Genomic DNA, 533,591 nt, shown 5'->3' on the forward strand with positions numbered 1-533,591 from the left:
TTTGCGCAAAAAAGGAACCAAAGTCAACAACTCACTGCTTTTGGAAGGGCCAAAATTTGCGTAAAGGGATTATTTTAGCACTCTTAAAGACCAGAATCCTTAAGCAAATTTTCGCGAAATGCTCTCAGCGTCGATCACCAGGGTGCTGTTAAGATTTACTTCAAATATCAGCGAGATGTTAGTGCGCCCCGTTTTTCTGACCGCAGAGTGACGCTTTAAGGGAACTCCTGCGCCTGGAATATTTATTCAGGGGTCGCAATCCGGTTCAGCAGCCCAGCGCTCTAATCCAAGAGCAACCCTGGGGGGTGAAAAAGAATGAAATGCAGAAGCATTAGCTGTCACTGATTATAGTCGAAAAGAAAATAAGGTTTCCAACTCGCCGCACGAGGCGTTCGAAGGTGTCAATACGGGCATGCCCTGCCTGTGTGCGCGCGTGCTTGTGCGTGTTAGTGGGCTTGGGTGCGTGTGTGCCGCTGTTCGTGCGTGCGTTAGCGCGGGCGCATATGGTTGCTTGAGTGGACAGCAGATCCAGAACCTTTGTCGGATGGAGCTGAACGGGAATATTTCCGGGAACCGTCCAGAGGTTGTTCTGGTTCCCCGACAAATTCTACAGAGCAAGGTTTCACCCAGTCCCGGTTAGGGCTTCGTGTAACCACGCTCACCGAAGAACTAGCAAACAGCCCGTGTACTGTGCGATGTCAGGGGGCGTTAAAGAACCACAGGTGCTCGAAATTTTCGGAGCCCTTCACTACGGCATAACTCATAGCATGAGTCGCTTTGGGATGTTAAACCCCGCTAAACCATCTCCTCAGAGGAGATGACGCCGGCACCGCTCTTGTTCCCCCAAATTAAGGCCACGCTGCCATCGTGCCATAATTTCCACCACCAGCGAAAGCTGACTTGTAGGTTCTTCAAGCAGTTCATTGGATGTGCCGCGATACAGACTGCACAGCACACTTTCCTGTCCACTGGTACGCAGAGCCATAGATTTTCACTGCTTTTCAATACCACCGGAATCAGATTGCCACTGCTTGGTGAAAAAGGTCCGGCTTCATTTTCCCTATAGAATGTCATACTGAGCGGGAAAGTGCGACAAAAATTCAAATCCCTTGCATTAGCTGACTTTGGAAGATAAGCAAATGCGAAAACGGAAAAGCTAATCGAGGACACCTATATGCCTCTTGTGTTCTCGATGCGATTGTATTAGAAGAGATTAATGCCTTTACCCGAAATGGAATCACTTCCGGTTAGGTGACGTAACATCCCTCCAGCCAATGGGAATTACGCGCCCTGGTGAAGTCACCTTCCACGAGCCAATTAGAACTTTCCGGTGCTCCGGTGGCGTCACTTCGGTCTAGCCGAAGGGTAAATTTTATGACTGACGACGCTCTTTTTTACGAGATCAGAATTTTAATTTTGTGAAATTAAATCCAGGGGCCAGTGAAGCACATCTGTTCGTGCCACCGACGTTTCGAAGCCCAGTCGAGACGATAATAATTTTATTTGTGCAGGTATCTGAGCGGTATCAAGGGACAAAACGTCAAGGCTTCAGGCACACATCGGCTTTTTGAGGATTGCAAGTGATGTAGTGCTTTGACACTTAGTGCGCAAACTCTGTATCCCGCGATGGAGGTGAAAGATATTGGATGTAGAGAGCGCAAAGACTGAAAGGGTAGGCAACCAACTTAAGCATTGACTAGCAGCTTTTTATTTCCGAAATGATGCAGATATGTAATCACGGACAAACTAAAGGCGCTGTTCTAGGAAAGGAGAAAGCGTCTCATCACATACCACAGCTGTAAAACAGAATGGTTGCTTGCTGGGCTAGTTGGCTCATCCTAGATAATACGGCAGCAGGAATAACATTACGGAACGGATGACGACAAACGAAGTCATCGTTTCTTGCACTCTCTGTTGTCGTCCCTTCCTTAATGTTTTTCGAGCTGCCGCATAATCTACTGTGAAACAGAATCAGCAATACCAGGCGATGGAGTGCGCATATAAAATTTGAAAAACAAACGCACACTCTACCAAGTCGGCTGGAGAGCTGTTGTCATGACAATTAATAAGAAGTATCGCACAAGAGTGCACATCTGTAGATAATAGGTGCTTAATTCCAGTCCCGGGCATCCATGCTGGAAGAAAACAAAAAAACAACGTAACCAATCGTCCCTTCAATGTGACCTCATCAAGTCGTCGGCCAGTTCTGTGAGATGGAAGAAGACGACAAGCGTTACCAAGACAGCAAACGGGGTGCGCGTGATGAGCAGCGCAATCGCGAAAAATTTCAGCGCTTTGCCGATGGTCCGAAGGAGGTTGAGGAATAGTTCGTTGACGGGATCAGCTACCTCAAACAACGGGTCCATCATGGGCAACGGTGCCATGGCGATGAAGAGCTGAATGGTTTCACATCCTTCGAGGTTGTCAACACTCACGCTGGTCCAGGGAAACTTGTAGCCTTGATGACATTGGGGTGGTGGCTGCAGGTACTTTCTCACGAGCGCATGGTAGGCGGCCTTCTACCGTGTCTGCCAATATGCCCAAAGCAAGCAGAAGGATAACAAGAGGACATAGGTGAGCCTCCCTTCAGACTGTCGGCAGCAGAGGAACCACGCTATGACTGAACCCAAAAGAAAGTTGAGGAACGGTCCGAGGTCGACGTGGACTTCGACTTCTACGTCTGCCGGGTACACGTAGGCGATCGAAGAAGGTGGCTCCGTGTCTTCAGAGTGCTGGGTCAGCCATTCGATGAGATTCATGGTGCCGGTTTGCTTCGGAATGGTGGGGATGCCACCTCCAACACCGTATTCGAGCGCTACTGGCTGTCGCCTGGTAGTCTGTTGCCAAAAAAATGCTGCGAAGTGATGTGCAGGTAAATCGGGCTTCATCGTTTTGAAGGAGATAAGCTTGTGGAGCCCGCTTTTCAGTCAATTTTGATTACAGCGGACTACCACTCGATATTTCGAATCGAGCATGTGTCAGCTCAAATACGGACCCCAAGTCAACGACTCACTGCTTTAGAATGGGACGAAATTTGCCCAAATGGAATATTTTAACACTTTTAATTACTGTATTCGTTAAGAAAAAGAGAGAGAAATACGAACTGAAACGCAGGGAGGTTAACTAGGTCACGCCCGGTATGCTACCCTACATGTGGAAGGGGCACGGTGGGAGAGATAGAAAGCGGAGAGAGCTATTATTCACATGTCCGTTGGCCATTACTTGCAGGGTACACATGGCACACACTGATAGTTCCCAAGCTTGCACTCAGTCCCGAGTCTTTTAAGAACTTGTAAAGTGCCTTCAAAGCTTTCCTCTGCAAAGAAGGCTTACTCCAAGGACCCAGACTCTTGGCTTCAGTAAGGGGCCGGGGATCTAAATGGCGCAGTATTGCAGACAGGAGGGCACGCTCACGCTGAAACCGAGGCCAGTTATGAAGTATGTGTTCTAGTGTTTCGTCGAACCCACAGATATCACAGGAGGGATAGTCTGCCAATTGTGATAAACTGGAAGTAGGCTTTTGTGAACTCCACTCCCAGCCACAGGTGACACAACAGCGTAGCATCGCAGCGGGAGAGGCTGGACGGAGGACTGAGTTGAAGTAAGGGATCTGGGCGGTGCAGGCGGAATGCGGAGTTTCCAGAAGACCATGACGCTAAAATCTCTTCCGGCCCAGCATTAGCAGATGTCTTGCTGCGTCTGCTCTTGTCAACGGCATCTGGACAATGTTAGCACTGCCGTGAGCCGATCGAGCTGCAGCGTCTGCTGCGTCGTTTCCGACAATGCCACAGTGTCCCGGTATCTACTGGAGGACGATTCCATGACCCTCTTCCTGCGCCTGGTGTTGAAGATGTCCTAATTCACCTACGAGTTGATCGTGATGGTCATGCCGTAAAGCAGAATTAAGACATTGCAGGGCTGCTTTTGAGGTGAAGAACACAGCCCATTTGTGGGGTGTTTCTGCACCGATGTACTGCATAGCCGCACGAAGAGCGGCCAATTTTGACCCGGTGGAGGTTGTCCGATGAGAACTTTCCTCGTTAACACTGGTGTGTCTCGCAGGATTGATCCAGGCGTAGGTAGAACATGTACCTGAGACCAAACTATCTGTATACACATGAGTGCGGTCACTATATGGGGCGTGGAGTAGGTAGAGTGTCAACTGTTTAACGGCTGGTGTCGATAAGTTCGATTTTTTTTCGTTATGTCCGGAATTGTAAGGCGCACACATGGCTCCCGCAATCGTTATACAAAGCTTCCGAAATGCTCTCAGCATTGACCATCACGTTGTTGGTAATATTCCCCGGACATATCAGAGAGGTGTTAGTAGGCCCTATTTTTCTAACCGCAGAGTTAGGCTAAGGGCAAACATGCGCCTGGAATATTTAATAAGGGTTCGTTCTCCGGCTCAGTAGCAGAACGCTCTAACCAGTGACGCACTGTGGCTCGTTAAAAAAAAAGACGGAGGTGAAGAAGCAGTAGCAGTTACTTGCCACAGTCAAAAATAAAAAGGGTTTCGAAACCCTCCGCACCAGGCGTTCGAAGTACTAGTGGTGCCATTATATGCACTACGAACATATTGTTACAAGAGTAATCATACAGTACTACATGAAGAGGACAGCGTGATTCTGCATGATTTGTGACATTGAAGAGAGGTTATACAGGCATGGAGGTACGACATTGCTAATATTCTACCGGTGTTGTTACATGTACAATCATGAGTAGGAGACAATGGTTTTTTTCCTTACGATGCCACATTCATGTGCGCTGGTTCTAGACTGCACTGAAATATGTCAGTACATCATTTTTTACACAGCGCAAAGGGCAAGGACATAGAGAGAGGGGACAACACACAGCGCTAGCTTCCAACTATGTTTATTCATGAAATTTGCATGTATGTATGGAGATTGTTTGACGCGCGACAGGTGGAAAACACATACAGTAAGCGAAAAAGAAAGAAGAAGGAAAAAATGAATGCTAAAAAATGATGTATACATAGTAATCGCTTGATACGAGACAGGTGGAAAGCAAATACCGCAAAAAAAGAAAGAAAAGATGACTCCTAGTCTCGTTTCGCGCGCTTTTCCAAGTACGCCCGATCTTTTTTTTTTTTGATAGCGCAAGAGGCAGTGTGCTGACGTAACCCAGAGATAAAAATCCTTGGAACTTCAATTATTTCCCTCGTGGTTCGCTCCTTTCTTCATTTCAAGGTTCGCCACTTATCAAACATGTATTTGGAGACTTTCCGATATATTCTCTTGTGCGATCTGAGCATTGAAGTGGCAGGTTACTGTCTTTGGAGTTAGTCCAATCATTTTTGGGTCCTCTTCAGGCAGCGCCTTGTTTCTTTCACGTTCATTTCTCGCCGAAAGGTAAATTTAATGACCAAAGTCGCTTTTTTTTAACCGATCAGGATTTTTCAGGATTTTAATGTTGTGAAATAAATGCAGGGGCCAGCGAAACACATCTGTTCGCGCAGCCGCCGGTTGGAAACCGAGTCGAGACATTATTTATTTTATTTATGCAGGTATCCAAGGTCAAATGTCGGGGCTTCAGAGACGCCTCGGCTTTTTCAGCATTGCTAGTGAAGCAGTGCTTTGAGACTATAAAGTGCGCAAACAATGTATTCGGCGATAGAGCTGAAAGATATTGGACGCAGAGAGCGCAACGACTGAACGGGTAGGCAACTGTGACATGAGCATTGCAAAAAGACTTTTATTCATGAAATGATGCAGATATGTTGTCGCGGGTAAAATAAAGGTGCTATGCTAGGAGAGGTGAAAGCGATTCATCACATACCGCAGCTGTAAAACTGAATAGTAGCTTGCTAGGCAGTTGATTCATCGTAGATTAGAAAGCAGCAGGAATAACAGTACGGAAGTGACGACAACACACGAATTCATTCTTCTAGCATTCCCCCTCGTCATCCCTTCCTTAATGTTATTCGCTCTGCCGTGTAATCTATTGTAAAATAGAATCAGCAATACCACGCGATGGAGTACTCATATAAAATTGAAAAACAAGCGCACTGAGGGCCAAGTCGGCTTGACAACAGTTGTCATGACAATGAATAAAAAATATCGCACAATAGTGCACGTCAGTAGATAGTGGGTGCGTAAGGAGATTTCAAGGCATCCGGACTGAAAGCAAACATAAAAAAGAGCATAACCAATCGTCCCTGCAATGCGGCCGCTTCAAGTCGTCGGCCACGAGTTCTGGCAGCTGTAACACGACGATAAGCGTTACCAGGACCGCAAGCGGAGTGCGGGTGGTGAGCAGCGCGACTGCGAACCAGTGGATCGCTTTGCCGATGGTCCGAAGTAGCTCGAGGAAGACTTCGTGGACGTGCTCAGCCACCTCCAAACAACGGGTCCACCAAAGGCAGCGGTGCCGTGGCGATGAGGCGCAGACAGGGTTCGCATTCTTCGAGGTCGTCATCACTCACGCTGATCTCGGGAAACTGGTAGCCTCGATAACAATGCGGCGGTGGCTGCCCATACGTTTTCACATACGCAATGTAGGCGGCCTTCTGCCGTGTCTGCCAATATGCCCAATGCAAGCAGAAGGATAACAAGAGGCCATACGTGAGCCTCCGCTCAGGGTGTCGGTGCCAGAGGAACAACGCGATGACTGATCCCAAGAGGCACCGTCCGAGTTTCACGTAGTCTTCGACTTCCACGTCTGCCTGGTCCACGTACACGATCGAAGAACGCGGCTCCGGGTCTGCCAATGTCCTGTCTTCAGAGTGCTCGGCTAGTCAGCCGACCTGATTCATCGTGCCGGTAGGGTTCGGAATGCGGGGGATGGCACCACGAACAGCGTATTTGTGCTCTCCTGGCTATCGCATCGAAGACTGTTGCCAAAAAAGAAAGTAAAAGAATAAAAAAATGTGGCGAAGTGATGTAGAGCTTAATCGGGCTTCATCATTTTGAAGCAGATTACTCGTTGAACCGGCCTTTCGGTCAATCACGATTACAGGCGAATACAACTCGTGATTACAAATCGAGCGTGTGTTAGCACAAAAACGGACCCAAAGCCAACGACTCACTGCTTTAGGAAGTGCCAAACATTGCCTAAGCAAAGTTTCCGAAATTCTCTCAGCATCGGCGACCTGGTGCTTATAAGATTCGCCTAGCATATCACGGAAGTGTTAGTACGCCCTGTTTCTCTGAGCGCCGAATTAGGCTGAGGGAAAACTTGCGCCTGGGAAACTTACTAAGGTGTTGTACTCCGGCTCAGCAGCAGAGCGCTCTAACCACTGATGCACCGTGGCTGGTTAAAAAAATAGAAGACGGAAATTAAGAAGCAGTAGCAGCTTCTGACCATAGTAAAAAATAAGGGGTTTGGAAACTCTCCGCATCAGGCGTTCGAAGTAGCAATGGTTTCAATACTTGCACTACAGGCACATTATTACAAGAGTAACCCTGCATGAAGCTGACAGCGTGACTCTGCATGAGTTGCGGCGCCGAAGAGAGGGTATGCAGGCATGCAGGTTCGACAATGCTAACTTATATTCTGTCTGTGACAAGCAAAATTTAAGGATATGAATAAAATTGTAAACGGAGTTGCGACCTAGAGATTGCAGCACAAAAAATCAACGGTGCGGATGATTTCTCTCGGTCGTACTAAGCGTTCGTGGAATGGCCAGGTAGAATTGTACATAGCAGTAATGTTCAAAATACTCTTATCAGCAAGCCCCCTCTCCAATCCCACTAAGCGATTGAACAATCATCGGAAAAACGTGGACGAGTGAAATTCGAGCTGAAACCGAAAAAACAGGAAAAAAGGTTCCCATTTTGTGCAGTTTCGCAAATTATGCGTCGTGATTTATGTGCGGTGATGTTTTCCCAAGATCACCGAAAATAAATGTAGGCATATTTACAATGACTAAGCATGTTTTTTTTTTACCAGGTTGCATTTGTGTCGATCCCGAGTTGCTTTCGGACATAAACCCCAATAAATCAAATCACATCCCCATTCTGTAGATCGAAAAGGTCCGTGTTACAGAAATTGCCTTGAACAGTATTTATTTTCTGTGCAGTTCGAACTTCTGGCTGCACAAAACAGCATTAGAGCGGCGTACAATGTCTTCGCAAAACATAAATTGCAGATCATGAAAAAAACCGCCATGCTTGAAAAACGTTTTCTTTAGCTATGCGTGCTGTATCGCAATCAGCGCTGCAGAAGCTGTGGTAGGCAGGAGGGAATTTCGTTAGCAATGGGTTTAATTTATGTAAGTGAGAAAATAGCGACAATAATAAAGAGCGAAAAAAGAATTTTCAGAATTTACACTCAAAACACGACTAAGACTCTGTGGCAGTCAAAAAGTGTGAAACCTGCCCTCTTGTACACTCCAATGCAGGCGAGGGGTATTCAGCCGGATCCTCGGGGCAGATTTACATCACTAAATATACGTAATTTATACGTATGCCACGTAAACAGATTCCCTCTAGAAAACATGCGAATTTCTAGCAGTTAGTAAGAATTGTAACCGAGGTTTCGATCCCATCGTGTTCCTAATCTCAAGACCTCCGGCCCCGCGTTTAAAAGTCGCCTTCCATTGATAAATACGTTACTATGATTTTAGGTGGGAACCTGTTCCCGTTGCCAACAGAAAGCAGTTGTTTACTTGTTTACATAGCTAGAGGCCCTCAGCGCTCATTACAGGAGGCGGGGGGGGGGGGGGGGGGGCAGGAGCTTATCAGTTTGACCACACAATCTCTACCGGCATACTTCACCGCAGTCAACAACCAGTTTACCTGAAAGTGGTGTAAAAAAAAAAACTGTTCCCTACTCAGCATTCTACATATAAACATTACACTACAGAATAAACATTTTTCACAGCGAATGAACAACTGTCAATGTGGCAGCGTTTTAATGGCGTTAAAGAAGACATGACAGCCCATTTTAGCTCACACCTTGCTACTTGCACTCAATTACTAACACCTTAAATTACGATTCCCCGCTGTTTCTGTTTATTCTTTGCGGTAGATATTTTTAAAACAAACATTTTTCTTTTCTTTCGCGAACTGTTTGCTGATGTGGCGACTTCTGATCGCTGACGTCTCAAAGGCATACCAGCCCCGTGCCGTGTGCTGCGCGCTGTTGGCTACGATGAGACTCCAGCATGCGCACCCTGGGCGGCGGTCGTAAGAAAGGGTTTTTAAGCTTTAGCTCTGGTCGCTTTTCGAGCTTTCCAGTTAAGCTGCTTGCACGGATAGAATCCAATATGGCGGCCTCCACAGCAACGGCATTGTAATAAAGCGTTAAGCTCTACGCCTAGCGTTTCAGGTCTCAGCGCTATGCTTCTTTAACGCTTATCGTAACCTAGTGGTTGCCATGGTAACCGACCTCGCTACATAATGGGATAAAATGACAACGGCCGGCAGCCTGATGCACGAGCACCACAACCCGAAACTAATCTACGTCAATCAGGTATACAGGACATCGCAGCTAAATTTAGCCAGGGTTTAAAAATATGCCGCGGCGCTCTGAGATGGCGCCACCAAATGCATGTTACTGGCTATTGTTTGGAGCAACGCACACTATTTTTGTATTGGTCTGAGCTGCATAATTAGTCGATATTAATTGTCCAACTTCGTAAGCAAAGAATTACGCAAAAAATTTCAATGAGAAAGTTGTAGAACGGTACGTAAACCGTCCAACTGAACAGTCTCTAATTTTCCATCTATTACCTGTTAGCGTTTCTTCGCACGCTCGAAATGCTCGAGAAATACAAACAATACCACGTGACATGCCCGCCTGGGCGCCGCGATGGCATAGCTCGCAAACGTTCCGCCCAACACACAAACAACTCATTTATCCCGGTGTGTTTCCCCTTAAAAGGTGAGAGGGCCGCGACGAACGCCCTGGCACTGCGATTATGGGAGCGCAAAAGATTAAGGCTGTGTCTGCTTGTCGCTATCATCAAGCGCTTCGAGGCAAGCATACCGCTAGCGTAAATCGAGCAGCCAACTGCTGCATTGCTAACCTGTCGCCTTTTAAGGGGCAACACACCGGGCTAAATGATCTGTTCGTTCCTATACGCAAAGCTTGAGAGAAGGTTTGCATGCGCAGGCGGAAATGCCACGTGACATTTTTTTGTATTTGGTAGGCATTTGCAGTGAACGAAAGAAAGCTGATACGTAATGAATGAAGAGTTAAAAACAGTTCAAACGGAAGTATTGCGGACCGTTCTAGAACATTTTCATTGACCTTTCTCACCCATCTTCGTTACTTGCGAAGTTGAATTAATATCGACTAATTACGAAATTAAGCAAACATAAAAAGAGAGTGACTTGCTCCTTAAAATAGCCAGAATCTTGCATTTGGTCGCGTAGTCTTACAGGGCCTCGGTGTATTTTTAAACTTGCCTCAAGTTTGCTGGGACACCCTGTATATCCCTATACGTAAGGTGCCAAACTCGGACAATTCAGTCCCGACATTCCTGCGAAATTTGTGGGCCAACCGTTAACCGCAGAATGTTGCGTATCGTGTCATGATTCAGCGTTTCTAGCAGCACCAACTCAGTAAGTTAAAGCTTAGCTCGCGGCAGTGATTTGAAACGGTTGATTATGTGCCACAATTCCACGTCTTTAGGAATCTGCAAAACATTGCGACTCAACCGTTTATCGCAGACTATTCGGGGCGGTGCAATCGCGGCAGGGATTCGAACTGGAAACCTATGTTAGGTGTGTTAACGCTCCATATTCGATCACTGTCGCTGCGTAGGAACGGGTAGGCGATGGTGACATAAGCATTGATTGGCATCTTTAATTCACAATTGATGCAGATATGTATTCACGGGCACATAAAGGGCCTCTACTCGTAGCTCAGCAAGTGTTGCAGCACATACTGCAGCTGTGAAACGGAATGAGCAAAATCGGGGGATAGAATAGGCGGTAAAATACGAAAACCAGACTGTACCAGGTAGGCTTGTGGACCGTTGTCATGACAGAGTAAAAGGAAAAGTATCGCACAACAGCGCACGTCAGTAGATAGTAGGTACGCAAGGTGAGTTCAGGGCACCCGTAGTGGAAGGAAAAAAAATAACATCACCAGGCAATCCTTCACCGCGGCCTCATCAATTGGCCGGCCAGGAGTTCGACCGGATGTAACAGCATGGTCAGCATTAGAAATGCAAGCGAGGTGTAGGTCAGCACCGAATTTTTAAACCAGTGTAGCGCGCTGCCGATCTTCCGAAGCAGGTCGCAGAAGGCTTCGTTGACGTGCTCAGCGACCTCAAACAACGCGTCCACCACGGGAAAGGGTACCTCGCGGATGAGGCGCCGGTAAGCTTCGCACTCTTCGAGGTTGTCATCACTCACGCTGGTCCAGGGAAACTCGTAGCCTCGATGACAAAGGGGCGGTGGCTTCCCATACGTTGTCACATACGCATTGTATGCGAGCATCTGCCGTGTCTGCCATATGCACAAAGCAAGCAGAAGGCTAACAAAAGACCACAGAGGAGCCTCCGTACAGGGTGTCGGTGCCAGAGGAGCAACGCGATGACTGACCCCAAGTGAAGGTAGAGGCAGAGTTCGAGGTAGTCTTCGACTCCCATGTCCGCCTGGTCCAGGTGCACAATCGAAGAATGCGACTCCGGGTCTGCCATTTTCCTGTCTTCAGAGTGCTGGGCTAGCCAGACGACGTGATTCTTGCGCCGGTAGTGTTCGGAATGGGTGGGGGGGGGGGATGCCACCACGAACAGCGTATTTGTGCTGTACCGGCTGTCACCTCGCAGACTTTTTCCAGGAAATAAAAAATTTAAAAAATATGTGGCGTGATGTAGAGCTTAATCGGGCGGAATCTAGAGTTAAGCGTAAAACAAAAACTTGATCATTTTTTACTTCATCATTTTGACCTCGATAGGCAAGTGTCCAGTCCGCGTCTCAGTCATTCTCGATTAGAGCGGAATACAACTTGAGATTACCAATCGAGCATGTGTTTGCACAAAAACGGACCCAAAGTCAACGACTCAGTGCTTTGGGAAGGATCAAAATTTGGGTAAAGGGAATATTTTAGCACTCTTAAGGACTATAACCATTAAGCAAAGTTTCCGAAATGCTGTCAGCATCGATCATCAGGGTTCTGGTAAGATTCACCTGAAATATCAGCGAAATATTAGTAAGCCCCGTGTTTCTGACCAACAGATTAAGGCTAAGGAGACTCTTGCGCCTGGAATACTTATTCTGGGGGCGTACTCCGGTTCAGCAGCCCAGGGCTCTAACCCTGAGGCACCACGGCGGGAGACAAAAATTGAAATGAAGAAGCAGTCACTGGCTGCAGTCGAAAGGAAAATTTGGTTTGGAACCCCACCGCATGAGGCGTTAATGCGCGCATGATTCTGCATGCGCGCATGCCTGCATGTACATACGTGTGCATGCGCCCATGTTTATGCGTGTGAGAAGGCGTGCGTGCGTTCACGCTCGCGCGTGTGGATGGGTGAACAGTGCATCCAGAACCTCTGGGGATCCACGTGACGGCAATTTCCGGGCACCGCCTGGAGGATCCTCCGGGTCCCCGACAAATTATACAGAGCGCGCACGGCTTCACTAAGTTCCGATTTGGGCTCCGTATAGCGGACCCCGCCGTAGAACTAGCAAACTGTTTTTGACATGAATAACAGTCTGACCTGTAACTGTAAATTTAATGATGAATTAAAGCCGCCTGAAATCCAAGCACTGAGTGCATAAAAACTCGCAAATCTTTACGCGTAGGAGTGGTGTGTTCGCGAATAGAGTGATGTATTCACCACACAGAATGTGTGAAACACGAAGGCCCGAGTGTCCAGCGCAGCATACCACCTCCGCCTCGGCTTTCCTTTTGTGCGAACTTTTCTTTAAAATGTCGTCCTATAGAACTAATCAGATATGCATGCTGTCCACGTACGCGCTTGCCTTGCGAGATGAGATTAAGGTGCGGCCCGATTCTCCAGTGCCTCGGGCCGGATATTGAACGGATTGAGCACTTTTCGGCATGCATATCCATAGGCGGAGCGTCAGCATCTATCTCGTCAAGGGAGACGACGCCGGCACCGCTCCTGTTCCCGAAATTAAGGCCACGCAGCCAACGTGCCATAATTTCCACCACCAGCGAAAGCTGACTTGTAGGTCCTTCAACCCGTTCATTGGATGTGCCGCGATACAGACTGCACAACACACTTCCCTGTCTACTGGTAAGTAGAGCCATAGATTTTCGCTGCTTTTCGTTACCCCCGGAATAGGATTGCTAGTGCGTGGTCAGATATCTACGGCCTCATTTTACTCATTGAAAGTCAGACTGAACGGAAAAGATTAGCAGGGACACCAATTTACCTCATGTCCCTGTAATCTTTTCCGTTGCGCATGTGCTTATCTTCCAAAGTCAGCTAATGCAATTGACTGGAATTTTTGTCACACTTTCCCGCTCAGTGCACCTTAAAAAAAACCCAGGCGGTCGAAATTTCCGGAGCCCTTCACTACGGCGTCCCTCATAGTCTGAGTCGCTTTAGGACGTTAAACCCCTATAAAGCAAACCAAACCATTTACCTCATGTGTTGGGGTGCGATAGTATTAGACGATATTGATGCCTATGACAGAACTGGCATCACTTTCCTCCAGCCAATGGGAATTATCTGCTCTAGTGACGTCAATTTCTGCGAGCCAATCAGAACTTGCCGCTCGGGTGGTGTCGCTTCCGTCGAGCCGAGGGGTAAATTTTACGACCGACAATGCTTTTTTTTTTACCGGTCAGGGTTTTAATGCTGTGAAATTAAATTCAGGGGCCAGCGAAGCACATCTGTTAGCTAGCGCCGTTGGTTGGAAAACGAGTAGAGACATTCTTAATCTTACTTCTGCACGTATGCGAGAGGTATCAAGGATCTGAAGGTCGAGGCTTCGGAGACGCATCGGATTTTTCAGCATTGCTAGTGAAGCAGTGCTTTGACAGTAAAAAGTGCGCAAACTCAGTATTCGGCGCTAGAGCTGAAACATAAGAACGCCGAGAGCGCAAAGACTGAACCGGCAGGCCAATTTGATATGAGCATTGACAAGCAGCTTTTTATTTCAGAAATGATGCAGATATGTAATCACGAGTAAAATCAAGAGGATGTGCTAGGAGAGGTGAAAGCGGTTCATCACATACCGCAGCTGTGAAACAGAATGGTTGCTTGCTGGGCTAGTTGGTTCATCCTAGAGTAGAGGGCAGCAGGAATAACATTACGGAAGGGACGACGACACAGGAAGACGGCGTTTCTTGCACTCTCTGTTGTCGCCTATTCCTTAATGTAATTCGCGCTGCCGTATAATCTACTGTAAAATAGAATCAGCAATATCAGACGATGGACTGCGCAAATAAAATTTGAAAAACAAACGCACTGCGTGCGAAGTCGGCTTCACAACCATTGTCATGACAATAAAAAATATCGCACAATAGTGCACCTCAGTAGATAGAGGGTGCATAAGCAGAGTTCATGGCATCCCAGTCTAAGCAAACAATCATAAAAAAGAACAGAAGAAAGCGTCCCATCACTGCGGCCTCATCAAATCGTCGGCCACAAGTTCTGGCAGCTGTAACACGAAGATAATAGTTACCAGGACCGCAAGCGGTATGTGGCTGATAAGCAGCGTATTACCAAGCCAGGATAGCGTGGTACCGATGGTCCGAGGGAGCTTGAGGAAGAGTTCGTTGACGAGCTCGGCGACCTCATACAACTGGTCCACCACGGGCAACGGTGCCGCGGCGATGAGGCGCCGATAGGCTTCGCATTCTTCGAGGTCGTCATCACTCACGCTGGTCCAGGGAAGCTCGTAGCCTTCATGGCAGTCTGGCGGTAGCTGGCAATACGCTTTCAAATACGCAATGTAGGCGGCCTTCTGCCGTGTCTGCCGATATGCCCAAAGCAAGCGGAAGGATAACAAGAGGCCATAGGTGAGCCTCCATTCAGGGTGTCGGCGCCAGAGGTGCAGCGCGATGACTGATCCCAAGAGAAAGCAGAGGAGCGGTTCGAGCTCGACGTTGTCTTCGACTTCCATGTTCTGCCTGGTCCACGTACACGATCGAAGAACGCGGCTCCGGGTCTGCCATTGTCCCGTCTTCAGAGTGCTGGGCTACCCAGTCGACGTGATTCATCGCGCTGTTTGGTTCGAAATGTGTGGGATGCCACCATTTCATTACCGAAGACGCTGTTTTTACCGATCACGGTCGTGATGCTGTAAAATAAATGCATAGGCTAGCGAAGCACATCTTTTCGCGCCGCCGACGGTTGGAAACCGAGTCGAGACATTATTAATTTTGTTACTGCACGCATCTGAGAGCTATCAAGGGTCAAAAGGTAGGGGTTTCAGAGACGCCTCGGCTCTTTCGGCATTGCTGGTGAAGCAGTGCTTTGACACCAATAAATGCCCAAACTCAGTATTCGGCGGTAGAGCTGAAAGATATTGGACGCAGAGAGCGCAAGGACTGAACGGGTATTCAACTGACATGAGCATTGAGTAGCAGCTTTTTATTTCAGAACTAATGCACATATGTAATGACGGGCAAACTAAAGGGGCTGTTCTAGGAAAGGTGAAACCGTTTCATCACATACCGTGGCTGTAAAACAGAATGGTTGCTTGCTGGGCTAGTTGGGTCATAGTAGATTACACGGCTGCAGGAATAATAATACGGAAGGGACGACGACACACAAAGTCATCGTTTCTTGCACTCTCTGTTGTTGTCCCTTCCTAAATGTTATTCGCGCCGCCGTGTAATCTACTGTGAACCAGAATGAGACACATAAGGCGATAAACTGCGCATATAAAGTTTGAAAAACAAACGCACTATGCACCAAGTCGGCCTGACATGAGTCGTCGTGACAAATAATAAAAAAGTATTGCACAATAGAGCACGTCAGTAGACAGTAGGTGTGCAAGGGGAGTTCCGGACACCCGTAGTCGAAACAAATCAACAAAAAACCCATCGCCAAGCGTCCCTTCACTGCGGCCTCATGAAGTCGTCGGCCAGTTCTGGCAGCTGTAACACGAAGGTCAACAATAACAGGATCGCAAACGATGTGCGGGCGAGCAGCACAAATGCGAACCAGTATAGCGCGGTGCCGATGGTCCGAAGAAGATCGAGGAAGACTTCGTGGACGAGCTCAGCAACCTGAAACAACGGGTCCATCATGGGCAACGGTGCCGAGGCGATAAGGCGCCAATAGGCTTCACATTCTTCGAGGTTGTCATCACTCATGCTGGCCCAGGGAAACTGGTAGCCTTGATGGCAATGGGGCGGTGGCTGCCCATACGTTTTCACGTACGCATTGTAGGCGACCTTCTGCCGTGTCTGCCAATATGCCCAAAGCAAGCAGAAGGATAAAAAGAGCCCATAGGTGAGCCTCCGTACAGGGCGTCGGTGCCAGTGGAAAAATGCGATGACTGATCCCAAGAGAAGGTAGAGGAGCGGTTCGAGCTCGACGTAGTTTTTTTCCATGGCTTCCTAGTCGACAAGTACGATGGATGAATGCGGCTCCGGGTCGGCCATTGTTCCATGTTCAGAGTGCTGGGCTAGCCAGTCGACGTGATTCGTCGTGCTGGTTGGGTTCGGAATGCAAAGGATGTCACCACGAACACCGTATTTGTGCTGTATTGCTATCGCATCGCAGTCTGTTGTAACAAAAAAAAAAATAGTGCTGCGAATTGATGCGCAGGTTAATCGGAAAAAATCCAGAGTTGAGCGCGTGGTGAAAATGTGATTTTTTGTTGCTTCATCAATTTGACGTCGATTAGCTTTTCGAGTCCGCTTGTCAGTCAGTTCTCGATTACAGCCGAATTCCAGTCGAGATAACAAATCGTACGTGCGTTTGCGCAGAATGGGACCCAAAATGAACGACTGACTGTTTTAGCAAGTGCCAAAATCTACATGAAAGGAATATTTTACTGCTTTTAAGCTCTATGATAGTTAAGAAAAGTTTCCGAAATACTCTCTACATCGGCGATCAAGACGCTGGTAAGATCCACATGACATGAGCATTACACTAGTACGCTCTCTGTTTTTGACCGCGGAGTGATACTAAGGGCTCCTTTGTGCCCGCGGAATACTTATTCAGGCGTCAGGAGAAATTTACTATATAAGGTGGCGCTAAGCAGCACCCGAATTCAGTGACTGCAATTGAAATCTAACAATTCAGCGGTATGATTAGACTTAGTGAGGCAGCGATCAGCCAAGTGCCAACAACCGCCGGCTCATTATTTAGTCTGCCGTGCAGGACACAGCTCTGCCTTCTGCGCTAGAGATGCGTACAGGTGCAAGCAAAAAAAAAAATCTGCATTAAGGCAAAGAAGTGCTAAAGCAGGCGATCGCGCCTCTGCGGTTCTGGAAAACAGATCAGCGTTTCACTCATGATAGTGCCAAAAAATTAGAGCGCTGCGGACTGTACCGCTTAGGAAGAGGCACCGAGATTCGAACCCTGTCCCTCCCTCACGTGCGCTTTTTGTATAATTTACTCCTTCCAAGAACGCAACGCGTGTGCCTCGGTTCATGATCATCGCGGAGGTCATTGATTGCAATCGAAATTTCGTGACTGACGCTATGCAACACTTTCGATAGTTGATGAAGCATAGGCGTGCGATTTCATGTTTGGAATCTGTAAACTAGGCGGTAGAAGCAGCGATTGATGGGGTGCAATCGCACCCACAGTTGGTGCGCCTGCGTTTGAAGAGCAACGGAATGACCTCGATCGGCGAGACAAACCGCGAGCGCTGACTGAAGAGGCGACGCCGATGTCACTGCATTTCTAATGCAGGCTGAACGAGCACTTCGTCGGAAGCTCTTTCAACCGTGACCAAAAAAAATACCCCGCAGATGCTGCCGACAATTAGGCGAAAAGCTAACGCTAACACAGCGGCTTCAGGCGCCAGTTGCAGCCACGACCGACGAGGTGGTCGCCTAACTCTGTGGCACTGTCGAAAACAGGCCCACCCTATCTGACGAGGATTTTCGCAACCCGGGGAAGATGACCTGCCGGATTTCCTACCGATTCCTCTCATCGATTCTGCACTTTGAATACGTTATTGCCATTTGGTGTTTTATCACTTGTCAGTAGATATGAAAAATATTTGCGAAAATTACACAGCTCGGCACTTCACCGTCATCAGCCACGTGGAGGTTGTCAAGAATCCCATCGAAGAGTTCGAAAACGGAAAGTCCCGCTCGCAGATAGTAGTACAATTTCACTGAGTTCACGCGTTCTGTCGAATTTAATACAAAGATCGCAGAAAATACCTCCGAAAGTTACCATTTTCGTCCACTTTGGATCCATTTTTCAAAGAAATATGCACTAGACCGTTGGGTCGGATGGCCATGTACCTGAATTCCGATTAGTGCGTGTCTATTACATCACCATTTTCATTGCATTCATCAGCCACTCTTCTCTCTCTTATTCCATTTTTCCTGTGGTTCAGGCATAACGCGCGTTATTGAACGAAGTGATTTTACGAAGTCAGCAAAAACAAAATCCTGGGGGTTAAACGACGTTTATATCTAATTCCGGCTCCGAGTTCCTCTCTCGCAGTCGCTGTTTTGATATCACTTATTCTACTCACTTAAATGGGCGCCAACAACTCTGATTTTCGTCTGTCACCGCTAGACAAACATGACGCCTGCTCTCGTGTGCTTCGTGGGTTGTTCTCACATAAAGTGCGAGCTCCAGTTCGGCCCAAATAAAAAAACTCACAGGACCGTTACGACTGTGTAAAGCGATGTTCAGCGATAGCTGTTTAGGCATTCAGTTTTGGGTGCATAGTCATGGCGCACTGCTGTAGTGGTCACGTGATGCACCCCTGCACTGACAGGCGGCTGTTCCTAACAGAGCCAGCCGTAGGCTTATACGACCCAGGTTGAGAGAGATATAAGGTCACGTGACATTAACGCACCCACCGGTTACGCCGACGGCGACAACGGCGACAACAAAGCCAGGGACGGACGCCTAACAGCTAGCGCGTTAAAACGGGACGAGAGTTTCTGGGAACACGGGTTGCGATGTCTGGAAAAGCGTGGGGCGCGTATTGGCCTTTGTACGTCGTTTGCTGGCCTTTACACATTCCGAGGATGATGCATCTACCGTCTATTAAAGTATACAGGCTTCGTATCACTACGTGGTGCGGCGAAAAAAAATGATCAGATGCATAAATACGTTGAAACGCACGTGAAACCGGCTGCAACGCATGTCCACAACAGCCAGGCTACACCGGTGTATTTACCACGAAAACAGACGGTTATGTTCTTAATTTCTTCTTTCAGTCCCTCCTTTATCTCTTCCCTTAAGGCGCGGTTCAGGTGTCCAGTGGTATATGGGATACTGCGTCATTTCCTTTTCCCAAAAACTAATTTTCATTTTCGTTACTTACGAAGGACTACATGCCTCTGAGTAAATAAGGAGACTAAGAGGAATAATTACAAAGTTTAACTACTATGTATTAGTTAACCATCCTACCAGTTAGCACATCTCTGGGCGTCTCTCATAGCCTGAGTCGCTTTGGGACGTTAAACCCCCATAAACCATAGTTAGCACATCTCAGCTGTACTCTGATGCGCTGTACTGCTCACATTGCTATACCGAATAAAGCGGTTTTCTAACTCAAAAAGCCTTTTTTTTTTATTTCGAACTTCTTAAGTGAAACGCGCCGTATTTTTTGCAAAGACCGTACATCTTCGCAAACGGTTTCCATTATTGCGAAATAATCCGCGAAAAACTGCGATATTTTGCCAGCCTTGTAATCACTTCAGGAGTGCATACGAGAGGCGAGGCGAAAAGATAACACTAAGGCCACGCGTCGGTGACACACAAGAATGCTGAGGGTAAAGATAAACGCAACGAAGCGCCTATAGATAGCGGAATGAATCTCGATAACGTTGGGTATTGGCAGCGTATCGCGTCAACGATAGCTTGCACAAATATTGTTCTGCTTCCTGATGATGGCCGATCAAAAGGCATCGAAAATAAAAACAAGGCAAAAATGTTTTCTAACGCGAACAGTTAATGCCAACTTGTGCGACCCGCGATACGGTCGTGTATGCCAGCGCTGAACAGTTGGTAATTACACACCAAAGACTTGTGACGTCACAAAGGCTCTTGGCATCTGCGTATTAACTGTGACTTCTTAAAGCGGTGCGTGCTCAGTGGTGCAAAGGCAGAATGACATATCAAGCTGAAGCAGGAAGCCGTCAGTTAAATAGCTTCAACACAGAGCTCATGGTAGTGCTAGTGCGACTTGCGTAGGCTGAAGTCTCGACGATACTTAGGGCCTCCTCAACGTATTCGGGACCGTGCAACCTATATGAGAGACACACCATTCGAGCACATGCTGATGAGAACCAATCACGTGCCCGTACTGCTGACCCCAAATCTGAAGGCCTCTCCGATGCTGTGAAGGAAAGGGGCTTTTCAATTTTTAGAAAACAACGCTTTACCATTCCTCCTAGACCTTCACATCACCTTGTCCATTTCCTCCAATGCAGGGCAGCAAACCGGTATCCTCTCGCGGCTAACCTCCACACCTTCCCTATTCTTTCTCTTACCCAACCATGGATGCTTGAACCCATTGGTACGAATGTTCCCTGAGGAACAGCAGGAACAGTGCTTCTAGTTTATGGAGGCTTTAGCGTCCCAGAGCGCTCAGGCTAAGAGGGACGCTGTAGTGAAGGGCGCCGGAAATTCTGACCACCTAGGGTTCTTTAACCTGCCCTCACATCGCACAGTACACGGGCTTCTAGCATTTCGCCTCCGTCGAAATGCGACCGCCGCAGCCGAGATCAAACCCTCCTATTTCGGTTAGCAGCCAAGCACCATAACCACCGAGCCACCGCGGCGGCTAACAGTGCTTACAATTCTTAAACAGAACGCACTCGCTAAACGACAACTTCAGTGATTAATTCGGTCACTGCTTTCTAGAAAACACGACAGCGTCGGGGCGTGCCTTTCACTTCTAGATCTGCAACAGGTACGCTGTCACCCCTCAGCTAGACACGAATGCGTGCTACCTATCATTGCTTGCACCTTTGCCTCCAAGATTAGCGCAAGAAATCTTCTGGGGTAACTACAGGTCTTTGCAGCATCTTCGCATTTGCGTTTAACGCATTTTCCACGCAAACAAAATCTCCATTGTTTAAAAACTCGCGAATTCAGCAGTGCGAGTTACAGAACTGACCGATTATTGCAATCACACTCACCGACGTTCTTGCTGCCGCGGATAAAGCTTTGGGAAGGCTTCGTCCATGCAACACCTTTGAAGAGGTAACACCGACAACACCGCACTTCGAAGACGAGCTGGCAGCAATGGCACTTTGGCACAGGAGTTGTTTCTTCCGCGATTAAAAGCGGTGACCTGCCGTGTTAAGCCTCGGGCAAGCGAACCGCTGGCACGAACACGACGTTGTCCGGAGCAGGTAGTGGCCAGCCCGTTGAATTAGTTAATTTAGATAAGGTCAATTTCAAAAAGAAACCACGAATTACTGAGAAAATGACACCCGAGCACCATTGAAAGGGCGAAGCTACGCTGCCACCGCCTCGCTACTGCCCGGTAGGCTTAGGCCAAGGCCCAGTCTCGCCACTTCCCGCCCGCCGGGGTGAGAAGCTGCCGGTGGCCTTATCTTCAATCTTAGTTCGCGCGCATTCCAACTGAAGCCATAGCGAAACCTTTCTTTTTTTTTTCGGGCGGCGGTTCATGCAAGTGCCACGTCACCTGTTGATCACGATAGCAGAGACGGCTGCAAGTCTTGTTGGCTATCGCCGAAACTGCGTTCACTTGCCCGGATGTCATGGAACGTTACCATAATATTTCGAGAGCGCAAAACAGGGAAATAAAGCACGTTGCAACTATCTGTTTCGTCCCACGAAGTGGCCCTTGCCAGCCTCTGCCTATCGTACAACTCTTTTTCTTGCTTCACGACCGCTTTCAATAAAACATAGGCTGAAGGCTGGGAGACAGCGCGCCAACTATGCCCATTTATGTTTTCAGGCTTGCCGATGAGAATTACCCTCTCAGGTGGCGCCGGTTGCCTTCTGCTGAAGGACTAATGCTGCAAGTCGTAAGATAGCGGTGGCAGTGTGCGCGATAATACGCTTTATGTGAGAAACGTCTTGGTATTCTTTTAGTTGTTTTTAGCGTTTCAAAATTCCTTCCGCGTCTTGCTGATTCAAAAGGAGTGAAAATACTGCGAAAGTAGAGGGTGTTCATGTGTAGTTATGCGTTTGCTGGTTATCAGTGTCTATGAGATGACTGACGCCATTCTTTTTTATATATGCTACAATATTTTCAATTGGCTAGCTCACACTGCCGCATCTCGAATTCATGGCGTACTCGCGTACTTCGGTGTCCAGTTGCGGGAAGGAAACCGCGGCAAAAATGAGGAAACCCCTATTATAAGCGGCGCAGCGCCCCACATTTATGTCTTATTCTGCATTCGCACATACTGCATATTACCCCCTGCCTCTATCCTTTCTTACTATCGCTCACACCTTTCATTCCTTCTCCCTGTCCTTTTATTCCCGTGGCTAGCAACATATTTTCTTGTATTGTAATTAGCAAATAGCCACTAACAACAACTTACGTGCCAGCACAGGCGAGGAAAACAGAGGAGGTTCCAAAACTGCTGTTGTAGACTGCTGCGTTACAGTGCAGTCGAAAAATAAAACTGAAGTTTCTGTTGCCAGAAAAAGGTTTCTGCAAATTTTATGACCAAATTCTAGGAATTTTAGTTGCAAGAGCAAAATTTTCGGTAGATACAACAAAAAACTACTACAGAACGAAACTACGAAGCACAAAACTTGTTACGACAAGATATCTCGGCTTTTTTTTTCGAATGGATGAGGCGGGGTAACCGTCGGCCATGTGTTTTTCCTCGCTTCCTCCCGCCTTCCCCTTGCCACAGCTTCATTGCGATAATCCTCGTCCACACCAGAAATTACTTTCTGCATATAACAAAGAAAATACACAAACTCCCTCTATTCAGCTAAAGAGCTTACAGATACTGAACTTAAGCAGCGCAAAATCGGACGAGAACACGACGGTGACACGAGCACTGACTATAGCAGCTTTTTATTTCAGAAAGGATGCAAATAATAGAGTCACTGTCAAAAAGAAAGGGGGGGGGGGGGCTGCAAACTGCAAATGTAAAATCCACTGGCCTATCGCTGTTTCATAACATTCCAGCTGTAAAACGCAATCGGCGATATCAAGCGGTGACCTAGGTCAATAAAATACGAAAAGAAACGTACTGTCAACCACGTCGGCTTTGCAACCGTTGTCATGAAAATAAAAAATGAAAGCATCACACAATAGAGCACGTCAGTAGCTAGTAGGTGCTGAAGGTTAGTTCCGAGCACCCATAGTCGAAACAAAGAAAAAAACTATCCCCAAACGGCCCTTCACTGAAGCCTCATGAATTCGTCGGCCAGGCGCTCTGCAACCAGTAACACGACGGTCATCATCATACCAGAACGGCGGAAGCGGTGCTGATTTTGGGCAGCATATTTTCAATCCAGGATAGCGCGATGCCGATGGTCCGCAGCAGGTTGAGTAAGGCTTCCATGATGACCTCAGCGACCACAAACAACAGTTCCACCAAGGGTAACGGTGCCGAGGCGATGAAGCGCCGATAGACTTCGCATTCTTCGAGAATGCCATAAATCACGCTGGTCCCGCGAAACTGGTAGCTTTGCTGACAATGCAGCGGTGGCTGCCCGTGCGTTCTCACGTAAGCATTGTGGGCGGTCTTCTGCCGTATCTCCAGATATGCCCAATCCAAGCAGAAGGATAACAAGAGCCCATAGGTGAGCGTCCGTATAGAGTGTCGGTGCCAGAGGAACAACGCGATGAGTAATCCCAAGAGAAAGTAGAGGCAGAGTCCGAGGCCGAGGTATTCTTCGACTTCCATGTCTGCCTGGTTCACGTACACGATCGAAGAACGTGGCTCCGGGTCTGCCGTTTTTCTCCCGTCAGAGTGCTGGGCTAGCCAGTCGAAGTGATTCGTTGTGCTCGTACGGTTCGGAATGCGGGGGATGACACCACGAACACCGTATTTATGCAGAACTCGCTATCGCCTCGCAGTCTCTTGTCACAAAAATCAGAAATGCTGCCAAGTGATGTGCAGGTTAACCGGGCGAAATTCAGAGTTACGTGCACAGTTAAAATTTGATTATTTCTTGCTTCATCATTTTGACGTCGATTACCTTTCCGAGTCCGCTTGTCAGACAGTGCTCGATTATAGCCGTACACACGCGGTAGGGTTACCACTATACGTGCGTTTGCGCGAAAAACGACCCAATATCAATGACTCGCTGTTTTAGCAAGCGTCAAAATCTGTCTGAACGGATTATTTTAGTAATTTAAGATCTACGTTGGTTAAGCAGCGGTTCCGGAATGCAGTAGGCATCGGCCGTGGCGGTGCTCGAAAGATCCACCTGTCATGTCATCGAGGTGTTAGTATGCCCTGTTTCTCTGACCGCAGATTAAGGCTAAGGGCGCACTGTGCTCGGAATAATTACTCAGGGGCCGTGCTCAGGCTGAGTAGCTTAGCACTGTAACCACTGAGACACCGCGGCTAGTAAAGAAGACGGAAATGAAGAGATAGCTGAGCATAGTCGAAAAGAAAAAGGGTTTCGAATCCCGCTGACCAGACATTTGAATATGCCGATGGTGCCAATAAAGGAACGAATTGCGTGCATGCGCGAGTGTTTATGTGCGTGCGTGTGCGTGCGTGCGTGCGTGCGTGCCAGCGGTCCAACTGGCAAAGCTGGCTGCGGGTGGGTGCACAGCCCACCCATAGCCTTTAGGGGATCGCAGGTGATCGGGACAGTTTTCGGGCCCCCTCAGGAGCATCCTACGAGCCCCTGCCAAATTCTACATAGCAAGGCTTCACCCAGTCCCGGGCTGTGCTCCGTATAACGGCTCTCGGCGTAGAACAAGCAAACAGTCTTTGGCATGGATGACTGTGTGACCTGACATCGAAAATTTAAAAACCAGATATATCGGCTAGAAATGCACTGTCTGCATAAAAACTTGCAAATCGTTACACGTACGAGTGGAGTGTTTGTGAATACAGTGATGTATTCACCACTCACAACATCAAACACGAAGGGCCGAGTGGCAAGCGCAGCATGTGATCTCCGCCTCGGATTTTGTTCGCTGCGAACTTTTCTGACAAAACGGCGTCCTTTAAGCCTAATCAGATGTGGGCGTGGTCAACGCACGCACTTGCCTTGAGAGATGAGAAGATGCGGTTTGGTTCTCAAGTGCCTCTAGTCGGCAAATGAACGGATAGAGTTCTGTGTGGCATTGATATCCATAGACATTTATCTCGTCAGAGCAGATGACGCCGGCACCGATCCTGTACCCCCCAATTAAGGCCACGCGGGCTCGAGCCATAATTTCCACCACCTGCGAAAGCTGACTTGCAGGTTCTTCAATACGTTCATTGTATGTGCCTCGATACAGATTGCACAACACACTTCCCTGTCGACTGGGACGTAAACACATAGATTTGCACTGCTTTTCCTTACAACTAGAATCTGATTGCCAGTGCTTCGCGGTAAAGCTCCGGCTTCATCTTACCTGCATAAAGTCATACTGAGTGCGAAAGTGTGACAGAAATTCAAATCCCTTGCATTAGCTGACTATGGAAGATAAGCACATGCGAAACGGAAAAGATTAAGAGGGATACCTGTTTACCTCATCTGTTGGTGACGCGATTGTATTAGGAGAGATTAATGCCTTTGACAGAAGTGGAATCACTTCCGGTCAGGTGACGTAACTTCTTTCCAGCCAATGGGAATTACCAGCCCTGGTGACGTCATTTTCCACGCGCTAGTTAGAACTTTCCGCTAAAGTGGTGTCGCTCTGGTCTAGCCGAAGGGTAAATTTTATCACCGGCGGCAATTTGTTTTTTACAAATCGGGATTTTAATGCTGTGAAATTAAATGCAGCGGCCAGCGAAGAAGGTCTGTTAGCTAGCGCAGCCGGTTGGAAACCGCGCGGAGACATTATTAATTTTATTTCTGCAGGTATCCGAGAGGTATCAAGGGTCAAAAGGACGGGGCTTCAGAGACGCACTGGCTTTTTCAGGAGAGCTAGTGAAGCAGTGCTTTGACAGTAAAAGGGCGCAAAAGCAGTATTCGTCGGTAGAACTGGATGATATGCGACGTGGAGGCGACAGTGACGTGAGCATTGACTAGCCGCTTTTTATTTCAATAATTATGCGTATATGTAATCACGAGCAAAATAAAGGCTGTGCTCGTACATGAGGAAGCGTTGAGTGACATACAGCAGCTGTAAAACAGAATAAATGCTTGCTGGGCTAGTTGGTTCAGAGTAGATTAGATGGCTGCGCGAAAAAAATTAGGAAACGGGTGACGACACAGGAAGTCAACGTTTCTTGCACTCTCCGTCGTCGTCCCGTCCTTAATGTCATTCGCGCTGCAAAATAATCTACTGTAAAACAGAATCAACAAAATATCAAGTGACGTAATACGCATATAAAATTTGAAAAACAAACGCACTGTGTACAAAGTCGGTTTGAAAACCTTTGTCATGACAAAGAGTAAAAAGCAAAGTGTCGCACAATAGAGCACGTCAGTAGCTAGTAGGTGCGCAAGGGGAGTTACGGGCACCCGTAGTCGAAACAAACAAAGAAAAAAACATTCACCAAACGTCCCTTCACTGCGGCCTCATGAAGTCGTCGGCCAGGATTGCTGCCAGCACAAACACGGCGATTACCATTCCCAGGACGACGAACGCGGCGCAGATTTTGCGCAGTGTATTTACGAACCAGTATAGCGCAGTGCCGATGGTCCGCAGCAGTTCAAGGAAGACATCGTTGACGAGCTCAGCGACCTCAAACAACGGGTCCACCACGGGCAACGGTGCCGCGGCGATGAGGCGCCGATACGCTTCGCATTCCTCGATGTTGTCACCACTCACGCTGGTCCGGGGTAACTTGTATCCCTGCCGACAATGGGGTGGCAGTTGCCCGTACATTCTCACGTGCGTGGCGTAGGCGGCCTTCTGTTGTGCCTCCCAATAAGCCCAATGCAAACAGAAGGATAACAAGAGGCCATAGGTGAGCCTCCGCTCAGGGTGTAGGCGCCACAGGAACAACACGAGGGCTGATCCCAAGAGAAGGTACAGGCGTGGTCCGAAGTCGACGTAGTCTTGGACTTCCATGTCTGCCTGGTCCACGTACACGATCGAAGAACGTGGCTCCGGGTCTGCCGTTTCCCTCTCTTAAGAGTGCTGGGCTAGCCTGTCGGCGTGACTCATTGTGCCGGTAGGGTTTCGAATTTGGGGGGATGCCACCACGAACAGCGTATTTGTGCGGTACTGGTTATCGCGTCGTCGGCAGTTGCCAAAAAATATAGGAATAAAAAATTGTTGCGAAGTGCTGTAGAGTTTCATCTGGCTGAATTTAGAGTCATGCGTACTGGGAAAATTTGATTGTTTGTTGGTTCGTCATTTCGATGTTGATTAGCTGAGACACCGTACTCAGTCTCAGTAGCCCAGCGCTCTAACATTACACTGAGACACCATACTCCGGGTCAGTTGCCGAGCGCTGTGACCACTGGGACACCATACTCCAGCTCAGTAGCCAAGCGCTCTGACCACTGGGACACCGTATTCCTCCAGCTCAGTAGCCAAGCACTGTAACAACTAACACACTGTACTCCGGCTCAGTAGCCAAGTGCTCTAACCACTCAGACACCATACTCTGTCTCAGTAGCCAAGCGATCTAACCACTTAGACGCCATACTCCGGCTCAGTGGCCAAGCACTCTAACGACTCAGATATCGCGGCTGGTAAAAAATGAAATGAAGATGGAGTATGCACAAAGCAGCACTGTCCAAATTTGAGAAGAAAACACCTTAAAAATAAACCAAGCCTCTGAAACTATTTCCTGCTCATAGCAAAAAAATGTCTGGCGGTTTATTATTGCGAAGCACGATAAAATGTGTGAAAGCTATAGAAGCCCAGTTCTTTGGACCCACCGCAGTGGGTCATAGGTTTAAGCGCTCGGCTGCTAATCCAGAGAACCTAGGCTCGTACCCGGCCGCGGCGGCCGCGTGACGACGGAGGCGAAACGCATAAGGCGGCCGTATGCTGCTTGATGTCAGTGCACGTTAAAGATCCAGGTGATCGAAATTATTCAGCAGCCCTCCAATACGGCACCTCTTCGTTCCTTCCTTTCTTCTCTCAATCCCCACCTTTATCCTTTTCCTTACGGTGCGGTTCAGGTGTCCGCCGGGATGCGAGCCTGCGTCATTTCCTTTGAATATTCAAAATTGGTTTTGGGGGAAAGGAAATGGCGCAGTATCTGTCTCACATATCGGCGGTCACCTGACCCGCGCTGTAAGGGAAGGATAGAGGGACTAAGAGAAGAAAGAAAGAGGTGGAGTTATGGAGGGCTCCGGAATAATTTCGACCACATGGTGTTCTTTAACTTGCGCAGATATCGCACAGTACACGGGCCTCTAGAACTCCGCCTCCATCCAAATTCCGCCGCCAAGGCTTGGTTCGAACCCGCGTCTTTAAGGTTAGCAAGCGAGCGCCGTAACCACTGAATCTCCTCGGCGGCTCAAACGTTTTTGAGCAAAATATTGTAGCATGAGGAATTATTGTAGTTGTAGTAAGAACATATTTTTGTGTATCTACTGCCAAAAAAAATACAAAACTGAAAACTGTTGCCAAGGGAACACTACAACACATTTGGTATTGTTTTTGAGCAGTTGAATCGTTTTTGTAGCGATAGCTACATTACGGTAGCATTTCAAGTCTTCAGCGTGGCGGTGGCACGTGGCCGGCGTGCCGTGGCGTGCGGAGCAGCTGCTGCTGCCGGCGTCGCGGCGCGCCAGCGAAACCGAGCTGCAACAGCTGTGCGCATGCGCCGAGTCCAGTGGGACTAAGGTGGAGGAACGCCCAGCGGAACGGAGCGGTGAAAGACCGACTTTGGAATTCGACTGAGCAAGTTCCACTCGTTCAGCTGTAGTTTTCGCATCACTCCAGGTTTAACCTCAGCTAAACCACCGCCAATTTCTTTTTCCAACTTGAAGAGCGCGGCAAATATCGGTCTTTTTTTTTCATGCTCTCTCCCGCTTTCCTCCTGTCACGACATCTTTGTGATAATCCTCGTCCACTGTTCTGAATTCTAGTAGTTCTACAGGAATTACTTCCTCTATGTAACAAAATAAATACGCATACTCCTCGTATTCACCCATGGAGCTTACGCATATTGAACGTGAGGAGCGCAAAAACGGACGGGAAGGCGATGGTCACACCAGCGCTGACTATAGCAGCTTTTTTATTTTAGAAATGAATATCTGCAGCCACGGGCGAAAAAGGAGGCTGCGTTCGTATATACAAACGTAAAATCCACTGGCCAGTCGCCGTTTCATCACACTCCAGCTGTAACACGCACTCCGCGCCATGTCATGTCACGCCCCATGTCTGTTTTGCAACCATTGTCAATAACATAAATAAAAATAAAAGCATCGCACAGCAGCGAACGTCAGTAGCTATTAGGCCATTAAGGTGTTTTGCGGGAACCTAAGATGCAGACAGAATAAATGACTTCACGCAGCGTGCCTCCAGCGCGGCCTCATGAAATCTTTGACCAGCAGCAACACGACGACTATCATTACCAGGACCGTGCACGCGATGCTGATTTTTAGCAGCGCATATGCATACCAGTACAGCGCATTGCTGATGTCCCGAAGTAAAGCCAGGAACACTTCGTTGATGAGATTAGCGACCAGAAACAACGGGTCTGCCAATGAGGTGACGCGCCCGTAGGCTTCGCAATCTTCGAGGTTGTCCCCACTGACCCTGGTCCAGGGAAACTTGTATCCCTGATGACAATGGTGCGGTGGATGTCCGTGCATTCGCACGTGCGCACTGTAGGCGGCCTGCTGCCGTGTCTGCCAATATGCCCAATGCAAGCAGAAGGATACCAAGAGCCCATAGGTCCGCATCCGCTCAGGGTGTCGGCGCCATAGAAACAACACGATGACTGCTCCCAAGAGAAGGTAGTGGCCCGGACCGAGGCCGAGGTAGTCCCGGAATTGCATGTCTGTCGGGTCTACGTAGACGATCGAAGAATGCGGCTCTGGGTCTGCCGTTTTCCTCCCTTCAGAGTGCTGGGCTAGCCAGTCGACGTGATTGGTTGTGCCGGTAGTGTTCGGAATGCGGGGGATGCCACCACGAACACCGCATTTGTGCAGTACTGGCAATCGCCTCGCACACAGATTTCATAAAATAAAAGAATAAAAAAAGTTGCCAAGTGCTGTAGATCTTAATCATGCTTCATCATTTTGAGGCAGATAACCTTCTCGAGTGCGCTTTTCAGTCAATCTCTATTACGGCTGAATACTACTCCAGATTACAAATCAAGCATGTGTTTGCGCAAAAAAGGAACCAAAGTCAACAACTCACTGCTTTTGGAAGGGCCAAAATTTGCGTGAAGGGATTATTTTAGCACTCTTAAAGACCAGAATCCTTAAGCAAATTTTCGCGAAATGCTCTCAGCGTCGATCACCAGGGCGCTGTTAAGATTTACTTCAAATATCAGCGAGATGTTAGTGCGCCCCGTTTTTCTGACCGCAGAGTGACGCTTTAAGGGAACTCCTGCGCCTGGAATATTTATTCAGGGGTCGCACTCCGGTTCAGCAGCCCAGCGCTCTAATCCAAGAGCAACCCTGGGGGGTGAAAAAGAATGAAATGCAGAAGCATTAGCTGTCACTGATTATAGTCGAAAAGAAAATAAGGTTTCCAACTCGCCGCACGAGGCGTTCGAAGGTGTCAATACGGGCATGCCCTGCCTGTGTGCGCGCGTGCTTGTGCGTGTTAGTGGGCTTGGGTGCGTGTGTGCCGCTGTTCGTGCGTGCGTTAGCGCGGGCGCATATGGTTGCTTGAGTGGACAGCAGATCCAGAACCTTTGTCGGATGGAGCTGAACGGGAATATTTCCGGGAACCGTCCAGAGGTTGCTCTGGTTCCCCGACAAATTCTACAGAGCAAGGCTTCACCCAGTCCCGGTTAGGGCTTCGTGTAACCACGCTCACCGAAGAACTAGCAAACAGCCCGTGTACTGTGCGATGTCAGGGGGCGTTAAAGAACCACAGGTGCTCGAAATTTTCGGAGCCCTTCACTATGGCATAACTCATAGCATGAGTCGCTTTGGGATGTTAAACCCCACTAAACCATCTCCTCAGAGGAGATGACGCCGGCACCGCTCTTGTTCCCCCAAATTAAGGCCACGCTGCCATCGTGCCATAATTTTCACCACCAGCGAAAGCTGACTTGTAGGTTCTTCAAGCAGTTCATTGGATGTGCCGCGATACAGACTGCACAGCACACTTTCCTGTCCACTGGTACGCAGAGCCATAGATTTTCACTGCTTTTCAATACCACCGGAATCAGATTGCCACTGCTTGGTGAAAAAGGTCCGGCTTAGTTTTTCCTGCAGAATGTCATATTGAACGGGAAAGTGCGACAAAAATTCAAATCCCTTGCATTAGCTGACTTTGGAAGATAAGCAAATGCGAAAACGGAAAAGCTAATCGGGGACACCTATATGCCTCATGTGTTCTCGATGCGATTGTATTAGAAGAGATTAATGCCTTTACCCGAAATGGAATCACTTCCGGTTAGGTGACGTAACCTCCCTCCAGCCAATGGGAATTACGCGCCCTGGTGAAGTCACCTTCCACGAGCCAATTAGAACTTTCCGGTGCTCCGGTGGCGTCACTTCGGTCTAGCCGAAGGGTAAATTTTATGACTGACGTCGCTCTTTTTTACGAGATCAGAATTTTAATTTTGTGAAATTAAATCCAGGGGCCAGTGAAGCACATCTGTTCGTGCCACCGACGTTTCGAAGCCCAGTCGAGAAGATAATAATTTTATTTGTGCAGGTACCTGAGCGGTATCAAGGGACAAAACGTCAAGGCTTCAGGCACACATCGGCTTTTTGAGGATTGCAAGTGATGTAGTGCTTTGACACTTAGTGCGCAAACTCTGTATCCCGCGATGGAGGTGAAAGATATTGGATGTAGAGAGCGCAAAGACTGAAAGGGTAGGCAACCAACTTAAGCATTGACTAGCAGCTTTTTATTTCCGAAATGATGCAGATATGTAATCACGGACAAACTAAATGTGCTGTTCTAGGAAAGGAGAAAGCGTCTCATCACATACCACAGCTGTAAAACAGAATGGTTGCTTGCTGGGCTAGTTGGCTCATCCTAGATAATACGGCAGCAGGAATAACATTACGGAACGGATGACGACACACGAAGTCATCGTTTCTTGCTCTCTCTGTTGTCGTCCCTTCCTTAATGTTTTTCGAGCTGCCGCATAATCTACTGTGAAACAGAATCAGCAATACCAGGCGATGGAGTGCGCATATAAAATTTGAAAAACAAACGCACACTCTACCAAGTCGGCTGGAGAGCTGTTGTCATGACAATGAATAAGAAGTATCGCACAAGAGTGCACGTCTGTAGATAATAGGTGCTTAATTCCAGTCCCGGGCATCCATCCTGGAAGAAAACAAACAAAAAACAAAGTAACCAATCGTCCCTTCAATGTGACCTCATCAAGTCGTCGGCCAGTTCTGTGAGATGGAAGAAGACGACAAGCGTTACCAAGACAGCAAACGGGGTGCGCGTGATGAGCAGCGCAATCGCGAAAAATTTCAGCGCTTTGCCGATGGTCCGAAGGAGGTTGAGGAATAGTTCGTTGACGGGATCAGCTACCTCAAACAACGGGTCCATCATGGGCAACGGTGCAATGGCGATGAAGAGCTGAATGGTTTCACATCCTTCGAGGTTGTCATCACTCACGCTGGTCCAGGGAAACTTGTAGCCTTGATGACATTGGGGTGGTGGCTGCAGGTACTTTCTCACGAGCGCATGGTAGGCGGCCTTCTGCCGTGCCTGCCAATATGCCCAAAGCAAGCAGAAGGATAACAAGAGGACATAGGTGAGCCTCCCTTCAGACTGTCGGCAGCAGAGGAACCACGCTATGACTGAACCCAAAAGAAAGTTGAGGAACGGTCCGAGGTCGACGTGGACTTCGACTTCTACGTCTGCCGGGTACACGTAGTCGATCGAAGAAGGTGGCTCCGTGTCTTCAGAGTGCTGGGTCAGCCATTCGATGAGATTCATGGTGCCGGTTTGCTTCGGAATGGTGGGGATGCCACCTCCAACACCGTATTCGAGCGCTACTGGCTGTCGCCTGGCAGTCTGTTGCCAAAAAAATGCTGCGAAGTGATGTGCAGGTAAATCGGGCTTCATCGTTTTGAAGGAGATAAGCTTGTGGAGCCCGCTTTTCAGTCAATTTTGATTACAGCGGACTACCACTCGATATTTCGAATCGAGCATGTGTCAGCTCAAATACGGACCCCAAGTCAACGACTCACTGCTTGAGAATGGGACGAAATTTGCCCAAATGGAATATTTTAACACTTTTAATTACTATAAACGTTAAGAAAAAGAGAGAGAAATACGAACGGAAACGCAGGGAGGTTAACTAGGTCACGCCCGGTATGCTACCCTACAAGTGGAAGGGGCACGGTGTGAGAGATAGAAAGCGGAGAGAGCTATTATTCACATGTCCGTTGGCCATTACTTGCAGGGTACACATGGCACACACTGATAGTTCCCAAGCTTGCACTCAGTCCCGAGTCTTTTAAGAACTTGTAAAGTGCCTTCAAAGCTTTCCTCTGCAAAGAAGGCTTACTCCAAGGACCCAGACTCTTGGCTTCAGTAAGGGGCCGGGGATCTAAATGGCGCAGTATTGCAGTCAGGAGGGCACGCTCACGCTGAAACCGAGGCCAGTTATGAAGTATGTGTTCTAGTGTTTCGTCAAACCCACAGATCTCACAGGAGGGATAGTCTCCCATTGCGATAAACTGGAAGTAGGCTTTTGTGAACTCCACTCCCAGCCACAGGTGACACAACAGCGTAGCATCGCAGCGGGAGAGGCTGGACGGAGGACTGAGTTGAAGTAAGGGATCTGGGCGGTGCAGGCGGCATGCGGAGTTTCCAGAAGACCATGACGCTAAAATCTCTTCCGGCCCAGCATTAGCAGATGTCTTGCTGCGTCTGCTCTTGTCAACGGCATCTGGACAATGTTAGCACTGCCGTGAGCCGATCGAGCTGCAGCGTCTGCTGCGTCGTTTCCGACAATGCCACAGTGTCCCGGTATCTACTGGAGGACGATTCCATGACCCTCTTCCTGCGCCTGGTGTTGAAGATGTCCTAATTCACCTACGAGTTGATCGTGATGGTCATGCCGTAAAGCAGAATTAAGACATTGCAGGGCTGCTTTTGAGGTGAAGAACACAGCCCATTTGTGGGGTGTTTCTGCACCGATGTACTGCATAGCCGCACGAAGAGCGGCCAATTTTGACCCGGTGGAGGTTGTCCGATGAGAACTTTCCTCGTTAATACTGGTGTGTCTCGCAGGATTGATCCAGGCGTAGGTAGAACATGTACCTGAGACCAAACTATCTGTATACACATGACTGCGGTCACTATATGGGGCGTGGAGTAGGTAGAGTGTCAACTGTTTAACGGCTGGTGTCGATAAGTTCGATTTTTTTTCGTTATGTCCGGAATTGTAAGGCGCACACATGGCTCCCGCAATCGTTATACAAAGATTCCGAAATGCTCTCAGCATTGACCATCACGTTGTTGGTAATATTCCCCGGACATATCAGAGAGGTGTTAGTAGGCCCTATTTTTCTAACCGCAGAGTTAGGCTAAGGGCAAACATGCGCCTGGAATATTTAATAAGGGTTCGTTCTCCGGCTCAGTAGCAGAACGCTCTAACCAGTGACGCACTGTGGCTCGTTAAAAAAAAGACGGAGGTGAAGAAGCAGTAGCAGTTACTTGCCACAGTCAAAAATAAAAAGGGTTTCGAAACCCTCCGCACCAGGCGTTCGAAGTACTAGTGGTGCCATTATATGCACTACGAACATATTGTTGCAAGAGTAATCATACAGTACTACATGAAGAGGACAGCGTGATTCTGCATGATTTGTGACATTGAAGAGAGGTTATGCAGGCATGGAGGTACGACATTGCTAATATTCTACCGGTGTTGTTACATGTACAATCATGAGTAGGAGACAATGGTTTTTTTCCTTACGATGCCACATTCATGTGCGCTGGTTCTAGACTGCACTGAAATATGTCAGTACATCATTTTTTACACAGCGCAAAGGACAAGGACATAGAGAGAGGGGACAACACACAGCGCTAGCTTCCAACTATGTTTATTCATGAAATTTGCATGTATGTATGGAGATTGTTTGACACGCGACAGGTGGAAAACACATACAGTAAGCGAAAAAGAAAGAAGAAGAAAAAAATGAATGCTAAAAAATGATGTATACATAGTAATCGCTTCATACGAGACAGGTGGAAAGCAAATACAGCAAAAAAAGAAAGAAAAGATGACTCCTAGTCTTGTTTCGCGCGCTTTTCCAAGTACGCCCGATCGTTTTTTTTTTGATAGCGCAAGAGGCAGTGTGCTGACGTAACCCAGAGATAAAAATCCTTGGAACTTCAATTATTTCCCTCGTGGTTCGCTCCTTTCTTCATTTCAAGGTTCGCCACTTATCAAATATGTATTTGGAGACTTTCCGATATATTCTCTTGTGCGATCTGAGCATTGAAGTGGCAGGTTACTGTCTTTGGAGTTAGTCCAATCATTTTTGTGTCCTCTTCAGACAGCGCCTTGTTTCTTTCACGTTCATTTCTCGCCGAAAGGTAAATTTAATGACCAAAGTCGCTTTTTTTTAACCGATCAGGATTTTTCAGGATTTTAATGTTGTGAAATAAATGCAGGGGCCAGCGAAACACATCTGTTCGCGCAGCCGCCGGTTGGAAACCGAGTCGAGACATTATTTATTTTATTTATGCAGGTATCCAAGGTCAAATCTCGGGGCTTCAGAGACGCCTCGGCTTTTTCAGCATTGCTAGTGAAGCAGTGCTTTGAGACTATAAAGTGCGCAAACAATGTATTCGGCGATAGAGCTGAAAGATATTGGACGCAGAGAGCGCAACGACTGAACGGGTAGGCAATTGTGACATGAGCATTGCAAAAAGACTTTTATTTATGAAATGATGCGGATATGTGGTCGCGGGTAAAATAAAGGGGCTGTGCTAGGAGAGGTGAAAGCGTTTCATCACACACCGCAGCTGTAAAACAGAATAGTAGCTTGCTAGGCATTTTATTCATCGTAGATTAGAAGGCAGCAGGAATAACAGTACAGAAGGGACGACGAGACACGAATTCATTCTTCTTGCATTCCGCCTCGTCATCCCTTCCTTCATGTCATTCGCTCTGCCGTGTAATCTATTGTAAAACAGAATCAGCAATACCACACGATGGACTACTCATATAAAATTTGAAAAACAAGCGCACTGAGGACCAAGTCGGCTTGACATCCGTTGTCATGACAATCAATAAAAAATATCGCACAATAGTGCACGTCAGTGGATAGTGGGTGCGTAAGGAGAGTTCAAGGCATCCGGACTGAAAGCAAACATAAAAAAGAGCATAACCAATCGTCCCTGTAATGCGGCCGCTTCAAGTCGTCGGCCACGAGTTCTGGCAGCTGTAACACGACGATAAGCGTTACCAGGACCGCAAGCGTAGTGCGGGTAATGAGCAGCGCGACTGCGAACCAGTGTATTGCTTTGCCGATGGTCCGAAGCAGCTCGAGGAAGACTTCGTGGACGTGCTCAGCCACATCCAAACAACGGGTCCACCAAAGGCAGCGTTGCCGTGGCGATGAGGCGCCGATAGGGTTCGCATTCTTCGAGGTCGTCATCACTCACGCTGGTCTCGGGAAACATGGTAGCCTCGATGACAATGCGGCGGTGGCTGCCCATACGTTTTCACATACGCATTGTAGGCGGCTTTCTGCCGTGTCTGCCAGTATGCCCAATGCAAGCAGAAGGATAACAGGAGGCCGTAGATGAGTCTCCGTACAGGGCGTCGGTGCCAGAGGAACAACGCGATGACTGATCCCAAGAGGCTCCGTCCGAGTTTCACGTAGTCTTCGACTTCCACGTCTGCCTGGTCCACGTACACGATCGAAGAACGCGGCGGCGGGTCTGCCAATGTCCTGCCTTCAGAGTGCTCGGCTAGTCAGCCGACGTGATTCATCGTGCCGGTTGGGTTTGGAATGCGGCGGATGGCACCACGAGCAGCGCATTTGTGCTGTCCTGGCTATCGAGTCGAAGACTGTTGCCAAAAAGAAAGTAAACGAATAAAAAAATGTGGCGAAGTGATGTAGAGCTTAATCGGGCTTCATCATATTGAAGCAGATTACTCGTCGAACCGGCCTTACGGTCAGTCACGATTACAGGCGAATACAACTCGTGATTACAAATCGAGGATGTGTTAGCACAAAAACGGACCCAAAGCCAACGACTCACTGCTTTATGAAGGGCCAAACATTGCCTAAATATAATATTTAACACTTAATTACTATGATCGTTAAGCAAAGTTTCCGAAATTCTCTCAGCATCGGCGACCATCGTGCTGGTAAGATTCGCCTAGCATATCAGGGAAGTGTTAGTACGCCCTGTTTCTCTGAGCGCAGAATTAGGCTAAGGGCAAACTTGCGCCTGGGAAACTTACTAAGGTGTTGTACTCTGGCTCAGCAGCAGAGCGCTCTATCCACTGATGCACCGTGGCTGGTTAAAAAAAAAAGACGGAAATTAAGAAGCCGTAGCAGCTTCTGACCATAGTAAAAAATAAAGGGTTTGGTAACTCTCCGCATCAGGCGTTCGAAGTAGCAATGGTTCCAGCACTTGCACTACCGACACATTGTTACAAGAGTAACCCTGCAGTACTACATGAAGCGGACAGCGTGACTCTGCATGAGTTGCGGCGCCGAAGAGAGGTTATGCAGGCATGCAGGTTCGACAATGCTAACTTATATTCTATTTATGAGAAGCAAAGTTTAAGGATATGAATAAAATTCTAAACGGAGTTGCGAGCTAGAGATTACAGCACAAGAAATCAACGGTGCGGACGATTTCTCTCGGTCGTGCTAAGCGTTCGTGCAATGGCCAGGTAGAATTGTACGTAGCAGTAATGTTCAAAATACTCTTATCAGCAAGCCCCCACTCCAATCCCACTAAGCGATTGAACAATCATCGGAAAAACGTGCACGAGTGAAATTCGAGGCCTCGTTACCAACGTTTGGAGCTGAAACCGAAAAAAAACAGGAAAAAAGGTGTCCATTTTGTGCAGTTTCGCAAATTATGCGTCGTGATTTATGTGCGGTGATGTTTTTCGTGCCCGCATTTGGCGAACATTCGTAGCGCACGCCCCTTGTCCAAATTTTCCACGACTTCCCAGCCTGCTCTGCGGCTGCCGGCAGAACTGGTACCCGAAGGAAATGGTTTAGCCTTTAAGTCGCCGCACCACGAACCAATGTTTCAAAGGCAAGATTTCCTATTGATAATTCACATATGCTTCCCAAGATCACCGAAAATAAATGTAGCCATATTTACAATGACTAAGCATGCTTTTTTTACCAGGTTGCATTTGTGTCGATCCCGAGTTGCTTTCGGACATAAACCCCAATAAATGAGGTAACATCCCCATTCTGTAGATCGAAAAGGTCGGTGCTACAAAAATTGCCTTGAACAGTTTTTATTTTCTGTGCAGTTCGAACTTCTGGCTGCACAAAACAGCCTTAGAGCGGCGTACAATCTCTTCGCAAAACTTAAATTGCAGATCATGGAGAAAAAAAATTGCCATGCTTGAATAACGTTTTCTTTTGCTATGCGTACTGTATCGCAATCAGCGCTTCCGAAGCTGCGGTAGGCAGGAGGGAATTTTGTTACCAATGGGTTTAATTTATTTAAGTATGAAAAAAGCGACAATAATAAAGAGCGAAAAAAGAATTTTCAGAATTTACACTCAAAACACGTCTAAGACTCTGTGGCAGTCAAAAAGTGTGCAATCTGCCCTCTAGTACTCTCCAATGCAGGCGAGGTGTATTCAGCCGAATTCTCGGGGCAGATTTACATCACTAAATATACGGAATTTCTACGCATGCCACGTAAAAAGATTCACTCTAGAAAACATGCGAATTTCTAGCAGTTACTAAGAATTCTAACCGAGGTTTCGATCCCATCGTGTTCCTAATCTCAAGACCTCCGGCCCAACGTTTAAAAGTCGCCTTCCATTGGTAAATAAACACATTATTATGCTTTGAGATGGGAACCTGTTCCCGTTGCCAACAGAAAGCAGACGTTTACTTGTTTACATAACTAGAGGCCCTCAGCGCTCATTACAGGAGACGGTGGGGGGGGGGGGGGGGGGGCAGGAGCTTATTAGTTTGAACACAATCGGTACAGGCATGCTTCACCACAGTCAGCAACCAGTTTACATCAACGTGGTATCAAAAAAACATTGTTGCCTACTGAGCACTCTACGTGTAATAAAACTCAGAATAAACATTCTTCACAACGAATAAACAATTGTCAATATGGCAGCGTTTTGATGGCGTTAAAGACGATATGAGCGCCCATTTAAGCGCATACCCTGCTAATTGCACTTAATTCCCAACACGTAAAATTACGATTCCCCGAAGTTTCTGTTGACTCCTTGCGGTAGCTTTTTTAAAACGAATATTTTTTAGTTTATTTTGCGAACTGCTTGCTGACCTGGCAACCTCTGATCGCTGACGTCACAAGGGCACACCCGCCCCGCGTCATCTGCTGCTCGCTGTTGACTGAGTTTAGACTCCAGCATGCGCACTGTGGGCGACGGTTGCAAGGAAGGTTTTTAGAGCTTAAGTTCTGGTCGCTTTTCGAGCCACCCAGATATGCTGATTCTACGGATAGAATCCAAGCTGGCGGCCTCCGAAGCAACGGCATTGTATTAAAGCTTTTGCTCTACTCCTAGCGTTTCAGGCCTCGGCGCTATGCTTTATAACGCTTATCGTAACCTAGTGGTTGCCATGGCAACCGAGCTCGCTACATAATGGAATAAAATTACAACTGCCGGCAGCCTGATGCACGAGCACAACTCGAAACTAATCTACGTCGATCAGGTATATACAGGGCGTCGCAGCTAAATTTAGCCAGGGTTGAACAAAATATGCCGCGGCGCACTAACATGACGCGACCAAATGCGTGTTACTGGCTATTGTTTGGAGCAACGCACACTATTTTTGTATTGGTCTGAACTGCATAATTAGTCGAGATTAATTAACCAACTTCGTAAACAAGGAATTACGCGAAAAAGTCTAACGAGAAAGTTGTAGCACGGTACGCAAACTGTCCAACTGAACAGTTTCTAATATTTGATCTATTACCTATTAGCTTTTCTTCGCACACTGCCGATGCTCGCTAAATACAAAGACTACCACGTTACATGCCCGCTTGCGCGCCGCGATTGCAGTGCTGTCAAACGTTGCGTCCTACACACAAACAGCTCATTTATTCTGTTGTGTTGCCCCTTAAAAGGTGACAGGGCTGTGACGCACGCCCTGGCTGTGCGATTACGGGAGCCCACGCGATAAGGGCTGTGTCTGCTTGTCGCTATCATCAAGCGCCGCGAGGGAAGCATACCGCTGGCGTAAATCGCGAAGTCGGCTCCTGCGTCGCTGCCCTGTCGCCTTTTAAGGGGCAACATACAAGGCTAAATGATCTGTTCGTTCCTATACGCAAAGCTTGAGAGAAGGTTTGCATGCGCAGGCGGGCATGCCACGTGACATTTTTTTTTGTATTTGGTAGGCATTTGCAGTGAACGAAAGAAAGCTGATACGTAATGAATGAAGAGTTAAAAACAGTTCAAACGGAAGTATTGCGGACCGTTCTAGAACATTTTCATTCACCTTTTTCACCGATCTTCGTTGCTTGCGAAGTTGAATTAATATCGACTAATTACGAAATTAAGCAAACATATAAAGAGAGTGACTTGCTCCTTAAAATAGCCAGAATCTTGCATTTGGACGTGTAGTCTTACAGGGCCTCGGCGTATTTTTAAACTTGGCTCAAGTTTGCTGGGACACCCTGTATATCCCTATACGTAAGGTGCCAAACTCGGACAATTCAGTCCCGACATTCCTGCGAAATTTGTGGTCCAACCGTTAACCGCAGAATGTTGTGTATCGTGTCATGATTCATCGTTTCTAGCAGCACCAACTCAGTAAGTTAAAGCTTAGCGCGCGGCAGTGATTTGAAACGGCTGATTATGTGCCACAATTCCACGTCTTTAGGAATCTCCAAAACATTGCGGCTCAACCGTTTATCGCAGACTATTCGGGGCGGTGCAATCGCGGCAGGGATTCGAACTGGAAACCTATGTTAGGTGTGTTAACGCTCGATATTCGATCACTCTCGCTGCGTAGGAACGGGTAGGCGATGGTGACATAAGCATTGATTAGCATCTTTATTTCACAATTGATGCAGATATGTATTCACGGGCACATAAAGGGGCTCTACTCGTAGCTCAGCAAGTGTTGCAGCACATACCGCAGCTGTGAAACGGAATCAGCAAAATCGGGGGATAGAATAGGCGACAAAATACAAAAACCAGACTGTACCAGGTAGGCTTGTGAACCGTTGTCATGACAGAGTAAAAGTACCGCACAACAGCGCACGTCAGTAGATAGTAGGTACGCAAGGTGAGTTCAGAGCACCCGTAGTGGAAGGGAAAAAAAAATAACATCACCAGGCAATCCTTCACCGCGGCCTCATCAATTGGCGGGCCCGGAGTTCGACCGGATGTAACAGTACGGTCAGCATTAGAAATGCAAGCGAGGTGTAGGTCAGCACCGAATTTTTAAACCAGTGTAGCGCACTGCCGATCTTCCGAAGCAGGTCGCAGAAGGCTTCGTTGACGTGCTCAGCGACCTCAAACAACGCGTCCACCACGGGAAAGGGTACCTCGCGGATGAGGCGCCGGTAAGCTTCGCACTCTTCGAGGTTGTCATCACTCACGCAGGTCCAGGGAAACTCGTAGCCTCGATGACAAAGGGGCGGTGGCTTCCCATACGTTGTCACATACGCATTGTATGCGAGCATCTGCCGAGTCTGCCATATGCCCAAAGCAAGCAGAAGGCTAACAAAAGACGAAAGAGGAGCCTCCGTACAGGGTGTCGGTGCCAGAGGAGCAACGCGAAGACTGACCCCAAGTGAAGGTAGAGGCAGAGTTCGAGGTAGTGTTCAATTCCCATGTCCGCCTGGTCCAGGTACACAATCGAAGAATGCGACTCCGGGTCTGCCATTTTCCTGTCTTCAGAGTGCTGGGCTAGCCAGACGACGTGATTCTTGCGCCGGTAGTGTTCGGAATGTGGGGGGATGCCACCACGAACAGCGTATTTGTGCTGTACTGGCTGTCACCTCGCAGACTTTTTCCAAGAAATAAAAAATTTAAAAAAATATGTGGCGTGATGTAGAGCTTAATCGGGCGGAATCTAGAGTTTAGCGGAAAGCAAAAACTTGATCATTTCTTGATTCATCATTTTGACCTAGATAGGCAGTGTCCAGTCCGCTTCTCAGTCATTCTCGATTAGAGCCGAATACAACTTGAGATTACCAATCGAGCATGTGTTTGCACAAGAACGGACCCAAAGTCAACGACTCACAGATTGATGTAGTCGAGGGTTTGACGGCATACCGTCTGGTCAGGAATCATGTTGATGCAGATTGCTGGTCACTGGTCAAAGTCAAAAGATGAAAAGACGTTTCGGGAGCACTACGGCTCCCTTGTTCACTATGAAGCAATCGGCGCACGGATTCGTCCTTTTGTAGCACCCAGTAGCGTTTTTAATGATTTAGCATAGATAGGATGTACAGTTCCGTCGTTCCTGTTTAATGTGTTAGACGATGTCTGTATGATAAGGGATTCAAGATTCTGCCGTGCTGATGTGTTCTTTTCTGTTGTCAATATCTTTACTTGATCCCAGTTAATCTCGTGGCCGGATTCTTGCACATGCTCGGCGATGGCGTTAGATGCTGCTTTCCGGTTTCGGACGTCGTTCTGGTGCTCTCTCAGGCGTCTCCTGAAGTCCTTTGTTTCACCGATATATATTGATGAGCAATCGGCGCAGTCTATCTCATATACAACACCTGGAAATCTTTCACGAGGGAGCTTGTCCTTCACATTCACCAGTTCTGTTCGCACCTTGCCAGCGGGGACGTGCGCGATGTTGACGCCATGCTTGCGGAAAATACGTGCAAGCGCTTCGCTAATTCCCGCCACGTATGGGACAGCAGCTCGTTTTTCTTTTGTTTTTCCGTGCTCTCGCGTTCTTCGGAGGTAGGCTGATTCGCTGTCATTCTTCTTTCGGTGTTCCTGATGAAGGAAAGAGGGTAGCCGTTTCTTCGAAGATCCGACTCTATTCTTTTCTTTTCGCTCTTTAGATCGGCATCTTGACTGCAGACCTGTCTGGCACGGTTGATCAGGGAGACAGCCACAGACCGTTTGTGAGCGACTGGGTGCACAGAACTGAAATTTAAATATCTTCCAGTGTGCGTAGGTTTGCGGTAAACATTAAATACGAGGCCAGTCGAAGTACGGGTTACCGTGGTGTCCAGGAATGGGAGGCAGCCGTCGGTTTCTTCCTCAAAAGTGAACTTGATTGAGGGTTCAATGGAGTTCAGGTGGTCTAGAAAAAGGGCCATGTGCTTGCGCTCTAGGACACAGAAACTGTCGTCCACATACCTTAGAAATATTTTTGTCGCGGCTGGAAAGTGGTTAGGGCTTTGTTTTCGATGACTTCCATCGTGATGTTCACCGCTTGCAGGCAACGTCTCGAAGATGAGGACTCATGGCAAGATTGGACCCCTTTCGACGCAGCAGAGCTTTGCGAGCTATTGCGCTTCTGTCTCGCTAACACCTATTTTACTTACAATGGCACCTTTTACCAACAGACCTTCGGAACAGCAATGGGCGCAGCAAACTCGGTGACAGCGGCCTTGCACCTTGCGCGCCTTGCGCCTTGCACTCGCGCGCCTTGCACCAGATCTCAACGGTCACTCCCTCCGCACTCGGCCAGACCGAGCGCCTGCCAGCTAGAAGTAGATAGAGAAAAAAGCACACGGGCGCGGCTCAATTCGCGGGTACACCCCGAGGATGTACGCGCCCCTATCCTATTCGTCAAAACTGATGAGCCGCAGTTGGCAGTTTATTTTTACGTGTGGAAAAGGGCGCGGGCATCTTCGGGGTGTACCCACGAAGGGAGCCGCGCCCGTGTGCTTTTTTCTCTATCTACTTCTAGCTGGCTGGCGCTCGGTCTGGCCGAGTGCGGAGGGAGTGACCGTTGAGAGCTGGTGCAAGGCGCGCCAGTTTGACTGTTGGGACGCGGTGTCCCTCGCCTCTGTGCAGGCGGTCGGCTAGGCCGGCCGCGGATAGTTGTGGCCGTCTACTGACGTTTGTTTGTACCCATCTGTAAATAGCCTCTATAAAAGTTCGTTTCTCACTAAATCGCTTCGCCTGCAAGTCATATCATCGAGAAGGTTTCAAGCAGTGCATCCAGTTTCTGCAAATCACCGGACCAACACCACCGGCAAACCTTTACTGCACCTTTCTTCCTTTCTTCTTTCACTCCCTCCTTTATCCCTTCCCTTACGGCGTGGTTCAGGTGTCCAACGATATACGAGACAGATGCTGCGCCATTTCCTTTCCCAAAAAAAAAAAACAATTATTATTATTAATACTATCCAAATTCGACCGCCACGGCCGGGTTCGAACCCGCGTCTTTCAGGTTAGCAGCCAAGCGCCGTAACCAGTGAGACACCGCGGCGGCTCAAACGTTTTTGACCAAAATATTGTAGCATGAGGGATTTTTGTACTAAGAACAAACTTTTGTGTAATTACTGCAGAAAAAATATGAAAAATGTTGCCACGGGAATACTACAAGACATTCGGTGCTGTTTTTGAGCAGTTATCGTTTTTGTAGCGAGAGCTACATTACAGTAGAATTTCAAGTCTTCAGCGTGGCGGCGCCACGTGGCCGGCGTGGTGTGGCGTGCGGAGCAGCTCCTGCCGCCGACGGCGCCACGCGCCGGCGAAACCGAGCTACAACAGCTGTGCGCATGCGCCGTGTCAAGTGGGACGAAGATGGAGGAACGCCCAGCGGAACGGAGCGGTGAAAGACCGACTTTGCAGTTCGACTGAACAAGTTCCACTCGGCCACCTGTAGTTTTCGCATCCCTCCAGGTTTAACCTCAGCTAAACCACCGCCAATTTTTTTTTTCCAACTGGAAGAGCGCGGTAGCCATCGGTCATTTTTATTTCTGGCTCTCTCCCGCTTTCCTCTTGTCACGGCATCTTCGTGATAATCCAGGTACCCTGTTCTGCATTCTTGAACTTGGTCTCCAGGAATTACTTCCTCTGTGTAATGAAAGAAATACGCAAACTCCACGTATTCAGCCATGAATCCTACGCATATTGAACGTAAGGAGCGCAAAAAGGGACGGCAATGTCACGGTGACACCATGACTGAGTATAAGCAGCTTTTTTTTTAGAAATTATTAGTATGTGCAGCCACGGGCTAAAAAAGGGGTAGCGTTCGTATATGCAAACGTAAAATCCACTGGCCAGTCGCCGTTTCATCACACTCCAGCTGTAACACGCAATCCGCGCCATGTCAACTCCCGCCCCATGTCGGTTTTGCAACCATTGTCATTAATATAAATAAAAACAAAAGCATCGCACAGTAGCGAACGTCAGCAGCTAATAGGTCATTAAGGTGTGTTCCGGAAGCTAAGAAACAGACAGAATAAATGATGTCACGAAGCGTCCCTTCAGCGCGGCCTCATGAATCCTTTGACCAGCAACACTGCCAGCAGTAACACGACGACTATCATTAGCAGGACCGTGCACGCGATGCTGATTTCGAACAGCGCATTTGCATACCAGTACAGCGCATAGCCGATGTCCCGAAGCAGAGCGAGCAAAACTTCGTTGACGAGCTTAGCCGCCACACACAACGGGTCTGTCGAGACGGTGACGCGCCGATAGGCTTCGCATTCTTCGAGTTTGTCCCCACTGAATCTGGTCCAGGGAAACTGGTAGCCTTGCTGACAATGGTGCGGTGGCTGACCTTGCATTCGCACGTGCGCGGTGTAGGCTGCCTTCTTCCGTGTCTGCCAATATGCCCAATGCAAGCAGAAGGATATGAAGAGCCCAAAAGTGCGCATCCGCTCAGGGTGTCGGCGCCATAGAAACAACACGATGACTGCTCCCAAGAGAAGGTAGAGGCTCGGTCCGAAGACGACGTAGTCTTCGACTTGCATGTCTGACTGATCCACGTACACGATCGAAGAACGTGGCTCCGGGTCGGCTGTTTTACGCTCTTCTGAGTGCTGGGCTAGTCAGTCGACGTGATTCGTTGTGCCAGTTGGGTTTGGAATGGGGGGGGGGAGGATGCGACTACAAACAGCATTTGTGTGGTCGCAGACAGTTTACATAAAATAAAAGATTTAAGAAATGTTGTGAAGTGATGTAGAGCTTAACAGGGCGAAATTTAAAGTTAGTAGGGCAGCAAAAATTTGATTGTTTGTTGCTGCACAAATACGTCGAGCCGCGTATTTGTGCAGTACTGGCTATCGCCACGCAGACAATTCTCAGAAAATAAAAGAATTAAAAAATGTTGCGAAGTGATGAAGAGCTTCTTGGGGCGATATTTAGAGTCGAGCGTACAGCGAAAATTTGATCATTTGCTGCTTCATCATTTTGCAGCAGATAAGCTTCTCGAGTCCGCTGTTCAGTAATTCTAGATTACAGCCGAATACAACTCTAGATTGCAAATCGAGCATGTGTTTGCACTAACACGAACCCCATGTCAAAGACTCAGTGCTTTTGGAAGGGCGAAAATTTTCGTAAAGTGAATATGTTAACACTCCGCTTAGGGACTATAGTCCCCATGAAATGTTTTCGAATTGCTGTCAGCATCGATCATCAGGGTGCTAGTGAGATTCACCTGAAATATCAGGGAGATGTTAGTGGCCTTGTTTTTCTGACCGCAGAGGAACGCTTCAATGGCACTCTTGCGCATGCAATACTTATTCAGGTGTCGCACTCCGGTTCAGCAGCCCAGCGCTCTAATCCCTGAGCAACCGAGGCTGGTGAAACACAAAGACATGAAGAAGCAGTAGGAGTCACTGACTGCAGTCGAAAAGAAAAAAGGGTTCCGCAGCTCTCCGCACGAGGCCTTCGGAGGTGTCAATACGGGCATGCACTGCTTGTATGCGCGCGTGCTTGTGCATGTGTGGGTGCCTATACGTGTGTGCGTGCTTATGCGTGTGAGTGGGCTTGGGTGCGTGCGTGCCGGTGTCCGTGCGTGCGTTTGCGCGCGTATGGTTGCTTGAGTGGACAGCACATCCATAACCTCTGGCAAATGGAGCTGATTGGGGATATTTCCGGGCACAGTCCAGACATTGCTCCGGTTCCCTGAAAAATTCTACAGAGCAAAGCTTCACCCAGTCCCGGTTTGGGCTCCGTATAACGGCCCTCGCCGAAGAACTAGCAAACAGCTTTTGACGTCGATGACAGACTGACCTGGCACTGAAACTTTGCAGATCAATTAAAGGGGCCAAAAATTCAAACACTGAGTGCATGAAAACCTGCAAATCATTACGCGTAAGAGTGGCGTGTTTAGGAACAGCGTGGTGCAATCAGCACTCATAAGATCTGAAAAGCGAAGGGCCGAGTGACAAACCGAGCATACCGTCTTCGCCTCGGCTTTTCTTGGCTGCGGAATTTTCTTTAAAATGGCGTCTGTAGGCTAATCAACTCTGCGAGTGGTCTACGCACGCACTTGCCTTGCCAGACGGGAATAAGATGCATTGTGGTTCGCCAGTGCTTCTTGCCGGAAACTGAACGGGTAGATTACTGCGCGGCACACATTTCCATAGGCGGAGCGTCAGCACATAACTCCTCAGAGGCCCGAAAGACGCGGGATCGATCCCGGCCGCGGCGGCAAAATTTCAATGAAGGCGAAATTCTAGAGGCCCGTGTACTGTGCGAATTCAGTGCACGTTAAAGAACCACAGGTGCTCGAAATTTCCGGAGCCCTTCACTACGGCGTCCCTCATAACCTGAGTCGCTTTGGGACGTTAAACCCCACTAAACCATCTCCTCAGCGGAGACGACGCCAGCATCGTTCCTGTTCCCCCAAATTAAGGCCACGCTGCCACCGTGCCAGAATTTCCGCCAGCAGCCAGAGGAGACTCGTAGGTTTTTGAACCCTTTCATTGCTCGTGTCGCCATACACACTGCGCAACACACTTACCTGTCCAAAGATACGTAGAGCCATAGATACCACCGGAATCAGATATCGAGTGCTTCGTGATAAGGTTCCGGCTTCATTTTGCCTGTAGAATGTCATACTGAGCGGGAAAGTGCGACAAAAATTCATAGCCCTTGCATTAGCTGACATTGGAAGATAAGTAAATGCCAAACGGAAACGCTTACAATGCGGAAAGCTGGGCTGTGCCTCATGTGTCCTCGATGCGATTGTAAAGAAGAGATTAATACATGTACCCGAAGTGGAATCACTTCCGGTTAGGTGACGTAACTTCCCTCCCTCCAATGGGAATTACCTGCCCTGGTGAAGTCACCTTCCACGAGCCAATTAGAACTTTCCGGTGCTCCGGAGGTGTCATTTCGGTCTAGCCGAAGGGTAAATTTTATGACTGACGACGCTTTCTTTTACTGATCAGGATTTTAATGCTGTGAAATTAAATGAAGGGCCCAGTGAAGCAGATGTGCTCGCGCCGCCGCCGGTTGGACACCGAGTCGAGACATTTTTAATCTTATTTCTGCAGGTATCAAGTGTCAAAATGTCGAGGCTTCAGAGACGCATCGGATTTTTCAGCATTGTAAGTGAAGCAGTACTTTGACAGGAAAAAGTGCGCAAACTCAGTATTCCGCGGTAGAGCTGAAAGATATCGGACGCAGAGAGCGCAAAGACTGAACGGTTAGAAAAATAACATGAGCATAGACTAGGAGCTTTTTATTACCGAAATGATGCAAACATGTAATCACGGACAAAATAAATGCGCTGTTCTGGGAAAAGTGAAACCGTTTCATCACATACCACCGCTGTAAAACAGAATGGTTGCTTGCTGGGCCAGTTGGTTCATCCTAGATTAGACGGCAGCAGGAATAACATTACGGAAGGGAAGACGACACACGAAGCCATCGTTTCTTGTACTCTCGGTTGTCGTCCCTTCATTGATGTTTTTTGGCGCTGCCGTATAATCTACTGTGAAACAAAATCAGCAATATCAGGCGATGGACTGCGCATATAAAATTTGAAAAGCAAACGCACTGTGTACCAAGTCGGCTGGAGAACCGTTGTCATGACAATGAATAAAAAAAGTTGCACAATAGCGCACGTCAGTAAATAGTAGGTGCGTAAGCAGTGTTGCTGGCGTCCGCAGGGGAACCAAACAAACATATCAAAGAACATAACAAATCGTCCCTTCAATGCGGCCTCATCGAGTCGTCGGCCACGAGTTCTGGCAGCTGTAACAAGACGATAAGCGTTACCAGGACCGCAAGCGGGATTCGGGTGATGAGCAGTGCAATTGCAAAAAACTGCAGCGCGGTGCCGATGGTCCGAAAGAGGTTGAGGAATAGTTTGTTGACGAGCTCAGCGCCCTGAAACAACGGGTCTATTATGGGCAACGGTGCCGCGGTGATATACAGCTGATAGGCTTCGCATTCTTCGAGGTTGTCATCACTCAAGCTGGTCCAGGGAAACTGGTAGTCTTGCTGACACTGGGGCGGTGGCTGCCCATATGTTTTCACATACGCATTGTAGGCGGCTTTCTGCCGTGTATGCCAATATGCCCATTTCAAGCAGAAGGATAACAAGAGGCCATAGGTAAGCCTCCGCTCAGGGTGTTGGTGCCAGAGGAACAACGCGATGACTGATCCCAAGAGGCTCCGTCCGAGTTTCACGTAGTCTTCGACTTCCATGTCTGCCTGGTCCACGTACACGATCGAAGAACGCGGCTCCGGGTCTGCCAATGTCCTTTCTTCAGAGTGCTCGGCTAGTCAGCCAACCTGATTCATCGTGCCGGTAGGGTTCGGAATGCGGGGGATGGCACCACGAACAGCGTATTTGTGCGGTACTGCTATCGCTTCGAGGCGTGTTGCCAAAAAAGAAAAGATTAAAAATGTGGCAAAGGGATGCAGAGCATAATCGGGCTGCATCATTTAGAAGCAGATAAGCTCGTCGAACCGGCTTTTCAGAAAATCCTGATTGCAGCCGAATACAACTCGAGATTACAAATCGAGCGTGTGTTAGAACGAAAACAGACCCAAAGCCAACGACTCACTGCTTTAGGAAGGGCCAAATGTTGCCTAAATGAAATATTTAACACTCATTTACTATGATCGTTAAGCAAAGTTTTCGAAATGCTCTCAGCATCGGCCATCACAGTGCTGGTAAGCTTCCCCTGACATATCATGGAGGTGTTAGTACGCCCTCTTTTTTGACCGCAGATTAAGGCTAAGGGCAAACTTGCGCCTGGAATACTTACTAAAGTGTTGTACTCCGGCTCAGTAGCAAAGCGCTCTAGCTACTGATGCACCGTGGCTGGTAAAAAAAAAGACGGAAATGAAGAAGCAGTATCAATTACTGACCACACACAAAAATAAAAAAAGGGTTTCGAAACTCTGCTTACCAGGCGATCGAAGTACCAATGGCACAATACTTGCCCTACAGGCACATTTTACAATAGTAACCATACAATACTACATGAAGCGGACTGCGAGATTCTGCATGAGTTGTGGCGCCGAAGAGTGGTTATGCTGGCATGCAGGTTCGACACTGCTAACTTATATTCTATCTATGACAAGCAAAGTTTAAGGATATGAATAAAATTGTAAACGGAGTTGCGAGCTAGAGATTACAGCACAAAAAATCAATGGTCCGGATGATTTCTATCGGTAGTACTAAGAGTTCGTGGAATAACCAGGTAGAATATTACGTAGCAGTAATGGTCAGAATACTCTAATCAGCAAGCCCCCACTCCGACCCCACAAAGCGATTGAACAGTCATCGAAGAAACATGCACGAGAGAAATTCGAGGCCTGGTTACCAACGTTGGGAGCTGAAACTGAAAAAACACCGGAAAAAAGTTGTCATTTTCAGCAGTTTCGCAAATTATGCGTCGTGATTCATGTGTGGTGATGTTTTTAGGGCCCGCATTCCGCGAAGGTTTGTAGCGCACACCGTTCTACAAATTTTCCATGTTTTCCCAGCATGCTCTGCGGCTGCCGGCAGTACCGGTACCCAGAGGAAATGATTTACCCTTTAAGACGCCGCCCCACGAACCAATGTTTCAAACGCAAGATTTCCTATTGATAATTCACATATGCTTCCCAAGGTCACCGAAAATAAATGTAGCCATATTTACAATGACTAAGCATGTTTTTTTACCAGGTTGCATTTGTGTCGATCCCGAGTTGCTTTCGGAATTAAACCCCAATAAATTAAGTAACATCCCCATTCTGTAGATCGAAAAGGTCCGTGTTAGAGAAATTGCCTTGAACAGTTTTTATTTTCTGTACAGTTCGAACTTCTGGCTGCACAAAACAGCCTTAGAGCGGCGTCCAATGTCTTCGCAAAAATTAAATTGCAGATGATGGAAAAAAACGCCATGCTTTAAAAACATTTTCTTTTGCTGTGCGTGCTGTATCGCAATCAGCGCTTCAGAAGCTGCGGTAGGCAGGAGGGAATTTCGTTAGCAATGGGTTTAATTTATTTAAGTGAGAAAATAGCGACAATAATAAAGAGCGGAAAAAGAATTTTCAGAATTTACACTCAAAACACGACTAAGACTCTGTGGCAGTCAAAAAGTGTGAAATCGGCCCTCTATAGTACACTCCAATGTAGGCGAGGGGTATTCAGCCGAATTCTGGGGGCAGATTTACATCACTAAATATGCGTAATTTCTACGCATGCGACGTAAAAAGATTCACTCTAGAAAACATGCGAATTTCTAGCAGTTACTAAGAATTCTAACCGAGGTATCGATCCCATCGTGTTCCTAATCTCAAGACCTCCGGCCACACGTTTAAATGTCGCCTTCCGTTGATAAATACGTTACTATGCTTTCAGGTGGGAACCTGTTCCCGTTGCCAACAGAAAACAGTCGTTTACTTGTTTACATAGCTAAAGGCCCTCAGGGCTCATTACAGGAGGCGGGGGGGGGGGGGTGGAAGGAGCTTATCAGTTTGACCACACAATCGGTATAGGCATGCTTCACCACAGTCAACAACCAGTTTACATCAACGTGGTATCAAAAAAAAACATTGTTGCCTACTGAGCATTCAACATGTAATAAAACTCAGAATAAACATTCTTCACTAAGAATAAACAATTGCCAATATGGCAGCGTTTTAATGGCGCTAAAGACGATATGAGCGCCCATTTAAGCGCATACCCTGCTGATTGCACTTAATTCCCAACACGTTAAATTACGATTCCCCGAAGTTTCTGTTGACTCCTTGCGGTAGCTTTTTTTTTTAAACGAATATTTTTTAGTTTATTTTGCGAACTGCTTGCTTATCTGGCAACCTCTGATTGCTGACGTCACAAGGGCACACCCGCCCCGCGTCGTCTGCTGCTCGCTGTTGGCTGAGTTGAGACTCCAGCATGCGCACCGTGGGCAGCGGTCGCAAGGAAGGTTTTTAGAACTTAGGTTCTGGTCGCTTTTCGAGCCTCCCAGTTATGCTGATTCTACGGATAGAATCCAAGTTTGCGGCCTCCGAAGCAACGGAATTGTATTAAAGCCTTTGCTCTACTCCCAGCGTTTCAGGTCTCAGCGCTATGCTTTTGTAACTCTTATCGTAACGTAGTGGTTGCCATGGTAACAGAGCTCGCTACATAATGGAATAAAATGACCACTGCCGGCAGCCTGATGCACGAGCACCACAACCCGAAACTAATCTACGTCAATCAGGTATACAGGGCATCGCAGCTAACTTTAGCCAGGGTTTAAAAATATGCCGCGGCACTCTGAGATGGCGCGACCAAATGCATGTTACTGGCTATTGTTTGGAGCAACGCACACTATTTTTGTATTGGTCTGAGCTGCATAATTAGCAGATAATATTTATCCAACTTCGTAAGCAAAAAAGTACACGAAAAATACCAATGAGAAAGTTGTAGAACGGTACGTAAACCGTCCAACTGAACAGATTCCAATTTTTCATCTATTACCTATTAGCTTTCCTTCGCACACTGCCGATGCTCTCGAAATAGAAACAATACCACGTGACATGCCCGCTTGCGCGCCGCGATGGCATAGCTCGCAAACGTTCCGCCCAACAAACGAACAGCTCATTTATCCCGTTGTGTTGCCCCTTAAAAGGTGACAGGTGTGCGACGAACGCCCTGGCTCTGCGATTACGGGAGCGCAAGCGATAAGGGCTGTGCCTGCTTGTCGCTATCATCAAGCGCCGCAAGGGAAGCATACCGCTGGCGTAAATCGAGCAGCCAGCTGCTGCATCGCTGCCCTGTCGCCTTTTTAAGGGGCAACACACCAGGCTAAATGGTCTGTTTGTTAATATACGGAAAGTTTGAGAGAACGTTTGCATTCGCAGGCGGGCATGCCACGTGACATTTTTTTTGTATTTGGTAGGCATTTGCAGTGAACGAAAGAAAGCTGATGCGTAATGAATGGAGAGTTAAAAACAGCTCAAACGGAAGTATTGCGGACCGTTCTAGAACATCTTCATTCACCTTTTTCACCGATGTTCGTTACTTGCGAAGTTGAATTAATATCGACTAATTACGAAATTAAGCAAACATAAAAAGAGTGACTTGCTCCTTAAAATAGCCAGAATCTTGCATTTGGTCGTATAGTCTTACAGGGCCTCGGCGTATTTTTAAACTTGGCTCAAGTTTGCTGGGACACCCTGTATATCCCTATACGTAAGGTGCCAAACTCGGACAATTCAGTCCCGACATTCCTGCGAAATTTGTGGGCCAACCGTTAACCGCAGAATGTTGCGTATCGTGTCATGATTCAGCGTTTCTAGCAGCACCAACTCAGTAAGTTAAAGCTTAGCTCGCGGCAGTGATTTGAAACGGCTGATTATGTGCCACAATTCCACGTGTTTAGGAATCTCCAAAACATTGCGGCTCAACCGTTTATCGCAGACTATTCGGGGCGGTGCAATCGCGGCAGGGATTCGAACTGGAAACCTATGTTAGGTGTGTTAACGCTCGATATTCGATCACTGTCGCTGCGTAGGAACGGGTAGGCGATGGTGACATAAGCATTGATTAGCATCTTTATTTCACAATTGATGCAGATATGTATTCACGGGCACATAAAGGGGCTCTACTCGTCGCTCAGCAAGTGTTGCAGGACATACCGCAGCTGTGAAACGGAATCACTAAAATCGGGGGATAGAATAGGCGATAAAATACAAAACCCAGACTGTACCAGGTAGGCTTGTGAACCGTTGTCATGACAGAGTAAAAGTAAATGTATCGCACAACAGCGCACGTCAGTAGATAGTAGGTACGCAAGGTGAGTTCAGGGCACCCGTAGTGGAAGGAAAAAAAAATATCACCAGGCAATCCTTCACCGCGGCCTCATCAATTGGCGGGCCAGGAGTTCGACCGGATGTAACACCACGGTCAGCATTAGAAATGCAAGCGAGGTGTAGGTCAGCACCGAATTTTTAAACCAGTGTAGCGCGCTGCCGATGGTCCGAAGCAGGTCGCGGAAGACTTCGTTGACGTGCTCAGCGACCTCAAACAACGCGTCCACCACGGGAAAGGGTACCTCGGGGATGAGGCGCCGGTACGCTTCGCACTCTTCGAGATTGTCATCACTCACGCTGGTCCAGGGAAACTCGTAGCCTCGATCACAATGGGGCGGTAGCTTCCCATACGTTGTCACATACGCATTGTATGCGAGCATCTGCCGTGTCCGCCAATATGCCCAAAGCAAGCAGAAGGCTAACAAAAGACCACAGAGGAGCCTCCGTACAGGGTGTCGGTGCCAGAGGAGCAACGCGATGACTGACCCCAAGTGAAGGTAGAGGCAGATTTCGAGGTAGTCTTCGACTCCCATGTCCGCCTGGTCCAGGTACACAATCGAAGAATGCGACTCCGGGTCTGCCATTTTCCTGTCTTCAGAGTGCTGGGCTAGCCAGTCGACGTGATTCTTGCACCGGTAGTGTTCGGAATGTGGGGGGATGCCACCACGAACAGCGTATGTGTGCAGTACTGGCTATTCACCTCGCAGACTTTTTCCAGAAAATAAAAGATTTAAAAAAATGTGTTGCGTGATGTAGAGCTTAATCGGGCAAAATCTAGAGTTAAGCATACAGCAAAAAAAAAATTATCATATCTTGCTTCATCATTTTGACCTAGATTAGCAACTGTCGAGTCCGCTTTTCAGTCATTCTCGATTGAAGCCGAATACAACTCGAGGTTACAAATCGAGCACGCGTTTGCACAAAAAACGGACCCAAAGTCAACGACTCAGTGCTTTGGGAAGGATCAAAATTTGAGTAAAGGGAATATTTTAGCACTCTTAAGGACTATAACCATTAAGCAAAGTTTCCGAAATGCTGTCAGCATCGGTCATCAGGGCTCTGGTACGATTCACCTGAAATATCAGCGAAATGTTAGTACGTCCTGGTTTCTGATCGCAGAGTAAGGCTAAAGACACTGTTGCGCCTGGAATACTTATTCAGGGGTCGCACTACGGTTCAGTAGCCCAGCTCTCTAGCCCTGAGGCACCACGGCGGGAGACAAACATTGAAATAAAGAAGCAGTCACTGACTCCAGTCGAAAAGAAAAATTGTTTCGAAACCCACCGCACGAAGCGTTAATGCGCGCGTGATTGTGCGTGTGTGCGCGCGTGCATGTGCATGTAGTACATGCGCGCGTGTTTATGCGTGTAAGTAGGCGTGCGTCCGTTCTCGCCCGCGCGTGTAGATGGGTAAACAGTGCATCCAGAACCTCTGGGATCCATGTGACTGGGGCAATTTCCAGGCACCGCCTGGAGGATCCTCCGGGTCCCCGACAAATTCTACAGAGCGTGCACGGCTTCACCCATTGCCGGTTTGGTTTCCCTATGTTGGCCCTCGCTGTAGACCTAGCAAGCAGATTTTGACATGAATGACAGTCTGACCTGGCACTGAACATTTACAGATCAATTAAACCAGCCAAAAATCCAAACACTGAGTGCATAATCATTTGCAAGTGGTTACGCGTAGGAGTGGTGTGTTTGTGAAGAGAGTGACGCAATCACCACTCATTACATCTGAAACAGGAAGGGCCGAGTGACAAGCGGAGCATACTATCTTCGCCTCGGCTTTACTTGATGCGGAATTTTCTTTAAAATGGCGTCTGTATGCCTAATCTGATATGCGCGTGGTCCACGCACGCACTTGCCCTGCGAGGCGAGAATAAGATGCATTCTGGTTCGCCAGTGCTTCTTGCCGGAAACTTAACGGGTAGAGTACAGCGTGGCACACATGGCCATATGCGGAGCGTCACCATCTGTTTCCTCAGATGAGATGACGCCGGCACCGCTCCTGTTCCCCCAAACTAAGGCCACGCTGCCATAGTGCCAGAATTTCCACCACCAGCGGAAGCTGACTTGCAGGTTCTTCAAGGAGTTAATTTTATGTTCCGTCATACACACTGAACAACTCACTTCCCTGTCCGCTGGTACGTAGAGCCATAGATTTTCACTAACACCGGAATCGGATATCGAGTGCTTCGTGATAAGGTTCCGGCTTCATTTTACCTGTAGAAAGTCATACTGAGCGCGAGAATGCGACAAAAATTCGAATCCCTTGCATCAGCTGACTTTCGAAGATAACCAAATGCCAAACAGAAAAGCTTAACGGCGACACCTCTTTACCTCATGTGTTCTCGACGCGATTGTTTTAGAAGAGATTAATTAGAAGAGATTGTATTAGAAGAGATTAGAAGAGAGGGACGTCTAATTACTTTATGTGTCCGAGATGAGATGGCATTGGAACAGATTAATGCCTTTACCCGAAGTGGAATCACTTCCGGTCTGGTGACGTAACTTCCCTCCAGCGAATGGGAATTATCTGCCCTGGTGACGTCAATTTCTTCTAGCCAGTTACAACTTTCCGCCTCGCGCGTGTTCTTCCGTCTAGCCGAAAGGTAAATTTTATGACCGAAGACGCTTCTTTTACCGATCAGGATTTTAACGCTTTTAAATTAAAGGCGGTGGCCAGCGAAGCAGATCTGTTCGCTCCGCCGCGGGATCGCAGCAGAGTCGCGACAATATTAATTTTATTTCTGAAGGTATCTGAGAGGTATCAAGGGTAAAAACGTCGAGGGTTCAGAGAGGCACCTGATTATTTAGGATTGCAAGTGAAGTTTATTCATCATAGACAACACTAGTTAATTCAATATAGATAACACGGCAGCAGGAATAGCATTACGGAAGGGATGACGGCCGAGGAAGTCAGCGTTTCTTGCACTCTGTCGTCGTCCCGTCCTTAATGTTATTCGCGCTGCAGTATGATCTACCGTAAAACAGAATCAGCACTATCAGGCGCTGAACTGTGCATATAAAATATGAAGAATAAACGCACTCTGTGCCCAGTCAGCTTCACAGCTGTTGACAAGTCAATGAATAAAAAGTATCGCGCAATAGCGTTCGTCAGTAGACAGTAGGTGCGCAAGGAGAGTTTAAGGCATCCGTGCTGGAATAAAACAAACATAAAAAAGAACATAACTAATCGTCCCTTCACTGCGGCCTCATCGAGTCGTCGGCCACGAGTTCTGGCAGCTGCAACGCGAGGATAAGCGTTAACGGCGCCGCAAGCGGAATGCGGGACATGAGCAGCGCAATTGCGATCAAGTGTAGCGTGGTGCTGATGGTCCGAAGCGGCTCGAGGATGACTTCGTGGACGAGCTCAGCGACCTCAAGCAACGGGTGCCCCACGGGCGACGGTGCCGCGGCGATGAGGCGCCGGTAGGCTTCGCATTCTTCGAGGTCATGATCACTCACACTGGTCCAGGGAAAATTGTAGTCTTGATGACATCGGGGCGGTGGCTGCCCATACGTTTTCACGTACGCATTGTAGACGACCTTCTGCCGTGTCTGCCAATATGCCCAATGCAAGCAGAAGGATAACAAGAGGCCGTAGGTGAGATTCCGTTCACGGTGTCGGCGCCAGAGGAACAACGTGATCACTGATCCCCAGAGAAAGTAGAGGCGCCGTCCGAACTCGACGTAGTCTTCGACTTTCATCTCTGCCTGGTCCACGTACACCAAGGAAGAACCCGGCTGCGGATCTGCCATTTTGTTGTCTGCAGAGTGCTGGGCTTGCCAGTCGCCGTTGTTCATTGTGCCGGTTGGGTTCGGAATGCCGGGGATGTCACCACGAACACCTTATTTGTGCAGTACTGGCTACCGCCTCGCAGTCTGCGCCAAAAAAAAAATAGAAAAAAATGCTGCGAAGTGATCGGCAGGTTTATCGGGCGAAATTTAGGGTTATCGTGCGGTGAAGTTTTGATTATTTTTTGCTTCGTCATTTTGATGTTGATTAGCTTGTCGAGGTGACTTGTCAGTCAATTCCCGCTTACAGCTGATTACAACTCGAGGTAACAACTGAAACTTGCTTTTGCCCAAAAAAATTGGACGACGCCGAGGGAGTGATCGAATATCGAGTGTTAGCACACCTAACATAGGTCTCTGGTTCTAATCCCTGCCGTGAGCTAGAATGACTTAACAGATAGTGTTATTCTTCACGAAACGCGAAATCGTATGCAACCACCATGAACACTCTGCGACAAACGGTTGAGCCGCAATGTTCATATGAAGATTCGTAAAGACGTGGAATTGACAAGTGCATAGGTAGCCGCTTCGAATCCCTGTTGGGAGCGGGGCTATAACTTAACTAGCATGTTTACACTGAATCGTATGACACTACTCGGAACATTCTGTGGCAAACGGTTGCCTTTTAAATTTTGCACGAATATCGTGACCAAGTGGCCCGAATTTGACGCCTGCCAGACTGGGAAATATATATAGCGGATCGACATATACAAGTTCCAGATTGTGGTGCTCGAGGATCACACTGCCTCTTGTTAATATTTTATTCCATTATGTAACTAAATTGCCATTTCAAGCTTTGCCATTGGAAGAACAGTTATGTTTGATCGGCGATATCAACTTTGATACCCACCGTACTTCTACACGTTTAAAATGCGACTACGTAGATGTGCTATCGAAGCGGAGTACTGAGAATACTATTCACGAAGTCACGCCTGAAAAAATATTATCGAACCGTCTCGTTGTTTCGTGTATTGATCACATCAATGTTCATGCTCACAATCTTACAGCGCGTTCAGCGGTTGTTAGTCAAAAACTTGATCACTACTTCATCTGCTGCGAATTCGACCAGCCGTCTAACCTGCCGTCCAATATGAATTGCAGAAAAGAAATTACTGTCACAGACCCTAAAATATTGGGCGAGTTATTAGCACAAGACGACCGGTATAATTTCTTAAAAACTCTGCCTCCTGGTGAGATGTATGAAGAATTCGTTAAACTGTCCAAGAATTTTAAGCAGGCCGCCACGCGGTGTCTCCTTACTAGGCAGCGTAGTGTTTATAGCAGATGGATGTCAGCGGAAATATTTGCAGCAATTAAATTAAAAGAGTTGCCGTGGAGCAAGTAAGGCGTGCACCTTCTTGCGACTAGTTACGACTCAGGTTTAGGTAAGATATGCAGAAACAAAGCTAATGCGGTAGCTAGTCGTGCCAAGGGGATACACTGTCGGAAAAAAATTTTCGATGCACGCTCTGGCAGCAGACGTACGTACGTGGACGCCTGTTAACGATTTACGAGGTGAGAACTCTGCCATGTGCAAGGACAGATCTATTCTGGGATATTTTTCGAGCGATGGTGAAGTGGTTGTGCAGGAATTTAACCGTCATTTTTCCCGTGTAGCAGGTGCAGCCAGGTCACACCCGAACACGTGTTCTCTAAAGCACTCTTTGGCAGACTCTGCCTGCTTGCCCCTTATTTCCGAACATGAACTTCAAGGTCTGCTTGCAAGCCTTGTAGGCTTGCAAGCTGACGTTGAAGGTCAGTAAATCTCCTGGCATCGAAGGAATATTAATTACTGATTTACGCAGAAATTTTTATGACCTTAAATGTGTATTAGTGACAGTGCTGAATCATTATTTCAACAGCTGGAACACCATTCCTCATGAAAACCGCCGTTATTTTCGTGTTTCATAAATGGAGCACGCAATAAGGTAGAAAATTATCGAACCTTCTCAATATTGCCAGCGATTTCCGAAATACTTGAAAAACACTTGCTTCAGACTATGCAATGTTTCTTGGATAAATATGGTGTCATTGCATGCTGCCCGATACGGATTCGTGCTAGGCAGAGGCACCAAGATTCTCATTGAAAATTTCGCTGATACTTTGAATTCTGGTATATTTGCGAATAGCGTGATGTAATCACCACTCACAACGTCTGAAACGCGGTGGGCCGAGTGACAAGCGCAACATGCCATCTCCGCCTATGCTTTACTTGGCTCCGATATTTCGCATAAAACGGCGTCCCTAATCAGATGTGAGCGTGGCCCACTCAGGCAGTTGCCTTGCGAGACGAGATGCAGATCTGGTTCTCCAGTGCTTCTTGCCGGAAACTGAACGGATATAGCACTGCGTGGCACACACGTCCATAGCCGGAGCGTCAGCATCTATCTCCTCAGAGGAGACGACGCCGGCACCGCCCCTTTCTCGCCAAATAAAGGTCACGCTGCCATCGTGCCATAATTTCCTTCACCAGCGAAAGCTGACTTGTAGGTTCGTCAAGCCGTTCATTGGATGTGCCGCGATACCGACTGCACAACACACTTTCCTGTCCACTGGTACGTAAGCCATAGATTTTCACTGCGTTTCACTACCACCGGAATGGGATTTCGAGTGCTTCGTGGTAATTAAGGTTCCGGATTCATTTTACCTGTAGAAAGTCATACTGAGCACGAAAGTGCGACAAAAATTCGAATTCCTTTCATTAGCTGACTTTGGAATATAAGCACATGCGAAACGGAAATGATTAACAGGAGCACCTATTTACCTCAGGTGTTCGCGATGCGATTGCATTAGAAGAGATTAATGCCTTTACCAGAAGGAGCATCACTTCGGCCACGGTGACGTCATTGAACTTTCCGCTCCGGTAGTGTCGCTTCCGTCTAGCAGAGGGGCGAATTTTATCACCGCCGATGCTTCATTTTCTAACGATCACGATTTTAATGCTGAGAAATTAAAAGCAGCGGCCAGCCAAGCACATCTGTCCGCGCCGCCACCGGTTGCCAACCGAGGAGAGACATTATTAATTTTATTTCTGCCGGCATCTGAGAGGTATCAAGGGTCAAATGGTCGAGGCTTCAGAGGCGCACCGCATTTTTCAGGATTGCTAGTGAAAAAGTGCTTTCGCATCAAAAAAGTGCGTAAACTCTGCATTCGGCGATAAAGCTGGAAGATATTGGACATGAAGAGCGCAAAGACAGAACGGTTAGGCAACTGTGACATGAGCATTGAGTAGCAGCTTTTTATTTCAGAAATGATGCAGATATGTAATCACGGGCAAACTAAAGGGGCTGCGCACGTAGAGGTGAAATCGTTTCATCACATATCACAGCTGTAAAGCAGAATGGCTGCTCGCTAGGCTAGTTGGTTAACGGTAGATTAGACGGCATCAGGAATAACATTACGGAAGGGACGACGACACAGGAAGTCATCGTTTCTTTCACTCTCTGGCGTCGTCCCTTCCTCAGTGTTATTCGCGCTGCCGTGTAATGTACTGTGAACCACAATCAGACACATAAGGCAATAAACTGCGCATATAAAATTTGAAATACAAACGCACAGCGTACCAAGTCGGCTTCACAACCGTTGTCATGACAATGAATAAAAAGTATAACACAATAGTGCACGTCAGTCGATACTAGGTGCGTAATTAGAGTTCTGGGCATCCGTGTGAAAGCAAATAAACATAAAAAAGAACATAACCAATCGTTCCTTAACTGCGGCCTCATGAAGTCGTCGGCCACTAGTTCTGGCAGAGGCAACACGACGATAAGAGTTACCAGGACCGCAAGCGGGGTGCGGGTGATGGACAGCGCTAGTGCGAAAATGTGCAGCCCAGCACCGATGGCCCGAAGAAGCTCGAGGAAGACTTCACTGACGAGCTCGAGGACCTCCAAACAACGGGTCCACCAAAGGCAGTGTTGCCGCGGGGATAAGGCAACGATAGGCTTCGCATTCTTCGAGGTTGTCATCACTCATGCTGGCCCAGGGAAACTTGTAGTCTTGATGACATGGGGCGGTGGCTGCCCATACGTTTTCACGTACGCATTTTAGGCGACTTTCTGCCGTGTCTGCCAATATGCCCAATCCAAACAGAAGGATAACAAGAGGCAATAGACGAACCTCCGCTCAGGGTGTCGATGGCAGAGGAACATCACAATGACTGATCCCAAGAGAAAGTAGACGAACAGTTTGAGCTCGACGTAGTCTTCGACTTCCATGTCTGCCTGGTCCACGTACACGATCGAAGAACGCGGCTCCGGGTCTGCCAATGTCCTGTATTCAGAGTGCTCGGCTAGTCAGCCGACGTGATTCATCGTGCCGGTGGGGTTCGGAATGCGGTGGATGGCACCACGAACAGCGTATTTGTGCTGTACTGGCTATCGCCTCGAAGACTGTTGCCAAATGAGAAAATAAGCGATAAAAAATGTGGCCAAGTGATGTAGAGCATAATCGGGCTTCGTCATTTTGAAGCAGATTAGCTCGTCGAGCCGGCTTTTCAGTCAATCTCGATTACAGGCGAATACAACTCGAGATTACAAATCGAGCATGTGGTAGCACAAAAACGGACCCAAAGCCAACGACTCACAGGTTTAGGAAGGGCCAAACTGCCTAAATATAATATTTTAACACTTTTATTTACTAGGATCGTTAAGCAAAGTTTCCGAAATGCTCTCAGCATCGGCCATCACGGTGCTGTTAAGATTCCCCTGATATATCAGGGAGGTGTTAGTACGCGCTGTTTTTTGACCGCAGAATTAGGCTAAAGGCAAACTTTCGCCTTGGAAACTTGCTAAGGTGTTGCACTCCGGCTCAGTAGCAGAGCGCTCTATAACCACTGGCGCACTGTGGCTGTAAAAAAAAGCCGGAAATGAAGAAGCAGTAGCAAAGACTGACCATAGTCGAAAAGAAAAATGGTTTCGAAACTCTCCGCACCAGGCGTTCGAAGTACCAATTGTACCAATACTTGCACTACGGGCACATTGTTACAACAGTAGCCATACAGTACTATAAGAAACAGACAGTGTGATTCTGCATGAGTTGTGACGTTGAAGAGAGCTTATGCACGCATGCAGGTTCGACATTGCTTCAAGGGGCTCTGAAACACCTTCCGAGGAAAGCACATCAAGTCGCTCAATCGCTACATCGTTTTGTCCTGAAAACCTGAGCCAAATAATAATCTTCTATACGCAGCGGAGGACCCAAAATCACGCGCGGAAGTTGACGAGCCCTTCCCGGCGACTTTTTGATGCTCGCACCTTCCTCCGTCGCTAGCATCTGCGTATCATGTTGTAAGGCGGCTACTGGCCAAATTCTTTCTGACATCAGGCAGCTACCGTAGTCGCGGCCAATAAGCCGCGTAGCTCCGCCGGGTCAGGAAGCTCTCCCCCGAAGGTGGGGCCGGCGGAGGAGCGCCGACCTCCCAACGTCTAAAAAGGAACGAGAGAAGCGGGAAAAGCGCGAAGGCGCTGAAATTCAAATCTTCACTGCAGATAACTCAGCTTCTACATAGCGCATTAGAAAATTCCTTGCTGGACAATTTCGTGAAGAGGCGTGGTTTGACATTCCAGCCATACTGCAACTCTATTAGATCCCCTTTTGGAGCCCCTTTAAATTCTAAATAGGGCAAGCAAAGTTTTGGGATATGAATAAATTTGTGAACCGAGTTGCGAGCTAGAGATTGTGGCACAAAAAATCAACGGTGCGTGCGATTTCTCTGGTTAGTACTAAGCGTTCGTGCAATGACCAGGTATAATAGTGCGTTGCAATAATGGCCAAAGTACTGTTATTAGCAATCTTCCACTCCGATCGCACGATGCGATTGAACAATCATCAGCAAAAACGTACATGTGTGAATTTCGAGGCCTCGTTAACAGTTTTTTGAGGTGGAACGAAAACAATACAAGATAAAATTTGTCATTTACTAGACTGGCAAATTCTGCGTGGTGATTCATGTCTGGTGATGCTTTTAGGACCCGCATTCCGCGACCATTCGTGGCGCACGCCCCTTCTCCAACTTATCCACGACTTCCCAACCTGCCCTGCAGCTGCCGGCTGAACCGGTCCCCGCAGGAAATGATTTAGCCTTAAAAACGGTGCATTAGGAACCACTATTCCAAACGCAAAATTTCCTATTGTCAATTCAGCTATGCTTCTCAAAATAACCGTGAAATATATGTAGCGAAATTCATAATGACTAAGGATGTGTTTTTACCAGGTTGCATTTCTGTCCTGAGATGCTTTCGGACGTTAATCCCACATAAAGCAAGCAAAATCCGCATTCTGTAGATAGATAGGTCAGTGCTACAGAAATCGGTTTGAACAGTTTTTATCGTCTGTGCAGTGCGAACTTCTGGCGATAGAAGACAGCATTACAGATGCGTACAATGTTTCCTCAAAATTTGAACAGCAGATCATGGAAAAAAAACCGTCCTGCTTGAATAACGATTTATTTTGCTGTGAGTGCTGTATCGCAATCAGCGCTTCAGAAGCTGGGGTAGGTAGGGAGGATTTTTTGAGCGATGGCTTTCAATTTAGTTTAAGTGAGCAAATAACGGCAACAATAACAAGAGAAATACAATGGCTATGGATAGCTTGGCTATGCCAGGGCATACGTAGCGAAAGGCACGTTTCCCTGGCAGAGCTTGTCTTTCGGAAACTCGAATGGTGTGATGAGGCACACGACTGCCCTTCACATTCTTTTCTGTTGGTTGCCGTTGACTGAAGCCTTCCATAGGCTCCATATCGGCGGCTATTACGCTCGGCAGTCAGGCATCTCCGTTTGTCCAGACGTTCCCCTCTCTGTTCGGGTGTCCCCGCTGCTCTAATCGCCTTCTTACGCTCATTCTCTCTTTGTTGAGTAGACAAGTGCCAGGCGGCAACCTCAGGGTCAGAAGAGTTAATCTTCCCTCTTCCATATCGTCGTTTAGCAGCGTCTGGACAATCCTTCTCTGCGTGCATGCCAAACGTGATACAGACGCCCATTACATCTCCGCCTTTTATACGCAAAGCTGCGAATGCGACGCGCGGTTCGGGTGATAGAGCGGCGTGCAGCGAGGCGGCGACGAAGAACGGAGCGCAGCTTTGGGGTCTGTCTGGTTACTACGGCATCGGCGCACGCGCACAACTCCTCATCCGCGTGACGTGACGCTCGGCTTCGACGGTGGATGGGGCGCGCGGCCGCGGTGACGGCGAAGCGCACGCCGAACCTTGCTCCTCTCTGGTTCCCATGGTAACGGCGCATGCGCACGATTGGACTCTCCCATGTACCACGAAATGCTCGACTGGTAGCCCAGTGCAGCTCTCGATATAAAAAAAAAGATGTGTCAGAACCCACACTTTAAGCACGACTAAGACTTTGTGGAAGACCAAAAATAGAGTAAGCGCCCTCTAGCGCACTTCCTTTCAGATGAGTTGTATTCAACCGAATCCCGGTGCAGATTTACATCACTAAATATACAGACTTACTACGTCTGCAACGTAAACATATTCCCTCTAGAAAACATGGGAAGTTCTAGCAGTTACAAAGATTTTAACTGAGGCTTGGATCCTAAATTTTGATAATCTCAAGACCTCCGGTTCCGCGTTTAAATGTCTCCTTCCACTGACAAAAAAATTAATATGCTTTGAGGTGGGGATCTGTCCCCGTTCCCAACAGAAAGCAGTCCATTTATTTATTTACCTACCTAAAGGTCCTCAGCGTCCATGACTGGAGGCGCGGTGTGTTTGTGTGTGTGTTTGGGGAATGGGGGGGGGGGGGGGTCAGAAGCTTATTAGTGTACCACACAATCTGTACAGGCATACATCACGGCAGTCAAAAACTAGTTTACATGAATGTGGTATCATAAAAAAAACATTGTTGCCTATTCAGCATTCTACATGCAATTATACTCAGGATAAACATTTTTCACCGTGAATAAACAACTGCCACTGTGGCAGCGTTTTAATTGCGTTAAAAAGGCCATGGCAGCCTATTTTCGCGCTTTCACCGCTATTCGCATTTAACTCCCAACACGTTAAATTCGAATCCCCGAACATTCTGTTGATTCTTTTCGGAAGACATTTTTAAAACGAATATTTTTCCTTTCGCGAACTGCTTGCTGATCTGGCAACCTTTCATGGCTGACGTCACAAGGGCATACCCGCCCCGTGTCGTCTGCTGCGCGCTGTTGGCTAAGTTTACACTCCAGCATGCGCACCGTGGGCGGCGGTCGCAAGAAAGATTTTTGAGCTTTAGCTCTGGTCGCTTTTCGAGCCTCCGAGTTAGGCTGATTGCACAGATATAATCCAAGATGGCGACGCCCATAACAACGGCATTGTATTAAAGCGTTAAGTTTTACTTCTAGCGTTTCAGGTTTCAGCATTATGTGCTTTTATGCTTATCGTAACGTAGTGCTTGCCATGGTAACCGAGCTGGTTACATAATGGAATAAAATGACAACAGACGGCAGGCTCATGCAAGAGCAGTAGAACTCGAAACGTAACTACGTAAATCCAGTATATATAACCAGTACCAACAGGCATCAGATTCGAGCCACTTAGCCCCGACATTCGTGTAAAATTTGTGGGCCAACCGTTTGGCGCAGAATGTTCCGGATGGTGTCATACTATTCAGCGTTTCGTACTGCATACAGTAAGCCGTTAAGTTAATGCCCATCTCGCGGCAAGGATTTGAACCGGCTCCCTATGCACCACAAATCCACATCTTTATGAATCCTCATAAATACATTGCGGCTCAACCGTTTGTCCCAGAGTGTTCTGGGCGGTGGCATAGCGGCAGGGATTTGAACTGGCGACCTAGGTTAGGTGCGTTGCCGCTCGGTACTCGATCGCTGCCGCAGCGTCGGTACGGGTAGGCAATGGTGTCATGAGCATTTACTAGCACTTTTATTTCACAATTGATGCAGATATGTAGTCACGGGCAAATAAAGAGGCTGTGTTCGAAGATCAGGAAATGTTGCATCACGTACCGCAGCTGTAAAACGGAATCAGCAAAATCAGGGGATGGAATGGGCAATAAGATATGAAAAACAAACGCAGTGTGTACCAAGTCAGCTTGTCAACCGTCGTCAAGACAACGAGTAAAAAGAAAAGTATCGCACAACAGCACACGTCAGTAGATAGTTGGCACTCAAGGTGAGTTCAGGGAACCCGTAGTGGAAGCAAACAAACATAAAAAAGAACATCTCTAGGCATCCCTTCACCGCTGCCTCATAGCTGGGAGAACTAATGGCCGCCCAGTTGATAACACCAGGGTCAGTATTAATAACGCAAGCGAGGTGTAGGTGAGCAGCGTATTTTCAATGCAGTGTAGCGCCCTGCCCATGTTGCGATGCGACCTCAGCGTGCTCAGCGACCTCAAGAAACGGGTTCACCACGGGCATGGGTGCCTCGGCGATGAGGCACCGGTAAGCTTCGCATTCTTCGAGGTTCTCATCACTCACGCTGGCCCAGGGAAACTCGTAGCCTAGATGACACTGGTGTGGTGGCTGCTTGTACATTGACGTGCGCGGTGTGGGCGGCCTTCTGCCATGTCTGCCAATATGCGGAACAACACGATGACGGACCCCAATAGAAGGTAGAAGCACAGTCCGAGCTCGACGTTGTCTTCGACTTTCATGTCTGCCTGGCCCACGTACACGAAAGAAGAACAGGGCTCCGGGTCTGCCATTATCCTCTCTTCAGAGTTCTGGGCCAGCCAGTCGACGTGATCGTTCTGCCGGAAGTGCTCGCACGGATGCCACCACAAACACCTTATTTGTGCAGTACTGGCTATCGCCTCGCAGTATGTTGCAAAAAAAAATGAAACAATTAAAAAAAAGCTGGGAATTGATGTGCAGGTTAATCGGACACCGTGGCTGGCAAAATAAAAATGGGAATCAAGATGGAGTGCGTACCGAGCAACACTTACCATATTGCCAAAAAAAAATACTTTCGAAACACGCCGCACCAGGCGTCCGAATGTACCAAAGGTGACAATACGGGCATGTCATACGTGCATGCGCGTGTTTGTGCGTGAGTGCGTGAGCGCATGTCCGTGTGCGTGCGTATGTGCGCGTGCGTGCGCGTGCGTTGTGGGTGCGTGCGGACAGCGCATCCAGTACCTCTAGCCAGGGATCACAGGTGATCGGGGCAATTTCCGGGCACATTCCGGAGCACGCACCGGCCTCGTAAAATACATACTAGTTTTTGGGGAAATTAAATGGCGCAGTATCGGTCTCACATCTTTGCGTACAGCTGAACCCCGCCGTAAAAGATGGGTGAAAGGAGGGACTGAGAGAATAAAAGAAGAAAGCTATTGTAGTGGAGGGCTCCGGAATAATTCCGACCACCTGGGGATCTCCAACGTGCACTGAAATCGCACAGCACACGGGTGCCTTTGCGTTTCGCCTCCATCGAAACGCGGCCATCGCGGTCGGGTTCGAACCAGGGAACTCCGGATCAGTATAGTCGAGCGCCCTAACCACTGAGCCACAGAGTCGGGGCCAGGCCCGGGCCAAATTTCACACACGACGGGTTCACCCAGTCCCGGGTTGGGATCCGTATAACCATTCTCACGTAATTCAAATCCCTAGCATTAGCTGACTTTTGAAGATAATCGCATGCGAAACGGAAAAGATTATCAGGGACATCTAATTACTTTATGTGTCCGAGATGAGATGGTATTAGAAGAGATTAATGCCTTTGCCAGAAGTGGCATTACTTCCGGTATGGTAACATCGCTTCCCTCCAGCCAATGGGAATTGTCCGCTCTGGTGACGTCACTTTCCTCGCGCCAATTAGAACTTTCCGCTACCGGTGGTGTCACTTCCGTCTAGCCGAAAGGTAAATTTTATTACCGACGATGCTGACTTTACCGATAAGGTTTGTGATGCTGTGATATTAATTGCAGGGGCCAGCGAAGCACATCTGTTAGCGCCGCCGCCAGTTGGAAACCGAGTCGAGACATTTTTAATTTTATTTCTGCAGGCATCCGAGACGTACCAAGGGTCAAAAGGTCGGGATTTCATAGACACCTCGGCTTTTTCAGCGTTGCTAGTGAAGAAGTGCTTTGACACTAAAAAGTGCGCAAACTCAGTATTCGGTGATAGACCTGAAAGCTATTGGACTCAGAGAGCGCAAAGACTCAACGGGTAGGCCAATTTGACATGAGCATTGACTAGCAGCTTTTTATTTCAGAAATGATGCAAATATGTAGTCACGGGAAAAACCAAGGGGCCGTGCTAGGAGAGGTCAAAAGCGTTTCACCACACACCGCAGCTGCAAACAGAATGGTTCGTTGCTAGGCTAGTGCGTTCATCCTAGATTAGACGGCAGCAGGAATTGTATCAAGGAAGGGACGACGGCACAAGTAGTCAGCGTTTCTTGAACTCTGTTATCGTCCCTTCCTTAATGTTATTCGCGCTGCCATGTAATCTCCTGTAGAACAGAATCAGCAATATGAGACGATGGACTACGCATATAAAATTTGAAAAACAAACGCACTGTGTACCAAGTCGGCTGGACAACCGTTGTCATGAGAATGAATAAAAAATATCGCACAACAGCGCACGTTAGTAGATAGTGGGTGCGCAAGGGGAGTTGCGGGCACCCGTAGTAGAAACAAACCCATCGCCAAGCGTCCGTTCATTGCGGCCTCATGAAGTAGTCGGCCAGGAGTTGTGCCAGCTGTAACATGATGGTCAACAATAACACGACCGCAAACGAGGCGCGGGCGAGCAGCGCAATTGCGATCCAGTGCAGCGCGGTGCCGATGGTCCTAAGCAGTTCGAGGATGACTTCGTGAACGAGCTCAGCGACCTCGAACAACGGGTCCTTCATGAGCAACGGTACCGTGGCGATGAGGCGCCAATAAGCTTCGCATTCTTCGAGGTTGTCATCACTCATGCTGGCCCAGGGAAACTGGTAGCCTTGATGACAATGGGGCGGTGGCTGCCCGTACGTTCTCACGTAAGCTTTGTAGGCGACCTTCTGCCGTGTCTGCCAGTATGCCCAATGCAAGCAGAAGGATAACAAGAGCCCATAGGTGAGCCTCCGTACAGGGCGTCGGTGCCAGTGGAAAAATGCGATGACTGATCCCAAGACAAGGTAGAGGAGTGGCTCGAGCTCGACGTAGTTTTCTTCCAAGCCTTCCTGGTCGACGTGTACGATGGATGAATGCGGCTCCGTGTCTGCCGTTTTCCTGTCGTCAGAGTGCTGGGCTAGCCAGTCGACGTGATTCATCGTGCTGGTTGGGTTCGGAATGCCAAGGATGTCACCACGAACACCGTATTTATGCTGTACTGCTATCGCATCGCAGTCTGTTGTAACAAAAAATAAAGAGTGCTGCGAAGTGATGCGCAGGTTAATCGGACAAAATTCAGAGTTTAGCGCATGGTGAAAATGTGATTTTTTGTTGCTTCATCACTTTGACGTCGATTAGCTTTTCGAGTCCGCTTGTCAGTCAGTTGTCGACAGCCGAATTCAAGTCGAGATAACGAATCGAACGTGCGTTTGCGCAAAAAGAGACCCAAAATGAACGACTCACGATTTAATCAAGTGCCAGAATCTACATGAAACGAATGTTTTACTACTTTTAAGCTCTATGATAGTTACGAAAAGTTTCCGAAATACTCTCTACATCGGCGATCAAGATGCCGGTAAGATCCACCTGACATCAGCGTTATACTAGTACGCCCTGTGTCTCTGACCTCGGAGTGATGCTAAGGGCGCATGTGTGCCCGCAGTATACATATTCAGGCGTCAGAAGAAATTTAATAATAATAATCGTTTTTTGGGGGGAAAGGAAATGGCGCAGTATCTGTCTCATATATCGTTGGACACCTGAACCGCGCCATAAGGGAAGGGAGAAAAGAAGGAGTGAAAGAAGAAAGGAAGAAAAGGTGCCGTAGTGGAGGGCTCCGGAATAATTTCGACCACCTGGGGATCTTTAACGTGCACTGACATCGCACAGCACACGGGCGCCTTGGCGTTTTTCCTCGATAAAAACGCAGCCGTCACGGTCGGGTTCGAACCCGGGAAATTTACAATATAAGGTGGCGCTAACCACCACCCGAATTCAGTGATGGCAATTGAAATCAACTAATTCAGCGGTATGATTAGGCTTAGGGAGGCAGCGATCAGCCAATTGCCAACAACCGACGGCTCATTAGTGAGTCTGCCGCTCAGGACACAGGTCTGCCTTCTGCGCTAGAGATGCGTCCAGGTGCAAGCAGTAAATTATGTGTATATATATTGAGTCAAAAATTTCTAAAGTGGGCGATCGTATTTCTGCGGTTCTGAAAAACAGATCAGCGTTACACTGATGATTGTGCCGAAAATTTAGAGCGCTGCGGACTGTACTGCTTAGGAAGAGGCACCGAGATTCGAACCCCGTTCCTCCCTCACGTGCGCCTTTTGTATAATTTACTCCTCCCAAGAACACAACGCGCGTGCTTCGGTTCATGATGATCGCTGTGGTCACTGATTGCAATCGAAATTTCGAGAATGACGCTATGCCACATATTCGATAGTTGATGAACCACAGGCGTGTGATCGGCACGTAATGACGTTCGATTTCATGTTGTTTGCAATCTGTAAATTAGGCGATAGAAGCAGCAAGATAGAAGCAGCACCCACAGTTGGTGCGCCTTCGTTTGAAGAGCAACGGAATGACCTCGGTCGGCGAGACAAACCGCGAGCGCTGACTGAAGTGGCGACGCCGATGTCACTGCACTTCTAAGGCTGGCTGAACGAGCACTTCGTCGGAAGCTGTTTCGACCCTGACGAAAACAAAACCTCGCAGACGCTGCCGACAATCAGGCGAAAAGCTAACGCTAACACAACGGCTTCAGGCGCCATTTGCAGCCACGACAGACGAGGTGGTCGCCTGACTAACACTGGGGCAATGTCGAAAACAGGCCCCCCCTTCTGACGAGAATTTTCGCAACCCGGGGAAGATGACCTGCCGGATTTCCTACGGATTCTGCACTTTGAATACGCCAATGCCATTTGGTGTTTTCTCACTTGTCTGTGGATATGAAGAATATTTGCGTAAATTACACATCTCGGCACTTCACCGTCATCACCGACATGAAGGTTGTCAAGAATCGCATCGAAGAGTTCGAAAACGAACTGTCCTGCTCGCAGATAGGAGTACAATTCTACTGAGTTCACGTGTTCCGTCGAATTTGGTACTAAGATCGCAGAAATTACCCCCGAAATTCACCACGGCCGGCCTGGCCAGTTTGGTTCCATTTTTCAAGGACATATGCACTAGAACGTTGGGTCGGATGGCCGTGTACCTGACTTCTGATTCATTTTTGTTTATTACATCATCGTTTCCATTGCATTCATCACCCACTCTTCTTTCCCTTATTCCATTTTTGCTGTGGTTCAGGCCTAACGCGCGTTAATGAATGAAGTACTATTTTTGTACGTGACCGGCAGTTTGGATTAGCCCATGTGAAGGCAATTTTTGAAAACGGTATTACACTTCTGGAATGTTATAAATTTAAAATGCTGACTTTAATACATGGCGTGCACCTATTTCGGTGCTTGGACAGAATCGTATGCCGGCCTTCAGCCTGTTGCTATGGGAGCGCTTATGTTCAGAAGAACATGAACAGTCTTCTTTATCAAGATACCGATTGCGAACCGCTGTTCGATATCTGGGCGGCGGAAAATTGCGGGAACGTCAGAAAGCTGCTGATCAACATAGCTGATCCATATGCTCCGAATCCTAAGACAGTGTTGGTAAACTGCGCACGTTAAAAGGGGCGTGATATTATATGTAATTTGAAAAACGTACACGTGCGCTTTTTTTAGCTGTTGGCGTTTCAACATGTCTGCAACTTCCTTCTTAGAAAATCTACAAAACCAAGGAGAGTCCGTTTGAGGACACTAGCATATCCATTTAGCAGAACGAAAGAATGAACTAAGATGGCACCAAATTCCTGGAAATATCGAGGGGTGTTCTTGTGTATACCTATCCTTTTCGCGGTAAAAACTGTCCCGGTAAAGATAGCCCCTGTTTTCGTATGTAGTGCGCATACAACTTTTTATATTTGCCACCGTGGGGGCCACCAGTTCACCTGCTACTGTGCTTTGTCCAGAAGCGTCCCGGCCGGAGAATTTCACAAACAGAGCATACAGTGTAAGTGTGGTAGAGTTAAAATAGCATGTGCGCGCTCAGTCAAGTTTGTAAACTTAGAAGGGCTCTATACCTCGTGTTTAGACTCAAACGCGGAAGTAGTCTTGTCAGAGCAGGCCTAGACACCCCCCCCCCCCTCCCCTTTTCATTTATTTTCTCCACGTGGTTTAACCGGCTCACCCAGTTTGAGTGAAGGTTGACGTTGATGGTGACCTTGTAAAAACCTAGCATGTCAACCACTCCTCCAGAAATTAAAATAAATATTGCCGAGACTGGGTTTCTAAACCGCAAAGGCGCGAACAGATCAGCTTCGATGGCCACTGCGTGAAGGCAATATACGATATCGCCGCAGCAGATCACGCCTCATGGTTAACTGCAACACCCTCTCGCGCTGTGCATTGCGCATCTTCATTAACTTCCATCTCCTCAGCGAACAGATCAGTAACTTTCATAAGAGCTTAACTTGGGTAACATCGTCGTCAGACGAGCGAACAACCCAGGAAAGCAAAAGTATGACCCAGCCACACTAAACATAAGCTTTCGCATGTCTGCTAGGTTTAATTACGTTAAAATACTAAACCTTTCTTTCTAGACTCCTGTCGTCGCTTGCAATTGTGTACAACGAATTATATTTACGATTTCGCTCCTCCACGGTTCCGTATTCCTGAATCAAGTCCAGAACTCGCCTCGCAATAAAACGTTTGCACAACAATTATGAATTCAGCGATAGTGATCAAACATACGGGAAGTAAGCGCAGAGACGGAACGGTTACATGGTGACCGCACAACAGCTAATAGCAGCTTTTTTATTCAACAAGTTCTTAAAAAGGATCACTGTGCAAAAAGAGGCCGTGTACATTGATGACGGAGAATCAAGATGAAGCTGCAGACATAATTAGAGAGAAATGGCGATGAATTGGGCGGTGAAATGCGAAAAACGTAAATGTAATGTGCACCAAGGAGCCTGAGAACTCTTGTCACGATGTGAAATTAAAACAAAAAGTACCGCACAATAGAGCCCGTCAGTTGCACAGGACGTACGCCGGCCCGTTTTGGGGCACCAGCAAGTGAAACAAAAAAAAAAGAACAATGTCATCGAGCGTCTGTCTACCGCGGCTTCATCAAGCTATCGCACAGGTGCTCCGACAGGGAGACGACGGGGCCCAGAGTTACCTGCCTCGCAAGGAACACGGGAATAGCCAGCGGGTTAACAGACCCGTACAGCGCGATGCCGATGTTCCGAAGGAAGACGAGGAAGGCTTGTCTGACGACGTCGGCGACCACGAACAATGGTTGAACCACGGGCAACGGTGATGCCGTGATGACTCACGAACAGGCCTCGCATTCTTCGAACCTGCCGTCGCTCATGCTGGTCCGGAGAAACTTGTGGCCTTGCTGCCGATCTGGCGGAGGCTGCCCCGGTATACATTCTCACGGAAGCATGGCAGGCGGCCACCTCCCGTTGGTGCTGACATGACCATACACGACGCAGAGCATCACCAGCTTATAAACGAGCCTGAACAGAGGGGGTCGCATCAGCGCTAACACCACGACGGCCACTGCCAAGAGACGGTAGAAGCACGAGGCTAGTTCGATGTGCCTTTCCTCTATGGCCTCTGCGTGGCTCACGGAAGCGATCGAAAAATTTGCTTCAGGGACGAAAAAGATTGGCCGCTCGAAGTTCTGCCGTAACACCATCGCGTCGGTTACGTTCAGAATGCGGGGAAGGCTGCTACGAACACCAAATTTGTACAGGATACACTGGCTATCGCCTCGTAGCTTGTCACGGTGATCGCGCGAAACGCGTGTGGCAAGATTGCGATTATTTACGCGATAGCATTAAAGTCCCTCTTACGTCAGCGTTGCGAGCGATAACTGGGGGGGGGGGGGGGGGTCGTATAGGACCATCCCCGGAGAAGAAAGCTAGGTCACGTGACCTTGTGGGGGTCGTCATAACCACCCACCGGACCTGCGAGCAACCTAACCATCCTGGAATGTGGCAGCTCAATAAATGGTTGGTCGCGGGAGGTTGCTCGGGAAGAGAAAATTCGGTCGCACGAGACCCGCCGGTTTCAGCACCTGCCATCGCAGAGCAGTGGCGCATCCCTTAACCGCTGCACCAATGCGCAAGGAGTGGTAATATATCAGGTTTCCCAGGAACATGCATATATGAATGTAACGTTGAGAATTACCAATGGGCATTAACTCATTAGCGCTGTCGCGTCATATCCTTAAGTCCTAAGTGTCCCCTCCAGCATGTTTTTATTTTTTGCCTCATCATTTCGGCGTCGATCAGCCTAGACGAGTTTGCTAGTTAATCAGTTCTCGACTGGAGTCGAATACAACTAAGGAACCAAGCCGCAAATACCACTCAAAGAAGGCCTTCGAGCTAATAGAGTCGACCGGCTATCATGGCGTTATGGTCAATATTCTTGCCTTTGCCTGCGCGGTATCACAGGTGACAGGTGCGAGACGGCTGACGCCAACGCCGTGACTTCGCTCTGTTCTAGTTGCGAGATAAAGGGTTTTATGCGTTGCATATTGCAATCACTCAGTTCAGCCCTTGGGCGCGGCCGGGCAGCCACCAAACCACGTGACATGAAGTAGCGACAGCCGGAGGAAAAGCTGGACCCCAACTCGCGCGGTCGCGCGCGGCCGCAGCCACCACCTGACTCCCGCTCCTCCCGCTAGGGGCGCTGCGCCGGCGCGTGACGTCACGGAGGAAAAGCTGGGCCCCAACTCGCGCGGTCGCGCGCGGCCGCAGCCACCACCTGACTCCCGCTCCTCCCGCTAGGGGCGCTGCGCCGGCGCGTGACGTCACGGAGGAAAAGCTCGGCCCCAACTGGCGCGGTCGCGCGCGGCCGCAGCCACCACCTGACTCCCGCTAGGGGCGCTGCGCTATGATTGACGTCACGGCATATGTATAAAAGAGCTGCGCTCCTTCGCCGGGACAGTCTTATACCCCTGTCACACGGGCATTTCGAGGGCCCTCGAACCGATAGTCTATCGACTCAAAGGCGATCGAGCGCTGCTACACGGGCAGTTTCAATGGCGATCAAGTCAATAGCCTATCGAGTCAACGGAGCAGCACGGAACTCCATCGAGATATGCAACGCATTCTTGGCTTAACCAAGCTAAGCCTGGCCATTTTTTTGTTCAGCGGAAACGCTTCACAGCCGCCGGAGAACATCCGGTAGATGACGTCACAAAGTAGTCAAAGATTGTGGTCGTAATCAGAGAGCCAGGCATAACGTTTCCAGCTTCCCGGCCACAGTATTTCGTTTGGAAGCAATATCGACAGATGGCGCGCGGTCGCAATCGCGCCTGCGAGGATGGTGGTTAACGGGACAAAATAAAGAGAGAGAGAACTTTATTTCCAACAAAAGCCCAAATATACACTAGAGGCACGCCGGAGACAGAAAGTGGAGCGGAGGGTGACAGCGCATGGAAGGCGGAAGCCATGACGACCGCTTAGCGTTATCGGCATGTAGAGAATGAGGGGGCTGAGGGAGGGGGGAGGAGAAGTCGAGAAGAGGAAGTTGCCCTAGCCGTCTTTCTTTGGAGCCATCGTGGTACTGCCGAAATTACTTGCACGAAAAAGTATCAAATCCATGGCTCACTGACTAGTGAACAAAGCATCGGTATGTATAGCCGAAGCATATTAGCCTTTGTAACAAGAACCTTTGGTCGCAGTTCCTTTTTTCTTTGTGACACGATTTTACTACCCGACCAGACGGCATGCCGTCAATCGTTAGGTTCCGTCAAGTTACATCGGCGGAAAGGCCAGCATTTCATCATCATGAAAAAACAGGTTGCGTGCGAAGGCCGATGCGTTTTAACCGTTTTAACAGCAACCTTTGGTCGCCATTCCCATTTCCTTTTTTGCCACTACTTCAAGAGGCCCTGAAATGATTTCTATTGGCATTATCTAGTGCAACAGATGTCTAGGAGTGGTCTTTACGGGTATTCGTGTCAAATTTGAAAGCTCTGCGTAGACAGTATAATATGGAAATCACTTTAAAAAATCGCTGCTCACAGTACCTCGCAACCGATTAGGGCAGCACACCTCATCGCGTGTCCCCTATCCTGATGACGTCAGTGGGCAAACTGGGCGAGCAATCCAAACCATTGCCTTGTTTGGTATGCGTACACGCTTTTCAATTTACCGCCGCGGTCGATTCGAACCCGACCGCGGCGGCCGCGTTTCGATGGAGGCGAAATGCTAAGGCGCCTGTGTGCTGTGGGATGTCAGTGCACGTTAAAGATACCCAGGTGGTCGAAATTGTTCCGGAGCCCTCCACTACTTCACCTTTCTTCCTTTTTCCTTTCACTCCCTCCTTTATCCTTTCCCTTACGACGCGATTCAGGTGTCCAACGATATAAGACAGATACTGCGCCATTTCCTTTCCACAAAAACCAATTATTATTATTATTATTATTATTATTATTATTATTATTATTATTATTATTATTATTATTATTATTATTATTATTTTCCTTCCTGGGCGCAGCTACCTTGCGTGCCACCGGGGCTGCGCCCAGAGCCGTTCAGACTGGTGGATTTCACGATGGCGACTTATTGCTAATGCGTGCCTCAAAGTGTATGCGCTCAGTCAAGTTTGTAAGCATTGAAAGAGTTACACCTCGGGTTGAGGCTCATGGACGCAAGCACTTTTGCTGACGCGGGCCCTCAACTCAGTAAGTGAAGCGTACGCAGCACGTGCGGTCGAAAATAAAAATGAAAATTGGTTTTTAGGGAACGGAAATGGCGCAGTATCTGTCTGACATATCGTTGGACACCTGAACCGCGCCATAAGGGAAGGGATAAAGGAGGGAGTGAAAGAAGAAAGGAAGAGAGAGGTGCCGTAGTGGAGGGCTCCGGGATAATTTCGACCACCTGGGGATCTTTAACGTGCACTGACATCGCACAGCACACGGGCGCCTATGCGTTTTGCCTGCATAAAAACGCAGCCACCGTGGTCGAGTTCGAACCCGAGAACTCCGGATCAGTAGCCGAGCGCCCTAACCACTGAGCCACCGCGGTGGGGGGTCAAAAAAAGCTATCTGCGTAGACGGCACCACGTGTAAGAAATAATCTGGCGCTACGTAAAAAAAAAATCGCACCATGGGAATTTTTGGTTCTAGTGATTGATGCTTGATTGGTGTGTGATAGGCGATGACGAGTTAAGGAAATCATTGTAATTGACTAATCAAAGAAATTAAACTGCAAAGAAAGGTTCAAAGGTGTCAGATTGCTTAGAATGAAAAAGCCAATGATTTTGATGATAGTAACTAGGAAAATTTAGGGAAGTTGATCGATTAATTTTAAGAATTGAAAAAAAAATGAATGCGTTCAAAGGTGTTTCCAATGGGCAAGGCTTCGCGCCGAACGGGCGATGGCATTCCGTTGACTCCATGGCAGCTCTGGTGGGAATGGTGTTAGCGCTGGAACACGCTGTTACGTTCCACTCTTAAAGGCGAAGCTCAAGAGTACTCTAATTTTTTTGTTCTGGCTGTCTGCTGTCACTTTCATTTCCGACGCGACTACTTCATGATGATCCTCGTCCAGTGTACTGCATTCTTGAACCAAGTCTCCAAAAAATACTCCTTGTATATATGTAACAAAACAAAACTGCAGAACCTTTTATGTTCATCGATATACATAGCTAAATATATTGAAAGCAGACAGTGCTGAGAGATAACTGACACACGACGCTAACAGGAGCTCTGACCAGCTGTTTTTATTTCAGAAATGATGAAAATGTGTAATGACAAGGAAAAGAAAGCGGGGTCATGAAAGCAGATGAAAGTGTAAAGTGTACAAGCCAGTTACTGTGCCCTCACGTACCAGCTGCAAACGAAATCAGCAGTACGAGACAATAGACTGAGTGCTAAAACGGGAAAAACAAACGCATTGCGGATCAAGTCGGTTTGACTGCCTTTGTCAGTACGTGGAATAAAAGAAAGTTATTGCACAACAGCGCACGTCAATTGCCGGTATAGTGCGCAAGGTAGGTTCGGAGCACCCGTAGTACAAACAAACAAAGCCCTTCACCAAGCGTTCGCTCCCGGAGGCCTCATCAAGTCGTCGCCCGGAGCCTTGGCCAGCTCTGCCACGATGGCCAACGTTAAAAAGATCTCTAGAAAGACGACCTTGGCGAAGAGGTAAACGACCACTACGGGCAACAGTGCAGCGGCAGTGACGAGAAGATAGGCTTCGCATTCTGCAGAAGTGCCGTCACTCACGCTGGTCCAAGAAGACTTGTAGCGTAAGTGACAATGCGGCGGTGGCTTCCCGAAAGATCCCACGTAAGCTGAGTGGGCGGGCACCTCCCTTGACTGCCGTAATACCCAACACGACCAGCAGCTGGGATACCAGGGGCGGGTGATCCTCTGCTCAAGGTGTCGGTGCCAGAGCATCCCGATGACTTACGACCAGCAAATGAAGATGTACCGCCTGGATCTGGTTCAGTCCTACAGACTTTTGACAATAAAGTCTATATAACGTGCATTGACATCGCACAGCACAGATTAGGTAGGTAGGTAAACTTTAATGATTAAAGTCAGAGGAAAGTTTCTCGAGGCTTGTGGGTGGGGTACTCATTTTAGGGCTCCACTGGCTTGAGCTGTCGGACGGACCTGTTTTATGAGGGCTCTTTGGTCCTCGATCAGCATCGCCTCCCACCGCTCAAATGACGTGTACTGCGTCTGTAAGTGCTTCGGTTTCGCCCCGCATCCCCACGAAATGTGGAAGAGTGTTGGGCGGGCATGGCACCATGGGCATGTGTAACTTCAAGTTGGTGGAGCTTAAGTGTCCACTCCAATTTGTTGAATCGAATGGTTTTTCGCTTGCTCCGAAAATTCACCTTTGCTGTACCGAATGATTTTATTACGTGCTCGGAAAAATCACATTCGTTTTATCGCCCTCCCATTACCAAGAATTCAGAACAGCGCCCAGCCAGTTCCGCTAAGCTTAGCGTCCTATAGCGCTTGATGCCAGCCACTCGGTCAGCCTCTTTCTTACGTCACGGATTATGTGAACGCGCTATTTTGAACAAGTAGTAAATTGGTAAATTGGTTGTTGAGGAAAGGAAATGGCGCAGTATCTATCTCACTTCTCGGCGGACACCTGAACCACGCCGTATAGAAAGGGATAAAGGAGGGACTGAGAGAAGAAAGTAAGAAAGAGCTGCCGTAGTGGAAGGCTAAAGAATAATTTCGACCAATTAATTCGACAAATAGTGCTAGTGCCACCAAGCATGTTTTTGGTGTCCCTAAAGAAGGCAACCACAGAGATGTCAGAACTCACGTCGCGCAAGATTTCTTTGTAGCCTAAGAAGCGCATTTTGTTCGGCGAGCAAGAACGGTTACTTGTGCTGGCGGTCAGGATCATCGCTGAGCAGAATAGCCTCCCACTGCTCCTTTGAGGGGGTTTGGAATGGGGTAAACTATGGGATTAAACTGGCATGCCTACACCATGTGGTAAAGGTTAACTACCTCTCCACAGTGTGGGCACTGCGGGGAGTATAGTGTAGGCTACCACTGTTGTAGCTTAGCTGGCGTTGGGTATGTATTGGTTTTTAGTCTCCTAAGAGTGTTCTTTTCTAGCTTAGTGAGGGATTTATGTGGTGTTGGATAATCCTTCCTGGCTGTTCTGTATGGCGCTGAGATTGTCAGCATACACTGCTAAAGTTATTACGGCGCAGCACCCTTCATGGCCATCAGGGGGAGACGCCCGGTATAGAAGAGCTCAGGCATGCCTGTGAGCGGCTTCGTTTCCTCCTGGTAGTTCCTGGTGACCGGGAAACCAGATGATTGAGGCTTGGCTGGGTGGATGCTTAATCAGCAATGACAATCTTGACCTGTAAATTAATCCTTTACTGAAGTTGCGATAGGCTTTCTGGGAATCAGTGAGCACAACGGCGTTGGGATTAGATGCTACAGATAATGCAACAGCTGCTTCCTCTGCGTGAGTGGGGTTGAATGTTTTCATCGAGGCGAAGTTCACCATCGATCCTGATGGCTTAGAGACTACAATAATCATCACTCAATTCTTTGGTCCTTGCGGCGTCCACGTAAAGGGTGTTAGGTTGCTCGTCCCATTTCTTCTGCAGGGCTTCCCCTCTTGCTTTTCTACTTTCGATGTTATATGCGGGATGCATATTCCGCGGAATAGGGTACACGCTGATGCGTCTCCTCACATCGCGTGGTACCTATTCCCTTTGGTCTATCGTGCAGGGCAGATTAATATGCATCTTTTCGAGCAGATCTCTGCCTGGTTTTGTGAGTGCGAGCCTATCGTAGTTATGAGAGCCATTGTGCTTCCCACGTCTCTTTGAGGGTGTGTTATGTAATCCTAGAGCCAGTAGCTTTGCCGTTGGCGTAGAGTTTGGCAGCCCCATTGCCGTATTGTAGGCTTTCCTGATCAGTGTCTCCAACTTCTCAATTTCCGACCTGGAGAGGTTAAGGAATGCCGTCCCGTACATTATCCGAGAGATCACGAAAGCTTGGACTAAGCGAATGGTGTCCCTTTCCTTCATGCCATGGTCCTTATTTATGATACGATTTATTATCCGGAGGATTTTCTCGGTGGATGCTGTAAGCTTCTTCATAGTGGTGGTGTTCTGTCGCCCCTGCGGGATATCCTGCCCTAGGATCTTGATCTCCGTGGGTTAACCCGCTCCTTTGCCAACTGCGGCCATCGTGTCCCCGCAAACTTACCCATCCGCCCGCCTAACTTTCTGCCGCCCCCTGTTACGCTTGCCTTCTCTTGGAATCCATTCAATTACCCTTAAGGGCCATCGGTTATCTTTCCTTCGCATTACATTCCCTGCCCCAATCGCATTTATTTCTCTTCTTGACTTCGACTAGGATGTCATCAAACCGCATTTGTTCCCTGTCCCACTCTGCCCGCTTCCGGTCTCATGTAGATTGTATAGGCTGTCCTATACAATCACGTCCAAAATCTCGTGTTTACGTACAGCGAATCGAACCAAATCGCTTGTCCATTTTAAGAGGACGAAGCGAAGGCACTACAGCCGTGACCCTAGAACAGAAGAAAAAGTTGTAATCTCTAATGTTGAAATCAACAACTCCAGCTATTTATGGTGTGAAAATATTTGGCAACACATAATCTATTAGTGTGCTAGCACCTATGTTATACCGTAAGAGCAAATCGCGTGTCGGAGGCGATGAGCATGAGGGTGGGGGGGGTGTGGAGAGGAGGTGTTCGGCTGCCCCTGGTATCTTTTGTGCATGCCGTCGTCGGACTCGCCGCTTCATTGGCTGGACTCCGGAGTTTCCGGGTTCGAACCCGACCGCGGCGGCTGCGTTTTTATGGAGGCAAAACGCTAAGGCGCCCGTGTGCTGTGCGATGTTAGTGCACGTTAAAGATCCCCAGGTGGTCGAAATTATTCCGGAGCCCTCCACTCCGGCACCTCTTCTTCCTTTCTTCTTTCACTCCCTCCTTTATCCCTTCCCTTAGGGCGTGGTTCAGGTGTCCAACGATATATGAGACAGATACGGCACCATTTCCTTTCCCAATAAGCAATTATTATTATTATTATTATTATTATTATTATTATTATTATTATTATTATTATTATTATTATTATTATTATTATTATTATTATTATTATTATTATTGGCTGGACGACGGTTGTTGTGGCGTCATCTTTTTGGTACCATCTCTCGGCCTGAGCAACGACGGTCTCCGGCGATATTTCGTGTAATGCTGCTAGTAAGGTTTTCGCCCTTAATAAAAAAAATCTATCATCATTCCGAAACTATGTCTCGATTCAGCAGTACTCCCATTTATAATTTCAGGTCCTTTGCCCCAAGGGTTACCTCTTGGGCTTAGCAGACCCTCAGATCGAGTTTTGCATCTGCGGCTCGAAATTTCACCACAGTCTTGAAAAATACGACTTACGTAGCGCTGTTAGCCTTCAGATGATGTTGCTGTAGGTGTTCTCCTTGCATTTCTGATCGCACTATCTGATGAGCTACAACCCTAAGGACATACTTATCCTCATGTCACCACTACCTAGGAATAACCCCCCCCCCCCCCCCGTTAAACCCGTGAGTATGGAAATAAGTAAAATAAAATGAAAAACATAGTTCTTTCGGAGTATAACAACCTACTGACAATTTCTCAGCTATTCTTGTACCATGTGCATCGTGTTCTTTGTGCTTCTTGTTTAGTGTGTATCGTCTTTAGTGTTTATATAGTGCTCAGTGCGCATCGTGTTTAGTCTAGGCCGGACACGGTAATGCGAGAGTAGCCAGGTTCCAGAACTCAGCACGAAAGAATGAACCAGCATGTACAATGCACCTGAAAGATCTCTCTCTTCCTGACCTGTGAGGAGCTGGCAACATTGCGGCGTCAACAAAAGCAATAACCCCGACCTGCCGTTCAGTCAAAGCGGCGTCGTGACAGCTGCTTTCATGGCGCGGGAACGCGTCCTTCTCGCTGTCGCACTGAGCAGCCATCAGCTTCGCGCAGGCGTTCCCCGGGCTTTCGCTGGCGGGGACCCTATTTGCGGACAGCTGACAGCGGGAAGCCGACCCTGCCACCACCGCGCCGTCTAATTTGGGCTCGGGGGGCTTTTTCCTCTCAACGAAGGGGTGAGTGCACATAGGCTTGTTCATTCGTTAAGCAGGTTACATATAGGCTATGATTCACTGAAAAAACAAGAAATAACAAACGCTGCATTGTTTCGCAGGCCCCAATTCTATTACAGTGCAGTGCTTGCGCTGACGGTGCCGCCTCAAAAGTAGCGATTCCTGTTTGTGCGACAGCTAATGTCGCTCGCTTGCGTTGTGGTGGTTGGAATGCCTGATTTTATTAAATTATACTATGATTAGTTATGAGCACGGTGAGTTACTGAAACAGAGATCCGCAAGTTGCCGCGTCAGGCCCGAACACGAATGCGCATTCCCAAACCGTCACAGAAACTATTTAGCAGGATTATAGCATGCCGGTGCAGTAGAAATTGATGCCCTCCTAGAAACAGTATCTGGGTAACCCTTTAACCGCCAAACTATTCCCCAGAAACCGTACCAAAATCGGCAAAATTTTCTTGGCAGTTATTGGCGAAAATGACTTGTCAGGCTTAAAACATGACTTAAAGATCGAAACGAGTTTTTCATGCCTAACTTCCGGTCTGTGATAATGATAATTGGTTTTTGGGGAAAGGAAAGGGCGCAGTATCTGTCTCGTATATCGTGGACACCTCAACCGCGCCGTAAGGGAATGGATAAAGGAGGGAGTGAAAGAAGAAAGGAAGAGGTGCCGTAGTGGAGGGCTCCGGAATAATTTCGACCACCTGAGGATCTTTAACGCGCACTGACATCGCACAGCACACGGGCGCCTTAGCGTTTCGCCTCCATCCAAACGCAGCCGCCACGGTCGGGTTCGAACCCGGGAACTCCGGATCAGTAGTCGAGCGCCCTAACCACTGAGCCACCGCGGCGGGTGATTTAATTTTAAGCGATATTGGTACAATATTCCATGACAAGTACAGCTCGGGGTTGGTGATTAACCCGCTCCAGCCAGAGATGCTGCGCTTCCATACCTTTAAGGCAAAATCATTACTGGCCTAGCAGGAGGGAGCAAATTCTGCTCCGAGGAATGTGACGTCATGGCCACGTGACGCCGCGAGACGTGCAGCCGCTGTCATAGCAGCCCATCACGTGACTTCGCCCCACCGCCGAGCCGAGCCTTCGCCGGGGCGCTACAGCTGCGGAGCTGCTGCTGCCTGACCACGTGAGCTAGCCGAGCTTCAGCTGGATAAAAAAAAATTAGCTGCGGTTTAACTTCTGCTGAACCTGGTTAGACAGCGAAAGCTGTGGTGGATGGGACAACTAGAAGCCGCTTGGCGTCTATAACGTTCAGTGCGTTCCGCACACAGAATTTTCGGTGGGCCCAGGCTGCCACCCTGGCAGGTGGCAGTTAAATTAATGGTCGATCGCGAGAGGTTGGTCGCTCAATGAACGCTGCATGAGGCCTACTGCTGCCGTGCCGCGTGCCTGCCACAACGTTGTCAGCGCTAATGCATGCAGCCCACATTTCTCTCTCACCACCGCTATGTACCTCAAAGCGCGATTGAGGCGTCCACGGAACCAAGGAGCCAGCTATGCGACCTTCCTTTCCTGAAAATCATCGGAGTCTAGAACGTCGTCAACCGGGTTCGAACCTGACCGCGGCGGCCTCGTTTTGATGCAGGTGAAACGCAAAGGCGCCCGCGTGCTGTGCGATGTCAATGCACTTTAAAGATCCCCTGGTGGTGGAAATTAATCCGGGGCCCTCCACTACGGCACCTCTTTCTTCCTTTCTTCTCTCAGTCTCTCCTTTATTGCTTCCCTTCCGGCTCGGTTCAGTTGTCCGCCGAGATGTGAGACAGACACTGCGCCATTTTCTTCCCCCAACAACCAATTACATAGCGTCGTCAACGTAAACGGCAACGAAAACAATGGACGCCTACAGCCTACAGCATCAGTGCCGCGTTTCTGCTATGACGTTGTGAATGCCAACGCGTGCAGTTCACAGCTGTCACTACCGCCACGTAAGTTAAAGCGCAACTGAGGCGTCCACTGTCCCAGGGGACCAGTTATGCGCCTTTCCTTTGCTTCCGAAGAAAATTGGATTGATTTTGAAAACTGATTTTGGGGAAAGGAAATGGGGCAGTAACTGTCTCTCATATATATCGGTGGACACCCGAACCGCGCCGTAAGGAAGGGATAAACGGGGTTGGGCTGAAGGTCGTTCAAGGTCATTCTCCGGTCTACACGACGACTGTTTTACCTAATGCAGAGAAGCTTCTCGCTTCAAAAAATTATATACGGTTTAACATCTGCTGAATCTGGTTAGAGAGCGAAAGCTATGGTGTATCGGACAAGTAGACGCGGCTTGGCGTCTGTAACGTTGAGTGCGTTCCGCACACTGGATAGGCAGCGCACCCACCCTGCCACCATGGCAGGTGGCAGTTAATGGTTGATCGCGACAGGTTGGTCACCCAATGAACGCTGCGGCCTATTGCTGCAGTGCCGCGTGTCTGCTACAACGTTGTCAGCGCTAATGCATGTGCCCCATGTATCTCTCTCTCTCACCACCACCACGTACCTCAAAGCGTGGCAGAGGCGTCCACTGACCCAAGGAGCCAGTAATGCGCCCTTCCTTACCTCAAAATCATCGGAGTCTAGAGAGTTGTCAATGTCAACGCAAATGAACACAATGAACGCAGACAGCTTTCCCTTTGTATATATCCTGGATTAGCTCAGCAAATCCGCAGGCTATTTTTTTTCACCAGCGGCATGAATAATATAATAATAATAATTGGTTTTTGTGGAAAGGAAATGGCGCAGTATCTGTCTCATATATCGTTGGACACCTGAACCGAGCCGTAAGGGAATGGATAAAGGAAGGAGTGAAAGAAGAAAGGAGGAAGAGGTACCGTAGTGGAGGGCTCCGGAATAATTTCGATCACCTGGAGATCTTTAACGTGCACTGACATCGCACAGCACAGGGGCGCCTTACCGTTTCTCCTCCATAAAAACGCAGCCGCCGCGGTCGGGTTCGAACCCGGGAACTCCGGATCAGTAGCCGAGCGCCCTAACCACTGAGCCACCCTGGCGGGGGCATCAAGATTACGTTTAACGTTTTCTGCTTTAGTATGCTATTTATGCATCCGAGGAGCGAATATAGAAATGCATTAACAAGGTGTGCTGTTTAGCACTAATGCTATTGACATCAACGCCAACGCACACAAATCGTCTGTAGACGCTGAAACAAGTACGCTTCGTCTCTATAGCTGTTCAGAGAGCATACAGCCGGCACTTCTAGGGAAAAGCAGAGCACAAAAGACACATAGAACTTAAGCAGCGGAGCAATAACGCAACTAGTGTCGTTCCAAGGCGGCTGTGGTTGGTTATTTTCTGCGCTGGTAAGAGAAATACAACGCGAGAGTTTCTTCACATGTTAGGAATTAATCTTATGACTTGCGCTATGGTACTACACCTTATGGACCAATAACGCAGAGGTACTCATACAGGGTGTTTCACCTAAGACTTTACACGATTTTAAAAAGTAGGCTTTTTGAGTTAGAAAGGCGCTTTTTTCGGCATAGCATCGTCAGCTCTGTAGTACATCAAGATACAGCTAAGAGGTTGCAATTAGCAGGCTGGCTAACTAATATTGAATAGTTATTAAGGCAAAGCAACCTATCCGGTGCATGTAACACGTCGAAATAGCCAAAATTTGTTTGGCCACAGCACCGAAGAGTAAACGTGTTTTCGCAATTAAAAAAACTGATATAGATATTATGCACGGCGGGCTACACGCCTTTTAATAAGAACACTAACAGTAATAGATAAATAGTTAGCTACTCAATATTCGTTAACCAGCCTGTTAGTTAGCACGTCTTAGTTTTATTCTGATGTTCTACACCGCTCACAATGCTAGGCGAAAAAAGCGCTCATCTGACTCAAAAATCCTATATTTTAAACTTGGGCGAAGTCTTAGGTGAAACACCCGGTATACTTTTTAATGTTTAATGTTTCTTATTTTTATTTACATGAACAGTAAAGGAGAGGTTGGTGCTACACAGCGGCTCCGGCTACTCCTTTTCACCAATTCATAGCAACCACATGGTACGACGATGTACAGTCCAACATAACATAAAACACGAACGGTACACACCTTATAAAACGAAGTACAAGTACAAAGTATAGGTAATGTTTCTTTGCTTAAACATACAAGTTGGATTTCAAGCACTTGTGCTCGCAAATTGTTGCCCATTGAGCCATTGATCTTGTCATGTTTGTATCGATTATGTGAAGTTGTCAAGGCACGCGGCCAGAGATCTCGTCAGTCTGTATGAGCTGAAGCCTCTATCAACAGGACAAGAAAATCGAATCTATAAGCTTCTCTAAAAAGCTCTTCAATGTTGCCACAGTACCGACTGTGTCAGCTTTCAGGGAGCTCTTTGCGTTCATTATGTACACACTTTGAGGGCTTTGTGGTTACCGATGGTGGTTCCCCTGGACAAAAGCAACTGACCGACGACATCCAGTGTTTCCCCTTACACTTTGCCAGGAGACCTCCAAGACACTGCTCCGCTTCTTGAGAACTCCTGGCCTGCACAGTAAGCTGTGACTTTACTGAACGCTTGCTGACTTTGCTTAGTGACTTCAATCTCCTGCTACTCTCTTTTCTCCTTCATATTTTTATCCCCTTCCCCGCCCCCCCCCCCCCCCGTATTGTAGCGATAGCTACAATACGGTAGCATTTCGAGCTTTCGGCGTGGCGGAGCCATAGCAGTGGTGGCGCCGCCATGCTGTCACGTGGTGCGGAGCACCTGCCGGTACCGTGGCTTATCACGTGGTTCGTCACGTGGTTGGTCACGTGACCAAGTTCCACTCGGCCAGCTGTAGCTATCGCGTCGCTCCAGGTATAACCAAAGCTAAACCACCGCCAATTTTTTTTTTTTCTGGTTAACCTCCCTGCCTTTAATTCTATTCCTCCTCCTTCCCAGGAGACAAATTTACGGGACACTTGCGCTATCGCGTATGTTAGCGAAAAGTGTGGGCACTGTCAGACACAACACGCAGTCACAGGCAGCGAAAAAGGAGTCCCCTGTTTATTTAGTTATTGGAACGCTGTACAATATAAACAGAAGCGATCATTTGACTTGTGTCATGTGCTGCATGGCGGAGTGAAAACAGCATGCTTGTTTCTGTCTGCAAGCTGACGTCACAGGTACCATCGCTCAATGGTCGCTGTAAAGTGATAGTCGTCGGTGAGAGGGTCAAAGATATGACGCGAGCATCGCGCAAGTACACACAAGCAAAGCAGCTCGAAAACACAGCCGACGCTCGGTCGAGTCGACAGCGTGTTATACCTGCTCGTCGTGGCCACTGCAAAGGTAAATGTAGCGACTTCGATGCGCGTGTGCGTATATGTGTACGAACAATTCTTTGTACGTAACCTATTCGCTATTGCCTCCACTGAAATGCAGTTTCAGTTGCAGTAAATCCCTTTTTCCCCCTGGCATTTCAACAGCTACTCGGACTCAGCCACTGGGCCCGCCGCGGTGGTTGAGAGGAAAATGCAGACAGGTAGTGCATTGACTCGGTGGCCTGACTATATGAGCGCCATATCTTTAAAAAATGAATAGAAAATTATCTGTCCTTTGTTTCAGGCATGTGCGGCGCACAGCGCTATACAGCTACGTTCCAGCTGACTCATGAGTCAACGAACTCAATGCTTACCGGAAACGTCCTGCGGCCGTGCTGTCTTTGAGAGACTGCATACACTAGCGCGAGTTGCCGATCGGAGGGACCGCCCATCACACTACCACTGTGCAATAAAGAGAGCGGTCGGGCAATAGAGAGAAAGAGAGAGAGAGAGAGAGAAGCTTTTTAAACAAATGCAGAGAACTTAGCCTGTGTAGAAACATCACTGACGTCTACTTTGGTTGGTTTTGGAGGGAAAGGAAATGGCGCAGTATCTGTCTCATATATCGTTGGACACCTGAACCGCGCCGTGAGGGAAGGGTAAAGGAGGGAGTGAAAGAAGAAATGAAGAGAGAGGTGCCATAGTGGAAGGCTCCGGAATAATTTCGACCACCTGGGGATCCTTAACGTGCACTGACATCGCACAGCACACGGGTGCCTTAGCGTTTTGCCTCCATAGAAACGCAGCCGCCGCGGTCGGGTTCGAACCCGGGAACTCCGGATCAGTAGTCGAGCGCCCTAACCACTGAGCCACCGCGGCGGGGTCTACTTTGCGTCAGGGAGGAGATTTGGGAGAGAAAGGCGGAGATAGAAGGGTGCAGAAAAGAGCACAGTGAAATAATTAGATGAAAAATAAAAAGGTGCGGTTATTCAAGTCAATATACATCAAAAGGAAATGCAGGGAAGTTTAATGACTTTGTGACATGTAGACTACGCTGCGTCCAGCCAAGCTAATTAGTATGCAGTAATGCAGATTCCTTGCAAAAGGGCGTTTTGCTTCATGATTGTTCACCTCGCGCAACGTTATCATCTGGAGCACCTGCTAAATACCCGCCGCGGTGGCTCAGTGGTTAGGGCGCTCGACTACTGATCCGGAGTTTCCGGGTTCGAACCCGGCCGCGGCGGCTGCGTTATGGAGGAAAAACGCTAAGGCGCCCGTGTGCTGTGCGATGTCAGTGCACGTTAAAGATCCTCAGGTGGTTGAAATTATCCCAGAGCCCTCCACTACGGCACCACTTTCTTCCTTTCTTCTTTCACTCCCTCCTTTCCCTCTTCCCATACGGCGCGGTTCAGGTGTCCAACGATATATGACACAGATACTGCGCCATTTCCTTTCCCCCAAAACCAATTATTATATTATTAGCAGCTGCTTCCCAAGCAGCACACGTAAGACGCCCAATATCGAAAAGTAATGGTTTCACACTGTCCCTTTTGTACGGCCAGCTTTGCCAATCTATTCCAATATTGGGCCGATTACCTGTGCTGCTTGGGCTATAGCTATAACATTGCTAAGCCTCGCGGCATATGCTGATTGAATAGAAGTCTCGTACTATTAACGGATTGGGTTTAAAGGCAGGATTTATGTTCTAGGTGATCTCTAGGGGATTTATGTTCTAGGCGACCGTTGTAGTAAGCGGCGTCTCGGTGCCTCGTCTATAATTTGTTCCAAAACCATTCAAAGTTTAAACAACGGTCGTCCAAGGAAACGACGGAACTTTACAGCCATTTTTCGGTGACAAAAACACGATTTTCGAATAATCTACAGCTCCAGTAGCTTTATAGGCCAGCGGCTTCAAATATAACAGGGACCGGGCTTTTCATTGCTCAATGCTGTATTCGTCGAACTAAGGTCTAAAAATGTACAAAACTGACACTTTCAAATTGGGCTTACTCCATCTCGCTATAGGGGTGTAGGCAAAAGCGTCCACATCCACGAATACGTCTCGACATAGTCAAGATTTTCCCCTTGTTGCGGCATAAGGAAGCCCTGATACATAAGGCCACATTGCTCGTGAAGACATGGCTTCAAAAAAAGGGCACTTTTGCGTTGTCGGTAAATTGCCGTCTCTGCGACGTTCGAGAAACACCTGAAAACTGCTGCATCAATTGTGAAGACGCACATCTGTTCTGGTATGTCTTCCAGGGGACACTGAAGTAGCGAATTCATTTGACTTCTCATACTATAGATGCCTCACTACTGAGTGATATGTTGATGCACACCTTGATACATTTCTGATTGGACTGCACAGGTTGAGAAAGCTAAATGATGGAGCGCCACTGTGAATCTCATTTCTGCCAGATGAATGTTCATCTTAAGCAAGTGTATCACCCTGTATACTTTAAATCGGAGCGGGTCTCAATCTTGGCTACGTGCTAAACTTAGCCCGTCTTATAGGGCCCTGTTTCCTTGGCGTTTTCTGAAGTGTCCGTGGCGCCGCTTCCTAACAGATTTTAAAGTTTTGTGTAGTTCGTGTACTAAATGTAGCACATTATTTTGCTGTAACAAATACCTTATTCTAAATTTTTAAAAAAATGTCGCGCCTTAGTTCAGTGGTCTGACGCGACAGTGCACAGAAGAGGAGGTTTTCGCATTGAACCTGCGCTATCATCTTGTATCTTTCTTTTTTTGTTAGAGAAAAAAATGCAGCCCTTAGTTTCAAGTGCTCTACGTGGGAGCACAAGCGAACTAGAGCGCCGCTCCGAAGTCCTGTGTAATGGCCACACACACGAAAAAAACTGCTGGCAGTTTGAATTGCTAACTACGAAATACTGTGCGAAAGCAGGTTTTTGCAAGTGGACACCAACGCCACGTCCCGAAAACGCGATTGAAAGCTCATTTGCTTTCATTTTGTGACTTGCGCAGCGATGGAAGTTGATGAAGACGACGACGTGCTATGCACAGCGATAGTGTGTTGCAGTTTAACACGGGGCGTGATCGGCTGCGGCTATAGCATATATAGTGCCGTCGTGCAGTGGCCAGCGAAGCTGACCTGTTCGCGCTGTCAAGAAGTTTCTAGAAGAGAAGGTTTTTTTTTTTGCACCTTGGGGAAATCATTGTTTTATATGCCGAAAGCCGGAAACGATTGAACACGTCTTCTTAGATTGTTGGGAAGTCTTTTTCTTTTGAGACAGTCTACAACCCACGATTAAAAAAGACTTACAGGTGGATGCTTTCGGAATCAGATTTTTGTATGTTTACAATGAAGACGGGGTTCCTTTCGACATGATCATGATATTGGTCCTACACAGTATTTGGCAATCCAGGATGGTAGTCAGACATGCGGACATTGACGCGAGGCCGATAAGAGATGATTTTCGTGAATCTGTTGGAAGAGTTATTGAAGGCCACAAGATACAAGACCCAGTTCCTGAGTGGCTTCCGAGAATAGAGGCGTTGTTATACATGCGCGAATTTTAATGCGTTCACGTAACCCCAAGTGCGGGTGACGTAGTTTTAGCATCTATGTTCTGTTGTTCGCGTGTATTGGTTTGTAAATGACCTGCTGAAGTCGGCAATAAAGAAAAAAAAAGCGCCGCCATCGGTTCGCAACCCAGAAACGCGCCAACATTAATTTTATTTCCCCAGATTTGCCAAGCTCACCCTTATTCAAAGTCTAGTTTATTTCTCGCCACTTCCCGCATCACGTGATTGACTTCTGAGGCTTCACCACGCACTGCAGTTTTCCACGCTACGAGACCAATAGTGCTTTCGCTCCAAAACTTCGAGAAGCAGGATGAACAACAGCAACAGTGGGCGATGTGACATGCCTGCAGGCGCCCTGTTTCTGTGTTTCTTTATTTTTTATTATTTTCACTTTGTTTGCAAGTGTTCCTGAGAGCGCACAAATCAGCGCACGAAACAGGCGGCAGCGTGACGACCGCGAGTGAGGGCACGACCCGATGATGTTTCGCTCAACGACGAACAATCCATGGCAAAACAGGAAAGATATTTTTGACTCGTCGCTCATCGGTGCGTGCAGCCCTGCCGGAGCCCGACAAATGCGGCTGCGGCGAGCAGACGGCGGATAACGGGCTGCAGCTTTTGCTACGGAGGGTGAGAGATGTCTCTTCCACGCTACAAGGTATGCGATTCACTTTTAATGTTCTTTTCTAACGCTTTATCCGAGGTGCAATGATTTCTAACGTATTTCTTTTAAACGAAACATGTGTTCTCGTTTGATCAAGCCTAAGAAAGGCACAGCACGGGGTTAAAGCAGTGGGCGAAGGCATGGGACAGGTGTAGAGTGTTGGTGGTGGCGAGGTGCTGGATGACCGGAGCTGAAGCCATCCTCGGATTCGTAGTCGACCCTCCCAGGATGGTTACGAGTGTGTAACGCGAACGTCCGATCGTTAGCTGTGGTGAGAGAACTATCTATTCTCATAAAGTTTTGGTTTAGACTGCTCGGCTCTTCTCAGATACAGCCGCCGCGGTGGCTCAGTGGTTATGGTGTTCGGCTGCTGACTGAAAGATGCGGGTTCGATCAAGGTCACGGCGGGCGAACTTCGATGGAGGGGAAATTCCAGAGGCCCGTGTACTGTGCGATGTCAGGGCACGTTAAAGAACCCCAGGTGGTCAAAATTTCCGGAGCCCTCCACTATACGGCGTCTCTCATAGCCTGAGTCGCTTTGGGACGTTACACCCTATAAACCAAACCAATTTCTTGTGATATTCGAGTGCACATACTCCAACACGCATCGACTTTTACATCATGTCCCTTCCGCAGTGTCTTGACGTGCATCCATGTTCGCCGAGCGAGCCACCGCCGCCGGTGCTCCCGTCAAAACATAAGCACGCAGTGCGGTTACAGGCGCGTGCGCAGCCATGGAGTGCGCTGCGGACGGCGCCGACGACAACGGCGTGAATCTGAAGAACCAGCAGAGAAGAGCTAACGTTCAAAAAACAATATTTTCCTTTGAAGACAGGATTAATTAATGCTGTTGCACTTAGGTTGTCATCTTGCAAAGACCACCCGGTTTTTCCATAATGAAATTACCTGGTTCGTCAATAGGGCTGTGACGTCATCAGCACCGCAAAGTTTGAAAATCTGAGGGATAAAATACTCGAGTGCCTTTCATTGGGTTATCATATGAGATTATATTAACCCAATCTACTATTCCACTGTAATCAACCCACTAATCGTCAATATCTACCTTAGTCTATATTTTGTTCTGAGCCTACTTGGAATAGGCCCTTTTGGAATATTTGGGGTGGCCAACCTCCAGATGTTATCGCATTTTATTCTTTGAAACTGTGGTAAGAAGGCCCCAAGTTTTTTGACGGGGAAGAGCCGACAAGCAGACAGAGCAGCAAATGCAGATCGGGCACGAAAGATCAGTGGGTGTCGACAGTCCAAGCATGAAACATGTGCGCAGGCGATCAGTGATGAAGAAGCGCAGCTGGCGCTTGGTCTTTATCGGTCTTCTTTACAATGTGTGCTGCGGACGGTGCCGACGCCGCCGACTCGCTAAGAGCGAACGCTGTACAAAAACACATTTCTCTTCTCTCCTAAGTTGTCAGGGCAAGATACAGATCAACTCTTTTCTGCCCGTTCCGGAGTAGGCTTAGCTCCAACCACATGTCCCCAGCTACACCATTAGAAGTGAAGGAGCTGCAGTAATTCATTTTGGGGAGTAGGCGCTTACCTCGTGTCTCACTTATTTTTCAGCAATTGCCTGTACTAGGATACAACTAAGTGAACCGGGTGGAATACCGCACTCTATGCATGAATAGCAGCCGCCCCCTCTAAAATAAAAAAAAAGAATAAGTACAGGCGCGAAGGGAGTCGAATGACGTGACCTTTTGTTCGAAGCCAGACTCTCTACCTCTTCGATACCGCTGGAGCTTTCTCCCATAATGCATAGAAAAAACAGCTGGCGCACTGAAGCGACTCATGCCTTACATAAGCAGGCATACCCCGTTATACGACTGAAGTTATGGGGCCGCCGTCCTGTGATCGGCATGGCCATGACTCCGCCCGCACGTCATAATTCGGAATGGTAAAAGCATACATCAAGAAATGGCAACCCCAGTCAAGAGGCTGGTATTGTGCAGCATACAGTCCGGCCCCGTTAAAACTATTTTTCTGGGGACCAAACTTTTCAATTGTATTTTCGCTTACTTGACATGGAAACTCGCTGTTTGGACAATGAACAGGGTGAAAATGCACAGTGCTCATTGGGGTCCACGCATTCTTGTCGCGTTGATATGAACAACCATCACAACGGAAGCCAGTCTACCCCACCTAGATGTTTTCTTTCCTGTGTATTGAGCGCATGACACCTGTGAAAGGCAACGCGAACGTGCAAATGCTTCAGCGGCGCCCTTATTTGTTTAGCGGTTTCATGCATTACAGTTTTGGGGTGCCTCGTCGATGCTCCGTTACATTTGCCGTGTTGCACGAGTGTCTGTGAAGGACGCAATATCAGCAGATTCTGCGACGTTTAAACGGGGTCAGCAGCCGTTAACCCAAAGTACATTTAAAGCCGTTGCGTCAAATGACTTGGTACAGATATGTACTGCAGATTCTCGGGTAGAGAAGAGTCGTAGTAGGAGACTCGCCAGCAGGCATGAGACGGTATCATGCACCTCGTCGGCCATTAGACGGTTCTAACTGCACTGCATTTTTAAGATAAAGGAGACGAGGGTAACGCAGTTGAAACTCCGGAGGTTTGCAGTGCACACCGCTGTGCATTGAAGCAGACCTTATGCACGTAGTATTTGTTCTGAATAGTTTTTATTAACGTGACAGAATTGGGAGGGCCATGAAAGAGAAGTGTCCTGGGGGGCGCCGGTGTCTGTGCGAAGTCTTCAACCGGAACCTGCCCACTTATTATTCATCACAAATCGATTTATTAGGTGTTATTGACTCATTTATTTTTATGAACGGGGCAGAGACATAAGCAGCTATCGCCGGCATTTATTTTGAATAGCAGGTAATGCCTCTCATGTAATACCCCCAAGGGGCATTTGAGGTATAATAGGTTTGGTTTATGGGGGTTTAACGTCCCAAAGCATCTCAGGCTATGAGGGACGCCGTATTGGAGGGCTCCGGAAATTTCGGCCACCTGAGGCCTTTTAACGTGCACTGACATCGCACAGTACACGGGCCTCTAGAATTTCGCCTCCATCAAAATTCGACCGCCGCGGCCGGGACCGAACCCTCGTGTATAACTAATAATAATAATAATAGAGAGCCATGAATGCCTTACACCCTTTCAGGTATACGTGCCAGGATTTAAGGATTTTGTACATGAAACTATGACCCAGGCGAAAAAAACGACATAACTGTGTCCAAAATACTACGATGTTTCTTTTTAAGTTTCATCGTAGCGAAAGATTTTCCTGTTTTGTAGTATTTTTATGTAGTACTCTTGTTCTTTTTCTGTAGTAACGTTCTGTAGTCTGCAGTACTTTTCTAGTAACTACCCATAATTCTGTTGCTGTTACCACAATTTCAGTTACTGCAAGTTTCTGGTCAAAAAGACGACATAAAATCTGTTATGACGACAGAAACATCTCTGTTGTGTCTTTCCACTGGAAACTTTGTTGCACAAACGCTCGCTGGCGAAAACGGGAAAACAAAGCCAGAATAGCAAGTTTGGTACAGCACAGTCGCAGTTTTGGAAACTCGCACAGTGGATATAAGTATTCCAAACACGAGCATATCAACGATACCCTCAGTTCTGCAGATATCAGCAATCTAGTGACTGAATTCGTGGTTGAGGAGGGCACTCGGAAGCGATTGCGTGAACGGTTGCTTTGAGACCGTAATTGAGAAAAGCCGTCTCAGTGTAACCCAGGTTCTCTTCACAGATGTTTTCCGTGAAGTTGACGTCGGCATGGTCCGCACAAAAGGTCTTTTTGTATCTATTTCTTGCTCTGTGTCAGTTCAAGCGCTGCAAACATGTTTCCATTCGTTCGATCGCAATTATAGGTCTGCTCCCCTTGTTTCAGCCTGTAAGTAACGCCGGGGTGCCCGGGTGGTAAATAAACATAGTACTGAATTTAAAGAGAGACGACAATAATGTCGTGCGACCTGATCAGAGCTTTTACGAGACAGACAGGTAATAACGTTAACAGGTGATGGCACAAAGATTAGATCCTCAGTGGCACCAAGAAGAGAGTTTCGACCGTTACGTGTACAGGAACCGCACACGGCGATTTAAAAAACCCATAAAATTAGCATGGACTTAATGTGTTTGCTTGTAGGTATTTTTGCCGTGGAAGATCCCCCCTAACGTAGTAATCATCACAATAAATTAGCCATAATGAAGTACAACGAATTATTCACAAGCCATTTTTCTTATCAGTTTCGATAACGGTCAGCGCCAGCGTGCGGCTTCAGCGTGACGTCGCATTCAACCAGCTGCAGCACCGATGCCCACGTAGGCTCGAAAATCTATGAAGCGTGGCGAGGCAGGTTTGCACGCCTTGTACACGCCTCCACTACGGCGCGGCAAGCAGACTGTCAAGTGTCGCGTTACCATATTTCGCAAGACAGAAAAAAATGACACGATTTTTGTACAGTCCCGATTAAACGTCATTAGACGCCTATTTGAGTGAGGGCAATGTGAAAATTCCATAAAATAATAATGTTCGACTCAATTCGCGCGATGGAAACTGGGTCGTTGACATCCCCACACGCTGAGCGAACAAACTATCGTTATATCGAAAAGGTTTATAATGAAATAATGGATGTACTACGAAGGAGTGACGATTTTCTTTGAAAGCTCTCAAAACTGGCTATAACGAAACTACGGATATAACGAAGCAATCGCCGGACCCATTCAACTTCGTTATTACCAGGTTCAACTGTATATACTTTGTTGGTCTCCGGCAGTTTTTCTTTTACACTCTAAACGCTCTTTATTCACCGATGGATCTCAAGAAGGAAGTGACATATGGCCCTCAATGGAGGCACACCAATTAATGGCGTCACTGTCAATCGTTTCTCACCTGCTAGGCACGTACAAAGCACCTCTACCATTTGTACCATGCTTGCACTATATGCGCACAGCACACCAACGATTAGTATCACGACGCCGAGGCAGCTCTTTCACTGCGCTAGCAGTAGAACTGTACCATTTCTCAAAACGGCATGGTCCGTGGTCTGAAGCTTCACCCATCACCCATCCATCCACCAACAAGCCCTCCACGTACCGGCCTTATTTGTTCCACCCACATTCTCCTTCCAGGCAGACGCACACGTGGTCGCAGAACGAGAAAGAACAACGGTGAAAACAAATTCAAGCCCGTGGTTTGTCTGATGATAACATCGTATGATTGCCAATCATTATTTCTAATGGTTTATACGAGTATAGTGTGCCAGTAGTTTGCAGGAATAAGGTGGCAGCAGCTGGCACAGAACAAGGACAAGAGAGAGGCCTTAGTCCTGCAGGGGACAGTTTTACGCTGATGATGATGATAATGAAACTAGCATAGAGATCCTGCAGCAGAAGCACGTGGCTTACTTTTTCTTCTGCATAATTTTTTTCCCCGCTTTAGTGGTTTCTTCTGTGTATATATTTGTGTTCTCTTCAACAAAATTCTTAGTTGCGAGCACCGCGCCTGGCTTGTGCTGTTTGTTGCCTCATGTTCCTGTTCGTTTCGCGCTCTATTCGTATAAAATCCGACTGGCCCGCCCAACTTTTCCCATTAGCTCCTTGTTCGGTGCATTTATTGGTCCGCATTTGTCATCGGGATGCCGCATCATTATTTCCTATAGACAATGTTTCTTTTTGTTTTTCGTGCTTTCAGATCCAGCTGCACAGCCATCTGGACACGTACATGCGTCACGAGACCATCTGGGAGCTGACCCAGTTGAGTGTCATGCAGGACGGGGGGGGGGGGGGGGGGAAGCACGATGGTTTAACGTGCGCTAACGCATACTTTTTAATTTTCCTCTAGGGCAGCGGGACAGGAAAATTAAATGTTAACTGGCGCAGGCGCGTCCATTGCGCAGCTGATGAGATGAATGCTCTCTGCGTCTGGGGGTCTCGCAAAACACAGCACGTTGTGAAACTTGTCACAAACGGGAACTCAGTGCAAACGGTTCCAGATTGCGTGACTGCCACCCAACAAACAAAAAAGGAGCAGTTTTGCTGCAGGAAATAAAATTTCATTCTCTGGAAGACAAGCTATAGAGTATGTGCTAAGCTTGCAGAGGAGCATGACCAACATTCGTGTACAAAAAGTTTGAATATGGAAAATTGCGAGTATTGTTCTGGAAATATTAGAGGTAGTTCTTCATTCTTTCGACATGTAGCAATATTTTCTTTTGATGCTTTTCCATCGCTCGCACGGGGCAGTTAAGACTGCCAAAGAAAACCAACGAGGAACGCTTTTGACGATAGCCAAAACGTTAATAGCAAAAAAATGCAACCCCGTCTACGGGAGATCTGCGGATGTATTGATTGTTATCGTGAAAGCTGACAATATATCAAAAATTATGTTTATAAAATCTTTCCCGTTCAAAGACGCTCTTGTCCAGAATTTTTCTTTAACTTGTTTCTAAAAGCATAACCGCGCACATCACCACCTTAATTTACAGCATTTCTCCACCCAACTGCCCACCCTTGCAAGTACTTTCCTTAAACATCCGTTCAATTCCCCATATGTAAAAAATTTTCGCAACTGAAATGCATGGCCAAGTTAAAGCAGAGTTCTGTTACCATGAGGAAGTATACAGGGCGTCGCAGCTAACTTATCCAGGGCTTAAAAATACACCGACCAAATGCATGCTGCTGGCTATTGTATGTAACAAGTCATACTATTTTTGTATTGTGCTTAATTGCATAATTAGTGGAGATTAATCAACCAACTTCACAAGCAAGGAAGATAGGCGAAAAAGTCCAATAAGAAAGTTGTAGAGCGGTCCGCGAAACGTCCAAATGAACATTTTCTAACTTTCTATCCATTATCTATTAGTCTTTCTTCGCACACTGCCGATGCCCGCGAAATAAAAAAATACCACGTGACACGCCCGCTCGCGCGCGGCGATTGCATGTGTTCTCAAACGTTCCGTGCAGGAACGAACAGATCATTTAGCCCGGTGTGCTGCCGCTTAAAATGTGACAGGGCAGCGACGCAGCAGCTGACTGTGCGATATAGGCCAGCGGTATGCTTCCCTTGGGGCCCTTGATAGCGACAAGCACAGTCCTTATCGCTTGCGCTCGCGTAAATCGCGCAGCCAGCGCCCGCGCCGCAGCCCTGTCACCCTTTAGGCGGCAGCACTCCGGGCTAAATGAGCTGTTCGTTCCTACACGGAACGTTTGAGAGCACTGGAAGCTCAGCGCGCAAGCGAGCATGTCATGTGGTATTTTTTTTTTTGTATTTCGGGGGCATCTGCAGGGAGCCAAAAAAAAAAAAAGCCGATACGTAATAGATGGAAAGTTAGAAACTGTTCAATCGGACGTTTCGCGGACCTTTCTACAAGTTTATCATTGTACTTTTTCGCCTATCTTCATTGCTTCCGAAGCTGGTTAATTAATCTCGACTAATTATTCAATTAGTCGCGATACAAAAACAGTGCGAGTTGCTAAATATAATAGCCAGCAACATGCAGTTGGTCGCGTCGTCTTAGACTGCCGCGGAATATTTTTAAAGCTTGGCTAAAGTTAGCTGGGACACCCTGTATATTACTCAATTATGACTACGTCGGGCTAGGTACTTTTTTTTAGGGTCGAACCTCAAACACTCTTTACGAACTCGATGTGCAGTGAAGCCATTCACATAAGCTGATCGAATTAAAATAGGATTGCAATCGTCAAAGTTCGACAGAAAACATTTAAGCTATACCTATTATCAGAAACTGTTTGGCCCGATTTTTCTAAAAATTGTTCGCTGGGTTTAAAAGTCAGGATGTTGCGTTTCAACAGAGTTAAGAGCTCGGAGTAAGCGAACTGCAATACTAAAACGCTTTGTACTTCGACTGACAACCTATATTGACTGACATATATTTATGTATTGATTTATTGTTGTATTTGTTTATTGATTGATTGATTGATTGATTGATTGATTGATTGCAGTCAGTCAGAAATCCAACGCGTTCACGCAGGGCAAAAGGCCTGGACCTTGGCTATACAAGCGTCAAGGATGTCCGGGATAAAACGAAGCCTAAGCAATGCAGCAGCCTGGACAGTTATCTCAAGGAAGTTCCCAACTTCATCAGGACCATCCTGTGAGTAGCACATACTGCACCGCTACCTTACACGCCTCTGTAGACTGGGAGGCTCGACCTCATCGCCAAACGTCATCTTGTAACGTAACGCTTTTCCCTGTTATCACCAACTTAGGTATACTTGGTTACGCTTTCCCCATTTCATGTAAAAACGCTCGAAACCACGCATAAGCGTCACGAAAAAAGTATGTTCTGGCTACCGCGACGGTTAAGCGGCCGTTCCATCGCTGTCGTCAGCACGCATATCACGTGATGCCCCGCACTGTATTGCACCAGCCCAGCGCAACAATGCAGAGATAAAATGAGAAACCAGCATTCAGAAATCCACTTTCACACGATTTTTTTTTCTAACGGTTTCATAAATCAATATCTAACACTTTTTTTTTTTGCTGGCGATACCATTTCCTTCTGCAAGCACAGCTATAAGTGTTTTACTAGGAATTAACGATCATTTTAATGTTAATTGCTGTTCAATCGAATCTTTAGATTGACAAAAAGGCCAATTTAAACACGAAGTGACCTTTGACAGCTCTGTAAAGCCTCATTACACCATCGAAGAAAGCGTTAATTCATTCTTAAAAAAACAACGAGAAGTACATTCTAAAGTAACTACTGAAAAAGCCCGACTAATCCTCAAAAAGTCAAAGCCAAAAGTGCGACCAAATTGTGTCTAACAGTGCGTCTCAACCACAGTCTCCTTTTTATCGGGCGCACCTGCTATTGCGCACCGCCTCAGTAAGACAGCAACCAGCAAGAACTTAATGGCCACCACGGGCATCCGTGGAGTGCCGTCCCGCACTACACTAACACACTGCGAAGCTATAGAACACCACAATCTAGCTGCAGTCAGCGCCCTAGCATGACTAGTAAGGGCAGGGTGTTTTCCAGGTCAATTAAGCAGCGGCAAGGGTCGCGAGCTGTACTACCATCAGCAACAAATGAAACACGAACATGACAAACCACGAATCCCAAAATTTCAAGCTCTCAGCTGTGTAACCTTAATACTAGCAGAGGGTAATTTCCCTTCGAAGGGCCAATGACTGTCCTTTATTAGCATTAATTAACCGCAGTTGTGCCTCCTCTTCAGGAAGTGATATGGTGACTCTCTTGTTCGCGTTTCATTCGTATCTGGTAAGTACTACATGCTGCCACTGAAACGGTCAGCAGGCGCCGGTTGCGCTGACCTCGGGGCCTCGGTAATAAGTGATGCTAAGCCTATCCGATTTTTTTCTTCCTGAATTGTGCCAATTGCTCACGAGACGCCAAATCACGACCCCGCCCCCCTTGTCTTCGGTACCCTGCCGGTCGGCACGGCGGACGATAAGAATGAGCTCGAGTGAAACAAGAAAATACTATCTTAAACGCTCTTGACGTGACACGTGGAGTGATACTACTGATAGCAGTGGCTGTTTAGTTTTCCTTCCTCGCCACCTGAGAGTACGCAGAGCTTGACTTACTGCTGTCAGTCGAGGTGCAGTCCCGAGATCCTACAGCGCGGAATGGCAGTCCAGGCGTCGTCTGGCTCCTCGCAGCAGTTCGGCCACGTCCACTGCTGGGTGCTCCGTATCGGTTACACCCCCACTGTAGACGGTCGGCAACTGCGCTCCCGACTCGCGCGAGTGCAGCACGTATGTAGTACTAAAGTGGCATATTGGTGACGGCAGTCCCGCAGTCGAGAAGACAGCGAAAGGGGCTTACGAAAGAAGCCCGCGCCCACGATGAACTGCATGACTCGGCGGCGACGAAAGCGATAAGAGTGCTAGGGGGCCGTCCAACAAAGTGCGCGCCGCTCTCGGCCGTGCTCAGTTTAAAGCTGACAACGAACTTTCGAGACGCGGCGTGCGAAGAAACCACAGCAGTCTGGAACAACGCAGAATCGGTTCCGTGTGGGTGCGATCATCCGAGATAAATCTGGTCGCGCCTTGCCCCCCCCCCCCCCCGCCCCCCCCGCCCCCCCCCCCGTTCTCTCTTTAAAGCACCATCCACCCGATGCCCCACAATGATGAGTGGGCGAAAACCAACACTGAGAGTGCAAAAACTCTATCCCAAATGCAAACACAGTGTCCATTAGCGCGCATAATAAGGCTTTAGGCGCACAACATGTACAACTTTTGGGCGTGCGCGGCGCCGCCGTGATTCTATCGCTCCGTCGGGGCCTTTGCGTAGTCAAGCTCTTCAAGCCAACGAATAAACATGTACGAGAGATGTAGTGGCGCAGAAGCTTTACACTCAGTCTGCGGCGGCGCATGGGCGTCCACACTCATGCACCATCATCCAGCTTGTATTCCACGTGGTGTCTGCGTAGGTTGTGGCGTCGGGCGTCGGTGCGCTGTTGGTCTTTAATGCGGTGATAGTGCAGGCGCCGCGTTTCTACAGCGCGCTGTAGACAGGCGGCAACGTCGAGGTTACCTTGTTCAGTAACATGGGTAGCATGAGGTCGATGGTGGTCGTGTGGCCTTCCTGCCATGGACAAGACTAAAAGGCGTCATCTGTGTGGTCTGTTGCACAACACAACAAGAAGCAGCTAGTTGGCGGAGGCTGCAAACGGGAACATTCTTTAACCTACATATGCTTCGCAAGATGTATCCTACACAGTATAGGAACACATGCCCGTGGTGCGGGGCAACCCCCACTATTTATTATACAACCTGGGAGCGTAAGCGAAACTACACGTTCCACTAACACAAAACCCCGAGTGCGGAGCAGTGGGAGAGCCGGCTCACCAGCTGCGAGCTCGCCGCCCAAAGGGCAATGGTTCAGCACGCAAGCGAAGCAGCGCGACTCAGTGGAGCCCTGAACTAGGGGCCCAACCCTGCTTTGAAGGTCAAGAGTCGGCAGCGATGCAGACGAAGACCGAACGCTAAACACTTAATGGAGAAAATAAAGTTTTTCTCTCTCCCTCTCTCTCTCTGTTGCACTGCAGTGGGGAAGACGACGTAATGCAGAATGACGAACGACAATAAAGTACTTTTCCAATTTTTCGATATGTGACACTAACTGAGCGGGTTGACCATTTCGCAATTTTTGCTCTCTTGTGTGCCGTTGCCCACATAGCATTTTCTGGCCCCCAGTAAAGCCGTTTTCCCAGAAATCGAGATTTTTGCAATTAAAGCACAACGCAACGGCAATGTTCAACTTCAGCGCAAACAGCGCTATAAGCAAGGTTTCAGACGACAGTGCAAAAAAAGTTCTGTCGCAGAATAAGTTTACTTCGAAAATTTCGGCAATCCTTAAATATTTCGCCAGTCAAGCGCTTCTATTTTTGAACCAAAAAGGCGTCATCCATGGTTTATTTTCCGCGCCGCGACAGGGCATCTTAACACCAGATATGTGGAAACAAACTTTTTTGGCATGGAGCGGTTCCTGAACAGTAACTTTGTACCAATGCCCAGATTAAGGCGATTTCGTACACTTTGGAGCATGATATTTGGAGAGAAAAAAATTGTTTAGCTTCAAAAGAAGGCTTCCCTACTTCTATTGGAACTTGTCTTAGCTTATATGAATTTTCTAAGCCAAATCTAAAATGTCAACAATCTGGTGCGTCGTCTTTCGCGTGGAATGGCCCATCTTCTTTCGCTATAGGAAGAAACAAGCTCCTACGCACAGCGAAATATCTGGAGCAATTCACATGATTTAGTAACCTAGCGAGCTTTGCTTGTGCGACGAGAAAACAGCAGGCTCAGTGCCTGGACACTAAGGACAGCTGCAGGCGATATTTGTTCTCAGTAAAAATTGGTCCCTTTACTTTTTGTGACGATATTGATGCTTGTTATGCTGCAAACGAGGCATTTCATGCGGAAAAGACTGGGTTTAATCGTACAATATTTCCTTCTCTGCCTCTAGATTCCAACTCATGACATCAAGGCCGGAAAAGGGCTCCGTGAACACCATTTGAAAGTGAATAGTGGTGTGGTTTAGCCTCAGAAATCCGGAATGGTTTCGAATTAAAACTGCGCTCGTCGCACACACTTATGCAGTAATCAATAAATGAATGCCCGAACTTTGTTCCCACTAATACTGCACCCGACTGCACTGACCACTAACTCGTGCCCGTTGCTCTCGTCCCGGCAACCGCAGGGGCGATCGGGATGCCCTGGAGCGCGTGGGCTACGAAGCCGGCCTGGACCAGGCCTCGGAAGGCGTGATCTACAGCGAGATGCGGATTCCGCCACAGCTGCTGGCCGCGTCCAGCACTGTGCTGCCATTGCAGGGTTCGCCGGCCACGGCGACCACTGCCAGGGACGTGGTGGACGCCGCGCTTCGGGGTCTGCGCCGGGCTGAGGACGAGACCGGCATAAAGCTCAGGCTTATCCTCACCTGCCTACGAGGAACACCTGGTCGGCACCACTTCCAACTTTCCCAGAAATTAATGCGTTTTTTTTTCTGCCTAACAAGAACATATACCCAAAAAGAACCATATGTCATTTTTTTATTGAGAACAAAAATTATGTGGATTGGTCATCAGTGCTCCTTGAAGACTTCGGTTTGTCGGTGCTAACGTGCACATAAAAAACCATGACATGAATCTTCGTGCTGATGCTTAATGGAAGGGCCGTTTTGTAGACGCGCGCGAAAATCATAGCGCGTCGGCGATTTTTTTATTCTTTTTGCAGCGCTAGCTGTTATAGCCAGGTTCCCACAGTTTCACATCGCCGGTGTCGTCCTCCATCCGCATGCTCCATTCCGCAGAAAAAAAATGACGGACAACTTTATACAACGTACAAAGCTGCCGGTGCAGGCACGGGCATCCATGACCATTCTGTTCTAGACTCCACCCTCCAGCGAAGGCAAACATGACGAGCCATGACATGTCATTTACATATCATGGGCTGTCATTCGTGAAGCCATCAGCTGGCTTTGATCACTCATTGTACCCTGAAGTTGAGCTGCTGCACTTATTTTTGCACCTGTCAACGTGGCAGCGCCATTAGATCGAAGAGTTGTAGGAATGAAATAGTTATAGCATTAAACCGAGAGGCCTGAAGTTGAGCTAAGGAATCAACAGGAAAACAAATACCAGAAGATCTTTCATCTTTTGAACATCTCCGTAATACTGTAGTTATTGTAACACCACTTGTTTAAAAACTTATTCGGACGCTTTTTACATCGTTCTGGTGCGCGTGTCTGTGTTAGTTTTCATTTCACATTAAGTCATGTGTGCAGTTGCCGACTGAACACCTAGCTGACACCAAAACAAGGAAATTGACTAGAACAGCACATGTAATAAGCGGAACAAATGATTAGACTGGCAGAGTGGTGGATGCCAACGGAAACACACAGTCTAGGACGGTTGAAGCTCAGATACAATGGTAAACTCAGGAGGTTTTACCGAATAGCATCGCCGTGGTTGCCATGTGACTTGACGTAGCTAGACCACCGGTATAGGCATTCGTCGAACAGTACAGACTTAATCCTGGCCAGTTTGCCATCGTGGTACTGGCGAGTTGAAGACGTGCTGTCTTACAGAGTGGTCGCCGGAGGTCCTTGATCTGTGCCGTGAGTACTGCGGCCGAGGCGTGGTCGGCATCGACGTCTGCGGCGCTGTTGCGCTGAGGCGCGACGGCTCGGACGCACCTTCGTCAACAGGAGAGTACGGCGAGGAGGTCACCGACCCCATCATCGTCCAAACGTTTCAGGTGCGCATGCGCATGGCTTTTGTGTTGCCGTCCTCGTGTCACGATGGTTTGGCTCAAAGAGTGAGGCCGAGAACCAATTACATTTCTCTGCGACACTCTGCATTATGCCGCAAGTTGAGTACCGTTGAATCTCTTCCAGTGTTGACCGAGATTCGAAGCTTAATCGTCAATCCTTCGTTATATCCATTATTTCGTTATAAAGTGTTTCGTTATAACGAGGTTCGGCTGTAGTATTGCATGCTTGGTGTCCATGGTGGTACGGCGCTGTATACGGTCATCAGACCGAAGCGTTCCCATTGGCTGGAGGGTTATTACGGTGCTGCATACGGTCATCACACCGTAGCATTCCCATTGGCTGGAGAGTTATTGTATTTATTTGCCCTGTAACGCCCACTCTTTCATGTACTCTCAACATGAAACCCTTGAGGAATCTAGTTAACAAAATTAACAAGTTACATGAGCAGACCGGAGCATTCCCATTGGCTACAGGGAAGTCGTCGACAGCTGCTAACACACAATGGAATTGGTCTCCCTGTTATCTATTTTCTTCCTTTTTCTTCTCACTTTCTGGCTTCGATCTCTCGCCTGACGCAGCGTGCTGCTGATTGCGGCGTTCACCGGACGGCGCACGCGGGAGAGGCTGGTCCGCCGGCCACCGTTCTGCGTGCCGTGCGCGAGCTGCGAGCCGAGCGCATCGGCCACGGCTACCGGGTCGTCGTGCACGGAGGCCAGGCCTACGAGCGGGCACTGGCCGCCAGGGTGCACTTCGAGTGCTGCCTCTCCAGCAGCATACTCACCGGCGCAGTCGACCGGAACGCCGCCGAGCACCCGGTACTCAGGTACGTTGACATAAAGCCCATTTACGGGCAACGCATAAAAAAAAGGGGGGGGGGGGGGGGGGGGGGGGGGCTTGAAAGCGGTAAAGATGCGCACAACGCCTTTTACAGCGATAGCTGTTATAAATCACGTTTCTCGTTTATGTGGCGTCTGTGTAACACACACGCCGATTGATGAGAATGTAGTGACGTCCAGCACGCCGTCATGACAACGCACCGTACTGATTGGTTTAGTGCTAATAACTTATTGGTCCGAACACAATGTTGTACGAGACGAGCTGCAATTGTCCCTTCTTACACGCCTTCCTCTCTCCCTGTCTAAGTATGTCACGCCGTATGCCAGCCTTGTACCGTGCATAGCCGTCCACGACGCACGGTTGCACCCGCGACTCACGCCTGCCCTACTCCCCTACCAGCCCACTTCGTACACCCACCCCAACGTCCACTCTTCATTCATTTCGTTTTATTTTACCAGAAGTTTGGAAGGATATCTGGGTTAAAAGGTGTGAATTACAGCTTCACATGGCCCAGACAACCTCTACAAGGCAGTGCCGACATAGTTATTAACAACAGTTAATAACTATAGTTAATAAGTTAATAATAGTTAATAATAGTTTTCGGCATTGATTACAACACCCGGCTACTCCAATATTTTCGGCAGAGGCACCCCTGGCTAGGGTTACCCCACGCTCCGAATGGTATCTGCACTTCACACCCTTCCAGATGGGTAAACGACCCGTCAATTTTTTGCGCTTTGTTCGGAGAACGAATGGAGGGAGAGCGGTGAATGCAGTTTCGCAATATATAATTATTGGCCCGGTCCCGGTCCCCCTCCACTGCCCCTATTGACGTCCGCGTGCGCTTACGTGCCCTGAAATGCTGGCGACATCTGTTGAGTGGAGAGGTAAGTCTCTTTCTCTCATGGCGGCCACCGAGATCGGGAGTGCTTAGGTGCCGTACGCCGCGCGCTCCATTAGGCCTCCGTGCTCTTCCACCCTCCATGTGCGTCGGTGAGTTTGTACAAAGTGCCACCAGGTGCCGCCCTTGCGTGTGATAGCAACTAAAGGCACCTGCTTTTAATGCGGTGGTATCCGAACGCTTGCTGAGTCATCGGTGTATTTTGGGAAATGGCGCTTTCCACGTTGGACATGCGTGCGCGTGAGCATGCGCTCCACGTAATAGTTTTTGAAAACGCAAAATAGAGCCTACTAAATTTATTCGGCATAGAAAGCTGCTATCGGGTAAATACGTTCCTGCAGCGCTAATAATATATTTGGCAGGAATAGCAGGACCTGTAGGCCAGCAATTTGTCCGTATACTTTATCTGTCCTCCACTTCGCTCGACCTGAAAGTTCGGCCTGAAATAATAATAACCGGCTTACACATTTCGTTAAGACGTCAAAGGCCAATGGATATGAACAGAGTAGCCGGAATGAAACGCGAAAACGCATATGACGAAAAAAAGATTGAAAATTGCTTTTAGGAGAAAGGAAATGGGGGAGTATCTTTCTCACATCTCGGCAGACACCTGAACCGCGCCGTAAGGGTAGGAATAAAGGAGGGGCTGAGAGAATAAAGGAGGAAAGCGGTGCCGTATAATGGAGGGCTCCGGAATAATTTCGACCACCTCAGGATCTTTAACGTACACGGACATCGCAGAGCACCCGGGCGCCTTTGCGTTTCGCCTCCATCGCCACGCGGCCGCTGCGGTCGGGTTCGAACCCGGGTACTCTTGAATATGCCTTCTTTTTTTTCATTTCGCAGCGATACATTAATTTACACCCAACTTATGAATATATACTTCGATAGACTTTTTAACCCGAAACAAGAATCAGGCTAGTCGTTTACCGCAGCTGAAAGAACGAAGGTAAAATGTTTGCTGTTCACAGGCGATGTTCGCGTTTCATTCCAGCCTAACTGCACAGGGTGAACAAAAGTGAATGAATAGAGGAGAGCAATCGAAGATGCTTGATCCATCGGCGTGCACCTGCTAACTGGTCTCTAAGGTGCAAGGCGGTTGACCACGACTTGGTCAGCCATCATCATCAACCGTCACTGACCTATTGGCCCTCGGCACCATTGTTGGAGGGTCTTCATTCAGAACAATTTGCCGCTTCTGTTCTTAAGCGGTACATCGGAGTATTGCACTCACCTTCCGAACGGATAGAGTGCCCAGCGTGACGTCAGACCATTGTCTACCGCAGGCTACAGCGTGACGGGGCGAGCTTCTCGCTCAGCATCGACGACCCCGTGATGACTCACACCACCCTCAAGGACGAGTACCAGCTGGGGCTCAGCTTCGGCCTAACTCCGGACGACCTGTTGCGATGCGTGAGTGAGCTGCTATTGTCGTACTTGCGTCTTGAGAAGGAAGCACGGAGTTGTTCTTGCCGCCTTCCTCAAAAATGTGGCTTCAGCGGTGCCGTCCGCAAACCCCACAGCCAAACACCCACCAGTAAAAACGCACCTCCGGGCATCCACCGCTAAAATGCACCTCCCACCTACGAACCCAGCACCTTCCACCCGAAACCACCCACATAGAAGGCAGGTACTCTTATCTCTAATCCCCCCGCTGTGGTGGTCTGGTAGTCCCATCGTTGTCCCGCGGTTGTGACATATTTGCTAGCCAAGGCGTCCCTGCCTCAATCAAATGTGCAGTGCCATATTAGCTGAAATATTTCTGGCTTATAATTAAGGTAGTAGCAAGGGTATTTGAATAATCTGCGGTCATGTGTAATTAGCGATGACCACAGTGGGCGATGAGGCGCGAGCCATTCGTGAAGAATGTGGGATGTGTAAGCAACAATAGCACAAAGCTTGTTCATGAAAACTTGATTCACCCGAGACAAGCTAGGAGGTGTCAGCGAGTAAACCCTGAGGGGTGGTATCATGAAGACGGCGATGACTTGCGCTCTTGGGGTGACTGAATAAAAATATAAGATGGCGATGTTCTTCCGATCGCGTAACAGCAGGCACAAGCGAACCTGAAAAAACTCCAGCTAGGAAGCGGAGCCGGGCTCTACTGGGTTCGTTTCACCCACTGTAGTCAAGAACTTCGACAGTCTAATTCACTGTTACGTCCTTTTTTTATGCTACTTTTGAGTTGTAAGAGCGTTTGAGGTCGATAATGAACAGTCTCGCCTCGTTTTGATGGCGTGCCGCGCAACCCATCATTGCCATTACACGTAGCGCTGCCGAATAAAAACACTGCCCACAAGCACCATCGCCATCATCATCATCTGCTCAGTTCAGCCTCATCAGCAGCACGAACCTACTGCTGGACAAATAGCTTTCCCAATGACCACCAATTAATTACTTCCGCTTTATGCCAGCCATGGCGTCCAATATATTCAAGGACGTGCGCTTGAAGTATCACGTTGCATCCGTTGACCGCTGGGACTCATGCTCCAAATAGGTCTAACTATATTTTTCAGCCAATATTATGAAAACTGCCTTCAAAAACGTAATTGAACTACGCAAGTACAGCGCAAATTGTGTTTACAGCTATTGCCTGTTCTTTCTCGCTATTGCTCCAAGCTGTACTTTCGCTACCTATCATCTCTCTGTCCCTTTTCCGCTGGCTATAGCTCCGTTGCTTAAGGCAGTGTGCTACTGGTTGAATAAAAAGCGCATGTGGAAGACGCAGGCGCCATCTGGTTCCACGAGGAGCCAGCTGCTTCTAATAATAATTGGTTTCGGCCAAGTGGCGTTTGTGTGTGTGCTTGACAGCTCCTGCCATCTGTCGCATGCACCCTTCACAAAAATGAACTGCGCATGCGCAGTAGGAGCTAGTGGTTTGTTTTCAACCAGTGGAGCTGCAGGAGCAGAGGCACATGCGCAAAGCGGCCGTGTAGAAAAAGCGAATTGCCGCTGCCAGCTCCTTCTAATTCTTAAATTTATTATATAATAAACAACTATAATACCACTACTACACAGATTAAAATTTAACAGGTGACTAGTGGTTTCCTCAGGGATCATCACTCAAGTGCTAGCTAACGCCTTACGATGACGCGACGATTATTTCGATTCTCTACGGTACCACGAAAAGATGAAAAAAGAATAAAGCGAAATATGATCTAAATGGGAAACAATTGCTCGCGGCATACGACTACTAGCGCTTATGAACTGTTTTGTTGAATGGATTTTTTTTATTTCATACCCATGTGCAAAGAAGGCCTGAGAGCTTCACTTTTTCTTCCCTTCAAATTTTGTATATTCGGTTCTTTTCTTGTGCCAACAGAACCAGTCGGCCATATCCGCCTGTTTCTTACCTGCGGATGAAAAATGGGAACTCCAGCAGAAGTATGACCGGCTCACCAATGCAGAGACGACAGCCGCGTGAAATTTTTCTCTGCTTCAAAAAAAAAAACGAAATTTATAACATAGGAAGTGTTCAGATTATTGGTCACTAGTGTCATCGCTGTGTGTGCGGCACCAAGCGGCTGCATAAATTAATTGTCTAGTCTACTCCATGCCACGGTCAGCTTCGACTCAGCATCAGAACAACTCTTTATAAGGATTTAGTGAAATTGTTTGACATTACTGTGCAATAACTTTAGGTGCAATTAAGCGGCGTGACAATAGTGCCAGATAAAACAGTTATCAGGTTTTTGCACTAATATCGACGTCTGAAAACGGATTCAGTGCTTTCATGCTTGTCCCCAGTATTAATATGACTGTTTCCTGACATTAACGATTATCGGTGCTTAGAGTCGTTGACCGAAAACTTCGGAAAATCTAATCCAAAGCGGCTTTTCAGGAAAAGCCGAAGTGACGGATTTCCTAAAGTATGACAAACGGGCACGCGGTGTGTCTCCAATATTTCACGAGAGTAAAAAAAAGACAAGGCATATAAGTCATAAAGTTTGTCACTTTCTGCACAGTGCCACTGTATATGAGTCATCCAGTTTGTCCCTTTCTTCACAGTGCCACTGTCTTACCACATGTCGATTAAAGCTGTAATTGCAGCCGACCAACCTTTCATCACTTTCCTTTCTTTTTCATGAATACCTGGAATAAGAAATATAAACAGCTTGCTACATATGCTGTTTCATGCAACGTACGAACTGCAATGTAAAATTTCGTAAGTTCTTGCCCGCATAACTGGTTAGGTTACGAGGCGAGAAAAGGAGCAGTAATTATCTCATTCTTAGTGGAAATATTTGAGCTACTTGTTGAAGGAAGCGATGAACAGAGTGAAAAGGACAAAAAACAATCTCAGGTACAGTCCCTATCAGAAGTATTGAGGTTATAGGATCTGTATTAGAGGAGCGTTGTGGGACTCTTAAGGTACTGCTGACACTACACAGCTCCTGAAGAATGAGTACAACAGTCGTCACCTCCATATGACTGGAGCTTCACATGTGGCCCAAGTTTCCAACTATTCTTGACTAACACTACATATGGAAGGTCTGCAGCATGCGTGAATGGCTCAAACTCCCTTCACTGAGATCAACATACTGTAGTGTCACGACTCGTCATACCCTCGCACAACCAAGATGTCCCTTCAGGGGTACTTGGGTGCTTCCTTTCCACTTGAAACAAACTCACACTTTTTGTAGCGATAGCTACACTACGCCACCTCTTCGAACCTTCAGCGTGGCACCACTTGAGATCCCTGGCAGCGCCATTGGTCACGTGGGTTGATCACGTGGTGCGGCTGTTGGTCACGTGATGTGGAGCAGCTGCTGCTACCGGCGATGCGGCGCGCAACAGCTGCAATAAACAGCTGTGCGCCTGCGCCGTGTCAAGTGGGATGAAGATGAAGAAGGAACGGCCATCGAAACGGAGCGGCGAAAGACTGGCTTTGCAGTTTGACTGAGCTAGTTCCACTCGGCCAGATGTAGCTATCGCGTAACTCCAGGTTTAATTAGAGTTAAACTACAGCCATTTTTTCCAGACAGAGAAGTGAGTAATTATAAAGGAGGGTCTCGCTTGACGCCATTCGCAAGGGAAGCTAGCAGCAAGCGCGACGTCTGCCATGTTTGTGGTCGCCGCAGGTATGTGCAGATCCTGCAACAGTATGCGATTCTGTGGGTATGCCTGTGACATGAGTGCAGCAGGAAAGAGTGCACACCTAGAAAAGGTTAGGCTTGGTGAAAGCATCTGTCAGTGCCACAAGGGAGACGCTCACGTAGTGAGTGATCTGGGACTGCTGCTGTGGGCTGCATTCACGGATATCAAAAAGTTTATTGTGTACTGCAGAAGTGTTATGGCAGGCAACGAAATTAAAGCTTACAAATTTATAATAGCACAGAATCTTAACCGGCAGGTGAGTCCAAGCTTCCCATCAGTGAAATAGATGAACCCCACTGGGTTTTGCACAGTGTGAAAACAGATATGGCTGAGGTCTCCCGCAAGTAACCGCAGCACTAGAAATGACTTTCGAAATAATGCCTTCTATTGTTAACATGCCAGGTGAAAGAATACAAAACACAAATCAAGATAGGTATCATGTAGTCCTTTATTATGTTTACAAAATACATGTCTCACTAAAACTGGTGGCACGCGGTTAGTAAACGCCCCTACAAAGCAGAAGTTAAAAACAAGAACAGTCTCCTTAGTAAACACTCTTTTTGACAAGCGACAAATGCAGCATGGTACATAAGATATCGAACAAATCCAGCCACACAAAGCACTATGCGAAGACCGACGGCTGCGCAACTCACAAAAATAACAAAATACTGCAACATGAGCTGTGCAGGTGGACAAGAACTGCTAGATATAAGCTGAAATCCCGTGACACAAGCTCAACCACATTGGAGATTACAGATGAGCAGCGTAGATCGCTGATGTCAAACTCACAAATAAACTAGCAAACATACAAAAATTAAACAGAAGTATTCTGGAGGCACCTTGCAATTTCTTAGTCCTTCCTAGAAAAGCCTTCACACTACAAGCACTAGCCCATCAATGCATCTGCAATGTGGCACTGCGAGTAATCTTAAGAGGCTGCCCACAACCTGGCTGAAATCTACAACCAAGTTCACCTTCAGCATAGCAGAAAAAAAAAGGCCAGGTTGTTTCACTGTCATAGCACGGGGTGCTTGGCACACGGTAGACTTGACTTACGAAAACTCAAGTGCAAATCAGGACAGGACGACGAGATGTGCTTAAGCAGAGTCCTACATGGCAGCTGCCTACCAGTTCTGTTGACAAGAACATGTGCTAACACTGCTAATTATGTCCTGCTTAATTCAGCATGAAGTTAGCTTCGCTAAAAGTCAAAATGGGGCTAGCGAGTGTGGCTGTGCCCGCTAAGCTAAACTCTGCAGAAGGCACTGAAAAAGGCCAATGGCAATGCGTCCATGCTTGCCTTTGGTGCAGGATGTGTCTATGTTGGCATGAGTGAGACAGGGTCACTGGGATATCAAGCTCTGGTTATAGTACATGACAAAGTCTGCCTGCACTTTGCCCAAATGTTTTCACACTCGAAGGATCAAGGACAACCAAGAAAATTAAGCACAAACTGTGACAACATCCTAATACTTGCTTCATGCCATGCTGTTGCACTTTGTCGCAATCGGTGCAGACAAGGTTGTTCACATATGAAAACACAGCAATGCAATCTACAGAGTTCAAACTTCCTCAGACTGGCTTAGCCTTCCAAGTTACTGTGAACTTCAGAGCATGGATAAAAAAAGGTAGCACATGAGTGTTCACTGGCTTGCTTGTGGCAAAATGGTTTGCTTGTGCTAACAGCTTGAAGAAACAACCTTCAAGTTGATCTAGAAGCATACCCTTCAGACACATTCACATTTTGTGCACTGAATGATCTTCCAGCTTTCCTTTTGTCACCATGCAGTAGCTTGTGCACTGCTGCTGTGAGTGCTTTGCCTCAACAGCGAATACAGGTCTCAGCTGCCTCAGATACTAGGTGCAAGAAGATGGGGCGACAGAATCCCATCTTGTTTGTCAGTGTGTCTAGAGCACCTCCATCTGACACCAGCAAGCAAATGTTGAGAGGCCACCAGCCATGTCTCATCCATGTGCTAGTTAGTCCTTTCGTCATCTGCCCTGCTGCACCACGATTATTTTCAAAAGAAGCAACATGCGAGATGATTTGTAGAAGTCTTCACAGCCTGCCTTCTCAACAGGCAAGCATTGTTCTGAACCTGCTCTGCTAGGTCTGAGAAACAAAGCAGGCAAGTCATGATCTTTTTTTAGTGACAAGGTCATCCCAGCATGTTCAAAAACTGGGTTCAGGTCAGAGCACACAGGTAAAAATACCCTTGTTCATTCTGTTCTTGAATGATTTCTTATTGAGGAAGCATGAAGCAAACAAGAAAGCAGAGGAGCATATCTAGATTGCATTGATAAATGAAAGTCGTGCCAAGATGTCAGCAAAAGCAGACATGAGTGCACAATATTCTTAATACAACCATTCAAAAGCTTGTGGCAAAGGCACTGAAAGAACCACAGAAGGGCACTCCAGTATTCAGGCCCTGTTTATGATAATGGGTGAAAAAAGCTGCCATTACACTAAAAGCCATTTCATTAAAAGCTGCCAGAAAACAGAGAAAATGCAAATGAGTTCAGTGCCAAAGGGCCAGATTATATTAGGACAGATTGTACACCAATTTCAATGGATGCTTTCTTTTCGCAACATAGAAAGCACCACCAATGTTCGTCTATCCCTGTACATCCTAAAATAATTGCTGCAATATAAATATGCTATAGATAAGGCACTAGTCATTTCATCTATTATATTTGTCACATCTACACAGAAAGAGTTTTCTGCTCACCACAAATAAAAGTGGTTTTCATCTTCTTCACGTGGCACTGAGGAAAGCTGCACTTGTTTTTTTTTTCAGTTTTCCATTAACGTGCTTCAGAATATGAATTAAGGCGACTGGAATTGTGCTTCAAGGCAACAGGATACTAAAGATCATGAGTCACTTCCCTGCTTACTATGCAAAATGCTTAGATACTGAAAGTGAAGAGAGGATATTTTCTGATTTAAAGGCCTTGACAGTAGTATTGCGTCAGTGAGATGGCTGCATGCTCCTGCTCACTATTGTAAATGACACACACAAATGACAGTGAAAACATTATGAAGATATTAGAATGATTGAGCACAGTAAGGTTTGTGCCTCAGATCAAATGTTAGTGCCATGTCTTGTATGGTTCACAGAAACCAAAGTTTCAAGTAATTCTGTTCCAGATGCAAACACCAAATATTATCGAGTTTCGACATGGTAACATGCACAAATGTGGAGCTGCTAAGAAACAGGACAAGTTATTTTTGGTCCTGTTTAGAGCATGTAAGGCTTTTTTGTACCATACAGCATCTGGATTCATCGATTTCGACATACCTCCGCTGCGTCTAGTACAAACCCACAATGCACAATGTGAAAAAGTTCTCATGAAGTTGTATATACCCAGTGCTAGCAAACCATGTGCACTGATAGAGCAATAACAGTGCTAAGGCATGGCAAATAAAAACACAGCTGAACAATAAAGGAAACGATAGAAAAATCACAATGGCGTTTCACATCATTCACTGCTGCTGCTCCACCACTCCTTGAGTAAGCCGCACTTCAAAGTCAGACTGCTCTCCTAAAATCAGTCTATACCTACAAAAGTCACTCAAAACACATACACAACATCATCTTGAAGACATCCCAGCGCTGAAATTTCACTCGGGGTACTGCAACATCAACTAAAGTATACCTTGCGCCACATGGGGTGCACACAAAAAAGATATAGGTATTTATACATATATATGCATACCAGAATAAATCACGCGCTCTGTTTCCTTTTTTTTTCTTTTACGACTTGGCGACATCAGTGCTCTGGATCCTTTGTTCCCATTGGGCGATGAGGGCGCTGCGGCGCCGGGGCACGTTGGACGCCTGCGGCAAAGCGCAACAGAAAATTTATCAGTTTACACGCATCGGCACTGCCCTCCACATTGCAAATAACAGCCAAATTTCCATTGTCAGTAGCACATCGCATCCTGGCCCGCGAGTCCAACTAACTACCCAAGGAGCACAGATAATCGGCCCAATATTGGAAATTAATGGCTTTAATATGGTCCTTTACAGGAGTATACCAGTGCCTCCTACCTCCACAGCACAGCTAATCAGCCCAATACCAGAAATTGGTGGTTTTAATTTGGTCCTTTATTGATGGTTACAATTTGGTCCTTTATAGGACCGGCCTTTGCCAACATAATTTCAATATTGGGCCGGTTAGCTGTGTTGTTGGGGTAGGAGGCGCTGTCATTAGTTCACAGGTCATTCCTCGGAGCACCGCGCATTGGTGGAACCTTACCTACAGTCTTTGCAGGTGGTAATGCAACATTTCTTGGCGGGCTCTAAACACAGTCACCTAAAGCGGAAATACGATCGCCGCTACTGCTAACGCCATCTAAAACGAGCAATGTAGAGGCTATATGACGTCTTCTCCTATAGATGCCCACAAACTATCAACTAAAAAAGCCTCCTGAACTGCCTGTCTTACAGATCCATCTTCTAGTCTTTTGGTCTCGCCTGGTCGCGCACGGTGTTTCAAGATGAACTGCCTGTACAGCTGTAAGATTGGTTTATGGTTTATGGGCGTTTAGCGCCCCAAAGCGACTCAGGCTATGAGAGACGCCGTAGTGAAGGGCTCCGGAAATTTCTACCACCTGGGGTTCTTAAACGCGCACTGACATCGCACAGTACACGGGCCTCTAGAATTTCGTCTCCATCGAAATTCAACCGCCGCGGCCGGGATCGAACCCGCGTCTTTCGGGCCAGAATAACTGCACAAAACAAGCTCATATCCATGGGACAGCTAGACGCCTACTTCTTCCACAGGAAGTTTTTGGCGCCATTAACCTTCCAAAGTCACGCCCTGGGGTTTTCCCGAGGCTCAATAAAACCGGCCAGGTTGCGCGAAAGCAACACGTGTAAGCATATCGTGTAGGACAGACAACGGTTGCCGCCGGGCTCGTGTCACTTCGGAGCGGGGAGCCTCAGGCTTTGCAAAAGACGCGAGGGTACGATCAGCCTCTGCTATTCGTGCAGGGAATAATGCACTCGCGCGCGTGCGCTTTGCGATTAGAGATCGATCCGCGGCGCATTGCCCGTCGCACGGGCGTCACCGTCAAGGCACAGCCCTCAAGGACAGCCGGGCTTAGAAGCGCAAGGACGCCACAGATCTTCTGCACCGATTGTGCGCCAAGGACGCGAACAAAGCAATGGGACGGGCGAACGCAGAGCGCGGACAAAGCGACAGTGTATGTTGAACAGCGCTGAACACTTCGCCTTATTTTGCAAAACGCCAGAGCATAAATACACTGCATTCCAGAAAACACGTTAGGAATGACAGAGGAAGAATGTAGCTGGAGGCAATATTATTACTACCAGAAGTTTTCGGCTTTCTGCAAGTGCTTAAATTCTGTTGACATTTAAGTTTACAAAGCCATGATAACTTGCGATGGAATCGTCTGCACAAGCTGCTACTACTACGCGCCGATTCTACAAAAGGCTTAGCGGGTTGTGGAAGAGTATGTCACTGTTCGAAATGTTTCCTGCTTTTACCTCGCTATCGGTAGTGCCGCGAATGCCACGCATTGATAGATAGCCAGTGCTCTTTTGTGCCCTCTGGCAGTGCTTGAATCTCGCCAGTCGAAAAACACAACAGGAATGTTTCTGTTGTCAGAACAATTTTCTGTACTGTTCTTAACTAAAAACTTGTAGTAACAACAAAATGTTGTTCATTTACTACAGGAAAGTGAACTACAGATAACAAAATGTACTTCAGAAGTAACTATACTACTACAAAAAAATCCTACAAAACAATAGAAAAATCTGTCGTTATGAAAGAACTCAAAACAATCTGTTGTATTTCTACACAGTTCTGCCGTCTTTTTTTGTAGCGATAGCTACATTACGATAGAATTTCGAGCCTTCCACGTGGCGACGCCGTGGTGGTGGCGGCGCTGCCACCCTGTGGCTGCGCCGCCACGCTGTCACATTGTTGGTCACGTGGTGCGGAGCAGCTGCCGGCGGCGCGGCGCCGTGGCTGATCACGTGGTTCGTCACGTGGTCAAGTTCCATGGGGCCAGCTGTAGCTATCGCGTCACTCCGGAATTAACCAGAGCTAAACCACCGCCATCTTTTTTGACAGTTAGCACTGTGGTATGGAAGTATGAACAAGAAATTGCACAATTTGCAAAGGCTATTTATTTTTGACAGTTACGTATACGTACGTTGGCAGCGTCGGGCGACCCGTTGGGGGCGACGGCCTGTTCCGGCAGGCTCGCATTACTGCCCACGCGCTGCAGTGCGGGCCCATCTGTGACGTGCTCCGACTCCAGGGCCGTGCTTCCGTCGAAGAGGCTCAGGTTCGGCTGGGACTGGCCCATTAGTCGAAGACGCTGGCGCCTGGAACAACAACGAAACATTGCAGAGACACGCGCGAAATGATGGGTTCATACGCTCCAGAAATGCATTCCCATCGACTGCCCATATAGTCCTGTATCTATAGACGCCATCTTGTCCGTCTGCGACTTCCTCTTCTTCTTCAAAGCTCACCCAGATAACATGAATAACCTCTCAGCCTGCCTACGCGGCCGTGCAAGCAGTGCACGTTATATTGCGTCATGTATAAAATCGGTGCTTATAAAGACTGTACCCGATCAAAAAAAAACGACAGAATGGTGCTCACAATACGACAAAATGTTTTGTCGTTTTGTAGTAATGACAGACTTTCTTGCTATACTGTACCAGTTTTATGTAGTACTGGAGTATTCTTTAGTGTTTTTTCTGCAGCTGTGACGCCCCCACAAAGGAAAGCACAATACACAGAAAATTGCTGTTACAAGTTCATGGTTAAAACCAAGAAAAAACCTCTTGTCCCGAGAGAAAACTTTCTGTTGTGTTTTGCGATAGGAATGCGTTTTTGCTGCGAGATTTGCTGTTTTCCATCTGACCTCGGACCTGCTGTTATTAGGTGAGCTCTCTAGCGGATACGCAAAATTGTGTCCGCTGAAATCAGCTAGGCGTGGGCAAGCCCTAGAGCGCATTTTTGCATTAGAAAGAAGAGCTAAGAATACGATACTAGCAACGGCAATGCTTGCGGAAGCTTTCCACCCACGGAATACCCCCGTTTGCGGCAAAAGACTGAAGACGTGTGCAACGTCTTTTTCGGCTCTATGGTGCCACAGTAGGACGAAACGCAATCCAGTGAAAAAGGGTGGAAGAACGTGCGAGAATGACAGGGCAGGCTTAGCAACATGCCCTGTCATTACTTTGGTACCAAGTGCCAGACGTACTTACCACGAGCCGCTGCATCTCCGCAGTGTAACAACTGAACCGAGGAATTGATACTATCAATGTTAGAACCGCAGTAAGCACATGCAAGGCAGAGCTCAAACGCTTGGTTGCTGAGCTTTATTTTCTGTTTTGTTTTCGGCTAATCTCATCCGAAGCACATTGCATGGCAAAGCGGCACGGTATGCGAAAATAAAAGAAATACAGCCACTGAGCTTACTGCGGTCTTCAGCAAGACGACGTGCAAGTACGAACGAAAAGTTCTGAGACAGCGAGTCAAATCTGATAACGATTACCTGCGTTGCCTAGTGCATCTTTTTTCGCGCCAAGCAAAGTCGCCATATAGTGGCTCTTCCCCCGGCAGCACGGCTAATCGGCTCAATATTGGGCATATATTGGCAAATGCCGGTCATACATAGGACCAGAGTGAAACCATCTATATCCGATATTGGTACGATTACCTGTTCTGCTTGAGGAAGGGCATTTCTGCTCAAAGTGTCAGTTCTGTTTAGCTTTATTTTGACCATCTTCAATGTTGACGGACTTTGATGGTGAAGAAAGATGGGTCGGTGAGAGACCACAGTGACAGCAACAATACTAACCTGAGCTCTTCTTCACGTTCCTTCATGGCGCGCATCTCCTCCTGGATCTTGGTCTCAGCCGTGACCAGGCCCTTGCGGACTGCGTCACTGGCGCCCTTCTGCAGCTGAGGAGGCTTCAACTCCCTATACTCGAAGACAACCTTGTCCACGCCCCCGGAGCCATTCTGCGGCGGACTGGTGAAGGCGAGCTCTTTTCCTCGGCTAGCCAGGAACTTCTGCATGCTCACCCCGCGGCCGTTGGGTACGGGAGCGTTCACGGGCGACGCCTTCATTCCCGCGTGGCCATTGGCCACGTGACCGTTGGTTGCCTTGGCAACCGCCGTGGCTACCCCGGAAGTATTCGCCGCCGTCGTCGGAGAGGACACCCGAGCGGGACTAACGGCGGCCGGCGTCTTCTCGAATATCTCGACGTTGGGAAGCGACGACTCGTACGGGGACACTCTCCTGGGGCCAGGCGTGTGCGGCGACGGAGCCACGACGGCCTGGACAGACGCCGCCTCGTTCCCTATCCTGGTCACCTTGGAGTCGGTCCTCTCCTGGGAGATGGTCTGGATGTGGCCAGACTCTCTGAGAGCCATCTCGCGCTGAGTCTGCTCTTCGATCTCCTGCTGGATGCGGGAGGTGGCCAGAATCTTCTGCGTGCTTCCGCGCACTCCGTTGCCAACGACAGCGGTGGTGGTGGTGGTGGTGGCCACAACCTTGGCGCCCTTGCAGGTTGCCGAAGCAGGCGACGCCGCCAGCTCACCCTTTTTGACGAACCCTTCTGCCTGGAGCTGTCCCAGCAGTCCCTTCTCCTTCCTGAGCGCCTCTTCCCGATCTCGCGCAAGCCTGATCTCGCGCTCGATGGGGGACTCGCCACCGTGCGAGACGAAGGTCGGTGACGGCGAGCAGTCTTCGGTGCCGTCGGAGAGGGGCCGCACCGTTATCTTGTCCTTTCTGCGCGGTCCGAAGGGCGTGTGCATAGTCGAGCTGTTCGGGGGAAGCGACTCTACGCTCACGGTCCTCGACAGGCCGCTGCCGGAGGATAATGAGGCGATGGGACTAGTGACGCCGTTGGCGATGGCGCCATCGTCGGTGGTCGTGGTGCTGCTGCTGCTGGCGCTGGCAGCTCTGTGCCCACCGTCAGTGCCCTGCACGTGAAGCGTAGAAATGCTCTAATATCGTTCATGTCAAGCATAAACACAGGGTAAAAGTACGCTAGTGAATTGGTGTAGTGGCAGAGTATGCGTTAGCATCAGTGTTCCCTCCAGACGGAGCAACCGCTGCCGCTGCCGGGTTTATAAAATGCGCGCGGGTGGCGAGACCTACAGTCCGGCAATTCCCCTGTGAAATGTCGTACGCCCGCTCTACTCCCCCGATCCAATCTAGCAATCACAGTGGGACACGCCGTACTCCCTCCCCGATCCACCCTCTCTTGTTCTCGCATCTCCCACTTTCACTCTCAATCCAGCTTCCCAGAAAGTGGAGGTTTTCTCTCTCCACTCTGCCGCCTCCAAACCGAGGCTTCAGAGAGATGGACGAACAGATTTTCTGAACACGAGGGTTCTAATGCTAACGCATCAATATTTGTCCCGCCTCAAGCGGTGATCAGTAGACCGGCTTCTAGTTCAGCATCCATCCTGTCATCTATGACCTTGTTCGCGATGGCTCAGAGGGAGCTGCAAAAGGTGGAATTCTGTACCTGAATGTGGAGGCGTTCCCGGAGTTCCCGCAGTTCCTCCTCACGTTCCTGGAGCTCCCGAATCTCGTCGGCGATCTTCGAGTCAGACGGGCACGTGAAGCGCTTCTCAATGGGAGCCGGGAACGGCGCCGGGCTGGGAACCGAGCTGTGAGGCGACGGCGCCGACGGGATGGACAGCTGCGGAGTGGTCAGTCGCGCAGGCTTGGGCGGCTCGGCCGACGGCGCCTTCTCGCACGGCGGCTTCTCGGGTCCCGAGCTCAGTCTGGCGGCCTCCTGGGCGACCTTCCTTTCGCGCGCGATCATCTCCTCGCGTTCCTTCTGGGCTCGGATCTCACGGGCGACAATGCTGTCTTCGGCACTCTGCTTCAGGTGACGTGTCTCGTGCCTTGGAGACGCGGAGGAGTCGGCAGGCGGCTGCGTGGCGGCCAGAGTTTGCTCCCGGAAAGGACTGGCCTGCGCAGAAATCGGCATGCAAAAATTTCCTTTCACGTTCAGCCTCCAAGCGAAGAAGCTGCGAAAAATCTCATAGGCACACCTAAATCCATTATGCGTTAGTCATGCGATTGCATTAGTAGGTTTTCTTGCCTTTACCGGAAGTGGGAGGCATGTAGTTGCCAGAGACTACAGAACATAGGCAATGTCTTAAAACAGCTTGTCTTACGTTCGGTGAGGCCAGTGCTTACGAAGTTAACTTACACAATGTCTAGCCGTTTTTTGGTGGCAGATCATGTAAGAGCAAATGGTCAGCGCTTCACTATATAACAGACATGACAAACTCGACATCGGTGAGACCGTTGCTCCCTTGATAAGCATAAAGGTAGCAATATATGACATGCGAAAGGGAAAAACTTACAGGCGCCGACTCTTCGGCAAGCTCATGACGTGAATGGTCCTCGGCGGACAAGGACTCCTGTTCCGCTTCTTGTTCACCAGCAAAAGCTTCATCTTGCGAGGACGTCGTTGCCGTGAGGATGGATGATGCAGTGTCGTCCGCATCGCCCTGGCAATCCTCGAAGACCTCTTGTTCCGGCACCGACTCGGTCGCCACGACGGAGCAGCGCGCCGTGTCCTCGGACTCCACAAACTGGACATCATCCACTCTTGTGAACTCAGACTCCACTTGCACGAGTCGAGCAGACTCTAGGCCCGTGGCTAGCACCGTCGGCTCGACGGTGCATCGAGGTACCTCGGACGGCGTGTCACCCGGAGTCGCCGAGACGTCATTCTTCTTGACGGGCAAGACGACAGGCTCGACCAGGGGTTCGACTATGGCTTCGGCTTTGGAAATGACTTTGGTCGCCGCCTCAATCGTGGCTGTGGGCTCGTCTTTGCACGTCTCTTCGGCGGCCGGCTCCGGAGAACCTTCCGAGGCTTGTTCGTCGTTGGACTGGTCCGAATCGACGGGAGTGGACTCCTGGACGACCACGAACGGTATGTCGGCGTGGGACTCCGGCGACGAAGCCTCGGCCATGGCGGCGTCGCATTCAGGGTCGGACAGAGTTGTGCCGTTAGAGCCGCAATCGCCGATGTTGGACGGGGGAGGAGACAGTTCGGCGGATACTTCGCTGGACAGCGAAGAGTCGTCGTAAAGAACTGTCGCGCCGCCGTTCTCAGTCGTGGCAGTCTGCGAGATGACATAGTTAAAACAGGTCAGAAGTGAAAGGCTTTCTTTTTCAGTGCACATGGGTCATACCTCCTTCATATATGTGTCACAGCGAGCCCCTCATTTCCCTCCCCTTGTTCGATTATCCCTCTCAAGAGATTTTTTTTCCAACGTACACCAGCTACCAACACGAACGCAACAACGAAAGTTCATCATCTTTACGAGTAACAGCAAAGAGAGTGAATTTTGCACGAACAACCAAAAAAGCGGAATTTCCCGTCTGAATATCACCCGAACAAGTCCAAGACCGCACAATTACGGGGTAAAGCGCGCTTGCTGCTAATAAAATCGCGCCTCATGAGTTAACTAAAGTACTCTCATCACGATTGATCACCCGTTCAGATCTACAGCATAGGTAAGTTAAAACAGTTAATAAGCAAACTGCGAATGGAGCTGAGCTGCGCACTGTAAGGGTTTTAGTTTAGTTTAGTTCATGGCGGTTTAACGTCTAAAAGCTACTCAGGCTATGAGGGACGCTGTAGTGAAGCCCTCCGGAAATATCGCCCACCTGGGGTTCTTTAACGTGCACTGACATCGCACAGCACGCGGGCCTCTAGAATTTCGCCTCCATCGAAATTCGACCGTCGCGGCCGGGATCGAACCCGCGTCTTTCGGGCCAGCAGCCGAGCGCCATAACCACTGAGCCACCGTGGCGGCCCGCGCATTATAAGAATCATAGAAAAGCAGCGATAGAGGGCGCACAACTTTCAGCGTTCCCGACACTGACCTGGGCGGGAGGCGATACGACGACGTCCGGCTTCTGGTCTTGCACGGGTATCACCTCCTCGTAGATGTTGTCCTCGGGCACCTCGGTGTAGACCGGCTCGCCGGCTTCGGTGTGGTGCTCGGCGGTCTTTGGCGCGTGGCCGTTGACCGCGGCCTTGCCCGTCGCCGGCTCGTCTTCGCGGTGGTGTCCGTTGGTGGTCTCCTCGGCCTTGTGGCCGTTGGCCGCCATCTGGCTCTTCTCGGTGTTCAGGGAGTTGAGGATGCGCTCGGACTGGCTCGCGGCTACGGCGGCTGCAGCGCCCTTCTTCGGTTCCGGCAGCACCACGGGACTGTCGTCGAAGCCGACCAGCTGCTGGTCATCCTGGTCGGCCATGTTGGCGCCGCGCTTCTGCCGAAGGTCCAGCCTCACAGCGCTGGGCCCCGAATCTGCGCAAAGAATTGTGAAGAGAAAAGAAAGAGGTTACTCTTACAAGCAGGGGAGAGATGGATAACCCTCATAAAATGGTCTATAGAGAGTCTATAGACTTCTTACCTACTCATATCATCTGTATAGCATATAGACTGTTCTCTAGGATTTGTCTATAGACAGCCTATAAACTTTATAGACAGAGGTCTATGGACAGTCTATAGACTGTCTAAAAAGTTTTTGTGACGGAAAGAAGACTTCAATGACAGGAAAGGTGGAGAGGTTGGTCGGAGGCATGCGCCTCTGGCCTGCTACTCCACGCCATGTCAAAGGTGAAGGACATCATCGACACCATTCCCATCGTAACGTCACTGTGACAACATCACCTCCCGAATAGTTACCACAGCGCGTAACATGTGCAGTCCGACAGACGAGAGTGCATGGTCCAAAAAATTCTAAGATTATAGCCGTTGTTTCCCGGCGGTCTTCGGAAGAAAGGACAAAAGCCTGGCCTTCGCCACTTGAGTATAATACAAGTGGTTGCCAATCATGATGCAGCAAAATAAAAATGAATTCCCAATCATATACGCCCGGGGAACCATGGGCAAATATGGACACGAAGCATTACGAATGACGACATCCAGAAGATTGGGATACGGCTGCAAAAGTGCCGAGATCGACATAACAGCACGGCCAGAGATGGACAAGGACAGTAAGTGTTCCAGTATTTGGCACTTGGTATCGCAGCGGTGACCTTAATGGTTCGAGCATCCGTCTAGCATGCGGGAGGTATGAGGTTCGATCTTCAGTGCCACCGGGTACCCACAAGTGATACGAAGGGCAGAAACGTTTCCCTCCGTCATGAAATGCTAGTGAATTGGTCTTTCAGTAGACGAAAATACCTTCCTTGTGCCATGACGTGCTTTGGCCAAAGCTGCCCTTGCCATTTAAAATCTATCATGATTGTCGTGATCATCATGACCATCATTCTTTAGCACTGTGGGACAGTCTGTACTTTGCACTCAGTATACTTCATACTATCACACAGACCCAACTATATGTCGAAAGGTTCTGAATGGTCATGCGAACGTCACCATACTACATAAAAGTAAACCGGTTTCTGCATAAAAGGGCACGAAACGAGATAGCATATAACACGATTTGACAAGATACAGCAAGACTAACGTAGCTGCGGGTTACGTAGCACAAGTATAGCGTGATGGCAATGATTATTTAAACAGAATGGAACGACGCGTGGGCGCGTTAACAACGCTGGACGAAACTCCACGCTAAGCCCGCATAGCGCGCAAAACGCGACGCGCGGCCCTGCATACGACTCGGTGAAAGAAAAAAAAGTGGGAAAACTAAGAAGGCACGATCACGTCACTCACGACGCAGCTCGATGTGTTATAGCTTCGCGCTCACATCACCGCTTGTATAATACTCGAAAGCGCGACGAGCTTCGGGCGTAACAACGGCGCAACCACGATGTGCCTCTGTGTGAGCGAACAACAATCACACTCGTACGAAGCGCGCCTCCGAGGCGTTCTTACACGCGCCCCGAGCGTTCCGCGGCGAGAGGCGGAAGCCATCAGCCAAGTGGGGCGAAGCACAGGAGTTGCACAGGGTGCACGCGTGCGTCTCGCCGACGGTGGACACGAAGCGCGATTCACGCCGGCCCACTTTACTACTGCGTAGGAACAAAGAGACGCCTCAGTAGTGCGAGCACCGAAGCGGGGCAGGACGCAGCGCAGCACGTAGAACTCCACGCACGCTCGGTCCCTGCCTTTAGTGTAGTGTAGTGTAGTGCAATGTAGTGTAGTGTAGTCCAATGTAGTGCAGTCAGTCTAGTGTAGTCCAGAGTAGCGTAGTGCAGTTATTACGTACATTGTAGCGTAGTCAGTGTAATGTAGTATAGTCAGTGTAGTCGTAGTGTAGTGTAGTGTAGTGTAGTGCGGCGTTGTGTAGTCAGTGTAGTGCAGTGTACTGTAGTCAAATCTAATGCAGTCAGTGTAGTGTAGTCCAGTGTAGTGTAGTGCAGTTATTACGTACAATGTAGTGTAGTCGGTGTAATTTAGTATAGTCAGTGCAGACAGTGTAGTCATTGTAGTGTAGCGTAGTGTAGCGCAGCGTAGTGTAGTGCAGTGCAGCTTAGTGTAGCCAGTGTAGTGCAGTGTACTGTAGTCCAATCTAATGCAGTCAGTGTAGTGTAGTACAGTGTAGTGTAGTGCAGTTATTACGTACAATGTAGTGTAGTCTGTGTAATGTAGTATAGTCAGTGTAGAACGTGTAGTCATTGTAGTGCAGTGTACTGTAGCGCAGCGTAGTGTAGTGTATTGCAACGTAGTGTAGTCCGTGTAGTGCAGTGTAGTGTCGTCCAATCTAATGCAGTCAGTGTAGTGTAGTCCAGTGTAGCGTAGCGCAGTTTAGTACGTACAATGTAGTGTAGTCAGTGTAATATAGTATGGTCAGTGTAGTCAGTGCAGTGTAGTGCAGTGTAGTTTAGTGTATTAATGCGAGAGCAATAAAAGCCTCATCGGAGGACATAAAAAAATGTGTCGGTCATAAAATTCGTCCATTGGCTCGAGGGAATTGACGCGTCACCAGACTGAGTAGTTCCTATTGGCTGGCCGAAAGTGACGCCACTTTCTGTAAATGCATCAACTGCTTCGAATGCTACCGTATTGCCAACACATAGGGTAATTACGTGACCCCGTGAATTTTTGCTCGTTAGGTTAGTATGTCGGAAGTGCCCGGAAGTTGAGACGTCCGAAGCAACGCGGAAGAGGGATTCGTAATAACTGTTAATTTTTATGGCGCAAAGGAGGCTTTGGCCGAAGAGCGCCATGACACAAGGTGCTTCGCTAGACTCAAGGTGGGGACAGAGAACCACTTCACAAGCATTTCACCTCAGGTAAACCGAGCACCAAATAAGGGGAAAGCTTGTACGCGGTGTATCACCGGTGGGTACCCGGCGGCATTGGGAATCGAATCCCGCACCTCCCGCATAGGAGGCGGATGCCACCCACTGGGCCAGCGCTTAGGGGAATGCGCATTTCTATGCGGCCGACTGCTGCATCATCTTTGTTATCGTCAGCATCATGACCATCCCTACTGGAACCATCATTATCGGCCAGGGTACGCTCATTGCATGACAAAGGCTTCTCCTACCGATCAATTAGCTCTGTCCTGCGCGAGATGCGATCTCTTAGATCCCAGAAAACTTCCCAACGCAGGATGGCACGAGACCAAAATGTCGAATACATGTGACAGTTACTCCCCCCTAATCTATACGGAATTGTGATCTTCTTTATTGGTGAGCTTTTCCAGTTCGGACGCACGAACTACGACAGTGCATAGTGACGTCCGATTCGCTGATATTCCGTAGTGAACGCAGCGAATTTCCTGTTAGTGCGTCCAGCTCCAGTGACGTCATATTCTAAGTAAAAAGGACAAGTGAAACAAGAGGTTCAGGTCGTGTCACTCTCCTCGGCTCACTGCCTCAACTGACGACAGCGAACTTGGAGAGAGGGCAGTTAAGACCACAGATGGCGACGCCATGTAAACAGTGAGGCTGGCATGCTCGAGAACGAGAGTCATCTGAGGTAACCTTGTCGGCGCCGCCCAGCCAGTGCTGAAGGCTCAGGAAATTAACCTGCACAGCATACGCAAATTTCCTATCATCTCATTGTTTGCTTTGGAATTGCCGAAATCTGCTGAAACGTTCTGTGGAGCTTTCCCAGACAGCCACAAGACGGTATACAGTAGCAGATGTCATGAAGTAAGAAAGAAACAAAGAAAAAAAGAAGGAGGAAGGAAGGAAGGAAGGAAGGAAAGAAAGAAAGAAAGAAAGAAAGAAAGAAAGAAAGAAAGAAAGAAAGAAAGAAAGAAAGAAAGAAAGAAAGAAAGAAAGAAAGAAAGAAAGAAAGAAAGAAAGAAAGAAAGGAATATGAGGGTCAAACGCTCAAAAGCTGTTGAAATATACATAGCGTGAACTTTGAACACTGACGTGCCTGTCTCAACGAGAAGGAGTAAATACCCAGAGGTAACATTAGCACTCCCCCCTCAGCGCGTCTCATAGTTAGCCGTGCCAGGCGTGCACTCTCTCCCAGGCGTTCCGTGGTCACGTCCTCGCTTCAGCTTGCCCTGCGCCGTACCCAGCCGGCCTCGGCCATCCCAACTTCCATACACACGGGCGGCCGGAAAAACGGCGGCGGCAGCAGCAGCTCCGTCTGGGGCTTGCGTGGCCAAATGGTGGCACGACACGCACTGGCCGACGCCCAGGGAAAGGATTGTACCGCTTTCCCCTTCACCGCACACTTCACCTTCGTAGACGGCCCCCCAACTGCACAGAGCGCCAGTAAATCACGCACCGTAGCCGGTAGAAGCCACCCTTCCCACAAGGCGTCGCTGGCTGTTCTCCGGTCCGGACGCCAGCAGGGGGCGAGTGTAATCAGTTCGGATGCAGCGGTAGACCGCGTGCACGTTCTAACCACTTCTCGCGGCTACCAGCTGCGTAGCGGAAGATCTCCACTACGTGTCGTTGCCAATCATTCCTGCGGCAGCGGGCCAGACGCAAGAAAAACGACGTAAACAATGAACTCCCAGACTTTCCGGACTCCATCGAGACGTAGAAGCGAAAGAGGCGGTTGTATGTTTTGTACTGTTCGTACCTTCATAGAAACCGCCCTTTTCTCAACGCCTCTCGCTCAGTACCAGACATGAATGGAGGCAAGGCCTCTCAACAGCACAATTCCCCCACGTGGGTTTTGCTAGCTTAGGTCCAATTCCCATTTGGCGGTAGGGAAGAGGTTACAGTATACTGCGGCAACTGCCGCCATTATTTCGTGCAAGTCTCTCATTACCGTCTTCGCGACAAAAATAAAACCGGGAGCCGCCATTGCTTGAGTACACGACCACATGAAACATGTTGCAGCCTGCTCTACTGCAGCACAGCAGAACAGCTACCTCGATGAGAGCATGAGTAAGGTCTCAGGAGAAACTTATCCGCTCTAAAAGGAGCTGTCGGTACGTCTCCGGCCTCGATCTGAAGCTAAAGTCTACGAACTGCAGCGGGAAAAGAAACTCAGCAATTAGTTTGTACACCTGCATCACTACCACTTCGAAGCGTGGTAGTTCAAGTACCCAGTGCACGTATGCCAGACGCCACCCACGCTCTGATGAATGTTCTTGGACCCTGGCGTGACGCAGCATCAGCCCTACACATGCTACGAACGCCTTCTTAACATTTCTTAAGGACCTGGGTCTTGCAGGTACCCTGTGTAAATCATGTGTGCGTATGTGTGCGAGAGGCTGGCGTGAGTGCGTTTCGCTTCATCGTCATCACCCTCATCTGGAGTAGCCTTCCGGGTAGACGATTAACCTCGTCATTCCTCATGCCTACACCTTCTCACCCGTGGGGCAAAGTTCTTAAAATTTCGTTGTTCCTCGTGGAGTAAAGCGAACACTATGCCGCGGTACAGCTGAAGGATTGGTTTATGTTTGGTTTGGTTTATGGGGTTTAACGTCCCAAAGCGGCTCAGGCTATGAGAGACGCCGCAGTGAAGGGCTCCGGAAATTTCGATCCCCTGGGGTTCTTTAACGCGCACTGACATCGCACAGTACAAGGGCCTCTTGAACTTTGCCTTCATCGAAATTCGACTGCCGCGGCCGGGTTCGAACACGCGTCTCTCGGGTCAGCAGCCGAGCGCCAAAATTACTCAGCCACCGCGGCGGCGCCGTACAGCAGAAGCGTCCGCAGCTGAGAGCCCAGTCCTGACCCTACACAACGCTGCCTTTTCTTCACCAAGCGTACCCAGGTTCACACTAGGCTGAAGACTTCCCATGAGCCTCATGCTTCAAAATCTGGAGAGATGACATATCGCACATGAGGAGGCCATCTCACTGTCAAGATACTTGTTGCTCTGAAATGAACCGCTGAAAGCCGCTCGAAAGTCGGTGACACCAGGGGTTAAAGACAGCACCTTATTCATCCGTAAACCCCAGAAAGTGGCTGCGCAAATAGACAGTACTTTGCTCTGATTGATAATGAACTGCTGTGGGCTGAACAGGACGCATGCGCAGGAGCGATAATCATACATTGCTGTCTTAAGTAACCATCTGGAGCCCCCCTCCTTATTGTAGAAGGCACGCGCAACAGACCGCACCACTGGAGGTATGTACCACACGCAGGCTCTATCAAAATCGGAACCGGGCGCTGAGAACGGCCGTCAACGAATTCGTGACTGGTCGCCCCTGCAACGCCACTTCCAATCTCCAGCTCGGGGCGCCGTACGGGACGACGGCTGGCAGAGGCCCATGGTCGGTGCGGGGACCACAGCGACTGCAACTGCCGCGGTGCGGAATGCAAGTCCGCCGTCGAGACTGCAGCGGCAGAGAGACGGGATCCCGCTGCGGCGAGGCTTTCAACACGGTGCGCGCACGCGGCCGGGAAGACGAGGCGGCAGGGGGGGGGGGGGGGGGGGGGGGGGGGGGGGGGGTCGAAGGAACCGGTTCCCTTCCGACGGCAGCGGCGACGATGACCTCTGGCTGGCGAAAGGCAGGGGCGCCCCGCCGGGGAGAGGCCTGCATCGGCGGCCGCCGCGCCCGCCAACGACCGACGTCGTCGCGGCCAGACCCGATGCGTCGGCGGAGATGGCGTGAGGTGAAAGCACGACTCTTTCGCCATCTGCGGTCCGAGGAGAGGGTCGTTCGCTTCTGCAGTGCCCACAGGTTCATTACTGGACTGCCTCGAATTGGCTGTGCATTTACTGTTTCTCGCGGAGAAGCCGTACGACAGACAATGGCCGTCTCGCATGCGGGAGGTCCGGAGTTCGATCCCCAGTGCCACCGGGTACCCAGCGGGTGATACAATTGGTACAAGCTTTCCCCTGGCCTGGTGATCTGCTTCTTTAGGGTGAAATGCTTGGGAAATGGGCCTTTGACCCCACCATGAGTTAAAGGGAAACCCTACGCCATGGCGCTCTTTGACCACAGAAGCCCAAGCGCCATAAAAATTCATCATCACAGGCAATGGTAAGCTGCATGGAAGGAAGGTTCAGAGCCAGGTTATGCGCTGCTACACTCTAAACAAGAAAACGCCTGTAAGGGGGTAAAAAGAAAATAAGCTGTAATCTGGCACCTTTTAAAAGAGTGTGCTAGAGGACATCTTACTCCATTTTTACTCCTTTCTGCTCAGAGTGTATACCACGTCGCATTCCTCAACGTCCCATAACAGATGTCAACAGGCTATGCTTTAGTTCCCAAGGGCGAACCGCAGACTAAGGGAGAATATGGAGAGATGAAGGTTAGCAGCTAGTCTAGGGTGTTGTAATACGTCGAATTCCTCGAGCCTCTTGTATGGCCTTGGCGCACGGAGTTGCTTCGCAGACATCGAACACGCGACTTCAGAGGTCCCGAGTGGTGCTTGTGGAACGACAAAGCCTGCGTTCTCCGGGGATATCTGAGACGTTGCTAATGCCATAGAAAGATTGCACGTCCTGGAAGGACGTACAATCTTAGAGAAGGAAGGTAGAAGGAATGCCTGCTAAGCGCACGTGCCTTATGCCGACTAATCGACCGGGAATCGGCGGAAATGGTAACTATAGGGGTAGGAAATCTCTACAGAAGCTCGGCTCCTATATAGGGTTCTTAGATACCGAAAAAACATATAGATGGCTCAAACGCGCTAATTATCGTTCTACAAGGCATCTCTATACTCGAACTCAAATGCGAGAAGAGAAGCGGATGGCTGCCCGAAAGGAAACAGCAATGATGTCCTAAATGTAACAACTTCTAGCTAATACCTCGCATCCATTCTGGATTTCAAAAATGTCTGTATGAGTGCTCTCGAAGGCAGTTCTCTCAAGTTGTTCAGTCTTATTTCTTCTTTCAATATTTAAATCTTACAGGGTTTTTTTTTTCGCAATTTAACCTAAAGCTAGACAGCGCGGAAGCCCTTATCCGCAGCACAAAAAAATAATCGGGGCGAAGGCTACTGCCTACGGCAAGCAAAGTAGCGCTCCGCCAGCATAGGAATTATACTTTCAATAGGATTGTTCTCGGCAGCGTACTATTCCCTCCGAATTTTCCTGCAGACAGCGGCGGGTATCTCGGCCAACTGTGGAGGTCGGCAGGGCTCACTTTAAGCACATATAAGGTGGAGGAAGTACCGGCAAAGGTCGTTGCAAGGCCAAGAGCGGACAGGTCCATTATACCGTTATCAGACACTATAAAGGCATAAACTTCCTCGAACCCAGTTTAAGCACCGCAGCAGTGCTTCGGGGGTGCACATAACGCCTTCAGATAAGAAACACCGAGTTTCAAGGTACCTACACCAAAATATGAATTTTTTTATGAGGAAGGCAGTGCGAAGCACCTACACGACATAAGGTATACATCACGCTGCAGGTTTCGCTTCCATTGCTTCACGCACGTCCATGCGCATGTCGCTGCAGGTTTCGCTTCCACTGCTTCACGCACGTCCATGCGCATGTCGCTGCAGGTTTCGCTTCCACTGCTTCACGCACGTCCATGCGCATGTCGCTGCAGGTTTCGCTTCCACTGCTTCACGCATGTCCATGCGCATGTCGCTGCAGGTTTCGCTTCCACTGCTTCACGCACGTCCATGCGCATGTCGCTGCAGGTTTCGCTTCCACTGCTTCACGCATGTCCATGCGCATGTCGCTGCAGGTTTCGCTTCCACTGCTTCACGCACGTCCATGCGCATGTCGCTGCAGGTTTCGCTTCCACTGCTTCACGCACGTCCATGCGCATGTCGCTGCAGGTTTCGCTTCCACTGCTTCACGCACGTCCATGCGCATGTCGCTGCAGGTTTCGCTTCCACTGCTTCACGCACGTCCATGCGCATGTCGCTGCAGGTTTCGCTTCCACTGCTTCACGCACGTCCATGCGCATGTCGCTGCAGGTTTCGCTTCCACTGCTTCACGCACGTCCATGCGCATGTCGCTGCAGGTTTCGCTTCCACTGCTTCACGCACGTCCATGCGCATGTCGCTGCAGGTTTCGCTTCCACTGCTTCACGCACGTCCATGCGCATGTCGCTGCAGGTTTCGCTTCCACTGCTTCACGCACGTCCATGCGCATGTCGCTGCAGGTTTCGCTTCCACTGCTTCACGCACGTCCATGCGCATGTCGCTGCAGGTTTCGCTTCCACTGCTTCACGCACGTCCATGCGCATGTCGCTGCAGGTTTCGCTTCCACTGCTTCACGCACGTCCATGCGCATGTCGCTGCAGGTTTCGCTTCCACTGCTTCACGCACGTCCATGCGCATGTCGCTGCAGGTTTCGCTTCCACTGCTTCACGCACGTCCATGCGCATGTCGCTGCAGGTTTCGCTTCCACTGCTTCACGCACGTCCATGCGCATGTCGCTGCAGGTTTCGCTTCCACTGCTTCACGCACGTCCATGCGCATGTCGCTGCAGGTTTCGCTTCCACTGCTTCACGCACGTCCATGCGCATGTCGCTGCAGGTTTCGCTTCCACTGCTTCACGCATGTCCATGCGCATGTCGCTGCAGGTTTCGCTTCCACTGCTTCACGCACGTCCATGCGCATGTCGCTGCAGGTTTCGCTTCCACTGCTTCACGCATGTCCATGCGCATGTCGCTGCAGGTTTCGCTTCCACTGCTTCACGCACGTCCATGCGCATGTCGCTATCTCTTCTCACACACTTGTTATCTGATGTCCATTCACCTCGTTTTGCTTCCGCCAGCTTATTTTTTGATCATATAGTTCAGCATTTATCTGAACTAACAAACAACAAAGCGCTTCCAGAGGGCTAGCGTCAGCTCCTTAATTCTTTGGAGTTTAAAAATGGTACTGTCCGATCGTTAAGAGATCGGAAGCGGGCAGAGTGGGTGAGGGAACAAACACGGGTTAATGACATCCTAGTCGAAATCAAGAGAAAGAAATGGGCTTGGGCAGGGCATGTAATGCGAAGGCAAGATAACCGTTGGTCTTTAAGGGTAACGGAGTGGGTTCCAAGAGAAAGTAAGCGTAGCAGGGGGCGGCAGAAGGTTGGATGGGCGGATGAGATTAAGAAGTTTGCAGGCAAAGGGTGGATGCAGCTGGCAAAGGATAGGGTTAATTGGAGAGACATGGGAGAGGCCTTTGCCCTGCAGTGGGTGTAGTAGGGCTGATGATGATGATGATGATGATGACTGTCTTTACGCTTATTTTAACGAAACAAAAAACTCGGAGGCAACTAACGCCACCGTATAGAGTGAGAAAAGGTTTGCCAAAGCTCGCCGTACATCCGATAGCAAACAGGGAAGCGCCACCAATTGTTCGGCCAGCGATATCGGCGACCAGCATCTCTGTAAAGTTCCTCTTCCTTTCCTCCCGTTTTAACGAGCCACGAGCAAGCGACGTTCCCCGCCAGCCAGACGCTTAGCGAGACTTTCAACAACAGGAGCGGCACACGAGTTTGTCTTCTTCCGAGGAAAGAGAAGACGCTGCCACCGAAAAAGCCACCGCGGGTGTACCGCTTATCGGCGTCATCGGGTCGTGCGGCCAACACACAGGGGGCCGCAGCCAGCTACACACACACCATAGACCGAAGCAGCGACCACCACCGTCCACCGCCTCCCCTACCAGAAGCCCGCCGAATAGGAGCTCCCTTTTTGGGCCACGCAAGCACGGACTCACGACGGCGGCCGCTTCCGAGGCGTGGAGCTGGACGCACGCCCCGTGGATGAAGAAGCGCGCGCGTGCGTGAGCGCAGTGTTAAGCGTGTCCCCTTCTTCACAAAGAGCAGCCGTGAGTGGAGAAACGGGGCCGAGCAGAGCCCCCGCGTATTTTTAGCAGGACGAGGAGCCGCATTACGTTTCATTTATTCCGACCGAAACGAGGGGCTGTGTGCACGTATAGAGCGGCTGTGTGCACGTATGCGTGCTTCGAGGAGCGTAGTCTTCGACGAAGGCGGCGGTGGCGACGACCGAGGGAAATCCATCTGGAGTGGAAGTGACCGTATAGAACGTGGCCGTTGCGTGCCAACCGTCGTTCGGAGAAAGTCGAGCTTCTTCTTCAACCGAGAGAGGGCTTCTTCCTCGAGTTCCACGACTGAAACGCCAGCCCACTTCGTAACCCCGCGGCTGACCTGAACCTAATTGTTTGGAGTGGTGACCCGAAACAAACGGCAGATGGAAGCTTCTTCGGAGGCGGTGTGTGTGTATAAATATAAGGGCGGCATTGAGGGCAGTGCCAGATCCATACGGGACGATGGCAGCTAGCCAGCCGCCGTTCCATCTGCCTCTCTTCCAGCCCCGCCCCTGACTGAAGCCTCTGTTTCCTGGCTGTTGTTTGTGAGACAAGTGATGTGCGTCGCCAGACGCGTCGACCTTATAAGAGCGGCCCTCTTCGGTGGCTTCGGAGAATCGCGGAATGATTCGTACAGGCAGCAAGCGGCCGTTGCTGCCAACATCACGGCGACTGGATGTGATCCGATTCCCGAGCTATAGTCCGTCCGAGAACGCATGCGGGCTTGCCTCGCGTTCAGTCTTAGTATGTTATCAATGTTTCGACTCGCGTGTTCGTGTCGTAGTTCAGGGGTCACCAAACACGAAGAAAAAAAAAAGAAAAAGCGCACAGTGCTGCTGTGAGCGCTAACACCGAGGGATCGGGGTAATCGTTCACAGTGCCAGCAGTTCACGCGACGAAACTAGAGATTCGATAAAAAATATTCCGCTCACTGTGCTTATACACTAAACACGAATCTGCTGCTGCTGCTGCTGCTATTGCTGTCAGGAAGAATGAAAGAGAAAGTGCACGGGCCTGCCCACTGGCTCAAGGTGAGCCACAACCGCTGCCACGTGCTGAAAGTAGGAGAGTCGAAAGATAGGAGAGGAAAAATAAGGAAAAACGTGCACGCGCTAATATGACCCGGGCAGATCCCGGAGGCAGTGCAATAGCGGGCTAACCACCCGCCGCGGTGGCTCAGTGGTTAGAGCGCTCGGCTACTGACCCGGAGTTCCCGCATTCAAACCCGACCGCGGCGGCTGCGTTTCGATGGAGGCGAAACGCTAAGGCGCCCGTGTGCTGTGCAACGTCAGTGCACGTTAAAGATCCCCAGGTGGTCGAAATTATTCCGGTGCCCGCCACTACGACACCTCTTCCTTCCTCTCTTCTTTCACTCCCTCCTTTATCCCTTCCCTTACGGCGCGGTTGAGGTGTCCGCCGATATGTTAGGCAGATTCTGCGCCATTTCCTTTCCCCCAAAAACCCCCCAAAAAAAGCACTCCGCCATATCTCCAAAAATAAATTTAATATCTTGTGTCCAAATGGGACCCGTAGCAGATAATAAATCAGAACCACCACCACCTGCTGCCGTCACGAATCAACCTAGATTGGGAGTATACAGGCTTGCCCCCTAGCGCCATCCTAATGGAGGTTCGACATATACTCCGCTAATCGTGGGGTAGATTTTAACCGCCCAAAATGCGGAGTACTTATGGTTGGCAACGGGAGCAGATATAGGGTAGGCTTTCTCCCCGAAAAATGCTGAGTTGTTAGAGTTGGCATCGTGAGCACGTTTGGGCGTTTATTTTCAGTCCCCCCAAAATACATAGTACTTACGTAAGCACTACGCGCTGTTTGGGGTGCAAAACTACCCCAGACCTGAACCCGTTGTCAACCGTAACTGCTCATGGGGGGCTGTGCATCCCAGAACTACTGGACTATACAGAACCTTGACTAGGAGGACGCTATAGGACAAGCCTACTCCCATCTCGGTTGGTTCGTGTTTAGAGTGTGCGACCTATTACTGGGTATAAGCCTCTTCATAAAGAACTGAGCTGAACAGCTGCCCATGTGACAGGAGTGACACGACTATTAGCAACCGCGCGCAGTTTGTGTACGCCATATTGACAATAAAAGTGACAGTGAACCAGATTTCAAATAAGCTCAACGTCACAAAGCCAGCCGGTTGTGCACGCCACAGGGAAAGGGCGAATCATTCGAATTTCTGCGTGCCTTTATTCGAACGGGCCGTGCTACACCGGTCAGAGCAAGAGTTCCGGAGGCACGTAGTTTCGAAGCTGCTGACTACCGCCAAACGTGTACAGTCTTTGTCAAAAGTATACAGCCCAAGGGGTCTGCTTCTGAGCCCTTCAGCGCGGATCCCCCTGCATACTCAGGGACCCTAATCTCACGAAGGCGGGAGGAACTTAAGTCCTCAACCATCCCAAGCTTAGGACTGTCAGGTGTACTTAAGAGCCCCGCTACACTGCTTGGAATCAAGCCCCTTGGGTTGCATATTTTTGACAAAGACTCGCAGTTACTATGTTCGAACCTCGCAGTTACTACGTTAATAATTAATAATAATTGGTTTTTTGGGGAAAGGAAATGGCGCAGTATCTGTCTCATATATCATTGGACACCTGAACCGCGCCATAAGGGAAGGGGAAAGGAGGGAGTGAAAGAAGAAAGGAAGAAAGAGGTGCCGTAGTGGAGGGCTCCGGGATAATTTCGACCACCTGGGGATCTTTAACGTGCACTGACATCGCACAGCACACGGGCGCCTTAGCGTTTTGCCTGCATAACAGCGCAGCCGCTGCGGTCGGGTTCGAACCCGGGAACTCCGGATCAGTAGTCGAGCGCCCTAACCACTGAGACACCGCGGCGGGTTAACAGTTACTATACGTTCGAACATACATTCCGGCGCTGTACTTCGTTTCGCGGCTTCAGTGCCAAAAAGCAGCGGCACAACAAAGACAGCCGTGTCCCGGGCATGGCTGCAGAGGTGAGCGGAAGCTGCAGAACGAGGCTACGCGGCTGCAAGGGCCGGCCCGCGATTTCGGCGCTAATTTCCCGAGTCACGGTCCACCGGAGATGAAGGAAGGTCACAGGTAAGCGCATTTGGCCGAGAGGTCGGTGAAGGAGGGGTAAGCTTTTGCACAGACTTCCGCGCACGATCGATACCCTTCTCTTTAACTCGGTGGCCTTATTTCCTCTTGGCCTAGCTAAAAGGCGGCCTAAAGAAGTGTTCTCTCGGGACCGATGCCTGGAGGCCAGCTATGCGCACGGCATAAGCGGGGTGCTCACAAACCGAGACCGCGTCCGTTACCCAAGGCGTGACGTGGATGCGAAACGTTTGTTCTTAGACTGGAACTCTGTTGAGTACGTCACTGGTTTTGTAATTTTATGCGGAAACATCACGTACTCGCGTGTTTTCCTCGTAATGCCAGGTACGCGCACAAGGCCTGGCTAGCCTGTAGTCGAGAAGCGGCGGGTGAATCTACGACCGGCTTGGATGCGGACAACAGTGAGCTGACGTCGGGAGGCGGCTCTAGGTATGCGCATATTCGTTGGTTTTCGTTCAGGAGTCACAGCGCATGCGCCGCAACTTGCGAGCTTCAATTACCCCAGCGCGCTTGCCCGGGAGAAAAGCTACTACCGTCGGATATCGAGCACTGTCCGCTTTGAAAGACGCCACCATCCTTCAATTCCACTATTTGCTGGTTTGGTTTGGTTTTGGTTTATGGGGGTTTAACGTCCCAAAGCGACCCAGGCTATCAGGGACGCCTTAGTGAAGGGCTCCGGAAATTTCGACCACCTGGGGTTCTTTAACGTTCACTGGCATCGCACAGCACACGGGCCTCTAGAATTTCTCCTCCATCGAAATTCGACCGCCGCGGCCGGGATCGAACCCGCGTCTTTTGGGCCAGCAGGCGAGCGCCATAACCACTCAGCCACCGCGGCGGCTGTTACCGCTAAGAGTCGGCGACCTTGTTCAGTGATGACTGCAAGCTAAAGTGCACTGAACTGCCATAATCATACGTGTTAGAGTATTGCAAAGGCAAAAAGTAAATGGTCAGATTACGTGCAAACACGACAGCCATGAAATCAATGCTTGTGATGTGTTTTACTGGACCAAGATCGAGTTACGAGTGATGCTCCACCTCTGCACTATACTGCGCTTGAATTTTTCATTTCTTCGCGGTCCATAAGCATGCTAAAGAATACTAAACCAATAAAACACACAAGACGCCATACACTGTGGCAAGTGATAAAAAGCATCCAATAATAAACGAATGCGCGCACTAAAAGATGTCCCGTTCGAGTGCACTTGTGTTGTCGCCACAGCGAGCAAACACACCAACCTTCTTTCACTGACCACAGTTAAGAAACGGGCAAACAGAGAAGACAAAAGCAAGGTTCCTGCTCATCTTGACCCCCGGAAAAGTCGACCTATTGAACCACGCGAGCGTTATTATGAAACACATTAGGGAAACGTCCTACGCGTCCCTATAAAAAGAGACATATAGAGGAAGAGGGAAGGTAGGAATGTTAACCAGAAGGGTGTACCGGTTGGCTACCCTGCACTGGGAAGAGGAATGAAGGGATTGAAAAGGTAAAGAGAGAGGGGGGGGGGGGGGGGAGAGGGGCACAGTATCATCTTCAGGAAACTAACAAGCCAACGCTTTCCTATTCTGTATTTGTACATAGTGTATATTAACCCCTACCCTTATCCTTTCTTACTATTGCTCACCCCTTTCTTTCTCTCTCTCTGTCCTTTTATTCCCGCTAGTCGCAGCTCAGGTGCTTCAGGTTTTGTTGGCAGATGCCGTGGCTATAGCAACATCTTTTCCTTCCACTGTAATTTTATTAATAAACAGCCACCAACAACAAGAACAACGCTTTGATGTAAGATTCCGCAAGCTCATTTGCATCGGCGAAGAACAACAAGATATACTTCGATTCTAGTGTATGCAGAAAATCCGAGTCTATAGTGTATAGAGAAAATGCACTACAGCTTACAAAAACTGGCCGGGTACGGCACCAAAGTACCGCACCAGGTTTAAGTAATGTACACAAAAACAAAGTGTGCCAGCTGCTTGGTCTATATCTAACGGCTAAGGTGCGTTCAAGGACGTCGCCCACCCAAAACTGTACAGTGCTCTTCAGACGGGCGCACCTTTCGCGAGTCCTGAATTCGACACCCTGCACGCGTCGAACACATACGGACCTGCCCTCTCTCTCCCTAGGGGAGCTCGCCCGCTGTCTTTTGTTAATTCGGTTTATAAATAACCGTTCCGCGTCACCTCCAGAATACACGCACGCGGCAATCTGGAACACCGCGCTCCGCAAAACACCTGCGCCAAGTGCTCCCAGATGGCGCTCCCTCCCGCGCGCATGCGCATACAAAACTTCGCACTCAAAGCGCAGTCGGCGCGCACAAAAAAAAAAAAATAACAGGGCCCGCATAACGCGTCTCCGCACAAATAAGAGCGATGGAAATGAAGGCGGCGCAGCCCAAAAGACCGCTCCAGCCAAAGTCGAAACGGTGCGACGGATTAGCACAGGGAGCGGCCCCGGCAAGAAACAGCGCGACCGGCTTCGAAGATCACCCCCCCCCCCCCCCTCCCATCCTTGCACATTAGCGTATAAATGTATGCTCGCGGAGCGCGCACTTCTGCTCAGTGGTATACAACACGAGACACGCATTCGTGGACTGCAAAGACATGCATGCATGCATGCAGTAAACGCCGCGGGACAGCCGTGTACGTATAGATATGCAGGGAGGGGTGGCGCTTCGTCGTACGCTGAATTATGACGTTTCGGCTACGAGCGAGCGAACGCGAGCACGAGGAACGGTGGCCCAGTTGCGGGCGGGTGAGATGATTCCCATTCTTCGGGACGCGAGCATTCGAGATGCGCCCGCGTCACGACTGCGTTCATCTGACGGTCGCGGTTGTGGCAACGCGTTGCATCACAATTTGAACGCGAAGGCTTCACTGGAGCCGGGCGGTGTGTCGAGGCTGAGTCGCGAACTACTAGTCCACCCCCCCCCCCCCCCCCCCCGTTTTACTCCGCATTTTCCTGAATGCTCCTCAGAAGGCGTATGATTATTCCATATCATTATTCCACACGGTTATTCTATACGATTATCCCTTATTCCACAGGAGCCCACTGATTGGATGCAGAACTGTAGTCAGTTTTTCTACATAAATGCATGACACCGTGACAATATTTTAGCGCGAGCACCGACGAGCATTCTCAACGCACACGGAGACAATTGTTTGTCACACGAGGCGGTTGACACCCGAACCTACAGGTGTTGCGTTAAAGGAGCTCAATTTTTCTTATGCGGGCCCCGCAAAAAAGCGCATTAATCGCACGAAGAATAGCCTCAACTTGTTTGCATGCAATGAGCCGATAACTTGCGGGAATCCACTAGTTGAAGAGTCAGTCACACCAAGCCCATCTAGAAAATTACGTTGCAGCTTTACTTCGTCTGTTTCACATGCCGCGGAATCCAACGTCGGTAATCGATAAGAAACGTATTTTGACCAGCTGCAGCTAAGCAGTCAATATGTGAGGCGAACCGAAGGCAGGGATCTCGGTGAATTCCGACCATTGCTAGAGTTCCTTGAAACGCGCCGAACTGTCAGTACGCGTGGACTTACCTGCACCTGCAGCACCTGCTCAAAGTTGCTGACAGTGTGCAGTATTCACTGAAGCACCTCCGCAATATTGCTGGAGGTATAGCGCCATTAAGTACAGAACTTTGGCTACATTGTTGCGGTGGGTGTCCACTATTCAGTGCATTCCTCCGCACAGTTCAGGATATGCACTATTTATACATCACCTGTGCGGAGTTGCTGACGGGTCTTCACTACTTGTGCAACACCTCCGCAATGTTTTTGAGGACATGCACCATTGAGTACAGCAACTCAACAATGTTGCGGTGCGTAACCACTATTCAGTGCACTCCTCCGCACAGCTCAGGATATGCACTATTTATGCAGCACCTGTGCGGAGTTGCTGACGGGTCTTCGCTACTTGTGCAACACCTCCGCAATGTTTTTGAGGGCATGCACCATTCAGTGCAGCAGCTCAACAATGTTGCGGTGCGTAACCACTATTCAGTGCATTCCTCCGCACAGTTCAGGATACGCACTATTTATACAGCACCTGTGCGGAGTTGCTGACGGGTCTTCACTACTTGTGCAACACCTCCGCAATGCTGTTGAGGGTATGCACCATTCAGGACAGCAACTCAACAATGTTGCGGTGCGTAACCACTATTCAGTGCATTCCTCCGCACAGCTCAGGATATGCACTATTTATACAGCACCTGTGCGGAGTTGCTGACGGGTCTTAACTACTTCGAGCAACACCTCCCCAATATTGCTGAGGATGTCACTATTAAGTACGGTAGTCCTGGGACTTTGCTAATGTCATTCACTGTTTCACTAAGTCAGGCATCAATTTGCCTTCGTGTCTGCCTCCTAGGCATCTATTACTGCTGCATGAATAAAATGACTTCGACTAGTGTAGCGCTTCAAGAACGGGGAAAGAGCACACACAGCGATACACCTCTACAGCACCTCGCCGAGACCCGGAGCCTGCCGCTGCATTCCCTGCTGAGCAGCGCACTGCTTTCTCACGCTCTAGACAAGTCAGCGCGCTACAAGGCCATCTGGGCTGCCTGTCATCCACCTGGCTGCCACGCACGCGCTGCATGCTGGCGGCGCTCAGGTGCTGTAGACGCGAGCGTTCAGGGGCATCGCTGACGCTGTCACTGCCGTCAGTCGAGGCCGCCCTCGCGCGAGCGTTGCACATGCCACCGGCGCGGCAACGGCTATAAGCACCAAAGACTGCCGCGCCACGCTGCGGTGAGATGGCGCGGCGGATGGACGCCAGCGCCCTCACCATCCACCCACGCCTCATATACGTACTCATTAAAAAGTGCACCGAGAGAGAGAGAGGAAACAACGGACAGTTGACAGGAGGGGAGAGGAGGAAAAGCGCTGAATTGTTTCGCCGCGGCCCGAGTCGTTAAAGAATAAAACAAAGCGCAAACCGCAAAGGAAGTCGTGCAGCCTGTAAAAAAAAAAAAAGCAAAGGTAAAACGGCCGGGACCGACCGACGCGCGTTACGGCACACACGTACTGGCGACGAGATTCCAACCTCCGGATGTCCGGATGCCTTCCAAGCAAACAGAGTGCGAGGCGAAAGCACGCAGCCACTCGACCTCCCCCAACCTTTCTTTGCCCCCCTCACCCACCCCCCATTTCCATCTTTGCAAAAACATGAAGTAAACAAATAGAAAGATCTGCTCGGGATGGCGGGTTCCCACAGAGGGGTGCCGCAGCCACAGGTGGAAGAGTCGGCCGGGAGAAGCCAGACGAGCACAGACAAACGAACACAGACGGCCAGCTGCCAGTTCCGGTGAGGCGGCGTCGAGCGCTTTTGTTGCCGGCGCGTTGCCGCCGTTTTAACCGCTTGGAAGCAGAGGGGGGAGTATGCGCACCACCTTAACAGAAGGCCCGTGTGCGCTGCAGCCAAGCTAACGGCGCCGTTCGCCAGACACCTTACATTTTTACGACAAGACTGCACACGCGAGGCCCCTCAACGCAAGACGTAGGACTTATGCTGCCATGTTATATCCCGTTGTTGAGATGCGAATATAGTAGTATTGAAATCGAGCATCTTTGGATTGTTCTGAAACACACCTGCTAAAAAGTGGTCCTAGCAGGCCTGAAAAAAAAAAGTCAAACGATCAGCTAACGAACGGCACTGGCCCATGCCTACTGCATGTCCTGGATCATAGTCTGGCTGTGCCTGGGTGTAATAGCTATATAGACAACGCCACATAAGCGCCTGCATCATATTTATGATATAGCTGAAAACCGCTACTTAAGAAAAAGGAATGCCTGAAGAGAATATGAAGAGACACCATTCGCACGCACTGGGATGTGGTTTTTGTCAAAGCCCTTCAGGCAGTCGCCGCCAGGAACTCAATTTATTCTTTATGTCCCCCCCCCCCCCCCTCCCAACCAAGACAAAAAAGAAACATCGGTACGTTTGCATTAGAATAGGATACTAGCTGCACTAGTGACACTATAGGTCAACAGACCACAGTAGGTCAGCTTTCACTGGCTGTGTCAACGTGATCTTTGCTAACGTTAAAAAAAGAAGAAAAGAAAGCGCACTCCTCTTCAAGTGTTCGCTCACAACCCGTGCACAGTTCCTGGACACACATAATGGGAGCTCCAGCCTCGAAGCATGCTTGAAAAGTCGCAGAAAATTGCAACGGTGTGTGTGAGACGAGCACCGTTTGAATGACTCAACGTGGCCAGATTCGTATCAGCGGAATAAATTTTCTCTGAGGGCAAACTGTTTTCAACGAGCCACAGTTGCGCTCTTAGCCATTTACGTGACCCTAATGGCGAGCAGGCGAGATTGGAGGACTGCAAATTTCTTGACAGAAGAGGACTGTCTAGCTCAAACACGAAGTGCACACACCTTAAACCTCCGCGGATATTTTACAAGCTGCAATTCATCACCTACCAGATAAAGTTAATTTTGAACGAAGTGCACGGAAATAGTTGACAAAAAGCGGCAGTCCATTATAAAATGAAAGCTACATCTCGGCACAGGCTGCGGCAGTACAATTTTTTTTTTTGTATTCATGAAAGTCAGAAAAGCAGAAATCCCATAATAGGACCCACAGGAAAAGCACTAACACTCCTCTTAAACAGGTTCTTCTACGTCCCTCGCCTTTTCCTTTGACGCAGTCATTTTTTTTTTAGCGAAGAAAAAACAACCTTCCCTGCAAATACCCTCCCAGCAATCGCACACATTAGGCTTTCTGTCGGCCTCATTACGGAGGCAGACCGCAGTCAGCAAACGGGCACTTTGTAGCGGCCCGTGGGAAATCCGCAAACACGGAGGCATTTATGGGACATGCAAGGACGGCAGATACGCCACAAGCCTCCGAGAAGGCGTGCCCTTGGGCCCCGGAGAGCCCATAGCATCCGGAAACAGCTCTCAAGCAGGCAGGGAACTTTCCTCACATCTTCTCACAAACAGCGCTCCCAAGTCGCGGCTTCGTATTCGCCACCGAGCAGCCGCAGTTAGCTCCATAGACAAAAAAGTGCCGTTACTTCAAATCCTCGTTACAGTAATGCACGCAGCCACTTCTACTGTCGTTACCTATTCAAGAACTATTAACGGTCACAATGGAAACGACCGGCGCTTCGCCATTTAGTCGCTTCTTATCCTGTTTTTATTTGAACAGATGAATAGAGAAAGCTACTTAGGACACGCTAATGGGAGTTCATTTCATTATGACATCACTGCCCATTTTCGCTCTTCCCCTTTCAACCGTTCCCCTTCCTCAGTTTGGAGTAGCACGCCAGAGACATGTTCCTCTGATTAACCTTCCCCCCCTCCCCCCCCCCCCCCCTTAATGCTTTTATAGTCGCCCCAACCCAGGCAATCGAGATAACTTACGCAATCCTCCTTTAGCCCATCGCTCATAGACTGTCTGCGGAATTTTAAGGACACAAAAATACTTTTTTTTACCACTCTAACTCAGAGATATGGATAATAATGCTCAAAGGCAAGGATGGAAGCTCTAAAGATAAAGAAAATAACAGACCATTTTTCTCTCTTCTTCCTCCCCCCCCCCCCCCCCCCACCTTTGCTTTCTCCTTTTCGTTCCGCGAACACTCATGTTCGAGGAAGTATAACAACTTCAGACACCGAAGAAATGAAATCCGCGAACCAAAAGTGGCACAAGCGGGCAGGGGAGTTATAAAACAACTTCCGCACTTTGAAAACACAACACAGTCACCTTCACCCCCCCCCCCCCCCCCCTCCCCTGGCGGCACTTTCTCGCGCGAGACAATCAGCTTATCGCCGTCACGAAGAACTAACATCCCGAAGTGGGGCGAGTTTGTCGCCGTAACCAGCGCTTCGAATTAGATCGAAGGCCCGTGTACATCGACGTTGGGCTTTCGACAAACCAAGCAAGAAAACTGTTTTAAAGGAACAAAATCTCCGATCTAGACTGAAAGAAAGAAGAAAACAATCAAAATTCGGTGATACCGGCTTCTGTTCGCGGTTTAGTTGAAAGGGTGGCAGAGATAAAAAGAGGGGGGGCGAGTGTTGTGTACCTCGGTGCATCTTGTCCGAAGCGGCGGCTGGCCTTTTGCACAGTACACTTCCTGTTCCTGCTGCCTGCCGCGCCGCGTAAGCTAAAATTAGCCGCACATTTTTTGCTCTAATCAACGGGAGACTTCACGAGTAAAAACAAAACGGAGAAAGCAAGCGCTGCGCACAGGCAACCCAGAGCTCTTTGCGCGGGAAAAAAAAAAAAAAGCGCGCGTCCCAAGGAAAGCGGCGACGTCGCGACGCGTTCCCGCTCGTGACGCCTTACAGCAGCACGCATGTAGACAACTTTTTCCCTTCGTAGAACGCGGGAGAAAAGCCCAGCAGGGTTAGAAGAGAGAAGCCGCGTTTCACGAAGACGACGTCATGACGTCCCAAGTTGCGACCCGCAGACCACGACGCGGTACACGTGTCCCCGCTGTCAGCTGTTTTACCTCGTCGCGGCCGAGGTTCTTCCCGCTCCTAACAGGCGCAGTCGCTAGCCTGTCTGGGCTTCCCCGAAACTAACCAGCTTCAGAAACGTCTGGAAACGCCGTTACGGCGTTGCTACCGCTGCTGTGCGATAACAAGATTTATTTCGAAAGAAACAGCCACTGCCATGCAGTGTCTTCAAACTTTCAAAACCTATACAGGAAGCGTTTTTATGGAGGAAAAACGCTAAGGCGCCCGTGTGCTGTGCGATGTCAGTGCACGTTAAAGATCCCCAGGTGATCGAAATTATTCCGGAGCCCTCCACTACGGCACCTCTCTCTTCCTTTCTTCTTTGACTCCATCCTTTATCCCTTCCCTTACGGCGCGGTTCAGGTGTCCAACGATATATGAGACAGATACTGCGCCATTTCCTTTCCCAAAAAAACCAATTATTAAGCAACTCTCACAAAACTAGTTCATAGACAGTCTATAGACTTCTTATAGACTCTGTTGCCTCCCTATAGATTTCTTTTTGTCTATTCATAGTCTATAGACAAACGTCTACTAAAAGTTCATGGCAATAAATCTATAGATTGTCTATAGACAGTCTATAGTATTTGTAATGCCTATAGACTGCTCTCTAGGGTTTGTATATAGAGAGTCTATAGACTTTATGGACAGAAGTCTATGGACAGTTTGTAGACTGTCTACAGGATTTTTTTGTAACGGAACGTAACAAACGGACCGTCGAGCTCCGCATGCATGTAGGCGCTTGCATTTCACCTTCAGTGGAATTCGGGCGCCGGTGCAGGGATTCGAACCCGCCACCTCGTCCCTAGCCGAATGTTCGCTGTCGAGGAGCTGAAACACCGTCTTCGCGAAGCAGGGCACATACGCGGAATGTTGTGACAGAAACGGCTCTCTGCCGCACCTAAGCTACCCCAACCGCTCACTAGAGTGTGCGAACACTCAAAGCACGTGATCGCCTGGCTCGATTGAGATTCACGTGACCACAAATGACGTCATTTTTAAAGCACCCATTGCACATTCGAATTACGGCTCCATCGGCAAAGCATTCTCATTTATTTTTATTAATACAGATTACTCCCACTGGAGAGCACTTTACGACAGTGTTTTCGTTTACGACATAGTACGCCGGAGGCGACACAGGCTGCCTCCTCCTATTCCAAGCCCTTCCTTCATACGTCTACACGACTGTAAAACGACCGTGCTTTTAAGTCATTAGGCATTCAACCTAAGAGAATGTCCCGCTATACAACCCCGCTCGTTTCTTTGTAAGCGGCTTTTCTCCTACATTTCGGCCATTAAAGGTATAAATTTTTCGTACACTACACAACTTCTTATTTGACTTCCACGAAGTCTTTATACAAAGTCGTGCAATACCGGAGGCCTTGATGAGATTTAGATACCTCCGTAGAGAGCATTCGAAAAACGCCGAAAAATCCCCTAGAGACGCATATCAGTTCGGTCTTCGGTGAGAGACAAGGTCGCGAGTATCGCGGCTGAGTAGGCGGCACAATTGGCAGCTTCACAGAACGCTCACATAGCAGGAATATATACGTATCGCTCGAATTTCTTAAAAGGTGAAAAGTGCGCGGCTGTAGTCGCCGACTAGCCCCCCCCCCCCTCTTTTTTTTTTCCTATATAAAGCGATCTTGTCTTCTCCAGGGCCGTGGAATAAATTAACTCGGGACAAAGATCTCCTTCAGACACGAACACCACTGCGCGAAAAGATCGCGCCGATCGAATTTTACTCGGCGAAACATCTCATTTCCCATAATAGTCTGAAAGCCTGATCGAAATCGCGAGGTCGCGGATATTAAATAAGAAAGAAGGCACCGTAAAAAAAAAATCGCTCCTATTTTTGCGGATATGCATCGAGTAGACTCCGTCCGGCGTGCAGTCGACCGCGACTGATGCATCGTGAGATTAAACGTCGAATAGACATCCCCGAATGGCGCCCCGATTGCTACGAAGGCAGAGGTAAAGGAGAGAGAGACATACATTCAAGTAAGCAGCCACTATAAGGGAAACAGAAAACAAAAAGATTGGAGGGGGGGGGGGGGGCAGCCACCTGCTACTGCACAGGTGTGCCCGGCTTCGCTGTGCGCGAGACCCCCAGCTGTGGCGCGTTAAAAACACCGTGACGGCCGACCGAATGGTGCAAGCACTCGCCTCGAATGCCGATTAGGTGCTGGGTTCGATCCCCGGCACCACCGAGTACCCGCTGGTCTTCAAGTGGGTAAACGTCTTCTCTCGACCTGGTACTCTGTTTTCTGGGGCGATGAAGCCTGCAGCCAACAGCTACCTTCGACAGATCTAAGGTCCTGGTAAGACCGAAACCCTCCCTCTGCGAGGAAGCCCGGTTATGGCACTTTTAAAAACCGAAAGCGCCCCATGCGGTGGGTCATCGGCTGCTGAAAGTGAGAGGGTTCGATTCCCGCGGCGAGGCTGCATTGCGGCGCAAGAAAAATTCAAAAGACGGAATGTGCTGTGCGATGTCAGTGGACGTCAGAGAACCCCGTGTGATGCAAACTAATCTGAAACACTACACTATACGGAATGTCTAATAGCATTAACTGTACGCCCGGCACGTAAAAAAGTCATTTAATCAAATCGGTCAAGGCTGACGGGGCTTCGTATACAAGTTCTCGTCACTGCTTTGTTGGGTACAGGCGTCCACATAGTGTCTACAGAAAAGATGAATTGGTGGAACAATGATGACCGAACTGGCCCTTAAGACACCCCCTTGCCATCCCTTTCATGCCCACAGAAGTTCATTCCTTCCACCAGGTCAACTCCAGCGAGCGCCACCAAGGCTACCAAGGCGGGTCGGTTGCAGTGGCTAGCGCAGAAACATATCGACGCACATTTCTGTGCCTGCTCCTTTCAAGGAAATCCCCGCAACGGAGTTTTTCGCGCAGACGGCGCTCATCGTACGGGGGGGATGCGAAGCAGTTGTTTGTACGCTATTATTTCCTACTCATTCCCGCACGCGATGGCATGCGTACACAAAAACGCGCATGCAAGCTCGAACACTCGTTTACATGCTTTTCATCGCAGTTCAACGATCACTCGCGAGTCACGCCATGAACTGTCATAGCATCAAATCGACATGGTCATCAGATTCCGTCCACCAGTTCCCCGTGGCATACGAGCTCCTCCGCCGCTTTGTACAGGGCACTGGACTAGAGCAAAGGGACGCCAAATGCCGCGCGCCTTTCAACTCGAGCGACGCCAAACGCGCGAGCGCCAATTCCCCAACGCGAGTAGTTGAAGCAGTAGTCGGGGTGTAGATCGTAGCTCACCTCCTGCCTCGGCTCAGGCTGATCTCAAGAGCAAATCCGGAATCCGCCGGGCTCTCAGGCAAACCACCGATGCATCCTCTCTGAGGTGACAAGTCAAAAGAGGAAACGGCAGCGAGGCGAATGTCACCGAGAATGTCACCGCTGACGCGTATATTCCAGCACTGGGTATACCAGGGAGCAGAGCGGCAAGACGGCGGATGCCAAAATCCACTCCTCGACTCCGCACAAGAACAACGTCGGTGTCCACCCGGCTGCGTCCGCTGCTAGGGGCACCCAAGTAGAGCGATCCGGAGACGTCCGCGAGACGTGGCCAGCGGCTGCTGCACCACTGAGGAGGGGAGAGGTGAACGCCGCTCGCAACCGTCGCTGCTCGCTGCAGGGCGCAAACAGGTTCGCCACGGAGACCTGTTGCCCGCTCGCCCGGCAGCCGAGAGTTCGCCATTGGCTGTGCCCGAGGCCGGTGAGAAAGAGTGTGTGGAGGTAAAGAGAGAGTGCAGCCAAGGCACGACGGGGGCTGCGAACGCACTGTTTGGTGCTAGACTCGACTGCCGGCAGGTACGTTTTCGGCCGCTCACTTTTTTTTGTTAAAGGGCCTCCGAAACACCCTGTATAAATTACTCCCTCCCTCCCCCCCCCCCCTTCATCCCCCAACCCCTTTCATCCTCCAACCCCTCCGCAGCCAGCCACGGTGGCTCAGTGGCTGCTGGCGTTCAGATGCGGAGCAGGACCACAGGACCGTCCACGTGGCGGGGTTTTCGGAAACGTTCAAGGAACCCACATTGGTCGAAATTAGTCCGAAGTCCTGCGCCACTAGCGCAGTGTACAATTTCTTCCAATATGAAAGGGAACAAAGACGAAAATAATTTTCGGTTATTTGCCGAATGAAGTTTAAAATGAATATTGATATTATACGACAAGAGAAAATTTTCTTACAGAACAGGAGAGAGTGTGCTTGTCACGCGTAATTATGGAGTACTCAATTATTGAATGCTCAATCTTTGTTCCCTTTCAAATTGGAGAGACCTGTACCTAAGGCCCGTATAAAACCAAAAAAACCTGATATGCGCCTTGTCTATCATGTGGGCACACAAGGGGCTTACTGGACTTGGGTCTTCGCATTCGAAGGCCCATGATGCACAGCCACACGGCATGTACGCATATGCCAAATCAGGGGAAAGGGGGGGGGGGGAGGCTCTGGATTTGTTTCACTGGCCCCTTTCAAGTGAAAACTGGATTAATTTGTGTGCTGCAACGCGGTTAAGGGAACTGATACCTCAAGGAAGTCCTAAAATTAAATGTTGACGGAAAGGGCGCGTTTTTTTTTTTTACACAGCGCACATGGCGCGACGTCATATTGATCAAAATGTCTGAAAGAACGACAGATTCTTATCTTGGCATGCGTCCTATCTGGACTGCGGAAACCATGGTAAATGAAAACGGGCGACAACTCACGACGTACACCAATTTACAGGCCTCTCGACCCAAATAAATAAAGCTTATTATGCAAACTAGTTAGCCCCTATTGCGGTATGTGACGAATTGCGTAGTTTCATATAATACTCTCATAGTTTGTATTTGTTGCGGCGTTTTTCCATTCTGCTGAATTCTTCGACTTGTGAGACATATATACATGGATTATATTGCGAGCTACTGTAAACTGTTTCGCGACACATTTGCGAATCATGTTGTTCTACATTTAATCCTTTCGACAGTACGCTTTTTGTTTCGACTTGTGTTTTTTTTTTCTCACCGATTTGTTTTATTTCTCGATTTCTATTCACCTAAAACACACACCGCTATAGCTCAATTATTTTGTGCTAGCCAACCCCCGCAAGCAAATAAATCTCCGGGGTCACCAACCAGCCCCAGCAATGCGATGCACAGAAAACTCCGCCAGGATCTGCGATAGACGCGCATTCCCGAGGTTGACCTCCCCACCTCTTCCCGGTTCTCGCAACAGCGCACACACCAGCACCCATTCGCCCACCGAAACACATTGGCACGCGCACACGCGGCCCGAAATATATCAGGCAAGTATCGACCTGTGACCTTGCCGGTCAGTGGATGGACACAAAAGGCAGAAAAGGACGGACCGCCGAGCGCGGTTTTTCTCTCCATTTCTGGCTCTCCGCACCGCCTGTCCTCTTTTCAGGGCAAGGCATGCAGCCCGCCATTGCCGCGGATGATACCTCTAAACGCAACCGTTCCTCCATTCACCGTACCAAAGGCCACGCAAGGAAAGAACGAAGAAATAAAAGCGCGCAGGCTCCGTCGTGCCAAATGCGTGCAGCGCCTCGGAAGCTACAGAGAATGTGCACAGGCGGCCGTAACAGTGCGCAGCACCCGCAGTGGTGATTCGGTGGCAATGGCGTCCAGCTGCCGAGCAAGAGGTAGCGGGATCGAATCCCAGCCACTGTGATTGCATTTCGACGGAAACTGAGCTGTAAAAGCGAGCCTGTGCGCCAGGTGGTCTCAGTACCCCCATATAATATACCGCACCTTACCGTGCTGTACTGTATCATATCGTGCCGTACCGGATCATACCGTAGAATATGCACCAGGTGGCCTTAGTACCCCATATAATATAACGTACCGTACAGACCGTAGCATGCCCAACCAGACCGGACCATACTGTATCATACCGTACCACATCATAAGCGAGCCTGCGCGCCAGATGATCTTAGTAGCCCGTATAATATACCGCACCTTACCGTACTGTACTGTATCATACCGTGCCGTACCGGATCATACCATACCATAGTCTATGCACCAGGTGGTCTTAGTACCCCATAAATTACGTACCGTACAGACCATAGCATGCCATACCGGACCGGACCATACTGTATCGTACCGTACCACATCATAAGCGAGCCTGTGCGCCAGATGGTTTTGGTAGCCCATATAATATACCGTACTGCACCGTACCGAACCATACCGTATCATATCATACCGTGCCGTACAATACCGTATCACATCGTACCGTGCGATACCGTATCACATCGTGCCGTACGATACCGTATCACATCGTACCGTACCGTACCATACCAGCTGTGGCCTACTGGTTTGAGCATCCGCATCGCATGCGGGAAATGCTAGGCTGGGATCGATAATCAATGCCTCCGGGTACCCAGTGGTCTTCCAATAGGTACAAGTTTTCCCCAGGCCTGGTTCTATAGGACCAAACCGTAGCATCGACGGGTCGGTGATTTGCTCTGCTATACGATACCATACAAAACGTACGGAGCAAGATAAAGTTTTCGGCTCCTATGGCGTTTACCTGAGAGATATTAAGAGAAGCAACGCGGCGATATAGGTGGAGTCGCCCAATCTTTTTCTAGCAGCTCCTCGTATCGTAAACAACCGCTGGCCACGAATACCAGCTGCACGGAAAAAAGCACCACGTTTCTATTTTTTTCCTTCTCTCTACAGACCACGGAACACACAAGAGACACGCGAGTGGCCGGCAAAGGCAAAGCCATGTGCGCGCTCCGCCGACGACATCCGGGTGCGGGCGTCACGTAAGTTTTCCTTTTCATGTTCAGCGAAGTCCGCAGAGTCCAGAAGCGCGCCGCGGACCGAGCACGAGATGGCACGCAAAGCGATACGCAGCCCGACTCTATGGAGAGCTTCAAAATAAAAACCTACCCCAAGGTCACCGACGCCGCGGGCAGAGGCAGCGGATCATGGCGGCAGCCCTACGGTGCTGTGCACATCTGCACCGGTCGCTTGGAGAAGTCAAGCGACTTTATCGCGGTCTTCGTTTGGTAGATCTCCGCTTCTGGTCTGATAAGACTGCGCACAGGGTTTTCGCCGATCGAGGCTCAAAAATTTCCGCTCCTTTCGTTCGTAGCTCGCCTGCAGGCGAGCCGACGGAATACTGATTCCTGCTGCCGCGCGCTGCCGGTCTAGCTGTTATTGCGCCTGCGTGGCTCCTGCTATTGTTGTTGTTGCTGCTGCTGCTGGCATACATCTTTCCACTGTCTGCGACTTATCTGAGCCAACGTGCTTCCTGGACTGTGCCGCTCATGCGCAGTAAGCTGCCTCTGTGAAACCCCACAATGGGAACGGTGCTGCCACTGCCCAGGGGCAATATGACTGCACCCAGAGAGAAATTTCAAAAGCTACATAGCTATTGCTGGTGTTGCGGTTGCAGTTGCAGGTATTGCAGTCGCAGGTGCTGCAGTCACTGATGCTGCAGTCAAAGGTGCCGCTGTCACAGGTGCTGCAGTCAAAGCTGTTGCAGTCGCAGGTATTGCAGTCCCAGGTATCGCAGTCGTAGGTGCCACAGTCGTAGGTGCCACAGTCGTAGGTGCCGCAGTCACAAGTGCTGCAGTCGCAGGTGCCGCAGTCGCAGGTGCTGCAGTGACGCAGGTGTTGCAGTCGCAGATGCTGAAGTGACGCAGGTGTTGCAGTCGCGCAGCTGCTGCAGTCGTGCAGGTGCTGCAGTTGCAGGCCACTCTCGTAAGCGCTGCAGTCAGTATGGACACAGGCGCACAAGGACAAGAGCGCGTCCTTTTCTCTCTCTCTCCGTGTCCGTGTTGATTGCAGAGCTTCCGAAAGTGACGTATACACACCAACTAGCCCAATTCGTCGCCCTACATTTGTAGGTGTTGCGGCTGCAGTTGTTGCGATTGCAGGCGTTGCGGATGTTGGCGCTGCCGATGTTGGCGTTGCCGATGTTGGCGTTGCCGATGTTGGCGTTGCGGATGCTGCCCTTGTAGCTGTTGTTGTTGCTCGTGCTCTTGTTGGCAGCGGAAGGGGAATGCTTCACATCCACTACGGCATATATAGCACGAGTAGGGCCGTGACAGCGCAATAGTAGCAATAACATGAGAACTTTAATGTCCCGAAGCTGCACTCTGGTTACGAGAGACGCCGTAGTAGAAGGCTGCCTACTAATTTCGAGTACCTGGGACTCGCTAATATTCACTGATATTGCTCAGCGTTTGGACGTGTTTACGTTTCGCCTCCACCGAAATTTGACCGCCACGACGCGGAATTATCCTTAGGCTCAGCAGTCGAACATCACAGGCACTAAGCCGCTATGGCGGGTGGTGACTGCGAAATGTTCGAAGACGAAATAGATGGGCGATTTTGTGCCACTTCCTTTCTCATGAAAATAAGGGGAGTGAAGCTCATTTTGGGAGATGACGTCCAAAATCGTAAATGGAATGACTCGCCAATGTAATGCACGCTCATTGTAGCAACATGAAGTGGCTTGATAGAAACAACAGAAACCAGACATAAGTCTCTGACTACCGAATGACACGTGTAAAAAAGTAAGGCACAAGTTTCGTGATATGCAGCAGGACATTTCTTGTAGGAAACCTGCTCTCGGGTCAAGATCAATCATGAAATCCTTTAACTCAGCCTCAAATTATAAATATTAAGTATAAGAAACTGCTGATTCCTTTTGTGACACATACTGCAGATGTACTTAGACTGGAAAGCAAAATTACTATTGATACAGCAAGTTTAAAATATATTGCGGTTGCTTCTAACTCGTCGCTTGTTGCATTACTCGTTGAGGTTATCTATATACGGTCACTTTCTTTCCCGAGATCCAACCTCGTTCATTTCACAAGACGTTGTAATATCACTACGCTGGCGCACGGGATGCACCGACACAGAACAGGAAGCACTTTGTTATTGCAAACCCTCAGAGAGAGAGAGAGAAAGGGGGGGGGGGGGGGAGCTACACGCGCACCTTTAAGACCAAGGACAACATCGCGGCACTCCCGGAAAAGTGCCAGTGGAGAGCACTAGACGGCACATGTAGCTGGCGAATGAGGTAATTCATTTTATTACTCGAGGAAAACTTAAAGCGAATTGCGCGAAAACATATAGTTGCGAAAACATAACGCACTTGACTGCTTAAAATAATATAGAGCGAAGTATACGCTTCGTTTAAGGAAACATTTTATTTGGTCACAAGGGTGACCACTTTTGAAAAAGATCGGTCCTCCAATCGAAACGTCGAGTGAAATAAAAATGTTTCCTTAAACGAAGCGTGCGCGCGTTTGCGTGTGTGCGCACACACACACACACACACACACACACACACACACACACACACACACACACACACACACACACACACACACACACACACACACACACACACACACACACACACACACACACACACACACACACACACACACACACACACACACACCAGAGTGGCAAAAAGTCAAGAAATAACGAAAAAACTTACCACAGGTCTGTCTACAACTAACAAGTTACACCACCTTCATACCCACGTATTAGCAACATTACTATCTCGTGAGCCAGGCAGTCGGTGCTAATTCGGAGCCTTCCCCTATCATCATCAGCCTGACTACGCCACTGTAGAAAAAAAAATGCTTCTCCCGTATCTTTCCAATTAATCCTGCCCTGTGCCCCGCAGACTTAATTTTATCCGCCCACCTTACTTTCTGCCGACCCCTGTACGCCTGCCTTCTCTTCAAATCCACTCATTTGCCCTTAACGACGAGCGGTTATCTTGCCTTCGCATTAGATACACTGCCTTCCCACTACACAGCACGCCTAATAACTTCAGGCACTGCTGAGAGACGTTAAACCACTGACACCCACGTACCACAACCCCACACTCCATATTAAACCCTGCCACAACAAATTACTTCATATACACCACAACATATTATACCACACCGACCAGAGAAAACGGTCGCACACGCCGTAGTATCAATACGATCGTGTATTCCCCCTTTTCTTTTCGCTCTATCTCGTACACGCGCACAACACCACACATGCAGCAAAGCTCAAACACAACCAAAACTACACAAAGCAGCACCAGCGCAGAAGTCTGAACGGGTTCAACGCCTCCGCCGCTCGGCGTTTCGTTCGAGGTCAGGTCCGCCTCGCTTTGCATTCCCGCTCGCTCGCCTGCAGCCCCGCGCTCAACTCGGTGCTTGACCAGCGTTACAACGAGCCCGAAACACACCGGGACTGCAGAACATCGCCACAGCGACTGCGGCCTAAGGGGCTCCAGGTGCACAGAAGAAGGAGCAGGGGCAGCGGAGCTGTGGCGCCGCATCCATCTCAGCGTGGTAGCCGATTGCGCTGCCTTATTCGTTACTGGAGCAGGACGCCCTTCCTCCCTTCCCCTCTCTACGGCCGCTGCCAGAGTTTTCCCTTCCCTCTCTCCCTTTTACTTTTTGTTTTTAACCTTCTCCCAAGACTGCAGAGACGCTGCAACGACGGTCAGCCCGTCGGTCGGTCGGTCGGTCTGTCTACGAACCCGTGGGAGAGGAGAGTGGGGACAAAATGTCTGAGGCTTGTTTCGCCCTTGGGACCGTTTTTGTTTAGCCGACGACGACACCCCCCCTTCCCTCCCCCCTCCCCCCGTCCGTTCTCAACGTTGTTCTCCGTTTCCTTCTCTCATTTGCTTTCCTTACTTGTTTTGGATGAGCAAGCTCGCGTGTACTTAACCGTACGCCCGCGTTCTATTTTCAGGATTTGAAAGAAAAAGAAAACGCGCTAAACACAACTCGCGCAAAGGGCGGCACCGCTTCTTTTCCTCGTAGGAATTCATCTCCGCGTCGTATCCATTTTGTGTTTCTTTTTTCTTTTATTCTTCTCTCCTCCGCTTCCCAGGAGCTTGCGTTCTCCCGAAGCCGACGGTGCCCCGGCTCGAAAAGGATAAGGTAACAAAAAAAGAAAACAGAAAAAAAGAGAAGCTAGGGAGCGCCGTTCTTTTCGATGCGCTGGCGCGTTTTGAATGACAGACCAAGCGTGCAGAGACGCTTGTTACATGCGAGCTCATTACGTAAGCGGCGCACTTCTTCGGTCCCTTCTTTTCCCTGGATAATCTCCGAGCGCATGCACCGACCCCTCCCTCCGCCGAGCAGGAAATAACTCGGCCGTTTCTTGCCTTGCGTAATACCGAGCACGCAACCGGCTTTTATAACAAGCATCGTGAAACCGAGCTCGTAGAAGCGAAAGAAAAGATCATAAATGCGGTTTTTCTTCTTAAAGAGCGACAGACAACACAAGAAGACACCCCGAATGCATTCCAGCTATAGTTTTCTCTTCGTGTTCTTTTTTTTCGCATTCTTGCTGAGCTTTTTTTTCAATTTAGGAAAGAAATATTTAGCGCTCAAACAGCTTGTCAACAGCCTGCCAGAGAAGGCGATATATTTCTTCGGCGTGTGCTGCCATACCGGGAGGTAATCACCTCCGCTCTTACTGCTAAAGCAGCTTTGCTTGAGGACACCGTTCCGATCAAGAGAACAGCTTACTTGTAACGCAATGAATGAATGAATGAATGAATGAATGAATGAATGGTTTGGCTTATGGGCGTTTAACATACCAAAGCGACTCTGGCAATGAGTGACGCCGTAGTGGAGGGCCCCGGAAATTTCGACCCCCTGTGGTTGTTCAATGTGCACTGACATCGCACAGTACACGGGCCTCTAGAATTTCGTCTCCATCGAAATTCGACCGCCGCGGCAGGGATCGAACCCGCGTCTTTCGGGTCTGCAGCTGAGCATCATAACCACTGAGCCACCGCGGTGGCCGAATGAATGAATGAATGAACATGAACACTTCAAATGCTAGAAACACTCCGCTCCTTGGAATCACGGTGGATGTTCCTAAGCTTTAACCTATAAAAAACCATAAAAAGTGCGAGCAGAAACTCTCAGCGCATCTCAGTCTCCACAGCTACGAGAGCATATTTCGAAATTACAGCGTTTCTCAAAAGTTCCGCGGCCAGCGAGTTTCCTGCTGGACCGCGCAGAGGATCCCAAGCAGCACACGCAATCGCCCCAATATTGGAAGTGAATGGTTTCACTCTGGACCAATATAGGACCGGCATTTGCCAATATATGTCCAATATTGGGTCGGTAACGTGTGCTGCTCGGGGAGCTCTAGCAGCCCCACCAAAAGCTCCGAAACCCTTGTGCGGTGTAAAGAAAAAGTTCGGCTATCCCTTCAGACATGTGGAGCGCCGTGCCGCTCAAACAAGCCTTCCCGCGAGGCCCCACGAGTTAGTGTGGCGACCTTTAACCTTTCGAGAAAAGGCTATACATTACGGCGAACACCGGGCACTTTTCGTGAACTGCCGCAGGGGGAATGCGGGCATGCAGCGATGGAACAGCGGCCACGAAACGTGCGGAAATGCGTCGGCCCCGTGCACGCTGTCTCGCCGTCACGTATACCTCCGCACGCCTGGTAAACGAAAGGCGAAATAAACAAGCAGGAAGGAAATGTAAGAAGCGGTCCCGCAGCGGCGGGTGGCTTTGATTCCCCGTTTCGATCGCGAAGTTTTAGCAAAGGCAAACCGGCTGTAGCTGTAGGAACAGCGGATAAAGCGAGCGGCCGATCGGACATAAAAACTGGACTCTCGGTGGTCGCTTTTGTTGGTGCTTTCGTCGATCGTCCTTCTCTCCTTCCTTCGAAGAATTTATCTGCCCTGGAGCATAAGCGAGGGCCGAGCCAGTCGAGTGGTCGAATCGTACGCGGTACCGCTTTCTTTGGAGGGAAAAATAAAATTAAGGAATAGGAAAGGGAGAGACCGAACCACCGCGGATGCGGGGCGAAAGAACGCAGAAAACGGACGCGTTTTTTTTTTTTTTTACTGCAGTCGTAACGCGGACCAGGGAGATAGACAGCCGAAGAGAGACAGAAAAAAAAAGAAAGGAAATTGAGCGGAATACGGCGGGAAAACGGTCGATTCCGGCGGTCAGCAATATCAAAGGGAGAAGCGCGGGAATGTCCTCGTCCTGCTCTCTGACGCTCCGAATGCGATTCATGGTCAACAACACCAGGACTGACCAATGTGCAGTCTTTGTCAATACTAAGGAGTCGCTGTTTACGCGTGGCCGAAACGATGGCACCGGGCAGTGTACTAGGCTACTTCAGCTTAGCCACATATCTAATCGGGCACACCTGTTTGGACAAACCTTTTTAGGCACAGCTACTTGGGCACAGCTACTTGGGCGGAATAGTCTGGGCACAGCTGCTTGAGCGCACTAGTCTGGGCACAGCTGCTTGAGCACAACAGTCTGGGCACAGCTACTTGAGCACAGCAGTCTGGGCACAGCACAGCTGCTTGACCACACTAGTCTGGGCACAGCTGCTTGGGCACATTAGTCTGGGCACAGCTGCTTGTCTACACTAGTCGTTCACAGCTGCTTGACTACACTAGTCTGTTCACAGCTGCTTGACTACACTAGTGTGGGCACAGCTGCTTGAGCCCACTAGTCTGGGCACAGCCGCTTGAGCACACTAGTCTGTTCGTGCACAGCACCTTGAGCAGACTAGTTTGGGCACAGCTACTTGAACACACCTGTCTAGAGACAGCCACTCCGGCAGAACTTGGCCACGTCTACTTGACCACACCCAACTGGCCACATGCACTTGTCCACGTCTCTTTGGCTACATATACATGACCAAATGTACATGGCCACATCTACTTGATTACCGATATGGCCGGCGCCCAGTCTTTAGATCCCGGTCTTGCTTGCCCGGGGTAATTTCATTTCCACGTAAACTTGATTTCACGGCTGCGCAGTGCATTAGCACCGCTTTTCTGACATTATGGAGACCACTCCCGATACTCTGCGGGCTTCTCCATTTGTTTTCTCGGTTTGTAACTTGCCTTACAACTTATTATTTGGCTTTTAAAACTCAGTTTCAGCAACACCGTACTTATTAGTCCTCTCTTGAGTAAGTGGCAATGTTTAGATCAGCCCACGAGACACTGCGAAACATCCCCAGTCAACACGCTCCTCCTCAACGCAACCACCTCCAACGGAGCTCCTTGTATTGACCGCAGCTGCTGAACACACAACCAAAGTACGGCGGCGCTCGCCGCACCGGAGTTTGCCTGCGCGCAGGACTGACCATACGCGGCAAACAAAACAAAGGGTACGGACCGAAGACGAATCATGGTCCGCGCTGACCGGACCGGACCCTAGCGGAGAAAGAACAAGAAGGATGACCGCGAGCTTTTCTTTGCGCGTGAGCACGCATGTGCTGCTCCTGCGACCGGCCGTCTGGTCAGCCCCTGAACACACTCGAAGGCAGAATAGGAGGGGGGGTAGAACAAAACAAAGCGGGCCGACCGACCCAGTTCTGAACGCGAAAGTGGCGCCAAGGGCAGCTACGCGGGAAACCCAGTCGCGCTAACGACCCACGACGACACAACGGCCTATAGACACATACACGCAGAAACAGACACACGGTATACGAGTCTCGGCGCGATGCTCGACTTGGAGTGCGAAGCATGTCCCGAGTCCCGCGTATAAAGTGAGTGGTGGGTGCCTTCTTCGGGGGTGGCCACGTCATGAGAGAATGTGCCACCCTTGTGTACTTAAGACTCGGCGGCAGAAGTCGCTGCTCCTCTCTATACCCTAATCGTCGGCTGGCCGACTGGTTTCCAACCTGCGTGCAGGATCGCGTTCGCCGACGGCCGAACCAGCAGCGGTGCTTAAGCGGTCCTTTCGCGCGCGACTCTCCATTCTTCTTCTAGGCGAAGCAGAGCGGTCCGCCATCACTCTGGCCCCCTTTTTTCCGCGGCAGGCCCGGGCGCGATGCGGCAAACGGCCCACTGGGCATTTTTAGTGTCTGCGCGCCGCGATAATGCGCTCAACGATGTTTGCGCACGAGCCACGTCCCCCCCCCCCCCCCTCATCCCCCCCCCCCCCCCATCCGCCCCTTCGAAGAACAATGCGAGAGAATTCACCTGCGAGAAACGGCGCCCGCGTTCGAGAAGGGCGGCGCGCGCGAGCCGCCGCTTCGAGATGCTAGCGCGCAGTGTGGCGCCCCTGTGTGTGTACGTATATTTACACACACGGCGCGGGTGTGGGTCCGGCCGTGTTTCGGCGCGTCAAACGGGCGCGTGGGAAACTGTGTAGAAGCGGGTTTCGAGACGCCCTGTACCCAGCTGCGTCGCTGAGAAGGGTTGGTATTTACAGCGCGGCCAAATTCGAGCGTCTCTTTCTTGCGTCGTATACCTTGGTCGACATACCGAGCGCGCAAGCCGCCGTCGTGAAACGGTGGCGCTTGCAAACATCGATTAAAGCTCTATTTTGGCTCATGTGTCACGGATGTGAACATGATAACAGAACATAACAGAACTTAATCATAATCATCATCATCATCATCAGCTTGACTACACCCACTGCAGGGCAAAGGTCTCTCCCGTGTCTCTCCAATTAACCCTATCCTTTGCCAGCTGCGCCCATCCTATGCCTGAAAACTTCTTAATCTCATCCGCCCACCTAACATTTTACCGCCCCTGCTACGCTTGCCTTCTCTTGGAATCCACTCCGTTAGCCTTAAGGACCAGCGGTTATCTTGTCTTCGCAGTACATGTTCTGCCCAAGCCCATTTCTTCCTCTTGATTTCGACTAGGATGTCATTAACCCGCGTTTGTTCCCTCACCCACTCTGCCCGCTTCCGGTGTCTTAACGTTACACCTATCATTTTTCTTTCCATGGCTCGCTGCGTTGTTCTTACCTTAAGCTGAACCCTTTTCGTTAGCCTCCACGTTTCTGCCCCGCAGGTGAGTACCGGTAAGATACGGCTGTTGTACATCAAGAACACATCTGTTGGACCTAGTTGGTGCATGGTGATACAGATGAACGATGTGCGCAAACTATTCGACGAACCACACACACGGGAGAAACACAAGGAGTTGCGCCAGTCCTTGTGTTTCTCCCGTGTGTGTGGTTCGTCGAATAGTTTGCGCACATCGTTCATCTGTATCAGCTGTTGTACACTTTTCTCTTGAGGGATATTGGTAAACAGCCATTCATTATCTGAGAGAACCTGCCATATGCGCTCCACCTCATTCTTATTCTTCTAGTTATTTCCCTCTCATGATCCGGATCGGCTGTCACTACCTACCCTAGGTTTCCTTTACCACTTCCAGCACCTCGCTGCTAACAGAACTTGGCGCAACTAAACTTTGCGCAACATAACATAACAGGGCTCCTCGATTCGCAAAAGATAACCAGACCGTACGGACTGACGTATGACTGGCGAAAACGCATTGGCGCTGCCACTGCCCGTTACATCCCCTTCATCGCACTGGGCCGTCGTTAGTGAAGGAGACCCCATTTTAACGGAGAAGGTGCCCACATAAGCGAGACAACTTTGTCGAATATACGGGCCTCTATTACGTCACGGCAACTTTATGTCAAAGCTGAACCGACGCCACCCAAAGCGAAAGGGGCAACCGGGAAACATTAAACGGGCCACAGCTACAGCTTCCATACGCATATCCCAAAACACTACTTAGTAAAAGCAGGTCCAAGAAATCGTCCTATAAAGCAAGGGCGTGAAAATTTACAGCCCGATGCCAGCCAGCGTTGATACGCCTCAGTCACAAAAGTGGGGACGACCGCAGCGCAGCCTTTACCACAGCTGCTGGCTGGCAGCGCTCGCATTTGCATAGGAGGAAGTTTCCTAGATTACGTAAGCGCGCGCGGAGAAAGAATAAGTGCTCTCGTTAAATAACCGCCGTCCCGATTTCCAAACGGTTTGTACCACACTGAAACAAAAGTGAAAACTCAAGTCCCTCGCTTCGAAAGCGACTGCATTACCACTCCATTTCTTTCTTTCTTCCTCTTTTTTTGCGGAAACTTGAGCAAGAACCACCAACGTACGGCGCAGTTGCACTTCGCGCTATCAGTGACCGGTTTGAACGGTCGTACTTCCCCGTAGAAAGCAGTAATAGCAAGCACTTTTGCTGCAGTGAACAACGGCTGCTTCGCTAACACGAGTTGAATCGAGGCGTCTATACATCGCGTCAAGCTGAAAACAACGAACGAGCGTATCAGCGAAAGAACTGTGCAATGCTTTGCGAAAACCACCAGCCCCAGTTTCCTCTCGTTTACAATCGCCGATTGGTTCTACTCCTGTGTTCTGTTAGGTTTTGGTTGAGGCAAGTAGATTGTAGCGCTGGACTGGGCGCTTACTCTAGCAGCATGTCCTCAGACTTGTCGCCCGTGTTTCAATCTACAGCGAGACGATAAGACCGGCCCGTGGTGGTTCCCAGAGCGCATGCATGCAGCAGCGTTTCAAGACTTCCGGGTTGGCATGTGGTTGCCCCTTGTTTCTCCTCTCTGCAAAACTCGCTGCAATCGCTTTTCGCTTATTCTATCTTCATTAGGAGGTGCGCCGATTACGTAACGCGCCTTCATCGACAGTATCTAACACCATTTAGATTATCTGTCGCCTTCGCTCGTTAAATGAACGCTAGGCGTTTTGGCCTCTTTAGTGCATCTAGTACCAACCGCTACGTTCTCGAGTACAAGTTCTCGATTCTCCGGAAGTGCATTTTGTCTTCGTTAGGATACAATTGACGAAACATTGCGCTGTTCACGACACGAGCAACGGTCCGATCGAAGTGAACTGAATGTCTGTCTACCTGGTGAACTTAACATGAACCGCATGGAGCCAAAATGCGTAATCGGTCATAAAATTCATTCATCGGTTGGCGGGATAAGTGACGTCACCAGACGAGAACGTTCCCATCGGTTGGAGGGAAATGATGTTTTCAGACCGGAGCATTCCCTCGGATTGCAGTGAAAGTATATGTCACCAGAGCGGAAGTGACCTTACTTCCGGTCATCAACAGCTGCTAATGCAGTCGCGTTGCCAACACACAATGAAATCAGGCGCCTCTGTGAACCAACCACGTTATCTAACGATGCCGTTATTAACTCCTAACTTTGCAGCACGTTCGTCAATAAAGCGGAACAGGCTGTGCACACAGTTACACGATTTGCTGAGTAAAACGATAAGTAGAAAAGTGCGGGCTGGGGGGGTGGGGGGGGGGGGGGGGTGAATATGCAAGGGTCCCGAACGTGATATGCAGACTTCTATATGTCGGCACAATCGTGTGGATGCTCAAGCCACTAGGCTAGGCGTGATATGCAGACTTGTATATGTCGGCACAATGAGGCGGATGCTCAAGCCACTAGGCCATGGCAAAGGTGAGGCATGCGGTTCCAATAACCCTACAGCGATTTAGAGCTCAAGGTCGGCCATAAGTGCTGCCGCTACACGATTGAAAAGTAAACCATTCGGCCCGATGACTGACTAAAGCCCAACATACGAACACTTTAGCCTACGACCTCTAAACACGCATTTTTCGAACACGCCAGACTAATGTCCTACTGCATTTTAAGAGCTGCGTCATGGATTCCCTTGCCACACGTACCCGTGAGACATGCATCATGCTCAACACGCCACTAATTTCACTCCGCGCCGCTCACATTTTGCGCATGCTCAGCCTGTCCTTGCTTCCTTCCTATTTCTCCTTGTTTACTTGCCTTAGCGGGGTGCGTTTATTTTTCTTTATAAAATCGCCCTCCCTCCAGCGCCTGTGGCGCCCCAATTCTTCATGTCCTTGTCCATGTGCGCTCGAAAAACGCATAAGGAGAACGCAGAGATATCAGAAGTATATAGTAAGTGCCGCCAGAGAAGCAGAAAAAAATTGTTCTTCCTGCGACCAATACTACGAGGATAAACACAACACGCTCGATTATGTGCGTGATTTGCGATATACCCCGAGGTGCCGCTGGCAAAGTTTCTTTTTTCTTGCTTGCCACTATAAAGACCGTCTCCCGCCTGCTTGTTGAAAGAAACGGATTGCGATTCTTAATTGTTAAACCGAGAGCAGCCTAGTTCTGTCAGCCAGGCAGCCCCGAACAAAAAAAAAAAACCTGATGGACGAGAAGCCCTTACCACGGACGGCTCCTCGTCAAATAGAACGAGCCCCTAATCTCTATTCAATACAAGAGCACGAGCTTTCCGGCTCGCAGCACGATTTTCTTCGGGCTACGGACTTAACCGAGCAGTAGTCTATCACACACAGACAGCACGCACATACAAGGCGAGAAAGATAAGATCCCGAACGTCAGCGGCAGCGGCAACATTGGTGCGAGCTGCGGAACACTTCTCAAGACACGCGCTTCAACACCAGCGCGCGTCGGACTCACCCTCTCCCCTCTGCTCCACAGCAAAGAGGCGCGTATCGACAGGCGTGGTCAGCGCGTTCATATCTCGAGCCCTTCGGTGGTAGTGCGCATGCGCGCGCGGGAGAGCCGGCCGGTTCCTACAGCTCCCCGCGCACGACTCACTGACTGCCTTAATACGCCTGCAGCTTTGCACGAGCTTTTCAATCGCGGTGCATATAAGGGATAAACTCAATGCCCGCAAAGGAGATCCACTGACTAGTGCGTATGCATGCGTGAAGCGCCCCGATACAAAGCTTGCCTCTTCCTTCCTCCCGGTACAACAAACTTCGCTCTAGGCGAATGGGGGAAGGGGGGGGGGGAGCGGCCATCCAGAATAAAAACAACGGGAATCGGAAAAAAGCGATTTCCGCGATATGCACGGGGCTGACCCACATCCGTAGAACTGGGGGAGTGTATAGTCTTGTACACACGCGGGCAACGACGCGAGCACGGCCAGCAAAGCGTGTGCTTCCGACACTGCGTGCGCAGACTTCGAAATAACAAAATCGAGTTCGGCAGGCACCCCGCTATTGCGAAGAACGATGACTTTGTTTTGCTTTGCGTCGCAGCGAAGAAGAATAAGTAAAAAAGAACGGACAGGGTCATAAACGGCACGCACTCACGCGGCGCCCAGAACCAGCTTTGCGAGTGGCGCGCTTGATGCGGCGATAAATTTCTGACGAGTTCGACACGGATGAGCAGGCGCGCATTAATTAGCATAGCAGAATGGAGCGCGATGTGGTAGATGGCGCGCCGATATCGGCGCACGAACGCACGCGGCATGCATATAACGGCTAAAGCCAGTAGCTAGTCCGAGCACGCTGTGTCTTGCTGCCCGGCTTCAACTGACTATACGCCATGCTCCCTGAATATCGTGATTAATTTCTGAGATGGCAGTTAACCACTTGGTGTGGACGACCGCTAGGAACGAGATCACGCTGCAGCCAGCCTAGACCGATAAGACTAAAGATAAGACTGAGCTAAAGATAAGACTGAGCTAAAGACAAGACTGAGTTAAAGATAAGACTGAGCTATACACTGCGGACAATAGATGTTTTTTTAACATACCGGAGACGTACTACCGGAGACGTATACCGGCTTACCGGACCCCGTCTGCGCACGCGGAGTGGCTCCTCCTCACCCCAACAATGCCATCGCGCATGCGCAGGCGGTGTCCGGTAAGCCGGTATACGTACGTCTCCGGTATGCTAAAAACTTCTAATGTCTTTGTTAAGGGCTGGAAACCTTTCTGCAGGTGGGTATCACCGTAAGATCATCGCTTGGTGTCTCCCTACGTTGGGGACGCCGCAAGACTGCTAGGGACGACACCATGCCGTTACGGTGTCCCCACGATGCCGTTACGGTGTACCTACCATGTCATTATGGGGTCCCTATCACACCGTGCCCCCGCTGGTGTCCCAGCCGTCACCCTGTGGAGATTCCAGCCGTTCGTGTGCGCAGCCAACAGCGAGCACGGTCACTTCTGTGCCCAGTCACTCGTGTTCCCAGTCACTGGTTATACCTAGACACTCGTGTACCCAGACACTCGTGTACCCAGACACTCGTGTAGCCAGTCACTCGTGTTCCCAGTCACTCGTGTTCCCAGTCACTCGTGTTCCCAGTCACTCGTGTTCCCAGACACTCGTGTACCCAGACACTCGTGTTCCCAGTCACTCGTGTACCCAGTCACTCGTGTTCCCAGTCACTCGTGTTCCCAGTCACTCGTGTTCCCAGTCACTCTTGTTCCCAGTCACTCGTGTTCCCAGTCACTCGTGTTCCCAGTCACTGGTGTACCGTCCCTCGTGTTCCTTGTCAATCGTGTCCCAAGTCACTGGTGTACCAAATCACTCGTGTTACCAGTCACTCGTGTTCCCAGTCACTCGTGTTGCCAGTCACTGGTATACCGTCATTCCTGTTGCCCGTCAGTCATGTTCCCAGTCACTGGTGTACCCAGTCACTCGTGTTCCCAGTCACCGGTGTACCCAGTCACCCGCGTACCTAAGCCCCACTGTTCGGGAAAGGCAAACAAGAAGTAAACAAGACATTCCTGCCAGTGTCCCTTACCTGGCCTTGTCTAAGATTGATCTCGGGCATACCTAATTTCACGTGCCCATTTTGCAATACAACTTAAGTCACAGGCTGATCCGTCGTCACCCTCTCGCCTGTTGCTCTCCATTCCTTTACATATAAAAATGATAACGGACAGGCTGTAGAAGGTGCGGCGGGGGTGTGTACTTATTGTACATGCATCTGGGTGAAACATCTCCCGCAGACATAACTCCCGGCGCTATATGGTGCACTGCATGAGACATGCATAGGTTGGGTAACTATAATGAAAGAAACGATTATAAGGCCGTTGCGATGTGTTGCGTTAGGTTGCACTGTATCGCGTTCCTGGCCATCGAGCTCGCTCCACAACCGTCACTCAGAGATTTCATTTGGGCCTCAAGCACTACCACTACCCTCCAGCGCGCTGACAGCGGTAGGCCACTGCTACACTGTGCCGTGACCGATACCTCCGGAGGAGGCATACCGCAGACCTGCCATCTATTTCGCTCGCGCCAATTTGCCCGCGACTATCACTGATGTGGGCTGTACGGTTAAGCTCAGGCGTCGAAGTTTTGCAGCATTGTGTAATAATAATAATAATAATTGGTTTTTGGGGAAAGGAAATGGCGCAGTACCTCTCTCATATATCGTTGGACGCCTGAACCGCACCGTAAGGGAAGGGATAAAGGAGGGAGTGAAAGACGAAAGGAAGAAAGAGGTGCCGTAGTGGAGGGCTCCGGAACAATTTCGACCACCTGTAGGTGTAGTCAGCTTTCCACTACTGCTTTTCAAATACGTTCAATTTGCCGCTTTCTGTGTTATTCAGTTATAACGCGATAGCGTTAAAGGCCCCGTTACCCAGAAAATCTGGCGTCGGCGTTGTCGGCGTTGGGAGCGAAAGATAGGGCGGCGTAGGGTGGCCCGGGTGGCCACCCGCCAGAGATGAACCTATGTCAAACACTGTTTCACTGTCGGTGGAAGTGGAATAAACGGCAGTAAAAAGAAGACCAATATAAAGGTGGCAAAACTACACGGTAATGGAAACAGTGGTCTCGAAAAGAAGATGAATTATATGTGTCAGCAAAAAAATGTCTGCAAATAAAAAGAGATGAAACTGACTCATAAAAACTACCGTAGCAAAAAAAATACACAAAACAGTAGCCGCCAGCACTACAATTAAAAAAAAAAAACTAAGACAGACGCGGCAAAACTACCCATCATGAGTTGCGAGAAAATCCGAGAAAAAAAAGTTTGGTATGGTAAGCGGGGTTCGACGTCCTGAAGCTGCAAGCGGGATATGCAACCTTGCCGGCTGGGATTCGATCCTACGACCTTGGGGATCAGCAACAACATTATAGGCACTGAGCCACCACGGCAAGCGGAAAAAAATATGTAATACGCTTCAAAAAATTTTAAAAAACGATTTAGCTGGCATTGCATATTCAAGCACAGTACTAGATTTTTCTAGACCTATAAGAACTTTTCTAGAATAGGAACACCGAAAAAAAAAATAGCCGTGCTTATTAAGAGCTGGGTGCTTTAAAGGTAAGCACTTAGAAAAGCTTCAAGATTCTTTATCGGTAAAAATCGCTTCCATGACGGTTTCTGACAACGTTTGTGTTTGTTCGGCACCAAACGACGAATTTGTTGCTGATTAAATCAGCTGTAAAAATTGATATTTTCTTCCCGGCATTCGATCCGATCTAATGACGTCCATTCCAAAAACGCACTCCGTGACCTCAGTTTCGAAGCGAACGGTGATGAAGGCAAGCCTCAGGGATCCGCACACGAGACACTGTCCTGACGTCATTGAAGCTTACTCACGAAATCGGCAGTTTTTTTTTTTTTTTACGCTAGAGCGCATACAGCTCGTTCGGTCGAAATCCGTCGGCGTAGTCGGCACCGGGTGTCGGAAATAATCGGGGGCTGCGTGAAAAAAATCGTATCCTGGTAATTTGTGGTTCCAGTGATTGGTTGGTATGAGATAGGCGATGACGACTTAATGAAATCATTGTAATTAATTGGTTAAGTGAATAATTAGAGTAATGAAAAAACAAATGGAAAAGGGGGGGGGGGGGTTCAAAGGTGTGAAAATGCTCAGAATGGGAATCCAATGCTAATGAAGAAAATGTAGAGTGTAATTGATCACTTAGATATTTGAAAGAATTGAAAAAAATGAAAAATTCGTTCAACGGTGTCTCAAAATGGAAAGCCTTACTACGCTATCGCGTCATAACCTAAAGGCTGAGCTTAAGTGTCCTCTGCAATTTTCTGTTTTTTTTAAAGACTTACAAAGAGCTCAGTTTATGGTGAAAGCATAATCTTTGTCATTAAAATCGGAAACCGCTGACGTAGGCCAACTTCATTTTTTTTTGAAGCGATGTTTATTGCCTCAGGACATAAAAAAATAATGAAGTGAAAGATGAGTAAGATGCTTAAATAAATGAAAAAAGGTGGGCTGATTTGCCAACTTCATTTCGTCTGCAGTTTCTTTATAACATCGGGAAGCGCAGCAGCAAAGACTCCCGACACCAGCACACGTCTTCTGGAGCAACACGCCTCGCGCCTTTTGTCTCGGCACGTCCCCCCGCACTGGCCACGTGGCGCGGCCCCATCACCCCCTCCCCCATTGGCCACGTGGCGGAGGCCCATCAATAGAATAGGCGCCGATGACCGCCCCAGATTCGCGCAGGGAGCGCCATAAAAGAAGAGACCCCCCCCCACTTCACCACCGCGTCTGCACCGTTCTCAGCCACCGAGTTCCCCGCGCCAACGCCGCTGCTCGTTTCGAGGCGGCCACGGAGCGCCAAGACCAAAAAACAAGCAACAACTCCGCCGCCACACGTGAGCAGCACAAAACGTCCTGAGATTCTCAACGCTGCACACCTCCTCCTCATCCTCTACCCTTCTGTCTTTCCTCATTTTGAGTGAAAGAAGAGAATCCAGAATGCGGGAAAAGACGCGTTATGGGACCACTGTTTTTATCGCGCCCAGTGCGTGATGATAGCATTTTGCTTGTACTCTTACCTTAGTTTCGTCTCCGCTAGGTCGACCCCAAAGCGGGCATCTTTTTTTTTTCTTTTTGCGTTCGAGTTTCTGCGCACTGCAAAACGACGCTTTCACGCGAGTTCGCTGCCAGAGAGAGAAGGATGTTTGGCGCACACCGCATGAAGGCGCTCTCGGATGCAAAATTTCTGGTGGGGACGCCTCATTTTTTTTTCTGCTCTTTATCAAGGGCCAACCTGGTGGCGTCAGCCTCAACCCCGAACTTTAGACGTGTTTTTTTGTTTGCTCCTTTCTCTCTAGGCGATTGTTCCTGATCAGGTCAACTCGCGAAAACTGTACACATTTCGGGACCGTCCTAGTTACCCGAAATCAAGCCAGACGCATCGGCGGCGGGCCATCAGATCTGGCCACCTGTCTTACACACCCCCTGCTATGTTGTCTGGCGGTGATGAAAAAAAAAGGATACGAGTTTTTTTTTTAATCTTTTCCTTCTACGACTGAAGGGTAAAAAAAAAAAAGTCAACGGAAACGTCGAGACAAGGCAGAGTAGTCTCACAAAAAAAAAAAACAGTGCGCGCGGTTCGCGGTCTTTTTTTTTTTTTCCTACGGGTCGCCACCGACTTTTGCGATCTCCGTGCCTCTAAATGCACGCTTTCGAGATTTCTGTCGGTCGCAAGGATGTCAGCGAGCCAGCAGCAGCACGCCAGTACACGGCGCGACGAATGCCGTAGCGGATCGGCGGAGTCGTGACTACACCGCCGCTCCCCGCAAGCACACAGTGCTGCCAAGGCGCTTGATGGAAAGGAAATGGTAAGAGAGGCTCACAACTGTGGCGGAAAGATAGAAAGTGGAGGAGGAAAGAGAAGGAGGAAAGGAAAAGACGCGAGGAATAAATGAGGAGGGAGAGAGAGATAGAAAAAGAAAGCGTACTTGCGTAAAAAAAGCGACCTGGAAAGCACGGTCACTTGCTGAGTAAGTGTTTACCTGGCGTACCTGCATGTTATCAACCCTATTACGAGGGTGTCGCCTTTCTCTTGCTAATTCCGTTCCTTCCACTGCTTTATAGTTGCCTTTGTTCTGTTCGTGACGAGTAATGAAGCCGTACACCTCCCCCCCCCCCCCCCCCCCCTTTTCATGTATCGTTTAAACGTTGGCATCTTATGTCACCGTCCCTGAATGCGCGAGCACCATTTCAGTGACCATTTTCAACGTTAGGACCGACAGAGAAAGTCTACATTAAAGTTCCAGGCTGAGCTTAACGTAGAGTTATGGGCCACAACAAAAATTTCCTTGCATACACCAAGAACTAATCCTCGCTGTAAAGTCAGTACTCCAGTCTACATGCAGTTCATCGTAGAGCCTGCAAGCAATAAATATATATATATATATATATATATATATATATATATATATATATATATATATATATATATATATACACGGAAAGGCTGACTCAACGGATATAGTGGATGAATTTTGAACAAGATGCATCTATGTCGCGGGGTTTTTAAATGCTTGTTTGACTTTTCGGAGAATGGAGCTACCATGGTCTACGACCCGCCGCGGTGGCTCAGTGGTTAGGTCGCTCGGCTACTGATCCGGAGTTCCCGGGTTCGAACCCGACCGCGGCGGCTGCGTTTTTATGGAGGAAAAACGCTAAGGCGCCCGTGTGCTGTGCGATGTCGGTGCCCGTTAAAGAGCCCCAGGTGGTCGAAATTATTCCGGAGCAATCCACTACGGCACCTCTTTCTTCCTTTCTTCTTTCACTCCCTCCTTTATCCCTTCCATCACGGCGCGGTTCAGGTGTCCAACGATATATGAGACAGATACTGTGCCATTCCCTCCCCCCCCCAAAAAAAACAAAACAATTATGGTCTACGACGCTAGTCGAATGACTCCATCCTCGTTAGCAAGACGCCACGCTCGGACGTCTTTCGGAGTGAGCGCTCCGACGCTACAGCGCCTTAAAAGAATACATCAGCTAAAGCACTTTTCTGGAGTCCACCTTATCCTAAGTTAACCCTGCTTTTCTCCGCGCCCCGTATTTACTCTGCACCTACGTAATTTCCATCTCTAACGAGCGCAACCCAACTCAGCTATCAAGAGTTCTTTAATGAGCTCACTCCGTCTGGCGCGTTGAACGCCTCGAGGCGTGCGCATACAGGCTGTGCCTCATCATCCGAACGTTTCTCTCACGCGATTCAGACATCTGGGTCAGCCTCCGAGACCGACTCCCGTTTTTTGCATCTCGGCCGTCGCCGCTCCGCATGCAGAACAGAGGCCCATTTGTTTCTGCGCCGATAAGAATTCAAACCAATTTGCCAGTTTCGAAGCGGAAAGGTCGGTTCGCTGCCAGCTCGCAGGGGAGGAAAAAAGAAATGGGCCACCACCAGCGAGGCGAAAGGTGGTTCGGAAAGCGAGGCGGGAAAACACGCGAGTTGCAGCGCTTATAGCGCGGCTTTGCAAAGCGGTTTTTCTTCGAGAGCGAGGACGCATGTATGCTATCTGTGGCCGCGTGATATCGTGTCTCTATGCGAGCGAAATGAGAAGTCGGCCGCGCGCAGATAATTCGGTGAATTCGGAGCAACCATGGATGCAGCGAACGCTGAATGCGGGGAACACGCCTGAAGTTTTTTTTCGAACGCGGCTGTGTTTCGATGGAGGCGAAACGCAAAAAGGCGCTCCTGTGCTGTGCGATGTCAGTGCACGTTAAAGAGCCCCAGGTGGTCGAAAGTATTCCGGAGACATCCACTACGGCACCTGTTTGTTCCTTTTCTTCTCTTAGTCCCTCCTTTATCCCTTCCCTTACGGCGCGGTTCAGGTGTCCGCCGATATGAGAGACAGATACTGCGCCATTTCCTTTCCCCAACAGCCAATTGAACACCGGCCCCTCTGCGCAACAACGTCAGTAGCAGTGAACGTTGAAAGTGGTGCACGTGTCTGACGTTCATTCTGCGAACGCCACTCCGCGTGTGGAACAATCCCGAGAGTCCAGTGAACTCTGGAAGCGAGGGATGCATCCGGTGTTTATGCCCCGCCGCGGTGGCTCAGTGGTTAGGGCGCTCGACTACTGATCCGGAGTTCCCGGGTTCGAACCCGACCGCGGCGGCCGCGTTTTTATGGGGGAAAAACGCTAAGGCGCCCGTGTGCTGTGCGATGTCAGTGCACGTTAAAGATCCCCAGGTGGTCGAAATTATTCCGGAGCCCTCCACTACGGCACCTCTTTCTTCCTTTCTTCTTTCACTCCCTCCTTTATCCCTTCCCTTACGGCGCGGTTCAGGTGTCCAACGATATATGAGACAGATACTGCGCCATTTCCATTCCACCAAAAACCAATTATTATTATTATCATCCGGTGTTTATATTATCAAAGTGTATTTGAAAGAGTCAGGCTGCAGGAGCGCACGCTGACGTAGCCAGCTTAACTGCGGCTCAAGAGAAACAGCGTTCGGTTTTGGAACCAAAAGTCGGAGCTCGTTACGACAAACCGGGTATGAACCTCCTTCCTTTCATCCCTCGAGGTGTCATGAAATGCCGATGCACCACAATATTATTGCCACGCAACTGGGTTGGTGTATTTTCTTCCACACCAAACTATCCCGGCATTCAAGCAAAAGCGTTCTTCTCAGTGAAAAATGAATGAATGAATGAATGAATGAATGCTCGTTGCCGTGTTGTTAAATATTCCTTCGACCCCTTTCTTCCCACTCGCGCCGCAAGCCACAGTGTCAATGTCACAAGAGTGCTTGAGAATGAGGCGACGCTTTGCCGTTGGCAATGCAGGCGAGCATCTTTGGCTCCCAGCATATAAGCGGGGTTTATTACGCGGCGTGGGAACTCTAAGTGATCTGGACGAAAAGGCTCGTGTAACTGTGTGTAGAATGGACAGCGTGAAAAGCCTGGGGCAAGTATGGGTGTACTTTGGCACAAGACACTTTAGCCACACACACACACATATATATATATATATATATATATATATATATATATATATATATATATATATATATATATATATATATATATATATATATATATATATATATATATATATATATATAAAGCCCGTGTGGCCGCTTCATTCAGAACAGCTGGTAGTCACTGTAGTGTCCGCGTGTTTTGATGCTTGTCTTGTTTTCGTGTGTGCACACCGCACTGAACAGATGGTGTCGGCGCAGTTTCTAATAATAACAATAATTGGTTTTTGGGGAAAGGAAATGGCACACTATCTGTCTCATATATTGTTGGACACTTGAACCGCGCCGTAAGGGAAGGGATAAGGAAGGGAGTGAAAGAAGAAAGGAGGAAAGAGGTGCCGTAGTGGAGGGCTCCGGAATAGTTTCGACCACCTGGGGATCTTTAACGTGCACTGACATCGCACAGCACACGGGCGCCTTAGCGTTTTTGCGTTTTTCCTCCATAAAAACGCAGCCGCCGCGGTCGGGTTCGAACCCGGGAACTCCGGATCAGTAGTCGAGCGCCCTAACCACTGAGCCACCGCGGCGGGTTGTACACAGGCCGTATTTACTAAGCACACGCAAAACCTCAGCTACATCGCCAATACATGCCATGAATCCAGCACGTTTCGACGCATATCTTAGAGCACTTAGCGCATGCAGAACACGCTGTATACCTGTTTTTTTGTCAAATAGTATACTATCTAGTTGACAAAAAATAGGTATACAGCGTGACAAAAAAATAGGTAATACGCCTTGAGCGAGGCGGATGAGTGTGACGAAATTATGAGGAAAGCAAAGGCAACTGTCTACCCTGGGTGAACACCTCAACCAAACCGTGAGGAAAAAAAGATGCAGCGAGAGAGAGGGCAGAGGAAAAAAAAAGTTGTATACGCGCCACGCGTGGTATCATGGGTTAGCCTAGCCTAGTTGTACGGAACGCTTTGTGAAAGTAAATTGGTTAACGGCAGAGAGACCCTCTGCAAGCTTGTCGCATAGTGAAGTGGCCGCCGCCACTGTGACCGTGCACAAACGTGGCCGCGTTACGCAGACTGTGTTGCCTGTTAGTACGGCTGTCAGGGGAAGATTTCTGCCCCGCGTAACGAGACACTATAGCCGCCATCATCAGCCGGAGCGTGGCAATTCGCTTGACAGGACGTGAAGCTCTTCATTTTTTTTTTTTGCATCCATTTCGCATTGACACTCCCTTTCCATGCGTTGCTGAATAATAATAATAATTGGTTTCTGGGGAAAGGAAATGGCGCAGTATATGTCTCATATATCGTTGGACACCTGAACCGCGCCGTATGGGAAGGGATAAGGGAGGGAGTGAAAGAAGAAAGAGGTGCCGTAGTGGAGGGCTCCGGAATAATTTCGACCACCCGGGGATCTTTAACGTGCACTGACATCGCACAACACACGGGCGGGCGCCTTAGCGTTTTTCCTCCATGGTGAAGCGAAAAGTAAATTAAGACGATCCTTTTGGATTTTCACCCGCTGCACACGAAAACAATGAGGGCGTTGATAGCACTCGAAACAGCACTTAAAGAAAATGTATTAGAAGCATGTAAAAACGAGAGCCGAGTAAACATTTTGCGAATATATGAAACAAAAATTTTTTCCTTCCAAAAGAATACAGTCGAACCTCGTTATAACGAAACGATACATAACGAAATGATGCATATAACGAAGAAATGACGGTTTGCCTTTGGAAGCTCGGTCAACACTGGCTATAACGAAGCTACGGATTTAACGAAGTAATCGCCGGGCCCCTTCCAACTTCGTTATAACTAGGTTCAACTGTAATGCTTCCGTCAGCTAAATCACAGTTTGGCGAAGGAAAAAGAGGAGATCTAGAACGCCTGTTTTGTAACACATCCGCTTTTTTTTTACGTACTCTCTATATTTATTTACTTCGCATGAAAATTATGTTTCCCAAACAGAGCCACGTGCAAACAAAACAATGGAAGGCCGGTCCCTAATTTCTCACTGTGCGGCTTACGCGAGAACAAAAGAGCGATGAGAACTTCGCACGCTAAGGTATACCTGTGAAGTTTTCCATTTGCGAAACAAGTCTTTAAGACGCATTTTTTTTTTCGAGAACAAAAGAAATCCCCTGAGCTATAGACCGCGGTACGAGGTCCCAACCGGGAACTATAGCGATGTCTCGCTCCCACAAATGTTGGAGAAAGATTGGTTTGGTTTGGTTTATGAGGGTTTAACGTCCCAAAGCGACTCAGGCTATGAGGGACGCCGTAGTGAAGGGCTCCGGAAATTTCGACCACCTGGGGTTTTTTAACGTGCACTGACATCGCACAGTACACGGGCCTCTAGAATTTCGCCTCCATCGAAATTCGACCGCCGCGGCCGGGATCGAACCCGCTTCTTTCGGGCCAGCAGCCGAGCGCCATAACCACTCAGCCACCGCGGCGACCACGTTGGAGAAAGAAAAACATGAGAAATACAAAACCAATTCACGCAGTTATTCACGAAAACGGCTTCTGCGCCGATGGGAGAGCTCTGGTGTGGGTGCCTACGTAACACGAATATACCGCGTTTACACCTGCATAAGTAGACGAGCATGTTCTTCACTAGGGGCCCATCTCCCGCAAGGAAAATCTGTGCTACATTCCCTACTCAAGGCTCAATGAGTACTCTTGGTCCTGAACAACAAAGACACATTTTTTTTTTAGAAAACGACGGCGTATGACATTCTGAGGTTTATCGGACACATTCAGAATTATAACAATGCAAGGATGATTTCACCAACACTAGAGCCAGATAAGATGTCCTACAGGCAGCTTCGCGGAAGCAATTCAAATGACGACCTTGGTTAGGATGTATCTTCCTCATTCAAATTGCTACCCACGTCAATAATAAGCATTCGTTTCTTCCTTCTGTCTTTCTTCATTTCCTTTATTTCTTTTTTCCTTCCTTCCTTCCTTCCTTCCTTCCTTCCTTCCTTCCTTCCTTCCTTCCTTCTTTCTTTCTTTCCAAGCAAGAATGCAATGCATGCTGAAAGCACAAATGGAGATTTAAAAGCTTCCCCGCCGCGGTGGCTCAGTGGTTAGGGCGCTCGACTACTGATCCGGAGTTCCCGGGTTCGAACCCGATCGCGGCGGCTGCGTTTTTATGGAGGAAAAACGCTAAGGCGCCCGTGTGCTGTGCGCTGCCAGTGCACGTTAAAGATCCCCAGGTGGTCGAAATTATTCCGGAGCCCTCCACTACGGACCTATTTGTTCCTTTCTTCTTTCACTCCCTCCTTTATCCCTTCCCTTACGGCGCGGTTCAGGTGTCCAACGATATATGAGACAGATACTGCGCCATTTCCTTTCCACCAAAAACCAATTATTATTATTATTATTATTAAAAGCTTCATTATGCGGTTCCTGCACTCCCACCATTTTAAACACGAAGCATGAGGATCCAATACTTTGTGCGACAGTCGTCCCCGAAGAAAGTAGGCAAAGGGCAATGAAGCAGAAATAAACTGCGCTCATGATTTTGTCTCCCAGTATCGCTGTCATCATCGTCATCTTCGTCACGATATAGCTTCATTGGAGACGCATGTTCAGCCCCGGTTCAAATACCGAAATGCAAGCCATGGAAGAACAGCGGCGGATTTGTGGGTCACTCGTAGTGGGAGCAGTCCTATTTGAGCCATGTATTTCTTCGATTTTTTTTTCAAAAAATGGTGTTCAGCGTGTTTTTCCGATGTAAAATTTTTCGCTTCGATGCACGAAGGGCGAGGGAGGGGGCGACCACCGCCCGCCCCCGTAAATCCGCCCTTGAGCCAGCAGTTGCACGTGACCAACTTTCGAACAGCGCTGTTCCTCTCGTTGCGTTCAGCCTTGTTCTCGGTGCTTTTCAACAACGCACTAACAACGCCGAGTTGCATCGCGGCCCCAGTTCAGTGTCGGTACCGAACAAGAGAGGTCGTGTGAAACGTCTGCAGTCAGAGAGCGGCAGCGCCACCCGCGAAAGTTTGACGCAACCGATCTGAAAACAACAATGCGTGCGCTTGTCCGCATTGGCGGTTGCCACAAGAACCCAGGCAGCGGGCCAGCTTCAATGGGACGACGCCGGTACCGTATTCACGCGGACGCAAGCACACACTTATGTGCCCGGAGTAATTCTTACACACGGGGTTTCTTGTGTCACCACAAGCCAGCACGCAAACAGCTAGGCCTGGTTTATTTGCATTTGGGCAAGCAATACTATTCTGCGCCAAACACAGGGTTAGACCATATTTGTTTTATTACAAAAGTTACCTAATGTTCCAGATATACACATTTCATCCACTATTTATTGCCAAAAAAGGAACTTGCTGCACCAGAAATTTCTTTCGAGTGCGGTCAAGTACTCAAGATTATCACCTTCAGCTAGATTACGCCCACAGTAGAACAAATAAAAGACATTTCTGATTGTTTTCGAACCAGCCCTGAGCAGCACCAGTTGTGGTCGCCTATCAGAAAATTCCTCCACTCCCACCGGAGAACCTCGTCTCCCCACCAGAGAACCTCGTCTCCCCACCCAAGAACCTCGTCTCTCCACCAGAGAACCTCGTCTCTCCACTAGAGAACCTCGTCTCTCCACTAGAGAACCTCGTCTCTCCACCAGAGAACCTCGTCTCTCCACCAGAGAGCCTCGTCCCTCCACCAGAGAACATGGACTCCTCACCCGAGAACGTTTGCCCCGTCGCGGTGGCTCAGTGGTTAGGGCGCTCGACTACTGATCCGGAGTTCCCGGGTTCGAACCCGACCGCGGCGGCTGCGTTTTTATGGAGGAAAAACGCTAAGGCGCCCGTGTGCTGTGCGATGTCAGTGCACGTTAAAGATCCCCAGGTGGTCGAAATTATTCCGGAGCCCTGCACTACGGCACCTATTCTTCCTTTCTTCTTTCACTCCCTCCTTTATCCCTTCCCTTACGGCGTGGTTCAGGTGTCCAACGATATATGAGACAGATACTGCGCCATTTCCTTTCCCCCCAAAAACCAATTATTATTATTATTCACCCGAGAACGTCATCTCGCACCCGAGAACCTCGCCACGAAACTGATTTTTCCACCACGGCGGGCAACATTTCTTCTTCCCTCAGAAACCAGTGTTACTATAACAGAACACTGTTCTACGCAGTATGTGTCGCACCCGCATCCATTTCTTCCTTTTGATTACCGCTAGGAAATAGTGATGATGATCATAACTGATGGTGTTTATTCGAGGACACCTAAGGCGACAGAAACTGATATGAGATTAGCTCAAGACGACGTAGAAATATTTGGAAAGTCATCGGAATTACATGATTATCAGTGACCATGACTGTAAAAAATATCAAACGCAGGTCTACAATACTCCCTAAAAGAATGACGTGAAAAAACTGTCCTTTGTGCCATCTGTTCACTTAATGAGACGGACTGTAAAAGATTTCTTTTATAAGTTGAATGTGAAGCAGATGTAAGATTTCACAGTGAAGAGTGAATGCGATGCTTGTGAAGTTCACGAAAACGCACTCCGCTCGCTGCCATGTCTATCACACTCGATCCGCCGTGATATATATTACGCTTTATTTTCTAATCCAAGCTCCCCTGTTTGTGTTTCCCTATGGTGACAGCTTTTAAGACCACGTTTCCCATTTATGCGGGCGTCGGTGTCATTGCCGTGACACACCAGAAAGAAGTAACGTCACGCATGACGTCGTAACAGCGATTCATACGAATTGGTCACAATGGAGTGACGTCTAGGATGACGTTATGACAACGCGCAGCGCTGACTGGCCAGCAATGTTCCCAACTCAGTGACGTCACAAGGGATTCGCTGGACCTTACTCGTGCCGCCAATGCGAGTGTAGTGGCATAAACGCAACAGATACCTTGCACTCTGTACCCAGAGTTACTCGCACCACCCCAGCTTATAGTCGCTGGAATGATTCTGCCCCAGCTTTCGCCCGACATTTGCACTACGACAATGGTAGACGTCCGGTCAATTTTCACTCTCCTGGATTCAGTTATAATCGAGTATACACGGTAGTTCGGCGGCGGCGACGTTTCGAGAGTGAAACGGGGCCAGCGCGCTTGGACTCACGCCCGCCGATGTGCTGTTGCTGCTGCCTGGGTGGCGGCCGCCAGCGCGCGAGCCCCCCCCCCCCCCCCCCCCCCCCCTCCCCCCCATTGTTTTCGCCCAAGGCATTGCTTCCACTGCGTCGGTGGGCGGCACTGTCGGCGGTCAGTCGGCTCACGAACTGAGTCGATGGCCTGCGCGGGCCAGGTGGCCAAGAAGCCGTTATTTTGAAACTGCTGCCTCGCCTTCGGCTCCTGTTCGCCTCCCTAGAGTTCGGCGACGGTGTTTTCTCGTGGTTTTCAGGCCGATTCATTGTAGTCTGGTGGGCACTATCGCACCTTGACACACAGCGCGAGGCACACTTCCAAGGCGATGCCAAAAAGCAGGACTAGAGTTATCAACACGTTGACGTTGTCCTCAAAAGGGAAATGACGCGCAAACACGGAACAGCATTGGCTAAGACTCGGGCGATGACGTCCTGACGCTAAGAGAGATATAATAGCAAAGTAATTGAACGCAGAACATGGACTTGATAAGCAATTCAATACTTTTTTACAACATGAACACGAATCCCCACCCCCACCATCCTCTTTTGTTCTATCCTTGTATACCGCTCCAGCAATCATTTTCTAAAGCAAAGCAGGGCTATTTCATAGGTCGTCAAACTAATCGAGCGATGGCTAACACCTTTACCGCATCTATCACTATATTGGAACGCCTCCGCAATCATTCGCTTGCATCTGTCTGTCGCGCTGTCTGGACGACAGTTCTGCGTTCTGATAAACAAAGGACACGCGCAAGCTTCACAATACAAGGACAGAGGTAAACTATGCTTATGCTTGACGGCGCTATCGCGTCCTTCGAATGTGCTGTTCAATGTGATAGTAGCTGCGCATACTAATCAACATAATGCATGTGCAGAGTAATCAAATCATTTTGTACACCGTATTTCGTAAGGTATCCATTCCTTCTTCCGAAAATCTGCAAGCAGCAAGCTATGCCGAAGCGATCGAGCTATACGCCGACCCGCCGTGTCCCCGACTCACACGCAGATATATATAGATGGCGTATGATTTTTGTTTTTAGTGGTTTCGCTCGCAGTTTATTCAGCATTCAAGGGCATCCTGAGAAAACTCCGGCGTGAACGCATCTACGAGCCGACCCTCAACCCAATGAACTTGACACGGCAAGCTGCCGTCCTTCTTCCTGCTGGACACATGATAGCACACTATATCCAGCCCGTGCTTCGCCGTTCGCAGCGTGCACGCATTCCCAGGAGGACGTCGCACCCCCACCCCCCTCCTCCCGCTAATCGGAGTGTAATTAGAGCTGCCTAGAAGACGTTCGATAGCGGGCACCTGTCCCACGCAGTATAAGTAAGGAAGGGAAGGTTGGAGCGGAGGGGGTGGCAGTGCACGAAACTACTTGAATATAACGCGCACCGCCACACCAAAGACGAGGTGCTTGGCGGGCTGGATGAGGGGTCAAGGGAAACGGGGCCACGCGGGCCAAGTGCACCAATTACGCGCTCGCGTGGCACGCTACTCAAGCCGAATGAACCCCGAGCTGCTCCGAAACCTGCCCGACAGGGGGAGCGCGCGCGGACACGTATGGAGCGGCGTAGTCGCGACGATACGGACGGCACGCGATGCGCATGCGCTACTCGAACGCACTGTACGTGACTAGCGCTGCATCCCGCAGTTCTGAGACACTCATAGCTCTATGAGCGGGCTTGGCTATTTTCCACTGCCTCGTCCCGATGCCGGCTCCGCCACCTGGCGACTCAATCTGGCCCTCACTGTCGTGACTTGCGTCAGGGACGCCCGAGAGCTGGTTTTAGTCAGAGGAAGAGTGCCTAACGGGTAATTGGGCTGTGCTGACTCGCTGGACCAGGCTGTACGCATTTAGAATCCTCGCGGGAGGTGATTGTCAGGGAGTGCGTGAAGAAGTGCGTGAATTGCGACTCGAACAAGAGAATGTAGGTTACGCCTTGCTGTCGCGTTAAGAAAGCAATTTCGGTTGCCTGCCCACAGCATCCCACGCATCTTAAGGGAAGTTTAGAGGCTTAACGACAAAAAGACAAGATTATCGGTACTATGCATGCCCAGTAGGATAACCATTGCTCTCGGCTAATATAGAATGAATAATTAACTGTGTCAAGGCTTTCCCAGCCACTTTAGATTAACTGCCCGCTTATTATCCAAAGGCAAGAGAGATGCCAAGTTTTTTTCTTTTGTCTTCTGTCGCGTTACCTCGACCTAAAGGGACGCGACATTCAACGAGCCCAAGCGTTCTTATATATCAGCATGCACAGAAAAACACAAGTTACGAGAGATTATAGTGCTGTGCACAAAATTCATACAGAGTGTGACACATGGAGCCCGTCCACATAAAAACGAAATGCTCATGCACCACCCGAGAATCAGCCGCCGCGGAGGCTCGGTGGTTATGTCGCTTGGCTGCTGACCTGAAAGACGCGGGTTCGATCCCGGCCGCGGCGGTCGCATTTCGATGAAGGCGAAATGCTAGAGGCTCGTGTACTGTGCGATGTGAGAGCACCTTAAAGAACCCCAGGTGGCAGCAATTATCAAGAGCCATCCACTACGGCGTCCCTCACAGCCTGAGTCGCTTTGGGACGTTAAACCCCATAAACCAGAAACCAAAAACCACCCGAGAATCTCCTTGACGGGTACTTTATGTAATATACTGAGTTATTACACCATTTATTATTTTCTTGCGACTGTTTGATATGTAAACGTGTGTGTCTCCCCTTACAAAAACTTATTTAGACAGCCTATAGACTGTCCACAGACTTATATCTATGAAGTCCATAGACTCTGTATAGACTAAACCTAGAGAACAGTCTATAGGGAGTACAAATCCTATAGACAGTCTATAGACAATGTACAGATTTATCGCCATACACTTTTAGTAGACTTCTGTCTATAGACACACTATAGACTGTCTATAGACTATAAGTAGACAAAAAGAAATATCTATAGGAAGGCAATAGAGTCTATAAGAAGTCTATAGACTGTCTGCAGATCATTTTTAAAAGGGTCTGGATACATTGCACATTCGTTCCTGCTCAGGTAACACAGGCCACTATCCGCTGTACTTCGTAAACACTATAAGAAATACAATAACGCCCCGAAGCGTCGTATAATCCCGCAGCTCCACCCTACAACAACGCGGACGCCCTTGCGTTCCGCTATGCGATGCCACGCCTCGTTCTGTAACGGATCCAGCGCCGTTCCCTTTATTATACTCGCGTATACATACATGTAATAGGGCGGCCGTGTTACACTTTACTCACACACACAAGCGCGCGCGCAGCACACTGGCATCGCGAGTTATGTCAAGAGCGCCGGCAATTAGCGAGCCGACCGTGATCGACAATGCGAGGCGACGCGGTCACGCCTCTAACCTTCCCGGAGTAGCCCACACGCTTGGGGCAGGGACAGCAGAACGGTTGTCATTGTCAATTGTCACGGTCACCACTACCAAGGGCGCGCATGCACATACGGGACAAAGGCTAACGCAAAAAAAAAATTAGGATACAATTAAAGAAACGCGGTCGCAAAAGCGAATGTTGTCTCCCCACTGACACATCACGGTTTGGTCTATTACACGAACGAAATGCAGGGCCGAATAAAGGATAAAAAATTCCATTAATGGTTTGCTGTCACACACTACCAAGGCAGTTCTTTTTTATTTATTTTCGTTGTTGTCCTGGTTATGTATGGCGTTCCGGTGGTCGCTTCGACCGCTCTAGCGTGGTCAAGCTGCACGCGGATAATTGGGGGTGGTCGATTTGCGCCTTGCGAGAGCGCGATTAATTTTGTTTCAATAAAGAGGCGATATGAAGGGAGGAAGAAGGGAGTGAAAGACAAGAAAAACGCTTTGCCCGAACGCTGGAAAGAGAAAACGAAAAGAAAAACGCATCACTGATATTTCTATGCTCTCGTATTTATTTCTTCTATCGCTCCTGTTACCGGCAGGCGTACTGTGTGGAAAGGACCACGTAACCCCTTACACTGCAAGTACCGCGACAGCGAGCTGTGGAATCCGTCGCCCAGCAGCCAAGAAGGATCATTCTAAACACGAATACGCCTATAAGCGAGTAAAAAAAAAAGAGTAAGATCTCCTCTCTTAAAAAAGGGTGAGCGTTAATAACAACTTATAATAAACTGCACATCTCCAACCAAAATTTTAACTTTAACCCAACGTTTCGAAGCCGACTCGGCTCCTTCATCAGAGGTGACTGAGGGCTAGTAGCTAGCGTCTTTTAAGTATGGAGGGGAGGGGGGTGTGTGAAAAGAACGACAGCTGTCTAGCGAAAGGCGCGGGGGAGGGGGAGGGGGTTTAGGCTGTTAGTCAGTTTGGTTGGAGATGTGCAGTTTATTATAAGTCTTCAAACCCAACCAGACAGGCAAATCTGTCAAAATGTTTAGTTAGTAACAACTTACTCCATTTTTTTACTCCTTTCGGTTTAGAGAACATTTTGCCGATTTTTCAGGCCAATCGGCATCTTTTTTTATAATTACTATTTCGACGGCTCGCCATGTTGCACAAAATGGACCTGTCAACATGCTACAGACAGTCGCGGAGGCTATTTTCATCCAGAAACCATGAGCGGGCTCCGGCATTAGTATCGGTATCTGCTCGCTCCGAGCACCTTGTTGCGGGGTCACACAACCACACTTGGTGGAAAACGCCCGCAGTGTTCGCGGGGATATCGGTACATTTGGAACGATAACACGCTGTCGATCACACCCCAGTCGAGTCCAGCGCAGAGAAAATTCTCCGCTTATGCTGCACCGGGTTTGAAAAGGAAAAAAAAAAACACGTCCGTAAATATTGCCCTCGTTGTAATTATAACTCTAGCGCGCATTCAAGTTCCGTGTCCTATGCCGCGAGCTGTCTATTATATACCCTACTGCTCCCTCTGCAATAAAGGCGCGAGCACACTGTCGCAATAAAAGAAACAAACAAACGAAGCAGCCTCTTTTTGTTTTTCTTTTTCCCGCCATTCTTTCTTTCCAGGATTCGAGGTTCGAGGAAAAAATCCGGCCTTTCGCGAAGGAAAACACATCGGTTCATTGTTGTTCTCCCAGTCGCCTCACCGGCCGCTCTCGGGTGCAGCTCGGAGTGCGTAATAGCAGACGGGAGTCAAAAGGCGCTATCGCCCCCCCCCCCCCCCCCATACTGGGAAGAACGCGTCCAGCGTACGTTATTGTTATTATTGGGTGTGATAACATGGAAGACGGTGGATACGAGAGAAAATGGAAAAAGGCCAGCAATTTACACCAGAACCGCCACAGCGCCCGCATGCTCCAGAAAGCAGAAGATAAAAAAAGGATGAAACAGACAGAGTGAGGGCACAAGATGGTAGGCAGCGGACTTGAGAACCGGCTCTCTTATTAATTAATTATTAATTGGTTTTGAGGGACGGAAATGGCGCAGTATCTGTCTCATATATCGTTGGACACCTGAACCGCGCCGTAAGGGAAGGGTAAAGGAGGGAGTGAAAGAAGAAAGGAAGAAAGAGGTGTAGTAGGGGAAGGTTCCGGAATAATTTCGACCACCTGGGGATCTTTAACGTGCACTGGCATCACACAGCACACGGGCGCCTTAGCGTTTTTTCTTCATAAAAACGCAGCCGCTGCGGTCGGGTTCGAACCCACGGGTACTCCGGGTCAGTAGCCGAGCGCCCTAACCACTGAGCCACCGCGCCGGGTACCGGCTCTCTCCTGGTCATACAATCTCCGAGAATAGCTGTGTTCGTTTCGATCTTGCTGAATGAATTGTACAATACAAGATTAACAGCAACTTAAAAGAAGGAAAAGTGAGGCGGACAAGGACGACAGAACAAACACCAAAAGGGTCGAAAACGGAAGAAAAAAAAAGGTATGCAGTATGAAACCCCGGTAAGCGCGCTACATAAAATAATAATAATAATAATAATAATAATAATAATAATAATAATAATAATAATAATAATAATAATAATAATAATAATAATAATAATAATAATAATAATAATAATAATAATAATAATAATTGGTTTTGGGGGAAAGGAAATGACGCAGTGTCTGTCTCATATATCTTTGGACACCTGAACCGCGCCGTAAGGGAAGGGTTAATGGAGGGAGTGAAAGAAGAAAAGAAGAATAGGTGCCGTAGTGGGGGGCTCCGGAATAATTTCGACCACCTGGGGATCGATCTTTCACGTGCACTGACATCGCACAGCAGACGGGCGCCTCAGCGTCTTTCCTCCATAAAAACGCAGCCGCCGCGGTCGGGTTCGAACCCGGGAACTCCATCGGCCATACCATGCATAGCAAAATGCCTGCTTTCGCACTCATTCGAATGTAATAAACAATCTCTGTATTTTTTTATTTATTTCTCGATCGACAGCTCCGCATACAAACCGAACTTAAGTCCAACTCTGTCTACAACAAAGCTCCTGACGTCATTGCAAACAGCTAGGTTTTAAAGATTTTCCCTCATACACCAAATGAAGCAGAATGAGGCGTGATTAGTCGCGATATTTCGTGAACAAACAAATCTCGTCGCTCTAATTTGAAATATATAAACTCGCCTTCCGGGTGAAAAGCTCAAAAACGTAAGATCGCGTACTTCCGTTTATTAAGCAGCAAGGGTATAGAGGAAAATTTTGAGCCGTTATGTTTAGTGTAGCATGGGTCTCTGAAGGGCCCGGTTCGGAACGTCCGAGTGAATACGCATATAAATCAGCATTTGGCTGAAAACGTTTAACACAGCTAGACGGCCCGACGGCAATCCGTAGTCACTGCCGCCCCGCTGCCCCGATGGGGCAGGTGCGGGTTCGCATCTGCCACTTCATGTAAACGCCCAGACTGGTAAGTCACTGCGCTAGGGCTAAAACTCGATTAACATTCGTGAGGCACATCGGTTCCGTTATGACGCGTCCCATTTTTCTCCACATTTCGATTAAAACTTTCACTACACATTTATTGCGGTCAGGGTTGTCTGCATTGCATGGAGATAGTCTTACTTTCCCTCTGGTCGACGTAAATAGCAACACTACTTGCAACAAACAACTTTACAGTAATGGTTTATATATAACGAAATAATGGATATAACAAAGGACTGACGATTCCTCTTTCAAGCTCGGTCAACACAGGTTATAACGAAGTTACGGCTTTAACGAAGTAATCGCCGGGCCCCTAGCTTCTACTTCGTTATAACACCCCTTTGAAGCTCGGTCAACACAGGTTATAACCAAGTTATGGCTATAACGAAGTAATCGCTATAACGAAGTAATCGCCATGCCTCTAGCTTCTACTTCGTTATAACAATGTCCTACTGTATATACATATATAATACGAATCAATTAGTTTTAACGCGATTAAAATACGGGCAAACTTCGCGTGATTAGATTTCAGACGGCGCATAAAAATTACAAAGCGATACGGCAGCATCGTGACGAGTAGGGACAGTGCGCGTCTTAAGTGTAAACGCCCGCTTAGGTCGACTTTCTTTTCTCTATTTTTTTTTCGCGCCTCCTCACATATATATGCCACAGCTATCCTCCACATTTCAATGTTTCGCACCTCAACACTCCCACATGAGTGGCGCATAAGCGGCAGGCATTTTATAAAGCGAGACAAACTTTGTTTTTTTTTCACGGACGCTATAAGCCACCAGCCGGGACCTGCCGGGAATCTTCTTTTTTTCCTCGGCACAGATACGCGGGCGAGATCTAGAGCAAAGTACAATTCGCACCCTCCCAAGACTCTCTGGAACGATGTGAGCGCGCGAACGCCAGCGAAGAAGAAGCCATTACTGGAACAGCCCGCGGAACCCCTCCTTGCTTTCGTTATTTTTTTTTCATTATTTTCACGTAATACCCTCCAGACAGCACCCGAACGTGCATAAATATATACGCGCAACAAATATGCGCATGCGCACACACACACGCGCACACTGAAGACTATGACCGGAGGGCGTGTGTTGAGCCAGCAGTGCAGTCGCAGTCATCGGGAGCGGTTTATCTTTCGGTCGGTGCAGTGGTGGCTTCGGCGCCGGTGGACACAGGCCGCGACATTATGTGCGGGCACCGCTTCTCCAAGCGGCATCATCGCCGTGGAACAGTGCCAGACCGCGCAGCCGCCGTCGCAGCAGCAGCGCTAGAGAAGAAAGGGCGGCAGGTTGCAAGCGCGTTGGATAATAGCCCGGCCGCGATCGTCTGGCGCGCGCTTTAATGACCGCCATCCCCCCCCCCCCCCCCTCCTCTTTCACCCGAGTATGTGTGTGTGAGCTCGAGTGACCGCTCCGTTCATTACACAAAAGCGCGCGCCGTGCCATCTTCTTCCCTCGAAGAAGAAGATGCGGCGGAGGAAGAGGAGAAGAGGAGGAGGAGGAACGATGAAACGGAGCGAGTAGATAAGAAAAAGAATGTGGCCCAGTGATTATGAACGACCTCGTTTCTTTGAAGCTGCAAAGATGCCAGTTCCGACTGGGCACCGCTCGCGTGCGCTAGTTCGGTTTGTTTTCCGTTGCCATTCCGCACCTTCCTTAGATTATTTTTTGTTGAAACGTGACCGGCGCAGGATTGCGCCACTATTATGTTCGTGATTCTATTGTACACACGTTCTTTTTCTCACTCTAAGCTACGATCAGAAGCGTCTTGTTATTTTGGCCCAGAACGTGTCTATGCTCTTTCTCTTGTCCCATCATGATTAGATATTGTACTAAAACTGTGCTGCAAACTGCTGGATTTAAAAAAAAAAACACTCGTCTCCTGTCCAGTCTCCTGTCCAGTCTCCTGTCCCGTCTCCTGTCCCGTCTCCTGTCCCGTCTCCTGTCCCGTCTCCCGTCCAGTCTCCCGTCCAGTCTCCCGTCCAGTCTCCCGTCCAGTCTCCCGTCCAGTCTCCTGCCCTGTCTCCTGCCCTGTCTCCTGCCCAGTCTCCTGTCCAGTCTACCGTCCTGCCTACCGTCCTGTCTCCCGTCCTGTCTCCCGTCCTGTCTCCCGTCCTGTCTCCTGTCCAGTCTCCTGTCCAGTCTCCTGTCCAGTCTCCTGTCCAGTCTACCGTCCAGTCTACCGTCCAGTCTACCGTCCAGTCTACCGTCCAGTCTACCGTCCTGTCTACCGTCCTGTCTCCCGTTCTGTCTCCTGCCCTGTCTCCTGCCCTGTCTCCTGCACTGTCTCCTGCACTGTCTCCTGTCCAGTCTCCTGTCCTGTCTCCTGCCCTATCTCCTGCCCTGTCTCCTGTCTCCTCCCGCCGCTGCCCGCGCGCTATTACCCCTGGTCCCCCAACAATCGCAGGAATACAATTGTTTTGAACCCCTATCCAGCCACAGGGGTTTACTCCAGCATTTGAGATTAACGAGGAAAGTATACGCCGAACCACACAAAAATCTAAACAGAGAGAAAGGCGTCATTTTAAGGAAATTGCAATCGTATACTTATATAAATCCTGCCAAATTCAGCTATATGTTTCCAAATTAGAACGATCCGCACTGGGCCTTCTGCGGTGAGGTGGCTGACTTATACCATATGGTATGGGCATGCCAGAAAAACCCGGCTACACCAAGATACAATAAGCCAACAACTGAGGACTGGGAGGCGGCGCTTTCCAGCTCACATTCGGAGGACCAGCTGTCGCTGGTGAACCGGGCAAGAGCGGCGGCAAAGCACAATGTGCTCCTGGAATGAGGGCCCATCCAAACATTCTATGCATTAAACGTTTCTCTTTCTCTCTGCTTTATACTATATTGCAACGAGTCCTTTATAATCGCTCCTACCTTCGATATAGCTCGCAGTCTGTAACGTCGGTCGCAGCGTTCCTGCAGTGTACGGTCAGCAAGCGAGCTACGGTTGTTTCCAGCATCGCGAATCGCGCCGAGCAAAAGCTGACTCAGGTGTTAATGTTCGCTGACACAACCTGCGGTGTCGACGACGTCGTTGCTGAAGCAGCGGGTGGCGTGCGACGTCTCATGAACCCCGCGTACGTGACCGTCCAAGCTGCCACGTCAACTGAAAGCGATACTCGGTTCAGTGAACACGATACTGCATGCGTGAATCAGCTCCACCGTTTCGTCACGATTTTTTTGTTCGTTAAGAAATGCAGTGTCATATATATATATATATATATATATATATATATATATATATATATATATATATATATATATATATATATATACACACACACACACACACACACACACACACACACACACACACACACACACACACACACACACACACACACACACACACACACACACACACACACACACACACACACACACACACACACACACACACACACACACACACACTATAGAAGCCATCGAGCAGCGCTTTGAACTTGGGTTATGTAGTGAGACGGGTACACCCTTCTGGGACATTTGTGAAATATTCTTCAACGATTACCCAACTTGTTCTCGATAACTTTCCCGTTATTCTTAAATATTTAGTTTGTGCTGAATATAGTGAAACACCTTGTAAATACTACATGGTTCTTTAGCGCCTGTCTTTCTTGACGATGAATGTTAATGGCGCAAGGGCATCTGTAGCCACAGAAGCGCCATGGCACAAGGATTTTTCTTCCACGCTGAATATAGTGAAACACCTTGTAAATAGTACAGGGTTTTTTAGCGCCTGTTTTTCTTGACGATGAACGTTTATGGCGCAAGGGCATATGTAGCCACAGAGCGCCATGGCACAAGGATTTTTCTTTTATACTCAAAGTGGGGCAAAAGACCAATTCCCCAAGCATTTAACCCTAAACAAGCCGAGCACCAGACCAGGGGAAAGCTTGCACCCATTGTATCACCGGTGGGTACCCGGCAGCACTGGGGATCGAACCCCGCACCGCAAGTGTCTTTGTTGCGTTTAGAAATGCAAGCTTCTATCGTGCAGTTTTTTTCTTTGGCACTGTTCTCGTTTCCCCTGTGCGAGCGCATGGACTCTGGCGTTTCCATGGAAACATAGGGGCGGGATGCGTGATGCAATAAATTCCCTTATAAAAATAGTTTATAGAATGTCTATAGACCTCTTGTAGACTATCGCCTTCCTATAGATATTCCCTTTTGTCGACACATAGTCTATTGACTGTCTATGAACAAAAGTCCACAAAAAGTGTATGGCTATAAATCTATAAATTGTCTATAGGCTGTCTGCGTATTGCCTATAGACTAGGCTACAGGATTTGTCTATACAAAGTCTATAGACTTCACAGGTGCGATGAAATAAACCCTTAAAAACTGTTCAAAGACTCTCTATAGACTTCTTGTAGACTATCGCCTTCCTGTAGATATTCCCTTTTGTCTAATCATAGTCTATAGACTGTCTATGGACAAAAGTCTACTAAAAGTGTATGACCATAAATCTACGTTGTGTATAGACTGTCTATAGAATGCGCATTGTCTATAGACTAGGCTGTCAGTCCAGCGTTGCCTTGTATATTTCACTCCCCTTTCCCGCGTTTCCTTGCTGGTCGCTCTCGTTCTGATGCGAGGGTAGTACATGGCGACGCCGGCTACATAACAACCGCGCTCAGAGCACGCAAGGCGACGAAGACTCAGCGCCACCACGTTGGGCGCCAGGAAGTGGACGGACGAAGCACAGCATCGTCATTCTCACGGCGGAAGAAGAGAGACGGCTATACACCCCGAGAGACTGCGCCCCACCGCGACGTTCGCTTCCCGTGTCTCTCTCGCCGTCTCTGCAGGGGTGGCGACCTTTCATCCTGCGCCACTTGGCGCGCCGTTGTTTGACCGGAGCGCGCACCGGACTCTCTCACGGAGGCCTCACGCGAGAGGGGGGCGGCACGGCAGAGAGCGCCGCCATCAAATTGCCGCCGAGCGAGGCGGCACTGCTGGATAAGGAAAAGAAGGAAGAGGCTGAGGAGGACAATGAGGAGGGGGAGAGAGACTGTAAAGCATCCGCTGCTGCTTGTTTTTCCTCCACGTCAACGATGGGGCGGCCAGGAAAAAGAATGAGACACGACACACACGGAGGAAGAACTGGTCGTCGGGTGCCCCATTATGTGTCCAGGACTTGATGATCCATCGCTGAAGCGACACTTCCGCACTCTCGGGCGATGCAGCGACCATCGCACGGCGGTGGCGTGTTTACATGCGAGCCCGAAGATGGTGTTAGGGCACACCTGAGCACCCCCCCCCCCCCCCGTTTTCCCCTTTTTTCGGAGTGATTTGCTTTCACTTACCGTCGGTCGTTCACACCATCGGCGGAAGGTTCTTTCAGAGTCCGAAAGTGATGCCCGTAAAAAGGGCTGCATTTGTCTAGAGTAGCGAGCACTGCTCTGGTCAGCTGTTGCTTGTGCTCGGCTATGCAGCGCCAGCGCGCACGGAAAACGTCGCGAACAGTGAGCAGAAGGCAGGTATGGTACAATAGTCGACTGAGAACCTCACTGAGAAAACATAGGGCGCATCGCAGACAAACGCAGTGAAATCAGCAACGCCTTTGTATGTTTTTGTTTCTTTGTTTCGCTTTTCTTCTGCGTCCTTAGTGCATTATACTTCAAGTACCTTCGTGGTAGGATTCACTGGCTTCGCTTAAGCGGCACTGAACTGCGCGCCGCTGAATGATGATGCAATATGATGCAACCACGCATGAGTGCATGACGCGCCTGCAATGATGACGCAACCAAGACTGAATGTATTGGTAGTCTAAACCAAACAAGCACACGCTTCCGATTCAATGAGCCGCACTATCGACGCCTACACGCCTCTGTCTCACGAGCACTCTTAGGGATGATTTAAAGCCAAAGTTGGCTAACACACGGAGGATCATCGATGTGCAGCAAGACTTTCATTTGAGCTAGTTGGTTGTAGCTTGGCATGTTTTACGCAAAAAGCGTACAGGCGCTAAAAGACGAAGACAACGCCTGGCGCCTGTCCTGTCTTGAGTGTGCTTGTCTTCGTCTTTTAGCGCCTGTACGCTTTTTGCGTAAACCATATCGATGTGCCTTCGGGAAAGTCAACCGTGCGATAGAACGAGATACGACAGTCGTCTAGTGGGAAGCCTACTGGGACCTTAATCAGAGCATAAGAAAAGAGCCAGCCCATACCTCCCCCCCCCCCCCCCCCCCCCCTCTACTTATCTTGTTCGCCACCGCTTCGGCAGAGCGCTTCAATTCGGGTGCTGGGTTGCGTCAGCTAGTCCGCTATACGTGACTTACTGGAAAAGGCATACACAACTTTCGTCGGCAGAGGCGTTTCTTGCTGTTTCAATGCGGCTAAAAGAGAGAAAAAATAGGGAGTTGCAGGAATAAAAAAAAGTGAAGTCCTTCACTGGGGGAACACGCGCATGCATGCACGGAGCTGCCGCTGAATGTGCGGCGGCGAAGATAAGCAGCGAGTCCTGGTTTTCGCGCTTTTTTCCGCGAAGCATCGACAACGACGGCGGTGCGTCGGCTTCGCGGTTCATCGGCCACGGCGAAAACCGCCGGCCGGAGAAAACGGCGCCCGCACGAGCGTGTTGGGCCGCGACGGCCGCTCCAGAACGCGACGCCCGCGGGCTCGCCCGGAGGCTCGGGCGAAGGAGTCGTGACGACACGCACAGCGCCAGAGGCTGCAAGTGCCGCGTTTCTCGCCCTTTTAGCCGCGCCCTTTTCCTTGCCACTACAGAACTACAGACTTGCCGCTACAGACTTGCCACTGCAGACCTGCCATTACAGGCCTGCTACTACAGGCCTGCTACTACAGACCTGCTACTACAGACCTGCTACTACAGACCTGCCACTTCTGGCCTGCCACTACTGACCAGCCACTACTGACCAGCCACTACTGACCAGCCACTACTGACCAGCCACTACTGACCAGCCACTACTGACCTGACACTACTGACCTGACACTACTGACCTGACACTACTGATCTGACACTACTGATCTGACACTACTGACCAGTCACTACTGACCAGTCACTACTGACCAGTCACTACTGACCAGCCACTACTGACCAGCCACTACTGACCTGCCAGTACTGACCTGCCAGTACTACCAGCCACTACTGACCTGCCACTACTGACCTGCCACTACTGATCAGCCACTACTGATCAGCCACTACTGATCAGCCACTACTGATCAGCCACTACTGATCTGACACTACTGATCTGACACTACTGATCTGACACTGCTGACCAGCCACTACTGTTCTGACACTACTGACCAACCACTACTGACCAGCCACTACTGATCTGACACTAGTGATCTGACACTAGTGATCTGACACTAGTGATCTGACACTAGTGATCTGACACTACTGATCTGACACTACTGACCAGCCACTACTGACCAGCCACTACTGATCTGACACTACTGATCTGACACTACTGACTCGACACAACTGATATACTGTTGATTTGACACTATTGACGCATGAACAAGTCCGTCCTGGCTTATTCCCCTAATTTACTGCTTCAAGGGCGTTCCGACCAAGGCTCTGCCGACACTGTCGAGCTTCTGTCGGTTTCGCGTTCCATGCTTTTAATAATACCGACATTATAATGGAAGTGACCGCACGGGCATAATGGTCGATAAGGGGAGGTGTATACAACTGACTATAGCCAGAACATGTGCTGCAAGAGATATTGGTTTAGAGATTCTAGCCAGTAGAAATGAATTTATTCATGCGGAGAACTGCAAAAACAAAGAAGAACAAAGAAGGCGTCATTTAGCTACACCTCAGGAACAGTATCGCCATTATTACACAAGCGAAGCTTCTTTCAAATAAGTCAGTTATCCTCAACCTGGTCAAACAGTGCTGGTGAGCTAACACTAAGATTAACCACTGGATGTAATTTAATAGTCCTCGTTAAGTGGGCATCACTACTTCTAAGTGCCGTTTCAGGTGGTCTTCCTCCAGTAACCCAATCAAATTCCACTGCATAAAAAGTAGACATTAAAGCCCATCAGAACAGCCTGCACGTCTTGTACGTGAGGTGCTCGGTTCGGGCACCAGTGCCACCACACACTCACCTATTTTACTCTGTCAGAATCATACAGGCAGCCGCGCTGCCCAGGTAAGAGAAGGTACAACAAAAGCATCATTACTGACTGCTCGACCGACTTAACGACTTTATAATGGGCACAAGCATTTGCGCCCAGCTGCTCGACTTTCTAAAGGCGAGACGCTCGGAAAACCTGCCACCCCCTTCCCTACAGAATCCGCGCTAAAGTGCGACAGTAGAGAGCGCGAAAACGCGGTACTTCGCGTGCGCCGCCTGTGCTGCCGTTGCGGTCGCCAGTAACACGCACGGTCGGGGACGGCGGGGAGATTATCGGAGCGCGCGCGGACGGATTAGACACACACGCACACGCCGCGCAATGCCCAGGCGGAAAGCAGGCCGCCAAGAGTGCCGCTGCTGCACACGGACGAACCAAGGCGATCGGGAGAAAGCGATCGGGAGCACGTATCGAAGAGCTACACTCCACAGCCAAGTTGCGTGCAACGCTTCGAAAGTTATACAGCTCGCCTCAGCCAACGTTCGAATAGAAGCGCACTCTCTAGAGATGTCCGCGGGTGAAACGACGCTTCCTGACTGGTCAGCGCCTACAGGCCGTCGCGATCGTCGACTTAAACAATGATTGGCTCGAACTGTGACACCGGCCCAACAAAAGAACTATTCGGATGGTCCCGCGAATCACCACTCGCTCCGCATCAGCTGAACGACACAGCTGGAGCTGCATGCGTTCCGAGCACTGCACTATTAAGACAACAGTAGAGCCAACCTCAGAACAGTGGCGAGATAACGAACGTATTTGAGCTGTTCCCTTTTTTCTTTCAGTCCGCGAAGCGCGTGTGCTGGGCCTAAGCGTTTTTATATAATCGCACGCAGGTACAACCAGGTTGTGATACTCCCGAACGGTGGCAAGGACGCACTGCGGCGCCCACTCGTACAACACCGTGCGTCTGTCTGTCCGGTAAGCTACACAGCATCAACCTGTCTGATCGGCCTGGCGCTTCTATAGTGGTCAAGATACTGATTTATGGGAGCGTTCGCACTGTTGCGATTGGGCCTTTGTCCCGGCGTTCTCGCCGCCACCCGTGCGCGGTGGCGCGAGCCGAAGAATCGGTCTCCGATCAAACGTGTCTGGACCTCGGAAGCTAATACGTGTGGGGAAACTTTCAACGTAGATAAGCTTATGCGCGCAGGTCTGGTGTTTCTTTTGTTCATAAAACCCAAGGCACCGCTGCGAGCACTCACGCAGACGTACACCTCTGAACAAGAAAGAATAAGCGGGACCATTTGCGGGACTACTGCGGCACCACTGCATGTCCCGGAACAGGACCCGCAAGACGATTTGCAAGAAGGAGTGCATTTAAGGGGAGCTGACTACCCCCCCCCCCCCGCCCCATCAAATATGGCCCATAAATCTGCCCATGCCCGCAGGAAGGCCAACCAGGGGACCTGCTCAAGGTGCCTGCTAGAGGGTCCTGCTAAAGAGCCTGCTAGAGGGGCCTGCTAGAGGGGGCTGCTAGAGGGGGCTGCCAGACGGGCCTGCTAGAGGACATGCAAGAGAAAAAAGCCTACGAGAGGACTAGAGGGTCCTGCTAAAGAGCCTGCTAGAGGGGCCTGCTAGAGGGGCCTCCTTGAAGGGCCTGCTAGAAGGGCCTGCTAGAAGGGCCTGCTAGAAGGGCCTGCTAGAGGACATGCAAGAGAAAAAAGCCTACGAGAGGACTAGAGGGTCCTGCTAAAGAGCCTGCTAGAGGGGCCTGCTAGAGGGGCCTCCTTGAAGGGCCTGCTAGAAGGGCCTGCTAGAGGACATGCAAGAGAAAAAAGCCTACAAGAGGACTAGAGGGTCCTGCTAAAGAGCCTGCTAGAGGGGCCTGCTAGAGGGGCCTCCTTGAAGGGCCTGCTAGAAGGGCCTGCTAGAGGACATGCAAGAGAAAAAAGCCTACGAGAGGACTAGAGGGTCCTGCTAAAGAGCCTGCTAGAGGGGCCTGCTAGAGGGGCCTCCTTGAAGGGCCTGCTAGAAGGGCCTGCTAGAAGGGACTGCTAGAGGGGCCTGCTAGATGACATACAAGAGAAGAAAGCCTACAAGAGGACTAGCAAGAGGACCAGCAAGGGGACCTCCAAAAGGACTAAAAAAGAAGACCAACAAGAGAACTGACCAGGGGACCCACAAGGCTGTCCCACAGTATTGTACCACAAGATAGCCGCATAAGATTTTCCCAAAAAACGGTGCCGTGAGGAGGTCGCATGAAGCCAGATGAGCTCATCAAGGAACCGTCATAAATCAAAGAAGAACCAATTACAGTCCCACACTTTAAGACCTTTTAGTTTAATGCATTCTTCATGCATGCGCCAGCGGCTCTGAGTCCGGTTTCGACTCCTTTTGATTCCAGTGGCCCAAAATGAGCTTCGATTCGCAGGGGATAAAGTTGCCCGCGAAGCACACACCTCGGCCTAATACATCCAGAGGCTCCTAATACCCGCGCGCGGTAGCCGCACTGAATGTGCTGTTTTGTATAACTTCCCGAGGTCACGTGGACGATGACCCGACACGATCTCTGCGGCTGTTTGTTAAACCAGTGAGCATCGTTTACCGAACGCAGCTTCTTAGCCCATCAGTCACGAACGCAAGCAGCGAAGAGCTACCACGCTACCGCGGCTATAGATTAAGAACAGCAGACAATAATTGAACTGGGGAAGTAAGTACAGCAACCGGCTGGACTTAAAGGAGGCACCAATGAGAAAGATAAAGGGACGGGAATAACAGGCGGCCCGTTGCACCCGTGTATAGCCGACACGGCGCAAGTGCTCAAATGGGCTTGCTCTGCCCTCTTTTGTGCCGGCGCTTAAAAAAAAAAGTAATTGGACGCCGTCGTCGGGCTGAGGGGAGACTAACCGCTGGCCGTATCGTCTGAACGATCGGCTGTTTAGGCACCAAGGCCACGAGCGACTGCTACACACACACACACCCAAGTTCTGCTCGCGCGACGGGCAACGCTCTTATGCGCCGAACGTTTTGTTGTTCGCTGCGCGCGCAAGAGAAACGCCCATCGCGCTCGGTCCGCGTGTACGAATACGGCACGCGTATATACTACTCGCCGTGGTCCTACTTTCACGTGGCCGACGTGAGCGAGAACAGAAGGCGCCGCTCCCGCTAAAGAAGCAGCGTCTAAATAATAAAAAAAGCTCTATTCGTTAAGCGTGAAGTGAGTGGAGACTGACCGTCGTTGCACGCAGTGTGCGCGCGACTGGACTACTGAGAAGGAAGCAACGACTACTGCGTTAAATACGCTGCCGTAAATTTAGCCACGGTGCGCAGTGGACGGGGCTGCCCACAATACGTTATGCTCGGAGCAAGCCACAATAGTACAGGGTGTGTTCTGTTTCGCCCGGCCAAGGCGCAGTGTGCAAAGACTATGCAGCCGGGGGCAATCTTGTACAACCCTTTCCCGCTTTTTCTTTCAAACACTTACAACGTCTCGTGGCTGGTTCGGTCTGCGCCGTCTGCACAGTAGGGCTTTGGAGACAGCGCGCTGGCAGTGTTCCTTGCCCAAAATAAAGCGAAGACAAAGCACGGTGACGTACAGTGCAAGCCGAGCAGCCGACAGTGTTGCCCGTACTGCACCGGGCCCTCTCCTGTGCCCCGAGCATGCTAGCGACGCCGCGTAGAACAAGGCATAAAACCGAGGGTCAAAAGGAACAGCGCTGTCGGCGAAGGGCGCTTAACGACGTCTATGCGGAGCTGCTATGCGAGCAACTGATACACTGAATCTTTCAGACTTAAGACTTGCTAGGCATCGAAAACGGGATAGCGGCAGCTGTTACTATCCAGTGACGTTACCCGAGGCCCGACTTAGATCCTCTCGTGGCCCTTATATGATACTGCATACCCAGGATTCCCCCTGTGACCACCCTGAGGCCCTTCTGTGATACTACTGAACCGCTACTCTGTCCTACTGTGTCGCTACTCTGTCGCTACTCTGTCCTTGCTCTGTGGCTACTCTGTCCTTGCTCTGTCGCTACTCTGTCTTTGCTCTGTCGCTACTCTGTCCTTGCTCTGTCGCTACTCTGTCCTTGATCTGTCGCTACTCTGTCGTTACTCCGTTGCCACTTTGTCCTTACTGTGTCGCTACTATGTCGCTATTCTGTCCTTGCTCTGTGGCTACTCTGTCCTTGCTCTGTCGCTACTCTGTCCTTGCTCTGTCGCTACTCTGTCGTTACTCCGTTGTCACTTTGTCCTTACTGTGTCGCTACTATGTCGCTATTCTGTCCTTGCTCTGTGGCTACTCTGTCCTTGCTCTGTGGCTACTCTGTCCTTGCTCTGTGGCTACTCTGTCCTTGCTCTGTCGCTACTGTGTCCTTGATCTGTCGCTACTCTGTCCTTGATCTGTCGCTACTCTGTGCTTGCTCTGTCGCCACTTTGTCCTTACTGTGTCGTTACTATGTCCTTACTGAGTCATTACTATGTCTTTACTGTGTCGCAACTGGGATATCGTCCCAACATGAACACCAACTGCGCATTCTCTAGACCATCCACTCCAGATATAACAAGTCCCTTAGAGCAGAGAGCAGTCCTGCATGACACTAAGTGGCCAGGGAGTGAACGTCAGTTTTCGGATACTACGAAAGCAAACCCGTTTACCTCGAAAACGTGCCGACAGATTAACACCGTGCTTATGAATATATAGGGCGCTCGCAAACGACAGAGGCGGCTGACGGTACCGTTTATGTCGTCGTCTACTACAGGGCGTGGTTCACTCTCATTTTTATGCCGTTAGAGAGCTGCTTTTCATGTAGAGCTGTCACACTGCCCGGTTTCGGCTGCTGTATTATTCAGCGGACGTAGCGCACTCGGAACCATGTCGGTCTACACCAGGATCTTGTGCGCTTGGGAGAAACACCCAGTTGATAGAGGGCCTGATGGGCGTATGTCCGGTATCACAACACACATTCAGTGTGAGGTTTTAAACATATACCAGCTTTTAAATGACGCTTCATACTTCTTCATGCTATTCTTAAATGCATTTCCCATCGGTAACGAACGGCCGATTTCGTATTTACAGTGTAAAATTAGAAATAATTTTGGAATGATTTGCTTACATCTGTTTCTATGAGACGTGGTTTTGCCCACTGGCAGTACTCCCACCCGGGGTAGCTACGGCACGCACATATTATGGTCTTTTAATAATAATAGTAATTGGTTTTTTTGGAAGGAAATGGCGCAGAATGTCTCACATATCGTTGGACACCTGAACCGCGCCGTAAGGGAGGGGATAAAGGAGGGAGTGAAAGAAGAAAGGAAGTGAGAGGTGCCGCAGTGGAGGGCTCCGGAATAATTTCGACCACCAGGGAATCTTTAACGTGCACTGACATCGCACAGAACACGGGCGCCTTAGCGTTTTGCCTCCATAAAAACGCAGCCGCCGCGGTCGGGTTCGAGCCCGGGAACTACGGATCAGTAGCCGAGCGCTCTAACCACTGAGCCCTAACCACTGATCCCGGGTTCCCGGGTTCGAACCCGACCGCGGCGGCTGCGTTTTTATGGAGGCAAAACGCTAAGGCGCCCGTGTGCTGTGCGATGTCAGTGCACTTTAAAGATCCCCAGGTGGTCGAAATTATTCCGGAGCCCTCCACTACGGCACCTCACTTCCTTTCTTCTTTCACTCCCTCCTTTATCCCTTCCCTTTTTATCCCTTCCCTGATCTTTTAAAAATGCAATGACTATGAAAAGACGTTCATACTACCACGTTCTGTTCTGGGATGCACCCGGCTTTTGTTAAACATACGACGACCTCGTAGGTGCAGTGAGAAAAAAAATACTTTGAAAACTTCAGTTTACATGCATTCTAATGAGACGCAAACTCAGCTGTTATCCCCAACCGGTGACAGCACAGCCACAGCATCTATCTTACGCCACAGATCCGTGTCACACTATAACTCAGGCGCCTTTGAAAAAGCACGAATAGGAGTTCAATAAAGGAAACTTAAGTGTTTAAGCGAACTGTTTAACGGAGAAAAAGATGGTTTGTTTGGTTTATGGGGGTTTAACGTCCCAAAGCGACTCAGGCTATGAGATACGCCGTAGTGAAGGGTTCCGGAAATTTCGACCACCTGGGGTTCTTTAACGTGCACTGACATCGCACAGTACACGGGCCTCTAGAATTTCGCCTGCATCGAAATTCGACCGCCGCGGCCGGGATCGAACCCGCGTCTTTCGGGCCAGCAGCCGAGCGCCGTAACAACTCAGCCACCGCGGCGGGTAACGGAGAAAAAGACGCACAAATCCGATACACATACCTTGTGTCGCCGAACGCCGCGTGAAATAGCGCCTCATCGGGTAGATGAAAATTATTTCCTTGCTCTCACACTCTAGAGTTCCAGGACCACAGCGAATGAATGGCGATACCTCTTTTCACAGTGTCTCGCTCCGGACTATTGAGCTAGCATGTTGCAAACAGCGAAAGATATGGAACAGGATAGAGGAAGCACACGATATGAAAGCCGGCACGGAAGTATTTCGTTATTCAGAAAGCACGAAATTAAACATCGGAAATGAGCAAGGAAGGGCAAAGTGACACGCGCAAATTGCCATCGGGCCGTGGGAAAACGCTAACACAGGAGGCACGACTGATTAACACTCAGCGGAAAGTACGGGTGACTCGGATCAGGTGTGAGATAACGAAGTTGCGAATCTATAGAATGGCTATCGGTGGCGGACTCGCACGTGTGTTCGAACATTTGTGAACGTGATACGGCTTCCGTTATACCTCGGACGCGTTAGTTTTTGAACTTAAGAATGACCTTGGTGCACCCGAACTTCGTCACGCTTCAGTGAAGTTGTTGCTAAGTGAACAATGGAAACAAGCCACCCATTTTAACCCTTCGGCAGCCGCTCGTTATTTCGATTCGAAACGAAATTTTTCCATCGATATAGCATATCCGGGGTTCCAGAAACCCAATCTGTTGATTTTGCAACGCAGATCATCAGCGGTTATTTTTTCTGATAATAGTAATAATTGTTTTTTTTTTTTGGGGGGGGGGGGGGAAGGAAATGGCGCAGTAACTGTCTCATATATCTTTGGACACCTGAACCGCGCCGTAAGGAAAGGGATAAATAAGGGAGTGAAAGAACAAAGGAAGAGAGAGGTGCCGTAGTGGAGGGCTCCGGAATAATTTCGACCACCTGGGGATCGTTAACGTTTACTGACATCGCACAGCACATGGGCGCCTTAGCGTTTTTCTCTCCATAAAAACGCAGCCACCGCGGTTGGGTTCGAACCCGGGAACTCCGGATCACTAGTCGAGCACTCTAACCACTGACTCACCGCGGCGGGTAATTAATTTTTTTTTCTGGCATGTACTAATTTCCGTACAAACTTCCACAAGCGTTGCAACAACGTCGAAAAGCCTGAATTTTGCAGATAAACATCCCTCGAATAGTGAAATCACTTTCATTTTAAAATATGCGCATTACGCTATAAATTCAGGGGCAGAAATTTAAATTATTACTCGTGACAAATTCTGTCAGCATGGAAAATTGCGGGGGATGTGCCACCAAGCTCACCCTTTCATGACTATTTAATGCGTTCGCTATGTAACAAACGAAACCATCTAATTTGTCACACGAAGGATGCTAAATTAACCTTAAAGAAAGAATTCAGTGCTAGGTGTAGCACTCACAAAAAGGCCGCGATGTCGCGTTGTGCAAAACTGCGCACAAAGCGCCTTAAATGGTTAATGAATTCTGCTCCGCCCTTCAAATGTTTGCGTTGACTCCTTCCCACCATTTTGTACACAAGAAAACTCCTCACATCCTCCCTGTAATGTTCCAGTGTGCTCAATCAAGGTCTAAGAATAAAACTGTCTCAGGCCCGATGCATCTGACCGGGCCGAGAACTTGCGCCTCTCCCGTCGGCCTTCTTGACCGAACAACAGCGCAAGCATTTACGCACTCTATTTGCAGGCTAAACAGGCCAGTCCCAAGCAGTCGCCACTCCAGATAAGGATGAGTCTATATACCTCGTTAAAGGGCTACACACGGTACCCTTTCACAGATGTTATCGTGCATTCCCTTATCACTGCGAGAGTTCCATTGTAAGCGGGAAACAACGGTTTAACCTTCTTCCACGGATGCTGTGTTGTTTGGCATCATCCTGCATTGCGCCATAGATGCGAAGGAGACACCCCCCCAATAATAATAATAATAATAATAATAATAATAATAATAATAATAATAATAATAATAATAATAATAATAATAATAATAATAATAATAATAATAATAATAATATTAATAATAATAATAATAATAATAATATTAATAATAATAATAATAATAATAATAATAATAATAATAATAATAATAATAATAATAATAATAATAATAATAATAATAATTGTTTTTTTTGGAAAGGAAATGGCGCAGTATCTGTCTCATATATCGTTGGACACCTGAACCGCGCCGTAAGGGAAGAGTAAAGGAGGGAGTGAAAGAAGAAAGGAAGAGAGAGGTGCCGTAGTGGAGGGCTCCGGAATAATTTCGACCACCTGGGGATCTTTAACGTGCACCGACATCGCACAGCACACGGGCGCCTTAGCGTTTTTCCTCCATAGAATCGCAGCCGCTGCGGTCGGGTTCGAACCCGGGAACTCCCCCATAACAGTTTGCTTTTTTCGATCACCACGGGGCACCGCCCTTCGAGACACCGGACAAAAGGCTCACGGATGCTGCGTGCACATAAGCGGAGATGCACACGTGATGCGACTTGGTGGGGTGGGTAACTGAGCGAGTTAATAATGCTTGCAGAGTTTGATCTCTATCATCTTGCTGTCTTGCGCTCGTTCCTCGTTTACTGATATTTTCGCTTATTGAACAAGCTCTTGTGTAATCCCGTGGATTGCGCTTATTTGCTAGGGTTTTACTTATTCACATCCTTCCTTAATTTGTTTGCATACAACTTTCTCAAAAATGCTAGTTTAACCTCACCCACTTAATCCTTCTTGAGCACTTACATCTCACTTGTACTGTTTTATTAACTTTTTTAATTTTGTGGCGCTTAATTTTATCCTCTGCTCTTGCCTTAGTCTGGTTTTATCTGATCGTAAGTCCCATCTCAGTACGTTATACTTACAGAACTGTAGCTGGAATACACTATTATCATTTTACGCTTGTATTCCACTGCCAATATACAAAATGGAGTGAAAGGCCCGACGACAGCATAAGACGAAGAGCGGACAAGTGCTGACATTCAGCTGGAACTGGTGCTATGTAATTCCTATCCCTGTTATTGTCTGAATTAAGCGCAGCTTCCTACGTGTTTCCAATTTTCGCCGTGCTTTCGCTGCTGCATGCTACACACGATTACCCATATATATGAGAGTAATAAGGGAGTAAGCTCTCCTACAGAGCACCCCCTTTTATTGAAAGGGAGTGCGCACGATTACCCATATATATGGGTGTAATAAGGGAGTAAGGTCTCCTACAGAGCACCCCCTTTTATTGAAAGGGAGTGCGCACGATTACCCATATATATGGGTGTAATAAGGGAGTAAGCTCTCCTACAGAGAACCCCCTTTTATTGAAAAGAAGCGCACTAGATGACAACTTACACCCTTTCTACTCCTTTCTGCTTAGAGTGTCAACTTACACCCTTCTACTCCTTTCTGCTTAGAGTGTAGTTTTGCCACAGATGCGACATGTTTCTTACCGACCGCGCAAAAAAGTAAGCGATCCACTAACCCCGACAGAAAACATCCAGTGACACTGCAACACAGCTAGCCAAATATGAGGAGCTATCGTGAACGTACTAAAACACATTCACGATCATTAATGACTAGCAATATCCAGATCTGCATCAGCCGCAGAAGCGGCAAGCGAAAAAACTGCAGCTCATTTTTAAACGATGATGATGAAAACTTGCCGCCGTGACCTCTCCGTAACAGCCAAGCTGTTGTTTTATTTACGCCAAAAAAAAAAAAAGGTGCGAACGTGAAGGGTAGCGAACCAGCGACCTCTGCTTTTCCTTCTATTACAAGACGCGCCACAAAGTATAGATAACTATAATTTAACCCGGCCAGCACTCAGACACCAACGCTTTGGATAGCAGCGGTCAGGCAAGCGGGAAATCACGACGATGCGGCCGCGCGCAAAGTGTCAGCTTTTCCAGGGGGAAGGTACACGCAGAGGGTGAGGGATAGGTGCGTCGTGCGCATGCGCGACCCACTTGAAGTCCAGCCGGGAGCTAATTACAGAGAGCGCAGCTGGTTGCCGCGTAACTCGGCAGCGCGGTACAGCAGTGATAAGCGCGCCGAGTGGGCGAGTGGACGGAGGCCGCGGAGGAGACAGCGGTCCCTGGCTCGTCGGCGCCGTCTCACGCCGGGCTACGGCGCTCAGCTGATGAGAGTGGACGGCCCCTGAGGACCCGCACGATGCCACACACTGTTTATCGCGAAGGCTTGGGGGGGGCGGGGGTGGGGGGAGTGCTGAATTGGGAGCTCGGAACAATAGCTAAACCACGCATCTCCGTTTGACTGGTTGCCCATAGCATTTTTGACCGCCGCGACCATGCGTTTAAAGTTAAGCGCTTGTCATGCCGTACGCCTAACTATGCACATTCATTCATTTCACGCACCATAACCAACTGGAACGCTCTCCCTTCAGATGTTGCTACCACCACTGATCCGGAGAAATTTTATAAACTAATATCTGCCACTACTTCTGCGCAACATCATTTAGTACATTGTTAACTAACCAGTGCATTAGGTTTTTGTCTTCTATTTCTGTTAGTGATGATTCTCGTTGTTTTATTTTCATGCCGTTGTGGATAGACATTGTATGACTTGTATCAACTTTACTGTCTACAGCTCTGTTAATGTTTCTGTTTCTTGCCATTTATGCTTCAATGTTTAATTATGTCGGTTTTGTATTTTTATTCCAAGGATCCACATGTTTTTATCTGTTTTTTGTTTGTACTTTCTTGAATTTTTTACTTATTTATTTCTTTCTTTTGATTACTTGCCTGTACCGCCCCCCCCCCCCCCATGCAATACCTTCAAATTGAGGGCCTTTAGGGGCATTTTGTATAAATAAAATAAATAAATAAATACCTGATTCAATCCTAGGAAAAGCTGGAGAAAATCTTGTAATTAAGAGCGTTAGCAAGCTCCTTCACCTACACTCTGTAAATAGTTTGTACATATTACTTCTCCCCCTATCCTCTCTTCCTGTCCACTCACCTCTTTCATTTCATTTCTCCATTCTGCCTGCTATCCTTTATTTCCGCTGCCCCAGCTCAGGTGCTTCAGTATCGATGGCAGATGCCGGGGCTAGCAAAAATCTTTTCCTTCCTTTTTACTATTATGTTAATAAAAAAAGAAACCACTACCACCTACACTCTTTCACAAACTGCTCTCGCAGGAAGCTTACGTACATCAAAAATGAAAAACCGGTTCCTTCAGCACATCCCGAAGCTTCTTCATCAGGTCAACCGGATCTCAAGTAACATCAAAACTAATTCATCAGAAGAGACCTAGAGACTCAACACGTCGCTTCTTGAAGTTGTCTACGAATGCTGTATAGTTGCAAGGCAGACGAAGTGTCATGGACACCGTCTGCGCATGGAGAACTCAGACAGGCGCCACATAGATACCACCTCGGCGATACAGTAGCCACAGCCCGGGATTGACAGCAGAGCGCACGGGGCGACCGTTACACAGCCCTGATACCGGTTTTCGCCGAAGTCGTCGACTGGAATCAGGTGAAGCCACCTCCAATGCTGTACCTTGTGTTTCATGAGAGTTCATTTGGATTTCCTCTTGCTATAAGCGTCATATTTTTCGGACATTGTCCTCAGGAATTTTGCGCAGACAGTCCTTACAAGCCTGTTGTTTGTTTGTTCCGCATTGTGTGTTTTCTCCTGTTACTATTAACTCTATTACTATTACTTGCTCCCCTTTTCGCCAAAACTAAAACTTTTAAGTAGTTTTTTCCCTAGAACAGTGCAAGATTGGAATTCGTTACCGGCATCTGTTTTTTCCTCACAAAATTTTTCTGATGCGTTACATCGTCTACTTACGTGCTAATATTGTTTATATGTATGTTTTGTATCCGTATGCTGCTAATATTGTATAATTTTATTTTTTTGGTACGCGTGCGCTGCTAATATTTTATAATTTTATTCTTTTGGTTATGTAACAATGTTAAATCATTCCTGTTAGGGCCAAGCAGCGGCCTACAGTATTCTGAAATAAACAAATAAATAAATAAACACACACCCCGACCCCTCTACTACCCTCAACGCAACGAAGCGGTCATTTAGAAATTTCTCGAACGACTAAGCAGGCTCGCAAAGGCTCTCGCCCCAGTAAACCCCACAGTGCGCACCCTGCCCTACACGTGCACGAATGCACCACCATAACGCCAGTCCCGCACGTGCACCAGAGTAGGAGAGGGTGAGGTCCCGTGGTGGCGCTCCCCTTTCGCGCTGACCCCCTCAGAGGTCCCCCCGATCCCACCCCACATCTGTTCTGCTTTTCGTTGTCCACTTGAAACGAACGTCGCCTTCGCACGCGCAGCCGGTGGTCAAAACGTCTGGCCCGCGCGCGCCGCCCTCCCATCTCGTAGTCCCTCCACGATGGTCCTGTGAGAAAGAGTCCTCGCTTGACCTCGGCTCCCCGCCGCCGCCAGCGCTAGTAGCGGTGGTTACTGGACGCAAGGGTGGACAACGACGTCATGGGTCACGTGGGGGGAGAAGATGAGGCCTCGAAGGAGAACTATTACGCACGGCTAGACGACGATTCGGAACAAACGCGACACGGTAGACTGCTCGGGGCCCTGCTAGTTATCTGCTCCGTTGCGGAGCCAGTGTGTGCTCGACCTCGGGGCTACTTGCAGTGCAGCACTGAAAGCGATGAGCGCCGGGCCGTGGCTTCCAGGAGTGCGTGGTTGACTAGCCATCGCGTGCGGACGGCAAGCACGCGAAAGCTGCCGCACCATTTACTATCTCGGCGAAAAAAAAAACAAGATTTACGGAGCCCTGTAGCTTGCAGACCACGTACAGAACGATTCGAGGAAGTTTGTAAAGCTGTTCGCAATATTAGAACAGGCGCTGACTGGCGTACTGTGACTAACCAGTGCACGCTCAATCACGCCGTTCTTTTATGTGCAAACACAGCTTCCGCAACGCTGAATGGCAATAGCGAGACGATGTACCGTAACTTCCGGTACAAAGTCCGAAAGGTTCAATTACGGCTAGAGAGAGAGAAGAGATAAATAACATTTATTAGCACCCGTCAAAAGGATGATGGGTATCCGAGGCGCCGCTCGGTCCCAGCCATGTCCTCCCCCTCAGCCGTCGACCGGGATCTCTTGGATCTCAGCAGCGGCAAGGGCGAGACGGATGACTTCACGTTGTTTAGTTTCGTCCTCGTTGTGAAGAAGTGCCTCCCAGGACTCATCTGTTCGGTCAAGTTGTCCAAAGCTCGGACATGTCCATACCATATGGATCATGTCCGCTATGGCGTCGCAACGTCTGCACCTGGGGCTGAAGATCTCCGGGTGCCACTTGCTATAAAGCTGAGGTTTAGGGAATACTCCGGTTTGGAGCTTGCGCCACACAACCTCTTCGTTTTTGGTTAGCTGCTTACTTGCTTTTGGAAGTACCGCTCGGCCTAATTTGTAATGGTTTAGGATTTCCTGATACGTGTTAAGTGGCGTCCCCCTCGCGCGATGGGAGCTCCTACAGTTCGATGATGACCTTAACACGTATCAATTACGGCTAGAATTTTTTTTTTCCTAGATTGTCCACAACCAGCAGACAGAATCGCGTTGGCTACTTCACGCTACACTGAACGATATTGAAATAATTTTTTCTATGGTTTATGGGGATTTTAACGTCCCAAAGCGACGCGCGCTATGAGAGACGCCGTAGTGAAGGGCACCGGAAATTTCGACCACGTGGGGTTCTTTAACGTGCACTGACATCGCACAGTACATGGGCCTATAGAATTTCGCCTCCACGGAAATTCGACCTCCGAGGCCGGGATCGAACCCGCGTATTCCGAGTCAGCAGCCGAGCGCCATAACCACTGAGCCACCGCGGCGGCTGATACTGAAAGAGGATATTGTATGGTTCACGTATTTATACAGCCACCAGGGCCCCAAATTTTAACTTATAAACATGTATCACCCGCGGCGGTGGTTCAGTGGTTAGGACGCTGGACTAGTGATCCGGAGTTCCCGGGCTCCGAACCCGACCGCGGCGGCCGCGTTTCGATGGAGGCGAAACGCAAAGGCGCCCATGTGCTGTGCAGTGTCAGTGCACGTTAAAGATCCCCAGGTGGTCGAAATTATTCCGGAGCCCTCCACTACGGCACCCCTTCCTTTCATCTTTCCCTCCCTCTTTTATCCCTTACCTTAGGGCGCGGTTCAGGTGTCCGCCGATATGACAGACAGATACTGCGCCATTTCCTTTCCCCGAAAACCAATTTCAACTTCACAAACATGCATGCCTGCGGGCTTTAGATCGGAATCTACGGTACATACCTACCCGCGCCTCCATTAGCGCCTTATTGTATGCACTGTTACGTACAGTGCGCATCGCTGCTGCCCAAGCAAAGTGCAGCGAAGCACGCTGCGGAGACCTTTTCAGTGGCAGTAATGGTTGGCGCACTAAATCATCGCAAACTGACTACGGTGTTAGCACAACATCGCTAAAACACTGCATCCTCTTGGGGGCGAGAACAGCGCAGCGTATACATAGTCGCAGTCACGGGCGCTCAACAAGAACCGCTCAGGACTCCCAAGGACAAATGTTTTTTCAACGAGGCGTACCATGTTTTGTTTTTTGTGTTTTTTTTTCATTCTAACGCAGTCAACGCGTAATCGCTTCGTATTTTCCCCTCCAAGCATGTCAGAACTCTTTACAGCCTAATGTACACCAGTATCCTTAACTGACGGTCAATTATCTCCTGAGCTTGCGCGCCAAGCAGCGATATGACGGCACGCTTGTGACACGCCCGAAAGAGGTCACTTTTATTTTATTTCATTTTTTTTTACATGTGTGAGAGGCTGCGGGCCCGTGAGTGCAAGCTAGGTCATCAATGTGAGATCAAATTCAGCGCATCAAACTAACAGGTTTATAGAGGCCGCTACTCTTTCTTCTTTAATTCAGGCGCCTCATTTACTAAACGAATTAAAACTTCAGCGTTAGCTACGGGGAAAGCAAAAGAAAGCGCAGTCAATCAGGCTAATTACAAAACCAACCGCAGTTGTTCCATACGCACCCAAAATTTCAATACACAAGAGGATCGAGCCCACGGGGCAGGTGAACCCACAGCGACTCAGCCACCAGGGTAGCAAGTGGTAGCTAGCTATAGCGGCTTTTTAATCACTCAAGCAAGCAACAACTCAATCAACCAATCAACCAACCAATCAATCAATCAATCAATCAACGAATCCATAGTCTGAAAAATGTTTGCATGGCGCAATGAAAGGAATAAAAATGAATTATTTGAAAAATGGCGGTATTAGAAACTTTGTGCACATCTTTGCCTCATAGTTTTGGCTTTGGTGTAGTTGCAATACCTGGTCTTATATGAGTGACTAAAATTAACTGGCCCCCTAAAGCTTTCGCCAGTCAGCTGCACATATTCGAGGGCATAAATGCATGAAACCGACAGGTGTTAAGAGCCATTCAGGTTCGAAAGGTCAAAGACAAGAAACTTGTACCTTTAAACTGGGGTGTTGACGTCGGCAACTATAGCTCTATATGGAAAGCATGCCGCCCACACATTGAACTCCCAACGGGTAATTGTTTTTTACTTAATTTTGCTTTTCACGTGTTTGCTGACGCCCACATCGCATCCCCACAGTGCACGTTTAGTTGGCTTCCGCTTCACTGTGATGTCGAGACATTGTGGCCTTCCTTCAATGTCCCCCGAAACTCTCGTTGCATACAGGCGCTTTCGCACTTCGCCTCCACGGAAACGAGGCCGCTGCAGACGGGTCAGAACCCGCGATTTCGTTCTCAGAAGCAGGACGCACTACAGCGTAGCCAACTTCTACGCGAGATATATCCCGGGATTGAGGAACGCCCTTTTTTTACAATTGCTCGACCGATTCGCGAGCTCACTTTCATTTCACTTTCGTCCCAGTTCCAGTGTTTCTTTCTCACTCTTTTTCTGACTTTCTGCTCAAGGCCGCAGTACGGCACAGCGGCCAGGTTCCTGAATTTCCATCAGCCCTTTCACTCGCCACCACGTGTGTCCTTCCGGAGCGGGCGGGGAAAGTAAAAAGAAAAAAAGAAAATTGGAATAGCGGGAGGGCGTTCTGAATAGCTGATGCCGACGGTCACTCCTGTCAACGGTGGCGACTTTGGGCGCTTCGTTTGTGCTGCAGCGAGCGAAAGCGAGTCGCGCAAAAAAAGCCAAGGACGTTGGAAAGCGCGTGCGTGGGAGGCCAGACCCCCCCCCCCCCCCCCCCCACCCTCCCATCTCCCTAAAAAAAAAGAGAGAAGGGCAAGCCCGCACGCGGCGTCACTATACGCCGCGGCTCAAAGCAACCCAGTCGTGACAGATCGAAACCAGTAACATATTGGGTCGCAATTATCACCGTTAACAACGCTACATACTATTCAATATGCTCAGCGACTCTTGTATCTATAGGAAGGAAATAGCCCATAAGGAATCTATAGACTGTCTATTGACCATTTTTGTAAGGGCTGTTCGCATCTGACGTGAACAAAAAAGCCGTATAGGAGTGGTCCCGGAAACTCATTTCATCTACTGACCCGGTCAGTGACTGCAATTTTCAGTTCCTGCTTTATTTCACTACTCCACTTAATTTTCCATCCCTCCCGCCTCCGCACCGAAAAAAAAGAGTACAAAGTGTCTCGGAATGCGGAGCCGACAGGTATATACAATGGAAACACACCTCGCACACAACTTACGAAACCCACTGGCTTTATTCAGCGCTGGGTCGGCGCCACAACGCACCTAACACCATAGCGATTGCTCGGGGGGGGGGGGGGGGGGGGGGAGCACGTAACTCCAAATCGCGCGCGACTGCATCAGCCGGCACAGGGCGCCACGAGGAACGCATGCGGGCAGCAGCAGCGCACCGATTGTTGTTGCGCACGGATCCGTCAACGGCGGAGACAGGAGCGCGCTCAACAGGAAGCGTGCCCCCACACACAGAGAGAAAAGCGCACATGTGAGACTCGGCGCGTATTACGCATGCGCCAGGGAAGGGAAAAAGAAAAAAAGAATAGATACCCGGCGGTAAAGGTATAGAGACCTGGAGAAGCCGGTCGGCACCGTCACAATACGGGTTCACCGAGAGCGTCGAACAAGGCAGAGCCACCTAAGTCGGCGGCGCCGTGGAAAGAAGACCCATTGCTCAGGCGCTTTCCAAACGCAACGGCAGCAACGGCTCCGACCTAGTTTCCTCACCGTATTTCTCCGACGCTTTTTTTTTCTTTCTTACAAGAAGCGTTTCCCTGTTCCTTCAGCGCACGGCTTCGAACCGCGGCGCGCAAGAAATACACCTGCCGCCGTTCCTTTCCTTGCCTTTCCGTTATTTAAAAAAAAAAGAAAAGAAAAAAACAAGCTGCCTCCGCCGCGTTCGCGTAGGGTCTTATAGAGAGTTACACACCGGACCCATAACACACACACGCACACACACACACACGCACACAGGCGCAGACTTCGAACCCAACTGTGCGTCGCCGGCGGACGGAACAATGCCTTTTCTCCGCGCGCAATGCCTCGAGAACGCCGGGCCTGCTTCGGTTGTTGCCGCTGCCCGCGTTTGTTTTGCCGGCGGAAGCCTGCCGGGTCAGCGGCAGCTATACTACGGGGCTGCTCGAGTATACGGCGCCGGAGAGAAACGACCTCTCGCGCGCCCGATAGGGCGCGCTTTCTTCGGAGCTATACCGCCGATCCCGGAAAGGGCTGTCGTTGCGAATGTTTGCAGGCGTTACATATAGCGCTGCTGCTGTGTGTGTACCGGCTCCGACATCCGCAACCGCTGAGCGGCCGCCTTTCGGTCTCGGTAGCGTTGCGGAAGAAGTGCGTAGAGCTGTTGTAACGGGCTATATAGTGTAGCTCGCTCAAAAGCTGGAGCAGGTCCGCATTTTTCTGTCGCGAAAAGGTAGGTCGCGAGTGTTTGCCGAGCCCGGGACAAAATGAGCTCTGGATTGATTACATGCGGAAGGTGCTTTACGGGTGATGACGTAGAGAAAGCTAGAAAAAAAAACCCAAAACATGGGACGAATGGCTCTTCAAAAGGCGAAGTGAAAATCTATAGGCACGACTGCGCCAACATCAGGCTAAAGAGCACAGCAGGGGTGTACAGGGTTGGTCAAAAGTTCTCAGACCGTCACGGGGCCTGCTTTTCGGCGTCATATCCTGCCACTCATGACAACAATAAAGCTATCAAGGGTCTCAAAGGTAGAACGATAGTTCTCCTATCCTCTATAGAGATTTTGGGCTTCGGGGGTGTACCCGCCGCGGTGGCTCAGTGGTTAGGGCGCTCTACTACTGATCCGGAGTTCCCGGGTTCGAACCCGACCGCGGCGGCTGCGTTTTTATGGAGGAAAAACGCCTAAGCGCCCGTGTGCTGTGCGATGTCAGTGCACGTTAAAGATCCACAGGTGGTAGAAATTATTCCGGTGCCCTCCACTACGGCGCCTATTTCTTCATTTCTTCTTTCACTCCCTCCTTTATCCCTTCCCTTACGGCGCGGTTCAGGTGTTCAACGATATATGAGACAGATACTGCGCCATTTCCCTTCCCCTAAAACCAATTATTATTATTATTATTATTATTATTATTATTATTATTATTATTATTATTATTATTATTATTATTATTATTATTATTATTATTATTATTAAATCTCAAATGGTCCTTTAATTGCAGAAATATAAAAAATAAAACTCGAAGATTTATGCACAAAAAAGAAGAGATCGCAGAACAACTAAACTGAGCAAATTTTGATGATTTCTGAATTTCTAACAACGCGGCGGCTGCGTTTTTATGGAGGAAAAACGCTAAGGCGCCCGTGTGCTGTGCGATGTCAGTGCACGTTAAAAATCCCCAGGTGGTCGAAATTATTCCGGAGCCCTCCACTACGGCATCTAATTCCTCCTTTCTTCTTTCACTCCCTCTCTTATCCCTTCCCTTACGGCGTGGTTCAGGTGTCCAACGATATATGAGACAGATACTGCGCCATTTCCTTTCCCCAAAAAACCAATTATTATTATTAACAACGATAAAATTGGGCGGAACTGCGCAGACGCGCGCAGTAAATATCGAGAAAAATTCACAACCCCTCCATCACCTGCGACAGCAACACTGGGGACACAAATTTTAGGCTGTTTCGCCGTTGGGGCTACCTATCGCGCGAATGTCTTTCAGCAGGCCTCCTGCCTCTCTTGGAGTTGACATTTCGGTCTTGCTTTGACAAATACATTGCAAACGGAAATTTCTTTAAATTAACAATTCATGTCGTTCTACGAGCAGAAATGAAAAGTAATGAAATTTTACTCTCCGTATCGCAGGCGATGCGCCTAGCGTTACGGGGCTATTCTGTCATGACGACGACGTTGAAAATCTCTTCATACGGGAACTCCCATTCCATAGCTGTCAGTCATGACGTCGTAAGTCTCAACTCCTAATTGAAGGACAAAAAGAAAGTCCGGAAAAAAGTCGCTACAAAACAAGGCCTCCGAAATGCAGTGGATGATGCCCCGGAACTCTTCTATACGTTCCCCACAACCGTGCTTTGAGCAGCGTTGTGCGGTTCGTCTGGATGACTCAGATGGCGTGACAGTCTGCTAAGCTTCGAGCGGTAGGGACCACTAGAATGCCAGATGTCGGTACATGAGCCTCGAGAGAAGCTTCGTGAACTGGTACGATCAAAAAACTTTTCTTTGCTCGGAACGCCCGTGCCAGGGAGTCCGTGCCAAGCCGCATGAAAGAACGCGATCACAACAGTTGCGGAGCGCGCGAGCTCTGCAGCCTCTGAACACGCGCAGACATTGGCAGAGCGAGTGGCGGCTGCACTGGGCATTGTCTTCGCCTTTGATCACGGCGGGCGTCTACCCTCCACCTCAATTGTTCCGTGCAGCGCAGTCAAAACTACTTAAAGGCGTCCATAACCAACACGCAGCGCGAACGATCTCCTATAACAGAACAAGAGTTCTTTAACTCCTCTTAGCCTCAAACCTCTCCAACGGACCGCAGACCTCTGAAAACAGAGCACGAACGTTGGCTCTAAAATGTCAAGATTCTACAGATTGCCGCGTCACCTGTCGGAAGAAAATACAAACTAAGCAAGATGTATTTCAAAGTTTCAGACGATTCTACTAACTGATACAAGAGCTCATAAGCGGCGCGTCCATACGCTAGCCTTTTAACACTGGCTGCAGGAAGCGCGCTCATTTGTGAACTTGTTGCACAACTCGCACGTGATAAAAATGCGCGCACGCACGCACGCACACGCACAGACTTGGTGCCAAAAATTGGACAGCCGCCGAAGTAGCTCAGTTGTTAGAGCACCTTACGCGAAATTCGGAAGTCGTGGGTTCGGATCCTATCTTCGGCATGTGGTTGTTTTATCTTCTGCTATCGAATCAACAATATATCAGCCATAAAATCATTACACTACTAATTTGCCCCTGATCAACACCACAAATTAAAAGGCATAAATTCCCCAGTGCTTTCCTTGGTTTCGGCGGCTATGGCCCCATTCATATAAATATATAAATCGCTGCGTAATAATGTAATTTAAGCTGCAGCAGTGCACTGCCGACGGACAAAGCTGACGCAAAGCCGGCCACGCCTCGCATAATTTCCAGCGCTGCGCCTAACTAGCGAAGATGGAGCACGCAGGCGCACAGTGTACGGCGCCAGGCTATTTAAAGGCGCGGCGGTACGTATATTATAATGCCAGACAAGGGGGGGGACCGGTCGACGCGATCAGCCCGGAGGCAGGCCTTGAGACATCGGAGGACAAACGCAGCCGCCGCTACTTCGGCCTCAATCCAACACCCCCTGTCTGAGTAGGCGGCGGCGAATGAGAGCGAAGAGCATCGACAAAACAACAACAACAACAGAACAAACCGCTTGCCTCCGCCCGCGAAAGAAGTGTAGCTGACGCGACGAACCGCGCCAGGCTGACTTATGGCTTCCGCGTCCAGAAAGATAAACGTGGCGGATCGTCCCGGCATGCATCGCTCTATTTACGGTAAACGCGTTCTGTCATTTTTTTCTTTCTGGCCGAAATGCGGTGCGTTTGAAAAATCTTGAAACAACAACAGCCGGGATATTTCTCGGCTGTCCCGCGTTAACCCGCCAGCGAAGTTTTTACTCCGTCACCGAATACAGCTATGAAAAGGTTTAAATATTAATGCACCTAAGTCCGGCAACGCATACACACAGCGGGATACGAGCGACGTCGTAATAGGGCCGCGGCTTCGCTTAATTTTGACGTCCGAGCTAGTTAACGCGGCATACCGTACCGGCACGAGTCGCTCCTTCTAAACTACATCTATTCTCCATCTTGTTTCCTCTGTCGAGAAAAAATATATACATTTCAAAACCTTCAAACAACAGCCAAAATATTCTTCGGAAGTGCAGCATGCAGTTGTCCGGCGTAAACCTCATATCAATGTCGTTATGCAAAACCTGTCAGCGAGTTCAGCAGTGATAGGCTTAAATATCGATACATTTAACGTCTCAAGGGCAGTACACGCTACAAACGATCTATGAGCGACGACGTATCAGTGGCAGGGCCTTGGTTTACTATACGACGTCTGAGCATCTTTATCGTGCATATCGATATCTCGCCAGCTCGGAGGCGCTTTCGGGTGTGATCCCCATCGGAATGGGGTCACCGTTGGCTATAGGTATCGATCCCACGATCTCCCCCGCGCAGCGGCATATATATCACCTCAACCGCCGGGCCGCAACACTGCTTTCCTGTACAAAGGACCCGGGATAGAGGAACCACACCTTAGACAACACACCTACATACGCAGTTACGCCTCTAACGTTGGCAGAACGCATGAGGCGGAACTATTATGCAAATTACGAATCTACTGACGCGTTTAAATAGTTAGCTCCTGCTGTTGCAAAGCAAGAACTGCAAAAAAAGATAATAAACCTCTTAATTCTCAAGGTGCTCTCTCGCTGTTTCAAAACTAAAGATTCCGCATAGTGATAAGCTTGACTGCAGGCATTAAATCGACGATGGCAACAAGGTTATTGCTTCTGCCGTGCAGTTAACCAACAAATGGAACGCTCTATACCGTCCTACTAGCACTTTGGTGGTAAATTAGGGCTCCTTACTAATGAGAGTGAATTAAGCACAGAAGTCAATTACTTGTTTCCTACTCCACGCCATCGAGAAAACACATCTTGTGCAGGAAAGTATGATGAAAGACGAGTAGCAATAGTACAGCGATGAAAACAATCATTCCGCGAAACATCGATATTTACAAAATGACGTCACAAATAACCACGAATGATTCTGATTTCATTTTGCCAAGTTTCGAGGGAGGGGGAACCTGAGGAGCAGGTGTATCCAGCCGCGGCCCAAGGTATGGCGCGTTTTTTTTTTTTTTTTTCCCCGGCAGAGATGCAATAAGCATCGGTATCAGCAACATTTCACTCATGGGGAGAGGGGGCGGAAGGAGGAATGCAAGGATTCCAGAGGGATTTCTACAACGCATCTCGCTCAACACTACAGTGCTGGAAACTCATAACCAGATAAAACGCCAACGATTTCCGCGTCCAAGGGAATTCGGAACAGTGACAGATTGACTTCCAATGCCCGATTTCAACCGTTAACCAATGCGTATAGAGAACAACATCATTATGCACAATCTTTAACACCGTATCAAACTAAAAATAATGCCTTTAAGTATTATTTTTATCCACGCACTATCGAGGAATGGAACAAGCTGCCCTCTGATGTCATCATGTAAATTGATTCCATTGACAAATTGTTGTCGTCTACCTCATAGTCGTGTTTCGTATTTATGCATGTTTTATTGTAAGCGTTGAACATTTCTCGGTGTATTTTGCTTATGTTTCGCGCGATGAATTGATTTTCACAATGCTGTATTTTTTTTGCCCCTCCTGCTAGGACCCACTTAGGGCCTGCAGTATTTGATATATATATATATATATATATATATATATATATATATATATATATATATATATATATATATATATATATATACATATATTAAGAAAGCCAACAGTCACCGAAATCAAGGTGCATAGGGGAATGTTTTCTTTTTTAAATTATATGGGGCCAATCAATTAGTTGTTTTTAAAGAAAATTACTTATAAGGAAACATACAAGCACGTGCAGAGTAGGGCCAATTAAGCGCCTGCGGCTGTTCTACAATTAGAGGCACATATCGAGCCGCGATTTTCAGTTGTGTGTGATATAGTAAAGCCAGATATCGGTACGCACTGAGGTGGTCTTTCAGCACGTAGTGCAGTTTTTGAAACGGGTGGCACTGTTCTTGGAATTCTTACTCTTCATAAAACTGGGAGTAACATGTCCACCGCGACGAAGAGGCGGCGTACTTGTGATATCCAGAACAGCCACATGTGCGCAGCCAGTCCCCATCGACATTTGCTGCTCGCGTGTTCCCTTTTATAGTGCTCGCACCTGTACACACATGCACTGCTTGACTGCCCCACGGTAGTCAGCGCACCGTTAAAGGCAGGACGGCCAAAGTTCCTTCCCCAAATGTCACAGGCAAGTTCGTAGGCACAGCGAGGTAATGTGTAGCGCTTAAAGCACAGCACTTACCGCCCTCCCTTCAAGAGTTTAGTTTGGTTTGGTTTATGGGGGGTTTAACGTCCCAAAGCGACTCAGGCTATGAGGGACGCCGTAGTGAAGGGCTCCGGAAATTTCGACCACCTGGAGTTCTTTAACGTGCACTGACATCGCACTGTACACGGGCCTCTAGAATTTTGCCTCCATCGAAATTCGACCGCCGCGGCCGAGATCGAACCGGCGTCTTTCGGGTCAGCAGCCGAGCGCCATAACCACCAAACCACCACGGCGTCTCGTTCAAGGGTTTGCTCACAGCCTCAGCTGGATGCGTTCTATAGCAAATTCCCCATGACGGAATAGACTGTTTTTCCGCACCGTGGCCGTTGCCCATCGTAAGACCGCTAACGATGGATGTGAGCGCATATTTCATACGCTTCCGGGCCGTTCTTGAACACACTGTGCGATCTTCCTTGAAGTATAGTAAACTACGGTTTAATTATGCCTTCATTTTGTCGATTTTCCGCGTGGCGGCAATTTTTGAACAACTTGCGAAAACAGCGGAGCGTACAAGTTCATAATGGCTGCCACCGTGAGCGTGGCACACGCCCTGACACGCAGTAGGTTTATGGTTTATGGGGGTTTAACGACCTAAAGCGACTCAGGCTATGAGGGACGCCGTAGTGAAGGGCTCCGGAAATTTCTACCACCTGTGGTTCTTTAACGTGCACTGACATCGCACAGTACGCGGGCCTCTAGAATTTCGCCTCCATCGAAATTCGACCGCCGCGGCCGGGATCGAACTGACACGCGGTAAATCTGATGATTCAGCAGCGTACACGGTAGGTTTAACCCGCCGCGGTGGCTCAGTGGTTAGGGCGCTCGACTACTGATCCGGAGTTCCCGGGTTCGAACCCGACCGCGGCGGCTGCGTTTTTATGGAGGAAAAACGCTAAGGCGCCCGTGTGCTGTGCGATGTCAGTGCACGTCAAAGATCCCCAGGTGGTCGAAATTATTCCGGAGCCCTCCACTACGGCACCTAATTCTTCCTTTCTTCTTTCACTCCCTCTCTTATCCCTTCCCTTACGGCGCGGTTCAGGTGTCCAACGATATATGAGACAGATACTGCGCCATTTCCTTCCCCAAAAACCAATTATTAATTATTATTACACGGTAGGTTTAGTTCATAGGGAGAATAATACCCAAGGAACCAGCCCAGAGCATCGGTAGCAGCGCTTCGGTTAGTTTCTTATTTGGGCCCCTTTTGCTCGACTCGGCGACCGCTTTGAAAAATATAATGACGTTATCAATGTTATTTGTCCTATGTTTAATGTTTCAACATCACCTGCACAGCGAAAGGTTCGACCGTCTATATCGTCGTCTGGCGTGCCCATTATAGGGCCTAAAGTGATGGTTCCTAGCCAGAAAACTAAGAGCTACAACTTCCTTTTTTTTTTCAGAGGTATTCGCTATTGGAAAGGCAGGCAATCTGAACATTCCAAAGTTTCTTGGAATGTTTTTTTTTTAATACAAGCCTATTCTTGCAAGTTCTGATCAAATTTTATTTTGCAAATAAAATTTCATGTGCACTTCTACGATAGTAGTGACTTTCTACTGTAGTCGTGCAGTGCAACTCTGCAACAGCCGTACACCAACCGAAACAGCCGTAATAATAATACTATTTGGTTTTTTTGGGGGAAAGGAAATGGTGCAGTATCTGTCTCATATATCGTTGGACACCTGAACCGCGCCGTAAGGGAAGGGATAAAAGGAATGAAAGAAGAAAGGAAGGAAGGGGTGCCGTAGTGGAGGGCTCCGGAATAATTTCGACCACCTGGGGATCTTTAACGTGCACTGACATCGCACAGCACACGGGCGCCTTAGCGTTTTTCCTCCATAAAAACGCAGCCGCCGCGGTCGGGTTCGAGCCCGGGAACTCCGGATCAGTAGTCGAGCGCCCTAACCACTGAGCCACCGCGGCGGGTCTGCGTACGCCATCTCAAAAAGCCGTACGCCACCTCAAACAGCCGTACACCATCTCAAACAGCCGTATGCGATCTCAAACAGCCGTACGCGATCTCAAACAGGCGTACACTAACCGAAACAGCTGTACGCCGTCTCAAACAGCCGTACACCGACCGAAACAGCCGTACACCAACCGAAACAGTCGTACGCCACCTCAAACAGCCGTACGCCACCCCGACAGCCGTACAACAGTCGTGCACTTCCGCAACTGTCGTACGCCTCTTCCTTCGCCGAACGAAATCACGAACAAGGCGAGGCCGCCTCCCAGCGACGACTGCGGTTTCGCAGAAAGCGCGGTCCACAGCCAGCCTGTATAAACGACCTCGACGCCGTCTACCGCGCAGATCACGACGGAGCACTGATAGATTTCCCGGGCAGCGGCCCAGGGTGGCTCGCCGGCTTAGCACGCGCTAAGCAACAACCCCCGCCATCCCGCACCGGCCGATTAATCACCGTCCGAACCGGACGGTGGTTCTCCTGCCTCCCTTCCCCGACACTGCTGCTGCTCGTAGGGCTATGCTTCAGTTTTGCCGGAGCAGTGCTAGAGATAAGCCGCCGTACGCAAAAGCTGCGCGCAGCTGGCCAGCGTTGGCAAGGGCTTATTTCCGTGTGCGATTACGGGAGTCACGCGGCGGGCTCATATCACGCGCTTCCAATATGAAGCATCTAAGAGACCATCGCTCTGGGTGCCGAAATAAATGAGGTATTCCATTCCGTGCTACAAAATGCTCAACCCTGCAGCGACTGTGGGCAGATTCTAAACTTCCGGAGTCTGTCTAACGCTACAGAAAAGTAAAAAAATAAAATAACGGTAGTTTTGTAAAAGTATTATTAGTGTGTAATTAAATGTAGTAGAGGCCGTTTTCACGACGCCTAAAAACTAAAATTTAAGGTCATTCTGCCACCTGGTGGTGTGGCGGTACACCCGTTGTAATTTTAGGCTCTTTGCCCAAGAAATCTACAGCTTTTGCAGTTCGTGCTCTTAGAGCACGCCACTGCCATCTGGAAGTTGACACATTAACTTCGCGTTGCGAAAGGAGCTGGAAATTGACTTACGTTTGTGTAACGCTGTAAGACATCGTCCTTTCTGCAGAAAAAACTATAATTTTTAATATTTGCACACTATCATACGCAATACAGAGGGAATTACATGGTTTATTTGCTCTTTCAACCAGCCTTTTCTGCTTTTCAAGCCAAGGAATTACGGGAAAATGCTGCATTCCTTCCAGTTCGCGTCCGTGGCAAAACCATGTTTGCACAATACTCAGGTCGAAAACACAAAGCTTGTGGCAACGATTTCGAATGCGTGCGGGATAATCCGTTTGCGACGAGAGTAGGCAAAACAAAAAAAAAACATGGCATTCCACTCACGTGTCTTAATCGACTTTGTTGCCGATAATTACGTACGTTCCAGGTTAACTGCGGGCTATAGTGGAGATAAGGACGTGGCGACAATCAACTTACGTACATATATATGCCCGCCAGCGAGTGAGCTTGTTTTGCGCAATATGTTCGCGGGTTTCTTGTCCGCTACATATCGGAGATCTCCGTCCAAGCGTCACACGTGTAGTTCCCGGGCGCTAAGCACGTTGTATCAGCTGCGAATCGACATTCCAACAATGTTCGGCAAAGGCCCGACACCTTCGGCATCGACGACAGTAAGGAAATTGGAAAACGGACTCACTAAGACTAGATTAATTACGGCCCTTGATTAAAAGAAACGTTTAGTGATAGCAGTACCAATTTTCCGCAACAAGTTGCAGCACGCACACACATCCTATGACTTCCAAGAATTGTGACGATGTCTAACATACTTTGCGTTATAACTTAGTGCTCATCCCAATTCCCTTTTGTTGCTAAACTAAATAAGAACTTTTGAGACGTAAAGCTTCGCACAAAGGAAACGTTGCCGCGTTCAGCCACGCTGAATATAACGACTTCATTTCGAGACATAAGCTGTAACGTGAATGAAGGCCACACCTGAATGTCGAGTGAGTACACACCTGTGCCGTAATATATCATTTTCAGGCAGGAACCCGTAGCAAAAGAAGAGCCCGTGGGTGAGAACACTCCCGAATAACAAAACGGTCACTCGCAAACCGCAGCAAGCTTAGCGGCAGCGGTTCATTCGGCCGGCTTGCATTAGGTTCGTGACCCATAACCTCTCATCTTCGGTGCTAAACCCTTTGTTCACCGCAATCGTTCGCGCGTTTTCTTCAACAGACATGCAATAAAAGTACCTTTGTGACTAACGAAATGAGCCAGGTTTCCTGCGTGCAGTTCGCGACCGTTATAATACGGAGCATATTTAGACGGTCGAACTCCTCGATAGCCTTACATATATTTTTGGTTACAGGCGCGAAAACAGACAACACAAGGTAGAAAGACGGGACGGAGCGCCGCTCACAACTGATTTATTTGAAGGCAACACGGACAAATATGTACCATCGTACACGCAAGGAATGCTATCATCTTCAAGGCTGATAAGATAGCGAACGAGTGCAAAAAATTGTTCTCTGCCTTATACAAAGATATGGACGTGTCGCTGACGCAGATGCTTCATTTCTTTGCAATAAAAGAAGCTTCGATTAATTCTCTGGCTTTTGTGTCTGGTTTTTTATAGAATTCGCGCACCAGAAAAACATGGCTCACAAGAGCGTGACGGGCAGGACCTTGTATGCTCAGGCATATTTGGGCCTTCTTTATCTTGCTCTGCGTTTCTTTCGTGTTCCCTGATTGGCTCGTTTACGCAGCGTCCTGTTTGCCCTATACAGGAGGGGCCGCAGGAGAGGGGAATTTCGTAGACGACGAGAATTTCGTGTTGTGTCTGTTTTCGCGCCTGTAACCAAAAAGATGTGCAGTTAACCAACTTGCCCAGCGAGACGTTCTTTTAAGCCTTGCATAGCCAGAATTATCAGGTACACCCCACATGAAAAATACTCAGGCCACTGCGTTCCCTTGCAGTGGAATTAATGTTCATTGAATGCTTAGTGTAGAGGAACATTCAAAGCACGAGTCAAACAGTAAGCTTATCTGACGCGAGACGAATTTTTCTCCCAGCATTTCAAGAGCCTTCGGTCTTCAATATGCCGGATTGACCCCAATAGGCGGCTTGAACGAAAGGCCTTTTGGCCTGAAGACTTTTTGCCAAGACTCTACCTAACATATATACTAGCAACCGCCATTAATGTGCTCGCATACAATTTCAATAAACCTCCACATTTTCTGAATATTGGTTAGAAAACTTCAAACGCATAGGTATTCTTCCTATTGTTCTGACCGAGCCTGTATGGATCACTATAAGGATGACACTTAAAAAATAATAATAAATTGAACTTGCAGCTTTGAAAGAGCCCCGCCGCGGTGGCTCAGTGGTTAGGGCGCTCGACTACTGATCCGGAGTTCCCGGGTTCGAACCCGACCGCGGCGGCTGCGTTTTTATGGAGGAAAAACGCCAAGGCGCCCGTGTGCTGTGCGATGTCAGTGCACGTTTAAGATGCCCAGGTGGTCGAAATTATTCCGGAGCCCTCCACTACCGCACCTCTTCTTCCTTTCTTCTTTCACTCCCTCCCTTATCCCTCCCCTTACGGCGCGGTTCAGGTGTCCAACGACATATGAGACAGATACTGCGCCATTTCCTTTCCCCAAAAAACCAATTATTATCATTTGAAAGAGCAGAAGGCCAACTAATTCACTTTTCCACCCTCCAGTGACATATAAAAAGGTGTTTGTGGGCGAACCCGTGACATTAAACACACGCGGCTGAACACAAGGCGTTCATACAACGGATGCCAACAACGGAAAATAGAACGGGCGAACTTTCGACAGCATGCAGGGAGCAAGGGAGCACCACCGCCAGGTACTGAAGCACACGCCCGAGTTGTTCCGGCAAATACGAATCACTTCTCGCATACGCGAAATGTTTATAACCATCTCCATAAACATCGTGACTGCTGTTTATGACAGCTCGGTTGCCGGATGACGAGCTTTTATTTGTTCCCAACCCGTGTTTGTCTAGCTCGACGACACCGGAGCCCGCCTTTCTTCCACCCGCACCAAATGCGGAAGCGAGCCGGTTGCCACGCACCTATGACATGGCATCACGTGACGCACCGTCCGCAAGCGTAATCTGTGCTTCGGTACCCGGTGCGGACCCACATCAGAAAAGTAAATCATCGCGGTTCGGGTGTCCACAGATATATGTGAGACAGTTACTGCGTCATTTCCTTTCCTAAAAAAAATAATTTTTTTTCGACAAGAACATACAATGACCGGCCACGCCACCGGCCTCATTACCGTCAGAAGCACCTAACACCACAGGAATAGTTAAGTCCAGTGTTTTTAAATATCAGAAAGGCGCACAACACTAAAAGCCTTCAGGTCAAACAACATCCCGGCAAGTGGCTTCTACGAGTCATCATTCTTGTTCGTGCGGTAACCAGGGGGACGTGTGGACCACAGTATACCAAGGACCACCAATATAGAACATACCAAGGACCACCAATATACAATATATCAACGACCACCAATATCAACTTACCGAGGACCACAAATATACGACATACCAAGGACCACTAATGTACAATATACCAAGGAGCCCCAATATACAATATACCAAGAACAACGAATATACGACATACCAAGGACCACAAATATAAGACATACCAAGGACCACCAATATACAATATACCAAGGACCACAAATATACGACATACCAAGGACCACAAATATAAGACATACCAAGGACCACCAATATACAATATACCAAGGACCACAAATATACGACATACCAAGGACCACTAATGTACAATATACCAAGGAGCCCCAATATACAATATACCAAGAACAACGAATATACGACATACCAAGGACCACAAATATAAGACATACCAAGGACCACCAATATACAATATACCAAGGACCACAAATATACGACATACCAAGGACCACAAATATAAGACATACCAAGGACCACCAATATACAATATACCAAGGACCACAACATACCAAGGACCACCAATACACAATATACAAAGGACAAATAAATGTCTTCCGTTCCGGCCTGCCCAGGTGCAATGCCTTTCTGTGCTTCGATTTAAAGCTTACTACCCAATTTCTCTTATGCATGGACTTATCTTGGCTAGATTGTAATGTCTCCAACCTTCCAATCGCCAGCTGCAAAGAGCTCGCTTGAAGCATTGCCCACCGGCACTCGGCCAAAAACGTACGGGTCTTCAAAGGTATATTGTTCCAGCGGTGCAACATCGGGCAGTTGCACTACAATAGCGCGCACACCTTCTCCACTCGGATAGATTCTGGCAGGCCACGGACGCGCCCGAAAAACGTAGGCACAATAACAACCACTATCGGTACACACAATGTATTTCGGGCCGCGTACAGCGCTGCCTGCAAGACGAACAACCCTGGATCAGAACTGCTCGACTGCGCCGGGGTATTGTTGCGTCTCGTGCTATGCTGGCCGCGTCGCCCGGGAAGCGTTTTATTATACGCGGTGCGTATCTCAAGCCTCATTTCTCGGACGTGTTTGTGCGCGAAGAGAACTGCCTATCTTTTAGCTATACCACAGAGGGCAAACTTTCCTGCAGTATAGTGGCATGTTTTTACAGCAATGCACTGAGCGCTCCATCACAGGAGGGGGGCGTCAGGTTCGTCGGAGAGAACCGCGCGCGTGGAACTATACGGATGTTTGCGCAACTATGAGTTGCAGGTACCACACACAGTCGCCGAAACCTCCTTTTCATAACCCTTGTGAATGCGAAGAGTTAACATAATCTCGCATGAGCAGGGTGTTTCAGTGTTAGATATCTGGACACCAGCTCCTTAAGCCTCTATTCGTTTGATACAGACTTAAGACAGATCAAGCATGTCTTTGGCAACAGACTAGACAACGGGGAGACTCTTACAGCGCTCAGAAAACGCGACGCTGTCAGAAAAAAAAAAAGTGTTTCCGTGATAAACTCAAGCTTTGAGCCAGTGAGTTCGGCCGCCACAACACGCATCAAAAGGTTGCTGTCCAATAAACGCCAGTATCTCTGGCAATTCGAACGCAGTTATCTGTGTTATCTCATAGATAACTCATTTTATTTCTTCATATATCTTGTATCTACGTGTTCACTAAATTAACAACCGCTCAGTCGCATTGTGTTCATTGACTCCTGATACCAATGTTTTTTTTCTTTTCTCACTTGACACATAGTCCCATTTCAGTTTTATTTCGTAGGTAAAAATGCTTTGATGTTTTGTCTTTATTACGCATTAAGTTACGTCATTTATGCAGTTTCAGCCAATGTTTTATTATTTACTAGTACAATATGCTGCATGTTGCTAGGCAAAGCGTTCCGTGTCCAGACAAGCTGTACTTTACAAGTAGTTTTCGCCCAGGGGCCTTTTTCTCTCTTAGAGAAATAAGAAATGTTTGAATTTCAATCTGAATTCGATCACCGCACCGAAAAACAGACTATCTGAACTCCCGCACGAGACAGAGCAAGCCAAACAACGCCGGTCCCATTAACGTTCAGACATTCCGGCACAAAGACAGTACAAGAAAGTTCAGCCATACAGGGGCGGCTAACACCACCCCCGACTTGCTCGCGACGCTACAGAGAGAGAGAGACAGAGAGAGAGAGGAAAAAATGACACTTTCGTGCACACAGCTGTCGCCCGGGAGTTTTCTCTGTTCCGGTTCGTCACGGCCCGATCTCGCCTCCATCTAACCCAAGCGTGACGTCCTTTCGCCCCCCCCCCCCCCCCCCTCCCCACCTTCTAGTCTCTCACAGGTACATCCATTATACACGTAGGCTACCTGCGAAATCTCGAATCGACGGAAGTGCCGGGCGGCCATTCCCGCAGAGACCCCGGCAGTCGCCACACAGGCAGTAACCCTCTAATACGCAGCGTATGTGTGTGAATACACACACGCACTTCAATGTAGAAGAAAGGCGACTGACGGCTCTCGCCCATGGGTGTCCTTTTTCCTCACTAAAACGTTGCACCGCCGGAGAAGCTATGTACAGAGATTCTACAACGCTGTTATTCAGCTCCGAGGCTACGGGTCACCAGCCAATAGAAGACCGAATTTGCGGGGTTATTTTTCGCGCGTAAAGAACGCTCCGCTTGACTGCAGAGCCCACGTGATCAGATCGCGGAGCGCCTTGACCTATCACGTCTGACCAAACGTCAGCGCTCAAACGTTACGAAACGAGTTCGTTTAGCTCAGCCTAACAGTCTGACTCCAGGTGCACAGCCTCAACAACGGTGCATGTCTTTTTTCACCGAGAGGCGACAGTATCAAGCAGTTACCTTTTTTTTCTACTGTTTTCTCTTCTCTTCCATCTATCTCGGCCGACCTACAACATCCTTCTTTTGTTAACTCCTTCGCGCACGCGGAAGAAGCTCCGAATGCTTCGGGAAATTCGAGCCGAATCGTTCGCGTCGCCGGCGCGCCATTTTTTATTTATTTATTTCGCTCCCCGCTTCTTCTCATTGTTGTCTCTCCGTTCCACTTAATCTTTCTTTCTTTTCGCTTCGTTTATTCTTTCAGGCATTTCTTTCTCGGAGCCGCGCGCGGTGAATGTTACGCGCGACGGGTCGTCCCTTGCCGCCGCTTGACCGGACGCGGCGATCCAGAAAAAGGGGAAAGGGAACGGAACGAAACGGTGCCCAGGGGCGGAGGAGGAAGCGCCGCCGGACTGAAGAAAGAGAGATAGAGAGAGAGAAGAAATGAAGAAGAATGAAGAAGGACGGAGGAAAACTCGCGAAACACGAATTTTCGATCCAAGCTCGCGCCGCTGGCCACTCACTGCTTGTGGGGGAAAGACAGAAGAGAGCAGGCAGGGGATGAAGGAGGGAGGGCGGAAGAGGTCGCGAAACGGACGAAGTAAATAAAAACAAAAGCAGGCGTAGATAAAGGGAAGACGGGAGTCTCGAAGACGCACACGCAGACCACCGGATTGTTGAACCGGGAACACACACTGCGAGAGAGAGACACAAGGAGAGAGGTAAAATGTATTCGATATGAGTGTGCGTTGGATACGCATGAACTGGTTTCTAGATGCCTCGTGCAGCGCGGCTTTGTAGCTTCGGTATGCTCAAAGCTTCCGACGTGGCCATGCCTTGGTGTTTTTCTCTGTTCGTTTTTGTTCTCCCGCGGTTTTTAATGGTCCACCAGTTCGATGCGAGTCGGTCGCGAGTCAAATAAACGGTCCGCTGAAATTAATTAAACGAGAGCGCCAATGTCGATTTCCTCAACCTTGCCATGGCAGCAGTTCCATATCCCCTGCGAGACAGTTCTCAGGGAAACGAAGTAATGCTTTTTTTGTTCTATTAGAAAAATCTCCATTTCGTCGCTACTGCTTCGGACGCTGTGTTTGTAACAGAAGAGCTCTTGCCCTGAAGAAGAAGAGCCCTGCTGCCAATGGATTAATTTTACACGCACTATCAGAATGAAAGCAAACTCTCAGGTCTACGGCGTGCCCCGCCGCGGTGGCTCAGTGGTTAGAGCGCTCGACTACTGATCCGGAGTTCCCGGGTTCGAACCCGACCGCGGCGGCTGCGTTTTTATGGAGGAAAAACGCTAAGGCGCCCGTGTGCTGTGCGATGTCAGTGCACGTTAAAGATCCCCAGGTGGTCGAAATTATTCCGGAGCCCTCCACTACGGCACCTATTCTTCCTTTCTTCTTTCACTCCCTCCTTTATCCCTTCCCTTACGGCGCGGTTCAGGTGTCCAAAGATATATGAGACAGATACTGCGCCATTTCCTTTCCACAAAAAACCAATTATTATTAATTATTATTATTATTATTACGGCGTGATTGCGACGAGCCCGTCATGGTTGGCAGAGTATACATGCGAGGAGAGCGGAAAATGCGAAAACATGACCGCTGACTCCAGTCAGGTGCGCTGTGCGACATCGCGGAAGGCCTTTGAACCGACTTCACTCGAAAAGGTCACATTCGCATCCCAGGATCCAAACAAAGCTGCATCCGGGGCTCATTCTAGTTCTTTTTCTTGTTCAGTGATCGATATCCGGAAACACACCGAGCCGGATCTTTCCCGCAGCTGAATACAAACACTGTGACAACGCTTGAGGAAAATGTTTAACAGTGTTACAGAACCGTACACTGACTTGCATCGCTGGTTCTATTTGTGAATCTCTGGATACTGGAAGGTCCAGTTATTGAAAGTTTCTCGCAGTAGCACATACTTCGTATGAGATAGTTTAGCAAGAGACACAGCGAATTCGCTGAAGAATCGGCAGAAGAGTGCCTTTACACACCTAGAAGAAGCAACCAGTTCAAAGGTAAACACTATGTTTCGTTTTCATAGCGAATAGGAGACTGGAATACACACTCACATACGACCTTTAGTGAGCATATCATCTTACTGCTGTGACAAACGCTACGCCGATTTCGTCAACGCTTCTTCCCCAATGCGTAAAGCTGTCTTCACTACCTTGGAACAGTTGAAGAAAGTCAATATAACCTCATTTCCTCATCTGGGAGTTCCTCTTTGAGAGGTAAAATCTAGAATAATAAAAAGTGAGGGAATGCCTGCTTCAGCACAGTTACCGCAGGATAAAACCAATCAAAATAAACGAACAAGGGCTAAAAGAACACAAAAAAAACTAAAATGTAACTTTAAGTCAAACGTCAACTGTAAAATAACCTGAAAACTGTTCTAATCGACTCAATATCAATGAAGTCAAAATCAATCAATCAGTCCGCCCACTGCAAGTAGCCCGAATCAAAAATACATTCTTATACAGTTATCTCGTAAAAGCAGTCGCTTTTCCTGGTGCATCCTTGAAAGAGAAATGAGCTGAATTTTCCTTCAACCAGTATAGAAAATTCTATTCATAGACAGGCCCTGTTACAAGCGTAGTGTACTTCACAGTGACGAAAATGCGTCGGCTATTTGTAAAAAAAAATTTAAAAAATGCCGCTAAATGTTGAGCACGGACAAGCTCAGAATGATTTATGCAAGTGTACTGTGCTACGGGAAATATGAACCGCCACACTGTAGCTAAATGACAGCGCCGTTCTTAAATGGGCGCCAGCCGTTAGTCAGTCCTCCAGGGAGAGCCATATCGTGCCTATTATGCTTGCATAAAAATCCAACTGTCTTCAACCCCTTGTCCTGAGAAGCAGCGCTTACTAGATCTTACAGGAGTGCTCACACAAAATTTTCAAGCTATTCTGATGCGATCTACACACAGACCTCCCCCAAAGGCAGTAGTGGACGTATTGTTGAACGTATGCAGCATAATTAATGCGCCGCAGCTTGTGTTACGATTCCAGAAAGCAAGGTGATGGGATATGAAGTCAGACGTATTCACGGCACTTGCTACGGAGGTGACGTCGACCAACAAATCGGACCCCCAGTGGCTCACTGAACTCCTGTACACACGGAACACAAACATGCCACGAGAGACGTCACGTCTAAAAATTACGTCACTAGGAACGAGATTCGGAGAGGTCCGGCAGCTTGTGACAGCTCCCGGTCGAGAACTGAGGGAAATGCATATTTCATCAACGTCCCGTCAGTCACAAAGGCCACGAGGTCAGCATATACACTCTATATATATTGCAAGCACGAAAGAAGCGTGCGCTTTTTGTCTCTTCACAGACAGGATATTTTTGCGTGGCACGTCAGTCGTTTGCGTACAGCCTACATCGTTGGAAAGTCATCGAACGCCGACTGCTTGTTCACAACTAAATGTTTCCCACTAACTATCGGGAACTTGCGCTGAAGTATGCGGTGCCGACTGCAGCGCCATAACACACTGCCTAGCGAGAAGAGTAAGCAGTTTTGGGTAGTACTCTTCGTTCTTTTCCGCGCCACCTTCAGGCGCTTATTGGCGTGAGCCTCCGCGCTCTGTCGAAGGCGCACGTGCCGTGCGTCAGCTATCTGGGCTACGCCGAATGAAGCTAGGCAAGAATGCTGTCAGCCAAACGCGGGTAATCGCGCAGAATGTGTTCTCGCGTTATTTCTCTCTTTCTTCTTTCACTCCCTCCTTTATCCCTTCCCTTACGGCGCGGTTCAGGTGTCCAACGATATATGAGACAGATACTGCGCCATTTCCTTTCCACCAAAAACCAATTATTATTATTATTATTATTTGCAGCGGCCCAAGCGGCTGACAAAAGCAGATTTGAGTCACCTAATGGAACAATTGCAATGCCACCTTGGCAGCGCAGCTTCCCCATAGACCACTACAGAAGCCTTGTTCACAAACACTGACAACATGGCGCCCGACTTCAAAACAATTTCATTCGACGGACCCCTGTCTATCCACAGATTTCAACGCGCCCACACTAGAAGCCCCGTGGAGCCAAAATACGGCGTGCTTCATAAAATTCGCCCATTGGCTGAAGGGATGTGACGTTACCAGGCCGGACATGACGTCACTTTCGTTAAAACAGACAGCAACAAGCCATCAGCCTGGCGGCTAGCTGAGGCCGTGAAGCGACAATGTATCTACACAAGACGTTAGTTTGCGAGGCTCCTGAGTACGGCTCCCTTAGGCCTCCCTGCCGGGGCGTCCAAAAAGGAGTTTCATTTCGGTGGCAATAAAAGTTTTGATGATGATGATCAACAGCTGTCAATACTGACGAATTGACAACACAACGTAATTAGGTGTTACTGTATCTTTTATTTACTTCATTACCTCAAATACATGCATTTGCATGGGCTTTGTAAATCAGCTCATACAGAGACCATGTCCGCAGCTTAATTAATATTCAATTAGTAAACAATTGTCGGCGCTTGATGACTTTGCATCGTGACTATTTTTGCGAACAAAAGGGTTTCCGCAAAACCCTCAATTTCATTAGTCCTGATTTTTTCCCCCGCCGACCCGCGATGATAACGAAAGGTAGAAAAAAAAAAACGAAACACTACAACACAGGCAGGAATAACACGCGTTCACGTCCTGTGACCGAGATTTGACATCTGCCACGTGACCCTGAGAGCCGTGACAACTCGCCGCCGGCCCGGCTCGGAGGTGACGTGTGACGCAGCGCGTGTCACACCGCTTCCCGCAGCTGGGCGCTTTCCACTGCGAGCACGCCAAACACGGTTCGCGCACGTGAAGAATACCAGGAAGCGAATTTGAAAGCTTGCAAATGCCAGTTAGACCACATAACGAATACGTTGTTCGTTGTTTTTTTCGCCTCTTCGACCTTTAGGACAGTGCTATTGTAGAGAACGTTACACTAGCGCAATTAGACTATCACAGTTTGCATCCTATAGTAAGAACACACATTCGAGTTTTTTTTTTTTATCGCCAGGTTTTATACGACAGAGCAGAACCTTCATACCTGGGTCTGCTCCACACGAATGTTTGGCGCGGAAATGTTCCCTCAAGAATTGATACAAACCGCGTGGGCCCCATAGCTGGATGACAGCGAACGCGATTTACTGAGTGAACAACGCGAACAGCCAAAAGCGGCCGCGCTGAAGTCCCAGTGATTACGAAGCATGATAAGCACATTTCTCGTAATCGACGGCCGAGTTTCAAGCGCTGTTGTAGGATGCGTCTGCAGCAGCTTATCGACACATTCTGCCTGGTCACAGGTGCACACCCGATTGTAGAATCAAAGCTGCCAGACGGCACTCACTGAAAGCATTGGGCTAAATCTTAGCACTGCTGACTTCGGAACATTCGCCTGCGGCACACTTTGGTTTTATACCCATGAGTCAGGTGCATGCGCAGTGAGAACAGGAACTGGTGATCAGCGGCACGTTCCCGTTAAGAGACAAGAACAAAACGAGCACCGCTGGTCACGCGCTGTGTGCTTCAGAATGCTTTGTAACAGTACGGCACAGAGGCACTCAATGCCTCGAGACCCCAGCGCACAGCTTGACGTCACATCTCAGCTAGACGTTTAATAAGACGTCTTTCCCGACTCCGGCAAACTCCTTCAGAATGGTGACGTCGAAGTGTTTTCACATTGCAGCACCTAATTGATTTCGTAGATAGACATGCTATACATCCAGCCAACATTTTCATTTTACCCATTTTGTGGGGGCGAAAACCTCGTTTGAAAAACGAAATAGTCCCCACAGAAGAGCTGCGGACGTCGATCAAGCATACAACTTCACGCGAAGACCGAAACAACGTGACAGCAGTCCTCCAGGATTGTCACACCGAAAGATCACTACCGGCTTTTAACGCAAACATAAGCTTTCTTTTACACCTCGAATCCCTCATTGATCTTTTGTGAAGATGTCTCGCAAGAAGCTCAGGAGGAAACACCGCAACTAATTAAGCAAGTGCGTTTAACCACTTACCGGAGAGACGTCAGGAAGTTGAACTCGCAACACCCCGTTCACAAAGGAGTCTCCAGTGAGTTATAGGGGACCCGAACAACGATGACGCCGAACACAGCGGGTTCTCAGCACAGCCAACAACGGCAACGCGCAGCACGGCTTGCCTTCCAGTGCTCCCCAGGACAGACGCTTGCGGAGATGATGGCAGCCACAGAGCGAAGACGCGCGACGGCTGAGCGACGAAGGAAGAGGGGAGGGGGGGGGGGGGGGGCGTAGATCGTAACGCAGTCAAGAGCGAGGACCAGTCGAGCAGCGTGAAGCTGGCCGTGCGAGCCAAACCTGCTGGCGCGGTTTATCGTCTGTTGCAGCGGCGCCGGGCGTCGAACTGCGCGCGGACACCTGTTGCTTTGCGTAGTTCGGCAGCTGGCCGCCAGATGCCCGAGGCGGCGCCACCATCGCGCGCGTCGGATGGAAGCGGCCATCGTGAAAAGGTGGCGCCGCACTAGAGTCTGCGCGCGCCGCCGACAGATGGCCCTCGCGGCGTGAGTCGCTTGTTCACGCGCTGGTTTCATGTCCGCCCAGCTGACTCCTCACAAGTAACAGGTCCTGTTGGACCAATTCATTCATTTTGATGGAAACGACGCTGCTGACAACCTTTTTTGAAGCGCGAAAAACATTTTTTTGGTCTTATTGGCTTCATTAAAGCGCTAATTGATACGAATGCACTGAACTTAATTTCTTACATACACGTTTGTCGTCTGCACAGAAAAACGCATTCAACAAGAACACAGGGTCGAACCTTTCCTGTCCTAAACGTCACTCAGTTGCTGTAGTATTGTCCCCTTAGCAATTACGCATTCTACAGATTATGACACATCGGCGTGATCCCGTGTTCGACACTTCAGATGATCAGGCACGACTGTCGAATGGCGGCGAACATTACGAATATTTTATTCAAATGTCTACCATACTGATACACTGCAAAAAAAAAAATCAATGGGGTGTGCTTATGAAAATATAAAACAGACAGCTACAAGCGTCTCGACGGGGGACCTGCAGATTTATTGATTCTTATGGTACAATCTTATTACACTCCAAAGAAACTTTGTTCATAAACAACTTCCCGTTGAAAAAAAGTGCGCCTGTCCAGACACAGGACACATGGAGGTGACGACAAAGGGTGGTGTCATGTGTCTGCTGTCTATAGCCTCCTGATGTGTCACCAGCTGGCCTATACATCTGCCCTCCTTAAGTTCGTCCTTGTCCATTCGCGTTGTCGCAAATTACGCCTCTGACTCCCCTGTCATCAAGCGTAGCAGCTGTAAGCGGACAGAGTTGTCGAGCACGGTCAGGTGATTCTTAGGAGTGACTTCCTTGATCGCAGATACATCCTCCACCCATCGCCGAGTTCTGTTGTTTTCCCGTTGAGTCATGCAGTGGTTGCGCCGCGCAGCTCAACACTGCTCTCGTACCAAAAGGAAAACGGTCGCTCGTCTATCAAATGCGCATAGCGCATCCGTGCTTGGCAGCCAACGACAAAATGCCTCGATGGAGTATGTCGCGTTAGTTATATAGCGACAGTGAGAACTGAATGCCGAATAGCAATCCTCTTCAGTCTGTATGCAGGGTGACGCTAATTGCAAATCGGTGCATTAGTCACAGACAGTGACGTCAAGACAGCCCAAGCTTCGTTATGTGACCAGACACACGATGGTTCTGGCTCTGTTTTTAGCCTAATTTTACTTGCCAATAACGAGGCTTCGAAATTATTTTATATATTAACCCCTTTGTATAATGGTCGTCAAAACTTACGACACATTGTATCCCTTCTGCTGCCTAATTTATTAGGCTTTGTTACCAGTCATGGGAGGTCATCCCTCAGTTTCTCACCTTGGGACCTTTTTCTGAAAGTACTGTAAATACGTACATACCTAGTTCTTTTTCTGTAAAACTTTGATTTATTTAATTGATCAATCGATTGATTGGTTGAATGATTTAAACGCAAGTCGAGACTAGTGAAGCTTGTTTATTTCTTGTCCCGCACTGGCCACAATTTTAGGTGCCACGAAACATTTACCACTCAGCGTGGCGCGTTGCCACGGCGTATTGCAGTGACGTCATGTGACGTCACTGTATGCTGGCCAGTCAGCGGGGCGCAGTGTTATGCCAATGCCGACGCCGCAAAAACCGGGAAACATGTTCTTAACAGCTAGTTGTCTGTAAAAGTATTCCCAGACGTCTTGCCGACCTTCTGATCCAAAGAAATGACAGCCACAGTTTACACCATGTCCTCCAAAGGGGCAGGCTCACATGTGTCACGTGATCTTACAGAGCAAAGTTTTCGAAAGCTGCAGCTACTTACCACCCCACCCAAAACAAACCCTCCTATTAGCGAGCAGGCCAAGGCGGGAATTTTCTGTAACGACATACATATTAGCACGGCGAAATGCAATAACGTGGAGATGTGGGCTAGATATGGCACATCGCAGAATAGTGTGGAGATGGCTAGTTGGTACATGACAGAACAACGCGGATATCGGTGCGTGACAGAGTTTGTGCATGACAGAGGCTATAGCTGGTGAATGGAGGTACAGGCGGTGGTGACGCCGTTTTCCAGACTGAAAGTCCCATGTCACACAATTGCTGTTAAAACAAAAAGAAAACATTTTCAGGTCTATGACTGATGACTGCTAGCCTTCTCCTGGACAATCTTTAATTTGCCTGAGGTCAGGGCCATATTAATGCTTGCCAGAATGGACAAACTAAAGCACCGTGCACCGAGCGAGAGCTCCGTGCTTCCAGACCGGTATCCGCTGCTTCCTTCAGGCTGCTCATCATCACTGTCACCTTCATGGAGCCACCGCTAGTCTTCCCGAAGGTTTCGACATATCAATTAACGCGTGAAAAGAACGCCGACCGCAGAAGCATTGCTCAGAGCACATGCCCGACCTTGACGACATAATGGAGCAACGCACCGGCTCCTCCCGAACGCAATCCGTACGCAAATTCCCAGGCCGTCTCTCTATAGTCCATCGGACGGGGACCACCACCACCACGACGAGCTTTCGTCAGGCGGGTTCGCTGGCGCGCGTTCCCAGCGAAGGGCTGCTCCATTGAGGCAGCGGTCAAGCCAATGTCTTAAAGCTGCGGCCCTTTTGTCCCCATTACCGGCCAGCCACACAGGCACAACGGCTACTGTCTGGGGGACACACAATGACGGCTCGAATCGCGCGACAATAGAGGTCGCCCCCCCCCCCCCCCCCTTCACGTCCAGACGGACAACCGATTGCGCTGTGTGGTGCGCTGTGCAGACAGACTGGCACGGATCGCGACCGCATAACTCAACCCGCCGAGCAAAGCGATTGGACGAACAGCTAGCCCAAGGAGGCACGCCAATCAGCATGACAACGAAAGACGGGGGGCGGTCGGAAGTTTTTGTCGAAAGCGCCCGGAGAGCCGATACGGGGGGGGGGGGGGGGGGGATATTGTGACGACAACGTCGGTTCATAATTCTTGCACAACGTGGACACACGGTAGAAGCCGAAACGTCGGGTAGAGCGTAGGAAGGCATATAGGGAGTCGGGTATAGAGCGTTTGAGTACTCACTAATCGATTCCTTCCCTGATACGCTGACTTGATCGAGGAAGTTCACGCGTGTTATATCCTCCGATATGGGAACACAGCAAAAGTGCCAACGCCGCTTTTTGAAAATAAAAGTGTGAAAAGTACGCAAAAAGGGATACCTAAACAAAACGCTAAGGCGCCCGTGTGCTGTGCGATGTCAGTGCAGGTTAAAGATCACAAATGGGTCGAAATTATTCCGGAGCTCTCCACTACGGAACATCTCTCTTCTTTCACTCCCTCCTTTATTATCCCTTCCCTTACGGCGCGTTTGCGCCATTTCCTTTCCCCCAAAACCAATTATATATATATATATATATATATATATATATATATATATATATATATATATATATATATATATATATATATATATATATATATATATATATATATAGAGAGAGAGAGAGAGAGAGAGAGAGAGAGCTATTTCCGCTTTCTCCAGAGATTGAGCGGTCTTCACACATCACGAGTCCGGTTTCAGTAACGGAATAACTGGCCCCTTCAAAACAACAATAAAAAATTCTTCACCCTCCTCCGTTCTATGAAGTGTGCGAGGTGCTCGGCGAAACTTGGTTTGCTTGTGTATACGAGTAGCGGGCTTGAAGGTGTGATTAATGCTTGCCTCATCTCAGTCACCCCGACTGGGTGTGCATGTTTCACTGCGGTACTCTTCTGCTGACGGCGAAGACGACTTACCAGGACGAGAGCAGGTGCTTTCAGCTTATGTTCGCGTTGTTTCTATTTAATAAGCTCAGACTTGCGGATCAATCGATATGTGAGTGTGCAGTATTACGTGAGCAGCGCGCATGTTGCAAATTCTTGACATTTATTCAGGCCTCGGTGATACACAAAAAGAAGTAAGGATCGGGCAGTATTGGCACCGCACGAAAGTCTCGCTACTCTCGACGCGGAGTTACAACTCCTCAAGTATCAACTAGCCATTACCAAAAGTAGCTCAGAGACAAGCCGGCGGTGGGTTTGGAGGGAGGAGGATTAGGATGTCTAGCATTGCCTAAAGACGGAACAAACAATGAGCTCCAAATCTCCATATGTGCACCTTATCTCAAAGCAGAAATTGACTTCGATCTCACACCATCCTATTCGTGTTGTGCATTTAGTTCGCAGTTTTGTAGCCGGTCGCATGAATGTGTTCCTGAGATAAGCAATATTTATTTAGTCTCTCCAGAGAGAGTGCCCAGCTTTCCTTTTACTACCACCGTGAAACGAAGCCCCCAGATATGGAAAGCAGTCATCACGCTGCATTGTGCTGCGGGATTTAACAAAATAACCAGCATTCCCGATGCAAGCACCTCAGATGCGTGAAGGACATTCTAATGACAGTAATAATAGTGACGCCTATGACAAAACGAAAAAGTGCAATTCGGAACCCCACTCATAACTATGTCGTCGATTGGCATGGTGGTCCAAGTTGCGGTAAACTTAATGCGATCTCATATTTCCTTATTTCTTGTCTGCACGCGATGCCACTCCCTTCGAAAAATTTCTTCACACAGTCTATAGCGTGTCCACAGACGTTTGTCTATAAAATCTTTAGACATTCTATTGACAAATCCCATAGACTAGTCTACAGGCAATACAAATACAATAGACAGTCTATAGATTTATGGCCAGAAACGTTTAGTAGACTTTCGTCTACAGACTATGAACAGACAAAAGAAAATTTCTATAGGAAGGCAATCGAGTCTATAAGAAGTCTGTAAACAGTCTACCGACCATTTTTTAAGGGGTCTGGTAAACAAAAAATAAGAGGGGGGGGGGGAGGACACCGAACTTTAAAATACTTTACAGTGAGCCCGCGGCGAAGACCTTCGAAATCGTACAGGCGTTCGCATTAAAAACCGCACGCTCACTCCACCACGTAGCGGGCACGCGGAGCACCCGTTTACCCATGCAAATTAGCCGCATGCGTGTTTTTATCGCGGCAAGGCCGCGTGCGCCAACAGCTGCCGGCAGCGAGATGACCGAAACGCCCCACAAAGACAGCTCTTTAATCATGCCGGTTTAGACACTCCTATAAACACCAGCATTAAATACAGACACAATGAATAATAGAATAGGCAATTTACAGATTGTCGTGCCACCTGCTGGTAGAAAACAGAACTGCTCAATACGCTCTTATTGTATGCAGGACGCCGCCGATAGGTGACGCCACCACCCGCAGGCATCGCACCGACCTGATAGTCTCCTAAGAGGAGGCGCTGCAGGCGCAGGAGTTCTAAAATTCGGCACCATGTTTGATAGGCGACGCCGACAGCAGCTCCCTCTTTCGGAGACGGAGTGCGATTACATGAGAGGACTATGCGAATATTTCGGGTCTTCCGAACATCGACTGGAATAACGCTGTATTAAAATGACAGATATAACTCCACTTGAAGAAGCGAGAAAATATATGAATAAATATGCTTTCTACATCGCACACACACATACTACAACTGAAAGTTATATCTGTGCTGATCGTGTTATGTAGCACATTCAATGACATTTACGGACATCACTTCCTGTACTTTTTGTATTTTGTACGCTGTATTGTAAGTAATTTCACATTACATTACCGCCTGTATCGTAATCTGAAAGTGCTTTGTTTTCTTCAGCGTAACGCCAGAAAGACATTCAGGGTAAACAAAATAAAAATTAGAACATTTGGTAAGTATCCCAAGATTTGCCTTCACGTACTCAGAAAATCATTCCTTACCGAAGGGGCACGCATGAAAAATTGTGATGCGCACGTAACACTAAACGCATGTAAGGAAACGCTGCATGTCGTTTTTGTCTCTAAACGAACATTAACATTCTCAGTTTTTCTCTTTGGTTCGTCCTGCAAGACTTGTCTCTGAAGTTGGTGAATGCAGCGAAAGCGTGAATATTGGATGCTTGATGATTCTTCCTGGTGCCAAAACCCCGCATCACGTTAAAACAAATGCTGAGGATTAGATGACTACAGATTAATTCCGAGGTCACGGCTTCCAGAGAAGCATAGCCGGCTGCCAAGCTGCTAAGGACAGCTCCACATAATTTCAAACAGCGCGCAAAAGAGGGACAGAGAAGAAGGCGACAAAGCAGCACTGAACTTACAACTATCAACGAAGCCTGTAGCAACTCGCCTATAGCCTGACTCTTTTCTAGATAACAACACCCCTCTGGAAGTCATCGCTTTACGTCAGTTCAGCTTACCTTCAACTATACCGACAAACTGTTTTAGACAGCGCATATACAGAAACGGGGGCGAAATGCATAAGCCGTCTATTTGCTGTGCGATATCAGTGCACAACAAAAAAAATCCAGGTGGCGAGAAATTAATCCGGAACCTTCCACTAGAACTATTACCGGATACAACTCAAGAGCGAAGCGGTATGTGCCCCTCAAAGGAGGCCCTCCAGCTAAAGGCGTCGTCCGATTTTCATGACGCCGCGATTAATCCGATTAATCCGTGGTCAATGTCATTTTATCTGCCACTCCCTGTGGTGTCAAGCTAGCAGGTACACGGAGATTAACCCACGGCGTCATGGGAATCGGTCGATGCCATTGCCTGGAGGGCCTTCTTTGAGGGGCCTTTGCCACTTGGTGTTTGAGTTGTATCTGACTATAGCATAACAGGCCACAGCTCTGATCTAGCAAGTAAATAGTCTGATCAACCAATCAGTCAACGGAAGAAAATCACCCTCACGTCCGTGTATTCCCCACTATATCAATCCACGATAAAAAAAGTTCATACCAATCACGTCCAGTTTTTTTTTTTTCAATTCAACTGGAGCAAGGAGCTGTCGCTACGAGCTCTCGATGACTACAATGTCGTTTTCGGTCTTGACGTCACGACTTCGAATCGACAGGCGAGAAAATTTTATACAAAATGTTCTCGGCAATCAACGCGTCTTCTGCTGCCGAAGACACATCGGCATAGCCACGAAGACCTATGTAGTATTTTCTAGGAGCACAGGTTAAATGAAATCGTCCTCAGCGTCCCTTCAACGATTCGACGCCCTTCGAATCGGAAATGCGAAAAACGATGCCGCCGCCATCTGGAAGACGTTGAAGTAACGAGCGTAAGCTGTTTGGTTTAGTAGAATTGATATGAAGGAGATTAAAGCTAGGTACAACAATGGAAATACGAATGTGACATCTTGAATTTATAAGTGACGTCACCAATCAATCATCAATTCGATATATCAGTGACGTCACCAATCAATCACCAATTCGATATACTAATTGCGTCACCTGTCAATCACCGATTGGGTCGCTATATCGATTTACTATGGGGGCCCGCCATATTGAATTCCTCGGGCTTAGGTTGGTTGGTTGGTTTTTGGGGAAAGGAAATGGCGCAGTATCTGTCTCGTATATCGTTGGACACCTGAACCGCGCCGTAAGGGAAGGGATAAAGGAGGGAGTGAAAGAAGAAAGGAAGAAAGAGGTGCCGTAGAGGCGAGCTCCGGAATAATTTCGACCACCCGGGGATCTTTAACGTGCACCGACATCGCACAGCACACGGGCGCCTTAGCGTTTTTATGGAGGCAAAACGCCAAGGCGCCCGTGTGCTGTGCGATGTCAGTGCTCGTTAAAGATCCCCAGGGGGTCGAAATTATACCGGAGCCCTACACTACGGCACTTCTTTCTTCCTTTCTTCTTTCACTCAACTCGGGCTTAGGAAATTTCACGCCGAAGGGAGGTGCTAGCAGACCCCAAGAAATCGAGAAACGTGATGAGTAAGAGCTAACGCTCTTAAAACAAGAAAACAGGACCCAAAACGTAGGTCACAAGTAAGCCGTATATAGGAGAGCACGCAGAAGGGAGCCAGCCGCTGGGCAGCGCTCGGAGCGACGCGGTCCGTTCCCACGATCGGGAAGGCAGGCAGGCTGGACGGCTGGCAGGCCATCGTAAGCCAAGGCACGCTGTGTAAGGAAGTAGGTTGTCCAAACGCGGCACGACCCAGCCGCCGTGTAGCCTCAAGGGGACGCCTCAGACGCGTGTCCGCGGTGACCCTCGGAAGAAGCGTCGAGTCAGCCGCGCAAAGCAGGCTTCGACGTGCAGCAGCCAACACCTGCCCCGTAGTATACACTACTACTACGCAAGCGAAGAGGAGAGGCGTCTGACAGGCCGCGAGTCCTTGGACTACATTCGGGCTGACGACAAGCGGCTGGGATGGGCCATCGACACGCGGCTACACACTCGAACTAGATTCGCCCATGCTACTCGAACGGCTCGACGGGAACTTGTAGGTACATCGCAGTACAGTCGCCGCCGAATGTATGTGGCAACACTTCGAGAGGTGCATCCACCTTACGAGCAAAGCGCCAACCCGTCGCAGCTGCCAGGTTTCAGAAAGTTCTAAATTTATCGTGCGCCGAAATGTAGCCGGCAAAATCGAAGAAGAAGCTGAGGCAAACATGTGTGAAAAAAAAAATTCAAGTACGTATTTGCGCTCTGCCACCGAACGCGCTATAGTTGCCAAAGCTATACGCCCTGCTGCTGGCTGTTTTTTTTTTAAACGCCCAAGACCTGCAGTAAAGTATTAGACCTACAGACTTTTTGGGCAAACCGGGCTGCCACAACGATCGCGACGGGCGCGCGGTCATGCGCCTCCTGGCGCTGGTCACGTGACGCGTATACCGTCGACATCCGCCGGGGAGGTCTCCGTATAACAGCTCTCGCTGTAAAAAAAAAAAAAAAGCTGGAACCCCCCGGAAGACGATCACAACGCTGAATAACGAATGCAACAAATGATACCGCTGGAAAGAGGAGGGCGTATACGCCAGAAACAAGAAGAGAGGCCCCGTAAAGTGGCAGGTCGATGAAATAATTGGCACGCAGACGACGACGGCGACACGACTCCCACGTTTTGGCACAACTTCGCTCAAGACATTAAGGCGCGAAGTAAGGCGAGTTAGTGAACGCACATGTGTAAATATTTTCATTCTGTGCACATCGCCGCCAAGTTACGCCGCAGCGATATCGACTGCCAAAGGAGGCGGGACGAACGTCGACTCGCGACCGCTGCTCTGATGGGACAGTACCGTTTGCTTGTTCAATAAGCACAGTAAAGAACAATGAAATGTATTAATATGAACTCTTTGTAGCATCTCGGTGCTGTCAAGATACATGTCAGACCACTCGTCGAGGTTGAGGTTGAGGAATTTGATGATGTTGCACGGTTACAGGCTCGAGCGGTTTTGAATTGCCCACAATTCCCACGCTTTAGATATAACTGTCAGAGGGACATCGTCAATATCTGCGGTACAGTCCCGTGTCCTAAAGCTGCTTTCGTGTACACCTACCGAAACGCTCATACGGTATGACTCAAAAGTAACTACTGAGTGGGAACTGGCACAATTTGCGGTATGCAATTTGGCACCGTGAATGTACTATGGAGAACCGGGAGATTCGGTTGAAAGTTAAGGCCGCTCAATGACTGTCGGTAGCCAAGATATCCAAAGGACTTGTTAATGAAGAAAAGAATAGTTTGACCTGCACCCTGTGCACCAGCGCTTTCAGAAGTGTAGCCTGTTCGCCCCACTCCGAAATTTCCATCTCTTCTGAGATGAAACTCCGCACGCCAACGCGACAACCGGTGCAGTCGAGGTATGTGCAATACACCTCGCTTGCTACTGCCAGCCCAGAAGAGGGACGACCTCTTCGCCATAGGAAAGAAGACCACAGTGTCTGTTTTACACTGCTTCCGTATGTCTGCAGCACTTACAAAAATTTATTTCCACAGTCTATCGACTGTCCATAGCCTTTTGTTCATAAAGTCTATAGACGGTCAATACACGAACCCTATATAACAGTCTATAGGCAATAGAAATACTATAGAAAGTATTAGAGTCTATATACAATACATAGATTTATGGCCATACAATTTTAGCAGACTTCTGTCAATAGACAGTCTATAGATTATAAGTAGGCAAAAAGAAATATCTGTAGGAAGGCAATATAGTCTATAAGAAGTTTACAGATTGACTATAGACGATATTCATAAGAGTGAAGCAGCCGCTTAATACCCATACAGAGACAGAGACGTTCGTTCAACGAAAAGCAGCTGTTTTAGCTGCACCGTGTGTACTACTCTGACGTGCTATGCGCTGTGTATACATTCCAAACACGAATATGCCTATTTGGGAGTAAAAATGAAGTAAGTTATCCTCTAGCCCACTCCCTTTTATGGAAGGGAATGCACTATAGGATAGTTTACTCCTCTTATAATCCTTTCTGTTTAAAGCGTAGGAGAAGCGGCCCAGGGACAGAGACATCTCGAAAAGGGGACGAGGAAGTAAAGCACAAATAAAATGAAACAAAACAGTATAAAAATTATTAAAACTGAGACGGTTATGGGATAAAGGAAACAAAGAACTTAGAAATAAAAAAATTCAAACACGGCGGCACCGAAAGAGCTTAAAGCTCTCAAATGAGGTAAGCGTCCTGGAATTAGAAAAACAAGAATATCGAAGCGAGCTACCGCGAAAGAGAGGGAGGACAGCCCAACCTGCTTGTCAGTGTTAATGACGCTTCAGCGTGCGCCTTCTGTTTTAAAGCCAGTAAAAAGGGGTTCATTCATTCATGTAGACTGGACATTCAAATTAATTACAACGCACTGTTCCAAACAGACCACAGTTGACATCATACGTATATTAAAAACCTATTATCCAGATCTGATGTTTGTGATATATTTTGTTAGACGGTGGGCAGCCAAGAAAATAAAAATAAAAACTGCCCAGTCCGAAACGGCTAATGCACAACGGGCTTCTTTGTATTAGCTGTCATCTATTGAGCAGCAGTGCTTCAAGACGTGCTTTCAATCTCTTCGTGATTTACGCACAGTCTTATCAACTCGTGAATAACTGAGCTCGGGGTTCTCCATTCCAGTACAAGTTAACTCGAAAACCAAAGCCCCGCTCGAGATACGGCCCATTTCTTGGAGCTTAGCAGAGGTGGCGCCGTCTCTCGGCTAAGCACTGAACTATCGCTGGCGCTCTGCAACTCTTCCTTCCTCAGTCATAACCGGGCTCTTAGCAACACTAAGCAGTTTGTGTGATTGCCGCAGATGGTGCGACCATCTGCTAATCTCCCAACGTCCAGTCTGCTGGAGTGACGGGTTTCGGTACACTGGGCGTTTCACAACCGCTGTTTTCATAACAGCGCTCCACCATAAGGCCCAACTATAGCCTGGCAACAGGTCTTCTTGCTTCATGCGGCCTACTAAATTGATCCGATGGCCCAGATGCGGGCAACCCCCCCCCCCCCCCCCTTCCGCTTGTTTCTCTCAGGGTGCAAAGACGGCGTGTGTTACACTACAGCCCCGGTGGTGGTAATTACGGAGGAACGCCATGCCGCCCCGGACAGACCGACGGGAGCATGGTCCACGGAGCATTCCACAGCGGGGCGCCCCTTTACAAGTGGCGCGGCGGTCGCATGACCGCCTCGAAAACAATCGGTGGCCCCCTTGCGGTGGAGAGGGCACTTAAAGAGCCGGTGCAGGAAGACGGCCCCGCGATTCGCCTTGACCGGGTGAGTGTGTTTACAAACCATAGTATACGCGCAGCAGGCGCTATAACGACCGCTGCGCCGCCTGCCGCCGCCGGGAGGCCACTTGAGCGTCGTTTGTGTATATTAAAAAAAGCTCGTCGGAATGTACTTCGGCGCCGGTCGGCGCTGCGGAGCAGACGAAGGCGCAACGGTTCGATATGAATGGCCGCCGGTAGGAACTTCGAGCCGTTTTGTCGTTTTAATGCAACAGCTTTAAGGTCTAACAAGTGAAAAAAAATTAGTTGTCGTTCATAAAATTCGCCCATTGGCTGGGACAAGTGACGTCACAAAAGAGGATAATTCGCATTGGCTGGCGGAAAGTGACGTCGGCGCTGTGGAGCTGACGAAGGCGCAACGGTTCGATATGAATGGCCGCCGGTAGGAACTTCGAGCCGTTTTGTCGTTTTAATGCAACAGCTTTAAGGTCTAACAAGTTAAAAAAAATTAGTTCATAAAATTCGCCCATTGGCTGGGACAAGTGACGTCACAAGAGAGGATAATTCGCATTGGCTGGCGGAAAGTGACGTCACCAGAGCTGATAATTCCCATTGGCTGGAGGTAGGCGACGTCACCACACCGGAAGTGACGTCAATTACGGTAAAGGCACCAACAGCTTGTAATGCTCCCGCATTGCCAACAACTAATGTAATTAGGGTCCTTGTGAATTTGTTTTCTTCCCAACTATGGCCGAAGATGACTTTCGAAGAGGTAAACGCCATCGGAGTACGTAGTATGACTTTACAGAAAGCTGCCTAGTTAATACGCAGGCTGACCACTAATAATTTCACCCAGGTGGGGGCAGTAAAGAAAATGCTAAGTGCGGTCGAATCATATCCCTGTGGTCTCTGGAGAGAGAAGGGGGAGGGGGAGCTCTCATCGGTGAGCGGGGAGGTACTCTGGCGGAGAGCGAGAACTCTGTGGAAAGAAAGAAGAAATAGATTCACTAGTAAAGTCAACGATGACGGAAATGACGTTTCGGAGCACACTTTGAACAAGGTAACTTGCGTGGGCTCCGAAGCGTCCATTCATTATTTGGCTTCGTCAGTGAATCAGTTCCTCATTTCCATTATAACACAAGAACGGAAGAAATTTATTCGAACTCCAAACGCTGACAGGGTCGTTTCTTTTTTTTCTAAGTACAACGTAGAATATTTATTATTTACGGCGAGAGCCGTTATTGGGAGCCTCTCTTAACCGCCGATGAAGCCGTATCCACTACTCGGACAGGGGCCTCCCTTACAAAAATCGTCTATAGACAGTCTATACACTTCCTATAGACTCTATCGATATCTAATTTTATCTATTCGTAGTCTATAGGATGTCTATAGAAAAAGTCTACTAAAAGTGTACGGCCATAAATATATAGTCTATAAACTGTCTACACGATTTGTGTTGTCTATATACTGTTCTCTAAGGTGTGTCTTTAGAAAACCTAAAGACTTTATAGACAGAAGGATATGCACAGTCTATAGACTGTCAAAAGAGATTTTTATAAGGGCTAACCCACCCATCACCATTCTCCAGAAGCTGGTTTCGCTACGTTTCGTAATCCAGCAACAGGATTGCAGTTATCGAGGATGTCACAGCTGTGAGAACTTTAGGGAAAAAAACACCACTACCGCTCTCATCAACACCGCCATCAGTGATGAACTCCTTCAAGGCAAATGACCCCCCTGATGCCGTTCTATGATTGCTCTTGTCATCCGCCAAACACGGCAAATCTGAATTACAAACGAATTTCTTGGCCTCACGCCCTGCTTTATTCACTCACTCTTACTAGTATTACCGAAGATATAATAATGTTCGATTCCTGTTTTCCTGTTCGCGTCAACGCACTTTCGGCATTCGTGTTAGGTGAAGGTTTTACACAAACCTCCCAGCTCTTCTTTTTTTATCAATGGTCGCCTACGTCGCAAACTGATCTGCGTTACTCTTGAAAATAACCACAACAGTCAGCGCGGTCGACGCCTGTATGTTACTAGCACTAGTTTTCAGCACTGGTAGCCCGGAACTAGCGCCGGTTAAATGCCACAAACCCTCCTAGACGACCTCCATTCCGGGCGTTTTCGTGGCCCAGACCCCGCGGAAGATCCTAAGCACCTCTTTGTTTACCAGGCATCCCGCGGATGATCCTAAGCACCTCTTTGTTTACCAGGCATCCTGCGGAAGATCCTAAACACCTCTTTGTTTACCAGGCATCCTGCGGAAGATCCTAAACACCTCTTTGTTTACCAGGCATCCTGCGGAAGATCCTAAGCACCTCTTTGTTTACCAGGCATCCCGCGGAAGATCCTAAGCACCTCTTTGTTTACCAGGCATTCCGCGGAAGATCCTAAGCACCTCTTCGTTTACCAGGCATCCCGCGGAAGATCCTAAGCACCTCTTTGTTTACCAGGCGTCCCGCGGAAGATCCTAAGCACCTCTTTGTTTACCAGGCATCCCGCGGAAGATCCTAAGCACGTCTTTGTTTACCAGGCATCCTGCGGAAGATCCTAAGCACCTCTTTGTTTACCAGGCATCCCGCGGAAGATCCTAAACACCTCTTTGTTTACCAGGCATCCCGCGGAAGATCCTAAGCACATCTTTGTTTACCAGGCATCCCGCGGAAGATCCTAACCACCTCTTTGTTTACCAGGCATTCCGCGGAAGATCCTAAGCACCTCTTTGTTTACCAGGCATCCCGCGGAAGATCCTAAGCACATCTTTGTTTACCAGGCATCCCGCGGAAGATCCTAAACACCTCTTTGTTTACCGGGAATCCCGCGGAAGATCCTAAGCACATCTTTGTTTACCAGGCATCCTGCGGAAGATCCTAAGCACCTCTTTGTTTACCAGGCATCCTGCGGAAGATCCTAAGCACCTCTTTGTTTACCAGGCATCCCGCGGAAGATCCTAAACACCTCTTTGTTTACCGGGCATCCCGCGGAAGATCCTAAGCACATCTTTGTTTACCAGGCATCCCGCGGAAGATCCTAAACACCTCTTTGTTTACCATCCATCCCGCGGAAGATCCTAAGCACATCTTTGTTTACCAGGCATCCCGCGGAAGATCCTAAGCACATCTTTGTTTACCAGGCATCCCGCGGAAGATCCTAAGCACCTCTTTGTTTACCAGGCATCCCGCGGAAGATCCTAAGCACCTCTTTGTTTACCAGGCATCCCGCGGAAGATCCTAAACACCTCTTTGTTTACCGGGCATCCCGCGGAAGATCCTAAACACATCTTTGTTTACCAGGCATCCCGCGGAAGATCCTAAACACCTCTTTGTTTACCATCCATCCCGCGGAAGATCCTAAGCACATCATTGTTTACCAGGCATCCCGCGGAAGATCCTAAGCACATCTTTGTTTACCAGGCATCCCGCGGAAGATCCTAAACACCTCTTTGTTTACCAGGCATCCCGCGGAAGATCCTAAGCACCTCTTTGTTTACCAGGCATCCCGCGGAAGATCCTAAGCACCTCTTTGTTTACCAGGCATCCCGCGGAAGATCCTAAACACCTCTTTGTTTACCGGGCATCCCGCGGAAGATCCTAAGCACATCTTTGTTTACCAGGCATCCCGCGGAAGATCCTAAACACCTCTTTGTTTACCGGGCATCCTGCGGAAGATCCTAAGCACATCTTTGTTTACCAGGCATCCTGCGGAAGATCCTAAGCACCTCTTTGTTTACCAGGCATCCCGCGGAAGATCCTAAGCACATCTTTGTTTACCAGGCATCCCGCGGAAGATCCTAAACACCTCTTTGTTTACCAGGCATCCCGCGGAAGATCCTAAGCACCTCTTTGTTTACCAGGCATCCCGCGGAAGATCCTAAGCACATCTTTGTTTACCAGGCATCCCGCGGAAGATCCTAAACACCTCTTTGTTTACCAGGCATCCCGCGGAAGATCCTAAGCACCTCTTTGTTTACCAGGCATCCCGCGGAAGATCCTAAGCACATCTTTGTTTACCAGGCATCCCGCGGAAGATCCTAAGCACCTCTTTGTTTACCAGGCATCCCGCGGAAGATCCTAAACATCTCTTTGTTTACCAGGCATCCCGCGGAAGATCCTAAGCACCTCTTTGTTTACCAGACATCCCGTGGAAGATCCTAAACACATCTTTGTTTACCAGGCATCCCGCGGAAGATCCTAAGCACCTCTTTGTTTACCAGGCATCCCGCGGAAGATCCTAAACACCTCTTTGTTTACCAGGCATCCCGCGGAAGATCCTAAGCACCTCTTTGTTTACCAGACATCCCGTGGAAGATCCTAAACACATCTTTGTTTACCAGGCATCCCGCGGAAGATCCTAAGCACCTCTTTGTTTACCAGGCATCCCGCGGAAGATCCTAAACACCTCTTTGTTCACCAGACATCCCGTGGAAGATCCTAAACACATCTTTGTTTACCAGGCATCCCGCGGAAGATCCTAAGCACCTCTTTGTTTACCAGGCATCCCGCGGAAGATCCTAAACACCTCTTTGTTTACCAGGCATCCCGCGGAAGATCCTAAGCACCTCTTTGTTTACCAGACATCCGTGGAAGATCCTAAACACATCTTTGTTTACCAGGCATCCCGCGGAAGATCCTAAGCACCTCTTTGTTTACCAGGCATCCCGCGGAAGATCCTAAACACCTCTTTGTTTACCAGGCATATACCGCGCACACAACATCCTCGCTCGCAGTGCGTCGACATGTGAGTGCGCCAACACAGCTACTTACAACGTAGCGCACTCTTTACTCACCGCAAGATGTTTACTCGGTACCTCTAAGCGAAAACAGTCGTGCCAACTGCCACCGCGAAAGAGGACAAGCGGTGGTGGGTCCAATCTCTCCGCTGCACCCCCCCCCCCGCCTTCCACCCCCACTTCGGTTTTTTTTTTCATTCTTATTCGACAGGTGCGGGTGCGGAAGGCAGCGTTCGGCGAGAAGAAGGTGCGGCCTGTCACCTATCAACGAGGCTATGTGGCCCACATGAAGAGTGACGATGTGTGGGTGGACGGGCGCTATTTACTTGAGGTATCCAGCATTTACTCGCCGACAGGCCTGCGAACGTTTCGCCTTAGCGCACCCCTCGCTGCTAGGCGGCGCACAGTGTGTGTATATTTGCTGTCCGCGGCTACATGTGCTTTGAAAATCGTGGCCGTTGGGCACCTGAACCCTGGCGCGATTAGAGTTTCCACGCCGTGAATGAGTCTGTTACTGCGCCTTTCCCTTCTTCGTAACCGTTACAGCGGTGTTAACTTGAACTCGCATAATTCGAACTACCGGTTTATTCGAATTTAGGCTCTGGTTCCTTCAACATCTAGTGCATGAGAAAGCACGAAAGGCGTTCACAAGCAATGGAACAAGCTTTAGCATCAGCTGTACCTGTTGTGCGTACGTGCGTGTGTGCATGTGTGTGCGTGCGTGTGTGTGTTAGAGAGAGAGAGAGGTGGGGATCAGGTGGAAAGAATGTAAGCAGTGAATGGATCGAGGCGTTCAGTCACTTAGCCCGCTAATCTGATCAATGTCTCATGTGATTTTCATACCTGATGACGTCATTTTCTAGAAACATCCCCCCAAGCTATTTCGGCTATGAGGAGCGCGGAAATCTGGCTTTAGCAGTTGGCATTCGGAAACGCTTTCTTTGTCTCGAATTATGCACAATTCGAACAAACTTTCGAACTTCTTCAGGTTGGAACCATAAACAGTCGACTGCATTGCTGTTAACAAAGAGGGCCGGAATCGTATCTGAGAAATACGTTGCTTCTTCAAAACAATTTAGCCCACTACATAAGGACGATCAAAGACAGTGCGAGGGAATAAAAACCAAACAAAAAAAACAACTGCAAGCCAGCCAGCGTTAGAAAATAACGAACGTATATATACGCACTCTCTGTCTCCCACCGTGCTATAACGATGAAAAGCCAACGCGTGCCGAATATAATGCTCTCGCTTCCTCCACGCAACTACGATGAGCAGCCTACGTCGTCACAAGCTGTCCTCCCGATTTCCTACTCGTTTCAATTCTTTTTTTTTTCTCCAGCGTAATCGGCATAGAGGCAACAACATGTGCGTGAGCAACGAGCGAGCACCACGCGCGAGCGTCCTTCACCAGCCGACAAAAAAAAAAGTGCAAAGAAAGCACCGATTTCCGCGAGAAAGAGGGTGAGGACGAGAGCACGCGGTAGTGCCGCGCTTCCGAAAGGCGGCGGAGGCTGAAAAAGCCTTGGGGGCCGCTAAGTTGTCCCTGCGGCCATCCGCGGTGGTCACGGACGAATGCGCCCTCTACCGCCTCTTTACTTTCCTCCGAAGCGGCGGTGACCAACCGGGCCGCGCAGTGACCAACAACCATTCGGCGGCGCGCGTTCTCGTGTTATTTCCTTCCCCGCCGGACTCTGTACACAGCACCGGCGGAATCAGTGAAGCGAGCCCCTGCATTACGCAGTCGCTTCCCGCTTCTTTAAAAGAACGCTCGCTTCGGACACCGCAGACGGAGGAGGGAGAAAGAAAAAGGTGAGAGGGAGAAATAAAAGGACCCTCTCTCAGCCTCTGCCAATCCTCCTCCTCCTCCTCCGCGTTGATGAACCCAGCCAAGCGGCGGCGGAGACCCAACAAGGACGGTGACGTTCGGATGAACGTCATTAGCGCCCTCTGGTCACCGCCACCACTGACTCTCCCCCCCCCCCCCCCCTTCAACCTCATCGCACGCTCGACCTACACGTGGATGGCACACCCGGCGTTCCTCTCGAGGAGGTCGCGAAGGTTGGTGACGCTCTACGGAAGAGGTTGTTGAGCCAGCGTGAGTTCGCCGGGAAGGAAGCGCTTTCGGACGAGCCTCGTCAGGGGAGAAGAGTGGTTGCACGGGGGGAATCGCGGAACCTTAAAAGAGAGAGGCGTAAAAACTGCGCTTTCATGTTTCAGTAGATGTCCTGCGGAAGTACTTGAAGGATATTGAGGGGGGAGGGGGGCAGGAGGAGTAATAGGCATAGCGTATACTTGCGAGCGACGCTACGCATCACCCTCTGTCGAAGGACTATCCAGGGACGGAAGGAAAGTAATGGGAAACAAAACGAAAAAACAAAAAAAAATGCAGTTCACATTGCGGACCTTGTAGGTCAGTGAAGGGACATAGAGCTAAAGTCAGGTCGCAACCTCGGGAGTCGGAAACTCATGCATATATCCATATATCCGGGAGCCCCAGGTTTGGTTGCACGTGAACGATTCTGACCGTACAGAAGTTTGGTTTATTGGGGTTTAACGTCCCAAAGCGACTCAGGCTATGAGGGACGCCGTAGTGAAGGGCTCCGGAAATTTCGACCACCTGGGGTTCTCTAACGTGCACTGACATCGCACAGCACACGGGCCTCTAGAGCTTCGCCTCCATCGAAATTCGACCGCCGCGGTCGAGATCGAACCCGCGTCTCTCGAGACAGCAGCCGAGCGCCATAACCACTGAGCCACCACGGCGGGTGCACAGAAGAAGTAGTTACAGCATGTGTCATATTTAGAGGGAACACGAGGAATGGTTAAACCGGCTCTTGAAGGGGGGAAGAGTAGGTTTCCCCACAACGCAGGACCACGACTTCCGGTTCCTCTTTTCGAGCTCTGTGCGCCCCTCTTTCGCTTCGCGGAGGCACCTACTTGTCTTAAGATCCGGTGTAACCATTCTTCGTGTTCCCTCTAAGTATGGCACGTACTGTACATGTGGAAATAATGGTCATGACAACATGTTTATGAGATTCAAATACATTTATCACGACCTCTCTAGCCGGGTCCAAGAGCGATGAGCTCGGCGCTACGTCAGCACATCAGCGCAGAACACGTGTATGTGCAACTTCTTGCAGGCTAACATCGCATCGTGGACCTATGTTCCATGTCTTTTTCACTTCTAAACATGCAGCATTAACACGACTGCAAAACACGGGAGCTCTTATCCGGACGAAACCCAAATATCTAACAGAAAGTCGCGTACTGGGCAGTCATCCACAACCGGTCACGGCGGCCGATGTTTCCGCTTCTGGACTCCGCTGTACTGATGAGAAAATGGTCGAAACTGAAAGGTGAAGGGCGTCTGGTGCACTCAGAGCCCATTCACAAGAATACATACACAAAACTGAGCACAAGTGAATTGAAAAGCCTATTTATATGTCCTTATTTCGCTCCATTTCCTGCAATTCCATTTAGTTCTCTTGATTTCCGCTGCTACATCAGTAACTCTACTTCCTACCCCATATCGAGGATTAGAGATTGGACAGGGATTATGTGTTTCGACGAAGGTAACTCTCTGCGCCAAATGTTGCCCATGCAGTATCCGTAAATTACCACAGTTACAATGATTATCATTAACAGTTAATTATCATTACTAACATGAGCGCGAGACGCAAGAACCCGGTTTTGGCTCCTGGGCTCTTTGGCCGCTAGAAAGGCGGTGGACATCTATGAGCGGCTAAAAACCGCTTCTCAGAAAAAAAAAAAGAAACGCGTGCCGACAATTAAAAAAAGCAACGAAAACACCTTGAAAAGCAACGTCACAGTCCAGTCGAAACAGCCGTCACAGAAGTGGGACATGGTTCTCGAAAAACGGCGGAAACGAATCGGCGCCCACTAATGGCTCATTATGGACTGCCTCGTGATCACGGCGGTTCTCCTAATTACGGCACGCGCCAGCGGTCTTGGAAAGCGAGCACAGCTGTGCCTTCGTCTACCCCTAAACGACCGCTCTATCGTCCATGGTCATCTGCGGAGTGTGCCATTTCAAGTGGCGCTCCCCAATAGCCAGGGCGGGCATCCGGCGGCAGAATTTTCGGGCAAATTTCTGACGCCGAGTAGCAGTTAAGATCGTTTCTAACGACGGCCTCCCTGAAATCGGGAGCAGGTCGTTCTTTACGTACGCCGTGGAATCGTGGATCCCGCTAATTCTTCGTTCAACTGTATACGTTGCTGCAATAGACCTCAGAGTCCAAATGCACGGATGATGGAGTGCAGCCCTGGACCGATGCTTGCTCTAATCTTTAAAGCAGGTCAGTTCGATTTGTTCCTCACCTAATCCCCGGCTTTTAACTTTGTCCTGCTCTCTGGAAGGCCAGCCTTATATACAGGGTGTGTTTCATTTTATTCGATGAAATAAAAAAAAAATTCTACAATAAGCAGCGAAGAGCCATTTTTGAGGTTGGGCTGCCCGGCCAAATCCGCATTCCCGTTCAAGTACATTTGTTAATATTAATTGATTATTGACCTACACTCTAAGCCGGAAACGGACTAAAACTGCCACAGAGGTTGTTTCATGGGAAGTAACTGCGCTGCCACAGCAATTAGTCCCTGAAAATATCAACCGTTACTCCCTCAGGGACTAGTACAAAGGGACGTAAACCGGAGTTAGTCTACTCGAAGAGTAACCGTTCGTCGCAGGGACTAAACGGTGCAGTTACTCCCATTTTAGCAGGTTTCGCTGAGAGAGTAACATGTTCAAATCACATTCCCTAACAATCTGTTTCGACAATTCTGTACTTAAAAAAAATAAAACGCCCTGTATATTGTCTGTCGTCAAATATTGACCTTTTCACAATCCTCTGGAAAACCGGTTTTTAGGATTGTGGAGAGAAGGATGGGGAGCCTTATCCTCAACTCTTTCCTGTACTAGGAGCACAGCCCAATGCCCAATATGGGGGCGCTCATGGGGCTTTTTTTGAAAAGGTCTATAAGACGGCTGGGTTTCTTCACAAATGCAGAAGCATGGCACCTGCCGGCATCGCAGACGTATTTTGGTTTACAGATACATCCTCAGATTACGAAGTAGCGCCCCGTCGCGGCCACACTCATCTTCCGAGAAATCTAGGCACGCAGCCCGACGCGTCAAAAAATACCGGTTTTCGTATACCCGAGCGCCGCCGCGGTGGCTCAGTGGTTAGGGCGCTCGACTACTGATCCGGAGTTCCCGGGTTCGAACCCGACCGCGGCGGCTGCGTTTTTATGGAGGCTGAACGCTAAGGCGCCCGTGTGCTGTGCGATGTCAGTGCACGTTAAAGATCCCCAGGTGGTCGAAATTATTCCGGAGCCCTCCACTACGGCACCTCTTGCTTCCTTTCTTCTTTCACTCCCTCATTTATCCCTTCCCTTACGGCGCGGTTCAGGTGTCCAACGATATATGAGACAGATACTGTGCCATTTCCTTTCCCCCAAAAACCAATTATTATTATTATTATTATTATTATTATTATTATTATTATTATTATTATTATTATTATTATTATTATTATTATTATTATTATTATTATTATACCCGATACAAGCCTTGCTCTCATTTAACTGTCCAACGAACTGCCAGCAACAGTCTCCACCCAAGCAACTAGCCGTGGCACTTCTAACCCCCCCCCCCCCCTTTCGACACCACGTCTCGCACTCGCGTGACGTCACCAGCGTTCCCGCCGCCATTGTTCCCCTAAACCGGCATCCACTCCGATCGCCAGCGGAACATACTCGCTTCTCGTCACCCGCATTCCCTACAGCGCCATCATAGCAACGCACTTCCGCAAGCCTTTACCGAGCCACACACTCCCCGCGAACAAAACGACAAAAGCGAGATAAAAAAATAACAAACGAGTATACCAACAACAGTACGGGCCGCCGGGGCCTCATCGGGCATGCATCGGGAGTAGCGATCACTTTCTTCCACAGCCGCAGCGCTCCGATTGTTCCGCCAGCCGCACGGCGCGCGCGCGCTCAGCCGCTGCCGCCGTTCGCTGATCGACGATAAGGAGAGACGATAAGGGCTCGCCGGCGCGTTAGCCTCGTCCCGCAGCCAACAGAGCAGACGGAAACCGTGCAACAAACGAAACCGCGAAGACGGCGGCGGGCTTAACACTACTTAGTTCCGCCGTCGACGAGGGGACGTTCGCCTGTACCCGGCGTCTTCGTTGCGATACGCAACGACAACAACACGCGTTCAGCAGGCCGGTAGGCTTGCTTGCTTCTTTCCTTTCTAGCGGCTCTACGAGTAAAACCAATGCGTATACAGCTCGGTTCGCTGACGGCGACAATGCGAGCGCGAGCGCGGTTTAGCAGGGAAGGAGCCGGAGGCTGCTCAGCCAAGGCGAGCTGGTTTGCTAGCGCCTTTCCTCCTCGACTGTACCGCCGCCTCTACTCAAAACTGTCGGCCGTGGAAATCCATTTTCTGCCGTTGTTTCCGGTGCCGTTTCGATCATGCGTTGTTTCGCGAACGCCGAGAGATTGAATCGAAGGCGGATTACTGCTTCTGCTTGGTTGAGGGCGTTACCCTGTACACCTCCTTCGATCTGGAGGTGGGAGGGTTGGAGGACGCATTATTATACGTTTTATCCCCGACAGCACGCCGCGGCGGGTGCGTGATGCTGGAAACTGGAAGAACAACACGACGACTCGAGGGGGAGATAAGTGAACTGTCGGGGCGTTCGGGAAAATGAAGGCGGGGGAGATGCAATTAAATGTGAGACGTATTGCCTTTTTCTTTCGCCATGTACTTCGCATAGAGGATACAGAAATCCTGGCGCACGTGATGGAGGCTGATAAATGGGGTACCTTGTCAACGGTCCGCTTCGGTTTGGAGCTGTTTTGTGTTTTTTTTTCTCGCCCGAGCCGATATTATAATGCGAACAATGTGGAAACTGGGCCTCCCGATTGCTTGGCTCCGCATATTTAGGGCTATATATACGTATATAAACGCACAATGGACGGCGGACATTGTAGATTAGATAAACAAAATGTGAAAATAAATCGAACCTCAAGTGCTTTCCACTTGTCGCGCCCCAATATGGGCCACAGTGGCACAGGGTGAAACTGGATCGAACCGTTCATACTATAAAGTTTCGAATTATAGAACTGCAGCGATATGAGCTATATAAACGAGGTCATTACGCAAGTCGACAGGACGATGTGAGAACATCGTGTCCGGCGCCGCTGTCTCTAATCTAATCTATTCTAATCTACGGACCGAGAAGAAAAGGCGGTCGCATTTACTGCGGACTGCTTTGGGGGCGTAACTGGAATCTGTGGAGACCTTACATTAATGTGTTTCAGCGCTCCAAAGCAATACACGCGCTCTCGATATTGAAGGACACGCCGTGAAGGACGGGCGTTCGAATTATTTTCAACCACCCAGCGTTACCATATCGAACGCCGAAATGAAAATCACTGTTTTTTTTTCTTCGTACTTCGCTCACATCGATATGTGCGCACTGCGCCCCTGATGGAGATCGAACCCGCGATCCGAATAGGAATGAAGAGGAGCACGATTTAGCGGAGCATCCATCGCCGTGGGCTACAGCCAGTGCACGACTCAACCAATGTGTTCAGCGCAGCTGATGATGTGATGTGAAAGGCCAGTCGGGGTTTGCTTGGTTCTTTCTTTGCTGCTTTCCTTCTTTGTTGCTGTACTTGCCTCTTATTTCCTTCCTTCCTTCATTACTTTCCTTCATTCATACAGCTGTACTTTATGCATTGTCTCTTTCTTCCTTTCTTTCTTTCTTCATTTCTTCATTCCTTCCTTTCTTTCTTTCATTGTTCCTTCCTTCCTTCCTTCCTTCCTTCCTTCCTTCCTTCCTTCCTTCCTTCCTTCCTTCCTTCCTTCCTTTCTTTCTTTCTTTCTTTATGTCTTCCTTCCTTCCTTTCTTTCTTCATGTCTTCCTTCCTTTCTTTCTTTCTTCATTTCTTCATTCCTTCCTTTCCTTCTTTCATTGTTCCCTCCTTCCTTCCTTTCTTCATTTCTTCCTTCGTTCCTTCCTTCCTTCCTTCCTTCCTTTCTTTCTTCCTTCCTTCCTTTCTTCATTTCTTTCTTCCTTCCTTCCTTCCTTCCTTTCTTTATTTCTTTCCTTCTTTCATTCTTTCTTCCTTTCTCACTTTCTTCCTCTCTCTTTCTTTCTCCCTTCCTTTCTATCGTTCTCTCTCTCTTTCTTTACACAGCATAGGTCCTAGACTCGCGATTGTGATGTGGTCGTGTATTCGCATTGATCTCACCTGTCAACATTATCACGCACCGTTACCGTCTTCCATAACATGCTCCCTTTTCCTCAGTGCAGCATAAGCACACATGCGACCCCGAATGAATGAATGAATGAATGAATGAATGAATGAATGAATGAATGAATGAATGAATCTTAGCTGGTTGAAAGAGAACAAACTTTGTCCGGATGGATTAAAAAGGCTGCTGCTATAGGGCATATCCCCGACGCAGTTGGTCACGGTGCCAGTTCGGTGTCCCGACCATATACGACTCGGGTTGACCCACCATGCTTAGCAATGTCAGTAAATCCTACCACTCACCCTCTCTCTGAGGGGCACAATTCATGCTTGGCTGTTCACTAAACAACGCTTGAGGACAGGTCCTGCCAAAGACTCCATCCTGTCTTCTCGCACAATAACACTGTTCCCACCCCCCACCCCTTATCCTTTTTCTCTCATCACGTGGTCCGCTTTCTGCAGACACACGACCGGCTCCGCGAAAGGCACACACACACACTAGTGGAGAGAGAGAGAGAGAGAAGGAAGAGGGAAGAAAAGAAGAACGCGGCCCGGGCCTAGAAGACACTGAGCAAACAGCGCGTGCTGTAATAAAGGAGGGGGGGGGCATAAAAGTCGCGGCGGCGTTAAGGGCCGGGACTCACGCATCGCTTCACGGCCAAATTGGAGCGGCGGCGGCGGCCGAAAGTTTTTCCCGCGGCCAAAGCGAAGTTTGGAAGCCCGCCCGCCCGCCCAGCGGCAACACCGCGAGCGTGAGATGTCGGTCGAGGGAGAAAAAAAAAGTGCAGAGAAAAAAAAACGCGGGCGAGCGATTGCCGAAAAATCGGGCATTTCAAGGCGCCGCCTGCTGAGTAAGAAAGAAAGGAATAGAAAAATAGATTCTCTCCCCCCCCCCCCCCCCCCTTATTTTTCTACGAAAGAGGACGATGATTCGAGCAACCTCAATGGTTCGCCGAGAAGTCGCTTTAGGAAAAAGCATCCTGAGGGTAAGAAGTGCCCGATGATGAAACTAGAGACCTCGTTCGGACAGCGAAACCAACTGTTTTTTTGTGTGTGTTTGTGTGTCTGTCTGTCTGCCTGTTTGTTTGTTTGTTTGTTTGTTTAGAGTGGCTGTTCGGGCGAGTTGGTTTGCCATGACGGAACATATAACGCTAAGACACCAGGACGAACAAAAGCGCTCGTGGTGTCTCTTTTTTTGTTCGTCATGGTGTCATAGAGCTATATGTTCCGTTTTGTTTGCTTGTTTGATTGTTTGTTTGTTTGTCCATTTATTGCTGTGCTTTTTCGTACGCGACACACTTTACTTGCACGCCTGCCAATATGGATCAGCTGTATAGCAGCCATACTCTCAGCATACGAAAGGAAGGCCCTCTCTAACAAGGAACTCTGCATTCTCAAACATAGAGCCTAGCCTGATTCAGTTCAAACGGCCTGCTACTATATTACGCTACCGCAGAAACGTTTCCTCTTGACTTGGCGCCAACATTGTTTGGCGCCACCTTCTCCCTACAGCAGATACTCCCCTTCATCTGTTTTTCCCTTTCTCATTCCGTATATTTTTTTTTCTTACGACTTCTGACCCGTACATCAAGTCCTGTACGTCATGCATTTAGTATACGTCACGCTTCGTGTCGTGTGCATGATGCGCGCTTTTGTGCGGCGCCTTCGATTGGCTGCTTCAGTAGACCCACTTAAGAGCAGCAAACAGAGTCTCCATTTGGTGCCTTCATATATGCAAGCCTGGTAATGTACCTGGCAGGCTGCTCCAGTATAAGGGCGATGAAATATATATCCAAGCTTGGTTTTATTCAACACACATTAGTTAGGATGGATCAACGATAAGCCATTTAGAGAATATTGGTAATTCGTCAAATAAAATTCCCATATGTCCTCGAAGGAAGTATTCGCCTGTCCAGATAATCCTGCCTTAAAAGTGGATATCTCTCGCTATTATTACGTTATCAGACGAAAAGTCTACTGAACACTGCTCGAAAGGTAAAAACGAGCCAGACGCATCTCTAATTAGCTTGCGTTTTAACACGCGCTAAGCCTTTTCGCAAGCCGCCTAAGTCATTTAATGAGACCCGTCGCAGTCGCATAGGGAGGTATACGGTAGTCGATAGGTGACAAGAAAAAAAAAACCAAGAAGAACTTTGCCCTATACTGGGAGCCACCGTATGCACAAGAAAGATGTGGCGAGTCAAAAAGGTGCCAAATTATACGCCTAGAGGCGCGCGTGGAATCGAGGCGAAGCTTTTGCCAATTAAAGGAGCAGTAATGCTCAAATAAGTAATTACTCCCTTATTACAAATTTACTCCACCTTGGGGGATTCCCCTAAAACATTTGAGCAACACTGTTCCCACTTCTAGTTATTGATCACTTCGCTCTCGCCCTACCATAAGCATGCCGTCCAAGTTAGCTCAGCTGGCAGAGCGACTGCTCTGGTGAAGCGGTGGTCCCGGGTTCGAACCCCGGATCAGGACGACTTTTTCTTTAACTGCGAAGTTTCTGAGAAAGCTGTATAGCATTCCTTTGTAGCCATTTGGCGGCGCTTAGGTGGATGGCAATGAGTAATTACTCCCTTATCGGAGCAGTAACTGGTGATTCCCGGGAATTCGGTAAAGTAAGAGAAAAGAAATAACAAGGAAGGCGTGGCCGTTGGAAGCGAAGGCTGCCTGCCCGCGGAGCCCGCTAAACGTGTGGCACACCTCCCAGTATCTGCCCTAAGCCCACTGGCACACACCCTCGCTTCGTGTTTCGTATGGGAGGGCTTACATAGTGGCGTAGACTGGTCTTACAGTAACCTGCTCGAGTCATGTCTTCGACATACTTCTCTTTCATATCGTTCTCTGTTTCTTCTGAGTTCGCCTCTGCTTCGTTTCGTTGTCTTCTCTGCCGTTATCCGTTCTGTGCCCTGCTGCACGGCGTTCGTAAGTGCATCCCTCGTGCAGTCCATTACTTATCGGCGAGCATTTACTGCGGCTGTCCCAGAAACACGTTTCAGGGCCTCTTTTCACTCTCTATTTTCACCCTCTCCGCGGCAACACTGACGTCATCGTATGTACACAGTGTTTTGGGAACGGATAATCCCAGGCTTGTATTTAGTTTTTATTTTTAGATTTTCCAGATGCTAGGCGCACATGTGTCGTGCGTCAATACTTACAAATTACAAGAAAAGCTTAATAAATTGCAAAGGTAATTGTAATATATAGCGACTGACTACTGTGATACGAGCATAAGCGCCGAGTTATAAAAATTGGAGGGCACACTTAAGCTCCGCCTTAAGGGTATGACGCGACAGCTTTAATGAGTTAACGCCCATATATGCGGAACTGGTCATTATAAACTTTACATTCATATGTCCCTGGGAGTCCTCACACCACTCCTGCCGCAGTGGTGCAGCGGTTAAGTGATGCGCCACTTCCCTGCTATGACAAGTGCTGTGGGCAGGTGCTATGAGCAGGTGCTATCGCAGGTCTTGTGAGACCCAAGTTGCTCTTCACGAAAAACCTCTCGCGAACAACGATTAACTGAACTTCCACCTGCCAGTCGGGTCAGTTTTCTCGCAACCCGGTGGGGTAGGTTTGGATGACACCACACGGTCACGTGACCTAGGTTGCCCTCCTTGGTCCCTTCTCAGGGCGGTGGTGGTTGTCTGGGACACCCTACGCCACCCTTTTATGTCGCTAACAACGCCGACAACGCCGACGCCGGACTTTGCGCTTAACGGAGCCTTTAACGCTGTCGCGTTAAAACACTGGTACAGTTACATTTCGTTAATTGATTCCTGTACTGTCTGGACTCCGTTCGACATGCTCCTGCGCCCATCTGTTCGCCTTCTATGCGTTAACTGCTCGCTTGTTTACAACTCGACCGACATCTTCGACGGGGAAAGACCCCCCACCCCCTTACAAAAGTGGTCTATAGACAGTTTTTAGACTTCTTATAGACCATTGGTTCCCTACAGATATTTCTCTTTGTCTACTCATAGTCTACAGACTCTCTATAGACAGAAGTCTACTAAAAGTGTATGGCCCCAAATCTATAGATTGTCTATACAATTCGTGTTGCCTTTAGACTGTTGTTTCGGATTTGTCTATAGTCTATAGTCTTTGTAGACAGATATCTATGGACAGTCTAAAGAAATTTTTGTTAGGGCCGGCGCAGATTCACGAAGCCGGCGCCTGCATACAGAGCCCTGATCGTCACAGCCACGCTCTTTGCACAAGGAAACGCAAAGCCTAACTTTCCTTCGGCGTCTCCATACCCGTACACGCGCCAAGGCATCAGCAAACGGCTTCCGTGTGCAGACGAGCGAACTGCTTGAGCAGATTCCCGGCGGACCCCCGGAACGCCATGCCACACGTTTTGTTTCCAGCGGGCAGTGTTCTCAAGACGAGACGTCGTCTGCAGACGAATGACAGACGCAACAACAACGCCGAGCCGCGGAACGCGATGATCTTATTAGGCTGCTGAGGTTGGCGCACCCTTTAATCTCGTTTGGTTCTCCACCCCAAAACAGGCAGCGCACGTGGTATCGGCGCGAAGCCAAACAGAGCTCGAAGCGGAGGGAAACACTCGGGGGAAAAAAAATTAGATGCGTGTCGAACGCGCATTGCTTTGCGAACAAGACGGCAACTGAGTTTGGTTACGGAAGCAAGAGATAAAAAAATCACGGAAGCGTAGTTCCTATTCGGCTAAGAGCCGCTGCGCAAGCACGCAAGCAGGCAATGCCGACGCGGCCTGTTGGTTTCCCTTCAAGACCGCTTCCGCTTTCACTTCCGGTCTATTTTCTTGCCGTACATCCGGTAAAAAAGGATCCACTATCTGTACAGCTGTTGTGACGGAATTAGCTAAAGTAAGAAAAGAAGAAATATACCGAGGAACGGTCTCAAGAGAGTGGTGTACATTTGTTTGTAGGCAAAGCAACCATGCGTGTTTGTTGACAATGTCGATTAGAATTCTATGCGACAATCCAAATTATATTGGCGACCAATTCTAGGGAGCAGAGTGATAGTGCGTCGATATGTTTCCTTGCACGTTCCACTCGATCTAAGCCGGAAACTTCCCTACGCGTCTGCACATATACGAACCAAATGTCGATGCACCTCTAAGTTTCAGGACATCGCATCGTCATCGTTACCAACGCCCTCCACCACTTGAATCCCAGCGTGACGCGCAGACAGCGAGAAAGTTTAGTTTTTGACCCCCCCCCCCCCCTCGTCACCAGTAGACATTGCAGAAGAAAGCGAAATTAGCAAGCTAAGCTGATTAATTACTGAATTTGAACACTACTGCGCCTGGCAAGGAAAAAAAAAGCCATCGATTCGAAAACTCGAAAAGTGGCACAAATTTCGTCGATTCGTAACGCTGAAAGGAGCGTGTCGTTAGGTCGTAGAGGAGAAGCTCCTGGTTAGTTTGGACCACCCGGGAGCTTCTCAGTATACACCAAAATGCAGTCGCCGTAGCTGAGATTTTATCCCCGGTCCTTGGGTTGAGCAGCCCAAAGCCAGACCACTGAATAATCACGGCTGGCAAATAGTCGACACAGGGGCGCAACAAAAACACACGGACATAGAAGTAGACAGGGACGAGCGCTCGTCCCTGTCTACTTCTATGTCCGTGTGTTTTTGTTGCGCCCCTGTGTCCACCTGAAAAGATATGAACCAACACGCCCAAATACAAGTACTTCTGGCAAATAGTCCGCGCAAAATATTAGGCTTATAAGTTCCTCGTCACGACTGGCATGAGCTCACTCCTAGACACCTCAGTAACTAAAACTGCAGCGCTCTACTGCAATTCATCCCATGCGGTGGTCTCAAAGAAACTGTGGGCAATAAAACGCAAACCGGAAAAGAAAAACAACGATTCGAAAACTATAGAAACGTGGCCCAAATTTTGTCATTCGCGGCGCTGAAACGAACGCGTCTCCATTACTATTACTAATACCGTCGCTTCTTTACAGCTATAGCACTTTAGGTTTTTTTTTCTTTTTTCGCCACCCCCTTCTCTCGATAATCGCATGAAGGGCAACTTTGCATCCCCGGTCGTAGAACTTAGAAGCCCAATTCCTGCGCGGCATGTAAAAAAAAATACTATACGTGACCCTAATCTCTTTCAACCTGCAGTTCCCCTTTCAGCAGAAAAGAAAAAAGGTCACAGACTGGGTAAGGAAGGTTAAGGAAGTTGAAGGATCAAAAGCAAAAGCGAAACTACGTAAAGCCCTGGATCTTCGAGGATGAAATGGATTCGTGAAACATACATTAACGGCTTCAATCTTGCGCAAGCCTCTGAACACTGACTGCGTGCTTCAATATTGAAATTCCAAGCTCGGATCCTACTGATTTGCTCTCTTATAAACGCGACAGCCTTCAACCACCCAGACTGGCAGCTGGCGGTGACAGAACAAAGCATACATATACGCTCGCATCCGTTAATTCTGGCGATTTAAGTTAGCAACGGTGGCAGCGACGTTTGTAAGTTTTAATAAACAGTATGACTTGTGATGTACAATCAGGGAAGCGCGTACCGACTACACGCATTCGTAAAAATGTATAACACAGAATAGGCAAACGGACACACAGACATGTGACCAGGAAGGTGGAGAGTCAGTTGACAGACGGGCTGGCATGAATAGGCAATCGGGTCACTGGGTTAAACTACCTGGAGCGCGGGCCTTGAATAAATATTATCCAGTTTGAAACAGTCCCGATCCGGTTTAGCTCCGTATAAGGGTGGACGGAGCGGGCAGGAAGATGAAATAGATTTAGAAACGTCGGGCAACGAAATGAGAGCCAATGGTTTCGCGGGCGCATATCTCGCCCCAATCCTCGCGAACCGCGACTCACACAATGAGTGCTGAAAATTGAACGCGTAGAAATGCCACACAATAGATATTAATCCGACGGAAAGAAAGAGTGAGAGTGATAGCAGCCCTCAGGTACCCGCCGCGGTGGCTCAGTGGTTAGCGCATTCGGCTACTGATCCGGAGTACCCGGGATCGAACCCGCCCGCGGCGGCCGCGTTTCGATGGAGGCGATCCGCAAACGGCGCCCGTGTGCTTTGCGATGTCAGCGCCCGTTTAAGACCCACAGGTGGTCGAAATTATTCCGGAGCTCTCCACTACGGCACCTCTTTATCACTTCTCTTACGGCGCGGTTCAGGTGTCCGCCGAGATGTGAGACAGATACTGCGTCAGTTCCTTGCCCCAAAAACCAATTTTCAATTTTTTCAGTCAGGTTACAGCATCACACAAACGTGGAAAGTTTTTCCAACACTTGCGCATCCATGTTTTGCTGAAGTACAGAGCCGAAGTACGCATGCAGCTATTATTCTAGAACATAATTATGCTAGATGATGATGCTCCTTTTCTGATGAACTAATAGCACCTGCTTGTGTCAGTGAAACAGCGGCCTCAATTAAGCCGGAAGCAGGGAATTCCTCGGTCTTGCATGTTTGCACTTACCGCGTTTTTTTTTTTTTTAAAAAAATATGGAAGATTCCCTGTATTCCTGTTCAGACATAAGTTATTTTTCTTTCATTCTGGATAAAGTATTAGCGAAAAAAAAAACGTTTAGTCTGGATAAGGTTAAAAGCAAAGTTGTGTTTGTTTTTTTTTTTTACAGCAGAAGCAGTACTAGCAGAGAAACGTTGGTCCAGTTGGTGTAGCGACATATTCAGGTAAACTTTGCGCAGACTACTGCAAGTGTCACAATGCGAAAATTCTGGCGCCTGTCTCTATAGCCGTACCTAATTATAGCACCACCCACTGCCACCGCACCACCCAAGCTATGAGGCACGGCCCACCTACAAACCGCCACCTTCGATCCGCCTTCCCACCCCCACCCGTCTTCACACTCGAAAAGCGCCACCCATCACCCAACTCTACACCCCAGAAGCACCACCCACCACCAACGCACCTACCTACCTAAACCTGCCTTTACCTTTCAGAAAAATTCTGTCGCGTGTGCGAAGCCTTGACTTAGTGTAAAACTATTCATTAGAGTAAAAGGATCAAACTAAACATCGAACGTAAATTTAACTGCTTTCGAAGAATTGTCGCATCAGACGTGTGATCGTACCGCAATATATATATATATATATATATATATATATATATATATATATATATATATATATATATATATATATATATATATATATATATATATATTCTATGCACCTCGGCTTCGGTGACTGTTCGCTCCCTTCATAAGTATATATATATATATATATATATATATATATATATATTACACAGTAAGCAAGATCCTAGCTTAGCTTTACGTTTCGATAATTTATTTTCACCGCCTCAAATGTTCCCAGGAACAAACTTTTACTTCATAGTTTGCGCATCAGTATCCTGCATTGTTTTGCCTTCCAGCCTTGTCCATATTACCTGAATAGAGCAAAGATGCAAGACCATGCAAAAAAAAAGCCCCCTATCCAAGCTTGAAGTGCTACTAGTGAAAATTTTAGCGCCATATGTGTAGTACGCGGAACCATACTGCAGCCAAAGTAGCATTGACAACCTCAAGTAGAGAGCGCACGCATGCGCAGATGAAGAAGCTCGGCTGAAAACGACAGCATCAGCGAACGGCCGAAGACGTCACCTTGCCATCAGCAGCAGCAACAACAGCAAGAAGGAAACCACGATGCAAAAATAAGCCGCCGTATATGACCACGCTCGTTAAGCAGCAACAAACAACTATAAGTCGGGGACAATTCGCAACAGTTCTAAGAAAAATAATAAGCTTCGTAGTTTTCACCATATCTGAAGCGAATAACTGACAAAGTGCAATGCATTGCCCCTCACACACACCGCCTACCAACCTAACCCCCCCACCCCCATTATTGTATGCTTGGTTCAATCTGGATACCACTACTGCCCTGGTCACCCTTGATAGCTTCCTGCTTTTGACTGCAAGTGAATGGGAAGTTTTAATAATAATAATAATAATAATAATAATAATAATAATAATAATAATAATAATAATAATAATAATAATAATAATAATAATAATAATAATAATAATAATAATAATAATAATAATTGATTTTTGGGGAAAGGAAATGGCGCAGTATCTGTCTCACATCTCGGCGGACACCAGAACCGCGCCGTAAGGGAAGGGATAAAGGAGGGAGTGAAAGAAGAAAGGAAGAAAGAGGTGCCGTAGTGGAGGGTTCCGGAATAATTTCGACCACTTGGGGATCTTTCACGCGCACTGACAAGGCACAGCACACAGGCGCCTTAGCGTTTTGCCTCCGTAAAAACGTAGCCGCCGCGGTCGGGTTCGAACCCGGGAACTCCGGCAACAACATATTAAGACGCCGACGGCGCTTAGCCCGAAAACAACTTATCTAGCGCAGCGATCGATGTCCGAAGGGGATGATGAACTTCATAAGGCCTTAACTTGAAGGGACACTCGTTCAACTCCATCCAACTTTTGTTCTCAGTAAAAAAATGATTCCGTGAATCTGGTGTATGTTGACGCTCATCAGGAAGCAAGGCAGATTTTTACTGAGAAATTCGAATTTTAAAATTTAAGAATTATTTTCTCCGCCAGTCAATTCAAGCTCAGACGACCATGCCGAAAAGGACTCCGTGACCACCATGAGAAATTAAGGGTAAAGAGCTGCAGCCTGGTTTCAGGAATCCGCGCCCGAAAATAAAAAGAAAATGAAAAGAAAATGCATTGACGCACCGCATGCTTTACTCGGAAAACGACTGATGTTTGCGATACCTACATACAGTTTTTTTTTGTCCGTGTATGTCGGGGGAGGAGGAGCGTTTTAGCTTATAAAATCTGCTCCGTTGTAAGTGACAGCAGCGTCTTTGTCGTTACAACATATAATAATAATTGGTTTTGGGGGAAAGGAAATGGCACAGTATTTGTCTCATATATCGTTGGATACCTGAACCACGCCGTAAGGGAAGGGAGAAAGGAGTGAGTGAAAGAAAAAAAGAAGGAAGAGGTGCCGTAGTGGAGGGCTCCGGAATAATTTCGACCACCTGGGCATCTTTAACGTGCACTGACATCGCACAGCACACGGGCGCATTAGCGTTTCGCCTCCATCGAAACGCAGCTGCCGCGGTCGGGTTCGAGCCCGAGAACTCCGGATCAGTAGCCGAGCGCGCTAACCACTGAGCCACCGCGGCGGGTCGTTAGAGCACGGTAATATACCGTAAACCTGTCCTTAGCGTTCCATCAAAACTCTTGCTAAGGCAAATCAACTGAACGCAAGTAAACGTTCTTCCACTCAGTCCGAACGAAGTGAAGCCGCAAAAAAGGCGCACGCCGAAGAATCAGCGGACGAAACATCCCATGGACGTCCCCAGGACGTCCCGAACGCGGCTAAGTACACCACACACAGCACGCGTCCGCGTGCCGCGCTAGTTTGCACAGCCCAGGTGCCCCATCGATCGGGTGGGGGGGGGAGAGAAGAATCGCACGCAGCGGCATTCCTGACAAGGTCGGCCCGCGCAGTCCTTCGCGTGGACGGCGCCGGCGCCGTTTTCCTGGTCTGCTGCAGAGCCGGCCATCCGACCTCCTCCTCTCCCCCCTCCGCAATACGAGGCCAGTTTGCTCAGCGGTCAGCGCGCCGTCCCGCGCGCGTCCCGCCGGTTCTTTCCGCGACGCGTGCGCCGAAGACAGCGGCTGCGGCGTTCCACGAACGCGACCGACTATTGCGCTGACAGCGCACTTGACTCCTTTGTCAGCGCACGCTCAGAGGGCGAAACTGGCGCGGGAGGAAAACCGACGCGTCCGACGGGCTGCGCTGACGTGGGAGAAGGGTGGGACGAGAATATATAGAGAGCTTTAGTTTCACGTACGTAGAGGGTTCACGTACGCAAACGTGAGAAGTCTACGTAGCCTGCACGTAGGTCGTTTGAAACTCTTAAGCCTGGACTCCATGTACGCGAAAACTCACGCGAACGCGAAGGCGACGGCGGCGGCGACGGCTGGCGTTCGCTCCGTCGCTTATGGGCAACCTCCATGCAAGCGAAGGCGGCAGGCGACGCGAACCCGCGACGTGCGCAGCGGACTCCGTGCTTTGCGCACTCAAGCTTAGAAACACGCCCGTAACCTGTTCTCTCTCTTAAAATTTTGTGAGTGTGCCTCATAGTCAGGGCCAAAGGAATATTTCCTCTACGGCAGCGGTGTAGCGGCAGTGGAGATAGCCAAAGGCGTGCTTGCGGAGACGAAGTCACATCACGGGGGAGGTGTGCTTTCGTTCGGTGCCTGTGCACTCCTGCTTAGTAAAAACACTCCCATAAACTGTCACCGCAACCTGATTGTAAGTGAGCAAACTATAATATACCACTGAGAATGCGCGCCGCGAGTGTTTCTGCACAGTTGGAGCGCAGCGGCACGGTGGATCGAGCGCCGGTACCCGCGACTCGACACGCATCTCTCCCTGCAGTACGCCCGCTCGCGTAGCCCGCTCCAAATGCTGCTAGCCCTCCGCACCCAACAAGTAGATTGTTTTAATTATTTAAATCGTGCGGGTCTGCCTCTCAGCTACAAAACCAAATATTTTCTCGGCGGTGGCGATGACCAAGACGACGGGCTGGTAGGGTTTCGTGAGATGTGCCCGTGAGAAACCGTGGGCAAACCGGAAACGGCTTTGGGGGGCTCTGATTGGCCAGTCGCGTGGGGGACTTCCGGGCGACGAGCGAAATTTTCTGTGGGTGCAGATCCGAGCGACACGGCAAGCGACACATGCATTTTGCTTCGCGCGACGGCGTCGCTCGTCGCTTGCCGCCGTCGCCTTCGCGTTCGCGTGAGTTTTCGCGTACATGGAGTCCAGGCTTTATAGTTACACGTACGCGAAGCACGCTGCGCGTTACGCCTAGCGCCATCTACTAAGAAACACAGACACTGGTTGTAGCCTAAATCATCCAAGACAAGTCTTTAAGTCAAGCCATTCATAGCGAGACCGTTGCTATGACGACGACCAACGCTACTTCGTCAGGCTTAACAGCTGAAAAATCGCTCTTCTGTCTGAAAAACAAAAGCTATTTGTCGCTTGAAACCTTATGCGAAGGTAACAATGGGCAAATCGAAGGCGAATACAACAGTTTAGAACACGATATCGCCTCGAGGGATTAGCGACGAAGCTGTTATCGCTGTGAAGCGGCGGGCAGGGCGCCGCCATGTTTGTCTACGCTACGTGCGCAAGCAACGCAAAGACCGCAACGTAAAAAACCGAATCTCACGTACGTACGTGAGACTCGCGCATAACCTTTGGGTTCTGCGCATGCGCACTGGTCACCCGTAAGAGCTCTGCGTACGTGAAGCCTCTACGTACGTGAAACTAAAACTCTCTTGTATGTGTCCCCGTAATGGACCTGTTAGGTGCGATACACACACTGCTAAAGTGAATTGAATCCTCGTTTGTTCGAACCCGCTTAATTCGAACTTTCGGTTAATACGAAGCGAGAGGCTTCGGTTCCACCAACACCACGCATATTAATTTCGAATTGACCTTGAGCTCCGCATATTCACCAATACCACGCGTATTAATTTCGAATTGACTTTGAGCTCAGCATATTCCGGTTGCCTCCGAGTGTTAATTATCAAGAGTAGACTACGGCGTCATTACCTGTGGTTTTTACGCGCGGGGGCGATACTAAATCCTCCCAGTATGCGCAAGCCACGTTTAATAATAATAATAATAATTGGTTTTTGTGGAAAGGAAATGGCGCAGTATCTGTCTCATATATCGTTGGACACCTGAACCGCGCCGTAAGGGAAGGGATAAAGGAGGGAGTGAAAGAAGAAAGGGGTGTCTTAGTGGAGGGTTCCGGAATAATTTCGACCACCTGGGGATCTTTAACGTGCACTGACATCGCACAGCACACGGGCGCCTTGGCGTTTTTCCTCCATAAAAACGCAACCACGTTTCCAACGGTTTTTTCCCGAAGCAAAGCGTCATCCGACACAGAAGCAAGAATTTCGCCGTAACATTCCTCACAGAGAAAATCCAGGCCTTCAGGGTAAAAACCTCGAATTCCAACGGCTTTACAACTAGTTCAGAACGGTGTGAAGTGATTCTGACTATTCTTATTGACGTAATGTGTGCGCCAGGGTAAATGTGCGCTCTTTTACCGCTTGAGAGGGTTGAGAGAGTACACTAATTTGCTATTTTTTGATCATAAAGAAAGTTCTTTATACTAGTTCATTTTTTCTCGCATCGGACTAATGTATATCCCACATTTTTATAGCCTGGCCGTTGGAAGCATTTATGCGACGAGGAAGCTGCGACAGTGCTCTTCATATTACAGGTACTATCGCGGAGAAATCAAATAAAAACAGGAGAATTCGAACGCGCAGAAGCTGAACTAGTTTTTTAGTTGAGAGGCATTAAATACTCGCATGTGGTTACTTAAGGCTTCGCAACTCTAATGGTCACTTCATGAAAATGGCAACCGACCCCGTTTGCATATTTTCTACTTCAACCCATTTTCTGATGCTCTTTGGTTTCACATTCAACCCCCCCCCCCTCCAATTCGTAGCATGGCATTTGACAACGATCAGTCGAAAGTTGCAAGAAGGCGCATATTCCACAAGCCTATTTTTCGTATTTTTAGTTCCTTTTCCTCCGGAAGGTTTCAACGCGTATTCGACGGGTCGTTTGAGTGCAACGTTACCGCCTGTTTTTTTTTTTTTTTTATGACGGATCAGAAGCAAGTCGCTTCGGACTCCGTGAACAGTCCCAAAGATGCTTTCTCGCCTCACGAGCAGGATGAGGCCGGCGATCAAGACTGGCCAGTGAAGTTTGCCATTACCGCATGGAATACACACAGTTAGGCATACTGCGCCGCGCACGCATATGCCCGCGCATATATATGCCCATGTTGTTCCATGCCCATGTTGTTCCGCTACAAATGAGTAACCAACATGCCGTTCAGGTGTCCAACGATATATGAGACAGATACTGCGCCATTTTCCTTTACCCAAAAACCAATTATTAACATGCCGAAGCTGCTGTCCTGACTGATTTCATTTCCAGTACCTGGGGCTATTTTCAGTGTTTCGCTTGTGACTTCCAAACTCTCATTTCTGTCATCGTCAGCGCTGTGTGCCGAGCACGGACCATGTCGTTCTGCATCCGGAAAAAAGTTTTTACCGCCAGAAGTGTTGGCTCTCTTTGGAGGGCATGCTCCTTCTGCGAGCCATGCCCGAAGATGCTTGAAGATTCTTAAATCAGAGTGGAAGCATCAAACTCAACTGTACAGGGTCTGCCTCACCGAATGGTGCCAGTTGCAGGATTGGTCCCGCGTTATAGACAGGGCGAGCAAGTCCATGTGGCCCTCCACTTTGTCAAGGCTGCGCGCTGGCTTGAATAAAAGGAACAGAAGCATGACCACACAGAGCCCTGAAAACAAAATCCACACGCTTGGCGTCGATGTTCTGCCACAACAGGTCCATAAGGTGCTAAGCACTGGGCCGGAGTTTTCCATCAAACCTAAGAAGACAACACCGGAGCTTCTAGCTATGGTGCGACGCGTTGCTAAGGCAAGTCCTGAATCGGAAAGTTCGAGATCAGCGCTTGTCTCTTGTCCCATTGTTCTGCGCTGTTCCGTGACAAACCGTTGCCAAAGATGACCAAAGTCTAGTTTCAAAAACAAATGCATCGTGAAAAGAACTATAGTGTAGTCGATGTGGGTTTAACGTCCCAGAACGACTCAGGCTATGAGAGACGCCGTAGTGAAGGGCTCCGGAAATTTCGACCGCCTGAGGTCCTTTAACGTGCACTGACATCGCACAGTACACGGGCCTCTGGAATTTCGTCTCCATCGAAATTCGACCGCCACGGCAGGGATCGAACCCGCGTCTTTCGTGCCAGCAGCCGAGCGCCATACCCCCTCAGCCGCCGGGGCGGCTTATGAAAAAAACTGTTTCAATATATGGGCTTAACCTTTCCCGGGGTGCATGTTTAGAGATGCTAAGCTCACTAAAGACGGCAAGAATGTCCCTTACAGAAATGGTCTATAGACAGTCTATAGACTTCTCATAGACTATATTGCCTTCATATAGATATTTGTTTTTGTCTAATAAAAAGTCTACTAAACGTGTATCGCCATAAATCTACAGATTGCCTATAGACTGTCTATAGTATTTGTGTTGCCTAAAGGCTGTTCTCTAAGGTTTGTCTACAGAGTCTATACACTTTATAGACAGAAGCCTATGGACAGTCTATAGACTGTCTAAAAAATTTTTGTAAGGGGTCACTCCTCTTTTATGCGCATGGCCGTTTTGCCCACTTTGACTGCGCTATGCATTCCGATTTCGTTTGCTCTGTTGCACTTTAAACAGAAAGCAGTAAAAAGAAAGTAAGCTGTTCTCTAACGCACTTACTTTCTTTAAGAGGGAGGCGCTCTTTCTATATTTCTGTCTCTCTGTGTCCGTTCCCTAGCGGCATTCAAATTTCTCATCCCGTGAGTTCGTTTATCTTTACACAACTCCTCGTAAAAATTTTAGTCGGACATCCTGCGACCACGACAGCCGTTCTAGTCCAAGTAAGGAGACCGGGATTATTATACGCGAAGCCCGGATAAAACTGCGCTAGCCAAGCGGCAAGCCTTAAAATTAGTTACACACCTCGACTCGAAACAGGCTGGCGCTGAGCTCAACGACGACGTCACAGAGTGTAGAGAACTGAACAGATGAGACAAATAGGGGAATTTTCGCGACGCTGAATGCGCTTCGTTTAGCGAGTTTTTCATTCACAAACGGCAGCGACGACGGTAACAACAGCAAGAACAAGAGAGAGAGAGAGAAAGATGTGGTTCATCACTTTCACGCACAAAGCTGTGGACCCAACCAGATACGCCAGCCTGCCTGGCTTCTTCCAACCACGGAGACGCGTCGAAAAGAAACCGAAAGCAAGTCACGAGAGAAAGGCGTGCGCAGTCTGCCTGGCCGACTGGCACGGAGCCATGCTCTTGTTGGGCGTCATCTGTACCACGCGGACCCCATTTACGATTACTTTTTTTTTCAGTTATACAGCACGGCGAAGTGCTCGAGCGCACTGCCACGACAGTGCCGCACCTAGTCCCGCTGCCAGCTCATGCTGCCGCAGACATAAATGCTTGCACAGGCCGCCGTCAGAGGTCCGGCCTGTGCCAAGAGAACGAGCTCCTACATTAACTAGTTCTCTCTGCTTTCATTAATTTACTTTTTTTCTTCTTCCACTAATTATAACTGTCCCTGTGCCAAGGGGAGTGGGGTTTCTATAAACTGGTTTCTTTTCGTGTCCTTTCTTTTTTCCTGTCATCGATATTCAGTGGTTCGACAGCAGACACTCAAGCCCGACGTCGGCTTAACGTCGGCTCAATGTCGGCTCGAGAGTCGGCTTAACACGAGTCAGTCGACACACCCACTTTGGTCTCAGAGAAATATAGGGGGAGGCAACGGCAGCGCTATGTGTGTGCAAACGCCTTCTTTATCTGCCCTTATCTCCGGACAGTCGGGAAAGTGAACTGTTGCACGCAGTCCGAAGTTAATAATAGTAATAATTTGTTTTGGGGGGGAAAGGAAATGGCGCAGTATCTGTCTGATATATCGTTGGACACCTGAACCGCGCCGTAATGGAAGGGATAAAGGAGGGAGTGAAAGAAGAAAGGGAGAGAGGTGCCGTAGTGGAGGGCTCCGGAATAATTTCAACCACCTGGGGATATTTAACGTGTACTGACATCGCACAGCACACGGGCGCCTTTGCGTTTCGCCTCCATAAAAACGCAGCCGCCGAGGTCGGGTTCGAACCCTGGAGCTCCGGATCAGTAGTCGAGCGCCCTAACCACTGAGCCACCGCGGCGGGCAGTCCGAAGTTGCAGAGCACGAATACAAATACTTGAAAAAAGCGCATGACCTTTAATTTCCTACATCCGTTCACGTGGTTTCGCCCGCGGTCGAATTCGATTCTAACAGCTCTCAGTCGTTACAAGCGCACGCCGCGCGCCTAGCTTCGTCTGAGCGCATTAAATAAAACGCCAACCCCGAGCACACACGGTAACCTCCGTCTCACGCAAGGGCGAAACTGCGTCAGCGCCACTTTCCAAAACCAGTCCCGAGATTCGCGGCGCGACGGCCTTTGCGAAGCCGTTCCCATTCCGCGTCCAGAAAAGGAAAAAAAATCCGCAGAAATAAACGCAAGCGCACGCAACGTGCCGCAACGTGACGCAACGCTCAGCGACGCTGTTTGCGACTCGGCGGCCACTCGTCCCGCGGCGCTGTCGATATATACTTCCTTGACTCGGCGAGTCGAGCCAGGACCAACACGATACCCCCCCAAGACGGCATCCAAGTTTTTAGGTCACGGGTTCGACACCCACGCGGCGGCTTTCGGGTCTTATACACAGTGTTTCACCTCAGACTTTACGCAATCTTTAAAAACAGGACTTTCGAGTTACAACGCATTTTTCGGCATAACATTGCCACAGGTGTAGTAAGTACCTGAGAATGCGGCTAAGACGTGCTAACTAGAAGGCTGGTTAGCTAATATTGAATAGTTAACTTTTTAACTATTACCGTTATGCTCCTTACCCAAGCAGCACAGGTAATTGGGCCAATATTGGGAATGGCTGGTGTCACCCTGGTCCTTTGTAGGACCGGAGTTTGCCAATACCTTCCCAATATTTGGCCGACTAGATGTGCTGTGGGGGTAATTACTGAGCGGTGTGTAGTGCACCGTAAGCAATATCCATACCAGTTTTTAGAATTTCGAAAACGCGATTACCCTCGGCGGTATGGCCCAACAAATTCTGGCCATTTCGACAAGCTACATGCACTGGAGAAGTTGCTTTGCCAGCAAGCTTCTCGAAAGCGCGTGTATTTTGGCGCGATGAAAACAAGATTTGTTGGGCCACGGCGCCGAGAGTAACCGCGTTTTCGACATTCTAAAAACTTATATGGACATTACCTACGGTGGGCTACACGCCTTACAATAATTAAGAAGCCTCACTAATAGTTTTAAACGTTGACAATTCAATATTAGTTAAGCAGCGAGCTAGTTAGCACATATTAGCCGTATTCTGATGTGGTACACCGTTGACGTTGCTATGCAGAAAAAAAAGCGCTCTTCTAACTCAAAAAGCCTATATTTAAATACTGTGGAAAGTGTTAGGTGAAATACCCTGTATACAAATAAATAAACAAAATTAAATAAATTCGCAGCCGGACTCGTTTAAAGCAGAGTCCAAGCTTCGTACCCAAAAATCTGCGCGCAACAGAGACAACGAGAGAGGCACCAAGACAACTGGAAGTGCATACGCCGTCTACGAAACCAGACTTTTGGCTTCTCGTTGTTAGTTTATCTTTTTTCTTAACCAGTAGCCCCGAAGGCAGCTCAAGATTGTCGCTACTTCCATCTCAGGGCTACGGACGACAGCGGGATGACCTCGTCTCCTTGTGGAAACGTCCCTCCCGGCAATGTTAATCGCCACTTTCTTTTCACTACTGATCGATCTTCGACGCGTTTGTGCTAAATAAACGAGAGCACATCGTCTCTTCCATTTACCGAGTTTTCTTCTTTTTAGTTAGCATTCTTTCTCTAATTCAACATAGGCTTCGGAACTTAAGGAACTCGCTTATCTAACCTTGGCATCTTTCAAAACTCTCTGCCCTCGTTTTTTTTTTTTTTCAAAGAGTCGGAAAGCGTACTAGCCGAGCTGTTTGCTCCCAAAAGCTGTTACTTTCCCATCTGCACCTCATCGATCTTCGATTTTTCTCCAAGTGAACGAAAGCACACCAGTCCTTTTCATTCAGCTGTTTCTTTCACCAAGAATTCCTTTCTAATCTACACAAGACGCAGAATTTACGCGCAATTCTTCCACCCGTGACATGTCAGAAAGCGCTTTGTCCATGTTTTTCAAAGAGGTGAAAAGCGTGCTATAGGCTATAGCTGCTGCAAAACCGCCACTTTGCAATGTTTGTTCTTCCCTTTTATTATGCAATAGTCCATCCTATACATGAATTGCACTGGCGATGTTGCGCCTTATTTTTTTTTTCTAATCCTTATTACGACTTCTCCCCATGCTCTTCACAAACTACCTTCGCGTGAAGAGCTTTCGGTATGTGGCTGTTCAATCATTTGTTCTACTATTCTTTATCTTTCAACTCTAACCTTGCCTTGAGCTGTCCTGCGTTGTTTCATATGTTGTCAATTGTTTTCTATCGCTCCGTTTGTCCCTGCATTCCAGCACTAAGCCCAGGTTGTTGTTGCCGAACACGTTGAATAAATAACTTGACATGGACATCTAACCACATTATACGCTTGCTAAGCGAACATCAAAAGCTGTTGATGCCTTTACAGGAAGTGAAGTTACTTCCGGTCTGGTGACGTCATTATTTCCCTCCAGCCAATGCGAATGGCCCTGTCTGGCGACGTCACTACCATCCAAACAACTGGAGTTATCTGGACTCCCCTCTAGCTAATAGGTGGATCTTTTGATCAAAGACACAATATTTCCTGATAAGTCTTAATTCTATCGCATTAAAATGAAGTGATTATTAATTAATTAATTAATTCCCACTGTTCATGATCATTATCCCCACCCACCGCGCGTTCTTGTTTCTGTAGCTGCTGAACTACAGCATCTCGACCAACGCAGGCGGTTCCTTTCTTTGTCACGTACGAAATGACTCAATTTTTCAAATGTTTCAACCCACTTCCTGCTGATACTGAGGAATGCCGGATTGTCAAGTCGTCTTACACGTGTCTTAGTCTAACCATTCTTTAACAGTTTCCACGCGTGCGACTTCAGATGTCAGTTTTCTTCACTTTTACATCGCATTCTTTTTTTTGCATTTTTGGTCCTCTCACCTGCATCTGCTGAAGGCACAGTGTGGCCAAGTACAAATCCTTTAGCACGCCTCATTGCTTCAGACTAGCTGCCTGAGCAGGTCGACGGCATCTGTTTTGCTGCTTTAGCACTGCCTCGTTAAGCTCTTTCCTTTTTATGCCGTGCTTTACCGTGCGCACCCCACTCCACCCTTAGGGCTTCTGCCAAGGCCTGGCAAGTACACCTCCAAAATAAAGATAAATTATAAACCCGCGCGAGCCGGCACCTTAAACGCCCACGGCTCTTAACGCAAGAAGGTACAGCCGTGGGCAATACGAAAGGGAACAAACCTGTTGCCCAAAATTGAGAATTTCTTGGGCTATTTCTCCACTAAATTGGAGAACGAGTTTTGTACATTATACGCCAAGTAGAAAACTAGTTGAAAACAAAAAACAAGAAGCCTCCTGTCACACATATTTACGGGGAAATCAATAAATTATTGCTCAAACTTCGTTCCCTTTCATACTGCGAACGACTGTACATCACGACAGCACACTACAAACACGAATACGCCTAAATGGGAGTAAAAAGCGAATAAGCTGTCCTCTAGCGCGCAACATTTTACAAAATGGTGTGCGCTAGACGATACAGCCAGACGGGCTACAGGAGCCTACACCTCTTCCCTAGACGACAGCAGAGCCGTACAGTTGTACGGCGGAAAACACGGCACACCGTGAGGCTGCTGTCAGGAAAGCCAGCGCCGTCCGGTTCACGTCGGACGGCACAAGGCCACGACCCGGCTGCTCGCCGGATCCCACGGTGGCGGCCGCGAGCGCACCTTCCCCCCCTGCATACGCGCGTTTAATACGCGCCGCCTGCAGCGAGCAGCGTGTGAGCGGCAGGAGAGGGCTAACCCCCCCCCCCCCCCCCCCCCCTTGGCATGGGAGAGTAGCCGGGCTACCTATACCCTTCGCTGCACCCACCGTACCACCTGACAGAGAAAGCGTGATCGATCACTATTAACCGCGCGAATTCGCACTGTCGGTGCTGGCGCAGCAAAGGTTTCTCGGGTGCACCGATTCGGGAAAGGACAGATGAGGGTAAGTATAAGGTCTTGGGTGTGACGGCCGGTACGCGTTGTCCTTAGCTGCCGACAGCGAACGGTAACCCTGTCCAACCCATTGGTTACTGCGGTCCTCCAGTATCGATGTATCGCCAGTCGCGTGGCGTTCAGGTTCGTTAGGAATGTGTTTTCGTTTCTAAGACCGCAGTTCTGCGTACCGTCGTATTCGGTCTGAAAGACGCGCGTTTGCCGGGCGCATTTCTAAAAACATCTGGTCCGAATTAAATGTGTTGCAGGAAAGACTGGAGCACCAAGGGACACTGGTTAGTTTCCGCGCCTTATCGCGTAATCTTGTACGAACACAACCGCAATGTACACGCAAGTTTCATAATGGGTAATTTGTTGCAATATTTTCATGCAGAAATATAACGCAGTCACTCAGTGTTTTCCTCCTCCTCTCGGTATGGAATAAACACGTCAATTCTCAATGGGGCAAGTCAAATGAAGTGCACAATAAATATTATTGCGTAATATAATGTTCATCGAAATTGATCACTGCCAAATTCGGCGTTGGGTGTGCCGTGTGAACACTGTGACGGCGCCATGCGCCTTCAATACCTACAAGAGCAATAACTAAATATCAAAAATAGAGCAAATAAAAACGAAACTTTGCTGTTCGTATGCGACTGTAAGACACTTGTACTCAGAATAAAAAACAGGAAAGAAACGTTTCGTTGCAAGGAATCGTAGGGACTGCACAGGTAAAAAAAGAGGGCTAGCAATTTATAATGTTAGGAGTGAATTGGGGGGTGGGAATCTAAGTTGCCCTTTTATAAATAGAGACACCCGGAAAGGTTCGTCCGTACAAGTTCCCCGGTGGCGCAAGATCGCTCGGGGCGTCCGGTGAGCGTGTACTCGCATAGCGAGAGCCGGGATGCGGTCACCACGAGGTCGTGACCCGGCCATCCCACGGCGCTGGGAACGGGCGCACAACACCGCCAGGCGGTGTATAATAAACAAGCCGGGCTATAAGAACACGTGTTGTGTGCGCCCGTGTGGGTTACGCTGTGCACACGTGTGTGTCATTGTGCTTGTGCGCGCTTGCGTGTATGTGCTTGTGTTTATGTGTGTGCTTATGTGCGTCTGTTTGTGTGCGTGTGTTTGTGTGCTTCTGTTTATGTGCGTGTTTATGTTCTCGTGTTTGTGTGCGTGTGTTTATGTACGTGTGCTTGTGTGCGCGTGTTTGTATGCTGGTTTATGCTTTATGGGTGTTTAACGTCCCAAAGCGACTCAGGCTATGAGAGACGCCGTAGTGAAGGGCTCCGGAAATTTCGAACACCTCGGGTTCTTTAACGTGCACTGACATCGCACAGTATACGGGCCTCTAGAATTTCCCCTCCATTAGAATTCGATCGCCGCGGCCGGCATCGAACCCGCGTCTTTCGGGTCAGCAGCCGAGCGCCATAACCACTCAGCCACCGCGGCGGCGTGTTTGTATGCGTGTGCGTGTGTTTGTTTGCGTGTGTGTGTGTGTGTGCGCTTGTGTTTATTTACATGTTTATGCTCTTATATTTATGTGCATGTGTTTGTGTGCGTGTGATTATTTGCGTATGTTAATTTGCGTGTGTTTGTGAGATTGTATACGTATGTGCAGCCTTTGTCAAATAAGCAAAGAAGCCAAGGAATCTGCTTATAAGCGGTGTGGCAGGGCTCTTGTAGCCTCCGTGGAAGTCCTATAACTCTCGGAGGGGTGAGAACGGGACTTATACTCTCGCATTCGAAAAATTCGGAACGCTGGCGATGTACAACGAGCCACACAGCACGAAAAAGAAGAGAGCTCTCCTGGGCTCCTTACTTTTGACGAGTGCTGCATGTAAATATATGTCTATAAAAGGGAACACAATTAAACCAAGAAGTAAATGATTACTCACGAAGCATTAGTGATACCAACCCTTTTTTTTGTCGTTTAGTCCAGACGCACAGTCCCTTTCCTGCCTTGCAATGCGGAGCTAAAAATAAATGTCATTCTGAACTCTTTCATCCTATTCTAATCTGTGTGTACGTATCTGGAAGAACGGTGGAAAAAGCCGCGGGAACCTGCAACTAACGTCCAATGCGTTCTATTACCTTAACGGGGTTCGAAGAAAATATATCGACATCTCAACAATGAACTTGTACGTCACTCTATATTTTCCCCATTGCAAGTCGAGGAAATTTAGCATTAACCCAGTGTCCGCATAACCAATTAATCGCGATATAGTATCGCTATGGGCTAACTTAGTAAAGCTCAGTAGTGATGACTACCACCAATGTCATGCTGACTACTCTACTTATTACCTATGGCGCAAAAGCAATAAAGTGGTTCACAAACCGTCTAGCTAAGACGGCGGCAACAGCATTATTGCGCCTATAACCAGACCTGCTCTGTTCAGCCCGTTTTGCGTTTCCTTTTTTTATGCTGTATTTTGAGTAGTTTCAGTTCAAATATTTCCCTCAATCTGCTTCTTAAATTTCGTACTCACTTGCCAGGTCGGTCCTACTTGAAATGTGGCAACACATGCCTCTTCCAGACAACTGCTTGAAGTTTTTCCGCAAACACAGTCAATACAAGCTACAACGCGAAATGTTGCAACGGCCGCCGCGGTGGCTCAGTGGGTATGGCACTCGATTCCAGCCGTGGGGGTCGCATTTCGATGGAGACGAAATGCTAGAGGCCCGTGTAATGTGCGACGTCAGTGTACGTTAAAGAACCCCAGGTGGTCGAAATTATCCGGAGCCCTTCAATACGGCGTCCCTCATAGCCTGAGTCGCTTTGGGACGTTAAACCCCATATACGAAACTAAACGACGAAACGTTTCGCGCTGTAAGCGCTTACCAACTGTCATAGCTTCATCTCACTCGTATGCTATCTTCAATTCCGAAGCAACGCCCTCGCGCCAAAGAAAGTCCGACGACAAGAGCCGACTTATCCGAAATTTCCTTCCAAAGTGAATCGGTCAATCATCGCCGCTCACGCTTGGCTAGCGTTACTCCTCCTGTCAGTCATGCTTAGGAAGCGTGATTTCTCAACCGACACTCACGCTTCCTAAGCGTGAAAACATATCACGCTTACAATAAGCGTGCAAAAATCATCGTCACTCACACTTACTAAGCGTGAAAACATATCACGCTTAGAACAAGCGCGCAAAAAATCATCGTCACTCACGCTTACTAAGCGTGAAAACATACCACGCTTAGAACAAGCGTGCAAAAAATCATCGTCACTCACGCTTGTTAAGCGTGATAACATACAACGCTTACACAAGCGTGAAAAAAAATCGTCGTCACTCACGCTTACTAAGCGTGAAAACATACCACGCTTAGAACAAGCGTGCAAAAAATCATCGTCACTCACGCTTGCTAAGCGTGAAAAAGTTTAGTGTGTATACGCGTATACACAACGGCACCAGAACCACATCGCCCGCACGCGCGCCTCGTTCATGCCAGCCCCATTCCGACGGACCAAACACACCGGCGTCCCAGTTCACGTACATGTACGACCACAGCGCGTAGCCCGTGCAACCAGCCACGGCCTCTCACGGAGCACTAGCCGCAGCTGCGAAGAAGACCGTCCGTTATGTTCGCGAGACGCCGCGGGCAGCTCTCAATCAACGCACCGCGCCGGCAAGATGATGACGACAACAACAGCAGCAGCAGCAACAACAGCACTCGGGGCAGTACTATCTCGCCGGGGCCGAACAACTGAGCCCGGCAGCCCTCGTCCGAAGTCAGCCAGCCGTGCCGGCGTTGTTCGCAAACCCGGCCCACAAAAAGGCGTGCAGTGCAGTCGGAAGCAGAGTAGCGTGCTGGGTTGCTCGCTATGCACGCAGTGTAGGCGTCAAAACAAATTCCTCGGACTTTCCGGCTTCTATAGCTTAAGCCCAAAAACATTTCAGAGTTCAACTGATTAACAGAAGTAGTATTTGCACACACGCCTGTTTCGCAACCTTCAATGTAAACAATCCTGAAAGTCTGATGAGCTGAAAGGGTTCTTGCAGAAACACCTTTTCACAGTCAGTGAAGAAAATGTTCGTGCAAAAACATCTTCGTTTTTTTTCCAGGCTTTTAGACTCTTAAGAATTTCGTATTGGCCATCTGTTAGAGACCTGTTCATGTTATATTCTGTTTGTCTGCAATTTTATTTACACTACTGTACTGCTGCCTGTCAAGTAGATGGGCAGAGGACGCTGACAAGCCCCGTTTCGAGGAATTATGTCCACTGGTCGCAACACCACGGTTCGTGGATGATGATAAACTAATCTGGACTAGGCCGAATTCGATTGGGCACTGTCTGAGGAACAAGTAAACAGAAGAAAAGAGACAAAGCTTTGTCAGAATAGAGAGTTGTCCTGGTTGGCAGTAAAGAAGATCATGGTGGAAACAGCGTGAAAACGACTACACAAAAAGACAGTGTAACAGTACGTGTGTAGTGTCACCTTGGCTTCTGTTAGCCGCCGTTTTTTCGCCGTTTCCATGAGAACGTCCAGACGGTGCTTCCGTCTTTAGAAGAACGACTTCTTCAGCCACACATTTACGAAACCCGAACTCTGAACCTCGATCAACTTGTTCCCACTAAATAATAAAGTGGAACGTTAAGGTGATCGGAGAAACAATTCTCCTGACTCATAAAACGAGCAGTAATCCTTAAGTTAGCGAGACTCACTCAGCTGCACTGTACAAAATATAAAACAGCTTGAACTCAAAGCAACTGACGTATGTTCCAATTAGTTTAATCTGAAATTCAAGATTCAACGAGGTGTTCCCTTTTATGCTGCTTATAACCGTACATTCTGGAAAGGCATAGCGCATACAGACACACTACTCACAGTATGCATAAAACGCCGTAACAGAGTACAAAAATACAACCACACGGAGCTGAAAATTGTCAGTCTCTAAAATAATTTGAATGTAAGATTTAAAACTCAACAAGCCCGTCCCCCTGCATACCACATGTATACATGTATACGAAGCAGACTGCGTACACACTTCAGTGCACACAGCGGTAGTATATGATAGTATAGTATACAGTATAGCGTTGTACGAGAATACAAGTGCAAGGAACGCATAAAATTCTTAAGAGTCCCAGCTAGCCAACTTATCTAACGATTTACCTCTAAACAAGGTAGTGCTGTTCACACTGCTTGTAGCTCTAAGCAGTATGAGACACACTGAGAGACACATTGACACGCAATAATAATAATAATAATAATAATAATAATAATTGGTTTTGGGGGTAAGGAAATGGCGCAGTACCTGTCTCGTATATGGTTGGACACCTGAACCGCGCCGTAAGGGAAGGGATAACGTAGGGAGCGAAAGAAGAAAGGAAGAAACAGGAGCCGTAGTGGAGGGCTCCGGAATAATTTCGACCACCTGGGGATCTTTAACGTGCACTGACATCGCACACCACACGGGCGCCTTGGCGTTTTACCTCCATAAAAACGCAGCCGCCGCGGTCGGGTTCGAGCCCGGGAACTCCGGATCAGTAGTCGAGCGCCCTAACCACTGAGCCACCGCGGCGGGGCCGGTTAAAAAAAATTGAAAATTGGTTTTGGGGGAAATGAAATGGCGCAGTACCTGTCTCACTTATAAGCGGACACCTTAACCGCGCCGTAAGGGAAGGGATAAAGGAGGCAGTTAAAGAAGAAAGGAATAAAGAGGTGCCGTAGTGAAGGGCTCCGGAATAATTTCGACCACCTGGGGATCTTTAACGTGCACTGACATCGCATAGCACACGGGCGACGCAGCCACCGCGGTCGGGTTCGAACCCGGGAACTCCGGATCAGTATCGAGACGCACTCAACATCGGTATACATGTTCGCTTTGCCGAGCCTACAGGCGGAGCTTCGCGCAGCTCCCACGAAACTGCACGGTTTTGCTGAAACACACGGAGGCCTCTTTCGCGGCTGGCCATATAGCGAATGCTCCGCGGGGGGCCCCCTCCGAGGACCAAGCCCTGCGGAAGACCAGCGCGCTGCCCGCGTGCTGACCTACTCCGCGCGAGAAATTCGCCGCTGCTCGCCATGTTCTACGTGATCGGGCGAAAATTTTCTGCAGGAAAGCGAGGCAAAGGAGCGCCTTCTCTTTTTTTCCGAGGTGTTCGGTCGGCCGATGGGCGTGATTGGTGCGGCGAATGTCGGCGCACGAGCGGCCTATTATTTCCGTCGCTCGAGGTGGCTTGTGCGTAAACACCTGCGCAAGCCGTCCACCACGTTCACTTCATGTGCCCAATCACCTGGCGCACGTGTACCTACATGTATTGATTCTTTGCTGGCGCGGAAATGTCTCAGCTTCAACTGCGGCACGCCCGTGTAATAACCTGCGCAAGTTATAACCGCCGACAGCGGCGGCTGCGTTTTTATGGAGGCAAAACGCTAAGGCGCCCGTGTGCTGTGCGATGTCAGTGCACGTTAAAGATCCTCAGGTGGTCGAAATTATTCCGGAGCCCTCCACTACGGCACCTATTTCTCTCTTTCTTCTTTCGCTCCCTCCTTCATACCTTCCCTTACGGCGCGGTTCAGGTGTCCGCCGATATATGAGACAGATACTGCGCCATTTCCTTTCCCCCAAAACCAATTATTATTATTATTATTATTATTAGGTTATAACCATTACATTAAATAAGTTACAAAAACTGCAACGCTTAGGAGCTCGTACGGGACCCTTTTGCGCTTTGAGCAAAGAAGGGTTGACCGTACCGATACAGGGGAAATTGTGCATCGAGCGATCGTAAATTTCCGGAAAGTTTTAAAGTTTTAAAGCGCGAGTCTTAGTTTGCAACTGCACTGGTTCTACGAGAAGGCGGGATGAGATTTTTTTTCTTTTTTTCCTGCGGCGATGGTAGTGGCTTCCGCTCAGTCAACAGCATCTCCTGTTGATCCGCTATGCCCAGGCCAAGCACTGAATGCAGATAACAACCTTTCCGCAGTGTTCAGCCCAAGTTAAACGGTGTTTCATGAGACTCTTGACTATACTACCCCCATTACACGTGTCACATTTAAATAACGAGGGCGAAAATTTCTGAATTAGCCGTATAAGTCCTCAAGAACGGGGCAGAGTGACACAACCGACGAAGCACGCAAGAATTCGAAAGGACTGCTAGGGTCTGAACTACGTTCATATCGAACATTTACTGCTGAACGCGTTTGGTTAATTGAGGTTTAACGTCCCAAAGCAACTCGGGCTATGAGGGACGCCGTAGTGAAGGGCTCCGGAAATTTCGACCACCTGGGGTTATTTAGCGTGCACTGACATCGCACAGTACACGAGCCTCTAGAATTTCGCCTCCATCGAAATTCGACCACCGCGGCCGGGATCGAACCGCGGTGGTCGAATTTAGATGGAGGCGAAATTTCAGAGGCCCGAGTACTGTGCAATGTCAGTGCACGCTAAAGAACCTAAGTGGTCGAAATTTCCGGAGCCCTTCACTACGGCGTCCCTCATAGCCCGAGTTGCTTTGGGACGTTAAACCTCAATAACCCAAACGTGATCCGCAGTAAATGATCGGATCACGTGAACACTCGTTTTCGCACAGTGTCGCAACTGTTGTCTTCCTATTCTAAACCCCCCCCCCCCCACCCCCACCGGTACCCTCTCTCCGCGCTCTTTTAGCGGCTAAACACTCCGTTATAAACACGAAAGGAGTAGAAACGGAGTAAACTCTCCTCTAGCTCTCTATCCCTTTTATAAAAGGTAGTGAGCTAGAGAATAGCTTACTCCTTTTTTTTAATCCCTTATAGGCGTATTTGTGTTTAGCGTATACTCAAGCCCCACCAAGGAATGGGTTTTCCTTTATCGCGTTCTACATTCACTTAAGTGAGAAAAAAAAATGCATAAATCGACTGGAATGCGACGAATGATGAAATGGACACCTATAAGCCCGCAAGCAAACGGGCAAGAACGAGAAAACACGGTAACAAAAAAGACAGTAAATAACGCCACAGAGACGTAATAAACATCTCAGATCCACATCCGGCACAAAAGGAATATGTACGGGCGTCCAGGAAAAAAATTAATTTATAGACACTCTTCAGAGACATATATTAGGTTGGGGCAACCTAGAAAGAATGAAGAATAATAGGCCCCTGCCTTCACCACATACGTACAACAGGCTACTCTTCAGAGACAGTGGGGCGTGTTTCCAGAGAAGATTTACGATGAAGTTAAGCCAATAAATCTGAACTAAATACGGATAGGAAAATTGGAAGAGCAAGCCGAACACGTTCTACATAGAGTGAGCAGAGGTCTCGTGTTTGCGAGCGGTGACAAAAATAAAAACGAAATACGTCATCGCAAAAGAACTAGATAATAGATTCCCTGAGGCATATCCTTTACAAATAAGGACTTATATACCTAGAGTTAAGCAACTGTTATTACCAACAACAAAAAAATAAGAAGATAGATCATAGGCACACCACTAATTACTGCAGCACCGAGATAGTGAGAGAAAGGGAATCGGCGTTGATTGAATGACAGTATAGGGAGCCTAAACAAACTGTTCCCAGGACATCTGTGAGTATATTACGGATGTTTTTGGAAAGAATGTGGTAGATTTCTTTTTTTTTTTCATGTGCAGTTCCGAAAGCCTCTGTACCTATCAACAGTATAGTCAGGGTACAATGTACTCACCCAACAGTCCGCGCGCAATTTTAGACAAGAGCCTAAAAGGACTGTTCCCCGGGATTGCATGAGTACATTAAAGAGGTTTTGGGAACAGTCTCCCGGGTTCCATCTCTTTTTCTAAGGTTCCCAAAAACTCTGTGAGCCCAATACTCCGGTTACAATGCACTCCGTATAATGTACCCCAACACTCCGCGTAATATATAACCCCGACGTGCTCCCTCCCTCCCCCCACACACACGAGCACGCACGCAGATCAATTTTCAGGCCTATCTGGCGCTTAATGCACCGCCGAGGTTTCAGAGGCTCGTCTTTCTTCCATTCAATTCCTAAGCACGTACACAACCTTCCTTTCAGCCGCTCTCGTTCTATCCTCGAAAGGAAATAAGTGAGATAATGTAAAAAAGATGAGAGAGGAAAGAAAAACAAAAAGAAACAGCGTGCAGAGTCTTCCCCTTCGGCTTCCTCAATACGAGGCCGGAAAGATTAGGCGAGAGATTAGGAATAAAAATAAAAACCTTCTCCGCTATTTCAGGCTCGGCTCAGAGTCAGGCTAGATTAAAGTTGGCAAAGGAATTAACCATCTGTACATTCATCGGATTGCGCGGACGCTTTATCACGTTGTAACCAAGCTAGATTTCTAGACAAGGTCGGATTATATATAGAGAAAGAGCTGTGCACTTATAAAGTGGTCTATAGACTGTTTGTAGACTTCTCATAGACTCTATTGCATTCCTATAGGTAACTCCTTCTTTATATTACCAGTCTCTAGGCATCCAACAAAGAAAGCCTAGTAAAAGCATATGGCCAAAAATTTATACATTGCCCATAGACAGTCTATAAGATTTGTAGTGCCTTTAGACTAGCCTATAGGATTTGTCTATAGAAAGTCTATAGACTTTATAGAAAAAAGCGTAAGGGAAGTGCATAGAATGTCAAAAGAAATTTTTGTAAAGGTGTCAGGTAGCTTCAGTTCTCCATCGGTCAAAAAGTTCCGATTGCCGTACAGTCGTGAGAAATATTAGCGGGAACAGAGCTTGAGCATTAATTTATCTATTACTCCTCAATTACGCGATAAAAAGCACCTTTTTTCAGTTTTCTAACTAGTTTTCCTCTTCGCGTATGACATCCAAAAGTCATCCTCAAATTTAGTAGAGAAATAACCAGAAATTTTTCCAATTTGCGCACTCGTTCCCTTTCATATTTCGCACGACTGTATACAATCTGAGACTGTTTGCGGTGCGGTTTATGTCCTCAATATTTTGCCCGCATATGAAAAGGAAAATTAGCCACCAGACAGCCTCATAAGCGCTAGGGAAACAAAGCGACATATGCATTAAAAAAATTGGCAGAATGCCTGTCTAGGGCCATCAGCTTGCTCTCCTTCCAGCGCAGCAAACTTTCGAGATGAGAAAGTGGGGGTGGCCGATAAGTTATTGCGCATTAAAGTAGCCTTCCGCAGCTGCTTCCACACGTGTTCAAACCGCCTGCTCTGCTTCACGCCGCGGAACTACGCATTCTAGACCACTGCCTGCATGCCCTGCTGCTTTAATCTTGTACGGGACTACATTGTTAAGCCACCTGTTTTTTAAGCCTGCCCTTTGATTCCAGCCCTTTAACGGGCCCAGCCATTGTCTTTTCAAATCGCCAGCTACGATTCAGTGGTGCTGGCTAAACCGCCGCTCATTTACGACTCTCCTTATGAACTGTCTTTACAAACTTGTTGAATGTTTTTTTATCGCAGTCTTCGGACGTGCTCTGGCGGTGGCGATCAATTTAGGCAATTAATCGGCGATATTAACGTAGTAGAATGCATCTTTAAACCGCGCAAAAAAGACAAGGGACGAGGAAGAGACCAACAGGACAGAGCGCGGAACTTCAACTGGTTTATCACAACGGTGCGTCACATTTATGCAATCATCGCAATCACACTGTAAGCTGTAACCTTAACTGTAACCTTAAAGTCACAGCTACGCGTCTACTGCACCGTGTACTGGGTTATTTTACACACCAGACAAGAGGATGATGAAACCCAATATCCTCCGTGACCTACAGGTTATTGCTGACCATTAAAACATTCTTCACTTGAATGCACTAACCGTAAAACCTATCCTTCCTGTCATCGCCAGCAGCACCGACTGCCGGTGCTTAGTTAACCCCACTATACATGACAAAGATCTTCCTAACTTAATTTCACCACACCACGACGTGCCCCTGTCGCAGTAGAGAATGTTTTCTTTCCCCCAGAAGCTGGCCTATCACTGGTATACCACTGCAACACGTGAAGACCAGTAACCGGTCTAACGTCTTCTTAATTCCATGTCCTCCACCTGAGTCATTCACTTCCTCCAGCAACTCATGCGTGTCATCAAATCCAAGATACCCTTATTCTGTAGCCTAGCCTTCTTTACCCTCATCTTCAATCCCCCCCCCCCCCCCCCCCCGTCATTTAACTAACGTAACGTTTAGTTGTCCAGGCGGAAACGAAGTGCTTTCCGTATACCGACTCCACGACACAGCACGACACTTCATGCACGAACAACCTCCCCGGTCACCGGAGCCATTCGATTCACTCACCCAGGTCGACTCTTGTGCCGTCCTGGTGCTCGACCCCGACCACCTCGGGGGCGAACTCGTGTTCGGGCGTCAGCTCCGGTGTGGCGTAGTAGGCACCCATGGCTCAAGACCGGTTCACACGAAAATGGGAAGGGGAAGATCGGAGGACCACACTTCGAACGTCGACACTGTCTCAATCTTCTTGAAGAACAGCGTAGGTGTAACGAGAATATTCAGCACGTCACGCTGAAGTACGTCAATTGCAGTGCCACGCCAAGCAAGAAGAATTGCAGAGAAGTAGCACTCTACGATTCACTGTCACTTCGATAGCGGCGGGGGCCAAAAAAACAGTCTCTTCAAAAGTAGGCACAGGTGACTGCGAAACTGATTCACAGAATATTCATGCGAAGTAGCACCGCGGGAATCTAAATCCAGCCTCGTATTCTTCGGCCAGACTTCGGAGACACAACGCTTTCGAATCGCTGGTAGCGAATCCGAAACCTAAAACGAAACTACGCAGGTTTCGCGCGCGAAACTGTTGAAGCGATGCCGGCACGGTGCAAAAGTCGAGGCTCCTTTTTTTTTCCGGTTTACGCCTGTCAGTGGCGTATCATCGAGCACCCGAAACAATCACGTGCACCAAGCGCGGGTTTCTGTTTGGGGTACAAGTACAGCGAATTTCTGCTGAACACTGGAGTTCTGCTGCTGAACACTGGAGATGACGGTGTCCACACCGTGTGTAGAACAACGCACTGAGGATGTGAACCGGTCGTTCCTCAACTATGTCACCAGCACCACATCCGAAAGCCCGCGAAAACACTTGCGTTGTCCGAGGTAGCGTCGTCGTGATTCCGGCAGCAAAAGTGGACGCCGCGGAATTCCGGCTATCGCCGCAAAAAAAACGCCGCGCGCTGTGATCCACGACGGGAAACCGGAACGGTCAACCTTCCAGCTTGTTATTGACGCATCGCCAACAGCGACGCTGGAGTTTTACAGGACACTTCTCTCCCGAGTCGACGAAGGACGCAGTATACTGGGGCACGCGCACTCAAAAAACAAGCACGCACAGCCGAACACAGAGCCACCACGGAAAGATGCTTTTTCCACGTGTAGTCCACGACTCGAGAGGTGGCGATGCGGTGGTACGCGACGCCGGTGCAGGCGTCGTTGGGCTGAGAGCGGCTGGTTCTAAGCCAGCAAACGGCGGCGGCCGCTTCACCGGCCTACTTCTCTTCGCGTCCGCTAGGGGCGCGCGCGTCGGATGGCGGGGCGAGCCGCGGTGCTGTGACGCGTTCCCCGGCGGCTCCGGAGAGGAGAGCGGTGGTTTGTGTGTGCGTGCGAGCGTACGCCGGTATAATAGACACGCACCTTCCTAGAGCCGGCCGGCCAAGCAAGGGCAGAGTGCGAGGGCAGGCAGGATCGGCGAGTAGCTCGTTCCCGATTCAGGCTGCGTAAACCCTCGTCTACCAGCGGCGAAAGTTGCCGCTCCGGGTGTGTGCGTCTGCGTATCAGCTGACTGCGCCCCGACCGCCGCGCTGAGATCGGGAACGGCGGCGAGACGAACAGCGACGCGACGCGAGAGATAGAAATCGCGGGACGAAGAGTAAAAAAGAAAGAGTGCCGAAACGTCTACCTCCGAGCAGTTCCGATAAAAGAGAAAAATCCTTATCGAACTTTGGAAATGAGGATGTTCCGAGAGAGGAGCGTCTTGCCCCCGCCGCTTCCGCGCCGTTTCCGGGACGACTTTTTTTTTTTCTTTTTCCGCCGCGTCAAAACAAGTCGCGCGCGCGTCTTCGGAGTTGTTTGTCTTGTGTCGATAGAGCACCGAGAATCGATTGAGAGGACGGCAGTGATCGGAACACCATTACACACGTGCAAGAGGTGCACAAGAGGAAAAAGTAGCAGCGAATGCAGCAGTTCACGCTCGGGCAGGCGCTATAGCTCCTAGGTTGGGCGAGAATGGGAAAAGAAACAGTAACGAGAAAACCAACGCTGGGGGAAAAAAAAAAGTAGAGGAGCTGCCGCCCGCAGGAAAGCGTAGCAGCCGCGTCGAGGAAGACGAAAGGGAAAACACATGTGCGCACCGAGGACGAAATTGGCTTGAAGATTGGACTTTCGCGGGAGGATGTGCAGATGGGAATCGTCTGCTTGTTCCCGCCACCGGTATATGGCTACTGACGTGTGCGGGGATAACAAGATTGAACTGTTGGGCCAGCTGCTACTCCCAGCACAATTTTCCAAGATTCAACGCAACTAGCAACAAAATAACAAAGGGTAAGAAGGAGATTAGACTACTCATCTCCATGAAGCTACTTGTTTTTGTGTCTTTTCATCTTAACAATTCATATAAAACGAATTTCCCACGCAATAAAATCAGTCGATAGTTTGCGCCCTGTCTGTATGTGTTGTTCTTGTCTGTGTAAAACTTGAGTAGCGCAATAACAATGCCGAAGCCAAGAACTTAGCGGGACAGGTGCTGCCGTTCTTCGAACCCTGCCTCTACAGTCGCGGTCAACTTCCTGTGGCATCGTAGCAGCGGCTAGGCAGCAGAGAGAAGGAGATGGGCCTTTGTCCCCGTGCCGGAGGAAGTGGACGACCTCACCCCACCGCAACCCTGTCCAGAACAACGAAAAATCCACTCACCACGTCACGGGGGTAAAGGACCTTTCCCGCCTAGCCTCAGCTGCATTGCCACAGAAAGTTGACCCCGATCTATATAGTTGGGCAGAATCTCCCCAGAAATGAACACGCGGAAATCTTCGACCGCGCAGTTTTGCGCGCGCGAGTGAGAGACGCAGCCATATTTTCACTCCTGGCAGTCTATACACAAACGGCACCACGACCTAAACCCTGGCAGCCACAACTTTCTGTCATCCTGGTCGGATACCAGAATCGCTTCGAAGATCTGAGGCTATCAGAGGATCCCTCTCTGCTGCGAGGAGAGCACGTGATGTGGTGGGGCGTAGCCAGCATCTTCTGGTGGTGGTGGTGATTAGGCTTTTGAATGGCACAACGGCAGCTTGGCCTAAAGCTCCATGGCTAACCAGTTTTGTCTGCACGAGTTGGCGCTAAAAACCCATTTTTTACAAGCGTTTCCCCCTAATTAGGCCGAGCACCAGGCCAAGGGAAAGACGGCCCCCGTTGGAAAACATCTAGGTACTCGGTGGTACTAGGGGTAGATTCCTGCACCTCCCCCGCACAAGAAGCGGATCCTCACAGCTCTCTCCTACAAAAATTACCTTGGACAGTCTATAGACTGTCCATAGCATTTTTTTCTATAAAGACTATAGACTTTGTATGAGCAAATCATATAGACTAGTCTATAGGCAACACAAATGCTATAGACAGCCTATAGGCAATCTATAGATGTATGGTCATAGACATTTAGCAAACTTTTGACTATAGACAGTCTATTGACTATGAATGTACAAAAGGAAATATCTATAGGAAGGCAATATAGTCTACAAGAAGCCTATATATAATCTATAGACCATTTTCATACGGGCTAGGCCACCGCTTAAGTACAGACCTGAGAGTATTGAAGTATTCTTTTAAGACAGCTCTCTTTGAAAGTTATGCGCCTATTGGTGTTCGATTCCCTGAATCGCGGGTTTATAGTGGGAATAAAACTTAGTAGAGAAAACATTACTAATCTGCAATTAACTAATTGCCTTGCTAGCAGCCCAGGGGACGAATGCAAACCGCGAGTGAGGATCTCTACAGGCAAAGCATAACTCTGGATACGAAAATTAAAGCGACAAAAGCTGAAGTAATGTGCAGCAGGCTGGAAAGGGTAGAAGAGTTTACGACAGGTAGCGAAGCATTGAAAGTAGTAAGGAAGCGCATCTACCTTGGGCAGGTAGTGACTGCAAATCCGGATCGCGAGAGTGAAATAGCTGCAAGAATAAGAATGCGGTAGAGTTCATCTGGCGGATACTATCGGGTCGTGAACATCAGCTTACCAGTATCCCTGAACTGAAGAAAGTGCACAACAGTCTTGCCGGCATTCAGATATGCGGTGAAAACTTGGAGGCTAACGAAAATGGTTCAACTTCAAAATGAGAGCGACGAAGGGAGCTATGGACTCGAAAACGACATAGGCGTAACGATAAGAGACAAAAAGAGAAAATATGGCGGCGGTTTAGCTCTAGTTAAACCTGGAGTGACGCGATAGCTACAGATGGCCGAGTGGAACTTGGTCACGTGACCAACCACGTGATCAGCCACGGCGCCGCGCCGCCGGCAGCTGCTCCGCACCACGTGACCAACCACGTGACAGCGTGGCGGCGCCGCCACGCTGAAGGCTCGAAATGCTACCGTAATGTAGCTATCGCTACAATAGCAAGACGGGTCAGGGAACAAACGCGAGTTGATGATATCCCAGTCGACACCAAGAACAAGAAATGGGCCTGAGCAGGGCACGTAGTGCGAATGGAATATAACCAATGGCCTCTTACGTTAACGGAGTGCATTCTGAGAAAAGGCTAACGTAGCAGCATGAGTACCAGAGCCAGGTGGGTGTTTGAGAGCAGGAAGTTAAGGGGGGAGATGTGAATCACTGTTTATTCCTTTAACGAGAATCGATATCTGCAAAATAAAAACATGGACAAATTTTCGTTACGGGTGGCTCCGCGGAGCGCTCGCCAGCCATGCCTGTGTCCACAGAACAGCTGGCGGAAGGTCGCCAATTTGACGACTCCGCGAACGGTCGTCTGATGTAGAAGGAAATGACTTGCGATCAGCTGAGCAAACAAAAATGGGAGGTAGAAGTGGTGGGAGAGGAAGTTTGGAAGGACATACTGCGAGCCCAATCCAAGCTATAGGGAAATCTTAGCTAGACGTAACTGTCTCGGAAAGAAAAAAAAAACAGAAGAAATGCGAACCCTGCTTTTACGCAGGGTTTCCTCCCAGGCGCCTTTCGAATACAGCATAGGTGCATTTCAGCGGTAGGAAGGAGTGAAAGCTACTTGCTCGAACGCTTCAGCGCGTGGCAATGAACGGACGCCGCACATTATTTGAAGAAACGACTGTGAACAAGCCGCACACTCGACGGTTACCGTGACAGCCCCGAACGTTCAACGAGTTGCGTGAAAGCAGGAAAAGCGGGCGTGATTTAATTATGCCGTATATGAACCAGAGTTCTGATCGGCGCCACAATTATTGAAAGCCGGCATTTCGTGCCTTCACTGCACTTTCAGCTTCATAGAGAAATTGGCTTTTTACATTTAACGATGGAAGCTTGAATCATTGCCGATTACTATTACCACCACCACCACTACTACTACAACTGCTGCTGCTACTACTACTACTACTACTACAACTGCTACAACAACAACAACAACTACTACTACTACTACTACTACTACTACTACTACTACTACTACTACTACTAATAATAATAATAATAATAATAATAATAATAATAATAATAATAATAATAATATACTACCGCTGCCACTACTGCTACGTCTACTAAAGTTCCGGTTCCGAAGTGACCCGAACTGGTTTGTTCTTATTTTTCATTGCGCCAACTAATTCAAGCAGCTAAGCAAAGAGAATTCGCAGCAGAAAGCACAAGAGCAGGCAAGGCGAAGGTAATGCATCAGGGCATTCACTGACTAGTATACGACTTGGTTTATTACAATGCCCTCTCGTGACCGACCGTGTTTAAAGCACGCTTCCAGTGCCCCCAGCCTCCGGTACTTCACCACTACTCCGACCCGCAGCAAACTATTCAGGTCCTCTCTCCAGTGCGAAACAGCCAACCTGCTTTTTTTTTACCTATTCTTTAACTTCGTCATTTCAATTCCGGCCCGTCGCATAGTCACATCTTGTTCTCTTTCCTTTACCTAGTCCCTGTTATGGTCAATATCAAAGCACGTTTTTTTTTTTCAGTCGTGCACAGACCAGACTTGTGCCGTTATAACCATAGTGGCAATGCAACAGAGCAGGGCCGTCCATAATGGAGGCCAGCGACGCAGCGAGCAAGACGTGAGAGCGGTCAAGACAAGGGCATTCCCTTCAGTTCGCGCGGTCATTACACTACAATGCACGACGCTCTGCACTTCGACAAAAGGCTTTCCCCTGGCTCGGTCTCGCTATCTACGGCTATCTGTGTAATGACGCCACATTCGAGCGAAGACAGATTGTCGCTTGGTCGGCCATCTTTGTGCCGCCGAGGCGAGGCGAAGCACTGAAAACCGCTACACAACGCCGCGCTGTAAGTTCACAGTTTTATAGACTATCAGAGCTGCGATGCAGACAATGAAAGAAGAAAAAACAAAAAGGTCACTGAACGCGTTACCTGACATGGCGCAGTCTAACGTTATGGGGCTCGTATCCAATTCCTAACGCTCTTAATGCCTTAGTGAGTGAAAACTCTCTCAGCGTTGAAAGCTTGGAAATGCAAGGACTGATTTGTAGAGGGCGCTCACGACCAGAATCCAGCTTCGGACAGAGGCTTAGGTCAGTTGCTAGCCAGCCCTTGTGTTGTTGTTGTTGTTGTTGTTGTTGTTGTTGTTGTTGTTGTTGTTGTCGCTGTTGTTGTCGTCGCTGTTGTTGTTGTTATTGTTGTTGTTGTTGTTGTTGTTGTCGCTGTTGTTGTTGTCGCTGTTGTTGTTGTTGTTGTTGTCGTCGCCGTTGTTGTTGTCGTTGTCGTTGTTGTTGTTGTTGTTGTTGTTGTTGTTGTTGTTGTTGTTGTCGTCGTCGTCATTGTTGTTGTTGTTGTTGTTGTTGTTGTTGTTGTTGTTTTTAGTCCCTTGCTTCGCCTTCATCTTTTGTCGCGCTGCTGAAAATGCTTACCGTAAGGAACTCTTCACATTAAACACGGATCTAAGCCGCACGTGACGTCACCGTGTGGATGAAGGCCGCAGTACGACTCGTCACCAACTTGGTAGCGCGAAGTGAACGGTTGAGCAATACCACTGGCGTGACAGCACAGTAGGTGACGCTTTGGGTCTAGCGGTGAAGAACGTCTCACGAGACGGAAGCGCTTTTAGCAGGCACATTCACGAGCCACCAAACGCTACTGAAAACGAGAACTGCATGTCAGAAGCGAATTTGTTTTGATAATAAATAGACAGGAATGTGGGTATACGCTTAATTCATTGTTACAGCTCAGCCTTTTCTGTGGCCAGCTCAGCATTTAACTCGTCAAAACTATCGAGCCTTGGAGTCCGGTCGAAGATGTCATAGTGTAAAGTCAAAAAGTGCTCAAACGTTCAATATCAAGCAATGCGACTGGCTTTGTGATTAAATCGTCGCCTGAAATAGCCGTTAATGAACTTCATGAACTATCAACTCCGGAAAGAGTACCAGTGTCCTCTGATACATTTCTACCGAGATATCAACAGGTCTTGAGAGCACTAAGTCCGACATACTTCTACCCCCATGTGAAAACATCATGTTACTGACTTGTTAAAGTTGCAAGCTGGTTTGCCGAATAACAGCTGACCTCAAATGTTGCAATACGTAGCCGCTTGATTATGGGAGAGTTCTGATGATCCGGAAATGTAACCGGCGCCCCGGTGGCTCAGTGGTTAGGGCGCTCGGCTACGGATCCGGAGTTCCCGGGTTCGAACCCGACCGCGGCGGACGCTAAGGCGCCCTTGTGCTGTGCGATGTCGGTGCACGTTAAAGATCCCCAGGTGGTCGAAATTATTCCGGAGCCCTCCACTACGGCGCCTCTTTCTTCCTTTCTTCTATCAGTCCCTCCTTTATCCCTTCCCATACAGCGCGGTTCAGGCGTCCGCGGATATGTGAGACAGATACTGCGCCATTTCCTTTCAACAAAAACCAATTTTCATTTTCCGAAGAAATGAAGCAGCTTCTTCAGTGCGAATGAACATGCGTTTTTTTTTTTTTTCAGGACTTTAACCTGCCCTTCCTCCCCGCTCTGGCGCAGCTCTTTCGGACTAATCTCAGTTATCCTTGAATAAAGAAATAAAGACGGGAGAAATGATCCCCCATAATTAAAATTAAAACATAAACTCAGAAAACAGTGGTAGGGTTTTAACGTGGTTCAACCGAGAAGGCGTGCGAAAGCATGTGTCGATTCTTAGCCTCTTCTTTCTAGCATCTGCACGCGCACGCAACAGCGTTTCTCTCTCCTCATCTTCACACCTTTCACACCTTCATCTCTACAGCCTCCCATTGGCTGCAGGTGGCGCGACGCTCCTCCGAACTAAGCCGAGCTTACCCGAGTTACTGCGAGAGCTCACATAAGATTCTTGGTTGGGATTGCGTTAACTAGCGCTCTCGCACTAAAAAAGAAAAATCCGAATAAAGAGAGAAAGCAAAGGAGAAATGAGCAGAAATAACAGCAGAAAGCAAGAAAAAAAGTGAGAGAGAGAGGGAAAGCACAGCCGCGCTCAACAGGAGTCATGATTGGTCATCGCCGTTGGACCGCGCGCAAGGACACTGATGGTTTCTCCGACAGAGGCGAACACAATACGCGGAGGCTCACAAGTGACTGTAGGGGACTTAGAAGAAGAACACACTCCAATCGAGCGAGCAACTCGCGCTGAACAGCGTCCCACAGCGCGAGCGCCATCTGGCCAGCGCGACACCGGCGCGGACTTCCGCCACAGCCCGGTCACTTTCACCGGCGTGTGGTGGCGAGCCACGCGAGCGAGTCGCCCCCGAGACAATGCCCCTCCAAGCGAACGAGTGAGCCAGCGGCAGGAAAAAGCGTGGCAAAAGTCCTCGACGGAGAAAAAAAAAAGAAAAGGGTGTCAAGCGTCCGCGTCAGGGCATGCACACACACACAAACGCGCCGCACGCACATACACACGGCTTCGCTCCTTGGAACAATGCGGCCGCCGACAGGTAACGGGGGGAGGGAAGACACCTTTTCTGTCACTGGTGTCCTTTGTTTCTGCCTTTTTCTTTTCCTCTCCCGGTTCTTTCGGCGCGTGCCAACGCAGCCTGCGCGACTGAGCGAACAACCGCTTTCACTGCTTTCGCCACACGTCTAGCGTGGCAGGGCCTTGTTATCTAACGGTTACAACGTCACCGTCGTCTACAGTAAAGATGGCCTCACAAAAATTTATCGGAAAGTACGAAATCCTGCATAACAGGCCACACGCCTCTCAACCACACTCAGTTCATTTCCCTCGCCTAGAACACTCCGTCTTTGTTTCTTTAAAAAAATGTCATATTTAGATTGGTTGGTTTTGGGGGGAAAGGAAATGGCGCAGTATCTGTCTCATATATCGTTGGACACCTGAACCGCGCCGTAAGGGAAGGGTAAAGGAGGGAGGCAAAGAAGAAAGGAAGAGAGAGGTGCCGTAGTGGAGGGCTCCGGAATAATTTCGACCACCTGGGGATCTTTAACGTGCACTGACATCGCACAGCACACGGGCGCCTTAGCGTTTTTCCTCCATAAAAACGCAGCCGCCGCGGTCGGGTTCGAACCCGGGAACTCCGGATCAGTAGTCGAGCGCCCTAACCACTGAGCCACCGCGGCGGGTATATTTAGATGGGACACCCCGTATATACAGTAATCAGTGCCCTCAATTACTCAGAAACCCACAACACATTAATACCTATACACAAAGGGAATCCCCTTGAGAATGATATCTACTTCCCTGTTTCACCCCTACTCCAGCGAAGGGAATCCCCTTCAGAAAATTGGTCAACTTAACACACCACATCGATCTGTTAACTCATTTGGCACGGCTCCGCTAAGTACTTTCCAAATGATAAACCCGATTGATCCAACCGCTGTTTCTGCAAGGCGATGGTCTCGGGCTCGTATCACGAACTAGAAATAATTCTTGACCCGCCGCGGTGGCTCAGTGGTTAGGGCGCTCGGCCACTGATCCGGAGTTCCCGGGTTCGAACCCGACCGCGACGGCTGCGTTTTTATGGAGGAAAAACGCTAAGGCGCCCGTGCGCTGTGCGATGTCAGAGCACGTTAAAGATCCCCAGGTGGTCGAAATTTTTCCGGAGCCCTCCACTACGGCACCTCTCTCTTCGTTTCTTCTTTCCCTCCCCCTTTTATCCCTTCCCTTACGGCGCGGTTCAGGTGTTCAACGATATATGAGACAGATACTGCGCCATTTCCTTTCCCCCAAAACCAATTATTATTATTATTATTGTCTAATTCTTATATATTCCACTAGGAAACAGTGGGGCGGTCGTGCAGCTCGGCTAATTAGAATCACCGCTTGTAAGATAACGAACTGTTCTCAACCTGAGTTTGGTGAATCGCGTATAGAGTGGCCCTATAACACCCTGGGGCTATAGCAACAACACCACCTTCTTTTTTTCCGCATTCTGTATGAGCGACCAGCTCGCCGAACGCATTACTGCCCTGCCACACAACCCCCCCCCCCCCCCCCCCCCCCCTCTCCTTCCATCTACGAGCAGTGCTCGGCGATCGTCCAAGTTCACGCGAAAGAGCGTGGGAACCCTCTCTGTATGCAAGTCGCCGCGGTGCCGGGGCCGTATACCGCTGCGGAAAAGGCCTAAGAAAGTTGCGCGCTAGACATATTTGTGAACTTTTTTTATCTTCTTTCACTCATTTCCTCTCGCCTGACGATAACGCACAGAGATCACTTGTGAGCAGCCTCGCGCTCTTCCTATATACCTCCACTGAAACAGCGCCTCTGCATGCGGTCTCTGTAGCTCTTCTGGGCGCGACTGATTCTTCACGCCTTGCTCACCGGGCGACGAGACCTTGGACGCGATGCGCACGTTTTTCGCATTACGACCGCGCCGCGTCCATTCACTACCGTATATTTTTTTATTTATTTAGGTTTTTCATTTCTTTATTCACGAGAAAAACCGGAAAGGAAGATGAAAGAGAAATCACCGAATTCACTACGCTGCAGTCGCGAATGTAAACACCTAGGATAGAGAGAGATAGTGGAGGGAGGGGGGGGGGGGGGCGTTTGCGCAGAGAAGAAGCGCTCAGAAGTTTCGCATTGCGTGGTTCGATGTGTGCTGCCATCTGGAAACAGCGATCCGCAAGAGCAGAATCAGATAGACGCGTCTTTCACGGTCTGGTCAGCGAAATTAGATGATCGATTGATTATACTCTTGACGATTTAGGTCTGACGATCAGCCACTGAATAGCCTCTGCTGACCCGTGAAGCTGATCACGGATCACATTGATGATAATGACGATGGTAATAAATAAATAAATAAATAAATAAATAAATAAATAAATAAATAAATAAATAAATAAATAGAGACACCACTCTTAACGGCAGCTGTCAGGACCATATACCCAGCAGCTCTGGACGAAAGCATTTTTCAACGGAAAAGAGTTTATGAACGCAATTTTTTCATATATAATTGCAAGATTTCATTATAATAATCAAAATATCCGCAGAACTCCCGTCGGCAGCCTTGCATTTGTTTTTGCCATTAACGTTTTTGGTACCGTCAAAAACGTTCCCCATTGGTTTTTATGGCAGTCATAACTGCTGGATGGGAGAGATGGAAAAACTAAAAAGATTTTAATAATAATAATTGGTTTTGGGGGAAAGAAAATGGCGCAGTATCTGTCTCATATATCTTTGGACACCTGAACCGCGCCGTAAGGGAATGGATAAAGGAGGGAGTGAAAGAAGAAACGAAGAGAGAGGTGCCGTAGTGGAGGGCTCCGGAATGATTTCGACCACCTGGGGATCTTTAACGTGCACTGACATCGCACAGCACACGGGCGCCTTAGCGTTTTTCCTCCATAAAAACGCAGCCGCCGCGGTCGGGTTCGAACCCGGGAACTCCGGATCAGTAGTCGAGCGCCCTAACCACTGAGCCATCGCTGCGGGTAAAAAGATTTCGCTACGCATCATAAGAATGCACCATTATCTTTAATATATTTCCATAAGAGTACCTTACAATATCAAAATTGTTGGCCCAAGAAGGCTGAACATCAATACGAGAGGTCTGCTTCGTTCTGTCCACTACTTCGTCGCACGCCGTTTCTTACTAAGGGGTTTGCCTGCATCGTAAGGGAAGTGCTCTGTAGGCTTAACGGCCGACTCTGACATCACTTTGCACGATGCAGATCGGGATGCAGATCTCAGCGTTGTGCCGTCGGAAGTGCTATTTATCGCGACCGTATAAATCACGTCCGAATGGTCTCCTCAATCCGAGTCCGCTCAGCGCGAAGTCTCACCGCAACGACAGTTCCACTTACTCTGCCTTGCTAACCCCCCCCCCCCCCCCACACACACACACGCACACACTTTACGTCATTTGTACAGCGCAGTTAGCCGCTTAGGCCCAGTTCGGGCCCTGATCAATATCATTTCGTCTTACACTAAATGTGTCACGAAAAAAAAACAAGGGTATGAAAGGGAGAAATATAATTACTGGCGGAAGTACGAATCAGCACGTGTCCTCTTTTCCCTGTGTATTACAACTCACTTTTTTTTTCTGCTTGTTTGTTACGTTTCCAGCGTTATGGTGAAAGACAATGGCACATAGGTGGGGGCTATTTATAGGTAGTCCTAGATGTTATAAGATAAGCTCGTCGACTGTTCGGCGCGGAGAGCAACAAAGTAGGATGCGCAGATATAACAAGGAGCGATTTGCTTTTGGAGAATGTTTGGCTTGTACTAAGAGGCGTTAACGGCGAGGTGGCGACGCAGTGAATCCTATCGTTCCTGCCTCCCACTCTTGACTTTTGCCGACGCATGCGAATTGTTTCCCGAGTATGCATACTAGGAAGCAAGAATGAACAATACAGCTGAGTCCTGTTCTCGTGCCGGTCTAATTTAATGAATTTATTATTAATAAGAAAGGTGTTCATAAAGATTAGCGTATTGGTTCCTGAGTATACATACTAGGCGGTAGAAATGAACAGTACAGCTCGAACCTGTCCCCGTGCAAGTTTAATTAATTAATATGGATGTTCAGAAACGTTGTCCTCTTAGACTGTGACTTTTTTCTAAAGAGGAGTGGAATCGGATTACGTTACATTCATGTGAAAGTTTCGAATGTTTGCTTGCTTGCTTGTTTGTTTGTTTGCTTGTTTGTTTGTTTGTTTCAGAAGCCCATCGCTTTCCGAAATAGTCGTCACCAGCGACGATGTACATAAGCCACCATGAAAAAGGATCTCACGTAACTGACGTATATTTCTTAAACATGTACAAGTACATTCCTTCATGACAACCACTATATACAGCGTGCTTTTCGCATCATTCGCTTCAAGTTTGTTTTTTCTAAAACTGCAATAACATCGACCAGCCAACGCATTTTGAAATTCGGTTACCTAACGAGTTGATAAGCTGTTCCAGCATATTTATTGGTTTATTTGTGCAATAATTGCTCAATCTTTTCTAATTAACCTTTTTTATGTCCTGCTTTTAGGCCACATCCGTACTGGGCAAAATCACAAATACTGTTACAATCTCCACAGGCTTTGATTATGCTACTAATGAAACTGACTCTTTGACCGATGTCATCTCAATACTGGGCTTCCTCTCCTAGGATCCTGCCCCAGCTCTGTTACGTAATACCTTCACGAGAGGGCACAGTCGTGCACACTTAAATATCTTACGCACGTGAGACGACTTTAAAGTTGAAATGTTCAGAGATTTCCAGTGGACTATCCTTTCAAAGAGCACGTGTGCATTTGAACATTCCAACCTCGTTATAAAGAAACGGCTTACAACGAAATAACGGATATAACGAAGGAATGACGATTCCCCTCGGATGCTCGGTCAACATGGGCTATAACGAAGTAATCGCCGGGCCTCTTAAACTTCTGATAACGAAGATGTTTATAACGAAATAATGGATGTACCGGAGGAATGACGAATCTCTTCGGAACCTCGGTCAATACGAGCTATAACGAAGTTACGGCTATAACGAAGTAATCGCCGGGCCCCTTAAACTTCTGATAACGAAAATGTTTATAACGAAATAATGGATATACCGGAGGAATGCCAATTCTCTTCAGAAGCTCGGTCAACGCGGGTTATAACGAAGTTACAGCTATAACGAAGTAATCGCCGGGCCCCTTAAACTTCTGATAAGGATAATGTTTATCACGAAATAATGGATATACCGGAGGAATGACGATTCTCTTCGGAAGCTCGGTCAACACGGGCTATAACGAAGCTACAGCTATAACGAAGTAATCGCCGGGCCCCTTAAACTTCTGATAACGAAGATGTTTATAACGAAATAATAGAAATACCGGAGGAATGACAATTCTCTTCGGAAGCTCGGTCAATACGGGCTATAACGAAGCTACGGCTATAACGAAGTAATCGCCGTGTTCCTTCAGATTCGTTATCATCATCATCATCATCATCATCATCAGCCTTACTACACCCACTGCAGGGCAAAGGCCTCTCCCATGTCTCTCCAATTAACCCTATCCTTTGCCAGCTGCATCCACCCTTTGCCTGCAAACTTCTTAATCTCATCCGCCCACCTAACCTTCTGCCGCCCCCTGCTACGCTTACTTTCTCTTGGAACCCACTCCGTTACCCTTAAAGACTAGCGGTTATCTTGCCTTCGCTTCACATGCCCTGCCCAAGCCCATTTCTTTCTCTTGATTTCGACTAGGATGTCATTAACCCGTGTTTGTTCTCTCACCCACTCTGCCCGCTTCCGATCTCTTAACGTTACACCTATCATTTTTCTTTCCATGGCTCGCTGCGTTGTCCTTAACTTAAGCTGAACTCTTTTCGTTAGCCTCCACGTTTCTGCCCCGTAGGTGAGTACCGGTAAGATTATGCTGTTGTACACTTTCCTCTTGAGGGAAATTGGTAAACTGCCACTCATGATCTGCGAGAATTTGCCATATGCGCTCCACCCCATTCTTATCCTTCTAGTTATCTCCCTCTCATGATCCGGATCAGCTGTCACTACCTGCCCTAAGTAGACGTATTCCGGCACAATTTCTAGGCTCTCGCTGCCAATTGTGAACTGTTGTTCCCTTGCTAGACTGTTGAACATTACCTTGGTTTTCTGCATGTTAATTTTTAGACCCATCGATCTGCTCTGCCTGTCTAACTCGTTGATCATGATTTGCAGTTCACCTCCTGAGTGACTCAGCAAGGCAATGTCATCAGCAAATCTCAGATTATTTAGGTATTCTCCATTTATTCTTATTCCCAACTGTTCCCAATTCAGGCCTCGAAATACCTCCTGCAAACATGCGGTGAACAGCATTGGCGATATCGTGTCTCCTTGCCTGACGCCCTTCCTTATTGGAATTTTATTGCTGACTTTATGGAGGACTATAGTAGCTGTGCAGTTGCTATATATATCTTCCAGTATTTTGACATAAGGCTCTTCTACCCCCTGATTACGCAATGCCTGTATGACTGCTGAGGTTTCCACTGAGTCGAATGCTTTCTCGTAATCAATGAAAGCTATATATAGAGGTTGGTTATATTCTGCACATTTCTCTATCACCTGATTGATAGTGTGAATATGATCTATTGTGGAATATCCTTTACGAAAGCCTGCCTGATCATTTGGTTGATTAAAGTCTAACGTTTCCCTGACTCTATTAGCGATTACCTTAGTAAATACTTTGTAGGCAACGGATAGTAAGCTGATCGGCCTGTAATTTTTCAAGTCCTTGGCGTCTCCCTTCTTATGAATTAAGATAATGTTTGCATTCTTCCAAGCTTCTGGTACAGTCGAGGTCATAAGGCATTGCGTATACAGGGTGGCTAGTTTTTCTAGCACGATGTCCCCTCCATCCTTCAACAGATCTGCTGTTACCTGATCCTCCCCAGCTGCTTTTCCCCTTTTCATTGCTTCTAAGGCTTTCTTTACTTCATCTTTCGTTACTGGCGGGATGACGCATTGCTGTGCACTGCTGTCTTTCTCATTGGCGCTCTGATTACATTGGCTACTGTACAGCTCTGTGTAGAACTCTTCGGCTACGTTAACTATCTTATCCATATTGCTAATGACATTGCCCTGCTTGTCTCTTAATGCATACATCTGGTTTTTACCTATGCCTAGTTTCCTCTTCACTGTTTTTAGGCTACCTCCGTTCTTTATAGCATGCTCGATTCTCTCCATATTAAACTTCCTTATGTCGGCTACCTTGCGCTTATTTATTAACTTTGATAGCTCCGTTAGTTCTATTCTATCGGTAGTGTTAGATGCCTTCATGTTTTGGCGCTTCTTAATCAGATCTTTCGTCACCTGAGATAGCTTCCCGGTATCTTTTCGAACTGTCCTACCGCCTACTTCTACTGCGCACTCCGTAATTATTGATGTCAGGTTATCGTGCATTGAATGAACATCAAGATCATCTTCCTCAGTTAAAGCCGAGTATCTGTTTTGCAGCGCTATCGTAAACTCCTGTGCTTTCCCTCTTACGGCTAACTCGTTAATGGTCTTCTTCTTCGCTAGCTTCTTCCGTTCCCTCTTCAAGTCTAAGCTATAAGCAAGATTCAAGTATAAGCAGATTCGTTATAATGAGGTTCTACCGATGAACGAGCGACCGACGACGAAAGTAACGCTTCCCGAAGAAAATAGAACCGCGCGCCTTCGGTGCTCCGATGTATGGTCACGTGGGAACGCGGGATACTGCAGTCCGCGGTGAGCCCCATCGGCGCAGCCGAGCCGCGCGTTATATTTTCCGCGTTCGTGAGAAGTGGAGCGAGATTGGGGGTTGGCAGCGGCGTCCACTTTATGCGCCGCACTTCTTCGCCATCCGTCGACGAGCGGCGCGGATGCGAAAAAAAAGGGGAGCCTCGCAATTCCGCCGCACGGGGGCGCGAGCGCCGACGAACGCGATGATAACAACGAGGTTAGTGCTTCGTCTGGCATCGTTTCACGATTCTCTGTTTTTCACGATTCTCTGTTTTCCAACCGCTTGCAACCCCGCCGCGGTGGCTCAGTGGTTAGGGCGCTCGACTACTGATCCGGAGTTCCCGGGTTCGAACCCGACCGCGGCGGCTGCGTTTTTATTGAGGAAAAACGCTAAGGCGCCCGTGTGCTGTGCGATGTCAGTGCACGTTAAAGATCCCCAGGTGGTCGAAATTATTCCGGAGCCCTCCACTACGGCGCCCCTTTCTTCCTTTCTTCTTTCACTCCCTCCTTTATCCCTTACCTTACGGCGCGGTTCAGGTGTCCAACGATATATGAGACCGATACTGCGCCATTTCCTTTCCACAAAAAACAATTATTTTTATTAACCGCTTGCAAGAAAGCGGGAGACAAAAAACGCACATTGGCCCTGTGACTCATCTAACTTGGCCCAGTGCCTCCTCCCACCTAAGGGGCACAAATAGTTATACGCCTAAATATGATGCAAAGAGACCGATGTAATTGCAATGTTCCATGCACATTGCATCACCCTCTTCGGTAGTAGTTACGAGTCGCGCGCTTCTCTTCTTTCCTGTACCACCATTGTGACTCAGTCTCGGTGGCTGCAGCGTTCGGTTGTAGACCTTCAGGTCGCGGGTTCGAATCCGGCTCCGGCGGCTGCATTACGAAGGAGGCGAACCACTGGGTGAGGTGATCAGGAGGAAAGGTGGCGATCACAACATTTAGTGCGCGGTAATGACACGCTATCGCGGCCAATTTGCAAACAATAATTGCCCTTTTCAACCTACGCTTCCCTTTCCCTTGGAACGCAGTTATTTACGCTGAAAGACCATCGGTCTTCTGTTGACGGCACCGCATGTCCGGAATCGGTGAAATAAATACGCAGATCCGTGAGCCCAAACCACACTTCAGCGAACTGACTGAAGCCAACGAGTCCGAGTATTGTGTATGCTACTATATCGCCCAGCCACCCGCGAACTCTGTCGTTCCAAGCTGACGTTTACTTAAAAGGCATGAGGTCACGTGTCAAGTCGTCGCCAAACGCTAAGTCCAAGAAGTGTCGAAAATGAGACAACGTTTTGAGAATTTACCCTAAACAGTTCCGATGTACAGTTCCTTCGAACAACGCGGCCTGTCTGATGCCTAAACACGGGGCGCACATTCAAGAAGTGATATTAGAGCTGAGCCGCAAAAGAAACCGCGTCAGAGTAAAACAAGGCGTACTTTGTAAATTATTTTAACTATTCTCCTGAAAAACAACGTATAGTTCCCGTCTGTGATGCTCAAGCAAAGCTAATCAAAGGGCATAGCTCGCTAGCCTTAACCACTTCAGCGCAGAAAAACAACTCAGAAATCGTTGGCTCAGAAAATTGCCAAAGCTTACACTGGGGAAATTACGGGCGCGCGGGCGATCTTTGCGAAGCTTCTGGATAAAAAAAAAGCAAAAAAAAAATCAGGCACCACAATTCTTACACCTTATTAACACGGCAGCGTCTAGCTCGCGTTTCTGTACATTTCTCACCCGCTCGCTTTCCCGTACACACTTCTTAAAATAGGCCTTTGGGAAAGCGGCCACAAATAGTACCCGAAGCGAAGGTGCGTCCCTGCTTTATTGAGACGCCTTCGTGTACCTGACGAAAATAAACAACCAGGTCTCGCCTCGCGCGTCGGTTTTCCATGTGCGTACAGACACGGTGGAATAACTACAAGTTTCCTCCTAGAGGGGGCTATAAACACCGTGTTTCAAGAACCAAAGAGAATTTTAAAAAGGCAAAAAACAAGGGGGGGGGGGCGTCACAAAAGGAAGAACAGCGGGAAAAAATGGCGCGAAAAGTGCAGCACGACTCGAAACCTTGCGAAACCGCGGCAACTTGACAGGCGCATAAATTTGTTCCCTTCCTCGAAGAGTATATAATTCTCTTTCACTTAAGACTCGCGAAGCGAGACGCTGGGAGCCAATTGTGACGTGCACGCGGTGACGCATGAAAAGAGGAACAATAAGGTTAACAGCCTCCAGTGACGTCACGAAGATGTTGGGAGTACACACCTCGCGAGCACTGTTCTACAGTGATCCCTGAGGTAAGCGAAACGAGGATAAAAATTACTCTGAACTCGCCAGGGAAAATCACAATTAACAACGTCCAGAACGCGGCCGGGACAATGCGAAGGAAACTGACGCATGTTTCGCCAACCTTCCCATTTGAAGAGAAACCGATTTGTTCAGGGAGTCGAACGCAGGACCAAGGTCACACCGGTTTGCGCGGTCGTTACACGAGGTGAAAATTGTGGCTGCAAGCTAGTGGTGTAGGGCGAGGAAAAATATTCAGCAACTTTAAACGAGACACGTCATCCCAACGTGCTCTCAACTTACCACCCCCCCTGGGAGTAATAGATTCCTAACCAGACAATTATTACAACATAAATACCCAACAACTTAGCTCAGGCAACGATTTTTCAGTGCCCTTGCTGGCTACGTCCTGTCCTGAAATAAATTTTTTACTGCGCTTGGATGGCACTTCCATTTCGATTGTGTACCTATCTGGTGTGTTATATTTATGTATTTCTGCGTTTGAGTCTAGTTCGTTGAGAGCATCAGAGTTATCATAACTGCGCTACAGTGGACTTGGTGTTCCATCATAAACATTTGATGGCTTGAGGAATGTTTTCGTCCTGTCGCAGGTGGTCAGCCTCGTCATTCATAAACCTGAGTAGGCGACTGCGTAACTGGTGTCGTAAGTAAACTTTCAGAATAAGAATCAATCAATCATTCAATTAATCAGTAAACAAAAAAAAATAAATGATGCTTCTTGCTACAAAGCTGCCATGACGCCTAAAGCGGTCGCTACCACTAGCAGAAAGACAAAAACAAAATGAATCAGGAAAAGAATCTTGGTAAATGAAGGCCCCACATTGACTTCGTGTCCGAACCCTTCGCAAGTCGTGGTATTCTTTTAATTTATTAAAATACGCATAATTTCATGATACAAGCATCGGGCACTATGCTTGGCAGGAAAAAGAAAATAAATATGTAAAATACGTAGGATTTCCAAGACGGCTAGCCCAAGTCGATTTGATTCGATTTCCGGATTTGATTTCCACCCCGCAACGCTCTTTAGCGTGCACCAACATCGCACAGCACGCGGAAGGTTTTGCGTTCCACCTCCATCGAAACGCGGCTGTCGCACGTCTGGGTAAATCCACTCTGGCCGGTAGCGCGACCTAGTCACACAGGTATGGTTACGGTCGCTCAACTATGGCTGCAAAGTCCCCCACACGCGCTGTGAATACTGGCCACTGTCGCAGAGATGGCGGCCGTTGCAGCAACAACCATTGTCGGCTGCCACGTGCGCGACAGAAGACGGCAGAAGAAAGGAGGAAGGAAAGAAGGAAGAAAAAGACAGGGCCAGGCTGCCTCGCTCTCAGAACGACGCGCGAGAGAGAGAGAGAGACAGACAGAGAGAGAGAGAGAGAGAGTGTGTGTGTGTGTGTGTGTGTGTGTGTGTGTGTGTGTGTGTGTGTGTGTGTGTGTGTGTGTGTGTGTGTGTGTGTGTGTGTGTGTGTGTGTGTGTGTGTGTGTGTGTGTGTGTGTGTGTGTGTGTGTGTGTGTGTGTGTGTGTGTGTGTGTGTGTGTGTGTGTGTGTGTGTGTGTGTGTGTGTGTGTGTGTGTGTGCAGGAAGGAGAGAAAGGCGATCAGCCAGCCGTGTGTGCGTGGATATATATATATATATATATAGACACACCCGGCTGGCTGATCGCCCTTCCCTCCCTCTGGTGTGGTCGTGATGGTCAGCCCAGGCGCTTTTTCCCTCGGCGGAGCGTTTCGGTCTGAGCAAGAGGGAAGATAGTGCCGCGCGAAGTGTCCCGTAATGGCAGTTTAATTGCCGCTGCGTTGGAGAAGGACGGTGCAAAGGGAGCGCTCCGCGTCGACGAAATAGGCTGCGGTCAGCTGAGTCGGTGCATGTGTACGAGCACGTACGTACGCGCACACAAACACACACATATGCAGGAAGGTTTAAAAACGCTCCTTGGGGCAACATTACTCGACGCTCCGGCCAGAACCTGTCCTTCCGTTGTGCGTGCGCGCGTGTGCGTATGAACAAAGGATGGTAGCCTCGGCTTCAGCAGAGATATGGCAATCAAGCAGTTCAAGAGGCAAGCATTCTTTAACTAGCCATCTTCTTTACTTCTCAACAGGGATAGAAAGAAGAAAAGAACTAAACGCGGGAAATTTGAGACAGCAATCCTGACACACTCTCGACGTCACTGTCAACGTCACGAGCTTGATTAGATGCGATGGGAAAAAAATGTCCCAGCTTTTTCTCTCGTAATTTCTCAGTGATGAAGGCGTCTTACGTTGCCGGACAAACGTCGACAGGGTCACGAGAGGCCGTGACTAACGTATTTTTACAAAGGGTAAGTACGTGATGAAGTTGTCTCTACAGTGTCCCTTTGACCTTATAAACTTGCTAGCTTCAGACTATTATTATAATTTCGACTATAATGATTTGACAAAAACCTCGTAATCTTACCCTCTAGCCGTCTGGCTGTAATAAGGAAAGATAATATATTTGCGTACTTGTTCATTTATTTAGCCCCGAGCCCAGGGTTTACAAAATGGTCAAAATCAACAAAAGATAAAGAACAAGTTTTTCCAGAAAGTATAATGTGAACCAAAGTTTTGGAAAAGATTGGTTACCTTTATTAAACATAATTTTAGATGTGAGCAATCCTTTCTTTACCTGAAAACTTGTAGCACCACAATTCGCCGACGACAAGACATGAGACGCCATCTCGTAGCGCAGGGAAAACAGCACTGGGGCGGGCACACAAACAAGCATGACACTCCATCAGGTCCCTTGGTCGCTGCAATATCAAGATTCTCACCGTATATTTATTACAAGGGAAGTTTCTCGCTGTAAGGGACAACAAGCGCGGCAACAGAAGTGAATATGTCCTCGATTCGCAGTTTACCAACTAACAACGTTGAAAAAGAAACAGCTTCCAAACAGTCTCCGGGCCTTCGAGAATCGAGACGCGCATGCTAATCGCGCAATCGCGAATGCCAATCCGGCTCTGCGCATAGAACTGCAAAGTACGCGTGTCATTCCAGTCACGAAGTGCATACCATTTCTTTTGCCAGCCATGCTGCTTCGACACAGCGCCCCTATATAACCGACGACGTCCTCGCTCGAATCAGTTCTGCTACAGTTCCGCTCGAGTTCGAATCAACGCCGAAGACAACATACATTCCTCTCTTTTCAAGGCTAATCACCTCGGTCCCGCCAGTTAAAATTCTGCCTCGCGTACGCAACCGGTAGCGCCCTCTGCTGAAGCCCACGAGCATCGAGTATCCATCTCACGGCTCGCCAGGAAGGATCGGCATCATCGGTCACACCGATGATGTATATAGCGCACCGCCGTTAATAAATTCCAATCCCGCGCCTCCAACCAACGCACAGCAGCCAAGATGACGTTACCGAGAACTCGCCTCTACGCGTCAAATGTAGGTCAGTCTAGGCCCCTCTCTGTCGGTCGGTCGTGGAAAGAAATGGGGGGGGGGGGGGGGGGGGTGCAGCGCCCGCTCATTATGTAACGGGAATCTGCCGAGCGCGAGCCGGTATGCGAACAAAACGAAGTACAAACAAAAGCGAACAAAGCCAAACCAAGCCAAGGCAAGGCAAGGCAAGGCAAGCCCGTCCGTGTTGTGCGAGTTGTAAACACGCCTCCGTCTGACCGTTCCCCAGTTGCGCGCGCCGAAGAATGACGATGATTACCGAAGCCGGCACCTGCACGCGCCCGTCGCCAACAAAAGGATGGGGCGGGTTTTTAAAAGAAAGAGCCAACAGCGAGCCCGCCGCCGATGCTGCGTAGCCATTCATCAGCGATGATCGCGGCGGCCGCGCATCCAACACCGCCGCCGGAGGCCAGACGGCGCTGCGATTAATAGTTACGCGAGCGCCCTCTGTCTGCTGGCCCAGATATTATGGAGGTGGTTTGGGTGCGGCGGCGTGTTGTAGTACGCGGGAAGCGTGTCTAACGCCGGGAACTGCTTGCTTGTATAGCTGCTGCCGTTCGGTCATACCTCGTTGCTGCGCTGTTGCTCTTGTTGTGACGTTCGCGCGCTCTTGGTATTCCTTGTTTTTTTTTTTTCTTGCTAGCCGAGAAGCATCCATGGGGCACGCGTAACGGCTTAGCGCAGTGAGTGGCTATATGGCATGAAGGAGATGCGTTTGCTGCCGACTCCTGGCGCGCGCGGCCACCGATGTTACAGCCACCGTACAAACGAGCCGCCGATTTGTCACGCTCCCCCCCCCCCCCCCCCCCCCCCCCCACCCCCTCTACCCTGCTGGGCTGCACGCGTAGAAGGAAAACTGAATGGACGAGCGCCCGTTAATCCGCGTCCGCGCTCAATACGAGATTAATAGGAGCGCTCCAGTTGGACCTGCGCGCCATACTGTGGCGTTTTGGGGGCAAACCTTCAAGGCCTTTACACGAACGTGACCATGTTTACAGAAAATGTGTTTTTAGGGCTCCTCCCCCCCCCCCCCCCCCCCCCGCACCTGTCTTCCCCTCGTTCTAGGTCTTTTAGAGCCGATCCTTCTTGAATTAACCAATAATAAAAAGCCCGTCTCTTCACCTCGCTTGAAGTGCGCTTATAGGAACGCCTTGGACCCATCGTGAAATGTTCCAAGGAACATTACTTCGTTACTTTATTTTTCTTTCCTGCAGCACCCGAAGGCATTCAACCAGGCTGAGTGCGACTGAGGCATATCGTGCACTAGTACCCTCCGCGGTGGCTAAAGGGCTTTGGCAGTCGCCTACTGATCCCAAGGTCACGGTGTCGAATCCCGGCCGCGGTGGTCGAATTTCGATGCAGGATAAATGAAAAAAAAACACCCGAGTGCAGTGCGAAGAACCCCAGGTGGTCTAAATTTACCAGGAGCCCTTCAACACGGCGTCCTTCGAAGCCCGTGTGTCACTTCGAGACCTTAAATCCCACAGTTTACAAATTTACAATGATAAAAATAAAGAAGACACACAAACCAGGGCAACTGCTCGCCCCGCCGTACATCAGACAGGAAGGCGCGGATCCTGTCTTCAGTGGAGCATTCAACAAGGCCTGAGGGTTATCTGTCCCAATCACTGATTGTAAATAGAGAAAAGTGCATGAATGTATTTTTCAGGCATTTTCTTCTAATGAATTTCCCACTTTTGGTCCGATTGTCCATGTGGGCAATGAGCCGGCAACTTATGCCGGCTTCGGTTAACGTTCACATTTCGAAATAATATGATACTACATTCCTAATTTAAAGTGGTATATGTGCTCAGATAAGGGATCCCTGCAGAAAATGTCCTTAAATATCCACTACAAATGAGCACATGGTGTTTAAGAGACCTCAAGTAACACTTGTTGCTGGGCTAGTCGGTGAATAGTTCTACGTACAAACGTTAGCGCAAAATAACACACAATCACAAGAACGGTGGACGGGAAGCGCATTGTCCTGTCCACCGCTCTTGTGATTGTGTCTTATTTTGCGCTAAATTTAAGAGACCGTTGTAGATAAGTGCAAACACAGCTTGACTATTCGACGATCTTGTAAACCACTTAAAGGGAGCCCGTCCGCGCCAGCGGTTGTTATGTATGGGATGACAAAAGATGTGTTTTCCTTATCACCATCTACACTAAATTCATTTAGACATCTGCAACTTATCATCAAATTGCATTCTTGGCATTTTGGCGGCTTAATTGGATGTATGGGCTTGCAATTCATCGCACTGCGAGGGACTACAGCTTTGCAAAACACAAACTGTTAAAAATGCTCGTATGCTTTTAACGCATTCTTCCTTTCAAGAGAGGAAAAAAAGGGACCACATAGAGGTGCTAAGACAGATGCCAGTAATTTCACAAGTGAAGTTAGCGTTTCCCAAACCCACTCGAACATCATTGGCAGTTGCAGAATGTTTCGGGCTGAGAATTACACGCTTGCAGTACACCTTATCGAAAACGCAGATTAAAATGCCTACCCATTGACATCTGAACGTGCTGCTGAGGATGGTCGTGAGGATATCTCAAAATTTCTCAGATTTGAGTTTGATATTGAGGTCACTTGTGGACGTTGTGCGGACATCTGTGATTTTTTGGAATAACTTTCGTATATGACCGTGAATATTGACATACAATATATATATATATATATATATATATATATATATATATATATATATATATATATATATATATATATATATATATATATATATGACCGTAAATATTGTAATACATAAGTTTATATGACCAAGTATAAGTTACATATTTGACACATGTCAGTCATTTCCTTAAGGGACCCTACAGGGTAATGCGAGGCTTGTTCATCCCACCACCAAAAGCCACCTGAAAGAAGTCTTTTTTTATCGCCGTTGTTGACGCAAGACGATCAAACGCATCCGCCTGGCTAGCTTTAACCGTTTTTATAAAGCGAGCGAAGCCCGTATAACAAGCGTATATCGCCACGAGAATCACCGCTAGAAGCTGGAGAGTTAGGAATTGGTGATGATGCTGATGATGTCGTGGCCATACCCATTACAACGGTTCTACATCCGATGAGACAGAGTCCGACCAAGATATAAATATAAATATGCACCTCGGCGCAAGGAACGAGCGACATCTCTCGGGTGAGAGAAAAACCATACGACCATCTGATCAGATGAGAGCCAAGAGAGACAAAGAAAGACAACAAAGAGAAAGAGAGAGAAACGTGTACAGTGGCGCCATCCAGTCGCTCGTGGGAGAAGCGCGTTCCGAAATAAGGTCAGCAGCACCGCGGCAGCTTCGAACTCAGCGGGCTGGAAGGACATTAGAAAGCAGCGCCACCTGATAACAGCAAGGATTACTTAGCGTGCTGGCGGGAATTTCAGACAACCATCAACCTCACAAAGGCACAGAGCGGAGGTCATCTTTATCGAAGACAGACGCGAATGAGAAGCATCTTAGCAAGAACCTGCTGTCCCGTTAGTTAGTTCATAACTAGTTAAAAAGTGGCCAACGAAAACCGGATACGATCAGATCTGTTTCATCATTTCTTCAGTACGCATGCGTCTAACCTAAGCCAGTCGCATCTCAACTAGTTAAGAAAATAATGCTTGTTCTCCCTGTGCGTGTCCCGCCGTCGCTTTAGTTAGCAAATTGCTGAGGTTTGCATGTAGTTATGAAACCGCTGATGTGTTGTATACTTCGGCGCAGGGTTTGAAAATGCCGAGCATGAGGCTTGCGAGAGCTAAGTGGTAGAATCTGTGAACGCTACGAAAACGGTGAGAAAATTTTACTACTCCCAGTAGTCAAACCACAAGTCCATATATGCTGCCTTGTTCAAACCTTGTAGATTGTGTACTCTTGCGATGCACAGACTTTTTTTACCCTATCATTTCTGCTTTATTCCGCAATTCAAGAACACGATTAAGTGAGAACGGACATTAAGGCTTCTTGGGTACACCTCCTAACATCAAATGATGCTAAAATAAAGGCATTTTTGTGTTCGTATTTGTAAAGCTCTGTAGATGTAGCTTGGGGTGTGTCACACGACAAGAGAATTTAAAGATAAGCCTTAATGCGCAATCACGCGAAGACACAGAATGCATAACAAACCAGCTCAATGATGCGTTTGAACGGCAACATCTAGACTCTATCTATATGAAAACTTCGCCCGTTACTTAACCAGTGGTCTGAACTCCGTCAATATTCGAGTCTTTGGGCAAACGTTAAATACATAACCGTGCTGTGCTACTTCGCCCCTGGCAATTTTGTCTAGGTTTGTTCCGCCAGTGCACTACATCAAACGTAGCCATTAAGAACTGCAAACGCAGAAAAGCGCTGCTACTAAACCAGATATTTCTCTAAAAATAATTGAAGTTTGTGAATTGTCTTTCTGTTTAATTTTTCTTATTCTCACATCTGGTGTACGACCACCGACAACGCTTTGGAACGGGGCGGCCTTCCCCGCACAAAGGGTACTACAATGGCGAAGCATGCTTCCAGGGTGCTGCATGTACCGTTTTTAACGCATCGTCTCTGAACTGACTCGTTACTTTTTTAGCAGAGCGGCAATGGCAGTTCCGTGGAAATAGTGCATTCATCTGTATGTACAAATAATTTATAAGCAGTGTTAGGATAACAGTTTTACGTAATAATTCTTCTCCTCTTGAAAACATTTCTGACAGGAACGCAGTCAAGGTAAGCGATAAGATGTGCACCGCAGTTGTGTTAAAAAAAATGGCACGTCGGTCCTCAAAACTGGGAACATACGGAAGATCGCGCCACCTGTGTGCAGACAAATGAACTGTTCAAAAGCTGCTGGGCTAATACGTGCAGCGACACCACAGGTGTGTCTCGTAGTACACACGGTGCACAGTGTCTGGAAACGCCCACAAACCGGTTACCCTTGAGAGCCGGGCGCTAATCTGGAGTTCTTGCACATGACTTGATTAAAGAACTATGATTACTAACGTGGCGTCATATGGCGGGGAGACAAGAGAATGCCATTCCAATTCTGCTGTATTCTCTCTGCTAATAAAAAAATACACAAATACTCCCGTCTATCATTGCGAAACAATAAAGGCGACGTCAGAAGAAAAAGAAAAACCAAAAAGCACCTCGCAGTGAAAAGCCATTTGATGCGATTGAATTCAAGCAGAATGCTCAGTCCAAACAATCGTGAATTCTGTCTTGCCGCAGTATACGTACGAATTGTGGAAACATGGACTTTTTGGAGACACAGTACACGTTGGGCTACTCGCGTACGATATAGTAATCATATTATGCACAGACGTCTCCTTTTTCCCTAGAAAAAAATTTGCTGTGCCCAAACGTGAAAGACGTTTCTTCTTTTCGCCGATTCCGTAATTCCTCTCGTAAAAACGACAAAACCGCGCCAAAATATCTTGTATTTTCGCCGTAATGACAGATTTTTCTGTCGTTTAGTGCTACTTTTCTGCAGTAATGTAGTTTTTTTTCTGTAGCACTTTTCTGTAGACTGCAGTTGTGTAGTAACTTTCTGCCGTAGCTACATAAAATTTCGTTGTTGCTACAAAAATTTCTGTCGTTACTACAAGTTCCTGGTCAAAAAAATTACAGAAAATCAGTTTTGATGACAGAAAATTTTCTGCTGTGTTTTCTGCTGTGGAGAGAGAACGGCGTGATCACGAAGAACGTATCCCGGATGCGGCGGAACAGGACTCGTCGATGTAGATCAACAAGACTCGTCAGCAGAGGCACGCGTAAGGAGACTCGGCCGTAGCGTGCTCAAAGGAAAACTCACCAGTGGGCACAGGCGATGTAGGCAGCGGCGGCGGTGGCGACGACGGTGGCGAGTCGTCGTCTTGCTGCACCTCCCGCGCGTGGCGTTCCAGGGGCCAGCTGATCCTCTGCCAGCCCGGGTTGCGAGGCGGCAGCGGCGGGGCCGGCACCTCGGTGTCGTCGTACGCCACCTCTTCGTCTCCCAAAGGCTTGGGAAACACGCTCAGCCCGGAGGAGACCCAGCTGTCGATGGTCTTGCGCCGGACCGCCTGGCGAAAAGGAAGAGCGCACATCAAGAGCCGCTCTAAGTAGAGTCTACTCGAATATTCGAAAGTATGCTCACGCTGGTCACACAGGTTGGATGATTACCGATTCAGATATTTGACTTTGACAATTCAAGCTTTCGCAGTGGGCTCATCCGAGCGCCTAAGTGCAGTACTTTTTTACGCCAAAGCGTTAAGGCCCCGTGTCGGAGAAAAGCCGGCGTTGGCGTTACCGTCGGCGTGACAGAAAATTAGGACCAGTCGATTAGAAAAGACTCCCATAGATGGCGCCAGCCACACCAGCGGCGCATTGGAATCCCCGGACCCTCGGGCCCTCGTGTTGGGAGTCAGACACGTTCGTACGGCTTGGTTAAAGCGGGGTTTTGTATGTATATCGCGTGGTCTCCCACATAATGACGGTGACACAACCAAGCAACTTCCATACCACGTGAACTTATAGTACCCAAGGCAACTTTCATATTACGTGACCAAGCAGCTTTCATACCTTGTGAACATACAGTATCTATTGGGATTGTCACATCACGTAACAATTCAAGTAGCAACACAGTATCTAGACTTTCTTACCACTGTTACGTCTCGCCTACCTACGACGCGCGGTATAGCCGGCGCGGATGCAACGGACGCCGCGGCTTCGTTCATCGCGGCCGCAACGCCTCCCGCCAAGCGCGTCCAGGCATGTTTCAGTGCCACGTGTCGTCGTGCGTGCGTGTGTGTGTGTGTGCATGTTTTGCCCACGCTTGTCAAAGCGCGGCAGCCGGGGAGAGGAGCTCCTCAACTGGGAGGCGAGGAGGTCTGACCGGCGCCGGCCTGGCGGACGCGCCCGTCACGCCTGAACATGTTCAAGCGTCGCCGTATCGGATGACTCTTCCCAGGCCGTTCCCTCTTGCCCTCGACTCCGTGGGTATAAAGCGAGCTGCCCCGGACGCCAACGAGAGACTTCGATTCCTTCCTTCGAGTAACGTGGTCGCCCTGACCGGCTGCTCTTTTGAGATGCCAGAATAAACAAGTTGTTCTGTTGCCAGTCGACTCATCCTTTGCCGGGACCTTCGGATGTTTCCTGCTTTGCCCCAGGCCGCCAGGCCAACGCTACCCTTGGGGCTTGCAACCCAAATGCAACAACTGGTTGCCAGCGGTGAGATCCCGACAACGGAGGCCAGCAGCGAAGATATGCGTTCAACTGTATGCTGAGCAGCACAACGACCATCCGGGAGCAGTGCAACGAGCCCTGTGTGATGACTGGTTGCCTGCAGCGGAACGACTGCGCTGAATTCTTGGCTGCGAGGTTTGGTGAGTGCGGGACTTTCTTCTTCTGAGTTTTGCCAGGCTTTTGTTAGTGTCAGAAACAGAGCTGGTAATTGTGGTTGTCGTTGCTGCCGGGTTAGTTTGCGGCAAGACAATAGTAGGCAGTAGAGAAAGCAGCATTCGGAGCAGCCATGGATTTGAAGTCGTTGCGCAAACCGAAATTGCTGGAGCTTGCAAGAGAGTTGGGTCTGGATGTCTCAGACAAACTCAGAAAACCAGAACTGCTAAGGGCTATTCTTGAGTTGGAGGCTGATGATGACGAGCTGTCGGAATGCCTTGAGACCATTGAGGAGAGGGAGCAAAAAGAAAAAGAGGAGCGCGAACGTAAAGAACAAAAAGAGAAAGACGAGCGCGAACGTAAAGAACAAAAAGAAAAAGAGAAAGACGAGCGCGACCGTCAACACGCTTTGGAAATGAAGCGTCTCGAGGTAGAGATGGAACGCGCTCGTAATGGAAGTCAGGCACACGGTGCAGGAGAACGGGTATCGTTCAAAATGACTGACCTGATGCGGCCGTTTAAGCTTGGAGAGGACATTGGTTTGTTCCTGGTTAACTTTGAGCGAACGTGCGAGAAGCAGGGGTTCTCTCGGGAAACGTGGCCACAGCGCTTGCTCACTTTGTTACCCGGCGAGGCGGCCGACGTAGTCGCTCGCTTGAAGAGAGAGGAGGCAGAGGATTTCGACCAAGTGAAATCGAGTCTGCTAAAAAAGTACAGGCTGTCAGCGGAGGCGTTCCGTCGGAAGTTTCGGGAAAATGAAAAAGGCAGAAATGAGTCATATACAGAGTTTGCCTACAGGCTTATGTCAAACATGCAGGAGTGGCTCAAAGAAGAGAAAGCGTTTGGTGACCACGAGAAAATTCTGCAGTGTTTCGGGCTGGAACAGTTTTATAGTCGGTTACCTGAGAACGTGCGGTACTGGGTCTTGGATAGGCCAGACGTTAGTACAGTGGCTAAAGCCGCCGAGCTAGCCGAGGAGTTTGTGACGCGTCGGGCTCGCGGAGCTAAGGACGGTCAAAAGGGTGAATTTGGCTCCAAGTCTGAGAGGCCGAAGTTCACACCCATGAGAGCAAGGGGGGACACGCGTAGTGCGGATGCGAGTGAAAGCAGTCCGACCGAACGTAAGGAGACGGCGGCAGCCGAAGCCGAACGCAGAAAGCGGTTCGAGGCGAGGCAAGCGCGCGTGTGTTATACGTGCCAGAAGCCGGGTCACTTTTCGGCGCAGTGTCCAGAAACAAAAAGAGAAGTCGTGTGTTTGTCATTATGTAGCACTGACGAGAACATGAAGCTTCTCGAGCCTTACATGCGAGACTTCCTCGTGAACGGGAAAGAGTGCCGAGTGCTTCGTGATTCCGCAGCTACAATGGATGTAGTTCACCCCTCTTACGTAGAACCCGATATGTTCACGGGCGAGTGCGCATGGATCAAGCAAGCCGTGGAAGCTCACAGCGTGTGTCTGCCCATAGCAAAAGTGGTTATTGAAGGACCTTTCGGAGCAATTGAGACGGAGGCCGTAGTGTCATCTAGGCTGCCCCCCCAGTACCCGTACCTTTTTTCGAACAGGTCCGATCACCTCCTGCGCGAGAAGGGGCTTTTGTTTGGTGAGGCTAGCGTTCAGGCCTTAACCAGACCGAGAGTTCGGGAGCTCGCTGCAAAGGCGGTGGTTGCGGGGCCGACGTTGTCGAACAATGAGAAAGGGTCGGAGGCGCAGCAAGCTGATACTCAGAGCACGTCCGAACTGAATAAAATTGAGCCTGTAGCGCTGAAGGCACCAAGTACTGAAGAGGAAACGCCCGACACGGGAAAGTTAGAAGAGCTATCTGCAGATTTGCTCATCGCGCCTACGTCCGATGGACTTAATAGGTTGCTAAAAGTCAGCCGGTCGGCTTTGATAGCCGAGCAAAAAAAGGATGGCAGCCTAGAAAACATGCGCTGCAATGTCAAGGAAGGTATCGCCAAGAAAAATGTTCGTTTTGTGGAAAGAGGTGGGGTCTTGTACCGGAAGTATCTAGACCGCAGGGGAGTCGAATTCGATCAGCTGATCGTGCCTCAGTGCTACCGTCAGGATCTGTTGCGCTTGTCGCATGGCGGTTCGTGGTCCGGACACCTAGGAGTTAAGAAGACTTAGGACCGTCTCTTGCAAGAGTACTATTGGCCAGGGTGTTTTCGTGACGTAGAACACTTTGTGAGGACATGTGACACCTGTCAGCGGGTTGGCAAACCAGGGGACAAATCGAGGGCGCCGTTGAAGTTGGTACCCATCATTACGGAGCCTTTTAGACGGCTCGTTATTGATACAGTGGGACCTCTGCCGGTAACAGCCACGGGGTACAGACACATTTTGACTGTGATCTGCCCAGCGACAAAGTTCCCTGAAGCAGTGCCTCTTAAAGAACTCAGCTCAGTTGAGATAGTCAATGCACTACTGTCCATATTTGCGCGAGTTGGTTTTCCTGCGGAAATCCAGTCAGATCAGGGCACAGTGTTTACCAGCGCTTTGACGACAGCCTTTCTCGAAAGGTGTGGGGTAAAGCTGTTACACAGCTCAGTGTACCACCCACAGTCGAATTCCGTTGAGAAGCTCCACTCCGTCATGAAGCGCGTGTTGAGAGCATTGTGTTTTGAGCAACAAAGTGATTGGGAGCTGTGTCTGCCTGGGGTGATGTTTGCATTAAGGACCGCGCCGCATGCGGCTACGGGGTTTTCGCCAGCTGAGCTGGTGTACGGTCGCTCGCTGCGGTCTCCGCTTCGCATGCTTCGAGACTCGTGGGAAGGCAGGGGCGACGACCCAGTCGTGGTCGAGTACGTGCTTAGTCTCCTTGAACGCTTAAGAAGGGCACAGGAGTTGTCAGGTGAAGCAATGGCAAAGGCCCAGCAGAGGGCCAAGGTTTATTATGATCGGACAGCCAGGGCCCGTCGTTTTGAGGTGGGCGATGAGGTAATGGTATTGCGCACATCGCTAAAAAACAAACTCGACGTGCAGTGGGAGGGCCCAGCACGGATTGTTCAAAAACTGTCGGATGTTAACTACGTGGTGAGTCTGCCAGGAAAGCGGAAAGCACAGCAAGTTTACCACTGTAATCTGCTCAAACCCTATAGACAACGGGAAGCAGTGGTGTGTATGATGGTAAACGTTCCCGAAGAGCTTCCGGTCGAGCTTCCGGGACTAGGCTCAGTGACGAACAGGGAAGACACTGATCAGGTCATTAGTGACTTAATCATTAAAGCACCGCTGTCAGCTGAGCAGAGAACCGAACTACACCAACTCTTACAAGAGTTTCAAGGTCAGTTCTCTGAGAGGCCTGGTAGGACTTCTGTCCTTACTCATGATATAGAACTTACCTCCCCAGAGCCAGTACGATCCAAGGCGTACCGGGTGTCACCCCGCCAGCGCGATATTATGGAGGCTGAGGTAAAGAAAATGCTACAGCTCGGTGTTATTGAGGCGGGTGAGAGTGATTATACCTCCCCTTTGATTTTAGTTGAGGTACCGGGCACGGAACCTCGTCCTTGCGTCGACTACCGCAGGCTTAATTCCATTACTAAGGATCAAATTTATCCGATCCCTAACATCGAGGAGCGCCTTGAGAAAGTTAGTAGCGCTCAGTTTATTTCCACCCTAGATCTTGTCAGGGGTTATTGGCAGGTTCCACTTACAGAGGAGGCTAGTAGGTATGCGGCGTTCATTTCACCAATGGGAACATTCCGTCCTAAAGTTTTGAGTTTTGGTTTGAAGAACGCGCCATACTGCTTTTCAAGCCTCATGGACAAAGTGTTGCGGGGACAGGAAGAATTCGCTTTACCGTATTTAGACGACGTAGCGATATTCTCTGCATCCTGGTCTGAGCATATGGCACACTTGCGGGCAGTGCTAACCCGCCTGCGCGAAGCGGGCTTGACAATCAAGGCTCCCAAGTGCCAATTAGCACAGGCCGAGGTTGTCTACCTCGGTCACGTGATTGGACAGGGTCGTCGCCGCCCCTCTGAAATAAAGGTGGCCGCTGTGCGAGACTTCCCGCAACCGCGCACGAAGACCGATATTCGGTCGTTCTTGGGTGTCGCCGGCTACTATCAGAGGTACATCCCCAGGTACTCCGATATCGCGGCTCCCCTGACGGATGCTCTAAGAAAAACAGAGCCCCAAACAGTCGTCTGGAGCGAGACAAAGGAGAGAGCTTTTAGCGCCCTAAAGAGCGTCCTAACAAGCCAGCCTGTGCTACGATCGCCAGACTATACCAAAGGGTTCGTTGTTCAGTGCGATGCTAGTGAGCGAGGCATGGGCGTTGTACTGTGCCAAAGGGACAATGGAGAAGTGGAACACCCCGTCCTGTATGCTAGTCGTAAGCTGACCTGTCGTGAGCAGGCGTACAGCGCCACCGAGAAAGAGTGTGCGTGTCTCGTGTGGGCCGTTCAGAAATTGTCATGCTACCTAGCCGGCTCGAGGTTTATCATTGAGACGGATCACTGCCCTCTCCAATGGCTGCAGAACATCTCTCCCAAAAATGGCCGCCTCCTGCGCTGGAGCCTCGCTTTGCAACAATATTCCTTTGAGGTGCGTTACAAAAAGGGGAGTCTCAACGGTAACGCCGATGGCTTAAGTCGAAGCCCCTAACGTAGGAATCCGCCTCAAAGTTGTTGGTTACTGATGTTTTCTTCCTGAGGCAGGATTTTTAACATATTGCTTTTGTTTAGTGTTTCAAAGTGATTATGTGCTTTCTAGTGCAATTTTCCAATTTGTGGACGCGTTCTGAGTGCTGCTTGACTACTGTAAGGAACTAGGCAGTAGTATAAAAGGGGAAAGAGCCTGGCAGAGCTTAGTGAGGGTTGTCTCGTGCTTGCTGACTGAGCGGTTGCGTTTCGGCGTAGTTCTAACGCTTGCTGGGAACGAGCACAAAAAAAGGGCAACTCTCCCGAAGTGACTTTACAGTGTCCTATGTGATCCTGAACCCGAGAACGAGGCCTTCTCTGTGCGCTGCGCTCAAGCAACGTCGAGGGACGATCGGTTTCGATTACGAGCATCATCGAGCGACATCCCTCTGGACAGCGGATGCAGTCCCCTGACCATCGGGATCTCCTTCTCCCGGCGGGGCGGTCTGTTACGTCTCGCCTACCTACGACGCGCGGTATAGCCGGCGCGGATGCAACGGACGCCGCGGCTTCGTTCATCGCGGCCGCAACGCCTCCCGCCAAGCGCGTCCAGGCATGTTTCAGTGCCACGTGTCGTCGTGCGTGCGTGTGTGTGTGTGTGCATGTTTTGCCCACGCTTGTCAAAGCGCGGCAGCCGGGGAGAGGAGCTCCTCAACTGGGAGGCGAGGAGGTCTGACCGGCGCCGGCCTGGCGGACGCGCCCGTCACGCCTGAACATGTTCAAGCGTCGCCGTATCGGATGACTCTTCCCAGGCCGTTCCCTCTTGCCCTCGACTCCGTGGGTATAAAGCGAGCTGCCCCGGACGCCAACGAGAGACTTCGATTCCTTCCTTCGAGTAACGTGGTCGCCCTGACCGGCTGCTCTTTTGAGATGCCAGAATAAACAAGTTGTTCTGTTGCCAGTCGACTCATCCTTTGCCGGGACCTTCGGATGTTTCCTGCTTTGCCCCAGGCCGCCAGGCCAACGCTACCCTTGGGGCTTGCAACCCAAATGCAACACCACGTGACCGTTTCAGCATCCACACAGTATACAATGAAAATTTCATGCCGCGTGGCCATCACATTAGCATCACCGTACACAAGGCGATTTCTTTAAGCTTTCATACCACATGACGTCGCAGTATCCATGCAGTCTTCAGTTTTATTTAAACTTTTCATACAACGTGACCATGCATAGCTGCCACATCTCCAAGACAATTTCTTCTAAACGTTCGTACCACGTGACCTTCCCGTAGCCACACTGCATCCAAGTTACTTCATCTCAAAGATCAAAGTTCAAGGTCCAAAGGTCGAGGCTTCAGAGACCCATCGGTTTTTTTTCAGGATTGCTAGTGAAAATTAGAATCGCCAGCCTTTGCTGCCATACATCTAAGCTTCGTTGCATATCACATGTGCAGTGCAGTGAAGCAGAACCCAAGAGGCACCTGCTCTACTATGCAAGTGGCGCCATCGAGCGGTTGCTCTTTACCCGTTAATTACCCCAAAGTGCCGGGCTCAGCGGCAGGTCTCGTTTTACTGTGTAGCTGGTGCGGCATTATTTTAAACACCTCTCCGTTTGTTATAGGGGTAGCCTCGACATATAGAAGGATGTGTAGAATCGAATTATCCTAAAATTCAGTACTTTTCGTTCGTGTGATGTTAGTAAAGAGATTCGGCATGCCAGAGTTCACAATTAGGTTCTTGGTGCGCACGAATAAATAGCAAATTCAGCGATCAAACAAATTTGGGCACGCGCAGACATGGACAGGACAACGCCAGTCTAACAACTGTCCTCAAGGCAAAAAGCCCAGATTGCGAAAAACTGCTCCTTTGAATCCTCCGACTCCCGTGCAAAGGCCTTGTCGACACGTGCAGCGAAAATAAGAATAACAAACAAAACTGCCCGAAGGGTTGAGCCATTTCATTTTTAGTGATGTTGGGCGATGCTGCAGGTTAAGAAAGGTACGTAAGCGTGGCGGTCACTGAGCATCGCGAAAGTGCAAATAGCTTATTTTCTTGACCAGTAACCTTCCTGGATCTTTTTTATAGTCTTTTTTTACAATGCATTTTTTTATTCCTGTTGAAGGCACGCTGCGGCTAATAAATATCTCTGGTTAGTACAGCATCGCCAAGTCTATTTCGCCAATGTTCGCCAATGTTCCCTCCTGTGCCTTTTTTTAATTAGTGCGCTAGCACTAATAGCTCCAATCTCGAAAAAGCTCATTATCTGTTTGTTTGAAGCCGGCTGGACCTGCAGAAATAAAATAAATAAATGTGGCAGCGACTGCGCCGCGAATGGGATTCGAACGCGCGACTGCGCGAACAGTTTAGCTTCGCTGGCCACTGCACGACAGCACTGTGCTATCGCAGATTTTTTTTTTTTGCAACATGGTATTTATTACTGTGATGCAATGTTCTATGTACATTAACTATGTACACACCATGAGGAAAATACTGACAAATCGACACAATGTGTAACAAAACACCCGTAAGCAACCCAGCACTAGAAAAAAGGGCAATGAAGAACAGAGCACTAAGAGTCAGTGCCACTCCGGTTTGAACTCAGTCTGGGCACAAACTTCGTTTAGATGAACAATCATTCTACTAAAATGGTCTTTTGCAAAAACAATACATTTACAACGTGGGTCCATCATGCGTGTTTTCCAGGGGCTGCGTATTCCAATCAGACAGAACATGTCTAAAGGTTCATCAACAGATGGCAGTGCAGTGAGATGTGCAGAATGTGGTGCCAAACTGTCTTTTTTTTTTTCAAAGTCCGTTCCAAGATACCCAGAAGGGTATTGAACCTTTGCAATTGATGAAATAATGATCAACCTTTTCTGCAGTATCACAAAGGCGGCAATTTAGTGTTGATAGAAAAGCGCCCTTTCTCTCGAACCTTGTTTTAACTGTCAATGTCTCACTACGTAGCTTATAGAAAATAAAAAAAATGCAGAAAAAAATCTCTTTGCACACGATGAGATGGAAATTTTACGTACTCTTTTGAGTACGTCATGTCCCGGTAAACCAAAATACACAGAGCGGTGCATGGGCCGAGGGAAGAGCGTACAAATTAAATCCTTTTACAGCCGTTTCCTCGAAACTGAAAACAAAAACTCCGGGTAGAAACGAACAAGCAGGAAACGAACTGCCATATACAACTCATGCATTACTCCCCACAAACGCGGACGATCGGGAACATTAGAGGACACACTGAGGTTCGGTAAAATTTTAACTTCCAAGAACGCACTCACTATTGGGTGGGTAGTGTCACGGAAAAACATAAAACGCGAAACTATCTGTTGGATACGCAGATGGACTACACCAAGGCCGTCAGCGCTTCCGGGCTGGAAAAGGTTAACTCGCCTCAGAGATTCGAAAGACGAATCCCACACAAAAGTAGCAAAAACTCTGTGAAAACGCTGGATACGAAGTCTTCCGCAATGAATAATTTGGAGTACATAATAAATTTTAGTGGCGAGAAACGGATTACATGCGGTCGCCCTGCCAAAAATCTAGATGCCATGGGGAACAAAAGCCTGAGCATAGGGCTGAGGACCAGACAGGCGATCTTTACCGAAATGTGCACTATGCTCATAGGCACTCAAAGGGACGCCAGGGTACTTGGGTGGCCTACGTGGCCATTGCATACCAGCATATTCAACAGGTGTCGATCTCCGCATTCCAAACTAGAGATTACAACTGTTAGAACGAGCTCCTGACACTGAACCAAAGTCTTCCGTTAAACGAATAACCTCAATGATGATTGGCTTATCAGCGCAGAAGAATGCGAGGCCATCTGCATAAGCTGATGGCTTCCGTTCGTGGCCCATATTATAAGAAAACTACTGACGGCCTTACTGTTTATAACGTATGCAAAGTGGCTCCAAGTATAGTGTGAACAGGAGCGGGAGCAGTGGTCAACCATGTTTCACAGAGTACTGAATGCGGACTGGCTGTGAGAGGCAGCCGTTTGCAATCCAGCGCGATCAATCAATGCTATCGCCGCCACCGATCAGACCTCGCGTTTAACTGGTACTCTCTCGCGCAGTGCATTGCATGTCGTCGTCTTCATCAACTTCCATATGTGCGTAATGGATCCAGAACACACTGCTATCGCGGTGGCCTCTTAAGGTGCGCTAAGCGGTCCCAATATTTTATGGCGCGCTACCACTAAGGTCCCCAATCAGCGATTTCGCCGGCCTTTGCTTGAAGCCTGACCTTGAAAGCCTGAAGCCTCGAACCGAAAAAAAGAAATTAACCGCGAGGTTTTAGCGCACATACTTGGCATTGGGAAAGTAAGCTAAATAGGCTGAAATTAATTTTTCATTGATTTTCCAATATACTCTCGCAATTTATTCTCGGAGCCCACTTCACGTAAAAACAGCGCGAGCAAGATAGCTTTCAACAGCCAAAGAGCAAATTAACAGGTTTTAAAATTCGACGAACTTAAAGGACTCGCATGCGCGGAACACATAGGCAAAGCGCGGCTATTTTTTTCTTTACCATCACTTGAAATGATGACGTAATCACCAACTAAACCCCCAATAGCGATCAGGCGTTTTGGTACTGCAAACCACCGTGTACAGAACCGCATAATGACGCCACCTACGGTTTAGATACATATCGGACGCAGAAACGCAAGATCAAGTGAAGAAAACAAGTCACCGAAGGTAAAGCCTGCGAAACGCCGTTTCGAACAGGGCGCAAACAGAGGAAATAGGTGTCATAACTAGGCTTCTCCTCACAGCGTTAAGGTGTGAGGAGAAGCTAACTTATCCTCGACCAGCATTGTGTTGGCTTCTCCGCACAACACAAAGCTATGAAGAGAAGCCTGAACATTCATATGGCTTCAGTCAGCGATTACGTCCGCATTTTGGGAGATAGACTGAAAGGAAACGTCGAATGCTTAAACTATAAGCTTCACGCATACCAGCCCTTGAAGACTGCCGAATTAAAATATAGACTGTTGAGTTTCCAACAAGCAATTAGCTATGAATCGAAAGAGTGGGGATCCGCGCAGTTGACAAGAGCAGACAACTGGCTAGTTTCTTTTCATTAACTGCATCATGAAGGAGACGAAACTCGTCGCAAAGAGTACAACACAAGAGCTGCGCTGGTAACCGACGACATAGCGATTGTGTCCTCGCCTCTGAACTCAGTTCCGGGTCCCTCGCAATTTACTACTTATCTCCACGCATTGTATAGCTTGCGCGTTTCGTCCTTATGAAGGTTATGCTAAGCACAATTACAGACTCCTCCTCAGGCATGAGGACGATTCGGCTCCTATATTCGGCGACAGCTTTACTCGGCATTCATGGGAGGCTACAGGCCGTAGCGTCCAGAACTGTATCACTTCGCCAACTAGTTGGGCCACACGACAGTGCGCCTGGACGCCTGGCGTGTTGGTCCCTCCGAGATCCCTTCACATCGATGGATGGATGGAAGATAGGAGCGTCCCCTTTGAAACGGGGCAGTGGTTGTTGCCACTATGCTCAGTTTTTTTCCTTTATTTTTGTCTAACTCTGCTGTAAGTTGTTAATAAAATTCGCCATTTTCTTTAAAATACGTCTTCCTACACTTTAAAACTTATGTCACCTCTCTGCTTTTGTGCCACCAATCCTGCAATCGCTTTTTGCGAATTTCCACCATCACCACCAACATCATCACCGGTGAGCTGGCGCCATCTATGGAAGCCTCTTGCAACCAGTCGTGCCCAGGAAATTCGTTGGAATCAAGAAAACTGTTCCGTTAAGAAAACTACCTTCATTCTCTAACGCGGCGGATGTGTTTAGAAGGAGGCGAAACGCTAAGGCGCCCGTGTGCTGAGCGATGTCAGTGCATGTTAAAGATCCTCAGGTGGTCGAAATTATTCCGGAGCCCTCCACTACGGCACCTCTTTCTTCCTTTGTTCTTTCACTCCCTCCTTTATCCCTTCCCTTACAGCGCGGTTCGGGTGTCCGCCGAGATGTGAGACAGATACTGCGCCATTTCCTTTCCCCAACAGCCAATTCAATTCATTTTCTAACGTTGAAAATTGGCAGTTGTGATATGCCGTAAGTAATAAATATTGGCTTTACACTGTGATTTAAGGCCAAAACTAATACCTGCAAGCGAGGTTTATATTCCCTTCAACAGGGAAGAGAGGGCGTGTTTCGGCTCTGCCGCTTCCGCTCCATTGCCAGAAAAAGTCGTCGCGGAGTGTATAGCCTGCACGTTTCGTGTTGGGCGGCGCAGCCAATTTCTTCGTGCAGCCGCCGCGGTGGCTGAGTGGTTATGGCACTCGGCTGCTGGCCCGAAAGACGCGGGTTCGATCCCGGCCGCGGCGGTCGAATTTCGATGGAGGCGAAATTCTAGAGGCCCGTGTACTGTGCGATGTCAGTGCACGTTAAGGAACCCCAGGTGATCGAAATTTCCGGAACCCTTCACTGCGGCGTCTCTCATAGCCTGAGTCGCTTTGGCACGTTAAACCCCCTTAAAACTAAAACTAGACAATTTCTTCGTACGCAGTTCCATGCAATACGGTCAGCGCCGACGTGTTGCAGGTTATACCGATCGCGACTGTACGCTAATCCCTAGACCGGAGGCTTTAGGAAAGCAAACACCCGCACCTGGTTGAGTATGATGCGGCGCCTCTCGAGCTCGAGCTGTTGCTGCTCGAACTCGTCCAGGGAGAAATCGTCGTCCATGGTGGCGCGGCTGCTGCGGTGCTGAGTGGTGGCCAATAGCGCTGCGCGCCAGACGCGACGCAGCAGGCCCTCTCCCCCGCTGCTACGCTCCCGGTAGGCTGCTCCTCCTCCTCCGTTGGAGTGGAAGAGGGGTGACGAGGCCGGGCGCCGCCGATGGTGGTGCGGCGGCTGCCTCCGCTGGAAGCGCAGGTGCTCGCGGCTCTCCAGGCTCCTGCTGCAGCTGAGCAAGCCTCACAGCAGCGACTGCGGTGAGCCGCAGGCCGGGGCCATCCGCTTCGCACGTTCCCCTGCACGAGAAAGGCGCTCAGCGTGGGTCGGGCGACCTGCAGCTCGCATCATGGACTTCGAATCAATCGCTTGGCACAGCTGCACGAAACTTTACTCCTAAGGCGATATAAAGACAGTGTTCATAAAAAATAACTGCCCTATGGTAAAGCTGTCAGGATTACAATACAAACAGCCGAAGCATTCTGATGATGATGATGATGATGATGATGATAGTGGATTTTTATGGCGCAAGAGCATCTGCGACCAAAGAGCGCGATGGTACAAGGTGTTTTTTGTTTTGCTCAAGGTGGGGTCAAACCCATTTCCCAAGCATTTCACCCTAATAATAATAATAATTGTTTTTTTTTGGGGGGGGGGGATGGCGCAGTATCTGTTTCATATATCGTTGGACACCTGAACCGCGCCGTAAGGGAAGGGATAAAGGAGGGAGTGAAAGAACAAAGGAAGGAATAGGTGCCGTAGTGGAGGGCTCCGGAATAATTTCTATCACCCTAAATAAACCGAGAACCAGGCCAGGGGAAAGCTTGTACCCATTGTATCACCGGTGGGTACCCGGCGGCACTGGGGATCGAACCCCGCACCTCCCGCACGCAAGGCTGAGCCAAAGTATTCTACACGAACGACATTCAAATGGTCTGTACCTAGGATCCAAACAAGTTACGGTAATCAAGTGTGGTACTTTCTCTCGCATCAATTAAATAAGGAGTCCGAATTGATGTAGAGCTAATTCCAAATCTGTTATGTTTTGTTGTTTTTCTCTGAAAGTGATATCATTCTGTGAACCACTGCGGTGCCTCTGTGGGGCGCGTTGGCCTCGTCAAGCCTCTTCACTGGCTTTTTGTCGGCGCACCCAACATCGTCACGTTGTTAAAGACATGATTTTGACTCTGATCATTGTCATCACTGACGTCACGTCTTCTGCAGGACAAAGGCATTGTCCAATGATCGCCAGTCACGGGACTGTGCTACAAACACTTCTCTTTAATGATTCGCTATTTAATCAGCGTTATAGTGGAGCAACTGCCAGGAGAATAACGCAAGGCTAAGCGAGCCTGCAATTCATATTCTCCGCACGAGTCACACGAACATCTTTTCCACCCTAGCTCACCTGAACCTCTTTCAGGCGCGGTCTGGCCCCTCCTACCCAAACTGCCCGTCACCCTAAGTCAACCTGGAGCACTAACTCTATTGATGACCAGTAGCCCTCCAACCTTGCTTCTTCCCCTCTCCCCACCCTCCTACCTGGAGTACCTGGCTGGCGTCGTACCAACTGGATGACCAGCGCGATCTCGTGCTCCATGCCCGGAACCTTTTGGGCGATTAATCTATCGTTAATTAATAATGTGATTTTCTGCCTCTCTCTCTCTCTTCAGCTTACAAGAACATCGAGCTCCAATTGGTCCTAGCCTGGACCAGCCGCGGATACTTTATCCCTACACAAATTTGCTGACGTCATCCCCCCACCTGACTCGGCGTGTTTCCGGCTACGTTTGTGCCTTCCTTTGGTGCACATTCCTTTACCCTAACGGACCACCAGTTATCTCTTCTACGTACTGACATGTCACAATCAAGTCTACTGGCCACCTCTCGTTCTTCTCTAAAATAAAGCCAGCTCGAATTTGTAGTATAATGCAAGCTGCTTCATTTAAAGATACCTCTTCAAGTTGACCTCAAACATTTTCTTTCCGTAGCTGAATGCACTGTGTTTAGCGGAGTTTCAAGCTTTTCTTACGAATATAGCGCGCTCCAATCATAATTACAGCGTTTGAGCACACCTTGGGCATTGCAACTGAAGCTCCTTTGTGGTGCATATCCAGAGTTCTGTTTGGTGGTACGTGCACAAGGTGGTTCAGTTAACAAAAGCAATGACGTTAGTCAGTGAAAGGCACAAGAAAGGCAGACGGATACCAGAGGCTATGCTACAACACCATTCACTTCAATACGGCCATCACGGAGTCATCTTCTGTGTAGACGTCACGAGTTTAAAGCGACTGGAGGGAGAATGTTTAAATTCAATTTTCTCAGCCACAAATATGCGCCTTTTGCAACCGGAAAAACGTCAACATAGCCAGAAAGATCCGAAGGAGCAATTCTTACTGTGAACAATAATTCCATGGCGTTGTCCTCAGCGATCTTTTAAACTAGGCTAACAAAGTAACAATAACAAAGAGGGTAGAAAAGAAAGGGTTTAAAGGTAACAGTATTTCCACTTAGCTGAGCTTAAGCACAAAACCAGCAAGATGGGGCACTGGGAAAAGCCATCAGTTACGGCATTTCTCTAAAACAATACCCATAACTTAACGTGAACAGGGTAGCCGACAAACAATAGTCATCACTTCCCGTAACCAGCAGAGCGCCCATGTGGCCACAAGCAATCGAAACCGCGATCTCCGATAACGCCTTAAGTGCTCCGCTACTATATGTATACAGTTACCGGGTGTAAAATCGATAGTGTGAAAACCACTTTGTTGAAAGCGCAACGTTGCGTCTACAATAGTTTGTGCACGCTGTTATATCTACAGGACCTCGCCAGAACAGCGGCGGGATGACGCAATATGTGCCAGTATATGACTGCTTTTACGTTCACTGTCCACATTAGCCGAAACTGGAAGTACGTGTACAGCGTGCTTTGAACGCAAAAAAACAATACGACCACGCACGGACACGTACCCAACGCGCACATTAGCGAAAAAAAAATAAAACGCCAATTGCTTGTCAGGTCACGGAGCTTTGCGCACTCATCTCAGTCAAGAACAAAGGCTGCAGCGAGTCAGTTCCACCGTAAAAAAAATCATTGTTTCAATACAAAGCACGGACAGAACGCACAGCTATACGCCGCCACGAGTCCTTCACGGGTCCACACCAGCGCTTGCGAACAACCTGTGTACGCAAGGTTCACGCGTTTCGCCTATCCAGCGGACAAAGGGAAACGCCCTGTTATAGCCGACAGCTGTCCCGCCCCCCTCTCACCGACATCTATGTACGACCAATGCATTACTGCTTGTTCTCGTCAGCGCGCTGCTTTTTTTTCTTTTTGTTTTCGTTTTACTGTCCAGCGCGACGCGAATTAGCGTCAAGCGGCGCTGGTTAAGAGTTGCGCGCGCGATAAAAACGCGACGCCGCTGTGTCGTGCTCGACTGATTTTTCCTGGCGTGATCGATCGGCGTTAAGAGTCGCGCTGTAAGAAACTAGAGCACGCCCGGTACGTAACACACGTCGAACACATCGGCGCAAAAACAACAAAGCTTTATAGCGCAAACCATTGCCGGCAATTAGGGCTCCAGAATTAGCTGGCAACGCGGATAACGCCAGGAGCAGCGTAGCGTGTACAGAATCGCTTTGTTTTCGAGGAGACAGGAGATTTAAAAAAAAAAAGAAAACAGTGCTTAGGCGGCGTGCGTGGCTATACGCCGCCATCCAAGGTGCTTTTAACCGCCGCAAGCGACGTTTCGGCTCTCAGGCCAAGTTACAATAGCAGGGCAACTTAGCTATGCATATACACTAGACACGAATGCGGAAATGTTGAAGACAGCTGCGCGGCCTTCCCCACCTCTGTGCCCACAATGCAGCCTTGAGCTCTTGCTAGGTCGCTCAGATCTGCGGCTATACTGCTGCGGTTCCTTCCAGCTAATTCGTGCGTTCCGATTGTTTGTCAGGCCATTTTCCGCGGTAGCGATTGCATTCCGGGCTGGCGCCGGCGGTCTTAATTGTTCGCCTAGGGTGAGCAACGTTTAGAGGGCGTTGGGTCGTTGTTGCGAGTACGTGCAGAGGTCACGGGTTCGATTCACGGTCGAGGCGGTTGCGTGGTTTTCATGGGTGGAGACCCCATTTGACGGTATCGATCTACGGTCTCGTTTGCTTGTTTTCCTCTTCCAAGGCAAACAAAAATGAAAAACAGTGCCTCGGACTACGGCTGTTCGTTTCTCTAATTGTATGTCTGATTCACGTCATACCCGCAATATTAAAGGAGTTTAAAACGTTTATAATTACGAACTATTTGTAACTGAATTAATTAATCAACCGGCTTCCGTCCAGTTCCCCAACAATTGACTGGAATTTCTCTCCTTACAGATCTGATGACTCATCCGAGTGTTTTCTGTTCATTAACCTCTAACTTTAAGCAGCTCGTCCTTCGGCTTAGGCGATCTACACCCCAATCCGCTAATATATGAGACCTCATCTTGACAACCACACTTCAGCTATTTTGCCAGTTTAAATATATGTCTGGCTTAAGCGATCACTGCCACATTAAGTTCGGTGTGCATGTTTCCGTTATCGCTACAAAAGCATCAAAAGTTAATCCGCGAATATAAAAATGCAAACTTTGAGTCCATAAACCACGAGCTGATGAATTTCATCACTGACTATACATTACCAGTGGCAAAACTCGATCTGTTGAAATAACATTGGACCTTGTCCAAGAAAAAAAGTGACTTTTTCTGATAATAAATTAATTGCTCAGAAAAGTACCACATGTTGTTCCCATGATCCGCGGTTTGCCGCACGCATGCGACGCTGATTACCAAAAAAGGAAAAGAAAATACCTCTCACGTTCAAAGATAATCCCCCAAAATTTCGGAATTTGGTCAGTGGGAATGATCCCAACTGAGCAGAACTATCCGACGAAGTCAAATACCCCGATGCACCAGAGTGGCTGCTGTAAAGCACTGAACAAGCTTTTCGCCTCGTGTTTATAGTCAGTGAAACATATTGACTAGCGCAAACACAGACAGGGACCAAAGTAAGAGTAAGAGACAGGACTCTTACCATTACTTTGGTCCCTGTCTATGTTTGCGCTAGTCAATATCCCAAGCAGCACAAGTAATTGGCCCAACATTGGAACTGTATTGGCAAAACTGGCCCTACAATCGACCAGGATGGGACCATCCTGTTGCAATATTGGGCCGTTGACCTGTGCTGCTTGGGATGTTTCACTGCCACAACCAACTAGCCCAAATGAAATCCTTAGTGTTTATAGTCGCCAACCTTTTATTCTTATCTTTGTACGTTTGATTTTTTTCCCCATGCGTCCGATAATCATTAATTGCGTTAGTGTATCTTGTCTGATTGAGCAGCAGATATCTGCATGCTCGAGAACTGATGGCATAACAACCAAGTTCTGGAAGAAGTACAGCTGCTCGCTCCTCGCTGATTCTTTGTGAAGTCTTTGTGCAGTGTTTGCAGTGTTGTTCCATTCCTCGTGACTGGGAGGTAGGAAAGGTGGTTCCTTTGCACAAATCAGGTACTAGTGTTTCACCACTTAACTAGCGGCCCCGGTTCATTGACGAGTGTACCCCGCAAACTACATGAACACATCATTTACCCTCACCGTGTTGCTTTACTCGAATCTAAATTATTCAATTCTTGCCAACACAGCTTCAGAAACACAACTGCTATCTTTCACTGATGATTTGTTTCGAGCTATCAATGCTAACCTCATTTTAGATTGTATTTCTTTCGATTAGTCTAAGACGTTTAACACTTTTTCACAGCATTTGTTGCTATTAAAACCCAGCGCTTTTAATACTGATGAACATGTCGTAGGCTCGATTAAATGCTTTCTCTCTAACCGCAGGAAATACGTCTTAGTCAATGACTGAGACTCGCCTCCTGCCTCATTAGATTGCGGTGTACCTCAACGTTTTGTGTTGGGTCCTCTTTTGTTCCTAATTTAATTACCTTCCGAACAATATCATCTCTCATATAATATTTTTTTTACGGTCGCTTGTGAAGTAAATCGTATCATTACTAATACCTACAACGAAGCACCCTTACAAGCTAATCACAACACAATTCATGGTGCATCGACTGGCTGATGAAGCACTACACTACTAAGTTCAAATACGTGCGTTTTTAAAGCCGTCTTCGCAATCACACCGCTCGCTATTTGCTTTACAACACTCCGTTATCAATTGTTTCGTTTTACAAGTATCCAGTTGTCCACAGAACATACAATCTGTCATGCAGAATGCACGCTGACTACATATCTAACCAGGCTAACCGCAAGTTCGGTTTCTTACACCACCACTTCACAGCTGAAACTAGTCCCGTTAAGCTTCATTAGTAATAAAAACATTAATATGGCCGAAATTAAAAATACATTCTCAATTTGGGATCCTAATGAAAATTACTTTAGCAAATACTTAGAGTTCCCTCAAAACCGTGCTATCCATCTCATTTTTTGGAATTACTCTGGAAAAGAAAGCGAATTTGCAATGAAGTCAACCCTTGATCTCCCGCTCTTTTCTCAAGAGTAGAAAATATTTTCGCTTATGCTTTCGTAACGGAGTTTATTACGTTAACCCTACTCTCAAAGATCAGTTATTCCTTCCTTCCGTGTTACGTATCATCACGCATTGATCATAAATCCAAGGTAAGGATCCGATATTGCCGACCGAACTAGCCTTTGTATTCATTCCTACATCCCTTATGCTGAGTGACCGCCCCCCCCCCCCCCCTGCTCCCTCACTACCATCGTCGATGTCGACAATTCCAAGAAAGGCGCCGCCCATTTGAATATGTTCCTCCTCTTTGTAATGCCGCCGGGCCCCGAAAAAACAGGAAATAAATAAATCAATAGCTGCGCGCAAAAATGACTCCCTTATAGAGACCTACAATAAAGTCAGCTTGGCGGGTTATTGTTATTGCTCAGCAAAATAAAGAAACAAATAAATAAAGCTTTCCGGTCTACGTAGACAAAGCAAGTGTTCTGAGCTCGAAGTCCTTATAGCTTTCTGCACTACACTGAAAATAATTACTGTTAAACATTATTCACACTCCTGCATTAAATGCACAATCAATCAAACAACGTTTATTAAAAAAGCTTCAAGAATAGGAGGCAGAAATATATGGACAAATAGCTTTTGAAATATGAAGAACACAGAAGGGAATATCCAGCCAGCACTTGCCTTGGCCCTTACAGCTCATTAAAACAACTTAACGAACTCGTATCAACGCAGTTTTCCTTCACGCTCGTTCATAGTCGAAGGGAGCTGTCGTCATAGTTTCGTTATTACGTGCGATAGCAAGCACGTTTTTCCCGCTCTGACGTACACAGCACAAAAACAGAGCCGATGATTCAGAGTTCCCCCGACGCCGTCGTGCAGTCAGCAAGTTTCGCCCCTCGGTCGCTTTCTGTCGCCATACTTTGTTTCCATTGCTGGGAAAGTACCCAAATCGACGTAGCCAATTCCCGAGTACTGACTCGTAAGCCGCACACGGTGGTACGGGGTCGGGGTGGTTATAAGGAAAACGAACGGCGGAGTAATTGTCGCACTCGGGGTGGACACCTCAACCGCGCCGTGAGGGCAGATGTGAAGGAAAGAGTGAAAAAGGGAAGAGAGAAAGAGGCACCGTAGTGGACACGGCTCCTAATTAATTTCTACCACCTCAGCTTCTTTGACGTGCGCTGACAACGCGCAGAACGCGGGCGATATTGCATCTCGCCTCGATCCAAAAGCGGCCGCAGCGGCCCGGGTTCGAACCTGCGACCTCGTGCTTAAGAGCCTGGCGCCGCGACCACCGAGGCAGCGTGGCGGGTGTTTTCTCCACCCGAAAGTACATAACTTGGGGGACGTGGTGTGTTCACACGTGACACGACTCTTACGGGTGATTCCTGTAACCCGCCCGTCCGACTGACTTATTCCAGCGACAGCGACTGTATTAGGCAATCAAAGCCCTAAAATAAACCATAATGAGGAAAAATACGAATGACATTATTACATCACTTCCTCCCGTGGATCAGAAAGTTCTATGTCACCCTACCCGTACACTGAAATAAGAACTGCAGTGCAGAGACAGTCACGCACAAATCTCTCCGGCGCTTGAAATGCGTTGTTTAGTCATGTGTGCTGGACAGTGTTGCGTTTCTTTTTTAACATATACCGCCTCGTATATAACGAATCTCGTTATATCGAAATAATGGATATAACGAAGGAATGACGATTCACCTTGAAAGCTCGGTAAACACGGGCTATAACGAAACTACGGCTATAACGAAGTTATCACCGGACCCCTTAAACTTCGTTATAACGGGGTTCACCTGTTAATTCATTTCAAACACTGTCCTGTACAGAGTGTCGACGCTGCCGCAGTCTAACCAGAGGGCTTAATATGCCAGTCTGTCTGAATGCGCAAAGTGTAGACACGAGCGTTGAACAGCACAGTACGTGCTCGCCTTGTTTCTTGCTTTTCTAGTCACTTTCGTTTTTGTTGTTGCTATCGTTGTTTCTTGACGTCACTGCAACTGTTCTTCCGGTTGCCCTTGTTAGTGTCGCTGTTGTTCTTGTTGTTGTTGCTGCTGCTGTTATCCCAGTCTTCGTTATCGCTATGTGCTTCTGAGCTCACGGAAGTCTTGTACCGACCACGTTACATAGGAGGAAAAGTCTCCACGAAGCGTGATCGGCAACAGAATTCAGTACCTCTGATATTAGCATCTGGCTCGAGACCGCACTCGAAGCAACACAAGTCCGACTCACGTGCTGTCATGCGCGGAGGTTAAGTTAGGTTATCGCTGGCAGCCGTAGCACTTTAACGTCTACGTCGCTTCCCGCGCATTGTGGAGACCCGATAGTAAACGTGCCATAAACTTCCCGCGAGTGCCAACGTACACTCTTAGCGGAAAGAGGCGGCGGCTACGTGCTAGCGAGGCATACACGTGAACTGCGCCAGCACCTCAACCTTGCTGCAGCTCCATAGATGCAAGAACAGAGCCAGCTTCGTGCATGCAGCCTTTATCATCGAGAGGCATCGCCATGTCGGTATACCGTTCGTGGTCGAGCCGGCTGTTCGGCCGCGGTCATTACAAACACGGTCAATACCATACGCGTGCCAGAGCACCATCATGTGTTTACATGACCTTCTTACGGGACTGCGCTGCATGCACATAAGTTGCACCACGTAAGGGTCTCAAACGTGACTGCGGGTGGGGTGTACGGTCGCTTATAGACGCTCGAGCCCGTGAAGGCTGTAAGGAGAATGGACTGAGGCTGCGCGGCAGTTTGGCGGAATAGCGTGTTCGATTTCATGGGGTACTGAGATGAGTGTGCAAGAGAAAGATAGACAGACAGCTCTTTACTGAAAGTGCAGATATTTCCGCCAGAACTTTTATACCGTCTCATTCTACTCTCCGCAGCCCCAGTAAAAAAAAAATGGCGGTGGTTTATCTCTGGTTAAACCAGGAGTGACGCGATAGCTACAGCTGGCCGAGTGAAACTCGCTCGGTTGAATCGCAAAGTCAGTGTTTCGCCGCTTCGTTTCGCTGGGCGTTCCTTCTTCATCTTCGTCCCACTTTACAGGGCGCATGCGCACAGCTGTTGCGCAACCGTGATCAACCCATGTGACCAACCACGTGACCAACGGCGACACCACGGTACTCAAGTGGTGCCACACTGAAGGGTCGAAGAGGTGGCTTAGTGTAGCTCTCGCTACAAAACCGACAGAACCGCGCCAAGAGTGCGACAAAATGTTTAGTAGTTTTGTCCTAACAACAGATTTCAACGCGATAGCGTTAAAGACCCTGTTACGTAGAAAACCCGACGTCGACGTTGGCGTTGTGAGCAATAAATAGGGTGGCGTAGGGTGGCTCAGGCAGCCACCTCCGGAGAAGCAACTAGGAGGGCAGGCAACCTAGGTCATGTGACCTCGCGCGGTCATCACAGCCTACCCATTGGATTGTTATAAAACTAACCACACTTGCAGGTGTCAGCTAAATTAATGGTTGATCGCGAAAGGCTGCTCGGGAAGAGTAACTTGGTTCGCACAAGACCCACCGGTGGCAGCACCTGCCATCGCAGGGCAGTGGCGCATCCATTAACCGCTGCACCATTGTGCGAAGAGTGGTATGAGGCCTCCCAAGGACATATGAACGTAAAGTTGATCATAACCGTTTCCGCATATATGGGCATTCACTAATTAACGCTGTCGCGTCACAGTCTTAAGGCGGAGCTTAAGTATCCGCTCCAATTTTTTCTGTGGTACTGTAGTTTTTTTTTTCGTTGTACGTTTTTCTAGTCTGCAATTCTGTAGCATTTTTCTGTAGAAACTACACAAAATTCTGTTCTTACTACAAAAAATTTCTGTTGTTACTTCAAGTTTCTGGTCAAAACATTAAAGAGGTGTTGTGACGACAGAAACTTATGTGTCAAGTTTTCCAACTGGGAGGGAACAAGGGTTAAAATAAAAAAGGCAGCGAAGAGTACAATAGAATGCAAAGGAAGAACACTCATCTGTGGAAGATAGGCGTTCCGAAAGAATGCTCTCCACGACTTCAACTGAACTACAGCTGTCACAGTGAAGAGTGCTGGCTTGATAACGACAACGTTTTGTGTAAATGCAGCGTCAGGACGAAGCCGATGGCAGAGGGTTAATTTAGCGATGACGAGATACGCCGGTGCCGGAGTTTTGATTTCAGGTCATTGAAATCTATAGGAATCTTCTATGAACTACAGTACGAACAAGCCGAGTCTAAAGTAAAAAGAAACAAAGCTTCGTGCTCTAACTGAGCTGACGCCTGCGTACACGGTATGCCTTAGCACACAAATGAGGCGCAGAAGCCCGCCGACACACATGCAGACCCACGCGCTGGAAAGTAAAGGGCAGCCGAGGGACGAAGTCAGTCATCAACGCCATATATGCCTTTCACGAAACGCGCTTCTGACACCTTGGTGCCATAACTGTGGCCGCTGCTATCATTAAAATGAATCTGGCGCGAAAGTATTTCAAGCTGTAACATTTGTAACATCTGCGCGCCCAGACGAAATACAAAAATATTCTTTTCAAGAACATATTTCAACGCTTGTCGTCGTCGTGAGTCTTTAACCATCCCATGCATACGGGCCTCGTATGAAGGCACGTGCAGTCTTGATCAAAAGAGCGTACAGATGCAGAGAAATGAATGTTCCTTGAAAGCTCCGTGTTGCGGATCATTCAAAGCACAAGTCAAGCAGGAAGCTTCTCCACCGCAAGAAGACACCTTCTGGTTGCATTGCAAGGTCATTCGGTCTTTAATAATGCCGTAATGACTCTGGGATGCGGATAAGGCGAAAAGCCTTTGGCCTTAAGACTTTCGTCCAAGGCTGTACATTTGTTCTACTACAAAATTTTTCCGGTCGTTTGCAGCCGGTCAGTAGCCGCATGGTGTCCTCATTCATTCATTCATTCATTCATTCATTCATTCATTCATTCATTCGTTCATTCATTCATTCATTCACTCATTCATTCATTCAGCCGCCGCGGTGGCTCGGTGGTTACGGCACTCGGCTGCTGACCCGAAAGACGCGGGTTCGATCCCGGCCGCGGCGGTCGAATATCGATGGAGGCAAAATTCTAGAGGCCCGTGTACTGTGCGATGTCAGTGCACGTTAAAGAACCCCAGGTGGTCGAAATTTCCGGAGCCCTCCACTACGGCGTCCCTCATAGCCTGAGTCGCTTTGGGACGTTAAACCCTATAAACCAAACCATCATTCATTCATTCGTAAAATCCTTGTCGACAAGGATGGTCTGAAGCCTAAGTGGCGGAAACAGGAGGGTAAACAATAGGATAAATACGAGTTCTCACAAGAGGCTCGTATGCTTGTGAGGGCTAATTCTGTGCAAGCATACTTGGCGCCGCAGAAAAAAACATCACAACCTCTTCTTCACACTTACGCAGCCCTGACTCTCACTGCAGGCCGACTTGCCGGGACAGTGAATGGCGTCCACATTTTATTGTCCCTGTTCGGGTGAAGGTCCTCGCATGCCCGCGATACGCGACTTCAAAGCCCGCGGGCGCGCGCCAGATCTCTGCCAAACATCGCCGCCGCTTCAAAGCTCCTATGAGCTCCCTGCAGGTCCTCTCCTATTTCTCTATCCAAGGCGCAAGTGCGGGCCGCGAACATGCAAGCCCACGCGCGCAGACGCCTCGGGGCGACCGCCAGGCAAGGACGTACGAGTCGCCTTGCGACAACGACTACAAGGCGTAGGGGGAGGAGCACCGTTATATTCGAACGCGACTAGCGTGCGATATGCGATATGAGCGCGCGAGAAAGGCAGAACCTTTTATTTTTTCTGCGAAAGAACGGACGCCCCCACATCGCGGAGTGGGTTTTTCGTGCCAACCGCAAATCGCTGCGTGCTAACGGCGGATGTGTCTGCCTCGCAAGCTGCGCGCGCATCTACGGAGCTGCGTACAATTACCTCCGACATCTCCAGAGCTTTTGACTTGATTATCTAAGTAGTCGTTCTCGCGTGTGTTCACATCTCTAAATCGAACATCTTTTTTAAGCGGTAGCTATGAATTGGACTTTATTCGGAGTAAGCAGGATTATTTTGCAGTGCCTACACTCTAAACGCGAATGCACCTATATGGGACTAAAAAGGAGAGTAAGCCGTCCTCTAGCGCGTACTCCTTTTCAATGAAAGGGAGTGTGCTGGAGTTCAGCTTACTCCCCTTTTTTACTCCTTTCTGTTTAGAGTGTAGTCATTTAAAATTTCCCAGCTCTCCAGGTGGCAAATCCGAGTACCTTCAAGATGCCCCCGGCAGTGGCCACTGTTGAGAATGCACCCCAGGTCCTCACGTCACCTTGTTACTCGAGCCTTGGGACGGGTGCCCCAGTGAAATACATGGACTCATTCTCACGCTCATGCCGGGACTCGGACCAGGGAATGTACAGACGTAGCCAAAAAAAAAATGCACAACACAAAGCATCTACGTCTGAGCCGCGTAGTCTGGCTTTGCAGCGCCAGTGAGAGTCATAAGCCGCGAAAGGTAGAAGGCGAGAGTTTCTGCGACCTTCGAGAGATCCTGAGCGCTGGCAATGCAAAATGCGCCGCGCGACACACGGAGGACGGCGCATTTTTGATACAAGCTGTACTACATGTGTACTAGTACACCAAAGCTGTACCATATAAAGGCCACGCCAGAGTCCATTACAGAAGTGGTCTTCACTTCTCCCTGAGCACCCCTCTGGCATGTTATACAAAGGTTCAAGGAATACAGCGCGCATGTGTATATGCGTGGCGTGTCTCTTTGAACATACCAAACCAACTCGCCCAAACGCCTACCCTTGTAAGCTACACGCAGTAGGCCGCTGTCGAATGCTTTCGTCGTCCTAGCGGCATCCTGCATCACGCAAAATGATATAAAGTCCTATTGTATTGTACTGTGTTGTATTGTATCATATTATATTATATTGTACTGCATTGCGTTGTATTGTATTGCATTGCATTGTATTGTATTATATTGTATTGCATTGCATTGCGTTGTATTGTATTGCATTGCATTGTATTGTATTGTATTGTATCGTATTCTATCGCATTACATTGTATTGTATTGCATTGCGTTGTATTGTATTGCATTGTATTGTATCGTATTGCATTGCGTTGTATTGTATCGCATTGTATTGTATTGCATTGTATTCTATTCTATTCTATTCTATTGTATTGTATTGTATTGTATTATATTGTATTGCATTGCGTTGTATTGTATTGCATTGTATTGTATTGTATTGTATAGCATTGCATTGTATTCTATTGTATTGTATTGTATTATGTTGTATTGTATTGCATTGCGTTGTATTGTATTGTATCGTATTGTATCGCATTGCATTGTATTGTATTGTATCGCATTGTATTGTATTGTATTGTATTGTATTGCAATAAATAATTCCTTCCAAACGTTACTGCTCGACGCAACAGAAAAAAGTCACGACTTATACCCATCGCTCGGGGGCTTATCCACAGCAAGCAAGAAAAATCAAGATACACCTCAGGAGCGAATATTCTCGTATGGTCATGCTAGCAGGTTGTTTCTATGGGTCGCAAGAAATTCATTATGATGGGCGGTTTGTTCGGATGGTTCTGAATCAGCGCCGAGTTGTAACATGTCTCGTCGGTGCATGCATACGTGAGATGACGACAACAAAATGATGCGATATTTTCAATTTTCTCGTATAAATTAAAAATACATATTTGCATTCTCTGAGCATATTGCGATGCAATAAAACCACCTCCTTGAGCCAGGAGTTGTTGGGATTGTAAATGTTTGCCTTCAACCCGTTTTTCAGCTTCGCTCTTTAATGGGCGCTTTCCATTGCTTTCATTTCCTGTCTGTGCTAACTTACTATTAACTTTCCGTTGTTTCCAAGTGTCCTATTATGCGGTTACATCCAATAAGGCACGCTTTTAAGCAACGGGCGGAGTTCCAGGCGCAAGTAGCAACAGCAAGATTCATCAAATAAAAATAATCTGAGGCCACTATTTTGGGATGAACTACCACCAGATTTTCATGCAGTTCAGAGCAGCGCAGCCCGCGGCTGCGTAAGTTTTGAAGAGATATAATGCAGAGGAAGTTTGTTTGGTTGCTCGATCTACGGCGGAGCACCCCAGATCGATGAAGAACAAATCGCCGACAAGGACATCTGTCGCGCGAGCCGGAAAAAACTCTCGAATGTCCGTTATCGACATTCCAAAGATTTCGTCCTAGTATCAGGATCAGCAATGGCTGTAAGGACTACCTGTAAGGAGTCTAGCTCAAAGCTCGCATAACAGGGAAAAGGATTGGGCTGCCAGGATTAGGTATTAAAAGGAGCACTTGGTGTGGACAGGTGACCAATGGAAAACAATGATTTCGGTAGATGAATCGTAGTTCTAGCCACGTGGGAGTGAGGTATTCGTTGTATACGTCGCCCCAGATGCATTTGATATGGACCTCGCTATCAAATTCCCGCTTTAAACCATAGAGACGGGAACGTAACGGCCCGGGGCTGATTCTCCGTTAGTGGGGTTGGCCGACTTCACAGAATTCAAGGTACCCTGGCCAAAGAGGTTTATCACGGAATTCTTGAAAAGGTTATGCTTCCATAGGCACGCAAGAAATTGGGCTTTGCAGATGTGTTTCGAGAGAAAGACGATCCAAAACACTCTTCTACGCCTGTCAAAATTTGGTTGGAGAAGGGGCGGGGGGGGGGGGGGGGAGACCTCATGGAGAAGTCAAGCGGGTCTCGCGTCATCTGTAGAACAAAGAACCCAGCAGCACCAAGGAGAAATTCGGAAAGATGTCGAAGAGTATGTCGAAGTGTACTATTTGGTTGTCGGCAGTTTCTTGTACGTGTTCTGTTTAATTTGCATTACTCCTGTTCTTTAGTTTTGTTCAATGAATGTGCCATGTTTGCCAGTCGGTAGTTTGATGTGGATAGTCACTTTTTTTTTATTCTGTGTTGAAGTATTCATCCGTTGTCTAGCTGTGGTTGCATCGTGACGCTGTTACTGATTCCGACCATGTTTAAGATTTCCGTTCAACAAACAATGGTAGTGTTCTCTGCCATGCAGTGCGCGTGAACGTCATGAGGCCTTGTCAGGCGCCAATATGGGCGCCTTTTGCCTCAGACACCTCGGCAGATATAACCGTAGAGTGAAACTTTTCCCGTATACGTATTCCCATTATACTGAAATAAATTATATTCTTCTCCATTCTAACAGTGAGGAAACATAGACTACATGTGCGCGTTCATTGATAGCTTCTTTTATTTTTATTGGATACCTGCATCGCCCGTAGGACATTACAGCAGGGAGGCTACAAACGCTAACTGTCACTTTACATATTATTTCAACGCACGGTAAAAAGCATTGTTCATCGGAATATACACAGTGCTTGATGGCAAACTGTTCCATTCTCGCACAGTTCTAACAAAAAAAGAGTAACGTAAGACGTTATCCCCACAAGAAAATTCCCTGACCTTCAAACTGTGGTCCAGTCGTTTCGATATATAATTTGGTGCCTGGATATACTTTTCGCGGTTGCTGCCTGTTTGAGAGTAATACATGTTATGAAAAAAATATTAATCTATCATTTCTTCTACGATATTCCAGCTCTTGCCATTTAAGTTCATGTTTGCTTTCTGTTTGCTTTCTGACTACATTCCTCGACGGTGCCAATCAGTGATCAAAGCAAAAGGCTTGCGTGCGAAGTACTGACGGTTTAGGTTATCCTGAAAGGGTATTCTTGAAATCGGTGCTTAATTTTACGATAAAAATTCACAGGACGGTTACGACTACGTAACGCAAGATTCAGCGATAGCTGTGTGGGCCTTTAGTTTTGGGTATATTTTGTGGTGGAAAAGATACAGTGACCTCATATCGCACTGGTGTAGTGGTAAAGCGATGCACCACTCCACTAGTGGCAGGCGGCTGTTCCAAACTGAGCCACCCGTACGCTTGTGGGACCCAGGTTGACCGTGATATAAGGTGAGTGGTTGCGTTAATGACATCCACAGGGTGAGTGTCATTAACGCACCCACCGTTTACGCCAGCGTGTTGGGCGATGTGGGCTCCGACTCTCCGACCTGAGACGGTGACATGGACCAGGGTCGGGAAATGTTTTCTCACTCTGCCTTCCACGAAGCACAGAAAACAGTTCTTCAATAAATTTGCTGTGGGAACAAATCGCGGCCCAATATGGTGATCAATATCGGTTGTTATTGAGTAAAATGTATAATGTTATCACGCCTCAAGGTTCGTGCGCAAGTTTTAGAGAAGAGATAAAAAAAGAAGAAAAAAACTCAAATCAGGAAAACTAATATCGTATAGTTTTCTTCACTGCTCTGTGCACCGTACACCTACTTTTACATGGAACGGGCGACCTCATCTTCAAACCCTGTAACGCTGTAAACCAAGCTTAACGGATGGAGCACGAAACATCAAGATAACTAGAAACCAGTAGCGGCTATACGTACCCGCTCGAATTAATATCTGTCACACGCCTGTAATGTACTAGTTCCACGACTCGCGACACTTTTTTTCTCACCTCCCCCCCACCAGCCCCCAATCCCTCTTCTTCGAGTTAACGCAAGGACAACGTAAGTAAACCACCTCCCGATCAAAAGATTACTATACCGGTCAAGGTTCGCACACCAGTCGCTTCTGCGTTAACTATACAACCAGATCCGGGACAGCCGCGAGTCAGCGTAGGAAAAGGGGGGGTCACGGAAGACGATCGGCACACTCCTTCCAGCCGCAAACAGCGCGTGCCCCCCCCCCCCTTCCCTCCTTCGAGAAAGTACTACACGGTTCCGTAAGCAACTGGAAAGATCGTGTTCCCGATTATGGCATGATGAAGAGCCGACACGCGATCCGCTAGCGTGCTGCCGCTGTTGTTTCTCCTGTACTTCTGTCGCCGGCGAATTCAGGCAGAGCCTCGGCGTCGCTAGCGACACCCAGGGGGTGAGGGTGTGAACCCTAATGGAGGGTGGACTGTTGCAAGCAGCAACGTATACGTAGCGTGAGGAGGGGTGTTCAAGAGGGGGAAGGCGGCCCGAGGCTTAGAGGGAGGAGGGTAAGGTGCGCCACAGGGCACCAGCGGCTGGCGCCGATAACCCCCACGCGATCGGGTACATGCCGCGCGCGGGAGAGCGAATTCGCTTGACCGCGATATGCGGCCACTACGCGGCGTCCGGGAAAATTGGCGCAGCGCGTTTCGCGTCAACGCGTGGCAGCGGAAAGCGGCCAGCGTCTCTTCGTCCGAGACGGAGACAATTACATATGCGCGAAGGGGTGCGCGTGGCGTTGTTCGTGCGAGACTGCTGGCAATCGTGCGTGGAAAAGTGCATTTTTCGGTAGAAGATTAATTAATGCAAATTACAAACTGCGAATCGAGATGCCTAGATCGCGGACGAGGGGTCACGAATCTAGGGTCACGAAGCCAGGTAATTTGGCTCGTCACTGCCGTAGTCACAAGTGCATGCCTAACATCGAGGAGTGTTCAGTATTAGGAAAAAATAGCGAATAGAAAACAAGGAAAATAATTGAAGCTGTAGCAATCGAAAAAGAGGCATTGGAAAATTGTATCAGTGATCCTTCGGTGTTACTATCAAGGAAAGACATAGCTTTCTTAGATTCAAGGAGTGGGCGATAGTGTGAAACTTGCTCACTGATTGGTGGTTTTTATTGTTCTTTTTTGATCTCTTCCCTTGACACATCATGACTTTGACAAGATAATCATTGTTAGTAGGCGATACCTGTATCTTATGTGATCTTTATAAGGCTTTCAGCGCCAAATAAAATTCATTCAGTGGAAGTTTGGTGTTCGTGTTGTGTCCCCTCAATTGTGTGCGCTATGGATCCTCATGTTGACTATCCACTAGCCCGAACCCTCACCCTTCTAAGTCATGAATCTAGGAGGAATACAACAGATGGCGCTCGTTGTTCCCTCCGATCGGGCGTCTCCGGTTTGGCGAAATTTAGCTTGCGAACTTCGAATGTCAGTAAGCACCGCCTTGGCTCAGTGGCTGTTGAGTATGAGCTCGCGGTTGAGGCCTGATCTGGCTGTGGAGACAGCATTGCGGAGGAGGCGGAAAGGAAAAACATGCGTATATTTAGACGTCGGCACTCGTTCAAAAATCTGTAATAGTCAAAGTTAACCATAGTGACATTTTATACGACATACCTACCAGCGGCGGTGTTGCATTTGCACCTAAAAAAATTTCAGCCAGACAGCTTTTTTTTTCTACTCATCCTGCATGTTATGCTCGCACACGCCGTATAAGCTATCTGAACACCGGCGGCGTATACGTGATGAAAAACCATTGTCACTGTCCCGCAAAAAAGACAAACTATGATGACGATGACGACGATGAAGATGGTTATTGTGGCGGTGATGATGCAAACGTTTATCGGGTTCAGTTACAAATCCACCCCGTCGGGGGGGGGGGGGGGCGCTCAGTTTACAGCTCCCAGTGCTGGTCATCCAGGTCCGAGGTGGACAGCACCGCTTCCCATTGGACGACAGGATTGAAGTTGGCACGCCCACGTGATACGGCATAGGTACCGGTATTCATTAAAGTGTGGGCATTAGTTAGGGTAGAGTGCGGGATCTAGTTTGTGCAGGAAGCTCAGATGAATATATGTTTCGGTCTGTGTCTGTCGCCTGACGACGGCCTCGTCTCCCGTGAGTCGTTTGTGGGTGTTGGATATCTGTGCCTGCCCAGACGTTAATGCTGGAGATGGTTTGCGTGCTGGTTGGGTATCGGCTCCAGCGAGGGACTGCGGTAGACATCGGTTTCTGGTGCCCGGATGACGCTTGCGCCGGCGGCACCGTGCGCATGCTGGTAGCCAGGAGGTGACTCACGGCCACGGGGCCACTACGACTTTGGATCAGGTGGTGGCGTAGGATCTGAGGATTCTGGTCGCGTACAGGGATGCGAGACCGCTGCGGTAGTTTCGACACGCTGCTCGTCAGTTTGTGATGACGTATGTGGGGTTAGAGGGCTGAAGTCAATGGCTAGCGCTATGGCTGCTTCCTCCGCTTCCAAGGTGGTGATGGTTGGGATGGACGCTGTCGCGATCGTACCTAGCTCTTGCTGCTGACGCTGATGAAGGTGACTTTGCGGTCGGGGTAGTGAGCTGCGTTCCGTGCAGCGGACTCGTGGTAATGTGCTGTAGTATATAGATTCTACCTAGGACCTTGGCAAGCGGCATCTTTCGTCCAGTTTGGTAGACTGTGTGCACATTACCGAGAATGGGCGCAATTTCCAGGTGGTCCTTGGTGACTGCTGAGAGTGTCGTCGGAGGGTTGTGGTGGCCTGTGGATATGGGATAGCCGAGGCGCTGCGGCAGCCTACGTCCGGTGGTGCTGAAGGTCAGGCGCGCAATTTCACTTGCAAAAAGATGGGCCTGTATTAGTTCTTTGGCCGTGTTGTTGAGTTCTATAGGACGAGGAGCTTCTCGGTAGATGCGGATGTCATTAGGCCAAGTGCTTGCTTATAGGCTGTACTAATCAGAATGTCAACCCTGTGGTCTAGCTCTCTAGGTTTTAAGAGTTTATATGGGATCGAGTAAGTGATATCGCTGACGGCTAGAGCCTGAACCAGCCGGATGATGTGAACCTCCTTGAGCCCCAGATGTCTGTTGGATGTCTCGTAGTCATATGAATATGTGCTGTGATCTGATTAAGAGGGTGCAACCTGCGCATAGCGCTATCATCTTGCTTGATGCGGAGGCCGAATAGGGACTTTAACGCGGTGCCGGAGGTATGGGTGTGTTATCCGCGGTTAATTGGTCATCCGGTCGAAGGAGAAGGTGACTTCGTCTCTTGCGGCACAATAGAAGGCGCTCTCACTTGGCTGCAGATAAAACGAGTCAGCTGAGTTCTCCTATGCGCGCGTACTCTTGGACAGTATTGGTTGCAGTTTGTGGGGCACATTGCGTGGCGCCCTTAGAGACCTGAAGTGGCCCAGATGGCGATGTCAAAAAATGGCGGTGGTTTGGCTCTGGTTAAACCTGGAGTGACGCGAGAGCTACAGCTGGCCGAGTGGAACTCGCTCATTCGAATTGCAAAGTCAGTCTTTCGCCGCTCCGTTTCGCTGGGCGTTCTTTATCTTCGTCCCGGTTGACACGGCGCATGCGCACAGCTCTGGCAGCTCGGTATCGCCGGCGCGCCGCGCCGCCGGCAGCAGCAACTGCTCCGCACCACGTGGCTGGTCACGTGACCAACCACGTGACCATCCACGGCGCCGGCAGCTGCTCCGCACCACGTGACCAACCACGTGACAGCGCGGCGGCGCCGCCACGCTAAGGCTCGAAATGCTACCGTAATGTAGCTATCGCTACAAAACACTGAGAACTCCGAGAGTTCCTTTGGTGCTTCAGAGGAGGTTTTGCTACCATGTGCGATTACCGGAGAATATTATATCACTGTACAGAACAGCCCCACCTTCATAACCGCAGCCCCCGTTGGGTTGGAGTGAAGAGGCGTTGGATGCGAGCGGGCGCCTCTGGTACACGAGCAAAGAACGGCGCCAGCTGTAGCACGAAATGAAGATAGAATAACACTGATAACCTATAAAGTGATAACCGCCACTAGGACACCCTTCCCTGTCGAAGGTATTTCGCGATCGCGTCCGAAATTCAGGTAGAATTCTTATTCTCAGTGTCATGAATACAACTTAAAATGCTGGGACAGCTCAACTCTTCACTGCACCACTGGTGCACGCAACCATCCGTCCAATCAGAGGCAGTAAACGCTTCTTCGCAGAAAATCGAAAGAGCAATTGTTTCCCTTACGGCGCGGTTCAGGTGTCCGCCGATATATAAGACAGATACTGCGCCGTTTCCTTCCCCAAAAACCAATTATTATTATTATTATTATTATTATTATTATTATTATTATTATTATTATTATTATTATTATTATTATTATTATTATTATTATTCAGCTCGAGCTAGAGCATTAGGCACCCGGTTTGTATTCAGTTCACATGTCGGACTATATGTCGGCTTAAGCATAGCGTCTCAAATACTGGAGCGAAGGATAAGTTGGACACGAAATCAATTAACCGATACGTACCGTCGAGCACGGCTGCGGCCCAAGAAGCGGATGACGGCGCGTGACCAACGCGCGGCGTGCGTTGATTGGTCGACGGCACGAGGCGCATATATAGAAACACCCGTATCGTCAGTCCGTATCTTGCGCACGAGCGCAGGCGTGAGAAGACGCACGAGAACAATGAAGAAAGAATATTGAAATGAAGGAAGGACAGGAGTTAAATGAAGAAAAAAGCTGCGAAACAATGGAAGAATTAGGAACATCCCCCTCTTCTCCCATCCCTACAGCTGTGCTCTATTTTAGGGTAGATGAAAGTAGCGTCTGATCTCCCCTCTCCCTCACCCCTCATATAGGCACACACACATACACAAGAAAGACAGAAATGAGTACAGAGGGAGAGGAAAGAAAGAAGAACTGAAGAAAGAAGGATAGAAAGAAAAAGCGAAGAAAGATCGTCGTTAATTAGAACGTGGGTACGCGTTGTTAGCGTGGCACGATGCAGTATCAGTTTGCCTAAATCACTTCAGCATTGCTTCGAAGAATACGATGGATCACCCCCAACTGGCCCAATCCTCAGTTCTTCTACAGAAAGAAAGAAAGATAGCAGGAAAGAAAGAAGGAAGGAAAGAACGAAGGTAGCAGAAGAAAGAAAGATAGCAGGAAAGAAAGAAGGAAGGAAAGAAAGAACGAAGGAAAGAAAGAAGGAAGGAAAGAACGAAGGAAAGAAAGATAGCAGGAAAGAACGAAGGTAGCAGAAGAAAGAAAGATAGCAGGAAAGAAAGATAGCAGGAAAGAAGGAAAGAACGAAAGAAAGAAAGAAGGAAAGAAAGAAAGAAAGAAAGAAAGAAAGAAAGAAAGAAAGAAAGAAAGAAAGAAAGGAAGAAAGAAAGAAAGGAAATGTTTTGAGGCGTGGTCGGATGGGACGCGCTCTGTTGTGAAGTCCTCGTACGCTTCTCAACACACGGGAGTGTGCCGCATACTTGGCCAGGCCTAGAACCATACCAAGAGGCACAACAAAATGCCTCGGACTGCCCCGCCATGCTGATGCATCTATTTACCCCATCTGGCCTTTCCATTTGGGCCCTCGCAGCGTGGCCGAATTCGTGTACTCAAGCTCAAAACTCATTTCAGATCCGTCACGCGTTATATGGATCATCCACGTTAATTAGCAGGCGTATACCTCTCCCGGCGTGCAGTTCGGCCCGCATTATCGCGCCTGCACGCCGACTTCGTAATGCGTTTACGATGGCGTACAGCCACCTGAGACCTTCAAGAACGATCGCGTGTCTGTGCGGTAAGTGTACAAGGCTGCCCCGGCACTGAGCCAGAGGCGCCCGCTGCAGGTCGCGTCGGCAACACGTCCCCTCAATTTGAGCCCTGAAGCCGGGCGCCACGGAATGAACTCGGACAGCGAGGCGACATTCGCATTCGACGACGGAGTCCCCTAATTGCTCGTGAGATTCCACTGTCGCTTGGAGCGCCGTTTTTACAGCGTGATTCCGGTCGCACCTGAGAGCTTTGGCTGCAGCGCCAAACTGCGGTCGAATTCAGCGGAGAGGCCCTCACGCCACTTTTAGAATTCTTACGACAGCGGACGCGAGAACAGGCAGCGCCTGACCGATACCAGTCGTTCGCCTGTTCTACTAATTCTAATTCTAATTGGTTTTGGGGGGAAAGGAAATGGCGCAGTATCTGTCTCATATATCGTTGGACACCTGAACCGCGCCGTAAGGGAAGGGATAAAGGAGGGAGTGAAAGAAGGAAGGATGAAAGGGGTGCCGTAGTGGAGGGCTCCGGAATAATTTCGACCACCTGGGGATCTTTAACGTGCACAGACATCGCACAGCACACGGGCGCCTTAGCGTTTGTCCTCCATAAAAACGCAGCCGCCGCGGTCGGGTTCGAACCCGGGAACTCCGGATCAGTAGTCGAGCGCCCTAACCACTGAGCCACCGCGGCGGGTGCCCGTTCTACGCAGAACTCCTTCTCTGTAGACCTTCCCAACGAGGGCGCACGGGGCGCTGCCATATTAAAGGGAAGGGAAATGGTTTTCAAGCGAAAGCTTCATTACGCTAGGTAATAATAATAATAATAATAATAATAATAATAATAATAATAATAATAATAATAATAATAATTGGTCTTTGGGGAAAGTAAACTGCGCAGTATCTGTCTCATATATCGGCGGACCCGTTAACCGCGCCTTAAGGGAAGGGATAAAGGAGGGAGTGAAAGAAAAAAGGAAGAAAGAGGTGCCGTAGTGCAGGGGTCCGGAATAATTTCGACCACCTGGGGATCTTTAACGTGCACTGACATCGAACAGCACACGGGCGCCTTAGCGTTCTGCCTCAATAAAAACGCAGCCGCCGCGGTCGGGTTCGAACCCGGGAACGCTAGGTAAGGCCGATTTCGCTTTGCGTTGCCGGTTCACCTTCAAGTGAGCCAGAGGTCAAGCGTGGCTATAGGCCTTACCGTATGTGGTCCAGCATCGTGTCGCACCATGTGACCTTCGACCTTTCGATTAGCCGGTAGAGGGCGGTAGAATAGACACGTGACAATCGCGTGATGTCGCGCGATGGAAACTCCCGTTGTGACGTCAGTCAGGGGGAAATATATAAGCCGAAGCGTTCATTGGGTGACCAACCTCTCACGATCAACCATTAATTTAACCGCCACCTGCCAGGGTGACCGGGTGAGTGCGCTGCCTGTTAAGTGTGTGGAACGCACTCAACGTTAGAGACGCCAAGCCGCATCTACTTGCCCGATACACTACAGCTTCTGCTCTCTAACAAGGTTCAGCAGTAGTTAAACCACGGCTAATTTTTTTCGTGATGACATTCGACGAGATTCAAGGATTTGAAAGTACGAAGCTTCTAGGTAAATCACGCCATGTAGTTCTGTGCTAGCATTTAAAATGGTGACGTAATCGCCGGTTAAGTCTCGGACTTTCCCTCACAGCGTCGGAGAAGTGCTGAGATGCTCGGTGAAGACGTCATTGCTGCCGAAATTTCAGATTTCGGCTGCTTTCGCCCACATGACGCTGCGCGTCGTCCGAGGCCGCCAAACAACGCTTCGTGGGCTTCACCTTAGGCGGCGTTGGCTTTCTTCGTTCAAGCAACCTTTCGTTTGCTGGAAACGTGGCGCCACCGTACATGACGTCATCGCTGCTACCTCTGCCACTCGCTGCGCACTGCGGAGAAGCCTGAAAGAGGACGCGACCCAATTCGGCGATTGCGTCACCATTTCAAATCCTAACATAAAAAAGACTGTGCATGCTTTGCCTGCAAGTTTCACACATTCTACCCATTAAAGAACGTCGAATTCTAAACGCTCTTCAGTTCCGCTTCAATGCAATATCGCTGGAAACCAGATGGGGCGAAAATGCGTTGTCAGTCACTAAATCTGCCCATTACCTAGGACGATAAGTCACTTTTCAGCGACCCTTCACACCCTGTGCACAGTGGGTTGGCCACCCACGGGACACAGGTGTCAGCAGAACCTGCCATAGTTTTATGAAAACATTCATTGCTGCCTCGACATCCCCGGCCTACGTACAAAACAATCGCTACCTATGGCTGTAGTAAGATACTTTCGTTCTTGAACACCTGAACAGCGTCTACAAAGACTGCCTACAAGTTTACACTGATGGCTCTGCGAGCAGGCATGAACAGTCCTGCTCAGCCGCATTTGTAGTGCCTGGCCTTGAAATATCTTGGGCTGGGCACCTGAAAAGAGTAGTGTCGATCACTTCGGCTAAATCATTGATCGTGGCAAAGTCGCTCGACTACTGATCCGGAGTTCCCGGGTTCGAACCCGACCGCGGCGGCTGCGTTTTTATGGAGGAAAAACGCTAAGGCGCCCGTGTGCTGTGCGATGTCAGTGCACGTTAAAGATCCCCAGGTGGTCGAAATTATTCCGGAGCCCTCCACTACGGACCTATTTGTTCCTTTCTTCTTTCGCTCCCTCCTTTATCCCTTCCCTTACGGCGCGGTTCAGGTGTCCACCGATATATGAGACAGATACTGCGCCATTTCCTTTCCACCAAAAACCAATTATTATTAAAACCAAAGTCGCTTAAACGCCTGTCTTTCTGCAAATCGCAGAGAGTCGTCATTCTCTTTGACTCCCAAGTCTGAACAATATATAGCGCCAGCAACGAGGGACACCCGATGATAATTTTTGCCTCACTACGGCACCTCTTTCTTCCTTTCTCCTTTCACTCCCTCCTTTATCCTTTCCCTTACGACGCGGTTCAGGTGTCCGCCGATATATGGGACAAATACTGCGCCATTTCCTTTCCCCAAAACCCAATTATTATATTTATTATTATTATTATTATTATTATTATTATTATTATTATTATTATTATTATTATTATTATTATTATTATTATTATTATTATTATTATTATATCTCACCTGGGTGAGAAAGCCAGAGTTGAAACGATTTACAGTTTGCTTCCAGTGGATGCCATCTCACGTTGGAGTCGCTGGTAGCACGGCGGTAGACATTCTTGCTCAAGAAGCCAGGTGTTTTCAATTTTCAGTGCTTGTCACAAAGGACGAGACCTTCGCTAGGCAGCTAGCGGTGCAACACTTTCATGCACCTCCCTTGCGTCACGCGAGGCTTGTCGCGCGACAGAGCCCCTCACGAGATTCACCGCGCCATCAGACCTAAGTGCGTACACTCTGTTGTGTTGTGAGTAATGTCAACCATTTCGTTTTAGCGTGTCTGCGGTTTTGTTCCGAGCGTGAGACACTCCTGGAAAACCTCAGGAGGCTGAACGTTCCCTTAGACGACGTCTCACGCATCGTGTGACCGTGAGGGCTCCCGAAATGAGAAGCGATCAGTGTCACAATCACTCATGAAGTCTTTAGAGGACACTAACCTTATGTACGAGTAGTAGAGACACAATCACTTCAATCAATGACTCCGGCGGAGCAATCGTACACAGGTCACTCTAAGGCTAATCCCGTCTGTACGTTTACACAACCGCCACCTCGCCCATTACCTGGAAAAGAGTGACGTCACCGGAGCGGACCATTCCCACTGAATGAAGGGAGGTGACATCACGTGACCCGCTGCTTTTTTTTTTCGTGTCTGCCTCTCCGGACTATGTCCAATTCTAGTCCAGCCCTGCTCCAGTAGAACATGACAGTTCAGCGCCATAGCATCATTCTGCCCCAGTTAGCCCTCGTCTCTTGAGCGCTATATCCACAAAGAATCCTATTTAAGTAAATGCACCAACTATACAACCTGCCTGTCAGCGTAAACGAGGACAGCTTACTCTGTTTTGCTCCCATACCTGGTCACCTGAGTCTTGTGTCTGTGCTGTGTTGCCTTTGCTCTGTCTAAATTCCAAGTTCAATGGCGCATTTGGGATACATATCTTTGGATGAGCTAACCAAAGAATGTGGAAATAGAGACACTCTCCTGCGTTGTTTCCATTTAAACGTTCAGTCTCTACAAAACAAAACTGCTGAACTTGAGTGCTTATATAATAGAATACAGAATTGCTTCAATGTACTTATGTTTACCGAGACCTGGCAAGCTCATGAAACGGATGCGTTTTACCTTCCTACCATGAAAACATTTTACGTTCATAGAACCAAGTGCCGTGGTGGGGGCGTATCTTTTCTTGTAGAAAACTCCTTACAAGCCCGTTCTTTGGCAGACTTCTCTGCTCTTACAGATAGTTATGAAATTGTGTGTGTGTGTGCAGGCAAAAGATATCGTTATTGCAGCATGCTACCGTCCTCCAGATGGCAATGTGTGTGATTTTTTTGAGTTCCTAGACAATATGTTAACGTTTGTAAATGAAAATCATTATAATGTCATTATTGGCGGTGACTTTAATATTGACATGTCATGTAATACCTCCAGAAAAGTTGAATTTGAAAATCTGCTTAGTAGCAATGCCTGCTCTAACCTTATAAATATGGCTACTCGGTTGACACCTACTTCAGAAACTACTATAGATTTGTTCCTAGCTAATTATGATATAGGGTCCATCACTACAGCTATTCTTCCCTGTTCCATTAGTGACCATATGGCAATATGTTGTAAGGTTGACACTAATCCGTTTAATACAACAGAGAGCCCTGCGATGTTTTCTCAGTTGATTTCACAGAAAACACTAGACTCTTTCCGTACAGAGTTAGAAACTACAAGCTGGGACTACATCCGGAACATTGCTGATGCAAATGCTGCATATGAAGCGTTTATGGGTCGTTTCTTATGTATCTATAAAAAGCATTTCATTCGTAAGGAACGTGTAAAAAACAAAAATTATAAAAACCTTGGATGACCCGTGAACTTCATAAGAAAATCCATAAAAAAGATCGACTTTTCAAAAAATTTATGAATTCCCGTAACGAGGCGGACCTTCTAGCTTTTAAACGTTTCCGTAATGTTTTAAATAAAGAACTGAAAAAGTGCAGGGACGCCTACTACTTTCGTTACTTTTCTATGTGCTCAGGTCGAATGAGTGAATTATGGAGTAAAATGAATGCTCTTATGGGACGTGGGCAGGAAAAATATTCCGTAGTAGAGATTATACATGACGGAAAAACGCTGAGAGGGGACGCAATGGTTAATGCTATTAACGAGTTCTTTGTTAACAGGAATGTGACTGCACGCCCTTCAGGAAACAACACAATGCAAAGTACAGCTAACACCAATACTTTTTTCTTAGAACCAACCGACATTCAAGAAGTTTGCTCTGTGTTTGCAAATTTGAAAAATTCGCGTAGCTGCGACGCTGACGATGTGCAAATTAGTCCAGTGAAATATGTCCTTGACGTTATAAGTCCCATACTAACCTACATATATAATCTTTGCCTTTCAACTGCAGTTTATCCAACAAAAATGCAAGTGGCTCGAGTGATTCCGCTATACAAAAAAAAGGGTGATAACCGAGATGTTTCGAACTACCGCCCCATATCAATATTGCCTGTGTTTTCTAAAGGTCTGGAAAAAATCCTATTCAAACAACTTTCACGTTTGTGCCACAAATATGATATAATCACAAAATCGCAGTATGGCTTCCAAAAACATCGGTCCACAGAACTGGCACTTCTTGATCAAAAAGAATACATTTTGCAAAACTTCGAGGATAAAAACTACGTTCTGGGGATTTTTGTTGACTTTACGCAGGCTTTTGACAACATTAATCACTCTATTCTTTTTGATAAATTACATCACTACGGTATCAGAGGACATGCACTTAATATGTTAATTAGTTATCTCTCTCACAGAAAACAATTTGTTCAAGTAAGCCATTTAATATCTAATCAGAAAGCAATAGTCGCAGGCGTACCTCAAGGAAGTATTCTTGGTCCCTTACTCTTTAATTTATACATTAATGATATAGTATGTATATCATCTGACCTGAAGTTTGTTATATATGCAGACGACACTAGTATATTTGTGCCTTCATCCTCTTGTGCTGACGCGTTCGTTAAAGGCAACATAGCCTTAAAAAAGTTGGAAGCTTGGACAGACAGTAATCAACTGAATATTAATACAAAAAAAAACAAAAGCAGTCATTTTTCACCCTAAGGGTAAGCAGCTATCTATCGATTACGATCTTCTGTTTAGAGGTACAAGGATTGAGGTCGTCGAAATAATAAAGGTATTGGGCGTTTTCTTTTCCAAGACGTTGCAATGGGATGACCACGTAAACCATATTTTGCAGAAATTATGTTCCATAACAGGTATACTCAGTCGAAATCGTTATGTCTTTCCAATGTCTGCAAAACTAGCCATTTATTATGCCTTATTTTCTTCTTACATGAACTATTCTCATTTAGTCTGGGGCACAACGACCGACAAAAACCTTAGTAGTCTTTTAAGGATGCAAAAAAAGGTTTTACGGATCATTAATAATTTGCCTAAGTTTTACTCAAGTAAATTTATCTTCAGAAATCTTAAGGTCATTCCAATAACTAAAATGTATCATTATAAACTCCTACGCGAATATAAACTCAGCATCAAGGAAAATCAAAGGCTGTTTTTGGACATATCGAACTTAGAATTAATAGGCAACGCGGCCTACAATACGAGGACAACAGACCGTTGGAAAGTGCCAAAATGCCGTACGCACTATGGGTTTCAGAGTCTTAGGAATAACCTGCCTCGATTACTAAATGAACATATTAAAGCGGGAACAGATATTTTAGGACTAAATTTCCGGAACCTGAAGGCGTTGTTTTATTAATTTGCATGTCCCTAATACACACCACACATTTCATAAACAAAACACCTTGTACAGATATTTAGCCACTGTTTCATTATGACTGCATGTCTTTATTTCCCGACCGTTCCATGAGCTTGTCGCCATACCTTTCATAAATATGCCAAGTTATAGTTTTGTTTGTCTCTGTATATTTCTGTATATTTTTTCTGTACATTTGTTTCTGGATTGTGTTGCTTCGTTGCCGTCAATGCCAGGGGGGACCAAGATTTTTTTTTCAAGCCGTAAAGGAACGGCTTTTCTTCTTGGCCCCTTTCACAATGTGTACGTCATGTTGTGAAGAACAAATAAAAATGAATGAATGAAATGAATGAATGAATGAATGAACATGTCAGGCGATCACCCATGCCCTTTCGAAGTGCATTTGGTCGCCAAAAATGACAGTACTGGCGGCGTTCATAGTTGCTGGGTGTTCTTTATAAAGCAAATTACATCTGATTTGATTTGATTTGATTTTTGAGGGGTTTAACGTCCCAAAGCGACTCAGGCTATGAGAGACGCCGTAGTGAAGGGCTCCGGAAATTTCGACCACCTGGGTTTCTTTAGCGTGCACTGACATCGCACAGCACACGGGCCTCCTGAATTTCGCCTCCATCGAAATTCTTTCGCCACTAAAGCGAATTACACATTATAAACACGAACAAAGAGAAAAACGCAACCTATACTTGACCAGATCCGGCGAGAATGCAGTCCAGAACGGGATGAGACGCCTCTCGTTCGCTCACGGCCCTAACCTCCCAACAAAATGGCGAAGTTATCCGCCTGGCTCATGCCGAAACGAACTGGTGCACAGCCTTAACCTCGTTTTATTTTAGAACTAAGGCAACAGAGAAGGTGTTGGCGTAGTGGCCATATCACGCTCAATCTCTGTAGAGAACTGAGCACATTAAAACCCACTAATCGTACAGCTTACTAGGACACAAACCACTGCTTATAAACCGAATTATCGTTGAGTAGATCACTGAAATACGGCATTCGAGCGCGACGCTTGTTGAGGCTCACAACATTTCGAGCAATTTGTCAGCGCGCACCGTGTCTTTGGGGCTCCAGTGAAGACAAAAAGCTCGCGGAACAACGTTGATAGTGGGGGAGGTTCCATCAGGAGGCGGGATCCCAACAAGTTTCGCTCGATTTGGTAACTCGAAAGCGCGCGGCTCGAACGATCGAGAACGAACAGAGCAGGGCTGCTGCGCTAAAGTAGGCCCCGCGGAATGCGGAAGCCGCGATACATACCGCAACCGACGGGGCACCGTAAAAACCAACACGCCGCACTTGCGCAATCGGCAAGTACTTCTCAGGATACGCCGTCAGAAGGTGTCGCTCTTTCAGGCCGCTTTTATCACGGTAGTGTTTAGCGGAGCTGCCGATATGTCCGCTCCATGAACGTGTTCTTTTTAGAACGCGGCAGTCGCCTACGGTGTGCTCGATAGGGACTGCAGTGCTGGTTGCATGCCGCGTTCTATCAACATGAGGCAGGAAAAAAAATCGGTTATGCGATATACCTGATGGCGTCCCGTTAAGAAACGCCGGTCAACGTTTCTCCTGCTGCTTGCGCTGAGTTTTATTTATTCATTTATTTATTTATTTAAAACACACTGCAGTCATTGAAGACCAAGCAGGGAGGGCAATACAGGTCATACGAAAATGCATTTCAGCGCCACCATTGGCAAGCAATCACAAAATATAAAACGAACAGGGTGCAGTGCAAACAGCAGAAAGGGGAAAAAATGAATCAGCTATCAGTGAAGCAAAAAATCAACCCAGGGTTTTTCGCACACTTTTTTTTTTATTCGAGAAGTGTGCCATGAGGCATAAGTTGAAAAAAGGAAGGGGGGGGAAGGAATGCACGAGATGGAAAGTTAAAAGAAGGAGTGAAGACCTGTTGAGCTGAGGTAGTCGTGCACTTGCTTCAAAAACTGTTACATTATCAGCAGAAAAAAAAAATCTCTTGGAAGTGCATTCCACTGGGTCACAGTGCGCGGAAAAAAAGAATTCTCAAATCTGTTAGTACGTGCAAAGATTGGTTCCAGGTTGTGATGGTGGGAGTGCCGAGTTTGACGACTCACATGTGGATGAACGAACAGTTGTGGATTTATACCAAATTGGTGATTGGTGAGTTTTTTCTTTTTAATGCGGCGACATTAGAAGCCCCGTGGAGCCAAAACGTGTCGTAGGTCGTAGAATTTCGCCCATTGGCTGCAGGAAAGTGACGTCCCCAGATCCGAGCATTCTCTCTGGCAGGAGGGAAGCGTGACGTCACCAGACCGGAGCATTCCCGTTAGTTGGAGATAAGTGACTTCAACAGACATGAAGCATTTTCACTGGCTGGAAGGAATTGATGTCAACAGACCGGAAGTGACGTAAAGGCATCAACCGCCGCTAATGCTATCCCATTGCGAACACATAATAGAACTAGCAGTACTGGTGAATTTTCCTTTCTTTTTATTTCCTTCTTTCCCTTTCTTTCCTTTGTATTTTAAGATTTCTTTCTCCCTTTCCTTCCTTCCTTGTTTATTTTATTCTTTCCTCGGCTCATATTTGTTTTGTCTTTGTTTTTATTTGTTCCTTGCCCCTATATAGAGAGGAGAGTGAAATCTAAAGGCTAGAATGCCTCGCAAAGGCTTTCCCTTCTCTGTTGCCTTCTTTCCTCTTTACTTTCCGCCTTTCCTGCCTTGACCCGCCTCGGTGGCTCAGTGGTTAGGGCGCTCGACTACTGATCCGGAGTTCCCGGGTTCGAACCCGACCGCGGCGGCTGCGTTTTTATGGAGGAAAAACGATAAGGCGCCCGTGTGCTGTGCGATGTCAGTGCACGTTAAAGATCCCCAGGTGGTCGAAATTATTCCGGAGCCCTCCACTGCGGCACCTATTCTTCCTTTCTTCTTTCACTCCCTCCTTTACCCTTCCCTTACGGCGCGGTTCAGGTGTCCAACGATATATGAGACAGATACTGCGCCATTTCCTTTCCCCAAAAACCAATTATTATTATTATTGTTTCCTGCCTTCCCTTCCTTCTTTTCTCTCTCGCCCCTCCGCTCCTCACAGGCGGACTTACTGTTGCATTGTGGGACGCGTACAATGCAACCTACACAAGCGAACCCACTGTACACTCATACACAAGTGCACGGGACAAACCAATTTTCCTGGTTGCCAGACTTTCGACACCCTTCCTCCTACGCCAGGCACACGCCGGGGGGACGTTTCGACACAAAAACCCGCGCTGTTGACATTGCGGCCGAGAATACGAAACAACGCTCGCGGGGCAGTCGATCGCTATCGGCATCCAGGGATCAGAGGGACGTTCGAAAGCGGCGGCGACAAACTGCGGCCGAGTGGTCGTCCGCGATACGGCCTACACCGCCGGACAGAACGGACGCGCCGACGCTTGTTGCAACGGGAACGCGAGCGTGTTGCATGGCCGCGATAATTATCGCGTGTGGCCGCCGAGACGGCGGCGCCCAGTCGGCCATGTCGCTACTCGGTGCATAGCGAACTTATCCGCGTATTCGGAGCCTGAAGATGTTGCGCAACTACCGAGACACGGAGGAGGAACGAGTGTTTGTGTCTCGCCGCTGCTCCCGCGTGTCCGCGTCAGCTGTGGTCGGTGTCACTCATGAATTAATTATATACCTGGTGTTTCACCCGGCATGTAGAGGAAGAAATGGGCTCGGGCAGGGCATGTAATGCGAAGGCAAAATAACCGCTGGTCCTTAAGGCTGACGGAGTGGATTCCAAGAGAAGGATTGGGGTGGATTCCAAGATCTTGGTTCTAAATGGTGACAGCAGGAACGGACTATGGTCTACTGTGATTGAACGTGTGCGTAGATGGTGTCTTCTGGAGTGGGCTACGTTATACTGTGAGTGAATGTGTGCATGGATTGTGGCACTGCAATGGACTGTTCTACTGTTTCTGAATATGTGCATAGATGGTGACTTCTGGAGTGGACTGCGATATGGACTATGTGGAGCGATTGTGTGCATAGATGGTGACTGCGGAAGGGGAATTTGTTATTATAAGTGACTGTGCGCATAGTTGGGCAGGTCCGACAGGTTTTAGGACATTATTAACATAGAAGTGACGCTACGGTGGAGCAATTGCCGGCAGAATAAGCAACGCTAATCCCACCTGTAGCGTAGAACACCTTAACTCAACTCAACTCCAAGAGAAGGCAAGCGTAGCAGCGGGTGGCAGAAGGTTAGGCGGGCGGATGAGATTAAGAAGTTCGCAGGCATAAGGTGGCCACAGCTGGAACAGGACAGGGTTAATTGGAGGGACATGGGAGAGGCCTTTGCCCTGCAGTGGGTGTAGTCAGGCTAATGATGATAATGACGATGATGGGTGTTTCACCTAAGACTTTCCCCAGTGTTTAAGAACACACTTTTTGAGTTAGAAGAGCCCTTTTTTTCGGCATAGCATTGTCAGCGGCGTAGTACCGGCGATGAATTACGTGCACTGGTGGTGGTGGTGGTATAGCACGTTTATTAAAACAGCGTTTGTATTAGGCGTTTAACAGGTCATGAGCCAAGGTGACGAAGGCGCGTTGCAGGTACAGATCCCGGGAGGCGAGCCAGATGGCCCCTGGTGGGGGGAGTGGGGGAGGAAGGATAGGTGGGGGACGACTGGAAGACCGAGCGGGACTGTGTAAGGCAGAGTTCAATGTCTGCATATGTGTGTGAACAGTTTGAGCAGCAATGTGTGGAAGTGTACCAGTCAATCTTTATTTGTGCTGGTACACTTTCACACCTCATTGCGCTGGAGTGGTTGCTTTGCCTACAAGCTTCTGGAAAGCATTTTGGAGCGATGTAGCCAGAATTTTGGGGGCCACAGCGCCGAGCATAACCGCGTTTTCGAAAGTATAGAAATTTAAACTGACATTACGGTGGGCTACACGCCTCTAAATAATTAAGGAGCCCAACAGTATTAGTTAAAAAGTTAACTATAGCTAGCCTGATAGTTAACACAATTTAACTGTATTCTGATATATTACACCACTGGCAATGCTATGCGGAAAAAAGAGCTCGTATAAATCAAAAAGCCTATTTTTAAAGGTTGTGTAAGATCTTAGGTGAAACGCCCTGTATATACCTAACTGCTACAGAGGACAACCCCATCTAAGTTTTGTACTTAGGGTCGACTCTATGGCTCCCTTTTGGTGTACGTTTATGTTTGGCAAGAAAATAAGCGGTTATTGCGAGAAAAACTGGATTTAAGAATGGTAAAGTTCTTTTTTTTTTTTTACCCTGACTCTATTTAAAATGGTAACATCAAGACCGAAGAGGACTCCGTGATCACAGTTATAAAGTGTATGACTGTATAGCTGAGCCTCAGAGATTGATGTGTTATACATTCTAAAACATTGTGCACCGCGTGGTATTCGCCTACGACCCCTAAATAAATTGCAATTAAGTTTCTATTCTCGATGCTGTTTCTGTTTCGTAAACCGGACGATGGCTTTAACGCGTTGGGAGCGTTAGGTCCCGTGATGCACTAAAAAAAAAAACAGCAGTTTATCCGCTTATGCGTCGTTTAAATTGACTTCAATGCTTAGGCCAGCCTGCATCAAGAGCTGTAATGACAGCAAACAGAGTATGAGCGGTTACGTTGAAGTTTTTTTTTTTTCGCGCCTCACGTGATCTAAACACTCCCAACGCGTCACATCCACTGTTCGGTTAAAGAAACCGAAACAATGTCACGAAGAAATTCAATTATGAATTATTTAGCGCTCGCAGGCGAATACCGCGTGTTTAACCTTGTATTCTAATTTCTAATGGTCAACGCATCACATCAATGAAGAAAATACACAGCCAAAATTAGGTGCCTATGGTTCTTTCACTAGTTCAAAATAACAACGCTCCATAGAGAGGGAGAACAGTATATGCTACATGGTCCCGTCCGCTTTGGTCCGTTGTGTAATGGCGCTAACTGTCAAAGCCAAGACGCCTCTCGTCACCACGACCCCCGTTGAGTGGTGTTTGATTGAAACCGTATCAGCAACAGTGTCCTGTAGACCTGAGTGACTGGCAATTTAAGTTAGCGCAGGTGTGCGCAGCAATAATAATAATAATAATAATAATAATAATAATAATAATAATAATAATAATAATAATAATAATAATAATAATAATAATAATAATAATAGGTTTTTGGGGAAAGGAAATGGCGCAGTATCTGTCTCATATATCGTTGGACACCTGAACCGCGCCGTAAGGGAAGGGATAAAAGAGGGAGTGAAAGAAGAAAGGAAGAGGTGCCGTAGTGGAGGGCTCCGGAATAATTTCGACCACCTGGGGATCTTCAACGCGCACTGACATCGCACAGCACACGGGCGCCTTAGCGTTTTTCCTCCATAACAACGCAGCCGCCGCGGTCGGGTTCGAACCAGGGAACTCCGGATCAGTAGTCGAGCGCCCTAACCACTGAGCCACCACGGTGGGTCTGCGCAGCAATTCAAAATTATTTTTGTGTTTGTTGTAACAACCCATCGCGTTTTCGATCAGCTTGCAACCATCGACCGAAGCTCAATTCTTTGCTCCGAGAGCTGTGCGATGGCCAGAAGACCGGGACTTCTCTCATTCATAGATATGACATAGATATACATGCAGAGATGCCTTAGTGGTGTTCAACGTGGCCACCATCGAGGACACCGTGGACACCCTGATCTTTCAGGGGAGTCCACAAACTCCAAATCTGCGCAAGCGCACTATGCGATTGGAGCGCAGAGTGTGGTCGCAGTCGTGTCTTGATGTCCACGTGTGAATGCCTTGGGTGTACATTTCCTGCGGCCGGTATTTCACAGCAAAAGAACCAGCAGAGCAACGGAGTGACCGACTTTCCCAACGCCGATTAAAAACCACCCGCGAAGGCCTCGGAGCAGCAACGCCCCCCCCCCCCCCCCCACCTTCAACAAAAAAGCTCCAGCTTAAGGACTTTCGTCAGCGGAAGTCGTTACATGCACCACGAACGCGGAATACCTGCGCACCTTGTCTACGCTTTCACACAGAATCCGGCAAGCGGCTTCCGGGTCGTCCGCAAGACTAGGGCGGAGAAAAGTGGCTGCGCACGAAACAGTAACACAGCAGAGTTTCGCGTCGCAGTAAACTCGGCACGTTTTGTTTTTTACACTCACTGACCCACTCACGCCCCACACGCGCAACAGATTCAAGGTCACCTCTTCCTGGGGGGTACCTCGCTCACGTAAGCTTTACAATTGGCGCTCTCACTATGCGCGAGTCCGACGCAGCAACTAATTATATGGCTTCTTCAGTTATCTCTGCTTCCGGGAATAGATCGCTTTTCAGTACACACGGCCCAAATCTCTGAAATAGGATGATCCCTGTAGCGACCTATACTGTAAAGGAGATAACAACGCAGCTTCTAATGTCAAAGCATTAAAGGGCTCAAGGGACCACAATGCGTTGTCGCTCATAAAGTGATCCCATTGGCTGGGGGAAATGACGTCATAGAGCCGGAAAAATGAAATCGACTGGATGGAAGTGTTGTCACCAGACCGGAAGTGACATCAGTTCCGGTAAAGGCATCAACAGGTGTTAATGCTATCGCATCGCCAGCCGATAACGGAATTAGGCGTCCCTGTGAAATTTTGTTCTGACCTCTTCCGTCATCTTGTACTGATGGAAGATCTGTTTTCATTTCATTTTGATGCAACCGAATATTTACTCTATGTCGATTTTTCTTAATTCGCTGTTATTACAGCGCTGAGTTTGGTGTTTCTTTTCTTTTTCGTCCCAAGTACGTTGCGGTCCACCGGTGATGCTGCCGATATAGCAGCTATAACGCGTTCATCCCAATTTAGTCTTTTTCGCGCACCTCCCTATCCGGTCAGCGATGAGTGGGCGGGCCGGTGGAGCAGCATGCAATTAACGGCGTAACGACACACGCCTGTGGGGGTGGGCGCTGTTCAGGGCAGCCGCAAAGACAAGAAACTGTTGCACCCCCCCCCCCCCCTTCCTCCCGCCCCCACAAGGTCGACCCAATCCCGCTACGCTCGTTCGAGTGAAGGCCGATATGCAAAGCAGCCCCAGCCGCGGCGATACATACAATTACAGTAACGAAAACGTTCTCGTTTTACCTGATGCTCGGATGAGTAATCAAGCACGTTAGGGTTTTATTTCCAGCGGCAGTTGAGCAGACGAGATAAACCGCCTTCGAGGGGAAATTCCCCCCCCCCCCCCCCCCCCCGGGGAATACCTGAATAATAATAATTTTTAAAAAAATGTTCTTAATTTATTCTGTCCTCAATTCACTGCGTCCCGTCGAAGCAGTTTCACTTCTTGTGTGGAAAGCCTGAAGACGAAGCAGAGGGCGAGCAATGTTCACAAGCGCTCCACGAAGCGACGAGATATAAGAGCACGGAGTGTACTGAGAACACAGTGCTCTTAAAATATATGCAAACGGGAGAAGAAAGAAATAAACTAGCAATGAAGCAAGAACCCTGAATGCCGACATCGGCCAAAACTATAGCCTGAATTGAAATTTCTATTTCTAATAATATTTATTTCTTTTGATGATGATGTCTTCAGTCTTGAATGGCATTCAAGACTGAAGAATCGCTTCCGTTTTGTTATACTTTTCCATCAGAAAACACCGCAATAAAAGCAAAAAATAAAAACGCAGTATTTTTGCCTACCTTTATCGCTTACTTCTACCATGGGAAAGCAGAACTATGCACAGAACAAAACGAAAGATAATAACTTATACTGTGTGTAGCGCTGCTGTTTTCGCGCTATAGAAAGTGCGCACCAACTGGCCCAACATCTTACCTCAGTACGTAACTTTAACGTTAACTTAACAGACTTTACAAAGCATTTTACATCATCTTGTATACGTACAAGCCTGCCTGTTTACACTGTATAAGCTACAAACCAAAGAAAGGCTGTGATAGTCGGCGCTTGCAGTGTGATCACGGTCCTTGTACTCCTACGACTTTCTTAGCTCTATGTATGGAGTACCAACCCACCTTGGTAACCCGAAAATATAGGTCAAGCTCACGTGCTCCACAAAAAGATAAAACTCTCGCAAAGTGCTGCCTGACGTAGACCGGCAACGATTTCAATTAGCGTTTCATGATTTTCCAAATGTCCCGCTTGAGTTACCCCGAGCGGATCAAGGTCGGTGTGGCGAACAGCCAGCGACTCTGCAATTGCCACTAAAACTGACGCGTGCGCACTATACACAGGGGCGTGTAGTCCCAACTCAAATGCACCGCTGCGTCACCAGAGTCACCTAGTGGTCCGAGATGGACGGGTCCATTCCGCGCGCCAGGGGTGCTCGCCTGGGAGCACCTGCTCTTGGACTTGGTGCGAGCAGCAGACCGCGCGATGATTCGGCAAGCTGGCATGCAACCTGCACTTCTTTTTTGGGTTTTACCAGCGGCTCGCTACTGCCGGCTGCCGAAGCGTTGCTTCGCGTATCTAGATGATAGATTGGAACGCCGTTCCGGGGCCATTCATGAACGACCACCCCTTCTTGCAGGAATGGACACAACGATAAATATATATATATACCGCCGCTGGAGGGATGCGATTCTTGAGAGCGCTCTCACGTCTTGGGCACTTATGTCCCTGATAGTATACGTCTCTGTGACTCACGTGGGCAGGAATCTACTCCAGATAAGCTGGAAAGCAGTTATAAAAGGAAAAAAAATCGCAAACTTGAAGCCCTTTGCAACTGCGTCCGTGATCTCATCGCCGTGAGGAGACTCAGGGAGCCTGCGTGCCTCGAATTCTATTGCGAAATAAAGTTTTTGTCTGTCTGTCAGTCTCGACGTCGTCGTCTGCTTCTGCGTTACTCATCCCCTTCTTCGTCATCAGCCGTTCAAGTTCACTGCAGGACAAAATCATCGCTTCGCACGACTTTCGCCCGACCTCGATTACCCTTGCCTGCCTCTTTGCATCTGTTATCTTCACAGTAGTACCCGGTATGCCACTCTAATGAACCGCCGGTTGCGAGCAAGTTCGCGCATTACGCGTCATCACGGCGTAAGATAGCAGGACAGTCTATTTCAAAAACTTCATTATAATTTCCCCCAATTACGTGAGAGCCTTGTTCTGCTCCGCCCTTGAGATCCTCCCGACGTTTGTTTAATCGCAATAGTGTTCTGCGTATTCATGGTAGCACTAACGCTTTCAATAATTCCTTTTTGCCTACTGTTATATCCGAGTGGAATGTACTCCCTGACGGTATTGTCAATGAAACCAACACAGTAAAATTTAAAAACTTATTGATTGCTTATGTCTCTCCTCAATTTCTGTAAAAACCTTTTTATTTACCTATATATTGCCTTGTTAAATTTAATGCGTTTACTGTGTTTAATTGTGCTTGCATTTATATTTGTTTTCTACCTTTGTAACCCGTTATTACCATTTGTCCCCCCCCCCTTATGTAATGCCCCCTTGGGGCCTTTAAGGAAAAATAAATGATGATGATGATGATGATATCCGCTTAAATTCCTTCTGCACGATATGAGCTAAAAAAATATATTAAAAGGACGCTGAGGACAAAGAGAAGTTGGAATATATATCGATAAAGTGCACTCTAAACAGAAGGGATTAAAAAGGGAGTAAACTGTACTCTAACGATAAAAGTAAGTGCACTAGTGGACAAAAAGTGGAGCTTTTATAAGCTAGAAAAAAGCGATAAATAAGACACAGGTGTCGCCTCTGCCGGTGGATTTCGCAACTGAAAAGCGTGCATCAACGCCAATTTTTTGCGCGTATCACAGAGGCTACGCTATCGCGTCCTTCACTTCAAAACGGTGATCACGGAGTCATTTTCGGTAGGGATGCCCCGAATTTGAATCGGCCGGCGGTAAGATTATTAAATACAATTTTCTCGGCACTCAAACCGAATACGATTAGTGTGTAGCTAAAAAACGAAGCGAATCGAATACAAACACAGACGAACTGAAAACTATACTCGAATACGAATCGAATATTTTTTTTAACGAATATTCGGCCCTTTGCGGATATTCGCATAAAACGAATAGTCGTGCGACGCTGCGATATCGCTAAGGCCGTTAGCGGCGGCGCTGCGGTATGACGCTATAACTTGTGTAGTTATAACCGTATACCTGTCAAAAAACGCGACACTGATCTCCACTGATCAAGTCAGTAGCATATTACTTCAATGACCGTCATGTCATACGGATGAGTAATTGCCTTTCGCTAATAGTGACGACAAAGACAGAAACCCTTCAATTAATTGGTTCTTTAATAATTTTTTTTTTGGGGGGGGGGAGGATATGGCGCAGTATCTGTCTCATATATCGTTGGACACCTGAACCGCGCCGTAAGGGAAGGCATACAGGAGGGAGTGAAAGAAGAAAGGAAGAAAGCGGTCCCGTAGTGGAAGGCTCCGGAATAATTTCGACCACCTGGGGATCTTTAACGTGCACTGACATCGCACAGCACACGGGCGCCTTAGCGTTTTGCCTTCATAAAAACGCAGCCGCCGCGGTCGGGTTCGAACCCGGGAACTCCGGATCAGTAGCCGAGCGCCCTAACCACTGAGCCACCGTGGCGGATCCCTTCAATTAAAAAACTGAGAATTTATCCGGCGTTTAAAGATCGCTGGCATGCTACTCTGGTGACGACATCGAACTAACTTTAGCGCCACATCTCAGCTGGTGAGAGAGGCTAAAGCTGCTTATGAGTCATGGACTCCGAGATCCGGCATCAAGGCAGTGTCTGCAAAACCTGCCTGAGCGTGCCGCATATCGTCCAATCTTAGAGACCATGTATGATCATTATGAACGCCGCCAAGCGACCCTACGTCCCACGCATACCGATCACGGCAGTATACTGTGCGGCCACTCCCCACCCCCCGTTTCTCTGCCTAAATAAAACTCGTCTCCCCCCCCCCCCCCCCCTCGGGCCCACCGACTACAAAGATGGGTCAGGTGACTCGGAGGAAACCCGTTGTTATTGGCCAGGACGCAAGCGCGGCAGAGTACGCCCCAGTGGTCAGAGGGCGATTAAGTAATCCCTGTATGATGACGTCACTAGTTTCCTATTACAACTATACGCCATTACCACTAGATGGACTGCGTCCACTCCTGCTGAAAGCCGTCCCCCCACTCACCTCCAATCAGCACTCTCCTACGCCACTCGCGGCAACTCTTCCCACCCAGCAAATTCACGAACCTCAACTCAGAACCTGCTTCCCTGCCAGCCCCGCTACGTTCCTTGGAATGCACTCTTATCTGAACAAGCCTTGATTACTTATCAGTTCTCTCTTCTCCGTAGTACCAGCACCTCGCCCTGATCCATTTCCTCCCCTAGATTTCCGCTATGATATCAGTAACACAAGCTTGTTCTCTAATCAATATTTCCCCCTTCCAGCAGCCTCCTTTTCACTGCTCGCTGCGCTGTGCTCAGGAGGCTTTATTTAAAGATTTAGATTATATTTAGACTGCAATTAGACTGAATTGTATCGATTGCCACCATACAAACATAAAGCAAGTTGCGCTGCAATGGAAAACTTCACCGATTCCGTTATCCCCGCACAAAACGTCCGCGTATTCTTTTAAAGTTGGCGCCAGAGAACCCCAGCAGGCAAAAATTGATAATAACCCGCCGCGGTGGCTCAGTGGTGAGGCGCTTGGCTACTAATCCGGAGTTCCCGGGTTAGAACCAGACCGCGGCGGCTGCGTTTTTATGGAGGCAAAACGCTAGGGCGCCCGTGTGCTGTGCGATGTCAGTGCACGTTAAAGATCCCCACGTGGTCGAAATTATTCCGGAGCCCTCCACTACGGCACCTCTCTCCCCTTCTTCTTTCACTCCCTCCTTAACCCTTCCCTTACGGCGCGGTTCAGGTGTCCGCCGATATATGAGACAGATACTGCGCCATTTTCCTTTCGGCAAAAATCAATTAATAATAAAAAAAATTAATACACAGCCTACCCGCCTGTACGGCGTGCCTCAAAATCCGCGGGTGCAGAATCTGGCACGTAAAAGCTCAATGTTTTAAAGAAAAATGCTATTTAAGGAAACGAGACGTAGATACTAGATACACCTTCAACACCACTCCGCATCAGGTGCGAGCGCCAGCCGACCACACATTGCGCCAAGCGGTCAAGCGGCCGACGGTAGGGCCGGCCGACTAAGTCACGTAACACGCGAGATTCGACGGGCAATTGCCGGAGCAAAATACCAGACACACAACCAAGTCCGGTGGAGGTTGTGGCGGTGGAGGGTGGTAGGAAAGAGAGAGATCGGCCCAGCTCGGGCGCAGAGAAAGCCAGAAACACCCCGGGGCGATCCTCCAATCTGGGTCGATCTCTTTTTACGCCCCGGCAAGTTTCTTTCTTTCATTACTTCCCTTCTTTTCTTCTTCGCTTTCTCAGGTTGCGGACCGCCGCCGCCGCTTTGGCGACTAAAGAATCACGGCTGCACGCAGAGTGAGAGAAAGAGGGAAGAGGAAAAAGAAAATGCGCCTTGAAAACGACGATGAAGAAGCCTGTGCGAAAGAGAGACAGAAAGAGAGTGAGAGATGAAGAAGGAAAAGGAATTGGCTCGAGGAATAAAAGAGATAGAGAGACAAAAGACGCCAAAAAGGATAAGGAGCGGAGCAGTGCGACGCGACGCGCATTTCGGAGCAGGGCAGTGCATGTGGAGAGCAGGGCAGCTCAAGGACATCTCACGGCGGCGGTGCGCCGAGCTGCTGCTGCAGCACGCGGGTAGGCAGGCAGGCTTGGTTGGAATATTATAAAGCTGCTGGCCGTCGATTAGCGGTGACGTCACCGCAAGCACCGCAGCAGAAATGAAGGAAAGAAGTAAAAAAAAGAAACAGAGAAACCTACACGTGAGCCATTAGAGGTGCCTCCTAGGCGGAGAAGTCGGAGAATGGAGAGCGAGCATTGGGGATTTGTGTACATGAAGGGAGGATTAAGAAAGAAAGAAAGAAAGAAAGAAAGAAAACGAAACAAAAGAAGGAAAGAAAACGAAAGAAAAGGAAAGAATGAAAGAATGAAAGAAAGGAAAGGAAAGGAAAACGAAAGAAAAAAGAAGGAAAGAAAGAAAGGAAAGAGAGAAAGAAAACGAAAGGAAAGAAACGAAATAAAGAACGAAAGAAAAGAAAGAAGTACAGAAAGAAAAGAAGGACAACGAAAGAAAGACGGGAAGAAAGCAAGAAGAAAGGAATGGAAGAATGAAAGAAAGAAAGAAAGAAAGAAAGAAAGGAAGAAAGAAAGAAAGAAAGAAAGAAAGAAAGAAAGAAAGAAAGAAGAATGAAAAGAACAAAGGACAAAAGAAAGAAAGAAGAGAGCACGCCTATGCGTACAAAGCGTGTGTCCTGCATAGAACGAGCTTGTTTCCGTCGCGCTAAAGCTCACAGCGTAAGGATACATGCCGGTGGTGGGGAATGCGAGCAAAAAAAAGGGGCGAATTAAACGCGGTGCTTGTATTCAGAGCAGTCGCGCAATAAAGCGTGTGCAATTTCCGCCGCGTACTGCTATATGCACCGTTTGTACAGCACTTAACAACGGAACGGTAGAAAGTAAATGAGGGAAAAAACAAAACAAAAAGACGCGTTCGAGACCGCGGCCAACTCAAGTGCTGCGACAGCGTAATTGCATCTAACACGCGAGTTGCGCGCTGTACAGGCAATAGGACGCAGCTATAGATCTTGAGGCTCCGTCCAAGCAGTGCAACAAGTGCCTTCGTGCTTGGAAATAAAGTACGACAGATAGGAAAGAAAAACCTAAAGCCTCGTCACCGATACTATTGTTGCGCGAAACATTTTCCGCGAAAACTTTCAAAAGCGCCGCGACAGGGGACACCAAGAGAAAGACACGAAGGACAAGCGCTACTATCAACTGAAGTTCATTAGAAAAAACACAAGGTTAAATAGCTCACACAGGGCAGCCAGCAGCGCGTGCTCCTACCCCCAAAATGACAAACCGAACCACTGTGTGCCCCGCCGCGGTGGCTCAGTGGTTAGGGCGTTCGACTACTGATCCGGAGTTCCCGGGTTCGAACCCGACCGCGGCGGATGCGTTTTTATGGAGGCAGAACGCTAAGGCGCCCGTGTGCTGTGCGATGTCAGTGCACGTTAAAGATCCCCAGGTGGTCGAAATTATTCCGGAGCCCTCCACTACGGCACCTTTCTCTTCCTTTCTTCTTTCACTCCCTCCTTTATCCCTTCCCTTACGGCGCGGTTCAGGTGTCCAACGATATATGAGACAGATACTGCGCCATTTCCTTTCCACCGAAAACCATATTATTATTATTATTATTATTATTATTATTATTATTGATAACTGTGTTGAACCAAGGTGCTGAATTTCACAATCATGGATTACAACAGATGGTGTGCTGACGCACATGTCGGGGTTTTTGTGAATATGAAATGCCTCAGATTAGCTGATTAGCTGTTAGCCGATTGGAATGCCTATACAGAATGTTTGTTCTATTGAACAGAGGTGCACGTGCATTTTTGTCCAACGGGCTAGAATTGTTGAGTTCGCAGTCTCTGTAATGCAGGGCCAAATTCTCTTGGTGTCCCCTGTCGCAGAGCTTTCGAAAGTTTTCAAAGATGTACCAACCAGCTCAATTGTCCGTGATGTTCCGCGAACGACTCGGCTTTTCCAGCGGAAATAGCGAGTACATTCCAACACTTTGTCAACACTTACTGACACCCTGGGGAAGACCCGCGAAGGTAGAAAATAGAGTTATAAAAATTGGACGGGGCGCTTAAGCTTCGCTATAAGGGCATGACGCGAAAGCGTAGACGGTTAATTTCCATATAAGCAGAAGGTCATTCTCTTTAGCAATTAAGCTATGCGTCATTGCCCTGCGATGGCAGGTGCTCCCAGCGGTGGACCTTGTCAGGCCCAGGCTGCTCTTTCCGAGGGACCAATCATCAATTTGACTGCCACCAGCCACGGTGGGCAGTTTGCTCACTATCAGTAGGTGGGCATGTTGTGATGACGCCGCAAGGTCACGTGACCTAGGTGGCCCACGTGCATCCTATAGGCTGCTCTCTGGGGACCACATGCCAGTGTCATGCGCGTGATTTTTCGCTCACAGGGTTTAAATTAATTTTTTTTTTTGGGGGGGGGGGAAGGAAATGGCTCAGTATCTGTCTCATATATCGTTGGACACCTGAACCACGCCGTAAGGGAAGGGGTAAATGAGGGAGTGAAAGAAATGAAGAAAGAGGTGCCGTAGTGGAGGGCTCCGGAATAATTTCGACCACCTGGGGACCGTTAACGTGCACTGGCATCGCAGAGCACACGGGCGCCTTGGCGTTTTTCCTCCATAAAAACGCAGCCGCCGCGGTCGGGTTCGAACCCGGGAACTCCGGATCAGTAGTCGAGCGCCCTAACCACTGAGCCACCGCGGCGCGGATTTTCTGCGTAACGGGGCCTTTAACGCTGTGACGCTGACACATAGTTCCGGCGAAGAGGCACTCCTGTCGTAACAGACGCTTATCCATCAACCAAAGAGTAAATGAGCCATGTCCGTACATACTTCCCAGAGAACCCAAACCTCCCACAGTGTTGCATGGCGATCGCCACCTCCGGGCCAGGTTCGCATACGATCGAGATGCGGCCCTTCAAGCTCAGTAGAGCACGCCCACAGTAAACCTAGAGAATCTGCTGTGGGCAGAGTACGGACAATCTTGTGTCGCGCAACGCCCGAGGACGAACGCCTGCGCGCTGCCACACGCGTGGGTTTAGAAATGGCGCTGCGCGCACGATTGAATATACCTCGTTTTCGATACCGAATGCGAGCGAGAAAAGACCGCGATAAGAAGAGATCGATGAATGATTTTCTATTTGCGTTGGCTGCTTTTGCATCAGGCAAGAGCAGAGAGAAAGAAAAGGGGATTTATAGGACATATGCGCAATCGGTGTCAAACATGTACAGCCCTTTAATTCTTTAGTAAAACGAAAGTCGCGAAGTTTTTTAGTAGCGAAAGTCGCTACTGACGTCAGCGCCACCGCACCTTCGTGACGTCACGGCATGAAGGAGGTGTATAGACCAACAAATCAGATGGGCACGAGACGGCTTCCTTGAATCACCTCGGCTGATGTCTTAATCTGTCTCTCTTTAATAAATGGGATAGGATTAGAAGCCTCATGGGGCGAGAATACGTCGCCGGTCATATAAGTCGCCCACTGATTGGAGAGAAGTGACGTTAACAGAACGAAGCATTCCCATTGGCTGGAGAAAAGTGACGCCAGCAGACGGAAGCGTTCACACTGGCTGGAGAAAAGTGATGTCATCAGACGAGAATTGACTTCACTGCCGACAAAAGGAGTTTTTGTCTGCTGCGAACTGTTCCGGTGTCCTACACAAATAAGGAGCCGACTGTACACTGAAAACTCACTAACTAAACCCAGGAGACCCCGGGGATGCGGACCAGTTAAGGTCACAAAAAGACACATATAGATGTAGGATGAAGCGGTGTCTAACGAAGGCTACCCTGGCATGATAAAATTTCAAGTGGACTTAACATCCCTTTAGCGACGATTATTCGGTTGTCTCTGAATACATGAAATGGCACGCACAGCACAGAAATTGCACGGAAATAAGGACGCCCCGCTTCTTCCAAATTTTTTGTCGCCAAACAATCATTACAGAGGAATTCGGAGCCAAAACCTTGCAGGCGACAGAAAAGTGTGACGCTATTTCGGTGCGCACACGGTCACTTTCTACGTAATATTACCGAACGAGGTTTATCCGAAATATTTTTATTTCATTTTGAAAGGACATCAAGTACAACTGCATCGAGTGTACTCGGTGAAATCCGATAGCTGGGCCTTTCATGATTATACTGACGTCTGGTCGGGGAGCAAAAGGCGCCTTCAAGCTCGCGATGAAATGAGTCTGCTCTGCTTCACTTTCCGCATTTACTTTCCTCCTTCCTGGTGCGATAGAAGGGCACTGAAGGTTGAGATACAAGAACCCCTCGTAACAAGTAACGACTATAATTATCAACTACTCGGCGCAGCTACAGAGCTTCATAGCTGGGCCTGCGGGGTGAACAAGCGACGACTACGACTGTTCGCAGACAATAAAAGCTCGGAAAGAGGGGCACCAAGTGACGAACAGAAACGGAAGGACGCAGCCCTTCTTCCAAGTTAGGTTCCAAAACTTTTGCACGCATGAATATTCTGAACGCAAAAAGTCCTAGAGCGGAAAAAAAATAAGAGAGGAATAACGCGACACCACACACACAAAAAAAATCACAGTCACGTAATTTCATTATGCGTTGGCAATGCGATAGCTTCAGCAGCGGCTGATGCCTTTACCGGAAGTGACGCCACTGTCGTTCTGGTGACGTCCCTTTCCTCCAGCCAATCAGCCAATGAGAACGATCTAGTCTGGTGACGCCACTACCCTCCAGCCAATCAACGAATTTAGCTTCCAACGACACATTTACTTCCCGATGAAGCTTCTTATGCTATCCCATTAATACAACATCAAAGAGGATGAGAACAGAGAGAGAGAGAGAGAGTTAGAACAAAGCTGACGCGGTTCTCCGGGCAACACGCCTCGCCGGCTATGGACCGCGTTTGCGCTTGCAGAGAGAAGAGGCGGTGACTGCGACGCCCCATCATTGGCTACCATAGCCGTCGACGGGGAAGGCGCGGCCAGAGCCTCCGCCCTCTGTTGCTTCTGACGTTCACGGGCATATAGGCGGCTTTTTTCTGACGGCCGGCGATGGGATGCTCGGTCTGGTCTCTCCTTAGTTTGGTACGAGCAACGAACAACTACAGGTTCGGTGCGGGATGCGGACACAGGCTCAAGTCAGCGCCTGCCATTTGCATGTCGCCATGTGTCCAACATGAGCCACCCTCCTGCTCCGATTTCGGGCTCATACTGTTCATGGCTTCAACGGTGAGGCGCCCGTGTGCTGTGCGATGTCAGTGCGCGTTAAAGATGCCCAGCTGGTAGAAATTGATATGGAGGCCTCCACTATGTTTCACCTCTTTCCCTTCTTTCACTCCCTCTTTCATCCCTTTCCTCACGGCGCACTTCAGGTGTCTATCATCATTCATTTCCTCCGCCAATATTTATTTATTTGTACTTGGCCGGAGCTGGCCACTACTGCGGGAGATTTTATACCGTAAAAAACACAAATAAAAGCTGACTCTCGGCCAAATCGATTGACACGCGGCTCACACACTTGTCGACCAAGCGATCGATTTTCTCAGCTTCCAAAACCTCACTTGGAAGCAGTGCAGCGTCCTGTTCGTCTTCGCCTTTTCGTTCTCCCATTTCCGGGCTTCTACTAGTAATGAATTAACAGTGCTTTCCAACAAGCCATAATATATAGTCATGACAAGCTATACCTGCACCGTAACCCTTCCCTCACATAAATGCGATCTTTCGCGCGTTATACAATCGAGGGAGGTGCGAAGTTTGGAACTGAACCCTAAGAAGATAAAATTGAGTCAAGTGGGACTACCTGCACCACTTAGTCCTAGCGACGAGCGGTTAGTTCGTGTGGAGACCAAATGTGCATGCTGACGTCTGTGTGCAGGTAGCCTCTAGCAGTGTATACACTCTGGGCCAAAACGGAGTAAAAGTTCCACAGGGGTTACTCCTTTGGGAGTAACTGCGTGCTCACTGCCATTAGTCCCTGAAAAGGACCAACCGTTACTCCCTCGAAGACCAATTACAAAGGGATGTCAGCCGCAGTTAGTCTTCGCGTGGATTAACCGTTCGTTGCAGGGACTAAGTAGTGCAGTTACTGCCATTTTACCAGGTTTTAGCTTAGTGCAATGGTTGAGCTTTGAGAAACTAGTGGTAGTGGCAATGCATTTACTCCCCAAAAGGATGAACTCCTGCAGCACATTTAGTCCTTTTTGGCTCAGTGTATACTACGCTGGGGTATTACAGTACGGGTAGTGAGCGCGCACAATGGCGCTCTCATGGGCCACTGTGCGATCGACTGATTAGCCACAGACGAACAGAGAGCATTATAGCGCATATTACAGGTATTACAGACTTCCGAAATCGTAGCAGAATCTCCATGCCAGCGCACTGATCTTCACTCGTTTTTGATGCAGTCTTCCGACCTTCGCAAGGGTCTCCAGGTTGAACCAAACAGCGGATTGTGAGGCTGCATCAAACTTCCGATTCAAACTTCGGCTGCATCAGATAACGTGGGCATGCCAGAAGATAGACGTGGTACCCGTTACACCAAACCCGAGTGCGGAGCAATGGGAGGAAGTGCTCTCCAGCGATCGCCGGGTCGACCAAGAAGGTCTGATTCGGCGAGCACAACTGGCAGCAGCATCCAGCGGAGCCCTGGACTAAGGGCAACCGACCGTTCCGCAAGAAGATGGACGAAGCCATCTGAAGACCGCAGAAGATCAGCGAGTCTAGAGCTCAATAAAGTTTTTCACTCACTCACTCACACTCGGATTCAAAAGTTCGCGAAAAAGGATCAGTGGGACATACGCAGTATACGCAAGCGATGACGTCAGATGCCTCCCGGCCATCCAGGACCCGTTAATCGCGTTCCGGGCGGCGGCCGACACAATGGCTCTGCCACATATCGGCGTTCTCGGCCTCTGAGCTCACCGGCACCACGGCGCGAGGTCTATTAGCGAGCGTCCCGCGCGCAACGCCATCGCGGGGCCACGAAACGGGACGCGGCGACAGAAACGTGCCGCCTATTGTATTATATACGCTATACGCGCGCCCGACAGTTGAACGGGCACGCACGCAAGCACGCGGCCGCACACGCGCGGCGGCTTATTGTGCGCCTGCGCGAATGGGGCCATTTATACAGGGTGTTTCACCAAAGACCGTTAGTAGTGTTTAAAAGGCTTTTATGAGATTTTTCATGGCTACAGAATCGTCACCGGCGGGTGACATCCCTTCCAAAAAGCTATAGTTTTCACAGCTATAGCTATCGCTTTTTTACAGTGTATATATGCTGGCCTACATGCCCCCCCCCCCCCCCAAGAAAAAAAAAAGCTACAGATTTTTTTTTCTGGGGTGGGGGGGGGGGGGGGCATATGTTAGCCAGCATTCTAAAAACAAAGGAGTAAAAAGGGGGCAATATGTTCTCCAGAGCACGCCCTTATAATAGGGTGTAAACTAGAGGACAACTTACTCTCCTTTTACCCTCGTATAGGCGTATTCGTGTTTTAGAGTGTACAGTTTTTGCCAAAAGTAACAAGGCTGCACGGTTTGCTTCTCACTCGTATAAGGAATCACTTACAGCTTGCCTAAAGATGAAAAGGCCTTGTGAGGTAAGGAGAAGGATTCTCCTTACCTAACCTAACCTAACCTAACCTAACCTAACCTAAACATGGGTTGCATAAGTGCTCCACAATACAACTCGGAAGCGCACCATGCAATAATAATAATAATAATTGGTTTTGGGCGGAAAGGAAATGGCGCAGTATCTGTCTCATATATCGTTGGACACCTGAACCGCGCCGTAAGGCAAGGGATAAAGGAGGCAGTGAAAGAAGAAAGAGGTGCCGTAGTGGAGGGCTCCGTAATAATTTCGACCACCTGGGGATCTTTAACGTGCACCGACATCGCACAGCACACGGGCGCCTTAGCGTTTTTCCTCCATAAAAACGCAGCCGCCGCGGTCGGGTTCGAACCCGGGAACTCCGGATCAGTAGTAGAGCGCCCTAACCACTGAGCCACCGCGGCGGGTAAACGCGCACCATGCAGCGTGGTTGCTTTTCGCAGAGGTGGTGCATGGTTTTCACCGACGTCACAGCGGCTGCCATCTTTGGGCCAAAGCGCGGCGAAAGCATGGGCGTTTTGCTAATCCGCTTACCACCGACCGATTCCCGTGTACACTGCTAAAGCTAGCCACATTGCCAAAAGATGGCGGTACCTCATTTAGTTAGAGATTTGCAACTAGCCATCAAAAATAGCCGTACCAGTTTTTAAAATTTTCAAAATGCGATTCACGTCGGCGCTGCAGCGCAAGAAATTTCGGACCCGCGCACGCGGACGAAATCGAAACTATGCATGCAGCTTCGGATGTGCATTCGGGCGAAATCGAAACTATGCATGCAGCTTCGGATGAGCACGCGGTCACGCCAACAATAGCAAGTCAACTGACGGTAATTGCTTGTAGCTGTGGCTGTGTGAGCTAGTTAACGCATGTTAGTTGTTTTCTGATGTCATCCCCCGGTGTCAGTACTACATCGAAGAAAACACTAATTACTGTCTTCGGTGCAACACCCTGTATACTCGCGGAACTTTAATACGACTTTTCCAGTTACAGCAATGCCCATCAGCAGCTGCTGTGACTCCTTCTCCCCAGAGCAGAACGAGATGTCTAGTTCTTTTCTTTACCTTTTCTTTTTCGGGCATATGCGGATGAGTGGATAAACTATCTGAGAGAAGGTATTAGAGATTCAAATTTTGAAAGGTGAACACCTGACAAAGCGTTCGCGAAGTGGGCCTTCGTGACGGTCACGGTTGCGTTTGAAACATGGCAACTAACCGCGTTTCGCACGATTCGCTTTAACTGAAGAACGGAAATGAAGCCGCGGAAGGAAAGCGATTGTCGCTCCCGCGGAAACAGCGACTTTAAGGAACTACCGTAATCGCCACTTTTTGGTACTCTGTATAAACTGCTGTTGCCCGGCTAAGTTAAGCAGGCGCCTTTAATCCTTTCTGTACACTTTCGTTGAATGGCTATGTTAAGCAAACGCACTTGCAAGTTTAGCTCGGCGAAAGTGGTAAGTGCCGCTTTCTAGTCTGCCTGCTGACGTAACGGTATACGGGGGGGGGGGGGGGTCACGCAAGACAGGGTGTCACGGGTGTCACGCAAGACAGCGTGGGGGGGGGGGGGGGGAGGGGGGGGGGAGACCTCGCTATTCTGGCTGCTCCCTCCGGGAACGGAGTCCGGCTAAACTCGTTACCGCGCAGGCGGAAGAGCGTCTCTGTTGCGGCACGCGTTTTGCCGAGCAGCGACGCTTCCTGTCCCAGCGTTCAAAAAGCGCAGGCACGACCAAATAAAGCGCCGGGACGCGTGTTGGGAGACGCACGCGGTAAAACGTGGACCCGCCCCGTCTTGAACTCCTTCCACGGCCTCGGCCGGCGCGTAATGCACAGTCGGCGCCACGCTTAACCCGAATGTGCGTTTAAGGGGGCCCTGAAACGCTACCTTCCTGGTCCTTTTGAGACTATACACTTTTTGTTCGAAGCCATATACTCCAGACGTACCGCCAACCCAAAGCAAGAATACTGTCTTGTCTTGTGTCTTGTGACCCGCCGCGGTGGCTCAGTGGTTAGGGCGCTCGGCTACTGATCCGGAGTTCCCGGGTTCGAACCCGACCGCGGCGGCTGCGTTTTTATGGAGGAAAAACGCTAAGGCGCCCGTGTGCTGTGCGATGTCAGCTAGTGCACGTTAAAGATCCCCGGGTGGTCGAAATTATTCCGGAGCCCTCCACTACGGCACCTCATTCTTCCTTTCTTCTTTCACTCCCTCCTTTATCCCTTCCCTTACGGCGCGGTTCAGGTGTCCGCCGATATGTGAGACAGATACTGCGCCATTTCCTTTCCCCAAAAACCAATTATTATTATTATTATTATCATTATTGTTATTGTTGTTGTTGTTGTTGTTGTTGTTGTTGTTGTTGTTGTGTCTTGTGCCAATGGGAGGAACGCGTCCCGCCACCTAGGTCACGTGACCTTGTGGCCTCATCACAACTTGCCGATCGAATTGTGAGCAAACTGACTACCGTGGCAGGTGGCGGTTAAATTAATGATTGATCGCGAGAGATTGCCCGGGAAGGGCAACCCGGCTCGCAAAAAAGCCCCACCGCCGGCAGCACCTGTCATTGCAGGGCAGTGGCGCATCGCTTAGCCGCAGCACTACTGCACCACTGCGCCAGTAGTGGTATGAGGACTCCCAGCGATCTATGAATGTTAAGTAGAGAATGACAAATTCTGCATGTATGGGCACTGACCCACCAAAGCTATCGCGTCATGCCCTTAAAGCATAGCTTACGTGTATCCTCCAATTTAAGAATGAACACTTGCTTTCGCACGTCTAGTCGGTTGAGCTACATTAATCCTCTGCCACTTTTTATCATTCCTCAACCCCCCCCCCCCCCGTTTTTCACTCCATCCCCTTCGCCATGGCGTGGTTCAGGTGTCCGTTCGTGGTGAGCAGTTACTGCGCCTCAGCAACTGTCAGTAACTTCTCGGTGGACATCTCAACCGTGTCGTGAGGGAAGGGGTGAAGTAAGGAGTGAAAGAGGGAACAGAGAAAGAGGCGCCATTACTACACATGGATCACCAGGTGATACTCGCCCACCACCGCTAAATAATTTACAGCTGATTTTTTTTCTCTCACCTGCTTCTGTTTCGAGAGTCCACAGCATGTCAAAGGTCGGCGTAGGTCACGTGAGGCAGGAAGAAAACTAACATAATCCCTACTTCTTCACCCGTTGCAATTCCAGCTCTTGAGGCAGACTGGCTTTAGTGTTCTAGTGAATTAGAACAACGAAGCAGCGATTATATTGCTGTTTTTTTAATGCCTCAAAAGACCTATACCGACCTCTGACGTCACAGCCACCACTCGGCTGCTAGAACCGAAAGCAGGTTAGAGAAGAAATTCGATTATAAATTATTCGACGGTCGTAGGCGAATACCACGCGGTCGTCCGCGTATACTTAAGACATGCGCATCATTACAAAGAAGAAAACACGCAACCAAAACATCGCGCAGCATACTGGAGCCTTTTGCGTATCGCCTCCATCGAAACGCGGCCGCCCAGGGCGGGTTCGAACCCGCGTCCTCGCTCTCAGCAGCCGAGAGCCATGAGTGAGACATTTCCTCCAAACCATTTGTTTTCTCAACCACTTGCCAAAATCCTAAGTGGTTGCTGTTCCACTAAGACTGCCTATTTTGCGTCAGTGCAGATAAAACACCTGTACTGGCCCATTTCTATGCACGGCTAAAGAAGGAAGCGTTTACACGCACATCTTCTAAGGGAACAAAAAGAAAAACGCAGCGCACTGACAACTCGCATCTGATTGGCCAATGACATGTGCGTGGCGCATGTGTGGAGTCGCCGTCACAGCGCCATGGACTTGTACACTCTAAGCACAAGTACGCCTTTATGGGTGTAAAAATTGAGTAGGCTGTCCATTAGCGGACTCCTTTATATAAAAGGTAGTGGGCTAGGGGACACCCTACTCCCTTTTACTACTTTCCGCTTAGAGTGTAAGAACAGCTTTACACTATATACAAAGTGGAGTTCAATATTCAACACAACACGTCAGCTTGTGTCTCGCGTCCCGACCCCCGCGAGAGCACACTGTATCAGGAAGAATTCTGCGCATGCGCACAAAGTTGAACGACCGGCGTCTCAACCTGGAATGTGTTACTGCGTCTGAGGAGAGGCGGCTAACGAATAAACAACATACACTTTACGCTCAGAACGAAGGTCACGACGGTCGTGTGTTTACACCGTTCACAATAATATAATAATAATAATAATTGGTTTTGGGGGGAAAGGAAATGGCGCAGTATCTGTCTCATATATCGTTGGACACCTGAACCGCGCCGTAAGGGAGGGAATAAAGGAGGGAGTGAAAGAAGAAAGGAAGAAGAGGTGCCGTAGTGGAGTGCTCCGGAATAATTTCGACCACCTGGGGATCTTTAACGTGCACTGACATCGCACAGCACGCGGGCGCCCTAGCGTTTTTCCTCCATAAAGACGCAGCCGCCGCGGTCGGGTTCGAACCCGGGAACTCCGGATCAGTAGCCGAGCGCCCTAACCACTGCGCCACCACGGCGGGTTCCACAATTACGCCCGTTTCACTATTAAGTGAACCGGACTGCACACTCTTGCAGTCAGAGCTCGTTTCAGTTGTCACAACTTTGCCTGTATACCGCCGGACTTTGTCACCAATATCGAACAATGCCATGCGCTCATTCATTTCTGATGTGATACCTGCTTTATGTAAATCTTACCACGCTACGGTATTCCGAGAGCATCGTTAAGCCCTTCCTAATCACTTGCGTTTTTTTATCTTTTCGCCTAACTCTTGTATTTAATTAATTAGCTAGTTAATTAAATTCCGGGAAAACGTATACGACAACCTCTAAATTCTGAAAATTGACACCTTTCATGATGCCCGAGCTCAAACGAAAGCTGTTTCTCTGATATATGTAACGTCAACCTTTCACGTTTCCATGAGCACTCGAATGTTTTTCGTCAGCTTTTCGTACCAGATTAATTTAATCACGTAGTATTAAATGTTGCACAAACCTCGCCGTTTACAACACCATTCCATGAGTGAATTTCTGTATTGTCTCAAGCAGGCCTGACGTCATCCCAGCTACTTTTTGAATTCCAGCAACAGGAAGTTCCCAGTGTCTTGAATCATGTCACATTCCAACGCTCCTTGTGGGTCCATATCATTTCACTGTTTCTTGAAGCAGGTTAATTTTGTGGTGGCCGAATTACCAACTCCCAGTGTCCTGTCGCTTGAGCAATACTTACTTAACAATGAAAAACAAAAACGCGCCTACCAAGGCCGTTCAGCGCAATTCGAAGCCCTTAATCCGTCCGCACCTACTCCGAATAAATTTCGGCTAAGCACCCGCCCCGGTGGAATAGTGGTTATCGCGTCCGGCTCGAGGTCGTCGGATGGAATCCCAGCCGCCGCGGTTGAATTGCGATGGGGGCGAAATCCATATGACTCCCGTGTGCTACAGCGTGACGTCAGTGCCCGTTGAAGAATTCCACGTGGTCTAAATTAGCCCGAAGCCCCGTCTCATATAGCACACGCAGAGGATTGGAATATTTAGGCGTTCACCCTTTAAAAAAATGGTCTATAGACAGTCTGTAGACTTCTTATAGCCTCTTTTGCCTTCCTATAGATATTTATTTTTGTGTATTCATAGTCTATAGACTGTCTATAGACGAGAGCCTACTTAAAGTGTATGGCCATAAATTTGTAGATTCTCTATAGACTGTCTATAGGATTTTTATTGCCTATAGACTGTTCTATAAAAATTTTCGATGAGAGTCTATAGACTGTAGACAGAAGTGTCTATGGACAGTCTATATAGACTGTCCGAGGAAATTTTTGTAAGGGAAGCCAAACATACTATACCACAGCAGTGTCGGCTAAGTGCGGGGTTACGACAGGCCTTAATCTCACCACGTAGCTGCGTCCTCCTTCCAAACTTCGCCTTGAGTGGCAAATCTTCAGGGCCCTAAAAGCAATCCAGCCCTGGCAGCTGCTGGCTACATTCGCACAAACGCGGTACGCATAAGTGCCCGTGCCCTTTTTTTTTTCGCGAAGGGGGGCGGCGCATTCTTCAATGCTGGAAAAATGAAATAAAGCCGCCCCCCTCCTCCTCCCCCTCCTCCTTTCTCCAAAGGCGACCACGCCGCGGCGAGCATCACGTGCGAAGATCGGGGACAAAACGCTCGTCAAGACTAACGGCCGGCGGTGTCGATGAAGGATGCAGTTGCAAACCTTCAAGCCACCCCCCTCCCTCTCTCTCTCTTTCTCTCTCTCTCTCTCTCCATCACCGTTACTTTTTTTTGTTTGTTTTTAACGGGTGGACTACAAGCGCGGCCGGATACAGCCGCTTTCCTCAGAGCCATATTGAGATCGCGCCTTCGAGCGTCGAGTGGGGTCTTCAGTGAAGAAAGGGGGACAAGTCGACCAGGGAAGGGTGCACGCGCTCTGCGGCCAGCTATGCTAATTGCGGAGAGGGGGGGGGGGGGGGCTGAAAGGCGAGAGTGAAGAAGCAAACGGCGATAAGGTGCAGCGAGCTTACAAGGAATTGGAACGGCCGCTTAGGCAGCTTGCGCGTAATTTATTTATTTATTTGTTTATCGCACGCACACTCCATGAACGAGAGAGCATCAGAATGGGAGCGGACAGCTACAACGTATACAACGTATACAACGAAGCATACGCAGAAAGTGTTTGTTTTCTTTTAGAATCGCGAAAATAATGCGTAATATAACCCTTATAGTCTTAAATAACCATTATACAGGGTTAGAATGGGAAGAAACTAAGCACTATAAAATAACGAAAGAAAAAGTAGGCAGTTACTGTAACATGCAAAAGCAAAAATTACAATCGAGGCACTATTACAATTGCGTTTTTATCGAGGCAAAACGCTAAGGCGCCCGTGTGCTGCCGCGATGTCAGTGCACGTTAAAGATCCCCAGGTGGTCGAAATTATTCCGGAGCCCTCCACATACGGCACCTCTCTCTGCCTTTCTTCTTTCACTCCCTCCTTTATCCCTTCCCTTACGGCGCGGTTCAGGTGTCCAACGATACATGAGACAGATACTGTGCCATTTCCTTTCCCCAAAAACGAATTATTAATTATTAACACTATTACAACGTCTTTAGTTTTGCAGTCCTGCAGTCTTGCCGCAGTCCTGCTTCGATATCTTTTGCAGTCACAACTCATGGAGACCGCCACTGTTTGCACAGTCGTACAAAATCACTTTTTGGAATAGCGTCAGACCCTATGTTCAAACTTTCTTTCGTTTCCGGTTCTTTCTTCACTCAGTTGAAACCATACTACAGTTTTCATTGCGTCCGACAGGCTATGCTCAACAAAGGATTTTTTTGCCTTCAACCATCCATCGTTGACGAAAAAATATCCCGCTGATTATCGATTTATCATCGCCATAAACATCAGCCTGACTACGCCCACTATATATGACAAAGGCTTTTCCCATGTCTCTCCAAACAGCGCTGTCCTGTGCCAGCTGCGAACACGTTGTCGTCGCAAAACTTCTTAATCTCATCCGCCCACCTGATTTCTGCCGCCCTTCTGCTACGCTTGCCTTCTCTTGGAACCCACTCCGTTGCCCTAAGGGACCATCGGTTATCTTGCAACGAGAAGATGACGTTAAACGTGCAGAGACTTTTCAGTACCAGGCCAGTTTCATCGGTTACAAAAATTTCCATGTTCTAACCAATCCTTACACGTGGTCGACGACCATATTATTTGCAGATTTTTGTTGCCGTGACACCTGACCAGACTGAGTTCCGCCGGACCTCTAACTACGTTAACGTGCACATACATTGCGTGCCACGCAATAGCACGCCCTGTACAGTCTGGGCGTTCAGGATCACGAACCAAAATAACTGGATCCAAAAACGGCCGATTGCAGCAAACGGAAGGGATCAGGATAGCACACCCGTAAACACGAAAACGCTTCTATGGGGAACCTGCGGTGCCAAGGTGGCACTGCAATTGTTCCATTCGGTGACTCAAAGCTGCTTTTTTTCAGCCGCTTGGGCCGCTGCAAACGCGAGAACACATTCTGCGCGATTAGATACCCGCGTTTGGCTGACAGCGTTCATTGCCTAGCTTCTCTCGGCGTAGCCCAGATAGCTGACCTTCGACAGAGCGCGGAGGCTCCCGCCAATAAGCGCCTGAAGGTGGCGCGGAAAAGTACTAAGAGTACTACCCAAAACTTCTTGCTCTTCTCGCTAGGCAGTGTGTTATGGCGCTGCAGTCGGCACCACAAACTTCAGCGCAAGTTACCCATGGGAGTAAAGAGCGAGTAAACTTTCCTCTAGCGTACTCCCTTTCATAAAAGAGAGTGTGTTAGAGAAGAGATTAGGCCCTTTTTACTCCTTTCTGTCTAGGGTGGAGATGGGTATCGCGTAAGATAAGGGGGATAAGGCGCACAGAGACAGACATAGAAGAATGACATAGGAGAATGACCCTTGTATTAATCTTCAGTCGAGTCCGCGGGCCATGTTTTCTAAAGATCCGTTTCCTTTCCATTTCATTCCCCCTCCAGCCATTGGTCGCTGCTCCCAGTGACGTAGGCCGTGGGAGAAGACGTCACGCTGGTCGTGGCGACAGCACGCCCATGATGCTATTTTCTTGCATAAACGCGTCGCGCGAACATGCATGTTGCACTGGCGGACCGGTCACTGGCGGATATCGGCAACGCGAAAGTGCGTGCTCAGTAATGCCTACCGAGAGAGATCTTTAATCGCACTAGTTGCGATGCACTGCATAAGAACTCCGGACATAACCTGAGGCCAGTTGTTAGCAGATGGTGGCGCCTCCTACGAGATTGGAAAATATCTATATTAGTGCAGTATTGCAATATTTCTCTCTCCACCATATACATGTTCTTTTGAGCAGCCTACGGCCGGTCTGAGCAGTTAATACGAATGCCACAAGTGTCGCGACGATCAGCTAGCCTTCGAGTTTTGAACCAACTGGTGTGCGGAATTCGACGTGTGTGTGTTGTTTGAAGAGTTTCGGTACTGATACAGCCGTGCCCCGTTCATACGTACGACTTGAAATATGGGTAATTTTTTTCCAATACCAAACTTTTTCAAAGCATTTACTCTTCGTTAATATGGAAACTCGCTGTCCGGGCCACGGACAGAGCGAAAATACACCGAGCCCACAGGGGCTCATTTATTTTTCTCACGCTAATATGCAAGGCGATAAAAACAAGGTCTCCACTGCACCAGGCAGACCTTCCCTTTCCTTATTTTGTGCGGAGAACACCAGCAAAAGGTAGTGCGAATGGGCAAATGCCTGAGTGATGGCCTTTTTCTTGCGGTTTCATCTTTTAGAGTGCCAAAAAGGCCGGTAGACGCGCCATTATCATTTGCCGTATTGCACGAGTGGCTTTAAAAAAAAAAAAAAACTTTCTTTGCGGGTTGTGCCAGGCTCAAAGCCGCATTCAGTCGGCGTAGTACACATATGCACTAGCGATGCGTGGGGATATAAACAGTCTTAGTTCGACACGCGTCACCACACAATGAGACACCATCGCGGGTCTCATGGATCACATTGTTTAACAAATAATGGCGAATATCATGATGCGCTTAGAGCTCCTAAGATTTTGTATAATTTCCACTTGCTCTGTACACCACAAAGCACACAAGCAGACCATAATCATGAAGCGTTTCTTTTTTTTTCTCTCAATTCATATTGTCTTCACGATTCGTGGTTACGTGACTCGCTTTACGGAAATCGCTGCTTGCGAACCCATGTGTCCACATTAACGAGGTACGACTGTATAATCAAATATCTCTAGTCTGCGGTCAGAACAGGAGCGCAGAAAAGTTCTGGGTATTCCAGACACACGCTCCTGCAGCGAACAACTATGGCGGAGCCAAACGGCAGTGTTAAAGCCGCCGGCAACTATAGACCGCTTTTACAATGGTAAGTAAAAGCATGCTGACGTCACTGCAGGAAAAAAAAAAGCGCTAGCCCAGTGTGTGTGCCGCTCATTTCGCTAGCGTTCATTCCGCGCTCTTTCGTAGTTGAAGTACGGTGCATGTGAGCCTGAACGTGAGCCTGAATGTGAGCCTGCAGAGAGCACGCTCGGTGTAGGCATGCTAGTTGGTACTGTACTGAAACCAACGCCGCCGCATCTCCATGACGCCGGAGCGTGACTCCAGTACACGCAACGGAAATCAGGTCACGTGACGACGAAAAGAATTTCCCGAAAAATTTCGCCGTCGAAACTTCTGCGAGAACCGCTGTAATCCCGGGGCACGCAAGTATTCGATGCAAAAAGAAAATGCGCCTTTTGGTCACTGTACTGAATACGCTACCTCATCGCTCCACGCTGCATTTAATACATTCCTCAAAATTTCTACAAACCAGGATGTGAAACCCGTGCCCTGGACTCGGATATGAGCGAAATCGCGATTTTTCACGAAGTAGAAGTGTCAGTCACAGGTGAGAGTAAACGGTACAAAAGGCGTTCGTTATCAGTGCATCGAAAAACGAGCGATTTAGTAGCCAACGCTAACAGCGAACTAACAAGTTAAAATCAGAATTCCTAACCAACTGAAAACCTCACGCTCGTAACGAAAAGGGCGCCGATTAATTAACTGCAGCAAAAAAACTTCGACAACTCTTCATAGCTATAAATCGATGACATTGAAGCATGGTGCAACAGAGCTGTCCCTAGCGAGCAAGCGCCTTTTTTTTTTTTTTTACGGCGGCCCTGGAACCAGAAGATACCCTTGAAACTCGCCCAGTACTCCCGGCATATCTCACTGCGCCTCGCCGGGGCTTGCACAAAGCACGTGCACTGCGTCCTAGATGTGAACAGCTTGCGGACTTATTTATGCAGGTGTGGCGAAAAACGCGGAGCCAGTGAGGCTCTCACAGCCAAACTGTGTCATTTATATACGCACGTGCGTTAACACCAGCAAATGACAAAGAAAACGCCACGAATCTTTTACTCATTTGGGGCCACCACATTTGGGTTCAGACACAGATCTGTTTGTACCGCTGTTCTGAATTTCCTGCTAGAATCTCACCGACTGCCACGCTAAGGGTTACAAAATTTTCTTTCCTCTCCATTATTACATTCTGGCTTAATAATTCTGTTCCATGCAGTTCCTCTCTTTATTATTATTATTATTATTATTATTATTATTATTATTATTATTATTATTATTAATTTTCAAGCCAAAACTTTCATCACTTTTCTGTTCATGAGGAAGAATCCTCCGGTGTTGCTCTCCCGCGTGCTTTTAGTTTTAATTACCTGAATACAGGTGAATAGTCACCCGATTCTTGGCCGATCCCCCAGTGTGTATATGTGCCATCTTTTGATAGGCTAACAACAACAACAACATCTTTTACTCTTTGTACCTCGCACGCAGCAGAGTGCAAATGCAAATTTTGGAATCGTTTCACCTGGGGAAGCATTTGTAACGGCGGAGACCCCACCTCAGATTGACGCCTGTCCATAACAAGGGACGGAATAACACTCCCGCCTTCGTTTTAACGCGGCGTTTACGAGCTATTAGCGAAGTTTGAAAGAGACCAGCAGTAACTACTTTGACAACTGTGGTTCCGTTCACAGTCGAGAGAGAGATAATGCTCATCTTATACGGAAGACAGAGCTACGGGCTAAAAATAGAGACAGTTAGTTAAACAACACTGACATTGCGAAGGGTCCTGATCCTGCCCTTCACACCGGCGCAATAACTTTCAAATTCTTGGTTTTTGACCTTCAAGACAATGGCCTCCACGAAGCAATATAAATCCTATCATCATCAACAACACAGCCTTACTACGTCCGCTCTAGGGCAAATTCCTCCCCTGGTGACCTCCAAATTAACGATGCCCCGTGCCACCTGCGGCCACCATACCCCGCAAACTTCCCAATTTCATCCGCCCACCTGAATATCTGACGACCCCCCAGCTACAACTTCCTGCGCTTGCAATGATCAATTCGCTATTTTCCCTTCGCATTACATGCCTTCAGCTCTTGTGCGTTTCTATATCAAAATCTAAATGGTGTACTTGAAAATTTCGTGATGTATCCCACATAATTTTTCAAGCACTCCTTGTTTCCTGCTCATGTTATCCTCTAGTCTATCTCTCTGCTAACCTCCAACCCTCTGAAGAACAGCATGCCAGAGGTTTTAAACATCAATGCTGAAGTTAATGCTCCTCAATAAACATCAGTCTCTCTCTCTCTCTCCCTCATTACGACCTTCGTTTGATGGTACTGATGTACCGCCGCGGATAGAATAACATGGACCACCTCCGGCGTTCCATAAGGAAAATAGAAAGGCACTCTGCCTTTATGTGCAAACGCACAAGTGGCATTTAGTTTTCTTTTTCTCACACTTGCCATAAAGGAATAATTTGGGTCCACGGTATACTACGGGAAACCATGTAAGGTATTTCGTGCAGGAACCGGGAAAGTATCATGCTATTATTGTTGTCGGTCAGCCACTTGGAGAAATCCTCCTCGTCGCCGTTAGTCCCACTTCCGGTAAAAAACCGTGCCCTTGAAGCCCTTGTCCCTGCACAAGTCCACAGCAGGTGGCGAACATTCACCACTGCAGCCGGTGTGGAACACCTCGGGCAGGTTATGGGTCCTGCGACTTCTTGAGAGCCCCATCGGCACGTGGGCGACGGCGTAAGGGCCACCCCAGCCATTCTCCTTCCAGGGGATACCTCCTCCAATCTCGTTAAGTTGCATACATATATATCAAGTACCCATTAATTCTTTGGTAGGTAACGCGTCAGAGTAATTCGACCGGCGAAGCACGGTCCATGTTACTCTGTCCACGACTGTGTCCAAGCACAAGTTAACCATTACCATTAGGCTGTCGGGCGCTAACCGTAACAAACCAGTCTTGCACAAGTATATTGTCCATCTTCACCGATAGGGAATCCAAATGCATCTGTCTACCAACCTTGCTTAGCACGCCGAAAGCGTTACACAGGTACTCGGTATTCATTGACCAAAGCAGAGACCGCTAGCAACTAACCATGTGTCTCTTTCTTCTTTGGGAAAGGGTGATAAAAAAATGAGATCTGTTACGTACGTATACACTTATCCGTTTCTCCAAAACGACCACACAACAGTGATCAAAGCGAATTGCTGGCGTTTTAATAGCAACTGAAGTTGAAAGTGTACTGGTAAAGTGGCGGCTAACAACGTTCACTGTCATCAATTACGTTAGTTGCAACGCATAATGTAAATCCACGCAATAAGTTGCTCGGCGTGCCAGGTGTCAAATGGCGGCACTGTAAAGGCACTTGCACGTTACAAACAGCCGTTGGCAGAACTCCAACGTAAAGACCCCAAGAACATACCAGCAAACACTGTACCGATGGCATTCCCCGTGTAGGTTCCGGACAGAAATCCACGCGGGCCCCTATAGAACAGGTTGCCAGCTTATTTTTGAAATCTCGACTGCATATTTTGAGAACGTATTTGGGACGTTTCCGCGTTGTGCTACGGAATATATGGTCGTGACTACTCAAGTTCGTTAAATAGCATAACGGCTTCGGTCCGAAAGCTTCCAAATGGAATGTTCTGAAAGACTTACCCATGTCACCTCTCATTAAAATGAAAGAGTCAAACATGAAGTCATTGTCATGTTGATCAGTTACAACGGAACTATACAGCATCAGGCGAACCTACCGATAGTCGTCAAACATGCAGTGTTGTGAGACGAATGAAGCAAGCAGAACGTCTCGGTTCAATGAGGTATCTTCGCGTTTTCGCAAACACTATATTCTGGCAAACTCCTCGACAATGAAAGCTCCGAACGGTAGCTCTGAAAAAGGAGCAAAAACTGGTTCAGCCTTGAAGCCGGCGACTTGCACGCAGCTGTGAATGCGACCATGGGAACACCGCCGTGGTCTATAAACGGCGCACGGAAACGCATTCTCCAGCCGCAACGAAATTAGCAAGGCGGTAAAACCATTTTTGCCCTTATCATCGTCGGGCGTCAGAGATAACGAAATGATACTCACTTTCAACCGCACTCCGTCCGGATCGTTGACTTAGACGGAATACGATGAACGCAGGTGCGTTGTCGACAAAACGCGACACACACACGCACACACACAGACACGCACAGATCGACTTCTTTTCCGCTTGAGCTTGGAGCGAACGCAGAGCAGCGGCTTCCACAAAAACGTGTGCAGTGCGCCCGTTCGAAAAGACCACCTTGAAGAAACGCGCCGGCAAGTTCTCGATCGGCGCTGAGCCGCCGCTACAAAAGCGAGCCGCTCACTCTCGCCGCCGTGGTCACTGTAATCCCGCTTCGCTCCAGGCGACGGACAGCTTTCGCCCGGCGCACGCCGCACGCCGCATCCGCTGCGACTTGACGTCACTTCCTGTTCGCCTGCTATGCCAGGCGCGCGCGCTGCACGCCTCGAGCGCGACAATGTAAATTCTTTTTTTTTCTCGTTCCAGCGCTCTTTTTGACACCGATCGTCGCATGCCATGTTTGTGACTTATTGCCGCGCTGATGGAGCGAGGTGCCGTAGTTTGTGAATCATTCAAATTTCAACTCAGTTAGCGCGCTTGTCCGCCTTTGCTGCACTGAAGTGTGTACTTGAGCGGTTGATGCGCATACGGGACGAAAAATCGGTTTCAACCAGCACCGGTGCATACATATTCATGAAAAAATTAATAATGACAAACCCGCATGAGAGGTTCCCATTACAGCAGATTAGCTTGGTATACATATACCTGTTTCATTTTACTTTACAACTTTTTAAAAAAGTAATCTGCCCTAATTTCCTTTATCGAATAAAGTTGGCGCCCGCGCGCAGCCTGAACAATTGTATTATAATTTGTAAATAGTGTATATATGCCCTCACCCCTATCTCTTTCCTACTATCCCCTCACCTCTTTCGTTTCACTTCTTCAAACTACCTGCTATCCTTTATTTCCGCTACCCCAGCTCAGGTGCCACCGATTAGTGATGGCAGATGCCGGGGTGAGCAAACATCTTTTACCTTCCTTTTGTTATATTAAATAAATAATCACTTACATAAAGTGAAACATCATGTACGCGTATGTACATATAAAAACTGTTTAAATGATTTCCTCAACTTTATTTGCGATTTCTGAAAAGCTTTGGTCATAGGATACTCATTTTTTTACCTCTACGCCACACTCCAACAAGTTGAGTAATGCCATATTGGGTTCGGTTTATGGGGGTTTAACGTCCCAAAGTGACTCAGGCTATGAGAGACGCCGTAGTGAAGGCCTCCGGAAATTTCGACCGCCTGGGGTTCTTTAACGTGCACTGACAGCGCACAGCACACGAGCCTCTAGAATTTCGCCTCCATCGAAATTCGACCGCCGCGGCCGGGGTCGCACCCGCGTCTTTCGGGCCAGCAGCCGAGCGCCATAACCACTCAGCCACCGCGGCGGCTCAGTGCCATATTGCAAGACGTTATTTGCGAATTACTGTAAGTTTTGGAATACTATACTATAATGCCTCACTTTTTAAATTCATTGCTATGGTTTACAACCCCTGCACACACACTGCAATGACATGTTGGCGCTGTGGGGATTGTGCTCAATAATATTGTTTCACTGCGTGCCCGATCCGATTTTCTTCCAGGTTACCAGATTCGTATACGAAACTATATATAGTTACTAAGAAGAAAATGTACCCTTATCACTAACATGAGCTTACTACCCACCAGTTTGTTCGCCAGTCGTACAGGACAGGGCTAACCAGACAGATATGGGAGAGGCCTTTGTCCAGCAGAGGGGGTAGTCAGACTGATGATTATAAATTTTCAAAAAATAGGTTTTTTGTGGTAAAAATAAGGGGTTTTGCAGCATTACCAGTGTTGGCGGGAAACACAAAATCATATTAAGAAGTAAGCTGATTAACTAATCTATAATTCACTTTTTAACTAGTGGAGTTAGGTGCCTAGTTGCAATTAAAGATTTTTAGCCGGTCGTTAGTAATATCTATATCAGTATTTAGAATTTCGAAAACACGATTAACCTCGCCGCTGTGGCTCGACAAAATCTGGCTGCATCGCGCGAAAATACATGTTCTTTCGAAAGCATGCAGGCAAAGCGACCCTCCAGTAGACGTAACTAGTCGAAAAAGCCAAATATTCTATATACTGTATTTGTACATAGTGCGTACTGCCGCCCTACCTTTATCCTTTCTTACTATTACCCCCCCCCCCCCCCCTCTTTTTCCTTCCCTCTCCCTGTTCTTTTATTCCCGCTAGCCGCAGCTCAGGTGCTTCAGGTTTCGATGGCAGATGCCGCGGCTAGCAACATCTTTTCCTTCGACTGTTATCTTTATTAATAAATAGGCACTAACAACTACGTTGTCGAGCCACGGCGCCACAAATAATCGCATTTTCTAAATTCTAAAAACTGATATAGCTATTACTAACGGCCGGTTACAAGTATCTAATTGCAACTAGGTGCCAGACTCTACCAGTTAAAGTTAATTATTAAAAATTAGATAGCCAGCTTACCACTGAAGACGATTCATCAGTTTTCTGGTGTCAGCCAAAATTGGTAATATTGTGCCGCAAAAGCCGTTTTTACCCCAAAAGCCCATTTTTCAAAATTTTTTTCCTGAAACACCCGGCATACGGGACACAATTATTGCCATCCAGTTTGTCAGGATAAGTGAGCTTACCTATCTGGGCCCTTGTGAGAACAATAAATAAAATCACTTAAACATGTACACCCTTTATCAAAAGTTTAGAGCCGCAGGAGGTTTACCCTAAGCAGGGGCGTAGCCAGAAAGGGTGTTTCGGTGTCAGAGCACCCCCTGAAATTTTCTGAGCGCTTTTTTTTTTCGCCCACGCTATTTACACACCGCACCTATATACTGAAATGTAAAAACGAAAATAAGAAGAGTGTAGGTTTATTCCCGAAAAGATTGAAGTACATTGCCGTAGATCTGCTGCAGGAAGCGGAAGTTATTGCAGAGAAGAGCCACTCTTCTTCCCCATCACGCAGCGCATGGCCCTCCTTTTAATCGTAGGCACAGTTCACCCAATTAAACGTACCTTTTCCCGTCAGCCTATTTTTTCATCCTTTGCATTGTCCTGAAATGATCATAAACTATCACGAAAATAAAAATTGGCGATTTTTTTTTAAACCACCTCTGCTGCCGGGCACGGATTCACATGCAGAAGGGTAGAAGTTTTGACAAATGCCATTCGTTCGCAGTTGGTGACTTTGTTGTGGAGCAGAAGCTTTTGTGTTTTTGTATAGTATGTGCAAATATTGTAAATAACCGTGATTTTTCGTGCGATCTTTCCTTTTTCTGAGAAAATAAATGTTCTAATTATGAATCAAGTCCTCTGAGTCCTGCGTGCACTCGTATCTTTACGTAGATATCAGTGATTAGACATAGTCTCGTCCTCTGTCTATGTTTTTTAGCGCTGGGTTTTAATACAAGGAAATCTGTGAGGCGGTCGTGAATGTGGGCGGAGCTTCAGTGCAGACCTAAGTTGTATCCATCTGTAGGTATTGACAGAATCATCCACAACATTACCAGTTAAACAAAAAACTACAGCTTTGATCTGGCACACAAAATTTTATGGTGAAAGTCTGATGCCATGGATCTACTCCACATGTCCACAGATAACCTATAACCTACAGCAGGCAGTTCAGTCTTCCTTTTAAAAAGCTTCCAATTTTTACTGTTTATGCTCGTCAGTGTGTCTTCCGTTTTATGGGCAAGTGTCAACTGAAAAGAGAATGGCAAACAGCAGCACACTCCAAAGCACAGCAGTGAGAGAAAGGCTCTTTAATGGCCAGAATTTAGTCAGTGTTTGAAAAGTGCTGACATGCTATCCTGGGTTGGGAAGGGGCTTTATAATAGACGGGTGGAAAGAGATTGGTGCAGGAAATTTAAACGAGAGAATTAAATATAAACAAATAATGTGGTCATTTAACTGCAGAGAGCACATTCAGAAGGTCAATGCAGGAAATGTTTTGAAGTTAATAAGTCCAGCACCCTTCAGATGGGCAGACAATAAGTTCAGCATAAGGCAAATCATAGCAAGGGAGTATACAAGGAGGTTTAAAAGTATGTGAATCCGTTCAATGTCCTACAGATACCTGAATAAAAAGTTCAGGGCGCGGAACTACTGTGAAGAGCAGGCCGAGGGGCCTGAAACACCGTTCAATAATGGCACTAGTGTGAGGGTCTCCATTTTGTGCTCATAGTATGCTCGCTTGTCTGTATGTTCTAACAAACTGCGCTACACTGTTTCGACTGAGCCATGGTTGTCGCAACAGGAACTGTTTGCTTATTGGTATTGGAAGCTGCTTGTGAATGCGGCATTCAGCTGCAGACAGTGGTAGACAGATTCCAGTCAGCGGGGAAGTCTATGAGGAAGTCTAGTTTTCAGGTGCGAGTTAACAGAATGAATAAATGCATAGTGATGAGATGCCAAGTTGTAGAGCTGACCCTTGTTTTCATAAGCATATTTTTTTTGCTATTAAGGAGTATAGACACCTAATTTTGGAGGCATGTTTTCTGCTCTACAATGATCTGGAAGACACTATAAACTATTGCATGAATCACCATATGGTATTCGCCTACGGCCGCTAAACAATTCACAATTGAATTTTTCTGTCATGCTGTTTCGGTTCCAACAGCCAAACGATGACTGCGACGTCAAAGTGTGCTTATAGGTCACAAAATGAATGAGAAAGGTCGCATTATATTTCTGCTTCTAAATTTGTTCTCAATTCGTCTTTTGAGGCATGCTGGCTTCAGCACTGCAGTGAACCAAAATGACAAAGCAGCAATTATATCGCAGTTTTTTTCCTGTCTCGCGTCGCCTATGAGCACACTTTTACATCACAGTCATCGTTCAGCTGTTGAAACCGAGACAGCAAAAATGTTGGATTGTAAATTATTTAGGAGTCGTAGGAGTATACCATGTGGTAATCCATGTATGATGCCTTACGCATCATTGCAAAAAAAATATGCACAAAAAATTTAGGTGTCTATATTCCTTTAATGACGCGGTAAACACAGCAGTGCACATCAGTGCATCTACGCGCATGCAAGAATTACATTATGTACACGTGCATGTCAGCACAGAAGTCATGCACCGGTCCTGAAGCCATGTGCCGTCAACACTACACTTTTCAACAAAAAACAATATTCAGCTGGTGCTTGAATAAGTATCCACGTTTCAACTCAGTCAGTTTTGGGGTCCCACACGTGCACAAAGACTGTAAAAAGGTCATGGGCACAATAAGCAACGTTTGAGAGTGTCATTACTCATGACAAGCACAAATCTGAATCAGTCATGTTTTGCTTTATTGCAGCAGTGAGTGTTCAGCCTATTCTAAACACCGATGACAGATGAAAATGCCAAAAAAAGAAGACACTAAGTGTAAACAGCCAGTTGCCATGCCGGCCTGTACTGGCAAGATGCCGCATCTTGTAGATTTCAAACGGTGAGTATGTACAGAGCTCGCCATGGGCTTCGCCTACATCAATGGCGTACTCGTGGCATGCACGTTAATGCTTACTTTTACACCTCATTCCCACAAGGGCCGGTTTCTGCTCCATGCAGCCGCTGCCCCTCTACGATCGCTTATAACCTTAAAGGTGTGATGCACATGTTCACTGTTTTCACAACACTGCTGTAACTGTACATATTTGCATTGGCTGCTGAGTCAAGCAACAGCACTCAGACTGCGCCCAATCCTCTGAAAGCACATGCTCTTTACACAGGATAAAGGAGAGTTTAAATACTACTTCACGATAACTGCAGCTCAGTGAGAAAAAAACCTCAGAAACACAATCAGCCGACTGCCAAGTACATCTGGAAACACTCCCCACAGAGTCATGCTTGACAATAAGACACATTATGCAACCAGCGCAAAACACACTGTTTTCAAGTAGCTGTCAGTAACAATCCAAAGGGGCAGAAAACTAAGAAAAACAGTTCTGGGACTCATGCAGTATTGTAAGCATTCTTTCTCTTGAGGGTTTGCACACAATGACGCTACTGTAAAACCACCACGGCATGTTAGAAGTAACTGCACCAACTCTCTGCTTAATTCCATTCTCTGCGAACGCTACCCACAATCAAAGAGCTAAAAAAAAAGAAGAAGCCTTGTCCACTGAGAGCGGGCAATGCACCATACGCCGAAATGCACCACAAAAATCTCCACGATTAAGACCAAGGTGATCACTGCTCTCTGCAGAGATTGAAAGGACTGACAGCACAAATGACAGCTGCAATAAGTCACTGCCCCTCCAAAAGACACAGTACATGAGAGGTCATATGAGTCCCCGCAGCTTCTTATATTCTTCCAGGTTCAGAGAGCGTTTCGGAAGTGCTGGCCTTGCACCAGATGATGGTCTTGCCACGGCTGAAGGCGCAGAGGAGACCGAGATGTCCAGGTCGATTTTGATGTCAAAGTCATGTGCAGAAAACATGTCCTCCTCACTTCTGTGCGGCTGCTGATCTTGCTGCTTGCGCACCGGTTCAACTGGAGCTGCGCTGACCACTGGTTGCTCAGGTTTTTTCTCTGGGACCGGCAGCGGTGCCACAGGCTTAGGATCCGCCGTCCTTGTCTTGGTGACCAGACTTGGAGCGCACTTTCGCCTTGTGAAGGGATCATCAGCCTTTTCTTTGTTTAATTTGGCCTCTTCCAGGATGGCACGCTCAATTTCCACAATGTTCTTCAGTCGATTCCGCTCGTTTATGTAGCTGATGGCACTTATTGTGCTCGTACGCTGCTTGTCCAGCTCCCGGGCACGCTCCTCGAGCTGTTCTAGCTCTCCACCTAGCCTCTGCGCTTCTTCGTGGTCTCCCTTCTGCTCCGCCATTTCTTTCTGCTTCATGAGCTGGGTCTTCCGAACAGCGTAGTTGTGCGGGTTTCGCTTGAAGCGCTGTTTCTCAGATACAATGCTCTCCACGTCCGACTCCTTGTACTGGTAGTTGAGAGCATCCTGGATATCCTTGCCTTTCCTCACCACCTCTTCCGTGGTGGGAAACGAGACCCCCTCCAGGGTCATCACTTCCCTCCACTTCTGGAACTCGGAGTCTGAGAAGTCCTGGTTGGAAACAAACTCGAGCCGAAAGACCCTCTCCTGTTTACCGTGCTTTAGCCGCAGGCCCTTGTTTGTGCGAGCACGTCCCAGGGAGTACACTTTTGCCGTCTCGACCACATCCGTGATCTGTGCCACCCTGTACACAGCGCGACCATTGTTGGAGCCAATGCCAATTCGCACAAAGCAGCCAATCACCGTTTTGGCAAAGAATGGAGCGTGCACCCAGCGCTCAAGCTTGTGACGCGAGAGTCGTATCTTGCCAATTTCTTCTTTTGTGGCGGCTATCTGTGGCTTGGCTTCCTCCTCATCAGAGGATGAGGACGAAGAGGACGAACGACGACGATCTGATGTGTCCCCTCCGGCCTGGTCGTCATCCTGGTCATCATCCCTGTCAGAGGCATCATCATCATCATCGTCCGAGTAAATGTCACTTGCCTTGAGCTTCCTGGATGTCTGGGCTTGGGACTCCTCTTCCTCCTGGGGTTTCCGTTTCTCCTTTTCCTCCTCCTCCTTTTGCAGCTGCTCCTGGAGTTGTTTTCGCTTCTTCTCGCGCTCGGCTCTCAGATCCTTAATGGCCTGTGCTTTCTTGTCGAGCTTGTCCTTACGCTCCTCGACCATGCGACGCCGTTCTTTGCACCTAGAGCTGGCCGACACGCCTTCTCCCCCTTTGCTGCTGTTGGAACTGCCTTCTTCCTTCTTCGCCTTCCGCTTTTGCTCATTACGTTTGGCGAGCCTCAGCTTCTTTTCGATCTCAAAGCGCGTCTTCAGCACCTCTCTCTTCTCAATGCGGTTGAACAGCTCCTGCTCACGCTCTTTCTCGGTCATCTGTGCCAGGCGCGCCTGGTCCTCTTCGTCACCCATGAGGTTCTCGTCGTAGCCATCGTTGAATTCCTCCTCTTCCGGATCGTCGTCATCGTCGTCGTCGCTGCCACTGCCGCCGGCCGGCGCCGAGGAACCGCCGCCAGAGTCCGAGACTTCGCCTTCCTCGGGCTCGGATGAGGACGATGCGCTGCTCTTGTTCTCGGCCTCGCTACCCGACGAGCGGTTCTTCCGGACCGTCTTTTTCGACAGCTTGCCTTTGCGGGCTTTGGCGCCTCCCTTGCCATCAACGGTCCAGTCGTCGTCGCTCTCGGACGTCTCCGAGTCACTGTACGCGGCCGCGCCTGGCTTGGAGCTCTCCTCGGGCTGCGGCTTCTGTGGCGAGCCCTCAGACTCGGATCTTTTCTTCTTGGCGAGCAGAAGCAGCTCACCGTCCAAGTCGTCGGGGCTGTCACTTTCCCCGCTACTGGACTCCAACACTACCCGGTTTTTACGCTTCACCATGCTGCGCGCGAGTGGGCTAGCCTACAGTGATGGCGAGAGTCAGACTTTTTGCGGACTCACGCTTTTTGGCGATCTCCTTCGGCTTGGTACCGCCTAGCTATCGCTACAAGCACACATTAAACCGAACGGATGAGATCCGTGATACAACTTGGCCCGCACACTCAATCGCAACATCCATCATGGCCGCCCAAAATGAAGCGATGCGCTCGCCCGGCAGAGCCATGGGCCGAGATGGGGCGCAGAGCAACGTTGAATATCCAGTATTAAATTTACTGTTTTGTTAATCATTTTTTAAGTTAATAACTACAAGGAGTGGTTTATTCTGTTCTCGCAGCGTGTTTTAAAGTGAAGCGCACAAACCCGGAATTACCAAGGCAAAGCTCGGCAAAAACAAAACGCATTTCCGTTTCGGTGTGCGTCGGGTTTTGCGGTTGCGGATGTCATGAGACCCGACTGCAGCCGCAGATCGGCGTTGTAAACGGCGGTATTTCGTCGTTGAAAGCTCTCGGAAAGTTTGTTTCTGAAATCTTCGTGCGTGGAGAAGCAAGCAACCGAAAATGGGCCTCTTAGCAAACGCCCAGTACACCGTATACAGCATATCCAGCTTCTTGATCCTTTGCGTGGGTAAGGCGGTACTCGGCGCTCTCATCAGTGCACATCTGAAACTACCTATGGTGTTGCGCTTTTACTAATAATGACCTCGAATTTAATGTGTAGACATGATGTACCGACCTCTGTACGTTAGAATCATCATTCTTGATTACCATAGCACATTTCCGATGTCGTCCATTCAATACGTACTGCGTGCATAATGTCGGTATCCTAGGTTTACGCCGCTACTTTATGTCGATGCTTATCTTCATTTTCTAGCGGTGTACTACATTCTATCGGGCAAAGGGTCGAGGCTAGACTTCGGCTGGTGAGTAACATTTTTCATGCATTTCGTTTTAACGTGTGCTCCCGAATGTGGGCTCGCGAATACCCTCGTTAGAGCAGTTGTAGTCGCGTATGGCACTTGCTGGGTAAACCAGTACCAGAGATCGCCGCTAGAATCGCAGGTTCACTTCATTAGTTCTTTCTTCAAAGCTTTGAGCACTCTTATAGACCCGTTTCCAGCGGTAGCCTCTACACTAACAAGGACGGAGGACAATATTTAATGCAATGAACAAATCTTGGTTTCGAGTCTGTAATTCTTACAACTTACCGCATAAAGAATTGCTCATGCCAGGTATGATGGTTACCCAGGTGAAGCTGTTTGTCATAGCTACCGCTGACTGTTTTAAAAAGTCTGAAGTCTAGTTTGAAGCTTGTTCAAATCAGCTCAAAGGCGGCAGCGCCTTGAACGGAGGCGTAACAGCGCCTCTGCGCATTTTTTTTTTCGTCCCCTTAGCGTCACTGGTCACAGCTAGCTTAAAAAACTAATTCCAGGTGCTGGGCACTGACCCCGTCATAGTGGCTGTAAGTCACTTATGCTTTCAAAATGCTGCTCATGATTGTCATTGCATATATGTTACTAACAAAACGGGTTGATCATTCCTTATCTAAAAGGTAAGCATGGGTATACTGTGTTTGTATGTCGCCCTAATTAACGTGTGGTCGTTCTGTTTCAGGTTCTTAGAAGGAATTTCGCCGTACATGTGGTGCTGTCTCGGTATTGGTCTCTCCATCTCACTGTCTGTAGTCGGTGCAGCCAGGTGGGTGCAGTTGTTCCTCATCCTAACACCAAAGTGTTTAGGTCATTGCATATAATTTTTTTTAAATTTCTGGTTTGTGCTGTGTCTGGAAAGTGACCTTTTTGTCTTTGTGCACACATATTAGCCACTTTTTTTTTCTGCCTTCCTATGTCCCACGTTCCTTGATTCGGCTGTCTATCGTCTATTCAAGCGCTGACGGGTTGATGCTGTGTTCTTGAATTTGAATTGCTTCTTCAAGTCTTTCTGTAGTGTACCTACTTGTATGATTGTTAATTATTCTTCCTTTTTTTTTTTGGTGTGCTTGTTCGTGAACATGATCTCTAAACGCCCGCAGCCAAGTTCTGCATGACTTCAACTTGCAGCACAAAATATTCTAGTTGTGAGTGTGAACAGAACAGCACGAGAGCAACAAACGACTGTCAAATGATTTCAGAAGATCAAGCATGAAGAAGAGAATTCCAATCCCAACCTCCTTTCAGAGGCGGGTAAGGAATGGGAAGGATAGATGGAGATGGGTGCCATATGCGAGCAGTTGGTAAAGTACGACGGTGCAGACATTTTGCTTTGCCATGTGGCTAAGGTCCCATGCCAGTGCTTGCAGTGTCTAATGCCGTGCTTACTAGCCGCTCCAACAGAAAAACGCTTGCTGCTTACATTGTATTAAAATGGCATTGAGTTAACATGGCTAGGGAGAGGCAGGAGAGAGCATTAGGACAGCCTGAAATGCCAAGCTCACAGCTGGTCCTTAAACTCAAGACCAAGACTACGTTTGAATTGCTGGACTCCTCCCAATGATTTTTACCCAGAAGCAAACCCGAAGTCTGAAATCAGTTCATGGCCTTGCTGGAATTCATTCTGGTCTGCAGTCCTTCAGCAGATTTGCACATAAATAGCCGTTCCTGAAGTCTGTGGGAAATTTTTTATGGGTTTCTAATCCTCCTCTTAACTTGCACTCCTTCCTTTCCTTCATTGCTGGCCTACCTAAGTATTCGTGACACTGTAATTTGTCATGTGTCATTTGTCACATCAAATATCTTGTAGGGATGGTTCAATCGTGCATATCTTTGAAACAAAGACCACTGACCCGATTTATTTGCACATTGCGCCATTCTGGGGGCACCGGTTATTTAAGCAAGACAGAGCTTTAAACAAGTGAAAGTTATTTCATGTGTGCAAGAGTTCCTGTCAGTTTTACATCAATGCTCGATTTTGCTTTGGGGGGCGCCTGCCTTCTTTTTTTTTCCTGCCTATGGTCATGTTAATTCCTCCAATCATTGCTCAGCCCGTTCTGTATGCTGCTTATTCATCAGCACTGGAAGTTGACAATGCGTATGGAAACATTTTCACCTGAATATATATATTAAACTATGCGACTGTCGGCATTGTTTCATGGCAACCACCTTTGTCATGTTTGGCCTTAGCCTGTATGCTAATGCAGTTGAGCTGTTTTGGGTCAGGTGGTGTAATTTGAAGGAAAGTCCGCATGCACCTTTTGCAGCTCTGGTGAAGTTAACATACCCGTCCTTTAAGTTTCTTGCCACAATTCAGGTTATTTAAGACATTCTTGTAATGGGCACATGTGATGTAGGCTAACACGAGCTTTCTTGTACAGTGGCATTTTCACAACTGGTGTGAGCATCGTGGGAGGAGGTGTGAAGGCCCCGCGGATTCGCACCAAGAACTTGGTCTCCATCATCTTCTGCGAGGCGGTGGCCATCTATGGCATCATCATGGCCATTGTGCTTCAAGGCCAGATCAACAGGTTCAACGATGATACGCTCGACTACAAGCAGAAGGCGCTCAACTACATGTCTGGTACGGTTGAGATATGGTGGCTCCTGTGTTATTGCCAGCTCGCAATCTTGGCTTATTTAAGAGGCTTCCATAACAGCGCAAAATAGAGCCAAAGCGACATTGCCTCTGGAGTAGCATCCTTACAGTTTCGACCACATGGCCGAAATGTTTTGATTTTTTGTTTGGCTTTGATCAGTTGAACTGAACTGCCATTTGTCAACGGCATTTGGGGCTGCTGTATAACACCACTAACTGCTGTTCAGTTCAGCCAACTGAAAACGCCCGTGTAACAAGGGCATAAGAGTTGCCATTGCCACTGCATGGTTCATTAACCTTCTCTGCTTCTACAGTTTGTGTCCACTGCCCACACTGCACAGGCTTATAAGTTAACTACATAAGAGTCTTCATTTCCAGCATGCTGCATGCTTGTGGCTGTGCCTGTTTAAACTGCATGAATTGCTTGCATTTTTGTCCGTTGATATGCTCGGAGTAATAGAAAATTACTTGGGCCAATTCATTGCAGTGTGGTCACCAGTAGCATTGCTAAAAGCTGTCAGGTTGTCTAAATTCAAAAAGCATTGTCTTCATAGTGTCAGTGTAAGACGTGCTAAATTTTTTCAGCTGCCTATTGGCTGGACAGGTTACTAATGAGGCTTTGATCATGCAGGGGCCATATATGCTCGTAAAGTGTTGATGTGTTTGTCTTAGGCGCAGCTGAGTCATCACCATCACCATCAGCCTGACTACGCCCACTGCAGGGCAAAGGCCTATCCCATGTCTCTCCAATTAACCCTCAGTAAACACTAGAGCATACTGCAACAATGTGCAAATAGGAAAGCATTTAAAAGTGCAGCACTTTATTCATTCATGATAATGCTGTGATAAGACGTCCAGGGCCTGTTATTTTCATTACTTCTCGTTTCATAAAGGAGTTCAGCACTAGTTTGTCGGAGAATATGAAAGTTGTCGTCGTGCTAAGTTGTGAACAGTATTCGCCTTATTTAGCTTGTAACTCTGCATGGTATCTGTGGTCGTATACCTTGTGCAGTAGCGAAACATCATGAAAATGTGCTAAAATAGGTGGCTGTTTGCCATGATGAGCTTGTTACAGCTTCTGCCTACCACTGTCTTTGCAGGTTACATTATGTTTGGAGCAGGCTTGGTAGTTGGCCTGGGCAACCTCTTCTGTGGGATGTCCGTGGGCGTAGTGGGATCGGGTGCGGCTCTGGCGGATGCTGCCAACCCAGCGCTCTTCGTCAAGCTGCTCATTGTGGAGATTTTTGCCAGTGCCATCGGCCTCTTTGGTCTCATTGTGGCCGTCATTATGGTGAGCTGGGTGTTCGTTACACTGCATCTTGCCTCTTTTCGTTGCATGAATGTGCTCTATGCCAGGTAGTGCGCTGTCAGCATTGATATGAAGGTGGTCACTTTCACGCCAGTCAACCAAAACGTAATTTTTGTCTGGTGTGACGAACCCTTGTTTTCGAAAGAAAGTGGGAGACAGGGATGAAGGAACTAGCTGTTAGTGTGTTTTGTTTGATAGTCTTGCAGAAATGAACTATGGTAAAGCAGTTTTTTAAAGGAGTATACACACCTAAATTTTGAGTGAGTTTTTTTTTTTGTAATGATGCGTAAGGCATTATTATAAATGGATTACCACCTGGTATTCTTCTAGGACCGCTAAATAATTTGTAATCGCATTTCTTTCTCGTGCTGTTTCGGTTTCAACAGCCGAATAAGGACTGCGACATCAACATGCACTTACAGGACACGCGAGACATGAAAAAAACTGCAATATAATTGCTGCTTCTTCATTCATTGTCATTTCAGCTCTTGTAGAAGGCTGGCTTCAGCACTGCAGTTAATTAATAGATGAAGCAGCTATGGACGTCTTTCCATGCCTCACGTGATGCAGAAGTAATCTTTGACGTCACAGCCATCGTTTGGCTGTTGAAACCGAAACGACAGAAATAATTCCATTATAAATTATTTAGCAGTCGTAGGCGAATATCACATGGTGATTCATGCGTAGTAGTGTCTTCCGCATCATTATAGAGAAGAAAACATGCCACCAAAATTAGGTGCCTATACTCCTTTAAGAGTAGTTTAGCCCTAAGGTGACCACTTTCATATGGATTCTGACTTCACAGCTAAGGGCTTAGTATTTCATGTATTTCGCTGAATGGTTAAGCGCAACAAGTTTATGCTGAAATAACACCTGCGTGAAAAACGGGTGAGAACAAGGACTAGAAAAAAGCACAAGACAAGCACCAAGCCTATCTTGATTCCTTTTTTTTTCTCAGCGTCTATTCCTTTGCGCTTCTCTTTCACCATGCATTACAAAGCCTCCCGGTTGCCGATCGTGTTACAACTACAAGCCTAGTAAACATGCGTCCGGGCTAGTTGGTCCACAGCTTTGACTAAAGACAAATTGTGCCAAACAGGGAGAAGACATGCCTTTGTACAGTATCACATAGGACTATGAATGATGACTGTGCAGTTTTGTGATGATTTCAGTGCACTGCTAAAAATTTCTGCCTCAGTTCAAGCTGTGCGCCACTCTTGCAATATGTAACATTCACTTGTGCAGCAAAGCCAGTTAGCAATTACTCATTCTTGAGCTCTTGGCCATGGTGGCTTAGTGCTGTCATTAGACTGCTGAACCTTAGGACGTCGTATCGAATCTTAGCTGCAGTGACCACATTGTGATGGAGGCAGGCGAAATGCAAAACACCGATTTGCACGCTGTGGCAATGTACAATTAAGAAGTCTAGCTGGTTGAAATTAATTTGAAGTCCTCCATTGTGGCATCTCTTGTAGCCTGTGTGCTACTTCTGGATATTACGTTGTGTGTGTACTTTTCCCACCTTTGCTTTCACCAGCACATTGTTTGGCTGTGGTTAGTAACAGTGTATTTCCTCTGCCATTTCAGTCTGCCAAAATCAGCATGGGCGACTCTACCAAGGCCTAATGTGGCAGAAGCATCTTGCATCCTGCTGACCCCAAAGGTAATTACAGCGTCTTAGCCGCATTGAGGACAGCCATTCTAGAGGGTGCACAATGCTCATTACTGCCCTGGTGTTTTAAAAGGCTGCAGTGCTTGGGTGCCAAGCCCAAGGTCGTGGGTTCGAATCCCGGGCATCGCAATCGCATTTCGACGGATGCATAATTCAAAATCTCCCATGTGCAGTGCCGGTTTAAAAAGCTCGCGTGATCAAAATTATTCCAGGACCATCCACTATGGCATCTCTCACAGCCCATATGCAGCTTTGGAGCGTTTAATCCCACATGCGGTACTGTACAATGCTAATTTCACAAGTAATCTCACTTATGGCATGTTGAGTATGGGAATGGTTAGAGAGACACTGAAGACAATTTCCAGAAACTGCAGTTCACAGCCTATACAACTATGCCAGTTGCTATGCATGTTTAGCAACATTTATTTCGTTTGTGAGAAAAATGCCTTCGGTGGGCTGCTCTTATTCCTAGTGTCACGACTTGAGATGTTCACTGTTCACGACGTTTTGGAAATCTTAGTTGGGTAAGCTCCAGGCATTATTGGCGTTTACTGCGCATTCGACGTTTGATACCTGTTACGTCTGGCCATTATCAGACATATTGGGTTTCAAAACTTTGCATTCTTGAGTCAATTAAGCTAAAGTTACGAGAATCATCCGAAAGCATTGTCAACAAATGTGTCCGTCAACTCAACGGTGTGAAATCCAAAGGCAAGTGGCACGTGGTTGAGTATATTGTAAAATGAATTTTTCATCTCCCACCTCCCACCATCATTAAGCTTGTGCCAGCAACAAACACTGAAAATGTGGTCTGGCATTGCTTTAGCCAGCGACGAAAGTGTAATCGGTTATAGAATAGATATATTATGCCAGCCCCGATGTTGCTGTAGGTGCATGTAACAGCAGCATAAGTGGTGTGTGCTACTTCGTTAAGCATTTTTGTCGCGCCTTGAATTTTGCAGCTTCCCATGCACCACAGTCCTGTTGGAAGTCTCGCACTTCGTGCGGCAGCCTGACGGCACACGTTTGACAGATCAAGAAGCAAGACTGCCAGAATTTCAGGAGTCCGCGTCTGTTAAACACCATGTTCATTTTGTTTTCTTTACTTTTCTTCATGTAACCACACCAGACTATTCTTTACCCGTGCAGTGCTGCCGTTAGTCTTGGATGTTACATTCCTCCTGAAATGGTTCCCGTTGTCTCGACGCATTCTGTACATTCTGCATTGCAAGAACGGTTCCTCCGGCGCCCATGGGCGCTTGTTTTTATGTTCTGCAGTAAAGGTGTCAAGCCGTTCATTTTTTTGCTTCTATTTTTCTATGCATTACTCTAGTCTGTCGGGCTTCAGTGAGCATCTCATTACAGCGTGCAGAGTGGACGCCTTATTTTTTTCGGTGTCTGTTGCGAATTGGGCTTTCTGTGCTACTTTCAGAATGATACGCTTGTTAAAGCTTTAGTGTGTGCCGAACCTCAGCACTTTTTTTTTTCCCCCTAGTATGGTAGATGTGAATGCATTGTTACAATGTAGGAATATTTATTTGTACATATGCAACGGTTGTTTTGCTGCAGTGTGCAAGTCAAGACTGGAAATAAAATTTCAGTTCAACATTATTTTCTTCCATTCATGAACGTCGACCCAGGCAGCACATTTCCGAACCATGCCGATGGGAGCAGATGACGCCCATACTCCACGCCCCTCTTTCTACCCAGTGGAATGTACTCCCCACTTCAGTAATAATTTACTCTTAAGTATTACTCTTAAAGTAATAGTTTACTCATGTCTGCAGACCCGACATCGCAGCTTGCTGTGGTGACTCTGGCTGCCGACGTCATGTCCCGGCATGACCTACTTGATGCAGTGCGGGACCGCGCAGTGGCCCAGGGAACAAGCTGGGTCTAAAACTCTCTCAATAAAGTTTTTCTGTCTGTCTCTTAAAGGGGCTGTAAAGGGGGCTCTAATAAAGTTGCGGCATGCATGGGATATTGAAGCACGCCGCTTCACGAATAGTGTCCAGCAAGGATTCTTTAAATGCGCTTTGTAGAAGCTGAGTTATCTGTAATTACAATTTGAATTTCAGCGTCTTCACGCCTTTCCCTCTGCTCTCGTCACTTTTTGCACGCTGGAAGGTAGGAGCTCCTTCGCAGACTCCGCTCTGGGAGCAGAGTTTCCTGACACGCCGGAGCTAACCGGCTTATTGGCCACGGCCACGGTAGCTGCCTGGCGTCTGAAAGAATCTAACCAATGGCCACCTCTCACCTTGTCTACGCAGATGTGGGGGACAGAGGAAGGTGCGAGCATGAAAATGTCGCCAGGAAGGGCTCGCCAACTTTGACGCGTGATTGTGGGTCGTCTGCTGCGTGTAGAAGAGTATTATTTGGCTCTGGTTTTCATGGCAACACAGTGCAGTGATTAAGTGAGTTAATGTGCTCTCCTCTGAAGGCATTTCAGAGCCCCTTTAAGACAAGTTTGTCGATATTCGTTACTTAAGACACATTTCTAACATTGCTGCCAACTTTCAACATCAAAAGTAAAGTAAAAAACTGTGCACTTGCTTATAAAGTTGCTAGGCACGTCTAGTTGCTAGGCGTGCTTCAAGAGGCGGTGCGAACTGCTCCAGCGACGCTACTATGGGGGCTAGTTGATGCTTCGTCATAAGGTTTTAGAAAGCACTAACTGGCATGGAATAGACACACACAAACGACAAAGCACTATGTGAGGGTGCGAGTGCAGAACCTTTCTTCTGCGATGTTTCTGAGGAGGTAGTGTACTTTTCTGGAAGCAGTATTACCATGAGGAGAACAACATGCTAGGCAGCAGAACTATTTGGCGGAATGACAGCATCGACGTTCCACTCTGTAGCCATATTTTCATTGCCATACAGAGCTGTCTCTGGGTGTGAAGTGCTAATTGCATGATTTTAGCTCTAAATCATCGCTGTAATGCAACCTAAAGGCAACATCCCCGGAGCAAATATCAAACTTTTTGATCTTAATTCTTGGTAAAAAAAAAAAAAATTGGCTGGCTGAAGCCAAAGCAAAGGCTGTGGTAGTTATAGAAAACATCAATGCTACGTCACCGCATGACACATCAGGCGATGCAAATCTCAGCTCTAAAGGTGAAAGTCTGAGGTCATGTGGTCATCGGTCACGTGGTTGCTGGTCATTAGCTATAACCATACCATACAGGCATATCATGCCTATGCGCAGCATAACACAGTCTACACTGTTGGTCTCGGGGGGGGGGTGGGGGGGTGCTTGGTTTGACGTTGGTCGGGCTTCAACGTAAAACGCGCACAGCCAGGCGAAACTCTCGAGTTCTACCTCCAGTAGCCGACCTTTCGCTCTAAAATGTTCACTTCTAGGAAGCAGATTCTCACTGCCATCGCCGCCGTGGTGGCCGAGTGGTTACGGCGCTCGGCTGCCGGCCCGAAAGACGCGGGTTCGATCGCGGCCGCGGCGGTCTAATTTCAATGGAGGCGAAATTCTAGAGGCCCGTGTGCTATGCGATGTCAGAGCACGTAAAAGAACCCCAGATGGTCGAAATTTCCGGAGCCCTTCACTACGGCGTCCCCCATAGCCCGAGTTGCTTTGGGACTTTAAACCCCCATAAAACCAAAAAAAAAAAATCTAACTGCCATCATACGCATTAAAAAACGGCATGCAATACATTGACCAAATACAAACAAGCGTTTTGAAGGTACGAGGCCACTTTTCTAAAATGTAATATGATAAAAGCAGAACAGAAACGAACGATGTTTTATCCTAATCAAGATGTCAAAACGGGTGAAAAAAATTAATTTTTTAAAATGTACTATCTGGTGCCAGCAATATAATTTAGTTCATCGCAGGTAAAAATGCTTTTGCTGTTAGAAACTTGACAAGAGCTGTGCAGTGAACCAAAATAATTATAATTCCATCAATTGTCACTGTGTAATAGGGGAATAACCAAAAACTGCTTTTCGTATAGGCATTTAAGAAAAACATAGCAGTTATGTAACAAATGGCACGATTTTTATTGTGGTTCATTGCACAGCTAGATATACATGGCGCGGCAGGTATTTGAGAACACACATTATAGTTGATGCTCCATCCTCTACATCATACATACAAAGCCATTTTTGCTGCAGGTAACCATGGTAGAATTTCAGCTAGCTCAGGAAATGAAGAGGTATGCAATTACCGCATCCTTGGCTGCAGGACACCCCGATTCAGAGACCGCAACATTCTTGAAGGTTGCCCGATAGTGCGTGTTCAAGGTTTGGAAAGAATTGCAGGCTGCCAGTGGTGGTGTGGACGCCGTTTCCCAAAGGAAACGACATTGTCGGCGTTCTGACACTCTTGGGACGCTGGAATTCATCAGTTACATCCAAGGTATCATTGATGAAGACCCTGGCAAGTCGATAAGGGCCCTAGCCAAGGAGGTGGAGCTTGACGAGACCACTGCTGCGAGTCAATGCTGCTGCTTGCACTGAGGTATTGAAAACAATTGTGAAACCCTGGATTGCTGTTGTAGCATGTGGGAGGCCGTATGTTTTCCAGCAAGTCTCTGCACCATAACACACAGCCCATGCAACTCAAAAATGGGTGGCCGAGAACCTCCATGACCATGTTCCTGCGAACATGTGGCCTCCCAGCTCCCCGGCTCTCGACCCAATGGACGACTACACATGGGGCATGGTTAAAAGAGAGTCCAACAGGCACCCACACAACACCACTGCGACTCTCTGAGCAGCTGTTGTTGGATGAAATTGCTAATGTTCCGAAGACACCTGCCTGCGGTCGGTTTCGACACAGTGTGGAGTCTGATTGCTGCTGCCGGCAGTTTCACTGAATGATGAGATTCATTGCATGCATGGCCACTTGTACACAACGTTAAATGATCGTAAGTGATCTGTCTCCAGTCTGTCTGCTTGCTTGTAGACACAACTTTGTTCTCAAATACCTGCTACACTCTGTACAAGCAATAAGCATACAGTTTCAATAAAAGATCTTGCACAGGGATAAAGTGAGGATTTCTGATGGTAGAAAAAGTAGAAAAAAGTGTTTTGAGAAAAACGGGGAAAGTATAACTATAATTGTAGCTAATTTGTAATTTATAGTTAGAAATAACAAATGCCATCAGCCAATGCGGTTAACCTCCACCATATTTGAAGCTCGGCTCCTGCTTGGTCATGCTTTTATTTTGCTTATGTGGCAGCTGACTTTTTTTTTCTTGCTTTATGTGGCATCGGTAGACCGAAAGGAACATTTTCAGATATGCTGCTGGTCACCTGTCAGGCAAGCCTACTGTGTGTGTGAACCAGGTTAGATCCTAATGTGCTTCAAAACGCCCCGCGTACATCTGCGACCATTGTTGAAATGACACATGCCATGATGCAAACCGAACTTCAGTGTTCCTGACATAACCATCCAATGTGTTCCAGACATCTTGCATCGTTTTTCTGAACGGTGTAGTTAAGAAATGGTATGAAAAAATTATAAGCGTAAACTGAAAATTGAACAAGAAAAATTAATAATGAAAAAATTAAGTTTTTACTTGGCTGGAAAACGTTTTGAGTTTTGCGAGATGCACAGGGGGTTACAACTTTTGCTGTAGCTCTGCGACAATTGCAACTAGAAAGATAACTAATGTTACCGTTCACTCAGGAATGATTCGGAATTGTTATGAAAGAAAATTTGAAAAATGGAATAATATTAAAAATAAGGCTTTTTAAAAGTGGCCTCATACTTTAGAGGAGTGTAAACATCATTTTTTTTCCTTGAGTGTTTTCTTCTTTCAATGATGTGTTAGACGTTAGTTAAGGTAGACTGCCCCGTGGTATCCAGCTACAAGCGTTAAATAATTTACAATTGCATTTCTCCTTGATGCTGTTTCAGTTCCGGTTTCAGCCGAACAATGGCTTTGATATGTAGTCAGTGTTTAGGTGACGTGAGCCATAAAAAAAAAAAAGACTACATAATTGCCGATACGTAGTTTTTGATATTCCAAATCTTGAAGCAGGGCGGCTTAAGTATTGTAGCAAATTAAAACTACATACCAGCAATTTTATTTCAGTATTTTTAGTGCCTCACGTGACCTGCACATCAACTACAGATCACAGCCATCGTTCGATTGATGAAAATGAAACCGAAACAGCATGAGAAAAATTCAATTAAAAATTATTTAGTGGTTGTAGGCGAACAGCACGTGGTGAACCATGTATTCTAACATCTAACGAATCACTTGAAAGAAAACATGCAACTGAAATTGGGTGTCTATGGTCCCTTAATTGTGCTGTGATCTGCGCTCACAAAAATCCTGCATTCATTTAAACTGCTTTGCAGTGCTGCTCTGTACCGGGTAGGAAACGTAACATCGCGCCCATTAGCAAGCTGGCCTGCTCCATTTCATTATACAGTTGAACCTCGTTATAACAAAGTTGAAGGGGCCCGGTGATTACTTCGTTCTAGTTCGTGTTGACCGAGCTTCCATGGGAACTGTTTCGTTATAACGAGGTTCAACTTTAGTACATTAAGTAAAAAGAAAAAATGTGCAGTGACAGGTGCTGGAATTGTATCGAATCTAGAAAGAAAAAAAAAAAAGCAATCTCGGGTTCATAAGTAGGGTGTTTATTGAAGTCTGTACAACTGTATTGTAGGTACTTTCCCACTACAACGTACAAGAATGCTAATGAGTGACATGTCATGGAGATGTTACCTTTTACCTGCCTAGATGGCGTGTGTAATCTTTCATACATAGCAAGATGTGCACCAAGCCATCGCAGCATGGGAACAGGTTTTGAATGCACAGCAGAGACTAATGGAAAAAAAGCGATGTTAGTATGCACTTAGCTGCAATCTAATATCTCTTGCCACACTAAAAGCGCAACTTTATGCACGCTTAAGGTGAATCAACACAACTTGCCAATCCGCACTTCCCTTCACCCCACCAGCGCTAATGGATAAACCCAAGAGACCATAAATAAAGGCATCAATCAGCCGATCACTCCCATTAAGCCTGTAGGGCGCTCGGTTACAGAGGCAGTTCCAACCGCCATTGAGCTGAAGACATCAGGCGGTGTACATGGCGGTGGCGACTGTTAAGTTCTCAACACTGAGTTCAACATAGACTGGCAGTCCCAGCTTTGCGGATTTACAAGATAGTCAACTGTTCTGCCGTATCAGCCAGCTCGAAAATATTCACCACTGCTATTTATTTTTCCTACAGCATACAAAACTGCTGTGCTAGGTAATGCAGGAATACTTGTGCACCTTTTAATACACAAAATGGTATAAAAGCATGAAGCCACTTTGGAAAAATCACAACCAAGCACCAAAATCCAATGTACCTCAACTGAATTATTCTAGCTCCCTGTAAGTGGCTTCAGTTGTATAATTTAGAAAGTGTAAAACTTGCGCACATTAATTCATCGGACAAAAAAAAAAAAAACCTTTTTTAAGGCATTGTGTTGCCGGACCACAAGTTAGGTTCTACATGAAGCGTCACAGACTTCAATAGCAGTTAAAACTGCCTATGCAAGGCTATGCAAGTGCTTTTCTTGCCATAAGAGTGCCAAAGCTAACACAAGGCACAAACACTAATGACACAAAAGAGAGTCTGTAGCATGATCATATAACACGGCACAAAAACTCTGACCCTTCCAAGCGTCAATAAAATGGGCAGCACGAACAATTCCAAGCTCAGTTAAGCACATACCGAGCCACAGTTTCCAAACAAGCCACTCAAATTAGGACTGCCTTCAAAGCAAAGGTGTCGGCCACTGGAATATCTTTTAATTGCCGTCAAAAACCCTGATCTACGAATGACAACCTGCTAAATAAATTACATCCTTGGATGAAAAAATTGAGAAAACAGAAAAATTAACATCATTAAATTAGCTGGAACGCTGAAAAGTGTTCTCAAAAGAGTTTTTTCAAAGGCAAAAGGTCGCTCTAGCTGAGACTGGACATTTCCAACGCAAAGCAACAGAGCAGTGTCTTTACTAGCTTCTGTTCTCATCTGCTGTCAATGCCTGAACGACACAAAAGCTTTCTTGGTAGGGAGGTTGGGCAGCTGGTTATTGATATCACAAAGTGAACAACGGAGGGGAAAGCCTTGGGGTGCTTGTTAACGTTTCGACAAGAGGACTGTTCATCTGGGCCCAGACGAAGAGAAGCCCTCTAGTCAAAACGTTGACAAGCACTGTGAGGCTTTCCCTTCCCTTATACACTTTGTGATACACAAAAGCTTTTAGCATAATAAACCGGTTTCCTTTCAGAATATCTGCTAACTGCACCACTGCTACTGGAAGCTAAGGCCAGGTTTCTTATCACGAGCATATAAAATGGTCTGCCTAATTGCACATAACAAATGTACAGCTGCCAATGAACAAAACGCAATGCTCGGCGCACATGGCCCTAGGTTATTTTGCACTAGGTGACGCCTGCCGAGAGAGACTTCATTAAACCTAGCAATTCAAATAAAAGCTCTAATAGTACTCCACACTAATGTCTTTCAGGTGACGTACGCTTCAGAATGCCGCACAATTTACTGGGGGCCATGCACTCCGTGTACCGAGTTTCATTCTTTGACGACTGACATGCAGCTGTTGTCACTCTGCAACACACTCGCTCAACGCCACGTTTAGCGACGTGCTTGCTTCCCCAACATCCAGGCATAAGACTGTCGCTTCTTATCCTGCTGAATTTTCCCCACAAGTAACCATATTTATTACGGGGTAATATGTGTTTCATAAATAATTGTGACAACACCCGCAAGTTACTGATGGTAAACATGCTGCTCAGCAAGACGGCACCAAGACCTGTGTAGCAGTGAGCTCCCGAGGAACCCCTAGCAGCCAGCAGTCAAATGTCTGCGGCATCAAAGCCGACGCAACATTTCGAGGGGCAGTGGCAAGTGGTCCTTCACGGGTGTCACAACAGTGTCCAAGGCTGTCTGCTCTGTTGCTCTTCACTGCAGCCGAATTGTTTTATCACTTGACGAGTGGCCGGGTCTTCTCTTCGTCGTCGCACGAGCGCTCTCGGTATTTGCGCACTTCAGCCAAGTAGCGCGACCAGGCATCCTTGGGAAGCTCCTCCTGCAAACCAAATTGGCTGCCACCCTGTAGAGCCCTGCGTGCCTCCATCAAAACTGATCCCCCTTGCGTCCTGCTTGCCGCTAACCCACGGAAGCATACACGAAGCAGCTATCAATCGTTTAGGGCGGCATGGCCTCGTTTTTTGAGGCTCGCTAAATCTGGTAGAAAGCTGAGCATGTGCGTCTAGTGCTCTAGAAATGGAAAATTCAAACGACCGTGTCCATTTTGCTACAGCTGTCCACAGTATTGCCAGCTCCAGCCATAACACAAAATGACCAGTCCACACCAATCAAGTATTGCACTTGCAGCGAAATGCAAAAAACTACATAATTATGTAGTAATGCCTCCTATACACTTTGACTCATTAGGAATTGCTAAACTAATTGAAAACCTAAATTTCAGTTGTAACCTGGCTACGACTGTGTTAATGCCAAATTAAAAAAAAACACCTTTACCTGTACTTCTATTATACTAACCAAGATTTTTCAGCAATCTCTTGATACCTCAACATTGCCCACACAATGGAAAATCGGGAAGGTGGTTCCATTCTTCAAATCAGGATTTAAAACGTCGCCTGCAAATTATCGTCCCATCTCGCTGACCAGTACTTGCTGCAAATTATCAGAACACGTAATTTTCACTAATTCTTTCTTCACACCCGCACAGCACGGTCTTAGGAAATCATATTCATGCGAAACCCAACTTGTCTGCTTTATTAACAAGCTCCACCTTATTTTAGATAGCGCCTCTGAGGAGGACTGCATTTTCCTCGACTTTTCTAAAGCTTTCGACAAGGTATGTCACCGTTTACTACTTTTTAAACTAAATCAACTGAACATTGATCATAACATTTTGAAATGGATCGACTTTCTTCATAACCGATCACAATTTGTTTCCGCTAACAACTACGATTCACCTTTCAGTGACGTTTACTCGGGAGTGCCTCAAGGATCAGTCATTGGACCGCTTGTGTTTTTCATTTACATCAATGATCTTCCTTCCAAAGCAGCATCTAGCATTCATCTCTTTGCTGATGACTGCGTTGTTTTTCGTGAAATAACATCCCCTAAAGATGCTAACCTTCTTCAGACCGATCTTACCAATATTTCTACTCGGTGCAATGATTGGCTCATGGACCTAAACACTGAAAAATGTAGAGTTATGCAAATATTAACACACCTTCCAGGTACTATTTAAATAACATCCCCTCAGAATCTGTTGCTACACATAAATACTTGGATGTCCACATTTCTCCAGACCTCTCTCCTGGTTGCACCACATCGAGTACACTATTAACAACGCTAACCTCATGTTGGGCTACGTACGCCGAAACTTTACGGAAAGCCCGTCTTCTCTTAAATTATTGCTTTACAAAACGCTGATTCGTTCAAAACTGGAATATGCAGCTGCTGTATAGGATTCCCACTACGAAAAGCTAATAACTTCGCTGGAGATGGTCCACAATAATGCCGTGCATTTTATTTTATCTAACTTTAATCGCGGCGCAAGCGTAACCAGCATGAAAACTTACCTCTCTTTACAGCCTTTAGCATGCCGCAGAAAAATAATTCGTCTCAGTCTTTTTCATAAATTGTATCATCATTACACTCACTGGAACGCACTCATTGCTCCTCCCCACTATGCTTCAAGCCGCACTGATCATCGCCACAAGGTTGGAATTTCAACATTTCACACCTTATCAGTATTTCATTCCTTCTTGCCTCGTGCTTCACGTGAATGGAACCACATTCCTGCTGAAATTATCGACATCAATGATAACCAGCATTTTAACAATGCAATAGCTAACATTGTATAAATAGCAGAAATTTCTTGTAATACTCATTTCCTTTTCTATTTATTTTTGTATCCACTCCCCTCTTTAATGCCTCTGGCCTTGAGGGTTCAATAAATGAAATGAAATGAAAAGTTTGTTACGTGGAAACTACAGCGAAAAGTTCATTACTCTGACTTCTGATATTTTACAAGCACATTTAAAGTGTGCTGAGGCTACATTCAACTTCTTTGTACTTAGCAAATTCTTCAGTAAAATTAATTCAGCGCAAGAAAGTTTTAATGACAACCCCACAGCAACAATCCAAGGCAGCTTGCAATCACTAGCAACCATGAAAACTCTAGCAGAGTTCAAACACCAGTGAAACAACGTTGCACAGCTATATAAGTCCCCTGTGCTGTTTGTGCAAGTGCTATTTATTATCTTGCTCTGTCCTTGCTGCCGTAAGTCACTGTTAGGGACTTTTGCACCAAGTTCACTAACAGCACTCTGGTAGAGGAGAACTAGCCAGTCAGCGATAAGTGTTATTCTTGGGGGGGAAACTCTAACACACCAGAAAGAAGGAATTCAACCTAACGCATGCAATGGGCTGACTTTTTCAACGCAGCTTATTTGTTTTGAGAAAGAATAAACTGCATCACGGGGTGGGTCAGTTTTAGAAAAAGTTCTAGCGGCATTTTGTGCGTGCTTTGTTTGAACACCGCAACCAAATTACACCCCGACAGAACATGCCAATATGAAACAGAAACAAGACATAAACCATGTAGACTGCAGTGCTACCCACAGGATAAGCTTGAAGCAACACAAAGCTGCATAACAAGCAAGTAATGAGCCGACAATCCATTATTTGGAAATGTGCATGTGCACACAGACACGTTTCATATCAGGAGCTTTTATCACGAGACAAACATTAGCTGGCAACTGATCCACAGCAGGCTTTCTGACAAAAATTTCTGAGCAGACAAAATGTACACCACATACAAAATAAAACCATAAAACTGTGCCAGCAACTTAATAAGGTAAGTGCCTCACAAAAGAAACATTTTTTTCCACCGCTATGCACGCATATGGTTGTTACCATATTGATGGTTGTTAGCACTAATTATATCCACTAACTTGTCATTTCCTTTTGCACTGGGGTCAGGGTTATTTTTTTTTTTTTAAAGGGACTGACAACATCTTCAAGGACCATCACATTTTTTTTTTTGTGCAATAGAAACCCAGGTGTCAAAAGAGTCCAATCTCGCAACAGTTACGTTAGAAGCAGAATGAAACATTAAAAGTTTTTTTTTGATCAGTGAACATGCTCCTCTTCACGTATCCCTATGCTGGAAGCAATCATAGTAAGCAATGGTAATCGGACGCCATTAAAGTTGAGGAACCAAAACTAACGCAGTGCTGGCCGTAAAAAAACTAGAAAAATGTCAGACAATATGATACTAGTCTCTACACATTCTGTCAAGACTGTTTACTGCTTTCATGCTGATGCAGGCTTGTTTACATACACATACACACAAAAGCATGTGGCATGAGAGATACTACTGTTATACTACTTAAGTCGTTCGTGCGAAGGCAATGCCAATTTACATCAGTAAGCACTCTAAAGACAGAATAAACAAAAAAATGAAGCAAACATTGAAAAAAAAAAATGGGGCAAAAGCAGTGCCCTTGACAGCATCTAGCCAGATATGATGAAATGAAGGGATGCAAAGGTAATGCCGATCTTTCCCTGCAGTATCTCTATTCACCTTGTTTCATGCATTTTCGGCTCCAATTTAAAATTAGAATTTCTCCTTTAACAAGAAATTCAATTCCCAAATTTATTATTGAAGCACAAGATCACTCCGCACCATAATCTCTAGAAATTATGAACAAGATAGTTAAAAATTTGGACGATGCTTAAGCTTCCACTTGAAGAGTGAGAAGTGAAAGCGTGGTGTCGCAGCACCACTGCCAAGGAGTCCACGGCGCCAATGCCCCTTCAGCCCAATGGGAGGCATGGCCCTTTGGACAATTTAAGGAAAGGACGCCTGTCTCACCTGAACCAGGCCATAAAGGAAGGAAATTGAAATGAAAATTGGTTTTAAGGAAAGGAAATGATGCCTGTCTCACAATTCTCACTGGACACCCCTGCTGGACACCCCTGCCTACCATAGGGGAAGGGAAATCCCTTCCCTTATGGCGTGGTTCAGGTGTCCACCAAGATGTGCCATTTTTCGCTCATGGCCAGACGACAACACCAGCTTTTCTGCGACAGGAGCTCCTCAACTCTGTTGCGTTAAAATATGTAGACTATATTGCAACGAGGTTTCACTGATGCAGTCAAGTAGAGTTTAAACAATGAGCCCCTGAAAGTATTGGCAATCTGATTAAACGGGCTGCCACCAACAATTCTGTGGACAGCTCTAGAGACATGAGAAGGAAGAGCATCTGCCTGCTGCACTATGACATAGCTATGGTAACAATGGACAGCTGATAGGGTAGCAGCCCACACACCAACCTTATCTTTGTTTAGACTGCTGCTAGCATCGTATTAATGTGCCAAGCTCAGTCCCAAAAAAGAAACTGCTCATGCTAGGCACCCTTCAACACCATGTATGCTCATCATAAGTTGTACAAATGCTTTCACCTCCACCCACAATCAGGGCAGTTATATAGAAAGGGCTGTTAGATGAAAAGAACACCAGCTAGAATTCCCGTTTTTGTGCCACAATTCACACCAATGCTGTACAATGTGTGGAGCTTTAAGTGGTTAAGCCAACGAAGATTCAGCTCAATGGGTGAACAGCAACAGAGGGTTTCCCCACCCTACAAAGCGTCAAAGAAAGAGACAGGTAGGTCCACCTCCAACCAGGGCTTACCTCATCTTCGACCTTCGGCTTGTGGACAATGCCCGTCTTTAGAACTTTGCCACCCCTTCTTTTACCCACCTAAAAGAGGTAAGGACTAGGACATTAGTCACATGCGGATCAAGATCGATGCCACACCGTTTCTCCATGCTTTAAGAGCAGCTTTCTTCATGTGCTTGCTTAGCATTACACACATTGCAACGACAACAGTTGCTACTGTTCAGAAACAGTCCGTGACATGCACAATAAAAGCAGGCAAGGCTCTCAATACGCGATTTCACTTCTCAATGCCAGTGTAAACTTCACAGATTTGCAGCAAAAGGATATTAAAAGTGGCTTCACTAGCTACAGATGTTGCACTTAACGACTGCTATGCCGATTATGTCTATATGCAGCCATGTACTTCAAATAGTCACACCTACTGCCAGATTTACAAGTTCTTGCACAGACACAGACACACACACATCGTATATTTTCAAGCGGCAGTTCACTCGCTCGTAATCTGCGATATCGACTGAACGACGCGTGTCGTTTATTGCAATACATGCACCCGGACACATTTTTTTTTTTTTTGCCCCCCTGAGTGACTTGAGAGGCACTAGCGACAAACCGACAAGGCTCCTGTAGGCATAGCTTTACGCAAAGCACACGATTCCTTCTACGAAGCTGGCAACAGCCAGCTAAAGTGCTCTCGGTCGTGAGTGTATCTTACGAATGGGAGTGCCCGTTTCCTTGCCGCAGCAGCTGCGTCTGGTTCCGTGGACTCGGTCTTCTCACTGCTGGCTGGAGTAACGGTGCTGTTGGCTTGAGGGACAGCGAACTCGCTCAGCGACTGGGACTGCGATTCTTGAGTGGCAGCTTGCTGCTTGCAGGCTTCCTGCATTTGCTTGAACCTCTCGAGAAAGCCGCCATCATTGGCAAACGCGTTAAGCGAATTAGAATTAGACCCGCTGTCACTCTGTCCCGTACTGCTGTTGCTGCTGCTACTGTCGTCATTCTCCGCGTCTCGCGCATTCTGCGAAGGCCGAGGCTTGTCCGCCATTTTCGCAATGCAACGCAACTGAGCGTGTCTTGGCTTGGCTTTGCGACTCTCGCTTTAAATTTTGCACACTATCGCGTTAGTGAAAATAAAAAATACCTTTTTTGACTATTTTTCTGCTTTTGTACACTAAAGTATTGTAAATTTGAGAAGTTTTAAGCGATAACGTTTATTTTGACTGGATCGTAAATTTGTGTTGACGTTTGACGTCATCGTCACAGAAGTGCGCGTGTTCGAATATCGTGTAATGTATCGTGTCAAGCAGGAAGTGGTCAAGCGCGATCCTGTCATTCATGGTTTCTTCGGATCTGTGAGTCCGCGTTAGTTGCGGGCACGTACCTACATAGTTTTTCTCGCATACCTGCGTCATTTAGCAGAGTTCGTCCGGACCTCCATATTTTGTCTCGTGTAAGTTGCTACCGTCGCCGTGGTAGCCGCGACTTGTACAGACTTTCTGCACGGTTCCGCATCACAAGTGCCCGCACAAGTTTACGGAACACGGGAACCACGAAAAAGCTCAATTTTTACGCGGCCTGGCATTGCGGGCCACAGTGAGCAGACCGCTCAGCGAAGTGCAGAGAACAGCTTTAACCTGGGGGCGCAGGCCCAGACAACGAGGAATTCGGGCCTGGCGTCCATGTTCCAAGAAGTTCTGCGGGAACCTGTTGATTCACGCGGAAGTCTGCACAGTATCGTACTACGCAGCGCCTGAGAGTTTTAAGAACTTTTCATCGTATTTCAGGTGCTTGCAGGTGAATCTGAAGCGATTTCGTGGGATAAAGTATCGAAGAAGCACTCTCGGGCGACGCTGAATGACTCTGCCCTCCGACGCAACATAACCGCCGTTTGCCTCGGAACATGGCAGATTTCACGGATGCGTAAGTAAAAATTAAGGCCATTGGCCTAACCCTGACTGACGCTTTCTATAAGAGGCTGGCTGCATTGTGCCGCTCGAGATATCCACGTCATGCTTCCAATACGCCTTGGTACAGTGTCCGTGCGACCGTTTCGTCTACCCTGTCACACCAGTGCATTTGAAGTACATTAATGGAATTGCTTTAGTAGCCGAGCTAGGAAGGCAAGCTGCCGACTTGCATTTGTTGTCACACAGAACGCAGCATTTCTTTTGTTTTTCGCTGGTGTCAGTCCTGTGAGAATCGGCCACTGCGAAAGAAAAAAGAAATGATTTCACTTCGAGCAGCTTAGGTTAGTTTCGTTTTGTCCGTTATGCACTGCAAGAGAGTGAAAAATTTTTGGTCAGATTAATGCTTAAAGAGCTGGCAAACACTGCAGGGTTATTAAGGATTTTTTTTTTTCAATGTCTGTTGCGCAGTTATGCATTGTACAGCCACCACTGATATTAGCTGATGCAGCCTGTACTGTACCCCTGTACTGTAGTACTCTACTGGGGAAGTCTTCATATGTGTGCTTTATTAACTGCAACAAGAATGTGAGTTACGCTAGGCATTGTATGTGCTGATGATTCTTGTCAACTTGTTGGAGCAGTCTTGGAAATATATCTGCATACCCTCAACTTTCAGAAAAGGAGATGTGGGCCAGAAAATGAGTGCAGAAATTGAAGAATGCTCTGTCATTAAGTTTGACCCACCCGTGTCTATTCAGCGCTACAAGGAAGTTTGCAAGATCTTGTCGCAGGATGTCACGATTGAAAAGGTTGTTGACTTTGGTTGCTCAAATGGACAGTTCTTTAAACACGTCAAGCACATTCAGCATCTGCGGCAGTTTGTTGGCGTGGACATCAGCTACAGTGTCTTGGAAGATGCTTTCCAAGTAGCGCGGCCACTCGCCTGGGAGTGCATCTACAAGCGGGATCGAAAGTTGAGCATACAGCTTCTCCGGGGAAGCGTCTCGAGCCACGACTCAAGACTTGTGGGATTTGATGCTGTTACTTGCATCGAGCTAATAGAACACCTCAACGAGAAGGACTTGGAGAGAATGCCTGAGACCATATTCGGCTTCATCCGACCAAAGGTGGCCGTGATCACCACTCCCAATCGTGACTTCAACGTGGTGTTCCCAGAGCGGCAAGGAATGAGGCACTGGGACCACAAGTTCGAATGGAGCAGAGCGGAGTTTGAACAGTGGTGCTCGAAAGTCCTGGACCGATACCCTAGTTACACGGTTCAGTACAGTGGTGTTGGGGATGCTCCGTCTGAGAAATATCAAGGGATTGGACATTGCTCTCAAATAGCCACGTTCTTCAAGAGGTCTCATCAGTGTACTGAGGAGGAGTCTCAAGCATCATCGTTACAGCCTTATGAACTACTGTTTGAGACTAGTCATCCTGGCAAAGAGGAGTAACCATGAACTGACAAATATGCCAGAGTTGTGTATGCTGTAATGAGCCAGGCTTTCAAAACCCTCTCAACTACTGTGCATTTTCTCATTGAAAATCACATGGCCATGCATCAAATGACCATTTGCTCATCGGGATTTCAGAGTTGTGGCCTTGTTAACAGTACACTGGTATTCTAGTTGCATGATAAATTCAATTGATGTTCAAATGTACAGTGCAGTTTTACAATTGTGGACAGCTCTTTGCCACTTTTGTGGAACTTAAATGTTGCCATGAAATTTTAGAAAGATGTACCTGCTGCTATATTAAAGGGGCATTAATTTCAATGGATGCCAGAGTCCTTTCTTGCAAGAAAAGGCTGACTTATATCTCGCTGTTAGTGGTTGTGGACGCTTTTTGGAAGGAAGGAAGGACGAACTGAAACGGTTGGGTGGGGGATGGGCAGGCACTGAAAAAAAGAAACAATAAAAATGCACCGAATTCAATTTAGAATTCAGTTTTCCAAATTCGGTTTCAACCGGAAAAGGTCAGTATCTTTTCATGCACATCACAACTAGCTAGCTATTGAGTAGGGCGTGCGCTCAGCCAAGGAGGAAATTAACAAAGTTCAGAAACCAAGTGAGTCGTGAGGCGGTGTACCGCTGGATTAAGCAGTGCAGTTGTGCGTTTTGAGGCGCATTGCAGACTGGGAGGCTCCAACTTGTGGCCGAACGTCATCTGCTAGCGTAGCGCCGTTCACTATAATTATATAGACAGCTACTTCGTTCAGAAGCTTTTTAGAGTTGCTTGGTTAAGCAAATTTTTTCTCTGCATCTAAGGCCACTTGAAGCCATGCATAAGCATTGCGAAAAAATGTCATATTCTTGCTACGAAGACATTTAAGCAGTAGTTCCATCTATATATCGTCATACACAGATCACATGGTGCCTCTCCCTCAGCCTAGCTCTACAACCCGGATTAATGGCATCCTAGTAAAAATCAAGAGGAAGAAGTGCGCTTGGGCAGGGCATGTGGTGTGATGGCAAGATAACCGTTGGTCCTTAAGGGTAACTGAGTGGATTCCAAGGAAAGGCAAGTGTAGCACGGAGTGGCAGAAACTTGGGTGGACTTATGCCAATTATGCTGTTGCGCCCTATGTCGTAATTCCAGCAGGGCAACAATTTCCGTTGTGCTATTCGGCTGTTTGCTACGGAAACCAGCATACAAAGAGAACTATCAGCTTGTATTTCGGAAGGAAGCAAATCCATTGTTATGGGGTAGATGATCAGGGGCATATGACCAATACAACCTGAACAATCGAACAAATTATAATTTTAAATATATATATATATATATATATATATATATATATATATATATATATATATATATATATATATATATATATATATATATATATATATATAGCATTGTGCCCTTGCGTTCCGTTTCTTTGTGACCTTGAGAGCTGGTTCCCGTGCCCACTTGTGTACTTGCGCGCGTACCTACCATGAGAACGCGAGCGTGTTAGGCGATACTCGCTGGAAGCCCGCGCGCCGCAGAGCCTCTCTTTTGTGCGCGTGCGCATCAGTGCTATTGGACACGGTAGACCCTGTTCCCGAGCGAGGACGTCTGGCAGTCTCGCTCCCACAGTCACTCTTTTGTGCGTTGTACAGCCCGCCGGTCCTCGCACCTTGGCCCTGTGCCTCGCTTCCGCTTCTCAGTACACATATCGTCTTCGCTCGGGCTACCCGAGGAGCCAGCTGATGTAGAGGGAAGACAAGAACACCTGCACACTCTCTCGTTTCACAATGCATTCTCCACGCGTCACGTCGGCGATGTCTCGCATCTGGAACCTACCTTTTTTCCCGCCCTTTTGCAAGCGCGCCTTTGTTACAGCGTCCGGCAGTATTTCTTTGCCTGGAAGCTGGAATGAGTCATTTCAGACAGAAGTTTAAAAGCATCATGTTCATATATAAACTATACTTGACGGCCACGCAGTCGTGAAACTAAATATGGCGTCTCTCGGCGGAACCGTAGGCACGTTGGTCTTCGCGGGAACTCCAGGATGCGCCAGAGCACGAAGCTGCATGCAGGCCGGCGATACTGCTGTGGATCATGTGCTGTTTTTTTCTTTACGTATACTTAGCGCGCTCTGTTTGTTTATCAGCCAGTTAAGCGAGAAACGTAAACTGACACCGGCGGAGGGCTCGTCCTCGGACTTGGCCGACCCGGAGAGCGCGGCCAAAGGTCAGACCGAGCGTATACAGTTCTTCCAAGGAACTATAAAAAAAAATAGTAAAGAGCGCCAGCATCGAGTGCATGTGTGCGAACGAACGGCTAGAGAGAGGCAGGGGGTATTTATATAGAGGTATACAGCTGTGGAGCATGGCAGAGGTGTCGGCCGGAGTTATATTTCTCACGGATGGGCAATGAAGTGTGTAGGGGCGCTTCTTTTTTTTTTTGTGCGTGGGTGCGTGCGTGCTTCAAAGCAGCTCACCACGAGTGCACGCTTATGTGGACAATACATATGACCTCGATGCCAGGCACCGGCAGAACAGCCGGGGACCCTGTGCTGTTCGCCGGCAAGTTCTCCATGACAGCCAGAGGAAACAGTGACATTATTTCCATGGATGGGCGCATATGTCCCACGGGAAAAGCATCCAGAGAACACCTCCAGGAGGACCCTTTTGGAGGCGCCATGTGCAGAGTCTGTTGTGGAGTAAATTTTTAGTTGCTAGCCGTTTTGATGATTCATTCCAGAATGAATAGTGGTGCTGCCGATGGAGCTTCGATGGAATTTGGATGGAGCTGCCGCCGGGTATACCTACCGGTTTTCTAACGGGTACAAGCCTGATTCCCCTGGCCTCGTGTTCGGATTCTCTGTGGGGTGAAATGCTCGGGAAAAAATGCACTTTTGCGCGGACCTAAATTTACGGCCTTCAACCAAAAATCTCCTTGTGCCATTAAAATCGCTTCAAATATATAGCCATCGTCTCGATAGAAGCGAAATGCAAAAGCGTCTGTAAATAACAAAACTTTGCCAAGGTTCCAGCTGGTTGAAAATTAATCCGGAGCTCTCCACTACGGCGCGCGTTCCTTAAAGCCCATGTGCAGCTAGCTCCTGGACGTTGGAAATAATACATACCGATACACCATGCTATACCTTGCCAAAAGGAAACACTCGTGACAGGTCTGTCTGGTTGGGAAAAGAATACAAGCTAGAAAAAACGCCACTAATTAAAAAATAAGTTTGAGAGCCTACCCGGTTCCTTCATCAAGTATGAAGGAAATCAAGATAGAAAGAACGGAAATTTAAAAAAAAATTGTTGCAGCTTGTCTTTTTAAGCCCTCGGTTAGTCATCCGCCGGGTCACTGAATGTAGACAGTCGATTGAAGAGGGGAAAGGGTTCCCAATAGACGGTTGACATTGCTCCGCGTTTTTCATTTTTTGGTTGGCGTTCTTTCTAACTTTAGTGTACAATACCATTCAATGCAATACCATACCACAGTACCGTACAATGAATACGCGCAGCACTCAGCCCTCACTATGCAACCGAGGACATCTCGTTAGGATTATAGCCAACTTTAAAAACCGAACCAAAAATTGGGCCAACGTGCATTCCGATATCCGATCACTCGACAGAATGTACTCAGCCCGCTATCCATGTGGCTTTGGAGAAAGATTATCCAGTGAACTGCGACAGATAGCCTCTGTAGAAGGCATGTGGAGGCCACGCTTTCTCAAACACACATACGTCCTAGCTATGCTCAGAACTATAGTCTGCATAGCAACAGTCGCTGGGACCTTATTTTCGAACACATACGGGATATACCTGGAGTGCCATCAGTTCGTTTATTGCAGTTTTCACTGCTCCACGCAGCGTTAATCCTCTTCATTACTTGCACTCTTTTACTTATTTTATGAAAGCAAATTTTCTCAACTTTTTTTGTGATGAATTCTTGTATTCTGCGCTATAAACAATTCACGTATAAACAGTACACCCTGCGTTGAACTATATATCCGCGCCAACGCGCTCGTGGCATAGCTCTTTCTCGAGACATAAACATCCGAACGCTGGCTGTGGAACGGGAGACGTGGCGCAGGCAGGCGCTCGGAGCATCAGATATCGGGAGAGGCGGCGGAGCTTCCGGCCACTTGCTGCTGTGCATCCGGCGACGGGCCATGTCTAGCTTGTCGAGCAGCACCAACCGCGCCAAGCTGGCGGCGCATACAACCGCCATTCCTCTACGCATGTCAACGTGAGCACCAGCACGCCCCGGGAAGCGCGCGGTAAGTGCACAATCCGCCGCTGAATAGCCGACGGTCTGCTTGGCTGCGTGAGTGTTTGGATGGGTGGGTTATCTTGGTTATGAGAAAGGCGAAGGCGCAGCAACTGATGTGTCTCGTTCGCGATCGGTGCACCAATTTTCGGATATCGTCTCCCTTCCCGGTGGACACCTCAACCGCGCCGCCGTGAGGCAAGGTATTATGAAAGGAGTTTTGGTTTATGTGGGTTTAACGTCGCAAGCGAGCCAGGACATGAGGGACGCCGTAGTGAAGGGCTCCGAAAATTTCGACCACCTCGGGTTCTTTAACGTGCACTGACATCGCACAGTACACGAGCCTCTAGAATTTCGCCTCCATCGACCGCCGCGGCCGGGATCGAACCCGCGTCTTTCGGGTCAGCAGCCGAGCGCCATGGTGGTGGTTGTTGCTATGAAGGGGGGAAGGGGGATACTGGTCCCTAACCACTGAGCCACCGCGACGGCTTGAAGGAAGGAGTGAGAGAGAGAAAGCGGTGCCGTATGGACCTCCTTCACCCCGCGACGTCACGAAAATGCGGTGGCGCTGATGTTAGCAGCGACTTTCGCATGGTAGGCAAAACAGGTTCCGCTTGCCCGTGCCTACCGCAGCTGCCGCAGTTAGCGGCGGCTGCTTCAAGCCTGTGCACTGCAGAAGCAGCATATATTGACCAGCTGCGTCACTGCTGGATCCGCGTAGTAGCATAAAAAATATTAAATTAGCCTCGATAGGTTTCTCGCGCATAAATGCCGCATTCGGAAACTGGCTAACAGGCATTGGGCCACGGTAGTAAAGCGCGAAGTCTGGGAGTCGATAGGCACTGCCACTCAATGCACTTAATGCATGCAAGTTACTGCGTTCATTCACCTGAACTTCAGGATAGTAGGCTGATAATTGCTCAAGGAAAAAAAAAAGACATGTAGCTGCACACGTACTTATCACCTTGAGCCGGAGTGTACGGGGCGCCGACAGGTTCACTCGCCCCCAAGGAATGCGTTTTTTTGTTAATAGCACACCATGTTTAAATGGCGCGTTTTGCGACATTTAATAGTTACTTGAAACTGTTTCTTGATATGACGACGTAATTATTTCATTCGAGTAGAAAGAAGTCTGGTAAGTTGTGTCAATCTTGCGCGGTCGCGTTGGTGTGCTTAGAATAGCGTACCTTAAGTGTGCTAAACGCCATATGCTTTTTCATTGCATCATGCATGTGTCATGTTTCATGAGGTAATACATGATCGCGAAGCTTGTTTGGAAAGAAGCAGCCGCAGGCGTGCTACTAACAGACACGTGGCGAGATTGAGGGGACGCGGCATGAAAAGTGTTTTCGTTATTCATGCATGCGATATGTAACTAAACTTGGTGCAAATATGAAATTCCTATGCTAGTTTCAGTCATTTCTTTTATTTATTGCTATACCTGGCGCAGTTCTGGGTAATTATAATTAACACCGTCGTCAAGTCCCCCCAAGCTAGGTCTCAAATAATTGAGTAGATAGTGCGCAGTTTTTTTTTATGCCAGCGTGTGCATAAAGCCCTGTTCTGTATGATGACGCGATTAGTTGTTTTTCTATATGATCAGTACTTATGCATGGATAGTTACATGAAAACGTTTCTTACAAAAAATAACTAACACAATACTGCACGTGTAGGGAAAAAATCGAGAGATTTATTACGCTCCTCAACGTCTCAGGAATAGTTTGCGACAAATGGAATCATTTGATTTTCATGCGAATTACGAAGGTGAGTGGTCCAGTCGCAGAAAATGTGAGAGGTCAGAAAACGAACCTTAAAGTTTATTCCCTCGTTTATGGCATCTTCGCTTTCGCTTTGGTCAAAGAAATGCGGTACTGAAATCAAAGAAATTACCTCACAATTTTTGACGACCACACTTCTAAAAAGCATAATTTATAAATTTGTACTCAATATTTTGCTATAATTTTTCGTCACGAAACTAGACTTCAGGGCTAGGAAAGGAAATAATTCTAGAAATCAAAAATTTTCACCAAATCGACCAGCTTAACAAGAGGACAAGTCGGCCTGGCTGGTGCGTGGTCATGCGGCTAAAAACAGCGCTAAGCGAGACAGGAGATCGGGGACACGACTCTGTCCCCACTTTTCGCGCAGCGCGACACGTACGTATGTCAGCAGACGATGAGCGCATGTCTGCTCCGGCGAAACAACGCCAGCACTTCCCCTCACTACTGTCCCGAAGTAAAATCATTCCGGCTAGTGCAGAGTGTCAAAACTTGTTTTATTCAATGCCTAGCGCGTAAATAAACGGCAGGAACGCTTTCTACATGTTTACTACTAACCATATATACAATACACAGTGGCAAACTATTTCTCTTTATAGGCCGCACGTGGCCAACGCGAGCTCGTGTACTTCAACAAATTACTAAGTTGGAAGCATCGACCATTGCTGTGATTCGCAGAAACCGGAAACGCGCCTACAAGCCTTGAAAACCCGCGCACACCTATCCGCGACGCCACTCCCCGACCTTTTGCCTACCACGAGCTCGCTAGCGACTGCAGCGCCACCTCGTTTGTTTACAAACATGCAGGAGGTCCTCACGGGAACCTTTTGCGAAACGCGGATGGAGAAAGGGAAATTGAAAGAGAGAGGTGAAGCAATTGCATCGCTTTAGTAAAGATTAAAAATAGCGCGATTGCTATCGCAGCATTTTAGTGAGCCCCGATACCGTTTGCACACACATACACATGTGATGACCACATGTTCGTGCGTCAACTGGCGCGCCGAAAGGCAGATATGACAGGGCCCTCACTTTTGTTGTTTTTTTTTTGTTTTGATGGCATCGAAGTTGTAAGGTGAGGGTTAAAACTCGTAGCTGTGACCTATCCCGACGTTAACATCTAGCTAGATCTGGCTAGGGGGTAATATAATCGCCTTGGTTGACGATACTCGAGATCTCGCTACCGTCAGTGCCGCTAGGTGGCAGCTGCCATCGCCCGATATCTAGGGGGAGCTGCTATTTGTCTCTCTAGAATACAAGAGATATCGCCCGTCGCCAGCCGTATTCGTTTCGGTCATCGCAGTCATCTTCGCGAGGAACAAAAAGAATTAGTGTCGGTGAGTCGCAGCGGGTGTTTGCAGTACGCTCATCACGTTCTCCGCGATACTTGATCATGAGAGGCGGGATAATAATCGGAAGTTCTTCATGCTAACTAGTCCCACGGGTTGCGGCATAGTTTCGTTTTTGGTAGTGGCCGTCGGGGAATTGGAATTAATACCTGCGATTTCGTTCATTATTCAGATTGACGCTTATTGGTAAGGTGACTGCAATCGGTAACGAATGCTTGCCTGTTTGTTTTGATGGCGCAAGTACATTTTATTTTTGTGTGTGTGCCTGTAGAACACCTCCTGTGCTGGCGCGCATGTGCACGCGATTATCGGCAGACATTTGATAACGTCTGTATAGGAGCTATACCATGATAAATTCTGAGAAAGCAATGCTCTCACCATGTTTTAAAGCTATATTTTTTTTCTGCTTTCCTTCTGATGATCGAAAATAACAGGTTTGTGCTTATTGATGCGCAGTGTGCTGCAGCCTTCAGGAAGCATATATAATATAGGGCTGGAAAACGATGCAGAGTAAGGAACTGAGACAGTATAAGAAAAAAGGAAAGGAAGACCCAAGATATGATATTTCTGAAAATGAATTGGACTGCTTGCACTGACGTCACAGCCATTCATATTGGCGGAACAGGATAACAGAACCTGCTTGCTTTCGCTTCCTGCTTCGGCATGCACAGTGCGTGGTTCACAATCATGGCACGCCACAGTGATGTCACTTGCTAATACACCCAAGCTGAGCCATATTAAGTGCTACGTCACCCACAGTAATTTACAGAGAGGAAGTAGTATATCTGCAAGAATACTATGCACTATCAAGGGTCATTTGTTGTTGCCTCTTTTATTTTGTAAAATTCAGGGAACGAATGTGGGATGAAAATTGGGAACAGTTGTAGAATTCGAAATAGCTTTTAAATTCTGTTTTCTAGGAATTGTTGCATAATAAATAATACATTATTTTTGTCAATAAGCATCGAGGAAAAAATATCTTTAACCTTTTCTTTGCAATACTCCAAAATAAGAACATATGAAGCTCAATTTTTTATTTCCCTTCAAAATACAACCATGAAATGCTTGTTCTCACATACCGTATATGATGATTGTGGAAAACATCGCAACTGTAACATCTGTTATCGACTTAATTATTTAAGGACTTTGAATTTATTACTGGTAAACACACATATTTTGGACTTGTCATAGCTGAGTGTTTGCAGGGCCCTTTCGCAGGAAAAAAATTAATTGTGTAAGTGAACAGAAGAGACGAAAAGTAACGACAAATGTTTGGGGATTTGATGAAAGGAAACTAAATAACTAAAGCCTGTGTGTATTTCACTGGCAGTAAGTTGTATGTGGATGTTCTATTTTTGGAACACTGGTGTTTGGCATGCAGTAGCAAAATTAAAAGATAGGCATTACTGCTATTTTAGAGTGGTAGATTATGCCAGCTGGCGTAATTCTGTCTATAAAATGTGTGGGGACAGATTTGCGCATGTCATCTGACAGTGCCTTTGTGGGCAGCAACTCAAATGCATGCTATGTATGTTGGGCCCGTCGCATATGTCTTCGAGCTCTGACCTGCAGGCTACATGTGGCGCCTGAGAGGCATTTCGATGCGTTTGGGGTGTCTTACATCCACGCATCCCTCGTGAAGATGGCAAAGATTGCACGAAGCGAAAGGCAGGCAGGTGCAGGGTGTGGTAACACACCCCACACTCTCCCCTTTCCTGATCTAGCATGCACCCTCCCGAAGACGAAGCAGTGCAAGGCATGTGCAAAGCACGGTCACGTGATCACAGAATGGGGAGACTGCGTCGGTCATCGTGGTACATGCGTATCATAGCTATTCTGTAAAAGCCATTGCTCAAGAAACACTTTCCTGCCTTCCATGGTAGCTGAAGCGCTGAATGCGTTACAGCCCGCTCTGTGAAAGAAAAGCATTATTCAATCCTAGTGGTTTTATCTATAATTTGCAAAAACTTTGCAGGCAGGTATAAGGTTGTCTTCAGGTAGCAAGAATAAGGAATTGGCACTGCACAGACCATAAAAAGCTGTTACAGATGACACTAGCAAACGCCACTGTTCCAAACAGGGAACATGGTAAAAAACATGCTTATTCATTGTAATGTGGTTACATTTTCTTTCTTAGTTATTTTAGAAATCGAGTGTGAATTGTCAGTAGGAATTTTTGTCTTTGAAACATTGCTTCGTAGTACATAGTTTAAAAGATTAACAAGTTCACATCTTTTTCTTTGACCATGTTGTTCGACAATTTTTTCATTCCCACACAGGCAGAGTTTGAAAAAACATTTAAAAAAAAATTCTTTTTCATCTGTATGCAAACAATTAGTTGTGAAATGAATAAGCACCACTCTGTTTAGCTCAGAGGGCTCTGAATCAACACCAGCATTTTTGTTCTCAACTTTATAGTGTGAGAGAAATATCTGTGAATTAAATTTTATCCTTTCGAGTACTTGAGTGGCACATGTGCAGTTTTTTTACCATTGACTGTCTATTGTAATCTGTTCAACGCATTTAATTGTCTTGTGAAATGTCATTATAATTTCAGAACTGTAATTGGGTCTGATAACATATGTGTTTTTCATTGTTACTGCTGTTGCTCTGTTTGCTTTGATTCTGCAGGACACACTATGCCATTTGGTAATGTGAGGAACCCCTAGCTCACAAATTTCTAGTACCTCTGAGGTTCACGATGTTTTTTACTAGGAGAATTAACCTTCTTTGAAACATTGAAACGTTTTTGCCCTCACGAGGCAGTGGATGCAGTTCAACATAACTCTAAAGCTTGTAAGAGTTGATCCTTAGGTACATTTTACGACACGTGCACAGGCTTGATTAGAGCATACTACCATCCAGTAGTTAATTGTGTAGACCTTGGCACCGGCGGGAATTGAACTTCAGCTTGTGGCAGTGGATGTAATGCAGTGACCAGAACATCAGTTTGCTGTCGTGGCCTAAGCCTTATACTGCAGTTGGAGCATAACACATTGTGGGTACATGATGACTGCGCTGCCTTGTAGGCATTGGCATGCACAGCATGGGCACTGCAGGTTTCATTTGTTTGCTTTTTGTGGATGCTGACTATACTCTTTCTGCTTGGAAGGCTGTGCCTTTGAGGCAGTGGGCAGGTTGCTGAGTTGATGCCTTCTTATTGATGGTGGTGCATTGAAGTGGAAAATTTTGTCATATAAAACATAGGGGGACGCTAGTGGAATACTCTCGAAGGACGCACATCATTTGGAATTAAGCTGCTACGCTAGTAAACTGATCAGGCAGAGAAAGCAACTGATAGTAAGTCTCTAGCCTAAAAACGTAAGGCTACATGCTGCACGCTTATTCATTTTAGCCTTTCTTTTAGTATAGGCTGAACTTGTTAGCAACAAGAATTTCACAGTGATGTTTTCCATTTTGGCCAATGTCTCACTAATTGTGCAATTTTCGTTTCAATTTGCAGGAAGCCATAACAAGCACAACAGATGGCCAGGGCAGTGAAGACCCTTTCCTTCACATGCATGTGGACCCAGAAGTCCAGGGATGAAGATGATGCATTCTGGAGGGCACACAATCAGTTCTTCGAAAAACACAGGGGACAGTCTACGCTGACCATAAAAGAACCCTTCCAGAAAGTAGTCAGATATGGCTCTGAAGACCCCCTCTGGTCGGCTGGGTTTAGGCTCAACTTGTATGCACCACTGCCAGCAAATCAGGTAGAGTCGTTGAGTGCAGATATCGCTCGGCACTGGTGTACGACTGGAGCAACCCAGTATGGGCTGCCTAGTTACCTGCAGTGGCTGCTACCTGACCGTAGGCATGGTTTTTGGCAAGGCTTTTATGCCGTCGACGAGAAAATCAAGATGCAGTCCGTAGCATTTGGCACATTTGTCAACCTGAACGTGTTCGCTGAGCGCCACTCCATAGTATCTGGTTCCACTGACCGTAGCTGCAGCATCGACTGCACATTTAGGCATGATGAAAGAAACCTGCAGATATTTTTTGATCACGCCTCGTGTATCCACACGGAACATCTCTACCGGATCAGCATGTCTTACAGCAATATCTTCCGCGTGGTTGTGCACGATCCGGTTGGCGGGCCCACCAATGTCTTCCTGCATGTCCACACCCTTCCTCTGTTCCACAAGGCCGCAAACATTTTGGTTCCTCGAGAACAGATGAACTTCCACAGAACTCTGGAGGTTGGATGCAAAGGATGCGGCTTACATTTGGAAAGCAGGGACGTGGGTGGTTGCTTCGTCTTGAGGCTGACCTTCAGCAACAGCCATGAAGCACGGCGCATAGTAGGCCGCCTGAGGCGTCGATGCCGGAGAGCTTGGTTTGTATTTGCACCCGTGAAAACCCATCGACTTGGCAGCGAAGCCGAGAAGCTTCGACAGCAGTTATTCTCGGATCTAATGCCCAAGCTCAAGTTTGCATGCTGCTATGCACTTAATGCCCTCATCCAAATGAGTGATGACATTCTTGTCCAACTGCTGCTCTTGGAGAAGCAGGAACTGGATGCCATCTTGATGAAGTTGGAGTTGTACGCAGCCCACAACGAAGGTGCTCTTGAGGAGGCGCTGTTCAACATTGCAACCGTTCTCGAAAGGCACAGCTTTGTTACGTTTTCTGCTGCCCTGCCAGCACTATTTGAAATGCTCTGCAAGACATATGTACCTACCAAGGTACCACAGGGCACTTGCATGGTGCGGCGGCTGTTTGTGACACCATCGCGCGTATTTTTTCTGCGACCTGCCGTCCACACTGAGAACAGGGTGCTCCGCAAGTTTGATCCCAGCTACGCTCTCAGAGTCTCCTTCCGTGATGACCATTTTGAGTTTTTGTCACACACGCTGGCGTTTCAGGACGACAAACGCGAGATGATGGACAAAGTGGTCGGGCGCTTCTTGCGGGATGGGATCAAAATTGGGGACCGCCACTTCAAGCTCCTCGCCAGCTCCGTAAGCCAGCTTCGAGACCATGGACTTTGGCTGTACGCAAAGGTAAGGTTTGCAGAATCAATACCGGGGCTAGTTGGTGTTTTGGCATCGTGAAAAAACAGTGCTATACATGAAGATGAAGCAAAAAAGAACAAAACAAGTGCTTGTCCTGACCCTTTTTTTGCTGTGGCTTCATATTTTTGCACTGTTATCTCCAAACGCGAAGACGATTTCACAGAAATTGGGTTATTAAGGTACTGTTATGGCACTAACAGAATGTAGGTGGTGATCGGCATAAAGGGAAGCTAGACAGGAGTTGCCATTGTTCTTGGAATGTTTTGTCATTACCTTCCAAAAGTAAAGCTCATCACAGAATAACCGTTTGATGCTGCAACGATAGATCTGCACCAGCTCATCACATGAATCTGGCATAGGATGCTTTCTGCTCCAGGTTTTGGAATTTACATATTGCTAAGTAATTAGCAAAATATATAGACAATTTCATGTGTTGCAGCAAATAGAACACTAGTAGTTTATTCTTTTCAATTGCAAAAAAACCCGTGCAGGCCTGAAAAGTAGAGCTGTTCTTTTAAAAACTAAATTTTTGGACTAAAATATGTAGTGCCTGCTTTTACCCCCTCCTCTTTCCAGGCGACCAAAAAAAATTAAAAAATTAGCAATAGTGCCTTGTGTACATATCAGCATATAAGTTATTTTGTTTGTGTAATTTGTATAATTCACTGTGATGTTTTTTTTTTGCTGTTGTTACATTGTGCACCGCTGAGGAGTGTACTGGCTGTTCGAGTCCTGTCAGGCAAGATTATGTCTGCCTTTAGCCCCTCTCTCCAAGACAATAAGCATATTAGTAGTGACTTTATGATATGTATGCATTCTGTGTGATCTATAAGTGTCCGAATGAGTTGCACACGCTCCTTGTTTGCTGGTACAGGATAGTCATGGCAATTCAGTGGAGTCCATACGGGCTTGGATGGGGGACTTCAGCCAAATTCCCAATGTGGCCAAAAGGATCGCACGGATGGGCCAGTGCTTTTCAACGACGGAGGAGTCGGTCGCCGTGCCACTTCATGGTGGGACAATGGAAGATGTCGCAGACATAAAGGGCGGCGTCCACCCCCGCTCGGGAAAGCCCTATATCTTCTCCGATGGCATTGGCATGATCTCCGAGTCTCTCATGAAAAAGGTGTGCCTGTGTGTGTTTGTGTAGTCGTGAATAACTTGCACACACACTTCCTCTGATTTACATTCACTGCCCGCCAAAGCATGAGGTGCTTTTGGGCGAGCAGGCAGGCCAGTGAAGTGATCTACATATTCAAAATGATTACGGAAGTGAGCATAACACATGTGAATCCAAAATAAATTGTACATTCATAATGAGGTGGACATTATCAATGGGCACGTAAAGACAGACATTAAGTCACGGGGAGAAAAATTACCCTGAGTGCTCTAATAACGTATAAGGATAAGTAAGAAATTATCCACTTTTCTTTCTACAGTTTAACCCAGAGGTGGGTGTACAACATGTACCATTGTGATCAAAATATTATGGGACACGTGTTCTCGGAAAAAAGTTTATTTGCAGCTCTACCTCGCGACCCAGTCACATGGTATTGTGACCAGCGGATAGAGCATGCTTGGCCCCTCATACTATGACACATCAGGCAACCGGATTATATGACTGCGCTGAAATAAGATTTTTTTCTGCACTCTCGTGTCCTATAAACTTCTGATCGCAATAGTACATCATTTTTCTGCATAATCTCAGCCCTCTTCAATGCATTAGGTCCATCGGGCCACAAGCTTGCGTATTTCTTCTGAGAGGGAGGTTCCTGGTTGGTCGTGAAGCCACTTTTTCACTGCTTTCTGCATGCCTACATCTGTGGAAAATTACCTCACAAGCATCTTGAGTGGCCCGAACAGTTTAAAGTTGGAGGGCGCGAGGCCACTGTAAAGCTAATCCTGCAACACTGGCAACACCTACCAGTACCATAAAAGTCTATGACGAATTTCAGCCCCTTTGACTCCTTCTGACCAGAGAAATAGGATTACCGCTCGTTGTTCCTCACCAGTGCCGAATGTTAGCGAAGTGGACATGTTAATGCAGCAATAGCTGGAAGGCAAATCGAACTGTGTGCCCGCTACCACAGACGTACCATCTCAACACATGCACGCGCCGATGGCAGTGTGACGTGCGCACACGTGGGTTGCAGAGGGTGCACTGTGGCAACGCGTGAGAAGCGGTGCAAAAGTGGCTTGACGGCCAGCCAGAAACCTTCTTGGAAGAAGCATGCAAGCTTGCGGTCTGATGAACGTTCATCGGCGTACCACGTACCAAGCGCATTGAAAAGGGGAAAAGACTATGTAGAAAAGTGATGTACAGGTTGTACACCTACCTTTGCGTAAAGAAATTGCAGAACGAAAAGTGGAGATAATTTTTTATTTACCCTAGTATATTTGCAGTAATCAGCCAGAACAGCGGAAGTGAATGTATAGTCCTAACACCTAATGAAGTCGTTTAAGGAGTGAAGTATGGTACTATGCCAGGAAATCATACACAAATGTATTAAGTACCAACTGAGCATGGTTTCAGGGAAAAATAAAGTGTTATCAAACGTAGGCGAAAATCAACAGTAACTCGTTTTTTGCTTTCTTAGCACTGTTTCTATACTGCCCCTACTTTACTTCAAGTGCATCACATCACAGTGTAAAGAAAGTTGTTTGGTACATAGGATGTGGTGTTTAGAAAAAGAATTCCTTTTTTGGCAGTAAGCACTGACTTGGTCATTTCATTTGCAATCTACTGGAACAAATTTGTAGCTGCCTTAACAATTGATTACCTTATAATATCTCAATGATTCCTCAAAAGGTTTAGAGCATCAATTCACTTGATGCTGCTGAGTATACATATTCCAGCAGTACTGGTTTATTAGCACATTCCCTGCAGCTGCTGGAGCCAGTAGCTGCTGGAGGAAGAATAAGCTACTGGAACCAGTAGCTGCTAGAACCACTAGCTGTTGGAACGATTAGCTTCTGTAGTATGCATTCACCGAAACATTGTTATATTTAATTCTGTTTAGATAAACCGTTCTTATCAAGTTCTTTCATTTTCTAACCTTTCTGAAACATTAAAAAAATGTTAAAGTAACTTCCTAAATGTTAATTTACACACAAAAAATTAGAAAAAAAACATTCGCAACATACAGTGTGGTAAAATGGTAAAGCCATCTTGTAGGACCATGCAGATCTGCCCATAGAAGGAACACACGTAGAGCCTTAAAGCCTACTCGAAAAGCATCAACTAGAGGAACAACACACATTCTAATACCATATGGGCTCATGTTTATATATATCCCCCCATTGTGGGTTTTCCACAGGTGTTAGTTGGGAATGGTTATTAAGCAAAGCTCTCTCATTAAATTTTGGTACTATTTATACAATTTTTAGCTGCAAGGTTCTGTTAGCTGAAGAATATTAATATCACACAAAGAAAATAAGCTTTTCAAACACAATTGACAGCAAAGCATTTTTGCTGGAACCAGTGCAACCAACAGAAGATCAATAGGTTGTATGCTGTGATCAGCAGAAAATCAGTAAGCACCCTGCTTGAACCAGTACAACCAGCAGAAAACCAGTCGGGGCACCCTGTGGGAGCTCAACCATCAGAAAACCAGCAAGCTTCCTGCTGTTTCAGCGGAAACCAGTACAAACCGGTAGATTCCCACTAACAAATTTTCATCCGGCTTGAGTTTCGCTATAGCTGACATATACATCGTGTTTTATTGACGTCTCTTGAGTGTAGTTGAGTTTAGGTGTCGTAGAATGGGGCTCTGATATTGTTGTGCGTCTCATCTTTTGTATTGTACAGACGATGCAGTTGGCTTCACTGTTGCATTGTGTTGACTTAAACGGCCAACTAACTTTTGAGAAGCTCACTCCAAGCTTCACCTAGAACAGATGTTGACAATGACAAGGGCCGGTTTTTTTTCTTCAGTGTGTGGTCTAGAGTGACCCGAGTATCATGGAACAGCCGGAGACGGAAATTCACGCACCCTGCCATCAATGCTAGGCCTACCCCAAACCAACATAACGCAACCTAAACAACTGGTAGGGGCTGTTATTAAGTTGTTGGTGTTGTTTTCCAGGTCTGTGAAAAGCTGGACATGGCGCAGATTCCGTCCGCCATCCAGATTCGGTATGCGGGCTACAAAGGCATGCTCTGCACAAACAAAGCGCTCCAGGGCGACAAGCTCATTCTGCGCGACAGCATGAACAAGTTTGTCTGTTCCACATCCAACAGCCTTGAAGTCATCAAAGTTTCTGCACCTTGTGAGTGTGGCAGCTTGCATGTGTAGAGCACCATGCTCCATAAAGCACCATGCATTCTTATTGTAATTACCACTGCAACATGTGCATGCTTGCAACGTGCTGTTTTTCTTAAGGAACACAGCTCAGTATGGCATTTTATAGTCTGAGGTCTTGCAATATGCTCAAGAAATTAATTTAACTATTATTACTGGCGTCGAAATGATAGAAGCCTGCTTTTTGCTTATACCTTCATTTTTCTGCCACTGATATCTTAAACAAACAAAAAAATCGTGCTGTGATGGACTAATGATTTCAGACGGTTATTAAGCAACATGAAGATGTATAAACTGCGAAGAAGATATTGAGCAGGTAGTAATGGAGGGGACGGTTTCAGGATGATACCCTGCGCACTACGCCCTTGGCTGTTCAAAGCCTTCCAGATTCTACCTGCCACAGTGGTGGCTCAGTGGCTTGTTAAGCTGCTGACACCAAGGGTGGGGGAACGAATCCTGGTCGCGGCGGCCACATTTCGATGGCAGGAGTGTTGCTAGGATATTTGTAGTGGTGTGGTGCAAATGCGAGAGGGGACTGGAGGTGTGGCGTAAATAGTTGGCCGGCATGATGCTTTCATGGCATATTTCCTCACAAGAATCGATGAGAGCCACAATTTAATATACAAATTAAGACATTTAGGACACGTCTTGCGAATCAAATAACCTTGCCAGGGACTGAACGAATTGCCTGGCAGATTTTAGGGGCAGCACCTGCCACCCCTCACCTCCCCTTGGCGCTGTCACTGTTTGACAGAGGCAAACTGCAAGAACGCCCATGTTGCTGTGCATTGTCAGCACACATTCAGGAACCCCAGGTGGTCTAAATTAATCCGGAGCCTTCCACTACAGTGTCCCTCATAGCCCATGCGTCACTTTGGGACGGTAAACCCCACAGCTGACAGTTCACATTTCATACTCTAAATGAGCCTGGTGATGCGCGCATTGGCACAGCCTCTACCTTGTTTAACCGCAACAATTTATCCAATCTCTGATCCTCGTGACGGTGAAATTTCTTGACACTGATGCTGCTCTGTTTCTGTTCATGCTTTCTCTGGTATCACTTGAGAATGGGAACCAACGTAATTGTTTACTAGTAATTTGTTTGCTCTTTTTTGTTGTCTCATCTGTGCTGTAATATCATCACTGTCTAACTGCCACTCTGCCCTCTGCAGCTGTGGTATACCTGAACAGGCCTCTGATCACCATCCTTGAGCAGCTGGGTGTTCCGGACAGGGTCTTCTTGCACCTCCAGCAGAACATGGTGCTGCAGTTGTGCGATGCGCTCGTCAGTGATGCCACTGCATGGCCGGTGCTAAGCACCTACACACACACGAGCCTGCCTTTCTCCAAGCTGCGCATGGGTGGAATGTCACTTTGTCAAGAGCCGTTCACTCGCTCTCTCATGCTGGCCGTCTACAAGAGCATGTTTGGCAAGTACACTTGTCTTTTATAAGTGTTGCCCCCAGTGTAGTTAAGTGAGTGAGAATTACGAGCCAGTTCGGTCACACAGCGGGCCCATGAGTGGCCCTTCCTTGCATCCTGCCCATTGTGCCGCCTTAACTTGAATTCATGGGTGCATGCTGTCTGTTCACTGTGTAAATAAAGAAAAATACCGCATTTACACGATTGTAAGTCGACCCTTTTTTGAAATTTAAAATTCCGAAGTGGGGGGGTCGACCTACAATCGAAACGAAACCTTGAACTGCCAATAAAAGCGAGTAAAACAATCTATCAGGGACGCTACTGCGATGTTAAAAGTTTTTGTTTGCTCTACGGCTCCAAGCGTAGCATTCAGGTATTCCGCGGGCTTTTTGGCCAGGATTTTTCATTTTTTATTTTTACTGCACACACCGTTACCCACCGCGATGGTTCAGTGCTACTGAACAGGATACCCGGGTTAGAACCTGACCACGGTGGCAGCGTTTCGATGGAAGCGAAACGCAAAGGCGCCCGTGTGCTGTGCGATGTCAGTACAGCAGGTTAAAGATCCCCAGGTGGTCGAAATTATTCGGGAGCCCTTCACTACGGCACCTCGTTCTTCCTTTCTTCTTTCACTCTCCCTCCTTTATCTCTTCCCTTACAACTGGGTTTCCGCCGATATTTGAGACAAATACTGCGCCACTTCCTTTCTCCCCAAACCAATTTCATTTCATTTCACTCGCTGGGAGGGCCGCTGTCCCGCTGTTCCAATCGCGGAGTCTGCGCCAGCGCCCGGGAGTGTTGCTAGCTGATAGGAGAGCCGCTATTTCAGTTGGTTGCGCAATACGTAACAGCGGCGCTTCTGGGGAATGCCGATGTTTGCTGGAAGAGCCGACGCCCTGATACCGATCACTCTTTGTTTGGTGGTGCTTGGAGTTGGTGCTTTTGACTCGACTGCCGGCCGCGTGCTTCACCATAAGCTCTCCAGGTTCGAAAAGCATTCGGCGCTCATTCACTGCAGCGTTCAAGAGGGAGGCCATCATTTATGCCGAAGAAACCAACAACTGCGCGGCGGGCCGCAAGTTCTACGTTTCTGAACGGTTGGTGCGGGAGTGGCGGAAGCAGCGAGACAAAATTTTCGATTGCGACTCCAAGAGAAGAGGTTTCCGCGGGCCGAAGTCGGGACGCTTTCTGGAGCTGGAGGTCAAGCTTGCAGCGTATGTCACCGAAATACGTGATCGGTCCCTTCCAGCAACAAGCCCGGGTCTTTGCTGCGGAAGCTGGAATACTCCGAACAGACTTCAAAGCCAGCAGGGCTTGGGCTTCGAAATTTATGAAGAGGGCTGGCTTCTCTCTTCGTCGGCGTACTAGTGTATGCCAGAAGCTGCCTGCTGCTTATGAGGAGAAAGTTTTCGCCTTCCATAGGCACTACCTCGAGCTCCGCGACTCGCGGCGATACCTGCTCGGCCAAATCGGCCATGTGGACCAGACTCCTGTCTACTTCGACATGACGGGCAACTCAACAGTGAGCGTGAGGGGAGCTCGCGAGGTTAAGCTTCTCACGAGAGGAAACGAGAAACTTCAGTTCACTGTTATGCTATCATGATTGGCAGATGGCACAAAGCTCCGACCGTACATCGTCTTCAAATGAAAAACTATGCCAAAGGAAATGTTCCCGAAAGGTGTGATTGTGCGAGTGAACGAAAAAGGCTTTATGACGGACGACTTAGTTATTGATTGGTACCGTCGGGTGTGGCTTTTTAGGCCAGGGGCCTCCCTCAAAAATCGCAATCCGAACCTCCTCGTGCTGGACTCATTTCGCGGCCACCTTACCGCGAAAGTGAAGGCAGAGCTCCGAAAAGAAGATACAGATATGCTGGTGATTCCTGCCGGTCTGACGGGGCAGCTGCAGCCGCTAGACATTGGCATTAACAAGCCATTCAAGGACTTGCTCCGGCATGAGTACGAGTGGCTGGCGGCAGAAGGGCGGGAACTTACGCCAACGGGGCGCGTGAAGAGAGCCTCCCTGCCCGCTGTGTGCGGGTGGGTGATTTCCGCTTGGGCGGCCGTTCCACGCGATGTCGTGGTGCGGTCATTTAGGAAATGCAGGCTTTCCATGGAGGACGATGTGCTGTGGGATCGCAGCGGCGACGACGACGACAGCAGTACCACTGAAGATGACTCAAGTGAGGATGAATAGCCCATCTACGCAATAAATTTTCGTTTTTGAAGCGCTCCACCGGTGTTTTTTTTTTTCGGACATGCGATTGGGGGGGTCGACTTACATTCGAGTCGACTTACAATCGTGTAAATACGGTATGTGTGTGGTGTTGCCATTATTATGCATATAGGCAACTCCCCACTGACTGTGGCAGCCGTGGGAGCACAGGCAGAAATAATGTTCTAGCAGAAAAATTGGAGGGGACGCTTCAGTTCTGCCTTAAGGGCATGACACGATAACGTAATGGGTTAATTAATGCCCATATATGCAGAATTGGTCATTGTCGACTTTTACACTCGTAGATCCCTGGGAGTCATCATGCCGCTTCTGGCGCAGCAGTGGAGTGGCGAAGTGATGCGCCACTGCACTGCGGTTGCAGGTGCTGCCATCAGTCGGGCTTGTGCGACCCAGGTTGCTGTTCCTGATGACCTATCATTAATTTAACTGTCACCTGCCATGTCTCTCAGCTCACAATATTGGTGGGTAGGTTGTGATGATGCCACAAGGTCGTGTGACCTAGGTGGTCCACCTTGTTATTACTCCGGGGATTTTTCGCTCATGACGATGCTGGATTTTCTGCAGAACGGGAGCCTTAACACTGTAAAAAAAAAAAAAAAACCCGTGTATGTAAGCTAATATCGGGTAACTAATCTAACGAGGCTATTGCCATGGCATTCTGTATTACAGTCGCACGAGATGTGAAACTCTTAAGTCAGCTTAGAATTGAGGATTTTGTCAATGGTCAACGTGTTGACCATGAGCAGCTGGTCTGTCTATATGTCTATGACATTGTGTCGTATTCCTTGAGCTCCTGGTTGCAGTCTTACCACGCTGGTCACGCACCCCATCCTCGGAACATTATGCCGGCCCAGGCACTTTCTTCAGGCTTCACAGTTTTCACCTCCGTGGCTAAAACTTGCCTCGTCCCTTAGTCGTACCATCGCAGGACCCAGTTCTGTCCCCTTCTTTCTCACTCATCTATCCATGCAACTTGTGCGCATCTCTTCGGTATCCACCCTCGTGAGTCAACGTCGTATCTTCAGGGACATCACAGAGGCATATAATGTGAAAAGTGTGGTATTTTTGTCCTGCCTTCTGGACTGCAGCTGCTTCACCGAGATTCAGTAGATAGACGGTTATGCTTGATTGAGATATTTGGAATGCCTCTTTTCCCAGGAGCATAACACCTCACCAGCATCATAAATGTCTGTCATCATGTAAGAATGAAGGTGGCTCTCTTTACAGCCCAAACTTCACACACTTGGTGTTCTGGTCATTGCCCAAGACGGTGGAAAATGGGAATAAGGGTCACAACAGTCTCACATCCAACAAAGGGGCCACCAATGTGGTGTGCCGTCAGTTTCATCGGGCTTTCTCGTGTATACTTATATGATGGCATCTGGGAGCTAGTGTACTGGCGACAAAAGTACTATCGTGAGCAAAAGTTTACGGGATGCGTTTTCTCGAAAAAAGTTCACTGTGGATCGATCTCATGGCCCAGTCATATGGTATCATTACCAGCGGATAGAGCATGGATTCCCCTCATAGCTAGATATATTAGATTATGTGACTGCCCCAAAATCAATTTTTTTACGTACACACTCATACGTTGTACATATTGTATAGCAACTGGTTGGAATTTATTTATTTATTTTATTTATTTATTTAATTATTGGTAACCCTCGCTTGAGAGTTGTTACAGGGAGGGAGCACAATACAACACAAGCAAATTTGATACTTTTTAGTGTCAAGTTAAATGTGCCCGCAACACAAAATGTCAATCAAGCCTTCAAAATCCTGAACATGTGTTTGAACATCATCACTGATTATTTGAAAAACCAATGTGCTTTGGAGAAAGAGGGCATTCTGTACATTCATTTGTGTGTAACATTTTTTCAGTTCTGCCTTTTGATTTAAAAAAGTTTGTCCATAAGCCAGTGGGCAAAGTTTATTGACCACTTTTCGTGTACCACGTGCACAAGTTAGTGTCCATATTTTTTCTGTAATCACTCCGAGTCGCTTGGTTCCTTGAAGTTATTCCTTTAGCCCCATACTGCCAACACTGAAGTAACTGGTAGACTTGTGACTGGTCCTTAAGTGTGATTCATTGGACTTGAAGCTTTTTCTTATGCAAAAGCAGATTGCATCCATAGTTGCGAGTCCAGTGGCAGATAGGGCATACCGTATTTATTCGAATCTAGGCCGATGATTTTTTTAGAAACACGAGATATGAAACTCTTAGGTCAGCTTAGATTCGAGGATTTTTCTTGTTGTATTTTGATGGAACTCTTTGCTCGCGTCGCAACGAGGAGGGCCTTAAAAGCTGTGAAGAAACGCTGCCATCTCGAGGTGGAATCAGCACTGGCAGATTTCATCAAATCACAGAGGTGAGCAGCACTTCCAGTGGCCACAGAAGTGCTACAGACCAAAGTGAGACAGCTGGCAAGCGAATGAAGCACTCCACGGGACCAGTGAAATGCGTGAGCTAACTCCAACAGGCTGTATCAAGTGCGCGTTGCTAGGAGTTGTAGCTAGCTGGATCACTGCAGCCTGCGATCACATCCCGGAAAGCTTGGTAGCGTGGTCGTTCCGAAACTGCAGCGTTTCCGATGCACTTGGCGGCATAAAAGATTCTGCACTCTAGAAAAGGACAAGGATAAGGAGGTCAGCGATGACGAGGACGAGTGAGCGGGATCCAGTTCATGGAAATAAATGCCGTTTGCTTGCTGCCGCAGCTGTCGTTTGCAACTTTTTTTTTTGGCCAGCTTACATTCGAGGAACGTTTTTTTATTTGGTCTTCAACTTTGAGGCGTCGGCTTAGAAGCGAGGCCGCCTAGGTTCGAATAAGTACGGTATGCTCTTTTTTTTTTTTTCTGTCATCCTGTGACAGCTTTTAACTTGTAGCTAAAAGGTTTGCTGCTTCTCTTCATTCAATCAGTTACTCCAGCAGGCATAATTGGGCTTGTGTTCTGTCACGATGCAGCTAGGGTACACTTTGGGAAGACATGAGGAGTGCCGCTAAAGGGGATCAATGGAAAGCACCGACAAGGGGGGGTGGGGGGGTGGAAGACTCTCAAAACAGCACGACACACGAGTTTCGTGTTCCTCGGCCAAAGTGAGCGACGGTTTGTTTTTCAGGTCGGTCTCAAAAACGAGACGACAACAGGATGAGCTGGGTAGAGTGGTGCTGTGCGTTTTTTTTATTCTTCCTGGCTAGCTAGCCAGACCGGCTAACAGTGAAGCGTGTTTGAACTTGCGTTTGTTTCTTTTCGTCGTAGTGTCGTCTAATTAGCCATGGTGGCTTACACTGAGGCGTGTGTTTGATATTGTGTACTTTTCTGTTCAGTTGTCATACCTCAAGTCTGAAAGATGGCGGGAGAATCATCTATTGGCTAAGCTTGTAAGTCTTGAAGGTAGAATTGTCTATCTGCTGAGAATGGGGTTTTGAAGGGAATGGAGGGAGCTCCTCGAGCGGCGGCCGGACAGATCGGCCATGCGGTGGCCGGCGATGGTCTAGAGTCGTGGAAGTTTGAGGTCTTTTGAGTTAAAGGAGAAGGTCAGAGATGTTTTGGCTGATGTAAAACAGTTTTTTTACATATTCTAATAAATAACTTCTTGAGGAAAGTCTTTCAAGTGTCTCACTGTCAGAAGACCTGCACACCTGTCCGAAGTCACCAGTCTCGAAGTACACACATCAGGGTCCCTCACGAGACCCGCCCACTATCACTTCATGTCAACATCAGGATCTAACAACATCGATGAGAGAGGGAAAAAAATCACGACTTGTTATTTTTTGTTTTTGCAGATGGGCTCAAGGAGAAAAGCCGAATAGCTATATCTCCAGAGAAAGGCCGTAACATGCTCGGTGTCCTCGATGAGACCGGCACCCTTGAGTACGGTCAAGTGTTTGTTCAGTTCACACACCTGGGCGTTGACCTCAACTGTAGTGCTTCGAGTGGTGGCGACAGCAGCATGCCTAAAACCCAGGTGCTCACAGGTATGTCCACGCGCAATCTTGCTAACAATATCTGTTGCATTAAGGCTTTGGTTACCTCGGTAGGAAATGCCTTTTGAATGGCTAGTTAAGTTATGCTGCTACCTCACTGCTGGTTATTCAAATTACGAAAACCATTCTCTCTACTCTGGAAGTGTTGATATATTTCCTGTAGCAATTCTTACCTATCAGAAATCAGAATAGAATATTATGATACACAAAATAGAAATAGAATATTATGATACACAACTTGGTGGTGCAAAGTGTTGTTCCCAGGCTTTAGTGCTATGCTTATGACAGGGACCTCGAAATTGCAGTTTCATGCTATCTCGCTTGCGTTTAATTTCGTATCTTTGAATCAAGCTACATCAGGGCACTAAGACAGCTCTAAGCAGATCAGTAACCTCAAGATAAGGAGATGTAAGTAATTTCTGTGGCTGCATAAAGTTGTGTATTTGCTTTCGTGTTCAATTTGCACATGCTATTATTTGTTTAGTCAAATGTTTGTTTTTATACTTCATTCTAATTTATGCACATGTTCACTTCATTTTTACGTAAATCCCCTAATTATTGCAATGTATGCAATGCTTTGCAAGCTTAAAAAGCAGTCTGAATGCGCAGAGTATTCTACATGAAAGTTCGCATGAGCAGTAAGCTAAATTGAGGTGATGGCAGGAATTACGTTAACATTCCTTGTTAGCTGCTTGCTAACATTCACCAAATGCAGCACCCACAATGCGTTCTGAATAATATTTCATATTAAGCGCCAGCTTACTTGCATTCAATATCGTGACGGCTCTGGCTGGAGCAGCCTGCTTTGACCGCAGCCACTATCACAGAGCTATGGCTGTATTAGGCGTGAAGAAGCACAATCCTGTGCATTGAGTGAAACTTGCAATAGATAAAGAAGTTGAACTGTACGCATTAATACTGTTAATAGTGAAAAAACTGCACCTTGACAGAAATAGTGGCGACAGAGGCGGCTCACAAAGCTGCCTTCCACCCTCGTAGCACTCCTGCTTCATGCAACCGCCAGAGATTAAATCATGTCGTGTGCCACCCTTTGTTATATTACGTGTGGCACTCTCTAGGACACCACGCACCAAGTTTGACATCTTGATGCTGCTCCCTGCAGGCACCGTGTTGGTGACCAAATGCCCCTGTCTTCATCCCGGAGATGTGCGCAAGTTTGAAGCTGTGGATGTACCTGCCCTGCGCCACATCAGGGACTGCATTGTGTTCCCGGCCAAGGGACCCCGGCCACACCCCAACGAGATGGCAGGTATGTTCGAGAGGAGCGTGGCGGGCCTAACAGCAAGTGCCTCGGAGGGATGCTCATCTTGGCAGCATAAAAAACCATGCATCTGGAGACTGCGCCTTATTTGCAATCTGGATGTCTGAATCCAGATCGCATTTGTGCGTCCAGCAGACGTTCTCACCCAGTGCTGGATATTACGATCTAGTTCGGACACTTGATGGATGTCCATGGATGATTGGGATGTGTTATTACTTGTTAAAAGGTAGCAACAGCAAATATTTTTTGTGGGTTCATTGCAATGATGCGCAAGACATTAGAAAACATGGACCACCGTGTGGAATTCACCTGCATCCAGGAAGGAATTTAGAATTCCTTCACACATATAGTTTCGGTTTTGGTTTTTACAGCTGAACAGTGACTACAGTGATGCTGCAAGTTTCAGGTAGGCCAGGAAATGACTGTCGACATTGCTCAGCTCGTCGATAACTTCACGTGACATGTGGAGCTCATGGGATCAGATCCCACCGGTGTATGCTGTCTTCTGGTTTGTAAAATTATTCATCTGAACTGGTTACTCGATTACTTTTTCTCACCACCAACAACAACAGTATAAGATACACAAAATTATTATTTTGCTGTTTCCCTGTCCTCTCTCTCCTAAGTTTCCAAGACTGTTATCTTTTGTTTGTTTCTGTGTGTGAAGTTGTCTTGTCAGTACCTTGCGGTTGATAAATGGAACTTTGTGGTGACCTTTATCTCACTGTAATCGCATGCAGGCTCAGACCTTGATGGAGACGAATACATCGTGATTTGGCAGAAGGAGCTCTACTTCCCTGGATCAAACAGGGATCCAATGGTTTTCAGTGACACATCAGTCGGAGCACTTTCTACTGGAAATCTGGTCAGTGCAGACCGAGCTTATTTTTAAAAATTTTTTTCAACTAATACTACCTTTCTAGACAGACACTTTCAACAGCAGTTCAGCTGAGTAACAGCTGACCTCGAAGCCAGTTGAGTGGTGTTACATGGCAATGCCAGCTGCCTTTTGAGCTCTCAACAGCACTTCATATCAACTGAAGTCAGTACTTCCGGCAAGTTTTACTGTTTGACTGACACAGTGGTGGTTGAGGAAACTGCCGTATAGGCCAGAGTGGATATACTTCCGGCTGATATGTATTCTCATGCCACGTGAAAGATTGCTGCCTTGGCCAGTATAGACCCTATCGTACAGCATTCACTTAGTGAATGCCATATTGTAGCCTAGCACCTCAATATGCCATGGAACAAAGGGACAAAGCACTATTCACAAGTAGCATTCTAGCTCCTAGAGCATGTGAATCGTAAACTTCCTTGTCTTTAAGTGCCACTTGGGGACACCAGGTGGCAATATAAATGCACAATACAAAATCAGATTTTAAGCGGGTAGAAGTAACCAAGCGAAGCTTATCTGATTGGTGGCTAAAATCAAGACAAAAGTAAAATTTCACAAGTCATGGCTAGGTGGCTTGAACCACTGCCCGATTTAAAGGGTTCAGCCTTATCCATCCATCCATCCTACAGCATCGGGAGAGCTCCGACTACGCATTGAAGCAAGCATACCTCTAGAGGATTTTCTTGGCTTTGTTCATCTGTGCCACACTGAGAGCACAGTTTACTGTTGCATAAAAATTGCACTTTAGTTAAACAACAATAAAAGAAATTGGTATCACAAAGACACGACACAAGCACTAGGAAACATCAGCTGCACAGGACGGAGCTCTCTGTCCTGTAAAGGTGACGTTCCTAGTGCTTGTGTCGCGTCTTTTTGCAAAGAACTTAGCGCATTAAAACAGTATTTGGTTCGGTTTTAGAACCAGCTCACAGTTTTCAAGAATAATTTTCATTGTAACTGCTGTTTAAGTATTGTTCTTTGTTCATATTTTTTGCGCTCGTTGGACATCTTGTTCAGTTCAAAGCATCCTCACACACAGAGTCATCTCACTTAATCTGGAGCTACAAAAACTAATCTGAAGCATTTATCAAGTCCCAGGAATATTCACCATTACGGGAGTTGTGCAAAAATTGTGATTTTTGAAGAACAAAGCATGGTTATTTAACTCATCTCTCAGGTAGGTCGAAGTGTCCGAGAGCAAGCACTAATTGGAGTTGGCCTATATCGATTATCATCGCATTCTAATGACAGAGGGTGTATACTTTTTTGGTAAACTGAGCTTTTATAATTTATAAAGGGCCAGAAAATGAGACGCTGGCATCACCATAGCAGGCCATTTTAATAGAGATTTAATCAAGTGGCAAGAAAAAATATTTCAAGCCCAATTTCTCCAGCAGTAACGTGTGTCTTCTCTGGCCAAACAAACATCTTCAAAGCCACAAAAAGCTAAACAGTGGAATTTTACTACAAACAGAAATTTAATGCAGTTGCCATTTTCCTATTTTTGTAGCCTACTTTCATTCACCCCCATGGTTGTTGCCATTGAAGAGATGCGCAACCAATGGCCCTGACCAATTGTCATGACTTCGCAGTTAATTGTTTACCACCTGCTAGTCACTTGTGATGCCATACCAGCAGGTGCAGTGTAGTTAATCATGATGTTGTGACTACAGATCGACAGTGCTGGTTCATTGATGAGACTTCTTTGAGGGTAATTTTCTGCTTTGTTCTCGATTTATATCCAACCATTGGTTTCTGCATGCATGCTTTGTTGAGTTATCAGATATGTGAGATTACTATGCAGCTTTGAAAATGCTTGCAAGTTCACGCGCATATGCACACACATCTGCATTTGCACTGCTGTGCTTGGATTTCATTTGCATGCAAATGAAAACACCTTTGTTTTCAAAAATTTTACAAAAAATTGGGAGATGTGTTTCCAAAATGAAAGAAGGTGCATTCATTGTATGAGTGCATCCAGTAGTTGCGTCCTGTCTATTTTAATGCACCGTGTTTTTGCCTTGGCGTTTTGCAGGATGATGACATCATTCGGTTCCTGTGTGAGTACATCCTCAACGACAGTGTTGGCATTATGTCGAACGCTCACTTAGCCTGGGCAGATCAGCTCCTGGACGGGATCTTCTCCGAAACTTGCATGCGACTTGCCGAAAAGATCTCAGTCTGCCTCGACTTTGCAAAGACTGGCATTTCTGCAGCACTCACAATGGCTGAAAGGCCCCAGAAGTATCCCGACTTCATGCGCAAGCGGGGAACCAAATCAACTTACAGGTCTGTCAGAGTGCTTGGAGAGCTTTTCCGCCTGAACGAGGCGCTCATTGGCAGCTGCTCTTTGGCATTCACCTCAGCCGATTTCCACACTGCGTTGTTTGAGTACCCTGGATGGCAGAAGCATCGAAGTGCTGCAAAGGATGCCATGTTCAATTACGAGTGGATGATGCAGAAGATCTTGGATCAGCACGGCATCGAGAGTGAGGCTGAGGTGGTGACCGGCGTCATCAGCAGTGTGTCGCGTTACAACAAGAGCAAGCAGGATAAGACCAGCGTGGAGACCCTAGTTGCGAAGCAGTATAGGGAGCTTGTTGATGTGATGCAAAAGCAGTTCCACAAAGACGTCGAGGCGGCTTGTTTGCGAGATCCGAGCCAGCAAACGGAAAAAAACGCAGCTCGAGATGGCATCGGCCTGGTACATGGTGACTTGCACGATTCCATATTTGGAGGAGCACCACTTAGGGCTGCCATGGTGCATAACCGATGCCTTGCTGCTGCTTTTGAGGGAGCGAAGCAATGCAGCATCTACACCGACGCTGTCGTCGCGAAACTTGTTGGTCGCGAAAATAAACAACTTTGCTCATTCGAGTAACTCGGCGAGTGACGCTGCACTAGACATGCTGCGTGCATGGGCACGGAAGGAAAACCTGCTGCAGGACGCTGGTGGGCAGGTCCGCCAGATTTGCTCGGCATGCTTCTCAAGGACATTCCAGCAGTTTCTATCGAGCAGGCAGTCTGAACCAGTGCTGTCCGCTGCGCAGAACGCCAGCCCATATTGCGGAGGCGACTCGTGTGCACCAACGGCCGGTGACCTTGTCTGCGGGTTCCTCCGCTATGTCTGCTCTGCACCGACGGGGTTACCGCTCTGTGCAGAATGCAGCGTCACGCAACTGCACAAGCTAACGCTGGCTGCTTTGCATTGCTACTCCAGGCTGGTCATCACGAGGGACGTCTGCTGTTTCGACCTTCCCTGTGACCCTGATCTCCATGACAGCATGCAGGAGGTGCAGGAATCCGACCCCATCCGCATAAACGTGAGTGGCATGCCACTTTTTTTTCTTGCACAGAAGGGTGCCCTTGTCTTTATGTGCTTGTCTGGCATCAAATAGCTTGCGTGATATCTCCTGCACCTGAATTGCATTCTACTGAATCTGCTAATATGCTTTCATGTGCCAAAGCAGTGCCAAGGGAGGCTATAATTAAAAGCATAAAATTAACTTTGACCTCATAATATTTCTTCAGTGTGCACCACAGTCTTGGTCTATGCACATTCTTGTTCTTTATTATCGTCGAAATGGCCTCAAAATGCAAAGCCTCGTAGTCATTAAGCCATTGCAACTGGTGCATATTAATGTAAATGTATAAAAAAAAATTGGAAAAGAATCAACTTTCTCATGACAATATACGTGCATTTTAACCATGAAATGCTTTTCACTCCCATTACCAGCACAGTCACTCATACATTCTCCCAAAATCATAGCAAAGTTTACTTCGGAACTGGTGCCGAAACTGACGGCCACCGAAGCCCAATTTTCCGTCCTGATGGCACCCAGCAGAAAAATTTCCCCTGCACTGCAAGCAAGATTCAAGCGTGCAAATCAAACAGCTTCGTATCTACTGCTTGAGACCACTCGGCCATTGCTGTGACCACTTGCACTGTGCATTGCAGTTCGTATGTAGCTAGACAGCATTATTTTTTGCTAGTGACTAAGTTGGCGAGTGTGCAACACACGTGGCGCCACTTTTAGTGTGTTGCTAGTTGCTCCTTGAAAGCACAGGCGATGTTGCAGCCCACCATTTTGACGCAAAGCGAAAGGGTACAGACAGTCGTGACCGTCATCCTTCAGCCGTTTGTTTTTGCGCTTTCAAATGTTTGGCTGCATTAGTACTGTGGCAATACAACGGAACCGGATTAACCATGAGATACGAGTGTATTCTAGACAGGGGATGCTTCATGGTTTTGAAAGTAGAGCAGGAAAGGGGTCGACTCGACAACACCAGCTTTATGTGACAGCATGTGAAGGCGAGAAGCCGGCCAAAGACATCGCAGTGACCAAAGCAAAGTGGACAAATGCTGAGGCACGTCAAGGTGTGAAAGCAGCGAGAGATGCTGAGCATGCTGCAGAGTGCAAAAAGAAAGAAGAGAAGCAGCTGTACGGAGCAGTACATAAAGCACTAAATGTGGCGAGGGACTCGAGGTGTGCTGCCCAGCTCGGAGAAGAGAAGCAGCCAATGGAGGTAGCTTGTCAATCCGAGAAAGCAGCCAAGTAGACCGAGCATCGCTGAGCAGCTAAAAGCTGGCTAAGGTGAGGATACATCCAACGGCTAAAGGACTTGGCCAAGGCCATTCAAATAGCGCACTTAGCATGCTGCATGATCCGTAATAGAGTGCACTATGCTGGTCCTGCAGTAGAAGCCTTGCTTGCACCTCCTCTCGACTAAGAGATAGACTAAAAATGTTTTACAACCATGCAGCTGAAAAGATTGCTTGCTAGGGGTGCTTGCAAACTCACCACTGGACAGAGAACTGCTTGCCTTTTGTTTGTTTTTGCCCATATACAGTTGCAGTTAACTGTGTAGAGGTTCAGAAGGCACCACTTCACTAGGAACATACTATATTAATGGTCTTCATTTCGTTATTTCAACAGTAAGCAGTATAATCATGCCTAGCAAGCAACCAATTTCATAGCACTTGCCAATCTTACTTGCAGCAAGCATCTCTTAGGAACTTTGTATTGCAGCTGTTTTACTAAGCGCTGGTGCTCTGTCAGTGCCATCATGTTTTAAGTTTTATGTCTGCGGTCGACAGTTCACAAAGCTTGAATTGACACTAACCATTTCATGACAGCTAGTAGATGCTCTGAGTTTGCATTGCATTATCTTCGTAGTTTATTTGTGCCTTCATTTAGTGTAAAAGAATTGTTTGGCTGATTTTTTTTTTGTACGATTATACATGCTGTCATGCAACTATATGGCAAGGAAAACTTTCCATAACGGGCTAAACATAACGTGGCCTCAAAGTGTGCTATGCTGACCTATGGCATGGAAAGGAAATAAGGCAACCAGGGCTAGAGTCCGCTGCTCTGTTGAGTGTTGACACAAAGGCTGGAAGAAACTGTGGCTAAAAATATTTGGTAAAAACTTTTCCTCTGTGTGGCACAAGATGAAGGTGAGGCTTTCACTTGCCACGGCATACACAGGGCGGCCCGGCTAACGTGCACCAGGATTAAGAATTGCGAGCTGTTGTTCCAAAATAAGAACAAGTGAATGCTGCTATAGATGTCATATGTAGTTGGTTTGCTCTGGCTCGTTCTGCTTTATTTTGCTTGACCTAGCACAGCGGTTCCCAAACTAAGTTCCAGGGAACCTATGGGTTTTTTTTTTTAGTGCTCTTTGGGCTCCCGAACACCTAAATACCCTTTACCCTGTTTAATTTGGGACTCTGAGACGTATCTGTGATTGCTGTGACGTTATCTGTGATTGAGCATTCTGTGATTTCTTATAACAGACATTTTCAGTATAGAGTTATTAAATTTGGCATTTTTGCGGTGTCGGCCCCTGCATGGTAAAGAAGGAACGAAAGCCAGAAAACGTGGCGTTCCTTAGCACCTTTCGCCGAGGTCCCCCATGGCTAAGAAGGTTGAGAACAAACAGCCTTAGTGGCTGCTTTGCTTCGTCACATTGCCAAGCAAATGTCCAGCAACAACTCTTGGTTTGATGACCAGGTTCAAAACTCCCCCTTCTGGGACATGGTGCGGCAACAGACGGACACAGTAAAGGAGCTGCTCTGCCGCTGGTCGGGGGTTGAAGAGGTCAACATCCGCTGGCACAGCTACCGCTCAAAGAGGCACCACTACCTCGTGGTCTCCGCAATCGGGCGTCAGTGGCAGCTGTGTTGCTTTGACGAACTGATGCTTCAGCCCTGGCTCCAGAATGCCATTGTCAACAGGAGGCTGGCTTAGGAGCTCTCAACTTGGCTGTTCTCTCGGACAGACACAAGAACCAACATTAGCAACACGTTAAAAAAAAAAAGGACTGACCGCAGTGTTTTCAGTTGAATCCTGTGTTCAAAATTCGTCCACTCGTTTGTTCCACTTCCTGTCATTCCTTTGTCAGTGTATGACCAAAGGCAAGTAAGCCGACTTCAATGCCGTGATTGAGTTTTACATTCATGTACCTGGCACCACATATTAGGTGCCTTGTACAATGTTCCTTTGAGACATGTCATATTGTGTGCTCGTTTCTCTCAGCGACATTGCACCATATCGCAGTGCAAGCATAATAGAGTCTCACATTACTTATGCAACTTAAGATGCATGCTTGGTTCACCTTGCTCCTTGAGAAGAGTGGTGATTTGTTTTTTTTACAGAGCTTGAGGTCACATTCTAAAATCTAAGCCCGATTTAATTGGCCACTTGGTGTGTTGCCAACAGTAATATAACAGCTATACTCAGTGTTTTTCCAATAATCAGGGAGAGTAATAAATTCCTGTACTTTAATTTTTTTTTTAATTCTGTGTGTGCTTGCCAAGAATATACCGTGCAATATTCATAAAGTCATGTTTGCTGATATAAGTAGATGGTACTAATTCCATGGTGTCCAGTTCATGCAAGCATGGCATCCAGTGTTGCTTAATGGCATTATATTTAGCCTTTGTTAGTCAGTGAGCCATTTATAAAATGGTTTGTGGCGAAGTCATCCACAACTTTTTATTACTTAAAGTGCGCAGGTTCCATGTGCAAATTCCTACTCAGTATTGTGTGAAACAAGGTAAAATATTTTTTACTTCCCTTTTTGTACAAGTTTTTGAAAATAAATGTTTTTACCTTGATCCTGTGCAGTGTGCCTTGAAGGGACAAAAAAATCTCAATAGCTTAAATGCCTACCATATTTTCCGGTGTATAAGACGCAGCTTTTTTAAAAAAAATTTTGGTAGTGCGTCCTGTACAACAGTATGTCTTATATGGGTTTTGTATTATAAGGACAAATATCGCAAAGCATGATGTGTTAGTAGCAATCATAAATTGAGTTAAACAGCATTAGAGTTGTGACCTATTGGCAACAGAGTCCCACTGTATTGGGTACTGAAGCTATCAAGGAAGATTCAAGAAAGGAAGGAAGTGTTCACACTCAAGGAAGTGAATGCTTACTATCTGTTATGTTTGTCCCATGCCTGATGACGCAGTTTTCAGTAACATTACGATTTGGTTAGCCTGGGAAAGGGGGGGGGGGGGGGGGGGGGGGTGCTAGTGCACTCATATTTTAAGCAAAGTGATAAAATAATTGCTTTCTTCGTGCTACTGACATCCACAACACATTTCCTAAGAAAATACCTAGGTGGTGCTTTTCTTTCATTTCTGATGGTAGTGAAACACTGCAGAAATGCTGCTTTTGTCAGCAAAACCCGACACTAATATTTTGCAAATATGAGTAACAATTATGTTGATATTGATTATGATTGCCCGCTTCGCAGCTTTAAGGGAGAGGACATTCCTTGGAATGTCACGTGGATCTTATCGTGATCAAGACGCGACAGCACGGAGGAACGAAAACGTAGGAAAGGCTTCAGCTATCCGAGCAGTGGTGCAGAAAGCATGCCGGAAGTCTTTTGCAGAGCAGCACTGGAATGCTTTGGCACAACAAACTGATGAAAACAACGCCTACAGCAAGCACCACCTCTTGGATGATGGTGTCGATGGACTTTTCCTAAATTGTTTCCTCCGTCCAGGCATTACAGTAAGCAGCTTTTCTAACCTATAAGTATAGGGGAGTCAAGCAGACTTTTAATGATATAACATGCACACGCGCGTGGTTTTCACCTAGGCTCTAGTGTTACTCTGTAGAACTAAGTGCACATTCACAGTGGCGAGTTGTGGACGTCATGCAACCAACTTCGGTCTGTTTGTTGGGTCCCAAAGCCTTAAGCGGATAGCAAGTAGCTGTAATGAATCAACAAAAACCAATACCTTCCTCAGCTTGTCTCTGCATTACCAACATATTACTGTTGTACTACTTGTCTCCATCAGGCGAAAATTAGATGACACTGTGCAAGATCCCCCCGCCCCACCCTCCAAAAAATGATAACACGGCTTGCCGAGTGTGGCAGCATATGTGCACAGCATCGCCAATCTAAGCAGTGGAAATTGGAGCAATTTTTTTATTCTGTAGATTTTAAAGAAACTGCCACGCTCCTGCATTTACCGGAATGAAACTATGGTCCCGCTTGTGAACGCGCTCTTGAGTCGCGCCTTGGTTCACGGCAGAGGGAGTTTCGTGCCGCTGACAGACCTTTCAAGGGCTTCCCTGTATGCCACCAGGAGTATGTTGGACAGGGCAGACAAGACACACTTGCTGGCCTCCTTGTCGAAGGTGGCCTGGCGTGCAGCATTGAGGCTGAGCTTGGGTGAGGTGCCCACAGCAAGGGTGAAGGGCTGCAGGGCCCAGGTGCGCACCCTGGGTACACCACCTGCAATGGCAGAAATGCACAGCACGCTCACTCATGAGGCCTCGGCAACACTGAAGACAACAATTCAAAGCCGGCTAGTGTTGACAGATGTACTGCGCTGTAATGACAAAGAGGCCACTCTCACTGATAACGTAGCTTTTATGAGCTAGAAAAAATAAAAAAAAGGAAATGAAGAAGTTGGCATCACTGGCTGTTCTTGCAAGCAAACTGTGATGAGATGTAAGGACTGTTTCTTGCATGCATATCTCCGAGACTAAGCTAGTCTGGGCTACCCCACCATTCAGTTCCCAACAGTGATCACAGTCTCATTTTCAGTGTTGATGCAATGAGTTTGAATCGGGTGGTGGGAAAATTTTAAAATTTTCTCACCAATGAATGCAACGGTTTTTGGCACGAGTCGCACACCAACGCAGCCAGAAAGATCCACAGAATCAAGTTTCGCTAAGAATAAAAAACTGGATGGAGTTAAGTGGTGTTCCAAATGGGGAATTTCCCCTCTTTCAAGGAATTTTCAGCATTAAACTAGGGCTAGAGACTTTTTGGGGGGTTTTGGAGAATTTTATCACAAGGAAAAAAAAATTTTGGCTGAACATGTTACAAAATCTCTTGATAAATTCCTGTGCTGCAGCCTTAATTCATCCCAAAGAACACCAGAGGTTAATTGAAAGAACACTGCAAAATAACACTGACAAAGACGCTGATTTTCCAAACTGCCACGGGGAAAATCTTCTAAATAAGAGAGTTTTCAATTTAAGTAAGGGAAATTTTGGTAACGGCATGGAACATAACTGAACTTAACTGATTGAGTTGCCCTCAATGCCATCTAAGGATGGATGTATATCCTTGCTTGTCATGATGGAATGCAGGAAGGGCTCAACTTATTATTGATGAACTGCAGCTTCTAAGGAGAGTTGCTTTGAAAGAGAGCAATGTAGATAAGAAAACAAATCTGGGTTAACCACAGCTTGCATTAGGGAAAGCAAAAGGGCTTGAGCGTTTCACATGCAGAAATGGTCTGCTGGAGTAACAGAGTTAACACCGATTGAGGGGAAACACTGATGGAAGCAAAGAGTTGCATGAAGGGATGAGATGGGAATTTGCTGGAAGATGGTGGCCACAGCTAGATGAATACAAGACCAACTGATATTATTTGGAGGAACCTTTGCCCTGCAGTAAGCTGAAGGCTGACGATTATAGCAGAACTTGTAGCGTTGACACATTTTGACACCAAGGGAATTGCACACTTGGTGAATGTGTCGCTATGCTGAGAATGCACAGGGCAAAGCTTGTGCTGGAAGTTTTTTTTCAACTTGGGATAACTGCAACCTCTGGCTGCAAGTGCTTTTGAAGATGAACTTCAACGCTGAGGTCCTGTCTGCTTTGGGAGTGTGTGTTATGCTGCACAATTATTCATACAAACTTTTGTAGTACCTGGCGTCGAGGTGACCTCGAGGAGTGCACTGGCATTAACAGGCATGGCTTGGAGCACGATGCTCCGGTTGGTGTTGAGCAGGCTGTCACCCTTGGCCGAACCAGCATACGAGAGGTGGGCATTGTCCAGCGACACGTAGCAGCCGAGTGTCACGTTCAGGCCCAACCAGCCAGGAGCCGAACACTGACCCCTGGGAGAGAAACCATCTTATTCCGAAACTCTGACAGTCGCTGAATATAATCCTGAAAGGCCTGAAGGTGCACTCTGAAAAACTGTCACCGCCGAATCCAATCCAACTGACAACACTAGTCACCATCGCCAAAGTGCAGCATCTGTCGCACTCGATGTGCTTGCTCCATTGGCGCGACCGCGGTGTTCCAGCGATATTGAAGAACGAGGTTAAGAGTGTTACCGCGTCCTTGCATTCATATTGGCTAGTGGCGAGCAAGCGGTTTCTCTACCAGCAGAAACTGGGTTTGCACCGATCATGCCTTTCGCTGGTTTATCCGCCAGAATATAACAGGGTGATGAATTTTGCTCTTGACGCTGAATGCCGTAGTGTGAATTTACAATCACTGAACGTTCATGTTGGAATCGCCCCTTTTATGCACATGAATGCTGGAAAACATTCAGTCTTTGCACCAGGTTCAGCGTTCCTGGAGCAGCCCCATAGACAGTAGCCATGAGAGAACAAAGTTTTTCCAGCATCTGTGACCAAGGAAAAAAAAAAAGGTGCAAAGCTTTAGTAAAAGTGAAATAATTTTCGTTATAAAGAGCCAGATTTTTTTTATTACTTTACCAAACTTTGTCGGTTCAGTTGGCTCAGCCCATAGCATGCATACTTGATGACATGGGTTGCAAAGCTCCAGTCTTCAACAAATCTGAGCATCTCGTGTGGTCACTTTTGAGACTAGCAGATGAATATGCCACTTGCAGACATAAGAATTTATTCCTTGCTGTTCCTTGTAAACCCTTGATTATTTTTGAGCAGCTTACCTCAAACCAGTTGTCATACTGGGTTTTCAGACCTAGTGCCAGTCAAAAATTCTTGCAGTACAATTGAGCCTTGAAACTATGTCATGCCTCAGAAGCACGTGCATATTTATCGTAAGGCTACTAAGATGCTACTCTTAGATTCAATTTGCAGTACAGCAGAATCTCGATGTTATGATCGCGGCTGATACAAATTTGTGAAATTCTCTGGTCAGAGTGCATTGTGTGCAGTGTGCAGAATCTCGGGTGTTCCATTAGCCATAAGCTGTTCTATGTGAATGCATTTTTCATGTTTCTGGATACGTATTTAGTACATTGTTTTGGATGATACATATTTCGCGACCCCGTGAGATTCGTCTCATTGAGGCTTTATTGCAATATAAAGCTTCTGAGATGCTTTTGTTGACTGGTATTGCAGGTGAACGGCAACCTGTATTTATTTTCATATTTGCTGCACAGTTTCTCAAAGCTAATAGGTAACTGCTAATCTGTGCTCACCGTCTTCAAGCTGCACACTTGTGTTGAATTTTTTAGTGACCTACCTCCGAGCAAGACCGGGAATGACGAGCCCCAACAAACGGCCACCGTGTAGCTCTACGTTGACATCACGGTTTGTGACGGACGTGCTTGCCACGTTGAATGCACAATTGGGCACGCTGGCATTCTCCAGCCCCAGGCTGCGGGCATATAGTGGCACCAGTGTTGAGAACAGACCGTCCGCATACAAGTTTGAATCAATTGGGCTTCCAGCCTGTGACCCTGCAGCGTTAACAGATAGGGGCAGGCTGGTTAGTTGGGATTAAACCAGACCTATAAAGACAAGGATTCAACAAAATAAGAGGTCGTGACCTATGCAGCAGCGAACTATATCAGCAGCAGTGAACCAAGCAGCAGCACTATGGTCAATTGGAACCAGTTAATATACAAAAAAAAGGAATCATCCGACGGGATTGTTATTTTATTTCACGATACTGCAGGCAGGAGAGGTTACAAGAGGAGCGTCTTTACTGAGCACTCAAATATAGCGACATCATCACATTCTTCAACAGGTGAAGGCAGACAGGTCTTGAAAGCAGACAGTAAATGCACAGACTAGCCACAGACTTTGCAGAGGGAAAGAAATGTCAGTCAATGTAACTGAAATGCCTATGCAGTAGTGAGCACCGTTATAGTTCCAGGCAAATGAGGAACATTTCCAGGTGATGCTGATATTAGCGGATCACTGATGTTCACTTGACGCATGAACTGTGCATCAGCTCTGTTTTTTTTTTTTTCTGTCCTGCTATGTAAATGTTTAGTCCTCAGTTAGTCATTTACAAATTGTGGGGCTTAATGTCCCAAAGTGGCTATGAGGGGCACCTTAGTGGAGGGCTCTGGATTAATTTTGACCACCTGGGGGTTCTTTAACGTATGCCCACATCGCACAGCGCATGGGTGCCTTTTGTATTTTTCCTCTATCAAAACATGACCACCGTCGGTGGGACTGCACCTTTTTTGTTTCCTGCACACGTTTTTCTTTTGCAACAGGGATAATCAGCTAGCTAGACATGGCACATAAAGGCTTTCATGTATGTGCAGGGTGCATCAAAAGTCTGCAGGCCACAGGATCTACCTTTTGGATGCGTACTGGGGAATTTACGACAGTCCCAAACCTCTAAATGCCTGCAGGGGGTAGGAGAAATACTGTGTTCACTTCTGAGAATCATGAGGACTTCATAAATGTCTTAAATGTCGCAATATACTGTTGAAAAGCAGACCCCGTGGCCTGGGAACTTCAACACACACTGCAGCTACAAGCGTAAAATAGCAGAATGATAAGGTTTCCAGTTTGCTGTTAGAGAATTTCACTTCATTTTGCGCTCTGTCCTGTCCCCACGTCTCTTTCTTCTTCAATCCCTTTGCGCAGTTTATTCCTTTAATTCACTTAACTTGTAAACACAGTAATGAGACCATCCAGACCTTCACAGAACAATGAAAAAAAAAATGCAGCAGGTTTCTTTAAGGCTATACAGATAGATGCTTGCTTCTCACCAGTTATCAACATGCAGACCAATGGAATCAGACAAGACAGCCGCCAGCTCATCTTCACACTTGAGGTAGGCAGCAGAAGTACAAGATGCTGACCTTGGTACAGATCAAGACTGCGCACAAGGAAAAACAAGCTGTCAAGGGAAGGTTCCGTTGGGCGGTGCGCACCGATTCTGAAAGGTTACCCAACAGAATTTTAACTAGCAATCTATGGGGGACGACGCTCCAAGTATTGCCACATTAACCCTAGTTGATACAGTCTAGCCTGAAATAATTCTTGACGTGGTTATCCATTAACTTGCTTAGACGAAGAGAGAACCTCGTAACAACCCATCAATCTTTGAAAATTTTTTTTGAAACTCGGCTCAAAAATGGAAAGCTGCTCACGACTCATTGCTCTGATGCAGACTTTCATGTCAAGGTGCCGCATTACTCATGTGCTAGGCAACACAATTTACGAGTACAATTTGGACTCTTTTGTGCTGCTCATCAATTGATCATTTGCTAATGGATTGTTATCTTCAATACACCGTCTGAAACTACTGTTTTGTTGCACAACCATGCGTAAACTATTTCCAGAAGTTCCATGTGGACGTATATCACCAGAATGTTATGAATGCAGCACCATCAGAATAAATGCACTAACGACCAAATGTGTGGAGTCTAAGGAACAAGGTGGACGCAAATGTGTACAGTTAAACCACGGAGTAGTGAAGCACTCCGTAGCTAAATAAAGATTACAGCAAATTAAACTCTCCCTCTTAAAGGGTGTGCCTTATTAAAACCAATAGAATTTCTACAAGTAAGATGCACAGAATCACTTTCTTCAAAAAGTAACAAAACTGGCTGACAGCCATTGATGGTAACTTTGGTTTACCTAAAGCAACAGCGGCTGGACTGGAATATGACATCCGAAGCCACGAGCTATGCATGGTTATGAAAGTAATTTTGGTGACCCTTCAAGCTTAACGGCAATGAAATGAACTAAAGCAAGCATACTTCGTCTCCTGTCAGTACATGTACCTTGTGCTGGTCTTTGTAGAGTATTTCATACTAGAAACACATGCAGCAATTTCTGGCTACTTGTAAAAGTCGCCCCGTTCGTATATGTGTAAAGAGACAAATCTAGGAAGCTGTAGTACTCACCTCTGTCTCACTGTTGTCTAAGAAAAACGGGCCTCCACTTCGAGCTTTTGAGATCCGCCGGCAGGAAAGAGGCAGTGGTTGCGCTTGGCATGATAATAACCAAACACGTCACTTTACGGCCCACCCATAAACCCAGCTGTCCAAGGCAAACAGATTAGCGTGAAACAGGCGTGCAATGGGGCACACGTCAGTTCTTGGTGTTGCAACGCTGACATCAGCAGTGTTGAGGCATCTGTGGTGATGTAAGCTGTCACTGCTTTCAGCAGATAACGGGGCTCAGAGTTGCAAAGCCAACATTTCGAATGCGAAGCTCAAATGTGCATAAAAGTGGTTCAACTCAAAGTTTTCCCTTTCTTTAAACCCAGGAGCGAAACAACCACTGGCACGTCACACCACCACTGAGCAATCTGTGGCTTGAACTGGCTATGGTGTGCAAAATTATTTTTTCATTATTTCAAGTTTCGCGAACCTTAATTCAATGTTGCAAGCCAACAGAAATCTTGAAAGCAGCAGGTTTGTGCCAAGGCAATGTTGCGATGCCTTGATGAAAGCTCAAGCGCTGGTGTGTGAGGGAATCCTGCTAATCTTGTTTATCATGATGAGGGAACACAGGCCACTGTTGCTTGTGACTGAGCAACAAGCCATAAAAACTAAACACAAAAACTCGGTAAAGGAAAAGAGCTTGAAAGTAAGGGAAAAGAGTTTGAAGAATGCAAGACTGGCTAGTCCTAAATACGGAATGAACATATCTTTCCCGAGCTGTCTACTACTAACTAGCAATTATGCCCTACATGCCCTATGTAAAGGGGTCTGTGCAGTAAATCTCTCCGCACACACACTTTTTTTATGTAACACATTTTTATGACGATACTTTGACAACATGAATTTTGTATGCAGAGCTACAGGACTCCAGTAAACAGCTCATAAGCATAACATCTTCTTCTACATTCCTGTTCACGCTGTACGACACAGACAAATCACATGTCCTGCTAAAAAACGTTACTTGGATGCACTCTCTTGTTGGAAGGGTATAGTAGACCATGTCTGTACTAGGTAAGTACAGTACTACATTGTGCAGGCTAAATTCCAACATGTATACACACATGGTCGAGACGAGGCTAGACAGATGTACAGTATAGTGGTGGATGAGTGCAAATCAGTACATTAAGTCAGCAGAATGTAGTGCGATGTCAACTGTTGTCTAATCGCATTCTATAAAAGTAAAAAGGAAGGAAGGTTACTGACCCAACAGTTTCAAGTGAAACTGCAGTGAAAAGCATTGCACTGGCAAAGAATATCTCGGAATAAATATTGGGGAAGGTTGCGACAACAATATTGAACATCTCTATAGGTAACGTGGCAATATTCTAAGTTAAATAGGATAATCTTTCTGTCAAACACTTACTCCAAACTATACATTTGACATTTATTCGCATAAAAAGAAACAAAATGCTATCTGTGCTGTCAGCAACACAGGAAATGACGGTACATTGTTGCCTAGACTACCATATTGCTAAATGGCTGGAGCTTTGCTATGAAAAGGGGGAGACACTGAAGTACGACACACTGCAGCTTTTACCTACTTGCATCACAAAGAACAAAGCAGTGCCATTTTTTTTTTTTCTCTGTACTACTATAAATGTCGTCCACCTCTATGTTAGTTTAAGCCTGTAAAACAGCTAAAAAAAAGAAGCAGGTAACAGAGGTTTATACTAGCAAGCACACGTCTACATTAAAAATAATAATGCATTCCAAACAAGAACCATATAGGGTTATGTAAATATTCTCTTTGTACTCAAGCAGAAAAAGTAGGTCAGAAATAATGTCGGAGATCTGTCACTCTAGCTTGCGAGCGTGACAAAAATGACAGCCTCCAGCAAGCAGGCACCCCACATAGGTTAAGCCACAGCTCTAAGCTAATGTTGCTAGGTTGAAACTCTTACATTATTTTCAGCAGTCACATGGAGCTAATGGGAGTGCATATTGCATTATACACCTTAATTTAATTTAGTTAATCAATATGCCCTCCCACAGCTAGAGACAAGCAGAAATGTTCAAATAACACTACATTAAATTGACAAACAACACTGAAAACATTATGGAAGGCTTAAAAACTACTAATGGCACCATTTCTGAAAACCCAGCCCAATTCCACAAGTCTCTCATGCTTTGTAGGAAGCACATTAACCTCCACAGAAGCAGGGTGCTGCAAGGTCCTGGGCATAGCAGATGAAAAATTGGGTTAAAAATTTCAACGAATCGTGTTAGATCGAAAAAAATGTTGCTGCTTGTTCTGTGTAACTATAAACAGTACTGCTTCAGTTTCAAACTCGTGGCAAGTATTAGATTATTTAAATCATTGGTTCACATTAGTACATGGCACGCCCTGTCAATTAACATCTGGAACTCTGTTCCAAAATGTAGTTATTGCAGCTATCACCGTTAGGCTCGAAATACGGAAGTAGAAACCGGAGACAAAGCAACCAAGAACTTCCTTTGCATCCTAGCTTCAGCATAGCAGATGATGCCGAAAGAAAGTCCATTCGAGTTCTTGGATGCATAGCTAGCTACTGTGTAGTATGAGCCAGATCAGGTACTATGCCACAAAAGGCCACCTGATGTTAGATTCATTGCAGCAAGGAATTAAATTTCACCGGGAAAGCACTTGCTCCGGGAATGCACGCCGCTCCAGGAAAGCACGCCGCTCCGGGAAAGCACGTTGCTCCAGGAAAGCACTTCACAAACGCACACTAACTAAGAGCAGTCATCAGATGGCCTGAGCCATGTGCAAGGGTGTCAGCATGAGCTCCATGACGGCATCCTTGAGGTTGGCACCACGAAGGTTTGCTTCGTGCAGGTCGCTCCCAGACAAGTTGCAGTTCTGGAAAATGCTCAATGTTAGACATTCAGCTCGAACATGCATGCAGGATCAGGGCATAAGTTGTATGCAAGAAAACTGGACCAAACATTAAAAAAAAAAATAATAAATATGCTGTGAATAATTAGCCTCCAATCAGCATACATCCTCAAGAGGGTGATATTTCCAGGGGGTCGGGTAGTAGGAAATAGAGACAAGCATTACCACTTGGAACATGTTTCCTAGATGACTCCACGACAACCAATAAACACTCCGCTCCACAAACATCACGTTTAAAAACAGATGTGACTACAGTGGCCTAACTTATAAGGTAAGTTACATACTATATATCCCAGCTGCAACAGCTGCATTTCGATGAAGGTGAGATGCACAAATGCCCATGTGCTGTGTGATGTCAGTGCAAGTTGAAGAACCCCAAGTCTTCGAAAACTAATCCAAAGCCCTCCGCTGCAGCATCTCTCATAGCCCATGTGTTGCTTTAGGATGTTAAACCGAATACCGCCACAGTGAGTTATAAATGCTGATTGTGGTCCCACAACTCCCCTGTTTTTCCTTCTTATTGGCTGCTTTGTGGCCCTTTGATAGCATGCAGATGTTTGACATCATCATCATCAGCCCGACTACACCCACTGCAGGGCAAAGGCCTCTCCCCATCTCTCAAATTAATGCTGTCCTTTGCCAGCTGCCGCCACCATATCCCCGCAAAGTTCTTAATCTCACCTGCCCACCCACCTAACTTTCTGCCACCCCCTGTTATGCTTGCCTTCTCTTGGAATCTACTCCGTTACCCTTAGAAAAGCAGAAAATATGTGCTCTAAAGCAAAATATTTGTGAGGACCACCCTGTTCGGGCCACAGTCAGTGCTTCTATTTCGCGGAGTCAATTCACAAATTCTATGCTGTTCATCTGAGTGTGTGAGATCATCGAAAAGTTTGACCCTCACAATTATACGTGCTCAGTATTCAGGCCACTAACAAGTCAATGTGGTGCACTTGTTCAACATCATTCATATAACTTAGAGTGCTTTGTTGCTCCAACTCCGCAAAAGTGAACGCATAGGTGTTTAAACACGAACTCAATCAGCCAGTAGTCAGCGCTAAAATGCAAGCAGCAGCTTAGAGGACAGAATGTTATGCAAAGGAGATCCATATTGCAAAACAGAACGAAAGTTCTATTTTTTATGGATGCATGTTTGTTTTTCCAAGGTTTTGCACCCGACTCCTGCAATAGCCTGAAAAGGCTGACAGTCTGAATGAACAAACAAAAAGTGAATAAACAAATGAATGAACGCACTTCCAGATCTGCACCAGCGAGGATGGCCTGACGTAGGTGACAATTCTGCAGGTTGGCGTTCTTGAGGGTTGCAACTCTGAGGTTCACCCCGGCCATCTGGCTCCCATCAAGGTCGGCATCCTTCAGGTTCACTCCTGCTCCAACAAAAATAAATGCACCCCAGCTTTAACGACTGTTCTGCCTTCGATGCGAGTCACAGAATAATTCATAGAAGCTGGAAAAACGCTTTCCACATGATCCTCGATGATTAACAGCCTTCACGTGTTGGGTGGTAAAACTTTGGTAAAACTTCACATCTGCCTCCACGGTTTATTCGACAGATGAAGGAAGACACAATTCAGAAGGGCGTGTTGTCGGGCTATACCCCGTTTCAAACATCAAGTGCAACGCTGTGAAGGCTACGGAAGTAGCTGCAAAAAAAATAGAGAGGTGTATCACTCCGTGCTGTTCTGTGGCTGTGTGCTCTAATGCGTCGCTCCGGAGAATCAGCATGCAACTGGGGGTGCATGGGTTCAAATCCCGCATGGTGAAACTTTTTTTTTCGCACATTTTTTTTTCACACATTTGCAATTACTTGCTTGGTGTGCCTTGACAGCTTGGATGTACGAACCTTCGAGAAAATGCGTACAGGAGAGGTGGCCGCGGCCGCCGTGTTGGACGCCATTTTCTCAAAAGGGAAAGGGAGCCGGAAAAGTAAACACGGCGGCCAGGGTTGTGGGGACAGCGAAAACGTGAAATGAAAAAAAAAAGACAAACGCAAAATACAAAATCACACATCTCAATCGGTTCGCTCGCAATAAGAGCGTTTTTTGTCACGCCGATGACAAATGTATTGTCTACGAAGCCTGCCGGCAAAGCATTTGTTATTTTTCGCTCACCACAAGCAACGCACTATTTTGTGTCGCGGATGCAGGTTGCGCAAAAAAGAGCGCTAGCTTTGGCAGCTCTGCACATGATGTTTGAAACGGAGTATAGTTGGTGTTGCATAATGTAAAGAAACTAGCGCCGAAATAGAGACAATGGACAAGGAAGAAGACATATGTGAGCGCTTGTTAATCGTGTTTCTTCCCTTGTGCTTTGTCTCTATCACTACTTCGTTTACATTATGAAGGATTTTGTTTAAAATTTCACTTTCTTACCATTCTGAATGCCTTCATTCCTGCACTGTAAGCAAATTGGCATTAATTCGTGAGGTGCATTTCTTGTGTGATGCAAGGTTTACACTGTGGTTCCTAAATATAAATACTAATTTCGAGGATGCATTTCTTTTGTGAGAGAGTGTTGGTTATGTGAGTAAGTACGGTGCATGAAAAAAAGAATATAGAATGTACAAAACGTAAACAACAAAAGGAGCAAACAATATACTGGAGGCTTGAAACAGAAACGGAACCTCGTATTCCTGTCACTATCCTTCACGATGCACAAACGAGACTAGCAGTTCAATGTGTTCAGTCACCTTCAAGGTTGGCACTGTTTCCGGCAGGGTCTTCCATGTTGCACGAACGCAAGTGGGCTGCTTCCATGTTGGCACGCATCATTTTGGCACCGACCAGCTGTGCGCCCTGTTGGGCAACAGGAGAGTCCATGCTCCTATTCTTAATAGCCATTTTTCAGAGGTAATCACAGCTCACATTCACTGAGCACAGGCCAAGCACTGCACAGTTGACATCCACATACATTTGCCCCAGCACCCCGAGAGTAGACTAACAGCTGGCATGATAGGAGAGCCACGATTAAATAATCAAGAATAATCAAGCAGCCCTGTGACTCTGCATGCGTTCTGGTGGAAAGTGATGTTAGCGTTCAACATTTGCCTCAACACTTTACGGAACATATAAGATGGAGCCTAAACTACCACACTGATTGCACCACTACATGTGCTGTTCCTCACTGCAAGTTTTCAAGTGGCGTTTTACAACTAGCTGTTTTCAGCGCATCACAGACATGACATGAGGTTTAATGGCAATTGAAGGTGGGCTTTATTCAGCAGCAAGGGTGTCTCTCCAAGACAAATTTGTAATTTGCATGGCAGACATGTCAAATAAATTTCTGTGAGTTTGCAAGAAAGTTATCAGTGTGGCATCATTTTTCTTTTTTTGTGTCTGTGAACAGCGAGCATGTACATAATCTGGCAATGATAGCCACTACCATCACCACACTCAATGCAATGTTAAGATTGTGAGGCATGCTCATGTTAACTTGTTCCAAGCTGTAGTTAAATATTGGCAACAGAGTGCCTGCAAAAGATAAAGTACTGCCTTTGAAGGAGTGAAGTTACTGAGTCATCACAGTCATTGCCATAATCACTCATGTATTTATCAACCTTAGAATTCGTGAGGATGGGACACAACGTTAGAAGGGAGACCTGCAACATGTGTACAGAGGTCACTATACATAATGCTATGCAAGCACACGAGTTACAGATGTTAACTGGCATGCACACGTGCAATCAAGAACAAACTATGCATTGAAAAAACTACAATTTGAGAATGCTAATTAGAAGCAAAACAACCCCATGGCATGCACATGTAGAATTAGAACTTGACATGGAAACAAGAGAAGGTAATACAATCAAGAAAAAGAAAAAAAAATGGGGGAAAGAGATCATTGCTTTCATGTACATTATCTTTGGCAGCAAATCTATCTTGGTTTCCACATCACTATGCTCACTCTTTCCGAAGAAAGAACCTCGGGCTCACCTCGAGGTTAGCGAGAGTGAGGTCAGCACGCTCGAGGCAGCAGTAGCTTAGGTTGGCCCACGTGAGACGGCACTTGCGCAGGTTGGCCCACTTGAAGTTGATGTGCCGCAGGTCCAGCCGTGACAAGTCGGCGCCCGAGAGGTCCACACCCTGGGTGTTTTGAATCAAATCCAAAAGTCAGAATCAGTTCGTTCCATATTGCCTTCAGGCACCAATTAAATCTGCTGAAAGGAAAATCTTCTTTTGAATAAATGATGATAAGCAGACTAAGTAGAAGTGATGTGCAAAAAATTAGGCAAAAATATTCATATTTAAGCATATTTTATTCGCGTTCACATTTGTGGACATAGCGCCTTAAACCTGACACATGAACATAAACACCGCTACATTTGCTTGCCTTTTCTAGCTGACTGATCGTTAGACATGAATAAATGTTTGGCTCTGAGAATATACGCTTCAGGAAATTATTCTGCAGTTCACGACTTATAAAACAGATAAAAGCAGTCATTCTGTGACGACAGGCAGAGGAATATTCGGTATTTCGAGCCCCAAACGTGGCTTTTAGATGAGCAGCCTTCACATCAGCACCGTTGTGTAATTAACTTGTTCAAAAGCTAGGGCCAATGGTTGCTTCCATCATAAGTAATGCTTCAAGTCTGGCTGCATCGAAGGGGTCTCGAGTGATCTGAGCACAGGTGGAAAGGGAGAGAGAGAGAGATAGCATCTTGCATTCCTGTTTTACACATGGTTTTTGCAAAAATGAGAAATCATTTTTAAAGATTGTTGTTTGGTCAGTTTATGCCGGAGACATGAAACAAACTGTCCCCTTGCTCTACGAATGTGTTGATTATTGTTTTGTAGCCTTGGAGCTTAGCGACCAGCTCTGAACTGACCATGGTGTGAGGGCACGGGTTCCTCTTTTTTATCCTCCCTTGTGTAGTGCTGCCACTTTGTATTTTTCTCTATCTTAGGTTTAATACAAAATGTGATGATTCTTACTAAAAACTGCAGTGAAATTTTCAATACGATAGACAAAAATTGTTCTGACCGTCACTGAAAATGGTTGCTTCCTTCGGATTCATGCATTCTACAATCTAGCACAAGTGATCTTAGATCCCTTTTTAAATATTGGTAGCGGTCTAGGACCCTCCCAGACCTCCCTGACTTTAAGCACTAATCATAGATATGCCATAGTCATAGATGGCTAAGCCATCTACAAAAAGCGCTGTTATATTGTCTTCAGTACCCACTTGCCTCAGAACATTGGCCTCGCGATCCTAGACTGCAGGCGTGCCGCGATGTCACCATTCTGCGGAAGTATGTCATCAGGCCAGACGCTCTCTAATATGACTGGTTGTTCCTTTATTAAAGATGTCTTTACTAAAAACGAAAAAAAATGTACAGTCGTCTATGGAAAGCAAAATGGGACCATGGTTTCACTTTACTATACCAGAGTTTACTGTAGTGGGGTTCCACTATAAATGTTTTGTGGCATTACAAAGCAGTTAGTGCAGACCAGTGAATAGGGCTAATGCAAAGCTGCAGCAAAGTGTGTGGCAGCGAGACGGTGTATGTTATACCTGCCTGAAATCGAAGTTCCGACAGGTGTGATGTTCTTGTGAGGATGTGAACCACATCTTGTCGAGTTAATGGCAGGCAGTCTCCAGGATCAGATTCGCCTTGCTGTTGGTAGTGATGGAAAAACATGACCATGAGTGCAAACAGGCAGCCGTGACGGCCAAATTAAATTAGAAATAGGTTGCTTCATGTGGTTACAGGCGCGTCACAGAGCACCCTGAGAGCAGTTATCTACTGAATCTTTGTTTTGACCATCACCAGCTGCATGTGTACATGTGTCTATGCCACCATTTCATACACGTTGGTCATAATGTTACTCCTGCTAATGTATGAATTTGTGTATTGTAATCTCTACCCATTACAATGAGTCCTCATCGGTCTCGGAGGCATGTCAAGTCAATTAATTAAACACTGCTCTATCCAGCTCTTGCAGAACAAGAGTGGCACTGCAGCAATTTACTTCAAGGGGCGGCAAGCCTTGTCATCGGCACAGTAACAATCTTTCAAATCAAACAGCAACATCTGACAGCCACCTATAAAAATATATAGCCAAGTACTTCTGTAAGCAACCCGTGAAAATAGCTTAAAGAATACAAGCAGCACTCTACACAGATGGTCGCTGTTTTCTCGAAATTAAGAACATAATACATTAAAATCAATACTACATCTCTATGTGGCTCTAATACAGCTGTTCACAGTCACACATCACAGTTTTAATATTAATCGCAACTCTGGCAAACAGACAAAGGAAGTCATCTGACTCACAAGACTGCTTTGCCAAGGCAGCAATATTGAGAGAGGAAATAACTGATTTGAACTTAACTAGACTAAAGGATGAACTAGTTGAAATTACAACCAAAGCGAGTGATGTTAACAGAACTGAGCATTTGTTTAGTTACTAAAGGAAGCGTAATTCATGTCAGTACAGAAGTAACATATGATCGCTGATAGTAGTTTACTTTGTCGCCTGCATGATAGGGACCATCTTTGGGCCAGCATGAACTTTGGGACGCATCAACGTAGAGAGACACACAGCTGTGTGTTCCGTGTGTCTGTCTACGTTGATGCGTCCCAAAGATCATGCTGGCCCAAAGACGGATTCATACCAACTGGCCTAGAGGAATGCCATCTTGCATGATAGGGAACAAAATATCAAAAAGGAATCTTTATTCTGGTCTCTTAGTACAAACACAGCCACTTCGAAACATTTGCAGTTTCACTGTTAGGCTAAGTAAGGTTTATTGCATTTGAAGGGGCCACACACTAGTTGTTTAATGGAAGATGAATTGAAAGCTTTAAACTAGGTTCTCAATTTTACAAACAAATTATAAGGGTCGCATTCTAAACATGGTCTTTCATGCACATCCCACTTACATCCTAGCAGCAAATATATATATATATACATATATATATATTAGCAACATATGACTCATTCCCTCCCTTGAATCTGTAACAGCAGTTAATGCTCCAGTAGCTAAAAAAAAGTGTTGCTACTTCATTAGGTTCATGACTGCATTCAATTGTAACACTGTGGCTACATATAAACTGCTTGGGAAACTCAACACCAATATCTCATAATGTTGAGTGCTGAACATGTTGAGTGCTAACGTATCTTTGCTGCTGGGAACATGTTGCTCACTTTTAAAAGAAATCTGCATTGTTCTTTGTTTTCTTTTGTTTCTTTTTCACTTGAACAGTGCGCAAACTGTAACATAGCCTTGTGTTAGCATGAAGCTAGTCCCACCTGCTTTATTACAATATTTCATAAACTTCACATGACAAGTGCCAATATGACTGATCTCCACTTCAGCACTCTCTAGCAGAGTGCTGATTATGTCGTCAACTCAACTTTATTAAAGACAATAAATGAGATACTGACAATGGCCCCACTGTAGCTGCCCTGCAAAACAAATTGTGATTTGCAAGTACAGTGCGGACTTTACCTGACTGATGCGCTCCAGCTCTGGGATGACAGACTCAATTCCATAAAACCTTGCCTCTTCTAAGACACCTGGAAGAGACGCCCAGTGCACCAAGTACTGTTTTAGAGCAAGAAACACGAAAAATCTTCGCATCAAACCTGCTTAATTAGAACAAGACAACAACACGTCGTATGAGACAATTATCACGTCTCACACTATGTGTTGTTTATGTTGCACCTAGTTCTAGTTAGACATGTAGCATCAAATGGCCTGATAACATAACATACTGAAATTAACCAGTCTGCCGAAAGTATGCAGTAGAGAGTCACTTAGCCACCATGTTGGAGCTTGCGGCAGTGACTGAATATTCATTTTATTTTTTCAACCCGCCGCGGTGGCTCAAGGGCCTTTGGATGACCCGTGTCCGCAAGGACACAGCCGAGGACACGGGTTCAATCCTGGGTGTGGTGGCCACATTTCAATGGAGGCGAAACCCAAGAACCCGTGTAATGTGCGATGTAAGTGCGCATTAAAGAACCCCAGGTGGTCAAAATTTGTCCCTCCTACCCCCTCATACACTACGGTGTCCCTCATACACTCTGTGCAGCTTTGGGACGTTAAGCCCCCCATACCATATCTCAAACCATACAATAAAAAAAAAGGTAAATTGTAAATTGTGATGGGTAGGGGCTGATCTTTTCAGTTTTAAACTGAAAAAAAGCTGATAAAAGTACGCTGAATCCAGTTTTCGAAATTCGGTTTTAACCGAAAAAGGTCCGTATTCTAGGCATGAAAGCCGTAGCTACCTGTCTGCTGAGTAAGAGGAGAGTTACACTCTGTAAAAGCTGAAAATTTGGTAAGTAGGCAAAACCAGGGACGTGGTTCAACAGTGACATTGTTTGGTAAGCAGTGCAGCTGTGTGGTTTGAGGTATCCCTCTGCTAGCTTACATGCATCTGCAGGCTAGGAAACACCACTTCCTTGCCACTTGCTAGCTAAGCACTGCTTGTTTACTATCATCACATGCTTAGAGCAGCTAATTGGTTAAGTAGGTTTATCAATTGGATATAGGACAGTGACATGAAAGCATGCACAGGCGTCGCAAAAAAGCATCACGTTCTTGCTACCGTGACGATGCAGCGGAAGTTCCATCGCTGTCATCAACCCGCAGCCCACATGATGCTCCACCCTCTCACTCAACCCAGCACGAACACCCAATGACAACATGTAATATAGATTGAAAATAACTTCAGACCACACAGGATTGCCACGCTAAATCACCGAACAAAAGTCAGTAATTCATTCGACGAAAATAATAATCGGCGAAAAAGACCAAAACTTGCATTCTGAAATAAACACCCTAAAAAAGTCCGTCGAATTTTCAAAAAATAAAAACCGAGAAGTCCAACCCCTACACATGGGCTGCGAAGAATGCTGTAGTGGAGGATCCCAGATTTAGACCATCTAGAGTTTTTTAATGTACGCTGACACCAAACAGCACAAATGGATGTTTGTGTTTCATTACCGTACCATTTTATTTATTTAATTAATATATAATGGGTCCAAGCATAGGTGTGTTAGTATAGAAGCAAAAATTAATGCTCTCAAGTGAAATACAACATTGGTAATAAATTGCTCCAGTCCAACAAAGAGCAAAGAACATAAGAAAATGTGCCAGTCTGTGCGCAACAGGGCATCAAAATAGTTAGGCTGTCAGTGTCTTGTATGGCTTGTCTATGGTGGTGCAAGGTAAGGGAACAGTGCGATTGCAACCCTGCTGTTAAATGAGGTAAGAAAAACTGGAGCTTCAATTAATTGCAGCATATTCGAGGATAGGTATGCAATTCACCTACTCAGTTAATCTAACGTGAAGAATTTTTGCTGTATCTGACATGCCACCTTCGTTGCTAAATATGTTAACCAGTACTCACAGGAAATTCCTGTGCATTTGACTTCACATATTTCTGTGGCCCTTCTGATGCATGCTAAAATATCTCCTCCATCTTTCCCGTACTGCCATTGGTGCTGTTAACTAGTACCTGACAATGAAGATGAATCTTTATGGCGCAAGGGCATCTGTGGCCAAAGAACGCCATGGCACAAGGTATCTTCTACTCGAGGTGCGGTCAAAAACCCATTTCCCAAGCATTTCACCCTAAATAAGCCGAGCACCAGACCAGGGGAAAGCTTGTACCCATTGTATCACCAGCGGGTACCCAAAGGCACTGGGGATTGAATGCTCCGCAGATGCTCAAACCACTAGGCTAATGCTGCAGTCATTAACTACTACCTCTGTACAGCTCTAATGTCAATATGGAGAAACAAATGCAAGAAGAAAGCAAATTAATTACCATGGTGAATCATCATAGTGACAACCCTTGAAATTAACAGCCATTTCTTGAGCCACAGCATCTTGGAAGATAGAGCAATTTTAAAATTCCTGTGCTACAGATAAAAGTGGCTGCACAGCTAAAAAAAATTTGCTAAGAATTCCAAAACTCCTGATGTCTTTGTGCTAGTTACTGAGGCAAGAAGTTTTAATCTGGTTGATCTTAACTGAAACAGTGCATATCCAGAAGCCCTGAGGCTAAGGTACACACCAAGACTGCCCCCATACCAAGCATGAACTGCAAGACTGCTATGGGGACAACTGAATTCTATGCACAAGTTATGGTGCACAGGTTAAAATGGAAGTCCATACTTTTGGCATAGCCTTACAATATGTAAACAGCTGCTTATGGGAACACTTTTCCTTGTCCCACTAATTTGTTGTTATGAAAGCCTGTTGTGTGCCCTTTTGCTTTGGTGCAATATAGGGTACATCCTGTGCATTGTCAAGGACATAAAAGTTAACTTTGGGAAGACAGTTGTGCAGTAACCTTAGGCAAAACTCCGTAAGTTCATCTGTTCACTATGTATGTTATTTGAAGAGCACGATTCTCTCATCTCCACGCCCACCTCGTGGTGAAACACCTCGGTCGAGAATCAGCTGCCCATGGCGAAGATAGTTGAGTAGTGGCTCGAAGTACGTCGGACTCCGGTCAACCAAGTAGGCGCCATGGCTGTCTCTAGCGCTTGGCCACGTTACTCCATCTGAGCCTTCACTGAAGAGACGGCCAAGCATAGAACGGGGTTCCTTGGAAACCAACGTGCTCCTGGAAAAAGAGAAAGGCCAATGTGTGGATCTACTGACACAACACATTGAATGACTACTGCAATATTTCTGAGAAGGCTTTCTCTCCGAGCAAATGGCTGATTCATTCAAACTTCCCACAAAGGCCATATTCTACTTTCTAATGGGACCACAATACGCTAAGGGAAATAAAGTTGCTCACTTTTATTATTAGTACCCTTCTATACAGAATTACTGACACTGTTTCACAACAAGTGAATATCACGATAACTTAGCATGCCAAGTTGTGCTTGACTATAAGTATACCAATGAGATATAGGTGAAATTTTTTTTTTATACTAAGCACAACTGCAAACAATCCATTCATTGCATGCAAACCACATAGTTACCACTACAAAATATGGCTAGAAGCAGTACAGTTTATACTGTGCTACCTATTCATATAGAGGAGACTCTGGCACCAAAAAATGACTGAAATGGAATCCCAACATTTCAGGCCAAACTCGGTCCCTTCTTCAGGTGTAACTCCAGACACCAGTCTCCTCATTGTTATGAACCCAACCAGACCGACATCCTTCAAAGTTGTTCATGTTGAAGTCATTACATATTCATAGCATGCAAGCACACAAGCCTCCAGTTAGCACTGTCAGAGAGAAGAAAAGAAGGTTGACAAAATGATGTTTTTTTTTGCCTTAATAAAACCAGATTTAATTTAAGCATCTGTGGATGCCTTGCACAAGTGATGCTTTAGCCCAGCTGGAAATACTCTATAATGTGTTTAAATCTCCTTCACCTTACGATCTGTGTGTAGCAAAAAGAATGAACAAAAATTTTTCCTTTACACTTGCTGTGCTTGCTAGACACATATCTCTTTTCCTGCCAAGCTGAATGTACTTAAGGTCCCTGTCACACACCATTTTATTATTTCAAGGCCATCCAATATATGCCGTGACTGGCACTAATTAATTCGTAAACAAAGCACTATGGAATTTGGCAGGAGAATACCCTATAGTCATGAAGCGACTTTTCTGTGAAACGTGCTCTCAAGAAGAATTACCGTTTTAGCTGTGAAAATTTTGCTTCAACAGGCACACTACTTCACTAAAATTTGACCCTCGTGACACATGCTAATGTCGTATCAAATGCCCTCCATAATGAAGGTGTAACCTACCTTGTGGTAGCAAAGTGCTTCCCGCCCACATTGAGCAAAACCCAGTCCTGGTTGCCAGGGGCAAGAGGAAGTGACGTCGACGATGACACATCTGTAGAAGCCACAAAATGAAGTTAGTTCTGGGCAAGGTGAGCCTCACCAATCGCATGGCTACACTACTCATGTGTAATAGCATATATGTATATTAGTAAACAAGGAAAATATATGCACGAAATGGAGCTGTTCTGCAGAGGTGCTGCAGAGGCACTGTACTACAGATGTTGCAATTATGACTGTCAACAATGTAGTGTTTTCAATAGTTCAGAATAGCTATAAACAACTGATTCAATGCGTCTGCTTTGCATATGCACAAATGGTGCTAATGAAGCTTTGTACTATTCCACAAAGTCGTCCACCAAACGGTACATTATACTATCTCGTGCCCTCAGAGGACTGAAATGTTTGCTGTCAGCCGCAGTGGCGATATAAGACGAATATTTGGCAGATAAAACAGCGACGAGAGGAATATGTCTCGTACAGTCGATATTACGTCAGAATAAAAAAAAAGGCTTAGGACAATAGTAAGTTGCTTTGAAGGAGCTGCAATCAGAGCAGCGCGCACATCCTCAGATGCTAATTCACCACAACACCTTCGCTCTGCTTTCGGGATTGATAAAGGCCGCGCTGTTTTGTCCGCATCGTTATTTAACTAACGGTCATTGGCACGGTCCGGGATGGCGTGAAATACTGCGACTCACCAACGAAGTTTTCTCCAGACGACACAAACAGAACGTCTTCGTCCCTGAAATGCACAAAGTGGTGATGTCAAATCAGAACGAGCAAATTACCAACAGATGCGCTTCAAGTTACTTGATCGCGGTAGTGGAAATCGCTGCAGCGTACTCACCTAATCAGACTAGTATCGTCGATTTCGCCGCCTTTGCTGGTAAACAACCTTTTGGCCTGTATTCCAAACTTGGCACTAATAGCTCTCAGCAACTCGTCGAAAGCGCCCGGAACCAGTAACACCTTTCAGTGGACGGGATAGGAGAAAAGCATTAGCAATCACCGCTCGATATTAATACACGGTGCCACACTGTTAAGGGCGAAATTTACAGTAGCCGGTGAACACAAGGACTTTACTGGGGTCTGTAGACACTGCTGGAATACGATGACAGCATGCATCAGAGGTCACTTACCTTCCCATCGCGATTGGTTCCGTTTCGGTGGACAATTACTCTCACCGCTCCATCTTGCGCGCGCTGTTCACTTGCCATTTATAGTGGATTCAGCAACAAAAATTCTATTAAATCACTGTGAAGCCGACATAACAGTGAACGCCCCGACAGGGCAACGACGGTGAAATGCTTGCAAAACACGTAAAACTAGCCGCAAGCAGAACGCAGACAGCCGGCTCGTGATGACTATCGAACCGGATTGTCATGGATACGTATATATGTATCCTGATAACGCCTTACCGTGAAATGCGCTGGCCTTTTTTTTTTTTTTTGCACAGGTCGTAGCAGCTTTATGCGATATTAAATATTGGAAGCATATAAGTACAATAAAGTTGGGGTGAGCTTATTCTGTGCAAACAAAAATTATGGGGAGACCGCGACATCTTCACGTGTGATTTAGTACGTAAACAAACCAAGTAACAGACCGCGGCCAACATGGCAGCGCCGTCAGATGTTCGTAGTTCGTTTACACCCGCAGAAAAACAGGTAAATAGACCTCAATTTTGAGTGCTGTAATCACTGATGAGGGTTCAGAGAAACCAACTCATGCTTCTCAACAGTGCGAAGTCGCTTTCGTTGCGCTATTGTCGATATTTCATTCATAACCAGTAGTTGCGATTTGGTTTCAGGAATCCACTGTTCTCGATTTCACCGACGCTCTTTCGTCAGGTATGTAACGTAGAGAAAAGAAATCATGCGGCCTTGTAGGTAACCTGTCACTGCTGGCTTTCAGAACATCATGATGACAAGTTGTACCAAACGGGGAAGCCTGGTCCTGCCGTGCTTCAACAAGGGGATGTATTCTCTTCTATGCCGTCTATGGTGCGTAGCCGTCTTCAGCGTTCGCATTTGACCGTGGTCGCTGCAGCGGCGGTCATTAAGTTATAAAAATTTTTTCTGGCTTTGAACACTTTGCAGCTCTTGTGGCAAGCGGGGAAACAGCAGGCCCAAAACGCCTTCAGCATCTACGCCAACATTGATCTACTGAGGCCGTATTTTCACGTCGAGCCTCAGGAAGTCCGAGCTAGGTGAGACGCACGTTTTCAGTCACTGCAGCCACTGCGTCGTCTTTTGTCTTAACGCATTAAAGCCGGTGTTTGCTTCTTTTGCTTGTATAAGTTGGCAAAGGATGCATAGGTGAAAAGCTGCAAAGAGTCCTGGCATGCTGGGCTGTTCACGGGCACTTATTTTGAGGGAAAAAGAAACTAACTAAAATGTTACACATACACGTTGAAGAGCCTACACAAATACGGCGTTGTATGCCGTACAGTGGTGGTCTTGTGTAGGTCCCTGCTTGTGTGCGTGTTACTGTTTGCAGTCTTGTAGAAACCTCATGATGAATATTTAGAGTGGAGTGTCACCTGTATTTTTAGATTCGCTTGCAAAGCAGCTGATGTACGAGTTGCAGTCTTTTGGCTACTAATGGCAGCTTTCTGTTATCTGCCACTGTAACCATAGTGTTGTCTTGTGGCTTTATGGGTGTTAAACATCTCAAAGTGACTCAGGCTGTGAGGGATGCCGTAGTGAAGGGCTCCAGAAATTTCGACCACTAGGGGTTCTTAAACATGCACTGACGTCACACAGTACACAGGCCCCTAGAATTTCGCCAACGAAATTTGACTGCCGCGGCCGGTATTGAACCCACGTCATTGTGTCCTCTTGTGTCCTCAAAGTGTTCAAATTGCTCTTCGCTAATTTTACATCTCTGGATGTCGAAGCAATATAAAGCTGAGGGGCTGCAAAGAAGCGTCGCTTGCTCTGTTCATTCCAGTTTCAGTTTACTGCATGTGCTATGAAATCGAAAACATATCATCGAAAGAGCTGCAAAAATGGGGTGGAATTTTCCTCAACTAAGCGTAACTAGAATAAAGTGTGAAGCAGTTGTGGACAAATGCTAAGGATCTGTTCATTCGTAGCGTTCCAATGACTTTTAGCGATCGCTCTCATTTCTTTTATGCCATATATGCTAATATGTTCCCTCTTTTACAGAATCTTGGAGTCTTTCCTGCCTCGTTGGCCATCGCACTACGCACCTCTGGTAAATGCATCATCACAGCCTTTGTGATTTTTCACATTATGCAGCCTTTTATTACTGTTCTTAAAGGGATTTGTGAATTTTTTCTTCCAGTTAATTCCAGCTGAGCTTTATGGTCCTTTGATGCTGGTTTTGACCTTGATAACGCTTCTGCTTTTTGGAATGAAGACATCTGGTCATACTGTGGTATGTATACCTGTGTTCCCTCCTCATATGAAGAGTTTTTTTTTATGGTTTATGGGGGTTTAACGTCCCAAAGCGACTCAGGCTATGAGGGACTGATATGAAGAGATTCTGTTCTAATTTACTAATAGCTGATTTTGGCGGTGAACAATTGTCCCTAGTTTACTTTGTAGCCATTGGCTGTGCAGTGTGCTGAAGTAGGTTTTTCTCTCGATTGACACGCATTATCACTTTATGTAAATAAGATGCAACGGTGGCAGTGACGCATATATGCACTGCTAATAAACATAAATAAAAATCTTAGAACAAGGCCATTTCACATAAAGGGTATACAGGAAACTGTAACTTGTATTACACTCTGAAAACAATTATGCACTCTTATGAACAGTAGTACATCAAATAGGTTTTGTGATAATAAATTGCAATAGTATTGGGGAACATTTTTATATAATGCTTTGCATTTGATAATGTTTAATCAGTTAGCCAACTTTTCTATCTTAATGAACATAATGCTGATCTTGCTTTTATTTTAGTTCCATGGTGTTGTGATGAAAACATGGAGAAATGTTTGTGTGGCAGCATGGGTCGTTTATGTCTCGTGGTTCTATTTGGCACAGTGAGATTTAGTGCCATTTGTGGGGAGTAATGGAGTTCTGGGTTTATGCTGTTTTCAAGCTCTTATTACAGCCATAGATGATTTGATGTTGCACAGGGTGGGCTAATATTTTCTAGTATATTCGTACATGCATTGCATTATACTTTGTTTCATACATAGCAGTCAATGCTGTCAAATATAGTGCACCTGGTTGCACAGGCTAAGTCCGTGCCCAAACAGTAGTTCACCTTACATATTTCGTTGCGGAAAATTTTAATTGCCGGGACTGGCAACCTTCTGTGCTTCGTTTTACCTATTGCCACATTTTCATGCTGCAGCTCCTCGAGACTTCGAGAAGTGTGACATGTAGTGGTATAATTCATGGCTGGTGGGGTGAACGTCTCAAACTTTATCCACGCCTAAAATGTAGTTCACACTCTGTCGAAATTATATAGCCACAGGGCCCGAACACTGAATGTCTCACAGCTTCGACCAGGATTCCCAATTCTAGCACTTCGTTTTATGCCACTCATTGTTTCAGTCTAAACACTCACCAAGGTTTCGAAAGGAATAAATGATATGTGGCAGAGTAATATAGTTTTGCGGGCGCACTACTTCTGCAGCCTCCGCAGCGTTGACTGCTATGTATAAAACAGAATATATAGTTGTAGAGAAATTTGCTGCAGTGCAAGTTTTTATTATGGCTATAACGTTTCAGCAGCATCCACAAATATCTTTTTTGAAGAGTCTTCTTCTCTTTTGTCTCCCAGAGGATGTGGCTTGTTAATTTTCATTACTAATTAATGTATTTTTTTTCGTTAACAGTTTGTTTCATAACACGGGCACTAAGTAAGAACCAAGGAAAACGGTGTTATCACTTACTATGCTGAATACAAAAAATTTCTCCCGTAGATGATTTCCATGCGCAAAAAACTGTAACAAGGCACTTCTTATGCAATATATTTTTTTTTTAGAGGAACTTTTGTGTTTGCAGTTCTGGCGAAATGCGTACTTGGCTCTGAGGAATATATAGATTCCTTCAGATTGCTGTTGTCGTTTCCTGCACCAAGACCAGGCAGCTGACAGTGGGCACTTGATTGAATTTGTTTTGTTCTCTCAGGCCATTGCTGCTTTTTTTTTGTGCAGTTAACTTTAGGATCGTTTGTTGTGTTCATGACAGCTGTGGATATCTTTCTGTCTGTACTGATTTCATGTGACGTGCATCACTGCAGGTGCTACAGCAGTGTGTGCATGTGTGTGTGGGTGGGTGGGGGGGTTACCTTTTGCTGAAGAAAGGTAACCTATTTCTTCACTGAAGCACCCAAATTTTTTTAATATACTCAAATTTACAAAGAGGCTTTGTAATTGGAACACTGTTTGGGCACAAGTTGTTGCAGTTCCCAATGGCAGTTATTGAATTGGTTTTTTTTTAAGTGACTTGAAATTGTTGGCTATTACCTGGCTTTATTTTCGCTGACCAGAATGTTTCCTGTCACTAACATTTTCCAGAAAGAGGGCACGCTCATGGGCACTGCATTTGGCGTCAGTTTTGGCTACTGGCTTGGAGGCTCAGCCCTGGTCCGTGCTGCTGGTTACATCAGCAGCACGCAGCTCTCCTTCTTCCAGGTTTTGTCACTGATGGTGAGTGAATGAAGTGGTTGGGTCACGCGAGTGCTCCTAAGTACGTTGCGTCAAAACTGGTCAAGTGGTTACAAAGTTGCTAACAGGTCATTTGGTGGGTGAGCAGGCTGTAATTTATAACTCGACTTTTGTTTATTGCATTTAGGGACTTTAACGCAATAGCATTAAGGAGCTCGTGTTGCAGAGAACCCAGCATCGCCGTTATTGACTGTGAACGAAAAATCCATGAGAAATCCCCAAAGTAGCCTCCTAGGAGGCATGTGGGCCAACCTAGGCCACGTGACCTTGCGGCGTCATCGCAACCTGGCCACCGGATTATGAGCAAGCTGCCCACTGTGGCAGGCGGCAGTTTAATTAATGATTGGCCGCTAGAGGTTGCTCAGGAAGAGCAACCCAGGTCACATAAGTCCCGCTGGTGGCAGTGGCGCGTCGCTTAGCTGCTTCATGCCTTGACCAGGAATGGCACGAGGACTCCTAGGGTGGCAGCAGCATGGATATTGCTGCGTGTGTGTGTCTGTGTTGAAAATGTCTGCCCTTGTAATGGCTTCCACCTCTGCTGTGTTTCTAGGAATAAACCCCCTATGTTGCACTAGTCTCATACGGGCATGGTCTAGCCAGCTCTGCTTTGCAGCTTCATGTTGGCTTTGGCTGGTGCTGCATGTGTAGTGAGCCCTTTGTCTGGTTACAGGGCTACGGTCTCTCCGGTCACTGCCTGGCCCTGCTGCTGGGGAATGCGTTCCACCCGGTGCACTCCCACCTGTTCTTCTACTCAGTGTGGTTACTTCTGGGTGGTGTGACTGCTGCCAAGCTGGTAAGTTCCCCGGGGATGTACAAGTTGCTTGTCGGCAGCACTAATTCCAAGGCTTTCTTACTAATTTCACAAAGAGTGTCTTTGCCTGATTTTGGCCAGAATTGATTGGAAGTCCGCATTACTCTCTATGGAGATGCCAGGCGAAAAACAAGGTTTTCGCAACTGTGCCAGTAGCGCCACCTCTTGTTGGCAGCAGAAGGGCGAAAGCAAGCACACGACGTGAAAACAGAAGCGCCTCCCTTTTCTGGATGTTTATTCGCAGTGCAGTAATTTCATGCTGTCAGCGTTAGCTTCATTCACAACACGCTTGCAATGGCACCCGCCCAGTGTGGTTGCTATGGGGAGTAGCAATCCACTGCACCTCCGTGGCTAGAAGCCCGAGTGGGTCCCAGCGGTTTGCTTTGTGTGCCGTTTCCTGTGGTGGCAATGGCTGCCCTTTTCGTAGTCTCAGATTGAGGAGTGACGGTTCTTATGAGCCATTCCTGACGCACTCACTTTTGTCACGGCTTCTCTTTTTTTTTTTTTCTTTTATGCAGTGTCCAGGCATGCTTCTAGGAAGTGGTTTCTTTACTGGGGACAAACTTATGTTGCAGTCGAAATTAAACATCATTGCTGCATTACAGCATGCACACAGAAGTGCTCATCATAACTGTTAGTATTTAGTTTACCCACTGAGGATGGCCCCTTTTAAATTGAGAGCAAATTCATGCTGTAGTGCCATGTAAAGTTCCATGTTTACATGCCTTCTCTGTCCTTCAGCACCAATGAGTAGCGAAGGCTTGCCTGGACTTTCTGTGCAACCATGTATCAAGTCATGTTCGTGGCCTCTAGATTATGGGAAGAGGATAGCCTGTAATGACGCCGTACTAATGGGCTGTGAAGAATAAAGCCACTGAGTTGGGAATAACTTTTTTTTGTATGCGTATTGTCTGCATAAGGTGGCATGTTGTCCTCTCTTTGCAGATGTCAGTCTTTTCAGCCAAGACTGCCAGCTCATCGCACAAGGCAGTTGCTGCTGGCAGTGCCGGGGCGCTTCACCTGCTTGCTTTGCTCTACTTCCACTTCGCGTACCACAGGACTGTTGAAGGTGAGGATTCCAACTCTGCCATATATTATGCCAGAATGTTTGGACACGAAAGTTTTGCAAATTTCTGAGTGCCATACTTTAGCTTTCTGCAGATATTTTATGCACTTGCTTTCTCGCTCGCTCAGTTATTCACCTACACGCCATGGTGGCTCAGCGGTTATGGCAATTGGCTGCTGATCCAAAAGACGTGGGTTCGATACTGACCGCGGTGGTCACATTTTGATGGAGGCAAAACGCTAGAGGCCCGTGTACTGTGCAATGTCAATGCGTATTAAAAATAACCCCAGGTGGTCGAAATTTCCGGAGCCCTTCTACGATGTCCTTCATAGCCCGAGTTGCTTTGGGACGTTGAACCCCCATAAATCAAACTAAACCAGTCAGTCACTCACCTATACATTCAGGACATTCACGCAGGACTCATGTAGGACTCTTTGACATGAGCGTTGTGTTAGGTAAAGGGGTAGTCATTAGTAGAATGAAATACAGAGAAAAGTGGAACAGTGAAATTCTGCAAAAAACACCCGACAGAAATACTTAATAGAAGAGTAAAGGGAGTAACGTATGAAGTAAGACAGGAAAACAGTGCAGGAGCAACAAAATTACAGCATAAAAAAAATACTGCTGACTAGCGATATCACTTTTTAAAAGGTCTTGAAATTTGGCAATGTTGACTCATTTGCCGTTTAAATGAAGGCGATTCCAATCGGTAGTGGTTCAACATAGGCATGATTTGGCATAAACAGAGGCATGGCATGTGATGTGCTGAAGCTTTGAAAGACTAGTCACATTGTGGGAAAATTGCAAAGGGCAAGTGATAGAAGTTGCCGGGAAGTATTTGGTGATGACGAGTGATATAAATGTTATCTGTGTTTATCCTTATTTGCTCTAATGTAACAGGGGCTCAGACAATGCTCTCTATGCCTTGGGGATCGGAGATTTAACAGAAAATGCTGCAGTTGTGGTAACAGAGTTTGTGAAGTATCTGAAAGGTCAGCAGGTGCTGAAACACGTCACATAATGCGATTGCGGAGGGACTCTCTGTGTGGGCTCAATGAGTGTGTAACTTTTATACATCTGTTTGAAAAGCAGTTTTACTTGGTTTGAGATTCGTAGCAGCCGGCAGTTGCAGAACTCAGGCTGGAACAGTTGTGAAATTGTACTCACATGTCTTTATTCTTTCCTGCTGCAGTTCTCGAGAGTATCTGAAGAAGACGGTTTTGGATGACATTTCAAGAGATTTTCCTGGATGATTGTTTGTTGTCTAATATAAAAGGAGTCTGTACCATAACTTGTATCGTGTTGTGTTGTCAATGCATGTGTATGATCTGTACCTGTCGGAGGTTGAGGTTTGGACCTCATTAAGCAAAATCTCGATGATACGAATATTATGGGGTAACAAAATATGTTTGTATCACCCTGTATCCGTGCCATCAAAAAACAAACAAAATCTTTATGCTGAAGCTTGGGAAATGCGTTTGTGCAAGTATATTTACACATGAAACGAATTCTAAAAGCCTTAATGCTGGGCTGCTGAGTTTTCTTGAATATTGCGGTGCTTGCAATGCAAAACCCACCCATTCACGCTGCACTGCAGTGTAGTTCACGGGTCAACTTGCAATCTCTGTTTTAGTGAGGTGTGGGTAGCATGCTTCCGCTCTGTGCTCGGCTCGCAGGTAAGTACAGCGAAACTAGCGACTGGGACATCAGTGACGTGTGGGCAGCATTACTATACCGATTACTAGGAGACGAAATTCAAGGCGCCTACGTACTGTGCGATGTCATTGCACGTTAAATAACCCCAGGTGGTCGAAGCTAATTCGGCGCCCTCCACTGCGGTGTTCCTCAAAGTCCATGTGATGCTTTGGGCTACTATGCTATACCGTCTTGGTTTTAGCTGTGCTGGTCACACCAGACGCCTGCTTTATAAAAATAGATTAATAAGTGACCATGCATGATGCATGCCTTACCCTACACTCCATGCGCCCACTCCCACTCCACACCCTATGACTGATTACTTCCCCAGGATACTTCAATGCACTCTGCAAAAGTGCACCGGCATTTCGCACCACCCCAGAAGCTGTCGCTGAGAGCTCTAAAAGTCTCATTACTGTGACTCAAGTAAAATATTCGGTCATTTTTTTGCTTAGCCTGGTAATGTCGCGGTCACATGTATATATAAAGGATGTTGTATCGCTGCAATAAAAATCAATTGATAATCAGTGCTTGTCTCGTTATGCTTGTTACTCTCCATTGTCCAGGATTTTTTTTTAATTTTTTTATCCCTGAATTGCGCTTACTGTGCTCTAAAAAATGTCCAGTGAAAAGTTTGGTTTCGAAGTTTTCGCCTGCCTAGCTACTGCCAGTGCTTGTCACCGCCACTTTATTGTTATTACGGTTTATTAAAGTTCTGTGCACAGGAGGCCCTGCGATGGGCCTACATCCGCCAGAGAGTGACGAGGACTTAAGCTGCGGCCCGCGCTGTTCTTGCTGCAACCGCTTTAATCCTACCCATTTCTCGTCTATTAGAATCGAGGGACTCCGGGGGAGCTAGCGAACAGCGGGAGATAGAAACTAAGGCCGCAGAGAGAACGGTACTTCGGAGATGGTCCTCACGCCGTCGCTCGCGGAATAGTTTCGGTTTCCCGTCTTCGAGCCGCTTCCGTTGGCTTCACTGCGGCGATGGAACTTCATGAATAGCCGCAGCAAAATACATACTCTCTGAGAGTTTGATTCGTAGGCGTAGTCAGAACCACTCGGAGCGCGTTGAAAATCGCCCACCACTCGCCGTGCCGCACGCACATGCTAAACACGTCTTGCGGCGTGTGCAGCTTCTTGCGTAGTCAAGCCAGGACAAGCCGTCCCAATATTTTAAATGGCTTAATAATAATAATAATAATAATTGTTTTTTGGGGGGAAAGGAAATGGCGCAGTATCTGTCTCATATATCGTTGGACACCCGAACCGCGCCGTAAGGGAAGGGATAAAGGAGGGAGTGAAAGAAGAAAGGAAGAGAGAGGTGCCGTAGTGGAGGGCTCCGGAATAATTTCGACCACCTGGGGATCTTTAACGTGCACTGACATCGCACAGCACACGGGCGCCTTAGCGTTTTTCCTCCATAAAAACGCAGCCGCCGCGGTCGGGTTCGAATTAAATGGCTTCCACATTCGCGATGTGGTATGCGCAGTAACGCTCCCACAATAGCGACGAAACGACCGAGTTTATAATGCACGGAAACCGCCGCGGTGGCTCAGTGGTTATGGCACTCGGCTGCTGACCCGAAAGACGCGGGTTCGATCCCGGCCGCGGCGGTCGAATTTCGATGAAGGCGAAATTCTAGGGGCCCGCGCACTGTGCGATGTCAGTGCACGTTAAATAACCCCAGGCGGTCGAAATTTCCGGCGCCCTTCACTACGGCGTCCCTCATAGCACGAGTCGCTTCGGGACGTTAAAGCAACATAAACCATAAAATATTAACCTTATAATGAATGGATATCTATGGAAGCTACAGTGATGCCGGCCCGCAAGCCAGAAAAACGCGGCACCTGGAAGCGTAAGCCAGACAGGTCAATGCTGCAATGAAAGAGTGAGGCAGCACAAGATTGCGATAAAAAATGGTTATGGGAGCCACATGGCCACTCACTGCAAAAGCTGCAAGTGTCGTCCAGGTTTTGAAAACACCAAATTCATCGCAAGTTCTAAAGACAAATTAGAGCGTGAAATCATAGAAGCTAATTACATCAAGCAGAGGGGTCATATCTGCATAAGCAGGCCATCTGTCTCGCTCTCAGAAGAAGAGATTAGGTTTCTCAGTGGGTCATTATCAGAGTTCTAATCATTGCTTGATTATTTTGGCACGTGTTCCTATGCTCTGTCACTGCGTGTTTTTTGTTTTGCTTCTATCTTTGCCTTCTGGTGCGGTTTTTTTCATGAATAAACTTAGTTGGAAGTTGGCGCCCGTCCTGTCTTGAGTGTGCTTGTCTTCGTCTTTTAGCGCCTGTACGTTTTTTGCGTGAACCATGTCAAGTAACAGCTGGGTTCTAGTGCGTTCAGCTTATAACCGAACACAACAAATGAGCGTACAAATGCCCACTGCTCTCTGTGCTGGTACGGGCTTTGCTGTCTCGGTCACATGGGAATGCTGGCTCAGAGCACTGATGTATACGCAAAGCGTTTTGGATATCCGCAGTATCCCAGACAAGACATATCCGTGAGGAAATAATTAGCCAGAATTCAGTTTGTTCATATTGGATTCACTCCCTCCATTATCCCTTCCCTTAAGGCGCGGTTCAGGTGTCCAAAGATATATGAGACGGATACTGCGCAATTTCCTTGCCCCAAAATCCAATTATTATTATTACTAAAGGCGCATAATTGGCTCACTTTGTGGGCGGACACTTGAACCGTGCAGTTATATAGAGATTGAAGCTTTTAGTTGGCGTTCGTGTTTGTTTTTTCGTAAGACGCAGTTGTGCCGACCGACAGAGTTATGCGCCTTTCCGCAGATTCATAGGACCTAGGGTTAAGACTGGGAAAAAGAGTAAACTCGTGGCAAGACGAAAATTTGAAAATTGGTTTTTGGGGAAAGGAAATGGACCCGCTGCGGTGGCTCAGTGGTTAGGGCGCTCGACTACTGATCCGGAGTTCCCGGGTTCGAACCCGACCGCGGCGGCTGCGTTTTTATGGAGGCAAAACGCTAAGGCGCCCGTGTGCTGTGCGATGTCAGTGCACGTTAAAGATCCCCAGGAGGTCGAAATTATTCCGGAGGCCTCCACCACGGCACCTCTCTCTTCATTTCTTCTTTCACTCCCTCCTTTATTCCTTCCCTTAAGGCGCGGTTCAGATGCCCGCCGATATATGAGACAGATACTGCGCCATTTCCTTCCCCCCCCCCCCAAAAAAAAATTATTATTAGAACGACGCTAATACAGAAAGCGCGCCGTCCTGGCCTCCTGCAAGCCTTCACAAACTACGGCCACCAGTACTGCGCTAAGGCCTCACGCCTCCCCCCTCATCCCCCCCCCCCCCGCTTTTGTAGCGATAGCTACATTACGGTAGCATTTCGAGCCTTCAGCGTGGCGGCGCCGCCACGTGGTATGTGATTGGTCACGTGGTGCGGAGCAGCTACCGGCGGCGCGGCGCGCCGGCGAAACCGAGTGGGGGGGGGGGGGGGGGGGTAGTGGAGAGGCAGAGAGTGAATGACGTCCAGGGACGAAGATGAAGGAACGCCCAGCAAAACGGAGCGGCGAAAGACTGACTTTGCAATTCTACTGAGTCCACTCGGCCAGCTGTAGCTATCGCGTCACTCCTTGTTTTAACCAGAGCTAAATCACAGCCATTTTTTAGAAAAGAGCCCCGCAAAAAGATCCTCAGATAAGGAGGGAACCCCAGCGCGTCATGCACTCTTTAGAGGCGTCGTCGTAAAAACGAAAATATGCACGTAACCCGACCGCGGCGGCTGAGTTTTTATGGAGGCAAAACGCCAAGGCGCCCGGGTGCTGTGCGATGTCAGTGCACGTTAAAGATCCTCAGGTGGTCGAAATTAATCCGGAGTCCTCCACTACGGCAACTCTTTCCTTCCTTTCTTTCACTCCCTCCTTTATCTCTTCCCTTACGGCGCGGTTCAGGTGTCCAACGATATACGAGACAGATACCGCGCCATTTCCTTTCCCCCAAAACCAACTATTATTATTATTATTATTATTATTATTATTATTATTATTATTATTATTATTATGTAGTCGGGAGTGCCAACGCCCAGTCGCGCGATGAGTCATGCCTTCCGAACGCACCGCACCATTTCCCAGCAGAATTTAAGCCAGCCGCCGAGGTCAGTTAAAGATCCCTCCCTTCCCTTCAACGCGGTTCGGATGTCCACCGAGACATGTGGGACAGTTACTGCGTCATTTCCTTTCCTCACAACTAAAAAACCAATCAATCAGGGCGGCCGTGTTCAATGATGTTTCTCATGGCGCCGCCGCAGCTCCGGAATGTGGTGCATGCTGTGCCGGTCGCATACCCGGAAATTCTGGACAAAATCATTTTTGAGAGGGAAACCGCTTATGAAGGCATTTTTTTCTTAAAATGTAAGATTTCACTATAACAATTAATGTAAGATTTCACTATAACAATCAATATATTCGCAGATCACACGGCGGCAGTCGTGTATTCTTTTTCTATTCGCGTTTTTGCTATCGTCAAAAGCGTTCCGCATTGGTTTTCTATGGCAGTCTTAACTGTTCGATGCAGTCGCCGGAAACACTTTAAAATAAAGATATTGCTACATGTCAGAATAATGGACCATTACCTTCAATATTCCCATAAATGTATCTTACAGTTTTCCAATTTTCAAAGTTTTTGCCCGAGAAAGCTGAACTTGTTTTAATTACACACTGGCGGCTTGGAGCTTCTGTTGTCCGACCTACGCGATATATTTTAGCTTTTTTTTTATAGCGGTAGCTATTATAAAGATGTCTAAGCAGAACGCTGCCTCCGACCCTGCACTCCAAATACGCGCGCTCCGACATACGGCGTATGCACGGAAATAGAAGAAGCGCATACTCCCTCAAAAACTGCGCATGCACGAAAGGACAGAAAAAAAAAGAGTGAGAAACATGGCGCAAAACCAACGCGTTGCGGGCCACTTTCAGGTGCGTGGAGCTCACGGGCTGGCTCCATTACAAAAATTCATTAGACAGTCCATAGACTTTAGTCCATGAAGGCTATAGACTTTCTGCAGACAACTCCTATAGACCAGTCTGTAGACAATCTCGATTTATGGCCATACACATTTAGTAGGCTTTTGTCTTTAGACAAATGTCTACTGAAAGTCTAAGGCGCTGGTGTATAACAGAAGCCTACTTATCCAGCAGACATGGATCTACAGACAATCTATAGATCTATGGCCTGGCAGTGCTGTAGACCTTTGTCTAGTCTATAAACCTCTTTCTACTAAACATTTAGTAGACCATTGTCTATAGACTCTCTATGGGGAACTTGCGCTGAAGTTTGCTGTGCCGATTGCAGCGCCATAACACACTGCCTAGCGAGAAGAGCAAGCAGTTTTGGGTAGTACTCTTAGTACTTTTCCGCGCCACCTTCAGGCGCTTATAGGCGTGAGCCTCCGCGCTCTGTCGAAGGCGCACGTGCCGTGCGTCAGCTATCTGTGCTACGCCGAGAGAAGCTAGGCAATGAATGCTGTCAGCCAAACGCGGGTATCTAATCGCGCAGAATGTGTTGTCGTGTTTGCAGCGGCCCAAGCGGCTGACAAACGCAGTTTTGAGTCACCGAATGGAACAAGTGCAGTGCCACCTTGGCAGCGCAGGTTCCCCATAGACAGCTACAACCGTTGGAAAAGGTAACCACGCGCCTTTCGCAAATGCCATGACGATCAACATACAAATTTATTTCCAAGCTGGGAAGAAGCAATACATGCACCATAGGAATGCACCACATCATACAATTAAATGTTGAAAGTAACGGTCTGGCTAGTTTACCCTGAAGCGTTCTTGCGGCCTATTGTATGCAGTCAATCATCCGGGCATGCTGATCTGTACAGCGCAAAGTAAAACATGATGTGAGGGTAACTGAAACAAAAAAATTGTACTATACATCTCTAAACACGTGCTTTGCAACGCAAGGCATATCTTGGCTATCCCATTCTAGAAACGGAATCTTGATCGTTTTAGTTTCGTTTTATGGGATTCAATGACCCATGATGACTCAAGATATGAGGGAAGCTGTAGTGAAGGGCGGCGGATAATTTCGACCATCGGGGGTTCTTTACCGTGCACCGACATCGCACATTAAACAGGCCTCTATCATTTCGCCTACATCAAATTGTGACCGCCGAGGCCAGGATTGAATCTGCGTCTTTCGGGTCAGCAGACGAACACGATAACCACTGCGCCATCGCGCCGGCTTCATCACTTCAGTAATTACGCATGACAAATTATGAATGGTTCTTCATAAAACATTGTAACAGAGACCCACAATCCTTGGAGCACTCTCCCTCTGACTGAATACCTACTGCCAATATTGATTGATCTCTGTATGGCATTCCTTTTACATTGTAACAGAACACTGCGAATAACTGTGCCACATATCAGCACTGACTCACTGCGAGCTATTGAGAATGGCACGCCCATTAAATGCGCTTTCAATGCTCCTTACACAGGTATCCAAACAGGAGAACATTGCAGCACTTATTCTTACACCCGCTATTAAACAAGCGCCTTCAAGAATACGCTGCGTGAAGCCTTGCAGTACGTACCGTTTTTGCCAGAAGTATCCGAGCAGCAGCGGGCTTGCTGCCGAGCGATGGCGCTGCTATCTCAGGCGCTGGCCGCTGCTCGCCGACTGCGAGTGGAAACTGGCTGACGCAAGCCTGCGCCCTCTCCCTCATTATGGCAGCACTACGAAATGCCCGCTCACTTCTTATCATCCAAGGAAGGAGGGCGAGAGCGTGAGTTTACGCATGTTTACGTCACTCAGTTCACCCTCGCAGCCGGGGCGCAACGGCCAGCGCCAGTGACCGCAGCGCCACCGCTCGGCGAGAGCCTGCTCCCGCTGCCGTCGCGGCTGCTCGGTTATTTTTGGTAAAGATGGCGCGCCGATACTCAAACTAGCACAAGCCATGCAAAACCTCAGACTGAGTGCGAACCGGTTCACCACAGTTTTGCGCCCATAACTTGAAGCACAAAGAGGGAACAGCATTGTCATACGTCAACGCACCCTCTTCTAAGCAAGCGGGTTGCAGCGATTTCATGCCGCGCGCATTTTCCACAAAAATTAGACCACAGCGGCCGCAGCTGCGCCGTTTCAAAATCAGCCGTGAGCTTGAGACAAGATGCGCACTACCGTCATGACGGAATAACGTCTCAAATTCACTTGGGTTTTCTTTCAAGTGCAGCCCAAGCAGCGCAATAAAAAGGTGGTTCTTGCATGCAGTTACGCTCACCCAAATAAGGCTGCTAGAAATACGAATGAAAGCAACTAACGCGCTCCAAATGGAAACTATTTCAATGAAACGACGTCTTCAACCACAGGCGCAGCCATAACAAAATTGCGCGAGCTGAGTCGCGCTCGTTTGCGCAAATCAGCGCCGAGTTACAGGGGGTTTTCGTACTGTAGCAGTATGAGATCAGAAACGCATACTCTTCCTCTCGCGCAAATGCTGTTGAAGAAATCTGTGCAAGCGCGAGCGGGCTTCATGAATGAGCCACTCTTGTCGAGGCGACCTTAACCAAGCTTTCAAGATGAAGAGCGCGCAGGCCAGCGGTTATTGTCAGGACGGCGCGAAAATAACAAGCACAAAAAAGGCACACGAACACAACAGGACAGGCGCCAACTTGCAACTGTGTTCGTGTGCCTCTTTTGTCCTTGTTATTTTCGCGCCGTCCTGACATCATCAAAAAGCTATGCACCAGCTAGCCCAAACCAAAGTACTTCTTCAGCGGTTATCCCTGCTAAGTGATGGACCAGTCCATAGGTGTGCAACGCTATAGCTCCTTAGCTCCTTAAGGTCCCTCGCGGTGTTTGTACACTTCGGCTGTTCGCGCCGGCAACGACTTTTATTCAACCATCAATCTATTAGCACCCCTCCAGTGCCGTTTGACTGCAACTTTGTAAAACGTCCCGTGCTGCACTCTATATATAGCGCTACCAAGCATCTTTGATCAAACGTCACTGCCCACAACGCGCGCCGAGCGAGCGAGTATACACGTAACAAGAGATGCACACTTCTCAATGAACAGCACTCCATATTCCGGACAGGCGATAACACAATGATTAAAATAATAAACGTATTCCACCCCAGAATGCGAGTGTGCGTTTCCGGAGGCACCAAGTAAATCAAGTTCACACGGGGCTGACTAACGCATAGTTCCATTACGGCTGTCATTCACGCAACAGCTAGCAGACAGCTCGCGAGCAGCGCCTTACCATCACGTGTTTTTCACCGACTGCCTTTTGCGGGCGTTACGAACAGCATAGCGGCAGATATATATGCTGCATCATCAGTGCGAGCCCGATGGTTTCCGCTGCTTATAACGCCGCTTACAAAGAAGGATAGGAAGTTCGTCGTTGCGCATATATTCTGTTCTACACCCACAGCTCTGTACACAGTGGTTTAGGAGACCAAATCAATAAAATATCATCGTGCAGACTTACCATGAGTGGACGATTAAGTTGGATTTCGTTGGAAACGCAACGCACGGAAGACCACGCTGACGACACCGGCCGGCGTCCGAGCAGACATCAGCACCGTCGGCACATCCTTTGCACACAGTTGCCTGAAGCCTGGATGATTTTCCGCCGTCTCGGCGTAAAACGTGAAGCAAAGATCCGTTTCATGGGTGTATCTTTGCCATTCGCACGCTAGCGGTGTGTAGCTTGTTCTGGTATCCAAGACCACAGTGGGCAATTTGTTCATAAGCATAAGTTATCCACTCACGCTTTAAACACAGTGTTTCCGCGTCATGTACGTACACGCCGCGTCACCCACTGACTGGTACGTGGCACAGTTTTCGAATGACAATTATGGTTTTGTGGTTTATGGGGTGTAACACGTCCCAAAGCGACTCAGGCTATGAGGGACGCTGTAGTGAAGGGCTCCGGAAATTTCGACCACCTTGGGTTCTTTGACGTGCAATGACATCGCACAGTACACGGGCCTCTAGAATTTCGCCTTCATCGAAATTCGACCGCCGCAGCCGGGATCGAACCGGCGTCTTTCGGGCCAGCAGCCGAGCGCCATAACCACTAGTCCACCGCGGCGGCCACATGACAATGAAAAATTTGCATAGCATGAATTATGTTTGTGTTTGTATTTAGAAAACCGGTATGGGCGACATCAACATGTCATCGGCTCCGAAGCAGCGGGCATATGGGGAGGAATGGAAAAATACTGGCTTTTGTGATTACTGCATCGCAGTACTTTTACATGTGAATGCAAAGGGCAAAGGTATAAACGATAGCTGTTAATCTCGCTCAGAACGGTGCTCTTTGAGACTCTTCTAACGGTGTTTCTTAGAGATGGGCACGTCCTTGATTTCTCACACCCATCTTCCCCCACTTTATTTTAAGGAAGTGTTAACGAAAAATAGTCGAATCGCTGATGAAACATTTCTGAGTTAAGCGCGTCAGACAGTAACGATCGAAAGATGGAATGAAATTGTCTGGAGCGATTCGTTTTGAGGGGGAGCGTGTTCATTTGAAGTAGCACAGCTTGCGGGCACCTTTACTTCAGGAATGGCTGTCTTTCCTCCCTTTACCTGTGAGCATTAAACATTTATTTATGTTTACAATCTACGTCAGGGTATAATGAAAAGGACCTTTTCAAGGCTTCTTAAAAGCAATATACAGGATTGCGTTGCACTGTCCTCGCCAATTTTTTTTTAAATTCCCGAAATAGCGATGGAGGTGGAGGACTCTAGCCATAGACTCTAGTCTAGTCACCCGCTGCAGACTTCACATCTACATGCTGTGCTCAATGACAATCTTATTCAAGATGTGCACACTTGAGTAATGGAGCACGTTCACAAGCACGACACAGACTGTGGCGTTAGACCCTCGCAGCTTCGACAAAAACGGTTGTAAAGATGTTGGCCACATTTCGCGCGCGATTAAAAAGTTGTGTCGATACAATTCAAAGGGCGGAACCTAGCTTAACGACTGATCTAATCACGCTGGCTAACAAACGGCACATTTTTATTACGTGTGATAGCAAATTGTTTTTATGTGCGTCTTCAACCACTGGCCAAGCAGATGCTCAGATTTTATAAGGTATCAAGTCACTTATCGTCCTGCTTACATAAAGCCAGTGAACGCTATCCTTCCAGGAATGCAAAACCTTTGTGTCAGGTGAAAATGATATGATACCCGATGCAACTGTAACACATTATCCCGAAGACAGCTGGAAGAGGTATCACCAGGGATTCTGACAACTGGCGTTATTATAAACTTGAGTCGGCAGTATGTACTATCTATAGACGTTGAGCAAAAATAAATTGAAATTGTTACAAACTTTAGTATATATACGGTTTATAGACAAAAAGAAGCGAAGGCTGTTATAAAATTAGTCGAAAGCCAGTCTATAGATTCCCTATAGAGAAAGGAAATTGCGGCTGTTATAGGCTTTAGCCTATACTCTGTAGACTGTTACAGACAAAAGGAAATTAAGGCTGGTATAGGCTTTAGTCTTTAGAGAGTCTATGGACCGCCTATAGACAAAAATAAATTAAAGATGTTATAGACTTAGGCTATAGATAGTCTAACGATAAAATGAAATAAAAGCTGTTATACACTTTATTCTATATATAGTCTATAGACCATCTATAGACAAAAGGAGAAGCATAAACGATGAGCTCAGTCAACAGACTATGCTCTTCGCACAATCAACAGACTTCTGTCAAATGTTTTCTTTTGATGAGCACAGAATATAAAAAGTCAATAGAAAGTCTGCAGACCATTTTTATAAGTGCTGAGAAACACTAACGCTGACCAGCCTATATATACCCTTGCAGTCGGCAAATAGTCCGGGACTGAAAAACGAAGACGTCGAGTATTGTCGCCGCTGGTTCACGCCTCTCATAGAGCGGGGCGTGTCTATAGGTTGCTCCTGAAGCAATGCTATAACGAGCGGCCAATTCTGCGGTGTTCTCGATTATCTGCGACGACGCCGACGCGCGCTATCTGAAAGCTTCCCTGTCAGGCCTAATTAATGGTGTGACTCTGCTCACACTTATGAAGAGGACGCATGGGCACACATCATACTACACAGGCGCTCGTCCTATATGCCCTTTGTGTTTCTCCTTCGCGCCACAATCTTATGGTGATTCCAGTCGGCGATCCGGAGCAGCTCTCCGGATCGACGAAAGAGCTAGAAGTCTAAGCAGTCTAGGGACCACACCGTCGCAGTCCAATCAGAACTCAGGATTTGAATCCAAATCGCCGATTGAAACGCGCTCTTCAGTTTTTCGAGGCAAAAACACTGTGTCTGTATCGCTGATTGGAATACTCCACCATTCCCAAGCATCTAATGATCAACACACAAAAAAAACTTCCGAGTTGCTGCTATAACACATAGACTGGTTTCTGCATGGTCGAATTGAATGGCATTGGAGACGGGACGAAAATGACGATGACAAATTTTAATTTTAATGGCGGAAGAGCAGCTTTGGCTTAAGCGCGCCAAGTCACAATGTTCTCAGCCCTACTGAATGTCGGGTCAAATACGTATTTTCCCGAGCAATTCACCCCCAGAGAAGCCGGGCACCATGCCAAGGCAAAACAACAACGTTCTGTTAAAGGAATTTTTTTTTTCTTTTTCAGGGAATTATGAGGCGTAAAATTTGGGGGAAAGGAAATGTTTACTAAGTTCCAGGGAATTCTAGGTACCAAAATTGTCTCTTCCAAATTGCCGGAATGTTCGGCTGCTAAATGGAACATCGCTGGGAGAAAGCATATATCCAACGCGTACCCGTGCAAATGAGTAACACTGGGGATCCAACCCGTGCCTGCCGCATACGGGACGGGACGAATAGACGAGACAATAACTTTCAACTACTCAAATCGAGTTTGTTCAGGAAAAAAATTAAATGAAAACACGGACTGCCATCCCATCCCTTGTTTGCAGAAAAGCGGAAACTACGAGTGCGAGGCTATAGATAGTCTATGGACAAAATGAAATAAAAGCTGCTATACACATTAGTCTATATATAGTCTATAGACCATCTATAGACAAAAGGAAAAACATAAAGGATGAGCACAGAGTATAAAAAGTCAGTAGAAAGTCTGCAGACCATTCTTATAAGGGCTGAGAAACTCTTAACTCATGCGTTCAGAAGCAAACCACGGAATTCTGAAAGGCGCCGCCTTGCGCTCCTAGCTCCCACTTCCCTTGTCGGGAAGTTCTGAGACGTATAATACAGACGTCACTTTTCCACCGTTGCAGCGAGTGTTTTAGTGCACCGATATTTAGGCTCCATTTGTGTCTGTACTTGTGCCAAGTCTCCTTTCGCTGCCGACATGTCCCCCCCCCCCCCCCCTCATTTTACCCCCTACATCCCCATCTCAGGGTGTGTGCAACATCTTCCATAATAGGTTCTTTCTCTAAGGAGGCGCGAAAACTTTGCCACTTTTCCTTTCATGCTTCCTTTTAAAAACGCCATGCCGGCCTCGTTTTCTACGATGTCGATGTCCATCCGACTACCGAACACGCCAGGAATGAAGGAGCCACTGGCAACACTGAATAGCGGCGCACCGAGTAGCACTCGCACGATCTGGTTTATTGACCTCGGCGGGGTCACTGGCGAGGGATTCCCATGGCACCCGGCGCCTGACTGTTGCGAAGCGTCTGGCGGGCACTACATGCCAGGAGGAGGCGAAGAAGGCGATGTAAAACCCGGAGGAGGTGGACCAGGGGGCGCAGTAATTCCCGGAGGAGGTGGACCAGGAGGCCCAACAAGGCCTGGAGGAGGTGGACCAGGAGGCACAACAAGGCCTGGAGGAGGTGGACCGGCCGCAGTAGCCGTAGCGGCCGGAGGCCCTAGAAGGGCCGGAGGTGGCGGCGGTTCTGGTTGTCGGATGGTTTGTTTGCGAGCCGGGGAGGGCATCCGTAGCAAGGAAGAGGCAGCCATGGGAAACAGGTGAGAGAGAGAGAGAGAGAGGGAAAGATGCTTCCTCGTCTTGCGAATGAATGTTACGGCTAATGTGTTTTACTGTGTGTGCATGTGTATTTTTTGTATCATTTGTAGGTATATAGTAACCATTTGTATCATTTGTAGGTATAGGTATAGTAGGTATATTGTATATAGTAGGTATAGTATGTATATAGTAGGTGAGAACGCATTTTGATGAGACTGCTGCAAGAATACATGCACCTCATTTTTTTTTATAACGATAGCCTCATTCTCGCATTCCTTTTCCCCCCAAGCAACGCTACGTGCAAGATGAAATCAAATGCTGCATTGCTATATACCGTGCTTTCCACTACTCGTAACATCTTTAACTAGTCGGCATACCTATCGTTTTCGATAGATTTTATTTTTTAGAATATAAGTAGTAGAGTGAGGCTGTACACGAAGACGAACGGCTGTGCAGCTCTAGGAATTGAAGTCTCTACATCTAGCTTTCGCCAGTAAAGGAAGACGGTACTCTGAAAAAATGCGCTATGTGTGAGAGGTACTACGATAACATCGTTAATCACATTGGATGACCCATAAGAGCGTTACACAGTGCAAATATTTGTTACAACGCTGTACAACGATGTATATGGTTGTACCACTCCCACCTTGGCTACCAAATTGCGGCTGGCACCTCCCTTATTTTCCCTGTGCGGAGCAGCAGGCCAGGGTCACGTGACTGCCGACCAACGTCTCCACCTTTCCCATGCCCAGTCGAAAAACACGACAGAAATGTTTCTGTCGGCACAGCACATTTTCTGTAATGTTTTTGACAAAAAAACTTGCAGTAACAACAGGATTTTGTGTAGTTACTACAGAAAAGTACTACAGAAAAAAACTACAATACTACAGAAAAATACTACAAAACAAGAGAAATATATGTCATTACGACAAAACTACAGAACATTTTGTCGTATTTTTGAAATGCTTTGTCGTTTTTCTCGACTGGGTCATTAAACTGCTTTTGCCCTCTGCCCTGCAGTGGTACACTATATGCCCGAAAGGCGGATCGAGTGTTTCACTGGCGTACGGGCTGGGGCCGGAGCCGGGGCCGCGGGTGGCGCGATGGGTCCACCGGGCTGCACCGGGTACGCCATGGGCGGCAGCTTGGGGTTCAGGTACTGGTCGGGAGGCTGGGTCGGGATGGCCGGTACCAGGACGTCCTCGCGGCCCTCGTGGCGGCGTATGAAGAGACGGCCTAGCAGGCCGAACCTCATCGGGGATTCGGAGAACTGCGGCCCCAGACTGTTCGGGTTCAGGGTCGGCAGGAAGCGACGGACCTGGAAGGGACAGTCAGGGCGTAGAGCCGCGGTGCATTCCAGTGGACCTCCGCTGCACCTCTAGAGCACATCTACCGCCGCGCCAGTGCATATCAGTGTGGGGGAGGAGAGTGGACGATGTCTCAGGCATGGCGAAGTATGGTGCACAACTGCTCGCCGGCGGTGCCAGGATTCGAACCTAGCGCCTCCTATATAAACGATGCAGGTTAATGATCCGTCAGAGATTGGGTGTATAATCTTTTTCTCCGTCTCCGAGTCGGAGCTATTGCGTCGTTGGGTGGTCGGGCATCTCGTGAGTGGAGCCGCACCATTGGTCAACATCGACGCCCTCCCTGTCCTGGCCAGACAGGAGTCGAGCAATGATAAAATGAGGGTCAATGTCTCGCTGTCCCCAGTCCCATCCCATTACCCATAACCCTTCCCTCAGTCCCATTCCCACAACCTACGTCCCACCCCCTCCGCTACGTCCCAAGGGAGATCAGGGGAGTCTCCCCGGGCCCGCTCCTCCGGCTGTGGGTCGCTTTGTAGCATTACCCCCCCCCCCCCCCCTCATTTTTTTATTTTCCCGCCTACGGGTGGCAAAAGCACAACATTGCCTTTGGGCCTTTTCATTTATATTACGATTGGGTTAAGCCTGTTATACTCAGTGGCACAGGCAGGGGCCTATTGGTTTACATTCTTTTTCTGGTTGCCCCACCATACTTTTTTGTGTTTCGCCCCCTAGAAAGGCTGATAGACGCTCGCACTCAGCCCACCACGTGTAATACAGTGGAGTAAGGAAAGAGCTAGTGCTGCATGTTTTGTCGGCATCTCATTGTCTACACATGTGCCTCCTGCATCGCAATGCCAGAAAATAAAACATGCATCGCCATCTGGCGGGAACCATAACCTTTGCCCGGCTTCCTTTATTCTCTTTTGCTTAGTTCTGGCGCCAGCTGTGTACTTCTGGACGTGTAAAACCCAAGTAACATTTTAAACGTTACCCAGTGCTTTCTTTAGCCAAATGTTATTTCTTGTGTGTGTCTCGTTTCTTACCGTGAGCAACACGATGAATCTCCATTTCTGCTTCGTCCTGTGTGTCTCAAACTGTTACATCAAGAAAGTTAACTTTTAAGCCATTGCAACACGAACATGAAAAGACATGAATAAACGTGGGCAACGCAACATGCACAGCGAGCCTTGTGGCACTAGCAAATTCGGCCACTTGAAAAATATTCATTGGGTAGATTGCTGGAGGCTGCAGAGGATTGGGGATGGGGGATTAATAGTGACCGGCTACGGCCGCCTCTTACTCGACACGCCACAAACGCTCACAGTGTCTATCTATGCCGCCCGCACGGCTGAATACGTTCTTCACAGGTTAGTACTCAGCTAACCATGCAGCTAACCAACCTGTGGCGGGGCCGGCAATGGCAGCTGCGGAGAAATGAGCGAGGCACGTCTGGCTGCTTCCGGTCCATCGGCTGGGGCTCCTCCTCCGTCGCCCCGTGGCATCGGGACCGAGAGGCTGTTGAGGTCTAGTGCGGGCAGGTTGGGCGGCAGGGACCACGACCGCTCCACATGGCCCTGCCGCATCCAGCGTGCGAGAACTAGGCTATAGCGAACGTTATTCTTTAATACACCGAAGCTGGCTTCGCCGGCTTGTTTTACCGCGCATTAGACGGACACTATAGAGCCGCTTACCACAAGAAGCTTGCTGTTTATATCAGAAACCTTATGAAAGGAAACTGACAGACTTTCGAGAGCACATATTTAATTGCCCAAACAGCTTACAGTCTAAGGCACCCTCAATACCATGCATCAAAATCCCGTACAAACTATGGGTTCCAAAAACTAACTCACATAATTCCTCATACATTAAACACCTATCCATACTTAACAGAATTGTAAGTACAAAATATGTCCGAGGACAGATTTAGGAAATCTGTTCATGAATATTTTTGTTATAGCTAGTTGTGGTGTGTTTTTACCTAATCAGTTTTTGTCTTTGTTATGTTTTGCTCTTAGTTTTGTTGTGCTTAGCTCTATGCATGACTGATTTCTGTTTCGTTGTCAATATATCCGCTGCTTTTCTAGTTTCTGTTACTTATGGAAATTTTGTACCATTGCCAAGTGCCACTTTTTTTTTTTACATGGGGAGGGCAGGCCTCTGTCAGGCGCTACTAGGCGCCTTTAGCTTGCTCTCCCTTGTTTGCAATCTCTGTACTGGCCAAACAAAACTAATAAATGAAATAAATGAAATAAAAGTGAAGTTTGCAAGTTTCGATAGATTACCACGTTCTGATAACAAAAAAAGCTACTTTCAGTCACAAAATATCAAAAATTAAAACACAAGTGTCAGGTGCCATGAAAATCGGTCGACGCCATTGGTTAGACGGTCTCCTTTGAGGGGCAGCCGGTTAGTTGTTTCGTCCGACGTAAGAGTTCGTGTTCTGTGTCCAGGTAATGTAAGGACACACGGGAGGAAAGGCCGAAAAACCGACTACACGATAAGCAGAAAGGAGTAAAAATGGTGTAAGCTGTCCTCTAGCAGACACTCCTATAAAAGGTGCTAGAGGACAGCTCACTCCCTTTTTACTCTCTTATAGGCGTTTTCTTGTTTAGAGTGAACCAGAAGTGTGGCCGTTGCTCACACATCCTTCCGCCTTTTGTCCACCTCCTATGTTTTTACAGCAGCGGAACACAGCGCACGGCATCCTACGTCGAACAAAGCATAATGATAGTAAAGTGCGTTATACAACTCTTGCAGTATATAATGGCACGGCGTGCTATAACGCAGTGTACTTAGAGCATCTTCTAGGATGTTGCGTTTTAAAACGGTTAATAGCAGAGCTCAACGTTCTGAACAGACTCGGAATAAAGAGGGAGGCCGTAGTGGAGGTCTCCGGATTAATTTAGATCACCTGGGAGTCTTATCATGCGCGGACATCCCAAAGTATACGCGGGCTTTTTGTTGTCTAGCATGCTGTATACTGCAGTATGTTGCAGTGTAGCACAGTACAGTGTATGCGTCTGGCGGTGGCCCTCCACCGCCTGGCCGCCAGCTGACGGGCGACCACTGGGGAGGCTTTGCCGGCTCGGCGGCGAACACGACCGGCAGCACGGCGTCCGACGGCACCGTGCGGGGAATGATGAAGCGCACGGGAAAGCGCGAGCTCATGGGCACCAGGCCCCGGTTGCGCAAGCGAGCCTGGTAAGCGTTGAAGAGCGCAGGATCCTCGGGACCCCACTTGTACGAGGGCAGCAGGGCGTCGTCGCAGTTCTGCAGAGGCAGCAGCGTTGGCCCGATGATGATGATGATGATGATGATAGTGATGATTCTAGGCAAGCGATAGCCTGGCTCAAGACAGGGGCATCGCTCAGAATGGAAGCTGCCGACGAACACGAAGCGAAATCCTCTCGACTCACCAGATGCACTCTATAGACAGGAGTAAAAAGAAAGTAAGCTGTCTTCTAGCGCACTACCTTTTATAAAAGAGTGCGATTGAGGACGCCTACTCCTTTTTTTACTCTCAAATAGGAGTGTTTTTGTTTAGAGTGCAAGCACACGGGAAGTACAGTCGGGAACAAAAGTCTGGAGACCACATGTTCCTCAAACGAAACAACACTTGTGGAGGAGGATGGCAAATTTTTTTTCTTTCATCTCCACAAGTGCGGTCTCCAGCCGCTGACTAATAAAACTATCGGCTTCGTTTCAGGAACACGTGGTCTCCAGACTTTTGTCCCCGACTGTACATTCGGTGTTCACTAGGTCCATGAAGAATTAAGTACCGTTCTCACTCCAAACGGTACAAGCATGCCCACGGCCTCTCTCCCACAACTGTGGAGGCGTCTGTAAGTTGCTCAAATATTGCGGCATACCATGTAATATCCCGCTTTACTTAATTGGCACGCATGGATGACTGCACATACTTGCTTCTAACGTCCTGGCCTCTATCTTTGCATTAAGAGGTTGGAAGCACCCTTATCCCCCTTCTCTTTATTGGAGCCTCTCTGCAACAACCTCCTTAGCCGAAAAATTATGGAGGTGCCGCCGTGCAATTACAAAGAACCCCACGCGATCTTGCTGTTGACGTTTTAGCAGGTGCCGTCGTGCAACTACAAATAACACCACGCGATCTTGCTATGGACGTTTTAGCGGTGACAAAACAAGGCGCAGGGGAACGCACTGCGATGATTGTGGTCCCTTGATGCTAGAACATCTTTGCAGGCTATCTGGTGCATAATTCTGCCGGAGTGTCTGCATAATGACAGGGATCACAGTTCTAAACGAAGGGAGGGTGGTCAACTGAGGCGCTCACGTATCCCCTCTGCTTGAACCAGCTGAGCCCGTAGAGCGGAATCTGGCAGAAGATGAACAGCAGCAGCATGTAGCCGGCGATGTCCACGTACAAGGGGAACGTGTAGCCCCGGAGCACGGCGGGGGGCGAGCTTATCAGGCCGGACAGGTAGCTCAGCTGGGGAAGAAACGCGTACCCGTGACGTAAGAGGTAGTCGCGTTTAATGCCGCCTGCCTCCGATAGGTGGCACGTGTAGGTTAACGCAATGTTTCTTAACCACGCCGCATAATTCTGCCATTTGGGCAAAGAAGAAAAAAAAACAGATGACCCGATTAATAATTGGTAAAAATGCGGGCAATGCATAGTTCTACACATGATAGGAAAATCCCGCAAGGAGTTCTTGGATCCCTCCGAATAATCTCGAAACGGGTCTCACTCGGGATAACTGACAGTTTACTGTAAAATCTGCTACCTGTTAGCCCATACCCGATTAATAGAAGTGACAAGAATGTCCTTGGTAACCTATAATGGGTAAAAATGCGGGCAATGCATAGTTCTACACATGACAGGAAAATCCCGCAAGGAGTTCTTGGATCCCTCCGAATAATCTCGAAACAGGTCTCATTCAGGATGACTAACAGTTTACTGTGAAATCTGGTACCTGTTAGCCTATACTTGCTGCAGTTGTGGTTACTAACCCAGTAGTGTTTCCCTCTACTAGGCTTTACCGAGGCTCTAACCACCGGTAGTGAGAACACAAGGGGCATTATGTCCAGCTTTGATTAGTTTCTGTACGAGAAATGCCACAGGCTTTTTCTGCAAGCGCCGGACGAGTATCGACAGTTAAGCGCAGGCAGTGGGCGATAAATGTTTGGTAAAAATAGAAAAGCACTGAACGAAGGAAAATTGACAGGCACACAATTCAATTACATGTTGGAGATGAGATAGCATTAGAAGCTGTTGATTCCTTTACCGGGAGTGACGTCATTTGCCTCCAGCCAATGACACTTATGCGCTATGGTGACGTCACTGCCATCCAGCCAATGGGAGTTATCCGCTCTGGTGACGTCACTTCTCCCCAGTAAATGGGGATTACCCGCTCTGGCGACGTCACTTCCATTCAGTCAATGGGAATTATCCGCTATGGTGAAGTCATTTCCCTCCAGTCAATGGAAATTATCCGCTTTGCTGACGTCACTTTTATACAGCCAATGGGCGAATTTCATGACCGACGACACTTTTTCCGATGAGACTTTTAATGGCATCGCGTTAAAAACGAAATATGCTATCGGCAGGGAGAGAAAACAGACATCACGCAACTGCAGCTGTGCTATGCTCGCAAGGCTACTGATAACTTCAGCATGTCGGCTCTGCAATAGCTTTGGGAGCCGATCTTTTAATTCTTACCAGGAGCATAAGGGGAACCAAGAAGCTCCAGAGCACCTTGTAGACGATCGACGACGGCACCGTGTACATGAATTCGATGTCGAACAACAGTCGTCTCGCCGCTGCAGTGAGGCAGTACGTAGCGTTATAGTGGAAAAGCTCTTGATTGCTAAATTTTAAATTAGTAGACTACTATCTTTTGCACCACAAGACTAAACGCCTCCTGCGCTGTAGCGAAGGGCGTACAGTGGAGTTCTCCGGGGTTGTCGGATTTTTGTACACGGGTGTTTTTAGAGCGAGAGCTCTACCCCTTTGGAATACAACTTCGGATTTCGATGCGGATGAGACAATGACCTTCAATGTCTCACAAGGTCAGATCTAACTTAACTGCGTGCCCAAGCTATGGTGGTATGACCACGTGATCATATGGCTATGACCATTGGGTACCTGGCCTTGACCCTGACCTTGGAATTTGACTTGAGTGGCCACCACATCGACAATGACCTTGAGAGCCTCCCAAGGTCAAATCAAACTTAGCTGCATGGTGGTATGGCCCAAGCTATGGTAGTTGACCACGTGATCATATGACTGTGACCACTGGGTACCTGACGTCAACTTTGACCCTTGACCTTGGACGTAAAATTTTATTTGAGACAGTGGGCACCACATCGACAATGACCTTCAGTGCCTCACAAGGTCAAACCGAACTTAACTGCGTGGTGGTATGACCACGTGATCATATGGCTATGACCATTGGGTACCTTACCTTGACCGTTGACCTTGAAATTTTATTTGAGGCAGTGGGCCCCACATCGGCAATGACCTTCAATGCATCACAAGGTCAAACCGAACTTAACTGCGTGGTGGTGTGGCCCAAGCTATGGTGGTATGACCACGTGATCATATGACTATGACCATTGGATACCTGACCTTGACATTTGATTTGAGACAGTGGAGACCATGCTTAACAGAGCTTTCGCTCGTATACCTAGGTTCAAGCCACGTTGAACCCCAGCCATTTTTTTACATTTCCTCCGGCACTTACAGTAGCCCCACGAGTAGCAGATGACCTCGACGAACGCAACGACGACGAGGAACGATCCCCCCAGGTGAGTCTCCAGGATCTTCATGAAGAACGGCCCAGTCTGCGCACAGACTAGACTTCAGAGTGGGAACACGTGTCCATATACTATAGTGTAAATCCATGCTAACCGCGCACGAGTGGCTTCTTCGCTATATACACTCAGCCCTCAAAACACTATCTTGTAAGAAACAACAGAGTGGTAAACCCATACTGGGTTAACTCCTTCTTTTAACTTTCTATCTCCTGCATTCCCTTCCCCTTTCTCACCTTATGACTCGTGGCACACTTCTCGAATAAAAAAAACTCGCCCCCGGTTTCGCCCCACTCGCAAGCCATCCTGACGATCATTATCGTTATTCATTAGCTATTGATGATCAGATGTCAGCAGTGCTATGAGCTTGACGATCTAGGCTGAAACGGACCTTAGAATGAAAAGTGCTGATGAACGCATATTTTTCATATCGTTTAAGATTTCACTAAATCCGCAGGTTCGTATTAGAGTGATAGGAATTCCACTCACGGGGGTGCATAGCGGTAGTCCAGCCAGAAAGGCTCCGATGCAGAACAGAAGCGTCAGCTCCACCCTGAAGTCCTTCAGTCCGGGAAACTGCTCCATGATGGACATGAGCACCGTGTGGATGAGGCACACCTGCGGCGGGAAGCAGCGACACCTGTATGCCACCCTTCCAACCCGCGTGAGCTGAACAACCCAAATGATCAGCGCACAAATGAGAAGTATTATGGAGATGCCTTTGTCCAGCACATACGCTGTCAGAGAGATCCAAATATGAATACTAATAGCGGTGCTCATGGTGGTCTTAAGAAAGCCGGAGAATGGCTGCGAAATCCGTTGCGCGCTGCATCGGTCATCAACCTGGTCATTAACATTCTTTGCGAGCTTTTTCTCTGACATTCCCAATACACACGCTACAATTCAGATTAGTTCACCAGCGAAAAGTAATATGCCCATGTCTTATTGTTTTTTATGCCTTCGGGCTGTACGCTTGCTGTGACAGTGATTAAGATTCGATCATGATAATAGTGGGTACACTCCCCTCCTTTGGTACACTGTAAACACGAGTACACCCATAAGGGAAGAAAATGAAGTAATTTATCCTCTTGCGGTCTCCATTTCGTAAATGGAGTGCCCTAGAGACCATCTTACTCCCTTTTTACTCAATTATACTTAGACAGTGATGAAAGTTATGTAAAGATGCTAAAAGTTTTTGAATAAACCATGTTGCGCATAAAAAGACAACCACAGGAAAGGCCAAAGGAACAGAAAGAGCGCAAACTATCAACTGGGTTTATTTGTGCGAAAGTGCCTTATATATGCAAAATCACATCAAAAGAACAAGGAGGTTGAGAGAGGGGGTATATCCAAGCAACTCCTGATCAACAACAGGTGCGCAGAAAATACTTTTCCTTATTGTAAAGTTTGACGGAAGTGTCGCTAATACATTTATCACCTTTATCTTTTATGTGATAGGCCTCCAAAAGCTCACGCGCTGTTTTGTTATTACTTTTGCCTAGTATTTTAATCTGCTTAAGCAAAGGCTCGCATCCACTGCAATCAAAGCAATGAGCAGGCAAGTTAGCTCCTTCCTTATTCCGAATGGATCGGGCATGTTCCCCTGCGCGTTCATTCACGCAACGGCCTGTTTGGCCTACGTAGGCACTTCCACACTTGAGTGGGATTTCATACACCACACCAGTGGCACATTTAACGAACGTCTCAGCATGTTTGATGCCGCATCCACTGCCTCTAGTTCCTTGGGTGCCGGTTCTCGGGCACAAGGCTGCGAGTTTCCGTGGGGCAGAAAAAACGACCGAGACGCCATGCCTCTTGGCCACTTTTTTTACATTGTGCGCCACTTTGTGTATGTATGGCATCACCACGATCTTCTTTTTTGCGGCGGCTCATCCACACTACCTCGATTTCTTCTTTTTATCTTCCTAAGAAGATTCTCGGCCACGGCTGATATGACATCGCAGGGGAAGCCGGCTGAAAGCAACCTTTCAATTTGATTATTGAAACTAATATGCATTGCATGCGGGCATGACTTGGTGATGGCAGATTCCAGGCACGAGCTTGCAATTGCTCTTTTGACTACCTTAGAATGCGCAGAATCAAACGGCAGTAGCTCTTTCTTTGCTCGTGGGGCATAGTGCCAGCAGGCGTGTTGTGAGCCGAAGTTCAGGTTGATATCTAAAAACTGCAACGACCCACTAGAAGGAAGTTCATGCGTGAAGGTCAGACCTCGCCCATACTGTCTAAAGACAGTTAAAATTCTACTCACTGAATCAGTGTGGGTCAAGGTTATTTGTTTGGATAAAACAATCAAAAAATCGTCCACGTATCTAAAACACTTAAATACCCCCAGATTAGTAAGCTCGTCCATTAGGGAGCGGTCAATGGCGGCTAACAATATGTTACAAAGAACAGGGGCGACGCAAGAACCGATACAAATTCCTTGTTTTTGAAGTGATGTAAAAGTGATGTAAAGGTAGTGCTGGTGAAGGCGTTTTTTTTTATGGCGCAAGGGCATCTGTGGCCAACGATGGCGCAAGGTTTTTCCTTCTACTCAAGGTGGGGTCAAAGACTCATTTCTCAAGCATTTCACTCTAAAGAAGCCGAGCACCAGAGCAGGGCAAAGCTTGTACCCATTGTATCACCGGTGGGTACCCGGTTGCACCGGGGATCGAACCGCGCACCTCCCACATGTGAGGCGGATGCTCAAACTACTAGGCCACCGCTGCTGCACATGTAACGGTGGTGCAAGTGGTGTAAAGTACCTGGTGGGAATTGCTGCAGAGTGCTGTAAAGTGTCTGGTGGGAAGTTAAGATGTCGACCGTAGCTAGGGAGGCTCCAAAAAGAAGCTCCAAAAGCCAAGAAGAAGCGTTGCAGCTCACCGAAGAGTTGAGCCCCAGAAGAAACATACAGAGCAGGAACAGGAGGCTCCACATTTGCGGGAACGCCAAAGTGCTCAGCGCTTCGATGTACGACACGAAGGCCAGGCTTTGCACTGCGAAGGAGAGGCAGACAGAGGAAAGGGCTCACACAAAACAAAACTGGACGGGCACTTAAGCTACGCCTAAAATTTGAGTTTGGGCTAGTTGCCGTTCTTTTGCGCTGCTCTCTACTATATTAAGCTACGCCTTAAGAGTATGACGAGGTAGCGTTATTGGGTTAATGCCCTTGCATGCGGAATTGGCCATTCTCTACTTAGCATTCATGGGTTCGTGGGAGTCCTCGTATAACTCCCGGCTCAGTGGTGCAGCGGTTGAGGGACGCTGTGGCGAAACAAATTTTGGCTACATTGCGCCAAAATATACAGGCGCTTTCGAGAAGCTTACCGGAGAAGCGACCTGCCCAGTGCACGTAACCGGTCGAAACAGCCGAAAATTGTTGAGCCACAGCGCCGAGGGTAACCGCAATTTCGAAATTATAAAAGCTGATATAGATATTAATTACGGTGGGCTACACGCCTCTCAAAAATCAAGGAGCCTAAGAGCAATAGTTAAAAAGTTAACTATTAATTATTAGTTAACGAGCCTGCTTCTTACTACGTCTTATCTTGTTTATGATGCCCTACACCACTTGCAATGTTATGCCGAAAAACGCGTTCTAACTCAAAAAGCATATTTTTAAATAGTGCAGGTCTTAGGTGGAAACACCCTATAGTCAAGGTTTATGGGGTTTAACGTCCCAAAGCGACTCAGGCTATGAGGGACGCCGTAGTCGAGGGCTCCGGAAATTTCGACCACCTGGAATTCTTTAACGTCCACTGACATCGCACAGTACACGGGCCTCTAGCATTAGCCTCCATCGAAATTCAACCGCCACGGCCGGGATCAACCCGCGTCTTTCCGGTCAGTAGCCGAGCGCCATAACCACTGAGCCACCGCGGCGGTGCACCCTATAGTAACAATCAAAACCAAACGCACATCAGCAATTTTCTTTGTAGGAGGATATCACGCAGCATGCAGGTTGACTAACGGTGGTCACCGGTGCCCCCCCCCCCCCCCAATCTTGCGCGGTGGCTTCGGTCAAACGTCACGCACAGCACACCACACGCCATACGCCCTACAGCTGTCCCTTACCTTCATCGAGCACCAGTTCGGGCAGGGTGATGTTCAGCGAGGTGGACAGGCTGCCCATGGTGGAGAAGAAGGCCGTGCTTGACAGCATGCCCCACACGCAGTTGAGAATGGCAAAGAACCACGTGTCCCTACGGGGTGAAAAAGAGAAGCATGTTTTTTTGCGACAACATCCCAAGCAGGAGAGTTAATCGGCCCAATATTGGCAATATATTTGCAAAGGCTGGTCTACTATCCACTTCCAATATTGGGCCGATTTCTAGTGCTCCTTTGGCAAGGACCTCATGCCCCCACACCCACTGCCGGGATAACATACTTTGCCGCCTGTGGCCCCCATGCTGGTGACAGGAGGCTAAGTTGATACACGGAAGATCCAGCTGTGACCTGCCACCTGCAGGTTTTTATTCTAGCGCATTGTCACAGGTAATGGTAATTAGGTGTCCTCCGTGTTCTTGTCCACCCAAAGCATAAGAAAACAGGTGAAAGACCTAAACCTACAGTCTTGACGATATACCCTTAGCAGAACAAAGCAAGGGCTCCAGACTGCTTACTGGAAGATGTCATTGTAGAAGTCGTTGTAACTGGACAGCACCGTCAGGCATCCAGTGGCGACGCAGAGAGACGTCAGGGCTTGCTCGATCGCGTTGCGCCAGCACTGTTGCGGAGGAGATATGACGAAAGGAGGTGGGACGTAGTCAATGCGAGTGATCTGCTTGTCTGGTTAATTGGGAACGAATCAGAGACGTAATAGGACGAACACGAACTTAACGCCGGCTCGCTTGGTCGCCAGGCAAAAATCGGATGAGTCCACTGCCATGTGGGCGAACAAGAGTACCTGAATTCTAAATGGAGTGAGCGTTCCTTGCCTGAGCGTATGGCCAAAAAAACATTGCCAAGACGGGGAGTGGCGAAATGGGTGCCCGATCCTACACTCGGCCGCGCTCTGGCACCCTCCAGAATTCTTGCTTCTCCTAGCGGTGTAAGCAACCACCTCTCATTCGGGAGGTGCTGGGTTTGAACCCCAGTGCCGTCGGTTACCTACCGGTTTTCCAGTGGCTACAAACGTTCGCCCAGCCTTGTGTTCGGCTTTTTTTGGATTGAAATGCTTGAGAAAAGGGTGTTGGCCCAACAATGACGTCGTCTACAGCGCGAGAACTGCTGTGCAATTACGGCTTGATCGATGTAGTTCTTTATCGTTTCTAGAAGAGTTAGCAGCCACCGGTTATGGCTTATTCTTTCTTCTTTGACGGTGAATATAAGCTTTAAAAGTGGATAAGCAGCCCGTGGTTGACAGTTGCGTTGTCATGCGCTTTTAGCATGTGTCGCCTAGCTCATATCGCCATTGAGTCATTCCATACAAGCGACGGGCCGGTTGATACTGGAGACCTAGTTTATTAGAACGCTCAAGGAATCAGTGTTTTTAACGCTTCGTTTCGTTGTTTTCCCATGGTCCTCTGCAATTGGTCGCGGCTTCTCGGTGACGTAGGCTTTGGCTGACTACGCCCATGACAACAGGAACAAAAGGAAAAGCAAACATCCTTCTTACAATACCCCTTACATTTAGGTTAGCCCTACCCAAAAGCTTGCCAAGCATGAATAACCTCCTAACTGTTGGGATTATGCATGCGTTTATATTTTTTATCTCAGTATACTGCACATACTGAGATAAAAAATATAAATGCCTAGCCATATATGAGGTGAATGAGAAATCAAGCGCGTTAACTGACAAAATTAAATCTATAATAGTTAATGAAACAAAGCATTAAATAAAGAAGAACTACAGTGACGCATTTAAAGACGACAGGAAAAGGAGAAACCGTACAAACACCAGAAAATCACCACTGGGGTGGGGGGGGGGGGTGAATTCATACCGTCAGAATATACGTGCAGTACTAATGACCCGTGATCCGCGATTGCAGAACGCGGTCACGGGCAGGCCAGGAGCAGCGCTTGCCTTGAAGGTGAAGATGTGCTGCCAGGTGGGGAGGAAGACGACAGCGACGCCAGAGTTGGCGCCGTCCAGGGACACCCCTTTCATGAGCAGCGCGAACAGCATCAGATACGGACAGGTCGCGGTGACCAGCACGATCTGCAACACAATACGTAGGGCCACACGACCAGCGAATTATCAGTGGGCCGCTCTCGATCGACGGTTTGGTCAACAAAAAAGGGTTCAGTAAGAACCTCACCTATTTTAAACTGCGCCTTATTTGAACAAACATTCTGTTCCCTTTGAGTTAGCATTATCTAATGTCGGGTTGGGTTTCTTCGTCCAAGTTTTCTCTATCCCGGTAACTTTCATATCTGTGCCGTTGTTGGTCATGACTGCCCTCACACAGGGGCCGCACATCGCCTACGTTATTTACTGCGAGAAAGGATGGGTTTTGGCTATGGCTCCGCAATTTGGGATTTTAACACGAAGGTGGAATGTGCAGTGGCATACGCGGCACATTTTTCAATGCGTTGTCCCAAAGTGATTTGCTTTGAGTTTCGATTTCCATTTTAATGCAATAGCTCTTAACACCGAATCCAATAAAAAGCTTGACACATTCATAGCTTTTGTGCCAAGAAGATCGGGTTATGGTTTATGGGGTTTTACGTCCCAAAGCGACTCAGGCTATGAGAGACGCCGTAGTGAAGGGCTCCGGAAATTTCGACCACCTGGAGTTCTTTAACGGGCACACGCACCGCACAGTACAAGGGCGTCTAGAATTTCGCCTCCATCGAAATTCGACAGCCGCGGCCGGGATCGGACCTACATCTTTTGTGTCAGCAGCCGAGTGCCGTAATCACTGAGTCACCGCGACGGCGGCACCAAGACGAGTCTGCGGATACAATGAAGAACTTGCGCTGAAGTTTGCGGTGTCGACTGCAGCGCCATAACACACTGCCTAGCGAGAAGAGAAAGCAGTTTTGGGTAGTACTATTAATACTTTTCCGCGCCACTTTCAGGCGCTTATTGGCGTCAGCCTCCGCGCTCTGTCGAAGGCGCACGTGCCGTGCGTCAGCTATCTGGGCTACGCCGAGAGAAGCTAGGCAATGAATGCTGTCAGCCAAACACGGGTATCTAATCGCGCAGAATGTGTTCTCGCGTCTGCAGCGGCCCAAGCGGCTGAAAAAAGCAGTTTTTAGTCACCGAATGGAACAATTTCAGTGCCACCTTGGCAGCGCAGGTTCCCCATAGGGGGTGTCTCTGCACCTAAATTTCACTACACCAACTACTACAACAAGAAGTTTCAGTTGAGTGCTTGGGACGTAACCGCATACCCGCAAGCGCAAAACTTGTGTGTCGTCTTTCTATGTACATGACCAAAAAGCCGCCTTTCAAGCGAATCCACTTCTTCGTTGCTCCGTGAAACCTTGTTTTATCTCTGCGATCATCATGCGGTGCAAACCAAGCTTCTGCTAGAGCTACAAGCAGTGAGAAGACGTTCTCGTCTTTCGGCAGTTGTAGCATGCTCCGTACGATGGCGCCACCTCACCTTCCCGAACCACTTGATGCCCTTGCTGATGATGACGAAGATGTGCAGCCACACGATGAAGTAGCAGAGCGTCAGGTCGATGTTCATCGGCCGGACGTCGTGCAGGCCGCGACTCACTTTGAGCACCTTGTCCCTGCGAGGGAGAGGGCCTTTTGAATTGCCTTAAAACACTAAAAGCACTCGGCCAATCGCATCGTTCCTTCCTATCGTTTCATCATTCACAGCGTCGCCGGTAAAGGTCCGGGGGGGGGGGGGGGGAACAAAAAATAAAATTTAAATAAGAATTCACTGATGATCAGTGCGATTCATGAGGCAGAATATGTGGCACTTCGTGTAAACGTGTTCTCCACGCACCGTGCGTTCTTCGCGGAACGCCCACGCACCTGGCGGCGCGGGTCATTGTCCTCACCTATCGAAAAAGAAAACAGGAATTTTTCTGTGCTCACAATAGATTGTCCTGTGGTATTTTGGGACCTGACGACAGAAATTCTCGCAGTAACAAGATGATTTTTTGTAGTATGGGGAACTTGCGCTGAAGTTTGCGGTGCCGATTGCAGCGCCATTAAGACACTGCCTAACTAGAAGAGCAAGCAGTTTTGGGTAGTACTTAGAACTTTTCCGCGCCACCTTCAGGCGCTCATTGGCGCAAGCCTCCACGCTCTGTCGAAGGCGCACGTGCCGTGCGTCAGCTATCTGGGCTACGCCGAGAGAAGCTAGGCAATGAATGCTGTCCGCCAAACGCGTGTATCTAATCGCGCAGAATGTGTTCTCGCGTTTGCAGCGGCCCAAGCGGCTGACGAAAGCAGTTTTGAGTCACCGAATGGAACAATTGTAGTGCCACCTTGGCAGTGCAGGTTCACCATTGAGCATTCTCCTGTCGTAAAGACAAAGGCAGTTCTGTCGCAACAGAAAACTTCGCAATACTACAGAAAATCCTGCCGTAACGACAAGACGACAGAAATTTCTGTTGTATATCGGGACCGGCTTTGCTGTGTTTTTCGACAAGTGAAGAAAATTCCTCACTCGTCTACCCTCTCCTCTCTATAAATAATCGAGTGACCACTGGGGGATACTGCTCCTGGGGGATTTAGGAGGGAAATAGCACGAGGTAAGAAGGTAAAAATCGATGTTGATTTGTTTTCGAGAACGGGAAGATTATCCTACTCTTCAACACCATTGGGAAGGAAATAAACATCTGTTGGAAGGTTCATCCATTCTTTATAGCTTCTTCCTTCTTTTTGGCTCAGGGTTGCTAATTTGTCCAGCTGTTGATACACGTAAGAACAGAAGAGCAAATCCATGAGCTTATCTTGAACAGCTACCACAATTCTCGTCTTGCTCCGATGTGACGATAGGGCGCCTATAGTGGTATTAACCACACCTGCAAGAAATCATCCATTATCGACCCCAAATGGGCCAAATGACCACAGTCTCAAAAGCGTCGGCACTTTTCCAGGCATAATCTTAGTTCACCACGGCCACATAAGGTACGCGTGACCGTAGATTGCACGTGCTTAGTAGGACCCAATGCTTGCTAAGGCGGAACTTTGGTATACTTGGTGTGACAAACCGACGATGCAAAGCGCGGTTTACACTTTCAATATGACCCAAGTGCTCGGCCGATTGTCAGTCCATAAGGTCAAGGTCCACGCCTGGATAGCATCCCACATAAATATTATAATTGGTTTTTGGGGGAAGGAAATAGCGCAGTATCTGACTCATATATCGTTGGACACCTGAACCGCGCCGTAAGGGAAGGGATAAAGGAGGGAGTGAAAGAATAAAGGAAAAAAGAGGTGCCGTAGTGGAGGGCTCCGGAATAAATTCGACCACCTGGGGATCATTTAACGTGCAATGACATCGCACAGCACACGGCCGCCTTAGCTTTCTGCCTCCATAAAAACGCAGTCGCCGCGGTTGGGTTCGAACCCGGGAACTTCGGATCAGTAGCCGAGCGCCCTAACCACTGAGCCACCGCGTCGGGTGCATCCCACAGGTAAACGCGCCTCCTGAGGCTTCTGATAGTATAGTATTAAACAACGCATCCCACAGGTAAACGCGGTGTGTAATACTGTACTATCAGAAGCCTCAGGAGGCCAAAATGCGTCGTCGGTCATAAAATTGGCCCATTTGGCTGAAGAGAAATGATGTCAGCAGACCGGATAACACCCTTTGGCAGGAGACGAGCGACGTCAACACATCGGAAGTGACGTCATTTCCAGCAAATGCTATCGCAATGCACCTAATGTAATTAGGTGTGCCTGTGAATATTTTTGTTTGTAACGTACGACCATTACGACGACGTCATCTGCCTCAAAAAAAGTCCGCTGTGCACCCTCCCTTCTCGTGAAAGTAGCCGCACAAGCGGAACTACTCACCAGTAGAAGTGCTCCGCGGCGGACATGGTGGCGTTCACGCAGCCCGTCATCTCGACGGTGTACGCCCTGTGTGGCACGTACAGGACCCTGTCCGTGGCGTTGACAGCCACGCCGAAGGTCATGTTCTGGGTCCGGTAGCGCTGCTGGAGCCGTTTCTCAGCAGCCTTGCACGTCCTCTGCGGTGAAGCATGGTTCGCAGGGCGCCTATGCCATATTCAAGCGGGCGAAAACTGGCCAAGGGCGAATTTCGTTGAAGAGATGCCAACGAAGGTTTAAGCATATACGTCTAAGCCGCCTGCACTCCCTTTTTATGCGAAGCATACAAGCCGCACAACCGAGCTCTTCCTTCCTGCGCCGCGCGCGGCCGCGTAGCTACCACTTGACCTACATCGGCGCACCACGTGATATGACGTCACAACAGCTGTGAAAGCTGGGGCTCAACTCGTGCGCTCGCTTGTGGACGCGCAGCCTCCGCCGGCGGCCTAACTCCCGCTCCTACCGCTAGGAGATACTGACGTCACGCAATTGTATAAAAGGCGACGCACTCGTTGAGTCAGTTGAGCAGCGAGATGTCGGCCTGGGAGAGGGCGCCTCGCCAGACCGCAAAGCGCAAGTTACAAAGAGCCACGGAAACGGGAGAAGAACGAGAAGTACGGCTTGCCAAGCGACGTATGCTTCGCATCCTAGGCTTAACCATAAGCTAAGCCAGGCCATTTTTCTTCATGGATGATCGAATATTTTTTTTTGTACGATAAAATCTATTTCATGAGGACGCAGGAAGATCAGCTGCGGCTAGCACAGGCTTATAATTAATAACAATAATATTAATAATAATTGGTTTTGGGGGAAAGGAAATGACGCAGTATGTCTCTTATATTGTTGGACACCTGAACCGCGCCGTAAGAGAAGGGATAAAGGAGGGAGTGAAGGAAGAAAGACGTGCCGTAGTGGAGGGCTCCGGAATAATTTCGACCACCTGGGGATCTTTAACGTGCTTTGTCCTGCAGTGAAACTATGAAATGATGAAGATGACAGGACCGATGACAACTCTAAAGTATGACCTGGAAGCCTAACGGTGTCTGAGAGCAGCGAGATGCAGACGCATGTTGCAATCTTCATTTAAAAATATCGACTTTACTCAGTCTGCACGTCATCGCGACCACGTGATAGACCAACACACAAATTAGTTTTTGTCAGTACGAAGAGGGAATGTGCCTCCTGAGGCAGTTTAATTAATAGGTCCGCTAAGGGATGTTCATTACATCCTGGCGAAAAACACAACACAAATGCTTCAGCAGCAAAATGTTTTGTGGTAATTAAGAAACAGAATTTTCTGTCATACTGCACTCTCAGTTGTAATGCCAGAACTACAGAAAAACAGCACAGTACTGCAGGAAGGTACTCAATACTATTGAAAAATCAGCCGTTACGAAACGACAACGAAACATTCCTAGTCGAAAAACACAATAGAAAAGTGTCTGTAGTCACAACAGAATTTCTGTAGTGACAACAGAGTTTTGTGCAGTTGCTATAGAAAAGTACTACAAAACAGTAGGAGAATCTGTCGGCCCGACAGAACTACAAAACATTCTGCCATATTTTTGTCGTACGACAGAACCATGCCAGAAATACGACAACTGGGTTTTGCTGTATTTTGGGCCCGATTCTGTCGTACCCTGACGGGGCAGTGATAGCTAGCCTGCAAAATACCCGGCTAGCTTTTCATTTGGGAGTGGGACAAAGAATACACTCACGATGTTGGGCTTCCGGATGTAGCAGACGTGCGTGTTGGCGCCCCAGGAGCTGTAGCAGCCGCTCCAGGGCAGGGTAGAGCCGAACGAATGGTACATGTACATCAGTGCGTACGAGAGGTACATGTTGTAGTAGAGCGCCAGGCAGAGGCTGCCCACGGTCATCGTGGCCCCCACGCCTGCGGTTACCAAAAAATAATTGGAAGCCCTTGCGTCGGCGAGGAGGTTAGACTACAGTCTAGGAGGTAGGACTTACTGCACCCCATATACCCTACTTCTCTTGAGGGATACTCCCAGTATCCCTCAGGAAAAAAAGTATATAACGGCTGTATCGCACCGCTACTCATCTATGGTGCAGAAACGTCGAGGCTTAACGAAAAGGGTTCAACTTAAGTTAATGACAACGCAGCGAGATATGGAAAGGAAAATGATAGGTGTAAGTTTAAGAGACCGGAAGAAGGCAGAGGGGGTCAGGGAACAAAAGCAGATTAATGACCTAGTCAAAATCAAGAGGAAGCAATGGGTTGGGGCAGGGCATGTAATGAGAAGAAAAGACAACCGCTGGTCCTTAAGGGTAACGAAGTGGATTCCAACAGGGGGCGGCAAGAAGTTAGGTAGGTGAATGAGATTAGGAAGTTTGCGGGGATAGGGTGGCCGCAGCTGGCACAGGACCGGGTTAAATGGAGAGATATGGAAGGGCATAGCCAGGCTGGTGGTGATGTATCACGTTGTGAATCGCAAAGCATGGGTATGAGTCGAGCAGAGACTTGCCTCGAGCCAGCGGGAAGGCGGCCCAGACGGACATGGAGCCCGAGCTGCTGAACTGGCCCACGAACATCTCGAGGTAGTACAGCGGCTTGGCCACCAGCGCAATTACTATCAGGTACACAAACAGGAACGCGCCTGCACCAGGGGTGATGTGATTGAGGTATATTGCACTCGCCTGTGTGGCCTGCGCCACGGCCGGACTATAGCCGACAGTGTCTGTGCTAGGCCGGCATGCGTCACCGCTCCACCTCGCTCTATTAGCAAGGAGATATTTCGACGGTCATCAAGTTGCTAACTCTTCCTAGTATCATCCCTGGCTTTTTAAAGGCGGTTCCAAAAATTCTACATAGGGATCTATCGTTGCTGACTGCTGTTGGGATGAGCCGACTGCTAGGCCTTTGTGGTCATGCTAACTGCTAGAACAGCTCAATCATGTAAAATTGGCAGTAGCGTTAAAATCACCGCCATTTACTGCAACCACCGAGATGCCTTTGCGTCCATCAGGCTAAATGACGTCGCTTTCTTTAGGTGAAGTGCCTGAAATTAGGTTGTAACTGCACAAAAAGGTAGAGACGCAAGACCGCCAAAGAACGTAGCCTAAAGCGACATATCGGTTGCCGTTTTGAGCGGTAGTTCCCTCAAGAAAATCACTTCACTTGCTCATGGAAGCGACCTCATGAATTCATCCGATATTCTCGCGGTCATCACAAAATTTGGGCTCGGCAGTGACCAGAAGGTGTCAATTTCGATAGCACCGCACGTAGTGAGAAATCTTAAGTCACAGTTTCAAAAGTATGACGAGCATGCTTTGCACGTCCGCGGATCGACATCGATACGAATGGTATCCGCTCTGACAGTATACGTCAATTTAGTCTAACAGTGCATAAGCGCATGCGTGGACCAGCAGCGTCGCTATAACAGGCTCATGTACCGCAAATGAACCGCCAAATGCGTCGCCTTACCTCCGCCGTTATCAAATACCAGGAACGGAAACCGCCACAAGTTTCCGACGCCGACGGAGAGCCCGATGCTCGAAAGAAAAAAATCCGCCTTGTGGTCCCACTTGATGCGGCGCTCCATCTGGAAACGAGGACGAAGACATCGAGCGCGCAGGGGTGTCACTTGCGTTCCGTCACTTAGTGGCGACGGAAGACAGTGAAAACGGCTTCTAAAAGAAACCGTTTACGGGGCAGACCTGCGCCCACAAAGAACTGAATGACTCGGCGAAGGCGCAGCAACAAGCGAGATCGGCGGTCGTCGAACAGAATGCCCGCAGTTCTTAGCCGCGCTCAGTTTAAAGATGGCAAGGAACCTCCGAGATAAGGAACCAAAAGGAACTACGACAATCTGGAAAAGTGTGGAAGCAGTTGCTCGTGGCCACGATCAATCGAGATTAGTTTGGCCGCATCTCGAGTCGCAAACAAAATGATAAAGCCCCCTGCCGGTGACTTTGAGCGTGAGCGGACAAACAATCCGAAGATCCGCGGCTGTTCAACGTCATTCCACGCAGCTTATTCCAAACACGTTCGTACGACGCATCAACAAACGGCTGCATTATCAGCGTTATAGAGACTCATTGCAACAGCCAGCTAATGAGCTGCTCAGGGAAGTCCCCGACGCATTCAATGGCTTCCTTTGCAGATTTCCTCCTAGTTCATGAATCCAGTCTAAAGGTGCCGCCCGTCCTCAGGTAAATGCGTTCAGGTATGAATTGAGCAGGAATTGCTTTGGTGCGAACTGTAGACGTATTGAAGATATACAGTGTATGCTATTCGGTTACAAAAAACTCAATCTACAGCTCAAGGACGAGCTACAGGACGAGTCACGCCCAGGCTACAGACTACGGAACGGCATACCGTGAAATGAAGAAGAGTCAGTCATAGAGAAAGGTTAAGGTTTGAGTAGGTATCCTCTCAAAAAGCGCTGAACTACGAGCCTCCTAGATTCCGCGACATGTAGAGGTCGCCATTAAGAAGTCCGAGACCATTGATAATTGAGCGCTTAAAGCAAGTGGCACGCGAAACCGAATTCGTCAATAAATGCATAATACGGGATGAGAGGGAGGCGTCCAGTAGCCTGGCTTACTAGTACGCTAATTCGAACAACGGCGCTCTAAGCAACAGCGTTGGGGGCCGAGTTAGGCTAAAGAGAGCCGAGGCCTTGAGTGGAAGGCTGCGGGGGACTAGCTGGTGAAGCACGCGGCGAAGGCTACTTCGTCGATCGCTCAATGTGCCACGGAGCACATCCACAGGCTTACCTGGAATCGCAGGGCAGACGGTGGCTTCGGAGCTAAAAAAAAAGGCGCTATGGAAGGAGGTGCGTCCTATTCTGTCCGGCGCTGCTTCTTGAAAGGCTCTCGTGCCACGGTTCGCGAGGCACGCGTTTCACGCACGAGATCTCTTCTTCTTCTACGTCATCTTTTGTTTCATCTGCTTCCTTTCTTGAAGTGGTAGTTTTATGTCGAGGAGTTGCAGTGCGCCATAAGGTGGGTATGTCAGTACACTGCTGAAGTTCGTGGAGCTCGCTATTTGGTACATCTTCACTCAGTATGTGGGGAAGCTACCGGCAGAGGCGCGGCGAAGGAAGGATAACTCTTCAATTAATCAAACCAACGTGAATTATCATAAGCGTTATAATGCGGCTGTGTGTTGATGATGAGCGTTCAGAAGGAGCGAGTTGATATTGATCTCAATATCGTACTTGAAAATGAAAATTGCTTTTGTGAAAAGGAGGCGGATGTAACTGTCTCGCTTTTCCGTTGACACCACAACTGCGCCGCGAGGGAAGGGATGGAGGGAGTGAAAG

General features: G+C 47.9%; 10 protein-coding genes, 2 non-coding genes and 1 pseudogene across 18 annotated transcripts; 7 read left to right on the forward strand and 6 right to left on the reverse strand.

Annotated features, from left to right (window-relative positions):
* The first annotated feature begins 89,289 nt into the window (after positions 1–89,289).
* On the forward strand, positions 89,290–113,129 carry LOC144111317 (adenosine deaminase-like). The gene is made up of 9 exons (XM_077644578.1): positions 89,290–89,405; positions 93,477–93,578; positions 99,254–99,315; positions 101,553–101,675; positions 105,753–106,012; positions 107,142–107,311; positions 107,906–108,150; positions 110,352–110,478; positions 112,388–113,129. Exons 2-9 carry the CDS (start codon positions 93,558–93,560, stop codon positions 112,487–112,489), a joined length of 1,110 nt encoding a protein of 369 aa, XP_077500704.1. The 5' UTR covers positions 89,290–89,405; positions 93,477–93,557; the 3' UTR covers positions 112,490–113,129.
* TRNAS-ACU (transfer RNA serine (anticodon ACU)) lies at positions 90,549–90,620 on the forward strand. The gene has a single exon. It is a non-coding gene; the product is annotated as a tRNA-Ser (tRNA).
* Positions 113,130–114,591: 1,462 nt separating the features above from the next.
* On the reverse strand, positions 114,592–400,861 carry LOC144110526 (uncharacterized). Of its 5 annotated transcripts, XM_077643514.1 has the most exons (9): positions 400,507–400,861; positions 335,357–335,721; positions 322,559–322,805; positions 126,083–126,507; positions 124,546–125,316; positions 123,693–124,145; positions 122,012–123,141; positions 120,347–120,521; positions 114,592–118,001 (listed from the first exon to the last, which is right to left on the reverse strand). In XM_077643514.1, the coding sequence occupies exons 2-9, from the start codon at positions 335,432–335,434 to the stop codon at positions 117,918–117,920; spliced, it is 3,363 nt and encodes a 1,120-aa protein (XP_077499640.1). In that variant the 5' UTR covers positions 335,435–335,721; positions 400,507–400,861; the 3' UTR covers positions 114,592–117,917. The 5 variants fall into 5 exon arrangements, with proteins under 5 accessions (XP_077499640.1, XP_077499641.1, XP_077499645.1 ...); XM_077643515.1 differs by lacking the exons at positions 322,559–322,805; positions 335,357–335,721; positions 400,507–400,861 and adding an exon at positions 294,504–295,672; XM_077643519.1 differs by lacking the exons at positions 322,559–322,805; positions 335,357–335,721; positions 400,507–400,861 and adding an exon at positions 237,320–237,685.
* Positions 232,505–232,576, forward strand: TRNAS-ACU (transfer RNA serine (anticodon ACU)). Its single transcript has one exon. It is a non-coding gene; the product is annotated as a tRNA-Ser (tRNA).
* A 4,940-nt stretch (positions 400,862–405,801) lies between the features above and the next one.
* On the reverse strand, positions 405,802–409,276 carry Rtf1 (RNA polymerase-associated protein Rtf1). Its single transcript, XM_077643561.1, has one exon. It carries the CDS (start codon positions 408,888–408,890, stop codon positions 406,791–406,793), a length of 2,100 nt encoding a protein of 699 aa, XP_077499687.1. The 5' UTR covers positions 408,891–409,276; the 3' UTR covers positions 405,802–406,790.
* Positions 409,277–409,313: 37 nt separating this feature from the next.
* Positions 409,314–417,006, forward strand: VhaPPA1-1 (Vacuolar H[+] ATPase PPA1 subunit 1). The gene is made up of 7 exons (XM_077643562.1): positions 409,314–409,514; positions 409,761–409,809; positions 410,501–410,584; positions 412,197–412,399; positions 413,515–413,705; positions 415,311–415,386; positions 416,358–417,006. The coding sequence occupies exons 1-6, from the start codon at positions 409,448–409,450 to the stop codon at positions 415,347–415,349; spliced, it is 633 nt and encodes a 210-aa protein (XP_077499688.1). The 5' UTR covers positions 409,314–409,447; the 3' UTR covers positions 415,350–415,386; positions 416,358–417,006.
* Positions 417,007–421,983: 4,977 nt separating this feature from the next.
* Positions 421,984–430,374, reverse strand: LOC144111435 (uncharacterized). Its single transcript, XM_077644734.1, has 3 exons — positions 429,826–430,374; positions 429,126–429,194; positions 421,984–424,472 (listed from the first exon to the last, which is right to left on the reverse strand). The coding sequence occupies exons 1-3, from the start codon at positions 430,153–430,155 to the stop codon at positions 424,368–424,370; spliced, it is 504 nt and encodes a 167-aa protein (XP_077500860.1). The 5' UTR covers positions 430,156–430,374; the 3' UTR covers positions 421,984–424,367.
* A 48-nt stretch (positions 430,375–430,422) lies between these two features.
* On the forward strand, positions 430,423–432,799 carry Hen1 (Hen1 methyltransferase). Its single transcript, XM_077644732.1, has 3 exons — positions 430,423–430,560; positions 430,895–431,030; positions 431,694–432,799. Exons 2-3 carry the CDS (start codon positions 431,011–431,013, stop codon positions 432,472–432,474), a joined length of 801 nt encoding a protein of 266 aa, XP_077500858.1. The 5' UTR covers positions 430,423–430,560; positions 430,895–431,010; the 3' UTR covers positions 432,475–432,799.
* Positions 432,800–436,609: 3,810 nt separating this feature from the next.
* Positions 436,610–465,381, forward strand: LOC144111430 (uncharacterized). The gene is given in 11 exon segments (XM_077644730.1): positions 436,610–436,742; positions 443,320–444,862; positions 445,749–446,000; positions 448,960–449,143; positions 450,348–450,605; positions 456,621–456,812; positions 457,945–458,091; positions 458,844–458,968; positions 461,034–461,672; positions 461,674–462,321; positions 465,013–465,381. Coding segments are annotated over 10 exon segments (4,203 nt in total). The 5' UTR covers positions 436,610–436,742; positions 443,320–443,341; the 3' UTR covers positions 465,250–465,381.
* Positions 465,382–467,430: 2,049 nt separating this feature from the next.
* LOC144111434 (uncharacterized) lies at positions 467,431–472,319 on the reverse strand (annotated as a pseudogene). Its single transcript, XR_013310048.1, has 4 exons — positions 472,210–472,319; positions 470,721–470,937; positions 469,185–469,375; positions 467,431–467,753 (listed from the first exon to the last, which is right to left on the reverse strand). The product of XR_013310048.1 is annotated as an uncharacterized LOC144111434 (transcript).
* A 1,929-nt stretch (positions 472,320–474,248) lies between these two features.
* On the reverse strand, positions 474,249–489,443 carry LOC144111432 (BTB/POZ domain-containing protein KCTD9-like). The gene is made up of 11 exons (XM_077644731.1): positions 489,204–489,443; positions 488,912–489,033; positions 488,763–488,806; positions 488,026–488,116; positions 486,680–486,876; positions 483,744–483,811; positions 481,807–481,905; positions 480,223–480,372; positions 478,980–479,085; positions 477,524–477,657; positions 474,249–476,233 (listed from the first exon to the last, which is right to left on the reverse strand). Exons 1-11 carry the CDS (start codon positions 489,279–489,281, stop codon positions 476,120–476,122), a joined length of 1,203 nt encoding a protein of 400 aa, XP_077500857.1. The 5' UTR covers positions 489,282–489,443; the 3' UTR covers positions 474,249–476,119.
* Positions 489,444–489,582: 139 nt separating this feature from the next.
* On the forward strand, positions 489,583–496,888 carry LOC144109968 (protein YIPF3-like). The gene is made up of 10 exons (XM_077642772.1): positions 489,583–489,728; positions 489,872–489,911; positions 489,976–490,064; positions 490,161–490,270; positions 491,232–491,280; positions 491,371–491,463; positions 493,565–493,696; positions 494,385–494,507; positions 495,471–495,594; positions 496,784–496,888. The coding sequence occupies exons 1-10, from the start codon at positions 489,678–489,680 to the stop codon at positions 496,798–496,800; spliced, it is 828 nt and encodes a 275-aa protein (XP_077498898.1). The 5' UTR covers positions 489,583–489,677; the 3' UTR covers positions 496,801–496,888.
* A 12,951-nt stretch (positions 496,889–509,839) lies between these two features.
* Positions 509,840–533,131, reverse strand: LOC144111066 (sodium-dependent nutrient amino acid transporter 1-like). 2 transcript variants are annotated; one of them, XM_077644192.1, is made up of 18 exons: positions 533,044–533,131; positions 531,749–531,866; positions 530,790–530,921; positions 530,022–530,197; positions 528,268–528,443; positions 525,890–526,022; positions 524,362–524,496; positions 522,959–523,062; positions 522,411–522,538; positions 521,220–521,332; positions 518,826–518,954; positions 518,267–518,366; positions 517,243–517,343; positions 515,857–516,012; positions 514,557–514,817; positions 512,948–513,121; positions 511,306–511,555; positions 509,840–510,166 (listed from the first exon to the last, which is right to left on the reverse strand). In XM_077644192.1, exons 2-18 carry the CDS (start codon positions 531,864–531,866, stop codon positions 509,958–509,960), a joined length of 2,595 nt encoding a protein of 864 aa, XP_077500318.1. In that variant the 5' UTR covers positions 533,044–533,131; the 3' UTR covers positions 509,840–509,957. The 2 variants fall into 2 exon arrangements, with proteins under 2 accessions (XP_077500318.1, XP_077500319.1); XM_077644193.1 differs by lacking the exons at positions 514,557–514,817; positions 530,790–530,921; positions 531,749–531,866; positions 533,044–533,131 and having other exon boundaries at positions 530,022–530,193.
* Positions 533,132–533,591: the final 460 nt, after the last annotated feature.

Source organism: Amblyomma americanum, chromosome 11, assembly GCF_052857255.1.
Source record: "Amblyomma americanum isolate KBUSLIRL-KWMA chromosome 11, ASM5285725v1, whole genome shotgun sequence".
Lineage (NCBI taxonomy): Eukaryota > Metazoa > Arthropoda > Arachnida > Ixodida > Ixodidae > Amblyomma > Amblyomma americanum.

Excerpts from the sequence above, each read along its gene's own strand:
- VhaPPA1-1 (XM_077643562.1), top strand. The coding sequence starts at position 409,448 with ATGGGCCTCTTAGCAAACGCCCAGTACACCGTATACAGCATATCCAGC. Across the intron at positions 410,585-412,196 it reads TCTGTAGTCGGTGCAGCCAG|TGGCATTTTCACAACTGGTG; the intron begins GTGGGTGCAGTT and ends TTTCTTGTACAG. Across the intron at positions 413,706-415,310 it reads TCATTGTGGCCGTCATTATG|TCTGCCAAAATCAGCATGGG; the intron begins GTGAGCTGGGTG and ends CTGCCATTTCAG.
- LOC144111317 (XM_077644578.1), top strand. The coding sequence starts at position 93,558 with ATGTCTCTTCCACGCTACAAG. Across the intron at positions 106,013-107,141 it reads CTGCCTACGAGGAACACCTG|AGTGGTCGCCGGAGGTCCTT; the intron begins GTCGGCACCACT and ends GCTGTCTTACAG. Across the intron at positions 110,479-112,387 it reads CGGACGACCTGTTGCGATGC|AACCAGTCGGCCATATCCGC; the intron begins GTGAGTGAGCTG and ends TTGTGCCAACAG.
- LOC144111066 (XM_077644192.1), bottom strand. The coding sequence starts at position 531,866 with ATGGAGCGCCGCATCAAGTGGGACCACAAGGCGGATTTTTTTCTTTCG. Across the intron at positions 517,344-518,266 it reads CTGCTACTCGTGGGGCTACT|CGGCGAGACGACTGTTGTTC; the intron begins GTAAGTGCCGGA and ends GCCTCACTGCAG. Across the intron at positions 511,556-512,947 it reads CATTGCCGGCCCCGCCACAG|GTCCGTCGCTTCCTGCCGAC; the intron begins GTTGGTTAGCTG and ends TGTCCCTTCCAG.
- LOC144111432 (XM_077644731.1), bottom strand. The coding sequence starts at position 489,281 with ATGGCAAGTGAACAGCGCGCGCAAGATGGAGCGGTGAGAGTAATTGTC. Across the intron at positions 486,877-488,025 it reads AAGCACTTTGCTACCACAAG|GAGCACGTTGGTTTCCAAGG; the intron begins GTAGGTTACACC and ends CTCTTTTTCCAG. Across the intron at positions 479,086-480,222 it reads TCACTCTCGCTAACCTCGAG|GGCGCACAGCTGGTCGGTGC; the intron begins GTGAGCCCGAGG and ends GTTGCCCAACAG.
- LOC144110526 (XM_077643514.1), bottom strand. The coding sequence starts at position 335,434 with ATGGACGACGATTTCTCCCTGGACGAGTTCGAGCAGCAACAGCTCGAG. Across the intron at positions 126,508-322,558 it reads TACATCGCCTGTGCCCACTG|ATTCGGGGCCCAGCGCTGTG; the intron begins GTGAGTTTTCCT and ends TTCTTTGCGCAG. Across the intron at positions 118,002-120,346 it reads GGTCGCCCGACGCTGCCAAC|GCGTCCAACGTGCCCCGGCG; the intron begins GTACGTATACGT and ends GCTTTGCCGCAG.
- LOC144109968 (XM_077642772.1), top strand. The coding sequence starts at position 489,678 with ATGGCAGCGCCGTCAGATGTTCGTAGTTCGTTTACACCCGCAGAAAAA. Across the intron at positions 490,271-491,231 it reads CCTCAGGAAGTCCGAGCTAG|AATCTTGGAGTCTTTCCTGC; the intron begins GTGAGACGCACG and ends CCTCTTTTACAG. Across the intron at positions 494,508-495,470 it reads GTGTGACTGCTGCCAAGCTG|ATGTCAGTCTTTTCAGCCAA; the intron begins GTAAGTTCCCCG and ends CTCTCTTTGCAG.
- Hen1 (XM_077644732.1), top strand. The coding sequence starts at position 431,011 with ATGGCAGATTTCACGGATGC. Across the intron at positions 431,031-431,693 it reads ATGGCAGATTTCACGGATGC|AAAAGGAGATGTGGGCCAGA; the intron begins GTAAGTAAAAAT and ends CTCAACTTTCAG.
- LOC144111435 (XM_077644734.1), bottom strand. The coding sequence starts at position 430,155 with ATGGCGGACAAGCCTCGGCCTTCGCAGAATGCGCGAGACGCGGAGAAT. Across the intron at positions 429,195-429,825 it reads GGAAACGGGCACTCCCATTC|GTGGGTAAAAGAAGGGGTGG; the intron begins GTAAGATACACT and ends TACCTCTTTTAG. Across the intron at positions 424,473-429,125 it reads AGCCGAAGGTCGAAGATGAG|GAGGAGCTTCCCAAGGATGC; the intron begins GTAAGCCCTGGT and ends TTTGGTTTGCAG.
- Rtf1 (XM_077643561.1), bottom strand. The coding sequence starts at position 408,890 with ATGGTGAAGCGTAAAAACCGGGTAGTGTTGGAGTCCAGTAGCGGGGAA.